Source organism: Staurois parvus, unplaced genomic scaffold (assembly GCF_062004578.1).
Source record: "Staurois parvus isolate SC_StPar_1 unplaced genomic scaffold, SC_StPar_1.0 ptg000745l, whole genome shotgun sequence".
Taxonomy (NCBI): domain Eukaryota; kingdom Metazoa; phylum Chordata; class Amphibia; order Anura; family Ranidae; genus Staurois; species Staurois parvus.
This window is the reverse complement of record NW_028318541.1, coordinates 1,069,765-1,527,648: the sequence shown is the minus strand read 5'-3', so window position 1 is coordinate 1,527,648 and position 457,884 is coordinate 1,069,765. Positions and strand designations below refer to the sequence as shown.

Sequence of the window (457,884 nt, the reverse complement as noted above, 5' to 3'; positions counted from 1 at the left end):
GTGCCAGTTTATTGCCTCTGGGGCAAATCAGGCAGTTCTGCATGATCATTCTTGGCAGACAAAGCACTTGGGCACTCTGGAAAAACCTTCCTGCTCATCATTTTCTTTGCTTACCTTATGGATAGTCTTGTTTACAATTATGTATACAAATTGTAATTGTAAAACAAATGGCTTTATTCCATGTAAACTGACAGTCTGCACACTGGTGAATTTTGGATCATTCTGTCAAAGGACCTCAGCTTTCAAAAAATTATACCTGTTGTGAAAGAAAGAGCTTGTCTGCACCATACCTGACAATGGACCAGATTTGCATTTTCATATGTCTTTGCTTTGTGCTTAGAGGGACATTGTTCCTTCTGAGACAAACTATTAATATTCGTTAAATGTACTTAATTTTCTTCCAGTTCACGCATCAGTTATCTGTGTGGCTCGCACGCAAGGTTTGCACGAGCAATATGCAGTGGTTTGGAAAGCCCTCTGGCTGTGAAGAAATCCAATTTAATGTATTTATGTGTGTACAGGTTTGTGTATTACAGCAGACTGCACAGTTAGATGCTCCATCGCTAAAGAGGATGTTTTAGCCTAAACAGGACATAAATTCCTAAGACTTTGTCCGCTGTTGCTCTATGCAGTCATTGCTGGGAGGATAAACAGACCAAATACGTCTCAAGAAGGCTTCTTCAACAGAGAGAATCAATGTGTGGCCCAAACGGCGTGCTGAACTCAACCACTGCTTGTCTATCCAATTCACTATGATTTTGTGATGTGAGTAAAGTTGTAGTGTCTTTACTAAGGGAATATGCAGGATGCTGCAGTTGAACACTCCTTAAAATGGTAGTTACCTGTTATGCTGATTCAGTGGCTTCGATACTTTCACCAACATGAAATAGGTTGTCTTGTGTGTAGATAAGTTCTGACCTTCCTGGTTTGTGTGTTCCAGGTCAGGGTCTCGAATACTGAAATGGTATGTACAGTATATTTTGGAGATGAGAGTAGCACAGGTTTTTAGCATGTCCAGTAAATCTATATTAGCCAAAAGAAAGCGATTAAAGCAGCCAACGTGTTTTGGCCGCTCATTAGCCCCCCTTCAGCAGGGCTTGTAATGAAGAAGAATGTTTAAAGAAGCGTTGGAGCTGGGTAGATTGCTTAGGGGAATTTCTAGGATTGCATGTCTACCCTGGTCCAGATCATAGTTCACTCTGGTCCAGTTCTTGTTAAAGCATCCAATTTCATTATATATATCAAAAAAGTCTCACCTATGGAGTTTTACCCCCCCCCCCCAAACCGCAAATGTAAACAATCCCTGACTGTCCTGAGCTCCCTATAAAGCTGCATTCACATTGATGTGCTGCGGTTTACCTTTACCCCAGGTACAGTGCAGTGCATCTGCGGCTTTCCTGAGCTTTGCCATAGACTTCTATAATGTCTTGCAGGTGTGGTGCACTTCTGAAAGTGCACCAAAACTCCTACATTCAGTCTGAGGTGGAGGGCAATATCTGTGGGCTTCGAGGGCCATAGGTTGAGCACCCCTGCCTTAAGATATGGGTCCAGCGCTTCATCCATACCTCTACACCTCAAAGTACTGAAGTCAGAGGTTTACATACAAGCGTTTATCTATGTATTTTTTTACTAATATACATTCATGCATACTAAACCACAGGTTATATACTGTAGCATGGAACAATTATTTAGAGGGCACAACTACCTCCCTGTCACATGTTCCATACAATTAAACTGGTAATTGTCATTTTGCTGTCTCCTTTTTCCTACGCTGGTGGCTAACATAGAGAAATGAACTGTGCAACAAAGTTTTGTAGATGTCAACTTTCCAGTTGGGAACGTGGACCTACATAGTTAATAATATCTGTCACATAGTGTAGCTTTTTAAACCTTTAAAAATTATATTTGTGCTGCTCCTTTAAACTAAAATAAATGGAGTTTCTCCTGTCTCCAGCCACAGGGGATGTTCCTGTGAGGTCTGTACAGTAGGAAAAGAAATAGTTATAGAGTCACCCTGGATTGGACATCAGTGTCCTTTGGGATGTCAGATTTATGCCTCCCCCTGCACAGGTCACAGCCTACCAACACAAACCAATTCCCCGATGTGCTCACTTATAACACTGTTGGGTGCTGAACATTGAATGATATCGATTGCGGTCTGTAAGTTGCACATCGGCACGTGGCATAAAGAATACAGTCTCTTACTGTGTTCTGTCTCTGATACATTGTTCAAATACATGGGATGGGTTTTCTTTTGAGACCTCAGAGCAATAAACAAGCAGACTTTAAAAACAAAAATGGGCATGCCTCATGTCACTCACTTGTCAATGCGTTTACAGCCATATTCACTAGTAGTGACAACTCCCTCAATAATAACAGCAAGATATTGCTTTGACTGCTCAGGAATGACACTAATGGCAGCCTGACACAATTTATACCCATGGCTACATTTTAATGATGTGTCTCATAGGTCTCTGTTATTATGCTGCACTCTATGACTACAGGCTGCAATATCTATACTCCATGTACAATAAAATGTGCACAATGAGATATTATTTGCCACCTCTAAGTTGTCTTTTCTCTAATCTGTATCAGAAGTAGTATGCCCCCTCCCCATATATACTCTGCTGTTTGAAGCCCTGGGCTGTGTGACTGTCTCACAAATCCAGGCGTGTCTATAACAAAAAACACAACTTCACCTGTAATAACAATTCTATACTGTTACTAGCTCATAAATAACAACACTTAAATCAATTCCCTGACAACTGATAAATGTGCTGTGCACATGATTTTGCAGCATGCAGATATACTTGCTTTCCTTTGAAGCATATACATTGTGACACAGAGGTTTTACTAACTGGTGGAACAAGTTGACCATTAATATTTCTGCTGTAAGTGTTAATGTTCTTCCTAACTACCAAATAAAGAAATGTAGTCCTCCTGCATTGCAGTGCAAGAACAGTAATTGTCAACAAGTCATTCATCCATTGATATCAAGCAGAGGATAGACATGGGAGTAAGTGTTAGGTGGATGCAGTATTCAGGTAATTCAACACTCAAGTTGCAAATTAGTAAAATGAGCTTCATTTAGAAGCTGCTTCTGAAATTATTAGAAAAACATTTCTCAGTTTCTCCATATTTGCAAACAGTTCTGATATCTCTGGGAGTACATGAGATGGAAGATACATAGCAATAACTACAACAAATCTAATTTGTATGTGTTGAAGTGTGCTACATTAAAGTTGAATACTGGGTTAAGCAAATATTGTCATGTGTATTCTTTCTTGAATCTTCGTGTGCTTTGTATATTTCTTCCAGATCTGTGCAGTAACCAGTATGAGACTTCCTGTAAAAAAGGTCACTCACTGCTGCTCCCTCTCCTGTGGCGGGTGACTGGTCTTGTCTCCGCCCCCTTCTGCAGGCAGGCTGTAGTTGTTGGAGCCTGCTGGGCCCCTCCCACAACTCTGCTCTCTGCACAGGCTATGTGCAGCACAGTGATGATGTCACTGCTAGCTATACAGGATATCTGGTTTTGCAAAGGCATTTGGTGCACTCAAAGTGGATTTATATATATCAAGGCTTGAGAAATCCTGGGCGCTAGGTCGCCATGGAGACTTGAAAATGTGGCCTTGTGCCCGAGCGTTTGTCAGCCCCAGTGATGTAGCATAGGGGAGTGCAGCCAGGCGCAACATTGCCGGGCAGCCTGCGGGTGTCACTGCCATGGTGGTGGTGGGAATGTGAAGGGCGGATTAGGGGAGATGCGGGGCTGTACAGTAGTAGAAAGTACAGGTCAGAGGAGGAGTGAAGCTGGTAGAAAGTGTCCCCTATGGGGCTCTCAGGGGCACCTGCTGCTCCGGAGAGACTCTCAGCCTCACCTTGGAGCAGGAACTGGCGGCTCTGAACTGGCTTAGCAATAGCTTCGAGCTGGACACCCCTTCGTAGGGGATGCCCAAGGCGCTCCAGTTTCCACCCTGGACGAGCTCAGACTGCAGCTCAGAGTTGGGTCTGGGCAGCCCAGGAGCCCACTACCCTTGTGACAGCCAGTGTGGCCATCTATCAGTGCCCCATTAGTGCAGACTCATCATTATCCACATCGGTGCAGCCTCATCAGTGTCCACATCAGTGCAGCCTCATCAGTGGTCCCATCAGTGCCCCATAAGAGCAGTCTCATCAGTGCCCTATCAGTGTAGCCTCATCAATGCCCCATAAGTGCAGTCTCATCAGTGCCCCATTAGTGTACCCTCATCAGTGCCCCATTAGTGTAGCCTCATTAGTGCCCCTTCAGTGTAGCCTCATCTGTGACCCATAAGTGCAGTCTCATCAGTGCCCTATTCGTGTATCCTCATCAGTGCCCCATTAGTGTACCTCATCAGTGCCCCATCAGTGCAGCCTCATCAGTGCCCCATAAGTGTAGTCTCATCAGTGCAGTCTCATCAGTGCCCCATCAGTGCAGCCTCATCAGTGGCACCATCAGTGTAGCCTCATCAGTGGCCCTATCAGTGCAGCCTCACCAGTGCCTCATCAGTTCAGCCTCACCAGTGCACCATCAGTGCCCCACCTATGCAGCCTCATCACTGCACATCAGTGCAGAAAAATTACTTATTTGAAGAAAAAGGCTGTATTTAGTAACATATAAAAAACTCACTGGTGATTAAATACGGCTAAAAGAAAGCTCTGTCTCAAAAAAAGGATAACAATGTAATTTGGGTAGTGTGGCATGACTGCGCAATTGTCCTTTAAAGTGTGGCAGCACCGAAAGTTAAAAATTGACCAGGGCAGGGAGGGAGCAAAAGCAACCAGTAGGCAAGTGGTTAAAAAAAGGCTCCTAACTTTTTTAGCTTGCTCCTAGATTCAAAGCAAATTTGTCAAGCCCTGATATATTTTCTACATGGTACCACAACACAATAGCGTGAATGGGCTCGCAGCCCACTGAAGTTAAAAAAATGGACAATACTGAGAATCGCATGCTGAGATAAGTAAGCTGCTGGGTGGGGGGCTTTTAGGTTAGGCAGGCTATAGAAAGGGGATTGGGGAAATTTTTACTTAAAGTGTTACTAAACCTAGGACCCTGCATTCACTCTATCTGGTCTCCCACAGTGCACAGAACATAGAAATGCAATTATTGTAGTAAATATAAACCGCTAAATACCTTTTCTCATCAACAGTTACAGCAGTCTTGTGACTTCTATCGGTGTCCAGCAGAGCACTGGTTAAAGCTTGTAGGAGGAGTCTTTATTCTCCCCTGATTGTCCTATGAGGCTACATAACCCCTATCCCTCTTTCTGGATGAGTGCTGATTGGCCCTGTGCTGATCACATTCACTCTCCCAAGAAAAAAAAAACCTTTCTAGCAATACACACCAAACTGAGCATGTGCAGCTTGCCCCCAAGACTCTGTTCTATCAGCAGATGGATTGGGGACAGTGGAAGAATGGGAGGATCAGAGAAAACAGGATCAAACATCTTTTTTACACAATGCAGATTAACCCCTTAGGTTCCACAGTAAGTATAACAAGCATGCTTTGCTGCATATACAGACTGATTGTACTGTTGTGGGTTTAGCAACACTTTAAAGTGTATGTTTTATACTTTTCTGATTGGAGCTAGACTGTACAAATAAAAATGCTTGCTGGATTAGGTATTCTTCAAACATTTGATTCTTCTACCAACAGTGATCTCGGTAGACAGTTTATTGGTGCAACTCAATGTGTGGTGTCTGGAGAGGTAGACTGCTTAATGCTGTGCTTTAGCAACTTTGAGGTTTTTTTATTCAGTAACTTGGTTCTGAATGCAATGACTGTGTGTACGTAAATTGCTGCAACCCACAGAAGCCAATCAGGTTTCTGTCATCTGTAGTCAAATTTGAAAATGATCAAATGGTGGTCAATATTGCACCTTGCTTTGCTTTGGTAATGAAATTGTTCAGGGCAGACCAAGGTAGCGCTGCATACAGAAAGTCCCAGCATGTCTTGTCAGAATATCTGTGGAGGCTGTCTGGAAATTCATTTAAGAGCAAAGTTTCAATGTTTGCACAATTTTTATACATTGGACTATGGAAGGATATAAGCGCTACAGGCCAAGACTGATTTGGTTATAAAAAGACACGGAAATGTGCGAGTATTGTACAAAATCTCTGCCTTTTTGTGCTTTCTTTGGTAATTTATTGGACCATAAATTCTCTCCACTCTGTTATTCTGGATGAGTATAGCCTGTATGTTTTTAAAGAGCTGTATATACCAGGGCTTGACAAATTTGAATCTAGGAGCAAGATAAAAGTTTTTTTTTACCCACTTGCCTACTTGTTACTTTCTCCCCTTTTTGCCCAGGCCAATTTTCAGCTTTCAGCACTGTCATACTATAAATGACAATTGTGTGGTCATGCAACACTGTACCCAAATTAAAATTTTCTCATTTTTTTGAGACAGATAGAGCTTTCCTTTAGCGGTATTTAATCGCCACTGGATTTTTATTTTTTTGCTAAATACGCAGGAAAAAAACTAAACTTTGGAAAAACAATTCTTCAAATAAGTAATATTTCTTCATCACTGATAGGCACTGATGAGGCTGCTCTGATGGTGCTGCACTGTTGGGGCACTGATGAGGAACTAATGAGGCAGCACTGATGGGAAACTGATGAGGCAACACTGATGGGCACTGATGAGGCTGCACTGATATGGACACTGATGGGGCTGCACTGTTGGGGCCCTGATGGGGCACTTATGAGACTGCACTAATGGGGCACTGATGAGACTGCACTGATTGGGCACTGATGAGGCTGCACTGATATGGACACTGATGGGGCACTGATAGGTGGCCACACTGGCTGTCACGGGGGTAGCAGGCTCCTGGGCTTCCCAGAACCAATTCTGAGTTATAGTCTGAGCATGTCCTGGGGGGTCCAGCTCAGGACCATAGCTGAGCCTTTTCATAGCTGCCGGTTCCTGCTCCGAGAACCGGGAGATGTCACTGAAAGCCGCACAGGGGACACTTCCTGCCAGCTCCATTTCTCCTCTGACCTGTACCTCTTACTACCCTATGGCCCCGCATCTCCCCTAACCCAACCTTCTGTCCTGCCGTTAACCCGTCCTCACAGCACTACTCCTCCCTACTTCCTGCCTCACATGCCACAGTGACATCTGCCAGCTGACCAGCAATGTTACGCCAGGCTGCGATCCCCCATGAAATGCCTGGGCTTGTCAACAACCCAGGTGCCAGGCCACATCTTCTAGTCGCATAGTGACCTGGCACCTGGGGTTTGTTGAGCATTAGTATATACAGTGCTCAGTATACATGAGTACACCCTTTTTGAAAAGTAAGATTTTATTTAATATCTCCATGAACACAAGAACAATTTTTTAAATTTTAATAAAACTGAGTTTTATAGAACATTTGTTTAGCTCATTACATGAAAATTAGGTTAATAATATAACTTAGATTACAAAATCTTCAGTTTTATTCAAATTAGTTGATGCAAAAATAAATCCACCCCACAACAAACATTACTCCATCTAGTATTTTGTATGACCTCCGTGATTTGTAATGACAGCACCAAGTCTTCTAGGCATGGAATGAAGAAGGTGGCGACATATTGCAACATCGATCTTTTTCTATTCTTCAAGAACGACCTCTTTTAGAGCCTGGATGCTGGATGGAGAGTGATGTTCAACTTTTCTCCTCAGAATTCCCCATAGACGTTTGATTGGGTTCAATCAGGAGATGCACTTGACCACTAAATCGCTTTCACCCTGTTCTTCTTCAGAAATATATTGTAAAGCGCTGAGCAAACTGTTGGCGCTATATAAATCCTGTATAATAATAAAATGCAACAGTGACATTAGATGTGTGTTTTGGATCATTGTCATGTTGGAAAAGTGCACAACGACCAAGGGCACGGAGTGATGGGAGCATCTTCTCTTTCAATATAGAGCAGTACATCTGTGAATTCATGATACAATCAATGAAATGCAACTCCCCGACACCAGCAGCACTCATGCAGCCCCACAGAAGGACACTGATACCACCATGTTTCACTGTAGGCACCATGCATTTTTCTTTTTACTCCTCACCTTTGCGACGCCATACAGTTTTGAAGCCATCAATTCCAAAAATGTGGTCTTATCACTCCAGAGTACAGCATGGGCCTTGGCAAATTCTAGGTCGGCTTTTTTGTGCATGGGCTTTAGGAAAGGCTTCCTTCGTGAATGACACCCATTCATGTCATTCCTCTGCAGTGTACGCCGTATTGTGTCACGGGAAACCAGTTTGGCTTTCTACTTCATTAGCTAACTGCAGTGAACTTGCATGGCAATTTTCTTCAACTCTTCTCATCAGCAGACGCTCCTGTTGAGGTGTTAAATTACGTGACGGCCTGGACGTCTCTGTGGGATGGTTTCAGTTCCATTTTTGTAAAATTTTTGTATCACATTTGCTACAGTATTCTGACTGATAAGTAAAGATTTGCTGATCTTCTTGTAGCCTTCACCTTTCTTGTATAAAGAAATTATTTTCTTTCCCAGGTCTTGTGACATTTCACTTACATGTGGTGCCATTACTGACAGCATGAAATGGGAGGAGTTTTCTTTGTTAAGTAACTCCCATTTATAATCAGCTGTCTGCTGGACACCTATTTAATGAATAATTAGACTCACCTGTAGTTGAATTCTTGTTAATTAGGATTTTGTTGTCTAAAATTTAGCTTTGATCCTAAGACTTTCATTGGGGTGTGTTCATTTTTGCAGCATGGTGTTGAATGAATTTGTTAGGAAAAATACTTTTTTGTGTGTTCAAATTAACAAATCTAGTTTGCAATCAATGGCCAACATTTGTGGGAGTATTTTGTAGTATAGTGTCCCATAGAAAATGTTGATTCTGAAAGGAAAGTAGGAAGGTTTTTATGCTGACCACTGTATATGATATACATATTCTGTGGCAGTGACTCAGGATATATATACTGTATATATTTTCTTTATATATATATATACATACATACATACATACACACATTTTTTTTACTTTACAGGTGTATTTGCTTGTCATTTATTTTTTTTATACCTGATTTGATGGAAGATCTGACTTGGGCTTCAAGGACTTGGCAATAAAAGGTTTCCTGCCTCATGATGGAGCTCAAAAACACATGCACACACATATATATATATATATATATATATGTATATATATATGTGTGTGTCTGTTCATTTTGTTAGAAATTAATTCTAAGATGCATCTCTTTCCCAAAGCTATGGAGATGGTTTATTGCTCCGTCTCAAAGTGAGATATGCAGAATGTGTAGCATCTTCTTTCATCCAGACCTAGACACAGAATCTGAGATTCCTCCAAGTGAAAGAAAAACAGAGCAGCCCAGGGAGCAGAGAGGCCCTAGGTGTGATCATTTAAGACGGCAGGGCGGCAACCATGAATAAACCCTTTCACTCTGGTCCAGCTACGCAGGCCACTGCCACAGAAGCTGAAGAATTTCAAGGATTCCACTGCAGGAGCCAGGTCGAAGAAAACATTGGGGGGAAATATGAAGACACATAGTTTAGGATCATTAAGACAAAAATTCTGATATTGCTGTAGGATGAATGGCTTTTTCACAGACAGCCATGGCCAAAGGTTAAGGGTTGATGCAGCGAGCAATTCACAGACTTGTGCTCACCTGCCAGTTGTCAGTGCGTACGAACAAGAGATGCAATGCATAGAGGGGTTAATGTGTATGACTTTCCATGCCTTCCCGATACTATGAGGGTTAACTGTATTTAAATACAACCCAGTGAAACAGTCTATATTCGTAAAGTCATTGAAAGATTATTTCTTTAGGAAAACCTCACATTCATCTCTGTAAAATGTCTGAAAAACAACCAAGCTATTGAGTCGCATTGTGAGTTTTATAAACTCTGTATATATAACAACAAGCCTGAACGTGGGAGCAGTATGAATAAGAGGAGTGTATGGAATACATTTATATAACACTCCCAGGCGTTTACTCACAGCTTTGCTTTTCCCTATGTGTCTGACTCCAGATTCACAAGGAAGCAGCGGATGTTCTAGACATATTTATGGGGAGCGCAGTGACCCAAATAAAAGAAAACAAAAAAAGGTCAAATACATTTCACCAAGGACTGCAGCCACACAGTCACATCTATCTTGCTAAGTTTCAAAGACTCTAAACTACTGCACATGGAAAAGCAATGTTCTCTCTTTTTTTTTTTTATCACACTGTGAGATACAATTCCTAAGACAGGCCATACATTATGCAATTTTCTTCCCTTCGACCTTGGGTTGAAAGAAAGAGAATTGCTTGATTCCCCCATCAACACAGTTAGTGTTGGGGGCAATCCCTCCTGCAGCACTATTGTGTTCTGTGGGGGGGAGCCTTCCTGACTGGCAGAATACAGTGACCACTCTTGGTGGCTATAACCACTGGCAGTGATTGGTCAAGAAAAACCCGACAGTATGGTTGTACTGAAGTCAATCGATGGTTTGACTTCAGTACAACCTGTTTGCCCATAGATGGGTTGAAGTTCAGCCGCTTCCTGGTGAAGCAGCCAAATTTCGATCTGTCTATGATCAGCTTAAGGCTGCTTTTTCCATATCCAGTTCACGGCTGTCCTATAGCAGATGTACAGATTGGCCACTCTGTGCAAAATCACGTGTATATATACGTGATTTCACACTTCCTGGCTGAGGGTGCGCGCACACGGTCCTGGTGCACCGCTTTCTTGCAGAAGTCAATCAGCATGTGCTGACCAATGGACGTGTTGATCGGCAAAGAGAGCGAGTAAACAAGGTTACTAAAACAAATTACTGTATTAGTTTCATTGGTTCCCACAAAGTGTCAGTTAGTGTCAGATTGTCCGCCGCAATATCGCAGTCCCACTATAAGTCGCTGATTGCCGCCATTACTAGTATAAAAATAAATAAATAAAAATTCCAGTATATATACCGTAGTTTGTAGACACTATAACTTTTGTGCAAACCAATTAATATATACTTATTGAAATTTTTTTTACCACAAATACGCAGCAGAATACATATTGATCTAAATTTATGAAGAAATTTGATTTTTTTTTTTAAATGTTATTAGATATGTTTTATAACATTTAAAGCCATTTATAACTCTGCCCCAAATTACATCACTAATCTTGTCTCCAAATATCACCCAAACTGTAATTTCCTCTCCTCCCACGACCTCCTGCTCTCTAGCTCCCTTGTCTCCTCCTCCCACACTTGTCTCCAGAGCCTCCCCCAACCTCTGGAACTCTCTAACCAATCTATCAGACTATCGCCTACTCTGCTTACTTTTAGGCGATCTCTGAAAACCTCTCTCTTCAGGGAAGCCTATCCTGCCTTCAGCTAATACTGGAATCTTCTACTCCTCCTACCAGTCCATCCCCCACAGTTATTACCTTTTGTACCACCAGCCCCTCCCTCCTAGATTGTAAGCTCCAAGGATCAGGGCCCTCCTAACCCTCTTGTATTGAAATGTATCGTGCTGTATTGTCTCCCTTTTATATTGTAAAGCGCTGAGCAAACTGTTGGCGCTATGTAAATCCTGTATAATAATAGCAGAAAATAAAACATGTTTTTAGGGTTTTTTCCACCCAAAGATGTCGGTCTTATTTTGTTTATAGCAAAAAAAATAAAAACCCAGTGGTGACCAAAACCACCAAAAGAAAGCTCTATTTATGGGGAAAGAAATGACAAATTTAGTTTATGTACAGCATTGCATGACTGTGCAATTGTCAGTTAAAGTAATGCAGTGCCGTATAGCACAAAATGGCCTGGTCATGAAGGGTGGTAAATCTTCCAGAGGTTAAATGGATATTAAGCTGCAGAAACCATATTCTATATTCCTCCCAGTGACCAGTGATGTCTACATAGGCGTGCAAATGTCTCTATGGGCCTATTGATGATGTTTTCAGGAGAGTCCCTGCTTTAGCTCTTTTACTTAGTTGACTGATTTAGACTTCTCTGCCAGTAATCAACTTCCACAAACTTTTAATTGCCCTGCTAATTTATTGGTTTAGCAGTTGATGTGTCCAGACTAAACCAAAACAATTTGCTTTTGGCTATATTCACACCTTTGCGCTTATTAATGCTGATTGTTTTATGGCAGCCCATCTCCATTGAACAAGTCCTTAAAGAGATTCAGTGCACAGACACAGAAACCTGCATAACAGGATCACACCTGTGCTCTTGTTTGCTAAGGGACAGGTGTTTTTGTACTGTATGTTAATTGAGGTGCAATTCAAAATTAAAGCATATAAACAGCACATTGTGGCCCCTATTAGCACCGTTAACACATACAGATAGATATGAATCCAGCATCATAGAGCACCTGTACTGTGGAAGTTGAGCACAAAAAAGGTAAGTAGAAGACAAAAGATTAGCCACCAGTATTGACTGTGGGGTTCCTGTAGATGATTTTTTTTCTACATTGCTGATTTACAAAGTCATGTTTCACACTATGTCTCTGGGTGAAGGTGGCTGTCTCTTTAGAGGCAGGTCTATTTCCTCACATCAGAGTTGGCCCTGTGGTGACTGGTGGGGTAATTATGAAGAAGCTGCAAGAGATGTGAAGGATGCCGAGAATGGAGGAAGCAGAAGCAGTGAGATCTTTGCACTGCAGATCCTCAGGTACAGCTTCTTCACCAGCAAAAAGAACAGTGAGCAGAACAGCAGTGACGTAACCAATTTTAACTGAAAATTTCTTTATAAGAGCAATCAGAGGAAGCAGTGCATTAGATGATTTCATGCTGCAGATATACAGCTTTAAAGCTACAGAATTCAACTCACAAACACTAGGCACAGGAAAATGTACTGCTATTTTTCAGGAGCAATTCAAGACAAGGTTTTAAAGCGTAACTCCACTTTTGTTGAGAAAAAAAAAACATTTAGGTGATCTGTGTACATTGCAGGGATTTAACCACTTGCCCTCCAGAGAATTTAGCCCCCCCCCCCCCCCGCTACCTGACCAGGCCATTTTTTGCGATACGGCGCTGCACCCAAATTAAATTTACGTTCTTTTTTTCCCCACAACTAGAGCTTTCATTCGGTGATATTTAAACAAAAAAGGACCAACGATTTTGAGGAAAAAAAACTATTATTTTTGACTTTTTGCTATTAAACATATGAAAAGTATAGTGTTTACAAATGGCGGTATATATACTGCAATTTTTATTGTTTTTTACTAGTAATGACTGCGATCAGCGACCTATAGCGAGACTGCTGCGGGCATTCTGACACTGGGGGGGGGACTGACTTGGTGTCACTGACATCCCCAGTGACACCAATACAGTGATCAGTGCTAATAAAAACCACTGACACTGTACTAATGGCACTGGGCAGGAAGGGGTTACGCACAGGTCTCTCCCCCATCGCAAATCCTTGGAGATCACCAGGTGCCAGAGGGGAATCACCAGCCGGGACCTGGTGATTGACAGCCGAGGCCGCGATTGGCTGTGCCCCCTACCAGAAACTGCAAAGTCATGTATATATACGTGATTTTGCGCACCAATGCCGCCTTGTAGCAGTATTTCTGCGGTAAACAAACAAACAAACTTTGTTGCATATTCCTACCTTTTGTTATTATGAAGAAATTGCACATGAGCACAGCCAAACAGCTGAGTGAATCTGTATAGGAGTGATTTTATAGTTATTGGGGCTTGCAGACACCTATCACAACAAGTAGCTTGGGTCAGGAGTAAGATATGTATATCAAAATAAATGCAGATACAGATAGACCAGCTGGGAAAAGGGCCAATGAGGCACTGACCGTTTAGCTCCCTTCGCCCAAAGGCTTCTGACTTATTTAAGTCCTGTACAACATTCACTTTTAATACAGACAGAAAAAAAACAACTAATAAACAGACAAAACAAAAAAACTTCTTTGTTTAGCCAAGGAAAAGGCTCCACATGGTCTTTCAAAAGCATACCGCATCTTAACCCATCCACAAAACTTGTCACCTCCAGAGTACCTTCTTAAATGGGAAGGGACCTGGGGATCGGGAGAGAAATTACTCTTACCCAGTGATAGGTTAAGAAGTGACGCAGTGAGCAATTCGTTGAGTCTATCCCTCGCGATCTGGAGGTCAGCAAGGGTGGATGTGGCTAGGGATTTCTTATATAAATTCTCCAACCGTCTAATGTCATCTAGCAGAGAATGTATGTTACTCATACGTTCTTCGTTAATACAGGTCTCCTGAGAGATAAGTACACCTTGGATAGCACATTTGTGCACCTTCCAGACCTCCAACCGCGGCGAGGAGGTGGTAGCGTGAGTTTGGGTTTCCTTTTCCACTACAGATTTTGTTGTGATGTTCTGTATCGGATTCGTTAAATTTCCACTATTTTAGGCAAGTTTGTTCCAAGCACATAGCCATACAGACTAGAGAGTAATCGGAAGAATTATGTGTCGCAATGGAGGTTACTCGTACCCTAGGCAGGTCCGAGTGGCGAATGAGGTAAATAGTCAATTCTGGAGTATGACCTGTGCATCGCAGAAAAGTATAAGTAATCTTTCTTTGGAGTGGAATATACACCATGCATCGACCAATTGTGCAGTATGTAGGGCCTGTCTGAATCGGCGTAAAACGTGGAAGAGATATGAGGTGTATTATGTGAAATATCCAATAAGGGATCTGGTGTCACATTAAAGTCTCCACCTACCAGGAGAATCCGCTCCCCAAATGTGGATAGCTCAGACAGGCATCCTTCCAGGAATTAAATTTGGTCAGAGTTAAGGGCATATTTGTTCGCCAGCGTCACCTGTTCACCTTCCAGAGTACCCTTCAGAAATAGGAATTTCTGACCCGCCCCATCTGCCATCTGCCCTTGGTATTGCTAGTAAGCCTTCTGGGAGATCAGTATGCTCACTCTCTGAGACTATGAGTCTGGGGAGTTGCTATGGTATGCATGAGGATATCGAAAATTACGTTAAGTTAGGGTGATCGGTACCCCTGAAATATGTTTCCTGTATGAAGGCTACTTTTGCCCGCATCCTCCATAAGTCTCCCAAAACTCTGGATATCCTCTCAGGGATATTATTTAGGCCTCTCACATTCCATGAAACCAACTTAGTCAGTGGTGGGGTGGGGGGCAATCTGCGACCCACAGGTCCCAGAGATGGCATATTGGGAAGAAAGCACTGTCACTCAAATATAGGCAGTACACCCAGCCGAGGGAGAAAAAAAAAAGGGGGGGGGGTGATGAGATGCGAAGAAGAAACGAGAAGAAATGAAAGGCAGGAAACAGTCAGAGAATGAGAGAGGTCACAAAAATAACCTTTAGAATTTCTAGTTAACTATATCAATTGAAAGCAAACTCCGCCCGTGAATAGCCGGATGGAGTGGCCTAAGTGGGGAAGAATAACATGTACAGTAGCAATGGAACCCGTGGAGGCGGGCAGAGAACACTAATCATGTTACTATAATAACAATAATAATAAAAGACCATACAATATAACATTAAATAAACTTGTCCTGTCCCAACACCATACATTTGGCATGAGGTTCTGCGGCTGGTATAGTCAGCAGTGAACTGCATGGCAGTGTAATCGCCCAGAGCTTCTCTGCCATACGTCCTCACTGCTCTATTGCTAGGACATGCCCCTCCTGGCAATACATTTTCAAGATAGCAGACTCTGGTATTTTCCAAGAATCCCATTTTCTGTCAATTTTAAAAACTGGTACCATGTGGTGCAATAAACCCATTTAGGCCACAGCACTCCATAGCTGGGCACACTGTTTCATTGAATGGCCTTATTTCCAGCCTCCATTCTGACATTCCTGCTTTTCTTTGACTTCATCTAGACCAGCCATTCTGAATCAGGGTTCCTACCGAGGCTGCTAGGGATTCTTTGAGCTGTGGCTGATTGACCTCCCATCTGATGATGCCTACATAATTCTGGCGTCAATACCACTTGGCAGAGCCAGCTGCATAAAGACAATGATCTTTTTAGCTGTCTGTAGAGATTGTATTCTGACAACTACTGGGGGGGATCATTTCCCTCAAAAACATAAATGTACCAACTGAATAATAATAAATAGTTTTTTTAGCAGAGCTTCCCTGAGACCTGAAAATTATTTCATATTGTTGGCTTCAATAGGGAGGTTCTCACTGAAAATATATCCCTTTATTCAGATTACACACTGCTGTATTTGGGTGATACTTCTACATACTTATAATCTGTTATGTCTCTTATAGGTCATTTTGGCGGCTTTTCAGGATTTAAAATTAACTGGAATAAATCGGTATTGATGCCCGTGGACCCTGTAGACCTCTCCCTTCCGGTCTGCGCGTAGCAAATACAAGTAGTATCTACATTTAGGTATCTGGGAGTGGTGGTCTCTCCTGATCCAAAGCAGTATCTATCTCTTAGTCTTTTACCTCTGCTCCAACAGCATAAGTTGAAGTGTAACAACTGGTGTAAACTTCCTCTCTCTGTAGTGGTCAGGGTTAATCTAATCAAAATGATTTGGGCTCCGCAACTTCTCTATGTATTCCACAATTCTCCTGTATGGATTCCTAAAAAATAGTTTTATCATATAGAAACACATAGGTGCCTCATTTGGAAAAAAACAGATGGCTCGTATAAAATTGTCCACGTTACAATATGGTAAGGATTCTGGGGGGCTGGCGGTTCCTGAGCCTCGACTATATTTCCTGGTGGCTCAACTGCAGCATCTAGCTGGCTGGAATTTACTTGATACTGCAGATCCTATTATGGGCTTAATTTCCCTTCTTGATCCCACCCTCTCATCTCTCTCTCATCTGGAAATGGCTTTGCTGGTCCTTCCGTCTCTGGCTCCTACCACGGATCTTTTAAGGCGAGTGTGGAGTGCGGTGAAAGCATCTTTTCATGTCACTGGATGTCTTCCTAGTACCCCATTATGGTGTAACAAGAATTATGCAGAATTAGTTAAGTTTTAGGGTTTTCACAGTTGGAGGGAGCGGGGCTTGAGATTTATAGTGCAGTTCTATTCTGGGGAGGTCCTAAAATCCTTTTCACAATTGCAAACTGAATTTGAACTTACCCATAAGCAGTTTTACCAGTACCTTCAGATACGACACGCCGTGCAGGCCCAGTCTCTACTCTCCAATCTCACATTGACAGACTCCACTCTACTGAAAGACATTACTCAGGCGACACATAAGAAGGGCATGAATTCTCAAATCTACTCCCAGTTTTTGGCCACTGTACAGTATCATGCTAGTCTACGTGGTAGGGCGCAGTGGACCCAGGACATTGGGGAGATTGCCGGAGATGCCTGGGATGCTGCCCTGGACTCTGTACCGGTCGTCTCTCTTTCTCCCTTACATAAATTGTCACAGTTGTTTATTCTCCATCAGGCGTACAGGACTCCTGTGCAATTATACAGGTGGGATAGGCGAGACTTCCCTGATTACCCGAGATGTAGGGTTTGGCAGGGAGACTTTATCCAAATGCTTTGGCGATGCCCAAAGCTGTATAGATATTGGAGTGAGGTCCTTCAGATCATTTCCCTAGTATCACAATATACTGTTTCCCAGGATCCCTTACCTTGTCTGCTGGGAGCTTTGGATCAGGAGTTGTTACAACCCCAGAGTGTATATTATGGTCTATAGCAGTGGTTCTCAACCTTCCTAATGCCGCAACCCTTTAATACAGTTCCTCATGTTGTGGTGACCCCCAACCATAAAATTATTTTTGTTGCTACTTCATAACTGTAATTTTACTACTATTATGAATCGTAATGTAAATATCTGATATGCAGGATGTATTTTCAATAGTTCCTTCTGTGATTGTACGAGAACATTTCTGTGCCTGTCCCTTTGGATATTTTTGCATGAACTGTCATGACCAGCCCTCGACAGCGGAGCACTAATGATCAGATTATCAGAAAGCATTTTCATTTTGCGCCCTGGTCAATCGACTGAAGGAATTTGATGGGAACGGAAGTTAATCTGATTGCCAATTGGATCTGATAGTAAAATTGAAGTGTGTATGGCCAGTATTCCCCCCCCTCCCCCCAGGGATATCAGCCCTCTCCCACACCAAGTCACCTGTCCTGAGGCTCCTTGTATGACCCCAGAAAGTTTGGGATTGCCAGTCGCCGTGTACTTCCCTCTAGCAGGCCGTGTGCTCCGGTGCCAGCCCTCGTACAAGTGCTGTGCGAAGAAGCCTCCGTGGGAGGTGAGCGGCTGTAGGGCACACGTTCTGCTGTTAATCAGATCCCCCCTCCCCGGAGACAAAGGAGGGCCCGGCTCACATCTACCAAGCTGTTGTGAGCGGGGCACCTCGACCCGCCCATTACAGGGGAGGAGCCTCCAGCCTGGCTGGCCGCTCATAACGCACAGGGAAGAGGGAGCGGGCCAGTCAGTGTGCTGGTGTTAGTTCAGCGTGAGAGGCTTGCAGCAAGCCGGGAGTGCGGGACACCCTGCCGAGCCCCTCCGGCCTCCCTCACCACTACCTCATAGAGTCTATCTGCATGTGGGCGGACCCACCTGGAGACGGATAGAGGAGTGGTGTCTCGGTTCCTAAGTCCATCGGAAATATGTGTTTTCCGATGGTCTTAAGCGACCCCTGTGAAAGGGTCGTTCGACCTCCAAAGGGGTTGCGACCCACAGGTTGAGAACTGCTGGTCTATAGGCTTCTATATCTGGCTAGAAAATTAATTGCAAGGCAATGGCTGTTTTCAGCCCCACTAAGTAAAAAGCAGTGGATAGACTATGTCAACTTGCTACTCCTACGGAAAAACTCACATACAGTGGGGCAAAAAAGTATTTAGTCAGCCACCAATTGTGCAAGTTCTCCCAGTTAAAAAGATGACAGAGGCCTGTAATTGGCATCATAGGTAGACCTCAACTGGTGGAAAATAAGTATTTGGTCACCTACAAACAAGCAAGATTTCTGGCTCTCACATACCTGTACCTTCTTCTTTAAGAGGCTCCTCTGTCCTGCACTCATTACCTGTATCAATGGCACCTGTTTGAACTTGTTATCAGTATAAAAGACACCTGTCCACAACCTCTTCTCGCTCCTCTTCTCTCAATCGCTTCTCGGCCTTTTGGCTAAGATCAAGTGTAGTTTCGGCTCCTTGTTTCTTGGCCAGAAGGTGCCTGGGGTACCCGAGGGTCGGCCTTGGGGGGAGCGTCTCTCTTCGGAGGGCCCCCCCTTGCTGCTATTGGCCTAAGGCTTAGTCCCCAGGCAACGGGTTGCGATCGCCCCCGCCAGTCTCCCTAGGGTGGCTGGTGGTGGGTTGGAGGCAGGCGGACCGGAGGTATGGCGGCTGGTGCTCCGGATGCACCGAATACCTTGCGGCTGGTAGTGACCGAGCAGAAACGAGCGGAGGTTGGTCTGCATTATGTGCAGAAGAAGGTGATCGAGGACCTGTTTGGTATGGCACGGGAGAGCATATTTTGCATGCAGTGTTTCCCGGCAACCGGTTTGTTTGATGTAACATTCTGGAAAAAGGAAGATCTGCAGACAGTTTTGATGCGGAAAGCGGAGAAGGAAGGGGACCCGCTGCTGGAGGGCATCTCCTTTAGGTGCGGTGAGAGTAAGCAGCGGGTACCACTTACGGTGCATATGTATAATCCTTTCGTGAAGAATGAGGAAATCAGGGCGTTTTTGGGAAGGTACTGTGATTTCGTGTCTCAGGGCACAAATCAAACAAACGTTTTTGGGACCTTCAACGGTCATCGCAGGTTCTGGGTGCAATTTATGGCTGACCAAGGTGGGGTTGGGGGGGTGCGGCACCCCCCGCAGGCTTTTTCAATTGGTAGTAACCGAGGCTACCTTTGGTACCCCGGTCAGCCTGAATTCTGTAGGCAATGCTTCTCCTTTGGGCACACAAAGGAGACATGTGAGACGGGTCAGGTGTGCAGGAACTGCTACCAGGCAGGACACCGAATGGCGGAATGCTCTGAGGGCCGGCAATGTCACTTATGTGGCAGTAGGACGCACTTGGCGAGGCAGTGCCCAGAGGTGGCACAAAAAAGGGCGGAAAGCACCGGTGGCGATGGCAGTGGCGGTGGCAGTGAGACCGTGGCAGTGCCACGGGCACCGGTCTCATATGCTGATGTGGCAAGGGGTGTGGTCCCCGGGGAGAGTACCCCTGTCATGGAGGTTACCTCTCTAGATCCTCCTGAGGAAGCGACCAGGGATGAGGGGGCTGTCCTTCCCGAGGTGGGATGTGTCCCTGAGACCCTGCAAGCAGAGGGAGAGGAGGAGGCGACACGCCATGTGGAGGAGAGTGTGGAGGAGATGGATCAGACGATGTGTCTAAAGAGGAAGACCCCTGAGTCCCCTTCCCCCTCCGGAGTCATCGAGGAATTCCCTAGCGGTGTGGAGTCGGAGAGTGGCGAGCAGGCCGAGGAATCCGACGCGTCCGTGCAGTCCTTTGCCAGCGCTGGCCAGGTGGAGAATCTCCAGGAAGTCACTGGGTTTCGGAAACCGGCCATGACCAGGGCCCAAAAGGCTGAAACTATGAGAGGTGTCAAGCCAGAGGAGCCGACCCGATCGAGTAAGAGGACAAGGTCCCGAGGGAGAGGGCCTGATAAGTGAAAGGAGTCACGTCCTCTAACCATGTTTAAAGGCTGATGGTGCGGCTAAAAATATGCTCACTAAATGTGAGGAGTATAAAATCTGCCTACAGGCGGGCTGCGGTACTGAGGCTATTAGCCGCATCAAAAAATGACCTTTTTGTCTTACAGGACTGTAACCTGCAAGAAGCACCTAGGACTTCTGAGTGGCCGTACGGCGAGGCAGTATGGTCTCTGAGTAAAGAACGGAATAGGGGGGTGGGAGTGCTCTTTAAGGGTAGTAAATTTAAGGTTAAGAAAATAATTCATGTGGAGGTGGGGAGGTGTGTGGTGGTATATGTGGAGTTGGGGGGTGTAATATGGAAAGTGTGCGGGATATATGCTAGCACTAATAGGCACGAGAGGGTAGAGTTGTTTAAAAAATTGGGTTTTTTCTTAGGGGGGAGGGAACCTACTATTTTGATAGGGGATTGTAACTGTATTTTGGAAGGGAAGGATAGACAGGGGGGTGGGGGGAGGGGGGGGGTTGATATGTCGGGGAAGGAGTTGGGGGAGGTGGTTGGAATGTTTAATTTGAGGGATGTTGGGAGGGATAAGGGTTTCACATACTTTGGGGATAGTGGGAGAGTATGCTCCCGTATTGACTTTTGTTTTGTTTCCAAATCGGTGGATGTGGAATCCTTTACTATATCTAGGGAACCTTTCACGGATCATGGAAGGATCGAATGTGTCGTGAGTATAACGGATGAAGGTTTGTATGGGAAAGGGGTGTGGAAGTTGAATGTAAGCTTGTTGGAGGATGAGGTTATAAGGAGTGAATATGTGGGTCAGTTTGAGAAATGGAAGAGGAGAATGAGGGATTTTGAGAATGTGGTTGAATGGTGGGAATGGGTGAAGGTAAGAACGAAGTTTTTCTTTATAAAAAAAGGGTGTGAGAGAGCAAAAAAAGAGAGGGTGGGGTATGATATGTGGCAGAAAAGGCTGGAGTATTTAAATGAGCTGAGAATGTTGGGAGAGGATGTAAAATGTGAGATTGAGGAGGCGAGAGAGAAGTTGAATGGGTTTATGGAGCAGAAGGGAAAAAATATTATATCGCAAGCTAAGGCTGTGATAAGAGAATGTGATGAGAAGTGTACGAAGTTCTTTTTTAAGAAAGTGTATAGTGAGAAAGGCGAGATGAGGAGTGTGGTGAAGGAAGATGGTAATGAGGTGTATGGAAATGAGGTGAGAGAAGCAGTGTGGGAGTTCTATGCAAATTTGTATGCTAGGAAGGAGAGAGATGGAGGTATGGAAGAAGAAGTGTTAGAGTATATTGAGTCAGGTTTGGATGAGGAGGATAAGAGTTGGTTGTGTGAGGATGTGGTAAAAAGTGAGGTGGAGGTATGTTTGAAGAGAATGAAGAAAGGGAAGATGCCTGGGAGTGATGGTTTGCCTGTAGAGTTTTATTGTGCGTTTTGGGATGTGTTGGGCGATTGGGTGCATGAGGTGTGTTTGGAGGTGTTGAGGAGAGGGAGATTGTCTAAATCTATGTATGAGAGTGTAATTGTGTTGTTGCATAAGAAGGGATGTAAGGAGGATTTGAGAAATTGGAGGCCTATTTCACTGTTGAATGTTGACTATAAATTGATTGCTAGGTTGATTGCGGATAGATTGAAGGAAGTGGTGGCTAAGATGGTGGGTGATGAGCAAGCATGTGCTGTGCCTGGTAGAACGATTGCTGAGAGTTTGATTGGTCTGAGAGATGGGTTGTGGTATTGTAAAGAGAGAAAGCAGGCGGTGGCTGTGTTGGCTGTGGATTTTGAGAAAGCGTATGACAGGGTATCGCATGAGTTTATGTTTAACGTTTTGAGTAGAATGGGGGTGCCTGAAGGGATGTTAGGTTGGCTGAAGTGTTTGTATAAGGATATGGTAAGTAGAGTACAGGTGAATGGTTGGTTGACGGAGGAGGTAGATATAAAAGCTGGGGTGCGGCAGGGGTGCCCTCTGTCCCCTGTCCTGTTTGTGTGTGTGATTGAACCACTGTTGCGAATGCTGATGAAGGATAAGTTTGTGAGGGGGGTGGAGATACCTGGGAGTGGTGGAAGGAGTTTAAATGTGATAGGTTATATGGATGATGTTACGGTGGTGTGTAGAAGCATAGCTGGGTTGAGAAGGGTGAAGTTGTTGATGGGTATTTTTTGTTCAGTGAGTGGATTTGGAATTAACGTGCAGAAGAGTGAGTGTAAGTTTTTTGGGGAATGGAGTGATAAGGAGGAGTGTGGATGGAAGATATGTAGGGGGAGTGTGAAGGTTTTGGGTGTAAAATTTGATGGGGAGTTGTATGGTAGAGAAAGTTGGGAAGATGTGTATGGGAAAGTAAGGCAAAAAATCGGGTTCTGGTCGTTAAGGAGCCTGACAATGGAGGGGAAGTCCTTGATCATAAAGGCAGTGATATTACCTATGTTACTGTACTTGTATGCGGTGTTTCCTGCTCCCGATAGAATTCTAAAAAAGATAATAAAAGAGTGTTTTTCTTTTGTATGGTCGTCAAGAATGGAGAAGCTGAAGAGAGAGAAGGTGATGAAAGTAAAAGCGAATGGAGGGAAAGGTGTGGTAAATATTGAAAGATTTTTGGTTGTAAAATACGTAAGTATGTGTGTGAGGATAAGTGGGAAAGAGAGTTTGGCAGGTTGCATGTTGAGATATGCAAGTGGGAGTGTGTTGAGAAAGTATAAGTTGTGTGAGATTGATTTGAGGAAGCCTGTAAGTTTTGGAGCACCGTGGTTTTACGTGAGGATTGAAAGGTGTATGAGGAGGTATGAATTGCAAGAGGTGGTGAAAGAAGTATGGTGTGAGAGTAAGAAAGTTATGAAAGTGTTGGAAGAGAGAGAGGAGTTGGAGTGGATTGGGGGATTGACTGAAACGCAAAGTAGGAAGGTATGGAAGAATGTGAGTTGTAGGGAACTTGTTAATAGGCAGAAGGATGTGGCGTGGATGGTGGTTCATAGATGTATGCCGACGAGAGAATTTCAGAGGAGAAGGAGGATGGTTGATAGTGAGATATGTCCGAGGGAAGGGTGTAGATGTGTTGAGAATGTGGAGCATGTGTTTTGGGAGTGTGGGTATGCAAAGGAGGTGTGGAAGTCGTTGTTGAAAATGGTGGAGGGTTTGTCTGGGGTGGGTAGGATGTCGGTTGAGATTGTGAAGTTTGGGTTGTGTAATGTGGGAAAAGTGGAGGAACGAGTGCTATGGATGTTGGTAAATTGCGTGAAAGAGAGTTTATGGGATGTACGGAATATATTAATTTTTAGGAAGGAAGAGTTGAGTGTGAGGGAGTGTGTATCCATGATCCGTGGAAGGCTTTACCTGTACGCATATTGCGATTGTAAAACTTTTGGTTTGGAGGAGGCACAGAAGATTTGGAAATTAAGTAAGTGGAGGGAATGGAGTGGGTGATGGGATGCATATATAATGAAGGGGAGTGAATATGTATATTAAGTGGAAGTGGTGGTGGTTGGGGAATTGTGGTTTTTTGGGGCCTTTTTGGCTAAATGGGGAGGAGGGAAGTTTTGTTTCTTTGATGAAGGGTGGTGGGCGGCTAAAATATTTTGTGGTGATGTCTGTTTTGTTATAATAGTGGGAGGTGGGAGGTTTAACTGGTTTGATGGTGGTAAAATGGTTGCTATGAGTAGGTTTGGGAGGTTTTTGAATTGGGTTTGCTGTGTTTGAAGGGAGGAGGGTGGTAAAAACCTTTTGGTTTTTGTGGGTTGTGGGGGAGGTGGGAGGGACAGTACTATAAGGATAGATGTGATTGTGCATGATTTTGATTTTTTTTTCTTTATTTTTCAGACCGGAATGGTGAAAGGGACAGCGGTGAAGGGAAAGAACAGGATGAAAACTTGTTTAGAAGAAGGGAAAGGAATTGAGGGAGAGTTTTGTTTATGTGACTGAGGGAGGGGGGTTTGTGTGTGATTTCTTTGTAATATGATGTGTTTTGTTGCTATGGAATTTTTGTTGTTTGAAAAATTATATTTCTGATGGAAAGAATTACTTTCATTTATGTTTGTAAATATTTTTATGACATTTTAAATAAAAGAATTAAAAAAAAAAAAAAAAAAAAAAAAAAAAATCTGTTCTTATCAGTGTCCAGTGGGGGTGCTCCCGACCATTCTAGCTTTGCGGGGATGGTTGTTGTATAGTACCCTCACTGGTATGATGGGGGTCCGGAAGGCTGGACCGGAGGGACAGAAACCAGGGGGCGCCACGATACGCTCTGGGACCTTGGGAGTAATTCCTCTGGGAAAGCTGGAAAGACCCAGTACCTCCTGATTTGGACGGATCTACCTTGGTCTGGCCTGGGGCTGGGGACGCAAAAAGTCCGCAAACTCAGTGCCCCCTGGGGAAGACGCTCTCAGGGGTGTCACTAGTAACACTTGGGTGTGGGACCCCACGGTGTGAAGATGACACATGGCCACTGTTTTTCACTTCTTTTTCCACAGCGCCCTAAGGACCAGGTCTTTTGGCTAAGTCCGGGGCAATTTTTGCTACAGGCCTCAGGGCCTGGTCTGTGCACTATTAGGCACGGTACCACTTTTTTATTTTTTATTTATTTAATTTAAACACTCCCACGTTTTGTCACTTTTTCTGTTCTTATGTGTGTGTTTTTCACGGATGGAGGGTGTGGGTCCTTGGGCCTTACCTGAAGTCTAGGGGGAGGATGTGTGGCCCTACGGTTCCTTCCTCCCCTGATCCCTAGGGGGTTTTCTCTTCGGGAGAACCCCCTTGCCTAGTACTGGATGTCCGGCTTCGGCTGGGCATAAGGAACGGTGGTCCACCAGGCCTTTTGGCCAGGAGGACCAAATGGGAACCTTGTCCCTGTCAGGAGCTTCGTGCCCCGGGGGATCGGGTGAACGGTCCAACCCTTTCGGGGGTAGGACAAACACACCCCTAAGTGCACTTTTTCGTGTGGTGTTCGCACTTGCACATTTTTTGTGATCACTTACGGGTTTTTCGTTGTAGTTTGCACGTTTGCGGACACAACCTCAAACAGTCACACTCCAAACTCCACTATGGTGAAGACCAAAGAGCTGTCAAAGGACACCAGAAACAAAATTGTAGACGTGCACCAGGCTGGGAAGACTGAATCTGCAATAGGCAAGCAGCTTGGTGTGAACAAATCAACTGTGGGAGCAATAATTAAAAAATGGAAGACATACAAGACCACTGATAATCTCCCTCGATCTGGGGCTCCACGCAAGATCTCGCCCCGTGGGGTCAAAATGATCACAAGAACGGTGAGCAAAAATCCCAGGACCACACGGGGAGACCTAGTGAATGACCTGCAGAGAGCTGGGACCAATGTAACAAAGACTACCATTAGTAACACACTACGTCGCCAGGAACTCAGATCCTGCAGTGCCAGACGTGTCCCCCTGCTTAAGCCAGTACATGTCCGGGCCCGTCTTAAGTTTGCTAGAGAGCATTTGGATGATCCAGAAGAGGATTGGGAGAATGTCATATGGTCAGATGAAACCAAAATAGAACTGTTTGGTAGAAACACAACTCGTCGTGTTTGGAGGAGAGAGAATGCTGAGTTGCATCCAAAGAACACCATACCTACTGTGAAGCATGAGGGTGGCAACATCATGCTTTGGGGCTGTTTGGATGGATGACTGATCCATGTACAGGACAGAATGAATGGGGCCATGTATCGTGACATTTTGAGTGCAAACCTCCTTCCATCAGCAAGGGCATTGAAGATGAAACGTGGCTGGGTCTTCCAACATGACAATGATCCCAAACATACTGCCCGGGCAATGAAGGAGTGGCTTCGTAAGAAGCATTTCAAGGTCCTGGAGTGGCCTAGCCAGTCTCCAGATCTCAACCCCATAGAAAACCTATGGAGGGAGTTGAAAGTCTGTGTTGCCCAGCGACAGCCCCAAAACACCACTGCTCTAGAGGAGATCTGCATGGAGGATGGGCCAACATACCAGCAACAGTGTGTGCCAACCTTGTGAAGACTTACAGGAAACGTTTGACCTCTGTCATTGCCAACAAAGGATATATAACAAAGTATTGAGATGAACTTTTGATATTGACCAAATACTTATTTTCCACCATAATTTGCAAATAAATTCTTTCCAAATCAGCCAATGTGATTGTCTGGATTTTTTTTCTCATTTTGTCTCTCATAGTTGAGGTCTACCTATGATGCCAATTACAGGCCTCTCATCTTTTTAAGTGGGAGAACTTGCACAATTGGTGACTGACTAAATACTTTTTTGCCCCACTGTATCAACAGCGTAATGCTCGCCGCAAATTTCAGATTGTGTGGCAGGGTTGACTAGATGTACCTGGGCTTGCCCCTTCTCAATTGTTAGTAGATAGGCTCTTGCAGATGTGACATTATATTATATTGCAGATAACCCCATCTCTCCCTCATGGGGTGCTCACGTATACCCATAGTCCTCTTTATAATGTCTCAGGTGAACTAATTACTTGTTTTTGGCCTTATTTTTTTTTTAATATTATGTATTGTCAAGGTGGTCATGGATCCTTATGTTTTCTGTTCTGTTTGGTCAATGCTTCTGGTCTTTTGTCACAGGATCTGCGCATCCAAGTTGTATAACTACGTATAATTCTGATTGTACTTTCTTGTTTTCAAAGATTCTGTAAGCACTGTTCCACTTTTCAATTTCCTTGACAATACAAGTTGTTTGGATTGAAAATTATTTCAAGGGTTCCTTTGGTGTAAAAAGGTTGAGAAAATCTGATCTAGACAATAGTTCATATCTTCATGTTAGTTAGAGAAGCGATTAGGTGGAGAACACTTTACTGTATTTTCTTGAACCCTGAGAGGTTCTTTTAAGATGGCCATTAAATCTATAAGCTTCTAAGAACAGTAGCAGATGTAATAATAACAAATATTCTCAGCGTTATGTCTTAACAGAGCTTTGCAAATTCCTAAAATCCCCCCATTAGTGCTGAAGCTGGCTGTCTTCGAAGCCTAACCCCCAGCCATGAATATTTTGAGTGGTAGTAAAGCCAAAGACAGTAAGAATCCACTGGACTGTACAGACAAAACAGGAAATAGGTTCAGAGGTCATGACAGGCCAGGGTGTAAACCAGGTTAGGTGAAATACAGATTCCTTCACCATTTCGGCAGGCAGATGTTGATAGTGTTGGGAATGTTGTTAACACAATTGTTAGATAATATGAGTTAATAGCAGTAGATTAGCTTGTCTGCTCACAAGCCTCCAGGCCATGTAAATGCTCTTCTGAATATGTCAGAGATGTGAAGTTGCTGACCCCAGAAGGGGATGCAGAAAACCAATCTTTACGCTGCAAACACAAGGAGTACCCTATATCTGAGATCATGTGACTAAAATGAATTCATTGGAGGTTCACAGATTGCACCAGTCTGCTACACTGACCCAGTATAGCCTATTGCAAACTAGTGTGTACAATGTGCTACTTTAATCCCACTGCTGCTCTTTCATCCTCAGTCTTCAGCCCAAAGGTGATAACTAGCTGCAGTTTAGTGGCTCGTGGGCTTCCTTTTGATCACTGTCTGCTTCAGAATTGAAATGAATCCACAGTTTCCGTTTTAGGGGGTCGCATGACCCTCTTCTCTAACCTGTTCAGTTCAGACCCCCATTGCAATAGAGCAGTTAAGAGGAATGGTTAAAAGTAAGCACAGTACCTCTCTGTGCTCACACACATAGATGCCATTATATTTATCTGGCCCCACATCTCTGCCCTAATATTTTTTTTAGCAGCGGACTAAATATTTTTAACATATGCAAACATGAATGAGTTAAGCTGCTACAGGTTCTGGGAGCAAGCTTGCTTCTGTGTACCAAGTCAAAGACAATGGTGGCTTTCTCCTCCTAAAGCATCTGCCGTCACCCAACTCTGTTGCTCCTTTCACTTGTAAGTGGGAATAAACTTGAGCTTCATTTGTGCTTTGACTAATTCTGGAGATCCTTGTCCCTCAGCTGTGCTGGATGTGGCCGCAGTCCACACCTGCTTAAGTCAAGGTAGTGATGGGCGGCCCGCGAAAGTTGCTGGAAAAATAATCTGAGTGATCTCCGGAGGATTCATTTTAGAGATTTGTGCAGAAATTTGAAGAGTTCATCTGCAGAAGTGTGACGGCAATCTACGATACATGTAAGCGCTCCTTTATAAGGGTGAAGCAATCAGCTCATTGTGATTTAATCTGGCAAAACGCTGAATGTATTTACTTCGGTTTTTGTTTTGCATAATGTCAGATTAAAATGTCATTCATTGGCTGTCTCTGGGGCTCTTGCAAATGAGATCTGCGCACCTGATTTCCCAGCCACACCCACTTGCCAAGTAATTAATAGGGGGTTCCGTTCTCTCTTACCCTAGGTTCACACCTAAGCGTTTTCTGCAGCATTTTGAGAAAACACACTACAGTTCATTTAACATGATTTCCTATGAGACTCGTTCACATCTCCGTGTTTTCACCCGGTTTTTTGGAAAGGGTCAGGGACTTTATTAAACGCAAAAAGTTGAGTTTTTGTTTCTATAGACTTCAATGGAAACCCTGCAGAAAAGCTTGTAGTGCATTTTTAGTGCGTTTTAAATCTGCCTAGAAATAAGCACCCCCCCGCAAAATGCGGCAAAAACGCATGTGCAAAAAATACAAAACACAAACGCAAAATGCACTGCAGAAACGGATCAAACGCAAACTGCATAGGTGTGAACCTAGCCTTATGGATTATCTTACGTTGTACATTACAGAGAATGCAGCAAACAAGCAAAGAAATAATTAGCAAGTGAAATGAAACTGTAGCCCCCTCGCTCATTTTTCTATGGAAACCCCAATAAAATAAAGAACTGTCAAAAAAGGTGCAGGTGCATGAAAAGGTCAGCTGTTATGATGGTTTTGTTAACATGTGACAGTTAGCAATTCCCTGCAAATTCTTGAATCCCCCACCGTACTAGTAATTTTCATTTAACCTTTTTGTACACTTAGTAATAAACCAGTTTTCAGCTGGTGACCTTTTGACAAAACTAAAGCTGGCCATACACCAATCTAACCCTTAACCCTTAGGTTATCTAACAGGAAAGCTTAGGAAATATAACATAGTCATGTGCGCTAACGTAATAGGTGGATGAATCTCTCCTGCCTGTCTCATTAGATGCAGGCACTTTTCCAACAGGCTTCTTTGACAAAAGATGATTGAATTTTGTTGAACAGAGCCAGGCCATGCCATATACTGCTCAGATTTAGTGTCTGGGTGAATTCACACTAAAACAAACATCTGCTGGAGTGCTTTACCTCTCTACCAGCTGCCCATTCTGACTGTGGTAGGGAGCAGTGCGGTGTGCGATTCAGCGCATCAGACAGCTTCAATTTTTTTTTTTAAATGTTACTTGAAGTGTACAAAAGTACACCATGTATATCCTTTTACAGGAGTGCAATGCACTGCGCTGCCGTATAGTGCCATGCGGTTCTGTAAATGTCTGCATTTTTTCGCAGCTCTGGACTGAGTTGCATTGTGAATGCAATTGTTTTCTGTGTATCCTTGCGTTGACAGGCATTTTACAGCACAGTAAAACACCTGTCACTACACCAAGAGTGAATTACGCCTAATTATTGAATTTGTTCTGTGTGCAGCCAACTTGATTAGTCATCAGCAGTCCAGCGAGTCCAGACTTTATGCATCTTTTCCCGATAGAAGATCCAAAAGCAGCTGATATTGCACTTCTTGTTAGGCCTCATGCACACGGAGTTTAGCCCAAATGCATAAAGATGTCTACGTTTTTATACAGGCGGAAAGTGCAAGGGTACCAACCAGCCCCACTGCAGCCTGTAAAACTCTTTGAGAAGCTGACAGCTTTTGCTGGACAATGCACCAAGTGGTGCTAACATTTAGGGTAGGATGTGCCAAGGGATGAATGCCTGGAACACATAGTTGCATTCAGGGCAATCCTCCCTGGACACATAATGCTCTAAATGGTGTTCACGCAGTGAAGTTAGTGCCATTGTCTGCTTCATTAATTTGTGAGTCCAGACCAGGGCTCCATGATAACTTGATCTTACAGGAATAGTGTTGGTGGTAATTCAGTCCAGGACACTGGCAGCAGCAGAATGAAGCAAATCTTCTGTTTGATGTGGGAGAAGTCAGTACTAGGGGGAAGGTGAGTATTGCAGCATAAGTCTGATGTATATTTCTGAAGTATGAAGGGTAAATCAGGATAGTGGCACAATGCATTTGAAAAATCTAAGCTGGAGCCCACTTTTAATGCATCCAGCCCCAAAACAAAGATGTAATATATTGCAGCTTACCCAATCCTTCAATGTGGGTGGCTGCATTTTCTTTGTTTAGGCCTTTATTTCCACTTGGTGATCCAACCAGCATCATACATTCTATCTTAGAGTCTCTCTACTATGGATGAAAAAGCAATGAAGACACCTTTGGACTGCAGAATTGTCAGTCAGGTGGAGGCTACTGTTAGTAGATCCAGATGGACTTACTCTGAACTCCAGCTACCATTTTTACAGCGGTTAGAGCAACAGTTTTTTTTCCTGTTGGGATAAAGCTTTTTAAAAAATGAATAAAAGTTGCTCATTGCAAGCACCCCTGTCAGTGGTACATGGTTTGTCTGAGTCCTCTAACTGACACTTGTGCTGCACAAACTGACTGATCAACAGGTGAAAATAAAGAAAAAAACCTAAAAAAAAAAATAATAATGCAGCCGCCACATCTAAAAATTGATAAGATGTAATATCAAACATTTTTTTTTGGGCTCAATGCGGCTTTAAATTGTCCATTCACATTTACGTAGGTTGATGTACATGGAGGGAGTTTTCTCTTCCATTCCCTCCTAGTTGGAATCTTTCTTACAAACAATGTAATTGTTTAACATCACAGCTTGTTCTTCAGTTGTCACACACACAACTACTCTTTCCACTATTCAGGTTCCCTTTTCTGGCCCAAATGGTAAACAGTTGAAAAAAAGAGACCTACATTTACAGCCTAGGGTTAGATATGTGACATTCTAATGTCTGTTTACTCTGCCGAGAATTGAAAATGCCCCTAAATGGTTTTGGTTTGATCAGCACTTTGCAACCAGGTCCATGTTTGTCAGTCCTTCACTGCAAATAATACTTTTACTGAGAATATTCAGTGGTGGTGGCATTCCTGTAAGTGGTATGGTCACCATCTGGCCTCTGTTTAGGAAGTATGGACTCTGTGCATAAGTAGCAGAGAGTGAGCTGGGCTGAATACTTTATGACTGCGCTGTAAATATTTGCATTAATATTAGATGTAAACCTAATCAATAATAATTTTATTATTATTTATTTTACCATATGTGGACGATGCCCCTTCAAGCTGGAAATCATTGATGTAGACACTGCTACCACAGTGATCTCCACTTGGTTCCGAGTCCAGTGTTGATTGGCTAGTCTGATGCATTCTGAACACAGGAGGTCAGCCGGTCAGCATGGGCACTGTTGAAAGAATGCTTTGCATTTTCTGAATGAATGCTTAACATAGTATAAAACCAGCCAAATTTTGATCCATCTGTAGAAGTTCCCACTCAGCATAAATTGATCTAACAATCAACTTCTGTTAAACAGGGAACTGTTGGAAAACTTGATCAGCAGCTTGCAGCCAATTGGCTGCAGCTGCTGATCAGTGTATTCTGACAGCTGAGGAATCCCACTGGCCTTAGGCCCTTTTCACACTGACAGCCCAATCTGATCCTCCTTTCAGTTTTTCAGGTGGACCTGATCGGACCATCCATAGACCTCTATGGACTGGTTGGTGTCAGCGGACAAGTCTCTGCTGGCACCCACTGGCATCCAATCCGATCCTGTATGCCAAAAACAGAGGGATGGGAATCCATTCCCCATCTGTCTGGTAGATCGGATCAGATGGAAGTCGGATGGAAATGGACAGGCTGTCCGTTTCCATCTGACCGCCCCATAGAAGACAGCAGGCAGTGTCTGTGTATGCTCTGATGTATGTCCTGATTTAGCCAAAAAAGAAAAAAGGAAATATAAATGGACTGTAAGGGCACATAAACTACATACACATATTTATAAGATCACTTATAGTTTATTTTGACATTGTGTCACAAAAAACATCATTCAGTTAAAAGATCATTGTACAATGTCCCCGCAGACAATGTCCCAAAGCCCACCATAATGTAAGGAGCAAAACCAGTGATAAAGCATACTGTAATTACCAGGAAGATCCTATGGGGGGTGAGAGACCTTCAGCCGCTGGAGAATTGGCCCAATTCTTTGGGACATTGTCTGCGGGGACATTGTACAATGATCTTTTAACTGAATGATGTTTTTTGTGACACAATGTCAAAATAAAGTATAAGTGATCTTATCAATATGTGTATGTAGTTTCTGTGCCCTTAAAGTCCATTTGTACTTCCTTTTTTCTTTTTTTAGCATAGATCAGTTAACTTAAGGCTCCTTCAGACAGTAACGTTTTGAGCCCTTTGTAAAGTGATCCATGGTAGCTCACTATTAAGAGTACGGTATTAGCAGCGGCTGGCAGGTGTTCAGGAGGTGCTACTGCACTTTTTTTTTTTAAATTGACAAATGGCAATTTCACGTTGTGGGGCTGTGCTGCAACTGCAAGCCAAGTGTTTGGCTCGTGGTTATGGTTCAGCCCCCTTAATCTCAATGAGAAAGTTTGACAGGCATTGCACCCACAGCATGTCTACAGCCCTGTCAGGTTGTAATGTTAGAATTTCTGGGGGTTGGCCGGGCTCTTGTTTTTACAACCCCCCCAGATGTCCGTATGAAAGAGCCCTTAAAAGATTGTAGTGTAAGTTTTCCAGGCACGCTGGCCTTTTTCAGGGAATTTGAACTAATAATAAGAAACATGCTTTTTATACATGAAACAACAAAGAGTAGTAACACCTGAAGAAACTTGTACAAGACAGATATATCGTTTTTCTCTTTGTTGTTTCATGTGTGAAATGCCAGTTTCTTACTATCAGTTTTTAATGCCTGAAGAAGAGGCCTGCATGCCACGAACGCTTGCTCCGGGATCTATTTAGTTAGCTTATCTTTATTTTAGAGATATTGTTATAATGAAGCAAATCAATACTTTACTTGCAGTAAATTGTCTTGCGCTAACTATTTAGGGAATCCACATTTTGGCTTTTACAGAAATGTGATTGGATTGGCTCTAAGTGTACCAAAGTGCTGTAATCTAATCGTTAATCTCACATTTACTGCAAGGTTTTTTAAGAGCTGGGCTGATATTTTTGGAAAGTAGTACAGTTAATTGGTGAAATTTGTGGAATAAAGTAAAATATTTTTTGCTATGGAGCAGTGTACCACTGTAATAGACAAGTATCACAGGAAATAATTCTGGCCGGAATATTTCCTCACCAACAATCAGTGACTGCGTGTATACTTGTGACTTGTTTATCCTCACCAGCACTGGTCCACCCTAGGAAGTTTTTGAGCAGAAGGTTTCCTGTTACAGGAGTTCTGTCATTTATCACACATGACCAAGCAATATGCAGCTCATAACACAAGCTGTCCTGCTCACTTTGATGGATTAATTGCTTTTTCAACTCCATCTCTGAATGCTCAGTGGAATACTTGTGCACTTTACATGTACATAATATTGTAATGTGTGTAATTTTATAGCTTGACAGATCTCAAGCGCAGCAATGACCCTGCTCATAGATGCAATAAACCAGGCACTGTGTTTGCGCTCAGATTCTAAAGGTGCCTTGTGATTTCTGTTAGTTTATAAACACAGACCGATACATGTCTCTGCATATATACTCCACCAGCTTTCACACACTGCACAAAAAGACACCAAGTGCAGTTTGGATTTCCTAGTCCTCTCACATGTTCCTGATTTCTGTGAAGGTCATCAGAGTATAGCTGTCTGAGGAAAGCCAAAATTACAAGCTTTCACTCTGTCATAGAGCATAAGATTGGTTGAGATTGCTCATACACATAATGCATACGCTTTAATGAAATGCATAGATACAGGTTGGCCATTGTTTTAGTGCTAATTCACATCTCTGTGATACATTGACTTGCATTATAGGGCCTTATGATGACTGTGCAGCTCATCCAGGATTACTGTACTTTCATTTGATTATCATTTAACTTCCCTCCCTAAAGTCTTTTACTCACCTGCCCTTTTCCATACTGCAGATGAGCATTTTCTTGGCTGGACCATCATAGAGGCAATCTCTTATACATCCCAGTGGTGGGAGGCCTCTCTACAGGAATTCTCTAATGTGTACAGAGGACAGGTGGTCCGTACAGTGGGGATCTGACAAGGAGCATGGCAGGGTGACTGTATGGGTTGGGGGGAGTAAGAGGATAAGTGCACGAAAATACATTTATCTTTCTATTAGTATCGTTTATTAGAGACACAAACTCCTTCAAAGAACTGCCCAGGGTTTGTTCACACCGAAGTGGTAAAGGGCTGTGTTAGTTTTTGTTTGGTTCAGATCTTTATAGTTATATGTGGTACACTGTGACTCTGCATTCATTTCCAAGGGCACTTTAAAGCGGTATTAAAACCCCAAACCACAAAATGTAAAATATTGCAGCTTACAATCATTAGATGTGGTGGCTACATTGATTTTTTTGTCTTTTTCCCTCTGTTTTCACCTGGTGATCTAGCCAGTAACACACCCCCTGTACTAGTAAGAAATGAGCATAGGAGGCACGCAGACAGCAGCATTGTCAGTCTGGAGTGGAGGGGGGGGATGTTAAATGTATTAGCAGATTTAAATGCAGTAACAAATTGAAGCCGAAACTCCAGCTCACACATATAATAATCAGTTACAGCAAACAGTTTTTTTCTTTTGGGATAAAGATTTTACATGAATAAATAAAAGCCGTTCATTATAATCACTCCTGTCAGTGTCAAATGGTCTGTCTCATCCTTGTAAACTGATACATTCTGCAGGAGAGTTTATGCAACAACAGATTTGCTGGCTGAAACAGCAGATAAAAATAGTACTAATACTACTACTACACTAAAAGTTGCAGTACATTCTGATCCTGGTCATTCAGGATTCAAAAGTAATCAAGGTTATACACGCTGAGTTTTTTTTTTTATTTAACCATCTGATTGCAGGGAAGGAAAAAAAAACTCACAGATCCCCAACACAAGTAATATTTATGCAGGGATCTCTCCCATTGTGTTTGTATTCTGACAGCGGGGACTTCTCACCACTCAGAATACACAGATTAGTGCTTGCGGCCATTGTTTGCAAGCGCTGATTGAATGCTGTTTTCCAGCGAAACCGTTCAACAGAAGTCAGTTAGACCAGCTTCTGTTGAACCAGACAGCAGTACACATGTACAGAAAGTCTGTTGATTCCTGTTTTCAGAACGTATATACTCAGCCAGGGGCGTCCCTAGGCAGGTGTTTTAAAACTTACCTTTTCTTGGAGCTCGTGGAGAAATCAGTTAACCCCCTATAGGTTGCAAGCCGACGATCCCCGCAGGATGGATTGGATCTGCGAATTGGGGAGGATAATGGATCGGGCTCCAATCCATTATGCTCAATCCGCAGATCCGATCCATCCTGCGGGGATCGTCGGAGGGGGTGTCACCAAGTGTTCCGGTGCACCATGTGACACCAACCCTGTACCCAGCTGAAGTGTCTTTATGCAGGGACTAACAAGTCCGTAGTAAAATGTATAATTCCTTTTCAGAGATCTCAGTTTCCAACACTGCTTTCTGCTTACATTGTACGGTTTCAAGATTGTTTGCTTTTGTTATTTACTGTGTGAATGTTTTTTAAAATGCATTTACACCCAACAGTAAATGGACAGTAAATTATTTACATATTCTGCTTGTAATCAGAAGTAATTACGTTTCAAACAGTCTTAAATACCACAAAGATTCAGAAGTCAGACTTTATTCCTTTTCTAGGGCTTGTTGACATTAGAGTCCGAGGGGTGGGAAAACCCCACTGTTGAGCTGAGTTTTTACTCCCCGCAGCTGCCGCATGAGTTATACGCCCAGTCATTGTTGGTGGATGTAGCACCTGTTAAGCATGACCCATTCAAGTGAAGGAGGCCTCTCTGCAAGTGCCTTCAACCTTGTACAGTACACCAGACAAGGGGTTAAAGCAGGCAGCATTGTGTTGCTTCCTTACCACCTGCTTTAACCCCTTGGACCCCAGAGAAGCATGCAGTTGCTGGGCACTTGCAAAGTGGCTGTCTACCACTGCTGTACTCTCTCTCTCTCTCTGTCTCTCCTCACTAAACACAAAGGCAGCATTTGAAGCCATTGGCCCCTTCTGCAGTTAATCAAATTATGTGAGGTGGTAACAAGGGGGCAGGGCCATGCAGTGCTGTGTGTGTCTGTGGATGCACACCACCAGGCTTTGGAGTGAGCCCATAGGGGGAGAAACCCAGAAGAGGAGATTCGGGGTTGCTCTGTGCAGTATCACTGCACAGAACAGGTAAGTATATCATGTTTATTATTTAACAAACGGTATCACTTACAACCGCTTTAAATCTGAAGGGATGGAGGGTGGAACTTTGGTGTTTATATTCATCTCCCCCCCAAACCAGAAATCAGATAGGTTGTTATGGGAAATGCATTAACTTTCCAATGTGCCAGTCTTATTAATTTAGGCATAGGCCACACAAGTGGGAATTTCAAAACACCACATCCAGAACACAAGAACACTGGAAGCCACAGAAACAGCTTTCATCAGTCTGTCCTCACTGCCTGGCTAGGAGCTGTCACTACAGACAACTCATCAGTGCCGGAACCCCTTAAACTCACCTAAACTTGCCATATAATGTCACTCTGTTGCTAGCAGTTGAGATTTTGTAGCAACATTTTAGCAAGCAAGGGAGCGACTTTTGTTAGGGAGAGTTGCCCTTGCATGTCAGTGATTCTGCCACTGGTGACTTGCTGACAGAGTCTGACAATAGATCAAGTACATTGTTCATTTTAGCTACACAAGAGTTTGCCTTAATGCAGGGAATGCATTCAGGTAAACAAATATCTAGCCTTTACAACCAATATTTACGACCAGCTTCTGCCTGATGTGTTCACTGCAGCAGATTTAGTTCAAAGTCGAGATAACCCCACAGATGCCGGTGTTATTTCAGTTTATTGTTGTCACATGATGACATTACAGATGATGTATTTTAGGGTTGCATTCTGCATTCATTTTTGACACAGCCTGTAAGCAGTTTGCTGGATGTTGAATTGCTTGCAGCAATATTCTACACACACCCGTTCAGTGTTGATCAAGTTAATTCATATCACACTAGAAATTCATCTTTTTCCTAGATTTGTTTGGCACAGGTGTCTTTTTAGCTGTGGTTTCTATTTTTACTGTTCCTCTTCTGTCGAGAAGCAGCTGAGCGGAAATCTGATTCATCCAGCTGCAGTGTTACATGTGCCATGCAGATGGCGGTATTGTCTTCTAACAGCAATCTGTATTGATCATCACAAGCCATTTACTAAGATAGCTGCGCTGACTTTGTCCACCTTCACATTGGTGATGCCCATAGATTGGGTCTCTTGTCTCAGCCTGCCTCGGAAGGGTTAAATAACTTGTCATGATCAAAGGACCCCTGTTGTTGTCTCTCCTGTAGGAGAATAAGCAGGCCCTTCATCCTTCACCTGTCTCTCAGATGTGAGACAAACACATGGGAGGAATCTCTCTCTGCATTCAGTGACCAGAGGCAGGAGGGACATATCTCAACTAGCTCCGTGAGCTCACTCTCCATCAATCTTCTTCCACTTCAGCTGCTGGGACTGCGCACACGAAGAGGCGTGTTCCAGCTTGGCCAGGGCAGCGAGTTTATTATGACAAATATTTGGACATGCTATTGTCTGAGTAACTCTAAATTTCTGCACTAAACTTTACTGTAGAAAGGTTTTTTTTTTACCTTGCTGGGCAAATTAAAGGAGCACTCTAATCAGACTGAAAACTATTAAGATTCGGAATAAGTATCATGTTCTGTACACTTTCTGGTTTTGATTGTGAACTGCAGTGGTGTCTTCACTAAGCGTGTTATTTACAAATCCACTCTCCACCACTGAGTGCAAGTGTCTAAGAGTGGCCATAGTTGATTTGTGTTTTTTTTTTGATCAGCCTGTGGGCTGATCAAAAAAGAATTGAATTAATCCCTCCATCAACACAAGCGAGGTGGATAGAGGAATCATCCCAGCTGGGATATTCTGATAATGGCTACAGCTGATCAGTCGACAGATGTTTTCCAACAATTTGGCTATACATGGATCAAAATTCTGCCTGTCACTGTTGAACTGGCTCAAGTTCCATCCATCTATGGTCAGCTTAATTGTGGAGTAGGGAAGAGGTTATTGCTGGACAGAGAAGTTGGTGTCCAGGGGACATTGGTGAGAAAATAACATCCAGATGGAAGACCCACGTGTCTCCAACTAAATTTTCAAATTAACAGGAAAATAGCTTTTCAGTTTACAGATTACCTCAGGAATTCAATAAAACATTTATGACACTTTTTCTTGCATCTGGTCCCTTAGAGACTACCTGAACCTAATTCAGGCAAACATTTTGGTAACAGCACTGACATGTGCGACAAATGCAGGTAGTTCTTACTATCTCCCCTTTAAGAACTTGTTATTATGGCAACAACAGATTCAAAAATGATTACTGCCAGTGTGCAGATTAGGAAACTGGTGATATTTAAGACCAACTCTGAACTGGTGTACAGAGAGACACCAGTGCGCAGAGTGGGGAATTTTACCTAGGAAGCTGTCATGAATGTGAAAACTTCCCACAAAGGGCTCGTGGTTACTAGGACACCACCAGTGGCCAGCTTCATAGCAACCAATGACAGATTCCCAGACCTGCAGTTGAAGGGCTGTGAAAACAGGAGGTTGAGAGACATTTTTACAGCCCCCACCCTCCTTCCTTAAGATGCAAAGGCAACCGGTCAGGGTTATGCTTGCTGCATGCTTATATATTATACCCCCAGTACTGTCCACTGAATACTGCCCATTTAAGTGAATAGGGCCGTGCTGCAACTGTGGGCAAACACATGGTTGTGGTGTGGTAGTGCAGAGGTAGGGGTTTAAGCAGACATTAAGGAAGTGACATATTGCCTCCACACACCCTATCAATGCATGTGTAAATGAGCCCTTACTCAGCTGCCGGCTGAGAGATTGCACAGGTGAAAGCTGAATGTAAACAAAGGGACTACATTTACAAAACTCGATGTATTCCTCCCATTGTGTTTCCTCTGAAGTTTTCTCTTTGTCCCTTAAGCCTTCTGTGTTTGTTGTATTTAAACACAGAAGAAATTGATTTTGAAAGTATAAACCAACTTCACAAACTTTATAAAGTTCAGAGTATCTAATCCGCTCCTGGAAGGACAGATTGCTATTTTTTCCAAATGCAGCAAAACTGATTGCATCTAAATTCAAGTAAGCACGCAGAATCTATTACATAATTTAGAGCCCACTTACATTGTTGCATTTTAACACACTCACTACAATGCGTTAAAAGGCACGTGCTCAACTTCCATCCTATTAAAAATCGTACAGGGGCATATTTACTAAAACTGGGGCAGACAGAATCGGAGTAACTGTGCACTGCAACCAATCAGCTTTCATCTTCCGCTTGTTCAGTTTGGCACCATTTGCAAGGTGGGGATGCCATACTGTGAATCTCAGAGGCAGGTATCTACTGATTTCTGCTGCTGAATTGACAGCCGCATGCAGATAGCAGTGGCCACAGAGCCTGCACAGAGCAATAACAGGCTGTGTGCAGCCACAGCTATTCATACCCGTTCCCAAAGCCAGTGACCACAACAGCCTCCCATTGCCGTGTACGGGCTTGGCAGCCCCTGCTAACTGCATACAGCTGTCAGTTCCAGTAGCAGGAATCAGTAGATACCTGCCTCTGAGATTCACACCATGGCAAACCCCGCCGTGCAAATGGTGTGGCAAAACGCCCCATGCGAATGGTGCCTAAAATGTTGAAAATGAACATTAAAACCTGGTTGGGTATTACGCAGAACTGCTCCAGATTGTGCCCCAGTTTTAGTAAATTCCCCCCATTGCCAGCTTTCATCTCTGCGCTGCAATGCAGTGCATTTTTTAAAACATGACGTCTTTTTTTCTGTATTTTAGTACATTGGGGTACCATAGAATTTAACATGCAAGTGGTGTTAAAGTGACACTAAAGCTTTGGTTTTTTTGTTCGGTTTTTTTTAATAACAAAAATGTTTATACTTACCTACTCTGTGCAGTGGTTTTGCACAGATCAACCCTTCTTTTTGGGTCCCTGCCATTGCGCCTGGCTTCTCCCCTTCAAGCAGTGGCCCCAGGGAACCCTCACCCTGGGGGCACTGCTGCATGCTGATCCTCGAGCTGCTGCTCTTTGCATCCATAAAACACATAGAGCTGCAGCTTTGCCCCACCCCCACACTCTCTCCTCATTGTCTCACTGGCTATAATTGACAGCAGCAGGAGCCAATGGGACTGGATGAACCACTGCACACAGAAGGTTTTTTACCTTCATGCACAAAATACATGAAGGTAAAAAAACCTTGAGCCTTTAGAGCCATTTTAAGCCTTAGTCAATGGTTGTTAATTCTTTCCCAAGTCCTAAACTCATAGAGGAAATGCACATCAAAAATGCATGTCAGCAGAAAGGAAACTTGCATTGATGCTTGAAAAGGCACTGCCTAACGCACTTTTTATGCACACACATAGATTTGACTTGGCTCTTAATTATTATTATTACTATTATTGTTACACAGGATTTATATAGCGCCAACAGTTTGCTCAGCGCTTTACAATATAACGGGAGACAATACAGCAACAATACAGTTCAATACAAGAGGGATTTGAGGGCCCTGTACCTTGGAGCTTACAATCTAGGAAAATCATTAACTGAATTTAGGTGTATATATAGAAATGTTTTGTAAAAGCATATAAGCATTTCCCCTCTGAATGAATCCTGGTTATTGATTATATGCTTAAAGTAGACACAGTCATTGTATAGGCAGAAGAAGCCGTGGAAGTGCAGAGTTCCCAGACTATTCACATTACTGAGGTGTGAGTCATCTGATGCCTGCATGACAACTTTAATTCATAATATAAATAGGTAGCTTTTTTTGTACCCATTTGTTTTGTCTAATGCTTTGGACACAATGGTGAATTGAGCTTAAGGATATGTACAACTTCATGAGAAGAATCTCCCGTTTTTGCAGGAAAGTTTCTTTATGGTACTGACAGTGCAAAGGGAACATCAGAGGCCCCAATGACAGTTGTGTGAGTGCTCAGCATCCCCCTTTTGGTAATGGGACGATTAGGCCAGGAGGTACATTGTTTCTGTAAGAGCTCAGGGGCATGTGTGATCTCAAGGCTGACAATAAAAGGAGAGATAATATTGCATTCGTTATCAATGAAAAACAAAGGCTGACCAAAAGGATCCACTTAATCAATATTATAAAATATTTATTTGCCAAAATCATGCATATGAACTTTCCGGAGACATACCAATACACTATAATCATAAGTCCGCAGCCTTTTCACACACAGATGTATAGAAAGCAAATGTACTTAGGTCCAAATGTGTTTATAAATGACTATTATTTACTAACCATTTGTCTACTGGAATAGTTTTTAAATTTTTTGCACACGTTAAAATCTTCATTTTTTTCCTAGAATTTACCTGTAATATATATTTTCTGAAAGCAGAGACCCTGAAGAATAAATTGGCGATAGTTGCAATTTTTTATGTTGCACAACATTTTCAAAAATGCATTAAAAAACAGTGGAATCACAAAAAACTATGGTACACAAAATTCTCCATAGATGAGGTTTTAAAAACCTTTACAGGTCATCGGTTTAGAGTTAACCATGAATGATGGCCCTAGAATTATTGCTCTCATTGTGCTGTGTGCAATGATACCTGATGCTTTAATACAGGGTGTTTTGAAATTTTTCTTTTATTTAAAATATATCATTTGCATAGAGACCTTGGAGATCTATTAGACACCCACTGTCTCCCCTGCCCTACAGTGTAACTATTCAAGCACAAATTGTGCTTAAATAGCTGCATCCTCGGCTATACTAGCCAAAGAATGACAGCTGTGACTCTGGAAGTGACATAATACATGTCACTTCCAGGGTCTTAAATTGAAAGAGAGACCGGGGAATGAATGTCCCCGAAGTTCCTCCTGCTCTCACAGTATGAGCAGTTTCCAACGGTCCTGGGCTCCCTAAAAGAACAGGAGAGCCTGAGAACCAACTGAATTCTGAAATCCTGGCAGGTGTAAATACACAGTTTAACCAGTTCAAAAGTTAAAAGTACTGCCCAGCTATCATTGTGCTATATAGCCAGGTGGGATTGTTGTCGATCTGAGTGGACATCATATGACGTCCTCCTGAATCGTTCATCATGTGAGCCTGAGGGTCCGCACTGTGCCACGAATTGCCACCGGTTGTGTCCACCGGACACTGCCAACGACTGATCAGTGTACCAGCCCGTTGCTGGTACCATGTGACTGCTGTGGCCAATCACAGCAGGTCACATGACAATTGTAAACAATGTATGGCTCCCTTTAGGGCCATCCATTGTGTACAATTGTGTTGCTAGCTGTCATTAGTTACAGTGATCATATGGTACAAACTGGGCCAATCACAGCCCATCTGTGCTATGTGATTAGCTGTGGCCAATCACAGCTAATCACAACAAAAAAAACCTGAATGAATTAATTTCATTCAGTAAAATGCTTGCTTATAGCACTGAAATTCATTGCTATAAGAAATCATAATGTGTAAAAAAACAAAAACAAATTATCACTTTCTCACTCTCATTCTCTCTCTATCTCCCCAGTTATCTGATTATTACCACCTGACAATTGGTTCGACTATACGTTTGTTATAAACTCGTGGTAGGGGCAGAGACACAAACTACTGTTGGAAAGATAGACTGCTGCAAGGAAATTCACTAGTGACCTCTCAAAGAGCTGAAAGAAGACATCGGGGTTGATTTATTATAACTAGAGAGTGTAAAATTTGGTGCAGCTCTGCTTCCAGGATTCTTTGTCAAAGCTTAATTGAGGAAGCCTAGAAGAAAACTGATTGGCTACCATTCACAGCTGCACCAGATTTTGCACTCTATACAGTTTTAGTAAATCAACCCCACTGGATGATTTAGAAGCAAAATATAAAGTTTGGGTGGAGTTGGCAACTATTTATAGCCTTTATTTACACATGTTGTCAGGATCTTTCTCTCTTCATATTCCTTGCAATAGCTTTTTTGTTCTTTGTGTGTATTTAATTGGTATTGTGTTGTATTATTAGTTTATTCTGCAGACTGAGAAAGGATTCAGACTTTTTTTTCTGCATTCTCAGTTCCAGGCAGTGCAGGGAGAGTTTTCTTTATGTAATCTCACACACCACCCCCATGTTGCTTTAGACATTTTGGTAATTGAGCCCTGTTGATTAACATGAGACTTAGGGAATTGTTCACACCAGAGAAGTTTATTTAACTGTCTAATAAATCTCGGCACTTTCTCTTATGCCTCAGATGTGGGTAAGTGCTGAGGAAAGCATGTGCAGCACAGCTCAGATTTATAATCATTTTACTGGAAAGCAGGTAAACATAACATAGTAGAGCTTCCTGCCTGCCTGTACCATTAGTAAAGTGGAATCCTCACCTGTACCAATAACACTACAGCCTGTATTTTATACCATGCAATGCAGAGCAGTAACCTAAAGAGTATTTCCACTATTGTAGTCACATTTTTGAAAATCCCATTATATGTTCCTTATGTGTTCAAATAACATGCTTAAAACATTTTTTTATTTATTACCTTTTAGCAGTCCCCTAGGAGGAGCTGTCATGGCTGACTGCAAGGTTTTTTGAACAATTTTTGAGACTGAGCCTGTTCCAAGTCTGTCCTCATTAACATACAATGCAAGAAGCACAGCCCCTACGCCTTTAGCCCTTTGTTAGAACATACAGTGCATCCAGAAAGTATTCACAGCGCTTAACTTTTGCCACATTTTGTTATGTTACAGCTTTATTCCAAAATGGATTAAATTGATTTTTTTCCTCAACATTCTACAAACAATACCCCATAATGGCAACGTGAAAGAAGTTTGTTTTGAAATCTTTGCAATTTATTCAAAATAAAAAAAACATTGTATATTAGTATTCACAGCCTTTGCCATGACACTCAAAATTGAGCTCTGGTGCATCCTGTTCCCACTGATAATCCTTGAGATGTTTCCACAACTTGATTGGAGTCCACCTGTGGGAAATTCAGTTGATTAGACATGATTAGAAAAGGCATAAACCTGTCTATATAAGGTCCCACAGTTAACAGTGATGTCAGAGCACAAACCAAGCCATGAAGTCCAAGGAATTGTCTGTAGACCTCCGAGACAGGATTGTATCAAGGCACAGATCTGGGGAAGGGTGCAGCATTGAAGGTCCAAATGAGCACAGAGGCCTCCATCATCTTCTTAAATAGAAGAAGTTTGGAACCACCAGGAATCTTCCTAGAGCGGGCCACCCGGCCAAAAGGAGTGATCGAGGGAGAAGGGTCTTAGCCAGGGAGGTAACCAAGCACCCGATGGTCACTCTGAAAGAGCTCCAGCATTTCTCTGTGGAGAGAGGAGAACCTTCAAGAAGAACAACCATCTCTGCAGCACTCCACCAATCAGGCCTGTATGGTAGAGTGGCCAGACGGAATCCACTCCTTAGTAAAAGGCAAATGGCAGCCCACCTGGAGTTTGCCAAAAGGCACCTGAGGGACTCTCAGACCATGAGAAACAAAACTCTCTGGTCTGATGAAACAAAGATTTAACTCTTTGGCCTGAATGCCAAGCATCATGTCTGGAGGAAACCAGGCACCGCTCATCAACTAGCCAATACCATCCCTACAGTGAAGCATGGTGGTGGCAGCATCATTCTGTGGGATTGTTTTTCAGCAGCAGGAACTGCAAAACTAGTCAGGATCAAAGGAAAGATGAATGCAGAAATGTACAACAACATCCTAGATGTAAACCTGTTCCAGAGCACTCTGGATCTTAGACCAGGTCGATGGTTCATCTTTCAACAGGACAATGACCCTAAGCACACAGCCCACATAACAAAGGAGTGGCTAAGGGCCAACTCTGTGAAAGTCCTGGAGTGGCCCAGCCAGAGCCCAGAATTGAACCCGATCTGAAAATGGCTGTGCACCGACGCTCCCCATCCAACCTCATGGAGCTTGAGAGGTACTGCAAAGAAGAATGGGAGAAATTGCCCAAAAATAGGTGTGCCAGGCTTGTAGCATCATACTCAAAATTACTTGAGGCTGTAATTGGTGCTAAAGGTGCTTCCACAAAGTATTGAACAAAGGCTGTGAATACTTATGTACATGTGGTTTTTTTTTCGTTTTTTATTTTTAATAAATTGCAAAGATTTCAAAACGAACTTCTTTCACGTTGTCATTGTGGGGTAATGTTTGCAGAATGTTGAGGGAAAAAGCAAATTTTATCTATTTTGGAATAAGGCTGTAACATAACAAAATGTGGCAAAAGTTAAGCGTTGTGAATACTTTCTGGATGCACTGTACATTGTTCAAATCTAGTTACAATTGATAATGAAGATCTGTCTGCACAGTTCAGACAGGGACAATTATGGTAAACACGGCTTCCCAGCCTCCTCATTAACATAGAGAACTACCTAGGATTTTTCCTTGCTGATGGGTCCAGATTAGCAGTAAACTGCAATTTTTAAGCATTTTTTTTAAGTTATCCTGTGTGAATGGGGACATGTAACAAATATAAAATAGGTGCTATCGCAATTTGGCCTCTAAAGTGGAAATACACTTTAAACTGACTAGTCAGTATTCGCCTTTCCTGACTTTAGTGTAGAGCTACTGATTTAAGTTTCTTAATTCTTTAAACAAAAAACTGCTCTTAGTGCTTATAAATCAGTATAATACTGTCATCACTCTTGCTGTTAAGCTCAGTGTCAGGTTAAGACAGTTCAGTAGGTAACTCCACTATTTCAATAGTGCAATAAACATAACTTCAAAAAATACATATTCAATCAGTGGGTTCCACAACCACTACTGCTATAAATCAAATAAAGTCCAAAATAAAATAAAAGAAATAGACTGTTGAATTCAGGAGAATTCCAACACCACTCCACAATTGCAAACTGTGTTTCCTCCACTTGTGATGAGTAGCAATACCTTAAGTACATTTAACCACCACCACCACATACAGCCTCTTACCAACCAAGTAGACCCCAAATTAAAGGTGGTTTAAAACAGAATTTGTGGATCAGGGATCTTCCACCCATGGATCAGAGACCATTAACAAGGATCACAGCAGCAGGATGTTCCAGGTACTTGGGAACCACACTGCACATCAGCAGGGAGTCACTACCAGCACTTCACCTCTGCCATGCATGTTATCTCATAAAAGACATGAATAAGCATCCCATAGTGCAGTGGTTCTCAACCTGTGGGTCGCGACCCCTTTGGGGGTCGAATGACCCTTTCACAGGGGTCCCCTAAGACCATCAGAAAACACATATTTCCGATGTGGAAAGAGCAGCTACTGTGTAGAAAGCAGCTGCTGTGTTGAAAGCAGCTACTCTGTTAAAAGCAGCTACTGTGCTGAAAGCAGCAGTATTGGAGGTAAAACGACACTCATGAATTATAATTACTGGGTAAATAATTTTATGGTTGGGGGTCACCACAACATGAGGAACTGTATTAAAGGGTCACAGCATTATGAAGGTTGAGAACCACTGCCATAGTGCAACCTGAACCTTTTATTAAATATATATACTTTGTATCTACTCACATATAGATGTAAAACATTACATGTAATAACTCCAGCACCACCGCCACGTCTGGCAGGCGTAATGATGTCAACACAGGCTCCGCCCCGACGTGTTTTTTCCAATGATCCAATTTTCAAGGGGATAACAACCTTTCAGAGGTTGAGACCTAAAAGTAAACAATAAAAGCAAAATTTGCTATCCACACTCAGGCTTTTAAAATTATCAATGCAGCTAGCAAAATTTGTTGATCACAAATATATAACTGTATATAAATGTATGTAGCGCTAAAAATAAATAGTGATAATGTCCATATAAAAACATATAAATGCCCATACAATAGTCTGACTTCAGAGAAAAGTCCCAACACTGTCTTCAGTGTATAGAAGGTTCCACACAGCACCACAGTGAAAGAGCCAGTCTGCTTCCGGACAGTTAGTCTGATTGAAAAAAGACACAAGTCCATCTAGTTCAACCAATAATGTATACACAATCCTATAGCCACAGTTGATCCAGAGGAATGCAAAAAAAAAAAAAACCCAGCAAAGCATGATCAACAGCTCCAACAGGGGAAAAAAAATCCTTCTTGATCCCTCAAGAGGCAATCAGATATTCCCTGGATTAACTTTACCTATAAATGTTAGTATCCAGTTATGTTGTGTGAATTCGGGAAGAATCCAGGCCTTTTTTAAAGCAATCTACTGAACTGGCCAGAACAAGCTCTTCCACATTTTCACAGCTCGTACTGTGAAAAAGCCTTTCCGTATCACTTTGAAAAATCGCTTTTCCTCCAGATATAAAGAGTCCCCCTTTGTCCTCTGTGATGACCTTAAAGTGAATAACTCTACACAAAGTTCACTATATGGACCACTTATGTATTATACATGTTGATCATATCCATGTTACTCTCCTCTTCTCAAGAGAGAATACATTCAGTTCCTCTAATCTTTCCTCATAGCTGAGCTCCTCCATCCCTCTAATCAGTTTCGTTGTCCTTCTCTGCACTTTTTCCAGTTCCCCAATGTTCTTTTTGTAAATTGGTGCCCAAAACTGAGCTGCGTATTCCAGATGAGGTTTTACTAATGATTTGTACCGGGGGAAATGATATCTCTCTCTCTGAAGTCTATACCTCTCTTCATACAAGAAAGGATTTTGCTTGCTTTGGAAACTACAGCTTGGCATTACATGTCATTAGTAAGCTATGGTCTACCAGAACACCCAGATCCTTCTCCACCATTGATACCCCCAGTTGTACCCCCCTATTACGTATGATGCATGCACATAGTTGCCCAGTTAAACAGTGCATTGAGATCAGTTTGTAAGTTGGAGACATCCTGTAAAGACGTTGTTCTGCATAGCTTGGTCATCTGCAAAGACTGAAATGGTACTTTTAATCCCAGACCCTATATTGTTTATAAATGTATTAAAAAGTAAGGATCCCAACACTGAACCTTGGGGTACACCACTAACAACCCTAGACCATTCAGAGTATGAATCATTAACTGCTACTCTCTGAATACGGTCTTTTACCTAGTTTTTTTATCCATTTACAAACTGATTTTTCCAAGCCTGTAGACATTACCTTACACATTAGCAGTGTGTGGGGAATTGTGTCAAACTCTTTTGCAAAATCCAAGTGTACTGTGTCCACAGCCACTCATTTGTCCAATGTTTTGCTCACCTTCTCATAAAGGAGATATCAGATTTGTTTGACAACTTCTGTCTTTCATGATTCCATGCTGTCTGTTGCTTAAAATATTTTTTCCAGCAAGAACTCATCTGTGTGGCCTTAGATGAATTAAACTAATCTAAGACTTTCCATAGTTGGGCAGCACAGTGGCTAAATGGTTAGCACTTCCGCCTGGCAGTACTAGGGTCGTTGGTTCGAATCCCAGCCACGGCACCACCTGCCTGGAGTTTGCATGTCCTCCCTGTGACTGCGTGGGTTTCCTCCAGTTTCCTCCCACACTCCCAAAGACATGCCGGTAGGTTAATTGGCTCCTGTCTAAATTGGCCCAAGTATGTGTATGTATGAATGTGAGTTAGGGACCTTAGATTGTATGCCCCTTGAGGGTTAGGGACTGATGTGAATGTACAATATATACTGTATGTAAAGTGCTGTGTAAATTGATGGCGCTATATAAGTACCTGAAATAAATAAATAGTTGGGAAGATGAGTTAAACTAATAAACTCTTCTATACTTGGAAAATACTGGAGAGATAAACTCTACAGTATCTTCCCAAATATAGAAGTTAAACTAACAGGTCTATAGTTACTTGGTAAGACTTTGATCTCTTTTTAAATATAGGCACTGCATTGGCCAATCCACTGGTATTATGCCTGTCATTACAGTCCCTATAAATTAGAAACAGTGGATTTGAAATGACAGAGCTCAAGTATTTTAGAACCCGTGGGTGTATGCCATCTGGTCCAGGTGCTTTATTAACTTTTATTCTATTTAAATATTTATGGACCATATCAATTTTGCTCCATTGTGGATCATTTGGAGCTGTGACAATATTATCCCCATTATGGACATGAGCCCCCCACACACTCCTTTTTATACACAGAGCTGAAGAAGGTATTTAATAAATTAGCTTTCTCTTTGTCCCCAGTCACCCACTTTAGATTATTTTGCAAAGGCCCTACATGTTAAGATTTTTTACTATTAATATATTTGAAGATTTTTTTTCTAGTTTGTCCTACTATCTGTTGAAATCTGTTGCTTGTTTTGAATTTTTGTGGCCCTAATTTCCTTTATATTCTTTGTAACAATTAAATGATTATAGTGTTTGTTAGATTTCCAGAGTTATGAAAAAACTTCATTTTTATATTTTTTAAGCGCTCTTTTCTTATTAGTTATAGCTTTTTTAACTTTGGTCATGAGCCACATAGGTTTTATTTTTATCCTTTTAACCTTATTGCCCATGGGAATAAATTTTGCAGTGTGTTCGCATATAGGGTTTTTGAAGAATTCCCATTTCTGTTCTGTGTTCATCAATGCCAATATTCCTTTGCAGTCTAAGTCTTGGAGAGCAGCCCTCATCCTTGGAAAATTTGCTCTCCTAAAGTTGAGTGTTTTTATCTTTCCAGTATGTGTTTGTTGTTTACAGGTAACATTAAATGAGATCATGTTATGGTCACTGCTACCCGGATGTTCTTTCAGCAATAATAAGCTGTGCATGAGTAGAGATTACCAGGTCCAGCAGAGCATCATTCCTAGTCAGGACCTCTTTGAACTGTACCATAAAATTGTCTTGTAATAGGTTTATACTTTTTTGCTTTTTAACATTTCCTGTAGTGCCATTACTCCAGTCAATTTCTGGGTATTTAAAATCCCCATTATTATCACTGTGGCAACCCTTGCAGCGCTTTCTGTCTGTGCAAGGAGCCGAGTCTCCACATCCTCATGAACACTGGGTGACCTATAACAAATTCCAATAATTAGCTTTGTAGTACACACACCCATGTGCAGTTCCACCCATGATGCTTCAGCCTCATCACACTCTCCATCAACTAGGTCCTCTTTCACACTCGCTTTGAGATCACTTCTCACATAGAGACAGACACCACCACCTTTCCTTTTTACCCTGTCTACCCGAAAGAGAACATAGCCAGGAATATTAATGGCCCAGTCATGTGAAGAATGAAGCCAAGATTCAGCAATACCAATTAAATCATAGTTCTCTTTGTGCACCAAAGCTTCCAACTCAACTATTTTACTTGGCAGACTTCTGGCATTTGTGAATAAACACCTAAAATTCATTGTCACGTTAGCTTGACTACTATAACACATTATGATTGGTTTAACAGCTACTACCTAATACTTGACCCACCCTTCCCCCCCCCCCCCTTTTTTTTTCTTTTTTTTTTTTTTCTTCCCTCTCTCCCCTCAATGCCTCTCTATCCTTCTCCATCTGATGCACTCTTCTCTCTTTTTCTCTTTTTTCTCTTCCTTTGTCTCACATCTTTCTCTTACACAACTAACTATATCTACAAGAAGACACTTACCTTCCCCGGATACGGAATCACATGATGTGCGCGCTTTAGACGATATTGCCGTCTTTTGCTCCACTGCCCTATTATCTGAGCGATTTCTACCCCTTAGATTTACATCCTTCATACCTATCTCGACTACCATCTATATTCAATACTTTATTGGTGTATATCGTTCACCTGGTATCGTGTTATTTTGTTCCTGTTTGATGTACATTTCAAATGCATATCTGATTGCCCGTCTGCGTCACGGGAGACTATGTCAGTTGTATTTACGCGGACTGTGTTCCGTATCTGCTTATGATCTGATCTGCCTTTTACTTCAATAAAGACTTTTTGGAAAAAAAAAAAAAATAAATTCATTGTCACATTTTTCACACACATTATTATTATTATTATACAGTATTTATAAAGCGCCAATGGTTCGCTCAGCGCTGTACATTACAAAGGGAGACAGAACATATGACAGAACAACACCAATACAATGCAAAACATGAGGGGATCGAGGGCCCTGCTCTTTCGAGCTTACAATCTAGGAACACATTTTGAATATTTTTTTTTTAGTTCAAAGAGGACTTACTCCTGTCTGACTTGTCTGACCCATTATAATCTAATTCTCTTGTCAATTCCCCCCTTAGGACATTTCCACTCAAGCAGAGTATGTAGAACTATGTAGAAGTGATGGATTTAGGTTTTCTGGACATAAATCAGCCTGGCATGAGGAACAACATAACAATGTAAATAAGAGGTAGTCTGTTCATTATTCATAAAAATCCTTTCTTGTGCACCTTCTGTAGTGACATCTATATATACAAATGCCAGTGGTATTTTCAGATGTAGAGAGCATATAGAGCCCTTCACTGTGCATAACCCCATGAAGATAAAGGTTTACCACTTTATACTTGTAATCTTATCCAGAGGCATCAGTCCTTATTGGCTTACACCGATTAGCACTCATTTAGAGAACTTTCAGCTTAAACACTCTCAAGCAGCTCTGAAGACCCTGATAGGGATCAGCATTCTTCCATCAAAATGCCAATTTTCAGCCTAGAAAGCAGAAACTATACACAATAAGCCATTTACAGACTTACTGTCTTCTAAGTCCGAATTCCATCCATATTCACACCCAGTGCTGCTCTCTCTAGAAACACATTCAGAAAATGTGTGTTATATAAAGAGATGTTGCATTTTTTATTGACAATGATATAACTCTGCATATTTTTGCATCTATGGTTAAAGCAACGGTATACATTTGTATTGTGTTGTTAAACGCAGGCAGTGGTCAGAGGCATTGTGCTTTTTCTTTAGTTTACCTCTCTTCATTTAGTTTTGGAAATGAATTGTATCATTCTGATGTTGAATCCAGATTGAATGACACTATGTGTGGTCTATTCTATTAATAATTTCTTGCTGATTTATACAAACTTTAGATATTGTGTTTCTGTGGACATAGAAGCCCCAGCATGCCTTAGTTTACAGCCATCTCTCTAACAGTGCATTGGTGATGAACAAGTTAACTGTAAAGTATGTATAAAAACTCACCTCTTCACACTGATGGATGTTTGGAGAACCTCCCTGCTTTCACACTTTGGCCAGAGACGGTGACATTATTTGCAAAATGAATGAAATAATATCCCATTAGAAATGAAGGCATGGAAAAAAATGTAGCTGAGAGTGACAGTCTCCCCAGAGATCCAGGCTGTGTGCACACCTGTGTTGCTGGAGCTTCAGGAGACTCCGCAGTGTCTGCTAGTGACATCACTTCATTAGCATGCTTCTTTTAGATCCCTTGCAGGGTCTGTCACTGACTTTGAAGGTTTTTCCAATTAATTCAGACATTAGCTCTTGGATGGTTCAGCACAAGCTGCTGTAACAGATGGAACATCATGGAATTCAACTTTGTCATAAGTCTCAGTGCTGGCTCCAAATTTGCAAAATAAATGCCAAAAACAGCTTAATGGCCTTTTTTTAAGTGACTGAAGCATTTGTCTTAGGATTTCTGTATATTTCTGGGCAGTGCAGCCCAATGTATAGACAAGGAAATTGCAATGTTTCATGTGTGCAGTCCCTTGAGTACTGAAAAAGTACAACAGGCTGTGTTTTTTCAGTGTAGCATGTTTGCAGTGCTGTATTGTAATGGTGCATAAAAACGAAAAATGTCAGTGTTTGTGAAATTTCAATAAAGTAACAAAAAAAAAAGAAAAAGAAAATAAATAGTGTGATGCGTTGTAATCATAGAAACGCCCTGTTCCCTTCACAGTGTGCATCAGCATCTGTGGTATAACTCCGTCTGCTCGTGTGACTGAGCCTAAACCTTTATAAATAAACCTTTATATTGGACAGGAGGGAACAAGGACTTTGCAGGGGAAGAGGAGACGTAGAGCGTTTACAGGTTGTGGTCTCTTCTCTGCCATCTTCTAAACAGAGCAACAGAAGAGTGAAGAAAAACAAATTATGTGCAGCACACTTCTTTTTTCCTTTTTTAGTTTTGGATGAAGTATCAGATATTAGAACCTGTGCTAATATTGTTTTTAGGGGTTTCTTTTGTTTCTCTTTTTTGCTGTGTGCCACTCAGGAGATTTCCCATCCTGTCCCTGACATGCAACAGAGAAGTGAGAAAACACCTTTCCAAAGCTAGGGAAAATGCCTAGACTGTTGTCATCAGAACAGGTGTTCCCATAGGAAGATTTTCCAACACATCCTTTTCTGGACATTGGATTTCCCATCAATTTCTGTCCTGGTAACAGTGGACATCAGGCAAACAATGGGTGATGGGGGAATTGTCACTTCATTGTTCTCCAGCAAAAAAAAGATTACAGAATTCTAACCCATCTCTGCACCATCCAAAACAAAAAATGGTTTTAGATATACTTTACATGAATCGATTTCAGTCTATTCACTTTTACATTGTCAGTGTTTACCCCCCTTCTGCCTTCAGCTCTTTCCTTATTTAAACACTTCAAATCTGGACACTTTCACCCCCTTCCTGTCCAGGCCAATGTTCAGCTTTCAGCGCTATCACACTTTGAATGACAATTGTGCCATCATGCAACACTGTACCCATATAAATTTTTTAGCATTTTTTTGAGACAGATAAAACTTTATTTTGGTGGTATTTATTTATTTATTTTTTTGCTATGTAAATGAAAAAGTCCAAACATTTTGAAAAAAAGTGTTTTTCTTATAAAATTTTGCAAATAAATCTTTCTTCATAAATCCTGGTCAAAATGTATTCAGCTATCTTTTTAGTAAAAAATAAAAAAATAACCCAGATTATTTTATAACCAAAAATTATAATTTTCCAAAAATATTTTTTACATTTTGTTATATTATTTATGTATTTTTTTTTTAACATACTGTCACCCTAGCAGTACAGTGTCACCATAGTGACACTGTACTACTTGTGGGGGTGATGAAGATTTTTTTTTTTACACTGATTGCTTTTACACCCATAAAGGCTGTAAATGCAATCATTTCTCCTTCACTCTGGCTGCATTCTTGCAGCCATTGAGAAATACTGTGAGAGCTGTGATTGGTCACAGCTTGTCACATGGTACAAGGCTGTTGTGAATAAACTTGTACCATGTGACCTCTGTGATCATTCATAGATTTCACAAGTAGTAAGCAATGATGTCAGAAGGGACATCTTGCTTACCACTATTCATGTGATCACTGATTGGCCAATCAGTGATCACATGATTGGGACCTCACACAGAGGTCCTGTACAGCAATCGGTGCCGCACACTCCCAGGGAGCGCGCACAGGCAGGGAATGTGGGAGGACGTTTATAAACGGTCACCCGCTTCCTGTACTTGGGCCGGACGGGAAGTGGTTAAACAAGCGACTTTTAATTAATGAGGAAGGCGCATGTGAAATGACATTTATTCTCCTAAGTGGGACTGACATGTCTTGCTTTTGGAACGGTCTTCACTGGCTTGAATCTGGTTGCAGCGTGAACACTGTGTGGTTCCAATAGTTTTATTCCGTATTCTATAGAATTAAATATACTGTAGTGTGTTGGACAGAAGATGATGATCTGTTAGATGAGCTCATCTAGTTCTGAGGGTATACATATACATGAAGTATGTTGTTAAGAAGAGTAACATCATTGGGAAATGCAATAAAGTTGTCATGAACATGTAGCTCTGGACTCTCCTGGGAGTTATGCCTGTGTTGTGCTCACCAGGCAATTGGCTAGACTCAGTAACTTTAAAATACAATGTATAAACTCCAACCTTCTTTACTTTTTTACTGGCTGAGTCTTAAATAAGTCAGACATTTGTGGTGGACTTGGCTTTTATCAGTGAAGGAAAAATCTTACAGTACAGAGAACTCACACACAATGCATGATCTGGTGTCCATCTGTGCGGAATAGAAATAATGTGCCAGGGCTCTTCCATAATGTGCATGCCTGCACACTCTTCAGCCCAGTGTGCATTGATTGGAAGAAGTTCTATGGTCACATCATAAACTTTCATTTTATAACATCAGCATTGTAATAGCAATATGGACATCGGTTATTTTCCAGAATCCAATATAAGCTTACTTATATAAACGTACTCATATTTTGATTGCTGCCTATCAGCTGGCCATATCTTTCCACAATTTTGTGGATTCCCTGCATGCTTTGCAGCTTCTCCATTTCTAAGGACTACATATCTCATGGTACCTTACTATCTACAAGCAGTAATTCCTGTTCTGACGCCACCTCCTGAAACTCCTCTTTTAAGCACCTCTGTAGTTCAGAAGGCAGATTCTGTGAAATGTGGGACATATTAGTGCCTACTTACAGGGCATAGTAAATACATGTGACAGAATTCAAAAAAGTAAATGTATGAGAGTCTTCACAAAGTAAGTTAAGTAACTTCAAGATCATTCAGATTAAAGCATTTGTAGAGATGCGCTGCCTTCTACTGTCTGAATGTGTAAATGTAAATATATTATGTATGCACTTCCTGCCTCTGAGTTGTTGGCTTTGAAAGTCTGGAAGGGGGAATTGGGGAGTGAGAGAATGTCTCAGCCATATTCCAAGCCAGAACTGACTTTTATATAAGTACTCCTATGATCTTATACAGGCATCACTAAATCCAGATCCAGACTAAGTTGCTGCCCTATTCAGTCCCACCATTTAGGAGCGGACATAGTTAGAGTAAAAAGCTGGCTCCTGCTTGCAGCTCAGAACTGTACAGCCTCCCACTCTACTCTAAGTAAGTAGAATAGTAAAGGGGCGCAGGAGATCGCTGTGATGGCTGTTATGTGAGGGGGGGTGCTGTGGACCAGAGGACACTGCTGTGGGGGCTGAGATGTGAAGAATAAAACCCACTGTGGGGGCAGTCATGTAAAGGGGAGGGCAGAGGGCACTGCTGTGGGAGCACTAATGTGAAGGGGGACAGAGGACACCACTGGGGGGGTGGGGTAATGTGATGGGGGGACAGAGGACACTGCTGCAGGGGGATAATGTGAAGGAGGAACAGAGAACACTGCTGTGGGGGCAGTAATGTGAAGGGGAGAGAGAGGACACCACTGTGGGGAGGGGGGGATGTGAAGGGGGGGACAGAGGACATTGCTGTTGGGGGGGGGGTAATGTGAAAGAGGGGGCAGAGGACACTGCGGTGGGGGAGGGGGGTAATGTGAAGGGGGGAACAGAGAACACCAATTGGGGTAATGTGAAGGGTAGGACAGAAGACACCACTGTGGTGGGAGGGGGAAGGTGATATGAAGGAGGTGAGAGGACACCACTGGGTGAAAAGGGGGGGGGGTGACATGAAGGGGGGCTGAGGACACTCCTGTGAATGGAGGGGGGTGACATGAAGGGGGCTGAAAATGGTGCTGTGAATGGAGGGGGGTGGTGTGCTGTGAAGGTGGGTTGAGTACACTGCTGTGAAGGGAAAACCTATGTGAAGGGGCAGTTGTGATATGCCAGGTGAAACAGAGGAACTAATGAAAGAATGGGATTTTAATTCAAGAGGAATGGTGGTGTGATATGAAGGATTTGAGTCATCACACTCTCCTAGATTGTAAGCTCCGAGGAGCAGGGCCCTCCTCTCCCTCTTGTATTGAACTGTATTGTTGCTGTACTGTCTCCCATTATATTGTAAAGCACTGAGCAAACTGTTGGCGCTATATAAATCCTGTATAATAATAATAATCACACAAACATGCGATTTGGACCTTGGCTGGAAGAAAACTTCATTTTAATTCAGTACCCCTGATCTAATAGTTTAACTGCATCTGCTAAGTCTATATATAAATCCTTGTTACAAAGTATTTCTACCCTGTCCTTGTTATTATTTCACATGCACAGTAACAGATAGGTAGGTACTGTATGCGTAGTTATCACCTTCCAGTATATTGGTAGGTGAACCTGTTTATTGCAATAGAGTATATGCAGCTCCTGGTTCTCTAGTTATGCCTATCCCTTCTGGTCCTGGATTCCATAGCTAGTTTCAGCTTAGAGCTCATTAACTAGCATAGGTTAGAGCCTGGTTAGACTTTTGGTGGCCACGCCAGGGTCATAGGCTTAGAGGTCTGGTTGCATGTCAGATTAGAAACTATTAGGAAGGGAGTAAAGCGCACAATAGATAAGCTAACTATGAGTTCCAGGGCCACAGTTCTAGTGCCACACCACAGTTTTGCCAGTGAGAAGCTCCATTCCAGGCTGGTTGGAAAACACTTGGAGGATCTCTCCATGACTGTAGATCTTGTCTTCAGATCTCTGACACAGACAGATGCTGCATCATCCTCAGGGCCGCTACAACTGGGTTTTGCTGCAACATTCACCTAGAGGTATCTCTATTAATAACTATATTTATACCTGGTAATACGGTATGTGCACAGTTCCACCATGCGTTGAATGTATGCACTGTTCTTAATCTCTTCTTATGTAAAGCTTTTATTATTTCTTTACTGGTGTGCATCTAGATGGTTATGGTTAATGCTATAGTGTGCTATGTACAGAGTGCAGAATCGAGGAGTGTGCTATGTACAGAGTGGAGCAGTGCACTATGCACAGAGTGCAGAGTTCAGTAGTGCACTATGTACAGTGTGTGCAGTGTACAGAGTGCAGGGTTCAGGAATGCACTACGTACACAGTGCAGAGTTCAAGAGTGCATTACATTCAGAGTGCAGAGTTCAGAAGTGCACTACATACAGAGTGCAACGTTCAGGTGTGCACTACATACAGAGTGCAGGGTTCAGGAATGCGCTACATACAGAGTGCAGGGTTCAGGAATGCGCTACATACAGAGTGCAGGGTTCAGGAATGTGCTACATACAGAGTGCAGGGTTCAGGAATGCACGACATACAGAGTGCAGGGTTCAGGAATGCACGACATACAGAGTGCAGGGTTCAGGAATGCGCTACATACAGATTGCAGGGTTCAGGAATTCGCTACATACAGAGTGCAGGGTTCAGGAATGCGCTACATACAGATTGCAGGGTTCAGGAATGCGCTACATACAGAGTGCAGGGTTCAGGAATGCACTAAATACAGAGTGCAGGGTTGAAGATTGCGCATGTACAGAGTGCAGGTGTGCATGGTTCTCATATCTCACAGCCGTTTTACAATTTACATTCTCTCCTCCTTGCCCAGTACAGAGCGCCCCTCTCCTCCTCTTCTAGACCTTTACTCTCCTCTGTCTCCGTACGCTCCTCTCCTCCACAAAAAATAGTATACTGCAACTTACAGTAGGTCACGGACAAGCTTCTGATGATGCTGTGGGTATGAGCTTTGTGCTGTGTGCCCCGCTCAGTACAGTCCTGTCCCTCCCTCTCCTCATTCAACCCACCCCTCCTCTGAAGTATGTGCAGGGAGAGCTTGATTGTGCCCCCGGGATCGCTATCACTTTTAAAAAAAACAGAAGCCACACTTCTGTGTTTATAAGTGATTGTAGTGGGGCCAGAGCAGAAGTTTCTGGCTGAACAAAAAGCCCTGTTACTAGTGCACTATAAGCAGTGTGCTGGCCAGGCCCCCCTAGCAAAGAGAAGGAGGCCCGGAGCTACCCCCTTATCGGCGACCCTGGGTGCTACACCTACCAACCATGACAGGGCGTAGGAGCCAGCACTACAGAGGAGACATCGGCTTATGCAGCTCTTGCTCCCAACTACAGCTCCAACTTTTCCAGTTGTCCCTCAGCATTGTACTCTGTTTGATGCTCTAGGATGGCAAGTCCAGACAGCGAACTACCAGTCACTTTGCTGAGATCTACTGGTTGCTGACCCCCGTGCTAAGCCATTCACAGTAAGCCTTGTATTTCATCAATGAATACAAGCAGGGACGGACTGACCATTTGGAAACTCGGGCACTGCCCGAGGGCCCAGGGTCAGTAGGGGGCCCCATGAGATGCCCCTGGTACCTTTTTCATAGGCTTTTTTGAGTTTGGGCAAGGACACAGGGGCCCCATGATCCCCTATTGCCCGGGGGCCCATGAGTTGTCAGTCCACCCCTGAATACAAGGCTTCTCCTAAGTTGCTTAAGTGAATATTAAACAGTGCTCCTATTTATACAGTGCTCACAGGAGACACATGTTAGTGAAGGAAATCGTTTGCTTGAACCAACTTGGCCCAAACAATCTGAAGTCACTGGAAACCCAGAGTTAGGCTTTAAAGGCTTTAGAATAAAGGCATTTCATGCAAGAGAGAATTTACCCCAAATGTAGCCTCTCAAATCACCACTGTAGTGTGGTCAGTATAATAAGAGCTGGCTGCTGATTGGTTGCAGTGGACTATGAAACATTGCACATTAAGTATTACATAGGAGCACAGATTGGCTCACTGTAATTACCAGCCAATGAGACTTGCTTATTATCAGTAACCAGGGGCGGACTGACAACTCATGGGGCCCCCGGGCAATAGGGGATCATGGGGCCCCTATGTCCTTGCCTAAACTCAAAAAAGCCTATGAAAAAAGGTACCAGGGGCATCTCATGGGGCCCCCTACTGACCCCGGGCCCTCGGGCACTGCCCGAGTTTCCAAATGGTCAGTCCGCCCCTGCCAGTAACATAATGAAGTAAAGCTGTAACATCCAAAATGTATTTTACCTGTTTTATTTTTGTTTAATTGGTGTGTCAGCATGCCAGTGTTTCACCTTCTCCGTCTGTCCTCTGCAGTGAGTGGAAGAACTACCTGTTTATAGAGTAACTTAGACCTGCTTCTTTGCAGGGTGCACAGCTACAAAAACTATACCGCCGTCTGCCTTATGGAAAACATATGGGCCCCAAAACATTTTATTTTTAATTATTATTTTAAAAAATAGTAATGTCAAATTCCTGAATAGATATGATCCAGACCAGAACACACACCTCTCTGCCTGTCAGATTGGAGACATATGGAGGCCAGAACATTCTCTATTAACAAAAAAGCACAGACCCCTAAAACTGTGGCTGAAAAATATGGAAGGGAAAGAGAATATACCTCTAGGATTATTGTGTTTTTTTTCTGCTAGGTCTACATAGTTCATTTTGACCGGAGTAGGTTTGGGACCTAATAATACTTTGTTGAGGTCAGTTGAAGACAGTGTAAAGGAACACTTTGGTCTGGGCTAATTGTCCCCAACTTTTAGAACTGTTTAGAGAAAAAACTTTCTAGCTTGATGAGCTAGTGTCTGAATAGATATGCTGGTACTTGTAGTCCATTGACAGCTGGAATAATTTTTCATTTTTAACCACTTGCTGTCTGGGACAATTTTTTAAACTTTTTCACACAGGTTAAAAGCTAGCATTTGTGCTATAAAATTATCTGTAAACCCCAAACATGATATATTTTATGAAAACAGAGACATTGGAGAATAAAATAGAGAGAGTTGCAATTTTTGTAACACAACATTTGCACAGCCAGTTATCAAATGCTAATTATCAGGAAAAATACACTAAAATTATTTTAGTGCACACAAACACAATATAATATCCATTTTCTTTTTATACAATATAACAGATTGATGTACCAATTAAATAGATGGCAAACATGTCAAGACTCAAAATTGAGCACTCCCAAGAAATGGTGACAAACTACTGTATCTAAAATTTTTCATAGGTAATGCATTAACCTCTTGCCGTCCGCCTGCTGTTTATAAACGGCAGGGTGGTGGCAGTCCAGGGTCGGGTTGCCGTTCCTAAATGGCACCCGCCTTTTCTAGCTGTGCGCACTGCCTGGGAGCGCGCACCATCGCGATCCGGTGCCCGCTGTGTCCTCCGGACACAGTGAAACACCGATCGTCGGACGGGACCTCTGTACGAGGTCCCGATCATGTGATCACTGATTGGCGAATCAGTGATCACATGCAAAGTAGTAAGCACGATGTCACTTGTGACATCATTGCTTACTACGTGTGAAATCTGTGAATGATCACAGAGGTCACATGGTACAAGGCTATTCACAACAGCCTTGTACCATGTGACAAGCTGTGACCAATCACAGCTCACTCAGTATTTCTCAATGACTGCAAGAATGCAGACAGAGAGAAAGAGAAATGATTGCTTTTACATCCTATATGCGTGTAAAAGCAATCAGTGTAAAAAAAAAAAAAAAAAAAAAATCTTCATCACCCCCCACAGGTAGTACAGTGTCACCATGGTGACACTGTACTGCTAGGGTGACAGTATGTAAAAAAATAAATAAATAAATAAAAAATAATAATATAAAAAAAATAAAATAAAAATGTAAAAAAAATGTTTAAAAATTATAATTTTTGGTTAACTAATTTGGATTTTTTTTTTTACTAAAAAAATAACGGAATTAATTTTGGCAAAGATTTATGATGAAATATTATTTATTTGCAAAATTTTATTAAAAAAAACACTTTTTTCAACATTTTTGGACTTTTTCATTTACATAGTAAAAAAAATAAAAATCCCAGCAGTGAATAAATACCACGAAAATAAAGTTTTATCTGTCTCAAAAAAATGGTAAAAAATTCATATGGGTACAGTATTGCATGACCGTGCAATTGTCATTCAAAGTGTGATAGCGCTGAAAGCTGAAAATTGCCCTGGGCAGGAAGGGGGTAAAAGTGTCCGGACTGGAAGTGGTTAAAAGCCTGTACAGGTTATCAGTGTGCAGTTAAATCTGAATTATGGCTCTAGAATTATTGCTCTCAGTATAATTTCTGAAGTTATTTGTTTTTTTTTGTTTTTTTGTGTGTGATGGATTGCATGGGTTGTTACCGACATGTGGTGAAAATTTCATGTCAATAGTACCTTTAAAGTTATATTTACCGAGAAAAATGGTGAAGTGTTCAATACTTATTTTACCCGCTGTATGTGTGCGGGACCTATCTGCACATTTGCATTTGTATGTATGTTTGGAGGTGTCGGGATACTTTTAAGATTTTTTTTTTCTTTTAAGAAAGCATTATACTTTCTTTTATGCTTTCATTATACATATTAAAGCAGAAGTAAACCCATCAAGTTAAAGTGTTACTAAACCCAGCACCCTGCATTCACTCTATCTGGTCTCCCACAGTACACAGAATATGGAAATGCATTATTTTAGTAAATATAAACGTCTAAATACCTTATCTCATCAGCAGTTAGAGCAGTCTTGTGACTTCTATCAGTGTCCAGCAGAGCCCTGGTTAAAGCTTGTAGGAGGAGTTTTCTTTCTGCTCTAGGAGGATGCAGATTCCCTGACCTCTGTCTGGACAGCATTGATTGGCGCTGTGCTGATCACAAGCACTCTCCCAAGAAAAAATAAAACCTCTCTAGCAATACACACCAAACTGAGCATGTGTAGAGTTTCTCTACATGATATATCTTATCAGGACATAAGAGGGGGGCACTGGAAGAAGGAGAGAATCAGAGGAGTCAGGATCAAACAGCATTTTTCCACAATGCAAAGGATTGACTCCTTAGGTTCCACAGTGAGTATATCAAGCATGCTTTACTGCATATACAGACTGATTTTACTGTTGTGGGTTTAGTGACACTTTAACTGTTTCCCAGAACAGTCACATTTAAGGTATAATAACTGGCACAGTTGCTTGTGCTCTCAACTAAACTGTCAAGCCATCAATTGGCTGGTATTATAACTGATCACGAGCACAGTGGCAACTGCAGCTCAAACAGAGGATAAGATGGCAGCTAACTTGTCTGTAAAGGCTAGGAGGGTTTAGTTCCATTTTAACCTACAACATTTTATTTTATAGCTGTCCTTTAAAAAAGAGCACCTCTAGTGTATGTGGGGGTTTTACTCAACAGATTTGGTGACTTTGGATTTACTTATGTGATATATGTCAAAAAATTATTAAATTGCTAACACTGGAAATGTCATTTTCAGTTGGAAATTCCTCTCTTTCACGAGTGGTTTAATGGTGAAGTGGCCTGTGGACCTCTTCTATTCTGCTGAGACATTCTGTGTTTTTGTTAATAACAAATCATGGAATTTTTATGCTTCTTGTCTCAAGGATACGGATCTCCTTGGACTTCCATCCGTTTATATATAAGAATCCATGACAGGCTGGTTGTGAAGAGTACATTCACTGTATCTGCCAAGCGTTTTGAGATTGAAGGGTGAATTGTTCCAAATGAGTCCAAAGTTTCTCTATTTCCAGCAGTAAAACCAAGATCCTGATGGTTTATTCTTAGAGACATCTTTGTGTTTACTTTTCCTTCACTGTGTATGCTCTCTGTGTTTTTCTAACGGAATTGGACTTATGGGATTTTGACACAAGCTACAGTTTGCTATTATTGCATTATCGGCTCAATCAAACAGGTGCTGCTACAGAGCCCTTGGCTTGATAGTAGGTATATATTGAAGGAGCGCTGGACTCTGGAGCAGATGAGAATCAGTGGTCAAAAGTTAAGGCAGCTCTCTGTCAGCAGGGGTATCACAAAGATTCCCTGGAGTGGTCTGTCTGGGGAGTATGACAAAGATAAGAGCGCCTCAAGGGTTACATAAGTCAAGTGAGAAATTGTATTCGTCATGACACAAAGAACAATCCAATGCATTTCAGGGGCTCAAAAATCCCCGTTCATCAGTGTTTATATGCTGAAAATGGATTAAAAAATTGCACTGAACTGTAATACTAAAATAATAGGCAACCTAATGGTCTGGTTCCATTGTGACAGATGCAGAGACCTTGACAATGCCAGCAAAAATTTAAAGTGGAACTAAAGGCAAACCTTTTTCTTTTCTTTTTGTAAAGAGTGGAGACGGATTAGAACACTTGTCAGTTTTTATTGCTGTCTGTGTCCTGTTCTCCCAACACCCTCTCTGTTTGTCCTGTTTACCATTATCATCAAAAGTAAAAGAAAATCCCAGATTTTGAGTTCACATCAGACACTAATAGAGGGAAAATCTTCCAATGGGGGATACTAATTCTGGTGACCTTGGCAACACTCTGAGATTCCCTCTCAATTCCTGTTTTGGCTATGGGACAGGAAGTGAAGGGAAATCGCCCTATTGGGACAAATTAGATGGGGAAAAAAGACCGACAGGGTTTTTACCCTTCCTTACCCAAAATGGAGAAAAATGTTTTGCCTTTAGTTACATTTTAATAAACAGTCTTACACCAGACATCCTTTCTCTAATGTAGATTAGAAAATAAAAAACATCCTCCAAGTTTTTAGCTGAGGAAAACTACTGTTCAATATCGTGTATTTCATTACAACCTACATCATGTTTTTCAGCCTCTTTTGCATCTTATTGGTCTACAAGCTAAGATTCCTTTGTCTATAGATGAGCCAGATTCTGCTTTGGCTGTAAGGGACTGTGGAGAGTGAGCTTGTGTTATACTCAGACTTCTGGAGCGGTTGTTATGTGAGGGTTTAAGGCTGGATGCATACCTTGTGCATTGCATTTTGCCATTCGTTAAACACATTTGCATTGGCATTGTTTGCCATATTTTCTTGAACCTTTGAACATGCTGCTGCCTCTCCGCGACTTTTGATACAGTTGACCATCCCCTCCTCCTCAAAAAAACTACACTCTCTTGGCCTCAGAGACTCCACTCTCTCCTGGTTCTCCTCCTACCTATCGCAGCGCTCCTTCAGTGTTACCTATAATGCTGCCTCCTCCTCTACACTGCCTCTTTCTGTTGGGGTCCCTCAAGGTTCTGTCCTTGGACCCTTTCTCTTCTCCATCTACACCTCCTCCCTTGGTCAATTGATAAACTCCCACGGCTTCAATTGCCATCTCTATGCTGATGACACACAAATCTATCTGTCTACCCCTCATCTCACCCCTTCAGTCTCCTCTCGCATCACTAGCCTACTAAGTGACATATCGGCTTGGATGTCACTCCACTTCCTCAAACTCAATCTTCCCAAAACTGAGCTCCTAGTATTCCCCCCAGCCCGTGCCACCCCCACTGACTTCACTATCAAGATCGATAACACAATCATCAGTCCCTCCCCTCATGCCAGGGTCCTAGGTGTTATCCTAGACTCCCATCTGTCCTTCAAGCCCCAGGTCCAATCACTGACAAAATCATGTAATCTTCACCTCCTCAACATCTCCAAGATACGACCGTTCCTAACCTCAGAAACCACTAAGCAACTTATTCACTCCATTGTCATATCACGCCTCGACTACTGTAACTCCCTCCTCATTGACCTACCTCATCGCAGGCTATCCCCTCTTCAGTCTATCATGAATGCTGCTGCCAAACTCATCCACCTTACTAACCGTTCTGTTTCTGCCACCCCTCTCTGCCAATCCCTCCACTGGCTTCCCATTGCCCAACGAATAAAATTCAAAACACTAACACTGACATATAAAACCATTTATAACACTGCCCCAAATTACATAACCGATCTTGTCTCTAATCATCATCCAAACCGTACTCTCCGCTCCTCGCAAGCCCTCCTACTCTCTAGCTCCCTTGTCTCCTCCTCCCATGCTTGTCTCCAAGACTTCTCCAGGGCTTCCCCCATCCTCTGGAACTCCCTACCCCAATCTATCAGACTATCACCTACTCTGCTGACTTTTAGGCGATCACTGAAACCCTATCTCTTCAGGGAAGCATAATACTCTGTAATACTCTACCCTCTGCTCCCTCTGCTAATACTGGAATCCTCTACTCTTCCAACCACTCCATCCCCCACACATATTACCTATTATACCATTAACCCCTCCCTCCTAGATTTTAAGCTCCAAGGAGCAGGGCCCTCAAATCCCTCTTGTATTGAACTCTATTGTCTCCCACTATAATGTAAAGTGCTGAGCAAACTGTTGGCGCTATATAAATCCTGTATTATAATAATAATAAAAATAATAGCTGTACATTTTTCTATTTTTTTTCAGTAGGAGTCTAAGTACTTTATTTGTGTTGTGATGCATCATGTGTAACACCAACATAACGCATCGGCATGACCCACTGAAAGCAATGTCATTTTAGTTGTTATTGCCTGGAGCTTGTATGGAGCAATGCAGCGTAATGCACAAGGTTGTGAATGAGCCCCAGGAGTTGGAGTGTATTGTTCAGGGATGCGCAGATACTGTTTTTTTTTACCGGCGAGTACAAGTACCGATACTTGTAGTCAAGTACCCGCCGATACCAAGTGTCGATACCTTTGCAGTGCGATTTGCGCCCATAAAAATGAATGAGCTCAAACCGCACTGCAAAGAATTGCATGTCATTTGAACAGAAATGTGGCTTGATTCCTGTCCGAATTACATGAACTGTGTGAACCCAGGCTTGTCATAGTGACTATGAGCTTGCATTCACACATGAGGGAAACCTCCCTGCATGATAGGTTTCACCAGCTCCCAATCCGACTGTAGACATCAGCGGCTGTGGCTTGGGCTCCTCCTGCCTCTCCCATGACTCTCTCCCCTCCAGCAGCTCTTTTTTCCCTCAGACTCCAGTGGTTCCAGCCATCCACTGGCTGCACAGGCAGAATATTTATAGACCCTGGGTTATAGGCTGGTACCTTCAGGTGATTGGACACTGGAAGAGGTTTTAGGGACACACCCCCTGGAAGCTCCTACATAACTCTACCCAAGGATTAGAACCCCTCTTAGGTTTTTATTGATCACAGAAATAGATGGATGGCACTGAATCCCTTATTTTTGCCTTGGTTTCACCTAATGGTGTGAGGGTGGCATCACTTATGGGGTCTAAAATACTAGATAGGCAGCTTCTTCAATCCCAAAGGTCTTCAAATGCCACTCTGGGCTGCAACTGAAGAGAAAGGGGTATATTCATGAAGCGCCACAAGGTTGGGTAGAAGTGTTCAGAATTGAACGATCTCACAAAGATCATATAAAAGGCCATCACTTTTTGGGGGCTGAACCTGGCCCATTCATCAGGGCTTTTGGTTATGAATAAACTAGTATACAAGGAATGTTTTATTAGTTGACAGAATCCCTGAGTAAGAACCTGTTTAAATGTACACTGTATTTTATACGTAGTTTTAAAGTGTTACTAAACCCTGGACCCTGCATTCACTATATCTGGTCTCCCTCAGTACACACAACGTGGAAATGCAAATATAAACTTCTAAATACCTTTTCTCATCAGCAATATATAGCAGTCTTATGACTTCTATCAGTGTCCAGCAGAGCACTGGTATAGCTTGTAGGAGGAGTTTTCGTTCTGCTTTAGAAGGATGCAGAACCCCTGACAGTGCTGATGGGCCCTGTGCTGATCACATGCACTCTCCCAAGAAAAAATAAAACCTCTCTAGCAATACACACCAAACTGAGCATGTGCAAAGTGTCTCCACATGATATGTCTTATCAGGAGATCAGAGGGGACACTGGAAAAAAGGGAGGATCAGAGAAGTCAGGATCAAACCGCTTTTTTACACAATGCAGAGGATTAGCCCCTTAGGTTCCACAGTGAGTATAACCAGCATGCTTTACTGCATATACAGACTGATTGTACTGTTGTGGATTTAGTAACACTTTACCGCCCTTTTCACTTTGACAGTCCGATCGCGTCCACCTGTCAGTTTTTCAGGTGGACTTGATCAGACCAGCTATAGATCTCTATAGAGCGATGGGAGTCCACTGACACCAGCCAGCATCTGCTCTGATCTTGTACGCTAAATACAAATGGATGGGTATCTGTTCCCCATCCGTCTGATGAATCGGATTGGATGACAGTCGAATGGAAACAAACAGGCGGTCCATTTCCATCCAACCACCCCATAGAAAACAGTGGGCTGTGTCTGTGTTCGCTCTGTATCAGTGGAGCAGACACAGACCTGTCATCCACTTGCTCAGCGGGGATCAGCGCTGAATCTGATGGGTTTGCCCCATCTGAAAGGGGCTTAACACTCTGCATCCTTCAACTGCTGACATGTTTTCCTTATTTCCCTTCAACTTTTCCAAGCATTATTGTTTTTTTCACCAAGCTGGTTCATAATATGTTCAAAACAAGGCAGCTTCATTTCAATTAAATGGGCTTTCCAGTAAAGGTTCATCTTGATTTGTTGAAGCATCTATTTCTCTGCTGTTCACAATATTCTTAGACTTTTCGCCAACACCAAAGTACAACAGCGTTCGTGCTTTCCTGCCTTCCTCTTTATTGTCAAGCTTTCACATCCACAGTGAGTAACCTTTACCCTCTCTAACAAAAAAAAATTAAAATACATTTTGGGTGACCTAGGCACTTTAACCTGATTGTGAGGAATTGGCACCTTCTGCTTACCTCCCATGGCAGTGTGCCGCGGCTCTTTTCATGTAACCATGTTCATGCCATCTATTGGCTGTAATAGAGAACTGCAACACAGACATATTTTTTGACTGCAGGAATATCAACAGGTAGCAATGCATATTTTAGTTTTGTGAATTCTGAAGCTGCCTGGACAAACGGTTTGTTTGTGGTGCGTTTGCACACTTTTCTATTTATGATTCAGACTGTCCTTAAAATGTTTGTTAAGTATTACAGAAAAAATGTAAGAAAAAAGGTGAACTAGCGTTGCCTGTTCCCTGCTGTGTCAAGCTGTCACCTTGCCTGCAGCCACTCCAGCAACCCCTTCTCATCTCTCTCTTCAGTGCTTCCAGGATGGACATGATGTATTCTGATTGGTCAGCACAAAATGTGATTTGAAATCCCCAGGCTTCTCACTCTTTTCCATCATTGCTTTCACAACTGTGGATTCAGATTGGTCAGTGTCATCAATATGACGGTGCTGACCAATTAAAATTAATTTGAGTCATTCTGGAGGTGCTGACAGAGAAGAGCAGGGATTTATAAATCCCCAAACCGCTTCAGCATCTTCAGGGGTATTCTTACTATATGGTTGAGTTACTTTGTTCCCTTGAAAATGGTGCCTGCATCTCTACCCAGTTGGTATACAAACCCTAATTGACTATCCTAAGTGTTACATAAAAGGTGCAACTGCAGATATGCTCTTCAAAATGTTCTAAATTCTTTGTTATTTTCATTATGGAAAGTCTGGTTATGTAGTTACATTCTCTGTGTTTGATCCTCATGAGGTGCTTCTTGCTATTATTCATAACTATAGTATAATCAACCTAGAAGACATTGAAAAGTAAGTAAAGATCAGTGCTGCAAGACCTGTTATTTGGCTAATTACAGCCAGCATGAGCTAGCTTGCCTAGAAGACAGCCCACACCCAGCTCAGAGGTTCAACAATAGAGAGAGCCTGCTTTTATGGTGAACCCTACAGCTAGGAGCATATTAAAAACAAAGAAGAATTGTAACACATACTTTCCATTCTGCATAAGTAAAGTGCTATTAATCAACAGATCTGGCAAATGATGATTGGACAAATGGATATCATTCTTCACCCCATTTAGTGTTTTATTTCGCTTTCACTCACATGTCAGATATTTGCCAAAAGAACAGGAAACCCAAAACCAGCATAATCTTTATTCCTAATCTGTCTATTTTTAGTCTGGAGAAATGTGGCAGCTTGGGGTTTTTCTGTATCCAGAGGGAAATCCTGGTGACGAGTGCCCAGGAGTGCTCTGGCAGCACATATTTCAGACTCTCAAGTTTAATTGGGCAGGAAATTTAAAGGAAGACAAGTCTGCACAAAACATGATACAGATAAGGCCAAAATGAGGATGCTAAACCAGAATATTTTCAGTTAGTTATTTCAGGAGATATTTTCAGATTAAAACACACAGAATAAAAGACTGTGACATGCCTGTGAAGTGAAAATTGTACACTTCATAAATGAAGAAGTTATAGGTAAAGCCATGGAATTTTCATGGTGCATTCCAGACAGAAATGTGGACCACTTCTCCCAGACAATTGGGAAACATTATGTTTTGGCTGAGGTATGGTTGGGCATATCCTGCGCTGTCAATTCTCAGGAGCAGATCAATGGGTTTCAGTGCTGAGACTTTCAATATGGTCGATCACGACAGACTGGGTCAAGCGAGAGTTTAGTAAAATGAAGGAAAAGAGTTAAGGGTTAGGTTAAAGGCCATCAGGACATGACTTGTAGACATCTATGGGCACTGATTGTCACAAAATTGCTTGACTTGTAGACATCTAGGGGCACCAATTGCCACTAAATTGCTGATAAGATGCAAGTAAATATATCTGGGATGGGGCAGGGTTGTTTATCTTTTAGGGTCAGGGTACTAGGCAGGAAGGATAAATGCAATTGGTGTGCAGTCCTTTACAGGAAAGCTTTACTGAAAGAGCTATGGAGGCTGTCATTGCCGACCTTCCGAAAATGCTAGGTTCATGGCTAACTACTGGCCTAACTAAAACTAATTTTTTCACTCTCAGATCTGAAATAAGTATCTAGTGAATTCAGAGCATGTTATGAAATATGCTTAGTATCCCTAGTATAAATACAAATATAATAAGTGTTCAAAACAAAAACAAAAAGCACACAAGTCCCAAAATAATAAATTAGTCCTTCAAAATATCAAAGTCATTCAAAATCTCTAAATCAACCTCCAGGTGAAGACAGCCTCCAAAGTAATTTCTGAAACCAAAAAAACCTCAAAAAAAGAAAGGAAAACGCACATAGTGTATTATCCTTAACAACTTGAATTATTCATTCCATCCTTTGGAGGAGTAGGGATAGATGCACACAAGTTCATCATAAACAATATTTTCAAAGCTAGCCATACACAGTACAGATTGAATCAAATTAAAGCATTTTAACAACTGTGTGGTACGTGGTTCTCTTTGACTGAGTAGAATGTGACTGGTTTGATTAGGTAGATCTCTTGTGTATTCTAGTTTGTGTTGCTTTTTCTGGTAATTTGTGAGTTACAGATACTTTTTTAAATGTGACATTGCAAAAATGTTACAGTGATATACAGTAATTGTCTTCTAGCAATGTGAATAAACTGAGTAATATCTGGAATGTCCATTACCAAAGTTTGCCATGTAAATGCCAAATGATTTATTGGTTCATTTACTATTGGGAATTTTCACTCTCACTTATCTTTCTGTAGTTCACTTAGCTTATTATGAGGGTTAGTGGATTGTTGTGATGACAGACTGAGAGGTACTGCAAGCTAATGTTAAGCTGTACAGATAATTTCACCGAGAAATCAGTTCTAGATTTTTTTAATGCTGTGTTTTTATTGGATTATTTATCTTTAATGTATTAGTAACACTTTAACTTTGCTAAGCAAAATGTTGTGTATATATTTAAGCTCCATGCACACTGACTTTAACAAAAGCAGTGCTCTTGGCAAAAATAAATTGCTAATTTTGAGCAGTTTTGTACTAGCATTTAGGAGCATTTAGTGTTTTTTTTTGCCAGAAAAACACTCTCAAAAACCATAAAACAGAAGAGGTTTTTTTTCTGCCTCTAAATGCTGAGCTTAAAGCGTAACTCATTCAACTTTGACTATTTTTAATCTTTATGCTGCTAGCAAAAGTAAATAGATAGTGAAGTATTTTATATTTATTAGTGGTGCACCGAAATTAAAATTTGGGTGCCAAAACCGAAACCAAAAATTCAGGATGCATTTGGCCGAAAACTTAAACCAAAATGAACAGTTTTAAAAATTGTATATATTTTGCAAACGCAATGTTTTTGGAAAAAAAATACACTTTATTTATCCCTTGTGATAGAAATAAGCAGTGACATGTCCTATTTATGGAGAGATAAGGGGTCAATAAGACCCTACATCTCTCCTCTACAATGTAAAGCATTAGATCAAAAAAGCATTGATTTAGTGCTTTAAAAAAAAAAAGGCCTTGTTTACAAGGCACCGGAACTGGAAGTGAGGTAATGACGTTGATCCGGTCCTCCAAGGGCATAGAGATGAGTGGGGGTCATCTTTCCTTCACTGATCTCTATGTCCAGCACAGGGATCGTTGGATGGGTTCTCAGGTAAGGCTGAGAACCACCGTGCGGCGTCGGATGGCGAGGGCAGGGTTATTTTCAGCACCTGTATTGCTGCTTATTTTCATATTGGCCAAAGTCTGATTTTGTCAAAATTTTTGTGCATCCCTAATATTTATTTGTTTTAAACTTTTTTTTTTACATTTCTTCTGTTACAGTTGTGGCCAAAATTATTCAACCCCCACTGAAATTGAGTGTTTTGGCCAGTTTGACATTGCTTTTGATCATTCAGTCATCTTGCTTACATTTACATTAAAGAGGCACTTGTAGGTCAGACAAATATAACATAACAGTTATAATGAAATAACCACAAATGTCTTTTCTGTGCTCACAGCATTATCAGTTTTATTCAACCCCCAAGTGACATTCAATCTTAGTACTTAGTACAGCATCCTTTTACAGTTATAACAGCTTTTAAACGTGAAGCATAGCTTGACACAAGTGTCTTGCAGCGATCTACGGGTATCTTCGCCCATTCTTCATGGGCAAAGGCCTCCAGTTCAGTCACATTCTTAGGCTTGCGCACTGCAACTGCTTTCTTTAAGTCCCACCAGAGGTTCTCAATCGGATTTAAGTCTGGTGACTGCGATGGCCACTCCAAAATGTTCCAGCCTTTCCTCTGCAACCATGCTCTAGTGGACTTGGAGGTATGCTTGGGATCATTGTCCTGTTGAAAGGTCCAACGTCTCCCAAGCCTCAGGTGTGTGACGGACTGCATCACGTTTCCATCCAATATCTCCTGGTACTGAAGAGAATTCATGGTACCTTGCACACGCTGAAGCTTCCCTGTACCTGCAGAAGCAAAACAGCCCCAAAGCATGATTGACCCTCCACCATGCTTCACAGTAGGCAAGGTGTTCTTTTCATCATAGGCCTTGTTCTTCCTCCTCCAAACATAGCGTTGATCCATGGGCCCAAACAGTTCTAATTTTGTTTCATCAGTCCACAGAACACTATCCCACAACTTTTGTGGTTTGTCCACATGGCTTTTGGCATACTGCAGTCGACTCTTCTTATTCTTTGGAGACAGCAAGGGGGTACGCCTGGGAGTTCTGGCACGGAGGCCTTCATTACGCAGTGTGCGTCTTATTGTCTGGGCTGAAACTTCTGTACCCACATCTGACAAATCTTTTCTCAGTTCCTCAGCAGTCACACGGGGACTTCTCTCCACTCTACGCTTCAGGTAGCGCACAGCAGTCGAAGTCAGCATCTTCTTTCTGCCACGACCAGGTAGCGTTTCAACAGTGCCCTTTGCCTTGAATTTGCGAATGATGCTTCCTAAGGTGTCTCTTGGTATGTTTAACATCTTTGCAATCTTCTTATAGCCATTGCCCTTCCTGTGAAGAGAAATCACCTCTTCTCTTGTCTTCCTGGACCATTCTCTTGCCTTCACCATGTTTGTAACCACACCAGTAAATGTCTAGAAGGAGCTGAGTATCACAGTCATTTTAAAGCTGCCTAATTGGTGCTTATTATGCTTGATTGCTGCTCGGTGACATCCACAGGTGTTTTCAATACCTGATGGAAAGCACCTGTATGAACCTCTGTTCTTCAGAGTGGTAGTCTTTAAGGGGTTGAATAATTGTGGCAATGAAGAAACCACATAAGAACCATTTACTACTGTATTACATAAACAATTGATGTCATTTTAGTTGCATTTGGGTAGTTACAACGTCCTTGTAGGATTTGATTCTGAATACAATTCCAAATGTACACTATAGTCCCTAAACCCCTTTACAGCATTGGGGGTTGAATAATTTTGGCCACAACTGTACATCCTAGTTTCCATGCCTAGGCAAATGATGTCATACGTCCCAGGAGTCTTCTGGAGGGGAGGAGGGGCTTCTCAGCTAAGGCAGATGGATTGCAGATTCCAGGAAGTAAATTCATCCGCCCTTACTTAAGATGGCTATGGCCAGAAATGCCAGAGAGGTGTTTTTAAAGTGATTTCTCAGCAATAAAAAGCATAGACACATGGATGGATGGGAGAGTTTGCTTTGAATTTTAAAAATTAATTACGTAGTGTTTTTGGTTTGTGCTGCTCAGATTCAGTGTAGTTCCTCTTTAAAAAATGCCTCTATACTACCTAATGTACATTAGTTGCTTCTACAGGCATAACGCTAAACTTGTCTAGGAGAAGTGTTTTTTTAAGCCAGTGTGCATAGAGCCTAAAAAAAAACAAACGTTTTTCTTTTTTCATAAGTGATCATATGACCTTTGTTCTCAACTGCATAAAGGAGGTAGAGAGCTGGGGGTGGAGACTGCAATGGGATGTGTCAAAAAGTAGAAAAAAAGCAATACACTGAGTGATTAATAGTGCAGGGGGGGCATGTCAGCAGCTTTCTGACCAATAGAGTAGAGGTAGAAGCTGCACTCCTAAGTAGAATGCAAGGAAGCAAACTGAGATGGATGTGTTTCTATGCTTGGCATGGTCAGTTTGAAATAAGTAATTGGGGGATAGAAGGATCACCAGGTATTTCATTCAATGCAAAGAGTACAGGAGACTTTTTAATACAAGTGCATGGTACAACAGACACATACCAGAAATTGAAATGTTGGGGTAATAGATAGTTTAATGTGTTTTTCTTCATGAGATTGTATGTACCTTTTTTGTATACAAGCACTCCTAAAAAGAAATCGGGGTGAAAATTAGGAACAGTCCCCGTCATGTGCCATACAAAATGAAATAGCAAAACATACAAATGTACAGAATGCTGTATTTAATCAAAGCTGCTTATATCCTGTTTATTAAATAAACTCTTCTGCTGAAGGATAAAAGGACGTGGCTGTAAATCACGCAAGGAAGCTAGAAAAAAAAAAACAAACCTGTGGATTTAGTAAGAGGTTGGTACATCTGTAGATCAGTCTTCTGAAAGCGAACCCCTTTAACTTAATGTATTTTTGTTCTCAGTTCAGTATGTGAACTTGTAGCGACGAGAGGTCACAGGAAAGTTTACTGTAATATTGTAATCAGTGGCGAGGAGCCAGTGCGCTTCTATCCTCAATGAGGCTGCTACGCACACTAAGTTTCCTAATGGCCCAGGGCTACAATTTTCCCATTTCATGAATATCTACTTCTCAGGTCACTGTTTATAAGCACACCTGCTCATGTTTCTCCAAGCCCCAGGCTTCCAAACAACTTGCCCCAGCATGTATGCAAGGCATGTCCTAACTCAGTACACGGTGTAAGTCAAGGTGAGACTGTTATTTCATGCACTGCGCTGAATGGCCAAAGGGGACTTGCAGGCCTCTATGATATCATGCATCATTCATAATTCACTTAGGTCAGGGGGAATATTTTAGCCACGGCTTGAGGTTAGTGTTTTCCTGACACATGCGTGTACTTTGCTGAGCGGCAGTTCAGTTTAAGAAGAGGGTTATGTGGATTATTACTTGTAACAGAGATAAGCGCTCATCATGATGCTCATCATAATTACAGATCCATCCCCAGCATTGTAACAAAGCTCAGTACATGTTTCTTTACATCTTTATGGACTATAGGGCAATACACACCATAAAAAAACAAGGTTGTTGCAGATGTTTATGTGTTGCTGGGTAGATCTGTATGCACTAATGTATTCTAACGGACCCTCCAGACCTGCGTCTGGGGGCGGTTAATAAAGGTGACTGAGCTGTGGTTTTACGCGCCCTCAGCTGCCCACCTGAATTGTAACAATACAGCCAAACAGGGATGTATACATGCCATGACCACAGCACTTTTAAATTGGGATGAAGATTTTGACAGGTAGCAGTTGCAGTGCGATCCCATAATAGAAAATTGGCATTCTGCAATTTAAAAATAAAAGTGAGAAAAATATTTAGGTGGCAGCAGTAGTTCCTCCTGAATACCTGTCAATCATTGTTATACCACCCTCTGAAAAGTGTTCCACCGCTGACGACTTTTCAGAGGGCGGTAAGCATTATTGCAAGTCAAAAGAAACCATTGTTACAGTGTTCTCTTCAGTAGCTGCGTAACGGTGATGAATGATTCAGCAGCTGTATAATGGTTATTGAATAAAAAAGGACACTGTGCCGTGGCCCGTGACTACTGTGCACATGTACGGGAGTGACTTTATTGTGGCTCGGCCAGTGAGACAGGCGGAGCTTGCGAACCCGGAAAGGAAGACCAGGGGAAAATGGAAGCCCTGTCAGCGGTGACAGCACACCGCTGGAGGGCTTCGTTCTAAGGTAAGCATTTCATAATGTGCTGGTATGTGATGCATACTAGCACATTATAACTTTGCCTTGGAGGGGAGTTTTTATTAAGTGTTCTTGCATGGCAAGACCGCTTACTGTTATCTCACATATATATTCTTATAGCCAAATTTACCACCCTAACTCCTCCCACAGGTTTTACACTACATAGACAGTAATATACCGAAACGTGTGGATTGTTCCCGATTGGTGTGCTATTACTTTGTGGAACGTTTCGCCGAATGGTTCACGAAATATCGGCGTTTTTGTGGCGAAATTGGTCCCATAGGAATGAATGGCGAAATGTTCAAAACTAGAGTGGGAGCTGACAAAAGCTAGAGTGTGAGCTGAAAAATCAGGACATGATTTCTAAACTGCCATCAGTCCCTCATTTTCAAGCCCACCTACACAAATCTTATATCAAAACGTTCAGCTATCCCTGCTGCCACCAAAAAAATGTCCACGGCTAAGCCATAGTCCTGATAGTTTTCACAATATGACCATTTGTTTGCAACTCACGCCGCCCATTGACATTCACTGAAACTCCACTCTAGCCACCTCAAATTTGAAGAGCAATTTCTAAACTGCAACTGTACCTTCATTTGTAATATTTCAGAGACATACTATACATCAAAATGTAGGTCTGGGTCTTGTTTCCACAATATAAAGCTCCTCACTGTAGGATTTATAATTTTTAAACTACAACCGTTTGAAAATGGCAACCGCCAGTGAAGTGAGCAAGTTGGAGCAGTTTGTTTTTAACCGCTCTTCTCTGCCCTTGCTGTAGGGTGAGTTGCCATAGGAACCCAGGTGTGTGAGCAGGCAGCAGAGTGACAAGCCACTCCACCCAGTTACTCCGCCCACTCCAGTTGTAGACTACTGGTGGAAGCAAAAACACTTCACACAATTTCCCCAGAAATTGTAGATTTTCTAGTTATTATTATTTTTTTAAATCTGAGCTTACTATCGCTTTAACATGTATGAAGCCCCAGACAATGAACTTCTTATATTTGCTTCTTTTTGGTCTGTTAAACAGTTCTATAGGTGCAAAAAATATCTGTTGATCCTGCCAGCTGATAACTTCCTGTGCTTTATACATCTGCTGACTCTGTTGTATATTTACCAACTTTCTCTGTGGACTACAAAATACCTCCACCTAGGGTGACAATGTGGCTCCTCCCAATGTTGAGTACAGTGAGTAAGTGTTCTCCTCCTAGGATAGGAAGCTTGTTGCTGCTGTTTACCAGGTGACCATAAAGGTAAACACGGATAAAGAAAAATGTCTAAAAAAGAAAACGAATGCAGCCACAACATCAGAAGACTGATAAGCTGCATTATATTACTCTTTGTCGGTAAGCAGCTAATTCTTTCCAGGAAATATTTGCAGCTGGGCTGCAGTCAGATGGTCTCTCAGTGTACCTTTAAGTATAATTTTGTATAATATATTGCAGAAGGCTTTTCACAGTACTTGGTAGCAAGTCAGCAAACAGTCTTGTAACATAGTGCAGTGCATCTCCCCTTCTTGTGTGCTATTGTCAATGAGGCTGCAGTAAGCTATGAGAGGGTGGTGCAGATCAAATACAGGAGATAGATGCAATCAAATCCATATGTTAGTCAGTTTTTTTCATTCAACCACTAGGTTGAACAAAAAAAAAAAAAAACCTGATTCTCACATCCACACATTGTATTGCATACATTTTATTGAATACATTGCATTGTATTCTGACAGCAAGGAGACTTCCTCGCCATCATAATACACTGATCAGCACTGCAGTCTATAGCCTGTGGCACTAATTAAGTGGGGAAAATCCGACAGGGCAGTTGTACAGAAGTCGATCGGTTCAACAACAGTACCCATACATAGATTGAAATTTGGACGGTCCCTGCTGAACTGGTTGGATTTCAATCTACAGTATAAACGGCCAGCTTTAGAATCTGCCATTTTTTCTTTTCAACTGCTTTTTAAGCCCCGATGAAGGAGGCTGTGCAATCCCACAAAGTGCATTGGCTGTTTTAGATTTTAATGTTGAAATAAATTGTTCTGGACTGTAAAATTTGTTTGTGTGGTACTCATGTTTCTTCTAAACCCTGGATTTTTCACAAGAGATTCACAAAGTGAAGAAAACAGCAAGGGGTGCTAGAAACCCAGCCAGCCTTTTATTGTCTATTTCCTTGTTCCAGATTTTTCCTCACTTCCTTTCTGGTAAAAGTTTGCACCCAAAACAAAAATTGAAAGCAAATCTCCCTAGCGGAATCCTGCATAGCAGAACAAGGGGTTTAACCCTTCCCTGGTCTATCCACTAAAATGGACAGCTTCCGAAGCACGTTATCCCTCCGGTAGCTGTCTATTCCTGAGTGTGGGAGGGGGCAGTGTGATGCGCAATTCAGCACATCACACACAGCTGCTTTTTTTTTCTATTTTGTACAAACTTTATTTGAAATTTACAAAAGTACACTTCATTCATGTTGCTATGCGATTCTGTGAAGCGCGGATTTTTTCTTAGCATGCAGAAGTGCAGCTCCAGGCTGCATTGCAGTGTGAATGGGACACACTGAAAATAATCAGTTTTCTGTGTGTCCTTGTGGTGACAGGCACTTTACAATGTAGTAAAACACCTGTCACCGGACAATGTGTGAATTCACAAAAAAAAAAAAATGTTTCGCCTATAGATGAAGTTTAATCTCAGAGTCAAAAGGCACATTTTCTTCCATTGAAAGGGCTTCAGAAAATCATGCAGTTGAAGTAATGTTTAAGCTGTTTGGCTACCTATTTTTTAGGACTGCTAAATGCTTTCTTACATAACACAGAACAAGGGAATCTCCTGCTGCATCATAGGAGATTCTTTTTCCTGAGTTCAGATTTTCTTGGCTATAGCACATTGAGAAAAAAAGAATAGCCATAGAATATTAGAAGGTATGTATTAAAAAAAAGATGTAGTTGAGACAGCTCTAACCAGGCTGATAGCCTATCAATAGGCAGCCATCCCTTTAGAGCAGTCATCAGTGCCAAGCTATCATACTGGTTATTTGTTTTTGTTGGAGAACAATAATGAAGAGCTTACAGTCCATGTGAACACTCATCCCATGGTGGAACCTCTGCTGGGATTTTACTCAGGTCTATTGGAGAGATTTCCCGTTGCTTCCTTTCCTGGTAACAGGAGGTCAGAAAGACAGGAAGTGAAAGATAATCTACTTCATAGAGTTACAGCAAGCAAAACAACTGATATAAATTGTGTGTTGTGGTTGCTATTAAAGGGTAACTTCACTTTCGTGGGAAAAAAATAAGCAAAAAAACCCCAATATAGTGTATACAATTGCTACTCAAGTCATTGTGTAATTGAATGTTAGTAAAAATGATCTTTCCTTTTCAATCTGCAGCACTGTAATTTTCTATAAAATGCAATGCAATATGGCTACCTAAAGGAGTTCTGTACAAAGATGGCGTAAAGAACACCCCCTGAAAATGTAATTTCCTGCTTTAGTGATTGACTTCTAATTTTCCCAGAAGTCTACACTAAGATACAACTCAGATACAAGGGAAATCGCGTCTAAGGGGATGCAGACCTTGCCAATGTCCTCATTAGAGCCCTGCAGGTGCAGCAGCTGATTGATAATTGTAAAACCACTCTCATACAGATTCACTCTGAACATGGATGCAGACAAATAAACATCTATATCTTCAGAATAACAAAAGGTAGGAATGCATAACAAAATTTAAGATCTTTGCATTGGACATAGATCTCCCAGAGGGGAATGCTTTTTCTCAACAAAAGTGGAGTTACGCTTTAAGACCTTCTCTTTCAGCTGGCTCGGAACTTATTTCCAATTTGTGTCTAGTTAGGGGCCATCATATTGGTTTAGCCTACTAAATGGTTGCTATCAATCTGCTTCGGCAATAACTGTACCTCATATATCCAACAAACATATCATTTGAAAGACTGACCAGACTGGTCTGTTTCCTGCCTGTTGATTCCAGGAACGTTCAGACTACTTAGAAGATGTGACTATGATCCCATGTGAAGCACAGATGCTCCGAATTGCCAGCATATAGATCTCTCCATAAAATTTCTTGAACCAAAATAAGACTCAGACCATAAACAATTGTTTTCCACTGCTTCAGACAGATCAAGGGCTCACAGGAAATCTCATAATCATTCTTTGATACAGACTTGACGGCAAATTGCCTGTTATTTTTCCACCTCGCGTTTCAGAACACTAACTAACTTAGACAAATATAGCAAAATGCAAGAAGCAGCTGCTCGGATGTCACATCTCTCGCCTTCTGTCTTTTGCAAAGGATGCCACCCATCCGTGAGTTTCCATAAGTGGTCATGCGCATGCCGCAGACCTTTATTTACATAATAGCTGAGTCCTGGGGGATATGCTGTATAAGTGTTCATGGTATGGATTAGACACATGTCAAGGAGCATCCGCTGTGAGGGAGGGGAAACTTCAAATCTTACTGACATATGAAAAGATCTGTCAAGGAAATCTGTCTGCTTAACATTGAAGGATCTTAGAAGAGACATTGTCATTAATTTAGAAGACCTTATTTATCACCACTTCTTAGTGTCCTTTAAATATGACAGAGCAATGTTTTTAGTGTGGGTAACTTTAAAACACAGCCTGTTTCATCAGAGCCCATGTGTTGTTCATGACTTCCAGATTCATCAAACAGGTTCACCTTCCTGTCACTTGTACTCATGTATCTACTCACTTTCCAACTTCCTGTCATCGGGAACCGTGGTTTTTACTTTTTCCTAGATGCGTACAATGATACATCATGTGGCAACATGGCAGGACAAGGGGCATAGGCTGGACTTCAATACATGACAACTTTGGTACTTTTATGTAATGCCAGTAAACATTTGATATGTCCGCAGGAGCATTATTACACGAAGCTTAGAAGAGTATAAATGAGATGCAACCTGTGAGCCATAGCGTGACCTATGTACTAAAATGCTAACTCCAGCCAAAAATGTTTAAATTTTGAAAGGACACTGGCTGGTGGGATCTCTGTCAGCTTTTAACCACTTCCAGACCGGACACTTTTACCCCCTTACTGACCAGGCCAATTTTCAGCTTTCAGCGCTATCACACTTTGAATGACAATTGCGCAGTCATGCAACACTGTACCCAAATTAATTTTTTACCATTTTTTTGCGACAGATAAAGCTTTATTTTGGTGGTATTTATTCACTGCTGGGATTTTTATTTTTTTTGCTATGTAAATGAAAAAGTCCAAAAATTTTGAACAAAAGTGTTTTTTTAATAAAATTTTGCAAATAAATAATATTTCATCATAAATCTTTGCCAAAATGTATTTCGTTATCTTTTTAGTAAACAAAAAACAAAAAAAATTAGGTTATAACCAAAAATTATAATTTTTAAACATTTTTTTTTACATTTTTATTTTATTTTTTTATATTATTATTTTTTATTTATTTATTTTTTTTTTACATACTGTCACCCTAGCAGTACAGTGTCACCACGGTGACACTGTACTACTTGTGGAGGGTGATGAAGATTTTTTTTTTTTTTTTTACAATGATTGCTTTTACACCCATATAGGATGTAAAAGCAATCATTTTCTTGCTCTCTGTGTGCATTCCTGCACTCATTGAGAAATACAGAGTGAGCTGTGATTGGTCACAGCTTGTCACATGGTACAAGGCTGTTGTGAATAGCCTTGTGCCATGTGACCTCTGTGGTCATTCACAGATTTCACACGTAGTAAGCAATGATGTCACAAGTGACATCTTGCTTACTACTTTGCATGTGATCACTGATTGGCCAATCAGTGATCACATTATCGGGACCTCGTACAGAGGTCCCGTCCGACGATCGGTGTTTCACTGTGTCCGGAGGACACAGCGGGCACTGGATCGCGGTGCTGCGCGCTCCCAGGGAGCGCGCACAAGCAGGGTGCGGGGAGGCCGTTCATAAACGGCCACCCGACCCTGTACTGCCACCGTCCGGCCGTTTATATGCAACGGCCGGTCGGGAAGTGGTTAAAGTGGTTGTAAACTCTTCCATATACCCAATGAAGTGACTGGTCTCAGGTGATACACAGAGATGGAACAAATCCTTCTAAATTAATTGTGTCTATTTATCTGCAGCCCTCTGTCCTATGCAGCCTTCTACCACACACAGAATTTATACAGAATCTATCATCTCTCAGCATCACAAAGTAGGCTGCAATGATCTGAATTCACACACTACAGCTAATGGAGAAGAGTTCTTAATGGAGGAAAGGGTCACAACCCCCCACGCTCATACTATACAGAGAACAACCACAGTTGTGACTATCAGTCCTGTGTGTTGGAGCTCTCCTCCCTACCACCTTTTTTCTCTTGGTGTGCGGAAATGCTAGCAGCAGTGTCTCATACAAATAACAGAAGAAGAAGGCAGCGGAGAGAAATCACACTCAGTGCTCAACACAAGTTGAGAATTCCCATATTTTGATGACACGGCCTTAGGATTCATTCACTAGCTGTCAATACATACATTTATAACTAACTTCTACTGTAATAGAGCTTGGTTTAATCTACTGTAGCTAGACAGGTCTAGTCACACACATGTAACAACATGAAATCATCTTTGTATTATAGTGGATATGGTATATTGGGCTATATATAGTTATGGTGGTAGTTTGCAAGGAGTAAACCCTTATTCAGTGGAGGGCCACAAAAGAAAGCAGGATATGAAGTCTCAAGCTAAATGCTGCTCAAATGTTTTGGAATGCCACACTGAAGTGCCCAGCTCCCCTGCTGATATTTAGCCTTGTGCACTCTTGTATATCAGACATTGGGGATGTAAGTGCACTTTGCTGGGGTCAGAACCACCTTCTCAAGTAAGAAGTTAGGAAAGATTGCAGCACAGGACACACTGTACGCAGGTAACGTACACACACACACAACACAACACACACAGAGTAAATGAAATATATTTTTCTTACATTGTAACTTGTAAACATTCTAAACCTCATAGAAAATTCTCAGATGTATTCCTGGTAGCTTTGCATTGTCTACACTGAGTCTTTATTCCTGTCTTGCTGTAAGTTGGTAAGCATTCTCAGAGTAACTGTAATAGTAGATGATTGGCCTGCGGGAGCCAGGGTATGTCTCATTTCATCCATTCTTATTACTAGCAGCTATTTTCTACACACACTCTACTTATTGTCTCACCCTGTGACCCAGGCCATTGCCGCCCTCCTCTCACATCACTGATCAGCATTCCAGATTCCAAGCCCCAAGCTCTGATATGACCACTTGATTAGGCTGGAATCCCTAGGACAGACTGTACTATGTTCCAACTGCTTCTGTATGTCAGTGAAGATAAACATGACATTGACACGGTGACAGCATGACGGGCCAGTCAACAAGACACTACGGATATGCATGAAATATGTTTTTCTTTTACCACTAAGTTTGTTGTGGCGCCCCTCTGTAATAAGTATAAATGTATTCATGCAAGGCCTAACGATATCACAGCATAGTGGCTACAGGCAAAGAAAAATTAGCTGCAATTGTAACATAACTCAGTAAAATATTAAGTGCAATATAGATCCATCTGGAGAAGCTGAGGGTGGCAAGAGAGAGTCCCATTATCTAGCTGCTTGATTAATGTTGATATATTAGAAGAGCTCTGGTAAAGCTATGGAGGCGATCCGTGTGGTGGTACTGCAGTCTGGTTATTCATTTTAACATTTAATCTTCATTAGTAGCATGAGGCCATCCTCATTGGAGTAACATGGCAATACATTCCTCTGTCAGTTACACCTTACTCTTCATTTATTTCAGTTTGTGAATTCACCGTGCTTTTAGGTATTCACAAACAAATGGACCCAATGAAAGGATTGTAGATAAAGTGTTATAGATTCCACGAGAGCTGCCTTTAGCCCACATCATTAAATCATTCACTGCTGAAATCATGTCAACGAGGCTTTACAGAATATCCAGAAGGTATGTGGTGCACAGAATAATATTGTAAACACATTAACATGTACAGTACCTGGAATGAAATTGAGCCATTTTAAAATACCTTCCTTGCCAGTGGCAACCTATTTTGAAAGCTTCTAGTTTCCTGATGATTAAATTGGAACACTTGTGATACTTTTTTGGGGGTTAGTGACAGCAGGAGGCAAAGCCGAAATCTTAGGAACCAGAAAACCTGTAAATTCTGATGGTTAGCAGTGGTAGCACAAGTGTGTCTACCCATGAGAAGTTCCCTTTTTAGGTTTTTTAACTAAGTAAATCAAACATGTATAGGCTGCAGGGCCTGGCTCTCACTTTTCACCCCTGATTCTGCCACTAGGAGGACATACACCTGTGACATTGGGGAAATTCTTTAACTACCCTTTTCACTTTTTCTCCCAGAGACCCATTCACCTCCTCTAAGTACAGAAGAATATTCCTGTACAGATAATATTATACCACTAACAGTATGTATACAATTCTGTCACATCGTGGGTAAGCAAATATGGAAACTAAAGTGGCCCAGTTGAAGCCTCAGTAAATGTATCCTCTCTTTTCCTGTGGGATGGCTGTACTCATTGCGGTCTCCAGTGGTCCTGTGCAGTACAGCTGTCCCATAGCAAAGAATGTGACTAAAGTGCACATTTGCTGTATGAAGAGGAGAAGGTGGCCTGTGTATTTTTTTTTTTCTCTTCTTTTCAAAGGCTTTGCAGTGCCGTGCTGGGCTGCACAGTGAACATTGCTGGAAAAGGGAGAAAGGTAAGTATGTTGCTGGGTGGGAGGAATTAATTAAAATAGAACCACACTGCATCTCAGCACTACAAGCCAAAAACTGAATTTATTTTTTTCAACGCTGAGAAAACACTTTGAAAACACCCCCCTAGCATTTCTTGCCTTGGCCATCTTGAGTAAGGGCAGATGTTTCATGTGGCATTTACTTCCTAAAATTCATCTGTCCTTAGCTCAGGTATGTAGGTAGGAGGATGTGCTTAGCTGAGAAAATCCCTTCTCTCTTCCTGAAGACTACTGGGATGTATAACATCATTTGCCTAGGCCAGGGAACCAGGTCATAGTTGAAGAAATTAAAAAAAAGGATTAAAGTGATTCTAAAAGGTCATTAAAAAAAAAAAACAGACATGTGATACTTACCTGCTCTATGCAATTGTTTTGCACAGAGCAATCCTGATCCTCCTCTGTTGGGTCCCCCACAAGCGATCCTGCCTCCTCCTCCCTGCCAAGTGCCCCAGTAACAAGCTGCTTGCTGCTCGCTCATGATCTGGCTCTGTGTGTCCACAACAATACAGGCTCTGTGAGTGCAACAATACAGTTCTCCCTGTCAGCTTGTGCACACTGCTTTGGATGGCTGTGCACAGCAAAGCTATCCAAAGCGGTATGATTACAGAGAAGCACAGACACAAGTAAAACAGCACACAGTTAACCCTTTGATCACCCCTCATGTTAACCCCTTCCTGCCCAGTACCATTAGTACAGTGTCAGTGCTTTTTTTTTTTAGCACTGATCACTGTATTGGTGTCATGGGGATGTCAGTGACACCAAGTCAGTTCCCCCCAGTTTCAGAATGCCTGCTGCAGTCCCACTATAAGTCGCTGAGCGCTGCCATTACTAGTAAAAATAAAAAAAAATTAAAAACATTCCAGTATCTATACCGCCATTAGTAAACGCTATAACTTTCACGTAAACCAATTATTTTACACATATTAGGATTTTTTTTAGCAAAGACATGTAGCAGAATACATTTTGGCCTAAATTTTATGACAAAATTAGTTTTTTTACTGTAGAAGTTTAACCTCCCTAGCGGTCTGATTATGTCAGTATTTCTGTGCTCAAAGCAGTACATTTTTTTGCATAGAAATATGTTGTTTTTTTATTGTAGTAATTTTTAGGAATAACTCACTGAAATCTGTCCGAACAAGAGTCTAGTAAACATTCCGGGTATGATAAAATTTGAAACACGAAATCATAAATTATAATATAATAAATAATCATAAAAAATATTAATATAATAATAAATTTAATTCAATAATATAATCAATCCAAAAACACTGAAATTTGAAATAGAGCGCCAAGTTCGCACATCACTGAGCTCAGTCGCAGAATCGTTTTCAGTGTCTGATAACGAATTTCCCCCACGAATCATTATCACTCAATTCTGCAAGTGGTTCTAACTTACTATCGCTGTTCTCTAGCCGGTCTAAAACCGCTTTTGACCTAAAGGGACGCTTTTTGGACGCCATGGACGTTTCTCAGTTTCCAGGCAGAAAGAACAGTAAAAATGCAGGCGGGGCGCAGGACAAAGCACTCGGGACACAATGTATGTGAAATGGCTGATACAGTAATGTTATACTATGTGATTTTAGTGTATTTAGTGAATGTCACATTTTTAAATTTTTAAATTTCCTGCCGGTTCCATCCCCCGTACGACCCGTACGTCCCGACACTCGCAGGGAATGGAACCCAGAAGACAGATGCCGGCATCAGCCGGAGGAGATGGCCGGGGATGCTGCAGGGGGAACATCGCGGGAGCGCATGACAAGGTAAGTGCTGGAGGGAATCCCTGAGCAACGCTATGGGGTAATCCCGAGTGTAGCTCGGGGTTACCGCTTCTGGTACTGAAAGTTAACCCGGAGCTACACTCGGGAATACCGCCAGGGGGGTTCATAGCAAAAAGTCAGAAATATATATATAATACTACCGAAAGAAAGCTCAATTCGTGGGAAAAAAGAAGACATAAATTTAAATTGGGTGCAGTCTTGCATGACCACGCAATTGTCAGTTAAAGTAACACAGCGCCATAACGCAAAAAATGGCCAGGTCAGGAAGGGGGGAATCCACAGGAGGGCAAGGGGTTAAATGAAAGCTTCACCAAAGGTGAATGATGACCACTGCCATCTATAAAGATCAGGCTTCTTCAGAGCAGGCTTTCTTCCCAGATTACATGGAAATTGAGAAAGTGATGCTTAGTGACAGCTGATCTAAGGATCAGGTTTAACTAAACCTGGTCCAAACGAACTATTAGGCTCACTAACAGATGCAGCAACTGGGAGCACTTTATAAACCTCAGCTACATACAATATACAAAACTGTGTTCTGACAGTTGGATGAGAAGTTCTTTTCCTGCTCCTTGAACAAAATTGAGTTGGGCTGGCGCTTAACCTTTTACAGGGAGCTGTGCATTTTATAAATTAATACAAGGCTTCCTCTGATCGGCGGGGTGGGAGAGGCGGGCCAATGACATCACAATATCAGACTCAGCCAATCAGAGGTAGCTTTGTATTCATTCATGGAATAGAAAAGAAAAGTTCATAAGACGCATCTGCCATGGAGACAATCAACTTGAAGCTGACAGCTGGTGTATAAGATAACTGGAAACATGCACTGGGCAGCACTTCTAAGAGTATGAAGCAGAGAAGAGAACAAGAAGGCGCTTCCAAGTGCAGTAAATCCAGAACTTTTAATAAAGGAAGGTTAAAAACACAAGAGTGATAAAATAACAGGCTCATCAAATAGACGTCTCTGCGGGGCTCTTGTCGCTGTATGTCAGCCTGCTGTGCCAGCCAGCAGCTACAGGGAGAGTTCAGGATGTGATGCCAAGATGGCCACCGCTCTTCCAGGAATGCTGGAATGCACACTGTCCTCGTGGAGTGCAAACCAGAAGTGATGTTAACAATGATGACGTGATTGGTGAATCACGTCATCATTGAATGGTGACGTGATTTGGAGCATGTGTGGAACGCTCCTTCTTCATGACCTAGCCCAAGGAGTGATAGAGCCATATAAATAGGGAAAAGGGGCAGGAATAGGGCGGAACTAAAAATATGTGTACGCCCCTAAAAATTCAAAGCCAAAGAATGACCATGCAGTGTGGACGAGCAGTGTAAAAAATAAGTATAAAAAACTGGGAAAGACATAAAATGAGGGATGCTCAAAGCAAGGGGAATGTTTTGTGTATAACAATGAGATGTTGTTTAGCCTCTTCCATACCGGGCACTTTTACACCCTTCCTGCCCTGGCCATTTTTCACGTTTCAGCGCTCTCACACTTTGAATGACAATTGCGCGGTCATACAACATTGTACCCAAACTAAAATTTTATAATTTTCTTTACACAACTAGAGCTTTCTTTTGGTGGTATTTAACCACTGGGGTTTTTATTTTTTGCTAAATTAACAAAAAAAAGCGTTTTTCTTTGTTTCTGTTATAAAGGTTAGCAAAAAAATAATTGTTCTTCATAAATTTAGGCCAAGTTGTATTCTGCTACATGTCTTTGGTGATAATTACCCAAATTAGGATGTATTTTTTAGTTTGTAGGTAAGTTATAGAGTTCACAAACTATGGTATAGATCTGAATATTGATCAATCCTGAAGTACTGACGGCCAATCTAATTTCTTGAGGTCCAAGAATGTCAGATCAGTACAGATATCCCACAAATGACCCCTTTTTGCAGAGTAGACAGTCCAACGTACTTCATAAGAGGCATGGCGAGTTTTTTGAAGTTGTATTTTTTTTCTCATTTTTTGGAAAATGAAAAAATAAAAAAAAAATTATTTTCACTATTTTTTTTTTTACATACTGTCACCAGTGTAGTACAGCATCATCATATAACTGGCATGGCGGTGATCAGGGACACTGACTGGTGACAGTATGAAAAAAATATATATTTTTTTTAATTTTTTATTACATTTGTTTTATTTTTTTTTAAGATTTTTTTTCATATTTCACTATGACCAAAGTAGTACAATGTTACCATAGTAACATTGTACTACTTTGGGGAAGTGATCAGTATTTTGTTTTTTTTTTACACAATTTGCTTTCAGCAAAGAATTACTTTGCTATAAGCAAGCATTTACCTGAATGACATCAATCCATTCAGGGTTTTTTTTTTTTTTTTTGTGCTTAGCTGTGATTTGGCCACGGCTAATCACATGACACAGCTGGACTGTGATTGGCCCAGCTTGTGCATGTGATTGCTGTGACCATTCACACTAGACACACTAGTATAAAATGGATGGCATGAATGAAGCCATCCATTGTATACAACTGTCATGTGACCTGCTGTGATTAGTCACAGCAGGTCACATGGTACCGGCAACGGGGCCGGTATTTAGATCTGTCATCGGCCGTGTCCGAGGTACACGGCCGGTGACAGATCGCACTGCTGCGCGGCTCTGCAGGCGTGCAAACTGTGCATGCTGAAAAGGACGCCATATGGCGTCCACCCGGAAAGGTGAGTGTTTTTGCAGGCCGCCATTTGGCCATAGGCCGGGCGGGTGGAAGTTAGTATTAGCTCAGTCTGCCGTCACACAGAAATCAATTATATAGGTATGTGTGAGTATAAATCATTTTATATTATTTATAATCACGCGTAGCTATATAATTGATTACTACTGCTTTATGTACGTTCCAATCCATACATGCGTATATGTACACTGCTCAAAAAAATTAAAGGAACACTTTTTAATCAGAGTATAGCATCAAGTCAGTTAAACTCCTGGGGTATTGATCTGGTCAGTTAAGTAGCAGAGGGAGTTGGTATTCAGTTTCAGCTGCTGTGGTGTTAATGAAATTAACAACAGTTGCACTAGATGGGCAACAATGAGACAACCCCCAAAACAGGAATGGTGTTACAGGTGGAAGCCACTGACATTTTTTTCCCTATTCATCTTTTCTGACTGTTTCCCAGAAGAGCGGTGGCCATCTTGGCATCACATCCTGCAGCTGCTGATCGGCACAGCAGGCTGACATACAGTGACAAGAGCCCCGCAGAGATGTCTGTTTGATGAGTCTGTTATTTTATCACTCTTGTAAGTGTTTTTAACTGTCCTTTCTGGATTTACTGCACTTGGAAGCGCCTTCTTATTCTTTTCATAGAATACAAAGCTGCCTAACTTCCCAAGTTCTGAAGTTACATACAGTTTATACAGCTCTTGCAGCTGCTGCACCAGTGAAGGTAATAGTTCATTTGGACCACCTTAGTCCAAATGAAATATTTAAGCTTCACTCAAAGCTGGAGATAAACTTTAAGATTATAGCCAGCCTAATATATAATTAGCATTAAGTGTCTTGCTTCTGTGAATAATTTCAAATATGTGTAAATGGGAACAGCAGATCCTTCTTATAATGTACCAGGGGTGTGGAAATTTTTTAAAAAACGACTTGTCCAGGGACTAAATCGGTGTCCCGATCTACTTGTCCTGCATGACAATTTACTTGTCAAGATAAAAAAATAAATACATTTTAACCAAAACTGTATTTAAACCGGAGTGGATATTAGGAATATCTGGGGCTTATAAAAACAAAAGGGGCTTTATGGCAACTTAAATGTTTAATATTTTTAACATTGCATGTTTATCTCCTCCTCATCTCCCTGCCTCTCTCCAGCACCACACCCGGGGACTAGCAGGGAGGGAGAGACCTTGCAGTGTAATGAGCACTTATTGGCTGATCCTTAGGAAAGAGTGGGCTTATCCTTTATCTCAGAGCCGTTTTTGCAAAAATTTAAAAAATCATTTTAGGCCTAAAGATTACACAAAATCCTTAAACATGATATATTTTCTGAAAGCAGACTATAGAGAATAAAATAGCAGTAGTTCCAAATTTTTATGTTGCATGATATTACCGCAACATTTCAGTAAATAATACAAGTAAGTTCATTTTAGGGCACAAAAAAGCAATAAATTATCCTATTTTTTTGTAAATTATAAAAGATGAAGCTACACAGAGTAAATAGATATCCAACTTGTCAAACCTTAAATTTGTGTGCATTCGTGAAATGGCGACGAACTTCAGTACCCTATATTTTCTATAGATCGACACTTTTAAAGCTCCTTAATGAGTCATCAGTTTAGCGTTATGGAGGATGTCTGGTGCTAGAATTATTGCTCTCATTCTGGCATGCGCAGCAATATGTGACATGAGTACTGCAATCGACTTTTTCATGCGTAGGCGCCCCAGCGTGTGCTTTTACGTTTGTATATTCGTATATGTGGGGGTGGCCTCTATTTTTTGGGGCAGGATGGTATGTACTTGGGTGTAACTTTCATTTTTTACAATACAAAAAAACTTTTTTTTTTTTTTTTACTTTCTTTTTTCATCACATAGTCCCTTAAGTGATGATATTTTGGTGACAGGTTCTCTTTATTAAGGCATCCAAGGTCTAAAAGACCCTGTATGTCTCCCCTGTGTTCCACTGAATGTAATGCGGTACACATCGTACCGCATTACTTTCTTTCCTGGCTTCCATGGCCGGGAATCTCTCATTGAGGACCCGGAAGTGACATAATGCCACTTCCGTGTGAAGACAAGAAGGGGAGGGGATGTGTTCGCTTTCCTCCTTCCCCTTTAGCCGAAGGCGGTGAGCCGGCCCCGGGCCCGCATATTGGCAAGCGGAAACTGGGAGACCTCCTGGGGGGGTTGTGGGTTGTGGGGGGAAGGCTGGCACTGTGTGGAAGCAGTCAGCAGCAGCGCTGCCGCCCGAATGCTTCCACCTGACGGGTGAGCCCGCTGCTTGCCCACAGCAGGGCTGAAGGTAGAAAACAACTACCTACCCGGCACCTTGAACTACATGTCCTGGGCCGTCGGGCGATAGGAATCATATGGTGCTTCAATGATTGCTCTTTACCCGTTCTCATTGCAAGTCTCATTTGTCTGTTTAGACTTACTCTAAACTTCCCACATGACTTTTCCTGTCTTTAGTTTTACTACAGATGGTGTTCATTAGGGATGTGTACTGCACTGCCTTACATAGAGCTGACCACTAGAGGGTGAGTCTATATAAAACATAGATTATGGATATATGGAATGCAATGCCTATAATAATTGTAATTTTGTTTTAAAACATTACTTTTACGTTAACATTACAACAATCATTTAAATCAGTGTTATAAAAAAACTCATTTGGCTCTCTTTAAATGATGTTGTGCTTGTCCTGAGCTATAGAAGACCATCTAGAACTATATACTTTACAATAAACAGGAACTTTATCCTGCCATGTGACTGTGAAATCTTGAAAAATAAACTGTCAGACATCTTCTCTGACCCGGAGACCCTTTTTTTTTATCCTAAGTAACAAAATAAATCAATCCATGTTGATGGGTGTAAGATATTGGCTGTAAAGTGAGTACAGGACCCAAGATATATATTAATGATCTGAGTAGAAGGCATCAGTTGGATCTAAGATCATTATGCTGGAATGCCTCTTCCTCCTACATTCTGTTATATCCCAGGGGAATAGCAGTTTGGCAAATAACTTATCACAATAAAAGTACACAAGATTCACATAATTCCTGCTCTGGAGAGATACAGTTACTCCTGCTCCGCTATAAGCCAGCGGGGGTCCAGGAGGAAATGAAGAGGTGGTTAGACACACAACACAAAGTGTCATTGTTGAAGAGCTCTTGTGTCAAACTGGGGAAGCTATTAAGTGTTGCCCCAGGGGAGGAACCCTTTATTTTTGGTTCTTAACCATGAATGGTGTTTATTTTAAAATGTACAAGGTGTTAATGTTTATTACCATAAATGTTTACTCTCATAAATAACATTTATGACAAAACGTAATCAAATGATTTTCATAAGCTTTAAGATTTAGTGATGTTTTAAACACGTGGGAGGCCGATGGCACATGCATTCCTGCTTGAAATAAATTGCACTATAACCATCAAATTGCCTCTGGACTTAGAGCGTCTGATAGACTTTGTCATGCCCACATTTGGTAAAATCATTAAGACAGTAGAGACAGAACAGCACATGAACCTAATTGGCTCTTTTTATAAGGCGATATGCAATATATACATAGCATTCCAAAGCAGCCAAATTGTATTTTCATTTTTTTTTTTTGGCTGTGTGAACGTATCAGCTGTAAACAATATCTGGTTAGTTGCCATGCTTGTTTGCAGTCTATATATCCTTTTTCTTTGCACTGCTACAAGAATCCCATTAAGATAATAGCAGAGGACAAGTGTCCCATATGAGGTAGGATATGTAATTTGTCTATAAAAAGCTGCATTGCTTGCCGAAACAACCTTACATATGAGTCTGTTCAGCTCAAGAGACGTCTGGCGGGTTTAGGGGTGTCAGTGTATAATAGCTGACATTGTGAAGCAGAGTAATGAGGTGGTAAAATAAGTTGCCCTGGAAACAGACAGCAAGAGAATGAGAGTTTCTTTAATAATTTATCAGACAATCCATGATGTGCTCATTCCTAGATCTGTAACTTTAAAGCGTATTTCCATCTTTCTGCACCTTTCTAGCAAATTTGAAAGTGTAAAGACACAGCAATGAGTCTTCTTTTTAATATGGTGTCAATGACCTGTCTAGTTGATATTGTGCCTATATTGCAATGGTGCGTCCACTGTCATAAGTGTGAAATGTTCATTTTTGTTATTTTCATGAAGTAACTTTAGGATAACAGCATGCTTTGTATATGTAGACAATAGACATTTTTCTATGAGGCAAACAGTGTATAAAACATAAATACCTAAAGATTCAAAATATAAAAAGCACTACAACAAAGTCTGTAAGTCTAGAAAACACAAATATGTTGGTGGTCTTTGACCTCTTCACCTCCTTCATGCATATTTTGCCATTCAGCACTGTACTACTTTAACTGGCAATTGCTTGGTAATGCAACATTGTACCAAAATTAAATTTAAATATTTTTGTTCAAACAAATAGACCTACTGTTCATGGCGGTGCTCGGTGACTTATAGTGAGTGGGCAATCTGGTGTTAACAGACCCTTGCTGGAAGGTACACTAACTGACACTGACATCAATAGTGACACTAATACACTGATCAGATATAATACTGTGCACTGTATTAATGACACTGGCTGGGAAGAGGTTAACATCAAGGGGAAATCAAAGGGCTAACTGTACCTAACAGGTGTAGTGTGTGTAGTATGTGCAGATTTTTTTAACAGATCTGGCTGTTTTTTTGCCAGATCGCTGATCTATGTACAGAGCCCTGTGTGTTTGTAAACATAGTGGTCTGTGCTGTGATCGGCTACAGCCGATCAGCAGGCCTCAGCCATAAATCATTACTGGGACCTGCTGACAAAATCACTGTCACTGGCTACAGCGTGGGTTAGCACACGCACCCCTAACCTGGAACAGGCTAGATGATGTACAAGTACATGATCCTGCCTTCCCGTACCACCCGCCCGCAATAAGTGTACTATGAGCGGGAACTGGATAAAGTGTTATTAAACCCAGCACCCTGCATTCACTATATCTGGTTTTCCACAGTACACAGAACATGGAAATGCAATTATTGTAGTAAATACCAGCAGTGTATAGCGGTTTTGTGACTTCTATAAGGCCAGGTTCACACCTGTGCATTTTTGTATGCATTTTGTGTTTTACAGGAACGCAGTACATGCAATTGTCATGATTTCCTATGGATCATGTTGACATCTATGTGCTTTTTCAGGGTTAATGAGTGTAAGCGGGGTGAGGCGCTGCAGATTTTCCACCACTAAGGACTGCATAGTACACATCTAGGATGCTTTGGCAGATTTTTTTGATCTAAGTGGCTGTGATGAATTCTGATAATTTATCCATGGTCTGGTATCTTTACCATGTTTGATGTAATCTACATGTGGACACGCATAACTTCAACGTTTGACTATTGGACAGAACAGAGAACCTCCTCAATCATCTGAAGAAGCCCTTTCTGAACACAATGTGTTGGAAAACATTTAATCCAATATCTGTGTTTTCATCAACACTCTATGGACCAAGTTGAGACAACTATAGAATTGGCGCCATATTTGTAGTGTTCGAATTGGGTGGTGATGCTATAAATATTACTATATAATTTGAGGGGTTGATGTTCTCTATCGAATTATGTCCTAATGTGGGTTCTGTTTTTAAGAATATGGGGGATGGTTACATCCCTTATTTGTTTTTAGAATTTCTATGGAATGGAATTTCTATGGAATAAAAATTATTTATTATCTTTTAAGTTGTTTGTGATGCTTTTCTGAGAGACCATCCACCTTTAAAATCCAAATTTTCTAATTACCTTGGGTTTGCTGAGATTCAGACATAGTTAGAATTAGGAGTGACTTCACATTCCATACAGGATGTACAGAACACCATCCATGAGGTTAACCCAGGCCCTGCAGTTCCTTTACTGATATTCTGATGTCAGGTGGTGAACCCATTTTATCACAACAAATTAGTTTGCATTCTGAAAATCCAATTTCCCTCTTTACCTGTTTGACCTCTGGAGTCTTAAACTTCATCCTTAGTTAATATCAGAGAGGGCTAAATTTAGAGCTGCTTAGCACGAGATGATCCCAGTGATATAAAACATGGCTAGATGCACATCTGGTTTATGCCAGTAAGCATTTTCATCAGAGATGACTCACTCAGAAAATAGCAAGTTGTAGACAGATGAGTAGGCCTTAGTCAGAGCTCCCTCTACCTGTGTCTGGACAGGACTTTGCTTCCAGCTACTTCAGTCTTCCCTTACTCTGCCTAATGTCATTTGCATTAAGCTGTCCAAATGCTATACAATCTGATTGTATATTCTCTCTACAATCCAACTTAGATTTACCCAAACTATGTAATATAAGGTGTGGGGGTTCAGTCAAATGCAGTGCTTTCCATCAACTTCAGTCCAGTCAGTGAAATACGTGTTCAGGGATTTTGCCCACTTTTGTTTAAAAGTGAAGGTCCAAAACTCATACATGGTTACCCTCGCAGGGTTTTTCAGCATTACATTGACAAAACAGAAATTTTCCATCCAGCTGGCTTTCTGGACACTGTAGTTACCTAAGCCTGTCTGCACAGACTCAGCATGTTATCACATCCAGTTTTGTGACAAACTGCCCAACTTGGGCTGCAAAGGCTCCTGCCTAATTACACCTCTTCTTGAATGCTTTTGATTTTTTAAATTAATGCAAAGCATTTCCTGATTGGACAAGATGGAGAAGCAGGTAGGTGATGTCATGCTTTCTGCCTTATCCAATCAGAGAATGCTTTGCATTAACTGAGAAAATTAATTCTCTGAATGGCGCCAGTGCCAGGTGGCTGGCCTTCTGCGGCCAGAATGCAGCAGGGTGGCCGCTCAGCAGGGAACCTGGAAGCTAGTGAAGATGGCTGTATTAGTGGTATTTTACCGATGTCTGCTACAGTGATTCCCAGGTTTTAGAGGGATCCCTCAGGTGTGGAATATATATAGTTACATTGGTCCAAGCTGGAACAATGTAAATATATAAAAATATCCATGCCAGGAATTTAAATAATTAAAATGTGTGTAAAACCTAACAATAAATTTATTTTATTTGCTTTCTTTTGATCAGTCTAAAATACCATTGAAAGCATTTAATTACAGTGCCTTGAAAAAGTATTCATACCCCTTGAAATTTTCCAAATTTTTTCATGTAAATGTATTTTATTGGGATTTTATGTGATATACCAACACAAAGTGGCACATAATTGTGAAGTGGAAGGAAAATGATAAATGGTTTTCAAAAATACTTACAACTAAATATCTGAAAAGTGTGGTGTGCATTTGTATTCAGTCCCCCGGAGTCAATACTTAGTAGGACCCCCTTTCGCTGCAATTCCAACTGCAAGTCTTTTTTGGGGATGTCTCTACCAGCTTTGCAAATCTAGAGAGTGACATTTTTGCCCATTCTTCTTTGCAAAATAGCTCAAGCTCTGTCAGATTGGATGGAGAGCATCTGTGAACAGCAGTCTTCAAGTCTTTCCACAGATTTTGAATTGAATTCAGTTCTGGACTTTGACTGGGCCATTCTAATACATTAATATGCTTTGATCTAAACCATTCCATTGTAGCTCTGGCTGTATGTTTTGTCCTCCTGGAAGGCGAACCTCCGCCCCAGTCTCAAGTGTTTTGCAGACTCTCACAGGATTTCTTCTAAGATTGCCCTGTATTTGGCTCAATCCATCTTCCCATGAACTCTGGCCAGCTTCCCTGTTCCTGCTGAAGAAAAGCGTCCCCACAACTTGATGCTGCCACCACCATGTTTCACAGTGGGGATGGCGTGTTCAGAGTGATGTGCAGTGTTAGTTTTCCGCCACAGATAGCATTTTGCTTTTAGGTCAAAGTGTTCAATTTTGGTCTCATCTGAGCAGAGCACTTTCTTCCACATGTTTGCTGTGTCCCCCACATGGCTTTTCGCAAATTACAAATGGGACTTCTTACTGCTTTCTTTCAACAACGGTTTTCTTCTTGCCACTCTTCCATAAAGGCCAGATTTGTGGAGTGCACGACTAATAGTTGTCCTGTGGACAGATTCCCCCATCTGAGCTGTGGATCCGCTCCTCCAGAGTTACCATGGGCCTCTTGGCTGCTTCTCTGATTAATGCTCTCCTTGCCCGGCCTGTCAGTTTAGGTATGTCTTGGTATGTTTTCAGTTGTGCCATACTCTTTCCATTGTCAGATGATGGATTGATTAGTGCTCTGTGAGATGTTCAAAGCTTGAAATTTTTTTTATAACCTAACCCTGCTTTAAACTTCTCCACAACTTTATCCCTGATCTGTCTGGTGTGTTCCTTTGCCTTCATGATGCAATTTGTTCACTAATGCTCTCTAACAAACCTCTGAGGGCTTCACAGAACAGCTGTATTTTTACTGAGAATAAATTACAGGTGGTTTCTATTTAGCAATTAGGTGACTTCGGAAGGCAGTTGGTTCCACTAGATTTTAGTTAGAGGAAAGAGGAAGGTGTCCTGTAGCCCCAAAACACCTCTTGTATTTGGGTAACAACATTGCTTTTCCATAGATACAGTGCAGTGTCACCCTAGGTCAGGAGGTTTGTTGTTGGCAGGATCATCTGGTAAAAAAAAAGGTAAAATCCTGAAAAAAGAAAACTATTGCAGCCACCACATCTAAGGACTCGTGAGCGGCAATATATTAATTTTTTTCTTCTTGGGTTAAGATATTGTGTAATAAAACAGAGAATAGTGTGGAAGGTAACCCATAGCAGCCTCTTCTAATTGTGGAAAGGTAAAGTTTGATATGGTGTCTGTTGGTTGCTGTACCTCAATGCTTTTTTAAATAGGGCAGATTCAAAGCATGAACACTGTGCTGTAATTGCTCTACATTGCTCCAGAGGCATGAAAATCTGCATTTTGCTTTCTGTAAACTTTGTAATGACTAATTAAAAGGTAAGGGATACCTCTCCAGAGCTATTATAGAAGGTTTCTAACACCATTAATCATAGTTCTTCTGTCTTCACACCTACAACGTTTCATTTATTTATGTTCACTTTCATAAATTGTAAATTATACCCTATCCTTCACACGATCTGCTTCAATATAGGAGGGAGCATGTAGAGGAGGGGCCTTTCCTTCCTCCAGTGCACCATAAAAGAATAATGACAGTAGCAGGAGCACTCTGAGTGGTGACAGTGATATCCAGGAGCTCTTATGTGTCAAGTCTCTCCAGCTTGGAAAGTATTCAGAGCCCCTTCTCACGAACACAATTTACAAGGTATCATTCCTAATAAAGACCCACACTTCCAGCTCACACATCTGTCAGTGATGGGATCACCACTCATACAGACACATCTCCTTTATATCACATAGAAAGGAAATATAATAGGTTAAAGACATTGCAAACGTATATGACAGATGTTAGGATGCGCCTGTTGTAAGAGACATAAAAATGTTCTGTGTTGTTCTTTAAAGCGTGTATGTACAGTATACTGTATATACAGTGGGTATAGAAAAGAATCACTCCCTTTACAATAATCACATTTTTTGCTTTGCAGCCTGAAATGAAGACAGGCACAGTTTTTGTTTTATCCAGCTGTATTTACTCTGTACAACGTACAATATCCAAGTGAAAGATACAACATCAACATGTCAGAAAAAAATAAAAAAGTTCAAAAACAGAATCACTGAGTTGAAAAAAGGATCACCTGCTTGTGTTGGTATTTTGCTGAACCACCTTTTGCTTTAATTCTAAGCCTTTAGTCAGTTGGGATGTGTCTCTACTAACTGTGCACATCTAGACTTTGCAATATTAGCCCACTCGTCTTTGTAGAACTGCTCAAGTTCAGTTAAATTTGATGGTGACTGTTTGTGGACTGCAGTCTTCAAGTCATTATACAGATTTACCATTCGGGTTTAAGCCTGGGCTTTGACTAGGCCATGCAAGGACACCCTTTTCTCCTTCAACCACTGTGTGGTCATTTTTGCTGTGTGCTGGCAGAGGGCAACAGATCTTCCACAAGAATTTGACGGTATTTTGCCTCATCCATCTTCCTTCTATCCTGCAAGTGCTGCAGAGAACCCCCTCCCCCCCCATAAAAGGATATTCCCCCCTCCATGCTTTACTGTAGGAATGGTGTTATTTGGATGGTGAGCTGGATTGGATTTCTGCCAGACATATCGTTTAGTGTTCAAGCCAACTAATTGAATTTTATGCTCATCTGACCATAACACCTTTTTCATGTGGCCTCACAATCTTCAAGGTGTGTTTTGGTGAAGCTCATTCATGACTGAATATGCCTTTCTTGAGGAGTTTTTGTTATTGCAACCCTCCCATACAAGCCACAATTGTGGAAATTTGTGATCTTGTTGTCACATACACACAATGACCACTCTTAGTCATCAATTACTACAACTGCTTCAGAGTTGCTGTAGTCCTCTTGGTAGCCTCTCTGACCAGTTTCCTCCTGGCTCTTTCATCCAGTTTGGAGGGACGTCCTGGTACAGGGAGGGCCTGTGTTGTACCAAATACCTTCCACTTCTTAATAAGAGACTTCACTGTGCTTCTAGGCATTGATAAAGCCTTTGATTTTTTCTTTGTATCCAACTCCTGACTTGTGCCTGTCTACAACTTTATCCCAGAGATCATTTGACAGTTCCTTGCCACCCATAGTTGATTGTTGGCTTCAGTTGTACTACCAGGGACTGAAATGCTCCAGGAATCAAAATGAGCACAGTTGAAAGTCAAATGGCTTTTAGTGCCATTGAGAAGGTGATTAGCTACACCTGAATGAGTTTACAAGTCATTTTTAGGAGGGGGTGATCCTTTTTCCAACTCAGGGATTCTGTTTTTGATTTTTTTTCTAACATGTTGGTGTTATATCTTTCACTTGGATGTTATAAGTTGCATTGAGTAAATACATCAAAATATGATTATGTTAAAGGAGGTGATTCTTTTCTATACCCACTGTATATGGGGTTGTTTAGCTCACTGGTAGATGCTTTTCCGTGAGTCCACACCATCCGACTGTGGTTAAAGTGGTAGTAAACTCTTTTTTATACTTTTACCTACAGGTAAGCTTGTGATAAAACTTACCTGTAGGTAAAGAGAATGTCTCCTAAACGTACACCATATAGGAGATATTCCCTCTTTGTGAGAACATGAGCATGCACTCTGAAGGAACGGTATACCTGTGCCATTCCTTTAGAGCACTGTACCGTGGCCCAGGACTCCCGCGTACATGCGCAGGAGTGACGTCAAGAGGAGAAAAGATGCATTTCATAGACCCCAGATCTCTCCATAAAGAACTTGTCATGACCCATGCTATCACAAGGAATGTTGTTCTTCCCTTGTCATAGCAATAAAAGTGATAAAACATGTAAAGGTACAGTGCAAAAAAAAAAAAAACATTAATGCGCCCCGTTCCCCCTCGTACTTGTGTGCAAAGGTGAACGTACTCATTGGTTCCATATGCATATGTAAACAGGGATCACACCACACATGTGGGGTATCACCTTGAACATCAGAGCAAGAACAATACTTATAGCACCAGACCTCTTGTGTAAATCTAAAGTGGTTAACTATAAAGGCTTTCAAAGTGTTGCCTATGGATAATTTGGTGTACTGTGGTTCAGGGCTCAAAATTTCTAGTCCTGAGCTACTAGCCAGGCATTAAGAGTTACTCGCCACCAGTTGCCCCACCCACCTTGCCTCACACCTAATTCTGCCCCTAAACACCCCCTCCAAAATTATCTCATATAATTACACTGTTAAATGTTTCCGCATTACATCAGGGTCCCCAGAGCCCCCCACATTACATCAGGGTCCCCAGAGTCCCCCCAAATTACATCATGGTCTTTAGAGCTCCCCCCGCATTACATCATGGTCCCCAGAGTCCCCCACATTACATCAGGGCTCCCAGAGTCCCCCCACATTACATCAGGGTCCCCAGAACCCCCCTGCATTACATCAGGGTCCTTAGAGCCCACCCCCACATTACATCAGGGTCCTTAGAGCCCCCCTGCATTAAATCAGGGTCCCCAGAGTCTCCCACATTACATCAGGGTCCTTAGAGTCCCCACGCATTATATCAGGGTCCCCAGAGTCTGCCCACATTACATCAGGGTCCTTAGAGTCCCCCCCACATTACATCCGGGTCCCCAGAGTGCCCCCACATTACATCAGGGTCCTTAGAGTCCCCCGCATTACATCAGGGTCCACAATGCCCCCCTAAACACTCCATCATAGTTAGACCATGCACCACATACAACCATAACCCCCCATAATCTCTCATTCATCAAACCATAACTCTACTAAGCATAACCTAACTTCTATCCAACCCAGCAGTACCTCAAATGCCCCATAGTCTACTACCCATAATAACCACATAATGCTGGACCTGTCCAAACTACCCATACATGCATGCTTACACATACAGATACATGTACACACATACATACAGATACGTACACACACCCACACATACAAACACATGTACACATATAGACACATGTACACACATGTATACAGATGTACACACTAGGGTTGCCACCTCATCCCTTTAAAACCAAACACATATTAATTACACAGGTTCTGAGGCAAATTTAATGCAGATAAGGCACTAAGTGAGTTTACTTACCAACTTAATCAGCCACAGAACCTGTGTAATTAATATGAGTTTGGTTTTAAAGGGATGAGGTGGCAACCCTAGTACACGCACAAACACACATACAAACACATGTATAAAACCCTGTAAAAACTTTCAGTACATTACCTTCCATCACACAGCTGGGTACTGCACTCTAGAGGGAGACAGAGAGTACAGCAGACACTCCCCTTCCCTTTGCTTTCACTTTGCTCAGCGTATTCAGCAGTCTGACGGCTCCCAGTGCTGATGTACAGACGGCCCTGTGAGACACACTTGCCCCCACGTTATTTCCACGTGCCATATGTGAGCACGCAAGTGGAAATTTTGAGGCCTGCTATAGTTTGTCACTGTTCCACGGGTGTGCACAATTTTAAAGTGTGACATGTTTGGTATCAATTTACTTTGCGTAACATCGTCTTTTATATTTTACCAAAATTAGGTATTATATTGTGTTTGTGTGCAGTAAGACTCATGGAAGTGTAGTTTTTCCAAACAATTTGCTTGTGAAAAACTGCTGAGCAAATACCATGTGACAGGAAATTGCAGCACCCACTATTTAATTCTCTAGGGCCTCTGCTTAAAAATATATAATATTTGGGGAGTTCTAAGCAATTTTCTAGCAAAAAAATGCTGATTTTTACATGTAGGAAAGAAATGTCAGAATTGGCCTGGGGTTCAAATGGTTAAATAGGCCCCTAAAGTATCTTTGATTTGTTTATCTCTGCACAACTGTGCCTTTCAATCTCCCTCATTTACTTATTTATTTTGCAAATATCACGATGATGTACTGTGCACGCTGATATGTAAATAGAATAAGCCTAGGTTCACACCTCCGAATTTTGTGTGCATGTGTTTGCATAGTAATCTAAATGGGCTGCTTTACCTGTGGCACCTTTTTTGAAAACACACCTGAAGGGCAGCCACACAGACCTTGGTGTTTTGGTACAGTGTTGTTTCCTTGCACCCGAAAAATGCTCTGGTGTTGATTTACCAAAGCTGGAGAGTGCAAAATCTGGTGTAGCTCTGCATAGAAGCCAATCACATTCCAGGTTTTATTGTCAAAGCTTAATTGAACAAGCTGAAATTAGAAGCTGATTAGCTACCATACAGCTGCACTAGATTTTTCACTTTCCAGTATTATTAAATCAACCCCTGTTTATTTTACGATGCATGGCGGAGCCATTAGAAATTAAGGCCAACCCTGCATGTCTGCTAAAAAAGCAGTGGGTTTTGTCTGCTGGTCAGGAACAGATGTGATTGTGCATTGGTTCCCAGCCTTCGTATGTGTGAATCTAGCCTTATTGGGCAAGTGGAGTGAAAAGGTGTAAAACAATATTAGGAGAGAATGCATGTATAGTCAAAGGTGACCTGTCAGTGTGAGAAAAATGAAAGACACACCCTCTTTTCTAGCATCAGAAGCATCGCCAGTTGTCAAAAGCATTGACAATTCTGGGAAGCTCATCACATTCTCTTGTCATATGTGTTACATTACCTCATATTAGTGATAATATATTTCACAGCACTTTACAAGAGTACACCTAACCATTTACAGGATTCTGCTCCCCTGAAGGATCTCGGAGTGCCATGTCCTTAGCCCATTCTTGGAAAACCAGTTAACCCAATAATGTGTTTTTCAGTTCATGAGGGATATCATCCATGCAAACATGTGTAACGCATACTCACTCCACGCTGATAGCGTTTATGGTTAGAATTATTCCTAGGACCCTATTGCTGGCAATGATGTCACTATTTTAAAAGAAAGATATTCCTGCGCCAAATACAAATTAAGTGAATCATCCTTCTAAATTGCTGCTGTGCAAAAAATGTGAATACACAAACAATGAAATATATAAATAAACAGCGCAAAATAGACCTAAAATCAAGTATTAATAAATCACAAAATATAAATGTCCCATATCAATTAGTGCATACAGTATCTGTATCAGAAAATTTTTTTCAAGAAAAGGACACCAGAAAGTCCCTTGTGGTGAGAAATACGAACTCCAAATAATTTTTCTAGCCTTCCACCTTTCACCCTGCACACCAAAATCAAATGCACTCACCAGATTTTGGTGAATGAAAAGCCTTTAAGGATTTTATGGGGAATCCTATACCCTCTTTTCATCAGCTCAATGATAGCCTCTCCAATATAAGATCCTCTTTCAGGTCCTCACCGTGGCTCCCCAGTTAGCTCCACCGTATCATCAAAGAGAAAAACTTACATAGTGTAATATTGCCAGATCAATCTTATACCATAACGAACAGAATCCAGGCCACTCACATTTCAATAGCTTGTAAAAGGCACATTTATTAAGCCCATGACAGCCTGATGATCAAAACCAGCCAACATACTCCAGGGTTCCCACACCAATGTAGCCAGATGGAGCAGAGGAACCTATTTTGCCTGGCCACACCTCTATTCCTTCTATTTATTATTTATTTATTTTACAGTTAAACACAAATTACACAGCTCTTCAAAGTGAATAATCACATCAGTCCTTTCCTTCAAGGAGCTTACAATTGAAGGTATTCCTCGTATTAATTGATGATACCTTTCGATACTCTCCATGTGCTTCGTTATTACCTGTATTGTGTATCCAAGAAAAAAATATTTTTCAAGATTCTTTAGTGATATTTTCTGGTTTAAGCCTTTTCCTACCAGATGCCATTAATGCCTAAATGTCATTACCAAATCTATCAGCATCAGTATGTGTTGGCTAACATGACAATAACTGTTTAACCCCTTGTTTACCAATGTACATTTATAAGTGGTGTGGTATGCAAGGGTTTAAAGCAAGCTCATGGCTACTTCTGCATTAGTAAGCTTACTATTTTGCTACAGCCAGAAGGGCTTTCAGTGAGAGTTTTATAATACACTGATGTCTCCAAAAAGAGAACGTGTCACCTGCTCAATGCTATAACATAGAGGCTTATTAGCACCCTTGTGATCGTAATATAGTCAAATAAAGAAAAGAAAAATTACAAAGGTGTATAAAATATGTTTAGTAAGAAAAAAATGTACTGCGTTAATTCAAATTACAATACAAAGCATAAATATAATAACCAAATATAGGAGAATGGTTGTGTTCTAATAATATAAAAACAGCACAGATTCTTAATAAAAGTCCCAATGTGAAAAAAGAACCATGAATGTCCTAAAACAAGTGAAAAAACGTGACCACATCCGAAAATAGACAGACTGAAGAGAAGGTATCCTGAAGGCAATTGGAAAGGGCCTCTGCTGAATAACACCATGCAGGCTTACCAGATAGCCATGACCCTCTGATTAAAGAAAGGACTTGGAACGCATCAGCAAAGTAATCCCATGGAGGTCTCCTCTAGTATGGTCCCCAGAAGAAGTGCTTAAATCAGCGTGTACCTCCGCACTAGAAATCTCTTAGTAACTCATCCATCCACCAGATTCATACAAAGAATAGAAGTAGGAAATCTAGCATAGTGTAAACCCTTCCAATAAAGCTTTATTAAAATGGTAAACACTCATATGTAAAAATCGTAATTCCGTGGATAGTCTATGTATACAAAGACTTTCCAGCCAGTAAGGAAGATGGCCTCCAGTGAAAGTCCATGATCTTTCTTTAACCAGAGGGCCATGGCTGTCTGGCAAGCCTGCATGGTGTTATTTGATGGAGGCCCTTTCCAATTACCCTCAGGATAACTTCTCTTCAGTATGTCTATTTTTGGATGTGGTCACCATTTTTTCACTTTCTGATTTTGGACATTTTGCCCAAATTTTTAATAAAAGTTCCAATGTGAAAAAAGAACCATATTTTTATTTATATACACTCACCAGCCACTTTATTAGGTACACCTGTTATAATCAGCTAATCACATGGCAGCAACTCAATGCATTTAGGCATGTAGACATAGTGAGGACGACTTGCTGAAGTTCAAACAGAGCATCAGAATGGGGAAGAAAGGGTATTCAAGTGACTTTGAATGTGGCATGGTTGGTGCCAGATGGGCTGGTCTGAGTATGTCAAGAACTGCTGATCTACTGGGATTTTCATGCACAGCCTTCTCTAGGGTTTACAGAGAATGGTCAGAAAAAGAGGGAAAATATCCAGCGAGCTGCAGTTCTGTGGACAAAAATGCCTTGTTGATGTCAGAGGTGAAAGGAGAATGGACAGACTGGTTGCTGCAACATTCAGATGGTAGGGTCAGAATTTGGCATAAACAACAAGAAAGCATGGATCCATCCTGCCTTGTATCAATGGTTCAGGCTGGTGGTGGTGGTGTGGGGGAGATTTTCTTGGCACTAGCAAGGTGTACCTAATAAAGTGGCTGGTGAGTGTATGTTATTAGAACACATCCGTTCTCCTATATTTGGTCATTATATTTATGTTTTGTATTTTACTTTGAATAAGCGCAGGCTCAGCACATTTTTTTTACTATATGTATCACTATACTAATATCTCATAGTATGTCTGCAGCTTTTCTTTGCTAACATTTTTGCACACTTAAGCGCAGTTCACATTTTCTGATACTGGTATAAAATATGTTAAAGTGGTAGTAAACGCTGATACAAACTTTGTACCTAAAGGTAAGCTTATAGTACGTCTTATATGTAGGTATGGTGAATATCTCCTAAACTTATATCACATCGTTGATAGTTGATGACGTCACTGTACATGCTCAGTGATGTTCTGCATTCAGGGCACATGTTACTGTGAACATTGCAGTGAAAAAAATAATTCTATGATGAATGAAAAAAAAATGTTGCGTGTATACCCAGCTATACTGTGAAGGGCTTATCTTCCTCATTACAAGATGCTTTAAAATATCCACTGAGCTATGCATAAGCAGTTCAGTGTACATTCTCCGCACTCTGTGCCAGGACAAATGAACTACTGTGTGCAAGAAAATTATTTCTACATAGGAGCACATCAAGCTGACACCTGGGTGAACATATGGCAGGAAGCCACTTTGATTGGTTTGTGGTCCTTACTGGAGACTCAGAGGTTGATCATTTGATGGGGGGGGGGGTGGAGGTCACTTTGAGTAGTTTGTGATCTTTAGTGGAGACCTAGAGGCTGATCATTTAATGGGGAACCACTTTTATTGGTTCCTGGTCCTTAGTGGAGACCAAAAAGGGGAACTTGATTTACAATATCTCTGCATGAAGGATCACATCAGAGAACATTTAATCTATTGATTGTAGATAGGGAGGGGCTAAACCAATTGGGCAGCACAGTGGCTAAATGGTTAGCACTTCCGCCTGGCAGTACTAGGGTCACTGGTTCGTATCCCAACCCTGGCACCACCTGCCTGGAGTTTGCATGTTCTCCCTGTGACTGCGTGGATTTACTCCAGGTACTCCGGTTTCCTCCCACACTCCGAAGACATGGTGGTAGGTTAATTGGCTCCTGTCTAAATTGGCCCTAGTATATATATGTATGAATGTGAGTTAGGGACTTTAGATTGTACGCTCCTTGAGGGTTAGGGACTGATGTGAATGTACAATATATGTATGTAAAGCGCTGTGTAAATTGATGGCGCTATATAAATACCTGTAATAAATAAATAAATCAGACGTGGGGGAGAAGTGTCTATTTAAGCTGACTGCTGGAGAGTAGGCACTGTAAAGTGCCATAGGTTCTTTTGTTGTTGCATGAATCTTCCTGGCAGCACAAGAGCCCCCTGAATTATATGAAATTTAACTGTGAGGAGAGTAGGCAAACAATGTATTGCTCTGCACAACTGAGCTAGTGAGGAGGTGGTGACATATCTAAGAATGTACAGATCCCAGCCCTCAGAAAGTCAGTGTTTGCATAGCAGCTCCTTGAGGTGTTAGTATGCTTATTGTAAAAAGGATAGTGTGAACTGGCAGGTTATGACTTCTGATATCCAGCAGCCAGCTACAAGAACTATACTTCCCTCCTACAACTGTATTGCAGATTCTTCCTTTGCTATTCAGTGCATGTAGATTAATTGTGACATACTGTACATTTACCTTCCTCGCAGTCTGATTATGTCAATATTTTTGAATGTCAAAGCGGTAAATTGTTTTGCATGGAAATTTGTTGTTTTATATTGTAGGCCTGTAATTCTTAGGAATAACTCACTTAAATCTGTCTAAACAAGAGTCTAGTAAACATCCCAGGTATGATAAAGTTTGACAACAAAATCTTAAATTATAATATAAATAATTATAAAAAATAATATAATAATAATACATTTAATTCAATAATGTAATCAAACCAAAAACACTGAAATTTGTCCAAACAATGGTGCAATATTACTAAACACCACATATTGGTTTAGTAAACATCTCTGGTATGAAACATTTTAAATCATGCAGGGGTTTCGTCACCACTCCCTAAAGTATTGTTATTCCCAAAAATTTCCAAATGTCATCTTTGGTCACTAGTTCCCACTTTCTGCTTATTGGAAACTTCCGATGCAGAGTAGCCAATTGTTGCTCTTGGTACCAGTTTGTCTCAGTAACTATTTTTTCAATAACCTCATCGGTCAGAGATAATTGTAGGTATGCCAAAGGGTTGTCGTGTTCAATGTCTACTTTCATAGCAGATGCTCCAGTAAATGGAAATCTTGGGGGCGCTGCCTGACCCGTACCACAGTCAATAGGGCGCCAAGTTCGCACATCACTGAGCTCAGTCGCAGAATCATCGCGGTCGTCACTTTCAGTGTTTGATGACAAATTTCCCCACGAATCACCATCGCTCAATTCTGCAAGTGTTTCTAATTCACTATTGCTGTTTTCTAGCTGGTCTAAAACCACTTTTGACCTAAAGGGACGCTTTTTGGATGCCATGGATGTTCTCAGGTTTCCAGGCAGAAAGAACCTGTAAAGTGCAGGCAGGACACTGAACAAAGCACTAGGAACAAAACTGAGGTGAAATGGTTTGATACAGTAATGTAATCCTAACAGATTACAATGTATTGTGTGTATGTCATGTTTACTTTTTTAATCTCCCACCGTTTCCGCCCCCTGCGTCGCAGCACTTGCAGGGAAGGGAACCCGAAAGACAGATGCCGGCATCGGCCGGAGGACACAGTGGGAGGACATTGGAGGATCGCAGGACAAAGTAAATTACATTACAGTGTAATCCTCAGTGTGGCTCGGGGTTACCACTTTTGCTACTGAAAATTAACCCCGAGCCACACTCGGGATTTCCGCCAGGGAGGTTAAGGTAGCTTGTCCAATCACCCAGGATTTATTGTATCATTCCTTTTTTTTAACTGTGTATAACAAATTTCAATATATTGGGATTTATCTGGCCAAATTCAGCTTTAATATAGTAGATTTTATCTGTAAAAGCCACTTAGATGTGTATGTGACAGGGTAAAGATGGGTAGGTAAGTCCTTCATCATGGAAATGGACACAAGAACTGAGTCCTTCAGATGTCGGCTAATTATGAAGATCAGACTCACTCTACCTGTCATCACTTTACTTAGGATGACCGCTGATTACTATCGGTTTCAGAGGTGAATCACCTCAACATTCTTTCCACACGGCTGTTATTCTGGCTCCACTGTGCCCCGGGGTTCAGTTTCCAGTCAGAGCAAAGAACAACTTCTACTGAACCAATAGAACTTGCACATAACAGGAACCTGTACAAAGATTATTATCAAAGGTGACTAGTTGCCAGGTTCAATACCTCAGTGCTCCAATTTAATGTCCATAAAGAAGCATTCAGCCAATGAGGGCAGAACGTCTGACTGGTGCAATTGTCCCAAGTGGGTGATTCAGAGTATTGAATCAAAAGGCAACCATCTTAGATATATGCCTAAATGATCCCCCCAGCAAATCCAACACCCAGAATTTATAGTTAATGGCATACGAGTGAGTTGTATGCAGCATGAAAGTGGTGTGTTTTTTCCATAATGGTTCTGCAGATCACATGCTTGGTAGAGCATCATGTAATGTCTGAAATGGAGATCTATATCTTCAGGGCACTTAGGGCTGAAAACACACCTTTGCAACAGGCAATTGAGTGATGTACTGCCATTCAGTTAGGACAGTATCCAGTGCACCAAGGCAACTCAGCTCAGACACGTACATGGCTGTGCTGTGTCAGTAAAAAATGCTGCATGTCTGTTATTAGTCTGTTCCTGTGCGTTTAAAATGAATAGATGGCTTTAATGAAACATAAGCTAATGTGTGACACAGCACACAGGCAGTATGAATCTAGCCTTAAGCTGGCCATAGATGGATCAGAATGTAGCCGGTTTTGCAGGGACTAGCTGAATTTCGATCCATGTTTGGCCTCTCCTGCTCGTCAAAAGTTGATCTAACAACTTCAGTTGAAGGGGAATGTTGGAAAATTTTTCTGGATCAGCAGCTGCAGTGGCGGATCAGTGTATTCTGACAGCAAAGAGTTCCATTGTCAGAATACAAAGTCTCAGTAAGGAGCATTTCTCTATCCACCCAACCTTTGTGGATGGAAAAATCACCTTGATTTCTTCTTTCTGCCTATCGGCTAAACAAGAATAAAATTATGCATCTATGGCCAGCTTTGTATCTGTTTTAGTATAACTCAGAACCTGTTTGCAGAGGTAGAGGGGAAAACAAGCTGGCAATTTGATTTCTTTTAATCTACTAAACTGCAATATATAAGTGGAAAACAATAAAGGATTGTTCAAACCCAGTGAACTGTAGTGCTATTTGTATATGTGTTGCCATTCATTATGAATATCACCGCAAGGTACCCATGGTACAGCCTAATACAGTGCATGATGTGTCTTGTGAAGGGGGGCTGTAATAGTTTTTTCCCTTTTAAGGCTCCATTCACACCATTGTGTTTTTGTAGTGCTTTTTGGAGAAACGCACTACAGTCCATTTAACATGGACTATGTTAAATGGAACATGTTCACATCTATGCTTTTTTGAACTGCTGCATTTTTGGAAATGGTCTTTTTTTGAAAAGAGACTTTTTTAAAAGCAAAAACAAAAACGATATTTGTAATAACATTTACAAAAAGTATATATTGTCAAATATTCTCACATTAACAATTATACCATCCGAAGAGTGATTAGTACTGACCCGTTGTCAGGAAGATGCTCACCATAGTTCGGCTGAAGTCTCTAGGCTTACTCAATGGCGCAGGCGCAGATGTGTGAGAGCCCGTTTTGCTGTGCACAGTCGTGCTTATTTGCGTTTGCGCATGCGTGCACCCACAACTTTCCATTGCTAATGTTGGCACCAATTAGACTATTTAAACCCAGCAGCACTATTAGCCTGTGCTGTCTGATCTGCAGCTCCCCTTCCTGATATGCAGCTCCCACTCCTGTATTCCTGTGCCGGTTCCTGTGAGTGAACCTGTAATTGACCCCGGCTTGCTTCTTGGACTCCGCCTCTGCCTTCTGTCTCTGCATGATCTGCTCCCACCATTACTGACCTTGGCCTGTGACCCGACTATTCTGTTGCCTGCCGTTTATGCCTGATCCGTTTATCCATTACCGACCTGGCCTGTCTGACTCTGCATACAGCGTGCTACCCTGCTCTGCAACCTACCTGTCCTGATGTGACGTCTACCTGCTACCACCCTGCTCTGCTACCAGCCTGCCCCGCTGTAACGTCTGCATGCTACCAGCCTGCTCTGCTGCCAGCCGTTCTAGCTGTCCCATCTGCCAGTGAAGTGCCAACAATTCCTTCACAGACTACAGGATTGACCAGGCACTCATACCCCGCCTTGCTCTTGTGGTTGCTGTTCCACCTTCAGTGGCCCCTGAGCCAGAGTTGTACAAGAGGCCTTCCTCTGCCATCAGGCTCACAAGCATGGTACGTGACACCCGTATAGATAGAAAAATAGATAGAAAAATTTGAAAAACTTTAAGTAGACCAAGAGTTGCATATAAACCGCATGCTGGGAGATGATACCATCTGCGCCCCCGTCCCCCATCCACACCACTGGGGTCACCTCCTCAAGAAGGCACTTTGAGCTCTTTTGCATTAACTTGACTCGCCGTGTTTGGAGGAAGAAAAATGCTGACCCTAAGAACACCATCCCTACAGTCAAGCACAGAGGTGGAAACATTGTGCTTTGTGACTGTTTCTCTGCTAAACGTACAGGCCGACTTTGCCGCATTGAGGAGCGAAAAGACGAGGCCATTTATTGTAAGACCTTGGATGAGAACCTTCTTCCCTCAGCCAGAACACTGAAGATACCGCCAGGGTAACAAAGTAGTGGCTCAAGAAGAATCACATTAAGGTCATGGAGTGGTTTAGCCAGTCTCCAAACCTTAATCCTATAGAAAATTTATGGAGGGAGCTGAAACTTCAAGTTGCCAAGCGACAGACAAGAAATCTTGAGGATTCAGAGAAGCTCTGTAAAGAAGTGTGGACTAAAATACCTCCTAAGATGGGTGCAAACCTGGTAACCAACTGAAAGAAACATCTTACCTCTGTGCTTGCCAACAAGGGTTTATCCACCAAGTCGTGTTTGCTTAGGGATCAAATACTTATTTTACTCACTGAACGGCAACTCAATTTATAGCATTTGTATCATGTGTTGATATTCTGTCTCTATCATTTAAAATATACGATAAAAAGTATAGACCCTTCATTTCTTTGTAAGTGGGCAAAATTCAAAATCTGCAGGGGATCAAATAATTATTTCCCCCACTGTATACCAACTGAAGTGATTAGCCTCTGACACACAGATTAAACAAATACTCCTGTATAGGCTGTGCCTGTATAGCCCTCTCTCTACATCCTTTCAAAGTTTTGAATTTATACAGCATTTCTCAGCTTCAGATGGCAGGGGGCAGGGATCTGATGTCACACATTGCACAGTAGAGAGCTGAGTGTAATCTGAGATGTGAGTGGATGGAATGGAAACACCCCCTCTTTACACTGTCTCATAGGGAAACATGCGCAGCTGAGTCTGCCAATCATCTGCTGTGTGCTGGGGCAGGGGCAAGCAGGGCCATCTCTTGAGATCGATTGGTGCATAGACTGTCAGAAGTGGCTCGTGCAGATATCAGAAGATTGATAGAGCAGACAGAAATCACACTCTGTGCTTTGGATTGAGGCAAGTACACACTATAGAATGATTTGCTTTGTTTATTTTTACATCATAGGGGTTTACCACCACTTTAAATATAAATATTGAATTTAACGGCATTCTTGTCGCCCTATAGTAGATCTACTGCTACAGGGTGGCAGACCTGCGCAGAATCACAGTATATACGTGATTTCGTACGTATTTCTGGGTAGGGGCGTTTTTTATTAGCACTGATATTAGTGTCATTGGGATGTCAGTGGCAGTTAGACAGTTCCCACTCAATGTCAGAATACCCGGCACAGTCCCGCTATAAGTTGCTGATCTCCGCCATTAACAGTATAAAAAAAAGAAAAATTCCATTTGTAAATGCTATAACTTTCATGTGAACAAATTATTTTACATGTATTGGGATTTTTTTTTAGCAAAGACATAGCAGAATACATTTTGGCCTATATTTATGAATAAATTAGATTTTTAAATTTTTTTATTACTGGATATGTTTTATAGCAAAAAGTCAAAAATATTGTTTTTTTTTTTTTTCGAAATTGTCTGTCTTTTTGTTTATAGCGCAAAAAATAAACACATTGGTGATCAAATGGCACCAAAAGAAAGCTCTATTTGTGGGAAAGAAAGGACATAAATTTCACTGCATAACTGCGCAATTGTCAGTTAAAATAATGCAGCGCCGTATCGCAAAAAATTGGCTTGTCAGGAAGGGGGGTAAATCCTCTGGAGGGCAAGTGGTTAAGAGATAAGTAATATAAATGTGTGTGTATGTGTATGTATATATATATATATATATATATATATACACACACACACACACACATACTGTATATGTAAGTCTACTACCAATTTAACCCTGTGTTCAAAATTAGGTCAGTGGTAGGTGAAAAATTAAATTGATGCTGAAATGATTTGTTTTAGTATTTAACATTCATTTCATCACCTACTCTGGCAAGACATGGGATGTTACTGGGTGTTATGGAAAAGCTTCCCACATTTATTGTATAATTATTCCCTGAATATCATACCTAACAACCACTGCAAAAGCTGTTTTTTTCCCAGGTGGTTGTCCAGATCGTAATGCCACATTGATAAGCTGACTGCTCTGCATTAGTGTTTCCTGTAAAGAGACACTGTCACATTGTCCATTAACATAGTTCCACCTGTCCTACTGATACCTACCTTTCAAGTGATTCCCCACCACTTATTTCTCTGTCGCAGCCATCACCAGTATACTTAGTGTAAACTGGTGTTGGAGCACTGCGAATTTGGAGGAAATCACATACCTACATAGATTCACTGGGTATTTTGAGGAGAATCTCTGGAGTGGTGAGTGTCAGTGGATAATGCAAGTGATTTTACTGTTTTTCAAAATATAAAAAAATCTTTACACATGGTATTCAAAGAATTATTAACAGTGGATTACATTGGGAGAAGCAAAAACTGATTGAGCAAAGTACAGTCCGTATTAGGATCTCCAAATATTCTGAGAGTACACTAGAAGAAAACCACCCCAAATTGTCCCATTGTAGATGAGGCCAAGAAACAGTGTAAACATTGATGAATGATGAAGATATCCCAGTACTAGTCTAGGTGAGATGCCAGCTAGAATTTAGTAATCAGGCTCAACATAGGACTGCTATTATTTATTTATTTCAGGTACTTATATAGCACCGTCAATTTACGCAGCGCTTCACATATATATTGTACATTCACATCAGTCCCTAACCCTCAAGGGGCGTACAATCTAAGGTCCCTAACTCACATTTATACACATACTAGGGCCTATTTAGACAGGAGCCAGTTCACCTACCAGCATGTCTTTGGAGTGTGGGAGGAAACCGGAATACCCAGAGGAAACCCGCGCAGGCACAGGGAGAACATGCAAACTCCAGGCAGGTGGTGCCGTGGCTGGGTTTAAAACCAAGGACCCTAGTATTGCCAGGCGGAAGTGCTAACCATTTAGCCACTGTGTGTATTGAAGACTTAGATGATTAAAAGTGTAAGGTCACAGTCCGCCGTTATATAATGTGAGATCGAGGTGATAGTCTGCTTTTTCTAGAATTCGTGATAGTCTGTTTTGCTTTAGTAAAGGGAGCAAATGGAATTTTGTCCTGGAACAATCATCTGCTTTCTTGTCTAGCACCCACAAAATATGTCTAAATGTACCAACCAGAAAACAGCCCATAAAGCAAGCAGAGAGGTATGCCGTGGAGAGACGGTAGGGTACCAAGTACCTATGCATTAACAGTTTATGATTTTGTCTCCGTAGCTAAAGCTGCTTATACATGGATCAAAATTTGGCCGGTTCACCAGGGACCACCTGAGATTCAATCCATGTATGGGCAGGCTGATTGATTTTTTTACATGCAGCTATAGCTGCTAGCAGTAATCATTGTGTTCAGCCTGCAGGAAAGGCTTCCTGCTCCTCATCGCACACAGAAAACAACAACGCTGTGGAAGGGAAAATCCCTCTGAAATGAAAGAAGATCACTTGATTCCCCTTCAGCAGTCAGTGATTTTCTTTCCTTTCACTTGTGGTAGAAGGAAAGCAAATGGAATCAACTACGGGCTGCTTGATAGTATAGTGTTTTAATTCAGTATAACTGCAGACAAAACAATTTTGTTTTAGATACAATTAGGCCTCATTTACACATGAACTCACTTAGACATTCAGCTCACCTGGCAGCAGAAAAACGCTAAGAGCGGCAAAAGCTTGTGAAAATGTTTAGCGCTTGGATGTTTATTCACTAGATTGGACAGAGTATTTTCCACTGACATAAATAAACGCTCAAGCACTAAACACGGCTAGTGTTTAGATGCATTTACACACGTTTTTGCCGCATTAAGTGTTTTTTCGCCAAAACATTCTTCTCCTGAACAGGATTCTTCTATGTTCAGGAGAGGCACATTTAACTGCCCCTAAACTTAGCTGCTCCTAAACTCTCGTAAAAGCCTATATCTACTGTACATGGACACATAGGCTTTTATTGCGTTGAGTTCATGGACTTTGGGGAAAAAAGCCAAAAAGCTCCTGAACTCACATTTAGGATCAGCAATGTACATAAGGCCTAACGAAGGTGATGTACCTCTCCTTTGTTATTTTTGTGCCTAGCCCTTTTAAAAATCCCCCTTTTTTCAAGAATGCCATGTGGTCATCATTTTAGGGTTAATCTTCCAACTGGGAGCAAAAACAATAGCAAGACAAAAACATGGTACATTATGCCTCTGTGGAGTTTTTATTGGTGTCTGAAGATGTCTCAACTTTCTTTACTGGAGACAGGAGGTGAGGTAAAATCTTCCCAGTGAAGATACCATAAATATCTGGTAGGGATTCTAACGTTTTCCTTCTCTATACAGAACTAAGAATAAAACATTTTGAAGTTCTGCTTTCCAGAAAAAAAATAAAATTCAGGTTCCAAGTAACATGGAATCTAAACTCATTTTCTAAATTATGGCATGTGCCTTCTAGTTAATGCTTAGTATACAGTATACTCCTTCCTTTATTATGTCTGAACTTCTTTTTGAAGTTGCCAAGCTAAACCTCTATAGAACAATAAACATAATAAAAGAATTACATTTTATGCGTGTCAGCTGCAGCACAATGATTTGTGCCATATGATCTTATGAACCGGTTTTATTTGAACAATGTTTGTGAGTAAATGCCAATAAGACAGGATAGCGGGTTGTTTATTCCTGTGAGATCTGTGATCCATTCTCATCAGTTAAACTGTTCTCATCAGCTCTTGCTGTCTAGTGTAAACTTGGTCAACCTATGTCCCAAAAGATGTGACACTACAAGGCCCAGCATGTCCTAGCAACCCTGTGGAGAGCCATAGTGCAGATCAAATCTGGAGAATAAGAGGCATCGGCATAACATGTTCTTAAAGCAAGTTTGGCCAATTAAAACTCATCATTATGTTGAAACAAAATCAATTTTATCTTTGGTAGAGACCACTTTTCAATACTGTAGGTCCATAGATGTAGATTTCTGATGTTTTAAATAAATATCAACTTTTTTGTAAAAGTCTCAGCTTTGGCTCCAAAGTTTTATTAATACAGATCCATTATAGTTATAAATAGAGATGAGCGAATCGAAGTATCCGAAGTGGAATTCGAGTCGAATATCGGAAAAATTTCGATTCGTGCCGAATCCGAAAAACAGCCTAATTCGGACGCGCGAATCGAAATTTTTCCGAAAATGGCGGCTGACATGTGCGGCGACGGAGCGGGGATGTCGGGGAAGGCGCGCAGACAAGGCGCGCTGCCCCATAATGCATTCCTCAACGACATGTGATCGCATCAGCCAATCAGCAGCCAGCCAGCCAGCACTGTGTAATGGTCGAGGTATATATAGCGGCCATTTTGGAAATCTTCATTTGCCTGCAGTCATTGAACAGAGGCAGACCGCTCTGTACTAGGGACAGGGACAGAGTTAGGGCCACAGAAACGAGAATTGGGGACAGAGAGAAGTTACTTAGGGACAGAGAACCATTACTCAGGGACACAGACTTGTTAATGAGGGCCACAGAATCGTTATTTAGGGACAAAGAAACGCTAGTTAGGGCCACAGAATTCATACTCAGGGACAGACAGAATTTTCACTCAGTGCCAGAGAATTGTTACTTAGGGCCACAGAAACGTTATTAGGGCCACAGAATTTTTACTCAGGGACAGACAGAATTGTTACTGAGTGCCAGAGAATTGTTACTCAGGGACAGACAGAATTGTTACTGAGTGCCAGAGAATTCTTACTCAGGGCCACAGAATTCATACTCAGGGACAGACAGAATTGTTACTCAGGGACAGACAGAATTGTTACTGAGTGCCAGAGAATTGTTACTCAGGGACAGACAGAATTGTTACTGAGTGCCAGAGAATTGTTACTCAGGGACAGACAGAATTGTTACTGAGTGCCAGAGAATTGTTACTCAGGGACAGACAGAATTGTTACTGAGTGCCAGAGAATTGTTACTCGCACAGACACAAAATTGTTACTTGCACAGACACAGAATTGTTACTCGCACAGACAGAATTGTTACTCAGGGCCACAGAATTCATACTCAGGGACAGACAGAATTGTTACTGAGTGCCAGAGAATTGTTACTCAGGGACAGACAGAATTGTTACTGAGTGCCAGAGAATTGTTACTCAGGGACAGACAGAATTGTTACTGAGTGCCAGAGAATTGTTACTGAGGGACAGACAGAATTGTTACTGAGTGCCAGAGAATTGTTACTCGCACAGACACAAAATTGTTACTTGCACAGACACAGAATTGTTACTCGCACAGACACAGAATTGTTACTCAGCGCCACAGAATTCATACTCAGGGACAGACAGAATTGTTACTGAGTGCCAGAGAATTGTTACTCAGGGACAGACAGAATTGTTACTGAGTGCCAGAGAATTGTTACTCAGGGACAGACAGAATTGTTACTGAGTGCCAGAGAATTGTTACTTGCACAGACACAAAATTGTTACTTGCACAGACACAGAATTGTTACTCGCACAGACACAGAATTGTTACTCAGGGCCACAGAATTCATACTCAGGGACAGACAGAATTGTTACTGAGTGCCAGAGAATTGTTACTCAGGGACAGACAGAATTGTTACTGAGTGCCAGAGAATTGTTACTCAGGGACAGACAGAATTGTTACTGAGTGCCAGAGAATTGTTACTCAGGGACAGACAGAATTGTTACTGAGTGCCAGAGAATTGTTACTCGCACAGACACAAAATTGTTACTTGCACAGACACAGAATTGTTACTCGCACAGACAGAATTGTTACTCAGGGCCACAGAATTCATACTCAGGGACAGACAGAATTGTTACTGAGTGCCAGAGAATTGTTACTCAGGGACAGACAGAATTGTTACTGAGTGCCAGAGAATTGTTACTCAGGGACAGACAGAATTGTTACTGAGTGCCAGAGAATTGTTACTCAGGGACAGACAGAATTGTTACTGAGTGCCAGAGAATTGTTACTCGCACAGACACAAAATTGTTACTTGCACAGACACAGAATTGTTACTCGCACAGACACAGAATTGTTACTCAGGGCCACAGAATTCATACTCAGGGACAGACAGAATTGTTACTGAGTGCCAGAGAATTGTTACTCAGGGACAGACAGAATTGTTACTGAGTGCCAGAGAATTGTTACTCAGGGACAGACAGAATTGTTACTGAGTGCCAGAGAATTGTTACTCGCACAGACACAAAATTGTTACTTGCACAGACACAGAATTGTTACTCGCACAGACACAGAATTGTTACTCAGGGCCACAGAATTCATACTCAGGGACAGACAGAATTGTTACTGAGTGCCAGAGAATTGTTACTCAGGGACAGACAGAATTGTTACTGAGTGCCAGAGAATTGTTACTCAGGGACAGACAGAATTGTTACTGAGTGCCAGAGAATTGTTACTCGCACAGACACAAAATTGTTACTTGCACAGACACAGAATTGTTACTCGCACAGACACAGAATTGTTACTGAGTGCCAGAGAATTGTTACTCAGGGACAGACAGAATTGTTACTGAGTGCCAGAGAATTGTTACTCAGGGACAGACAGAATTGTTACTGAGTGCCAGAGAATTGTTACTCGCACAGACACAAAATTGTTACTTGCACAGACACAGAATTGTTACTCGCACAGACACAGAATTGTTACTCGCACAGACACAGAATTGTTACTCAGGGCCACAGAATTCATACTCAGGGACAGACAGAATTGTTACTGAGTGCCAGAGAATTGTTACTCAGGGACACCTAATCGTTGAATTAAATAGTATGTCAGACAACATGCAGAGGAGTGGCAGAGGAGGCAATTTTTTAGGTGCGAGCAGACGTGGCAGCAGAGGAAGGGGTCGAGGCAGCAGTATTCGCAGCCAGAGGCCAGTGCTCCCGGTGTCATCCAGCGGTCGTGTCTCCACCGACAACCCTGCCGTCATTGATTGGTTGGCTCGGTCGTCTTCCTCTTCCCAGGTCACCTCTGACACCTACAGCCAACGGTCGGTGGGTACGTCAGACACAACCGTTAGTTGGCATGGCCCGGGAGCAAGCCCACTGAAATCACGTGTCCTCTACCTGCCCCTGTCCTTTGCTGTTCCCTCACCAAGCGAAGTATCGCATGCTGTGGGCTCAGCCCCACTGTACAGTGAGGAAGAGCTAACAGAGGGCGGTCAGGAATGGGGGGAGACATCGGCCTTTTCAGCAGCCAAGCGAACAAGTACTGGCGAGGAGAGTGGCTCGGTAGCCGGTCTAGAGACAGGTCTGTCTCCTGACCCAGACGCAGCCGAGGGGGCTAGTAGTGAGGCGGAGACCCTACTTGATGATGAGGAGGTTGATCGCACTTGGCAGCCTCGTCGTCATCAGGCAATTTCTTCCGCATCATCAGGAGAAGAGGGTGGCAGCTTGGCAGCGAGCAAAACAGTCGGTGGGTTGCACAGGAGACAGCAGCAGGGTCGCATCAGTGTCAGTGGAGCCAAACGTCCACGGAGTAGAGCACCAGCTCCACTGCAGCCTACCACCACGGCCAGTAGTGGTGCCGGTGCGCACGGAGGAAGTAGCAGTCAGCCAGTGAAGAGTAGCGGGGGCAAAGTTTCCTACTCGGTGGTGTGGCAATTTTTCCTCAAGCCGCCCGAGGAAGTAAACGTAGCCGTATGTCGACTATGTGGCCAGAAATGCAAGCGTGGCCAGGGGGCCCATGTTGGGACTACAGCGTTGCGTCAGCATATGCAGCGTCACCATTCGGTGGCCTGGGAAAACCGTGATAAACATACGGCGGTTCTGCCTGCCCCAGCCCCCGCTCCATCACCCGCTCCGTTACTTGCTCCGTCACCCGACGTCGTCAATCGCCCTCTATCAGCCAGTCAAGGCTCCAACACCTCTGCTGAGGGGAGTTGTCGCTCATTGGCATCTTCCGCTCGTTCAGATGCTCCTTCTCCTGCTACTCCTCTTCTCGGATTCCGTCAACAGTCTTTCTTGGAATCCGTATCCAAGAGACAACAGTTTGCGAGCACGCACCCGACGGTGCAAAAGCTGAATGTCCTCCTGTCCAAGTTGCTGGTGCTGCAGTCCCTCCCTTTCCAACTGGTGGACTCAGCACCTTTCCGAGAAATGATGGCTTGTGCCGCGCCGCGGTGGAGAGTGCCAAGCCGTCATTTCTTTGCCCAAAAGGCAGTGCCAGCCCTGCATTCACATGTAGAAGAGATGGTGGGCCAGTCTTTGAGCATGTCGGTCTCTGCCAAAGTGCACGGCAGCGCCGACGTGTGGAGCTGTAACTACGGTCAGGGACAGTACATGTCATTTACGGCCCACTGGGTGAACGTGGTGCCGGCACAGCCGCACCAGCAACTTGGACAGGTCACGACGCTTTTGCCTCCACGTTTGCACGTCCTTGGTCCAGCAAGCATGTCCGCCTCTACCACCTCTTTTTCCGCCGTGTCCTCAGCCGCCACCCCCGTGCCAAGTCCCATTACCCGACCGGCATATCACATGTGCAGGGCGCAACGGTGTCACGCTGTGCTGCACCTGGTATGCCTTGGCGAACGTAGTCACACAGGGGAGGAACTGCTGAGTGTAATGAACAGAGAAATCGACAGATGGCGGTCTCCGCGCAAACTAAAAATCGGAACCATGTTGACTGACAACGGAAAGAACATGGTGTCTGCTCTGCGTCAAGGAAGGTTGTGCCATGCGCCATGCATGGCTCACGTGTTCAATCTGGTTGTCAAGCGGTTCCTAAAATCCACCATCCCACTGCAAGACATCCTTAAAATGTCACGTAAACTGTGCATGCATTTCAGCCATTCCTACACCGCAAAGAACACCCTCATTGAGCTGCAGCGGCAGAACGGAATTCCACAGCATCGCCTGATCTGCGACGTTGCAACAAGGTGGAATTCAACCCTACACATGTTAGACCGCCTTTACGAGCAGCGAAAGGCCATCACCGATTTCCTGATGTTACAAGCGGATAAAGGTACTCCCCTGTGTAACTTAGATGTCAGCCATTGGCAGCTCATGCGTGACACCTGCCGCTTGCTCAGGCCCTTTGAGGAGGCCACGCTATTCGTGAGTCGGCAGGACTATGGGATGAACGACGTCATTCCTCTGTTGCACGTCCTGGAACAAATGCTGTTAACAATGGCTGGTCAGGGTGCGGTAGACGTGGCGCACAGATCTCAACGCCACATGACCCCTGTGGGGGCAGGACAGGAAGAAGAGGAGGAGGTAGAGGAGGACATTTGTGCTCAGGAATTATTGAGTGAAATGGGTGGTTTTTCCACTCAGCGGACAGGAGTGGAGGAGCAGGAGCATCTGGTAGAGGAGGAGGAGGAGGAGACAGAGGACCCAGACGCACCGTGGCAGTATGCTGTGGAGATGGAGGCAGGGAGTCCCTCGCATTCCTTGGCACAAATGGCCCATAGCATGCTCGGTTGCTTGCGTAGCGACAGCCGAATAATAACCATCAGACAGAGGGATGACTTTTGGCTGTCCACCTTGTTGGACCCTCGCTACCGGTCCAAAATGGTGGCCTTTTTCACACCTGCTGAGAGGGAGGCCAAAATTACGTACTATAAAAACCACCTATGTAGTCAGTTGGTCTCTGCCTTTGTGCGCCAACGTCCATCCTCAGACACTGTGGGCCCTGTGCGCTCGCGTTCCGCTGGCATGGCAGCAGGGGAGGGGTGGGGTGGTAGGAGCAGTGGCAGCTCCACCAGCAGCGGCTGCCTCAGTCTGCAGTCGATGATGAGTAGCTTTCTTCACCAGCGCAGTGAGGAAACTACTAACCAGCCGCAGCAGCAGCAGCAGCATCAGGTGGACCTGGAGCAGGAGCTCAAACAACAGGCTTGGGCCTTCTTGGACAGCACCCTGCCAACCGAGGTAGACAATCCCCTTGACTACTGGGCAACGAAACTTGACCTTTGGCCCCAACTAGCTGAATTTGCCCTTGAAAGGCTGTCATGCCCGGCCAGTAGCGTGGCATCGGAGCGCGTGTTTAGTGCGGCAGGAGGTATTGTAACTCCGCGGAGGACACGACTGTCCACCCAAAGTGTGGAGAGACTCACGTTTGTGAAAATGAATCAGGCGTGGATTAGTCTGGATTTCAAACCACCAGTTCCTGACACAACTGACTAAATCCGCCATGAATCATGCCTCAAACATGTGCCACTTTCAGGTCTCCTCACACTGCTGGTGTGTTTAATTTTTTGACATAGGGTGCTGGCAGATTACGGGCCTCCTATAGCTGCTGCCAGGCCCCTAATCTGCCATAGGCCCCTATATACCGCCTCCTCATGCTGCTGCCAAGTCCAGAGTCTCTCATGGGTCCCTGTACGGCCTCCCATTGCTGCTGTCTCCATCGCCACACTCTGCTGCCATGTGCCACTTTCAGGTCTCTTCACACTGCTGGTGTGTTAAATTTTTTGACATAGGGTGCAGGCAGATTACGGGCCTCACATAGCTGCTGCCAGGCCCCTAATCTGCCATGGGCCCCTATATACCGCCTCCTCATGCTGCTGCCAAGTCCAGAGTCTCTCATGGGTCCCTGTACGGCCTCCCATTGCTGCTGTCTCCATCGCCACACTCTGCTGCCATGTGCCACTTTCAGGTCTCTTCACACTGCTGGTGTGTTAAATTTTTTGACATAGGGTGCAGGCAGATTACGGGCCTCACATAGCTGCTGCCAGGCCCCTAATCTGCCATGGGCCCCTATATACCGCCTCCTCATGCTGCTGCCAAGTCCAGAGTCTCTCATGGGTCCCTGTACGGCCTCCCATTGCTGCTGTCTCCATCGCCACACTCTGCTGCCATGTGCCACTTTCAGGTCTCTTCACACTGCTGGTGTGTTTAATTTTTTGACATAGGGTGCAGGCAGATTACAGGCCTCACATAGCTGCTGCCAGGCCCCTAATCTGCCATGGGCCCCTATATACCGCCTCCTCATGCTGCTGCCAAGTCCAGAGTCTCTCATGGGTCCCTGTACGGCCTCCCATTGCTGCTGTCTCCATCGCCACACTCTGCTGCCATGTGCCACTTTCAGGTCTCTTCACACTGCTGGTGTGTTAAATTTTTTGACATAGGGTGCTGGCAGATTACGGGCCTCCCATTGCTGCTGCCAGACATGTAATCTGCCATGGGCCCCCGTACCGACTCCTCATGCTGTGACGTTGCAACAAGGTGTAATTCAACCCTACATATGTTAGACCGCCTTTACGAACAGCTAAAGGCCATCACAGATTTCCTGATGTTAAAAGCGGATAAAGGTACTCCCTGTGTAACTTAGATGTCAGCCATTGTCAGCTCATGTGTGACACCTGCGCTTGCTCAGGCCCTTTGAGGAGGCCACGCTATTCGTGAGTCGGCAGGACTATGGGATGAATGAGGTCAAATCGGCCATGGGCCCCCGTACCGCCTGTTCACGCTGATGCTGGTCCCACAGTGTGACCTGGGTCCCTGTACGGCCTCCCATTGCTTCCACTCTGCCATGTACCTCTTTGAAATCTCCTCACACTCCTGCGGTTGTCCATTTTGTCATAGGTTGCTGGCAGATTAGCGGCCTTCCATAGGTGCCGCCAGGCCCCATATCGACCATGGGCCCCCGTACCTCCTGGTCATGCTGCTGCTGAGCCCACAGTGTGACCTGGGTCCCTGTACGGCCTCCCATTGCTTCCACTCTGCCATGTGCCACTTTGAAATCTCCTCACACTCCTGCGGTTGTCCATTTTGTCATAGGTTGCTGGCAGATTACAGGCCTTCCATAGGTGCCACCAAGCCCCATATCGGCCATGGGCCCCCGTACCGCCTGGTCACGCTGCTGCTGGGCCCACAGTGTGACCTGGGTCCCTGTACCGCCTCCCATTGCTCCCACTCTGCCATGTGCCACTTTCAGGTCTCCTCACGCTCCTGCTGGTTTCCATTTTGTCATAGGTTGCTGTATGGCCTCCCATTGCTGCTGCCTCCACCGCCACACTGTGGCTCCAAACACTGGTTTTGGCCCCGTGACTGGCCAAAGGAGTGAAGTGTGCAGTGATTCTAAGATCGACGGCACTCATCTGCATGTCATACTGACAGACAGTATTATTTCTCTTCCCCAGCAGACTCCAAGGGCATTTAAATTAAAGGTACAGTGTTCTGCACTAATATTAAGTCTCTCTGAAGCCTAGAAACACCCTTTTTTAAGTTAAATTCACAGCGAATTTATTCGACTCGAATCGAATATTGTCCACGAATTCGCCGAATCAGTCGAATCGAATTTTTCATTTCTTCGCTCATCTCTAGTTATAAACCTCTGTAAACTCTGGCTCGATTCCACTTCACATCTCGCAGCTAGTGTGATCAAAGGATTTTTTGGCTGTGCATCTGACAGTTATGTTGCAGACTAACAACTGACATTTAACAAGTGCCTACCATGGCCCAGTCACAATGTAATCTTGGAGGTACTGTGTGTGACAAAGCAAGTGGTCCCTATTGAATTACCTTGCACAGTGCTACCTGCTGGCATGCAGCACTTGTCTATATTAGCAGGTCACATACATTGCAATACTATCCCCTTGACTAAAAAGCATCCTTTAATTGCCACTATTTGGCTTCCCAGTGTTGGGTACCAAAATATGCCTACTGTTACCTGTACCATCCAGAAAAACCTCTCTTGCATGTTCTTCTGCTTTTTCTTTACCAATCCATCTCTGGGACTAAGCTCAGCTCATTTGCCATCCCATCAAGCCATGTGAACATGTGGGGGGGGGGGGGCCTTGAGGCCCTCTACATATACTAAGTTAAGCACCTTTGATTCAGTGCTCCTCATCTGAACTACCATATAAAACTTCTTTAATGTAGAATTTAAATATTAAAAATAAATTCCTATGCTCTTTAAAATTCAGTAAGGTACTGTCTCGCCCTGCTCTGCGCAGCCTCCATTGCTCCGTATTCTCAACACAGTGCTGAGAATAGAGGGCAGTGAGTTAGTCACTAGGAACCAATCAGCTAACAGCTTCAAGAGTTATTGCTGCTGAGGTGGGGAGAAAGCAACAGGAGTGAAACAGACAGTGCTGAAGGAACACAGATTAACCACTTGCTCTCCTGAGGATTTACCCCCCCCCCTTCCTGACCAGGCCTTCTTTTGCTATACAGAGCTGCACTATTTCAACTGGTAATTGCACAGTCATGCAATTCTGTACACAAACAAAATTGATGTCCTTTTTTTCACACAAATAGAGCTTTCTTTCGGTGGTATTTGATCACCTGTGCACTTTTTATTTTTTATGCTATAAACAAAAAAAGGCAGAAAATTTTTAAATAAAACAATATTTTTTACTTTAGGCTATAAAAAATATATAGTAAACTCAAAGTTAGTCATAAATTTAGGCCAAAATGTATTCTGCTACTTGTCTTTGGTAAAAAAAAATCCCAATAAGTGTATATTGATTACTATAGGCAACGCTTTAAAAGCCTTTATCATTTTATCAAGATATCATTTTAGATTTACAGAGGAGGTCTAGTGCTAGAATTACTGCCCTTGATCTGATGTAAGTGGCGATACCTCACATGCATGGTGCAACCGCTGTTTACATACTGGCACAGTAGGGGGCGAGGGTGCTGTGGTTTTTTTTTAAGTTAATTTGATTTTTTAAAATTATTTTTACACTGTCCCTTTCATTTTTTTTATTTATTTTTTTTATCACTTTTAATGCTGTCACAGGGAATGCAAATATCCCCTATAACTGGGGATATATGGGCATTGTCATATATTCTTTTTTGAGAAATCTGGGGTCTATCAGACTCTAGATATCTCCTCTGCCCTTACATTATCTAATCTCACCAAGATCAGTGTGATCAGATGCTTTCCCAATTTACAAATGGCGCCGTTTATATCCTGCAAAACTGAAGTGATGAAACGCTCGTAGCTTCCAATTTCTTAGACTATAGAGATGATTGGCACCATTCTGGTCTCCAATCAGCTCTATGGTCAGCTGGCAAAAACACTGGCTGCATTCTCAGGTTCTCCTGATGGCGTGGAACTACCCGAGAAGGCAGTGGAAGGCAGCGAGGGAGGAGGGGCATCTTCTCCCGCTGCTTGTAAAAGCAATCCTGCAGCTAATTAGCCACTAGGATTGCTTTTACATGAAAGCTGATCGAAGGCTGAAAAAAAATGATACCAGACTGATGCCTGCAGCTGCGGGTATCATCCCAATATAACCACTCAAAGTCCAGTTATATACCAGTACGTTGCAGGTCCTTGTTGGGTGTATATGCTGTGTTCTTTTTTTTTTTTTTGTATGCAGCCTGTGGGCTAAATGAAAAAAGAGAAGAAATCTCTGCCAGAAAAAGTCTGTGGATTTGAGGATTGGGCCACAGCACCTTCTGGATACAAAAGGGCTGTGATGATCTCTTCCTGGAATTTTAAGAAGGATTCACTTCGTCCAGTTGCTTTGTAAATTACAAAAGCATTATATATAGCCAATCAAAATAAATAGACACCTTTTTGTACCAGTGTCAAGCTTTCCGGGAAACTAGGTACGGATTCACCCCTCCCATGTTAAGGTTATAATTGTGGACACAGAGGGGTTTCTCAACAATGCCAGATACCGTGTTAATTTGGACTGTCGCGTCTGCGCGAAGGGAGGACAGGATGAAAACATCCCGTTTTCCTTCCACTTCACTGCCAGCAATTCATCATTCCTCAAGCAGTCTTTCTCCCCCTTTCTAAGTTGGGTATTTACAAACCATTGGAGGAAACCCCAGCGATTAGTTCGCACGGTGCCAAGTGAGCAAATTCCAAGATTGTACAAATATCTAAATAGTGGCACGCTTGCATACAAATTGTCCACATATAAGTGGTACCTCTTACGGAACAAACACGACACCAAGTCCCAAACTCTCTTACAACTTCTCCCCATGTAGTCTAGGCAGTTGGGGGGCTCTACTTTACTGTTTCTTCTCTCATAAACCCTAAATTTGTACTTATAGCCTGTGGCCCTCTCACAGAGCTTATACAATTTGACCCCATATCTGACATGCTTGCTGGGAAGGTACTGTTTGGATGCAAGGCGGCCAGTAAAGTAAATGAGGGACTCATTCATGCAGATGTTTTGCTGGAGAGTATACACATCTGCAAATTTCTCAGTGAGGTGATTTATGAAGGGCCGAATTTTGTAGAGCCTGTCATGTTCAGGGTCACCCCGAGGATGACAGAGTGTGTTATCACTGAAATGCATGAAGCCCATTATCGTCTCATATCTATGCCTGGTCATGGCAGCAGAGAACATGAGCATATGATGAATGGGTCTGTGGACCAATATGACCGTAACTCATTCTTTTTTGTAATGCCCATGTTGAGTGTTAGAACCAAAAAAGTTTTAAATTCGGAAACCTTCATGGGTTTCCATGTGATTGGTCTGGCAAGGTTTGAACTTGGGTTTGCGGCGATATATTGTTGAGCATATAAATTGCTTTGGCCCACAATGAAATTGTACAAATCTGTGAAAAACAGCTCCATAAAATCAAGGGGAGTTAAATTTGCTGTTTCCACTTGAATTCTGGGTTGTGCAGTGAATGGGGGAAGTACGGGTGCTGCAGAGTCTGTGGGCTGCCAATCAAGATTTGCAAACACGTCCAGAAGAACACTAGGGGCTCTACGGGCCTGTGTGAGAATTCTTGGTGGCTGCATGACACTACTTGTGCTCGTCACCGTACCAGCTTGTACTGCACTTATGGGACTTGCCACATCACCAAGTGATACTGCAGTGCTGGTATACAAAAGACCAGGATATACTAGGCTGCTGGTGCTCGCCAATTCACCAAAAGATCCTAGCACTTTAGCTTCATGGGGTCAGGTACGCCTGATCTTAACAGGGACCTCTTCTCCATTGTCCGAGCTACCTGTCAGGGTGCTGCTGCTGCTGTCTGCAGGTTCGTATTCTGAGGCTGATTGTGTGAGGGAGTCTTCCCCTTTGCTCTCACCTGACATGCTGAGAATCCTGTAGGCCTCTTCACTAGTGTGCCTTTTGTTGGACATTTTGGACTCTAAATTTACAGGTACCTAGTGCAACTCACGGGAAAAAGAGCACCTGGCTGTCAGGGACCGCTTGAACCGCTACAAAACAAAATTACAAAAAGAAAACCAGAAGAGGTGACATGACACATTCTGCTGCCAAGGATACGCAAGAGGTGTATAGTTTTTGAGACTAAGCATCTGCGGGGAGGTGTGGGGATTGGGGAGAGTTTAAAACTCTGGGCTTTAGTGAAATGGCAGCCTTGGGCAAGAAAAAACAGGAGCAATGCTGGAGGCAATTTACAGCACACTCTGATTTTAGTAGCATAATAATTAATGTGGAATGTGTGTTCTTTTGTTAAAGAACAATACTTGTTTTCAAATTGTCAAGGTAAATTTCCACATACACATCTGAGTCACAGAGTGCATTCCTGTGCGACTCAGTGTGGTGTGACTTTCAGCCCATTCATTTGAATAGCCTGAAGTCACACTGGAAAAGTAGCGCATGTGCTACATTTAAAAAATGCACCGCACTGGATCAGTAATGCAGTACCATGAGGTCCAGTGCAGGCAAATTGAGAGTGTTTTGAATGCGGTGCTGGAAATGAACACAGAATGCGGATTTCCTGCACTGAATTCTGGTGTGAACAAGCCCTAGTAGACCATCATAGAGGCCAGGAGTCTCCTACACACCTGCAGCAGCTCTGCTTGGCCATACACCATAAGCCATGCACCTGGTATAAGCGTATTCCTTCCGGAGGAGGGCAAACACAAGATACATGTGGTGTCAGTGTCATCATAGGTAACATCCTTTTGCACAAATTGCTGTTGTAAGATATTCCAGAACACTGAAAGGATAAGGAGGAATTCATAATCTTTTCATCTTCTATCCAGTCCAGACATTGTATTCTAATTACATATGGTCCAGTAAATTCTCTCATAACTGAAATGAGACCATGACATACCTAAACAAAATCATATTGCCGGGGAACTCAGAGTGCAGGGAGTGGATTTCCTAGAAGAGTTTCATTTCTATAACAATGGCTTCTGCTACTAGGAAAAAAACATTATGCTGTTATCTGCAATTTCCCAACAACAAATCCCTTTGGAAGTATCTGTAGCTTGAGCAGTGACTGCAGTTCAGAGGTGCTTAGCTGGCTTGGCACTGGGACATCACAATTTCTCTAGTTCTGCTGATTGGTAGCCACATTAGATTAGTACAAGATAGCTCCCTGGCCGAGCCAAGCCATAAGGTTTAAAACTTTGCAACACGGTTCTATTAGTCTCTCTGGGACTCTATATCTGGATTTCATTGATCGATGATTTGAAAAGCAGTTCCTTATTTTGTGTACTTTTCCAGAATTCCTCATCTTTACAGGCCTATCACCACCAGTGCTGTGGGACTATGCAGTCATCTTCCTCTTTCTAGGAAAATGTCTAGCATTATATGCTGGAGCCTCTCAGTAACAACGAGAAAATGGGAAATTACCTGATATAAATTATAATATATGTGTATGCTAAGCCTATACTTTTCAGTTTGAATCTGTTAATCCATTTCTGCTACACATCATCATGGGACTTCTGATCAGGATTTTAAAGCAAAGGAATAGGATGCATCTCTGCCTGTAGGAGCCACTTAACTGTCTCCTTCTTGTGCCGCTTGTTCTTATGGAAGAAATTTTGTTTTCTGAATCAAGTGTATCATAGCGCATGTCATTCATGTTTAGATCTTTTCTGTGGTCATTGTTTATCCATGCTGAAGTGCCAGAACATGATATGCTGACTTCTCTCAGCCCATTTGAAGGATATTATACAGAATTCAAAGCAAGATGTTTATAAGTTAGTGGATTGCTTTGATAGTGCATTGATGTATACAGAAAACATGATGGTGTTCTTAAGAAAGATAACGAAACTGGTTAATTTATATTTTCCCATAGGAACTCTACAAAATACTATTAAATAGAAAGCTCATTATCTAGACTCTAACATAGTATTTGTGTAAGGCACGGTGTGAAATGAAGGCCTTTCTCAACTAGGGTTCCAACAGAACTTGCTAGGGGTTCCTTGAACCAATGACCAATTTCAGGAACAGATGAGACAATGCTACAACCTTCACTACAATGAATTGCTCCAAATACCCGATGCACAGGCTGAGAGGTCTCCGAAAACCTCCAAAGCTACAAAGTCTACAAAACAAGCTGGCACCACAGTACAGTCAGCATATACAGTCATACTTTATTAAATATGGTGGAATACAGTTGAATAAAAAGGCAACTAATTTCGTCTGTAAGGTCTTAATCATGGCTATGGCAGCCATGATTAAGGCCTAAAGGCGTAAATGGTTTTACATTTTCTTCGGCTGTATTTCACCATATTTAATAAAGGATGACTGTTTATGCTGACTGTACTGTGGTGCTGGCTTTTCTTCATGGAAAATAAGCAATTTCAGACTCGCGGATAAGTGACCACTTACAACAATAATTATCTTTTTAGCTATCTGTAAGGTTGGCTGTACATGGCCCAGCTCTTTTGGCTGTACGAAAAAAAAAAAAACGGAGACAATTTCCACATGCACACATTCTGAGTGGATGGGAAAATCCTCCTTGATGTGTCATTGCATTCTGACAGAGGTACTTTTCTGCCATCAGAATACACTGATTAGCACTGCAGCCCACTGGCGGCATACGCTGATTGAGAGGAAATTTTTCAGCAAGCCTGTTCATGAGAAGTAAATCGATAGATCAACTTCTCATGAACAGGAACAGCCACACATGGATCGAAATTCAGCCAGTCCCTGCTGAGCTGGCCACAATTTGATTCATGTACAGTGGGGATCGAAAGTTTGGGCACCCCAGCTAAAAATTTGTATTAATGTGCATAAAGAAGCCAAGGAAAGATGGAAAAATCTCCAAAAGGCATCAAATTACAGATTAGACATTCTTATAATATGTCAACAAAAGTTAGATTTTATTTCCATCATTTACACTTTCAAAATAACAGAAAACAAAAAAATGGCGTCTGCAAAAGTTTGGGCACCCTGCAGAGTTAATATCTTGTACTGCCCCCTTTGGCAAGTATCACGGCTTGTAAACACTTTTTGTAGCCAGCCAAAGGTCTTTCAATTCTTGTTTGAGGTATCTTTGCCCATTCTTCCTTACAAAAGTCTTCCAGTTCTTTGAGATTTTTGGGCTGTCTGTCACGCACTGCTCTTTTAAGGTCTATCCATAGATTTTCAATTATAATGAGGTCAGGAGATTGTGAAGGCCATGGCAAAACCTTCAGTTTACGCCTCTTGATGTAGTCCCCGTGGATTTCGAGGTGTGTTTAGGATCATTATCCATTTTTTAGAAGCCATCCTCTCTTTAACTTCAGCTTTTTCACAGATGAGCGTCAACTATTTTCAGTTTCAGTTTTCTAGACAACTGCTTAGAAGAACCCATGGTGCTGATTGTTGGGGCAAGGTCAGATGAGTCTGGGCATTTAAAACCTTTGAGATTGACATCACCTGGTCTTCCCAGATGATGATTGAGAACAATCCATGACACTGGCAGGTCTCAGCTTTGCAAAGGGGGCAGTGCATGCTATAAATTCTGCAGGGTGCCCAAACTTTTGCAGACACCATTTTTTTGTTTTCTGTTACTTTGAAAGTGTAAATGATGGAAATAAATCTAACTTTTGTTGACATATTATAAGAATGTCTAATCTGTAATTTGATGCCTTTTGGAGATTTTTCCATCTTTCCTTGGCTTCTTTATGCACATTAATACAAATTTTTAGCTGGGGTGCCCAAACTTTCGATCCCCACTGTATGTCCAACTTAAGAGGGGAAATCTTCCCAACCATCATCAGTTTAAAGGACATTCTTCCCACTGACCATCACACTAATTTACCATGAGCTGCAGACATAGTCATTATTGGTAAGGATTCCCTGAGACCAGAAGGTTTTTTCACAGGTTCTGCCATGTTAAAAAAGGTTGAGAAAGGCTGACCGAGAAGGTATTATTGTTAGGTTTTCTGACTACCAATGTCTGTAATTACAGATTCCTGTTTCATTGACCAGAATTACTAGTAGTGGGCTGAGAAGTATGGCCAGGATAGACTCTTGCTCCTAGTGATTAGTGTCCAGTGTAGTAGAAGGCAAATCAGGGCAGTGAAAGCTGCTTTTCTACCTCTGTTGGATTAGCCAAACATGGTTTATTAGTATTGTGAACTGGCAAAAATCTAATTTCTGAGATGTTTGTATTCATAAAGCCAATTGAACATTTGTTTAAATGAGCTTAATGCATTCAAGATACACTAAGGAAATGGTGTGCGAGGTTTCATTTTTCTTTTTTCTTTAGAAAACAGCTGTCCTTCCGGTATGATGCAGGGAAAGACCCTTCATCTTATTGTGTTAGGCAGCCCATAGATCAGGGCTCGACAAACCCCAAGGGCTCAGGTTGTCATGGCGACTAGAAATTGTGTCCTGGCGCCTGGGTTCATACACTGCCTCCCATTGACTTCAATGCAAAATTGCATCCAATTGACTTCAGTGCAAAATTGCATCCTATTGACTTCAGTGCAAAAGTGCCTCCTATTGACTTCAATGCAAAATTGCATCCCATTGACTTCCATGCAAAAACGCCTCCCATTGACTCCCATGCAAAAATGCCTCCCATTGACTTCCGTGCAAAAACACCACCTATTGACTTCAGTGCAAAAACTCCTGTCAATAGCAATTCTATGTGAACACTTATCAACGCAAGCGACTCTGCTCACTTGCGAGTCTGTAACACAACACTACAAACTCACACAGGACCCTTTTTGTAGTGGCACTCAAAATACAATTCTTGTGGATCGCAGGTGTGTGAACCACCTCAATAGGAACACATTATATCTAGCTTGTCATGCGAATCTGTGAGTTTATAGCATCTAGAATTGCATATGTGTGAACCAGGGCAGCTCCATTCACACCTGGGCCTTTTGGGATTGTGTCAGAATCGCTGTGGTCACAAAACACAGGTTCGGGTGCCATTATTTTTAATGGCGCCTAAAACGTGATGTGGTTTTGCTGTGGTTGTCATGTGCCAAATCGCATCGTGTTAAGCTTGTCGCTCAAAAGTTGCCTCGCCCCAGGAGCAGACAACCCATGCTATGCTAAAAATGCTATCAAACAATGATCGCAGTTGAGCAACATTGTAAGAATCTTCCCCTTTTCTTTAGGGAGTGCTCAAATTCTGAAACCTTGTTTTTTAGTTACAGATTTTATACTGGTAGCATCCACTCCTGAAGACGTGAAGAAACATTCATGAATTGCATCAAGTTCTAGGATGCACTCCTTTTTTAGCAGTTTGGTTATGTGTGAATGTCTGTGTGAACTAATTATATTAATACCTTAGGCTGATGTATGCTGGAGATAATGAATCGGCTTGTTATTTGAAAGGTGTTAGAAAACCCCGGACCCTGCATTCACTATATCTGGTCTCCCTGGACCCTGCATTCACTATACCCGCTCTCCTCGGACCCTGCATTCACTATATCCGCTCTCCCCGGATCCTGCATTCACTATATCTGGTCTCCCCGGACCCTGCATTCACTATATGTGGTCTCCGTGGACCCTGCATTCACTATATCTTTTCTCCCCGGATCCTGCATTCACTATATCCGCTCTCCCCGGACCCTGCATTCACTATATCTTCTCTCCCCGGATCCTGCATTCACTATATCCGCTCTCCCTGGACCCTGCATTCACTATATCCTCTCTCCCCAGTCCCTGCATTCACTATATCCGCTCTTCCCGGACCCTGCATTCACTGTATCTGCTCTCCCCGGACCCTGCATTCACTGTATCTGCTCTCCCCGGACCCTGCATTCACTGTATTTGGTCTCCCCAGACCCTGCATTCACTATATCCGGTCTCCCCGGACCCTGCATTCACTATATCCGCTCTCCCCGGACCCTGCATTCACTATATCCGCTCTCCCCGGACCCTGCATTCACTATATCTGGTCTCCCCGGACCCTGCATTCACTATATCTGGTCTCCCCGGACCCCGCATTTACTATATCTGGTCTCCCAGGATCCTGCATTCACTATATCTGCTCTCCCACAGTACACAGAACATGAAAGTGAAACTATTCTAGTAAATATAAACTGCTAAATACCTTTTCTCGTCAGCAGTATATGGTTGTCTTGTGACTTCTGTCAGTGTCCAGCCAAGCACTGGTTAAAGCTTGTAGGAGGAGTTTTCATTCTCCCCTGATTGTCCTAGGAGGCTGTAGGATTAACCCCTTAGGTTCCACAGTGAGTATAACTAGCGTACTTTACTACATATACAGACCGATTGTACTGTTGTGGGTTTGTAACACTTTAATTTATGAGATTTACATGTATTGTTCAAAAAACTGACATTGTACATATAGTTTCATATGCTTTGCCTCAGTTAAAGTCCCATGGGCAATGATTTGGTTTGTGTACTCATAGCATGCTGTCAGGAGACAGGTTGTGGCTCCTTTCTTAAAAAAAACTCTCTTTACTTTGAGTTATGCAAAGCGATGCAGTGCAACGGAAATGAGGTAAATGGGCCCTAAGACTTTGCACACCTTTTGTTTGACGCACCTGGAATTATTTAGCGGTTTCAAACTGAAAATTGAGCTAGGCTTTTAATTCTATTTAAACTTGAATTAGGAATGTCATAATAGCTCTAAAATTGTGTGCTCGTAACGTGGGAACTTTAACATTTGCTTTTACTTAAAGATAAAAAAAACGTACTTGAAAATGATTCATAAGATGTGTGAGTGATGATACATGGGAAAGGACGTATGCTAGCTAGAATGATCTGATTTTTTTTGCTATTGATTATGTACATTGGATGGGAAATAATATACATTGAAAAGCCAGTTTAGGAGAGATGGAGTTGTATTCATGTTTCCCAAGAAAGACCTGTATCATTGCCTCCCAAGAAAGACCTGTATCATTGCCTCCCAAGTAAGACCTGTATCATTGCCTCCCAAGTAAGACCTGTATCATTGCCTCCCAAGTCAGACCTGTATCATTGCCTCCCAAGTCAGACCTGTATCATTGCCTCCCAAGTAAGACCTGTATCATTGCCTCCCAAGTCAGACCTGTATCATTGCCTCCCAAGTAAGACCTGTATCATTGCCTCCCAAGTCAGACCTGTATCATTGCCTCCCAAATAAGACCTGTATCATTGCCTCCCAAGTAAGACCTGTATCATTGCCTCCCAAGTCAGACCTGTATCATTGCCTCCCAAATAAGACCTGTATCATTGCCTCCAAAGTCAGACCTGTATCATTGCCTCCCAAGTAAGACCTGTATCATTGCCTCCCAAGTAAGACCTATATCACTGCCTCCCAAGTAAGACCTATATCATTGCCTCCCAAGTAAGACCTATATCATTGCCTCCCAAGTAAGACCTGTATCACTGCCTCCCAAGTAAGACCTATATCATTGCCTCCCAAGTAAGACCTATATCATTGCCTCCCAAGTAAGACCTGTATCACTGCCTCCCAAGTAAGACCTATATCATTGCCTCCCAAGTAAGACCTGTATCATTGCCTCCCAAGTAAGACCTGTATCATTGCCTCCCAAGTAAGGGCTTGTTCACACTTGACTGTTTTCCAACTCTTGTCAAACGCCCCTATAACGTTTGACAAGCATTGGTCCAGCGTTTGCTGCTCCGCAAACGCCGCATGCACGGTTTAGCGGAAGTTGCTAGGCATTTGCCAAGCGTTAAAAACACCCCACAAACGCCTATAATGAAGTTTGAATGGTGTTAATGCTCCGCAAACGCCCCGCAACCGCGTCGCAACCGCACCGCAAACGCCGGCCAGGTGCGGCACTATAGAATTGAATAGGAGGCTTCAACTCCTCCTGACTCGACCAGAGGCGTCTGTTTTGACTCGACGCTTACGCTCCCGTGTGAACAGCACAATGTGCTGCAATGTGCAGAATTTTCACAGGTGTTTGGGAAACAGTAAAAACGCTTCCCAAACACCTGTCTGCCGCTTGCAAACAAGGCTAGTGTGAACGTAGCCTAAGACCTGTATCATTGCCTCCAAGTAAGACCTGTGTCATTGCCTCATAGCCATCAGGCAATCTTACTCCTTGTCTGTCATTTTCCTGTAGAGCTTTGAATCTGATTTGTGTCTGTCAAACACAAAGGGCAATTACTGCCCTGTGCACAATGATGAAGACTCACTAATTTCAACGAACATAATTTCTAACCCAAAATTCTTTCTTCTGTAGATTTTCCTGGTTGACAGGTTGTTGAAGAATTATATTTTAGCTTTGATTATACATACATAATGTAGATAGATAATAGATAGATGTTTAGATAGATAGACCTGTTGTCTGTTATTATTCAGTTTTTACAAGTCGCAGTTTCAGACCAGTTATGTGTTGCTATTTCTTTTTGTTATTATGGGTACTTATTGTGCAGGGAATGAAAGCTGTAGGCGTACCCAACAGATGTGGAGATGCAAGGTAGAAAGATCATAGCTTCTTTTCTGAATCGTTAGATAGTATAAGAATAGACTCCACATAAAGGAGACATTTCTTGTGATTAATCAGAAACATCTGAGGGTTGGGTTTACACCTTCCATTAGATCAGGATGGCAGAGAGCCAGACAGCCAATGTGATGTCAGAGCACGCTATTATCTAGCAGCTTATTATTTTTAGGCTGTGCTGAAAAGGTAGCATCCATCCTGCTATTAATGCATCAATCTGCAGCGTTTCCATCAGCGCCAAGCTTGGCGTCTGTCTTCAAAGCATATTTGTGTCCCTAGCACTGCTGCTCCCGGCCTCATTGCAGGCAACCACATTTGCATGATCATCTGTTTCAGAGAAAGCGGGGCACTGCTAGAGCAGATTGTAAGTTCATCGCCCGGTCGCAGTTCTGCTGTCAAATAAGCATTTGCAGACAGTATAATGTAGAATATAGGCAAGAGCAAACATTTATATAGAAAGATCTGACCCTTTTATTAACCTAGGCAAACTGTGTCAGATTGTTTTTCAAAGTTGTAAATATTTGGCTGCATTTGTCAATGCTTTTTTGGCAAATTAAAGCAGAAGCCCAAAACAATGAGAAAAAAAGAAAAAAAACTGTTGTTTGTTGCTGTACTAGGTTCTAGAAATAATATATAAAACTTTTCTTAAAATAAAAAGTCCTAAATCTCAAAACACACCCCACTTGTATAAGCAAATATTCAATAAACAAATGTTCAATAGAGTCTCTTTTTTTCTTCTTTTCCACGAAAAAATTCTTTTTCTCAACACCCGTATATTCTGATGCCCATATACCTCAAAAAGAAAAAACTTTACATAGTGTCATACCTTTTTAAAATCAAAACACACGTGCCCTTAACAGTGCACCATGCACTACTTGTGAAACACTCCAAAAACACACAAAAAAAAAAAAAAAAAAATATATATATATTAACTCTCTATATGAATATCAGCATATATATATATTATAGGTCTCTGTGTCACCAAATCTATGACCAGTGAGACATATACATATCACATCCACTATGTGAATCTGTGACACTTATAACACTGCAACTTAGTGACACTGCACTTAAATAAGTGATCAAACACACATCCCCAACCAAAACCGTGATCTCCAACTCCTTGTGTAAGATGGATAATTACCCTCTATAACCACAGACAGGGCTAGGTATAAATCTCCTTAGTTGTAGAAATCCATCCAATATTAGGTCCAATAAAGTATTATATCTTCCATTCTCCTCATAAGAAAAACCAAGTTACATATGGTAGATTCAAATAAATGACAGACTTTATTCAACAACTTACATTGCAGTAAGAGTAAAACAGCTCCTCCTCATCAAGATGTACAAGCAGACAGACTAGGGAACACTGGCCACATGTTCCCACTTCCAAGATGGCCGCGATCGCACTTCCTGTCAATATTACTGCGTCTGACGTCACGTGTTCCTTAGAAAATATTTCTAGAAATATAGGTCCTTTTATAAATATAAATAGGTTCTAGAAATATGTCCTTTTATTAAAGTGATTGTAAACCCTTACATATACCCAGTAACTGGCCTCAGGAGATACACAGAGATGAAACAAATCCTCCTACATAAGTTGTACCTGTTTATCTGAAGCCCTCTGTTCTCTTCTCTAACACCTTTTAAAAGACACAGAACAAAGGCTATTTCTCAGCTCTAGCAGGAGGGGTCGGGGATCTGATGTTACACACTGCACAGCATACAGCAGGAAGCTGAATGTAATCTGGGACTTGAGTGAAGGGAAAGAACAAACCCCCTTTACACAGCCTCATAGGGAAAGATGCACAGCTGAGGCTTTAAATCAGTGTGTGTGTGTGTATGTGTGTGTGTGTTTGGGGGGGTAGAATCATATCCTGAGATTCTGTGGTGTATACGGATAACATAATCGGAAGTGCCCAATGGAGATAGCAGAGGGAAGAGCGAATCACACTCGATTTGGAATGCGGCAAGTACACAGTATAGAATGTTTTTTTTTTTTCAGAGGTTTACAACCACTTTAAAGGATAAGTTCACCTTTTAACAAAAATAATAAATGCACATTTTTGTGCAGGTAAAAAAAATTGCATTTACTATATTTGTTTTGGGAGCCTGGAAAGTATTATATCAGCAATCAGGAAATCGCAGGTGCCATGCAGGTCTCCTGCAGACTGTAATGTGTTTTACACTGACACAATCAGTTTTACACTGAGAGAAAGAATCAATGAACTACCACACCGCTCAACAGTGCTATTGTAGTTCATTGAGAACTACAAGCCAACAGCTGCAAAGGTTGTTGGGACTTGTAGTCTTCCCATTTACAGAACACCGTGAATGGATGCCATGGTCAGGCGGGCCATGTTTTTTAAAAAATTGTGACAGCTAGCGGGGGAGGAGAAGATCCCCTGCTAACTGTCACAATGGGGAATTGGAGGGGCGGCGAGGGGCTGGGGGTGATGATTGCAAGGGCCATTACAATTGTAACATGTTACACCCTGAATAGGAGTGTAACATGTTACAAAAGGTGAACATATCCTTTAACTGCTTGTGACACCCTGCATACTAGCCCAATTGAGAGCCAGAGTGCCAGGAATTGGTTCCATTGGCACTGACAGTGGTGTCATTGTATGGGTTCACTGGCATGGTTATTTCACACTCAAATAGAGCTTTCTTTTGGTGATATTAGATCACCACTGTTTTTTTGTTATTTATTATATAAACAGAAAAAGACTGAAAATTTTGAAAAAAAACCCCAGTATTTTCTACTTTTGTTCTATAACATATCCAATAAAAAAATCAAATGTTTTCATAAATGTAGGTCAAAATGTTTTCTGCTATGTGTCTTTGGTAAAACAAAAATCCCTATAAGTGTATATTAATCACTTTGTGCAAAAGATATAGTGTCTACAAACTATGGTATATATACTGAAATGTGTGCATCTATGTCGGTATACTGGTAATGGTGGTGATCAGTGACTATATTGGGACTTTGATAGTGTGGTGGGCAATCTGGCACAAACAGATCCTTTCTGGGAGGTACACTTACTGATACTGACATCTGTAGTGACACTAATACAGTGATCAGTGCTAATACTGTACACTCTCACTGTACTAATTACACTGGTTGGAAAGGGATAACATCGAGGGGCAATCAAGGGGTTCATTGTGTGTCTAACAATATGTAATGTGTGTAATATGTGTCGCTTTTACTTCGTTATATGGCTGTTTTTTCCCCTTGCTTTGAACAGAGAAAAGACAGCCAGATCGCTGTTCCCTGTACAGAGTTCTGTGTTTTGTAAGCACAGAACTCCGTGTGTGATTGGACACAGCACATCAGCTGACTTTCACCAAAATCGTTGGCTGAAATTAGCTGCCAAACTCGTGTTGTGTTAACATCAAGGGACAATCAAAGGGTTAACTGTGCATCTAACAAGTGTAATGTGTGCTGCTTTTACTAAGAAATCTGGCTGTTTTTGCTCCCTGCTTACAGGGAGAAGAAACAGCCAGATCAGTGCTCTGTGTACAAAGTCTTGTGTGTATGTAAATACAGGACTCTGTGCTGTGATTGAACGCAGCCAATCAGCAGGTCTCAGCCATAAATCATTGGCCAGGACCTGATGACAAAATGGCACTGTGTCCAACGGCAGTGCAGGTCAGCTTCCGCCCAGTAACAGTAAACTACAAGTGGTTAATAGGCTGTAAGACCTACCAGATCCTGTAGTGAAAGCCAGAACTGGCATAGATTTGGTATGTGGCTAGTTCGGGTTCTTTTTTGTAAGTGGGGATTTTAATGTACATGTTCAGGTTTTTCATAGAAACAATGTCTCTTCTGTATAAAGTGGGTTGGAAGAATTATCATTTAGGCTATTCCAAAGGATACCATTTGCAGGAAAGCAGCATCTACCTGAGTCAGTGCAGCCATTGCCTGGAATCTCAGCAGAAAGCGTTAACACTTAACACAGGGTGTTCAACCACATAAAATACTTAAGAGGACTGTAAACGTGAAGTGGCATGCAGCGCACAGCCCTTCCTGGAAAGAGCCTTGCACATTAATAGAAACAGCTTGATTTCTTCCACAATTAATGCCTTCCCTTCTTCTGAGCAAAGCAACATCAAACATCTTGATAAATACTCCCCTTTCCCCCATCAACCAGCTGCAAGATATTAGATCACTCCAAAAGACTCTCCTGCTACCAGTAAATACATTAACTCCTGCAGCTTCAGAACAAGCCAGCAAACCATTGATTGGGTGGGGTGTTCTGGTTACCACCTTGAAGGAGACCTTGGTGTAATGATGGCAGATGGAGTGTCACATAAAATCAACACAAATTGACTTATGATTAATTGATATGAAGTCCATTTTTGTAGTCAAATTTTAGAAACACCCATTATATGTTTACTATGTATTCCCATTCACACAGCATGCCTAAAATATTGTTTAAAATTGATTTAACCCCTTTACGCCTAAGGGTAAAACAAATCTTAACCACTTCATGTCCGGACACTTTCATCCCCTTTCAGTCCAGGCCAATTTTCAGCTATCAGTGCTGTCACACTTTTAATGACAATTGCGCGGTCATGCAACACTGTACCCATATGAATTTTTTAGCTTGTCTTTGAGACAGATAAAACTTTATTTTGGTGGTATTTATTCACCACTGGGATTTTTTTTTTTTTGCTATATAAATGAAAAAGTCCACAAATTTTGAAAACATTGTTTTTCTTATACAATTTTGCAAAATAAATAATCTTTCTTCATAAATCTTGGCCAAAATGTATTCAGTTATTTTTTTGGTAAAAAAAAATAACCCACATTAGTTTATAACCAAAAAGTATAATTTTTCAAACATTTGTTTTACATTTTTATTTTTTTTTTATATTATTATTTGTGTTTTTTTTTTTTAACATACTGTCACCCTAGCAGTACAGTGTCACCATAGTGACACTGTACTACTTGTGGAGGGTGATGAAGTTTTTTTTTCTTACACTGATTGCTTTTACACCCATATAAAGGCTGTAAAAGCAATCATTTCTCCTTCTCTCTGGCTGCATTCTTGCAGCCATTGAGAAATACTGTGAGAGCTGTGATTGGTCACAGCTTGTCACATGGCACAAGGCTGTTGTGAATAGCCTTGTACCATGTGATCTCTGTGATCATTCACAGATTTCACAAGTAGTAAGCAATGATGTCAGAAGTGACATCTTGCTGCACCTATTCATCTGATCACTGATAGGCCAATCAGTGATCACATGATCGGGACCTTGCACAGAGGTCCCGTACAGTGATCGGTGTTCGACACAGCGGGCACCGGATCGCGGTGCTGCGCGCTTCTCAGGGAGTGTGCACAATCCAAAATGGTGGGCGCCATTTATGAACGGCAACCCACCCCTGCACTGCCACCGTCCGGCCGTTTATATATACAGTGGCCGGACGGGAAGTGGTTAAAATTTTACAACTTTGACATGTGTTAGTAAAACCGCACATATCATCACAACTACTTTGTATATCCAGGTGATTTATACCTTGTTTTTTTTCAGGAGAATTTGGGCTTTCATTTTGTGGTAAATGGTAATGATATCCCCTGATTTTTTTTTTATCAAAGGAAAACTGGCCCAAAATAGTAAAAAAAAATATTTTTTTTAAATTTAGCTGTGTGTTTTTTGTTACTACCATAACCTATCACCAAAGAACAACCCAAAATAAATTTTCCAGCTCCTGACGATACCATATAGTATGTGTATGTTATTTGTTGTTTGTACCTGTAGTACAGCCCAGAAACAATAGTGCGCATTTTGTTTTTGTTTTTCTTCACCTAAAAACATACTGACACTGTTACCAATTTTTTTTTATGTAAATCATGACCTTTGACCCTGACCTTGGCCCAAACACTAACCCTGGCATTGAACTATATCAAACCTTGGCCTAGGTATTTTTTTGTTTTATTTTTTAATATTTATTTATGTATTTTTTTTAGGTTTTTTTTTTCCCCTATGCAAGGAGAGAGAGATACAATGTATCTCTTTCCTTCATTCGGAGAGACAAAAAACAAGGGGGGCTGGCTTCACAGTGACTGATCACTGTGATAGCCAACCAGAGGCTATCACAGCGATCATGTAACTCAGAATTGGGAGTTGCAGGTCCCGATCGTTAGAAATGGGACCTGGGGCTCTCAGTAGCACCCCGGTCTTTGTGCTGGGAGTGCGCTCTGCGGTGAGAGCTCTCCCAGCGCAAAGACAGGTACGCAAATATGCGGCCCTACAGAATAAAGCCCAGTTCTGTGAGGCCGCATATTTGTGTTACATCGGCACCAAGGGGTTAACTTTCTAGTTGTTTCTTTGGAGCAGGTTTTCACATGACTGCAAGCTGTGCTGAAAAATTTGGGGACAGACTGAGAGAAAATGCATTAGCATACAATGCATAACCAAAATCTTGTGATCTTTATTGTTAGGGCAAACTATGTTCAAATGTATTTTACAACAGATAATGAAGACCTGTAAGCATAGTAAAACAGGGTTATTTATGGCAACCACTAACTACCCATCCCCCTACATAAAGTAGAACTCACTAAAACAACATTTTTTTATTTTGTCCCCCTACCTCTTACACAAATGCAAAAAAAAAAAAAGTATACATTTTTATCTTTGTGTTACGTTTTGTGCTACTAGGCAGTACTTCCTTGTTTCTAGCCTAGGCTGAGGTCCCGCTTTATCCTGGGACTGTTATGTCACTGCTATCCCTGAAGGCAGTGTTCTACTAAGCTGCAACTTTGCAGTGCAAGTGCACATGCACAGCGGTTTTCCCATGCATAGACCACACATACCACGAAGCGCTATACAGCCTATCTGCCAGAAACTGCAAGTATTTGTGTGGTTGCACTGCCGGTCTCTGCCAGCTCCCAAATACCTGGAAAAATGGGGGTGCAAAAGCAAGGAAGGGAGTGAGACAGAGGGAATTCATGCAGTTAATTTTTATTTTAACATTACAGAGAAGAGAAAGCTAGGTAGGATTTTAAGCACATAAAAATCAAGTAAAAAGGTAAGCAGCAATTTTTTGTATATCTTATTTACATCTGCCCTACAGCCCTTTACTTCAGTCTTGCACAATTGTACAGGGTTCTCTCCTGTATTAAAACTACTTACTCTGATTTCATTGCACATTGTGAGCTTCTCAAAATGTTAGAAACCGCAGCAAGTCAAATAAAACCTACCTCATTTCCTGTGTAGAGGACAACAAGCATTATATAGCACTTTCCTCCCCAGCCTGACTGTCTCTGGTCCTACCTTTAATTCATTGTACAAGGGGCGTTCAAGTCAAACTGGGACTTTTGAGTTTATATAATAAAAGAACAACATACTCTCCTGCTACATTTATACGCTTATCCCAGCATGTAACTAATGCCTGGAGAGCTTCGGCATAGAAAGATTTGTCAGTACGCCGGAATCATCCTAGGACATCCTGCTTCAGTTCGTCATCATTGTGTTCACCATTCCCACAGAGAGATTTGTCTCTTCAAATTCCCGACAAGTTATGCGTAGATTATCCAGGATCGGGTGTTCCACGTGCTGAATGTTCACAGGAATGACTGCTGTGGAATGGGAACCACCACGGCTGGGATTGTCACTGATAGACGTACGGCCATCTTTGAAACGTTTACACCATTCAGATTTCTTACTGTGGCTGAGCGTCTCATCACCGTACTGTGCTCAAAGTCTAATGTAGATATCTGCGGGATTTACAGCTTTTGTTCACCAGAAATTTCATCACCACATGCTGTTGTCTGCCATTTTGTTTAAGGGTCTCTGAACTGGCCAGCGACATATGCGCCACCTATCAGTAATAGGACCCGCTTCCAACTTACTACTACGTGTAGTACCGCCATGCTAGCATCCCTTTTTTGTACATGTAAAATTAAAAGTCCTGGTCTAACTTGAACGCCCCTCATACTTCAGTTTTTTTAATCATGAAGGCTCAGCATCACATGTGGACATTACCTTGGACAGTTGCATGCAGCATGTTTTACTGTGTTGGTAGAAGGTATTAATTAGTCTTAGTAAATGCCTGTTAAGTCTATTTATTCCAGATCCTAAATTCAAAAACTTATTGGAAATGCACATCATCACAAGTCAATAACACATGTTAACTCACAAAGGAAATATACTTTGACGCATGAAATCGTATTTGACTAACGATAAAAAAATGCACCTCTGCACACACACACAGATCTAGATGGGCCCTAATTATCCTAAAATAAAGTAAATATTAGGCAATGTATGCTATATTTTAACTTCAATCGAATTTTAAATTGAGGGTCTTCAATATGTTGCACATAGGCAGTATAATTGAAATTCTAAGACATGACCAGGTTAAGTTGTTTTCCCAACACTTATGTTTTACCAAAGATTGCTGTATATGAAACCCAGATCTTTTGAATGTAAAGGAACTCTAAACCTAAAGTAAAATAAACTTTATACCAAAATACCTGTATAGCAATAGCTGCCATTTTTTGCTATAGAATTATTATAGAAGTAGTTTGTGTTTCTGCCCCTCCCACAGTGGTGAGACTTCCCCCCAGTAGTTTGTGTCTCTGCCTCTCCCACAATGGTAAGATTTTCTTTCAGTAAAATTGTTGGCTATGATTATGAGAGCCATCCTTCCAGATTCTAGTCACCATCAGTGCAGGGATCTCAAAAGAAATAAATAAAAATCATCAAAGGATGAAACAGAAAGGTCCCCACTCTCTACAATAAATTCTCTTTATACACTAATTCCATACACTTCATCAGAGGAAGCATTATTTGGAGAACGTGCAGACTTTGCTCAAAGTGGTTGTTGGCTTGCACTTGTTTGGAGTGTTTTATGAAATATTAATTTGAAGAGTGTAGGGCTGATTGCTTTCCTTCTTTTGCTTCATAACTTCATAAATGTACCCATGATCAGGACACTATATATTATGCAGTGCTTTATGGACATAGTATGAGCCACTTAAACAGAGTAATGTTATTACTGTACAAGAACATATTTGTGGGTTCCATGTAAAAGTATCGCTTAAAGCCCAATTTTGTGGTAGCTTTAAATTGTGGGTATTGGACATTTATTAGATCTTATTGCTGTCTGTGAATCCACTGAGGGGAATTCCCCCTCACTTTTCCCTGTGTCCAGGAAAGAGAAATGAGAAGAGTGGGCTTTACTGGGGTGAGAAGACACAAATGACAATTAAAAACCTCACAGGGGTCCTGACCCTTTGCCACTCAAAAAAGTGGAACCCTCTAACAGAATGAAATGGGACTTTTAAGGCACACATATAAACATAGATTTAATAGGTTAAAATGTCTTATTTTTATTAAAGGTTCAAATTAAAATATCCATACAGTAAGAGAGTCTCCCCATCACATCGCCCTCACAGTGTACATGATGACCTGCACATCTGTTGTCACAACCGATCAATCTAAGATATCACTTCAATATTCATAGATAAGAAGATGGTAATTTCTCAATGCATTTTGTCCATTTTTTCATTAGGATATGGGAGGTACAGTGGGTATAGAAAAGAATCACCCCCTTTAAAATAATAACATTTTGTTACTTTGCAAAGTGGAGGGTCTGATCAAGTCTGCCTGAAAAACTGAGAGGCAGACCTCACATAACCCTTAGTGTGAAAAGAGCCTTAAGCCCCATATACACGGGCCAAATATCGTCCGAAATCAGTTGGCATAATAGAAACTGGCCAACATTTGGCCCGTGCATACAGGTCCTTGTCCGACAGAAGCCAATATCATGATTGGCCTCTGTCGATTGAGCATGCTGGAAAACCAGTTCTGGTGTGTGTGTGTGTGTATGGGGGGTGGGGGAATCGCTGTACTAATATCAAATAAGAGTTAATTTACAAAAAATGGAGAGTGCAAAATCTGGTGCAGCTGTTTATGGTAGCCAATCAGCTTCTAACTTCAACTTGTTCAATTAAACTTTGACAAAAAAACTGAAAGCAGATTGGTTACTATGCAGAGCTGCGCTAGATTTTGCACTCTTTAGTTTTATTAAATCAATCCCATAGTAATGCAAGCCATACATGGGTTGAATCCCAAACAAATTTTCTTTTGAAAATAGTAACCGAAAGCTTTCATTCGAATTTCGCACTACTAGTGGGCCTCAGCATCGGCCGATTTCCGTGCGGCTATCGAATTTGAGTGATCGGGCATTTTGGAAATGATTTGAAAAACAAACAAATTTATAATCAATGATGGGAGAATCGTGTGAAATATAATAAAAAAAAAAACAAGCATGAGCTGACCTGAAAAGAAAGATGATTCCCAGCCACAAAAAATATTTTCTGTAGCAACATGAAGTGAAATTGAATTCTTGGTTGGTTGAATTTCTAAATCAATGGTGACTTTCTCATTCAGCCCGCTGGGTTGAACAAAAAAAAAAACCCTACCATGTTTACCAGGCATTAGACAGAAAAAGAGGGACACAGCAGTAGGGATCTGATTGAAGACAATGGTTTAAACTCCTTCCACCCTGGACTAAAGCTGGGCTATCATGGTTCAACACAATTTGTTGTCCAATTTGGTTATGAATATTTGGTAAAAAGACATATCTCTTACCCTGGTCAGGACTCATTTACAGCCATAGCTTGCCTTCAGGTGTCAGAAATGAAGACAATTCTGAGTATACTTCACAGCCTCAGTTTGTAGGTTCATCTGGAGGAAGGGAAAAGAACAGCAATGTTACCTTTGGGGTTTTCAGTCGGCATTCACACATATCAGTTCTGTTCTACAAATGCTGTATTACTCAAATGATAATTTACCTAGCTGAATATCAGTACAAATGAATAGGTGTGACAGACAACATCTAACAAAGTAAACCACACTTTATTGGTCCAGAGTGCTCGGTTGTGAACATTATAGTGCCCGCACCCCTTTATTTTAGGGGATACAATATATCTCACATACTTCTGAACATTGAATATACGTATCTTGAAACTGTGTATGTAATCCCTCTACTACAAGCAAATAGTGCTCTATAATATTTGCCATTTAGTCTAATATTGTGTTTTAACACAGCGCTGAGTGCAGTGTGTCTCCATTCAGATGAAAAGCGGTCCCATATGCCATATAATTATATGAGTATAGAGAAAGGCCTGCTTAAATCATGTATACTCAAGTACTATATATGGTGTAAAAAAATTATCCGGTTATAGCCAGATAAGTTACAGTGAAAACTGCAGGCCATAAAATGGCTTGATTGGTGGGTAGAATATTGTGGGTGAGATCAAATATACACTGCTCAAAAAAATGAAAGGAACACTTTTTAATCAGAGTATAGCATCAAGTCAATTAAACTACAGGGATATTGATTTAGTCAGTTAAGTATCAGAGGAGGTTGTTAATCAGTTTCAGCTGCTTTGGTGTTAATGAAATTAACAGGTGCACTAGATTGGCAACAATGAGACGACCCCCAAAACAGGAATAGTTTTACAGGTGGAGGCCACTGACATTTTTTTTCCCTACTTTCCTGACTGTTTTTCACTAGTTTTGCATTTGGCTAGTCAGTCATTTTATGCTGCCTGTAACATCGTTCAGCATAACTATTTTGGTGGTGGGTCAGTGATGGTCTGGGGAGGCATATCCATGGAGGGATGTATAGACCTACAGGCTAGACAATGGCACCCTGTCTGCCATTAGGCATCGAGATTAAATCCTTGGACCCATTATCAGACCCTACGCTGCTGCAGTGAGTCCTGGGTTCTTCCTGGTACATGAAAATGCCAGGCCTCATGTGGTGAGAGTATGCAGGTAGCTCCTGAAGGATGAAGGAACTGATACCATTGAATGGCCCCCACGTTCGCCTGACCTAAATCCAATAGAACACCTCTGGGGTATCATGTTTCGATCCAGGTTGCACCTCGGACTGTCCAGGAGCTCAGTGATGCCCCAGTCCAAGCCTGGGAGGAAATCCTTACATTCCTAACACATTACCCAGTCCAAATCAGTATAGATATCCTGCATGAGATTTTTTCCCATTGAGATCTGATGTGTTTTCAAAGTGTTCCTTTAATTTTTTTGAGCAGTGTATATTGCTTTGTAGTTTATTTCATAAGAAAAGAAAGGGCTCACCAAAGATCTGGAGAGCCTCAGTCCAGCTTTAGACTCCATGAGGGGAATTTATCAGAACTGGAGCAGCCAGAATCTGGTGCGGCTGTGCATGGCAACCAGTTAATCTTCTATCGCTCATTTTCAGAGCTTATCTAAACAAGTTGAATATAGAAGCTGATTGGTTGCCAATGCACAGCTGCCTCAGATTCTGTCTGCTCCAGTTTTGATAACCTACCCCCCATGTCAAGTCTGATAAGACAAACAGCATATATTAGGTCACTTCAATGTCCAAGTGTGCACAAACGTGGATATAATAACAACCAACCGCCCTGTATCACAGCGTTGTTGGTCATGAATTTGATGGTTTTTGCACATAGAGAGGAAATGGTGTCATAATATTAAAAGATTAATCTTTTTTAATGAACCTTTTTGGGTTCAGGACAACTCCTTTTTCATATATACATTTGCTATTAAAGCAGAATTTTACTCTCAGTCAACATGAACTATTTGTTAATCCGAATGCTGCTGACATTAGTAAATAGGTAGGAAGGTATAATATATTTACTTGTTTAAACGTTTTTTTAATTATTCATTTTACATTTTTTCAGTTGTTTCCTGGTTCCTGGCCTAGGCCAAAAATATGTCATACATTCCAGGAGTCTTCATGGGCTTTTTTTTTTTTCTTTCATCTGGAGTAAGGGCAGAGAGGCTTTCTCAGCTAAGCACATCCTCCTGTCTGCATGCCTAAACTAAAGGCAGATGGATTCCAAGAAGTAAATGCTACGTGAATCATCTGCTAGAGATGCTAGGAGTGTTTCTCAAAGTGATTTCTCATCAAAATATAAGGCTAGGTTCACACTGTGCTGGTTTCCCCGCAGCTGCGTTTGAACGGTCACAGTACCTACATAAAATGCAGGGAAAAGGTCCCTGCACATTTTCCAAAATTTCAGCCTCAGAGAAACTGCGATTTCCCAGCCCAGGAAACCATGCTGCGGTTTCCAGTGCGTGGGAGTGAATGGTGGCCTTCCTGTGTATGTGAATGCATCCTAGGTTATGAGCAGTGCACACAGTTTTAACTTGCTTCCCTTCTGCTTGTCTGCAACCATTGGTAGGTTGGTCGTTTGTACATTGCATTAGTTGTGGAAAAACAACTGCATTATATCAACAATTGCTTGCTATTTTTATTGGATATTATGGTTACTTTCTGCAGAACTAGACAAATGCAGGGAGTGGCTTGGTGGTTGGATCCTCTACTGCCTCAACCACCATCTTACGCCTTTGACCAGCTACAGAGCCATTACAGATATTATTATTATTATAATACAGGATTTATATCGCGCCAACAGTTTGCGCAGCGCTTTACAATATAAGGGAGACAGTACAATGACAATACATTTCAGTACAGAAGGAATGTGAGGGCCCAGCTCATGGAGCTTACAATCTAAAGGGTATGGTTATGTTTGGGCTAGTTATACTTTGGAATGAACAGACCTTACTGCAGATTCAATGAACACAATCTGGCCAACTAAAGTAAACTGATAACACTGCAGGGAATGTCAAAATTACCATTTTATATTAGGTGATACAAAATCGTGCCTGTGTGTAAGTCAGACCTCTAGCCCCTGGTGAAAAGGAATCCTAAATATAAAGGCAGAATGCACCGAGGATTTCTGTTTTCTTGGCTGGAGAGTGGTGGAGGTGGCACCCATTTCTCTGCACTCCAACTAAAACTGCTTGTCCCGGATTTTCCACAGTAGAAGGAGAGCCGTGCCGGAACCGCACATGATCTGCTCCTCTGGCCAGGCTCCCCTCAAAGACATGATGTTAGCAGGGTCTAATCCTTGCCATGAAACCACAGCATTCTTGGATTAGAACTGGTAACCCGACACACTGAATATCTCATAGCAGATACTGCCTCACTGTTGCTCTGAGTCATTTTCCATCCTCTGTCCCTCCACAATCTTGTTTTTGTGGCAGACTTTTAAAAACTCCATCTATCAATATGCTGGTTAGAGCAGCATGCCTCTCCAGATTCCCTCATGGGTTACATAATCTGCTGTGGGAGGTCGTTAAGTCCGTGTCACCACTTTCCTAGGACAGCTGGCCAAAACAGATATTTTCAGCACAAGTGTGAACCATCTAGTCATGCTTATGATTAATTATAATTTTTTTCTGTCTTAATTGATGCAATGCTGTAGCAGAAAAGTTTCCCATTAGACGAACTGAAGTGTCTACCTGTGAGAGTAATATTCATAAATGCTGCTACTTTTTTGGCTGATTTCACACTACTTTTTTGAGTTGTCCTTTTTTATTTACTTATAAACTCTCCCTCTCTGTCTCTCATGCATCCACTTTCTTTTGTTTTCTAACATCATGCAGTGGCGTGAAAAATAATAAATTTGGACATGTATGTGCATTTTAAGTCAGTATTTTTAAAACACGAACATATAAGAAAACAATGTAGCTTGTGCTTGTTCTGGCTGTATTTCTCTGATTTTACCCACATTCCAACAGCATATTGGAAGATTATTTCTATCCTGCCCATAATTGGGCCTTAACAGTGTGCTAATGTGTATACTGTATACCCTTGTGGGTTGTATGGTAGCATACCCTCCACTAGGGGCAGAGACTGGTATGGGTGGATATGCACTTACTGCAGGACATGGCAGCATTGTGGAAACATGGGAAATAATATTTTGGCATCTTAACCACTTGCACTTCAGAGGATTTACCCCCCTCCTGATCAGGCTATTTTTTACGTTACAGCACTGTTACTTTAACTGCCAATTGCGCGGTCATGCAGTGCTGCACCTAAATGAAATTTTCATCCTTTTTTCAAAGGAACAAATAGAGCTTTCTTTCGGTGGTATTTGATCGCCTGTGCTGTTTTTATTTTTTGCACTACAAAAAAAAAGTGACAATTTTGAGAATAACAAACAATATTTTTGTATTTGTGCTATTAAACATGTCCAGTAAAAAAATTTAAAAAATCAAATTTCGTCATAAAATCCAAAATGTATTCTGCTACATGTCTTTGCTAAAAAAAAAAATCCCAATATGTGTAAATGAAATGGTTTGCAAATGGCAGTATATACTGGGATTTTTTCTTTATTACTAGTAATGGCAGCGATCAGCGACTTATAGCAGGACTGTGGCGGGCATTCTGGCACTGGGGGGAACTGACTTCGTGTCACTGACATCCCCAGTGACTCCAATACAGTGATCAGTGCTAATAAAAAGCACTGACACTGTACTAATGGAACCGGGCAGGAAGGAGTTAACATGTGGGGCAATCAAAGGGTTAACTGTTTGCTGTGTGCTGTTTTACACTGTGTGGCTGTGTTTGTGCTTCACTGTCAGCACACTGCTTTGCATGGCTGTGCTATGCACAGCCATGCAAAGCAGTGTGCAGGACCTGACAGGAGAGAACTGTTTCGTTTACAAACAGTTCTCACCCCTATCAAAGATGTTCGGCCATCACCGACCAGGACCCGGTGCTTGACAGCCGAGGCCGCGAATGGCTACCCGGAAATACTTCTGCTATGGGGCAGACGAGAAGCAGTTAAAAAACGTATGTTAACATTTGAGAGACCTGGAAAATGAATGGTGGAACTTGGCTACAAGATCAGCCACTGAGCTACAACAGCTTTCCAGGAAACAGGCTGGCTTTGCTGAAAGCTGAACTACAGACACATATTAAAGACATGAATTTATGCAGCTCAGTGTTCAATAATATATCATTGCGTTTATTTTTTTACAAGTGTAAGTACCTGAATTTGACTTGGCCTAAACCCTTTACCATCACCAGTGCAACAAAGCTCTGACAGGGACAGGTAGAAATCAGCATATGCTGACATGGAACATGCTGATAGGAGAAAATAGAGCGACTCATCAGCCTTCTGCTTCTCCTTCACTGTCGAAATCAAGACTGATTTTGGCAGTGGGAAGGACCTCTAACTGATAAAGTGGAACTACACTGTATCTGAGCACCACAAAGCAAAAATATTCATTTTTAATATTCGAAGCAAACTCCCCCATCAATTCATGTCTCCATGCTTTATTTTGCTGAGAAATCACTTTGAACCCTCCCCCCCCCCCGCATTTCTGGCTCCCATGGCCATCTTGAGCAAGGGCAGATAATTCATGTAGCATTGACCTCCTGGAATCCATTTGCCCTTAGTTGAAGCATACAAGCAGGAGGGTGTGCTTAGCTGAGAAAGCCTTTCCACCCCTCCAGAAGACTCCTGGGATGTATGACATAATTTTCCTAGGCAAGAAACCAGGAAGCAACTGAAAAAGAATGTTAAACAATAGTTTAAAACAAGTAAATATTATATACGTTCCTATCTATTTACTAATATTAGCAGAATAAAGATTAAAAATAGTTAATGTTCATTGAGAGAGTGAAGTTCCACTGTAACCTCTCCATCTTGTCCAATCAGAGGCTTTGAATTAATTAAGCAAAGTATGGCTAAGCAAGCAACCACCTGTATTTGGTAAGTAGCAGGACAGAATCTCAGCATGGGACCTAGAAGCTAAGGCTACACTGCAACTTGAAAAAACTCAGTACAGCATTTTTTTTACAGAGGTAAAATGCCCAATATTTACAATGTGCCTGTGCACACAGACGCATAAACAAGTGCCTCGTAGTTCTCAGTAAAGAAAAGAAAAAGAAGGAAAATATGCATTTTTGGTCAGCAATTGATGCCGTGTTCATGCATTTGCTTACAAATACATGCATTCAGTGCCTTGTAAAAGTATTCATACCTCTTGAAATTTTCCACATTTTGGCATGTTTTAACAAAAAACGTAAATTTTATTGGGATTTTTTGTGATAGACCAACACAAAGTGGCACATAATTGTGAAGCGGAAGGAAAATGATAAATGATTTTCAAAATGTTTTACAAATAAATATCTGAAAAGTGTGGCGTGCATTTGTATTCAGCCCCCTTTACTCTGATACCCCTAAATAAAATCTAGTGGAACCAATTGCTTTCAGAAGTCACTTAATTAGTAAATTGAGTCCACTTATGTGTAATTTAATCTCAGTATAAATACAGCTGTTCTGTAAAGCCCTCAGAGGTTTGTTAGAGAACATTAGTGAACAGACAACATTATGAAGGCCAAGGAACACACCAGACAGGTCAGGGATAAAGTTGTGGAGAAGTTTAAAGCAGGGATAAGTTATTAAAAAAATATCCCAAGCTTTGAACATCTCATGGATCACTGTTCAATCCATCATCTGAAAATGGAAAGAGTATGGCACAACTGCAAACCTACCAAGACATGGCTGTCCACCTAAACTGACAGGCCGGGCAAGGAGAGCATTAATCAGAGAAGCATCCAAGAGACCCATGGGAACTCTGGAGGAGCTGCAGAAATCCACAGCTCAGGTGGGAGAATTTGTCCACAGGACAAATGTAGTTGAGCACGCCACAAATCTGGCTTTTATGGAAGAGTGGCAAGAAGAAAACCGTTGTTGAAAGAAAGCCGCAAGAAGTCCCATTTGCAGTTTACAATAAGCCATGTGGGGGACACAGCAAACGTGGAAGAAGGTGCTCTGGTCAGATGAGACCAAATTGTAACTTTTTGGCCTAAAAGCAAAGTGCTATGTGTGGAGAAAAACGAACACAGCACATCACCCTGAACACACCATCCCCGCTGTGAAACATGGTGGTGGCAGCATCATGTTCTGGGGTCGCCTTTTCTTCAGCAGGGACAGGGAAGCTGATCATAGTTGATGAAAAGATGGATGGAGCCAAATACAGGGCAATCTTAGAAGAAAACATTTTGGAGTCTGTAAAAGACTTAAGACTGGGGCGGAGGTTCACCTTCCAGCAGGACAACAACCCGAAACATCCAGCCAGAGCTACAATGGAATGGTTTAGATTGAAGCATATTCATGTGTTAGAATAGCCCAGTCAAAGTCCAGACCTAAATCCAATGGAGAATCTGTGGCAAGACTTGAAAACTGCTGTTCACAGACGCTCTCCATCCAATCTGACAGAGCTTGAGCTATTTTGCAAAGAAGAATGGGCAAACATTTCACTCTCTAGATGTGCAAAGCTGGTAGAGATGTCCCCAAAAAGAATTGCAGCTGGAATTGCAGCGAAAGGGGATCCTACAAAGTATTGACTCCAGGGGGCTGAATACAAATGCACCCCACACTTTTTAGATATTTTATTTGTAAAAAATTTTGAAAATCATTTATCATTTTCCTTCCACTTCACAATAATGTGCCACTTTGTGTTGTTCTATCCCATAAAATCCCAATAAAGTACATTTTGCATTTTTGGTTGTAGCATGACAAAATGTGAAAAATTTCAAGGGGTATGAATACTTTTTCAAGGCTCTGTATGAGCATAAATATTAATGACTTTTCCCTAAGAATATATTATATACCCGCAAAACAAACGCCTAAAATTGGGATCCTCAAAAATCAGTACTGTGTACAAGAGGCCCTAAAGAGACCACTGTAGCAATACAGAGAAATAGTTAAGGTGGTTTGAGCTGGAACAATGTAACTATGTAAAAATACCTGAATTTCTTCTTGATAATTGGACCTGCCCCTTTTGTGCCAATGCATCACACCACAACACATGGTGGTGTCCTATCACTGATGTCTGGTTGCTATGCAAAATTAAATCCCTATTAAAACACGTCTGAAGGGGACGAAAAGCCAGCTCTCTTTTCACAGTACTTCCGTGTCAGTGTACCACATAACTCTGCGTTGTGGAACAAAAAAAAATGTAGGCTCAGATCCAGGGTTTTTTAAATTAAAAAACAATTGCTGGCCACTATGGTGGATGCAGGATGAGGATTAAAGTCACTATGTAACAGTTTCATGTTTGGCTGGAGTGTTCCTTTAACACTGCAGTCTCAGTCTGTTTTTGTTTTGCCAAGAAAATGTCATAATTGCTTGTTCATGACAATGAGCATCTCTGCAAAGCTGAGCAATGACTTGCATTGGATTCTGAGAGTTATTTGTGGAATGTTTGCTCCATCGAAGTGTGTGCCTGTGTTTCACCTCAATAGGCAGCCTCCTCAGGGTACATACAGTACAGGTGTATGTGGAACAGCAATTTCATAGCCTGCCAGGTGAAAACAAATTTGCTCACTCCAGGTGAATATCTTAACAGCTTTCAAATACATATACCTATCCATTAATACAAATTGCTGCATGATCCAGACAATTCCAACATTCTCTGTGATAATCTGTCTTAGTTGCACTGAGCAATGGAAAGTTGATATAATTGGTTGAAAAACTGTTGTGTAGCAGTTGTTACCAAAATAAAATAATTTCCATAGACACTGCCGTTTAGTGAATTTTCTGCTAATTACACACTATACAGCTTCAAGGGACTACAGACCATTACACTGACAGCTAATTTAAAAGGAAACTATAATGGTTTGTGGTTGCTTTTATTTTAACACTTGCCAACTGCTCACAGTAAATACACTGCAAGCAGGTGGCAGGTGCAGGCACGATCACGTATATATACAGCGGATAAAATAAGTATTGAACATGTCAGCATTTTTCTCAGTAAATATATTTCTAAAGGTGCTATTGATATGAAATTTTCACCACATGTCGGTAACAACTCATGTAGTCCATACATACAAAGAAACCAAACCAAACACATTCAGAAATTAAGTTATGTGTAATAACATGGAATGACACAGGGAAAAAGTATTGAACACGCTAACTAAAATTTATTTAATACGTCGTACAAAATTCCTTTGTTGGGAATGACCGCTTTAAGATGCCCTTAAGATGCCTCCTGTATGGAGAAACTAGTGGTATGCATTGCTCAGGTGTCATTTTGGACTATTCTTCCAGTCTTCAAACCTTGAAGGTTCTGTGGGCCTCTTCTATGAACTCTCATCTTTAGTTCTTTTCATAGATTTTCTATTGGATTGCAGTTAGGTGATTGGCTGGGACATTCTAGCAGCTTTATTTTCTTTCTTTGAAACCAATTGAGAATTTCCTTGGCTTTGTGTTTGGGATCATTGTCTTGCTGAAATGTCCACCCTCGTTTCATCTTCATCATTCTGGCAGATGGCAGCAGATTTTTATCAAGAATGTCTTGGTACATTTTCCATTCATTCTTCCTTCAATGATATGAAGTTTACCAGCAAAAAATGATCTGGTCATAAAAGGAGTAAAACCTTCCAGAGGTCAAATGGTTAGTTTTTTCAGGAAATACACTATAGCCATAGACAGAGCTGGTGCCAAACTATTTTGCGCCCTAGCTATGACCAGCTACTTGCCCTTCCCCCCAAAAAAATTAAAACATAAAATATTAAATCAACAAAACATGGAACTGCTGAATTTCTTTTAATTTGCAAAAAATAAGTGCCATAAGATGCCACCAGCACCAATATTAAAGACAAAATATATATTAACCAAATATAAATTAACCGTATTAACCAGACAGAGAAACAAAAAAAAGACAGAGTTACAAAACTCCACAGTAATCAGCAGCTGCTAGCTGTAATAAGGGACTGAGTCTGAGAGGAACACTGGAAGCTGCTCAGCTGCTACACTGGCCCCAGACACAAAATGATCATGTGTGTGGACAGGCTGTGAGACAATTGTGCAGAGTAAAGATACAATCATTCCCTCATCTTTCCTTGTGTATGAGGAGAGGGGGACTCTGCAGAGAAATGAAGAATTAATACAAAAGGTCCATAAGCCACACAGAGAGAGTGCCAGCCTGCGCTGCGCCCAGGCGCCCCTAGGTGGTAGTGAGCCCTAGGCGGCGGCCTAGTTTGTCTAGTGGAAGCACTGGTCCTGCATACAGTCTTTGTTTTACAGGCAAACATCTAAAGTGGTTCTAAAGTCAAAATATTGCTTAAGGTAAAAACCTGCTTCTTGCTGTTTGTCCCCCTTTGGCTTCTACTGCTGTCAGTCAATTTCAGTGAGGAGAAAGTGGGGGCGTGGCTGAGCCAACTGTGTGTGTCTATGGGTGCACACAGCCCAGCTCAGGAGTGCACCCACATGTGAGCCCCCATAGTACACTGCTTTCTATGTGGGCACAAGCAGGAGAGGAGGAACGGACACTGCGGGGGGGGCCTCAGAAGAGGAGGTGAGGGGTCACTCTGTGCAATATCCTTTCAAACAGCAGGTCAGTACTGCATTATCCTCCTTTTTTATTTTATGATACAACATTTCAGCCTTTAATATCACTCTAAAACATGACTCAGGATTCCCAGAGCACCATTGCAAAAAAATCTAGTTGATCCTGCTGTTCACTCTTCCTCCTTGTCTGTGTCTCCCCAGCAGCCTGAGAATGTGTAGACTAGCTGTTGGCACATTTACTGAGCATGGTTCAGTTTCAATTTCCTTCTAAGCTGTTCATTTCTTCCTTTTTCTTTCTATGCAGTCCATGGGGCTATAGAGTCACACATGCAGGTGTATACAGAGTGGTAAAAGACAGCCTTTTCCTTCAGTGCTTTTCCATGCTCTCGTATTGCTAAACACTAAGGGGGCGGGACTTAAGATGCTGATTGAGATAGGAGAGTGAGGCTCCATTCACACTTGTGCAACTTGTCATGCGACTTTGGACACATAAAGTAGCATGACATGTTTCAGCCCATGTCATGCAACTTGGGATTTCAATGCCACCTGTCGAATGTATGTGATTTAAGTTACGGTGACTTTGAAAAGGTTCCTGCACTACTTTGATTCGACTTAGTGTCAAAGAGTGTAAAGTCAGGTCAAAGTTGCACTCAAAGTGGCTCTGGATATTGTGTGACTTTGAAGTTGCACAAGTGTGATTGGAGCCAGTTTCTTAGAGAATTGATAGACCCCATGTTGTCTTGCCTTTACAGGTACACTGCAATAACTTCTGATCTACAAGCAATCACTGCCCCAATGCGCTAACCTTGATTCATGCATTTAAATGCCTTTCTTGCATACATAAGCAAAGCAAATATGGATCCAAATTAGCATTTCATTCACATTTGCTGTCCAGATGGCAGAAGTACACAAAACCTAATTCTACAACTGAATACAAAATAAATAGTAGAATATTTTTCAAATTAACTTTACTGTGAACTTTAGACCTCTGTATACCTTATTAAGCTGCTAGACATTCCACCTAATCCCTGGTTGGACGGCCTTAAACTCTACGGATAACTTGACCCGAGGCTTAATGAGTGACAAGTGCTCTAATCATATTCACTGCTAGTTCTTGGCTCGGGTGGCTTGAGAGCTGACATTAGCGATGCAATAAAAGCAGTTCACACAAGGCTATGGGAATAACAGCAGGAATGTATGAGATCTATATGACTAGAGGCAAGCTCCGAGATCTTTAATTGTCACTACTCAAAGATATCAAACGTAAACCGCCCAGCACTTCTCTCTGTGCAGTCAGAGTCAGAATCTCCAGGACTTGGCCATGTTCCATTGAGACAAAGCCTGCTTTTTAAATCCTTCATGCTTCCCCTCCTTGTGTTTCTCTTCACTGTTTATCTACAAGCCTTGCTGCCAATTAAATTCCAACTGGATTGTTTGTTGGATGAATTTTTTGATCAGAGCTGCCAATCATCAGACAGATGTAACTGGCAGTGTAATGAAAGTACAGGCAACCTACCGCTGCATAGGAACTACAAACACCAGTATGTAGCACCATCTGTTGAAGTAGGCTGGGTATTGTGACTTTTCATTAAACTATTCATAAGTAAAGTGATTAATTATATTAGAGATTAATGAGCTTTTTTTAAGCCCATCTCCAGCCAAAATGTTTTTCAATTTCATAAAGACAGGTTTCTGCTGTATCTCCAAGCTTTGGCTGGATTAAGAGTTTAATAAATGGAAGAGTACTATGCATGATGTAATAACCCATGGCAGGTATTTCGATTTTATGTTTTACTAGAGTCCAGAGAACTTTAAAATATTTTTTTGTAAGTAGCCAACATGTTATACTCACCTGCTTTGTGCAATGATTTTGCACAGAGCAGCCTTGATCCTCCTCTTCTGGCACTCCTGGCTCCTTCCCTCTTCAGATTGCCCCCATAGCAAGCCGCTTGCAGTGGGGCACTCATGCGGGCACGATCCCAAGACAGGCTCTGTGTTGTGTCCATTGATGCACACAGCATGGCTCAGCCCCCCACCGCTCTTTGTTCACGTGCTGATTGATTGCAGCAGGAGCCAATGGCTCCTCTGCTGCTGCCTCCATGTTTAGTGTGGAGAGAGCCTCTGCTCTTGAGCACAGTGTTGGATCAAGATTTGGCTCAAGTAATCACTTAATAGTGGTTGTAAACCTCAGACATGAAATATGAACAAAGCATACCAGTGTATAGTGTGTGCTTCTCTTAATCCAGAGCACTAGATGTCATTTCTGTCTGTTGCCTTGTCCTCTACTATAAGCAATTCTGACAAGTTTCCTAATACCAAGAAAAAATGGTGACGGGAGGGCACAGTTTGTGATTGACAGCCTCAGCTTTGTTCATGTGTGCTGTGTTAAGGGGGGGGGGTCCCTACCTTCTATTTAGCTCTCAGAGCTTTCCTCATTGGTGTAACTTCAGCTGCCCGCCCCTGCTTTTCAGAGCTATGAGATCCTGTGTAAATTCTGTACTTTGAAAGTAGGGGAAAGATGGCTGTAGATAAACAGGTACAAGGAGGATTTGTTTCATTTCTGTGTATCACCTGAGGCCAGTCACTTCACTGGATATACACTATACTGCCCAATATATTGGGCCGCCTGCCTTTACACGAACATGAACTTTAATGGCCTCCCAGTCTTTGTCCGTAGGTTTCAATATTGAGTTGGCCCACCCTTAGCAGCTATAACAGCTTCAACTCTTTGGGAAAGGCTGTCCACAAGGTTTAGGAGGGTGTCTATGAGAATGTTTGACCAATCTTCCAGAAGCACATTTGTGAGTTCAGGCACTGATGTCAAACGAGAAGGCCTGGCTCACAGTATCCACTCTAATTCATCCCAAAGGTATTCTGTTGAGTTGAGGTCAGGACTCTGTGCAGGCCAGTCAAGTTCCCCCATCCCAAACTTGCTCCTCCATGTCTTTATCGACCTTGCCTTGTGCACTGGTGCACAGTCATGTTGGAACAGGCAGGGGCTATCCCCAAACTCTTCCCACAAAGTTGGGAGCATGAAATTGTCCAACATGTCTTAGTATGCTGACGCCTTAAGAGTTCCCTTCACTTGAACTAAGGAGCCAAGCCCAATCCTGAAAAACAACCCCACACCATAATCCTCCCTCCCCCAAACTTTACACTTGGCACAGTGCAGTTAGGCAAGTATCGTCCCCCTGGCAACCGCCAAACCCAGACATGTCCATCGGAATGCCAGACAGAGAAGTGTGATTGATCACTCCAGAGAACACATCTCCACTGCTCTAAAGTCCAGTGGCGGCATGCTTTACACCACTGCATCCAACGCTTTGCATTGCACTTGGTGATGTAAGGCTTGGATGCAGCTGCTCAGCCATGGAAACCCATTCCATGAAGCTCTGCACGCACTGTTGTGCTAATCTGAAGGCCATACAAAGTTTACGTGGCCTACCACTTTGTGGCTGAGTTGCTGTTGTTCCCAGTTGCTTCCACTTTGTTATAATCCCACTAACAGTTGACTGTGGAATATTTAGTAGCCAGGAGATGTCACGGATGGACTTATTGCACAGGTGGCAACCTATCATGGTACCACGCTTGAATTCACTGAGCTCCTGAGAACTACCCATTCTTTCACAAATGTTTGTAGAGGCAGTCTGTATGCCTGCGGGCTTGATTTTATACACCTGTGGCCATGGAGATGATTGGAACACCTGAATCACATGATTTGATGGGGTGTCCCAATACTTTTGCAATATAGTGTATCAGAGGGTTTAAAACCACATTAAACTGTTACTAAACACAGGACCCTGCATTCACTATATCTGGTCTCCCACAGTACACAGAACATGGAAGTACAATTATTTTAGTGAATATAAACTGCTTAATACCTTTTCTCATCAGAAGTTAGAGCAGTCTTGTGACAGCAGAGCACTGGTTAAATCTTATAGGAGGAGTTTTCTTTCTGCTCTAGGAGGATGCAAACCCCTTGACCCTCTGTCTGAACAGCGCTGATTGGCCCTGTGCTGATCACATGCACTCTCCCAAGAAAAGAAAGACCTCTCTAGCAATACACACCAAACTGAGCATGCGCATGTGGCTACGGGTTTAGTCTGTCTTATCAGGAGATAAGACATGGATATTTGAACAAGAGGAAGGGCATAGAAAACAGGATCAAACGCCCTTTTTACACAATGCAGAGGATTAACCCCTTAGGTTTCATAGTCAGTATAACAAGCATGCTTTACTGCATATACAGACTGATTTTACTGTTGTGGGTTTAGTAACACTGTAAACTCAAAATATAATTCGATGCTAGTTTGGCCACACACTAGCAGATCTTACATAGAGAATGATGGGAAATAAGATATCTGTCCATCTTTGTATAGATCTCATGCTGCCTCAGCTGATATTCTGTTGCTGTGTCTGTGCAGATCACAATCAGTGGCAGAAGATTTGCAGCATGTGTTACTTTCCTCATTGCTTAGCTCTTAACTGCTGTTTGATTTGATCATTAGAAGCATTACTTTAACCTCCCTGGCGGTATTCCCGAGTGTAGCTCGGGGTAAAATGTCTGTACAAAAGCGGTAACCCCGAGCTACACTCGGGCTTACCATGCGGCGCTGCATAGGGAGTCCCTGCAGAGCTTACCTTGTCCTTCGCTCCCGCGATGTGTCCCCTGCAGCGTTCCCGGCCATCTCCTCTGGCTGATGCCGGCATCCGGCTCCTGTGCTCCGGTCCCTGTGATGTCGGGACGTACGGGCGGCGGCAGCGGGAAATTTGAAAATTTAAAAAAAATGTCATTTTTTTCAAAACGATTTTACATAGTAAAACATTGCTGTTTCAACCCATTTCACATACATTTTGTCCCTAATGCTCTGTCCTGTCCCCTGCCTGCATTTTGAATGTTCTTTCTGCCTGGAAACTTAGAAAAGTCCATGGCGTCCAAAAAGTGTCCCTTTAGGTCAAAAGCGGTTTTAGATCAGCTAGAGAACAGCGATAGTAAATCAGAACCACTTGTAGAATTGAGTGATAATGATTCGTGGGGAAATTCGTCATCAGACACTGAAAACAATTCTGCGACTTTGCTCAGCGATGTGCGAACTTGGCGCTATATTTCAAATTTCAGTGTTTTTGGTTTGATTATATTATTGAATTAAATGTAATATTATTATATTATTATTTTTTATGATTATTTATTAAATTATAATTTATGATTTTGTGTTTCAAATTTTATCATACCCGGGATGTTTAACAGACTCTTGTTCGGACAGATTTCAGTGAGTTATTCCTAAATATTACAGCCTACAATAAAAAAACTACATATTTCCATGCAAAATAATGTACCGCTTTCAGCACCAAAAATCTGAAATAATCATACCGCCAGGGAGGTTAATCTGCTGCAAATATCAGACTGAGGGTCCATGCACACTGGCTTATAAAATGCTGCTTCTACAGGAGTTTTGTGTTTTGTCTGTAGAAGCAGCTCATTGTTATCCTGCGTCATGCATATTAGGACATTAAGAGGCATATTTTAAGCTCAGCGTTTAGAGGCAGAAAAAAACCCATTTGGTTTGATTTTATTGAGAGCGATTTTCTGGCAGAAAAAAAAGTTGATTTCTCCAGCACTCTCTTAAAAGCTCCTAAACACTCTGGCAGTTTTTTTTTTTTAGCCCAGTGTGCATGGGCCCCAAGTACATCTACCCCTAAAGTAAACCAGTCAGTCAATATGTACAGCCTTAAAGTGGTTGTAAAGGCTCAAGGTTTTTTACCTTCATGTGTTCTATGCATGAAGGTAAAAGGCCTTCTTTGTGCAGCAACCCCCCAACAACAGGTTTGCTGTGATCTCCCATCCCTCCCCAGCCTGTACAGTACTTTGCCTTTCATTTGCTCCACACTGCTCCAATCAGTGCCCAAAGAGGAGCATAAGACTTGCTGCATGTGACAGTGCTTAGCCAATCACCACTGTAATCAATTGCCATCATTAATAACCATCCTGATATTCATGTTAATGTAGACTTTTTGTTGCTTTGTTGCCCAATAAAAAGGGGGAGGCTTAGAAGCCCCTGAAACGCATTATGTTGTCTTTTTGTGTTATCTGAAGACTTGCTTATTGCACTCTTTCTATACCACATTTCCTACACAAGGATCCATAGCGTGTTGTATGCTTCCAGTGACTTGTAGCTTATACATTTGATCCCGGTGGCTGAACAGAGCAGCCATGGAGCAGAATAAAGTGTCTCCTGCTGGGGAGGGCAAAATTAAAGTGAACCTGTAACTTTGTTACTTTGGGTATCATCATCAGTCTCCCTCCTGCCTTACTAAATAGGCCCATAAGTGGAGTAATAAAACAAATTAGGGGAAAGGAAAATATGTGAGCAGTAACCAAATGTGTGGAAGCTATTTCTTTTCTAGAACGGATTTGAAAGTAAGAATCTTTTTTCCCTTTTATCTAGTGTCACAGAAAATTATGTGACAGATACAGTATATTACATCCATTGGCAGACTGGACTGTCCCTGCTTTACCCACTGCTGTGCCAGCTAAAGAGTTTCCCTTTCCTGGTGATTTCTGTTATTGGCCTATCCCATCATCATCATTACAAACTATTGTGGACAGGAATTAGCCAAGTTTGGCTAAAAGAGCTTTAATCCAAAAGGGCAATATAGAACAAACACTGAGATGTAAATCTCTGGCTCTGATCTCTAGTAATAATCTTGGGAACACTTTATTTTATGACATAAATATAAAGTGAATTTATTGCAGAAAACCCTCTAATGCATTTCCTATCCCATATATGTGACTTTCTTTGTCCCTGGAGAGGGACAGTAGCTTTGATTTATGGTGTTTTGTATGAGTTTAATTTTTTCCTAGCTAGGAATACTTACTGCATTATTTCCATCCATGTATATATAGTGTGAGTCATTTTAACCTCTTCGTTATTTTGCTTTTCATTTCTTTTCCACTGTTTTTCTAAAGTGTGCTCAGTGCTGCAACTGTAGAGAGAGGAATCACTAGCACATTTTTACATCCTTGTAAGAAATGATGTATTGCATTGAGACAAGTAAAGTTCTTCATGTGGGTATGATCTAAGCCCTTTTTTTACCAATTAGTTAAAAGAGGAAAATATCTTAACATGTATCTTAAATCAAAAAATGTAGGAAATGATTAATATTCATCAAATTTTTTTTGTCTGTGAGTCTCCCCTTTTGGGAGAATATTCTTTGCTTTCTCTCCTAGAGACATTACAGGAAGTGAGAGGAAATTTCTGCACAATGCAGGGAAGTCCCTTTCTTTTACTACATTAACAGTAGATATCGCCATTGGAAGACATCACCTCACCCTCTTTTTGGGTCACAATTCTAATTTTAATTTTTTTATTCTGGTGACAGAGGATGAATCTTCCCTGTGGGTAAACAGAAAGCAATAAGAAGCTAAACAATGTTCTAACCCCTCACCACTCTGTTAATGTTGTGTATAGCATTCTGATTGTTGTCTATACATCTGAATGCCAGTTAATGTGTGAGCTTAATTTATGTTACCTTGAGTGTCCATTTACAGTGTTGCATTCCCCATAATAAAGATAGTGGAGTACTGTCCCATATGGCTCAGGGGTTCCTTTTTCCGAGAGGTTGAGGCACATTCCTGTGGGCGGGTTCTACTCCTGTTTAGCTAAATCCTCTCTGCAATTGTCAGTTCGCTGTGGTGGACTAGTTCTTCCAAATTATATTGTTTATTATTGGGCCACCACCTTATTCACCGTTTGCTGGTGGTTTACAGGTTCCAGGATAATTGCAGCAGTCTGTTTGGAGGCAGCCCTTTTGGAATTCCTTATGAAACTCAGTAATCAGATCTCTCAGGGTTCCAGGGCCTATACTTCCCTGACACTCCCCACCAGAGTTACACTTCAGGTGCGGACTGTTGTTAGGGTGCGATTTAGGCAACCTAATTGTTGGTCTCTGTATCATCCGTTATGGGTAATTCATCTATTCCCCTCTTTAGGGTGCTCCCCGATCCTCAGTATAATATCAAGCGGCTTTGGGACATAATGCCCTCTGGTACTCTTTTAGAAAGCTGTCCTCTCAGTTTGGCCTACTCAGGTGGATGTATTTTCACTACTATCAGTTACGTCATGCAGCTCGCTCCCAGTTCCCCACTCTGCCCATTTTGGAAACAGATTCAATTGAGGATCTTTTGGCACAGGAAACTCTGGACAAGCCATTGTCTAAGCTCTACCTGGCACTACTATGTGTGGAATCCCCTAAGACTGATAGACTGTGGAAGCAATGGCAAACAGATATTGCAACTCTAGATAGTCTTGGGAGGACAGTTTTGAGGAGAGCTCCAAATTGGTCATATCCTCCTGTGATAAATTGATCCAAACTAACTTTTTACAAAGGGTATATTACACGCCACAGAGGCTGCAGAGCATTTACCCGGAGAGGGCCTCTACTTGTCCTACAAGCCATATTGCTGTGGGTACATACTTTCATATGTTTTGGTCCTGCCCTAGGGTGGCACAGTTCTGGACAGAGGTCTTTTTCCTTATAAATACCCATCTACAACTGTCCCTCTCGTGCAAACCTGAAATGGCGCTCCTTGGCATACAGGATAAAGAACAAAGTCCTAGGTACACCAAATTGCTATTATTCTCTTTATTATATTAGGCCAAGAAAGAAATACTCTTTAAATGGACCTCCTCCTCCCCTCCCACATTATCCTTCTGGGAATCTAAGATAAATGCAGTGTTACCAATGTATAAGTGGACATACATTAATAGGGATTGTCCTGGAAAATATGAAAAAATTTGGCAACCGTGGATGCAAAGCTGAGTGCTTAACTCATATTTGGGATGGATTTCTCTTTATTTGGGTATTTGTATGATGACCTTAATTGGGCTTTCCTTTTCTTTTCCCTGTCCAGCCCATCTGCTACATTGTAATGTTTTAAGGGGTTACTGTACATAGAATACCGGTGTTAGTTTGTCCTTTCAGCCTTATGCTGTACAGTATCTTTGTTGTTGTACCATACCTTTGTGCTATCTGATATTTTATTGTACCACTTATTGTTCAATAAAAGAGCACTTGTGGTTGATAAATAAAAAAAAAAAAGTTAGTGGCGTGAACCATGGTGCAGGAAATTGTCACATTAGCAAAGCAGATAGACCTGTTTCAGGTTTATCTGTGCCACCGGTAGCAGTATCTATATTAGAGTGAAATACATTGGTGTGGGTAATTAACAGAGGGATCACGGCAGTTTTCACTATAGAAAACTGCCACAGATCCACTCCAGATTGAACCTGGCATACAGGACTTGAACTGCCTGTCAGTAACCTGGTAGACAGTGCACGTGTCTCCATCTGCCCATGCAGTGAACAGGGTACATAGGTAGAACCTATATATAGGCAGGGAAAGTTAATTTCCCCATCCATATGACAGTTGTTTACCCCCAGAAAATTCAGGGTTAACAGCCTTTCTTCTCCCATTCAGTTGTTGATGGGCAGTGGTAGCCAGATCAAGCAGCTCCACCCTCCTGCTTGCGCCAACTTTTTTAATTAAAAAGAGGATTTCTCTTAAGAAAAGTTGAGCATGCTTTATGCCTGCACCTCTCCTTGTTAGTTCCCCCATTGTCTGTTCCCATCTCAGTTTAGTGCATTTTGAAAAATAACTGTCCTTTTTTTTCTATAATTAGTGCATTGGGAGGTCCATAGAAGTCAAATGTAGTGCATCAAAACATGCATTTTGATACGTTGGCAACATGTATTAACAAGCCTGGGTAAATGGCTGTTAACACTTTCCCCTCCAAATCGTACATTTAAAAAAGTATTTAAAATGTACATCAATGCATGTCAAAGCACAAAGGAAACACATGTTGACACATGGTAATGCACCTGCCTAATGCTACAAAAAAAAAAGTACCTCTACGTACATAGGTCTAAATGGGCCCTTAAGTGTTCAACTTTCACCAAGAGTGACAACAATTTGCTTTTCTATATAAATAAAACCAATTCCTGCATCTCCAACCCATTGCATTTTAATTTTATTGTTTATCTGTTTCCATGAATTAGACTCAATTCACCCTTTTCTTATTTAATGGGCCATTTAGCGTCAATCGCTTGCAGAAGATAACGGCACTTTGCCTTTCCCGTTTGCCCATTTTTACATCTGCTTGAAAACATTAAAGAGCTTTGATCTTTGGCCTTATTAGACGGCTCATTTACACACAGAGCTGGCAGCCCTCCAATCACTTGCTCCTGCCAACTTATTACATATGTCCGATGTGTCATTTTTTTAAATACATTTTTTACACTGCCAAAATAATATGGAAATTCTCTTTTCATTTTACAGGATTTGTTTAAAACACTATACCATACTATGATGCATTTCTCCTCAGTGGAACAAGTTAACTCTTTTAGGGCGTCATCTTTTTATTAGTTTGTGCTGTGTATGCAGTAAAGTCTGCTCTTTTCTCTGGGCATTTCTAATCTATGTAAGCAAAATTACTGCATGGTCTCTGGTAAACAGTCCAGTTACAATAGTTGTTCTTCCAGTGCCAATAGCTGATATTAGACACAAAGTTCAAATAGTGGACCTTCAGTAATTCTTAAAGAATTCCAGGTATGGATTTTTTTTTTTACACAGCTGCATAGTTCCAGCTTGGACCATATATACCATACCTGTGGGATCCAGGACTGGACTGGACAAAAAATAGGCCCAGGCATTTTAGAGTAAGCAAGTAAGTAGCCAATTTTTCAGGGGGGGAGGGTGAAGCAGTCGGGGGGGTTGTTAGGGCGTTCAGGAGGTGCGGTTGGTGATGGAATATTCACGTCATCTGCACTGTAATGTGAAGGGGCACTGTCATATAAAGGTTACTGCACTAATACAGCAAAGAGACAGCCCCATAGAGCAGAGAGACAATCGCTTACAGTGGGGATGGAAAGTTTGGGCACCCCAGCTAAAAATTTGTATTAATGTGCATAAAGAAGCCAAGGAAAGATGGGAAAATCTCCAAAAGGCATCAAATTACAGATTAGACATTCTTATAATATGTCAACAAAAGTTAGATTTTATTTCCATCATTTACACTTTCAAAATAACAGAAAACAAAAAAATGGCGTCTGCAAAAGTTTGGGCACCCTGCAGAATTTATAGCATGCACTGCCCCCTTTGCAAAGCTGAGACCTGCCAGTGTCATGGACTGTTCTCAATCATCGTCTGGGCAGACCAGGTGATGTCAATCTCAAAGGTTTTAAATGCCCAGACTCATCTGACCTTGCCCCAACAATCAGCACCATGGGTTCTTCTAAGCAGTTGTCTAGAAAACTGAAACTGAAAATAGTTGACGCTCACAAAGCTGGAGAAGGCTATAAGAAGATAGAAAAGCGTTTTCAGATGTCAATATCCTCTGTTCGGAATGTAATTAAGAAATGGCAGTCATCAGGAACAGTGGAAGTTAAAGCAACATCTGGAAGACCAAGAAAAATATCAGACAGAACAGCTCGCAGGATTGTGAGAAAAACAATTCAAAACCCACGTTTGACTGCACGATCCCTCCAGAAAGATCTGGCAGACACTGGAGTTGTGGTACACTATTCCACTATAAAGAGATACTTGTACAAATATGGTCTTCATGGAAGAGTCATCAGAAGAAAACCTCTTCTACGTCCTCACCACAAAAATCATTGTGTGAACTTTGCAAATGAACATATAGACAAGCCTGATGCATTTTGGAAACAAGTTCTGTGGACCGATGAGGTTAAGATTTAACTTTTTGGCCGGAATGAGCAAAGGTTTCAAAATAACAGAAAACAAAAAAATGGCGTCTGCAAAAGTTTGGGCACCCTGCAGAGTTAATATCTTGTACTGCCCCCTTTGGCAAGTAACACAGCTTGTAAACGCTTTTTGTAGCCAGCCAAGAGTCTTTCAGTTCTTGTTTGAGGTATCTTTGCCCATTCTTCCTTACAAAAATCTTCCAGTTCTTTGAGATTTCTGGGCTGTCTGTCACGCACTGCTCTTTTAAGGTCTATCCATAGATTTTCAATTATGTTGAGGTCAGGAGATTGTGAAGGCCATGGCAAAACCTTCAGTTTACGCCTCTTGATGTAATCCCCCGTGGATTTCGAGGTGTGTTTAGGATCATTATCCATTTGTAGAAGCCATCCTCTCTTTAACTTCAGCTTTTTCACAGATGGCATCAAGTTACCATCCAAAATTGCTGAAATTTTATTGAATCCATTTTTTCTTCTACTCTTGAGATGTACCCTGTGCCACTGGCTGCAACACAACCCCAAAGCATGATTGATCCAACCCCATGCTTAACAGTTGGACAGAGGTTCTTTTCATTAAATTCTGTGCCCCTTCTTCTCCAAACATACCTTTGCTCATTCCGGCCAAAAAGTTAAATCTTAACCTCATCGGTCCACAGAACTTGTTTCCAAAATGCATCAGGCTTGTCTATATGTTCATTTGCAAAGTTCACACAATGATTTTTGTGGTGAGGACGTAGAAGAGGTTTTCTTCTGATGACTCTTCCATGAAGACCATATTTGTACAAGTATCTCTTTATAGTGGAATAGTGTACCACAACTCCAGTGTCTGCCAGATCTTTCTGGAGGGATCGTGCAGTCAAACGTGGGTTTTGAATTGTTTTTCTCACAATCCTGCGAGCTGTTCTGTCTGATATTTTTCTTGGTCTTCCAGATGTTGCTTTAACTTCCACTGTTCCTGATGACTGCCATTTCTTAATTACATTCCGAACAGAGGATATTGACATCTGAAAACGCTTTTCTATCTTCTTATAGCCTTCTCCAGCTTTGTGAGCGTCAACTATTTTCAGTTTCAGTTTTCTAGACAACTGCTTAGAAGAACCCATGGTGCTGATTGTTGGGGCAAGGTCAGATGAGTCTGGGCATTTAAAACCTTTGAGATTGACATCACCTGGTCTGCCCAGACGATGATTGAGAACAGTCCATGACACTGGCAGGTCTCAGCTTTGCAAAGGGGGCAGTGCATGCTATAAATTCTGCAGGGTGCCCAAACTTTTGCAGACGCCATTTTTTTGTTTTCTGTTATTTTGAAAGTGTAAATGATGGAAATAAAATCTAACTTTTGTTGACATAATATAAGAATGTCTAATCTGTAATTTGATGCCTTTTGGAGATTTTTCCATCTTTCCTTGGCTTCTTTATGCACATTAATACAAATTTTTAGCTGGGGTGCCCAAACTTTCGATCCTCACTGTATGTCAGTTAGCCCTCATGGTGTGAAAACTGAGTTGAGAGTATAGTAAAGACTTTATAGATCATTCTGAAGTCATTTCTTGAAGCAGTGTGCAGGGTTAACACCACACCATCTTGCACACAAACATATAAACAAACTCTGTATCTGATTTAACATCTCAGAATTGTTTTGATTTATTTTGAACAAAAGTGCCAAATACTGGACTGAAACCCCAGGCCCTGGAAATGCCGAAATGACAATTTTCTCACTGATCTCGGCCAATATATCATGCATCGATACTCTGCCAAACATGACCCAATCTGTACATGGAACAGAGAGACTTAACCGCTTCTTGACTAAACAACTTTCCTATCCAGCCAGTGCATGTGATACAATGGTCGGCATAGATTTATTGACACAAAGAAACAGTGTAACCACAAGGAGTTCAGGTCTCTGCTCATGCATGGTCTACCGGTCTCTTTCCACAGCAGCACTAAATGGTACATCATGACAAGCTCAACTTTTCATTGTTTATGTTTTAGATTTGATTTTGTGCCACGTGTGTTTCCTGTTTTCTTCAATGTAGTCCAAATCATGCCCCAAAAATCTTCATTTAATTGATTTTCTCTGAATGATATAGAAAGATCACGTTAAGTTAAAGTCAAAATATATATTCCAAATATGGTACGAAAACATTGAAAATTAACAGAAAACTGAGACTGTCTGTCTTTTTTTTTCATATCCTCAATTTAAACTAAAAACTGATGGGGTGCAAAGACTGTACACACATGCGCTTATATTCCATAAATACAATATGCCTTTTGAAAAAATAGGGTTATTGGATATTGATATTTCAGATGGACACTTGTATACTGGTCCTATGCATTGCAACCTACAGCCAATAGTTATTATTATTATACAGGATTTATATAGCGTCAACATTTTGCGCAGCGTTTTACAATATAAAGGGAGACAATACAATTACGATATATTTCAGTACAGAAGGAATAGGAGGGCCCGGCTTATGGAGCTTACAATCTAAAGGAAGGGGGAGGTGGTACAAAAGGTCATAGCTGTGGGGGATGAACTGAAGAATTCCAGTCATGGTTACAACATAGCTACATTCATCCAGCTTGGACCAATGTAACTATGTACTTATCATACATGGTCAATGCCCCTGGAAACCGGAAATCATTGAAGTAGACTTCTGTGATCTCCACTTGCTTCCACGTCCTGTGCTGAGTGGCTTGCCTAAAGCATTAGGAACACAGGAGTTTGGACACTCAGCACAGGTGCCATTCAGAAAATGCTTAGCACCGTATGAATGCAAAACAATCTATGAACAGACAAGGTGGAGAGGCAGGGAGGTGAATGGCAGCCGACCTACTGTATTTAGAGTTCATCAGCCACTCAGCAGGGGGCCTGGAGGTAAGTGGAGATCACCAGAGTAGCGCTCTATACTTCAGTGATTTCCAGCTTCCAGGGGCATGGTAAAGGTATGGTATATACATTGTTACATTGGTCCAAGCTATACCAGTGTAACTGTATATAAAATATAACATACCTGGAATTCTTCTTTAATATAGTTATATGGAAGAAGGTTTCCTTTATATCAATATTACAACTGGCTGAAGCTGCCAGGAAATAGTTTTGTGTGCTTGGCCAGCATTAGCTTTTGTTGTTTCATAGCAAACAATGAGAGGTCAAAAATGTCAGATGACATATGTAAACTTGAATCTGATTTGTTGTTATAGCACAATACAGACCTGCCTGAGTCAGAGCTTCCCACAGATATAAAAAAATCAATTTTTGGACATTGTAGTAGGTATTCCTTCATATCCTTCAGTTACAGAGTCACATGATAACATGATACAGCAGGACATCTGATCCCATTTACCTTGTTTGCATTTGGTCTGTCTTCACTTCTAAGGCATTTCCTCCTTAGAGATACTTTAAAGCACCCTAATAGGTTACATGGAAGGTGGCCCCAGTCACTGGCAACTTTTCATTTCCTGTCATTCTGCAGGAACTGGCTAATCTTTAACACTCTGCACTGAGTTCTAAAGCATCATCTCCTCTTTCTGTTTAAACTTATTTCCCAATACCTGGTGTGAATGGTGGAGTAAATAACAGGCAAAAGATTCAAAGCTGGCAGAATCCCCGATCATGTCTTATGTCCACAAGAAAGAACAGTGCATCATTAGCTGCCATGCTGGTTCTTGTAGACTCCAAAAAATATATCAAAGAGGTTCTGGGACTTATTTGTTCCAGAACATAAAAATACCATTATCGGTCAATGAGTTGACTAGCTCTGGTAATGCTGCCCATGTGGAATAAGGCTCTCCTTTAGTGGGTACCAAGAAAAGTGACTCAAAGCATGTATATACGCCACAAGCACCAAACCAACATTCCAAAGTGCTTTACTTGTTCATAAAATGAGCATACAAAACATCCAATGCATTTCAGAGGCCAAACACACTTCCCCTTCACCAGGGCAGAATTCAGGCAGGTACACAATAGCTGCAATTTTCTGCATAGAAAGGTTCAAATGCCCAGATATACCAGTTTTAACATATTAAGTAAAAACTGATGGCTTTTTAAATACAACATTTTTACGTTGTACATGTATTAGCAAGGTGCCCATACTTCTGTCAGGTTTTAGTGCTGTCTGTGTTGCTGCTGGAGATATATACCCTACCTTGTCATCTTGTCACAGGGACAGAACGTGATGGGAAATCCAACATTTTGAGGTGTTTCTAGAACAGGAATAGAGAGGAAATCTAACTTAGGTATACCTCACTTTAAGTGTTTCCTTTCATTTCTTTTTGTATCTACAGGAAAGGAAGTGAAGTTAAATCTGCCCAATGGATGAAATATCCCAGCATGGGTTTCAAACATTCCATAATCTATTCAAAGTTGATTTAACTATAGTTTAATGGTTGCAGGTAATGCTGTGCTAAAGTTGTTCTTTAGCACAGCATTAATTATACTTTACAATATTTTGCACCATGATTGGGTTCCCTAAAGAGCCCATTCTTTGTCTTTGTGGATGCGTGAGTTATTTTGGACTAGGTTTATAAGATATAGAGTATCCTGAAGAGCTACAAAAATGAAATCACTTCCACTTTCCCCATGTATTTCAAGTAGCTTGAAAGCGTAATTATATCCAAATGGCCTCATGAATATTCATTCTGCGTTATTGAGTTTCCAAAATATCCACAATCAGCTGCATGATCTGGTGGCCCTGTAATCCTGCACATTGTCAATTAGCATTGTAAAAATCTTCCTCCACCCCCACCTGTACTGAGCGGAAGCGGGAAGCGGTATTTCACCACCAGCACCTCCATTTCCTTGAAATTTGACTAACGGGAATTGTATTGGGAATAACGTGACCACTGGCTTCCCCATGACACAATAATGGCATTCATATCCCTGACAAAACTGATTAGAGAAACAGAGCTCACAGGGTCACACAATACAGCAGAGGAAATATTCAAGCTGGTATGTAATATTAGATCATAGCAAGTAGAAATGTACATACCATATTTTGGATTGTTGGATTGTATATGTTTTTAGATGGAGTACATTAGATTCTGTAAACACTGAAGAAAAGGGTCCACATATGCCATTGTGTATTCAAATAGTTTCTTTAATATTTCAACTGTTACTAGAAAATTAAATTATCGATTAGTACATTCTTTTTGTCTCAATCACTTTTATATCTATCACCAAATGTTGTTAACCTAATCCCAATCATGATTAAAGTTAAAGAGGACCTTCAACCCCTTGATTATGCCTCCACCCCTGTCCACCGGCTACACCATTTTCGATAGTCTGGAGTAGGGTTTCTCAACTAGGGTTCCTTGAGAAATGAACAATTTCTGCCTGTCAGATAAGTTCCCACTGATACCAATGATCTTTTCAGTTATCTATCAGGGGGTAATTCTTCCCAATGTTCACAAGTGTAAGGAGAATTCTTCCCACTGACCATCACACTAATGTATCATGGGTTGTAGCTATAGTGATTTATAGCAGGGTTCCCTGATATTGGAAAGTTTTTTCAGGGTACATTTGTTTGTAAGTTGAGGGCAGGAACCGATGTGAATGTACCATATATATATGTAATGCGCTTAGTAAATTGATGGTGCTATATAAGTACCTGTAATAGATAAATAAATAAGGGTTCCTCCGTATTTAAAAGGTTGAGAAAGGATGGTCTGGAGCATGCATAGATGTGCTGAAGGGCTCTGCCGTGTTCCAAAGGTCGGTACATCTGTGTACGCTCCTTCACTGCACTGTCTTTGTGCGCTTGCACAAGGAAAACAGTGCATATGCAGATGTGCCGAAGGTCCTTGACAGATCCTGAACATCTTTCTTGCCAAGGTGAGAAAGGGAGAAGTTCTGGCCTGCAGCACCAAAAAGTAAGAAAGCACTTATAATATCCAGTTGTAGAAGAGGGAGGGACAGGAGCACGGAACACCCACATTGTGTTTTGGGGTGAAGGTCCACTTTATAAAGTCTGGCCAGGAAAGTCCCTCCCCGTAAACAATACTTCCCAGCCCCCTCTAGCTAATAGCTTCAGCAATTAGAAATAAAACCAAATCCTAATGCCCCAAATACAAAGACACGTAGAGTCTTCTCTCCAGAGTGGGAGTGTCCTTTGACATGGACGCTTCCCATCGGCTGTCCAGCGGCAGGACGTCATGTCTCCTGAAGACTCCAGTGGCAGAATGGGGACATCAAAAGGTGGGCAGTGACAAGACTGGCCAGCACACGTCCTCTTTATTTGGTGCTGGATCACCGCTAGTAAACGAGACACCAACGAGGGATATGTGATAGTGGAGTAACATCATTTAAAAAGAGCTTTGCAGGGGTTTTGTAGTGCCATTACTATATTACATGTGCTAACTCTGTTGTACTGTATATGAGATAGTCTGTCATTAGTAGTCATAGCTGAGATTATGCTGGTTTTCTGTATCAATGTGGTCACTTTGAACCTAGCTAGGGTGATGGGCAGTTCTCCAGTAATAAATCTAGGTCTCAGCTTTATGCTGTTTTTTATAACAAGGCCAACACAGATAGATTTGAAGTATTTCATGTTCTGCATTCAGTTGTAGTGAATAGATAAAAACCACTTTACCTGTTCTGTGGGCCAGTGTACAGAAACATCTATCTCAGCCAAGTACTGAAAAATACAAAGACTGATATTATCATAGAAATGGGTCCCATGTGGTCAGGCCTGGCACACCAGGTATATGGGCTGCTATCTTATGGTTGGTGGGGGTTATGTACTCATTTTATCTTATTTAATTTATCTTAGATAAAAACGCTTAACAAAAAAGGTTAGATCTTTAGAACGCGCAAACCAGATTTCGGGAACCGCAAGCAGAGTGAATGTTTAATCATCTTGGCCATCATTAGCTGTGCACATAATCTTGTAGTCATTAGAGCACAAAATGCGTCTTTATGACAGAACTGAGTTCAGAATGCAGCAGACTTCTGACTTTCTTTCATTAATAACTGTATTCTTTGTAAGAAGCACCAGGAGATTGTGAGACCCAGAAAGGTCGTTAGTCACAACACTTTCCAAGGACAGTTGGTGCTTTGTTTAATTAGTATATTTCTTGTCTGTAAATACAAACAAGTTCTTCATTTTGCGACCATTTTAGATCAGCCATTGAGCAAGCACTCTTCTCATTGTATATTTTGCATGTGTACTAATAGCTGTTGCTTTATTTTTTTAATTACTGCATTAAATTACCTTTTCCCTGATTACATGTGCCAAAAATGTTGCCCTTTTAGAACTGAAATAACGGTTTGTGCGCAGTATGGCAAAAAAGAGGTTTATGTAGCTCTCCTTTGGTGGTGGTTATGAGAAATGGATCTCTCCAAACAAGATATTGCTCTAAGCCTATATGTAAATAAGAGAACCAGTCTTTGATAACTGGATGAGTGGGTTTCATAATAATGTGGGCAGTGCCTCTACCCAGGACAGGGCCTCTGTGAACAGAGGGGATTTCTTTCCTTGGAAATTAACCTGTAATCTAATCAAAGTAATTGGGGGCAGAGGAACTACTGTGACCAGCATATAACATTAACCATATGTGGCACCATCCTAGGCAGGCAGCAAGGTAAATTTAATGTGTAGCTGAAGAAAAACATAGACTGCTACTGTCTACTTACACATCCTACTCATCCTGCATTATTCTCCTGGTCAACAGCTGGGATTGAAACAATGGGGTTGATTTACTAAAACTGAAGAGTGTAAAATCTGTTGCAGCTGTGCATAGTAGCCAATCAGCTTCCAACTTCAGCTTCTTCAATTAAGCTTTGACAAACAAATGTCAAAGAAGACTGGTTTCTATGCAGAGCTGCACCAGATTTTACACTCTCTAGTTTTAGTAAATACATATAAATTTATTGTTGCACACCAGTATGATAACAATGCAATCTTTATTTAAGAAAAGATTAATAATAGTACATACATCCAATACGCAAACAGGTGTTATCAGAAAAGTGGCTAAGGCCCCTTTCACACGAGCCAACTGATCGTGTCCCCTGTCTGATTTTCAGATGGACCTGATTGGACCACCCATTGTTCTTTGTGAGGAGGCAGATGTAAATGGACAAGTGTCTATTTACAACCACCTGCATCTGATCTGATCTGGTCCTCCAAAAACAGAGGGATGGGGAAACATTCCCCAAAAAAAACAAACTCTACATGATTATGCCTTGTAGTGTGAGTGTAAACACACAGCAAACACCACGTGATTCCACCTTGTAGTGTGAGTGTAAACACACGGCAATCAGAAAACACCAAGTGATTCCACCTTGTAGTGTGAGTGTAAACACACGGCAATCAGAAAACACCATGTGATTCCACCTTGTAGTGTGAGTGTAAACACACAGCAAACACCACGTGATTCCACCTTGTAGTGTGAGTGTAAACACACGGCAATCAGAAAACACCACGTGATTCCACCTTGTAGTGTGAGTGTAAACACACGGCAAACAGAAAACACCATGTGATTCCACCTTGTAGTGTGAGTGTAAACACACGGCAAACAGAAAACACCACGTGATTCCACCTTGTAGTGTGAGTGTAAACACACGGCAAACAGAAAACACCACGTGATTCCACCTTGTAGTGTGAGTGTAAACACACGGCAATCAGAAAACACCACGTGATTCCACCTTGTAGTGTGAGTGTAAACACACGGCAAACAGAAAACACCACGTGATTCCACCTTGTAGTGTGAGTGTAAACACACGGCAATCAGAAAACACCACGTGATTCCACCTTGTAGTGTGAGTGTAAACACACAGCAAACAGAAAACACCATGTGATTCCACCTTGTAGCTTGAGTGTAAACACACGGCAAACAGAAAACACCACGTGATTCCACCTTGTAGCTTGAGTGTAAACACACAGCAAACAGAAAACACCACGTGATTCCACCTTGTAGTGTGAGTGTAAACACACGGCAATCAGAAAACACCACGTGATTCCACCTTGTAGTGTGAGTGTAAACACACAGCAAACAGAAAACACCATGTGATTCCACCTTGTAGTGTGAGTGTAAACACACGGCAATCAGAAAACACCACGTGATTCCACCTTGTAGTGTGAGTGTAAACACACGGCAATCAGAAAACACCACGTGATTCCACCTTGTAGTGTGAGTGTAAACACACGGCAAACAGAAAACACCACGTGATTCCACCTTGTAGTGTGAGTGTAAACACACAGCAAACAGAAAACACCACGTGATTCCACCTTGTAGTGTGAGTGTAAACACACGGCAAACAGAAAACACCACGTGATTCCACCTTGTAGTGTGAGTGTAAACACACGGCAATCAGAAAACACCACGTGATTCCACCTTGTAGTGTGTGTAAACACACGGCAAACAGAAAACACCACGTGATTCCACCTTGTAGTGTGAGTGTAAACACACGGCAATCAGAAAACACCATGTGATTCCACCTTGTAGCTTGAGTGTAAACACACAGCAAACAGAAAACACCATGTGATTCCACCTTGTAGTGTGAGTGTAAGCACACAGCAAACAGAAAACACCACGTGATTCCACCTTGTAGTGTGAGTGTAAACACACAGCAAACACCAAGTGATTCCTGCTTGTAGTGTGAGTGTGTAAACACACAGCAAGTCGAGTTCCGCCTTCTAGTGTGAGTGTAAACGCACAGCAAGCAGAAAACTGCATGATTCTGTCTTGTAGTGAGAGTGTAAATGCATGGCAAGCAGAAAACTGTGTGGGATTCCACCTTTTTAGTGTCAGTGTAAACGCACGACAAGCAGAAAACTGGGGGATTCTGACTTGTAGTGTGAGTGTAATGCACAGCAAGCAGAAAACGCTACGTGATGCTACGTTGTAGTTGATTGTAACACAAAGTGTGCAGTATAATCCCATGGATTCCACCTTGTAGTGTGTGTGGTGCTGTAGACAGGTGCAGTGTGCTTTACAGCCTTACAATGGCTACTCTCTGTCAATGTTCCAAGCCAAAATGAGGCTTGGAAGAAAGGAGGAGCTGCTGCACATTCTGCTGATGGCTAGGAGGGATGGGGTGGGATTTGGAAGGACAGGGTTGGGTTTACTCAAACCTTTGCTGGATTTCTCACACAGAGACCGGCAACAGTTTCAGGAAGTGTTTTCAGAGCTGTCAGATTCTGCTGAGCAGGCAAACCATTCTAAGTAAAAAAGAAAAGGCAGCCGATTGTCTAGCTCAGATTAGTCTTTCTAAGCTAGACAATCAGCAAGTCTGAAAATGTATAATATCAAAGTAAAAAAATATTCAACTTTAAGATACAAAGTGCACAGATCAAATGAAATGTTATACAGTTAGGGTTTACATTCACATCAGAAGAGGACCTACAGTTTTGTATTATATTCTGGCTATTCTATGGAAAGAATAAAGGTCTGACAGAGTTAAAAAAAAAACCCAGTATCCACCATCACAAGCCAAGCTGAAATACAAAACAGCTCCTTGTGAAAACACATTGCACGACCTGTGCTGGGAACAGAGAACTTACAGCCATCCTCCCATGTCTCTGGGCTCTTTGGAAGTGAAATGACAGATCATTTCCATGCTGTTGTTACCATTTCAGAGTTATTTACATAATCTGATCACTGAAAGTCAACATAGAAAAAAAGAAAACGTGTTCTTAGAAATAAGGCCTCTGCATCAGAACTCAAGACCTCATCTAGGCAAGGCCCATTGGCCAAGGGCTGAGACCATGGTATCTCTGTGACAGCTGCATCATGTTCAAGAAAGTAGGTCTGCCTGAAACAACAGAGATGCAGAAGACCATGAGCAGGCTGGAAAATGCCCAAATTTTGTGTGATTTGGGGATATGGAGACAGTCATTTATTTTATTTGATATCTTTATGGAGCGCAGATACTTTGTAGTCCTATACAAAGAACATAGAATCATCCATACCATCCTGCCTGAAAGAAGCTTAAAATCTAATATCTCCACCACAGTTCACACACAAACACTCTATGGAGTGGATTTATAAAGAATTTGTATATCCATTCACCCAGTGAAAGTTCATGTCCATTTTGTTGAATGTAAATCATTGATTTTACACAGAAAGTGCCACTAGATGAAGCAAAGTATTATAGGAAATTCATATGATACTTTATTATTATTATTATTATACAGTATTTATAAAGCGCCAATAGTTCACTCAGCGCTGTACATTACAAAGGGGGACAGAACATGTGACAGAACAATACCAATACAATGCAAAACATGAGGGGATCGAGGGCCCTGCTCTTTCGAGCTTACAATCTAGGAGGGAGGGGATGGTGGCACAGGAGGAGATAGCTGTGGGGGATGGAGTGGTAGGAAGAGTGGAGGAGGTCAGCAAGTTAGCAGGGGGTGAGGTAGGCTTCCCTGAAGAGATGGGTTTTCAGGGTGCGCCTAAAGGAGAGGAGAGTAGGTGATAATCTGATGGGTTGGGGCAGGGAGTTCCAGAGGATGGGTGACACCCTGGAGAAGTCCTGGAGGCGGGCATGGGAGGAGGAGACCAGGGAACTAGTGAGAAGGAGGTCTTGTGAGGAGCGGAGTGTGCGTGCTGGGCGGTACTTGGATATTAGGTCAGTGATGTAGTTCGGGGCAGTATGGTGGACAGCTTTGTACGTCAGTGTTAGGATTTTAAATTTGATCCGTTGTGCAATCGGAAGCCAGTGGAGGGATTGGCAGGGGGGGGGGTGGCGGAAATGGAGCGGTTGGAAAGGTGAATGAGTCTGGCAGCCGTATTCAGGATCGACTGAAGCGGGGATAGCCAGCGGCGAGGCAGGCCAGTGAGGAGGGAGTTGCAGTAGTCGAGTCGTGATATGATGAGGGAGTGGATGAGCTGTTTAGCGGTTTCTGGGGTTAGGAACGTGCGGATTTTGCGGATACTTACCACTATCTATTGACCAAATGTGGTGTTTTCCACTTTAAAACAATGACACTGGTGTGCTGCAGTTCCATTGCAGTGCTTTTGTAAGCACGGTTTACATACGGTTTTAGGTGCGCTCCCATTGATTTCTATTAGACCCTGAATTTTCTGAAAGTGCATCAAAGGTGCAGCATGGAAGACTTTGATGCTCTTTCATTAAAACACACTGTCTAATAGAAGTCAATGGGACCGCACCTATAGCAGGGAAAATTATTTGATCCCCTGCAGATTTTGTAAGTTTGCCCACCCTACAAAGAAAAGAAGGGTGTATAATTTTTATCATAGGTGTATTTTAAATGATAGAGACAGAATATCCACCAAAAATCCATAAAAACACATGATACAACTGTTATAAATTGAGTTGCAGTTAAGTGATTAAGTATTTGATCCCCAAGCAAAACATGTCTTAGTACTTGATGAAGAAACCCTTGTTGGCAACAACAGAGGTAAGACATTTCCTGTATTTGGTTACAAGGTTTGCACACATCTCAGGAGGTATTTTGTCCACTCTTCTTTACAGAAGGTCGTTAAGGTTTCTTGGCTGTCACTTGGCAACTAAAAGTTTCAGCGCCCTCCATAAATCTTCTATAGGATTAGGGTCTGGAGACTGGCCGGGCCACTCCATGACCTTATTGTGGTTCTTCTTGAGCCACTCCTTTGTTGCTTTGGTGGTATGCTTTGGGTCATTGTCATGCTGGAAGATCCATCTACGACCCATCATCAGTGTTTTGGCTGAGGGAAGAAAGTTCTCATCCAAGATTTTACAATACATGGCCCCGTCCATTGGCCCCTCAGTGCAGCAAAGTAGGCCTGTACCTTTAGCAGAAAAACAGCCTCAAAGCATAATGTTTTCACCTCCGTGCTTCACTGTAGGTATGGTGTTCTTAAGTGTCATAGTCAGCATTTTTCTTCCTCCAGATACGGTGAGTCGAGCTAATGCCAAATAGTTCAGCACTTTCTCCCAGAAATCCTCTGAATCATTTAGATGTTCATTGGCAAACTTCAGACGGGCCTGGACATGTGCGTTCATGAGGAGGGGGACCTTGCTAGTGCTACAGAATTTCAATCCATGGCAGCGTATTGTGTTGTCAATAGTTTGTTTGGTGACTGTGGTCCCCACTGCCTTGAGATCATTCACAAGCTCTTCCCGTGTAGTTTTGGGATGATCCCTCACTTTTCTCATGATCATCCTTACCCCATGATCATCTTTACCCCATCAGGCGAAATCATGCATGGAGCTCCAGACTGAGGGCGACTGATAGTTATTTTGTATCTCTTCCAACTGCAGCAGTTGTCTTCTTCTCACCAAGCTTCTTGCTGATGGTCCTGTAGCCCATTCCAGCCTTGTGCAGGTCTACAATCTTGTCACTGACATCCTTTGACAACTCTTTGGTCTTACCCATGGTGGTGAGTTTGCCATGCCAGGAACCTGAGCAGATACAGACACTGCCCCTTCTGCATCATCCACGAGGAAACGTCTTACCACGTTTTCTGGGAGTGCTCATTTGCTCAGGCCCTGTTGGGGGCCCTGGAACCTGAACTCAAGGACTTTGTACCACAGACAGCCATCACTCACTTTGGGGTGTTGAATGGACTGTTCTGTGGAACCTTTTCTCTGGAGGACATTGACGGCGCCTGGCGGGTGCTGTGTTGCTTTAAGGACGCTTTATGGTGCGCCAGAAAGCGCCTCATCCACCAGCGGGAGAGGATGTCCATTGAGGACTGCCGCAGACTGATCCTCAGTCTGCTCAGAGACTATTCCTTGATGGACTTTAAGGAGGAAGAGGACGTCTGAAGATTTCCCCCTTCCCCCTACTCCCCCTTGCGTGTCTTTGTCTTTTCAATAAAGCTTCGGGCCTGTGTTTCCCCCTTTCTTCCCTTCCCCCCCCACACACCCGATGCCTATTGTAAATTGTGATTCTCGGTTTTTCGCTTTTTCGCTTTCGTTTATTGCATGACTTAGTACTGTGTATCAGGATGCTATGGTTTTTGGGGTAAGCGGCGTCATGCATGACGTGGTGGTCTGGGGGATTCATCCTCTGCACATCACGTCAGGCATCATACCGCTGAGCGAATGTATTTATTTCTGAATGTATTTATTGTATGCTTGGAACTGTATTGCTATGTGGTGCGCTGCGTCGCAGTACAGGGTGAGATGTACCCCGATTACACGTATCATGTTGTTTTTGATGCTTCTGCAATAAAAGAATCTTTTCAATCAAAAATGGTGGTGAGGTTTGAATGGAAGATAGAGATTCTGTAGACAGGTGTCTTTTATACACATAACGAGTTGTCATTAGGAGCACCTTCTTAAATTGACAGGACTACAGTAATCTGTGTACCACATGAGCATATAGCCAGTCTGTGGGAGCTAAAATTATTGTTGGTTGGTAGGGGATCAAATACTTATTTTACTCACTGAACTGCAACTCAATCTATAACATTTGTATCATGTGTTTTTTCTGGATTTTCGGTTGATATTCTGTCTATCATTTAAAATACTTCAGAAAAAATGAGGAAGGGTTGTAACAGCGCAAACACTGCAAAGTCCTGGGAAATGGTAGTATGGGTGATGGTGGTATTAGTGGCTACTGTATGAAGAGCGTAGGATTCCGTGTGGCACTGAGGGCAAGGCTTCCAAATAAGCTGTAGCAACTTCTGTAGATGAGAAAAAGGAGAGAAGCGCCTCTAAGTGCAATAAGTCTTTTAATTCAAGTCTAAATGTAGAAACACTCACATGTGTGAAGTAATCATAAGCATAAAAACCGTGGTTAACAATAGTTAACGGTGGGGTGGTAACCCGGGTGAAGAGCCGTCATCTCTCTGCGATGTGGGGAGGTCAGCTCTCGGCTGGAACAGCGTGGTGGCTGGAGGGGGAACAGTGGTGAGGCCAGCCTTCATGCACGTCCTCCCTCAAAGCCGGATGGAACGCACGCTGGAACGTAGCGGCGGCGTGGCCGTGATGACGTCAGATCCCAGGGTGCACTGCGACGCGTTTCGGAGCATGCACTGGCCGTGGAAGGCGGAAGTGCACTCATGTGTGAAGTAATCATAAGCATAAAAACCGTGGTTAACAATAGTTAACGGTGGGGTGGTAACCCGGGTGAAGAGCCGTCATCTCTCTGCGATGTGGGGAGGTCAGCTCTCGGCTGGAACAGCGTGGTGGCTGGAGGGGGAACAGTGGTGAGGCCAGCCTTCATGCACGTCCTCCCTCAAAGCCGGATGGAACGCACGCTGGAACGTAGCGGCGGCGTGGCCGTGATGACGTCAGATCCCAGGGTGCACTGCGACGCGTTTCGGAGCATGCACTGGCCGTGGAAGGCGGAAGTGCACTCCTTTTTCAAGCAGATCCTTTTTCAAGCAGATCTGCTTGAAAAAGGAGTGCACTTCCGCCTTCCACGGCCAGTGCATGCTCCGAAACGCGTCGCAGTGCACCCTGGGATCTGACGTCATCACGGCCACGCCGCCGCTACGTTCCAGCGTGCGTTCCATCCGGCTTTGAGGGAGGACGTGCATGAAGGCTGGCCTCACCACTGTTCCCCCTCCAGCCACCACGCTGTTCCAGCCGAGAGCTGACCTCCCCACATCGCAGAGAGATGACGGCTCTTCACCCGGGTTACCACCCCACCGTTAACTATTGTTAACCACGGTTTTTATGCTTATGATTACTTCACACATGAGTGCACTTCCGCCTTCCACGGCCAGTGCATGCTCCGAAACGCGTCGCAGTGCACCTTGGGATCTGACGTCATCACGGCCACGCCGCCGCTACGTTCCAGCGTGCGTTCCATCCGGCTTTGAGGGAGGACGTGCATGAAGGCTGGCCTCACCACTGTTCCCCCTCCAGCCACCACGCTGTTCCAGCCGAGAGCTGACCTCCCCACATCGCAGAGAGATGACGGCTCTTCACCCGGGTTACCACCCCACCGTTAACTATTGTTAACCACGGTTTTTATGCTTATGATTACTTCACACATGTGAGTGTTTCTACATTTAGACTTGAATTAAAAGACTTATTGCACTTAGAGGCGCTTCTCTCCTTTTTCTTATCATTTAAAATACACCTATGATAAAAATTATAGACCCTTCATTTCTTTGTAAGTGAGCAAACTTACAAAATCTGAAGGAGATCAAATAATTATTTTCACCACTGTAAAACATGTTCCTCCTCGGCTTGACTGTCCTTGGCCCACCCCTTTCATTCATTGGATTTCAGTTCTTGCAATCATGGAAACTTAGTATCACGTATGGGTGGTCCGCATGCAAAAGATCCTGCCTAGGAATGCTCATTCTTCCAGACTGACACCCACCCAACATGGTATTTTTATATTTGCATAGTTCCTTCCAAGATCCACCCCACTGCTTGCATCAGGGCTCTTGTTAGGAGTACTGAAGCAGGGTGCTGTGATGTTTTCAGGAAGCTATTTACAGCACCATGCTGGTCCCATCCACCAGCCATAATCTGTCGGCATTACATAGAGAAGCACAAAGGGACAGTAGTTACATCACTTATAAAATAAGGTATGCATTGAAAGCAGAAAGGTTTTCTTTTATAACGTATAACTTTAATAACTTCATTAACATGTTGATGAAAGGGGGAATGAAGAACCAGGGAAGGTAAAATTTAGACAGCTTAAACTTCAAGTTTAAAGTGTATCTAAAGCCAGATCTATTTTTCATGTCCTTATCATTATGCCCTTGTGACCATTGTCATCAGGACTGAAAGTGAGACCCGGTTCGCACTGATGCAGTGTGGGAAACCAAGAGATTCCTGTGTGTTTCCCGCCGCATATTAATCAAGCCGTGTTCTAAGATCTGCTGCATAGATCGTTAGTGGAAAGTTAACAAAATCCCAAAAGCAAGTCACAAATGCAATGCATTTTCCTGAACTGGATCGCTTGGGTAAGAACACCCATGCAATCCAGTTCAAGTATGAAAAAGAAAGAGCTGCCGCTCCTTTATTGATACAGGGTGAATTGAACCATCCAAAATGAATGGGTTCAAATCACATTGTGCAGAATTGCATCTAATTTGTAAAGGAATGTGATGTGATTCCTATGCGGTTCACAGTTTGAACCTAGGGAAACCTAAGGGAAAATAAAACAGAAGAGGACATTTTCCAATGGGGACATGTCTTCTAGTAACAACTGCCAAAGAGAGGGTTTTCCCCACTTTACAGAGTGTTCTTTCCACCTCCTGATGTGTCTGCCGGCCAGGAAGTGAAATTGGGACATAGACCAGACAGAGGTCAGGGGTTTTGCATTCTCCTAGAGCAGAAAGAAAACCCCTCCTACAAGCTTTAACCAGTGCTCTGCTGAACACTGATAGAAGTCACAAGACTGCTCTAACTGCTGATAAAAAAAGGTATTTAGCATTTTATATTTAATAAAATAATTGCAGTTCCATGTTCTGTGTACTGTGGGAGACCAGATATAGTGAATGCAGGGTCAGGGGTTTAGTAACACTTTACTAGGTAAAAAAAGTTTTGGTTTCATCTTATGTTTAAAGTTGAATTCCAGGCTAAACCCAGTCTTAAAAATTATCCATTTCCCCTCCTACTTTCTATGCTGACTAACCTGTGCAAAGGTGGCCAGAGATGGTCTCAACTTATGGACTTATCTCAACTTACAGACAGCAGACACCAGCACACAGGCCTTGGTCAGAGCTGTAAACAGCTAACTAATTGAGTCCTGGCAGGATTTCTGTTAGTTTCTACTGAACATAAAAAACTCTACAGATTGGCACTTCCCTCTGACCTATCATAAAAGTGTAACAAAATCCTTACGTTCTGTCACACATGGCTTGTAGAATAATTAAAGCACCAGGAACACATAGTTTGCCATAAAATGTGTAGGCAGAAATCAGCCAGATGTGGGGCGACCTTTCTGAGACCTCTGCCCAATTCTCAACTTGACAAATTACACATACAATTAATAAAATCCAACAAGGCCAAGACACATTAATATTAAGTATACATATATGGGGAATATCATACCGAACAAGGTTCAAATCAAGGTCATACATGACTGAGCTAGCACATACGAAATGGGAGATAGCAATTTCTTATATATATTAATATTAGTAGAAAACTGTGTATAAGGGAGGGCCATGATACAGTCATAAATGTGCTGACCTCCAAGCCACAACCCCTTAAACCGGGCAATTGGTCAGATGGCCTCTGTCAACACCCCCCTTGATGTCAGATAAAAAAGAGAGATTGCAAGCAGAATTGATAGCTCTCATTTTAATATCAACCATGGAACATGGAGTCAGACTTGAGAGAGCCACTGTATCGTTTTTACTTGATCAATTGGACTAAAGCCAAGGACTGCATGTATTCTTCATTTTCAACTACATATTAATGTTTCTGTTGCTTTATTGTCTCTTTATTTCCTTGTAGCACCCTTTTTCTGCAAATATTTTATTTGCACCATTTGACCTTTCCATTATTAAACCCTATTTTAAATATTGTTAAAACTGAGGCTTCTAATGCAAACTAAAAGAATCCCTGTCTCTTGCAGAGTGCTACTGTATATGACAAATCTTTGAATATACCTGTCTGTGGTGTCAGTGTGTGTACAGCTGTTTCTTTTTTCATATTTGTTAATTCTAAGATTGCGAGTTTCTGCCTTTTCAGTCAAAAGGCGGTGGTGGTAGCTTAAAGAGTTAATTGCTTAATTAACTTAACCCAGTGACAATTGCTCTCAAGCTGCTGGCACCTAGATTGTGGCCCCGTGTGCTGGAAAATCAGGGTGCAGTTTAGAGTGGCATTGTTATGTAAGTGACAGCGTGGGGTGAGATTGGCAAGTCCTTTGTCACAAATTGGTGAGTAGGGCAGGGGTCGGGCACCACGTTTGTCACAGATGGATTCAGCAGGGACCGAATTTTGATCCATGTGTGGTCTCTGCAGTTTAACAGAAGTTAGTTTACCAACTGAAGGCTCCCCACCATCAGAACACAAGAGCACAGCAGGAGTGATTCCTCCATTCACATCAAATTTGTGGATTGGGGAGTTGGGTCATTTTTTTTTCATTCAACCCACTGGTTGAAAAAAAAAAGACTAATGTGTGGCTAACTTTGCATATTTTTTTGGCTTAGGCATTAGAAAGAGTGAGGAGACATTTTTAAGACTGAGTAGGTTTAGCATGGAATTCTACTTTAAAGAAGAACTAGGCAAGAAAAATCACCCATTAGTACACCTCTACACAAAACAATAAACAGTTAAAACAATTTAGAAAATCCTTACCATTTAGGAGAAATGTCTAATTGAATTTTCATGACCTAATCTCTGTAATTCAAACGATAACAGCATCTGCTCTTTCAAGGAGGAGGTACAACATCAGGGATTACATCACATCCTCTCCTCTTTTTCTGCAGTGAAAAAAACTACAGTTCCCATCATCCACAGGGAATTGTAGTAAATGTGGGTGGGTACACTAGGCCTGTACATGTTGACGGTGTCTGAGAATCCAGATCTTCCAACCACTGCAAGTGGGGCTGAATGACATCACTGCTTCCTGGAGAAAGAACTACAGAAAGGATGTGCCAAGACCAGTGGCTGTGGGATAGGAGGCATAGCAGCCACTGGTCTTACAAACAGGAAACTAAAGAGAATTAATGGTTTGATTTGAAAATGAATAGGCTATTTCAAAGCAACTACTGAGTGACCCAGAAGATAGATGACATATTTAGTGAAGGTAGGAAATCAGCAAAAAGGACACGTAAATAAGTTTTTGCCCAGAGTTCTGATTTAAAGTATATTTAAACCTTCACCTTGTAAAACAACCCATTAAGTTTCAAATAGAAATTAAAGGCAAAACATTTGTGTATATGTATAAAAGCATTCTAAATTGTTTTTTTTTTTCTTTTTTATAAGTGATCACATACCCTCTGTTCTCAGCTGCATTAGGAGCTCGGAGAGCTAGAGGAGGATAAACAGTACTACACTGGTCTTCCCATTGAATGGCTGTGCAGGCAGACTAATCATTGGAGGAGAGTGTTCCCAGCACAGCCAGAAAACTGACCACTGTGCTCGCCTGCCTACTGTAGTCAGTTTTTAATAGGAAAGCAGAGGAACTGGCAGGAACACTAGAGATTTCACACGAAGGAAGCAATACTAAGAGAAAAATATATTTTTTCATACAATTACATGGTACAGCAGGCACATATCAGGAATATGAAATGTTAGGTTTACATATTCTTTAGGAACTAAACAGCTTTGGCATTATAAACTACATTTTTTTTTGCTAGATTTGAGTTTTTCTTTATCTGCCTAATCTTATATAGGTTAACCAGTGAGCTTCTATTAATCATATGTAGGAAAATACAACTGACACACCAAGGTTAAAGCAATATTAATCCGGGAACGTCACATACCTGTATAACAAGTCCACATTTAAGTGTTAATATTATTATATAACATTCTGACGATGGATTGATTTTAACACAGGAGATGTAAAAACAGAGCAATTGAAGCAGATTCTGGACATCCCACAGCACAACGTCTATCACTAACAAATCTCCCATACATGAACTCACGTCACCAGCCCCTCTCTCTCGTGCCTGTGAATCTGATCTGAAAATATCTCCTTAAAATAAATATGCAGAGAAGAATGAATAGGAGCCCACATTGAGCGCAGGCCTGATCCGGAATCTATATACACATCCAGGAACAGAGACATACTCACCCATATATGCTAATAGACACACATCCTCTGCAGGGTACATAAACACACACACACACTGATTATGTTGTAAATTTGTGCGTAAACAGATACAACAAGCGACACTGCACTGTGCACAAAATATTAACACATCCACTAGTACATATCAGCTGTCAAAAATGATTGATGTTATTTATCTTTCCAGTGTCAGTTAACATCCTTAGGGGAGAATTTTCACTGCGTTTACACCGCTGACCCAGCGCCAAACAAAAAGGCTTTGTTTGTAACTAAGCTCACAGATATGGCCAGCACAGTGGCAGAGTGAGGTACGCAGGGAGGAAGAAAATACAGTAAGATCAGAGTTATTTCCTGGTTAAGCCTACAGGTTACTCTTTAATTTAGAATGAGTTGTGTGTTTGGGAACAAAGCCAAATTTCCTGAATACATTCAGGCATTAGAAACCCTATGGAATGATTCTGTAGAATGAGACTTAACAGTTTGAGGGAGCTTCCTGCAAGACCATGGTTGGCAGCTTTAATGGTATAGATTTGATAATGTAAACTTCAAAAGACTGGTTCATCTGTTAACGAAGAGGTCTAATGATGGAAAAACTCATTCCGCCAAAGAGCAGACAATTGTGCTTCTTCAGTAAGACAATACAAAGTGCTGTGATGATGTGAACAGTGCGGTACTCACACGTGAGCTCAGTTTACCTTTATCAGATCAGAGAACAAAGAATTCCAATAAGCAGGTGTGGGTTAATTCCCTGCAAATATTGCTCATGGCTGTGTTGAAGAGCAACATATATGAAGTAGTTTAAACTGATACTGTTCAAAGACAGAAGGTGACACAGCTGAGATATTCACTAACTGGACACCGGTGACATCAGAGACTGCAGCCTATGCATTCACTAGAGAACGGTGATATCACTGATCATGCAGTCTATCCATTCACTTGAGACCAGTGACATCACTGAGAATGAATCATATCCAATCACTGCGGATTTGTGAGTCATTCACTGAGAATGCAGCCTATTCATTCACTAGACACTGGTGATGTCACTGAGAATGCAGCCTATTCATTCACTAGACACTGATGATGTCACTGAGAATGCAGCCTATCTATTTATTAGAGACCAGTGACATTGCTGAGAATGCAGCCTATCCATTCATTAGACACTGGTGATGTCCCTGAGAATGCAGCCTATTCATTTACTAGAGACCAGTGACATCACTGAGAATGCAGCCTATTCATTTACTAGAGACCAGTGACATCACTGAGAATGCAGCCTATTCATTTACTAGAGACCAGTGACATCACTGAGAATGCAGCCTATTCATTTACTAGAGACCAGTGACATCACTGAGAATGCAGCCTATTCATTTACTAGAGACCAGTGACATCACTGAGAATGCAGCCTATTCATTCACTAGACACTGGTGATGTCACTGAGAATGCAGCCTATTCATTCACTAGACACTGGTGATGTCACTGAGAATGCAGCCCATCTATTTATTAGAGACCAGTGACATTGCTGAGAATGCAGCCTATCCATTCATTAGACACTGGTGATGTCCCTGAGAATGCAGCCTATCCATTCATTAGACACTGGTGATGTCCCTGAGAATGCAGCCTATTTATTTACTAGAGACCAGTGACATCACTGAGAATGAAGCTTATCCGATTACTAGGCATGTGTGGGAATTCAGCCTGTCCTTTTACAAGAGACCAGGGACATTACTGAGAATGCAGCTATTCATTCGTCAGAGATGGGTGACATCACTGAGAACACAGTTTCACTCAAGACCAGTGACATCACTAAGAATGCAGCCTATCCAGTAAAGAGTGGTGTCATCATTGAGAATGCAACCTATCCTTTTCACTAGAGAAGGGTGACAACGCTGAGAATGTGGCCTATCCATTCACTAAAGAATGCTGACATCACGTGCAGCCTATCTACTCATTAGAGATACCACTTTACCAATAATTGATTTATTCTTTTTCTCAGTGTTCATTTCTGACTGTTGTTCAAGTACAAAACACCTATCGTTTGAGTACCAGATTTTATTGCTCAGCTCAGTAATTTTTGTCGACATGTTTTAGCTTTGTTTTTGGCATCTTTCATCTAAATAATAACAATCATGCAATGGCTTTTAATACATTTTTAACCTCACTGGCTTTTGTCATTTTCTGTTAGTGGCCCTGAAGACCAGTGTTCAGTGCCACTTGCTATATATTAGAATTGACCTGCATTGTGTTATTTATGTTCTGATGTATGCTGACATCTAGTGGTGGTTTAGAGCCACTACAAACATGTTATTTCTGCATTTGGTATATCCCTTTGTTTTTCCCCTCCTATTTCACACAAGTTAGTATAGTCCTAGCTAGACCCTCCCTGTTTTCTCTTATATCCCTCTGTCAGCATTGTTCATTGCAGACATAGGATATAGAATTATTGTCTTCTTACACTTCAAAAGACTGGAAAACATACTCTGTACTCCTTTCATATGAAGTAAAATTATGTTGGGTTCAGCTTTTTTGTCCTATGGAAGAGTTAAGTTACCTGTGGGTAGTGCCAAGTCAGCAGGTGGCAATATAATATCTGCACAGACAGGACCTAAGGATGTATGTCATCCTGCTCTAAATGTTTTTGTTGCAGCTCCCCCTGGTATGGGGTGACAATGCTTTGTTGTGTCTCCAGGACAGGGTGTGAAGAGAAATTTTCCATCGGGGACACAGAAAAAAAACTGTAAACTGTAAACTATAACTTTAAAACAAAGTCTTGGCTATATACATTTGTAGGAATCTGTTGCCCTCTACTGTTAACTGTAATGCCACTGTGTTATGTATAATTATTATTATTATTATACAGGGTTTATACAGCGCCAATTGTTTGCTCAGCGCTTTACATAATAGTGGGAGACAATACAGTAACAATACAGTTCAATACAAGAGGGATTTGAGGGCCCTGATCCTGGGAGCTTACAATCTAGGAGGGCGGGGTGAGTTGTACAGTAGGTAGTCACTGTGGGGGATGGAGTGGTTGGAAGAGTAGAGGATACCAGAATTAGCAGAGGGCGGGATAGGCTTCCCTGAAGAGAAAGGTTTTCAGTGACTGCCGAAAGGCAAGTAGAGTAGGTGATAATCTGATAGATTGGGTTAGGGAGTTTCAGAGGATGGGTGACGCCCTGGAGAAGTCTTGGAGATGAGCATGGGAGGAGGAGATAAGGGAGATAGAGAGTAAGAGGTCTTGTGAGGAGCGGAGTGTACAGTTTGGGTGATATTTAGAGATAAGATCGGTTATGTAAGTTGGATCTGTGTTGTAGATGGCTTTATATGTCATTGTTAGAGTTTTGAATTTTATGCGTTGGGCAACTGGGAGCCAGTGGAGGGTTTGGCAGATAGGGATGGCGGATACGGAACGGTTAGTGAGGTGGATGAGTCTGGCAGCAGCGTTCATGATAGACTGGAGGGGGGATAGTCTACGATGAGGTAGGCCAATGAGGAGGGAGTTACAGTAGTCGAGGCGTGATATGACAAGGGAATGAATAAGTTGCTTAGTGGCTTATTAAAAAGTTCATTTATTTCAGCAATTGAATTCAAAAAGTGAAACTCACATTACATAGATACATTACACACAGAGGCTGCTATAGTATTTTCTCTCAGATCAGAAGCAGAGACTATTATTGCCACTCTACAGTTCCTCCTGTTGAGAAGCTCCGTCTGTGCTGGTTGGACAACAGTTGGAGGATGACCACTGATCTACTCTTTAGGTCTCCGATACAAGTACAGACACTGCATTATCCTCAGGGGCCCCTACAACTAGACTTTTCCGCAACATTCATCTAGAAGTATCTCTATTAATAACTGTATATACCCGGTTATATCTGCACAGTTCCACCAGGACTCCTATGGGGCCCATTTCTGATAATACCTGTTTCCACATTGGATGTATGTACTATTATTAATCTTTTCTTATATAAAGCTTGTTTTATTTCCAAACTGGTGTACAGCTATATCCTTATGGTTAATGTCATATGGTGGTTGCAGTAGTTCCTCTACTCCCAATTATTTTGATTGGATTACTAGTTATTTTCCCAGGAAGGGAATCCCCTCTGGATTATCAAATCCACTTTTCCACTTAGCAAAGGTTCTGGTTCTCTTGTTTACCTACAGGTTTAGAGCAATATCTTGTTTGGGGAGGGCAATTTCTCGCAATCACACCAAAAGAGGGCTACACACACTTTCAAGCTGTGGTAGTGGGTGGAGCTTGTAGTCAATGTATAACTGTTCTGAATGGGATTAGCCTTTACTTAATTCTGAACTCCAGGCTTTCCCTCTCCCCTTCATGTACCTAATTGCTGGCATAAGAAAACAAACTATTTTAAAAAAATGTTTAAATATCCTTTTTACTCACCTACATCTGTGCTCATGCTAGGGTCCTGAGTCTTCAGGACATGAGGATATTGTTTGTATCTGTGGTCGTGTTTATGGACAATCGGTGTGATCCTGTAACAGGAAAGGGTTTACATGACAGACATTAGTAGGATGACATTCTGTATTTAGTAAGGATGCTTGGCTGTATGTATAGTGTACACCCTTTAACATTTTTGTATTGTATGAATGACATGGACTTCAGATTGTGGAACTGAGGCCTGAAAGTCTCCATTGATGGGATAGACATACCCTTATTACTGTGCAGGTGGGTCTCTTGCCAGCAACAGCTGTGATTGGCAGCTCTGGATTTCCTCCGCTCACCTGGGGAAGAGTTATTAGTGGTTTTGGACTGGTATATATTCTGGATATCAGAGACGTGTGGTATTATGAACGGGGCACAGTGTTTGACTAGCAGGTATAGATGTGCTTTCTGGTGCAATTAATGTTTGTCGAAAGGCCAACTTCATAGCTACCTTTAATAAGACCACCTGCTAACAAAAGGCACTTGTCTCTTCTAAAGGCTTCAATAGTCTAATTCAGTCCCATCTATTCCTAACTGAAGGGGGTTGACACCAGCTGTGTATCAGGAATCTTCTTCAGTAACTGGTGTCAGATTGGGCTGATCGACCTCCAATGTAAATTAAAATTTGTGCAATTTGTCATCACATATAGTAAAGATCATTGTGATATATTTGCTGATAAAAGAAGTACATCACTTACTCTTTAGAAGCCTAATTTATTTCTGTTTATTTTATTTCAGGTACTTACGGTATATAGCGCCGTCAATTTATGCAGCACTTTATATATATATTGTACATTCACATCAGTCTCTAACCCTCAAGGGGTGTACAATCTAAGGTCCCTAACTCACATTCATACATACACATACTAGGGCCAATTTAGACAGGAGCCAATTAACCTATCAGCATGTCTTTGGAGTGTGGGAGGAAACCGGAGTACCCGGAGGAAACCCACACAGGCACAGGGAGAACATGCAAACTCCAGGCAGGTGGTGCCGTGGTTGGGATTTGAACCGACGACCATAGTACTGCCAGGGGGAAGTGCTAACCATTCAAAATAAACAACTGTAAGATCATAGCCCTTTGTTACTATTTACATTATTCATATAATTTCCTGCAGCAGAAGAGCTTACATTCTAATGTCCCCCCAAATCACACACTATGAATAGTTTACATTTATATAGCTCTGACATATACCACAGTTCTGTACAGAGAATACTGAGACAATCACATCAATCTCTGCACCAGAGGAACTTATACGCTAATGTCCACCAACAATCACATACTATTATTGTTATATATTTATATAGCTTGGGCATAAAGTATATCGCATTGGTGATGTACAGAAACCACTAAGACAGTCACATCAGTCTCTGCTCCATTGAAGCTTACACTCTAAATTCCCACTACAATCACACACTATTAATATCATACATTCATATAGCTCTGTTGTATACCGTAGTGCTGTACAGAGAACATAAAGCCAGTCACATCAATCTCTGCATCAAAGGAGCTTACACTCTAATGCCCCCCCACAGTCATACACTATTATTATTATATATTTGTATTGCTCTGACATATTCTTCAGTGCTGTACAGAGAACACTATGCCAGTCAGGTCAGTCTCTGCACCAAAGGAGCTTACACTCTAATGTCACTGTGCAGACACACAGTCTGGGAACTAATTGCAAGTTCATTCATTTTAGGTTTTATGGTCCAGAATTTATGAGACTGTTCCAACTTCAGTTTTTTTAATGCTGTCCAATTTGTATTCAATTAAAAAATACAAAAGTGCACACATTCAGTAGAGGGTGACCAGAGTAGTTCATCATAAACACATGTAACACGCGTGTCTCTTTATTACACAGGTGCTGTAGACAAACTACCAGTTATTCTTCATGTACAGTAATTCCGCCTAGTGGAGAAGCTTTCAATTGTAATTAGTTGAGGAATCTTCAGACAATCTCTGCACAAGAAGACCATGCTGCTGGTTGAAATGCTTGGCATGGAGCATCAAAGGATTTGATTCATTAAAATGATAAAACACAGGTATAGTAATTGTTTTTGTTGGTTTTATTTGATAATGGTTCTTTAGCCAAATCTATTGACTTGGGTCCCTTTAAAATAGTAGCTTTGTACATGGATAAATATAAGTAAAGTAGGAGAGACATGACATAGAAACAGGTGTATCCAAGTTTTAGCTTTCTTCAAAGGTGTTTATACATTAGTCTGGGCAGTCTCTTAACTATTAATTCTATTTCCCACATTATAATCCATCAGACTGAGTCTGCTACCTGTGGCTTTATCTGAGGTTTACTGTGTACTTTGCTAATTATCAGTACCATTCCATGAAATAGACATTCGAACCGCATACTCTATAGGACAGCACTTTGTGAGATCTGCACCTTTGAAGTTAGTGGAAAATATCTTCAGACTATATAGCTATTTGATGAGTTGGAATCCTGTTTTTAATTATGAAAGTTTATATAAGCAGACCGCGGCAGTGTCACCATCCTCTCCACACTGAAAGCTTTAGAGAAATGGTTCACTTGTCAGAAATGGATATGAGTTCAGACTCCGCTTGTGTAAATACTGTCTTGTTTGGAGGTAAATTGCATTAAATTCTTTGGTGAAATAACGGATTTGATTTAAGGAACTACTGAGCAAATATACAAGAGGAAGGTTTTCCGAATAGCAGTTTAAGTTTGTCAATCAGTCAGCAGGCCTGGTGTTCTGTCCTACGTGTCCATCCTGCCAGCCTATCACTCCTTCTCTCTTGATTAATGTAATTCTGGAAAAATAAATCAACCTCTTCTTGCATATACATACAGTAAAGAGGGCCTTTCTACAAACATCAAATTAAACACATTTCCTCTGAGAATTTAAGCTGCCATTTTACCTTAAAAAAAAAAATAATCTGTCGTTTCTGATGGACAGAAAATGAGGAAAATGCATTGTACATAGTTCTGTGTATAGAGACCTAAGGAAAGGAGTTTACTGACCAGTAAAAGTTTACATCAAGGCCACCACCTGATAAATAGTACTGAAATAACCAATCACAGTGAGACCCACACCTAGGTTTCTCTAACAAGTTTGTCTTGTTACTTGGTAAAGAGATGATGCATTCTGAAATGCCCAAAAAAGCCAAGAAGAAGATGAAATGTGTGGAGGCAGTCATCTTGGTAGAGACAAGGCTTTGCCTCCTCATGTCAGAATCCCCCCATCCCTGATGACTAGTGATCTGATATGCAGAAAAAGCAGCAGGGAGGGTTAAAGGAAATACATATCCAAACTATGGACGAAGCAGGTAGATTCTTGCGCTGCAGGTCCTCAGGTACAGCTTCCTCACATATAGTTGTCAACATTTAAAAAAACATTTTAGGGACACTTTTTTTGTCTGTATGTCCAGAAAGCCAGTGTAGGCAGAGCAGTATGTTAATTAGGGGTGGGGTATTCATTTTATGGGCGTGATTTATACTGAAAGGGAAAGGTGGTGCCGCACTGCGCCGAAAAATGGCCGCGGAATAAATAACGATAAAAATTGGGCATGGTGTAAAGGGGGTGTGGTTAAATAGAGTGAGATTTTATTGGGCTCCCCTCATGCAAATTTGCTTTCCACACCAACATCCCAAAAAACAAACACATCCACACATACATAGACTTATCTAAAAAAAACTTTAATAATGTAAACATAGAGAACTGGTCCACACTCACTGGTTGCTAGAGGTTACAGCACATCATTACCGCTCACTGATTGGTTGCTAGAAGTTATTGCAGTTAGTACAGGAGAGGGTCAGAGACTGCAGGCATAGTAAAGGAGTTGGTTAGAGACTGAAGGTGTTGTACAGGAGAAGGTCAAAGCCTTCTGGAGTACCACAGGAGAGGGTTAGAGACTGCAAGCGTACCACAGGAGAGGGTCAGAGACTGCAAGCGTATCACAGGAGAGGGTCAGAGACTGCAGGCATACCACAGGAGAGGGTCAGAGACTGCAGGCATACCACAGGAGAGGGTCAGAGACTGCAGGCATACCACAGGAGAGGGTCAGAGACTGCAGGCATACCACAGGAGAGGGTCAGAGACTGCAGGCATACCACAGAAGATGGTCAGAGACTGCAGGCGTAGTACAGGAGATGGTCAGAGACTGCAGGCATAATACAGGAGATGGTCAGAGACTGCAGACATAGTACAAGAAAGGGTCAGACACTGCAGGCGTAGTACAGGAGAGGATCAGAGACTACAGGCGTAGTACAGAAGAGGGTTATAGACTGCAGGCGTAGTACAAGAGTTGGTCAGAGACTGCAGGCATAGACCAGGAGATGGTGAGACACAGTAGAGATACTACAGGAGAGGGTCAGAGACTGCAGGAGTAGTACAGGAAATAAAAAAAAGAGAAACAATACTGGACTGCACTGCAGATTACCACAGAGGGTCTAGCTATATTAGGAAAGCAGCTATCTTTTTTGGTAGTGTACCAAATAATGTGCATAAGATATAAAAAAACAGCGCTAACCTAGCCCCAACACAATCAATGCTATGAAACACAAAAAATTGCACACTATATATGTATATTGGATGTGTAGACATCCAATAGGCTGATGCGTTTCGAGGACTTGCCTCTTCCTCAGGGCTCTGAGGAAGAGGCAAGTCCTCGAAACGCATCAGTCTATTGGATGTCTACAGTCCCTATTGCGGACTGTTACTCAGCACGGTGTTGACCCAGCTGTTCTTTATGATGTGCCTTGACTACATTGTCGTTTGTGAGTATAACACCTACTTTATATTTTATTAAACATTTTTTATGAGATAACTTGAACCCCTCTTATATAACCACTACTACAAGTAAATGTGAAACGTTCAACAATCAAGTATGTAGAATATGCAAAATGTTAAAACAAATTGCAACTGTGCAATAAATATTCAAGTCATACAATTCATATCACAAATTAAAATAAATTCCACTGTGATAATGATATTGCGTGTTCCAACATATTTAAAAAAATGTCCACCATAGATAAGAAAATTCATGTGTCTTCTTATCATGCACCACCAAAAAAGACTGTGTGTGTGTTTTTCCACCAGCGGATAAATTAGATGAACTCACCAGAGCTCCAGGCTGGTAATATTATAAACCAGCTGTGAGCACGTGAACTCTGGAAGTAGGAACCTGCGGCTAGAAATCAGTTCGCCTCTCAGGCACCCTTCACAGAAACCCACAGCCAGAAAGCACTCCTTCTCTCAACCCTTCTGCTGAGCATTCCCTTTGTATCTCATAAGGTCACATGAATTAAGAAAGAAAGAGGAAAAGCTCTCATCGTGTAAAACCATTAAAAAAATGGGATCGACTCCGATCGATGCCTTCAGCCAAAAACTACTATCCACCATGCGTGATGATGTGTTGACTGCTCAGTGTTGGGACCCTTACTTTTTAATATATTTATAAACGATATAGGGTCTGGGATTAAAAATACCATTTCAGTCTTTGCAGATGACACCAAGCTGTGGTGTGGAATAACGTCCTTACAGGATGTCTTACAAGCCAATTTACAAGCCGACCTCAACGCTCTGTGTAATTGGGCAACTATGTGGCAAATGAGGTTTAATGTTGATAAATGTAAGGTTCTGCACTTGGGGGCTAAGAATATGCATGCATCATACATACTAGGGGGGGTACAACTGGAGGAATCAATGGTGGAGAAGGATCTGGGAGTTCTGGTAGATCACAAGCTTAATATTGGCATGCAATGCCAAGCTGCAGTTTCTAAAGCGAGCAAAATCCTCTCTTGTATTAAAAGAGGTATAGACTCCAGAGAGAGGGATATCATATTACCCCGGTACGGATCAATAGTGAGACCTCATCTGGAATATGCCGATCAGTTTTGGATACCAATTTACAATAAGAATATTGGGGAACTGGAGAAAGTACAGAGAAGAGCAACCAAACTGATAAGTTCAGCTATGAGGAAAGATTAAAGAATCTGAATTTATTCTCTCTTGAGAAGAGGAATTTAAGGGAGGATGTGATCAACATGTATAAATACATCAGTGATTCATATAGTGAACTCGGTGTAGAGCTGTTCACACTGTGGTCATAGGGGCACTCTTTATGTTTGGAGGAAAAGAGCTTTAATCTCCAAATACGGAAAGGTTTCTTTACAGTAAGAGATGTGGAATAGACTCCCTCAAGAGTTGGTTCTGGCCAGCTCAGTGGATTGCTTTAAAAAAGTCCTGGATTGTTTCCTAGGTACACAGAATATAACTGGATACTAACATTTATAGGTAAAGTTGATCCAGGGAATATCCGATTGCCTCTCGGGGGATCAGGAAGGAATTTTTTCCCCATGCAGGAGCAAATTGGATTATGCTTTGCTGGGGGGGGGGGGGTTGCCTTCCTCTGGATCAACTGTAGGTATAGGATTATAACTTTTTTTTTTTTTTAATGGTTGAACTAGATGGACTTTTGCCTTTTTTTAGCCAGGCTATGTAACAGCAGGCCTAGTACAAGAGATGGTCAGAGACTGCAGGCATAGTACAGGAGACAGTCAGAGACTGCAGGCATAGACGTGTCCCCATCAGAGTGGCCCGAATCAGAGAGTTTGGTAGTAAGAACACAGATCTTTCAGCTGCAGCTGAAAGATCAGTTCTGTGTAGTGAGAGCTCAGAGAAGTATCAGCCAGACTCCCCTCTACTACTCCTGGTCCTAGAAGAAGACAAGCAGTACCCGCCGAGGGAAGAGCTTACCTTGCTTGCTCCTTCATGCAGGAAAAACATTCCCAAGAAGGCTACACAGCACACACTGAGGCAGGATCCTCTGCCATACATACTCGTTCAGTAGCTATCTCATGGCTGCCAGAAGTGCGGATCCCGGGGGCTTTCAATACAGGCAAACTGGGGACTACTTTTCCTTTTTCGGCTATGGCGGGCTAATCTGCAGTGCAGAGGCTCCCATGAATTAAACTAATGTCCCTGTGAAGCCGGCGGATTGATACAAAAGTGGCTGATACATTAGTTTAGAAACAGCGGCACTGCAGATTACTCCGCCGCTCCTGAAATTGGAACAATGCTAACTAACCTGTGTAAGAAAAATGTATATGCTTACCTATTTTCAGGCTACTCTGGTCGCATGATACCCTGTGTTGGCCAGCAATGGCGACAGAGGAGAGGGAAGAGTGCTGGGCAAGTTAGCAGGGGGTGGGGTAGGCTTCCCTGAAGAGATGGGTTTTCAGGGTGCGCCTAAAGGAGAGGAAAGTAGGTGATAATCTGATGGGTTGGGGCAGGGAGTTCCAGAGGATGGGTGACATCCTGGAGAAGTCCTGGAGGCGGGCATGGGAGGAGGAGACCAGGGAACTAGAGAGAAGGAGGTCTTGTGAGGAGCGGAGTGTGCGTGCTGGGCGGTACTTGGATATTAGGTCAGTGATGTAGTTTGGGGCAGTGTGGTGGACGGCTTTGTACGTCAGTGTTAGGATTTTGAATTTTTCATCAATGTGCAGAAGTACTGTCCTTGAGCCACATATTTTATCTTTCTGGAGGGCAGTCAGAAAAGAGGGGAATAAAGGATTGGTTCTTGTATGTCCCTGAGCTTTGCACATAGCCTTGATCTTTTTAGTCCATATTTGGAAAAAATTACAGATGTCTCACTGATATTTTTCTTTACATTCTCTGGGATGTTTAGAATCAGGAAGTATAATGGTCTTTCTAATCCTACCAACTTTGTCATTTTCCATAGCTGAGCATCATACATGGTTTCCAATGATGTGCAGTCAGACTTAAAGCTTAGTTCTGATTGGTTGCTCTACATTTCAGCAGGCTTGTACTGTATGAGGTCCCTCTGCAGACTGCTGCTGGCAGTCAATGGTTTGTACTGTAGGAGACCCTTAGTCACTTGCAGCTATGCCTGCACCATTGTTTATTATACTTCCACATACACAGTGGCATAGTAACACGAGACATCATTTGCTATATTAACTCTTCCTAAGAGCAACAAAGCAGCAGCGTGGGGATAAATTGCTCCTTTTCATTCCGTCATGAATAATTTCTGCATTTGGTATGATGGAAACATACCAGCCCACCCCCCCACACTTCCTCCTGGAATGCCTCTATGAACACGATCCCCTATTTTCTTGGAAAGTCTCTGACATAGAACTCGGTTCAGACTTTAATAACACTTTGAACACTTTTGCCCCTGTCTGCTGCAGCTGAGTACAAACATTTCCCTTCTCCTAAAATTAGCACGCAAGAATTTATTTTGTAAATTGCAGCTAGTATTTTTTCTCTGCGAAGCATTGAAAATGTAAATGTGTACGCTTGTTATTTTATTTTCTGATGTACATGCATCTGCGTAACTCTTTCTTTAATGGGAGTGTATAGTAATAGCATATAGTCATTTGAATCACTGTCCACAACTGTTAAAACTGATAATCCCAGAATATTTGTGAATTGGCACCTTTGAATGGAAGGTCCTGGACTGGCAGTGTAGGGTGTTTGTAGCCCAGCAAAGAGGGAGTTAATAAAAGCCATATGTACAGTGATTTAATTTCCTCAATGATAGAGGTCTTCCTCTATTGTATTTTGGCTGGCATCCCACTGGCACTGTGTTTGTGGTTGACGGACTAGAAGCAGAGTAGGTCCCTTGCGGTTTATAAATTAGTCAGCAGGATGCCGAGAATGTCATCAATCTGGTCCCCGGCTCAGCATTGTGGAATTACAGACAGGGGTTCCCGGCATATACTGAGATCAGAGAAATGGGGAAAGGGAGAAGAGACAGAAGGACATGGGGAGAGAAATGGTGAAAGCTCTAAGGTTGTTGCCGATCATTTTTCCTGTGAAATAGCAAACAATTTTGCAGCTCAAGCATCCTCGTCAGTCATAGACAATGACTAGCATGCTAGGCAATTTCTATACACCTGAACACTGATCTTTATGATTAGATAAAAAGGAAGAAACTTTTTCCAGTCCTGAACCATCTTTGGAATGAGAGAGGATATTACAGCATGTCCTGCCAGTCTGGTCATAGAATCTGTGATGGGCAAATCTCTCATTGCCAGTTGTGCTCACTGAGAGATGTGCTTGAATGTGTTTGCCCATACAAGCAAATCTGGATTGATGTGCTTTGATCGTTCATTGGGTAAATGAAAAAGCAATGTAAACGGCTGTAACGGTTCATTTTTATACAACAACCTCAATGGGTTATTATCTTATAACTTTCACTTCTACTGTACATCACATCATTTTCACTTATTTGAATCTCTCAGTCATGCTGTTCAGGGACAAGGTAGAATTCTGTCTTATCTAACACCTTGATACATTGATAGTACGTGGATATTATATTACATCTCTATCTCGAAGAATAAATAGAACTCCAGGCAAATATAGAAAAACACTCTTTATTATTATTACTATTATTATACAGTATTTATAAAGCGCCAATAGTTCGCTCAGCGCTGTACATTACAAAGGGGGACAGAACATGTGACAGAACAACAACAATACAATGCAAAACATGAGGGGATCGAGGGCCCTGCTCTTTCGAGCTTACAATCTAGGAGGGAGGGGATGGTGGCACAGGAGGAGATAGCAGTGGGGGATGGGGTGGTAGGAGGAGTGGAGGAGGTTGGCAAGTTAGCAGGGGGTGGGGTAGGCTTCCCTAAAGAGGTGGGTTTTCAGGGTGCGCCTAAAGGAGAGGAGAGTAGGTGATAATCTGATGGGTTGGGGCAGGGAGTTCCAGAGGATGGGTGACACCCTGGAGAAGTCCTGGAGGTGGGCATGGGAGGAGGAGACCAGGGAACTAGAGAGAAGGAGGTCTTGTGAGGAGCGGAGTGTGCATGCTGGGTGCTACTTGGATATTAGGTCAGTGATGTAGTTCAGGGCAGTATGGTGGACAGCTTTGTACGACAGTGTTAGGATTTTGAATTTGATCCGTTGTGCAATTGGAAGCCAGTGGAGGGATTGGCAGAGGGGGGTGGCGGAGATGGAGCGGTTGGAAAGGTGAATGAGTCTGGCAGCCGTATTCAGGATCGACTGAAGCGGCAATACCCAGCGGCGAGGCAGGCCAGTGAGGAGGGAGTTGCAGTAATCAAGTCGTGATATGATGAGGGAGTGGATAAGCTGTTTAGTGGTTTTTGGGGTTAGGAACGTGTGTATTTTGGCGATGTTGCGGAGGTGGAGTCTGCACGAGCTTGTTAAAGATTGGACTTGGGGCTGGAAGGATAGGTTGGAGTCCAGAATGACACCAAGTACTCTGGCCTGCGGGGCGGGTTTGATGGTGGCGTTGTTGGATGTGATGGAGAAGTCAATGGGGGGGTGGTGTCCGGGCTGGGGGGAAGACAAGAAACTCGGTTTTGGAGAGGTTCAGTTTAAGGAAGTGGAGCAACATCCAGTCTGATATGATGCTCAGCAGGTGTGTGATTCGGGCGGAGACCGAGGTGGTGAGGTGGGGGGTTGAGAGATAGATTTGTATGTCGTCGGCATATAGGTGGTAGTTGAAGCCGTGAGAGTGTATGAGTTGGCCAAGGGAGGAGGTGTAGATGGAGAAGAGAAGGGGCCCGAGGACGAGGCCTTGAGGGACCCCAACAGAGAGGGGGAGTGAGGGGGAGGTGATAGCATTATAGGTAACGCTGAAAGAGCGTTGTGACAGGTAGGATGAGAGCCAGGAGAGAGCAGAATCTCTGAGGCCGAGGGAGAGTAGTTTTTCGAGGAGGAGAGGGTGGTCGACTGTGTCGAAGGCCGCAGAGAGGTCAAGGAGTAGGAGCACTGAATAGTGGCCATTAGCTTTGGCGGTTAGCAGGTCGTTGGAGAGTTTAAGTAGGGCAGTTTCGGTGGAGTGTAGGGGACGGAAGCTGGACTGTAGGGGATCGAGGAGGTTGTTGTCATTGAGGTGAGAGCTTAGGCGAGTGTAGACGAGGCGCTCGAGGAGTTTGGATGTAAATGGGAGCAGGGAGATGGGTCTGAGGTTGTTCGGGTCATTGGGGTCCAGGGATGGCTTTTTAAGTATGGGGGTGATGTGTGCATGTTTCAGAGGGGAGGGGAAAGTGCCAGAGGAGAGGGAGAGATTAAAGATGTGGGTGAGGGAGCGTAGGATGGAGGGGGAGGGAGGTCGTAGGAGTTGTGAGGGGATAGGGTCGAGGAGGCAGGTGGTGAGGCGGGCATCAGAGAGGATTTTGGAGACTTCCTTGTTTTTGAAGTGATTGGCAATCTCAAGGGCGGTGAGTGAGGTGCTGGGTGGAGGTGGGGGTGGAGAGAGAAGAGAGTTGAAGATGGAGGAGAGTCGGCGAGGATTAGAGGAGAGGGCCTTGATGAGGGTCAGGAAGTAGGCTTGTTTGGCTGCGTGGAGGGAGGAGGTGTAGGTGTGGAAGGCAGATTTGTAGCGAATGAAGGCTTGTTGGGATTTGGTTTTGCGCCATAGTCACTCCAGGGCACGATTGTGTCGTTTGAGGGTTTTGGTGTGATCAGTCTGCCAGGGCTGGAGCGGTCGGGGTCTGGTGTTGCGTGGCGCTAGTGAGGTTACGGCAAGTAGTAGTGTGACATTTGGAGGGGTAGGCGTTGGAGGATGAGGAGATAGAGAAGGTAATCAGGTTGTGGTCAGAGAGAGGGAAGGGGGTGTTAGTGAGGTTGTGGGGAGCACAGCGGTTGGAGAAGACAAGATCAAGGATATTACCGTCGGAGTGGGTGGTGGATTGTATGCACTGTGCAAGTGCAAAGGAGGAGGTTAAGTGGAGGAGATGGGATGTGGTCGGGTTGTCGAGGTTGACAGGGATGTTGATATCCCCAAGGATGATGGTGGGTAGCTCAGAGGAGAGGAAGAAGGGTAGCCAGGAGGAAAAGTCATCCAGGAAGCGGGATATGGATCCAGGAGGCCGGTATATCACAGCAATCTTCAGGGGGGTTGGGGAGAATAGTCGGACGCAGTGGGCCTTGAAGGAGGAGAAGGATAGAGAAGGGGGGTTTGGGAGGACTTGGAAGGTGCACTACGGTGACAGGAGCAGACCAACCCCACCAGCTTTACGACCGTTGGGCCTGGGGGAGTGGGTCCAGGTGAGACCTCCGTAGGAGAGTGCAGCAGGGGAGGTAGAGTCAGTGGGCTGGATCCAGGTTTCCGTGATCGCTAGGAGGTTGAGGGAGCGGAAAACAAAGAGGTCATGGATGGCGGTAAGCTTGTTGCACACCGATCGGGCATTCAGGTGTGCACATGAAAACGGGGGGAGATTTTAGGGAGCAGGGGGACAGATACTAAGTTGTGGGGCTTGCGGCAGGACGTGGAGGCGGGAGGGTGTTGTGTGGGTGAGGGAGGTGCTGGAGGGCCAGGATTCGGGGAGATGTCCCCCGTGGTTAGGAGGAGGAGAAGGGTGAGAAAGGTGGCATGGGAGCGGGATGTGCAGGAGCGTGAGAAACTTCTAGTGGAGGTGTTCGGGTCAGTGGGAGAGTGGAGTAATAGGAGGAGGTGGTGGGTGCCGTAGAGGGGTGAAGGAAGCAGTGAGGACACAATATACAATTGTTTGGGAGGAGCAGAGGGATATAGTGAATGGATTTTGGGAACGGAGGAGAGGAAAATGAGAAGGAGGAGTGGAAGAGGCATTTTGGGGAGGTGCCCGGGAGGGCGGATAGGAGTGGTGGGAGGCTTGGTTGTCGATAGTCCAGCGGGCAGAGGCGTATCTCGTTGATATGTCTTCTGGTGCCTGGAGTTTAGGGGAGAAGGGGGAGGGGATCAGGTGTGGATGGACGGTTTCCAGGGGTGCTTGAGTGGTGAAAGTCTGGGGTTCAGAGGGGTCTCTTAGTGTGGTGGCTTTCAACAAGGGTTCAAGTCTTTAGGTCAAGTTGAGCCTGGGGTTGGTATAAGTGGAGGTGCTGAAGGCCCAGCGTCTGGAGGTGGAGTGGACTAGGTGTTGGTAGGCGCAGTAGGGCCCGGCGTCAGTGGGTGTTGTGGGCCAGCGCATGTGGATGCTGCGGGCCAGCGACTGAGGGTGCTAAGGGGCCTGGTGTCAGTGGGTGCAGGAGGCTGCGCGATAGGCTCGCCTCTGACGGATTGGACGGGGCTCGGGGCTGTGCGGTGGCAGGGGCACAGCTGTGTGATACACATTGAGGAGCAGGGAAGCAAATCTGGTAGTGGTCAGCAGTCCTGGTGTTTGGGTCAGCAGGAGGTGATGAGAGCAGTAGTAGGGAGATGATAGCAATGAGGGGGAGATGTACAAGTTTTGGGGTGGAGCAGAGGGGTAAAGAAATGAGATTTGGGAACAGAGGATAGTAATATGGAAAGGAGAAGAGGGGACATATTATAAAGGTACACGGAGTGGGACTCAGGCATGTAAGTGATGCTTCCCAGGGTGTATGCTTGCAGTCTGTCCAGCGTGCAGTAGAGTTTCTTGCTTAGTCCAGTTATGTAGTCACCAATTACTCATGTTGTACATTTTAAATTATTTTTCCATGTATAACTTCCTAAAATCAGTCTTTATGTTATCTTTCAGCAATTTCCTGCGCACCAGAAATCAAACTGCATGCGGGAGACTTTGTACTCTGAACCAATCATGCTTTATTGGATAGTGTTATTCTAGAATTTTATAGGTGTTGGGATCTGGAGAAGGGGGTGATTGGGTAGCATACAGGAAGAGAGAAGGGGGCTATTAGATAGCATACAGGAGGAGAGAAAGGGGTGATTAGGTAACATATAGGAGGAGAGAAATGGGTGGTTAGGTAGCATAAAGGAGGAGAGGAAGGGGTAATTAGGTAGCATATAGGAGGAGAGGGCGATTAGGTAGCATACAGCAGGAGAGAAGGGGGAATTAGCATACAGGAGGAGAGAAGGGGGTGATTAAGTAGGATATAGGAGGAGAGAAAGGGGTGATTAGTTAGCATATAGGAGGAGAGAAATGGGTGGTTAGGTAGCATAAAGGAGGAGAGGAAGGGGTAATTAGGTAGCATATAGGAGGAGAGGGCGATTAGGTAGCATACAGGAGGAGAGAAAGGGGTGATTAGGTAGCATATAGGAGGAGAGGAGGGGGTGATTAAGTAGCATACATGAGGAGAGGAGGAGGTGAATAATTAGCAAACAGAAGAAGAGGAAGTAGCAGTGTGACAATCCTCATTTGTAGTCCAGGCTGGTAATAGAAAAGCTACATAGTGAATAGTGTTGTCTTCCTGGATGTACATTGTGGAAGGGGTGTGTAAATCACAAGAGAAATTGTATATTTACAAACTCCTTTTAAATACTGTTGTAAAACTTTCATGAAAGTGATTTTGATTTTTTATGTCTCATCTGTCAATTTTCATCTGTCATCTGATCACATTCTAAGTAAAGAACAGAACAAATACTATGCATTACAATGTTTTTGCAGTGTATCCTATGTTCATCTTAGTTGCTGACTATGACCGTCTTTAGAGGAATTGCATCAGGATAGGAATATGTGTGCTGCCATTGTGGACTTTTCATTGTTTAACCAGTTTTGCGTGAAGGACCTCAAGTGTCCTACACAGAGCCCTGACTTCAGCCTTACTGAACACCTTTAGGATGAATTAGAAAGCCAATTAAGAACCAGATCTTCTCATCCAGCATCAGTACCTGGCCTCACAAATGCCCACAGACACCAAAATCTGATGAAAAGCCTTCCCAGAAGACTGGAGGTTGCTATAGCCCTAAAGTGGGAAAACTACAATTTATTGGTGTTGGAATATTTATTTATTATTTATTTATTTATCGAGTTTATATAGCGCCAAAGGGTTTGCTCAGTGCTGTACAATAGAGGGGGGACAATACATGAAACAGAACAGTAACATCAAACAGTACACAAGGGGTAAGAGGGCCCTACTCTTTCGAGCTTACAATCTAGGAGGGAGGGGGTAGAGGCACAGGAGGAAACGGCTGTGGGGAATGGAGTGGTAGGAGGAGGGAAGGGCAGCGGCTGTTAGGTGAGGGTGGGGTAGGCTTCCCTGATGAGGTGGGTTTTCAGGGAGCGCCTGAAGGTGAGGAGGGAAGGTGACAGTCTGATGGATTGGGGTAGTGAGTTCCAGAGGATGGGGGAGGACCTGGAGAAGTCTTGCAGTCGTGCGTGGGAGGAGGAGACCAGGGAGCAAGATAGAAGGAGGTCCTGTGAAGAGCGAAGGGTACGGGTAGGGTGGTACCTGGGAATCAGGTCGGTGAGGTAGTTAGGGGCAGTGTTGTGAATGGCCTTATAGGTCAGGGTGAGCAATTTGAATTTAATGCGTTGGGCAATGGGGAGCCAGTGGAGGGAGAGGCAGAGGGGGGTGGCAGAGGTGGAGCGGCTGGTGAGGTGGATGAGTCTGGCCGCTGAGTTCAGGATGGTCTGAAGCGGGGAGAGCCTGCATTGGGGTAGGCCGGTGAGGAGGGAGTTGCAGTAGTCAAGGCGTGAGATAATCAGGGAGTGTACTAGTAGTTTAGTGGTGTCTGGGGTAAGGAAGGAGCGTATCTTGGCGATGTTCCGGAGGTGGAGCCTGCATGTGTTTGTAAGTGATTTGATATGAGGTTGAAAGGAAAGGTTTGAGTCCAGAATGACGCCAAGGACCTTGGCTTGCTGGGTGGGATTGATGATGGTATTGTTGGTAGTGATGGAAAGGATGGGGGGGGGGGGCGCGGGCTGGGGGGAAGACGAGAAGCTCGGTTTTGGAGAGGTTGAGCTTGAGGAAATGGAGCGACATCCAGTCAGAGATGTCGTTTAGGAGGTGAGTGATGCGGGCGGAGAATGTGGGGGTGAGGTGAGGGGTGGATAGGTAGATTTGAGTATCATCTGCGTAGAGGTGGTAATTGAAGCCGTGGGAGTGTATGAGTTTGCCAAGGGAGGAGGTGTAGATGGAGAAGAGAAGGGGTCCAAGGACAGAGCCCTGGGGGACCCCAACAGAGAGGGGGAGGGAAGAGGAGGTGGTATCGTTGTAGGAAACGCTGAAGGAGCGTTGGGATAGATAGGACGAGAACCAAGAGAGAGCGGTGTCTCTGATGCCAAGGGAGAGTAGTTTATTAAGGAGGAGGGGGTGGTCGACTGTGTCAAAGGCCGCGGAGAGGTCTAGGAGGAGGAGGACAGAGTAGTCGCCTTTGGCTTTGGCGGTTAGTAGATCGTTGGTGATTTTGAGGAGGGCAGTTTCGGTGGAGTGTAGGGGACGGAAGCCGGACTGTAGTGGGTCAAGGAGGTTGCTGTCAGTTAGGTGGGCGCTTAGGCGATCGAAGACCAAGCGCTCAAGGAGCTTGGAAGTGAGTGGCAGCAGGGAAATTGGTCTGAGGTTGTTGAGGTCAGTAGGGTCCAGGGAGGGCTTTTTGAGTATGGGGGTGATGTGCGCATGTTTTAGGGGGGAGGGGAAGACGCCAGTAGAGAGGGAGAGATTGAAGATGTGGGTAAGGGAGCGGATGAGGGAAGAGGGGGGTGACCGGAGGAGTTGAGAGGGGATAGGGTCCAGGGGGCAGGTAGTGAGGCGAGCTTCTGAGAAGACTCTGGTGACTTCCTCAGTGGTAGTAGGGCTGAAGGAGTGCAGTGATGGGGGGGTTACGGTAGGCAGGGCCTTGGGTGTGGTGGGGGGCAGTGCCGTTGCGAGGTCAGAGGAGGGGAGAGATGAGGGGGTGATGAAAGGGGGGAGGCTAGATGGGGAGGTAGATTGCAAGTTGACTTGCGGATTGCGTCAATCTTGTTGTGGAGATGAGTGGCAATCTCGTGGGCGGTAAGTGAGGTACTGAGTGGAGGAGGGGGGGGAGAGAGCAGGGAGTTGAAGGTGGAGAAGAGTCGGCGAGGGCAGGTGGAGAGGGTGTTAATCAGGTTAACGAAGTAGGCCTGCTTGGCGGCGTGGAGGGAGGAGGTGTAGGTGAGGAAGGCAGATTTGTAGAGGGAGAATGCATGAGGGGACCTGGTTTTGCGCCATAGTCTCTCCAGCGCACGACTGCGACGTTTGAGGCATTTAGTATGGTCATTCTGCCATGGTTGGAGCGGTCTGGGTTTGATGTTGCGTGTGGTTAGGGGTGCCAGAGAGTCTAGGGTAGCTGATAGTGAGTCGTTGTACGCGGTGGTGGCTAGGTCAGGACATGACAGTGGAAGGATGCTGTCGTGTAAGCGGTCGGCAGCCGAGTGGAGGGGGGCCGGGTGCAGGTTGCGGAGGTTGCGGCTGGTGATGGTGTGGCGCACTGGGGGGAGGGAGTTAGGGGAAGGGGAGATGGAGAACATGAGGAGGTGGTGGTCGGAGAGAGGGAAGGGGGTGTTAGTGAAGTGGTTAAGGGTACAGAGGTGGGAGAAGACGAGGTCCAGGGTGTTCCCATTGATGTGGGTGGAGGATTGAGTGTATTGTGTGAGCGCGAAGGAGGAGGTTAGGTGGAGGGGTTGGGAGGTAGCTGGGGTGTTGTCATTGATAGGGATGTTGAAGTCCCCGAGGATGATGGTCGGTAGCTCAGAGGAGAGGAAGAAGGGAAGCCAGGCGGCGAATTCCCCAGGAAGCGGGCTATGGATCCGGGGGGCCTGTAGATCACTGCGATCCTTAGGGGGGTGGGTGAGAAGAGCCGGATGCAGTGAGCCTCGAAGGAGGAGAAGGTTAGGGAGGGGGGGGGTTAGGGAGGACCTGGAAGGTGCTCAGCGGTGATAGGAGCAGGCCGACACCACCACCTTTGTGACCGCTCAGTCTTGGTGAATGGGACCAGACGAGACCTCCATGGGAGAGTGCCGCAGGGGAGGTAGTGTCAGTGGCCTGTACCCAGGTTTCGGTGATGGCTAGGAGGTTGAGGGAGCGGGAGATAAAGAGGTCATGGATGGCAGTTAGTTTGTTGCAAACCGAACGGGCGTTCAGAAGTGCAACCGAGAGAGGGGGGATGGATGCGGGGAGGAGGTGCACAGGTATGAGGTTGAGGGGGTTGCGGCGGCTGGTGGGGGCAGGGGGGTCCCTGGAGGGGGGGTGCCTGGAGGGGGGGGAGAGGTGGTGAGGGGCCAGGGTTTGGGGAGATGTCCCCAGTGGATAGGAGAAGGGTGAGGAGGGTGGCATGGGAATGGGAGGTGTAGGAGCGTGTGGGTCTGGTAGTGGTGGCACGTGGGTCGACCGGGGAGTGGAGTACCAGGAGGAGGTGGTGAGTGCCGTAGTGGGGAGAGGGCAGAAGTGAAGGGGCAATGTAGAGCTGTTTTGGGGGGTGAGCGGGTAGAGGGAGGCGATTTTTGGGATGGAGGAGAGGAAAACGAGGAGGAGAAGTGCAGGTGGCATGCTGGGGTGAGTGCAGTGCTGTTCGGGTCAGGGGAGGTGAAGGGATACGGGTCAGGGCGAGGTGATGTGGAGAGTCTGTATCACCGTGGAGGAGTCCACTAGAGTCCTTCTGTAGCTGCAATCTGTGGGTGCAGTATGCTGGCGTCCGAGGGGTCATCAGTGGGTCCGGTGGATCGGCGAGTGGAGGGGTCGTAGGGTGCGATGTCTGGGGGTGTTGGTAGGCACGACGACTGGTGATGCTGGCGGCTCGGTGACTGGAGATTCGCTGGGTGGTCCGGGAGATTCGCTGGGCGACGTCTTGATTCGCTGGGTGGTCCGGGTGTTGGGTGTCCAGAGGTGGTAGCTGGGTGCCCGGTAGCTGGGTGCTGGGTGTCCAGGGGTGGTAGCTGGGTGCCCGGTAGCTGGGTGTCCAGGGGTGGTAGCTGGGTGTCCAGGGGCAGTAGCTGGGTGTCCGGTAGCTGGGTGCTGGGTGTCCAGGGGTGGTAGCTGGGTGTCCGGTAGCTGGGTGCTGGGTGTCCAGGGGTGGTAGCTGGGTGCCCGGTAGCTGGGTGCAGGGTGTCCAGGGGTGGGCCCAGAACCGATGTATGGGTTGGGCAGCGGAGCAGCGATCAGTGGGCCTGAGCTGGTTCCTGGTGTGTCAGGGATGGACACAGGGCTAGTGGGGAGGGCCCTGCGGAGGCTGGCAGGTCTGTGGGTATCGGTGGTGGCAGCTTACCCGTTCTGGTGGTGCTGCCGTGCAGGTATCCTGGGGTGGTCCTGGGCTGCTGTCAGCTTGGTGGTCCTTGCTTGCTGTTCCTGGTGGTCCAGGGTAGTCAACGAGGACCCAGGAATAGGATGTCCAACAATCTTGTATAGTAGTTGTGATTGCCAGGAGTCCACAAACTTTGGTCATATAGTGTACAGCAAGCCTTAAAAAAGAAGTTAACTCAAAATTATTTTACTACCTGAAAAGATCCCTTTAAAACGAACAGATAATGCGACTAGGAATGCGTGTAGCTCAGTGCTTTTGGTATTCCCCGGTACAGTTATATATATTTTTGCTGTGGTATGGATGTAGCATATACAATAATAAAGTAGATTTGAGGTTTCCCCCTTATCCTCTCATCAGCAAACAGTTAAATGCATATTCCATACGGAGTGTGGTTGGAAAGCAGAGACCACAATATTATTTAAGGGATATTTCTGGCAGCGTCTGCATTTTTGGTTATGACATCAGATTCTGGCTGATGTTGGCAATGTGTCCAAAACATCAGCGCTATCTCCCCTCTCTCTGGTCTGTGGGATCCCCTGAAGTCAGCTGTCTAGTACAGGCTGTACTAAAGAGAATTTTGGGAGGAATCCCGCTAAAGATGATCCATTCTGGAATAAATGAGATATTCCTTCTCCAGGAATATTTTCTGCTGTTCATCCTGTAAACAGAACATCCTTGAACTCTTCTCACTCTCAGCAAACAACAGCATTGTCTCAACAACACTTAAAGTGACACTAGGCGATATCCTTGTTCTCCAAAATGAGTCTATACACATCAACTACTTAAATTTTTACTAAACCCAGGACTCTGCATTCAATCTATCCGATCTCGCACAGTACACAGAACATGGAAATGCAATTATTTTAGTAAATATGAAAGGCTAAATAGTAAATACCTTTTCTCATCAGCAGTATTTAGCAGTCTTATGACTTCTATCAGTGTCCAGCAGAGCACATGTTAAAGCTTGTAGGAGTTTTCCTTCTGCTCTAGGAGGATGCAAAACCCCTGACCTCTGGACACTGCTGACTGGCCCTGTGCTGATCACATGCACTCTCCCAAGAAAAAAAAACTCTAACAATACACACTAAATTGAGCATGTGCAGAGTGTCTGCACACAAAATGTTTTATCAGGAGATAAGAGGAAGACATTGTAAGAAGGGGAAGATCAGAGAAGTCAGGATCAAACAGCATTTTTAAACAATGCAGAGGTTTAACCCCTTAGGTTCCTCAGTGAGTATAACAAGCATGCGTTACTGCATATACAGACTGATTTTACTGTTGTGGGTTTAGTAACACTTTATTGCCCATGTAATGTTTTTTTAAAGAAATAGTTTTTTACTGTTTTTTTTACTTCCTCTTTGTAAAGTCCTCTATGAGATCCCAAACTCTCCTTTTCCCCTCTCACTTCTATTTGTTTAGAATGAGAAGCGCTTGTTAGTTGTGGTCATGTACAATGCTCTATGGACACTATAAATCCCATAGTTCATCTCTTGAGTGAGCAAGAGAGAGTGGCTATGTTCCTATATACATTGGGATCATCGAGAAGGAACGTAGCCGCCCTCTAAGAAGAAGTTGGATTACAGCAACAAATAAAAAGGATTTGGGGATTTGTAGGAGACTGAAAGCAATAGAAGGGACTGTTTTGAGTTATGAATACATACGCGAATAGGATATTATTTTTAACCACTTCCCGTCCAGCCCATGTATATAAACGGCCAGACGGGAGCAGTGCAGGCCTCCCCCACCCCCTGCTTGTGCACTCTCCCTAGGAGCGCGCAGCACCATGATCCGGTGCCCGCTGTGTCTTCCGGACACAGTGTAACACCGATCGTACGGGACCTCTGTGTGAGGTCCTGTTCATGTGATCACTGATTGGCCAATCAGTGATCACATGAACAGTAGTAAGCAAGATTTCACTTCTGACATCATTGCTTACTACGTGTGAAATCTGTGAATGATCACAGAGATCACATGGTACAAGGCTATTCGCAACAGCCTTGTACCATGTGATAAGCTCTTACCAATCACAGCTCACACAGTATTTCTCATTGGCTGCAAGAATGCAGCCAGAGAGAAGGAGAAATTATTGCTTTTACAGCCTTTATGGATGTAAAAGCAATCAGTGTAAATAAATAAAAAGAAAAAATCTTCTTACCCCACTGGTGAATAATTACCACCAAAATAAAGTTTTATCTGTCTCAAAAAAATGCTAAAAAATTCACATGGGTGCAGTGTTACATGACCACGCAATTGTCGTTCAAAGTGTGATAGCGCTGAAAGCTGAAAATTGGCCTGGGCAGGAAGGGTGTAAAAGTGTCCGGACTTGAAGTGGTTAAACTAGAGTTTACTTTCGCTCTGAATCTTAGAATGGTCCTTGTGCATAGTGTTTAGTACATTCCAAATAATGCACCATCCTTCAGTATGCTCTAAGCACCTATTTAGTGAGAATGAAAAACCAGTTACAATGCTTCTGGCAACCAATGTTCAAGCTTTGACAATCTGTCCTTCATGTTTAAAATAAAATACTAAAGTTTAACTGCACCTTTGGTGCAATAACACTCATATTGTAGCGTTTCCTGCCCTGAGACCTGCCTGTCCATTGTATACCCACCTGTCCCTAAACCACAGGGTATCACCAGAGAGGTTACATAGCCACTTGTCAAAAATACCGTAGCACTCTAAATACTAACTCTTTCCATAGAACTAGTAGAGAGTAGAGATTGCATATTGCAGGGTGGGCCCAACTAAGGAGAATTATGAATTCTCCCCTGATGAAGCCTCTGTATTGAGGCAAAATAATTTTTTATTTTATTTTTAGCACATTTTCTATTATCGGGGGGAACACTAAGATCCTAATATGAGAGTAAAAAACTAGAGTGGTGCTAATAGACCCTATTGCAGGTAGTGATTTGAGAGTCCAAATTTAGGGTTGCTCAATAGTCCAGAGACTGAGTATATTGAAAGTGCATTGTTAACCTTTTGCCGCCCGGCCAATGGCCATTTGGCGGCAGGCAAAATCCCTCAGCGTTCCGGGTGGACACCATATGGCGTCCACCCGGGCATGCGCAGTTTGCGCGCCTGCAGAGCCGCGTATGGCGCCTTCTGTCACCGGCCATGTACCTCGGCCGATGACAGATCTGAGTACCGGCCTCGTTGCCACTACCATGTGACCTGCTGTGACCAATCACAGCAGGTCACATGACAGTTATATACAATGGATGGCTTCATTCATGCCATCCATTGTATACTAGTGTGTCTAGCTGTGATTGGTCACAGCGATCACATGCACAAGCTGGGCCAATCACAGCCCAGCTGTGTCATGTGATTAGCCGCGGCCAAATCACAGCTAAGCACAAAAAAAAAAACCCCTGAATGAATCGATGTCATTCAGGTAAATGCTGGCTTATAGCAAAGTAATTCTTTGCTATAAGCAAATTGTGTAAAAAAAAAAAAAATACTGATCACTTCCCAAAAGTAGTACAATGTTACTATGGTATGTTTTATGTCCCTGTTGGTTGGATGCATGGGTAGGAGAGCACATTACCCTAAATATTTTTGTTGCAGGCATTTGGGAGGTGATACTGCTGCTTCTTGACACCTATTTTTTTTTTCTTGTTTAGTTGCCGAATGGCACTTTTACATTGTGGGACCGTGCTGCAGCTGCAATCCAAACATTTGGCTCGCAGGTGCTGTGCAGCCCCATTGATCTCAATGGGCGAGTTTGACAGGAGGTGCTACCTGTCAAACTTTGCAGCCCAAATCAAAAATGCTACAGCTGTGAAACAAATTACTGTGGCAGTATATGCAGTGTAATGTTGGCATTTGGGTGGGCAGCCGGAAGGGGGTTGGGGTGGTACTGTCGTGTAAACCATTTACTACTGATAGGGGTACTTACAATGATCAGCTTTTATTTATATATGTAAACAAAACTGTTGCTGTAACTGGTTTAAATTGCTGGCTGGAATTCAGCTTCAGTCCGTTAGTGTATCTAACTCTGCTAGAGCATTTAACACTCCCCCCAGATTAACAATGCTGCTGTCCATAGGTGCCCCTGTACTCCTTCATCCAGAAGGAGTACAGGGGCACCTAATACAGGAGGTGTGTTACTGCTTGGATCACCAGGTGAAAACAGAGGGAAAAAGCCTAAAAAGGAAAACTAATGCAGCCAACTCATCTAATAATTGGCAATATATTATGTTTTTGGTGTTGGTTTTAATACTGCTTGAACATTATGCATGGTACATTAATATAAAAAAAAGATCTCTGTGTACGCTTTGATGTGATTTTTCCTAAAGTTTGAGGAAATTAGATACAAATAGAATTCTACTTCTTGATCTTGGAAAATTGGGCCGCTTCCCCCAGTCAGGTTTCCAGAAAAACCACACGGCTGTTCCAGCCTCAGAATAGATCCCCACAGCCTAAGAAATATTGTTTTGCCTTCCATTACTTGTTATTGGGCCTAAAGTACTGAACCTCCTAATTAAAGTGTTGTTTTACCTAAAACTAATATTTCAGTTTTGAGATGACAGCAAGTCATCTCTGCAGCCACCTTTGTAAATGTTTGAGGGATTCTTGCTTTGAGCTTGTAACATTGAAACAGACCTTATTTCCCCATGGAATTTTTACAAAAGGAGGATGCAGTAGAAAGAGTGAGATTCCATAACTGATATTGGGGTCTGAGCAAGCATCATTTAGAGTATATTGATCCTTTAACAACTGCTCATCATAGAACCCTTATGAATATTTTTGTTGTATATATTTATTGTATGTTCCCATATTAATGTCTACAGTATTTTTTGTTTTTTTGTATTTGCTAAGGTAGAACTTGAGGTTGCTTTCTGTGTCATTTCACTGTTAAATGATTTAGCCTCAGTCTAAATATGAAGTTCTTCAATTAAATCTCTTTTCTCCATCCTCTGATCAGTTACTGGTGTTCAGGAATACAGGAGTTTTTCCCCTGGCACAGAATCAGTTCACCGTCTTCCCTCTCACATGTGTCAGGTGTGCAAGCGAGTAGAAGCGATTTTTCATCTCTGCGCTGTCAGTAAAGAACTTTTGCTGGAACAGTTTCCTAATGGTGGTATTTTTAATGTGTATTTCTTATGATAACATTCTTATTGTGATGGACAGGATGTTTTGGGAACCCGCCAGTTACAGTGTTACTAGACAAGTTGCAGCAACTGTGACTGCCCAAAGCTACAGTATCCCCCTCCAGCTTATGAATTGTCACTCTTCCTTGCAGTGACTTTGTATAATCTGAACCGTCTGAATCAACAAACATTCTATAGAGAGAAGCTGAGCAATTACTGTCAGTGTTATAAACAACAACTAAGTTACTTAATGTAATTGAAAACCTGCAATGCTGCTCGTGGTGATCACATATTTGAGTGTAGTTTTTGATAAATGTAATAAATTAATGTCAGTCGTCTGCCAAATTTGCTGCAAGCACACTGTAATCTTTTTGATGTGAACTTTTATATTATGGCAGTTTCCCTTTCAGATGTTTCTTCAGTGTATACTTATTATTTTTGTCTCAACCAATTGGAAATAAAAGAACAAAATTGTTTAATTTTGTCAGAAACTAGTAGTTCCTGTGTAGCTGTAGGATTGCAAACTGCATTTAGTTGATTTATATGAAACTAAAGCTGGCTATATATTAAACAATTTTCTTGTTCAATGTCCTTTAGATTTACCGTCAACTATGTAGTGCAAGGTCTTGCCTGATTGAATACAAATTATATTATATGGTTTTGGTAAATCTAAAAGAAATTGTATAATGTATGGCCAGCCTTCGTCAAGTCACTCTGTAGACATGCAAGTCCTTGCCTTTCCTTTGAGGCCAAGGTTGGCAGTTGCAGAGGTCGAAAGACTTGGGTTGCCTCTAATTTAGATGTAGACTTTAGGGAACTACTGGTACAGTATATGGACAAAATTGTTTGAACACCTCACCGTCACACCTCTGAGCTAGTTGAACTTCAAATTCCAAAACCATGGCCATTAATAAAGAGTTGCCACTCCACCCCCTTGTCATATTTGCAACATCCATACCACAGCAAATTAAATTACAAAAGCACTTAGCCACAAGCATCCCAAGGCATATTATCCATCTTATTTAAAGGGGTATTTCCAGGTAGTACAGAGTTAACTTATATTTTTATAGGCTTGCTGTACACTATATGGCCTAAGTTTGTTGGCACCTGGCAATCACACCTACTATACAAGATTGTTGGATATCTAAATCCAACACCATGACCATTATAATGTAGTTGCCCCCTTTTGAGACTATAACAACCTCCACTGTTAAGAGAAGGCTTTCTACAAGATTTTAGAGTGTGTCTGTGTGAATTTGTGCCCATTTGTTAGGTCATGTTGATGTTGGATGAGAAGACCTGGGTCACAATCGGCTTTCCAATTCATCCCAAAGGTGTTCAGTGGGGTTGAGGTTAGGGCTCTGTACAGGACACTTAAGCTCCTCCACACCAAACTGGTGAAACCATGTCTTTATGGAACTGGCTTTGTACACAGAGCACATTCATGTTGAAACAGAAAAGGGTCTTCACCAAACTGTAACCATAAGCTTGGAAGAACACAATTGTCTACAATGAATTTGTATGATGTATTAACAGTACCCTTCCCTGGAAACACCTTACCTTGTCATTGGGATGGTAGTTGGCCACATAGTGTTATCAGCCTATCTTGGGCTATAGGAATTTTCTATATTTGAAATAAAAACTACCAGTGTAACAAATATAAAGTATATGTTTTTACATGTTGGTGGTTGTGGTACAGTAAGTGGAGGGCTGCAAATGAAAAAAAATCTAAAGTATTTTTAGTAATATTGTTTTGGTCAATGCAGTTTTGAGGAGGGAGGTATTAGTGTGCAACATGATAGGAAGTGATGCTTGCTATTCTTGACTTTCTACTCCATCCTTTTCCAGTGTATATCATATGTTCTGTTGTATTCTCATTTTTTTAATTCTAAAATATGTCCAGTCTTCACTTCAGGGGGGAAGGGGGGCTATTCAAACATAATCCAGAGGATGAAAATTGGATCAAGCAGAGCTCTGGCCATAAAGATGTGTCAGAGTCCTTGTTTAATTGTCTTTAGAGGATAAAAGATGAAAATGCATAGTGCAGCAACCCAACATTTGTTCCTTTTTATTTTCTCCAGCTTATAGGTTCCCAGAAAGATTTTGTTTTCTTACAGGGGAGAGAAGGAATGAGAGCTTAAAATTTTTCTTGGCTTGGGGTTAGAAAATTGTCTGTGGGGCAGTTATAGATCTATGCAGAAAATGAAACCCTAAGATGATTATTGTGTACATTAAACTGCTCTTACAGACAAGATTCTTAGTAGTTTTCCAACAACAGAGCCATCCGTTCATCAAGAGAAACAAGCATACATCAGTTTATTCAGAAATCTCTGTCATCATTACTATACATCCGCCATGGATACAAACATATTTTACAATGTATTCAAAATCATCCCTGCTTGACAAATACAAAGCTTTCTATTAGAAAAACATGTACCGGTCCACCAACGTGATTAGTGTCTGCAAATGTTCATATAACATATTGTATATAAAAAGACATTTTAAGGGTTGTATCTCTACCCTCTCAACCCATGTTTCCTACAACAACTTTTTTTAAGTCCCACCCAGGAAGTTGCTAATGGTGATTGGATGAAAGTTTATATGTCTGACATAAGCAGCATAATATTTATTGTGTCTTCAGTATCAATTTCTGTTACCAAAATAGAGAAGGTGTATGCTGCTTCATTCTACAACAGGGATTCTTACTGGGGGCATCCATACTCGTTGGGGGTATTGGATACAAATGATGGGGCATGTGACCAAACCTTGGAATGGATTATTAAAGCTGAACTTTGGGCTCAAAAACATGAATGTGTTATATTTCTCAGTAGCCACAAATGATATAAATCCACTTTGTATAAACCAAATACCTTTTACACATACTTTTTATGCAACACAAAGATGATATCACTGCTGCTTTTAGAATTTAATAACTAGGTTTGCAGAGAGCAGAGCTGAAAGAGGGGCCTAGCAGGCCCAAGAACTATAGGATGCCTGCAGAAAACTACAGGAGGGGGTGGATACAAGGCAGTCACCCTGCACAAGGAGAGAGAGCAGCAGTGGCAGGTTTTTTTATTACAGGAAGCTCTTGTGCAAAGGCAGTTTCATTCTAAATTACTGCATGGACAGAGCCTGAATATAAACAGGGAAAGTGCCTTCCCTGCCTATATGCTTGACTTTTAACCCTGAAAAATGCAGGGTCAACAGAATTTGTTCTCCCTCTCCGCTAAGTGAGGGGGCAATTGGAGCTGGAGCAAGTTGCTGGTGCGGACAAAGCACTTAGGGGTGTACTCACTTGTGTTGCCAGCGGTTTAGACAATAATGGCTGTGTGATGAGTTATTTTGATGGGACAGCAAATATACACTGTTATACAAGCTGTACACTCACTACTTTACATTGTAGCAAAGTGTAATTTCTTCAGTGTTGTCACATGAAAATATATAATAAAATATTTATAATGTGAGGGGTGTACTCACTTCTTTGAGATACTGTAAATCACAGGGCCCAATGACCTATAAATGTTATCGTTCTCTCATTCCTTGGTAGACATTGATAGCACAGCTTATACAGAATTAAATATGGAATGTTCCTTTTGCATTATGGGAGCATTGTTTTTTTCTGGTTCAGCAATGGCACACTAGGGGGGAATAAATGTACTCATAGACAGGTCCTCATTTAAAAAAAATGTTCATGTGTGCCTGACTGTCAGCGGCCTTTGGAACCGAAAAGGAACGATTTTTCATAGAAAGCGTTTTCAGATCTGACGTTGTAGTCATGTTGCTTGGTCAGTTTGGATACAAATACTGGAGTTTACTATTAAGCAAGAAACTTTCAGCCACTCAGGGTTGTGAGCCATGAATGTTCAGCAGGATTCAACTCTCATAAAGATTTGCTGCGTCTGGAATCAATATTCTGTACTACAACTAAAGTCATCAGGGAGCACATTATCTCCACATTATCTCCACTACAGTGTTCACTCCAACTGTCACTGCCCAGCAATAAGTCCATGGACATCAAATAAAGATCCAGCGCTACTTCAGCAGATTAAATAAGATAAATTGAAGGGTACAATGCTGCACTGAACACTGAAAGAGCAGTTCGCTTCATGTGGTCTGCATGCAGCCATTTGAAGGAAGATGCCCATAGCTACTATGCTGAAGAGAATTGTGTTATCTCTACAGTGTGTTTTCAATTTAAATGAAATGCTTTATTTAACCTCTGCACCAGTCCAGGCCCAGAGCATGCTTCAGAGTGCCATCAAGAGAGCATCATTGTAATGATTCATCACCTCGGAGCATTGTAAATCCAGATGAAAGTAAGGCCTTACTGAACAGTGTGCATTTCAAATAAAGATCTATAAATGTGAGACGAGAACATATTTTCTTACAGGAGGTATACTTTTTATCTTACCAGAACATGATATCCTTTACAGAAACATCTCTTGCCTTCAATAAATTATGTACCCCTTTACAATACCACTGTGCACCCTAAGTAGTAACCCCTGCATACTGTATGTATATTTATGTATATTCTTCCTTATTGTGTATAATTGTCTTCTAAAAGTCCATTCTGCTGTTAAAGACACTTTGCCCATTTGGCACAGATCTGCATTTTGTCTAAATAGTAAAGATGAAGAAGTAAGCATTATTTTCCATATAATCAGTCGCCTATCACCATCCAAACCCAAATGGTTTCAGTGAAGAATATTTTTTTGCCTCCAAATATTTATATTTACAAAGGTTGGTACTTCTGACATGCTTGCACTTCATTTGACACAGTGGTCTCCAAACTTTGGCCCGAGGGCCAGATGTGGCCCTTTGCTTTCCTTTATCTGGCCCTTGAGGCCACCAACAATGGGGCATTTTTCCTGCCATTGACAACAACGGTGAGGCATAATTTCTCCCACTGACACCAATAATGGGGCACTATTTCTACTCCTAATACCAAAGATGGGGCATTGTTTACTCCCACTGGGCACAGTGCAGTCCCCTTAAAGTTTGAAGAAAAGTAAACTGGCCCTTTGTTTAGAAAGTTTGAAGACCCCTGTTATAGATAATAGGGCAGATCAGTCATTGGGTTGATGTAACGGTATAATTTGACCACACGTGAAAATTGCTAATGAATAGCAACAAAATATGTAAATAGTAACCGATTTGAGTGTTTTATAGTGCTTATTGTAGCAAGCTTGATATCTGGTAATGGTTGTATGTACCAAATGCTGTGCTGATGTGTTAAAATTTTTGCATGACAGGCCCACTTCAGCCTTAATGAGCAAGGTCGGATTAGGCCACGTGAACCCTTCTATGACACTCTCATCATGTCCTGTTGGTTTCGTGGAGGACAGTTAGCACATAATTAGATGTAGATCAGGCTGCCTTAAAGTATACAGAAGTCTATGTGACAGTTTGTCTAAGTATTTGTGACCCCTGCACCTGGAATTCTGGGGGGCTAGCAAAGACAGATTTGTACAGGACCCTGAAGATGAAGAAAACATTTCTCTCCAAACTGATACACTATGAAGAAGTGGTCATGGCAGTTTTTTTCAGTTGCAGTGCTACTTCAGGGAAGCGGAGGGTGGTATTTTTAAGGGAAGTTGAAGTCTTGGGGCCCATTGGACCACTGATGTGATGGGGTGGACCTCTGATGTAAAGCGGGGACCTGTAATGTACAAGGGGTCTCTGATGTGACAGGGGGACCTCTGATGTTATGGAAGGACCTCTGGCATGAAGAAGGGACCAGCAACTGAAAAAAACTTTCAGTAATGCTGCTTTAGACTCAGGCCTGATCTGCAAACCCCGAGAAATGTATTGCTAAACTTTAAAATCTTTAAATTTACATTACAGAAAGCAAGTTAAACCCTACATATCTGTGGCATTTGTTTATGTTCTGCCCTCTATAGACCCTCTAATGTGGTCCCCTTACGCCTAATTTTAGTGATTGGTTTTATCATTCCTGCAGTAGTGCATTACTCAGCAGCTTTCATACAACCTAGTATTCATAGAGGATGATGTGCGGCACAGTGACAGGAGACTCCCAGCCCCGTATATCTTAGACTACACTCTGATTGATGAAGCTTCGAGCTGAAATCTGCAGTCTCCTGCAGACGCTTGTTACACATGGTGCTTCATCTCCCAGATTCTGAAGCCAACAGCAAGATGGAAGCAGATCAAAAAGAAGCCGGTTTCTGGCTGCATTTCCACCTCATAGTTGTTCTCTCAGAAATCTGAACAGAGGCCAAAACGCAGGTGCAGCTGCTGTCTGCCAGGATGGTGTGTCCATTATCTAATTCAAGCAGATTAATCCCAACACTTTGGAAGACATAATCCTGTACAGAGATGCCCTTTAGCCTCTATGACAGAGCAATGTTTTACCATCAGCTCTGTTCAAGAAGGATTTACAGTTCCCTATGGCAGAAACAGACTGGAAAATGTCAGACTCCATTAGATTGCCATCAAATAAACGATTCATTGTGATACCACAATTGATTTTTTACCTGTAATCAAGCACAAATAAACAATCACAGCTAAAAATAACAAACCCGAATAATAACATAAAAAGCTGGATCATGTCCATGGTCTATATCTGAAGAACTAGAGGCAGATAATAATATGCATATAGGAAAAAAAGTAATATTTGCTACTAACAGTGATGCTAAATTAATAGTAAACCAGACTGACCAGAATATTCTGCATGGGAATGGAAGGACATGGCCTTCATATGCCCAAGACTCTCACACCGAGTCATCCATCTCACTATGTCAAATTCTATGGACGGCATTAAAGGTAATGTATCAGAGTGATAATAGAGACACAATGTTTGCATAGGTACACTTACAGTATAGTAATCAAACAGTAGGCATATGAGCACAGGTACAGTGGAGAAGAAAAGTAATAACAGTGTCTGGAAGGACTTAGGAATGCACTGTGTATACAGCAAGGCCGGCCATTGATGAATTGAATTTCCGCCGGTTCATTGGGGGATTCGATCCATCTATAGGAAGACTGGTTGTACACAAGTCGATCCATCAATCGGCTTTTGTACAACCAATCTGTCGAATGTTTTACATGAGATTACTATTGGCAGCTATAGCCACTAGCAGTAATCATTGTGTCTTGCCAGCCTGGGTAAATTAGACACCAGTATGATATCAGAACAAGTATACTGAGATCCATATATGCAAATCCATAAGTAAAGTTGTAATCTGAGGTTATAAAGAGAAAAAAAGAAGATAAAAGTAAAAAGGGGTGGAGCAAAGGGTCCCTGGGGGATCGTCATCTAACCTGTGCTATATTGATAAGAGAGAGTAGTGTTCGATGGCTGAGAGAAGGATATCCAGGATTGCCAAATTTGGGTAAATCTGACATGAGTATCTGCTAATATGGCAGTAAGTGTTTCTTTGATCATAATATCTCTCACTTTATTTTTGCTTGCTTCAAAACTGAGGGTGGGTGTTTTCCATACATTAGCGATTGTTAGTCTAGTGGCAGCAAATATATGAGTGATTAACGCTTTTCCTGAGCAAAATATATCTGGGACTGGTTTATTCAATAATGCTTCTTAGGGGTTTCTGTGAATTATATGAATTGAGGAGCAAATCAAGTTGTAAACCCTTACCCACACCAAAATCACCACGTGACATGTCCAGAGACTGACGCAGTCCTCCATTTTGTTAAGAAATCTCTATGTTCTCCCCTCATTCTCCCCCTCCCTCTCTGTTAATCCACAGGGACATATGTGTGTTGGAAGTGTGGCAGGCAGACCAGAGCCCAGCAGGGAGCCTCGAGGTGCCTGGTTGTCTGAGAGAGCTGTGCAATATCACACCTCGTAAAAGATAAGGCAAGCCTTCCCAGGAGTTCAAGGCATTCCAATAAAGCAAGAACCAGATAAACACTTTTAAAATCCATTTTTCCCCTCTATCTCATATCTTGGAATATGAGAGACTTACATAAAAACCAGGCATATCGTCAGATTGGCCAAGAGGAGCCGAACAGTTTGATAGGTCACTCTCCTTGGCTGGAATACATAGGAAAGAAGAAAAGTAGATCTCGTAAACCAGTGTAGAATTTCATATTTCATATCTAATCAATCCTCAGACACTTGTGCATAGGAAAAGTTGTGAGCCAAAATATGAACTACAAGAGATTTTGGCTCTAGTTTAGGTCTACGCCCAGACCTTCCCGCCCTAAACGGGGTAATGGTTCTTGACTTCAGAGACACCCCCTACTGGGGAACAACAAAATGAGCTGTCAGGCCTAAGAAAGTGGAGTTGAAGAATTCTCCCATTTAACATCAGTACCACAGGGGGAGACCAGTGCCCTTTCGCTCTGAAACTTGATCTGCTAACCCAGGACTTTGGCAAGTACTTTAACCCTCTAACTTCTCTCTACTATCCCTTTGCTGTGCTGTTGTTCTCTATATATTTATATATATATTGATTACATCTTTTTTCTGTACATATTTTTATTGCACCCTTTTGACCTTTTAGTAATAAATCTTTCCTTCTGAAAGTGTTGAACTGTTTCTATAGCTCTTTATTGCAATTTACAAATTCCTGCCTCTAAAAGAGCGCTACTGTGTTTGTTTAACCCTCTGTATAACTGACCTGCGGTGACCGTGTTATACAGATGATTATCGCAACCATTTTAGTGTTATAGCTGATATCGCCGAGTTTCCTCTTTCTCTGTACAAAAAGGAGGTGGTGGCAGTGTGAAGGGTTAATTGCGTAATTAACCTGACCCAGTAACAATCGCTCCCAGGCTGCTGGTACATAGATTGTGGTCCAATTAGCTGGAAAACCATTGTGCAGGGTGCAGCTGGGCGTGGCATTGTTACGCACGTGACATCGCGGTTTTAGATTGGCTAGTCCTTCGGTCTCGAGTTTGGTAAGAAGGTCAGGGGTCTGACGCCACGTTTGTCACATATTGGTGGCAGCGATCGTGGGGTCATTCCATATTGGTGGCAGCGATCCTGGGATTGTCACAGGGAGTGTCAGGGCTCCGGGTATGACCAGAGGTGTGTGGTCCGACACAGGGAAACACAGACTTCAGGTATAGTGTGTAAAACAATATAATTTATTAAGGACAACACAAACATAAATGCAGTGCAACAAACCAAACACAAAACTAACACAAATACGTACAACAAGGTGCAACAAACCCAAACCTTAACTGATATATATATATATATATATATATATATAAATATGGAGAACAAAGTAGTCAGGCGGGCTGGGTCGGTAGCTAACGGGCAGACAAGGTACAAGGAGTAGGCAGAAGATTGGTCAGGAGTAGCCAAGGTCGGTGCAGGCATAGTTCAAGCAGAGTCAGGATCAGGCAAGAAGCAGACAGGATGCAGGTACAGGGGCTCATGGGAACAATACACCAAGGCCCTGACTGCAGGCCTGGCCATTCCTTAAATACACCTCCTGCAATCAGCCTCAGGTGATGGCTTGATTGCAGGAGTGAACTTCTGGCTGCCGAGAGCACCCGCTGGCCAGCCCTGGTACTGCAGCCCACAAGGCAGGTGAGTCCCACAACCATTGGCGAGTCCATTCCTGACAGGGAGATCTCTTCATCTTACTTCTCCAGGCCTGACAGCCTACTGAAGCCAAAGGCCAATCGCCTCATTTGGGGAGGGGGTTTAGGCGGAGACCCTGGCTGTGACCCAAATTCCTCACAAGTTTATATCATGGTCAATATCCTCCCATAGGTACATGTAGCATCCTATCCACTGGTAGAATAATATGCAGAATCATCTGCTGAACGTCCAGACACCAGATATGACATATCTGCCTGTGATGGTTAAAGAGATATCGTTTTCTGCTCTCAGGTAGACATAATCTAGGGAAGTAAGTTATCAGGTGAATCGCATTAAACTGACCTATCTGAATATATGCTTTGTTCATTGTACCTTTTTCCTGCGGGGAGTTATGACATTGTATGACAAAGTGGTTTTCAAATGGTATGTATGTTTTACTGCTATTCCGGAATGCTTTCAAGTCCAGTGACTGATGGGTTTATAGCTTTACGATCCGGCCAGAGCAAGAGGCTGACAGACACCATGGAATCAGCTAATTGGGTTTACAACCATGAAGTGTATCCAGCTGTGCCCTGTGCACTCCTCAACTCAGCACACACACGGACCACATGCCATTCAACAAAAAGGGAGAGGGACTGATTTGGTGTGAGAATGACACAAGATGGTGGATCTTGAGCAAAATGGATATCCACGTCCATATCTGTACGTACAATTGCTACAGAAGGGTAGTCAGGGAGAAGTCAGACCAACTGTGCTGAGGTATAGTACCACCTATATAGGAGTTTATATGAATTTTCCATTATTAGCGCAGACCTGAAGCTTTTAGGCACAGCTTGCCATATTACTGGCCAGTCCTTCGGATCCAGCGGTAGATTCATTTCGGCCTCCCATTCGGATTGATACGATTTAATGGGTGCCCACTTAGCAGAGACTGTACAAGAGTAGATCAAATATATTAGACCTTTGGAAAAAGAATCAGAACGGCATTTACATTTGAAATTTGTCAGTAGATACGGGGAGAAAGGATGACACAAGATTGAGTGAATAAAGTGCCTCAACTGCATATATTCAGAAAGGTTCACACATTTCCCTATAACGTACGTTTTCAAACCCACAGTTCCATAAAGTTCATTGCTGTACACTCTACCCAATGCCACACTGCTTTTCTTCAACAATTGCTAGTACATATTGCCCAAATTTGATTCGTTTACCTGGACCATCAACCTACAAGAAGCCAATCAAAACTCCAGGATATGGGTTTTCTAAGGAAAGTCTATACACCAATAATCTACAGTACACCCTTATACAAGGAAGCAATATTTACTTTTTTTTACAGTTTTAAAAATCTTGCAAAGTGATGTGTATAGTAATTTTGTGTATCAGCTGTGCTTATCTGACAACCATATATCCAGTACTTTGTAGATTTACCTAAAATCCTTCTCAATGTGGAGTAGACATTTTCAAATGTAAAAAAATGTCTTGTATCTGTGTTAAAATAAAGCAGTCTATCTCCTGGTTTCCTTCAAGTCTGGTGCTGTCTCCTCTTGTATGGTCAGCGGTGGTGTCCGTGGATCTGTGTTCGGACAGGGAAGTGGGAGTCTAACAGAAATACCCTAGTGCAGTCAGGGTCCGGTTCCCTTACACTATCTCTTCCCTTTCTCCTCTCATAATAATTTAAGTGACAACGGTATGCATTTAGACGTGTGATACAATGTAAAACATGAAGATTCTAGCATAATGGACAATATGGATGTGCAGCTATTTTCTCATGGGTTGCTGTAACTGTCTGAAGGGTCTATATCAGGGGTTCTCAACCTGGGGGTCGCGACCCCTTTGGGGGTCGAACGACCATTTCCCAGGGGTCGCCTAAGACCATCGGAAAACACATATTTCCGATGGTCTTAGGAACCGAGACGCCGCTCCTGTCTCCGGCGATGTGTGGGCGGGATGATATGCTGCCCCTGTCACCGCCTCCTCGCCGCTGATTGGCCACCGGAACTGTAGCTCAGGAGAGGCACACAGGCGGCCAATCACCGGCGAGAAGGTGGAGCTTGGAGAGGAGGAGCCGAGCGGCAGCACGCGGAGATCGAAGAAGATCGAGGGAGCTGCAGGAACGAGTGAAGAGAGAGGCCAGAGAAGGAAGACAGCTGACAGGTAAGTGCAAATTTTGCTGCTGCAGCCAGGTATGCAGGCTGTAGATGGGAGAGGAAGAGAGCGAGCCCAGGCTGGAGCAGGAGTCAGCAAGGTAAGTATCATTGGTGTCAGTGGGAGGGATAGTGTCCCATCATTTGTGTCACTAATACCAACGATGGGGCACTATTCCTCCCCCCACTGACACCAACGATGGGGCACTATTCCTCCCCCCACTGACACCAACGATGGGGCACTATTCCTCCCCCCACTGACACCAACGATGGGGCACTATTCCTCCCCCCACTGACACCAACGATGGGGCACTATTCCTCCCCCCACTGACACCAACGATGGGGCACTATTCCTCCCACTGACACCCACGATGGGGCACTATTCCTCCCACTGACACCCACGATGGGGCACTATTCCTCCCACTGACACCCACGATGGGGCACTATTCCTCCCACTGACGCCAATGATGGGGCACTATTCCTCCCACTGACACCAACGATGGGACACTATTCCTCCCACTGACACCAACGATGGGACACTATTCCTCCCACTGATACCAACGATGGGACACTATTCCTCCCACTGACGCCAACGATGGGACACTATTCCTCCCACTGACGCCAACGATGGGGCACTATTCCTCCCACTGACGCCAACGATGGGACACTATTCCTCCCACTGACGCCAATGATTGGGCACTAATCCTCCCACTGACACCAACGATGGGACACTATTCCTCCCACTGATACCAACGATGGGACACTATTCCTCCCACTGATGCCAACGATGGGACACTATTCCTCCCACTGACGCCAACGATGGGGCACTATTCCTCCCACTGACGCCAACGATGGGGCACTATTCCTCCCACTGACGCCAACGATGGGACACTATTCCTCCCACTGACGCCAATGATTGGGCACTATTCCTCCCACTGACGCCAATGATTGGGCACTATTCCTCCCACTGACGCCAATGATTGGGCACTATTCCTCCCACTGACACCAATGATTGGGCACTATTCCTCCCACTGACACCAATGATGGGGCACTATTCCTCCCACTGACACCAATGATGGGACACTATTCCTCCCACTGACACCAACGATGGGACACTATTCCTCCCACTGATACCAACGATGGGGCACTATTCCTCCCACTGACACCAACGATGGGGCACTATTCCTCCCACTGACACCAACGATGGGGCACTATTCCTCCTACTGACACCAATGATGGGACACTATTCCTCCCACTGACGCCAATGATGGGGCACTATTCCTCCCACTGACGCCAATGATGGGGCACTATTCCTCCCACTGACGCCAATGATGGGACACTATTCCTCCCACTGACGCCAATGATTGGGCACTATTCCTCCCACTGACGCCAATGATTGGGCACTATTCCTCCCACTGACACCAATGATGGAACACTATTCCTCCCACTGACACCAATGATGGGGCACTATTCCTCCCACTGACACCAATGATGGGACACTATTCCTCCCACTGACACCAATGATGGGGCACTATTCCTCCCACTGACACCAATGATGGGACACTATTCCTCCCACTGATACCAACGATGGGACACTATTCATCCCACTGACATCAGTGATGGGGCGCTAGTCCTCCCACTGCAAAATTACAGTTATGAAGTAGCAACGAAAATAATTTTATGGTTGGGGGTCACCACAACATGAGGAACTGTATTAAGGGGTCGCGGCATTAGAAAGGTTGAGAACCACTGGTCTATATGTTCATTGGTCAATGGATAATTTGTTGTTATTGTCAGCTTTCTGAATGGACTTTGTTTTTCTGTGGCTATGTAAACTGGAAACAAATTACATGGTGGCTTCACCATGACTATTGTAGTTATTGCTCCTACCTATCGCAGCGCTCCTTCAGCGTTACCTATAACGCTGCCTCCTCCTGTTCGCTCCCTCTCTCTGTAGGGGTCCCTCAAGGCTCTGTCCTTGGACCCCTTCTCTTCTCCATCTACACCTCCTCCCTTGGTCACTTGATAAACTCCCATGGCTTTAAGTACCATCTCTATGCTGATGACACACAAATCTATCTTTCTACCCCTCACCTCTTCAGTCTCCTCTCGCATCACTAACCTACTAAGCGACATATCGGCATGGATGTCACTCCACTTCCTCAAACTCAATCTTTCCAAACCTGCACTCGTAGTATTCCCTCCAGCCCCTGCCTCCTCTCCTGACTTCTCCATCAAGATCAATAACACAATCATCAGTCCCTCCCCTCATGCTAGGGCACTAGGTGTAATCCTAGACTCCCATCTGTCCTTTCACGCCCAAATCCAATCACTATCCAAATCTTGGAGACTTCACCTCCGCAACATCTCCAAGATCCGGCCGTTCTTAACCCGGAAACCATTAAGCAACTTATTCACTCCCTTGTTATATCTCGCCTTGACTATTGCAACTCCCTCCTTATTGACCTACCTCATCGCAGGCTATCCCCTCTTCAGTCTATCATGAATGCTGCTGCCAGACTTATCCACCTTACTAACCGTTCTGTATCTGCTACCCCTTTCTGCCAATCCCTCCACTGCCTCCATCCCTCTCTGCCAATCCCTCCACAGGCTTCCCATTGCCCAATGGATAAAATTCAAAACATTAACGATAATGTATAAAGCCATTTATAACTCTGCCCCAAATTACATCAACGATCTTGTCTCTAAATATCACCCAAACCATACTCTCCGCTCCTCGCAAGACCTCCTGCTCTCTAGCTCCCTTGTCTCCTCCTCCTATGCTCATCTCCAGGACTTTTCCAGAGCTTCCCCCATCCTCTGGAACTCTCTGCCCCTATTTATCAGACTATCGCCTACTCTGCTCACTTTTAGGCGATCTCTGAAAACCTATTTCTTCAGGGAAGCCTATCCTGCCCTCAGCTAATAATGGAATCTTCTAGTCTTCCAACCAGTCCATCCCCCACAGTTACTACCTCTTGTACCACTAGCCCCCTCCCTCCTAGATTCTAAGCTCCAAGGAGCAGGGCCCTCCTTTCCCTCTTGTATTGAACTGTATTGTTGCTGTATTGTCTCCCGTTATATTGTAAAGCGCTGAGCAAACTGTTGGCGCTATATATATATCCTGTATAATAATAATAATAATTGAGTTGGACATTAGGCACCTTGTATGCATAGTTACTAATATCTCTGATGGTTCTTGGTTGTCTGAAGGACAAGGGGGCAGATCTTTAGGTGATCCCAGAAAATCTGTCTTTTTTAGAGCAACCTATCCTGCCTCCACCTAACAGCTGTACTTTTATTTTCTCCACCAGGTGGTTCCCCACAGTTACTACCTTTTGTATCACTTGATCCCCCCCTCCCTTTTTAGATTGTGAGCTCTAATGAGCAGGGCCCTCTTATTCATCCTGTATTGAATTGAATTGTATTGTAACTGCACTGTCTGCTCTTATGTTTTAAAGTGCTGTGGAAACCTTTGCCGCTATATAAATCCTGTATTATAATAATAATATTAACAATGAAGCTTGGTAGGTCCTATAAATTTCCACAGTGAACCCCTTCCCTCTCCCCTGTCCAGCACTAAATGATTCACATCTGAGGTGGATGTTTTTCTTATAAAAGAAATTAACACAGCTGGTGGTACTGACAATAATTATACACACTTCAGCCTGTTCGAGGTAAAATGACTCACTAGAGGGGATTTACATGGTAATCTAATATGTTTAGACACACTGAAGTAAAGCATATCCAGAGCAATTTGTGATAAAGAGCTGTTATAGTTAACTGTACATATTAGGAAAATAAATACTTATAGTATATGATGATTATATGATTAATCTACCTTTGCCCGAGCTATTCCTTCTAAAAATTGGTTAATTGATGAGGTACCATATACACTCACTAGCCACTTTATTAGGCACACCTTGATAGTGCCAAGAAAATATCCCCCACACCATTACACCACCACCAGCAGCCTTAACTGTTGATACAAGGCAAGATGGGTCCATGCTTTCATGGTGTTTACACCAAATTCTGAAATCAGGACTCATCCTACCAGGCAACATTTTTCCAATCTTCTATTGTCGAAGTTTTGTGACCTGTGCGAATTGTAGCCTCCATTTTCTGCTCTTAGCTGACATGATTGGCACCTGGTATTGTCTTCTGCTGCTGTAGCCCATCTGCTTCAAGGTTCAACATGCTGTGCATTCAGAGATGGTATTCTGCATACCTTGGTTGTAACAAGGGGTTATTTGACTTACTGTTGCCGTTCTATCATCTCAAACCAGTCTGCCCATTCTCTGACATCAAGACATTTTCGTCCACACAACTGCCGCTCATTGGATAATTTCTTTTTTTTATTTTGAACCATTCTCTATAAACCCTAGAGGTGATTGTGCGTGAAAATTTCAGTAGATCAGCAGTTTTTGAAATACTCAGACCAGCCCATCTGGCACCAACAACCATGCCACGTTCAAAGTCCAAATGTAGCAAATAAAGTGCCCGGTAAGTGTATATTTTTACTAATTTACTTTTCTAAAAGCCATGTCCTATTGGTAATTGAGGAAATTCCCTTTACAAGCCATAGAGTATGTGCATTTAAAGAGACAATTCATCTTGATAGCTCAAGCTATGGGGCTGAGAGATGCCAGGGAGATATTTAACTTTCTGTGGAAAAATGTGTCACTGACCTTCTGTTATTCTGCTCTGCTCTTGGAGCCAGATGATTTATATACATAGTGGGCTACAGACCCGACATCCTGCTGTGCTTTATGTTTATTTACAGTTATCCCCCTTTATCTAAAACCTTTGGCCCGGGTGCCACTCCTATTAAAACAGCAGCCGTGGGTGTCCAGCTCGAGGGGTGTTTAGTTGGGGTAAATACACCAAATTTAATACAGATCTTGGATATCACTTAAGGTAACTGAGACTAAAAGAGACAGCCAATCCACATATGACTTAAATATGTCATTGGTGAGCATATCTGAGCTGCAATAAACCTGCAGCAACTAAAGTCTTTATTTTTATTCTGTGCAACCCAGGGACTTTCTTCATGGTGCCACATGCATTTGCTTTTAAATGTCCCAAAATTCCACAAAGTCCTTTCTAGATACTTTCAGTGCTCTGAGCATTCTCGTGCCGGATAATGGGGGGGGGGGGGGGGGGGGCTGTACATAATATGTATGAAAGGTTTTAGTCATCTAGGTTATGGGACATCTAGTGGAGGCTAACCAAAATCAGCTGAAAACCTTCCACTTCTCGCCTGGACTGCTAGTGGAGGCTAACCAAAATCAGCTGAAAACCTTCCACTTCTCGCCTGGACTGCCTCTGCACCTCAGGAGGGGAAGTCAGTGACTCTCTGACTCACAAGGGTGTATAATAAAAGTCATAGCTTTCCCTTTCTTAGCTAGCTAATTACAGAAGGAATAGGCAATGTCATTAAAAGAGCTCAGCAGCCATCATCATGTTTAAATTTCAACCTGTGGCATTTATGTGGACTGTAGACATTATGCAGTTGGTTAGAAAGCCACTTGATTAGTTCTACTGGCTAAAAAAATGGGCCCCGAATCAATGCAATGGTATGGCCTCACCTTCTGCCAGCCTTGCACCCATCTCCATCTGTGTATTCAGGATGGCAAATTGCGGAACTGGTGAACATTTATTACAGGATACACCCTTAACACAGGATCTTACACAGCGAGAACACATCAGAATTTGGACAAAATTGACTGTAGGGAGAAGGCGGAGTCATTGTTCTGAAGGCGGAGGAATCCCGCTCTGAGCAGGGTATGGTCTTTGCTTAGGGGCTAAAGGTCACTGTTCTGAAAGGGGAGGAATCCCTATGCTGAAGGGGAGGGTCTTTGTTCTGAAGGGAGAGGAATTGCTGCTTTGAGGGGGCAAAAGTCATTGTTACTAAAAAGAGATATCTCTGCTCTGAGGGGGCAAATGTCACTGTTATGAAGGGGAAGGAATTGCTGCTCTGAGGGGGATAGGGTCACCGCTGTCTCATTCAAAAGTGAGAAATAAACAAAGGCCGCTGACAAATGGTTACAGGGAAAGCACAGAAATAGGATTTAATCATATGGACACTATAGTTGCAACTTTGACAACAGTAGAGTTTACAGGACTTTACATATATAATCTGCTAACTGCATCACTCCAGCAAAGGGTCTGATAATTCCTTCTAGAATGTTCTATAGTCAGTCATGACACACCATCCCTGTGTTGTCGTCCCCCCCCCCCCCAATTGTATGCTGTTTATTACCCATGAAGGGTTAGACCACAGTCAGTCAGTCATGTAGAACAGCTCAGAAAATACCGGCTCTGCAGGCATGCGGAGCAGCACATACTTGAGAGAGAGAGCGTGAGCCTCATCCTCTGTGGACAAAGCATGATCTACAGATATTACACAGCACATTACCACCACACCGCTTACCAGTCTGTACCTGGACATTGGGGGATAGAAGAGCTTGGATTAAATTTTAGGCTTGCGTATACTTTAAAAGAAGAATTACACTAAGCTATTTATATCAAAATTTCACCCATCATACACAAATGTCTTCAGCAGCATGTAATGTTGTTAAAGGAGACCTCACAGCAAGCACATTCTGCAGGCAGATTAAAGCTTATCTACAGTCAAAAATGAAGTTTGAATAGTGCATTGTGCATCATTTGCCTTTCTCCTCACTCTTGATTGCAAACACTTCTTGCACTGTAATGGAACAAAGTCACAGTGTCCTCTATGAGCCAAACTAATTTCCTGCACTGGTAACCAGGCCTTTTCGCTGCTCATTATTTGAGCACTGGTCCTCTTAGGGCCCCCCATTAGTTTTCTTGCTTCTGGAGCCAATGAAAGAGAATCTGGCCACTGGAAGTATCACCTCCATCAATAGGAGGTGTCCACGTTGTGCAGTGATAGGGATACCAAAAGGATTGTTATATGACTGTGGCTTGAGTAAATTATGCATTTGGATAGTTTTTTTCTTGGATGGAATGGTGGGGGTGAGTTGCTAATATCCTGGATTTGGGCTTTAACTATATATAAACAGTGGGGCAAAAAAAAGTATTTAGTCAGCCACCAATTGTGCAAGTTCTCCCACTTAAAAAGATGGGAGAGGCCTGTAATTGGCATCATAGGTAGACCTCAACTATGAGAGACAAAATGAGAAAAAAAAATCCAGACAATCACATTGGCTGATTTGGAAAGAATTTATTTGCAAATTATGGTGGAAAATAAGTATTTGGTCACCTACAAACAAGCAAGATTTCTGGCTCTCACAGACCTGTACCTTCTTCTTTAAGAGGCTCCTCTGTCCTGCACTCATTACCTGTATCAATGGCACCTCTTTGAACTTATTATCAGTATAAAAGACACCTGTCCACAACCTCAAACAGTCACACTCCAAACTCCACTATGGTGAAGACCAAAGAGCTGTCGAAGGACACCAGAAATAAAATTGTAGACCTGCACCAGGCTGGGAAGACTGAATCTGCAATAGGCAAGCAGCTTGGTGTGAACAAATCAACTGTGGGAGCAATAATTAGAAAATGGAAGACATACTGATAATCTCCCTCGATCTGGGGCTCCATGCAAGATTCCACCCCGTGGAGTCAAAATGATCACAAGAACAGTGAGCAAAAATCCCAGGACCACACGGGGGGAACCTAGTGAATGACCTGCAGAGAGCTGGGACCAATGTAACAAAGACTACCATCAGTAACACACTACGCCGCCAGGGACTCAGATCCTGCAGTGCCAGACATGTCCCCCTGCTTAAGCCAGTACATGTCTGGGCCCGTCTGAAGTTTGCTAGAGAGCATTTGGATGATCCAGAAGAGGATTGGGAGAATGTCATATGGTCAGATGAAACCAAAATAGAACTGTTTGGTAGAAACACAACTCATCGTGTTTGGAGGAGAGAGAATGCTGAGTTGCATCCAAAGAACACCATACCTACTGTGAAGCATGGGGGTGGCAACATCATGCTTTGGGGCTGTTTCTCCGCAAAGGGACCAGGACGACATCCATGTACAGGAAAGAATGAATGGGGCCATGTATCGTGAGATTTTGAGTGCAAACCTCCTTCCATCAGCAAGGGCATTGAAGATGAAACGTGGCTGGGTCTTCCAACATGACAATGATCCCAAACATACTGCCCGGGCAACGAAGGAGTGGCTTCGTAAGAAGCATTTTAAGGTCCTGGAGTGGCCTAGCCAGTCTCCAGATCTCAACCCCATAGAAAACCTTTGGAGGGAGTTGAAAGTCCGTGGTTGCCCAGCAACAGCCCCAAAACATCACTGCTCTAGAGGAGATCTGCATGGAGGAATGGGCCAACATACCAGCAACAGTGTGTGCCAACCTTGTGAAGACTTACAGGAAATGTTTGACCTCTGTCATTGCCAACAAAGGATATATAACAAAGTATTGAGATGAACTTTTCATATTGACCAAATACTTATTTTCCACCATAATTTGCAAATAAATTCTTTCCAAATCAGCCAATGTGATTGTCTGGATTTGTTTTCTCATTTTGTCTCTCATAGTTGAGGTCTACCTATGATGCCAATTACAGGCCTCTCTCATCTTTTTAAGTGGGAGAACTTGCACAATTGGTGGCTGACTAAATACTTTTTTGCCCCACTGTGTATATGTATATATATATATATATATATTATATATATATATATATACCTTTACAGCAATGGCTATTGGTGGCACTTAGATGAGGGTGACATTATGCTCCTTTTTAGCAGGTTTCCAGGGAATGTTGATTAGCCCAAATCTCATCATTTGACATTGCAGTGCTATGCTATAGCATCTTTACACAAGATTTGGTCTACTCAGCATTCCTTTGGATCTCATTGGGGAGCTTTATATTTTAAAAGATTAAAAACTACTTTTGTAATTGTAATGACATGTCAAAGCGTTTTAGTGATTTTAAAGATTAGGTTTACATATACTTAAATCTATACTCCGTACAATCCATCAGAGCCTTGCACTGTCTGCATATGCCCAGGCTCAGATTCAGGGCTATAGAGAAAATAAGACCAGCGGGGCAGCCAAAAGAAGAATGGCAAGATGAAAATGAAGCTACTCTGGAGGCAGGCTTTGTCTCCTGAATCAGCAAATGCTATATTCCTCAAGAACAGATTGAAAGAATAAAATAACTATCCTGAGGACATTAGTTTCCTTTTTTATTGGCATTCTTTTCATTGGCTCTTGACAAGACATAGTAAACACACAGTCGGGTCTCACTATTATCCAGTAACATTCAGTGCAGATGAGTGATGCAGGATTCCATCTTTGGGAGCAGGAATCCTTTAGGTATAGCAGGGTATACGCAGACCAAGAATGTCTATCCTCTGAAGGTGGACAGTCAGTGCTGGCTGCTTACATGAATCATGAAATGTACATGGTCTCTATGTGGGTTTTACCTACTGATACACCCACAGATATTGTTAACAGATGGTAAGTTAATACAATGTCTAGTAGAGATTTAATGTGTGCTATTAGACAAACCAGGAAAGCCTGATCAATAGCGATAGCGCTCTTTAAACAATCTGTCTCCTAAAATTTGAGATTGGGTTACACAATCAGAAACACGTGTGATTGCTTATTATTCATTGAGGTTGACTACAAAGAACTCTGGGATTCCATTTGGGGTACTGGCAGCCTGTATAATGTAAATAGTGGCTCCGTTATGAATAATAGAATCACCTTCTGTATTTGATTCTGGCCATTTTCAGGTTTTTTTTGGATTTACCACCTTTAGATCTAGTAAGTGCAAGAGCCAAAATTGAAATCTCAGTACGAAATTGTGCCGAAGACTGGGCATTCTCCAGAATGCTTTGTGCACATTGGGGGTTATTTGTTAAAACTAGAGAGTGCAAAACCTGGTGCAGCTCTGCATAGAAACCAGTTAGCTTCTATGTTTTATTTCCAAAGCTTGATTGAACAAGGTGAGGTTAGAAGCTGATTGGCTACCATGCACAGCTGCACCAGATTCTAAGTGCTCCAGTTTTATTAACTCCCGCCCCCCCCCCAATGTATAGGACTGCACTTCCCATTCTAGGGCACTTAGTGCAGCTTTATTTTACTCTGTATTTAAGGTGAACCTAATAAATAAAATCCCATATCAACATTAACATTTTAATATAATTTACAGCCATTTTTAATATCTGTAAATGTTCGGATTTCGTTAAATAATTCCTGGGGATCCTGCCATGCAGATCCTTGCATAGCCACTTCCTCTTTTGGGGTGACAACACTATGTCCTTTTCCCCCGTGTCACATCGGGGAGATTTGCTCAAATTGGCTCACTCAGAATCTGGTGCAGCTGCGCATAGTAGCCAATTTGCTTCTAACTTTATCTTGCTCAATTAAACTGATGATAAAACCTGGAAGCTGGTTGATTTCTATGCAGAGCTGCACCAGATTTCGGATGCTGCCGTTTTAGTAAATACCCCTCATGGTGTTCTGATGGAGACTACAAGTGACTGTTTCAGCACACATTACAAAGGCATGGTCCAGGTGGTATATTTCCTTCAGGGCCTCCAGTTACCTCTAAAACATCCTGTATATAGCTTCAGGACTTGCAGTAACCTAAAGAACCCATGTATATGCCCATGACACACAATGAAACCTATAGAACATCCTGTATTTTGCCTCATGGAATACCATAGCAAAAGGAGCATCCTGTATATTGTGTTCACTAAGATGCCCATCTAAGAACTTTTTTTTTGGAAACTATCAATATTTCCCACTGACAACACTGATTGTGGAAGTGAGTTCCACAGCCTTACCGCCCTGAGACAGAATAGTTTATTCTTTATGGTAGAATCACCATTGAGGTATTTGTATATCACTATCATATCTCCTCTCGAACGTGTCTTCTCCAGGGAGAATAAGTTTAATGTGTGTGGCCTTTCCTCGTAACTGAGGTCCCCCAGGCCCCTTATTAACTTTGCTGCCCTTCTCTATACTGTATCCAGTTCTAGCACATCCTTTCTGAGAACTGGTAACCAAAACTGGATTGCATACCCCAGATGCAGTCGAACCAGAGTTTTGTAAAGCGGCAGGATTATTTTTTTATCTCTGGAGTAAATACCCTTTTTTATGCATGCTAATATACTGTTAGCTTTGCTTGCTGCAACTTGGCACTGCATGCTATTGCTGAATCTGTCATCTACTATAGCGATAGTAGTTACCTATAAAACATCCTGTAAATTGCCTTAGGACCTCCAGTTACCTATAGAACATCTTGTGTATAGCCTTAGGACCTTCAGTTACCCATAGAACATGCTGTATTTTGGCTCAAGACTTGGAGTAACCTATGGAGCATCCTATATATTGTCTCATTCCCGAAAGAGAGGGGTAGGACATCTGTGTCCCGTGATGTACTCCAAGAAATGGATTTTACAGGTGAGTATCAAAATCCAATTTTCTTTATCGCACATTACGGGATACAAAGCAGGCTATTCATGACTATGTGGGATGTCCCAAAGCAGTAAGAAATTTGAGGGGAGGGTTACACCATGATAACCACCGTCAATCCCTCAGAACCTACTCAGCCGTACATAAAACACTGCGGCCAAAGGCAGAATCCCCTGCGACTCTGACATCCATATTTTAAAATCTTGTGAATGTGTGAACCGAAGACCACGCTGCCTTGCAAACCTGAGCCACTGACGCCTGATGGCGGATTACCCAATATGCTCCCACACTCCTGGTGGAGTGTGCCTTCACCCGAAAGGGTGGGACTTTACCGTTCACACCATAGGCTTGAATGATCAATTGGCGAATCCAGTGAGAAACAGTCACCTTGGATGCCACCTGCTCCTTCCTAGGCCCCTCTGGCAGCACGAACAGAGAATCTGACCTCCTGACCTGTGTTGTCACCTTCAAGAAGACCCTTACAGCACGAACAACATCTAAGCTATGCAGAGATCTCTCTCTTGCTGACTGAGGCCCAGGAAAGAATGATGGCAGAACTATGTCCTGATTGAGATGAAAACTAGAAACCACCTTTGGTAAAAAGCACGGATGAGGTCGCAGCACCGCCCTATCATAATGCAAAACCAGAAATGGTTTCTGCAAGATAGAGCTGCCAGCTCTGGCACCCTTCTCATAAAAGCGATTGCCACTCGAAACAACATCTTATGAGTCAACAGGACCAGTGGAATCTCTCTGATAGGTTCAAATGGTGGCTTTTGCAAAACCCCAAAGGCATGTTCAGGTTCCAAGAACACAAAGGCAACCTGACAGGAGGAGCCATGCGCATTACTCCATGTAAAAAAGTGTGGATCAAAGAGATGCAATGGGCCTCTGGAAAAAAATTAGCTAATGCTAAAACCTGGCCTTAATGGTACCAACAGTCAAATTCTTCTGCAACCCTGTTTGAAGAAACGACAGAATCCTGCCAATCAAATACTCTTGTGAGAGCCATTTGTGAACCTCACACCAGGCAATGTAAGCCTTCTAAGTTCTGTAATAAATGTTCCTAGAAACTTCCTCTCTATCACCCAACATGATGGAGATGACAGAATCTGACATTCCTCTATCCTTCAGGATCTGGGTTTTAATAGCCACACCGTCAAATTTAGCGACCGAAAAGCTGGGTGCAATATGGAACCTTGAAACAACAGGTCTGGTCAATACGGCAGGGCCCACGGCCCATCTACTGCCATCTTCACTATGTCCGCTTACCAGGCCCTCCTGCGCCAGACTGGAGTAATCAGTATCACTGGAATAGACTCCTCCCGAATCCTGCATAAGAGACACGGCAGCTGCTGGATCAGTGAGAACTGGTTCCAAGGGTCCCTTACACTGGACACAAAAAGACTGACCTTGTTGTTGAACCTGGATGCAAATAGATCTACATCCGGGCAACCCCATCACTAGCAGACTTCTTTGAAAAGATCTGGATGCAAAGCCCATTCCCCTGGAATCAACTGCTGGCGACTGAGATAATCTGCCTGACAATTTTCCATACCTGGAATGAACACTGCTGACAGACTTGGAATATATCTCTATGTCCAGGTCAGAATGTAGTTCACCTACTAGGCACCTCAGCTCCTGGTACTGCTCTGGCGTTTGATGTATGCGACTGCTGTGGCATTGTCGGACTGAATCCTTACAGGCCAACCCTGAATCCTGGATGTCCAATATCTCAGAGCCAGCCTCACTGCTCGAAGTTCCAGGACATTGATGTGAAGAACCCTTTCCCATGGAAGCAATGTTCCCTGAACTGTGGCCTCCGAACTGTGGCCTCCGAACTGTGGCCTCCTCCAGAATGGCCCCGTACCTAAAAGCCTAGCATCTGTGGTTACCAACTTTCACACCACTGGCCGAAAGGATCTTCCCTTCCCCAAATTGTGAGTTATCAACCACCAATTCAGGCTTGGCTGCACCTCTGGAGACAGAGATATGCAGTAATCTAGGGTCGGAATCTTTTTGTTCCAAACATACCTAATGTACCTTTGCAGCGGTCTGGAGTGGAATTGAGATTAGGAAATAGCCTCGAAAAAGGACACCATTTTCCCCAGCAACCTCATACAGAGGCGAATTGAAGGATGCCTCTTGCCCTTCAAACTGCAACGTTTCCCTGGAGGCAGAAATACCTTTGCCTGAACCGTGTCTAGGACCATCCACAAATACTCCAGTCTCTGCACTGGTTCTAGGGCTGACTTTTTGAGGTTGAGCACCCAGACCAGCTGTTCCAGGATTTGCATCGTAAGGACCACATCCTGCTTCAGATCTGGCACCGACCGATTTCTGAGCAAGAGATCGTCTAGATAACCTGTGACCGATACTCCCCGAGTTCTGAGTAGCCCCAACACTGTAGCAAGAATTTTTGTGAAAACTCAGGGAGCCTTGTGCATGTGCACTAATAAGAAGGCCAAGCGAGAAATTTGCGGAATTGAATCCTTAAGAGCATCAACCGCGAAACACAAAGCACGTGGAACATCCTCCAAATCCTCGGCCGAGCGTTTCCCCTGCCTTGATGGTTTTCCAATCCATTGCTTGACACGGTCAGAAAGACTCTGGCAATTGCCAATAGCTGCCACAGCTGGCTGTGCGGCAGAACCTTCCAGGGAGAAGGAGGCCTTAAGGAGAGACTTCAGCTTCAGATCCGTTGGGTCCTTGAAAACTTGTACATTATCCACAGGACATGGTAAAGATTTATTCAGGGATGAAACAGCTGCATCCACTACAGACAACCCCCATTTCTTAAAAAACTTTTGTTCCATGGGGTACAAAACAGAAAACCTCTTTGGTGGAACAAAAACCCTGTCTGGGTGGTCCCAGTCAGTACTCTGTGATTGCTTCAAAGAGCCCAGGGAAGAATAAGTAAACTCAGAGGTTTCTATCGGAGGTAGCCTGAATCCAGACCGAACCATATCAGTGAGGTCTTGGACTAAAAATTTCTGAGTAAGATTTGGGAGGCCACCTCCAGATCTTCTAAATGTGTGGTATATAAGGAAAATACCTATAAAGTTTTGATGTTTTGGTACAGGACCCCTGAGGTCCTCCACGCTCATAATCCAAATGAAATTGGTACTCTTTTTCACATTTTCTGGCTTTGCCGACACATTAAACCTTTCTGGAGAGAGGTCCTAAGCCTTTTACGGCTTCTTTTGCAGGTTCACATCCCATTTGATCCTATTCATTTTTTATTAGGTCTACCTTTTACAGGCCTCTCCAAACTTGCCAAGAAACTAACTTCCCATGTCTTAACAGTGGCCAGGAGAACCATACCCATGCATTGGTTATCCACTACACCTCCCTCACAGTCAGAATTGATAAAACTTATTGGTGAGGTTAGAAGAATGGAATATTTAACTGCCATACATACCAACTCCGTCCCCCTTTTTGAAGCGGTTTGGGAACCATGTGACCTTTCTAGTTACAATATGTCCATTTAGATGTCCTTATTTCACCAGCTAGCCCAATGTTATCCTATGACATTGTATGTGTGTGCATTTTTTATTGATGAGTCTACTCCTCTCTTCCTTTGTTTGTTCTGCGATTTATATTACTGATGTCTCACAATGCTATGCAACTACTTGCCTGTTGTATGTTTTTTTTTAAAAAAACTCAATAAAAACAAAATTATAAAAAAATCTCTGAGACTGGGAGGCAGAGACCTGCCTCAGGCTGTGACTCCTCAGACAAAAATTCTTCTGCCTGACCTTCCTCCAGCTCTTCCTCAGGCTTCATTCATTCCTGCTCCAGGATTGGTGGTTCTAGTGACGGGGATCTATCCCACTTCTTAGTCCCCTGAGAAACTGATGCAATCATCCCAGCGATCTTATCTTCTGGACTGTGTGGACACTGAAACTGTATTATCCACAGTGGTAAATGCATGGTGTGTGTGGGGGGGGGGGGGGGGGGGGAGTCATCTCACCTTTTCCTTTTGTCTGAAAGGTAAATTTACCCTCTAAGGAACATTTAACCCTGCGGTTGGATGGAGGGGTCCCACATTGCAAGTTTTTTTTTTTACAGTAATACTTGAATTCTGGTTTCAAAAATTAAATGCATGCACAGTGGACAGCAATAGATTTTATTCTGCCTTGCATTAACTTTTGTGGCACCCACTGTTTCCTGTCTGTGGGTATCCAACCCCGTGCTGGCTTCTGCACCCCAATAGTGTGGACTGAGCAAAAATGACTTGGTAGGTATAGGTTAACAATCTGAGATTGCTTTTCTGCAACACTGAAATCTTGATATATTTTTTAAATGACTGAGAACTGTAGAGAGAGTTCTACATTACCAAAAACCGCAACCTACTTTGTGCTGTGCAGATTCACCTGTTTGATCACATTGCAATGCCTGACTGTACATAACATCAGATAAGGGAAACCTCCCATTGCATCATGGACCTATACACAGCAGCTAAATCTCAGTCAGTATGTGACAGTTAAAGACATAATATTTTTTCTCTGCTAACAGCATTATAGTCTTCCTAAAGTTTTACCTGGTTCACATCCCAGTTTATATACAATACGGCTTAAACCATCTTTTTTTTAGCATTGAATTTGAGATAAGACGTGCACTCAAGAAAGCATTCCCTATACTGTCTGACCAGGTGGGAACCTTATCTTCCTCTAGTGCTGGACATCTGATATCATTTATGATCTTTTGAATGTAAGGCACACAGAAGCATCCTGGTCATTCCACTGAAAGAGGAAATCTCTGAGCTGCAATATCCTATTTTGCTTTTACTGCAGGTCGTGCCCTTGCACACCATCTGTCTGTCAGACGCTGGACCGACCGCACGGATCATCTTCTATTCTTGTTTTGGCGTTTTCTGAGAGCAGAATATTGAATATAAACACAGCTGATCCTGCAGTATGCTAATCAGATCTGGAAGACATAAACCACACTGACAGCATCAACTCTGATGCTCTATGAATGTGGTTTCCCGAATGGACCACAGAGATACGAACAAACCCATTTTCTGTACTGCGTATTCTCTGAATCTGTTCATGCGACTGACCTGCATGGGTAACTTTGGGTCGACAGCTATCTATATACAGGGGGCAGAGACAGACATCTACAGTGTGTTAATAGATATTAGGATGTAATATGGGTGCTTAAGGCCCCTAACATTCTGGAGACAATAGAATTGGTTGTACAATAGATGCATACATACTGTATACCACCCTGACCATTGCACTACTGCATCTTCTATGTCAGGGGTCTTCAAACTTTCTAAACAAAAGGCTGGTTTACTGTACTTCAGAATTTAGGAGGACTCTGGTCCAGCGAGGGTACAAAATGTCCCGGTATCAGTGGTCTTAAACAGTTCCCCTGGCTTGTAGTCAGTAAGAGGAAGAGCCCCTTTGTTGGTATCATTGGGAGGAATAGTGCCTACTGTTCGTGTCAGTGAAAGGAATAGTGCTTCAAATCAGTGAAAGGAATAGGAGTCCAAGGGCTGAATAAAGTCTAGAAAAGGGCCACAGTTTGGAGACCACTGTTCTATGCCTAACATTTTTACTTTAGATACTGTAGATCAGGGGTATTGAATTAAAATTCAAGGAGGTCCAGTCAAAAAAATTTTCTTCTGGCCGAGGTCCGAAACGGGTGTGCCCATCAGTGTGCCCCCTTACATTAGGTGTCACCATCAAAGTGCAACTTTACATCATGTATTCACATCACATCAGATGTGCCCATCAGAGTGCTCCTTTACATCAGTTGTCCCCATCAGAGTGCCCCTTTACATCAGGTATCCCATCACATTGCCACCTTACATCAGGTATTCCCATCAGAGTGCCCCCTTACACTCAAAGTACCCCTTTCTATCATATTTCCCCATTAGAGTGCCCCTTTACATCATATCCCCCATCAAAGTGTCCCTTTCCATCACATGTGCCCATCAGAGTGCCCCTTTCCACAGTATGTGCCCATTTGTGCCCCCTTAACATAAAATGTGCCCATCAGAGTGCCCCTTAACATAAAATGTGCTCATCAGAGTGCTCCTTAACATAAAATAAGGGGCATGCTGATGGGCACATTTTATGTTAAGGGGCACTCTGATGAGCACATTTATATTAAGGGGCACTCTGATGGACACATTTTATGTTAAGGGACACTCTAATGGGCACATTCTATGTTGTGCTCATAAGAGTGCCCCTTAACATTCAATGTGCCTATCAGAGTGCCCCTGTAAGACTACACCCTACCTTGAGGTCAGACAGGAGCTGTACTGGGATCCTTGCTGAAGGATGCTTGTGTACAGGCAGGAAGCAAGAGCCTGACAGGGCCATCTTTAATATTGATTGGACCCTGGGTGGCTGTTTTCTTGGACCCCACCCCCCCACACACACACACACATTACAATTTTGCTCTCTACCTGCTCTGAGACATAAAATAAATAGCGGCCAGAATCAGTTTGCTGCATCAGATCAGGCAGAGATTGCGATTGGTTGCCAGAGGTTACAGCATATCAATACCACTCACTGATTGGTTGCTAGAGGTTACAGCACACATTATGACTCACTAGTTGCTAGGGGTTCCAGCACATTTCTGCTTGCTGATGGTTGCTAGAGGTTAGTGCACATCTTTACCACTCACTGATTGGTTACTATTGGTTACTGTTCATAATTACCACTTACTTATTGGTTGCTGGAGTTTAACTTGGCACTTTCTCTATGGAGGGGCCCCTGGACTGGAGATTGCAGTCTCTCTATGAAGGAACCCCTAGGCTGAATGTTGCAATCTTTCTATGGAGGGGCCCCTGGACTGGAGGTGGCAGTCTCTCTTATGGAGGGACCCCTGGACTAGAGGTTTCAATCTCTCAATGGAGGGGCCCCTGGACTGGAGGTAGCAATCTCCCTATTCAGGGACCCCTGGACTGGAGGTAGCAGTCTCCCTTTTGAGAAGCCCCTGAACTGGCGGTTGCAATCTCCCTATGAAGGGACCCCTGGATTGGAGGTGACAATCTCTCTATGGAGGGGCCTCTAGAATTGAGGAGGCAATTTCTCTATGGAGGCTCTCCACTCTGAGAGACTGCTATCTCCAGTCCAGGGGTCCCTCTATTGAGAGACTGATACCTCCAGTTCAGGGGCCCCTCAGTAGGGAGACTGCTACCTCCAGGCCAGGGGCCCGTTTTTATAGGGTGACATTAGAATGGAAGCCACTGGATTAGTAAATCAGCAGTGACATTAGTGCAGGAACACGCCCCCCCACGCAATGTGGGGGTTAAGGTCCCACCCGTGTGTGCTCTGCATGTGATCTCACCTGAGCTACGTTGAGCGTGGTCCATCTCGCCCCTCCTTGTCCACAGCAGGCAGGTGCCAGTCAGACCTGTAAGTGCGGCACAGGGCGGCATGGACGCTTTCTGTGTGGTGAAAGGGACGGACCTGTCACAGTGTGGCTGGAGGGGGGGTGGCAGCCCCAGATTCCCAGCAGGTGCCAGTCGGACCTGTCAGTGCGGCACCGGGCAGCCCTGGAGCTGGAGGAACAGTGAAAGGGGCAGGGCGCACATGTGATGTCACGTTGCCGTGAAGACCGCCCTGCTCAGCGGTGGATCTGTCATGGCGGGCTGGGCGGCAGCGCTGCTGGGGCCGTTCACGGACCACGGTCCGCCATTTAGTGACCGCTGCTATAGATGAATGTGTATCTCAGTGTAATAACAGAAAACAACTATTGAGTGTTTATTTACAGTTACAATTATTTTATTAGCATTGCATTACTCCAGAGCGAAAGGTTGGCATCGCAAAGCTGCCCTGGACCTCTCACAATATTGCAACTCAATTTTATATGATGTGACTGGTTATCTGTAGAGGGACACCTCTGCCCCTCATACATGGGAGACAAAGTTTTATCACTGATTCCAGTAGGGAAGGCATAAAGCGGCTTAATGTTAGATCTGTATCCATGACCATTGCACCCTCATTGTAAAAATATTACCAGGGCAGCATAACAAATATTAGTAGAGTGCTGCACAACCTGCTAAGCTTGGCTCTGCAGAATGTACAAGTTCTTGTAAATGGAGAAGGTTGAGCAAACAAGCAGAATGGACACTGTAGTACACTGCTTTAACCAACCTACTGGGGAACAGTTAAGAGGAGAAGCAGCAGACTTAAGAGCTTTCCGTAACTCTGCTCTCTCCTCCTGTCAGCATGTCCCTCGTTAGCACATAAGCACTGTAGCACAGCTGTTTGGCTCACTGTGCTGCTTCTCACTCTGCCAATCTGTGAGCTTTGCTGTACATGGACTTCAAGAGGCTGATACCAGGTGAAATTTAGGCACTCAACTGCTTGCTTATAAAAAGTACATTCAGGGATGTATTAAATTGATATTAAACCCAAAAGCAAACATTTGTTAAATTGCAGCTTACCAGTTCTTAGATGTGGTGGCTGCATTTCTTTTTTTTTTTGGTGTTCTTTCTTTGATATTCACCAGGTGATCCTGCCAGTAATGCTAACCATACACTAGTTGAAAAATCGTTCAATCTCGTTTTCGAATAACGAACACTTGATTGTGAGAGCAAACTATATTGCCATCATGTAATACCCAAGCTTTTAATGATAAATCATTCAATGGACATAAATGAATCAGTTTTACATTTGTTTTTTCACATATGCGCAGTATGAACAGTTTTATTTTTAACGGGTGAAAAACACATTGACCTTTCAATCTATCGTTTAGTTTGGCAGACGTTTTCTAATCTGTTCTTTCGATTTTTTTTGTCTCTGAAAAGTCAAAAACAAATTTTCTATTTGTGCCCATTAACTGGATGAAAAACAAAAAAACTGTCCAAATGACAGATTTTCAAACTATATTTTGTCTAGTATTTGGACACCATTAGTCTGTTGTTTTTACCAGAACAAGTTGTCCTGCAGGTGTAACAGTCAGAGGGTTGAGACAAACCATTTAACACTGACAGAGGTACTTACAATGATGATATTTATTTATGTAAAGCTTGTATCCTAAAAGGAAAAACTGTTGCTGTAAAAACCTAATAAGTGTGAGCTGAAGTTTGGCTTCTATTTGTTAGTGTGTCTAAATCTGTTAATACTGTACATCTAACTGTCCCCTCCCTCCAGACTGACAATGCTGCTGTCCAAAGGTGTCTCTGTTGCTCTTTCATCCATGGTGGAGGCACTCTAATACAGGAGGTGTCTTACTGACCATATTACCAGGTGAAAACAGAGGGAAGAAAGCCTAAAAAGAAAACAAATGCAGCCACCATACCTAGTGATTGGTAAGTTGTAATATATTACATTTTTGGTTTCGGGTTTAATAGCGCTTCAATCGTTCAGCTGTAAGGTTACAAAGTCAACATAAATTGCTTTCCCTTCAAGGCCAACTTTTTATCACACCTTAGTACATACAAGGATGCTGTGACTAGATTCATAGGCTGTCATAAGTAATCAGAATAAATCTTTCTCATATGGTGTTACCTGTGGAGCTCATAAAATTAGCCTGGGGCCTAACCTATGTAGTTTGATCTGGATACCATTTACTGAACAGCCTAGGTTGTCAGGAACAAACTGGGAGAGGGAAGTTTTTGCTGCATGTTCACCTATGTAGTAGCGAATATTTACCCAGTACCATCTGTTGTATGTCATTTAATTAAATTGGAATACCCCCTATAGTTTGTACACATTGCCAATACCCTTCAATGTATAGAAACATTTTCCAAGAAACTCCATAGTCTTTTAAACAAGCCACATCCACACCTACTGGTAACTCTTTTCTGTAAAATGTTTCATTTGAAAACTTAAATTGTACTCAAACTGGCATAAATCCCCCTGGTCTTGTCACAAGTGCCCCTGGAGTGCACCTATGATTGGTAAATCTGTTTCAGATAACCCTGGTGTATGACATGGGAATAACCCTCTAAATAGGATAATAATATTATTATGTTGCTATATATTACCGGTGTTTTAACATGTCAGAAGTTTGGACATGTTAATTGTTATGTCTTGTTTCTTTCAGAAATATGGCTTCTCATTCAGAAAAAATAAATTCTGACATCTGCCATGGAAAAAGTACCAAACCTGTAAGCAATCACTGTTGTATATAGGATGACCATGCAATAATCATTATCATTAAGTGTATCCTCCATAGGATGTGTTTCTTCCAAGTAGTTCAGTTTTTCATCCAGGTATTACTGTACTGCTGCAGTTTATCCTACTCCTTTTTGTCTGTACACCTGCTTGGAGTACTGGAACACCTCCATAATTGCTTTTATATATAGAAATCATAATGTAAAAACAGTTTTACATAGCCACCAATCTGGCTCGGACCTGCCTTGGATTTTTTTATGTGATTAGCTATGCAAGAAGCAAAGAAAGGAAGTTGCACAGCACAAACTACAGGATGTACACTCCCAATAACCCGCTATTTGTTGTCTAATTGTTTCAGTGGCGTCATCAGCTTAATTTCAGATTTGAATCTTGAGGCTAGGTTAACATTGTGCTTATGTGTGCAAAATTTCGTTCTTTCTTGACATGTGCACAAATGCACTGCCCTTTAGCAGACGTGTGGTAGTGCTATATGTTCTTAATGGCACCCTCACACATTTGCTAATGCGCGTACCAAATGTACAGTGAAATGATTTTACAAAAGGGTCAGTAAGCTCTTAATTATTTTTTACGTGTAAGGTCGCCCATTGCTATTAATAGGCTGCCCAACATGCTACACATGGGAACAGGCAGAAACATATGTGTGCTTTGTTGCACACATAAATTGTAAACCAAGCCTTACTCCCATATGTGATAATATCACTCCAGCATGGAATCAAGTCCAGTTAATACATTTATAAAGCAATGTTGTGGTGTTACTGTGGTCATACTGCTGCTTAAAAAATGTTGAAAAAATTGGGGAGGAGAGCCTAGTCACTTGATCCTCTCCTCCAGTCACGTCAGGCAGTGAGAACTCCATGACATGTTGCAGGCTCCACACCACAGCCTGCATTTTATGAATGGGCTGTAAAATTCAGGCCACAATGTGAATTAACTTTGAGGCGTAAAGCAGATAGTGGTATTGCTGCTCTAAATACTTTCTTAAATTTACCAGTGTTGCTGCTTTGCTCCATGTCATCCATGCGGGCAGTCAGCATCATATAGTGGAGGGAAAGGGCACAATCACATTGTGAAGGTGTCAGTTATTGAGTGCCAACATATCAGCATGGATGTTGCACCACTTCCTTAACCTCTTGGCGCCAGCCGAACGCAAATGTGCAGCCTCCCGGCGTCTGGGCCTAGACTCCGAGTGGCCGCACATTTGCGTTCTGTTAAAGAAAAAACATATGTGCTGAGAGCACACGTCCTGCGCGCTCCCAGCACACACGTTCGGTAGTCACAAAAGGTCCTGATCTCCTCTTTCGATCGGGACCTTTCCCGATCATGTGACCGTCGTAACAGCAAATCACGACGATCACATGACCCTAAAACCCTGCCTGCCTCCCGGATTCTGGAACCCTTACAGGGCATGGAGGCACCGACGCCAAGGGGTTAAACTAAATTTCTCTAAAACTGAGCTACTATTCTGTCTAATATCTGTCCCTCTCCTCAAGCCAGGGTACTAGGTGTAATCCTGGACTCTGACTTATCCTTTCGGCCCCAAATCCAATTGCTTTCAAAAGCTTGTAGACTTTACCTCCATAACATCTCTAAAATTCTCCCCTATTTAATGAATGAAACCACCACGCTACTCATTCACTCCCTTGTTACCTCTCGCCTTTACTATTGCAGCTCCCTTCTCATAGGCCTACCTCTCCATAGGCTATCCCCTCTTCAGTCCATCATGAATGCTGCTGCCAGAATTATCTACCTTACCAACCGCTCAGTATCTGCTGTCCCTCTCTGCTAATTCCTCCACTGGCTTCCGATTGCCCAGCAAATTAAATTGAAAATACTAACATACAAAGGCATCCACAACTCTGCCCTGAGCTACATCACCAGTCTTGTCTCCAAATATCACCCAAACCATCCTCTCCACTCCTCTCATAATCTCCTCCTCTCAAGCTCCCTTATCTCCTCCCATGCTCGTTTCCAGGGCTTCGGCAGAGCCTCTCCCATCCTCTGGAACTCTCTACCCCAATCTGTCCAGCTATCCCCTACTCTGGCTGCCTTTAGGCAATCCCTGAAAACTCATCTCTTCAGGGAAGCCTATCACGCCTCCAGTTAATCGCTTCCTGACCGCCCTATAACTGAACTACTGCTACAGGGTGGCAGCGCTGTGCAAAATCACGTATATATACGTGATTTTATATTTCCGGGTAGGGGGCGTGTGCCGCCCTACTTGCGTCACCATTGACAGCTACAGCTGTCGTTCAGTGGGTCCCGGACGGAGATTCCCTGCCAGCAATCACCGAGGAATACTGACAGGGGAGAGTTCTGTATGTAAACAACACAGTTCTCTCTCCTGTCAGCACCAGCATGCTGTCTTGTATTGCTCTGCATAGCAGAGCAATACAAAGTAGCATGCTTACATAGTAAATCACACACAGCACACAGTTAACCCTTTGATTGCCCCAGATGTTGACCCCTTCCTGCCCAGTGTTATTAGTACAGTGTCAGTTTTTTATTAGCATTGATCACTGTATTGGTGTCATTGGGGATGTCAGTGGCAGTGAGTCAGTTTCCCCCCCAGTGTCAGGATGCCCGCTGAAATCCCTCTATAAGTCGCTGATCGCTGCCATTACTACCGTAGTATAATTTAAAATAAAAAATTCCAGTATATATACCGCCATTTGTAGACACTATAACTTCCACGTAAACCAATTAATTTACACATGTTGGGATTTTTTTAACAAAGACATGTAACAGAATACATTTTGGCCTAAATTTGATGTTTTTTAATTTTTTTGATGGATATGTTTTATAGCAAAAAGTTAAAAATATTGTTTTTTTTTCCCCAAATTGTCAGTCTTTTTTGTTTACAGCCCAAAAAATTAAAAATGCAGAGGCGATCAAATACCACTGAAAGAAAGCTCCATTTGTAGGAAAAAAAAATTAATTTCAATTGGGTGCAGCGTTGTATGACCGCGTTGAAGTAACGCAGTGCTGTATTGCAAAAAATGGCCTGGTCAGGAAGAGGGGTAAATCCCCTGGAGGGCAAGGGGTTAAACATGTATCACTTCCATCAACTCATTCCCCACAGTTATAACCTTTTGTCTGACTTGCCCCACCCTATCAGATTGTAAGCTTTTATGAGCAGGGCCCTCTTAATCCTCTTGTTTTTTTATTGTATTGTAACTGTACTGTCTCCCTTTATGTTGTAAAGCGCTATGCAAACTGTTGGCACTAAATAAATCCTGTATAATAATACTATAAATCCTGTATAATAGCTTTTGCTGTAGCATCAAGTTATGCTTTTTAAGTGAGCACACCTAGGGTCTACTCACAGCTGGGAGCATTGGAAGGAAAAGAAAAGTGCTGGCTGCCTGGGGAGATAAGGATAATGTAAAATGTATGTAAAACTGCTTTTTTTAAGACATAAATTAGCTTTTAACCCTTGTAGTGTGGGAGGAACACCACTGCAAGAGTAGGTTTGTAATTTCTCTGTAATTCAGTTTTAAATCTCGTTTCCATTTTTTGCAGAAAATTAGGTAGCAGAATTCTGCAGATTATTTTTTCCTATGGTCACAGCCAGTTACTGTGCAGAGCCAGCAGACAATATTTATGTTAATGTGACAGTGTTCATACAAAAACCGCCTCCATTACAGCAGGATTTACAGCTTTGGTTGGCCTAGAAAATATTTTTTTTCATTTTAATATTTTTTTTTTACCGGTGACATGTTGGAATAAAAAAATATGACTTGGAAGGCTGCAGATCTGCAGAGTGGCTGTATTATCCATGTATAGGTGTAAATAACCAAAGCTTTACTTAAATCAGACAGAGTAGACACTTGTCTATGGACACTCCTCTGTGGGGGCTGCTCCCCCACCAGGTGCTTCCGGGAAACTGTATACTGTACAGTGTTCTAACACCAAAATAAACAAGTCAGGTTAGAGATCACCAAGTCAAACATATTAGTGCATAGAACATTTAAAGTTGGGCTGTGTGTCAAGAAAATACATAATTATGTTTTTCTGTGTACATATGCTCACTTTAAAAAAAAGATTTACACAAATGTTATAAAGTGTAGTTTAGAGTGTAAGAAGCTCTTTGCTGGAAAAAAAAAAAGATAGCAAAGCTGGAAGACTTAAAGCAGAAGCAAAGTCTAACTTAAATTGTGAGTGGGCAGGCTGTTTATTGCAGATGAAACATGTGATATCTTCTCTTTCACAAAATAAACTTACCTGCTCAGTCTTTTTTTAAAATGTTCACTGAGCTGCACACTCAGCAGGATCTCTGTCTGCTGGGATGACTGAACTCCTGCACATGCACAGGAATTACGTCATCCTGTTCTAGCCAATCCAGATGGCCAAATATCTGCACCCAAAAGTCAGAGAGAAGGACCGTGGGGGCTAAGGTAAGTATTGCAGAGTTTATCTCTGCTTCAAATGGTTCCCTGCGAAAAACAGTTCAGCTTTACATACAGCCTCTTGATTTTCTTATGTTGTGCCTCAGGTCCCTTCTAAATAAGACAATTTAAAACAAATCTGTAGTCAGCCCATGGACATATAAAGAATTATTAAACCCAAAACCAAAAATGTTGTCTGTTTTTAACCTGGTGATCTGGCCAGTAACACACTTTCTGTATTTAAGTGCCCCCACTCTGGATGAAGGAGCAACAGAGACACCTTTGGCAGCAGCATTGCTAATCTGGGGGGAGGGGTGTGTTATATGTACCAGCAGATTTGGATACACTAACAGAATGAAGCCAAACTCCAGCTCACACATTTTAAGCAGTTAAAAAAACAGTTTTGTTTCTTTTGGGATAAAGGTTTTACATAAATAATTAAAAGCTGAACTATGTAAACTCCCCCTTCCATGGTAAGTGGTTTGTCTAAGTCCTTTGACTGCTAAATCTGCAGGGAAGCTTGTTTTGTTTAAAAATAACAGACTTCCCTGCCAGATCCCTAGTGAAAATAAAGGGAGTTGGGGGGAAGAAAACTACTGCAGCCATCACATCTAATTATTGGTAAGCGGAAATATAATAAATGTTTGCTTAAGGGCTTAATACTGCCTTAAGTATTTAAATTTTTTACAAACAGTAAACAAGCTTTCAAGCAAAACCTTCACCACCCTCTGTAGCTGCATGCACCGTAGAATAATTTAAACTCACAGCTGAGACTCTGAAGTAGGGTTGTAGTCAGATCCCAACCTGCTTGCTGCCCCTTCTCTTTGTTTATATTGGAGAGCTGACAGGCTGCCAAAAACCCTACTGCCAGAGGAAGCAAAGAGAAAGGAGCTGTGAGTTCAGGGCCTCTACTGTGATATTCAAGGATGAATTGATCCACAGTGCTTGCAGCTGCAAATGTCCCTGAGGCCTTGATTTAAAGTGTATTTCCAATTTGTAGCCAAATTGGGATAACACCTACTTTAAATTTACTTATCTGCATTCATATAGCATAACTTTTAAATTGTAAATTAGATTCGAAAGTTGTCTTTACTAACAAAGGTGTCCATTTATGGACCAGCGGTAATAGATCGCTGCTCAGTTCTCCGGCATTCTCGGAGAACACAGTTCTCCTGTGAATGCAGTTTATGAAGCAGTTCTCTGAACGAAGGGAGAACGGTCTCCAAACGCTGGAGAACGGTCTACAAACTCTGGAAAACGGCTAATTTTACTATAATCTCGAGAGATTACAGTAAAAAATCAGTTTACTAAGCAGAGGTAAATTATCTCAGCTTAGTTTTCGGTCCCTCTGATTCTCCAGCTCTGGGCTGGAGAATCTGGAGGGAGAACACAGATCTCCAGAGAAGGGCTGACATGATCTCCTGAGTGTCATAAACTGTGAATGACCAGAGAATAGCTGAGATCTGTTGAATCGCAGCTATTCTCTGTGTCATAAACGGACACCATAGTGTTAAAGATCTCAAGGCTTGGATTCTGAATTGTATGTTAATAAGGGAAGCTCAATCTGGCTTTGCTTTGTCCCTCAACTTTCACTTTGAAATTGTTCAGAGTAGCTTGCAATCTGCCCAATGTTCTGCTCCAAAGAAACAACTATAAAGCTAAGAAATATTTTTTTCTGTTTTTAGTTATGATGTATACACTCACCAGCCACTTTATTAGGTCCACCTTGCTAGTACTGGGTTGGACCCCTTTTGCCTTCAGAACTGCCTTAATTATTTGTGGCATAGATTCAACAAGGTACTGGAAACATTCCTCAGAGATTTTGATTCATATTGCCATGAGTCACTGTTGCCTTTTTATCATCTCAAACCAATCTGCCCCTTATCCTCTGACATCAACAAGGAATTTTTGTCCACACGACTCACTCTATCACTTTTCTCTTTTTCAGACCATTCTCTGTAAACCCTAGAGATGGTTGTGTGTGAAAATCCCAGTAGATAAGAAGTTTTTGAAATACTCAGGTCTATCAGACATCAAAAACCATGCCACGTTCAAAGTCACTTAAATCCCCTTTCTCCCCATTTTGATACTCGGCTTGAACTTCAGCAAGTCATCTTCACCACGTCTAGATGCCTAAATGCATTGAGTTGCTGCCATGTGATTGACTGATCAGCAATTTGTGTTACCAAGCAATTGAACAGGTGTACCTAATAAAGTGGTTGGTGAGTGTGTTTGTATATGTTACAAACACATAGTGAGAGTTTCTCAAATTAGCTGAAAAAGTCGTACTACCCTTTAAAGCTTAATTATATTGCATGGTAAAATAAGCAAAGGCTCGAATGCCCATAAGCTAGCCATGGGTTAATTTATTTTAAAGCTATGTATAATAGTTTTGTATATATCTTTTTTTCTGTGATTTTTGTAAGGTAAATATGAAATATTTTATATAAATAGCATTCCCAATTTCTGTCAGCTGCTGGAACATTCGACAGATTTTTACACACAGGGCTGAATGGCTCAGTGTACATTCGCAGCACAACTCGGTGCTAGGAAGAGTAAACTACCATTTGAATGCACACTGGTTACATCATTCCAGCCCAGCCAATTAAGAGGCCAAAGAATCCAATCCAAAAATAAAGTGAAGGTTTTTGTGTCGGCAAGGGAGCGAGTGGAGAAGACTGAATATTACAATGTTTTCAACTGCTTGATGCCCATCCACAGTACATGTACTGTGGGCGGGCCACAGCTACAGGCTAGGTGACGTACCCGTATGTTGCTGCTGGTTTTCGCGATACACGTGCACATTCTCCTTGCTAACCTGTGCTGTGATTGGACACAGCAAGAGTTTGTCAGCAGGTTTCAGACGATGATTGTGGCACTATACCTGCTGATAGGCTGTGGCCAATCACAGCAGAGAGTTCTGTGTTTGCAAACATAGGAATGTGAATAAGCGAGGAGGGAGTGGTCAGCTTCAACACTACAAGAAATTGATAAATCTTTGCCTTTTGGAATAGCCTGCCATTTAGGTTTTGCAGCGGGGAGTTGCAGGCCGCTGCAGTTATGTGTAGCACCCCCTAGGTACCTGAACATTATAACTAACCTATCCTAATTGTAAAGATCAGGGCCATACTTTAATGATATCAGCCATATCATGTTTATTCCAAATCCACCAGCTTCTGCACAGTCCCCGCCCTTCTCCACACCCCTTTGATGCATTTCACCTGGATTGGGTTTGCTCGATTATAAAGCAAAATCTGGGTGAAACGCATCAGTGGGGCATGGTGAAGGGTGGGGACTGAGCAGAAGCTGGTGGGTTTGGAATAAACATTAATAGTTACATAGTCTGGCTGAAAAAAGACAAAAGTCCATCCAGTTCAACCATTAAAGAAAAATCCAGAGGAAGGCAAACAAATCCAGCAAAGCATGATCCAATTTGCTCCTGCAGGGGAAAAAAATTCCTTTCTGATTCCCTGTGAGACAATCGGATATTCCCTGGATCAACTTTACCTATAAATCTTAGTAACCAGTTATATTCTGTGTATCTAAGAAAAAATCCAGACCTTTTTTAAAGCAATCCACTGAGCTGGCCAGAACCAAATCTTGAGGGAGTCTATTCCACATTTTCACAGCTCTCACTGTGAAGAAACCTTTCCGTGTTTGGAGATTACATTTCTTTTCCTCCAGATGTAAAGTGTTCCCTCTTGTCCTCTGTGATAACCTCAGGGTGAATAGCTCTACACCGAGTTCACTATATGAACCACTGATGAGAGAGAATAAATTCAGTTCCTCTAATCTTTCCTCATAGCTGAACTCCTCCATGCCTCTTATCAATTTCGTTGTCCTTCTCTGTACTTTCTCCAGTTCCCCAATGTTCTTTTTGTGAATTGGTGCCCAAAACTGAACTGCATATTCCAGATGAGGTCTTACTAATGATTTGTACCGGGGAATAAGATATCTCTCTCTCTCTCTGGAGTCTATACCTCTTTTAATACAAGAGAGGATTTTGCTCGCTTTAGAAAACGCAGCTTGGCATTGCATGCCATTATTAAGCTTGTGATCTACCAGAATTCTCAGATCCTTCTCCACCATTGATTCCCCCAGTTGTACCCCCCCTAGTATGTATGATGCATACATACTCTTAGCCCCAAGTGCATAACTTTACATTTATCAACATTAAACCTCATTTGTCACATAGTTGCCCAATTAAACAGGCATTGAGGTCAGCTTGTAAGTTGAAGACATCCTGTAAGGACGTTGTTCCACTGCACAGTTTGGTGTCATCTGCAAAGACTGAAATGGGATTTTCAATCCCAGAGCCTATATCGTTTATAAATATATTAAAAAGTAAGGGTCCAACACTGAACCTTGGTGTACACCACTGACACCCGAGACCATTCAGAGTATGAATCATTAACCACTACTCTTTGAATACGGTCTTTTAGCCAGTTTTCTATTTATTTATATATTTCAGGTACTTATATAGTGCCGTCAATTTAGGCAGCGCTTTACATATATATTGTACATTCACATCAGTCCCTAACCCTCAAGGGGCGTACAATATAAGGTCCATTTACATACGGATTTGTCCAAGCCTGTAGACTTTACCTTACACATTAGCCTTGTGTGGGGAACTGTGCCAAACGCTTTTGCAAAATCCAAGTAATAGTTGATGTCATTAAATTGCTGCCCTGATCTTTACATTTCATGTAGATCAAAATGTGCTCTTTTCTGGGACCAGCACCTAGTGCAGGTAAGGAGCTAAGGTAAGGGAATACACAGGAAGCTTGGAACAGCGTTGCTTGCTTCTGGTAACCTACCCTAATGTTAAACTAACCTCTTCTACTTGGGTGGTTTACCAGCAGCAGGACTGGTTCATTATATCCTCTCACACACCATCAATGTCCCTTTCATGACCTGACTTTTAATTCTTGTAAGGGCATACAATTACTCTTTTTCTAGTAAAATAATTATGTGCCTCCCTTTTCTGCCTGGAAAAAAAACACATTTCACTCTTTACTGCTTTTCATCTTACATCTGTAGATTTAGATCTGCATTAGAAATATGTGAAAAGTAGAATTATGTGAAAAGTATTTGAAAAGAAGAAAGCAAAAGTGGGAAATTTATAATTCATAAGTTGATGTCTAGAGTGAAGAAAGTGGTGTCAGACCTGTCATATTGTGAGACGTCTGTGGAAACCTTAGCGCTGCATTGTCCTCTGTCTTCTATTAAAATGTTGATGTTCCTCTGGGTTTAAATAAGTTACATCTGCCCCCGGAAGCTTATCTCCTGCAGAGATGTGAACCTGGAGGATTGCTAGAGAGTTTCTGTCAATCCAGAATGGGTAATAAATGTGTTTCTGCATTGATGGTCCAGCTATGACCTCTGGATGGTTCACAAGCTTTGAATGAAGATGAATTGATCAAAAAGGTTGTTACTACAGAGTGTGCAGTGTAATCAGTATTGCAGAAAGCTATGTGGAAGCAAACAGTTAACCCCCCCCCCCATGCTCTTCATAATTGCTCAGCATGTATTTGCTTATGTGTTGTGTAAAAAAAAGAGATAAAAAAGAAGTCCCTAGGTCTGCAGATAGAATTGTTCATTATCTGTAGATTTCTTGTTACATCTGTTATCTCTTCAGCTGATTTGCAATAATGTATGTGTTGTTATTGTCAACAGTTGAAGAGGGCCTTCCCTGACCACTTCTCTGCCACCTACTGTGGCTTCTCTGAGTAAAGCCATGTATACACAGGTCAAATATCGGATGGTTCAACAGAAACTGGCCTGACATTTGGCCGTGTTTACACCAGCCTGTCTGACAGAAGCTGGTCGAACAGCATGTCAGAACATAATAGCTCAATAGGGAGATTGCTGTATTAGCATTGGACAATTAGCACAGCAAGCTCTTCTAGAGCTCTTCAGTTTTTTTTCATTTGTTGGGTTGAACGAAAAGGAAAAAAAACTGATAGTTTATACCAGGCTTTACTGTGTTAGCCTGCTCTGGCCTCCCCCTGAACATACCTATAAGTGATTATGTTTTGTAAGTTTGCTTTTGCTCCAGTAAGGAAATATTTGTGTTGGTAATAATTGTCCCTAAAGAAAGGTCCAGCCTGTATAAAAGATGCAATACTTAAAGTGGAACTGAACTAAGAAAATAAAAAATTGGGAACAGGTAGGCTCTTTTTTGAAGAACAGACATGCAATGTCTCTCCTACAATAAAACACACTTACCTGTCTGTCCAAAATCCTCCCTAGAATGTAAATGGAACTGTGCACAAGCAGCTGCTGAGATGCCAAAAAGGGACCTTATGGGTGTCACATTGTTGGAGCAGAGGTAAATATTTGTGCCTTTAGTTCCACTTTGAACTGGCTATACACTAGTAGATTTTGATATGAACTTTTGTACAAAAGTACATTCGGGAAAGGTGCACAGTAACATGATACATGTTACACTCTAAATACATGTGTAACATGTTACTAGCGTTGACCTTGGGCTTTAAAGTGAATCTGAAGACAAAAGGTTTTTTTTATTGTATTGTGTCTGAGCTGGGAGCTGGGTGATGACTGACAAAATCCAAATAATTTGAGTTGTCAGTGGGAGAAAATATTCAGGGACATTGGTTTCATTGACAGCTGTCTAAGAGGGAATTTTCCTCACATTGGAGAGATTCCTCTTCAGTTTCTGTTGGGTAAACAAAGAACCTGAGGTTTCATCCATTCCATACTCCAGCCACAAGATATATTGTATAGTGGTTGTAAACCCTTATATATACCCAGTGAAGTGACTGGCCTCAGGTGATATACAGAGATAAAACAAATCCTTCTGCAGAAGTTGTACCTGTTTATCTGAGCCATCTCTTCTCTGTAGCCATTCAAAGTGTACAGTTTTCTCAGTATTTCTGATAGTCAGAAGACAGGGGGCAGGGATCTGATTTCACACACTGCACAAAACAGAGCAGGGAGCTGAGTGTAAACAGAGCAGATTGGAAGGAAAGGACAACACCCCCCCCCTCTCACACACACACACACACAGCTGCATGTAGAAACATGCACAGCTGAGGCTGGCAATCACAAACTGGGCACTGTAGCTCCCCTCCCCATACCCCTAGATCTCTTGTAGTTGGCATAACTTGTCAAAAATGACTCTGCAGATAGCAAACGAGACTGCAGACAGAAATCACACAAAGTGCTTTGGATTGATGCAATTACACACTATAGAAGGCTATGATTTGTTACTTTTTCATTTGAGAGGTTTACAACCACTTTAAATGTTGACTGGAATTGGGACTCAGGCTGCAGTTACACCTCTAGCACATCAGCATACACAATATTGTGAGAATTTTTGCATCTTCATGAAACTCACACAAAAGATCATCATGCTTGCAGTGCCATTCATTGGCACCCCAAACGAAGCAAGCAAGATCCATGGTTTTTCACACTAAAATGCCATTAAAAAAGTGCAGTGATCCTAAAGATACTTGAGCTTCTTTGTGGCATTTGTCATGTGGCATAGGGCAGCATATTGAAATGAATGAGCAAAGCACAACAATATGCTACATAGTGTGAACGAGGGCTCATAAAAACCGTTTGTGCAGAGCTTCCTGGGATTCTAGGCTGTGACCTCTCAGAGAAGTAAGGCGGTTTGTGGAGCTGTTTTTGGCAATGAAACAAATTGAAGCTACTTCTCCTATAAGTTGTCATTTGCTACTGAACTGCTCTTTGTGCAGTATTATTAGATAGGCCCCAGAAGGTTTAAATTATTTCCCCAAATGTTCTAAATATATCATTCAGGTACCTATAAGGCCATTCTTGGTCATGGTATTTTTCTTGCAGTGTGTGTGTGTATTGTGACTCCTTTGCAGGCGTGTGTCCTTTGCATTGCTGTCTCTGTCCCCACAGCCTGTTAGGTAGATACAAGCCAGGTTTCTTCCTGCAGGAGGTTAAATAAATCAGTTTACAATACCTCAAGAGCACAGCAAGCTCTTTAACGTGTCACTTTGAGCAATAAAAAAGTGTTAAACGTTCCGCGTCAAATGTTTGCAAGCCTCAGTGTACTGAGCAGAACGTTTCATCTACACAAAGTTGTGACAGCTTCATTGCACACTGTTTAAATGTAGATGCAAAAAATGTAACTGGATCCAGGTTTGGCAATGAGGGCATCCTGGCACAGAGTCTGTTTACATACCCAGCACAAGTCTATGACTGCTGTATGTGCAGCAGCCTCTCAAGTAGCTCATAAGCTACGTTTGTCACCTAAGATTTATTTTGGACATGTGTCGGTTTCCTTCTAAATAAGTCTCTCTCTCTCTTTCCTTCTTTTTTTCTGTAGGATATTTTATTAATTCCTGGTGATAAATGAGGCATCAAGCTGCAGATTGTAGACTCTCTGGATGAAGGGAGATTGCCAGTTGGCTTTTTTAGAGTGTTTTTTATTAGTGTTTATAAAGACTTGCAGTTGTGTTGGGCCACTTTGGCATGCCAAAAGCTACAGGGAAATATTTTAGGATGAACGGGACATTCTTTAAGATCTTTCTGTTCATGTCCACCTCTCGCTGAATGCTTTGCCCTGCTGCAAAGGTCACTGTGGAATACTTTATGCGCTGAGAAGTGAGACGCCAAACTCAGTGACCTGGAGAACAGAAGAAATCTTAACTGGGAAATATTTCATAGAAGTCACAGATCATGCTTTTTGTATGGAAAATGAACATGCTGTAATTTATGCCTTTGTAAAATACTGAGGTTAAGGTGCTGTGCAAAGCTGACTATATGAACCAAACCATATATCAGTTGTATGGACTTGGCCAAAGACCAGGAAATAACCCTAAGAAAGCACTGTGGGAATTTGTGACTCAATATAGGGGTTGTGTCCAATTTTCTGACATTTTCCTTCTAAAAAAATTCTGCCACCAACAGATGGCAGCTGCAAGCAGGCACTAATGTCCAGAATTGTATGGCTGTTTTAGTGCTGAGTCCTCAATGGCTTCACTTAGAGGGCCCATTCTAACTCCAGCAGCCTGGATGGTTGGATAGATTTATTTGACTTTCCTTCCTAACCTGATGTGGGCCATGTCGTTAATAAGGGGAGATTTTGTGTTCCTGGTGATGGACCTTTCCTCTGGGGCTCCCAAGGTTCGTAGACAGGTATCAGATTCCAATCTCATGTTCATCCTCTGTATCTGTAATTACCATGATCCTTGTCTCATGGGTGATTCTGGATCTGATGCAGCACATATGCTGCAGAGGGTTCCTATGTTTTTGGCACCACCTCCTCTCTGAATAAATTGGAGCATAAAACACAAAGCAAGACAGAAGCCGCAAAACACAGGGTCATGTGACAAGATACTGTATAGGAGAATATTAAAGTACTTTTTTTTTTGAGTTAGCGCTTCCTGCTTAGTGTTAACAGTTCACCAGTTGACTTCACTTTTAACCTGGAGCTGCTGGTTAAAGATAAACAGATATTGCTGACCTCTTTATGAAAGTGCCAGTTGCTTACTGACATGCTGATGACTCAGAATTAATTCCAGAATCCTGATCTGCATACCAGGGCGGACTGACAACTCATGGGGCCCCCGGGCAATAGGGGATCATGGGGCCCCTGTGTCCTTGCCCAAACTCAAAAAAGCCTATGAAAAAGGTACCAGGGGCAGCTCATGGGGCCAGCTACTGACCCTGGGCCCTCGGGCAGTGCCCGAGTTTCCAAATGGTCAGTCCGCCCCTGCTGCATACTATTTCTGAGTCAGTGACTCAAGGTATTGGAGTAAATAGATAGCATTTTCAGAAGGAGCTCAGCAATGATAGGCCACATAAGCCTATCATGACAGGTTTTTTTAAGTGATTTGTTTCCTGATCAGGACAAGCAACCAGATTGCATAATGTGTTGCCAGCTTTGTCAGACCAATCTCTTTATGCGAGATCAGTACCATGGACAGAGCCAAAAGCTACTTCCTGCTGGGAAGAGTTCACTGTGAGTTCAACAGAGGGTGCATTCCTGTACATAGCTTAGCCTCCATCATTCCTTGCACATAGCAGCTGGCAGGTTATACTGGGATTAGTTCCCCAAAACCTGGATTGCCTTTGATTTTTCAACTCTGGACATAAGGAAGCTGTCATTGTTGATGGCTAGTTGCCTGGCAGCAATGCTGATCCAACAACTTCATTGTTTTCGAAGTCACCTGACCTGACACAAGTATTCAGATCAGAAGTTCGGATGTTGCTCTGACTTGCTGCAAGCATGTTCTATGACAGTAACAAGGTATTGAGGTCAGTTGCAGCCAAGAAACTAAGGCAGACTCCACATTTCTTTCACTAAAGATTTTCTTAAAGCTTACACCTTTCTAAGGGCCATGTTCACTTGCACAGGATTGCACTGGTTTTCCGTGCATCTTCATGCAGGTTGTCTTATTGCTGTCATTTGAATGGCTGCACAGACACAGTTGCTTCTCCCAGTCTGACATAAGTGTGGGTGCATGGCCCTGAATGTCCCCACCCAATAAACCTGGCTACCTAAATACATTCTACAAACTAAAACTAATAAAGTTAGTGGTACCTACCTGCCCTTTCCTTGCATGGTTTCTCCAGCCTCAATGCTTGGTGTCCCCCGCTGTTCCAAAACCCATACTGCCCTTTGTAAAAGTGGCCACTTAGCAACCTGGGTGTCCTCTCCTGAGTGAATCCCCCAACCTCCCTGCCCCTCGCCAAAATGCTGCGCTGCGCCGCCACTGTTGCTGCCTTTATCCCTGTACAGCAGGCAGAAGGTGTGGCATGTCTGGACAGAGGGTGGAAACTGCCCAAGTTAACAAGCCTGTGATTTTTTGCTAGAGGCGGTCCTAGCAACCAATCATCTGCCTGTTAACATGAAAAGTTGGTCAGCTTCCGCCCTCTGTCCGGACATGCTGCTCCTTCTGTCTTCTACCAGCCATGTAGGATTGAAAAGGTTGCAGGAGGATTGTGATTGACAGGGGAAAATGTGATTTAAAGGAGGGGGCATTCCATAAAGGGGACTGGGTTGCAAAGGAGGAAGGGGGGCTGTGAAGAGGACCGGGATACAAGAAAGGGGGGCTGTGAAAGAGAGTGAGGTGCAAGTAAGGGAAGGCAGCTGTAAGGAGGACTGGGATACAAGTAAGGGAGGACATGAAGGGGACTGCGGTGCAAAGAAGGGGGGCTGTGAAAGGGACAGGGATGCATGGAAGGGGGGCTGTAAAGGGGACTGGGGTGGGAACTGGGGCGCAAGTAGGGGGGCTGTAAAGGGCATTGGGATACAAGGAGGGGGCTGTAAAGGGGACTGGGGTGCATGTAAGGGAGGGCTGTGAATGGAACTGGGGTGCATGGAGGGGCGCTGTGAAAGGAACTGGGTTGCAAGTTTGGGGGGTTGCACCCTACAATTCTATTTGCTCTCCCCATTGCCTGTCCACATTGCTTGCTTGTTTTGTAGTCACCTGATATGTGCACCCCCAAATCTTTTTCTTCTGCAGCTCTGGTGAGCACTGTATTGTACTCCATGAAAGTATTTTTTTTTCCATAAGTGTATCTATAGCTGAAACGTGGAATAGACTAGGGCAGGTTTAAAATCTACCATTTACTTTTTTTGTGTCATTGGGAAAATTTCCCTTCACTTCTTGTCTGAGAGACACAACAGGAAGTTAGAGTAAATCTTTCAAAGTTATGTGCCCCTTCTTAGACAGTTGTCCCCCGCAACAGATGTCCCCACTGAAAGATTTTCTCTCAGCTCTAAAATGTGGGATTTTACTCACTATTTTACATTTAGAAACATTGAACTGCAGTTCCTTAAAAGCAATGGCAATTCACTGATTTTACGTGTTCCTTGAAGTAGCCCTTTAATTCAACAACATCTGTTGTGCCCCTGGATTGGTTATGCTTGGAATAATTGATGCAGACGTGGCCACTTTTCCTAAACTCCAATGTACATCCCTAAATACAATTATCAATGGGATGCTATGCTTTAAGCTCAATAATTCTTGGCATATTAACTTGGAGCATCGGCTATTTGTTTACTTGGCTAGTGAAGATCAAAGTGAGGTCTGATGAGACTATTAGTTTCCCATAACTGATATCATTACCACATGACAACTTAATTTGTGCTCTGTAAATTTAGTTCAGATGATGGCATTAACCCGGTGACTCCCAGACAGGCCAGATATTTGTCTGCAAAATGAAGAAGATTCAATGTAAATGTGAGACTGGTTACTACAAATGACTGTTTAGACTTTTTCTCTGCATCGTGTATTATTTATAGAAAGTAAACACACTTTTTACAAATTAAGGTCAATTAACTCTGGAAGATGAATTAATTGTCCGTATCTTCAGTTGTCTTCTTCTTTAAGGCACTCTTTATTTTATTTACCAACAAGAATCCAAAGCCCTTCTTTTGTGTGTGGCTGAGGAACAACGGGTCCTGTGTCATCCTCCTAATTCTTGGTCGGAAATCAGCTTGGAGTTTTTACTGTAATCCAACCCATGGAGTGAATTTTTGAACATTTAACGCAGAATGTGCGTGCTGTTTGGAAGATGAGGGCTTCTGAGTTGGAAACGTGACCCTTGTGCTTCTTAGAATGGATCAAAATATATTCACTGGGTTCATAATGTGGTTATTTCTCAGCAGGCCTTTCTATGTCTTCAGCCTTGTGAACATAACTCAACAGGTCTCCTCTGTTCACTGTGGACAATGAGTGTGATTCATATATGGTTTACCATTAGATGCCAATTAAGAGGCAAGTCTGGGGTTAACCCCTTGATGGCAGACAGAGGTGTTGTGAATTCTGCCTCCCACTGAGAAGGTAGCATCTGCAGTCTTAATGATGTATAAGTTTATATACTCTGACTGAAAGCATTGTATAAAGTAGAGTTGTATCTAGCAACCAGTCAGAATTAGATCTACTGTGGCACTTACATCTCTATATTAAAAAAAAAATAAGTCTAGATGGCATCTCATAAGATACTGCAGTTCTTTTGTGTTTTTATTCCTTCGTTCCTCCCCTCTATTTAGAAATAAACATGTAACTTGACAAAGACTACTTGTTATACTTTGGTTCTGAAGTCCCTAGGACAAATTTTAAGGTGATCAAATTATACATGTATGTTGGACTGCCTCAGATGCCATTGAGCACTCCAAGATCCCCCATTTATTGGTGTGGGAGGTAGAAGGAGCTGCTAGCACAGGTGCAGAGATTTTACCACCAATGACCAAATAAACCAGAGAGTACTGACCCTTTAACTCACTGGCCAATTGTTTTTTTTATGCTGTTTTTGCACAAAACTGGGTCCTATAGTAAGTTATCATAGGAAATGTTATATTGCCTATCAAGGATCATGCCTACTGTGACTTACTAACCAGGGCGAGAGCCTTGTTTGGTGGAGAAGGAATGAGGAAGGTAAAACAAGGCTAGTAGACTGTTACCGCAGCCTGCAATACTGCCAGCCACTATGTGAGGGAAACTCACCTAAATCTATCTGGACACAATAGGCAGATAGAAATTTTGCGTATAACCTGGTGCGCGCTTAGGATTGTGAAGCAGCTAGGTAATTCCAAAACGCTTCTGAAACTCCCAAATCTACCTTGTGGTCTAGAATCCTGAATCTTGGCACATTTTCACCTTTCCTACTGTCCACACACACTTTACGGTAACTTGCCACGACCTGCAATTTGCCAGTGGATTGGTCTGCTAGCCAACCATATATACACAGATTCCTAACAATGCATACTGTCACAATAATATAGTGCAACAGCCCCTATAATTTTTATTTTAACCCTAGGCGGCCAGTGCATAGGAATACCAATAAAAAGACATACAGAAATGTGTCCATTTGGTATGATATAAAACAGGAACAAAAAAATGAAATAAACATTACAGTTTTGGGCAGTATTGTATTATTCTGTTGGTTAGAGCACACAGGAAAATTCAGCAATCTGCCTTATCTAGAGCAAACTCCAGCTATCTAAACTATAGAGGTATGGATGCGGGATGGACTCTAATCTTCGGCCAATGGAGGTGGTACCTCATTTTTTCATCAGAATTAACACAAGCATATCATCTTGACCATTGTGAATCCACATGGCTTTTGCTTGCAGGACCCATAGAACCATTTAGCCAGTCTCTAGGATGGTCTATAAGGCCAGACATACCATTTTGCATCTGTATGTAGCTCATCAGAAGGATTAATTTTTATCTTCCATGACTAATATTTTGCATTTTTGAGAGATAGAACATTTACATTTTTAATCTACTAAACTGAGTGGTGGAAGCAGAGAGTTTTGAGCCTCCAATATGGGATGAAATCACCAGATTCAAAGGATTCCTTGATGGAGTATGAGGTGATAGTTGATTAGCGTTATCTACATCACAAGTATACAAGACCTTGTCAGAGATTCATTAGCAGTCAAGTGTTAATTTTTTCCATCAATAGGCCCAGGCTGTCTGTTCAAAGTCTAAATTGTGAACATTTGTCTAAATTTCTGATAATTGAATTAAGAAAATATCTGTAATATCATCTCACTTCTATATTTTTATGACACATTGCAAAACAACCTCACAGTAATAGCTTTTATCTACAACTTATTGTTGACATCCAAGGATTAACAATTGGTCCAGATTCCTCCTTATAACCTAAGCCTTAATCAACTTGCATACAACCCTGAAATGCATTGGCTATCAACTCTAGACTTTTTTATTGTGAAACATACAATGTATGAAAAATTTTATCTGGAACCAGCCCTACAGCTTGACACTCTTATCCTTTCACTGATTATCTGACACAAATTAGAGATCACCTAATTCTTTCTGAACTTCCACTCAGCTTGGAGTCCAGCACTCCACAACCCTAACTCAGGAAATGTCTCCTCATTATTCTCATAATAATTATAATTTTGCATTTGTTTTACTGAATTTTACACCTGTTGTTGGATTTTATTTACATGTATTTTGATTGAACAGACCTTTATCGATTTGTGCTTTTCATGCAGTCATCAGATATATCTTACGCCATTCAATTTTAAGCTATTTTCCCTTCAGAAGCTGCTTCAGTGTTTTCTTTTCTCTGAAAGGTTAGATCAAATATTTGCAGGACTAAGCGAAACAATGAAGATCATCTACTCTGCAGGGGTACCTAGAAGCCAGTAGTCTCACTAACTGAGCCCAAAACCTGAAGAAAAAAATTAAACTTAACATTGTGGAACTTAAAATTGGAATATTTTTGGTTTCCCTCTGTTTTTAAAATATACAGATTTGGGCAGTTTTTGAGAACAGAAAACAAAATTGCAGGCAAAAAGCCACCAAATTCTAACATTACTAAAGACATGGAGAAAAAAGAGATTTCAGAAATGTATAGTGTCCACAATTAGCCAATTTTCAGTCTGTTTATTATTTCACATTCCTTATCACGCCATAGAAAACACAACCTACTGCCTCTTTCTGCCTGCCTGGAGCTAGCACTGCTTAGTAAGACAACATGTGCTGCAGATTTGGATTTTGTTCTAAATGTGCGGAGGGTGTCAGAGGTCTTCATAGGTTGGTGTAGTTAGTGATTTCTTTGGTTGAGAATCTTGTAGACTTAGTAAAATTATTTCTGTTTGTTGCAAACATACGGTGTTCTGTATTTATGTTTAATCATTTAACTATATTTCTGCTCTCTCCCAACTCATTCAACTATATCTTTTGGGATTTTTTGTTAATGTTACCTCAGCAACATTAACAGAACTAATAATGTTAGTTCTGTTAATGTTACCTCAGCAATTTCTCTATGGAGCTGATGAGCCAAGAGTATACATCTCACAGCACATGCACTGTGCACAGCGTACACAGAAAATTAAAAAATGCTAGGGGAAAGAAGAAGAATTGTAAAAGTGTTAGCAAGTCCTATTTGCCAACATTTTTCTAGCAATTTTTTATTTTAGGAATTTAATTTCATTTTAGAATAAAGCTTCTGATTTTTGCCATTTCTTTTGTGATTGCTTACTCTAATTGAGTCCCTTGCCTTTGGTTTGTGTGTCTTCTGTCAGTGCTTGATAGACAACTTGAGCCTTCCTTGCATCCTGAGAATGCCTACTACTCCTACTCTATAGATGCATGCTGATTACTTGTCAATTAGAGCTCACGGAAAGATAATTTATCAGTAACCTTTGCAGCTTTGGAAAAAAAAAAATCTAACCATGCAAGAGAGAACAGCTTATGTGGTAATAATGAGAACCTGTAACCACAGAGGAAACTAGGGCTGTGGATAACAACATATTGTTTACTTAAAAGAGGTATTAAACTTTTTTTTTGTTAAGGTGGGCCCCCTGTAGGCTTGTGCTGTAATGTGCTATTTGAATGGCTGAGCCGCGATGACGTCACTCCAATGCATCTCGATGCAATGCTCTGCAGTCACGTCATATCAGTATGCCCTGAATGCAGAGCATTTTGAGCATGCCCTGGTGATGTCATCAGCTGGAGCTGATGTGAAGATCTAAACAGCACAAGTTTCAATGTTTCCAAGGTACCTACAGGTAAGACTTTACCTATAGGGCAAAATGTAAAATTGAAGTCTAATACCACTATAAAGAGAACCTGAAGTCTTGAGCCTGTGCCAAAAAATGTCAAGCAGAGGGAAAATGACTAGTCACAATATTGCCTGTGTGCTCTATTCTACCGTATTGCTGACTCACCATGCCTTGTTCTGCGTCTCTGTAGGGAGGCAGCCATCTTAGTAAAGGAGTCAGATCTTTGCATACTCATGTCTGATTTCCCACTCCACCCTGAAAGGTGAGGTGGAGGAAGTGCAATTCCACACAATAAATGAAACAGAAGCAGCTATATCTTTGCACTGCAACTCATCAGGTGCAGTTTCCTCATCAACAAGAAGAGTGAGCAGCACAGAAATGACATCCTCAAATCCTACTCCAAGTCTGATGAGACTAGCAATCAGAGGCAGCCGTGATTTTGATGATCTCATACTGCACATATATTTCTTTGAGACTACAGAACAAGAGTGCCTAGTCACAGGAAGACCTCTGTTATTTTTCAGGGGGAATTCAAGACAAAATGTAGGTTTTTAATAGTAATGGTTCAGAAAAAATAAATATTTTTATATGTTTTTGGTATGATAACTTTTTTTGCATTTTTAAAATAATTAACATGCCACACTTGCCTGCTCTGTGCAGTGGTTTTGCACAAAGCAGCCCCAATCCTCCTCTTCTTGGGTCTCTGTCGGTGCTCTTGGCCTCTCCCTCCTACCAAGTGCTCCATAGGAAGCAGCTTGCTATGGGTGTGCTCCCAACCCTCTGCTCTGCATATCCATTCACACACAGAGTGTGGCTCGGCCTCGCCCCCGCTCTCTCCTCATTGGCTCACTGGCTGTCATAGACAGTACCGGGAACCAATGGCTCCACTGCTGTCTCAGCCAATGTGGGAGATTCCTGGGAGAGCTGCTGCTCTTGTGTACATCGTTGGATCGAGAGGGGGCTCAGGTAAATATTGGGGGGATGCTGCACTTAGAAGGTTGAGGCAAAAATCACAAAGGTAAAAAACCTTGAGCCTTTCCAACCACTTTAATTTCTCTTACATCTCCTGAGAGCTTAACAACAATAAATGCATTACAAAGTTTTTCTTTCAGAAAATCTGCTATAACCAGGGTTCCCTATAAGCACTGAGTGGGATTAACAGCTGCTTGTTCTTTATCTCCATGCAGAGTGACAGGGACGCACATTACCAGCAAGCATTATGTCAGCACACTGATATATTATGCCTAATGGAGGAATTTATTCCAAGTGTCTTCATTTTGTATATTTAGCTTCCCCTTTCTACAGGACACTGACATCCGAGAGTATAAAAATTTTCCATAGTTTCCATTTAGGAATTCAAGGTATGGAGCATAAAGGAAGGTGACGTGACTGATATTCACCATCAAGCCTATCATAATAAATAGTTGGCAGTCTCTAATTAGCCTGACTGATGTGCTCTACTACAGCTGTCATTCCAAGCTTTGAAAGCGATTGAACAGAGAGGCTGAAAATTGCCCAATGTCTTCGGCGCTGCTTCCAGACGATCGTTAAGGTGCCATTGGCTGCCTGGAATTTCTGAATGCACTCACTTTTTGTGTGGAGGGGGTCTATAATGACTTCATGAGACATCTAATGAGCTGAGATGACGGACGATGCAGAAGATAATCAATCAAACAAATGGTAGAAAGACGGCGGGAACCCGCACAATTTGTGTATACGTTCAGCATCTGAACGCATACAGTATGTCTGCAAAGATTGACTTTATTCTCACTGTGAAACACAGAAGCACTGTTTCCTGCTGAAAGAAATGACTATTTACTAGAAGAAAAACACAACTTTATAGGTCATTTATGCCAGAACTACTAAATAAATATTTACTTTTTCATACTGTACATATTAATACATTATTCCTCTTTCAGTATGGATGGCCATCACTGAATTTTACCTTTCTGTGGCTCAAAATGGTTTTTCCTTTTAGTCATTTATTGAATAAGTCACGCATTGTTCTGACAGATATGTTTTGCATAATCCCTGTATACATGCTTTGGTGGAGCTGCCTTCAGCCAGTCCACTTGACATCAAAGGTCCTTTTCCTTCATTGGTGGGTTGTCCTGAATGCTTCAGAGAACAGCACCTATGTAACGGCAATGGTGTCATTTTCTGCAGCATTTTCCCTTGATAATGCACCTTGAGGGTTAGTGTACTTTAAGATGTGAATTCACTTTGTAGATGGATTTGACATTACAAATCAGATCAGGAAAGTCATCAAGGTTTCTAAAAGCTATGCACCAAGTGATTTATAGTGCTTTGTTTCTGTCAATTATTTCCAGTCAGAAATACTAGGTATATGTTAGTTGTCATGGAAGAACCACAGACACAACTACAGACACAGCTACATCCACAGACACAGCCACTTTCACAGACACAGCTACTTCCACAGACACAACTACAGACACAGCTACATCCACAGACACAGCCACTTTCACAGACACAGCTACTTCCACAGACACAACTACAGACACAGCTACATCCACAGACACAGCCACTTTCACAGACACAGCTACTTCCACAGACACAGCTACATCCACAGACACAGCCACTTTCACAGACACAGACACTTCCACAGACACAGCTACTTCCACAGACACAGCTACATCCACAGACACAGCCACTTTCACAGACACAGCCACTTCCACAGACACAGCTACTTCCACAGACACAGCTACATCCACAGACACAGCCACTTTCACAGACACAGCCACTTCCACAGACACAGCTACTTCCACAGACACAGCTACATCCACAGACACAGCCACTTTCACAGACACAGCTACTTCCACAGACACAACTACATTCACAGTCCTAGCTACTTCCACAGACACAGATACTTCCACAGAAACAGATCCTTCAATGGATACAGCTACTTCCACGGACAACGCTACTTTTACAGACACAGCTACTTCCACAGACACAACTACATTCACAGTCCTAGCTACTCCTACGGACACAGCTACATCCACAGACACAGCTACATCCATGGACACAGCTACTTCCACGGACACAGCTACTTCCATGGACACAGCTACTTCCACGGACACAGCTACTTCCACAGACACAGCTACTTTTACAGACACAGCTACTTTTACAGACACAGCTACAACTACATTCACAGTCCTAGCTACTCCTACGGACACAGCTACATCCACAGCCACAGGTACATCTATGGACACAGCTACTTCCACGGACACAGTTACATCTATGAACACAGCCCATTCAAAAGCTACATCCACATACTTAGCTCATCCACAGACACAGCTGCTTCCACATGCACAACTGAATATGCAGACACAGCTACATCCACAGACACAGCTACATTCACAGACACAGCTGCATTCACAGACACAGCTGCATTCACAGACACAGCTGCATTCACAGACACAGCTACATTCACAGACACAGCTGCATTCACAGACACAGCTGCATTCACAGACACAGCTGCATTCACAGACACAGCTACATTCACAGACACAGCATTCATGTGTCTATAGCTTTTTAGGACTACAAGCAAATTTTAACTTGACCTAATAGGTGCATCAAGAGCCTCCACAGCCAAACATCTGTAAACCGAAAACCAAGACAGCCACCATATCTAAAGATGGGTGAGCTGTAGTATATTACAGTTTTGTTTTGGGGTTTATGAAAAACCCCAGAATTTCAATATGCAATTAAAAGAAAAACTCTATATGGAAAGCAGTAAGAAACATGAAAGATGCTGTCTTTTTAAAAACAATTCAGTAATAAAAGTTTCCATATTTCGGTGCTCACAAATTCCTGTCATAGCGTTCTCTTCTGTTATATTGCAGTGAATTAGATCAGTATGGAACATCTGCACTACAGTGAATGTGTATTATTCAGATGAGACATTTGGGTTTTACAAAGGCACGGGGCTGGTAATTTTCTAGACCCACTTTTTTGGCCCAGCCTAACACGTTAAGCCTAGCACAGACAATTGGCGGCATTGATGAATTAAGTGCAATTATAACCTTGCTGTGTCTTTGTTTCCGGGAGCGGCTGTATGTGGTTTGTGTCATTCTTGATGGCAGACTCATTAGATAACCATATGTTCCTATTCTGAAGAGCTCCTGGGGAGTCGGTGGGTGAGTAGGATAATGTGTTGATGGGTGCTGAAATTCAGATGACAGACAGTAATTCAGTTAGATTGTAATCTGGGAGTGCAGTGGGCTCCTTACAGCACCTTAATAACTTGCAGAGTTTTGCATACTGACAGTGACTTCCTGCTGTACTCAAAGCAACCATAGGAGAGGCCTCAGGCAAACCATCGGCCTCTTACCTTGTGATATGACACCAGCTGATATGCCGGTCACCCTGCCAGCTGTAGCATAACTGATTTATTGGAACTTTTGCAAAAGAACAACAGTGCAGTTTCTCATAGCACCAAATTAGGTGTTTGCTTTCATTTCCCAAGTTACACTGGAAAGTTGCATTCTGATTGGCTGTTTGTGCAGCACCTGTTTTTTTGGTTAAAAAAATCATAGTTTTGATAAATAAATTTGAACATCTTCAATGATTCAGTTGTATAGAGTTGTTGATGTAAACAATCGACAGTCTCACTAAAGCTGATTTCCAGGTGAATTTTCACAGCTCTGCCACACAGCAAAGACCTGTCTGGCAGGGGAGGAGACCTGATTTTTCTTTGCTCAACTTTCAGTAACACTTAGAGGTCTTTTACTTCCCTCAGCCTGTGACTGAACAGTGAAATAAGAAGCAGCAGACTGATATGATTATCTCCGTGCCACTCTGCTCTCTCCTTTCAGCATGATTCCACTCGTGCAGACTCCACCTCCGCAACATCGCCAAAATCCGCACGTTCCTAACCCCAGAAACCACTAAACAGCTCATCCACTCCCTCATCATATCACGACTCGACTACTGCAACTCCCTCCTCACTGGCCTGCCTCGCCGCTGGCTATCCCCGCTTCAGTCCATCCTGAATACGGCTGCCAGACTCATTCACCTTTCCAACCGCTCCGTTTACGCCACCCCCCTCTGCCAATCCCTCCACTGGCTTTCGATTGCGCAACGGATCAAATTCAAAATCCTAACACTGACGTACAAAGCTGTCCACAATACTGCCCCGAACTAAATCACTGACCTAATATCCAAGTACCACCCAGCACGCACACTCCGCTCTTCACAAGACCTCCTTCTCTCTAGTTCCCTGGTCTCCTCCTCCCATGCCCATCTCCAGGACTTCTCCAGGGTGTCACCCATCCTCTGGAACTCTCTGCCCCAATCCATCAGACTATCACCTACTCTCCTCTCCTTTAGGCGCACCCTGAAAACCCATCTCTTCAGGGAAGTCTACCCCACCCCCTGCTAACTTGCCGACCTCCTCCACTCTTCCTACCACTCCATCCCCCGCAGCTATCTCCTCCTGTGCCACCATCCCCTCCCTCCTAGATTGTAAGCTTGAAAGAGCAGGGCCCTCAATCCCCTCATGTTTTGCATTGTATTGGTATTGTTCTGTCACATGTTCTGTCCCCATTTGTAATGTAAAGCGCTGAGCGAACTATTGGCGCTTTATAAATACTGTATAATAATAATAATGATTCCGGTGAGCACTGCAGCACAACTGACTGAGTGCTCCTTGTGTTGCTTCTTCCTTTCCTAGCCTGAGCTCTGCTGTACAGGGGATTGTCAGAGATGAAATCAAAGACAAAGTCAGCTATTTACGTTCAAATATCTGACAAAGGGACTTGTCATTGCCCTTGGGCAGCACAGTGGCTAAATGGTTAGCACTTCTGCCTGGCAGTACTAGGGTCATTGGTTTGAATCCCAGCCATGGCACCACCAGCGGGGAGTTTGCATGTTCTCCCTGTGCCTGCGTGGGTTTCCTCCAGGTACTCCGGTTTCCTCCTACACTCCAAAGACATGCTGGTAGGTTAATTGGCTCCTGTCTAAATTGGCCCTAATATGTGTATGTATGAGTGTGAGTTAGGGACCTTAGATTGTACGCCCCTTGAGGGTTAGGGACTGATGTGAATGTACAATATATATGTGTAAAGCGCTGCGTAAATTGACGGTGCTATATAAGTACCTTAAATAAAAATTGCCCTAAACAGCCGGTTAGATTTTATCTCTCATTTTCTATTTTCTCATAGAATAAAGAGAGATTCTATTATAAAGAAATAACTGATGACATGGTTGGAATATTCGATAACACGCATACTTATAAGAATATATGGACACTTGGGACTTTTATGCCTATTATTTTATTTTGTTACATTGAATGGCATATATCATGAAAACATAAGTTGAACTTGCTGTATGGTTCGTAACGCATACTAAATATGCATGTTTTGGAAAGAATTTATGAACATATGGGATGCACATATCTTTGATTAATCACAAGGTATAAATCATAGTATTTGTATTGCACGACACCTATTTACATATAAATTACTCTTCTATTTGGCTGCTGTCTGCTCTGTGCTTTGTAGAACTGTCACTAAAATAAAGCTTTCATTTGATGATCTATACAAAATTCTAGTCACTTTCCTGCTGAATTAGAGCTAGGTAAAAATTAAAGTTGTATACTCTTATTATTAAATGTAAGGTATTTCGTATTTGCAAGTATAGATAGATAAAAATAAAGCACAGACAAAATTCAGGATTGTGATCCATTGAAATTAGAACTTTTGGTTTAGCTGGGATTTTACCATCCAGCATACAACTGACCTCATGTAGAGATGAGGTGGGATTATTATTATTACTATTTTTTAGGATTTATATCATGCCAACAGTTTGCACAGCACTTTACTAAATTTATGCAGTACAGTTACAATACAATTCGATATAAGAGGAATCGGGCACTCTGCTCATTAGAGCTTACAATCTAAAAAGAAGGCTGGAATGATACATAAAAGTAATAACTGTGGGGGATGAGCTGATGGAAAAAGCATATGTTTATTTAGTTAGGAGGCAGGATAGGCCTTTATATAGAGATGGGTTTTCAGACGTCACCTGAATGTGACTAGAGTAGGAGATAGTAAGGCAAGTTGGGGTAAGGAGTCACAGAGGATGTGTGAGACTCTAGAGAAGTCTTAGAGGAGGGCATGGAAGGAGATAGAGAAGGAGCTAGAGAGCTGGAGGTCCTAGAAGGAGCAAGTGGTTGGGTTGGTATTTGAGACATGGTAAGTGATTCAGCTTAGGACAGAGTTGTGTATGGCTTTGTAGGTTGTTGTTAGCATTTTGAATTTTATTAATTGGGTGATCGGAAGCCAATGGATGAAATTGGCAGAGAGGGGAAGCAGATGTTGAATGGTTGGTAAGATGGATGAGTCTTGCAGCAGCATTCATGATGGACTGAAGAGGGATAGCCTATGTAAAGGTAAGCCAATGAGGATGGTGTTGCAATAGTTGAGGTGAGAGATAACCAGGGGGTGAATTAGAAGCTTTGTGATGTTATTGGTTAAGAATTTATTTTGTATGTATTTGTTATTTTGGAGATGTTTTGGAGGTTGAGGTGGCAAAATTTGGAGAGCAGTTGGATGTCGGGCAAAAAGGAAAGTTCAGAGACCAGGATTACACCTAGCACCCTGGGGGAAAACTAATAGTTTTTCAGTTGATCTTGACAGTGAAGTCAGGGGAGGGGGCGCAGGGGGAAGGAAATATTATGAGCTCACTTTTGGATACATTGAATTTGAGGAAGTGGTCTGACATCCATACTCATATGACCATTAGTAAATTAGCGATATCCTCTAATACCATTACGAATCCCCCTCATCGCCCATCCCTTTAAAAGTCCAATTTAGTGGAAGACGCGCATTCTGAGGTTCTTGCACAGTAGCAGTTGAATAATGAGAGCAGCCAGTTGGCACTCATTGGGTACAGAGATCCCAGTGATTAAAACATCCTCAACCGCAGCCTATTCATGGTGCATATTACTGCAGTGTATACACTGGGGAAGGAGCAATTACAGTCTGGAAGAATGTAGTTTCCTGCCCATCACATTCCTGTGTAGAAAATTATCAATTATACCGTGATGTATTTAATCAAAGGCTCCAGGCCTTCGCGATTGTTCATTCAGCGACAACACTTTATTTAAACTTTGCTTAAGCTAAACAACTTGAAATGACAAGCTCTTTGAAGTTCCACAAATTTAAGGGAGTTAATTAAACTAATTGAGACAGGAGAAAAAGCCATGTCATTCCATAAGCAGGACAATGCCAAACAAAAGCTTGAGTTTCATCTTGCAGTTATTGAAAAGCAGTATAGCAAGCAGTCTGTTGTGCTGAGGTCCCTGGGTGACCTCAAGTATGAGGTAGCAAAGTCCTTGCTTTCTCATGCAATATCTCACTGGGGTACTGAGTTTATTTAGGAAGGTTTCAGGCAATGGTGCTTCAGTGATTTATGTTATATCTTTTTTTTGCTAGTGAAATTAGAGATTCCCCATGAATTAATGCCAATTCTTTTTGCATCTTACTACTTGGCCCCGATCAGCCTGGGTCCTTGGATGGTATGTGAAGAGCCACAGAGCAACTTTACTGAAGAGCACAGAGTTGAGACTTTCACTGCTCTGTGGGATATATAGGCAAATGCTAACAGTCTCTAAAAGGACAAGGGACTATTACTTTTAGAGGGGTTATCTGCATTTAACAGAGTCGGTGCTGAGGCATCTAAAGCAGAACTAAACCCATTGATTTAACGGTTTCCCAAAAGTCATGCCATGAATGATAACTAATCACATGTGCCAAACCATGGCAACTGCAGATCAAACAGAGACCAAGATGACAGCCTTTTTGGCTGTAAAGTTCAGGAGGATTAATCCTGCTTTATGATAAGAACAACAGTCTTATATGCAGGAGCTCTAATAGACAAAAACTGGGCTATGCTTGGGCTGTCGGGTGTTGTTATTTAGGAGAAATTGCGCAATTGCTTTAAAAGGCCCAGTGGGTGGGGGTTTTCCTTGAAGACCCTCCTTTTCGAAAATTGCATTTTTATGCAAGTGATACAATGTTCACCCTCTTGCCTGTTAAAGCAGAACAAAACATGCAGATTTAATTGGTTCCTAAAAGAGAGTTCAAATTAAAAATGTTCTGTGTTATTAAATCCTTAGCCAGTTTACGCCCACCCACAATATATTGGAGCGGGCGACCGCTGTAGGCAAAGCGGTGTACGGGTAGGTCACCACCTATTTCTGGGCTCCCTGCAGGCAACTGCTGTGATTGTACATAGCTGGAGCGTGTCAGCAAGTCCCAACCAATGATTAATGGCCGTACCTACTGATTGTACAATCACAGCCCAGAGCTCTGTGTTGGTAAACAACACAGGGCTCTGTACAGAGGGAGTGATCTGTCAGTTTCTCATCCCTGCAAAGTAGGGATGAAAAACTTAGAGATTGTTTAGTAAAGGCAGCGCATTTTACACACATTTCACATAGTTAGGCACACATTTAACCCCTTGATTGCCATACGTGTTAACCCTTTCCCAGGCAGTGTCATTAGTACAGTGACAGTGTATAGTATTATCATTGGTCACTGTATTAATGTCACTGGTGATATCAGGGCCAGTTAGTGATTGGCAGTTAGTGTCAGATTGCCTGCTGCACTCCCTCAGACGTACGTCACTGATCGCTGCCATTAGTAGTATATATTTTTTTAAAAATCCAGTATATACTGTGTAGCATAGTTTTTAGGTGCTATAACTTTCACGCAAACCTATAAAAACCAAAGTTTTTAAATTTTTGTATTGGATCGGTTTTATAGCAGAAAGTAAAAAAATACAGTGTTTTTTTTTTTAATTTTTCGATCTTTTTTTATTTATATCGCAAAAAATAAAAAACCCAGTGGTGCTCAAATCCTACCGAAAGAAAGCTCTATTTGTGTGAAAAAATTATATAAATTTTGTTTGGGTAAACCATTGTATGACCTCGCAATTACCAGTTAAAGTAGCGCAGTGCAGTATAGCAAAAAAAGGCCTGGTCATGAAGGGGGTACAGTCTTCCAGAGCTGAAGTTGGTTAAACAGTTCAATATTGTTTCCTGCTGTGTTTTCATTTACATACTACATTTAATGCATATCTCTGGTGATAATTGTCACAGTTGCCAGTGTGGTTATATCAGCACTTTCAATCCCTCAAATGGCTGGTGTCATAGAATTTGCTATGGCAAATGCAGACCTAAATAGAGGCTGAGATTGTACAGTGCTTGGAGGCTAGGAGAGTTTAGCTCCACTTTATCTGCAACAATGTGTGTAAGACCTAGTAGAAATGGACTTGTGTAGCTAGGACTAGTTTGTGTGATAACGTAGACAACATATTGACACCGCATTAGTATGCTCTGTAGTTGATAGTTGGAGACACCACAGACAATCCCATCAGAGCCCAGAACATGCCCTGCTCACCTCAGCCAATAAATCTGTTCCTCAGAATCAGATAGAGCCATAGGAGGTCTGCAAAACATAAATTGTGCAACCATGAAGGTGGACACTAGAAAAAAGGAGCCATGATCCTATAAATAACTGCACAACAATTAATCTCCAGGTCATAAAATACTCAGACATTCTTTCACTCAGATTTGTTTGGGATTATTGACAGATGACCCCAAGTGTAGGTTCATAGGAGGACACAAAATAAAGTACAGTCTGGTCCGGAGAAACAATTCTCAATCTGCTACTGAATGTATATTTACACAGAATAATAATTTCTCTTGTGATAGAGGTACCTGTAGGATATTGTAATATTGTGCCGGTCAAATATTACATTTTGCATTCATACTGACTGCTTCATAGAACTAATGACACCCATCTTCTGAATCACTAAATCGGTATCATTCAGAGCTGAATCTCATGGTGTGAAGAGGTCATTGTGTTTCCTGGTTCCAGCTCTTTGCCTTCCAGTGTTGCATAGAGCAGTGTTTCTCACCCTTAGTCAGAACACCTTTAAAATGCAAATCTTGAGGCACCCCAAGTGAATTATACCTTGTCTTGGGACTTTGGTGGCAAATATTAATACTTTATCTCCTGATGTTTTTTTACTTATCATAGGAAAACTGACCCAAAATACCCCTCCCCCAAAAAAAAGTTTAGCTGTAAATTGTATGCTATTACCATAATCCATTACCTACTGTGCATGAGGATACCATATATGTGTGTAGTATTTGTTGTTTTTGTAGTAGGACCAAGAAACAATAGAACACATTTTGGGTTTTTTTCCTACCTAAACACACTGCCATAGATGATGCAATTTTCTTTCCAGCAACAATTTGGAGCTATTGTGTTCTACTGGCGGAGGGCAAGGGGAGCTGTCCCTGCCAGGAGAACACAGTGATTATTGCTGGCAGCTATAGTCGCTAGCAATAATCTCTTGTAAAAATCCAACATGCTGGTTGTACCCAAGTCGTGCTCGAGTTGTACAACAATCAACTTGGGTACAGTCAGCCTGCCCTTAGATGGTTCGAATCTCAGTCGGTCCCTGCTGAACTGGTGGAGGTTCAAACTATTTATGACTGGCTTAAGGTGTTGATTTACTAAAACTGTAGTGTGCAAAATCAGACAGCTTCCAGATTTTTTATTGTTAAAGCTTAACTGAACATGCACCAGATTTTGCACTCTCCAGTTTTAGTAAATCAACCCTTAAGTGCATACAAACATGTATTTTGTATCTAAAACACACTGACACTAACCTACTTCAAGCCCTGATCCAACTTTTATCCAACAGGCACTTTTTTTTTTAAACACAGACTTCTCCTTTATAGACTGCCTATCACAGTGATCATGTGACTAGGGGCATTTTTTTCTGCTCCTAGAAGCTAAATAGTGTTTTCCTATGTGTTCATGCACACTACTCTTAGTGTTTTGTGAGCCTCAGCATCTAAGAGCAAGGAAAAAATTTTTTTTTTTGTAGAGTTTTTGAAGCATTTTTACAGCACAAAAAAAAGGTAAATGCTACTAAAACGCTCCTTTCAGATTTTGTCTAGCTTTTTTCTGCATGTATTGTAAAAAGGCTAATAAAATGCTAACGCTCCTAAACACAAGTAAAATGCTACTCTAAAACTATATTACCAGTATTTTTGAGCTTAAAAAAACTGCTTGCGTGCATAGAGCCTTACTCTGAAACCAGGAGCTGTCAGTGACAGCCCAGTTTCCATGCTGGCGGAGGCATGATTGAGCATTTTTCCAAGTACAAACACATGCTGCAAATATCTAGAAGAAAGTCTACATTTTTTATGTCGTATTTATGTGTTATGCCATCTTTAGATGTGCCGTAGTTGGAGGGCACCACTGGCGAATCCAGGCGGCACTCTGCTTGAAAAAAACTGGCATGTTGGGGCAAATCTTGACGGGTTATTTTTTTATACAAATTGGATGCTGTAACCCAACATACCGTAAAAGAATTACGACTGATTGGATGCTATGAGCAATACCAACATATTTCGCTATTGGCCAGGTTGAAGTTTTTTTTCAACTGTGAGAGCAGTAACAGACAGGCAGACAATTTATTTACATCAATGTAACCTGCTGTCATGATGTTAGAAGAACATTATATTGGGTTATATGTAAAAAAAAAAAAAAGTACCCTGTCTGTAGATGAGAATTTATCGTACTGTTTCTTTGGTTTCACTTGCAAGCTCCGTGGTGCTGCCATACAGGCATAAAAATGCTCTTCTGCATTTGCCAGGACCACAGAACTCTGGTTCTTAACCGACCTGATGGGGTGATCAACCATTGTTTTTTCCCTCAGTGAAGTGCATGATGAGATTCATTGGACTTCAGTCATTGTTATTACAGTGTATGTATCATGTCAGGCTCTGTTCACACTTGTGTGACTCCAAAGTCACATGATTTCTAGTGTGACTTTAATGCGACTTTACACATTGGCACTCAAGTCGGATCAAAGCATTGCAGGAACCTTTTAAAAGTCGCATAGATCCAAACAGATGCCATTGGAAACGGCTGCGACTTGTCTCACAACTTTATGTGTCCATAGTCCCATGACAAGTTGCACAAGTGTGAATGGAGCCTCAGGGAAAAAAAAGCTACATGTTGCATTTCCACAACTAAAATGAATCCTCGCTGTCTTGTAGATATATATTTGCTGAAACCTCATGTGCTACATTATAACGATAATGTTACACTTGGCTACTTTTAAATATATTATTTTATAATAAGTAAACAGAAGGGATTCCATAAGCTCTCAGATGACACTTGTGACATCATGGTTGCCTCCGCTATTAGGGTTCCTGCGGTATTTCCGTTTGTGGTGTGCTGGGGTTTCTTGTTGATTGTTTATCGTGGCTGTCAAAGGCCCAAAATACAGACACCAATAACAAGACGAAAGAGTCACTGCAGGAAATTGTGATTTGTGAACCCCTAACCTCATTGGAGCAAAAGATGAAAAGTAGAAAACCAAACCGCAAAAGGCTTCAATTCTGCAGGAAAAAAAATACAGACATGGTTTACAGCAGGCCAAAACAAATACTAAATCACCAACTGTGGAGACTGCATGCTACCAGAGAGGAAAGTCTCCTGATTAACCCCTTCAGAGCTGATATTACTGGAGTCTAGTCACCCACCACATCTCAGAAGGGGGTTAACCAGTGCCTGTGGAATACATTCAAGGTTGAACCTTCACTCATCTCTGTAGAAGAGAGAAGTCAGGAGAATCACTTGTAAATTTCTATCAGCAAAAGGTGAAGAAAGCAGCGAGTTATGAATCTGACATTTGTCTGGGACATATTTATCCACCTGTGAACATTCTTCGACCCAACCATTGTATACTGTACATGCACTATAACTCCCTGACCTTGGTTCAATAGCTTAGCCAATGGCACTCAAAACTTGAAACCTTTCCAAACTTGGCCTCTACGATTAAGCCCCAAAAAGGGCGAAACACGTCTGAGGAGTTCTCTATAGGTGGAGAACAGGAGCTGAAGTCATCTTTTACCCATCTCATTATATTTATGCAACAGGGAGGCAGTGTCTGTGTACAGATGGCCACCATTTTGTTGAAGTCTATTTAAACTTGAGAAAGAGAATTGCCAATAGTGTGTACGATAGGGATGACATTATGTAACCTGTTCATTTTGTCAACTTCTGTTGAATAGCAGATTGCACTGACTGCCAGTAAAATGAATTATTGCCGTAGCCAGGTCTTCCACATTCATTGTGTCCCTGACATTATATTCAAACTTGGTGTAAGATAACATAACACACCTTTGTATTCCAACTACCACAACCTCCATGTGTAGTAAAAACTATTGACCACATCATGCTATGGTGGAGAGAGAGATCTGGAGCCATGAAAAGAGAACTGTTAATCTGCAAGGTTTCATTAGATCAGGAAAAGGCTTTAAGGTTCAGTATTTTCAGGGCAGTTCATCTTTCACTGTGTGGTGACACTGGTGATAGGGTGGATTGTCAGCAAGCCTCATATCACTAGGTAATAATTCATTTGCAGTGAACCCCTGTGGATTAAATAGGCCCAATCGGATGACTCTGCCAGTAAAATATTCCATTTTCCAGGGCCTTTCTGTTATGGTTCCAGTCCATTAAGCTGACACTGGGAGCTGGCACTGACAACTGAAATGTTTGACTCATCGGATAATGCATCGCTGACTGTAGCCAAAGCAGAGATACACATAGCACGCGTGTGCTGCACGCTGTGCGAGGAAACATCATTTGTAGAACGTGCTGCAGCTCCTGTACGTTCCAGTACATGGCAACATTATCTGGGAATGAAGACATGTAATGACAGCACAGCAGGGGTCATGCTGGAAAGGACAAAGCAGGAAACACATGCAGTCACCCTGCCAGCTGCATGCATCCCAGATTAAAGGAGAACTCCTTCTCTGCTTTGGCATATCCATGGCCCCATCTAGTAAAAAGATAAAAATGTATCTCATTCACAATTAGGCCATTCCCTTCAAACTTCACCACACTTGCTTTAGCCCTGGTTCACTCCGGTGCAACTTGTCATGCAATTTGACAGTTTCAAATCACATGAAAGTTGCACTCTATTGTCGGTGATGGAACCGTTCAAATCGGTGCAACTTCAGGGTTATGGTCGCGCACATATTTGAAAAAATGGTTCCTGCACTATTTTTTGCGATTTCAGGTGTGACTTGCATAGAAATCTGTGCATAAAATAACACAGATGTCTGGACAAGTCACACTGATATGCAGCTTTCAAGTGAAGTGGCACGATTTCAATGTCCGATCCAGTGTGAACCAGGGCTTATTTGGGAAGTTCACAGCTGGGAAAAAATCTCTGGCTCAGATTTGGCTACAGTTTATAATTATTATTATTATTATACAGTATTTATAAAGCGCCAATAGTTCGCTCAGCGCTGTACATTACAAAGGAGGACAGAACATGTGACAGAACAATACCAATACAATGCAAAACATGAGGAGATTGAGGGCCCTGCTCTTTCGAGCTTACAATCTAGGACGTTTATGACAAATTTGCCAAAAAGCTAGGTACAGTCTGCTGCTAAGACTGTTAATTGATATATTATAATATCCAAAATAACCACAAATAACTACAAAAAAATATTAAATAGGGATATAGTTTTTTTTATTTGAATGACGTTTTTCTTTTTAGTAAATGTTAATGAGTCATGGTTACATTGTTAGATAAGAGAATATCATAACATTTAGGAAAAGGAACTAAGTGGTACACATGACCTGGATAAAAGACATAGGTCGTGGGACAGACTATCAATAGCTGAACTCTTCCTGGAAATCATGGCGTTCCACTTGCACAGTGTAGAGAGGGAAGTGATATCAGTATGCAGTGCCGAGCTCCATTTCTTACACGTTACTCATGTCAACATCCATGTCAGCTCATTTTTTAAATCTTGGCAAAATGTAATCAATATTATTTTTATATTATATTTTTATCCTAGAAGAGCTTTGTGAAAGTTTTTGACTCTGTGGAAGTTTTTGTTGCACAAAACAAATTTCACAGTATAAGCAAAGCCTGGAATCTCATCACCATGAATGAGTACTTAGTTAAAAGTCATACAAAAGCTGTCCGCTTACATAAGAATTTAAACGTTTCATTATTACAAGTATCTGCCACATCTATCACCTTTATGCTTATTGACATTAAGGCATAACTCCTGAGAAAAATGCATTATATATGTGAGCTGTTTGACCTGCCAAATATTTGTAATTCTGTTCAGTTGGCTGTATGATTCACACACCGTCATCACACTGCATAGCCAATTGATTACATTCTCCAGCCCCTTTTTCCTGAAATGTGAAGGAGGCAGCACTTCCTACCAAAAATGTCCTGCATATTGTGCTGTACACTGCAGTACACTGTTGTTTGTTGCACCTGATAATATGCAATAAGTCACAAACTGGGTAGTGGGCCCTCTGTGCTAGCTGTATTTTTAGAGAGGGTGTGAACCTATAAAAAGCCTAAAGCTGGCCATTGATCGATTGAAATGCGTCCAGTGTAGCAGGAACCAGACAAACTTGATCAATGCGTGCCATTCCCAACTCAACAAAAGTTGGTAGATAGATTGACAGTGTATTCTGATAGTGGTGGTTCTCACTGTCAGAATACAATATCCTGGTAGAGGGGGTTCCTCCATCCAACTCACTTTTCACCAGAACACCCCAAAAGGAGCTATGAACTTTCCTGGGGGCTGTACCAGGTTGCAGCCCGCAGGCACACCCGCGCACATAGTAAGTTAACAAGGATAGAACCAGAGCATGGTACAAAGTTGACAGGCAGTTTCAGAAATGGGGGGGGGGGGAGGCCAAAGGTCAGGGTGGGCAGTGAATAAACACAGTCAAAATACAGGCTGAAGTCAGATACCAGAGAAATTGAAAGAAATACAGCCTTGGGGTAGGAAATACCCTTTTGCTCAGGCAAGGAGTGTTATCCCATGCACAGCTACACTATTGTAAGGTTGATTGACAGGCTGGGGAGGGACTGGCCATATACCTGGTAATGCCAATACCACCCAGTTGTGTGCTACCATAAGATATTAAAGACCACATGGTGGTAGAACCACAAGAAGTAGATCAGCTTCGCAGCTGCTATCCTATGACATATTAGGATAGATTTTCTAAAGGCAAATAGACTGTGAACTTTGCAAGTACAGTTGCACTCATTTTCCCCAGAGCTTAGTGAATGTGATGAAGCTCTGCTGATTTCCTTCATCCGATCACATGCACATGCAAGCATAAATGCTGTTTTTTTTTTTTTGTTGGTTTTTTTTTATAATTTTTCTTACCTAGGGCAGCACAAAACCTAAATACACCACTGCTAGTATGTACTAGGTTATCTTTATCATGGTATGAACAGATACAGAAAGACATTTTGTGACACTTTCCTCAAGGACTATAGATTTCAATCATTTACATATACACTGTCATATTTTACACTGATGTTTTTCACAAAATACTTCGTTCTGTTTGCGGCTGTGCTAAGGTTGGCCATACTAGTGCAGAGCTCTAATCCAGAACAATTGTTGGTGAGAAAATGGCATATGTAGAACTGCCAGGAGTAGCCTCAGATTTCTCCCTGAGTCAACAGTTTAGATATCTCTGAGATCCTCAAAATTGCTGAATTATCAAATCCTTCAGCTGAAATTGCAGTGCCCCATGTCTGTTCAGTGTTAGGGAAACACAGTTTATGCCGTCTGTGTCTGCTCACTTAACTTTTTTCCAGTAGTAAGCAACAGTTAACTTGGAAATCATCATTAGGCCAATCAGTCCCTCAGCTTCAAAGAGCTCTTTCGCCATCCCACATACGAGAAAAGCTGTATTATTATTATGTAGCTGTAGTTCTAGTTCCCAGAAAGCAGAATTCCGTCATGACCCACGGAAAAGAAGAAAAACATCCACTGGCTGCTTTGCCATGCCACGGAATCCAGGTCCAGAGACAATACCGGAGGGGTGGAGGGGAAATACCGTGATATCATTTTCCAAGAAATAGCTGGCCAGAGTCTAACCCACTCTGAGACCACCCATGTCAATAAGCCGAGCTTCCAGTTTGAGTGGAACTTGCCTAGATCAGCAGTTTGTATGTGGGGTTCATCAAACCCCCTGCAGATCTATCTACTGACATGGTTTCCCAGAAAGCAATTGAGCAGGTCAAGGAATTATCTCAAATATGAACATTTCTGAAAGAATAACTGTCTGTATTGCTTATAGCAATATATCAATTTCTGCAGCATGAACAGAGGGTTAGAGCTTTGAGACAAACCATTCACCACTGACAGGGTGTGAACAACTGTCAACTTTAATTTGTTAGTCGACTCTATCTAAATATAAATCTAACACTATTCTCCCCTTAGACTGACAATGCTGATATCCAAAGGTGTCTCTGTTGCTCCTCCACCGAGTGGAGACACACTAAGAGGAAGTGCGTTACTGGCCAGATCACCAGGTGAAAAAAGGCTAAAAAAAGAAAACTAGTGCAGTCATTGTATCTAAGGATTGGTAAGCTGCAATATATTACCTTTTTGTTTTTGGATTTAAAGTGGTTCTAAAGGCTCAAGGCTTTTTACCTTCATGTGTGCAGCAGCCCCCCCCCCCCCAATCCTTACCCTTGGGCCCCCTTTGATCCAGCAGCATTTTTGCAGCCTCTGCTGTCTGGGGACCTTTCCTCTTCATTGGCTGAGACAGCAGTAGAAGCCCATTGGCTCCCGCTGCTGTCAATCACAGCCAGTGAGCCAATGAGGAGAGAGCTGGGGGGAGATGCTGCTTTATGTGTCTTATGGCAGAGGCTTGGGGACGAGCATGCAGTGGTGCCCTTAGAATGAGCGGTTTTCCCTGGGGCACTACTCAAGGTGGAGGAGCCAGGAATGCTGCACACAGCAGGTAAGTATGGCATGTTTGTTACTTAAAAAAACAAAACAAAGCTTTTGTGTCACTTTAATACCACTTTAATATAATTTTGAAGTGAAAGAGACAAACTGGATTTCCATTGTCCAGAAGGAAAAAGTGTATTGCCCATAGCAACCAAAAATAATTTTTATTACATTTTGTCATCTGCATTGTAAGGCTGGGAATACATGGGTCGAAAATGGTCGGTTTGGCAGGAACCGACAGAAGCCGGTCTCACAACCAACTTCTGTCCAACGGGCATGCTGTAAGACCAGCATCCGATCAGCGCTTGCAGCCATTGGCAGTCCCCCTGTCAGAATACAGTAGCTCAGCGGGGGGCATTGCCACAATAACATCTCTTGTGTTAGTACAGCAATCTGTACATTTTTCTTCATTCAGCCAGCTGGATTGAATGAAAAAAAAAAACTGATAGTGTGTACTCACATTAGGGTCTGTGTTATCAGACTTTGGGTTTGTGTTGATGGGCAAATGCAGCTGACTTCTGCTTGCATTTTAAATCAATTGGAGGTGCTTATATCATTATTCACAGTTCATTGACATGCATTGGCCTTGCATCAACTTACTCCAAGTTGCTTTTCCTTTGCCTTTGCTTTGTATATGAAGAGAAACCGTTCCGACACAGTCCACACAAGCTATGAAAACGATAACTGACAACTTCCCTGTCATGCATTTATATACATAAAGTCCACTGATGACTATAATACTGTTTGTGTTTAATACCATTCAACCAGATTTTTTTTAACCACCAATGAGTACACAGAAAAGTTTTTCTGTCCTAGTAACAAGTGAAGCATGCTCTGTCCTACCTGATGATGAAGACTCCAGGTCTGCAGAAGGTGTCTGCTGTCCAAAGTTGAGGTCTACAAGAAACAGAAAAACAAGTTAAAGTGGGGTGAGAAGTGATGATACTCAAGCAGAGATTTTCATCTCTAGTGAGGCTTATCGCAGCTAAAAATAGAAGTGGAGATTAGAGACAAGGAGCTGTTCCTCCAGATCACTCCACTCTGCTGGCACTTGAACATGAAATAAACTGCTCATAAAATGATGCACAGAGATCAGTCTTCAAAGGCAGCTTCCCCAAACGATGGGGAAGTAAATATATGTGAACCTTTAGCCTCACTGTCTAATCCAGCACATGTGAGGGGAGGCTGACCCCAATTATGAGACTTCAAACGTCATATTGTGCAGTAATACAGGGATCAGTGCCAGTCTGGCCAAGGATGGTAATCCACACACCTTGCCAGTTGTGACTAGAGGAGCATGCTGGGACTTGCAGTTCACAAGGACCAGAGGGCCATGGACACAGGAAGTGAGTGCCAAATCTAATGGATTAAGGAATTTGCAATTTATGTGAGGTGGACTTCACATAAAGGAGAATGGTTGTACACTAATTTTATGCAACATGAATAGGAGCTGCATAAAACCTATTTTCTATTGTGACAGTTTTTTCTGATCTGCTGGAAACTAAACCAGGGCACACACGTGGTAAAATAGTTGTCTGTAGTAAATCTACCCATCAGGGGCGGACTGACCATTTGGAAACTGGGGCACTGCCCGAGGGCCCAGGGTCAGTAGGGGACCCTATGAGATGCCCCTGGTACCTTTTTCATAGGCTTTTTTGAGTTTGGGCAAGCACACAGGGGCCCCATGATACCCTATTGCCCGGGGGCCCCATGAGTTGTCAGTCCGCCCCTGCTACCCATGCAAGTATGCTTTGAGTGTTTGCTTTTGCTACAAACCATAGTAAAATAATCGCTCATGGGCCCTGTACAGGTCATTTACTCCTTCCCAGCCACTAATGTCAGCCATAAGCGGCTCAAATCTTGTATGGGCAGGCCTAATGTACTCAAGTTGATTGATCGGTCAACATGGGTACAACCAGCCTGCTGGATTTTACATGCCATTATTACTAGCGGCTGTTATAGCCACTAACAATAATCACTGTGTTCTCCCGGTAGGGATGGCTTCAACCCCCCCCCTTTCCGGGAGAACACAAAGGTTCCAAGGGAAGGATTCCACTGTCAACACTTGTTTGCAGGAAAGAAATGTGCTCTATCCGTGGCCAGCCTTAGATACTTAATGCACTCAGAATACTTTTTATTCTTAAACAATACAGTTAAAAAGGTCCAATATATATCTAAAAGTTTGTAGACACTTGGCCAACATGCCTATGACCAAATGTATATGGACCCCCAGGTGTTCCCAGTGAAAGGTTCTGTTAAATCATACAGAGACATTGTGGATAATTGTGGTGACAGTTTCGTGAGGGCCCTTTTCTGTTCCAGCATGACTGTGCCCCTGTGTACAAAGCCAGCTACATAAAGACACGGTTTGACTAGTTTGGGATGTAGGAACTCCAGATTCCAGATCTCAACCTTACTGAACACTTTTGGGGTGAACTGAAACAAGAGCCAAATCCTTGTACCTAACATTAGTACCTGACCTCACAAATGCTGTTCTGGCTGAATGAGCACAAGTTGCTACAGACACTTATTTTATGAAAATCCCTCCCAAAAGAGTGGGATGTTGGGATGTACAATAAGCTCATATACAGTAGGTGTATATTATTATTATTATTATTATACAGTATTTATAAAGCGCCAATAGTTCGCTCAGCACTGTACATTACAAAGGGGGACAGAACATGTGACAGAACAATACCAATACAATGCACAACATGAGGGGATCGAGGGCCCTGCTCTTTCGAGCTTACAATCTAGGAGGTATATACAGTATGTCAGTTGGCCACCGTCATCCAGTTGTAGAGTGTATTGCCATCTACAGAACAGAAATAATTTCAGTGGTCCTCAATTTAACTATATTTGCATTTCAGGGCTGATTGAACACTCATTTTAAGTTGACAGATCTAAAACCTTCTAGAATGTCTCCCCAGTTGTATTGTTTTATAAATGATGTAGATAATAATGTGCACTCTGCACTTGGTAGGGAGCTCAGCACTTCTGTTGCTAAAGAAATCAATGTAATTCATGTTATATTTGTACATATCTACAAAACAGAGCTCACACTGCTGGCCAATAACCAGCGGTGATCAGCAGGAAGCAACTTCCAGACAAGCAGTCCAGCTAATAATAATGACTACTTAGCAATGAACATACGTTTTATGGGCACAGCCTGTTCTTGAACTATTTCATGTTGGAGCCAAGTGGTGATAAAGTTACCGTTCCCCTTTGTTATTAGAAGTCTTCTGTGAATGTGAGCCTTTCATGGTGTTGGATAGATGTAGGGGTTACTGTTAGTGCATGCCGTGCTCTGTAAAAGTTTTGTGTAAGCTTTCAGCATATAAACACTAGTTTTTACGTATATAGTGTTTTCCCATTTTTTTAAAGAAAAATAATATATGTGTGTATATACATATATATATATATATCTATATAAAGTTGTGCTCAAAAGTTTGCATACCCTGGCAGAAATTGTGAAATGTTGGCATTGCTATTAAAAATATGACTGATTATGCCATAAAATGCTCTTTAATTGAAGGATAATGATCATATGAAGCCATTTATTATCAAATAGTTGTTTGGCTCCTTTTTAAATCATAATGATAACAGAAATCACCCAAATGGCCATGATAAAAAGTTTACATACCCTGAAATGTTAGGCCTTGGTACAGACACACAAGGTGACACACACGGGTTAAAATGCCAATTAGAGGTTAATGTCCCTCATTTGTGGCTTTTTAAATTGCAATTAGTGTCAGTGTATAAATAGTTAATGAGTTTGTTAGCTCTTACATGGAAGCACTGACTAGGCTAGATACTGAGCCATGGGGATCAGAAAAGAACTGTCAAAAGTCCTGCGTAACAAGGTGATGGAACTTTATAAAGATGGAAAAGGACATAAAAAGATGTCCAAAGCCTTGAATATGCCAATCAGTACTGTTAAATCACCTATTAAGAAGTGGAAAGTTCAGGGATCTCTTGATACCAAGCCAAGGTCAGGTAGACCAAGAAAGATTGCAGCCATAACTGCCATAAGAATTGTTCGGGATATCATTATCTCTGGAGCTTTTACAGTATCTTCCTCCACACAGAACCCCTTCATTTCTGTCTGTTTGTGCCCCCGATGATGAGATTTCCCTTCATGTCCTGTGCTGCCTGACACAAATCACATAGACAGGAAGGAGGAGAATGCTATTGAGTAGGGTCATAGACTTAGAAAAGTTGACAGGGGTTTTACTGTCACGTACCTGATGGGAGACTGAAATGACGAGTACGGCCTCACTTGTGTCACTAGCCCTGACCCCACTGGAGTTGGAACAGAGGGAGTCTAGGGACCAGGGGGACAAGAGCGCCAGTGTTAGGGATCCGGGTATGACCAGAAATGTGTGGACTGACACAGGGAAGTAGCAGGCTTCAGGAACACAGGTGTAGTCAGGCTGGCACCGCCCGGCGGGATCTCTAGTGACCCACAGAACAGGATTACCCAGGGCGCGGAGTCTAAGCCCCAGTCTGCCTTTTCACCAGAGCCCCTGATGGTGGGGATGGACTTGGCTCAGGACTGAGACCAGGTCGTGGCCCCTGAGTGCACCCAACTGTGGTAGAGGGGTCCATTGAGGATATGTACCGGGGAAAGCCTGATGTGAAGGGGCTGGCAGGTTTGGACAGTAGTGACTGGATCCGTGCGGGATGGATGGATCGTCTGGGTAGCGTCAGGCGTAGTCAGGTAGGCCAGGTCAGCAACATAGTCAGGGTCACAAGCTGGGTTCAGTAACTCACGGGCAGCACGGTACAGAGGATCAGGCAGAAGGATAGTCAGGCAACAGGAGACGGTCAGAAGAGGTCAGGATCAAAGCAGGGTCAGCAACTAGGCAGGAACACAGGATACCAGGTACAGGGGCTCATGGGAAACATACACCAAGGCACTAATCACAGGCCTGGTCATTCCTTAAATACACCTCCTGCAATCAGCCCCAGGTTTTGGCTGACTGCAGGATTGAGCTTCTGGCTGCTGAGAGCACCCGCTGGTCAGCCCTGGTACTGCAGCCCATACGGCAGGTGAGTCCCACCACCAGTGCTGAGTCCATTCCTGACAGCCAGTAGTTGTTGTTTGCAGCTCTTGCAGATGATGACCTTGGAAGACTGATGATCCTCTGATTCAGGCACAGTAGTAACAAGCAGAGCAGGTCTTGTAGATTGCCAGGCAGTGCACCAGAGCAAGTCAGGTAGTGAGGGTAAGAGACAGGAGCAGTGTAATAGGGATAGCCAGGGTCATCAACAGTCGGGCAGCACGGTACAGAAGCAGAAGGAAAGCCAAGGTCTGGAGCAGAGCCGAAGTCAGGAACCAGTATCAATCAGGAGAGCAATCAGAGTCAGGTCAGGAACACGCCGGGTCAGCAACAAAGGAATCACACAGGAACAAGCAGGACACGGGGGAGCTGAGGACCTTTCAGCAACTAACATGGGCAGAGACACTCTTTAAATAGCCCGTCTGGTACCAATCTTTGCCGTGCGTGTGCGCGATCGCGCATTTTTGCGCGCATGCGCACAATGAACCACTCTTCTCCGGACGTTCCTATGCGCATGCGCACTTCTATTTGCTATTCATCTTGCCGGAAATCCCTTACATTTAATCTGTCTAAGTCACAAAAAAAGTACATTTTTGGCTGGTGTTGGGCTTTAATAAAACTGTTTTTATTTCCTCTGACCCCTTTCTCCCTTGAAGAGTATGGCATTTGCCCCATAACCTCCTATAAGCAGCTATTGAAGCAAAACATTGTAGGACTTTAGGTCTTTTGAGTAACAAGGCAGTGGTAGCGGGTTATAAGACATGCATCTCTCCCCTGTCAGCACTGACATGCTGCTTTGTATTGTTCTTCTACACAGGTGTCAAACTGGCAGCCCTCCAGCTGTTGCCAAACTACAAGTCCCATGAGGCATTGCAAGATTGACAGTTACAAGCATGACTCCCAAAGGCAGAGGCATGATGGGACTTGTAGTTTTGCAACAGTTGGAGGGCCACCAGTTTGACACCCCTGCTCTACTACATAGTAAAACACACACAGCACACAGTTAACCTTTTGATCGCCCCATATGTTAACCCCTTCCTGCCCAGTGTCATTAGTACAGTGTCAGTGCTTTTTATTAGCACTGATCACTGTATTTGTGTCACTGGAGATGTCAATGGCAGTTATTTCCCCCCAGTGTCAGAATTCCCGCCGCAGTCCCGCTATAAGTCGATGATCGCCGCCATTACTAGTTTAAAAAAATAAATAAGACACATAACATGATGAAAGATAGAAACGCCTCTGTAAATAACCAAAATCTTACAGTAGAAAAATGGAAAGTTTAGCAAAGGGATTATGAAGAATAGCATTACAGTTGTTGAGCTCCTTTAGTAGCTGCCACTGCAACTCCCAAATCCTTTCCTCTTATTATTTCTCATTCATCTTTAGACAATGATATAACGAACTGGCTTGTGGCCTGGAGGATTTTGGCTCACTGGAATCTTTGCCTCTGAAGGTCAATTTCCCTCAAATTAATAGGTCGCTTTTCATTGCTGCTTCTACAGTTTCAGTCCCCATCTCTAATGAATGCAATTTTCTTCTCTGGCCTGGATCATATCCATGATTAAACATTGCTATTAGTAAGATATAATCCAGCCAGTATTTAATAAATACAACTACGGTTCTACCGACTAATGTCATTAAAGACTTCATGCATACTGGCCATAAGACAGGCTGCTTAATGACCACAAATGAGACAGTCAGCAGCCGAGAGGTTATGAGTAAGCACTTTTAAGGTGGATCTGTCACCAGACAAAACCTCTGTGATGAGCTTCTGGAGTAAGCAGCCATGCAACGACTGAAGGGCTAGATAAGTGTCAGTGTATAAATAGTTAATGAGTTTGTTAGCTCTTACATGGAAGCACTGACTAGGCTAGATACTGAGCCATGGGGATCAGAAAAGAACTGTCAAAAGTCCTGCGTAACAAGGTAATGAAACTTTATAAAGTTGGAAAAGGACATAAAAAGATGTCCAAAGCCTTGAATATGCTCTCAAACCCAAGCTCCACAAGGCCAGAGTGCAGACGACTAAACCACCATGTTGAGTTCAGTCAAATAATATACCCCATTCTTCCATTTTTTTTTTAAAGAATTGTTTTGGTTTTCCACAAAGGGTAAGTGGGTCTGTCAGTTACTTGTCAAGCCTGTGCTAAGAAACTCCTGACACGTCATAAAATATGACAACAGTAGCATTTTTCAGAAAGGCCCCTCCTTTTATAAATAAAAAGCCTTCCTTGATCTCCAGTCAGCGACTTTGCTTAACCTAAGATGATGTGGTCAGTTGGCTGCATGCAGGAGGAAGCATTTCTTCAGTCTCCCCTCCCCCCAGTGATCAGACTGCAACATTGTAACTCTGTAGCAAGTCACAATGGGGTTTATTTACTAAAGCTGGAGAGTGAAAAATCAGGCTCACTTCTGCATAGAAACCAATCAGCTTCTAACCTCAGTTTGTTCATTTAAACTTTGGCAATAAAACCTGGAAGCTGATTGGTTTCTATTCAGAAGTGAGTCTTATTTTGCACTCTCAAGCTTTAGTAAATAAACTCCAATGTGACTGTGTCAGACATACAGTATGTGAACACAAGCAAAGACTGCACAGATTCCAGGATATATATGATTGTGTCATCTGAGTGACCATCCCAGTCCAGAAAGTAGATGTTGACCCTGGTGGCTTTTGTTTGGGGAGAAAAACATATGAAGGCGGGGGGAGTGCAATATGAAGGCAGGGGGGAGTGCAGTATGTAAACCCGTACGCTGCTATACTCCCCCAATTAAACAAAAATAAGACATCTTATTTTTATATATCTATCCTCTGTGTATATACAGTGCAATATTGTATTAAATGTGCAAGACTGCTGCTACCACTGTCCGTAAAATGATATATAATGAAGAAAGTGTTGCACTGTCTCTTTAAATGTGCAAAATAACCATCAAAACCAGAAAAAGTGCACATGAATAGTAAATAAACAATATGGTGTATACCAAACTGTGCAAATAAAAAAGGGTTCTGTGATTGCACTACATAACAATAAATGTCCATATAACTCAAGTCAGGGGCAGACTGACCATTCGTGCACTCAGGCACTGCCTGAGGGCCCGGGGTCAGTAGGGGCCCCAGGAGATGCCCCTACTACCTTTCATAGGCTTTTTTGGGTGTGGTTTGAGTGTGGGTGAGGACACAGGGGCCCCGTGATCTCCTATTGCCCAGGGGCCCCATGAGTTATCAGTCAGCCCCTGACTCAATCGTTCTCATTTAATGAAAAACAATTTGTAAAGTGCTTCCAATTAAGTGCTTCAGTGCCCACAATCCCACTTCCTTGTGCAGTGCTCGCTCACCTTAATCTCCTAGATTGTAAGCTCCAAGGATCAGGGCCCTCCTAACCCTCTTGTATTGAACTGTATTGTTGCTGTATTGTCTCCCGTTATATTGTAAAGCGCTGAGCAAACTGTTGGCGCTATATAAATCCTGTATAATAATAATAATAACCTGACGTCAGTCTGACATCCTGACTTTTGTACCGGAGTGCTGTTTGGTCCTTCCTGAAGAAATTGCAGGATTGAACCCTACTCAATTTGGAAGCGAATAAACCAAGTCTTTTAAAACGGCCATATGGGGGAAGTATCTGTCAACCGCTGGAAATGGAGCTGCAGTACTCATCCAACAAAGCGTCAATGACCTACTACATATAGGTCAAATATTAGGGTGAGCGAGCACTGCACAAGGAAGTGCTATTCAGATTGTGGGCACCGAAACACTCAATTGAGAACACTTGAGTTATATGGATATTCATTGTATATTGTTATGTAGTGCAAGCAAAGGACTCTTTTTTTATTTCCACAGTTTTCTATGCACTATATTAGTTGTGTATTTACTATTTGTGTGCACTTGTTTATGGTTTTGATGATTATTTTCACACCACTTTCTTCTTTATTGTCAGGGGGAGAAAATAGTTTATTTTCAATGTGACAATAAGATCCCACATACAATTCACATTCATCAACAACCACCTGTCTTAGTTTATCTGGTCCCTTGTCTGGTTGTCAAATTATTTTTAGCAAATATCAGGCTGTTTATGCCTCTGGAGCACTCCAGATTTTTTGGGGAACTGTTGAGTGGGGTCTGCCCAAAACCATTTGGCTAGAGATTTTTAAGAGCAAACTTTTAATTTTTTTCCAGTATATAAATGGATATTTTGAAAAGCTTTTCTGAGGAGAATGAAGCCAAATGCAAGGATGTTTCAAACATCATAAAAAAACTGGCATCAAAGTAGATCTTTCAGTGAATTCTATCAGCGTATGCTGCCAGGGAGATACATAATATCATCAGACTTCAACGTCAGAATACAAGTTATATGATAATATTTTAAAATTCTTTACTGATCTGGGTGTGAGAGACCCTGTATCTGTCCAAAACTGACTTTCTGAGAAATGTTTGTTATGTTATCTGCGTCATTTTAGAAAATATTGTGACAACAGTAGAAATGTACCATTTGTGGTTAAATAGTTATATGGTTAGTCAGGTTTAAAAATAAGTAGTATAACCAATAGAAAAAATAAAAATAGAATATAGAAAATCTCCATATACAGAAATTTACATCCACAGTTGATCCAGAGGGTTGAAAAAACTGTAAAGCATGGGAAAAAAATCCTTTCTGGTCCCCTGAAACCAACTGGATATTGCCTGTATCAATAGTCTCTAGTGTTATTACCTTTAAAATGTTAATAACTACTTATATTCTTCTTTTCTCAGACAATCTTCTGAGCTGGTCAGAACCAGCTCTAGAGGGAGTCTGTTTCATATTTGCACAGCTCTTAAGCTGGCGATACAAGTATAGATTTTTGTTGGAGAATTTTCATCTCAAGAATATTCGTTTGATTTTCAAATCGTTAGTGGGGTCAAATCGATGTTTGTTTTCAACAGCAGTGATGGGAAAATTCGAAGGGGCAGGAAGGAAAACTTTTTGCAATCAAACGAATTTTCGGCCAGTGTATGTGGTTATAGTTCAGAAATGACATTCATTTTAATAACATGCTAAAAGCAAAAGACAATTTTCGAATGACATTCAACCATTAATCAAATGTTCGAATAATTTTTGTACGACTTTTCTTACGAATATTCTCGTCCAAAAATCTACACGTGTATGGCCAACTTTACTGTGAAAAAGCCCTTCCATATGTGGAGGTTAATACAGAAGTATAAGCAAGACCTTTTTTTCATTTTGGATAGAGTAAGGGAGGGTTATAACCCCGGTCAGTTTATTTTTTGCTGTCTGTGTCTCATTGGGGAGACTTACCTTCACTTCCTGTCCCATACCCAAAACAGGAAGTGAGAAAATCTCTGTATATTAAGGGAATTTCTTGAGGACCCCCAGATCACCACAATTAGAGTCCCCATTGGAAATCTTCCTTTATTACTTTTCTGGGGACAACCCAAATTTTGGGGTTTCTTTTACATTCACTTTCGTTGATAATGGTAAACAAGACAAATAGAGAGGGTGAATCTCCCTAGTGGGGGCACAGACAGTAATAAAAACCTGACAGGTGTTCTAATCCATCTCCACTTTGTCCAAAACTATAAAAAAAGTTTTGCCTTTAGTTGTACTTTAAATCTCTTTTCTTCCAAATGTAAAGAATGCTTCCTTTCCCTCTGTAATGACCCAGAACTGAAAAACTCTACACCAAGTGAACTATATGGACCACATATATTTATACATGGTAATCATATCCCCCCTTAATCGATTCTTCAAGAGAAAATAAATTCAGTTCAGCTAACTTTTCCTCATAGCTGAGCCCCTCCAAACCCAAACCATGCATTGAGACCAGCTTGTAAGTTGGAGGCATCCTTTAGGCACATTATTTCACTGCATATCTTGGTGTCATCTGAAAACACTGAAATTAGACTTTTAATCCCAAACTCATTTATAAATATGTTAAAAAGTTAGTGTCCCAACTCTGAACCTTGGGGTACATCACTAACAACAGTGAATCTTGGGGAACCCTACTAATAGCACTGAAACTTGGGGTAAAAAACTATTAACAGTGAACCTTGGGGTACCCCAATAATAACATTGAACCTTGAGGTATATCACTATTACCACTGAACGTTTGGCTACCCCATTAATAACACTGAACTTTGAGGTACACCACTAATAACACTGAACTCTGGGGTATATCACTAATAAAACTGAACTTTGGGGTACATTACCATTAACACTGAACCTTGGGGTACACTATTAACAACACTGAACCATGGGGTATACTACTAGTAACACTGAAACGTGGGGAACCCCACTAATAATGCTGAACCTTGGGGCACACCACTAATAACACTGAACCTTGGGGCACACCACTAATAACACTGAACCTTGGGGTACACCACTAACAATACTGAAATTGGGATGCACCACTTATAACACTGAATCTTCGAGTACATCATTAATAGCTCTGAACCTTAATTACTTGACTAATAACACTGAACCTTTGGGTACACCAATAATAACACTAAAGCTTGAGGTACACTAACAACACTGAACCTTGGGATACTCCACTGATAATGCTGAACTTTGGGGTACACCACTAATAACACTAAACTTTAGGGTACATTATTAATAATGGCAGCATTTATTGTAGACATAATAAATGTAAAACTATACATATCATTCCATATATAGACAATACATGTACCTAAACCCGATCCCCCCCTCCACCTCTCCGCTACCCACCAGTCCCCCCCCCCGTGTGTGTGGGGGGGACTGGTGGGGTTGGAGAGGGGAGGGGTAGATCGGGTTGGGGTACATGCATTGAGCATATATGGAATGATTTGTATATTTTTACATGTATTACATCTACAATAAATACTGACGTGGTAGCCTTTGAGGTGCTATATTCTTCCTCGTGGGTTTTTCTGTAGTGTATTGTTTCTTGGATGCATCTCCCCGATTTAGGGTTAGGCACTGGCAGATATACCACTCCCAGGACCAGGCCTATGGCTATGGGGTTTTTCATATTTGTACATCATTAACTCTGAATCTTGAGGCAAACCATGAACAACACTGAACCTTGGGGTACCCTGCTAATAGTATTGAGCCTTAGGATACACCGCTAATATCGCTGAACTATCACGTACACCAGTAGTATGCGGTACACCACCAAATACACTGAACCTTAAGATATACCACTAACAGCACTGAACCTTGGGGTACACTAACAGCACTAAACCTTGGGGTACAATAACACTGAACCTTGGGGTACCCCAATAATAACATGGAACCTTGAGGTACGCTAACAACACTGAACCTTGTTTTACCCCACATACAACACTGAACCTTGGAGTACACCACTAGTAACACTGAACCTTGGGATAGACGACTAATAAACTTAGACTATTCAGAGTATGAATCAATAATCACTACTCCCTGAAAACAGTCTTTTAGCCAATTTTCTATCCATTTACAAACTGATTTTTCTAGGTCTGTAGAATTTCATTTACATATTAGCCGTGTGTGTGGGAACTGTGTGTAAAGTCCAAGTATACCATATCCAAAACTACTCCTTTGTTATTATGGTATCTAACAAAAACTCTGCCATGTGTTTTCTTTTTTATCAAACTCTCAAATATCTTCCCGATTATAGAAATGAATGTGATGGTATTCAGAAAAGCTATAGCAACCAAAACAGATTTTAGTTTACTGTAGTCAGATAAGTGCAAAAAAGATTGTTCCTTCAAAGAAAGCAACCAATACCTACCTGTCACAGGTAACAGATTGTTCTTCACTGGTATCTATGGGCTTCTCACATGGTTGATTTCACGACCAACCATATCCTGACTGTTTAACGACTACTTTGAGAAGCCAGTGTTCACTTTGTTCCAAACATAAAACGAACCTCTAATGGCGTTTTTATTGAAGGGCAGGAAATTGATAAAGTAGAAGCCAGCTGGAAATATAAATCCAAAAGATGCTTTTGGTCTTAGTTAAAACAACAATTTAAAAAGAAAAATCAAGCTATCACTGTAAAGAAAGCAATAAATTACTTGTCTTGCTGCCTGGGCCGCCAAACCTTGCTGCATTGAAGCTTGTTAAGGCTAGGTTCACATCTGTGCATGTTGGGAACGTACACACAATTGTGTGCTTTCCTAACACGTACAGAAATGCTTTGCCATTAATTGTTAATGGCACCCCCATGCAAGTGCAAACACACACAATGTGTGGCATGTTTTTTTTTTTCTTTTCCTGTTTTTCGAGTACATAGAGCAGCCCATTGAAATGAAGCGGCTGCCCTAAACACAACGCACAGAACTGCGCTGCACTCGCTGTCACCTGTAGGTGTGAATCAAGGCTAAGAGATATTCAGTATCCTGCACAATTCTGGGAATATCAGATGCCTTGTCCCCCACCAACCTCCGTGGTTCCTTTCACCATTCTGTAGGTCACTTTTCTTTCTGGCAGTAATGTAGGGGCCATGAAAGGAAACCAAAAAGCACTGCAGGGGATGCCAGCATCTGACACACCCAAAAATATTGAATGCTGATCATTTTTCAGCCATCTTGGATCTACGACGCAGTTTGCTGGCACTTGTAGGTGATAATTATTTCTTTGCAATGATGGCCTGATTTAGATTTATTTTTGTTTTAATTGCCAGATAATCATTTTAACTAAGACCAAAAGTATCCTTTGGCTTTAAATTTCCAGTTGGCTTCCACTTCTTTAAATCAATTTCCTGCCCATTACTAAAACAATAAAAACACCATTCAAGGTTCATTTCCAGTTTGGAACAAACAAATGGAACACCATCTTCTCAAAGTACTCATCAGACAGTCCGAATGTAGGTAGTTGTTTGTGAGTTCAGCCATATGAGAAGCCCACAGACACCAGTGAGAACAATCTGCTACTATTACAAAACTCTTGCGGAATTTCGAGTATCATTTCACTTGGTGAAGTCACGGATGTCCACTGGAGAAACCTGCGTTCTCAAGAATCGTAAATCACAGTGACTGAGGAGAACAGGAGGTTCTGTTAATGTCAGTGTGGGATGGCTGAGCCTCTTTATCCTGGATTATAAACTAGGAATAAGAAAATCGTATACATTTCAGACCACACATGTGGTCGAGGCTGCCATGGAGGGCCACATGTTACAGTAACGAAAATGTGTGTAATTGTTGGTCCCTGGTGTCCCAGTGTTTCATCTTCATAGCCCATGCAGAGGATAATTCTGACAGGCTGTCTGTCGGAAATTCTTTTCCTATGTGGGGAGTACAGAATATATTTAGTATCAGGCCTCATACAGCTGTTTTTAAACTGTGATTCTCTGTTGTTAAATAATATTGTGCTTTCCTGTCATAGCTTGTTTAATTCTAATTATTGTCATTGTAGTACACAAAATTACCTTGTTGTCAGGGATGGCATTCTTGTTCAGCTTGAATACCCACATCGATGCATGTGCACAAAAGTTAGAAACTTTCAACATTAACATTAAACATGTGTTCCCCTATTCATGGGAGCATATGTGCATGGCCATACACAATTCCCATGCACTATTCTTTTTAGGGACTAAAGAACATGTGGTTGTTATAGTAAAATGTTTCTCCTCCTGCAGTCATTCCATGTTTCCTTTTGTCAACAATTTTGACCCTGGCTTAACGCATGACCTACACTGTCTGCATTGATGACCTCAATTTCGCTTCAGACCATTATCTGTCCAGTCCCTTGGTGCACTACTTGATTTGTTGTCTCACTGTGGCTTATGTTGGCCTGGCTCCTGACCACAACCAGTTCTTTGGATCTTGGTGTGTACCCACTGCAAACATTGGTCTGGCTCTGCCTTCTGGTAATTCAGAACTGAACTTTGCATAATCTGTATGGTCCATACCAAGCAATCTTTTGTTCCATGTTCAGGTATATTAATTAAAAATTACTGTTATTCTGTTGCATTAAATCAGGGGTCTCCAAACTGCGGCCCATGGGCCAAATGTGGCCCTTTGCTTGCCTTTATCTGGCCCTTGGGGAATTGCTCCTTATACTGATATGAGGTACTATTTCTTCCACTGACCCCAAAGACAGGGCACTCTTCCTCCCACTGACACCATCAATGGGGTACTATTCCTCCCACTAACATCATCAATGGGGTACAATTACTCCCATTGACACCATAAAGGGGGTAATATTCCTCCCAACAACACCATCAGTGGGGTACTATTCCTCCCACTGATACCAGAGACAGTGAACTATTTCTCCCACTAACATCAATAATTTCTTTTGGCCCTTTGTTTCAAAAGTTTGGAGACCCCTGCATTAAATGTTTGAACTAGGGTTGCACTTAGAGTGGTATTGGTATCAGTGCCGATACAGAGTACTTGCGCATGTACTTGTACAAGCAAATGCTACCGATACCTTTGCAGTGCAGTTTGAGCCCATACAAATGAATGGGCTCAATTCACACTGCAAAGAATTGCATGTAATTTGAACAGGAATGCTGTATGATCTCTGTCTGAATTGCATACAGTTTCTTGCATAGCTCCTGTGTGAACCCAGACTTGTCATAGTGACTTTGAGCCTGAGCCAGGAGCGGTGCTTGAAACCTCCCTGCATGAAGGGTTCTACTAGTTCCTGCTTCTGATCCCACTGTGGACATCAGCAGACGTAGCTTGGGCTCCTCCTGCCTCTCCCTTGGCTCTCTCCCCCCAGCCGTTCCAGCCATCCACTGGACTCCCTCCCCATCCCTCCCAGTCTTGCTGTACCAGATTGTTGATCCTTGCTTCAAAAACAACAAAAAACTGCTTTACAGGTCTAAGGATTTGAAAGCCCCACAGCTTTCTCTCCTCTCTTTGCAGTGCTGACAGTACGGGCTAGATGGCTTCTGAACTGCACCGTCACATGCAGGGGCGGACTGACAACTCATGGGGCCCCCGGGCAATAGGGGATCATGGGGCCCCTGTGTCCTCGCCCACACCCAAAAAAGCCTATGAAAAAGCCAATGAAAGGTACCAGGGGCATCTCATGGGGTCTCCTACTGACCCCGGGCCCTCGGGCGCTGCCCGAGTGCTCGAATGGTCAGTCTGCCCCTGGTCACATGTGTGTCAGTATTGGTTCATCCCTGATTTGAACCTTTGGAGGCAATAGTTCTGTTTTAAGCTGGCCATAGATGAACTGAAATTCAGCCGGTTCAGCAGGAACCCGCTGATTATTAGATTGAGTTTTGTCGAACTGGCTTGCTGGTAAATTTTTCTTCAGCCGACTTCAGCCGCTGATCAGTGTGTTTAGATAGCAGTGAACCCCACAGTCTGTCAAAGTGGGGAGATTTCTCTATTTACCTTGCTTTTGTGATGGAGGAATTTATTATCAGTTTTAATTTATGACTAGATTTTCCTATCTCAGATCCATACATAAAAACAATAGCAATTAATACAGATTTGTATCCGTTAAAAATGATTAAATGCATTTTGAAATGCAAGTGGTGTAAATACCATAGTTTGTCTTCTGTGCAGCAGAACAAAAATCCATGCAGCCGCACCACCCGCACAGAAGAATGCGGACCCACGGACGGATTCCATTCATTCTAATGGCACGCCGCCCGCACTGGAAATCGCAACCGCACTGGGAACCGAGGTTCCCGTACGGGCTGCAGTTTCCAAAGAAGTGCAGGGACGTCTTCCCTGCATGTCACGGGGCATGGGAGTCCATTCAAATGAAAGGGCTCTCGTGCCTGCGCAAAACGTGGCCCACACGGCCAAATATATGTGAACCGGGGGTCAAACTGGAAGAGGAAGGGAAGCTAAAGGAACCAATCAGGTGCTACAATGCTCCTAATTAAGAACATGCTAACAGCAGCAATTGGAAAGATTATCCGATAATCTATTCCTTAGTACACAGCTTTCGACAACCGATCAGGACAGTTCATGCAAAAATATCCAAAAAGAATGAACAATTTTTGAGTAATTAGTATAGTATTTGTACAAAGACCATGCATGCTCAGAAACAAAAGAATACATTACAATACAATGCAATACATTACATCACTTCTGAAGCTGTATCCTGTTTTAAGGGAATTTTCGTAACTTTAGTAACCTATTCATTTTCAAAATGAGACTGGCATGCAAGAAAAAAAACAGACGATCACTCGTCCAATATTCTCATCGTGTGCACTAGACATTAGGGAGTGAGGTGATTAGTCTGTTGCTGTTCTTCACTGTCAAGTCATAAGTTGGGGGCAGGGAGAAGACCTAGCTATATTTCTTAACTGCAGGAGAGAAAAGACAGGTCACCAGTCTGACTGGTTGGACAAAAATACAAATCTCTACAGGTATGACAGCATCCAAATCTGTATTTCTGGTATGTATTTGGATGTTTGGCTTTAAAGTCATATTGTCTGGTTTGGGGGGGGTTTGTAAGCATGGTACATGCCCCATGCTGCCATGAGACTCTTTTGACATCATGAGCTCAAACGGATCTTTTCCAACACATGCAACAGCTCGTTTGTGAAACACTGTTATTGTTATTTTCCCTTTCTATCCTCAAACCACAACATTCTCAGGCTCTGTCTAATTAATCAGCATATTAAATCCGAACTGCTCCTCAGCTGATCTCATATGCAGCACACAAGTCAGAGTATCTGCACCATCTCTGGTTTTCCAGAGACGCCTGTGCCAGCGAATGAGCCTCACGCATCGTGATATGTTCACGACCGCAGAGCCACCCTCCTCCTGGAGACAGTTCAAGTCAGGATGCAATTAAAAGAGGCAAACATGTTATGAGCTGTGGTGAGAAAGAAATAAAATCGGAAGTGGGGATGGTAAGTTAATGAGATTTCACTACCCAACATCTCATCTGGAGCCCTCAGATGAACCCCCGAGGGGTGTGGATTCTCGCAGTCATCTACCATAATTCTTTTAAACCGTTTTTTGTTGTGTAATTTCTGACACTAGTGCTATGATTGTGGGACCTGAAATCCAAGCTATACAAATATTGTTTAAATTCATAAGCCATGTATTCTTATTTGATCACACCCTTTGTGTATTTCTTCCAGCTATGTGCAGAAGCTTCTGATAATAAAGACCTCTCACTGCTACTTTTTCTCCTTGTTCAAGGTGGCTGGTCTTGTCTCCGCCCCTTCTGCAGTTTTCTGCAGTCAACCTGTGGTGGATGGGGCCTGTTAGGCCCCTCCCACAGCTCTGCTGTCTACATAGACTAGGTGAAGCACAATGGTAATATCACTGCTACTTTTACAAGGTCATATTTGAGATTGCAAAGGCATTTATATGTTGGAAAGTTTTGTGTCTGATGTTCAGCTTTAAATATTTTGTATTTTTCTTCAAATTACTTGATTTCCAAGGGGAACTTCAGCTAAAAAAACAGTTGTAATAAAGGTATGTCAGCTGTTTGACTTCCTAGAATGTATTTATTTATTGCAGGCATTTATATATCACCATTAATTTACACAGAGCTTTACATGCTGTACATTTGTATCAGTCTCTTCCCTCAAGGAGCTTACAGTCTAAGGTCCTATTTCACATGCATACATGCACGCACACACACTTACTAGGGCCAATTTAGACTAAAGTTGGCCATACTTAGCTCCCTTCCCTCCAATCAGCTCTCAGAGCTCTCCTCACTGACTATAACTTCAGCTCCCTGCCCATTGCTTTTCAGAGCTGAAGGATCCTGTGCTAATTCTGCACTTTGAATGGATGTAGGGGACAGATGGCTGTAGACAGGCAGGTACAACTTATGTAGGGGGATTATTTTTCATCTCTGTGTATCACCTGAGGCCAGTTACTGCACTGGGTATATGAGGTTACAACCACTTGCCCTCCAGAAGATTTACCCCCCTTCATGACCAGGCCATTTTTTGCGATATGGTTCTGCATTACTTTAAGTGACAATTGCACAGTCATGCAATGCTGTACATAAATTCTCATTTTTTCCCCCACAAATAGAGATTTCTTTTGGTGGTATTTGATCACGTCTGCATTTTTTTTTTGCGTTATAACAAAACAAAATGACAATTTAAAAAAAAAACTTTTACTTTTTGCTTTATAAAACATATCCAATAAATAAATTAAATGTATTTATACATTTAAGCCAAAATGTAATGTATTCTGCTACATGTCTTTTTTTTTTTTAATATTAGTAATGGCAGCGATCAGTGACTTATAGCGCAGTGGTTCTCAACCTTTCTAATGCCGTGACCCCTTAATACAGTTCCTCATGTTGTGGTGACCCCCAACCATAAAATTATTTTCGTTGCTACTTCAGAACTGTAATTTTGCAGTGGGAGGAATAGTGCCCCATCATTGGTATCAGTGGGAGGACTAGCGCCCCATCATTGGTATCAGTGGGAGGACTAGCGCCCCATCATTGGTATCAGTGGGAGGAATAGTGTCCCATCGTTGGTATCAGTGGGAGGAATAGTGCCCCATCATTGGTGTCAGTGGGAGGAATAGTGTCCCATCGTTGGTATCAGTGGGAGGAATAGTGTCCCGCCATTGGTGTCAGCGGGAGGAATAGTGCCCCATCATTGGTATCAGTGGGAGGAATAGTGCCCCATCATTGGTATCAGTGGGAGGACTAGCGCCCCATCACTGATGTCAGTGGGAGGAATAGTGTCCCATCATTGGTATCAGTGGGAGGAATAGTGCCCCATCGTTGGTGTCAGTGGGAGGAATAGTGCCCCATCATTGGTGTCAGTGGGAGGAATAGTGCCCCATCATTGGTGTCAGTGGGGGGAATAGTGCTCCATCATTGGTGTCAGTGGGAGGAATAGTGTCCCATCATTGGTGTCAGTGGGAGGAATAGTGCCCCATCATTGGTATCAGTGGGAGGAATAGTGTCCCATCATTGGTGTCAGTGGGAGGAATAGTGTCCCATCATTGGTGCCAGTGGGAGGAATAGTGCCCCATCATTGGTGTCAGTGGGAGGAATAGTGCCCCATCATTGGTGTCAGTGGGAGGAATAGTGCCCCATCATTGGTGTCAGTGGGAGGAATAGTGCCCCATCATTGGTATCAGTGGGAGGAATAGTGCCCCATCATTGGTGTCAGTGGGAGGAATAGTGCCCCATCATTGGTATCAGTGGGAGGAATAGTGCCTCATCATTGGTATCAGTGGGAGGAATAGTGCCCCATCATTGGTGTCAGTGGGAGGAATAGTGCCTATCATTGGTGTCAGTGGGGGGAGGAATAGTGCCCCATCGTTGGTGTCAGTGGGGGGAGGAATAGTGCCTATCATTGGTGTCAGTGGGGGGAGGAATAGTGCCCCATCGTTGGTGTCAGTGGGGGGAGGAATAGTGCCCCATCGTTGGTGTCAGTGGGGGGAGGAATAGTGCCCCATCGTTGGTGTCAGTGGGAGGAATAGTGCCCCATCGTTGGTGTCAGTGGGAGGAATAGTGCCTATCATTGGTGTCAGTGGGGGGAGGAATAGTGCCCCATCGTTGGTATTAGTGACACAAATGATGGGGCACTATTCCTCCCACTGACACCAATGATACTTACCTTGCTGACCCCTGCTCCAGCCTGGGCTCGCTCTCTCCCTCTCCCATCTACAGCCTGCAGAAGCAAAATTTGCACTTACCTGTCAGCTGTCTTCCTTCTCTGGCCTCTCTCCTCTTCACTCGGTCCTGCAGCTCCCTCGATCTTCTTCGATCTGCGCGCTCTGCCGCTCGGCTCCTCCTCTCCAAGCTCCACCTCCTCGCCGGTGATTGGCCGCCTGTGTGCCTCTCCTGAGCTACAGTTCCGGTGGCCAATCAGCGGCGAGGAGGCGGAGCTGTTGAGTGATCCCGGAGGTGTGGCCAGGTTACAGGGGCAGCATATCATCCCGCCCACAGATCGCGAGACAGAGCAGCGGTGTCTCGGTTCCTAAGACCATCGGAAATATGTTTTCCGATGGTCTTAGGCGACCCCTGGGAAATGGTCGTTCGACCCCCAAAGGGGTCGTGACCCCCAGGTTGAGAACCGCTGTTATAGCGGGACTGTGTCAGGCATTCTGACACTAGCGGACACTGGGTGGGAACTGACTAACTGCCACTGACATCTCCAGTGATACTAATACAGTGATTAGTGCTAATGAAAAGCACTGATTACTGTACTAATGACACTGGGTAGGAAAGGCTTAACATCTGAGACTCCTAGATTGTAAGCTCCAAGGAGCAGGGCCCTTGAACCCCTTGTGTATTGTATTGTTACTGTACTGTCTCGTGTACTGTCTCCCATTATAATGTACAGCGCTGAGCAAACTGTTGGCTATAAATACTGTATAAAAATAATATAATAATCAAAGGGTTAACAGTGTGCTGTTTTGTGCTTACTGTGTGCTGTTTTACTAGGGGATGTGCTGCTTTCTCTCTCTCTGCTTTGCAGAGAAAGCAGCAAGTCCCTGCTGACAGGGGAGAGACCTGTATTGTTTATACACAGATCTCTCCCTGTCAGCTTCTCTGCTGATCACTGAGTGATTGACATCTCCAGGAGCCAATAACAGCGTGCCCCCTACCCGGAAATGCAAAATCACGTAATTATACATGATTTTGCACAGCATGGCTGCCCTGTAGCAGTGTATCTCCTTTGGGGCTGTCCTGAAATGGTTTAAAGTGGTACTAAGGGTTCATATTTTTTTTCAAATAACAAGCATGTTATACGTTACTGCTCTGTGCAATGGTTTTGCACAGAGCAGCCCCGACCCTTCATTTCTCTGGGTCCCCTGCTGGTGCTTCTGGCTCCTCCCACCTGCTGAGTGCCCCGAGCTGCCTCTGTTTTTCAGTAAGGTACACAGAGTGCAGCTCAGCCCCACCCTGCTCCCTGCTCACTGGCTGTGATTGGCAATGGCTCCTGCTGCTGTATCCCAGCCAGTGAGGAGGGAGAGACCCAGGAGAGCTGCTGGATTGAGATTGGGCTCAGGTAAGTATTGAGGGGACTGAGAAGGGAGCTGCACACTGAAGGTTTTCTTTTTTACATCTCTGTATAGAATGCAGGAAAGTAAAAAAAAAACCTTCACCCTTTTGAGTCACTTTAATTAAAATAGATTGTAAAAATATGCTCCAAGTATCAAATGTATTTATGAAGATGTGTCTATGGTATTACATATTTTCTGTGCTGTATTGTTTCATAGTGTCATCCGGTAGTTGTTGAAGTCAATGGATGTTACTGACAGCTGTTAATGCTGTACTGTCTGTGATTTCAGCACCTCCACTGTGTATAGCCCAGTCACTCTGTCATGCTGTGACTAAACTAACATGGTTTATAGCAGTCCAGCACCTTACAAATGTCTCTTCTCACCCTTTGTCACATTTACTCGTATAAACGCAAACAACTTGAGATCAGTTGACGCACATCTTCAACCACATTGTGCAGTGTGTCAGTTGTACCTTGTTACCTAAGCTAAGCATATCAAACGATACACAGTAACACAAACAGGAAGGATTTTCTGCAAGTGTTTTCTAAAGAAAGAAAACTATTTGGATATTTGATAGTCATTTTTTTCCCCAGATCTGAAGGCATCCCATATTGTTATGTTTAAAGCTGCATAAACTGTCTGCCCTAACAAAACAAGCATCGGCAGTCGTAGCAGCCGTTCGAGGATTGGCTGCGCAGGAGGGCCCCTTGAAGTATTTGGCAAATCACTGACAGGTCACACAGAGTTAAAGAGCTATTTTAAATTTAAATGTCTAAAGTAATAGTCTGTCACAATATGAAATAATCTTAGAGGTCCAGATGTTTCCACTCATTGGCTGACGTGAAGAACTTTCCGTTTAGCAGAGACCATCTCCATAGTGGAATTTGTAATGAACTGTGATCATTCTGGAGAGGGCTCTCATTACACAAAGAGTGTATAGATGGGTCAAGTCTTACTGGTAAAGCAGAACTGGGAATTACCTTCAGAAGTCTGCTACCTGCCTGACACCTTTTAAGTTAATAGAGAGGCAGACAGAAAGGGCTTTTTCCTCAGGAGTAACCAGAGAGAAGCCCAGAGAGACTTGGAATAGATGGAGTTTGGATTGTGAGGATTAAGAGTTGTGTATTTGTAACCCACAGTGATTACTCTAGATACAAGGAGTTGATTTACTAAAACTGGAGAGTGCAAAATCTGGTGCAGCTGTGCATGGTAGCCAATCAGCTTCTAACTTCAGCTTGCTCATTTTTTTTTTTTGTAATTCCTTTATTTGTCCAAAACATCATGAGCAGAAATGGCAAAGAACAATTGTCTTAGCAAGTTTACTGGATAACATTATAAAAAGAAAATGTCAGATCATGTAAAATGCATTGGAAACAGCCAGTAGGATCCAACTTATATGATGAAAGCTAATTACAATCAGATACAGCAGACCAGAAAAGACCAGTACAGTCAGATCGTATAACAGGTGTCCTAAAATGTACCTGTTGGTGAGGGAGGTTGGGGCAATGCTAAAAACAGGCTGGAAAAGCATGGAAAACATTGCCAACTCCCAACACTTAATCAAAATGGTAGTGGGGAAGGGTACTGGGGGTGGAGCCCGCAGCATAACCCATTGAGGCAAAGGGAAATTGGACAAAAGAAAAAGGGGACTAAAATGGATAAGAGACGAAGTAAGAAGGCTGAGGGGAAGTAGGGCGAGAAAAAGGGAAACAGAATAAGTAACACAGACTGGGTACAGTAGCCATACATCTCTTCCTGGGCAGGGAAAGCAGAATGATCAAAGGCTTTTCTCGCTACAGAGAATTCAGTTCATTTTGGTAGGCATCTGTGTAGACAAATTGTTACCATGGACTTCAGGTCTCACAGAAAGTCTCTTCTTTATTGCGCAAAGACAGCTGTAATATGTAGAAACAGCATGGAAAACATTCCCAACTTCCAACACTTTTAATCAGTAGTGGTAGTGGGGAAGGGTACGGGGGGTGGAGCCCGCAGCATAACCCATTGGGGCCAAGGGAAATTGTACAAAAGAAAAAATGGAATAACATGCACAAGAGAGGTGGTAAGAAGACAGAGGGGAAGTAGGGCCAGAAAAAGGGAAAGAGAAAAGAGAATAAGGTACACAGACTGGGTACAGTAGTCATGCATCCTTTCCTGAACAGGGAAAGCAGAATGATCAAAGGCTTTTCTCGCTATGGAGAATAAAGTTCATTTTGGTAGACAAAATGTTGCCATGGACGCCAGGTCTCTTTTTTACTGCGCAAAGTGGCTGTAAGATCCTCCATGTCTCTAAGTTCATTCACCTTGGAGAACCACAGGGCAAGTGTGGGAGGATGAACATCCTTCTATTGGAGTGGGTTACAGGCCTCCACCGCATTAAGCAGCTGAATGGTGAGAGAGGCCTATTTTTTAACAGGCCTCCCCGTTAAATGCAGGAAGCAAGCCACTGTGTCATCATGCAAATCCACCGTGGTAAGCTGTTTAACTATCCCAGTGACCTCCTGCCAGAACGACTAAAGCTTTGGGCATTGCAAGAAAATATGAAGAAAGGAGCCTCGATTAGTTCCACAGCACCAGCACGCACTTGGGAATTGGGGTGAAATGCAATCAAGCCTGATAGGAACCCGATACTGTCATGTGAGGAGTTTATAATTGGTCTCTTGTGCTCTGGTGGCTATGGAGCAGTGGTTCTCAACCTTTCTAATGCCGCGACCCCTTAATACAGTTCTTCATGTTGTGGTGACCCCCAACCATAAAATTTATTTCGTTGCTACTTCATAACTGTAATTTTGCAGTGGGAGGACTAGCGCCCCATCACTAATGTCAGTGGGATGAATAGTGTCCCATCGTTGGTATCAGTGGGAGGAATAGTGTCCCATCATTGGTGTCAGTGGGAGGAATAGTGCCCCATCGTTGGTGTCAGTGGGAGGAATAGTGCCCCATCGTTGGTATCAGTGGGAGGAATAGTGTCCCATCGTTGGTGTCAGTGGGAGGAATAGTGTCCCATCATTGGTGTCAGTGGGAGGAATAGTGCCCCATCATTGGTGTCAGTGGGAGGAATAGTGTTCCATCATTGGCGTCAGTGGGAGGAATAGTGCCCAATCATTGGCGTCAGTGGGAGGAATAGTGCCCAATCATTGGCGTCAGTGGGAGGAATAGTGTCCCATCATTGGCGTCAGTGGGAGGAATAGTGCCCCATCATTGGCGTCAGTGGGAGGAATAGTGCCCCATCATTGGCGTCAGTGGGAGAAATAGTGCCCAATCATTGGCGTCAGTGGGAGGAATAGTGTCCCATCGTTGGGGTCAGTGGGAGGAATAGTGCCCCATCGTTGGCGTCAGTGGGAGGAATAGTGCCCCATCGTTGGCGTCAGTGGGAGGAATAGTGTCCCATCGTTGGCGTCAGTGGGAGGAATAGTGTCCCATCGTTGGTATCAGTGGGAGGAATAGTGTCCCATCGTTGGTGTCAGTGGGAGGAATAGTGCCCAATCATTGGCGTCAGTGGGAGGAATAGTGTCCCATCGTTGGCGTCAGTGGGATGAATAGTGCCCCATCGTTGGCGTCAGTGGGAGGAATAGTGTCCCATCGTTGGCGTCAGTGGGAGGAATAGTGTCCCATCGTTGGTATCAGTGGGAGGAATAGTGTCCCATCGTTGGTGTCAGTGGGAGGAATAGTGTCCCATCGTTGGTGTCAGTGGGAGGAATAGTGCCCCATCATTGGCGTCAGTGGGAGGAATAGTGCCCCATCGTGGGTGTCAGTGGGAGGAATAGTGCCCCATCGTGGGTGTCAGTGGGAGGAATAGTGCCCCATCATTGGCGTCAGTGGAGGAATAGTGCCCCATCGTGGGTGTCAGTGGGAGGAATAGTGCCCCATCGTGGGTGTCAGTGGGAGGAATAGTGCCCCATCGTTGGTGTCAGTGGGGGGAGGAATAGTGCCCCATCGTTGGTGTCAGTGGGGGGAGGAATAGTGCCCCATCGTTGGTGTCAGTGGGGGGAGGAATAGTGCCCCATCGTTGGTGTCAGTGGGGGGAGGAATAGTGCCCCATCGTTGGTGTCAGTGGGGGGAGGAATAGTGCCCCATCGTTGGTATTAGTGACACAAATGATGGGGCACTATCCCTCCCACTGACACCAATGATACTTACCTTGCTGACTCCTGCTCCAGCCTGGGCTCACTCTCTCCCTCTCCCATCTACAGCCTGCATACCTGGCTGCAGCAGCAAAATTTGCACTTACCTGTCAGCTGTCTTCCTTCTCTGGCCTCTCTCTTCACTCGTTCCTGCAGCTCCCTCGATCTTCTTCGATCTACGCGCGCTGCCGCTCGGCTCCTCCTCTCCAAGCTCCACCTTCTCGCCGGTGATTGGCCGCCTGTGTGCCTCTCCTGAGCTACAGTTCCGGTGGCCAATCAGCGGCGAGGAGGCGGTGACAGGGGCAGCATATCATCCCGCCCACACATCGCCGGAGACAGGAGCGGTGTCTCGGTTCCTAAGACCATCGGAAATATGTGTTTTCCGATGGTCTTAGGCGACCCCTGGGAAATGGTCGTTCGACCCCCAAAGGGGTCGCGACCCCCAGGTTGAGAACCCCTGCTATGGAGGATTTTTGGGCAAGATGTAGAATTTTTTCCTTCTATGATGTCGTAAAGGTCATACCTAAATCTGACTCCCACTTAGAGGAAAGGGGGAGAATAATCATCTCAGGGTGGAGGAGAGATGACTAGATAGTAGAAAGGCTATGCCGGACTAGTTCGCCTCTGTGGCACAAAGTCTCAAAGGCAGTTAGGGTGCGTGCAATGACAGGTGAACGCAGGAGGGAGCGCAAGAGGATTGGAGCTGAAGGTCTCCCCAGAAGCTCAATGGAGGATCCACCAACCGAGTGAGATCAGCGGAAATCATATCAGCAGCTGGAGCCAAAAATCAGACAGGTGAGTATGTCCACTAAAGATGAGACAGAGATATTGCTGGTCTGATCCAGGGGTAAAATCAGCATTACTCTGTATGGGGACCATTGGTGAAGGGCCAGAAGAAATAGATGTAGTACGGAATGCTTTCCAGGCCACCCTCAAGACCCCCGGGTCAGGTGAGAACAGAGATCCCACGGTAAGGGACGCATCAGCCATGGCCAGCTCAAAGCCATGCCCTGGGAATCTTCTAATTCCATGTTGACCCAATGTTTGAATGCAGAGTGACAGTGCCAGTCAACCAGGCATGTAAGGTGTGCAGCTCTATAGTAGGAAGGGATATCAGGTAAGCCTACTCCTCCACAAATCTTTGGCAGGGTCAATAGATGCAAAGCGAGCCTGGGTTTCTTGTGTGACCAGATGAAGGCTCGGAAAATTGCACTGACTCTCCGTTAAAATTGCAAAGGTAAATTAATAGGTAATGCTTGCAAGAGATAAAGGATGTGGGGCAGCAGGGTAATTTTTAAGGCTTTGCAGCGACCAAACCATGTCAAAGTGAGTGTATGCCAATGAAGTAGATCCTTAATTTTGAGCAGAAGAGTTGCAAAGTTCGTAGCATAAAGATGTGATAGGAGTGATATTTGTGTCTAAATACCAGATCGACTCGGTTGCCTACCCGAACGAAAAGGAGGAGAAAAGATGTCCGATTGCACCAGGGTCAGAGGATACATTCATGGCAGAAGATTTTGCATAGTTGATTTTAAAAAACGACAAAGAGCCATAATCCTGAAGGGCCTACATAAGGTTAGTAAGAGAAGTGAGAGGATCCGAGACAAAGAAAATTAGGTCATCGGCAAACACTGCAACCTTATGTTCACCTAAGGCAGCGGTTCTCAACCTGGGGGTCGAACGACCATTTCCCAGGGGTCGCCTAAGACCATCGGAAAACACATATTTCCGATGGTCTTAGGAACCGAGACGCCGCTCCTGTCTCCGGCGATGTGTGGGCGGGATGATATGCTGCCCCTGTCACCGCCTCCTCGCCGCTGATTGGCCACCGGAACTGTAGCTCAGGAGAGGCACACAGGCGGCCAATCACCGGCGAGAAGGTGGAGCTTGGAGAGGAGGAGCCGAGCGGCAGCGCGCGGAGATCGAAGAAGATCGAGGGAGCTGCAGGAACGAGTGAAGAGAGAGGCCAGAGAAGGAAGACAGCTGACAGGTAAGTGCAAATTTTGCTGCTGCAGCCAGGTATGCAGGCTGTAGATGGGAGAGGGAGAGAGCGAGCCCAGGCTGGAGCAGGAGTCAGCAAGGTAAGTATCATTGGTGTCAGTGGGAGGGATAGTGCCCCATCATTTGTGTCACTAATACCAACGATGGGGCACTATTCCTCCCCCCACTGACACCAACGATGGGGCACTATTCCTCCCCCCACTGACACCAACGATGGGGCACTATTCCTCCCCCCACTGACACCAACGATGGGGCACTATTCCTCCCCCCACTGACACCAACGATGGGGCACTATTCCTCCCCCCACTGACACCAACGATGGGGCACTATTCCTCCCACTGACACCCACGATGGGGCACTATTCCTCCCACTGACACCCACGATGGGGCACTATTCCTCCCACTGACACCCACGATGGGGCACTATTCCTCCCACTGACGCCAATGATGGGGCACTATTCCTCCCACTGACACCAACGATGGGACACTATTCCTCCCACTGACACCAACGATGGGACACTATTCCTCCCACTGATACCAACGATGGGACACTATTCCTCCCACTGACGCCAACGATGGGACACTATTCCTCCCACTGACGCCAACGATGGGGCACTATTCCTCCCACTGACGCCAACGATGGGACACTATTCCTCCCACTGACGCCAATGATTGGGCACTATTCCTCCCACTGACACCAACGATGGGACACTATTCCTCCCACTGATACCAACGATGGGACACTATTCCTCCCACTGACGCCAACGATGGGACACTATTCCTCCCACTGACGCCAACGATGGGGCACTATTCCTCCCACTGACGCCAACGATGGGGCACTATTCCTCCCACTGACGCCAACGATGGGACACTATTCCTCCCACTGACACCAATGATGGGACACTATTCCTCCCACTGACACCAATGATGGGACACTATTCCTCCCACTGATACCAATGATGGGACACTATTCCTCTCACTGATACCAATGATTGGGCACTATTCCTCCCACTGACGCCAATGATTGGGCACTATTCCTCCCACTGACGCCAATGATTGGGCACTATTCCTCCCACTGACGCCAATGATTGGGCACTATTCCTCCCACTGACACCAATGATTGGGCACTATTCCTCCCACTGACACCAATGATGGAACACTATTCCTCCCACTGACACCAATGATGGGGCACTATTCCTCCCACTGACACCAATGATGGGACACTATTCCTCCCAGTGACACCAACGATGGGACACTATTCCTCCCACTGATACCAACGATGGGGCACTATTCCTCCCACTGACACCAACGATGGGGCACTATTCCTCCCACTGACACCAACTATGGGGCACTATTCCTCCCACTGACACCAATGATGGGACACTATTCCTCCCACTGACGCCAATGATGGGGCACTATTCCTCCCACTGACGCCAATGATGGGGCACTATTCCTCCCACTGACGCCAATGATGGGACACTATTCCTCCCACTGACGCCAATGATTGGGCACTATTCCTCCCACTGACGCCAATGATTGGGCACTATTCCTCCCACTGACACCAATGATGGAACACTATTCCTCCCACTGACACCAATGATGGGGCACTATTCCTCCCACTGACACCAATGATGGGACACTATTCCTCCCACTGACACCAATGATGGGACACTATTCCTCCCACTGATACCAATGATGGGACACTATTCCTCCCACTGACACCAATGATGGGGCACTATTCCTCCCACTGACACCAATGATGGGACACTATTCATCCCACTGATACCAACGATGGGACACTATTCATCCCACTGACATCAGTGATGAGGCGCTAGTCCTCCCACTGCAAAATTACAGTTATGAAGTAGCAACGAAAATAATTTTATGGTTGGGGGTCACCACAACATGAGGAACTGTATTAAGGGGTCGCGGCATTAGAAAGGTTGAGAACCACTGACCTAAGGGCTTGCGATAGCCAGAGATTTTGGGGTCCACACGGATTGTGTACAGGAAAGGTTCCAGGGTTAGAATGAAGACTAATGGAGAAAGAGGGCATGTTTGGCGCTCTCCATTAGAGGAAGGGAAGCTTGCTCAATTAAGCTTTGACAAAAAAACTGGAAGCTGATTGGTTTCTATGCAGAGCCGCACCAGACTTTGCATTATTCTATTCTTCCCCCCGCCCCCACTGACACCAACGATGGGGCACTATTCCTCCCCCACTGAAACCAATTATGGGGCACTATTCCACCCCCCACTGACACCAATGATGGGGTACTATTCCTCCCACTGACACCAATGATGGGGCACTATTCCTCCCACTGACACCAAAGATGGGGCACTATTCCCCCCACTGATACCAATGATGGGGCACTATTCCTCCACTAATACCAATAATGGGGCACTTTTCCTGCCACTGATACCAATGATGGGGCGCAATTCCTGCCACTGATACCAATGATGGGGCACTATTCCTCCCACTGACACCAATGATGGGGTGCTATTCCTCCCACTGACACCAATGATGGGGTGCTATTCCTCCCACTGACACCAATGATGGGACACTATTCCTCCCACTGACACCAATGATGGGGCACTATTCCTCCCACTAACACCAGTGATGGGGCACGATTCTTCCCACTGACACCAATGATGGGGCACTATTCCTCCCACTGACACTAATGATGGGACACTATTCCTCACACACTGACACTAATGATGGGGCACCATCATTGGTGTCAGTGGGAGTATTCTAAAGAAGACTGCAGGTAGGCAGGTTTATTTTATTGCAGAAGATACATTGCATGTCTCTTTTGCAATAAAGAGCTGCCTGCTCACATTTTTTTTATTATTTTAGGCTTTAGTTTCACTTTAATATAAATTCTGCAGTCCTGTTTTCAGATAACTCAGGGGGGCCTGCTAGAGTTTTTTTTACTGTTTCAGAAAGGGTACACTCTTCTGAGTCCCAAAGTAAGATTCAAATCCGGAACTGACAGAATCCCATCACTAGTAGCACTATGTACACTGTTGAATCCCACAATATCACAATATAACACAGCAGTGGGCATGAACATCTCTTCTAGATGATATATACACAGTGACTATGATTGCATTGCTGCAGTGAGGAATATACAGGGAGCCTTGAATATGAATCCTCTACCACCTTGAAATAGGCTCAGGAGCATTTGCATACTTTGTCTCTGCTAACTCTCTTCTATACCAGTGATCTATTAGTGTATGAGCTCCTATGTAACACTGTCATTATTTTGTTATGCTCATGCATGCTCGTGTCCCTTTTGCCCTGAATTATTACTATTATTATACAGGATTTATATTGCTGCAACAGTTTGCGAAGTGCTTTACAAAATGAAGGTACACATTACAGATACAATACAATTCGGTACAAGAGGAAATAGAGGGCCCTGCTCGTTACGGCTCACAATCTAAGAGAAAGGGTTGAGTGATACAACAGGTATTAGCTGTGCGGGATGAGCTGATGGAGGAAATAAAAGGCAGTGTACTAGTTAGAAGCAGGATAGGCTTTTTTAAAGAGAAAGGTTTTCATGGTTCATCTAAAGGTGGATAGATTAGGAGATAGTCGGACAGATTGGGGTAGGGAGTTCCATAGGATGGGAGAAGCTCGGGAGAAGTCCTGGAGGCAAGCATGGGAGGAGGTGACACGGGAACTAGAGAGCATTAAATGATTAAACGCGACAGTGAAAGAGTCACATAGATAAAATAGACACTGGAAAGCATCTAGTATTGCCTCATAGTCATTAATCAGATTGAAACATTCAGATTCCAACTAATATTTTCCAATACAGATTTGAATCAGGCTGAATCAGGATCAGTGCTGACAGTCATAAAGTCGAACATATGCTTCAGTATGATTGCTACTAGGACTATCTGTAAGTCAAAGCAGACACTTCTACTGCAGTGCCACCTTCTACAGCTCATTATACTGTATATATGACACATTTATATCCAGTAATTGTATCACTCCAGCATATAACACCATATAAAGTACAGCCATAAACAGCCAAAGTCACTCCTAATTAGTCTCTCATGGAGGATCAGTCTGCTTATTAATATTTTAGTTTTGTGTTAATGACGTGTCTTGTATCTTATTTTCTATGTCTTGGATAATTGGCAGCAAAATCTCTTTACTTCTGAGTTGCCAGCTCCTCCCACCTGTCATCTCTTATCAGGGCGTCCAACTCTTTGTAATTTATAGATCGATTCACCAAATCAGGAATACAAACTTATTTTTGCTATGAGCAAAGGAATCTATACAACTAAAGTCTACCCAAAACTAAACACACGGGGGAAGATTTACGAAAACCTATGCACTCAGAATCTGGTGCAGCTGTGCATGGCAGCCAATCAGTTTCTAACTTCAGCTTGTTCAATTAAGTTTTGACAATAAAACCTGGAAGCTGATTGGTTTCTGTGCAGAGTTGCACCAGATTTTGCATTCTCCAGTCTTAGTAAATAATGCCCAGAAAGCCTATGACAGAGGGAGCATATTCAAGTTTCATCTGATATCAGGAAGGTGGTTAGTTGCTGTGGATAACAGTGTTGCTTTTCCACGATCACCCCGACTGTGTGGGGAGATTGTCTTCGCACCATTTCCAGGAATAAGTGACCGATTGGTAAATGTCAGGGACGCTTGGCATATATCACAGCCAGTGGCATGGGGCTTTGGTCTTATTTATGAAACTGCTTATTTACACTTCTTTAACCCTGTCAGTGCCACACCAGTTTCTTCTCATTACGAAGGAAAATAAAAGGTTGTTTTTGTCCCCCTAAAGCAGGCTTGTGCAGCAGCCAAAATGAACAGCAGCCCAAGCTAATTTATGTGGAGGGGCAACAGAAAATTCCATGAGGCCTAAATGTCAGCAACCGTCCAGCCTGTCGGTTGTCTTGTATAAATATTAACTGATAGGGGCAACAGTCTGCCCTTTATAGTCACCTCTGTCCTTTATAGTGGCCTCTGTGTCCACCTCTGATTGAACAAGAGTCCCGACACCCTATACATACACAGAGGAAGTCAGGTCTCTCTTCACCCAGTCAAAGAAGTGGCCTTAAAGTAAATTTCCACGTTTGCAGTCAGATTTGAGAAACCTTCACTTTGTTTTCCCATTTACACAGCATAGCTAAAAAAAATTATTAAAACATATTCTTACCCTTCTAGTTGTTTCTTTTGAGCAGATTTATACATAGGACTATATGGTCAGAGTTATACATACATTTATAATACATTTATAATAATGTACATTTATACATAGGACTACATGGGCAGCTTCTATTGCTCTGAGAAGATGGCAATGTGAAGATAAGGGACAGAAGTAGTGACAATTTTGTGCAATACAGAACCCACGCCTGAGTGGTTGTAAACCTCAGATATGAAATATGAACAGATCACATCCCTCTATAGTATGTATTTGTTTCAGTTAACCACTTCTGAGGATTTACCACCCTTCCTGACCAGGCCATTTTTTGTGTTACTGCGCTGCGTTACTTTAACTGACAATTGCGTGGTCATGCAACGCTGCACGCAAATGAAATTTACGTCTTTTTTTTCCCACGAATTGAGCTTTCTTTTGGTGGTATTAGATCACCTGTGCGTTTTATTTTTTGCGCTATAAGCAAAAAAAGGCCGACAATTTTGAGGAAAAACCACATTTTTTGGCCTTTTTGTTATTAAACATGTCCAGTAAAAAAATAAAAAATAAAAAAAAAATTTCGTCATAAATTTATGCCAAAATGTATTCTGCTACATGCCTTTGCTATAAAAAAAAATCCCAATACGTGTAAATTAATTTGTTTACGTGAACGTTATAGCATTTACAAATGGCGGTATAGATACTGTAATTTTTTTTTCTACTAGTAATGGCGGCGATCAGCAAGTTTTAGCAGGACTGTGGGACTGTGGTAGACATTCTGACACTGGGGGAACTAACTTGGTGTCAATGACACCCCCAGTGACACCAATACAGTGATCAGTGCTAAAAAAAAAGCACTGACACTGTATTAATGACACTGGGCAAGAAGGGGTTAATGTAAGGGGCGATCAAAGGGTTAACTATGTGCTGGGATTGTTTTACTAGGGGGCGGGGGGGGGTGCTTTACTGTAAGCACACTGCTCAGGATGTGTGCTCCAGCTGACAGGGAGGAAGACTCTTTGTAAACAAAACAGTCTTCCTCCACATTGGTGATTGTTGCTAATCACTGGGCGCCGGCAGGTAATTACTGTCCGGGACTTGGTGATTGACATCCGCAGCCACGAATGGTGGTGCGGGTAGGGCTCGTGCTGCTCATGCTCGTCCCCTACCCGGATAAGCAAAATAACGTATATACACATGATTTTGTGCACAGGTGCCGCCCTGTAGCAGTATATCTTCTATAGGGTGGTCCTTAAGCGGTTAAGAGCATTAAGTGTAATTTCTGTCTGCTGCCTCCTTCCTCTGCTACTGCCAGGAGTCATTTCTGACACCAAGAGGAAAAAAAGTGACAGAGGAGGGAACTCCAGTACACAGTCTGTGATTGACAGCCTCAGCTTTGTTCCTTTGAGCTGTGTGAAGGGAGGGGGGTGTCAGAGCACTCCTCAATGAGCTCTGCAGTGTGTAGCATCAACTCTCTGCCCCTGCTTTCTGAAAGCTCAGACAAGCTTAAATTCTGTACTTTGAATGGATGTACAGAAGAGAAGACAGATAAACAAGTAAATCTTATGTAAGAGGATTCAGTTAATCTCTGTGTATCAAGCTAAATGTAATGATTTAAAACCACTTTAAGGACTCATGTATATGGCCAAACAGCATGCAAAGCTTGCGCAATTACTCTCCCAGGACATGCATCTTCTGTGTACGGCTACCCATTGAGATGCATTAGAAGATGTACGAGGTTGCACTATCTGTGCTTGTTGCATATGTCCATGCACATGCAGCTGCTTTACATACCCCCCCCCCCCCCCCCCGTTGCACAACTGAGTACAGATGTGTCTGCTAATGCTTCTCAGTGGGTGGCTGCAGGTTCCAGGAGAGTAATTCCACAGACTCTGTACACTGAAACCTAACACTTTTTGAGGATAGACAATGTTGACTTACTGTTTAAAACTCATAATGAGATCTACCAGCACAGTACATACAGGTTTCATTATGGTGAACATTACTCCACAACTCCCTTCTTAAAAGAGAAGTTTGTGGTTTTTTTTCCCACAAATTATACTTACCTAGGGGGATGCAGCATCAGTCCAATGTTGCCCACTCCGCTCCTCCCATGATATCCTCCTCTCTAGCTCCCTCATCACCTCCTCCCACGCTCGCCTCCAGGACTTCTCCAGAGCCTCTCCTATCCTCTGGAACTCCCTACCACAGCATGTCTGGTCAGCCCCCACCCTGTCTGCCTTTAGGCGATCTTTGAAAACTCACTTCTTCAGGGAAGCCTACCGCACCTCCATCTAAGAACTGTACTTGAATCACCTCCGCCAGATCATCCCCCGCAACTATCACCTTTTGTACCACCTCCCCCTTCCTTTAGATTGTAAGCATTGCCTTGAACAGGTAAGTTGCGTGTGTTACAGGTTTGAACCAAATAATTTGGACATTAGAGGGAACACATATGCTTTCGCCTCTCTTCCCTTCAGCATTTCCCTTCTTTTGCTGTAGATCTGTAGTCCTATTTACCTCCCATATATCTTTCTATTTCTCACTATCCACCCTTTATATCCTCGGGGGAGATTTACCAAAACTGGTGCACACAGAATGTGCAGCTGTGCATGTTAACCAATCCGCTTCTAATTTCAGCGTGCTCAATTAAGCTTTGACAATAAAACCTGGAAGCTGATTGGTTACTATGCACAGCTGCACCAGATTCTGTGTGCACCAATTTTAGTAAATCTCCCCCACTGTGTTACTTATTTTCAGACTCTGATATAAAGCAAAAGTTGTGATTTCTCTACAGCAAGCCTATTTTTTACATCGAAGTCAGGATTATTCCCTCAGGCTTTATATTATGCATTTTTCCATAGTTCCCCTGTGTTACTTATTTTCAGACTGTGATATAAAGCAAAAGTTGTGATTTCTCTACAGCAAGCCCATTTTTTACATCGAAGTCAAGATTATTCCCTCAGGCTTTATAATATGCATATTTCCATAGTACCCTCAGTATATTTTTAAAGACATATTTGGGGTTTTGTAGCCATTTAATATACTTCAGTAATCATCACCCCTGCTGTTCCTTGCAGCTTGACATAAATATGTCAATGATGTTTGAACAGCAGAGGGCACTGTAGTCATCATGCATGTGTTTTCAGCTATGACAGCATCCAGCGCATTTCTAACCACGTGCAACAGACCAGATCCTAAAACATTGGAACGTCCTGAACGCTGGGAGAGGGAGAAGAAAAAAACAATTTGCCACCTTGAACTTCCATTTCTCTCTCTCTCTCGAGGAAAATCCCAACACTTGTGTCCCAGCTGTGGAAATATTGCTTTCAGGGAACTTGACACAAAGCTATTTTAAAGAAATTCTGAATCACAAATTTGTAATTGTTGTAACGTGAACAAATTATCCTTATGTTAGCGTTTTCATACACTAATAGTGATCTCACCGCTTGGCACAGTCATCTTTGTGTCTGATGGCAACCATTCGATTATCAGATACAGCAGCTCATTACCCAAAATACCAACCTACTGTTGTCTCACAAAAGTCAGAAGCACAGAGGATTGTGGGAAGAGAGGAAACTGGCAAGCGAGACAGGCAGAGATATACATATAGTGCACAACAAATGGTTCACACTGGATGAGACTTAGCATGCGATTTGCATGCCCTGCAACTTGCAAATTGCATGCAAAGTTGCACCCTATTATCCGCAATTAGAGCGGTCATATCGGTGCGGTTCCGATTTGGTGGGAGCCACACCAATTTCAAAAGTAGTACATGCACTACTTTTGGTGCAATTTGCATAGACATCTGTATCAGATGTCTTGAAAATTGTACCTAAAATCAGCAAGTCCCCCGACTTTGAAATCGTGTGACTTCACTGTAAGTCGCACGATTTCAAAGTCGGGCTGGATGTGAACAGAGGGTAAGAGATTGGACCAGATTAGATAGAATTAGAGAATGAACACCACTTCAATCAGGGGATACCTAAACACGTTCAGGTAGCTTCATGACGTTTCATGGCACATTCACTTTAACCACTTAAGCTCAAGAAGGTTTTACCCCCTTCATGACTAGAGCATTTTTTTTTTGCTATTCAGCGCTGTCCTACTTTAACTGTCAATTGCACAGTACGCAAATGGAATTTACATACTTTTTTTCACACAAATAGACCTTTCTTTTGGTGATATTTGATCACCACTGGGTTTTCTATTCTTTTTATTATATAAATGAAAAAAGACCACAATTTTGGGGAAAAAAACAATATTTTCTACTTTCTGTTATAAAACATATCCTATAAAAAAAATCAGATTTTTTCATAAAATTTGTCCAAAATGTATTCTGCTACATGTCTACCAATAGGTGTAGACATAGAAAAATACCCAACACAGAGTGACAAACTGTACAGGCATTTAACAGGCTCCTATGTGCCATGTCCCATAATGAATAATAAAATGAACCAAAGAAAAATGAAAAAGGACAATTGCGGACTTTAGAGGCACTGCAACAAACATATCTTTAAAATCACTTTATTATAAAGTGATTTTAAAGATATTTTTGTTGCAGTGCCTCTATAGTCCGCAATTGGCCTTTTTCATTTTTCTTTACCAATAGGTGTACATTAACTGGTTTGTTGAAAAGTGATAGCATCTGCAAACTATGGTATATATACTGGAATTTACGCAGCTATGACACCATACTGGTAATGGCGGTGATCAGCAACTTATAGCAGGATTGTGATCGGGTGGCGGGCAATCTGGCACTAGCTGACGCTGGCTGGGAAGTACACTGACACATCAATAGTGACACTAAACAATACTGACCACAGTGATCAGTGCTAATACTGTACACTGTCACTGTACTAATGACACTGGCTTGGAAGGGATTAACATCAAGGGGTTAACTGTGCGCTTTACAATGTGTAATGCGTGTCATATTTGTTGCTTTTACTTTGCTATATGGTTGTTTTTTCTCCCTGTGTTGCAGGGAGAAAAAGCAGCCAGATCACTGTTCTCTGTACACAGAACTCTGTGTGATTGGACACAGCCAATCAGCTGTCAGACAATATAATTTTCTGAAATCAGCTACCAAACATGTGGTGTGTAGACCTGGAAGCAGATAGTCACTTATATATGTGACCGTGCCTGCCTGTGCCGGCTCGCCACAGTAAATGTGGGAAGTGGTTAAAGGCAAAACTCACAATTGATATGATAGTTTAAAGACTGTATACCTTATTTGTCTGTTTTAGGCCTCATGCACACTGGGTGTTAAGATTCAGGCCCAATGCACAAGTGGATTGTCCATCCCCACTGCCGGAAAGCTGTAAAGCTCTATAAGAGGCCAACTGCAGCTACAGCTGCAGCATGCACCAAGTTCAGCTATTGTTTAGGGCAATATGTGCCCAGGGACAAATGCCTGGAACACAAGCAGTCTATGTTCCAGGGAATCAACCCTGTACACTGTCCTAAACATAGTAAACCTTGGTGCACTGTCCAACACTATCCAGCCACAACAGCACCCTCTCATAGACTTTTACAGGCTGCCAGGAGTGGGGCCTGTGCCCTCCACCTGCACCTAAATGGTGGAGTCTCATCCATCCGGGCTAGACACCCAGTGTGCATGAGGCTTTATTGTGTTCACTCTGTTATATCCACATATCGGCATTTGGCAGTAAATGAACATGCAACTGGCTGCAGTTTGTGTCCATTGAGATGTTGGATAAAGTACTATCAGTGCTGTCAGATCACTCTCTTATCTGCAGAACTATCCTTCTTAGCATATGGCATCATGAATGCCCCCATAATTGGCTGAAATTTTTGCTGTTTTTGCTGAATTGGTTGAACGTTGAGCCATGAGTGGTCCTGCAAGCACCACTCAGCTCAAGAAAATCAATTTTAAAAATTTAATTGGAATGTATGACTGCCTTTAAGGTTTAGTATGTGTGCACAAGAAGCATAACTTTATTGGCCAAGTACGTACAGGCATACAAGAAATGTGTCTTTGGTTTAAAAAGACCAACTACTGCTCCCTAGTTGGGTTACTAATTGTGTTTCCCTTTATTTATTCTTAATGCACAAAAACTAAAAATCAGCAATAGCCACAAAAGAACTGTGGAACTAGACTCCTTCCATCCACATTAAAGCGGAACTAAACTGTATCTGAGCACCACAAACTGAAAACGCTATTTAATTCATTTTTAATATTCATGCTAAACTCACCCATCCATCCGTGCTTTATTTGTTGAGAAATCACTTTGAAAAACAGCATTTCTAGCCACAGCTATCTTAAGTAAGGGCAGATGATTCATATAGCATTTACTTCCTGGAGTCCATCTACCCTTAGCTGAAGCAAACAGGCAGGAGGGCTTGCCTAGCTGAGAAAGCCCCTCCTCCGTATGAAAGAAAAAAAAGCCCATGAAGACAACTGGGAATGTGTGACATTGTTTTGGACTGCAACTGAAGAAATTTACAAAACAAAAGTAATAAACATCTAAATAAAATACAAGTTCCTATATGTTTACTATTGCTAGTAACATACAAAATAAAAATAGTAAGCTACGACTGAGGAAGTTTAGTTCCACTTAAAAAAACTTCCTGACCAATAGTGGAAGAGGGAAGGGGGGCGAGCAAGGAGGTAGGTATGTGGTTACTATGAGAAGGGAGGATCCTCTAAGTTATTATTATTATTATACAGGATTTATATATTATTATTATTATTATTATACAGGATTTATATATTATTATTATTATACAGGATTTATATATTATTATTATACAGGATTTATATATTATTATTATTATACAGGATTTATATATTATTATTATACAGGATTTATATATTATTATTATTATACAGGATTTATATAGCTCCAACAGTTTGCTCAGCACTTTACAATATAACGGGAGACAATACAGCAACAGTACAGTTCAATACAGGAGGGATAGGTGGGCCCTGATCCTGGGAGCTTACAATCTAAGAGTTATATGCAAACTTCAAGTATTCCCATGAAGGTCAACCTTAGCTCTACCTCCTCTACTTTCCAGGCCTTTTTATTGAGCCTTTATTTTGATTAACAAGCTAATGGACCTATAGGAAACCTTAGGAGATGAAATCTTCCAGGTGTTTTTTCCAGGTGGTCAGGGTGTGTTAGGTTCACTAGGGCCTCTTGAACACAGTACTGATGTTTGAGCATCTGCTTTTTTTTAAAAGTAATTTCAGGCGCTTGTTTTGTGTGTATTTACTCATATTTATGCGCGTATGTGCACATATTTGCATGCACAATATATTCTTAGGAAAAATTTATTAATATTTATTCTCATTTGCACGTATTTGTGTGCATTTGCTCACAGGCAGTGTCAAATACTGACCAAGAATGCAGATTTTTCTATTTTTTCTTACTGGAGTATACGCAGCTCTTATTTACGCGCCTGTGTGCAAAGGCACATTGTAAATAATGGCCTACATTTTACCTCAGTAAAAAAAAAATGCTGTACTGAGATTTTTCTTGCTGCAGTGTGCAAGAGACCTTAAAGGGCTTGTAAAGGCTGAAGGTTTTTTACCTTCATGCATGAAGGTAAAAAACCTGTGTGCAGCAGCTCCACCAGCCCTCTCAATACTTAGCTGAGCCTCATCGCGATCCAGCGATGTGAATGACAGCCTCGGCTGTCCTGGGTCTCTGCCTCCTCATTGGCTGAGACAGCAATCAGGAGCGATTGGCTCCTGATGCTGTCAATCACAGCCAGTCTGCCAATGAGGAGAGAGGGGGGGGGCACGCTGCGGCTCCATGTGGGAATAGACACACAGAGAAGTGGGTGCCCCCATAGCAAGCTGCTTGCTGTGGGGGCACCCAACAGACAGGAGGAGCCAGGAGAGCCTGTGGGGGACACAGTAGTAGGCAAGTATAGACACGTTTGTTATTTAAAAAAAAAAGAGGAACCTTTAGAATCGCTTTAAGATATGGCTTCTGTCTACAGATAAATAAACACTCACATTAGCTGGTTGTGGTCTCTTTGTCTTACATGATGCCTTTTAGGTTTTCTTTTAGCAAATAACAAGTTAAACAATAAAAACTACATTCTGTGAAAGCCTTCTTTTGGCAATGTTCCCTATCTCCTCCCACTAATTCATTCTCTGCCAAAGATTACAAATCCCGGACACAAAGCCATGCTTTCTATCAGGCCAGCTTCATGATCAATTAAAGCCAGAATTCTAAAACCAGTTCTTTGCCATTGTGCATCTGAAGTCACTTTATCCTAATTAAAGCATTTTGATAGCAATGTAATGCTGTTAACCCCAAGGTGACCAGAACAGCCAAATCTAGATTTGCATCTCTGAAGTGTCTCACATCCTGTGTTGCGGAGGAGCCTCAGATAGAAGAAGTTTGCCGAGTTCATGAGTCTAACCAGCACTGTGAATCTGTGGTTTCTAGTCCACAGCCAGATCAACAATTATTTGTGTGTTCACTCTATGGTCTGCAGTAATCAGTTTAATTTCCTCTTATCACTTAATGAGCATTATGTCATAGAGCGATCTCAGAATATCCGTATTTACTGTTTAATGGGGTCCAGTAGATGGATAAGAAATGTCTGCCTTGGTCTCACACTAAAGTATCGGATCCAAACATACTGTATCAGGTAACATGACAATTGTTAGAGAATATTTAACTTAGTCAAAAGACCCCACAAACAAACCTCCTGTCTGCTGCAGTGGTCTCCAAACGTTTCAGTGAGAAGTCCTCATAAAAAACTTTACAAATATTTACGGACCCAACAAAATTATAAATAAATACATTATTCCACCTTTACATCAGGGTCTCCATCAGAATCAAACCCTTATATCAGGGTCAACATCGGAGTCCATATTTCATCAGGATCCTTATTGGAGTCCCCCTTACATCAGGTTGCAGCAGAAACCATAAGCAGTCTCTGCTGACCTAAATCCTCAATCTGTGTACATTGAAGTAATGCCACTGACCCTAGCCATGCGCCAGATAAAATCTTGTAGAGTGAGTGTGACGCTAAAACTCAAAATACAAAACAAAATATCGTGTGCTAACATGAGAACTTTAATATACATTAAACATGCCAAATGTGTAATAGTACTCAAAACAAGTGCCAGTGGTGCTGCGGGTGAACAGTTAATTCATAGATTCACATTCTGTGTGTGCCCAAGTATCATCAAAAATAATTTCAATCTTTCTCCTGTACCCTGTGTTCCACCAGGTGACCTGTGATAACAGTGTTTACTCACCAAAAGCTTGGTGACCGTTCATATACTGTATTAAAGGCCAGTGGATGCTTGATGCTGTAAACTTCTCAAACCACTCTGCCAGGATAAAAAATAATAGTACCACTCTTATCACTTCCATATTGCACAAGTGTATTTAAGGGGGTAGTTTAGAGTGGCAGCTGGGTATACATTTTTTTAATATTTCACTTAGCGCAGATTTTTTGAATTTTTAAAATCTTGTAGCATGCCAGATGTGGCCCATTGGTCACAGTTTGGAGGCTCTTGGCCTATTAGAACCAAATTGTCCCTTTTTTGGTTTGATGTATAAACTTTATTATTATTACAGGTATTTATATGCATTGCACAATAAATATAGTGCTTTACATTCTGCACATTCACATCAGTCTCTGCTCTTAAGGAGCTTACTTTGTAACGTCGTTGTCATGGATATAAACTAGGACCAGTTTACCTTCTAGTATGTCTTTAAAGGGTTGGAGGAAACCCGTGCAAGTGAAGGTAGAAGATTCTAACATTATGTAGACAGTGTTCTGACCAGGATTCACACTGGGGCCCCCAGTGCTTGCAAAGCAGAAGTGCTAACCACTAAGCCACTGTAGACTTCCAAAAAAATGCAGTATTCAACTACCCAAAGTGTGTTACTAAACCTTTAATCCACTGCATTTGCTATTGTGAAAAGGGTATATGAAGGAAATGTAGTGGTAATAATGCATGTGTAGGCTTAACTTATTTTTTCTGTTAGGTTTTCATGGTTTGCGTAACTGGAACTGTGGCAGGGGATTCTTTTTATTAAAAGGTTTTCTTTTTTTCTCAGCTTTGAAAGATGGGAGTATGGACAAGACAAAAATAGCCAAAGTGTGGGACTTTTAAGACACAGACTGACATTCAATACCAATATCAATAAAAATAACCATTTATAAAGATGCCATTAAAATATTTTTGTATCATTAAAAGCATAATGAAAGGCTGGTATAAACACCGTCATAAATATGAAATAACATCCAGTGTTGGTATGATATAATGATTACAGGCGTGGAGTTGAGATTAGCCCGTTTTGTGAAAAACGGGGAAAATATGTTATAAAAGTAGGGTGAACCAACGGTATATCAAACTATAACAAAATCATGTCAATCATTGTCTCGATATCTGGAAGAACAACCAATGTCCCCGGAGGCAGCAAGGTGCTTAGACTAAACATATTGGGATATCCATTAACTGTACCAAATTGGATACCTAAGTAAATCCTGCTAGTATGAGGATCTAGTTTTAATATGAACCCAAAGGTCCTCCACACCATCCAAGTACCTCATGAAAGTGAGAGAGGGGTGTAGACAAGATTCACAACTAAGTTTACACAAGACAAATTCCATAGCTGGTCACCAATGGCTTGTGTCTGAAACAAGAGCAGCTACTGAAACAGCCAATTACTGTTAGCTGCCTCAACAGTCATCAGTACGGTACATATTGTTTTTAATATTGCGACCAAGAGATATATAAGAAATAAGCCAAAAAACAGGAAATTCAAATTCTGCTTTGCAAGGCACTGGTATTGTAAGGTACATTGGTATTGTAAGGCATTAATAGAGCAAAGTATTGATTCCTTAAAACAGAACTTCACCCAAAAGGTACAATTCTGCTATATGTCCTTATGCCCCCCTCCCTTCTTCTTTTGGAACTTTTTTGGGGGAGCAGGCACCTAGTTTTTACAGGTACCTCTCCTCACTTCCCCTTGAATCGTCTAGATGATTCTACTGGAAGATCTCCACAACCCCTCCCTGCCTGCAACCTTTTGGGACATGTCACTGAAACCAGCTGTGAAGCCACAAGGAACCAGGGGGATCTGAAGACCGGCTCAGAACCATCCCAGCTGAAGACAGCACTGGATTCCTGGACAGGTAAATGTTCTTTTTGAAAGTCAGCAGCTATAATATTTTTTGAAAACCTGGCTGAAAACCGCTTTAATTATTTTAAAGGCAAACTTGTGGGCTCAGAAGATTTTCTACCTGCATGAATTCGAGCAGGAGGACTGTGGGCTCAAAATCTTAAACAAAAGGGAAAACAAGATGAATCAATAAACGGAGAGAAAGAAAATAGATTTAGAAGGAACAGGTAAAGAATAAGAGGAGAAGGTTCACTGAAAAAGGAAATTGGAAAAGAGAAAGGTTGTGAGACAAGAAAGGGTTGATAGATCCTCAGAGGCTGCTAATAGATGTGATAGGTAGAAGCTCAATCTAAGTGTCAAGCTAACCTGAACATTACCTGAAGGAGACATGGAGTTTGATGTGAAGGGAGAGAATAGTTAAAATGAAATGAAAAATGAACAAAGCATATCCTTCTATAGTGTGTACTCTATCCAAAGCAAAGAGTGATTTCTTTTTCCTCTCCCATTCCTCTTCTGTATGCATGAGTCACTTCTGACACTCTATAGCAGTCTTCTCCAAACTGCGGCCCGGGTGCCAGATGCGGCCTGTTGATTGCTTCTGTCAGGCCCTTGGGGCACTATTTCATACACTGAAACCAACACTGATAATTCCCCCCACTTACACCAATGAAGGGGAGCTGCTTCCAATGACACCAACAATAGGGCACAATTCCTCCCAATAACACTAATGATGGAGTCCAATGACATCAATGTTGGGGCACAATTGCTCCCACTGACACCAAACAATAGGGAAGTATTTTTTCCCACTGACATCAGGACCTTTTTTATTCCCACTGGTCACAGTCTGGTCCTCCTAAAGTCTGAAGGACATTAAAATGGCCCTTTGTTTAGAAGACCCCTGGTCTATACCAACAATAGTCAATCGCGGGAGATGTCCCCATCTTTCCTCCAGCACACAGCAGGTGACTGACAGCCTCAGCTGTGCATGTTTCCCTATGAGACTGCATAGAGGGGGGAGTGTCCATTCACTCCACACAGGACTCAGATTACACTCTGCTCTATAGTGGTGACATCAGATACCCATCCTCTGCCTTCTGGAGCTGAAAAATGCTGGATGCCACGGGTGCCAGATGGAGAAAAACTTGTCATGAATGTCTTTCAGTACATTCATTTAAATCTGATGTTGCATATTGTGTAGTGCTGCACTAATCTAATCCCTCTTTTCTGTCTCTGCAAGCATTTCCACAGGGACCTCTGCCCATTCTACTTCTGTAATGGTTTGCTCCTAGTCTGTGCAGCTGACATAGCTTGTGAAAATGTGTTTTCTTTAACTTAGTTCTGTAGTTTAGGTTTAGTTGTCCTTTTTGTAGTGCCGTTTAGAGTTCTCGGTGTAATGTTGTGTATCTCCTTCAAGCTTCCCGCAATGTACCAAGCACAAAAACCATTTCCACTCAGTTCTTGGAGCCAGACATAACAGAGAAGGCTCTGGACTGAAAACTGTGATATCTTTTATTGAAGCAATTTAAAAATTACAGCCAGATGCCGCATCCACTGGCCATCACTGCCATCATTCTCTGTCTCCCTGTGATGTGGGCTCCCCTCAACGTTTAACATTTCTCACCAATACAGCTTCACACTAAATGAGAATTTCTGTAATCACATGTGTTTATGTTGAAGTAAATACGCACATATATGAATATACACACTGTACTGTAAATTGTCAGTAGGAAGTTTTGTCCTAACCTCAAACATGATGGAAAGTAGGTCCGACTTCCTGATTTATGAGCTCTGACATCCAGTTCTCTTAGCCTTCCTTTGGTTTTAAATCACAAATCATACAAACAGGACTCTGCAAATCCTCTCTGAAGGATTCCAGTGTTTTCTCATTCCTCAAGCTCATCAATTTTAACTTATTAGGGGTTATTTATCAAAGTCAGCTGCCTAATTAGATATGGCTGTAAAACGATTGTTTACAGAAAGGGAACCCTATGGATTTGGTAGTTGCTTTATCTTTTAGTTTCAAATTGTCACTTTATCAGCCATAAAATGTTACAAAGGGGCCAGAGGTTTGGTGGCATTTTGCATATGGTAGACAGTGCAGTACCCAGGAATTAATTCAATCTGATGCTCTTACTTCTGTCTGTGTACATTTATGGGGGTCTAGATAACATCTCTATACCAGAAAATAGATTACAATGCAGATAACTGAAGGTAAATATGTGGTACAGCAAAAAAGTGAACATTCTACTTCCAGTCTGGATGGTTTCAAAGTTTTATATAGGAAAAGATGAATGAATACTTCTTTTTTTTAAGTGGTTGTAAACCCTTAGGCTCCATGCACTCTAGGATATGAAAAAAAAACCACTGAATAAAAAACACTCAATACTAGCGTTTTTCCCCAGCTTTTTTCTGTTTTTGAGCCAGCGTTTTGGTGGCATTAGATTGTTGTTAAGGAGCTGGCCACCGGAGTCCTTAACAACCAATGATTCACTAGCTCCCAACGGGGTTCCCCGCTGACAGCTGAATAGTAAAAAAAAATTGCCGGCAATTTAAATTGAGAAAAATAATTTATTTAAATTTATGGATTTTAAGGGAAACCCCGTGCCAGAATTTTTAAAAAAAATTGCGTAGCCCCAATCCTTACCAGACCCTTAGGTACCCCACCCCCAAAGCACCTTGCCCCCATGTCCTCTTCCCCACAACCCCCCCAGATCCCAGCCTCCCCATGTGATTGAGTGTGGGGTACATTGTACCCCTACTCATTTGCTAAAAAAGGTGGCAAAAAAACCTAAAAAAAACATAGTTTTTGACAAGTCCTTTATTTAAAAAAAAAAAAATGTTCTCCAAAGTAAATCCACCGTCAATGACAATGAACGCTGCTGCTGACCCGAAAAAAAAAGAGCTCTGTACCTGATGCTGGCACCTGGCATTTGACAGCTCTGCCACCTCCCACCACTAAGTAAATTAAGGGGTGGGGCCAAACTAATTTTACTGGGTGACTCCGCCCCCTTGTGACATAATCAATCGGAGCATGCTGGGTCAATGACTTTGCAAGGGGGAAGGGTCACCCGGTGACATCGAGTGGCCCTGCCCCTTAGCTTATTTAGTGGTGGGAAGCTGTGGAGCTGTTAAACGGTGGGAGCCAGTGTTGGGTGTAGAGGTTTTTTTTTTGTCTGTGCTGACATTCATCATGATGTCCTACTTTGGAGGACATGGTTTTTGTTTGTTTTTTTATTAATAAATGACCTGTCAAAAGCTGGTCCATGTCATCCATTAATAAGGACCAGCTATTCACTGGTTGTTAACGACACAGGCAGCCACCTGCTAAGAAAGAAAAAAAAAAGATTGCTGGAAACCAACTCTTAGCAGTGGTTAGCAGCATTTAGCAGAGTTTAGGAGCGTTCAGCATTTTTTTCTACTGTCAAATCACAAAAACACAAAAAAAGGTTTTTTACTGCTCCTAGAAGCTAAAGATTAAAAAACTCAAAAGCTGCTGCTGGTACACAACAGTGAAACAAATTGTCCTATATACACTAATATGCCACTTTAATAGGTACACCTTGCTAGTGCCAAGAAAATATCCCCCACACCATTATACGACCAGCCTGTACTGCTGATACATGGCAGGATGGATCCATGCTTTCATGTTGCTTAAGCCTAATTCTGACCCTGCCATCTGAATGTCACAGCAACCCTTTGCCCATTCTCCTCTGACCTTTGACATCAAAAGGCATTTTTTTCCACAAAGCTGCCGCCCACTGGATATTTTCTCTTTTTCGGACAATCCTGTGTAAAACCTAGAGATAGTTTGTAATGGTAACACATACTGAGCCCTCACAAAGCTGGCTGAAGGGGCAAGGATGTCATGCTGTTCAGATTGCATCTATGACAGTTCACACATGGTGGTAAAAAGCAGCATTAGTTCCCTTCTTACATTACCCAGGAAGCCATCTGGCACAATAAACAACTGTTACTTGATGCCAGGACTTTCTTATCAATCCATTGATCAGACACACAGACTTCTCCATTATCTCAATCCGCCATTCCAGTCTGTAGACCCCAATAAAACTGTCACCCTCACAAGCTTGAGCAATTAAGAGAATGCCAGGAGGTTCCAGAGTGGATTAGGCCTCCACACCCCTCCCATGAGAAATAGATATCTGAGATCTGTCATATCTACATCAATTTCAAAGCTAAATTCATGCTGGACAATAATCTGCATGGTAACAGAGTGTAAATGGTCGATATTCAGAAATATGAATATCTATAAGAAATTGTATTTGGGAATTGGTCATAAACGTGGTGGCCCCCCAGCACCTATTCCTTAAATCGGTCGATTGATTAGATGGTCTCTGTCAACACCCCTTTGATATCACAGAAAAGGGATTGATGGGACCTGTTAAGGAAGCTCTCATTTTAACATAAACCAAGGAACATTCAAGAGAGCCACGGCAATGTTTTTGCTTGGACAGTTGGTCTCTGCTAAAATCAAGGACTTTGCAAGTATTCTTCCTTCTTAACTCCATTTCTTTATTTCACCGTTCTGGTATTGTTCTCTTTATTTCTTTGAAACATCTTTCTGTAAATATTTAAATTGCACCATTTGACCTTTTCATTAACCGCATGCCGCCCAGCCACTGTACATATACGGCGGCAGGGCGGCACTCACAGGCAAAACCACGTTTTAAGACGTGTGTTTTGTAAACAAATAGGGGGCGCGCGCGAGGCGGGCAGCTGCACTATTTGTCCCGCGGATCACTGCCGCAGATGTCAGTCGCCGGGTCACAGCCGCTCCTTAGTGGTTATGTCCCGGCGATCTGCGGCAAACAGTGACAGAGAGCACAGCTGCAGTAGCTGTGCTGTCTGTCACTTCCCTGTCAGCTCGAGGATCAGCTGATCGAGAAAGAACAGTTTCTCTTTCTCGATCAGCCTTCTCCCTCCCACTACACACCTCTGCCCCCTAGTAAAACACTCCCCTCACTCCTATAACCCTTCCCTGAAAAATAAAGTTAACCCCTTCCTCCCCATTGCCATTAGTACAGTGTCAGTTTTTTTTTTTTTTGCACTGATCACTGTATTAGTGTTTTTGGGGATGTCAGTGACCCCAAGTCAGTACCCCCCAATGTCAAAATGTCCGCCGCAGTCCCACCATAAGTCGCTGGTCGCTGCCATAAGTCCCTGATCGCCGCCATAATTCGCTGATCGCCGCCATTATTAGTATAAAAAAAAACTAAAAATCCCAGTATCTTTCCCGCCATTTTTAAACGCTATAACTTTCACGTAAACCAATTAATTTACACGTATTGGGGTTTTTTTTTTTAGCAAAGACATGTCGCAGAATGCATTTTGGCAGAAATTTATGACTAAATTAGATTTTTGCATTTTTTTTTACTGGACATGTTTTATAGCAAAAATCCAAAATATTGGTTTTTTTTCCTCAAAATTGTCAGCCTTTTTTTTTTATAGCGCAAAAAATAAAAACCGCACAGGCGATCAAATACCACCGAAAGAAAGCTCAATTTGTGGGGAAAAAAGGATGTAAATTTCATTTATGTACCGTATTGCATGACCGCGCAATTGTCCATTAAACTAGTGCAGCGCTGTATAGCAAAAAAATGGCGTAAATTGCAGTATTTATACCATAGTTTGTAGACGCTATAACTTCCACACAAAGCAATCAATATACACTTATTGGGATTTTTTTTACCAAAAACATGTAGCAGAATACATTTTGGCCTAAATTTATAACCAATTTTGAGTTTACTATATATTTTTTATAGCTGAATATAAAAAATATTGTTTTTCTTCAAAATTTTTGGCCTTTTTTTGTTTATAGCATGAAAAATAAAAAGCGTACAGGTGATCAAATTACACCAAAAGAAAGCTCTATTTGTGTGAAAAAAAGGACGTAAATTTCGTTTGGGTGCAGAATTGCATGACCGCGCAATTATCAGTTGAATTAGTGCAGCGCCGAGTAGCAAAAAGAGGCCTGGTCATTAAGGGGGGTAAATCCTCAGGAGGGCAAGTGGTTAATAAACCCCATTTTGAAAAGTGTTCAAACTAACGCTAAGGCTTTTAATGCAAACTAAAGAATCCCTGTCTCTTGAAGAGTGCTATAATGAGTGTAAAATAATAATCCTCTGAATATACAGTTGTGTTCAAAATAATAGCAGTCAGACATCACTAATCTGATCAATCATTGTTTTTGGAATAAATGATATTTCTACATGGCAAATAATTTACTAGCAGGTGTAGTAAAGTAAAAGAAATCCAACAGACCCAGCAGTCTTGACATGCATGCTGCTGATTCTGTGTAATTGAATCACTAATTGAAATTGGCATGTTCAAAATAATAGCAGTGTGGAGTTCTATTAGTGAGGTCATTCATTCTTTGATAAACAGGTGGCAATTATTGCCCTTATTTAAGGAAGGAAGGCAGCAAATGTTGTACATGCTGGTTACAGTGGATTTCTCTCTGAAATTCTGAGGAAAATGGGTCGTTCCAGACATTGTTCAGAAGAACAGCGTACCTTGATTAAAAAGTTGATTGGAGAGGGGAAAACATATAAAGAAGTGCAGAAAATGATAGGCTGCTCAGCTAAAATGATCGCAAATGCTTTAAAATGGCAACCAAAACCTGAAAGATGTGGAAGAAAGCGAAAAACTACCATTGGAATGGATAGAAGAATAGCCAAAATGGCGCGGACTCAGCCAACAATCAGCTCCAGGAAGATCAAAGAAGGTCTAAAGTTCCCTGTGAGGACTGTTACAATTAGAAGACGCCTATGTGAAGCCAAGCTATCTGCAAGAAGCCCCCGCAAAGTCCCACTGTTGGAAAGACATGTGCTGAAGAGGTTACAATTTGCCTAAGAGCACATTGACTGGCCTAAATAGAAATGATGCAACATTTTGTGGACTGATGAAAGTAAGATTGTTCTTTTTGGGTCTAGTGGCCGGAGACAGTTTGTCAGACGACCCCCAAACACTGAATTCAAGCCACAGTACACTGTGAAGACAGTGAAGCATGGTGGTGCAAGCATCATGATATGGGGATGTTTTTCATACTACGGTGTTGGGCCTATTTATCACATACCAGGGATCATGGTTCCGTTTGAATACATCAGAATAATTGAAGAGGTCATGCTGCCTTATGCTGAAGAGGAAATGCCCTTGAAATGGGTGTTCCAACAAGACAACGACCCCAAACGCACCAGTAAATGTGCAACATCTTGGTTCCAGACCAACAAGATTGACGTTATGGAGTGGCCAGCCCAATCCCCGAATCTTAATCCAATAGAAAATGTGGGGGTGACATAAAAAATTCAGTTTCTGAGGCAAAACCAAGAAATAGAGAAGAACTGTGGAATGTCGTCCAATTATCCTGGGCTGGAATACCTGATCACAGGTGCCAGACGTTGTTTGACTCCATGCAACACAGATGTACAGCAGTTCTCAGAAACAGTGCGACTACAACCAAATATTACTTAAGTGATTCAAAGGAAAGCAAAATCTTCAAACATTTTTCAGTTTATATAGTGAATGTTTGAATACAAACACTGCTATTTTTTTGAACCGTCTAATATTCACTTTTCTTTAATTTTTTTAGAGGAACAACACAAATTTGATCTATTTTTCTTCATGTTTTGATTTGGAATAGAATGTGTCGTGTTCTCAATGCATTTGTGTGGATGGAAATAAAAGCTATTAGAAGGATTTTGAGCTTTATTCACTTTTTTCAACACACTGCTATTATTTTGAACACAACTGTACCTGTCTGTGGTGACAGTGTGTGTTGCAGTTGTTTATGCTAAAATCATAGTGTTTTTGCTAAGATTGTGAGTTTCCTCCTTCTTGGTAAAAAAAGAGGGTGGTGGCAGTTTAAAGAGTTAATTGCTTAATGAATTAACCCAGTGACAATTGCTCTCATGCTGCTGGCACATAGATTGTGGTCCCGTGAGCTGGAAAACACTTTGTGCAGGGTCCAACTGAGAGTGGCGATGTTACACAAGTGACAGCGCAGTGTGAGATTGGCTGGTCCTTTGTCACGAGTTGGTGAGAAGGGCAAGGGTCGGGTACCGCATTCATCGCATGGTTGTGTGTGAAAATACCAGTAGATTAGCAGTTTTTGAAATACCCAGACCAGGCCATCTGACACCAACAACCATGCCACCTTCAAAGTCACTTAAATCCGCTTTCTTCCCCATTCTGATGCTTAGTTTGAGCTTCAACAAGTCATCTTCACCACATCTAGATGCCTAAATGCATGGAGTTCCTGCCATGTGATTGGCTGATTAGCAATTTGTGTTACCAAGCAATTGAACAGGTGTACCTAATAAAGTGGCCAGTGAGTGTACATTGTACCTTTGAAGCCCTCTCTACTCTGCAGTCTTTCAAAGTTCACACATCAAATGCTATTTCTGAGTTTCCAGAGAGCAGGGGGTGGGGATCTGATGTCAGACACTGCACAGCACACAGCAGAGTGTAATCTGAGACCTGAGTAGAGAGAAATTTGGCCACCCCCCCCCCCCAAACGCAGTAATAGGGAAACATGCATAACTGAGGCTGTCACTTTCTGTTCTCTGGAGGGGTGCAGGACCATCTTCTGGGATTGCTTGGTGGTATTAAAATGTGGTTTAAAATGGTATTAAATCCAAAAAAATAAAAATTTATGAAATTGCAATTTATCAATCCGTTGTGGTGGCTGTATTAGTTTTCTTTATTTAAGCTATTTCTTTCACCTGGTGATCATGCCAGTAAGTCTGTTATTTTTCAGCTTCCTGTAACAAACTAAGCTGTCCAGATAAAGTAGCAGTTAGTGGATTGAGACAAATCATTTACCACTGACAGGTATGCTTACAATATAAATGTGTGAGTTAGCGAGCGCACCTTATAAAGCTGCTGGTGCACAAAAAGGAACCACAGAGCCTTTCTAAGAATATAACATAAAAATGGGGTGTGCAGCGCTATACAAATAAAACACACTGTCATAAATATGACAAAAAGTGAAAAAAGTCCTATAAACTGAATGACAAACAGTCCGAGGTGATATGGTATCAGTCCAAATAGGTATATTCCAGTGATGGAGTATATATGACTTCAATCCAAATGGGTATATTCCAACATCCCAACATGAAGGTGTAGAAAAATTGCCCACTCACCGGAAGTGCAATTTAATGTGCACATAGAAATTCCATGAAGCCGAAGGTCCCGTGAAGGTGCGGCCTGATGGTAAAGGTGTCCTCTGGTGGTTAATGGGGTGACTGCTGCCAGAGATGATGGTCCGGACCTATATCCCATATCCTTGTATCCATATACCAGATGTTCTACACGACTAAATGGCAGATTTAGTCGTGTAGAACATCTGGTATATGGATACAAAGCCCCCCAGCGGAGAGTGATTGAAGTAGATGCAAAGTGGAAGCAGAGGAGCCCAGCATTTTAGGAGTCCACCCAGGTTGGAGGATTTGGGATATAGGTCCGGACCATCATCTCTGGCAGCAGTCACCCCATTAACCACCAGAGGACACCTTTACCATCAGGCTGTACCTTCACGGGACCTTCGGCTTCATGGAATTTCTATGTGCACATTAAATTGCACTTCCGGTGAGTGGGCAATTTTTCTACACCTTCATGTTGGGATGTTGGAATATACCCATTTGGATTGAAGTCATATATACTCCATCACTGGAATATACCTATTTGGACTGATACCATATCACCTCGGACTGTTTGTCATTCAGTTTATAGGACTTTTTTCACTTTTTGTCACAGGTATGCTTACAATGTTTAGTTTTTATTCATTTATGTAAAACCTTTATCCCAAAAGTAAAAATGCTTTTACTGTATCTGCTTATAATGTGTTAGATGGAGTTCAGCTTTAATTTGGCAGTCAAGTCCTTCTAAATCTGCTAGTCTTAACACTGCCCTTCCCAAGACTGACAATGCTGCTGTCCAAAGGTGTCTGCTTTACTGCTTCAATCAGAATGCAGACACCCTAGGCTTGTAAGTGCGTTACTGGCAGGATTTGCAGGTGAAGTAATGGTAATAAAGCCTAAAAAAGAAAACTAATGCAGCCACATCTAAGAATTGCTAAACTTCAATATATAACATTTTTGTTTTAGGATTTAATACTGCTTTAAACTGTCAAAAGTGATTCGTGCAGATAGCAGAGAAAGGAAAGAGCAGACAGAAATTTAACTACCGGTAGTTGCTTTGAATGCTTTGTTCATTTTTCATTTCAGGGGTTTACAACCACTTTAAAGATGCTGTATTTGTTTATTGTGATATATGCCAACACATTTAATTGTTTTTGGATACTCCCTTCATCAGGCTTACATGATAGAGTACATTTATTATTGTGAATTGCAATGTGCCATCATTAGCAGTGCAGTGAATGTGACCAACTCAGATGAAAGGCTTTAAAGAAACAGTGGGGTTGATTTAATAAATCTGGAGAGTGCAAAATCTGGTGCAGCTCTGCATAGAAGCCTATCAATGTATATATACATTTTATTTTTGTCAAAGATTAATTGTACAAACTGAAGTTAGAAGCGAATTTGCTACCATGCACAGTTGCACAGATTTTGCACTCCCTAGTTTTAGTAAATCAACCCCACTGTCACCTTGCGTATTCAAGGTAAAGCAATGGTGTCTGTGTTGATGCCTCATGGGTGAGATTTAAATGAAAATACAGGAGAAATCAGTTTCCTTGCAAATATATAACTGCATAAACATAAATCCAAACATTTCCTAATCAAGAGACACAACACAAACTCAAGAAAGGAGTTTACAATATTTTCATCATATTTTGAAAAGTTGGAGGAGCCTAAAAGCAGTTGCTTTGCCAGTCTTTAGAATTTGCAAACACAGATATTCTCAAATAGTACAATGCAGGGGTGGACAGATATTATTGATTATTGACAGCTAGCCTGTCCAGTCCTGTCCAGGAGCCAGTAGAATTATTTTTTAGGAGTGAGCTTCATTGGCAACACCTAGAGAAAACCTCAAAAGTAAGGCACCAGCTGTAATTCTGAAGGAGCATTGTCTACCTGTCTCCTGGGATGTGCCCAGCCCTGGTACAATGCCTACTGTGCATAAAAGTGGCAATCTGAAATTAACCTCTTGTAGCCCATGTAACATATATGTGCAACAGCAAAGAGGGTAGGCTTCAAAGCCCATATGCAGTACCTATGTGTCCATGGGTGGCTCCAAATACAGTGGCCAAGCTGTCAAAGACAGTTCCTGGTCTCAAGTAATGATTGAAAGTCGACAGGACCAGCTCCTGATGATGTGACTACTGTGGCTGCCAGTCACAGTGGTCACATGATCAGGCAGACCTTCCTGTCCCCTGGGCATAATAGCCAGTTAAACGTACATTGGGCTTGGGCAGGAGGCGGTTAAAGAAGCATGAACGTCATTCTTACATCTGACACAAAATGGGATAAATTGAAAGATATATGCCACACCCCAAGGCCAGTTAAGTTTCCTATTGCAGCATAGCACTCACTACAGCCTCCAGAGCTGTATGTTTTCTAGCAGTATTACACCTGAGGCACAACTGATCCCTACCTGAAGAAAACAATGGTTAGGTATTAGCACTGCCACAACACCTGACTGCCAAAGTGTAAACTAAGCTATCCAGCTACTTGCACACCTTTACCTGATTGTTTACAAGGGCTGATAGGGGGTCAGAAACACCTGCTAATTGCCCTCATTTTGCAAAGTGTAAACGAGTCTTATTTTTTTTTTCCTATTTTCACCCTTTCCCACATGCATACTAACCATAATCAACAAAACTAATATATAGAATCTCATAGACTTAACAATTTTACCTGCAGCACAACCTACTGGCTAAGTCTGGTATCATGGCCCATCTGGTCATTTGAAATGTATGTAAAGGATAATTTTTATTTTATTTGGATGGGGTAAAAGCCTTCTTCAAGTTGTTTCTTGATGTCTGTGTCTCCAATGGGAATATTTACCCTTATGTTGTCCTGAAATCCATTTTCACCAACCCGGAAAATGAAAGGAAAAAAATTGAGCTGTCACTTTAGCAAGAAATGAAGACTAATGCAGGCCATAGATGGGGAGAAAAACGGCCGATTTTTCGTCCGAAAATAAAACCGGCCGATTATCTTATCGTTAGTGGACGATTTTGTCGGCCGTTTTTCGTGTATTTTGGACTTTCAGATTATCGGTGATGTTGGAAAATTTTCGAAAAACGCCCGACTTTATCCTCATTGATGGTCAAAAACGAACGATCGTTTTCCGAAAAAGGATCACAAAGGCCACAAAATGACATCATTTCCCGTTATAGGTTACTCATTAATCGGCCGATTTTCGTAATAATTGGTGGTCAGGTAAGTTTTTTAGACCGACCGATAGTTCGTTAATCGGCCGAAAATCTGCCGTTTTTCTCCCCATCTATGGCCTGCATTAATCTCCAATGGGTACACCTGTCCCTGGGACAACTTGTTAAGATTGACACCTAATATTTAAATTAAAGCCCAATTGAACTTTCAGTACTGTATTTCACGCTCCATAAGACGCACCTGATCATAAGACGCACCTAGGTTTTAGAGATGAAAAACAAGAAAAAAAACATTCTAAACCAATGGACTGCAGACACAGTACAGGAGATGACCAGAGACTGCAGACACAGTACAGAAGATGACCAGCGACTGCGGACATAATACAGGAGATGACCAGAGACTGCGGACACAGTACAGGGGATGACCAGAGAATGTGGACACAGTACAGCAGATGACCAGAGACTGCGGACACAGTACAGGAGATGACCAGAGACTGCGGACAGTACAGGAGATGACCAGAGACTGCGGACACAGTACAGGAGATGACCAGAGACTTGCGGACACAGTACAGGGGATGACCAGAGACTTGCGGACACAGTACAGGGGATGACCAGAGACTTGCGGACACAGTACAGGGGATGACCAGAGACTTGCGGACACAGTACAGGGGATGACCAGAGACTGTGGACACAGTACAGGAAATGACCGGAGACTGCAGACACAGTACAGGAGATGACCAGAGGTTGCGGACACAGTACAGGAGATGACCAGAGACTGCGGACACAGTACAGGAGATGACCAGAGACTGCGGACACGGTACAGGGGATGACCAGAGACTGCGGATATAGTACAGATGACCAGAGACTGTGAACATAGTACAGGGAAAATGCCAGGGACTGCGGACATAGTACAGATGACCAGAGACTGCAGACAGTACAGGGGATGGCCAGAGACTGCAGACAGTACAGGGGATGACCAGAGACTGCAGACAGTACAGGGGATGACCAAGAGACTGCTGACCTTTGGGGAGGGAGGGGGAGCGGGTACCTGAAGCTGTCCTTTTTTTAGTGTGGGCACGCTGGCTTCTTCCCGCTCTGGCTTCTGTGAAAGCCGGGTGCCCACTGCGCATGCACGAGAAGCGCTGCGCTTTGTGAATGGCCCGGTGCCTTCTGGGACCTGTCATGTGTCCCAGAAGTCGCCGGACCATTCACAAAGCGCAGCGCTTCTCGCGCATGCACAGTGGGCACCCGGCTGTCACAGAAGCCGGCGCGGGAAGACTGTACAGCGCTGGGCAGAGGAACAGGTAAGGTCCTGCAGGAGAGAAGAGCTGAGCGGACGGCCCGGTATTCTGACATGGTGGCAGCGGCGGAAATACCAGACCGGCCACTCCATAAGACGCACTGACATCTTCTCCCCTTTTTTGGGGGGAAAAAAGTGCATCTTATGGAGTGAAAAATATGGTAAATTATCTTAATAATTGCAAAAAAGGCCTGCAAAGTCTTACAGTTAATTTTTTTTGGAAAGCAGCCACAGTGCAAGTAGAAAAATCTGTCCCCTGCCAGCGTGCTGCAAACTGAAACATTTGCTTTTTGTATTGAAGTTTAGTGGTCTCTGCAGCGCTCCAACACACCCCTTGCTAAGTCAGAGTCACAGTGCTCCAATCAGTAGTAAACATTAGATAATAAACACTGTTTTGGGTTATTTTTACCAAAGAAATGTAGCAGTATAAATTTTGGCCTTGATTTCTGAAGAAAGTTTACTTATTTGCAAAAGTGTTTAACAGAAACAGAGTAAATGTGTCTTTTTAAATTTTCAATGCTTTTTGTTTTGCAAAAAATAAAAAACCCAGTGGTGATTAAATACCACCAAAATAAAGTTAAATTTATGTGAAAACAATTATATACATTTCATTTAGGTACAATCTTGCATGACTGAGTAATTGTCATTCAAAGTGTAACAGTGCTGAAAGCTGAAAATTGGCCTGGGCAGGAAGAGGGTGATGTGGTTAAGGAATTCAATTTACTTTGTAGAGATTTCCCCTCATTTCCTGTTGTGTCTTCAGGACAGGAAGTGAAAGAAAATTTCCCCAGTAGGAGACAAGCAGAAAAAAATAACCTGGTATGATTGTAACCCTTCCCTACTCTAAAAAAAAAAGTTTTGGCTAAGCATATTATATTTAAAGATGCTGTGTAACGTTTCCTTAAAGGGTTAGTTCGCCTTTACACACAAAAAAAAAATGCAGGAAAGAGGGGTGTCTGTGGATAAAAACAAATTGCAGCTCTGCCCAAGGTTAGTTAATGCCCTTGCTATAAGTGTAGGCCATTTGCATTCCTCCTGAAGCCTGACTGAAAAACTCCGAGAGGTCGTTTTCCCCCTCCTGCCTTGTTACTAGGACATTGCTGAGGCACTCCAAGTGGATTCAAGCCCTCTCACATGCTCTCTCTTCCCTTTCACACTAGCTCTGAGCTTAGTGATATCTTAACCACTTCCCATCCGGCCCATGTACATAAACAGCCAGACGGGAGCAGTGCAGGAGCGGGTTGCCGTTTATAAATGGCGCCTGCATTCACAGCCTGGGAGCGTGCGGCACTACGATCCGGTGCCCTCTGTGTCCTTTGGACACAGCGGAACACCGATTGCTGTACGGGACCTCTATGTGAGGTCTCGATTCATGTGATCACTGATTTGCCAGTCAGTGATCACATGAATAATAGTAAGCAAGATGTCACTTCCTGACATCATTGCTTATTACTAGTGAAATCTGTGAATGATCACAGAGGTCACATGGTACAAGGCTAGTCACAACAGCCTTGTACCATGTGACAAGCTGTGACCAATCACAGCTCTCACAGTATTTCTTAATGGCTGCAAGAATGCAGTCAGAGAGAAGGAGAAATGATTGCTTTTACAGCCTTTGTGGGTGTAAAAGCAATCAGTGTAAAAAAAAAAATATTCATCACCCCCCACAAGTAGTACAGTGTCACTATGGTGACACTATACTGCTAGAGTGACAGTATGTAAAAAAAAAAAATAATATAAAAAGATAAAATAAAAATGTAAACTTTTTTTTTTAAATTATAATTTTTGGTTATAAACTAATTTGGGTTATTTTTTTTACTAAAAAGATAAATGAATACATTTTGGTCAAGATTTATGAAAAACGATTATTTATTTGCAAAGGTCTATAAGAAAAACACTTTTTTTCAAAATTTTTGGACTTTTTCATTTATATAGCAAAAAAAAAAAAAAAAAAATCCCAGTGGTGAATAAATACCACCAAAATAAAGTTTTATCTGTCTCAAAAAAATGCTAAAAAAGTCATATGGGTACAGTGTTGCATGACCGCGCAATTGTCATTCAAAGTGTGATAGCACTGAAAGCTGAAAATTGGCCTGGACAGGAAGGGGGTGACAGTGTCTTGAAGTGGACTTGAAGTGGTTGAAGAGATGGGACCCCACATGTGCGGGTTTGAGAGATCACTCCAGTGAAGGTGGGGGTGAGCAGTAACAGCTTGGTGTCCTAGTAACATCCCAGTAAGAAGACAGGATGGAACAATGCCATGTCTGAGAGTTTTTCAGCCAGGCTTCAGGAGATACATAAATGGCCTACACCAGGCATGTCCAAAGTCCGGCCCGCGGGCCATTTACGGCCCGGGGGTCGGTTTAATACGGCCCTCCAACAGCCCTCCCTGCTCTGTGTAATGTGGCCCTCCCTTCTATGGCAGACAGTCTTCTGCTTGAGAGCAGAGGGCAGTGCGCATGCCTGACTGCGGCGCGTTCTCCCTGGTCTGTGTAAATGCGGCTGTCGCATGGCCCTCCCTTCTGTGGCAGACAGTCTTCTGCTTAAGAGCAGTGCGCATGCGTGACTGCGCCGCGCTGGGAGCGACAGAGGGCGGTGGTGTCAGGGCCGGGCTTCCAGCGTGAAGTGTGTTTCTCTTCCCCTCCCGGCTGCCGAGCAGAGACTTCAGCTCCAGCTACCTTTTTCACCCTTCACATTAGTGCAGGTAAGTTTTTTTAAAATTTATGTTCAATACATTGTGAAAACTCAGCTGTCAGTTGATCTTAATGTTATGAAATGAAAAGTATGTTGTTTGCAATTAACTTGGCATAAAATAATGTATTTGCATTTAATTGTAATGGTTCAAAGAATGTTTGGAAAAATGTTCGGCCCTCCACCATGTTCACTTCATCCAATCTGGCCCTCTTTGAAAAAAGTTTGGACACCCCTGGCCTACACCTATAGCAAGAGCATTATTCAACTTTAGTCAAAGCTGCACCATTTGTTTTTATCTACCGGGGCCTCTTACCTGCATAGGCAGTTTTTGGTAAAAGTGAACTAACCCTTTAAGATGCATCATAGATACAATGTTCACACATTGTATATTGATAATGTGTGTTTCCTGGATATGTGTCAATTATACAGGATTCTGTCCTACTGTATAATGTGCCACATCTTTAAAAAAAAAATATATAGAATGTATGTTTAAGAAAGTTCCCTTACTCTATGATTCAGTAACATAAATGAGCATTGGAGCAGAAGGTATGACGGGCCCCTGACAGCTTACAGTACAATTATAGGGTTAGTTAAACAAGAATCGGGCGGTGATTTTGTGCAGAAAGTAGTAAAGTTTTAATTCTATCTGGAAAATAAGGGAGGGAGGTCTTCAGGGGCATGGATGATTGTAATGTTGTGGGAATCTAAGAATTGCCCAGCTATTGAAATGGTATGTTAAACCTGCTGGTCGCACGTGTCTGCGGCTTGCACATGCACACAGTCTTTTGTGACATTAAAAAGGAGTTCATATGGAGCCATATCATGCTGATCATGGTCAACCACATGCATCTGCAGCGACCACACCGTGCCATATCCTGGCCTCTTGTGTGTAATTATTTTGTATTTATAACATCAAAGCATTACAAACAGAAGCTAAAACTCAGTGACATAGAAAATGAAGCACTGTGACTGATATTAGTGCAGGAAGATGTATGTTAGAATTGGGTAGTACAACACTTAAAGCTGAACTCCAGACACAAAAACTTTTATTTGAGTATACTTCTAACTGACCACAAAGAATATATATCCATATTGTGGCAAAAAATGCCATTTCAAACTCATTTATTAACCTGTAATTCTAGTAGTGATTGTGCTGCATGCAGCCTGTGCAGAGAGCAACAAGTCCACCCACTACAGGCTTCCTGCAGAAAACTATAAGAGGGGGTGGAGAGAAGACCAGTCACCCTGCACAAGAGAGAAAGCAGAGGTGTAGGAGGAGCCCAGTAGGCCCCACCCACTACAGGTTGCCAATAGATAACTACAGGAGTGGGTAGAGAGAAGACCAGTCACCCTGCACAAGAGAGAAGGAAGAGCTGTGGGAGGAGCCCAGCAGGCCCCACCCACTACAGGCTTCCTGCAGAAAACTACAAGAGGGGGTGGAGCGAAGCCCAGTCACCCTGCACAAGAGAGAAAGCAGAGCTGTGGGAAGAGCCCAGCAGGCCCCACCCACTACAGGTTGCCAATAGATAACTACAGGAGGGGGTGGAGTCGAGACCAGTACACAGTGCACAGAGGACAGATATCAGCAGCAACTGGCTTCTGGAAATAAACATTTCACACTGGATTACTGCACAGATCTAGAAGAAATACACAAAGCACACCAGGATTCCATAAATAATACACATGATAAATGTATTTAGACAAAACTGGCTTATCTCTGAGTCCAGGTTAAGGGCTGGTTCACACCATAGAAACACAGTCCAGATGCGTTTCTGTATGCGTGTTTGTGACACATTCTAGTGCAGTTTTTGATTCGTTCCAGTTCATTTTTCCACTCTCTTTTTCTTCAACTTAAATAAGATCATGTGCATTCTGGTGCGGTTTTGGTGTGTTTAGGTACGTTTTAAAGCATTTTACTGCATTCCAGTACAGTTCAGTGCAGAAATAATGCAGCATGTTCTACTTCTTTTTTCTGGAACTGGAACACATTGGAACTGACCACACTGGTGTGAACTATGCCATTGCAAACCATGTAATCTACTATCAGTGCGTTTTTGATGCAGAAAAAAAAATGCACTGGACTGCATGTGGTGTGAACTGGCCCTTATAGCCCAACTGCAAAAGAAAAATTTTTGGGGGGTTTTTTTTGGACAGTGGGGAAGCTTAATTGAACAAGCTGAAGTTAAAAGCTGACTGGCTACCATGCACAGCTGCGCCATATTATATTTATATATTTATTTCAAGTACTTTTTTAAAATTTTACGCAGCGCTTTACATATATATATATATATATATATTGTACATTCACATCAGTCCCTAACCCTCAAGGGGTGTACAATCTAAGGTCCCTAACTAACATTCATACATACACATACTAGGGCCAATTTAGACAGGAGCCAATTAAACTACCAGCATGTCTTTGGAGTGTGGGAGGAAACCAGAGTCCCCGGAGGAAACCCACACATGCACAAGAAAATATCCCCCACACCATTACACCACCACCAACCTGAACCATTGATACAAGGCAGGATGGATCCATGCTTTCATGTTGCTTACGCCATATTCTGACCCTACCATTTCAATGTTGCAGCAATCAGTCTGCCCATTTTCCTCTGACCTCTGACATCAATAAGGTATTTTCGTCCACACAACTGCAGCTCACTGGATATTTTCTCTTTTTCTGACAATTCTCTGTAAACCCTAGAGATGGTTGTGCATGAAACTTTTGAACCAGTTGTCTTCATTGTTCAAAATGTGCATCTCATTGTCCCAAAAAGAATGTCCCTTTCCCTTAAGCTAGTCATAGATGGACTGAATCTATGGGTAGGCTGATTGTACCCAAGTTGATCCATCAATCGACTTGGGTACAGCCAGCATGTGGGAATTTTAGCATACGATTATTGCTAGAAACTATAGCCACTAGCAGTAATCATTGTGTTCTGGCAGGGATGGTTCCCCGCAAACCCCTCCACCACCAAGAGAACACAATAGCTTTTCAATCGCATAATCTATGGCCTGTCATAGCCTGTAGAATTTGCCTTCTTATGTGGGGCCATTACTTTGTTGAACAGTTGTTTTATTCTTCCAACATGCAGGTCTTTGCTTTTGTAACTATTCCTCATTACACTGTTTTGTAGAGTTACTTTGCTTGTGTTTGGGTTTAGGGCCTTTTGGACAATGCACTGCTGTCTCAGTGCATTGTTGAACTTGAAATAAACAGGGATGAGATGTTTATTAAAGATCCTTCTGAGTTTTTCTGACAATCTACAGAATGACTACATACAAAATGACTATATTACAACATGTGTTCTGCTTCTTCCCTATGTTCGATGGTTCCATGTTTTTGCTTGACCTTGTGGATGATTTAATGGAAGTCCAGTTTGGATTGAGGTGACTCTGCTACCTGTGGATTCTATACATGCTCGGGTATGTTCCTGACACTCATTAGAACAGAAGAAATTGCTTGGATACGCTATGAAACATCTTCAACATCACAGACTAAGTTCTCTTGAATTTGGCTATTTTTTACTAGATACAACATGACCTTAATGTATAGGAATCTTCACAGACATTTTGACTGCAATTGGGCTTTAAAGTCCAAGTCCAAACAGATTATTTGCATTTGGATGAAGTGCAAGAGGCTTAGGGCTCATGTACACTGCAGCTGATAAACTCACGTTTAGGAGCTGTTCAGCATTTTTTTCAGCAGCCCCTGAACTCTCCCTAATGTTTTCCTATGTGTCCATGTACACATCATCATTTACAGGCAGTTGAGTTTACAGTCGTTTTTTTGAACGCAGAAAACTTGCATCCAGGAGTAGATTTTATCAGCATTTACGTTTGAAAAATTTTTTAAACACTTCCATTTCCAGATGCTGTCCAGAGCCTTTTTTTCATCATAAAAAATGCATAGAAAGCTTTTCCCGGTACTCAAATGGACCTGGTACACCATACTTTGAGTCTTTGCATGAAAGAAAATATGTTAGACACTGCTGCAATAATTTCTGCACAGAATGAGCTGGAACACATCAAAACACCACAAAAAATAAAAAGACAGCTAATCTCAACAAATACTGCTCTCTCTGCTTCTGCTCTCTCTATTTCTCTCAAACTGTCTGAAATAGTTCGATTTTTACTGTTTTTCAGTGCATTCTGGGCATTTTGGAAGGTCTCCTGAGGTTATCTTTAAAAAACGCTCCTAAACTCAAAAGCTCATAAACATGCATAAATGCGGTATGCAAACACGGCTAAGCAGACATTTTTTAACCTACGTTTTCCAGAAATCAGTTTCCATCGTTCAGAAGTGTCCCGTGTACATGGGGCCTTAGAACACCTAACAGGCTTCTATTCTTTCCTGTGTCATGGGCAGCACAGTGGCTAAATGGTTAGCACTTCCGCCTGGCAGTATTAGGGTCATTGGTTCAAATCCCAGCCATGGCACCACCTGCCTGGAGTTTGCATGTTCTCCCTGTGCCTGCATGGGTTTCCTCCGGGTACTCTGGTTTCCTTCTACACTCCAAAGACATGCTGGTAGGTTAATTGTATCCTGTCTAAATTGGCCTGAATATGTGTATGTATGAATGTGAGTTAGGGACCTTAGATTGTACGCCCCTTGAGGGTTAAGGACTGATGTGAATGTACAATATATATGTAAAGCGCTGCGTAAATTGACGGCGCTATATAAGTACCTGAAAAAATAAATAAATAATGACACAATTCAATAGATTCGCCCTTAGTTTTGATCTCTCTGACAATAGGACAAGAAATGGGGTTGGGGAGGGTTGTCACCAGGACAGGGAAACAGATAGCACAAACACCACAGAGCTTCTAACCTTTTCCAAAATGTTTTTGTTGCTGTCTGTGCTCCCATCAGTCTCATCCATCACTTCAAGAATGGGTTATCAGACCTTTCATAATAACCAATGAAAGTGTGTTATTTGGTTGGAGAGAAGTCAACTCTCAAGGCCTGCAATCTCCCAAATGAATTAATTCAATAAAGTTTTGTTTTTATAGGAGAAAAATGTGCATTACATTTGATATAGCATACAGTATATGATTACTACACAAGCCATTTTTTAATTCAATGCAATTATAATTTTCCTTTCTACTTCAGTTGGAAGTCAGACATCAGTCTTCTACAACTGCCAAATATTCTCTTCCTTATAAACATAGCAATACAAAATTTGTAGACAGGAATTCCCTGAATTCATTTTTTTCTGTGTCTTAATAGGGCTTACTACCTCTCCCCGAAGTCTGCACAGGGCTTAAGGTCAAATTACAGGCAGCCTACTGCACGGAATATTCAATCCACAATAATTTCTTTAGTTTTAATTTGATGTTTTACATTTTTTATTACAAAAACCTGATGAGAGAGCTGCATGTCTAATATGAGGCAAGGGGTGCCGTGTTTTAAGGATTTATCATGTAATTGCAGTATCGATACAGAACCATCTGCTTAGCATTTATTTACAAAGACCAGAGCAAGTGCATGCAATTCCAGTGTTTTCCACCAGTAATGCATTAAGTGGAATATTCAGCGTACAACTGCCTGTGTTGACATGCACAGAATGTGAACTGCTGAGGGGACCCAAATGTTTGGGTGTCTACTAGAGAAATTAATTTTTCACTTATCTAAGTAAACCTGAGCAGATGTATGCCTGCAGAACATGAGGTATTATATTGTGCAGTTGCACCCATACTAAAAAGGAAAACAGTATTACTGTATCATGCCAAGAAAGACGTAATTTATTTATAGACATCTTTAATGATCATCAGTAGGAAAATAATGCTACAAAGTTACAGATTGCACATTACTGTTCATCTGCTCAACATCACGACTAGTTATAGAGAAGAGAGGGGTCAAAGGATGTAGGTCCAGAAGACTAAATTGTTGAGGAAACAGGGATGGGTTTGGGCTTATAAAAGAGACAGCTTTGAAGGAGAGAGATGGAGAGTGTTGGGTCTATAAGAGGAACACTTGTTGTGAAGAAGGAAGGGAAAGTGGGATTCAGGTTTATAAAAGGGGACAATTGTGGAAGAGAGAGAAGCAGATAGATTTGGATCCAAAAGAGGAACCGTTCTGAAGCAGAGAGAGCTGTGTTTCAATCCAGAAGAGGGACAGCTGTGGAGGAAGGACAGAGGGGTTTGGGTCTATAGGAAGGACAGTTGTGGAGGAGAGAGGGACAGAGGGGTTTGGGTCCAGTGGATGGATAAAAGTTCAGAAGAGAGGATCAGAGGGGTGTAAGTCCAGAAGAGGGACAGTTATGTTTTTCGGTTAATAAGGGCGGGTTTGGTTCCAGAAGACTGACATTTATGAGGAAGGGCAGGGCAGGTGGGGGTATGTTTTGTTTTTTAAAATCATACTTACCTAGGTGTATGCTGCATTGATCCCCCTCCGGCTCTAAGGGTGAAAACTGAGCAATCAGACAATGCTGATCATCATCTGAGCAGAGAGCAGTGACAGTCAGTCAATCCTGACTTATTGGCCAGTTCACACCACAAAGACACACTTCGGATGCATTCTGGATATTTTTGCTTACAGTTCACACCACACTGAATTTCAGTGCAGTTTTGAAGCAGTTTGCTATGTTCCAGTACATTTCTATGCAGACAAAATACATGTTATATGTTCTACTTTTTTTTTCTGCACCAGAGACTGACTGGAACTGACTGCACTGGTGTGAACTAGGGCCAGTGGAATACATGGAAAACACTGCATGCATTTTTGATGCAGAAAAATAAATGCACTGGACTGCATCTAGTGTGAACTGGCCCTAAAGTCAGGAAATTTTCCCAGCCTGAACCAGCTGAGTGACGTCAGGCGACAGCAGACCTTAGCCCACTGTTGGCTGAAAACAGGTCAAAGGAGTGCAGAACAAACTGCACTCCTGTGATCCATTGGAGAAGTACAGCCAAATGAGCTTGGCTGTACTTCTTATTTACGTCTCTAAGAGGGCCAATTGCAAAACACAAAAGGAAGGAAGGTTTTGGGTCTATAAGAGGGATAATTATGGAGAAGTGAGGGAAGGAGGGATTTGGATCTAAAAGCACAGTGCAAGAAAAGATGGAGGGGTTTGGGGCCAGTGGAGGGACAGTTATGGAGAAGAGATGGAAAGAGGGATGTAGGTCCAGAAGAGGGACAGTTTTGGAGGAGAGAGAGGTGGAGTGGTGTAGTTCTAGAAGAAATAAGAGGTAGAGAAGAGAGGGTTCAGAAGAGGCTGGTTGGGGATAAACAGACAGACAAAAACAAATGGATCTGTCAAGTTGCTTTGCTGTTCCTCTTGGATAGAATTCAGTTGTGTGAGGGTCACTGAATAGGTGCCAGACCCACAGTGATTTGTATATAGATGAAGTTGTGATCATTTCAAATGACTTTTTGCCATAACCCCCCCTCCTGTCTCCCTCTTCTTCTGCTTATTTATAAACTAATGATCTGATTTATATCAGTCCAAGACATGAGAATAAAAGCCCAGTGACTGCTGAACATATATCAGAAGATGAAGTGATCTGCTGCGGATCAAAGCGAGCACTTGATCTGGATGTGATTATGGGGAGTGTTTGTGTAGCTGAGGTCACCCTGTGTTTGTTGCACACAGTTCTGTGCTGCATATGTGATTACAGCACTTCTGCAAGGCCAGCAGAATTGGGGTGCAGCACAGCCTTATCTCTTCTCAGTATTATTGTTAACTGTCATTTCTTTTTTTTTTGGTGGGATGGTTTTTGTCTGGTGAAGTAATGATGACAACAGCGGCAAGAGCGACACCTATGGGGGTTATCAAGACATTCTACCTAAAATGCAGATTAGTTGTACAGTGGGTGTGCTATCAAGTTGCCGGTCCACTTTATGGCATATGTGGGCTCAGGCCAATCCGAGCAAATCCTAGAAGCCAGATAACTAAAACTATCATGTTAATTTTTCATCCATTTTTACTGTTTTAGTGAAGGCTTGATTTCAGTGTAATTGTATTATTATTATTATTATACAGGATTTATATAGCGCCAACAGTTTGCTCAGCACTTTACAATATAACGGGAGACAATACAGCAACAATACAGATCAATACAAGAGGGTTAGGAGGGCCCTGATCCTTGGAGCTTACAATCTAAGACATACACAAGTGCCTTCCAATCAAAGAACAGGTTAATCGGTCACTGACCTTCCTACCCGAACCCACCAATCCTCAAGCCCTCTATTTGGACCTCTCCAAGTCATAATGGTACAACATAAATCTATTACAGTGATAGTGAGATGCACATTGTTTTTGCCCTAAAGACCAGTCAGAAACTCTGTCAGATATGTACTGTATATCATTTTTTAATTTTTCTAAAGTGACTGGCAGCTAGGATGGCTCTAACAATGTAAACAATAGATCTGCTAGCTGTGAGCTAGTTTTCATTTGATTTTAATTACACATATTGCTGTGAGCACAATCCATGATTTCAGAATTATGACTTTGATTATTCCTATAATGAAGGAGCTGAGAGTTTGCATTACAATCAGCAATTACACAGAGCAGGAATGATACATTTTTATCTCAAAGTATCAAACCTCATGCTGATTAATTTCATGTTTCTATGAGTAATTATGTGCTTTGAAATATAGAAAAAATAATGAATTATTAGCATGAGTTATTCTTTTTTGGTATTTTTTTGGTTGAGACTAGCCAACTACGATAGATAGATAGATAGATAGATAGATAGATAGATAGATCGATAGAATGATAACTGAATCCCTGCAAAGAAGATATTTTATATTGCTTTCTTGGCTGTGGTGAGGAGAAACCACCGGCTGTAGATCTACAGAATCAGACACAGCGGATCCAACCATGTCTTTGGACGGAACAAATTACTTTTTAATATTTCATTTTAGTGACAGAGTCACTTTAGGCAGGATTGTTACATCAGATATATGCATTAATATGTTTGGAGTTGGTGAATTTCTAAATTTAGGCAGGAGTGTGCAATTCAAAAGGCAGTCAAGGAGCACAAAGTTAAAGTTTTCACTCACATGACGGGTGTTGTAGATGTTAGGCTCAGAACTAATATGTGAATGAAAAGGAAATGCTGATTTAGCCTTATTAGGTGCCCCTAGCAGAAAGTCACGGTGGTTGTAGGATTATAAAGGCCATACATGTCATGGGATAAAGTTAATATCTTCATCTGGAATTGGAGGTTAAGTACTTTCATGATGTCTTGTTTGTTCAGGTCAAGGAAGTTTTCAGTCATGTTTGAATATCCTAATTTAAAAGTTGTTCAGGTCATTAAAGAAGATGTTGTCCATGCCTAATGGGGATTAGAGGAGAAGGCTCTACATTGGGGAGACTTACTTCAGATGGAATTGTGATGTGTTATAAAAGGCAATCATACACAAGAGCTCCTGTGATCTGTAAAGGACAGGTAGACCTTTCACAACATTTAGGACTCGTTCACACCTGACTGTTTTACCAACTCTTGCCAAACGCCCCTATAGCGTTTGGCAAGCGTTGATCTGGTGTTTGCGGTGCGTTTTTTAACGCTCCGCAAACGCCGCATGCGCGGTTCAGCGGCGGTTGCTAGGCATTTGCCGAGCGTTAAAAACGCCCTACAAACGTCTTTGAATGGTGTTACCGCTCTGCAAATGCCCCGTAACCGCGTCGCAACCGCACCGCAAATGCCGGCTGGGCGTTTGCGGAGCAGCACCATAGACTATAATAGGAGGCTTCAACGCCTCCTGACTTGACCAGAGGTGTCTGTTTTGCTACGACGCTAACGCTCCCGTTAGAACAGCACCATGTGCTGCAATGTGCAGAATTGTCTGAGGCGTTTGGGAAGCGGTAAAAACGCTTCCCAAACGCCTTTTTGCCGCCTGCACACAACGCTAGTGTGAACGTAGCCTAACAGCCATAGTTAGTGCATTCAAAATACTTGCCTTTTCCATTACCTGTGCTGCTGAAAGCCACTCTATTGAAGACAAATTGTCATCTGAAGTCTTTTCAGAAACCTAGGGTAGATCTCCTGGTCCCCCTGTGTTCTCAGTGGTTTCTCCAGGTGCTGGCTGTCAGAATACAGTAACTGACCCTGCAGATTTGTCCATCCACACCGTTTAGTGTCAAGTAATGTATCTTATTAAGCCCCATATTTATCCACAGCTTACGTTTGTGCTCAGCTAAATTATATGTAAACCCTCATCTTGTACTATAGACCATTCTGTTTCAAATAGAAATGAAAGGCAAAACATTTCTGCATACATATTAAAAAACCTAATAAACACATATTTTTTTATAACACGCCCTCTGTTCTCAGCTGCAAAAGGAGCTCAGGGACTGCCCAGTAAATGGCTGTACAGGGGGATGGCGTGTAAGCAGAAGTCTGATCATTGGAGGAGAGCAGACTAAACACAGCTACAGAACTGACTACCTTGTGCTCTCTTGTCTAGTGTGGTCAGTTTTTAATAGGATAACAGAGGGACTGGCAGGAACACCAAAGGTTTCACACAAAGGAAACAATACAAAGAGGACAGCATATTTTTTCGTACAAGTACATGGTATAGCAGGCACATATCAGGAGTTTGAAATGTTGGGTTTACATATTCTTTAATCTTTGAGGAATGACCCAAGAAGACACTATCCTCTGCCTGAGCTGCTCAATCACCTACATGCAGTGTTACAAGTGCAAATATGTGGATTCGGAATTATTGCAAGTAATAGTTTGAAATCTTAAAGCACCGTGGTGGCACTTTTATCTTTTAATGAGAGGAAGCCTATGATATGTGAGTACAGATGGTCCTTATTGAATGGAGTGACATAGAGAATCTAGAGCTTTATTACAATATCTTCCATGATTAATAAACCAGCCACACATGTTTTCCTGATGATATGAGTAATTTTCAGTATAACTGATAAATTATCCTGATTTATTCCAGCATATAGTTTATAAATGACCCACTTTCACTGGTGTGACCAGCACAGAACAAACATAGTTAGCTATTTGCACACAGGAATAAAAGTAAATAGAAACAACAGTTGGCTGATTTTAGTAAACCAATTACCTGTATTGATCATTCATACTAGAATAAGTTCCAGGGAATGAGATCGTCTCTGTATAGCCAATAGTTATTATTCAGTTTAGCTTTATCATTCCCTTAAACTAAAACATGAAAGTTGGGACCAATTATTTTTTTCTTAGGGTGAGGTCTATCTGCAATTTCCTTTAGTGAAATACATGACGTCTTATTCCCCATAAGCTCTGAATAGGTATTCGTTAAAAACGTTTTTACTTTTATATAGTTTTTTTCATTGAAACGTAAAGGTCAGTAAAACTCCCCCAACCCAGGTGATCACCCAGAAATTTTCATGTTTTTAAATGATCAGAATCCATTGTACTCCAGAGCAATCTGAAGCAATGGTAAACTAAAATAGGTTTGTAAGTATAATCTTTACATTTGTACTGCATATGTCAGTGGGAATTGCTCTTAGAGTGTGTGGGAGAGAGAGATGCACTCCAGCAGAACCCCCCACCCCTCCCCTTTCCCAAATATCCCTGTGAGAGAATAGAAGCAATTCTTTTTACATACTTTGCTGAGCTGATCTTGTATTTTGTTTTCTAGTTCATTGTAGGAGTAAGATGCTACATTGTAAAGTTATGGCAAAGACATAAAAGAGAATATATTTATTAGCATTAAATCACAGCATGAAATTTCCTGGCTGATCTACTGATTGTTACATCTCATTCTGCTTCTTAGGGGGATTGATGCCCTCAAACCACTTGTGTGCTTGAAGCCCAAAGTCTGAATTTGATGGATGTCTGTCTTTAATTAAGCCTGACCTTATTTGTGAGAAGATATACAAATGCAGATAGCTGTTTTTCTACAAAGTGTCAAATATTGTTCAAGAAAGGCCAAAGCAAGGCCTTCTAACATGACCCTCCTTTATATAGATAATACTCTTCTCCTGGCCTTCTTTCGACCTTTTTGATTACACCCATCAATATCACACCCCCAAACATGACCCTCCATAAGATAGAAAATACTCTGCTCCTGGCTCTCTATCTTTCTGATTACACCCATCACTGGGATATCACACCTTCAACACTGGTGTCCATAAGGTAAAGAATACTCTGCATCTGGCCTTCTCTCTATCTTTCTGATTACATCCACCTCTGGGATCTCACACTTCCAACATGATCCTCCATAATGTATAAAATACTCTGCCCCTGACCTTCTCTCTGCCTTTCTGATTGCACCCACCTCCGGGATATCACACCCAACATTTGACATAGGCTTTAATTATCATGGACAGTAAGATCCACTTCAAAGTGCAGAAATTTTCCCCTGGCCCCAGGGGCATATTTGCCGCAAGACAAACAAGGCGTTTGCCTAGGGTGGCACTTTTTAGGGGGGCGGCAACGGAAGGGACATTTAGTACAGGGAAGGGCAGGGGGCTGCTGTATCTTACCTGGCTCCGGTCCCAGTCCCACGACGATCCAGTCCAGGAAGCGCTGCTGGAGGAGGGGTAGAGAGGTCCATCGGGTCCGGTGCCTGGACACGATGTGTGGGCGGGATGACACTATCTGCAAGCTCGTCCCCCATCATTGGTGCCAGTGGGAGGAATAGCGTCCATTGTTGTCAGTGGGCAGAGCTCTAATAGGAAGAGGTTGGGCCTAAAGAGGAAGCGGTGGAATTTGCAGATGAAAGGGTGGGGCAACTTTAGATGCGGGGTGGGGGGAAGCCCGATTTAAGTCTTACCTAGGGCAGCATAAAACCAAAGTACACCACTGCCTGGCCCTATTAATACCCTACGTAACACTGCCTTGTCCTGCCCAGTGTTTGTCAGCCATGGGTTGGGCCTTCTCTATATTGTACCCTGATCACTGTACTCTGAACTGTGAGCATAAAATGTATTCTATGGATGTGTACCGTTCATGTTATGGGCATCATTACTTCCTGTGGGAGTGCAATGTGCATTCATGCATTTGGGAAAATGGCACTGGAGTGAGCTGAAGAGATAAAGCCTCAGCCATGACCAATAAGCACATTGAATCTGGTCTGATTTGTAGTACTGAAAAGGATCTAGAGCTGGTTGGCAGGTTGTTATAATTAGCGCACTTTCACTTTAGTTGTGATATTGTAATACATGTGACAAGCTCAACTAGAGGTTTACATGTATTAGGAGAGCCCAGTACAAGTGAGATTCATCTCGTTTTCTAGCCTCAACTTCGGTATCATAAAAGTGATATAAGAGTTGCTTGCTCTGGTGGTTCACCCTTATGTCCAGCAATTCTGAGTGACTGTGGGAGAACAGATTGGACCAAGGAAGCATACCTTAGATCTGCTGCTGATAAGTTGACTGTGCTTCATTCCCAATGACATCACACACTGCATTTCCTCTGATCTGGCTATAAAGTTTCTATTTGCACATTTGCCAATTTTTGTTTAAGCTCTCTGTACATTTTAACATGATTCTTCCTTTTAATGACATAACCCAGAGAGCAGAAACATGCCCGCCAGCCTCAAAGAGATTTTCTGTGTTAATGAATGATTTCCTCCCCGATCTTAGATTAAGTTCCTAGCAGAAATCCGTCTATTCTAAACGCACAAGTTACACTGTTTAGATTTTATTGGCAAATGTTTTTCACAAGGCTCTGTTAACATATCAAACAAAAAGCAATACAATCAAAGGAACTGTGTATATTTCTTATATATTGTATACATAGAGCCAGCAGACATAGTTGGACATTTTCAAACCAAACAAAAGAAAAAAAATTGTATATTTGCAGGGCTATATAGGTCTAATGAGCATTAGATTATAAAACTAAACTGACTAACGTTTTCCATGGCCATGCAAGGATGGTCAGACATGCATTCTTGATGTGACCACCCACTGACACTCCAATCTAATGCTGCCATTAACAGCGTTTAGGTTGGCTGAACAGTCTTGTTTAAACATATTGTAAAATGCTTTTAAATATCTGTTTTTTATGTTCAGACCACAGAATACAATGTTTCAGCATTTTGTACTTAAGAACATATGATGTAATGTCAGTGAAGAAAGCAAAGAAATCCTGGCAAATGTGCCAATGCCCAATATGGCCGCGCTAATTTGCGCAAAAATGTGCACATGCGCATAGGAGCATGGCACGCAGTGGCGCATCTGTGTGCACATCGGTGCACGCAAGGAGTGATAGTTGCTGGCACCCAGTGGCTTTTAAAAGGGCTGCAGCTCCTCACAATAATTGCTGGATTATTGTTAGCCTCGTGCTAACAAACTCGTGCAGACTCCACCTCCACAACATCGCCAAAATCCGCACGTTCCTAACCCCAGAAACCACTAAACAGCTGATCCACTCCCTCATCATATCACGACTCGACTACTGCAACTCCCTCCTCACTGGCCTGCCTCGCCGCTGGCTATCCCCGCTTCAGTCGATCCTGAATACGGCTGCCAGACTCATTCACCTTTCCAACCGCTCCATTTCCGCCACCCCCCTCTGCCAATCCCTCCACTGGCTTCCGATTGCGCAACGGATCAAATTTAAAATCCTAACACTGACGTACAAAGCTGTCCACCATACTGCCCCGAACTACATCACTGACCTAATATCCAAGTACCGCCCAGCACGCACACTCCGCTCCTCACAAGACCTCCTTCTCTCTAGTTCCCTGGTCTCCTCCTCCCATGCCCGCCTCCAGGACTTCTCCAGGGTGTCACCCATCCTCTGGAACTCCCTTCCCCAACCCATCAGATTATCACCTACTCTCTTCTCCTTTAGGCGCACCCTGAAAACCCATCTCTTCAGGGAAGCCTACCTCACCCCCTGCTAACTTGCTGACCTCCTCCACTCTTCCTACCACTCCATCCCCCACAGCTATCTCCTCCTGTACCACTATCCCATCCCTTCTAGATTGTAAGCTCGAAAGATCAGGGCCCTTGATCCCCTCATGTTTTGCATTGCATTGGTATTGTTCTGTCACATGTTCTGTCACATGTTCTGTCCCCCTTTGTAATGTACAGCGCTGAGTGAACTATTGGTGCTTTATAAATACTGTATAATAATAATAATAATAATAGCCTCCTGTTCCTGTATTCCTGTGCGAGTTACCCTGTTGATTACCCATTACCGACCCGGCTTGACCCTGACCTGCTCTTGCTCTCTCCTAGATCTGACCCCAGCTTGTTTCTTGGATCTGCTCCTGCCTATTCTTGATTGATTACTTTTGCATGACCCTGGCTTGCTCCTGACTACACTCCTGTCTTCGCTCCTGATTGATGCTCTGTGTTTGACCCCTGGCTCTGGCCTCTGACTTCACTTCCTGCTGTGCTCATCTATCAAGATCTGCCAGTCTTCTAGAGAGTCCACTGCTGTATCCTCTCTACCCACGGGTGTCATCTCATCGGGTATCACCAAGCAACTACATCATTATAAACCCATACTTCTTTGGGCACTGCACCTTCTGTTACCACCTTCAGAGGTGCACTTAGCCGTAAGGGGAGCCCTCTGTTCACCTCAACCTCCAGTCAGGTACCTGACAGCATAATCCAGCCATGTCAGAGGCTGAAAGAGGTGTTTCCCCGATTTAGGCTCTGTGCCAACAGGTTGCTGTCCTCACGCAAGCAGTGAAAAGTCTACAAGAGGGTTATTTCCAGCTGGAAGGTCGTCTGCAGAATCTTGCTTCTTCCTCTGCTGTGGTTGACCAGAATCTGCCTACTGCCTCCTTTGCGTCTACCGCTTCTGTTCAAGAACGCTCAGTAGCTGCTCCCACGGTGATGATACCACCTCCAGAGCCGAGAGTACCAGTTCCCGAATGCTTTGCAGAGGACCTACAGAAGTTGAGAGCCTTTAAATAAGCATGCCAGTTATATTTGGTATTCCAAACCAGAACTTTCTCCTTAGAGACTGTGAAAGTAGGATTCATTATTTCACTATGCACTGATGAACCTGAGTCCTGGGCACATCATCCCCTGAAGCAGAAGAGTCCTGTTCTAAACTCCGTTGCAACCTTCTTTTGATGCTATTTATCAGCTCTATGATGATCCGCAACGCATGGCAACAGCAGAAGCTGCCCTTCACTCCCTCCAGCAAGGGCATTGCCCAGTGGAAGACTACACAGTTAACGTTCATAAATGGTCCACGGACACAGAGTTGAGGCCCTGCTACTCTTGAAGGCCTCATCCAGTTGGGCATCCAGCTTGACTGTTGCCTACGGGAATGACGATCAGAAAAATCTAACACCTACAGATCATCCTGGATGCTACCCAAGGTGCCATCCTTCCCTGCACCACTGCCTGCTGCTCCACCTGCTCCTGTCGCTGAAGCTGGACCTATGCAGATTGGCCTAGTACGCTCCTCCTTATCCCCAGATGAAAGGATGCGTCTGAGGCAGTCCAACCTTCATCTCTACTGCTGGGGCTCCAGACACTTCTTATGCAACTACTGTGTGAGACCCAGTAAATCTGTTTCTCCATGTCTTGTCTACTCTTAAGTCTCTGGATCAACCCCATCTCATCTTGTTTTACCCATCTCATTGCAGCTGGCAGGAGGAGAGGTCAAGCTCCAAGCAGTCGATGATTCCAGAGCATGCAGTTGCTTCTTGGACACCACCCTGGCAAAAAATATGTAAATTCCAATGACAAACAAGAAACAGAGACTTGCAGACCATCTAGCTGTTGGGACCATTCCCAGAACAGGACCTGTGACACAGGAAACTATTCCTATATTGATGTTCACAGACACGGGCCATCAAGAATTCCTTTTCTTTGACATCTTATGTTCTCGCATGTTTCCAGAAACTCCCAAAACGGCTGATACCTGTAGTATCCTGTCTCCATTCAATTTCTTGCTGATCCAACCTGATCTAAAGATGGCAATCAAGCACGCTTCCCTTTCGTATGCCGGGTCTGAAGTCTCTTTATTGAGGAAGCACGAGGAATTCTTATGACATGATGACAAGATTTTCATTCCCCAAGAGATAAGACCTCAACTTAAATTGTGTCATGATCATCTACTAGCAAGTCATTTTGGGGTATGGAAAACGATTGAACTTGTTCAAAGGTCTTTTTGGTGGCCCAAGAAAAAGACTGTAAAAGTAAGTAAATTCCTGTGCAACTTGTCTTCGCAATAAAGGTAGTAACACCAAAGCTTTGGGGTTACTAAGGCCTGTCCCTGTTCCAGAGAAACCTTGGAAGATTCTATCCATGGATTTTATAGTGGACTTACCCCCCTCTGATGGATTCACCACTATCTTGTTGGTAGTGGACAGGCTGTCCAAAATGGCCAATTTTCTACCCATGGTGGGTACCTCTTCAGCTACAGACACTGCACAACCATTTATCAAGGAAATTGTAAGACTGCATGGGATGCCTAACAGTATCATTTCTGACAGGGGGGTACAAGTCAAGTCTAAATTTTGGAGATCTCTTTATAAAGCCCTGAAGATCAAAGTTTGTCTAACCTCTGAATATCATCCACAGAGTAATGGGCAAACAGAAACAATGAACCAAACCCTGGAGCAATATCTAAGATGTTTCTCTACTCTCACTCAAGATAACTGGGCATCTCATCTTTGTTTACAAGAATTCTGTCCATGCCTTTACTAACCAGTCTCTTTTCTGGGCAAACTATGGGTTACACCCTTCCTTTTTTCCAGATGTTGACCCAGAAGCATCAGTACCAGCAGTCCAGGATAGATTGACTTTCATCCAATCTAACTATCAGATACTCCGGAAGACCATGCAAAAAGCTCAGGAGAATTACAACAGACATTTTGATAAAAGGAGAGAGATAATCCTGTGTTGAAGGTGGGAGACAAGGTTTGGCTTTCTACAACAAACCTTAAACTTGATTGTCCCTCATGGAAATTAGGTCCCAGGTTCATTGGACCCCTTGGAATTAAGAAAGAGATTAATCCTGTGGCTTTCGAACTGGACCTGCCGAAGTCTTATAAGATTTATCTGGTCTTCCACGTCTCTTTACTCAAACCAGCAGTATCGAGCTCTATTCCTGAAAAAAAAGAGCCACCTCCGTCACCTGTCAAGGTAGGTGAAGATACAGAGTTTGAGGTAGAAGCCATCTTGGATGGATGAAAAAGGGGGAGACAAGCTCAGTACCTTATTAAATGGAAAGGTTATAGACCGAAAAAAGGTTCTTGGGAACCAGCAAGTAATGTGCACACTCCTAAACTGCTTCAACAGTTTTTCAACAGGTTCCCCAAAAAGCGAGCACATCTAGGCATCCAGAGGTAGCCCCTCGGGGGAAAGGGGGGGACTGTCAAGGAAGAAAGCAAAGAAATCCTAGTAAATGCGCCAATGCCAAATATGGCCACCCTAATTTGCGCAAAAATGTGTGCATTCACAGGGTGCATGGCACACAGTGGTGCATCCGTGTGCACGACAGGCCCATCGTCACCCTATTACATCATGTGTAAAAGGTACCAGCGAGGCTATAGATAGTGGGGATGGGGGTTGCATTGTGGAGAAGGAGGGTGGCAGGAGGTCGGTGGTGGGGAGCACCAAAATGCACCTTCACTTGTGTAGTCAAAAATCCTTGCATCGGTCCTGTGTTAGACAGGCGTTAATGAGCTTTAAGTATGGGTGCTAGACTGGCTTTTTACAAGCTTTAAAATGCTCCCCAAATGCCCTATGTGCAGTTTTGAAGCATTTTACAAGTGTTAAAACCACACCACAAACTGAATAAACTGTAATGGTTTTAACACACCACAACTGCACCGCAAATGCCTGCCAGCGCGTTTGAGGAGCGTCACCATAGACTTGAATGGAAAGCGTTGAAAGGATTCAAACTCCTCCTGACTCAACATGAGGCTTCAATTTGGAAGTGACGCCATGCTGATGTTTTGATCATGTGAACAGCACTGTCCTGTCTATAGTATTATTTGCAGGTGTTTGAGGAACATTAAAAATGCCCCTCAAACTCCTGCGTTCGATGCCAGTGTGAACTAGGCCTTAAAGTAAGAATATAAAAGATCAAATCCATTGGCCATATCTTCAAACAGCACTAGCTAGTTGCTGCTTGTATATAATGCTGAAGTAGTGTTAAATGTAACCAGAATGGAGATTTAACCTTGAAAATCTCAGTTGCTGGCCAGATCAGTGTTCTGAAATTGGCAAGTGACTCCACCCTTGAGCGTCATTCTCGTGTAATAAATGGTGACATCAAGTCCTATAAGCCTTGTTGACATTGTTTCTGTAATTAAAGCCTGATTAGACTTTGCTGTAACAAAGTCATTAACAGCTGGGCCTCATGAATGGCAGTGAGGTCATAGACTTGCTCTGGTGTCCAGGCATTGGACTTACATCTGTTCCCGAAACATAGTTATGTGTTGTGATACAGCTGATCATTTTCTAGATCAACAAGTACTGCAAAACCAAAACATTTGTAGACTGACCCCTGACTGTAGCTTGTGAACCCTGAGAACTGAAAATACAATTCACACACAGCCTGTCAGGAATAGTACAAGAAGGCATATGTAACAGACTCAAGAAACTCTTAAAGAGACACTTCATGCAGCTGCTCTACTTCATTACTGCAACACTAATGCTATCCATGGGCTATGAAAAAATGGAATAAAACACACAATTAGTTGGCTATTATTTGCACCAGATTATACTATTGTATCCAATAGGTAAGCATATAGCGTAAAAAAAAAAAACATGCATATTTCTGCATATTTTACTCCTTTAGGGCCAGTTCACACTACTTGCGTTTCAGTGTGCTTTTTTTCTACATCCAAAACACACAGAAAGTAATTTATATGGTTGGTAATATCATAGTTCACATCAGTGCTTGCAGTTCCAGTGTGTTGCGGATGCAGAAAAAAAAAATAGAACAGGCTGCAATTTTCCTGCACAGAACTTCACTGAAATATGGCAAACGCACACCGGAACGCACTGGAACTCACTAGAAACTAACTGGAACGCACATGTCCCTATTTAAATTGAAGAAAAAGAGAGGGGAAAAAATTAACTGGAATGCATCAAAAACGCATCGGAACATGTCAAAGCTGCAGCGGAACATGTCAAAAACAGCCATGCAGAAACGCATCCGGAATTAATTTGCATTTTTATAGTGTGAACCGACCCTTAACCGCCTCCCGCCTGCCATATAAGGTAATGACAGGCGCAAGGCGGTTCTCTCATTCTGGGAGGACGTCATATGACATCCTCCCACTCTAACCGTGCATGCGCAGGTCGGGGGGCGTGCAGTGCGGCCATTGTCTGAGTCAAACAACAGAGTCATGTTTTTTGGCCAGCTTCTACAACACTGTTTTTTTATTCAAAGTACTTCAGAATGATTTGCATTTAATGGAAAATTCATTTTTCCTCTTCTCTGTAGAATTCATAGGCCTCTTTCACTTTATGGCCTTCATTCTGTGTGGGTGACAAGAATCTCCCTGCTCTGGTACAGAACATTTTCTGGTCATGTGGCCTAACAAGCTGGTGGTTTTATGGTACAAAGATCTATTTTTTTTAGAGATGTATTAATCTAAAAACCAACCGTATCCTTATCTCTGAATTATAGTAATATAGTATAATAATTATGTCACTTTGCCTTTGGAAACAAATTGCTTTTCTTTTTCAGCTGGGAAAAAGACAGTATACCCATTGAGGAGGATCTCCATTGACAATCAAAGTAAGCCATCTTTAAGGATTCTAATTAATTAGAAGTTGTAATTAGTGAAAACTTAATGAGGGACACCCAGGGATAGCTTCCATTCAACACACAAACCTCAGGCTGGTGTTCTATTGTTGAAAATTCCTTAACACCTGGGATTTAATCATCTATTCACCATGTTTAACTTGGCAGCCTCAGAGGTGAATATTAACATAACTGAGTAATATCTTCCAACTGTGACACTGCAAGCTTTTGGTGTTAGATTATCCGGACCTTAATGATGGAGGGAGGGTTTACATTGCAATACTCCCCCCATCGCTTAAACCAAGGACTGTTACATGAATGTGCATTTGACTAATAGCCCCATAGACACAGAAAAAAGAAGCATTATTTAAGTTTTACTTTGTGCAAAAATATTTTTCACACAGTAAAGGGAAAGTATGGCACAATTTTGGTGAATGCATTATTTGACGTAAAATATATGCCAAGGCAAAAAAAAAAGTAGCACATTTCTGCAGCACGTGTATATTTCCCCATGTTTTATCCCCACAACAGGATGCTAGTACAGAAAAATAGTTGTTGGTGTGCTAGAAATATAGTGTACTTTGACATGACAACACATCTCTGGACTCCTTAGCACGTGGTGCCAGCCCTGCCTCTACTCTCTCCTCTACTCTTCATTTCCAAAACCCATCCTTGTACGCAGGCAGAGAGCACAGGATTTCTGGCAAAATCAATGGGTCTTAATTAGCACTTATCAAACAGATGTAACAAAAAGGGAGCAAATAAGCAACGTTAATTGTTAAGATTTACATACACTTTAAAGTGTAAGTTCACATTTTCTCAAAAAAGGAAAAAAGTGAACTAACAGCCTACATTTGACGTCCATGCTCTTCCTCCTGTGCTTTAGTCAGGGCTTTTGGGACAGATCAGAGCAATTCTGATTTGTCAGTATCGGCACATGACTGTAATGACCAATCAGAATCTCTCTAATCCATCCCGGAAACTCTGAGTAAAGAAAGAAGAAGAGCATGGATTTCAAATCCCTGGACCGCTACACCAGCTACATGGGCGCTGACAGTTAATTATCTACAAAGGTAATTGTAGCAGGGACCGGGGTGGGTGGGGTGGGAGTAGTTAGTTCAGGTGAACTTAAGTAAACCTGTGCATACCATAAAAAAATTCTACTTTATTACATAGGAATGTGAAGTAGACACACAACTCGTAGCCCTTCACTGTGATACAGTAAGTGGTCTTTCTGACCAATAGAGAGATGCAGGATAAAAAATTCTGGAGTCCTAAAACTGTATTTACTCATTACAGTTTTTTGGGTTTCTGGGGCACTTGGGGTATTTTAAACTCTGTACAGGTTTACTTTTTAAGGTTGTACAGTCATTGACAAAAATATTGTCTCCCCTGCATTTCTGTCAGACAATGCACCACTTCGCCCAGAATATTTTTGCAATTACAAATGTTTAGGCATTATCATGTTTATTTCTTTTGTTTGTATTGGTATGACACAAAAAAGTGGAGAAACAAAAAGCCAAATCTGACCCATTCCACACAAAACCCCAAAAATGGACTGGACAAAATTATTAGCACCCTCAGTGGCTAAATGGTTAACACTTCCGCCTGGCAGTAATGGGGTCGTTGGTTCAAATCCCAGCCACAGCACCACCTGCCTGGAGTTTGCATGTTCTCCCTGTGTCTGCGTGGGTTTCCTCCTGGTACTCCGGTTTCCTCCCACACTCCAAAGACATGCTGGTAGGTTAATTGGATCCTGTCTAAATTGGCCCTAGTATGTGTACGTATAAATGTGAGTTAGGGACCTTAGATTGTACGCCCCTTCAGGGTTAGGGACTGATGTGAATGTACAATATATATATGTAAAAGCACTGCGTAAATTGACGGTGCTATATAAGCAACTGAAATAAATAATATTAGGTAGCACGCCCCTTCAAAAAATAACTGAAGTCAGTCGCTTCTTGTAACCATCAATGAGTTTCTTACATCTTTCTACTGGAATTTTGAACCACGCTTCTTTCGCCAGCTGCTCCAGGTCTCATAAATTGTAAGGGTTCCTTTTCCCAATTGCTGATTTGAGATCTCTCCACAGGTGCTCTATGGGATTGAGATCTGGACTCATTGCTGGCCAGTTCAGTCCTCTCCAGCTCTTTGCTTTATCCTCCCTAGCGGTATGATTATGTCCATATTTCTGTGCTTAAAGCGGTACATTTTTTTGCATGGAAATATGTATTTTTTTTATTGTAGGCCTGTAATTTTTAGGAATAACTCACTGAAATCTGTCCGAACAAGAGTCTAGTAAACATCCTGGGTAGGATAAAACTTGAAACATGAAATCATAAACTATAATTTAATAAATAATCATAAAAAATAATATAATAGTAAATTTAATTCAATAATATAATCAAACCAAAAACACTGAAATTTGAAATATAGCGCCAAGTTCGCACATCACTGAGCAAAGTTGCAAAATCGTTCTCAGTGTCTGATGACGAATTTCCCCACAAATCATTATCATTCAATTCTGCAAGTGGTTCTAATTTACTATCGTTGTTCTCTAGCTGGTCTAAAACCGCTTTTGACCTAAAGGGACGCTTTTTGGACGCCATGGACGTTTCTCAGTTTCCAGGCAGAAATAATGCAGGCAGGGCACAGGACAAAGCACAAGGGACAAAATATATGTAAAATGCTTTGATACAGTAATGTTTTACTATGTGATTTTAGTGTATTTATTGAATGTCACTTTTTGTCATTTTCACATTTTCTGCTGTTCCGTCCCCCGTACGTCCCGACGCTAGCAGGGGACGGAACCCAGATGACAGATGCCGGGGACACTGCAGGAGGGACATCGCGGGAGCGCAGGACAAGGTAAGTGATCCAGGGATCCCGGAGCAGCGCTGCATGGTAAGCCCGAGGGGTTAACGCTTGTGGTACTGAAACTTTACCCTGAGCCACACTCAGGAATACCGCCAGGGAGGTTAAACAATTTCTGGGTGCTTTTTGAATGCCATGCACACGGTCAAGACATCCAGTGCCTGAAGCAGCAAAGCAACCCCAACACATCAGCGAACCTCTACCATGTTTGACTGTAGGGACTGTATTGTTTTCTTTAAAGGCCTCATTGCTTTTTGAATGATGGACTTTGCCAAAAAGCTGTAATTTTTTTTCATCTGTCCACAGCACATTTTCCCAAAAGGATTTTGGCTTCCTCGGGTAGGTTTTGGCAAACTCCAATATGGCTTTTTTATGCTTCTGTGTCAACAGTGAGGTCCTCCTGGGTCTCCTACCATAGCGTCCCTTTTTATTCAGATGGCGACGTATAATGGGAGCTGCCACAGGTTTACCCTGTGCTAGAAGTTCAGCTTTGAATTTGTCTGGAAGCTGATCAAGGTTCTTTATCCACCATTTGAACAATCTTTTGTTGCAATCTATGATTAATTTTTCTCTTTGGTCCATGTTCAGGGAGGTAGCTACAGTGCCATGGGCTGTAAACATCTTGACAATGTTGCCCGCAGTGGACACAGGAACATTAAGATCTGTTAATTGATACAGGTGAGTTTAATTACAAATTACAGGAGCATCACAAACTTAGAATGCAATTATTTCTTACAATTTTGAGAAGGTGCCAATAATTTTGTCCAGTCCATTTTTGGGGTTTTGCATGGAATGTGTCAGATTTGGCTTTTTGTTTCTCTGCTTTTTTTGTGTCATACCAATACAAACAAAAGAAATAAACATGAGAATACCTAAACATTTGTAATTGCAACAAATTTCTAGGCAAAGTACTGCATTATCTGACAGATATGCAGGGGTGCCAGTATTTTTGCCATGACTGTAAATTTTGCTGGAAAGTGTCTGTGAAGGTTCCTATTTTTCCAGGTCATGGTATATCTTGAAGTAGTTCAACTGGACTTGTTCTATAATGTTGAAGGCAGTTCATAATATTTATAATCATTACTGAATGAGCCACATGTAGCCTATGTTATAGTAAATTAATACTTTGGGCCTAACCAGGGTGATTTGTTTTGATAGAGTAAGACAGGCCATAAACAGGTCGGTATTATAGGGAATCCCTGCTCCCCATTTCGGGGATCACTGGTGATTTATTGGTTTTCAGTCTAAATGTATTAAAATGGAATTAAAAATCAATATGTGTCCTTGCTTAGTATGTGTAATAAATAAAACTGCTTTATCTTAATTGCTGATTGTCTAGAATAAAATCAACAGTCTAATCTAGACAATCAGCATTCTCCTGAGGCTCACCAACAAAGGTGTGCCTGTTAAGACGAATGTGGCTGCTCACAGGCACTTCCTTAAACCGTGGCCGATGTCTGTGTATGATTATTACAGCACAGCTCGATTAGCCCTGCCCCCACCCCATTCTGCCTCTGCCCTTCCTGACCCTGCCTCCGTCCTGTCTGGCCCCACCCCCTGTTCTGGCCTGCCCTCATCACGCAGCCCAGCACCATCGATGATGTTATTAGGATGCATTCATTTTAAGTTAAAAGCTTTCAAGTCACATGACAGGAGCAGTTTAACCGCTTCCCGACCGCCCTATAGCAGAACTACTGCTACAGGGCGGCAGGGCTGTGCAAAATCATGTATATATACGTGATTTTGCATTTCTATGTGGGGGGTGCGTGCGCCGCCCTACCAACGACGCCATTGGTGGCTACAGATATCGATCACCGGGTCCCAAATTGCTTTACTGGATATGTTTTATATCTCAAAAATAGTTGTTTTTTTTAAATTGTCAGTCTTTTTTATTTATAGCGCAAAAAATTAAAATTGCACGTGATCAAATACCACCAAAAGAAAGCTCTATTTATGGGAAAAAAACAACATACATTTCATTTGGGTGTAGCGTTGCATGACCACGCAATTGTCTGTAAAAGTAACGCAGCACCTATAGAAAAAAATGGGCTGGTCAGGAAGGGGGTAAATCCTCTGGAGGGCAAGTGGTTAAATGCAAATAAAGTAGAAAAATTTTTTTTTAAAAACTTTTAAACAGAACACTATAATTTTATTGGGGTTTATAATTGAAGGAAGATTGCTGAAGGCAAGCTTTTTCTTCCACTTTAAAGAACTTTTATAATTCAAATATAGAATAGAAATAGATACAAAAATAGCATGAATCACTTCAGAAATATTAAGTCTTGCTCATCCTGAATAGAAATCCCCCCCCTATCCCCTAGCAAAAAAAATCAATCCTATGGGGTCTGCTAACTAAATGGTGCTCAAATCTTTCAGTTCTCGAGAATCTCTAAATGCTTTCCAGGAGAACCATGTTTGACTATAAATCCCGTCTCCTGAACCAGAAGTAACTTCATATGAGAAATATAATCCATTTCAACAACCTATTCCGAAAGAGTAGAAGCTTTTGGTGACTTCCAATGGTGAGAAATTACAGCTTGGCCTGCAGTTAGAAAATGTCTAAGAATATCTCTTTGCTTTTTTGATAGATCCAGGAATCATAGATAAAAGGGAATTCCTTTGGGGAATTAAGTACAGTGACATCTATGACTCTGGAATATGGCATGCAGAATCTGGGTACAAAGTGCTGGTGTACTAATGTCCCCAGATAAAGCTGGCAACGCCAGTAATGATCAGGAGCAGCATAGATATGATGTAGAACCGGGCTCCAATACCATTTCAAGATAAAGATAGACAGTAAATCAATATAAACAATTTGCTAGGGGTTATTGAGATATTTATGAACTGTTAGGAGGTGATAAAAAGCTCCTTAGGAAGTCAGCAGAACTCACAATAACACAAGGATATTCTTCATGTTCAAGAAAAGTGAAAGATGTGGACTTCTATATATTTAATCAGATTATCACAATAGTTATTTCATAGAAGTTTTGGTGGACACAAATGTAGTCAGGTTTAGTTACCAAAAACTACTTCATTTAGGAGGTAGGGATATGAATTTAACAGATTGGTTAGGTAGTTCCTCTCTCTACACCCTTATTGGGAACATTAAAGGAGATTATCCAGAGTTTGTACGATCAGATTGTGATGTGTGTGGCCAGATTTCATATTTCATTGTCCAGTGAAGTTGTAAGAGGACTGAGTATCAGCTTTGAATACATGCAGCAATACTGTACAGAATATCATCGGTCCTGGCATATTGAATTCATTCAAAAAATTGTAATCTGCTCTATTGGACTGCTTGCAATATTTTTGCCTGTGCTCCCAAAAGCACAAGGAAATGGCTGCAAGTTGGACAGTTTTATTTATTATGAGCCAACTCGTTCTAATGTTGTACAAAGCATCACAAAATAAACAAGTTCTGAGAGGATTCAGGACGCTGAAAGATGTCTGAAAAACATTTAATAAGGCAACAAAGGGAACATTTTCAACTGTTATGGAACAGATGCTTATCTGAACCCCAACGAGCTCTGGAATAACAATCTTTCTAAGGCAGCTTTCACTGTACTAAGTTCTGGCCAATACAATGCTTCTGTTGTGTAAACTGGAGCCCATTCATTGTGTGTTCTGTGTCCTGGAATGACTCTGCTCCTGCATTTCCCACCAGGGTTTTCTTGTACATATCTTTATTATGGAGACCACTATGGGAGCACAGGTGGCGGGGTGTTCCACCACATCCTGGAAGTAAACAAAAAGTCCACCAAGAATGGATTTTTCAGCTCTGGGTGGAGGGCTGCAGGGTTCAGACATCTGACAGCTATTTAATGGTCTCCAGGACCCAAATTGAGGGATTTCTACACTGATATGGATAGAATCAGGGCTTAGTAATTATCATATGACATTCCAATTCCACCAGAGCTATAACTGTATAATTTATGTATGTTATCTCTGAGCTTTTTTAGATTATTGGTGCCCCAGAATCCTGCCACACTTCAAAAACATACCCAGCATTGGCTGTAATTTATATGGCTGTTGTGAAACATTAGAAAATAAGCTCCTCTGGTGCAGAGACTGATGTGACTGGCTCAGTTTCCTTGTACAGCACTGCGGTATATGTCAGAGCTATATAAAAGTATAATAATAATGTGCGACTGTAGTGGACATTAGAGTGCAGAGACTGAGGTGACTAGTTCAGTGTTCACTGTACAGCACTGTGGTTTATGTCAGAGCTATATAAATATATAATAATAAAAGTGTGTGACTGTGGGGGCATTAGAGTGTAAGCTCCTCTGGTGCAGAGACCAACATGACTCACTCAGTTGTCTCTGTACAGCACTGTGCAACCTTTGTAACCGCCCCAGGCACTCATCAAGCCTTTCTTCTACTCTGATAATGGTTTTAAGTAATCTGATTATAAAAAGTACACACAAAATATTTATTAATGATAATAAACTTTATTTTATGTAGTAGGTAGCTTTAAAGGTAGCTTCTGAAAGTGCTTTACAAAGAAAAGAGAAACAAAACCACAAGAAATGCACAGGATTAAAACAAAGGAAAACAGGGACAATTACATGAAAGATTGTTTAAAGAAATTTTTTTCACATTTGATTTGAATGAGTTTAGAGAAGATGACTCTCTGATGTTCTTTGGAAGTTACTTTCAGAGTTTTGGGACATAGCAGGAGAAGGCTCCCATCGAGTGTAGGTGAGTAGGGGGGCACACAGGAGACCAGAAGAGCAGAGCTTACAGAGGGGGAGTAAGTTGATAAAAGTTCAATGGGTGGCTGATCTCAATATCTCCTGAGGAAGTAGATCATTGGTATAAGAAACGCGTAGAGAACTGGATATCCCATCATGAAGACTTATGTGACTGTATAACATATATAATAAACTAATCTAATATTATACTGTACTTTTCAATACATATCTATATTACATTAATGGGATCTAAGTAAGAGGTTATCATTTGTAAGGGTCATTTTATCACTTAACACCTGTAATAGTTTTTAGAAATTTTTAACATTTGCTGGTTTTTGAAAGCCGTGAATTGACAGTACTTTGGTACCATTAAAGTCCTGCTTTCCTTCTTTCTTGTTTAAAATAAATTAACTTACATCGAAGATATGTGTACACATAGGATAATTGTCACATTTTGGTTGCTCCAGGAGATCATAGTAAATCTTTGGATTTTTGGGAAACTGAATAGACACCCTTTGGCCAACCAATCACAACAAAATAAAATTCTACATCATACATAAAACCAATTGCTGGCCAATCCTAGCAGGCATTCATACTACTGATATTGTCTTCTGACCTCAAAGTCATAGCTATGATCACCTTGCTATTAATAGTGCTGGAATAAGTCAGGTATACTTAAATTTGTAAATTATTATTATTATACAGTATTTCTATAGCGCTAGAAAGGTTTGCTCAGCGCTGTACATTATAGAGGGGGGACAGTACATGAGACAATACAGTAACAAAACAAAACACGAGGGGGTCAAGGGCCCTGCTCTTTCGAGCTTACAATCTAGGAGGGAGGGGATAGTGGTACAGGAGGAAGTGGCTGTGGGGGATGGAGTGGTAGGAGGAGTGGAGGAGATCGGCTGTTAGGTGAGGGCGGGTAGGCTTCCCTAAAGAGATGGGTTTTCACGATGCGCCTAAAGGTGAGGAGGGTAGGTGACAGTCTGATGGATTGGGGTAATGAGTTCCAGAGGATGGGGGAAGTCCTGGAGAAGTCCTGCAGTCGGGCGTGGGAGGTGTAAATGTAAATCATTAAGACACAGTCAATAACACCTGCTAAAAGGCATACGCCTGAAAAAGTTTGCAACATCCTGGGAACAAGTGTTATCCAATCTCTAGCAAGATGTGGCCACATCCTAATCTGGTGAATTATATTTACAGTGAAGTAATGAACTGTTATGTAAATAATTCTTTTGTTTGTATCCTCCATACTGGAAAACTTGACGTTCCCTGCAAACATTAGAGAATGATGGCCACTGGATCGCCTACTTTTTACCCATCCAATCACTTTCTGGAGAATATCTGCAGATCACCGACCTCTCCCTGGGCACCAATACAAACATACTTGTGTGGACATCAATCTTTTATACATAATTCTCAGTTCTTTATCCAGTTCCTTCCCGGAATGTACTGTGAACGAGTGTCCGCTGTAGGCAAAGCAAGATTCCTGTACGTTGCTGCTTACTTCTGGGTTTAGGGTGAGCTCATGCGTGCCCCCACCTGGCACTCGCTGTGTTTGTACTCAGCAGGTGCCTGTCAGCAAGTCCTGGTTAATGATTCATGGCAAGGACGTATTGATCAGCTGTGTGTAATCACAGTCCAGAGCTCTGTGTTGGTAAACAACATAGAGCTCTGTACAGAGGGAGTGATCTGTCAGTTTCTCATCCCTACTTTGAGAGATAAAGTAGTAAAAGCAGCACACATTACACATAGGCAAACATTTAACCCCTTGAACGCCATAGATGTTAACCCCTTCCCAGGCAGTGTCATTAATATAGTGACAGTGTATAGCATTATCACTGTATTAATGTTATTGGTGATCTCAGTGCCAGTTAGTCAGTTCCCCCCCAGCATCAGTGTCAAAAAGCCCACCGCACTATCGCAGTCCTGTTATAACTCACTGATCACCGCCATTGGTAGTATATAAAAAAACTAATTCCAGTGTATGTACCATAGTTTGTAGACGCTATAACTTTCACACATACCAATAAATGTACACTTATTGGGATTTTTTTTTTTTATCAAAAACGTGTAGCAGAATATATTTTGTCCATTTATGAAGAAATGTGATTTTTTTTTTAATTATGTTTTATAGCAGAAAGTAAAGAAAAAAAAGGTTTTTTTAAATTTTCGGTCTTTTATTGTTTTTATTGAAAAAACTAAAAAAACCTGGTGGTGATCAAATATTATCAAAAAAAGCCTCGGTGTGAAAAAAAATTAAGTAAATTTAATTTGGGTACAGTGTTGCATGGCCGCACAATTACCAGTTAAAGTAGCACAGTGCCAAATAGCAGAAAAATGGCCGGTCATGAAGGGGGTAAAACCTTCTGGAGCTGAAGTGGTTAAGGTCTATAAGCTGGGCATAATGCTGCCATCCCTGTAATTCCCTATAATGCCCAACTGATATTAAATTTGACAGTCCTCATGTACAGACACTCAAAAAAAAAAATACTGGATCCAGACAAACCATTTATACAATCGAGGACCAAACAGAGAAGGACAAAGGATCAAGAGTCAGAAGAAAAAAAGTCCTTTATGAAGAAAAAAAAAATGCAGCAAGAGCAACATCACAAAAAAGACTTTTATGAATCTTTATGAGCCAAGAATAATAAGAAGGCTTGTGCATCAAACTGATCCACCAAATCTCACGGCTTTACTGTGATACTGGAAGTGAGGGCAGCACAGAGGAGAGATGAGAAGAGGAATGATGAGACACAAGACATTATCCACTGGTAATGCCTGTCAACCACTAAACAAACCAGCAAATAAGAATAGCTTCACAATTGTACATTGTAGATTTTATTTTTACATTTCATTTCACTAACCTGTTTTCTCTCAATATATAGACAGATGTTTATAATTTGGTAGGGCCCCATCCCCGTAGTGTGGCTCTGATCATTTGCAGTTCTTGCCATTGCCATTAGCCCTTGCCCATGTATGCCAAAGTGGTAGGTAACCTAAGCCCTGCCAGCAGTATATACTTACTGTCCTGTCACTCCACCATCACTCCATTCAGCAAAATAAAGAAAATTCCTGTGTAAGATAAAAGTCACCGTGGTCATTGCTTATACAAGGTTATGGATAGTGCTGGGACAAAGCCTTTTAGCACCCAGGACAAAAATGCCAAAGTGCCCCCCCTCCATTCCCCATAAGCTGTGAACTTCTTCAGCAGCATAGGTTGCAGGTCCTGCTATCTTTGCCCCTCTTCTTGTTGAAGGCCCAAGGCGGCCAGCTCTGCTGCCTAACCCTCAGGCAGATCCTGACTATGAACTTCCTGTGTGACAGCTCTGATTGACAACGTGCTGCCAAATTAAGTAAGTAATGAGTGCCAGAAGTGCAGTCATATACACTATATTGTCAAAAGTATCAGGGCACACCTCTAAATCCAATTGTGTTCCAATCACCTCCATGGCCGCAGGTGTATAAAATCAAGCCCCTAGGCATGCAGACTGTTTCTACAAACATTTGTGAAAGAATGGGTAGTTCTCAGGAGCTCAGTGAATTCAAGCGTGGTCCCGTGATAGGTTGCCACCTGTGCAATAAGTCCATCCGTGACATTTCCTTGCTACTAAAGATTCCACGGTCAACTGTTAGTGGCATTATAACAAAGTAGAAGCAACTGGGAACAACAGCAACTAGGCCACGTGAAATGACAGAGTGGTGTCAACGCATGCTGAAGCGCACAGTGCGCAGAAGTCTTCAACTGTCTGCACAGTCAATAGTTAAAGACCTCCAAACTTGGTGTGGTCTTCAGATTAGCACAACAACAGTGCGTAGAGAGCTTCGTGGAATGGGTTTCCATGGCTGAGCAGCTGCATCCAAGCCTTACATCACCAAGTGAAATGCAAAGTGTCAGATGCAGTGGTGTAAAGCACGCCACCACTGGACTCTAGAGCAGTGGAGACGTGTTCTCCGGAGTGACGAATCATGCTTCTCTGTCTGGCAATGGACGGGTCTGGGTTTGGCAGGAGAATGGTACTTGCTGGCTGCATTGTGCCAAGTGTAACGTTTGGTGGAGGGGGGATTATGGTGTGGGGTTATTAGGGGTTGGGCTTGATCTCTTAATTCCAGTAAAGGGAACACCTAAGGCGTCAGCATACCAAGTCATTTTGGACAATTTCATGCTCCCAACTTTATGGGAAGAGTTTGGGGATGGCCCCTTCCTATTCCAACATGACTGCACACCAGTGCACAAATCAAGGTCCAAAAAGACATGCATGAGTTTGGGGTGGAGGAAATTGACTGGCCTGCACCCTAATAAAACACCTTTGGGATGAATTAGAGCGGAGACTGCGAGCCAGGCCTTCTCATCCAACATCAATGCCTGACCTAACAAATGTGCTTCTAGAAGAATGGCCAAACCTTCCCATAGACACCCTCCTAAAACTTGTGGATGGCCTTCCCAGAAGAGTTGAAGCTGTTATAGCTGCAAAGGGCGGCCCAACTCAGTATTGAACTAAGACCGGGATGCCATTAAAGCTTATGTGCGTGTAAAGGCCGGCCGGCCCAATAGTTTTGGCAATATAATGTAGCTGTGTATAGTTACCCATAGCACAAAACCCTAAATCATCTTTTAATTGGAAAGCACGCCACAAGTATTGAAAGTGAGCTTGTAAATGAGCGCTGTGGGTTAATATTGCTGATTTATTCTGTTACTACATAAAGCTGGATATGGACATTAGATAGCAGCCATGCACATGGTCCATGGCCTCAACTGACCCTGAAACACCTTATTTATAATGATCATAACATAAATATGCACACATGGATTATCCAGACATACAGTACATGTTCATCATAATAATATCTTGTTCATATGGGTGTACTTAAGTGTACACCCATGAGAATGCCGTGTTTGCCAGTACAGGGAAGCAAAGGTGTTCATTTCATTCACGTCCAGGCACTACCATTCATGTCAATTGAAATGCAGCAATGCTCCCAATTTGACATCCATGTGGGCATGGGTGTAGGTCCCAGAATGCAGATAGTGTGCATCCGCATCCACACAGATGTCAAATTTGGAGCAGAGGCTTTGTCTGTGCACCTGCTGCATCCCAAATAACATGAATGGGACTGCCTGCATGGGAATGCATGGAACATCTGTGCGGGCAAAACACGGCCCTCACACAGGTATACTCTTACGTACATCTGTGTTGATGAGGCCTTATGAAGAACAAAAGTGCACATGCAGGCTTCTACTAGCTGCCTGGCACTTGATAATTTATTATTTCCTAAAAATATACATTGAGACAGATTCCGTTTCCCCAAAACCACTGAGGTGGGGTGTTTTTTAGTACCCACATACATGATGATCATCCCTTATGCCTCCTAACACTTAGAATCTCATTCCTCTGACATCACTAGCTGAATAATAAATTACTAGATATATTTGAGTGACAGAATCTCTTCCTTTACAGACAGGACTTATGATAATTTTGCATCTCATATTCATTTGTCCTGTACATTTTATACTGCAGACTATACATGTAAGCATTCCCAGTATTATATATAGAAGAATATTTCTATTGTGATCCATTCTCTTCCTCTGCTGTGATTCCTTCAGTCTGTAGAGGTATATCCTAGGTTTCCTGGCACACAAGACCAAAATGGAATTACATTGGATTTTTCACGATTTTCTTACTTTCCCTTTTGTTGGATTAGTTGGAAAATCTGTGTTAACAAATGGTCCACATCTGGCCTGGTGTGAACACAGTGCAAACACATCTGGAATGAAAGTTATGAAAAGATAAATATTTCGGAGTCCAATCCATCGTGGTTTTCACTGTCTCAGCCTCTTCCAGACCTGCTGTTCCACTGACGGCAGAGCACCTGGAGCACGCGTGTTGAGGGAGCAGTGTAATGTTGAGCAGCATGTATATCTGGAATGCATTAAACATTCAATGTATGAGTAGGTGGTCTCAGAGAGAAGAGGGGAAGTATGGAAGTCTATATAGCATAACATACTCCTTTTTTCGGCTCATGCACTAAATTTGTACTGATGCATAGAGGCAGTGAATGGCTGTAGACGTGGATAGGAAAGGGAAGTTGCTAAGAAAAATCACCATTATTTAGTCTCTTCATGACGGTGAGTAAAACAAATCTTAATGAATGAACACGATTCTGCAATTTTGACATGTGTACTATGCATAGCATCACAGCTTCTTAGTGTTTACAGGTGAACTATACTGTGTTTTTTTTTTTCCAGGACAGATTGGGCTTTCATTTGGTGGTACATATTAATAGATGTCTTTTTTCAATTATCAAAGGAAAACTGGTACAAAGTTGTAAAATAAATTTTTTGTTGTAATCTATCTGTATATGTCTTGCTATTACCATAACCTACCCCAAAGAACAACCCAAAGCAGATTCTCCTACTCTTGAAGATCTCAGCGATTCGCATATGTACTGTTTGTACCCATACGGCCCAGAAACAATAGTGCACATTTTGCTTTTTTTCCTACCTAAAATGCACTGATACTTGTGTATTTTTTTTTAATCCTACCTAAAATACACTGACCCCTACCTTTGACCTCCACCACTGACCCTGATTTGACTCTGAGCATGACCTTTGACCCTAACACTGACATATATCAAACACTGATCTTGCTATTTTATCTTTATTTTATTTTTTCACACAGTTTTCTTTGTTTACAATTTTTTACACTGTACCTTCTTCCTTCATTCAAGAGGAGTAAAACACACAGGAGCGGGCTATACAGTGATCGATCACCTAGGCGATCGGAGCGGACGTGGGAGCGGGTACCTGTCAAATTTGGATTATTCTTTAAAGCGGAACTTCCCCTTTTGGGTGGAGCTCTGTTTTAACTGTAAAAGGGAAAGTGGTGTCATCTGCCTGCATGTGTTGGGTGGTAGCAGGGCTGTGTAAATCATAACACTGGATTAACAAATAAATCTTTTGGCAGCTAAAACAGCTGTCTTAGGTTCTGATTGGGTCCACTTGTCTGATTTTCAGGTGGAACTGATTGGACCATGCATTGCCCTCTATGAAGCAGTGGACGTAAATGGACGTGTCCATTTACACCCGCCTACATCCGATCCTATCTAAAACAGGCAGATGAGGATCTTTTTCCCATCCATCTGGCGGATCAGATGACATTCGAATGGAACTGGATAAGGGGTCCATTTACATTGGTCTGCCCCATAGACAACAGCAGGCTGTGTCCATATCTGCTCTGCATAAGCACAGTGGACACGGACCTGTCATTTGCCTGCTTAGCAGTGATCAACGGACAGATCCCCAGCTGAAGCTGAACAGGTGGATCCGCTTGGCAGAATCCACCTGCATGAAGGGCGTTTATATGTATGACATTTCTGTATCTAGCTGTTTGCTGTTTTCATGGAGTTTGGCTTTAAGCAGGAGTGCCTATTTAGGAAGCATATACAGTTTATAAAATGCAATCATCCAAATATGAGTCAGAAAGTAAAAGTAAAATGTTGACACTTTACAGATGACTTCAGGTGAATGTTAAAATAGTAACATAAAATATGAACCCACTGAAAAAGGTTTGCTTGCCCTTATCTGATGACAGATCAGCATAAACAAAACTCTTTACCCTGTAGTGGTTCATTTAAACACAAATGATTGTGTACATCCCTTTAAGCACGGAAAGATTAATGGTCTATGTCTATGAGTCAGGTTTGCATTTTGCTGGAATTAAAACATTTTCAAGTTTGGAGTGGGTCACACGACTTGTCCGATGCATTATAACAAGAAGAAGTCAATACAGTCAGTAAAGCCAGAGATATTGTTATATCATAATGAAAACCTCCAATCGGATTATACCTCATTATAAAGGCCATTAAGGGCGTTTATCTGCCTAATGTCATGTTTTGGTTTGATGTTGAGAGTTGTGAGAATTCTCTGTGGAGAAGACTCCGTTACATACTAAACCCTGTCTTGAATATTAACCTCCTGCCCCAATAATGCAATCCAGTCCTTGGCTCCCAGCTTGAGCACATGAGGCTGTGCTGTAAGGCTTACTACCCGAAAAATCACCGCTGCAGGTCAGATCTGTTGAACCATGAACAGACGTTAGGGCTATGATTTATCAGAGATGAACTACAAGCTGCTGAGTCTCTAAAGAACGTCTAATTGATAGGATTCTTGTCACAGGGTTCACTTCAAACCCATCATGGTTTGTGATATCTTTTTCTATTTAAAGATATATCCACGCAAAGACACATCCCAGAAGTTTGGTTGGAGGGGTCCCAAACTAGATTGATGTAGACTCTGGAAGAACCCCCTGCTCTTGCTGGTAATAAACCAGTGATTTGTTTTATAAAAGAAAACAGGTACCACACCCACGTGAAGACATGTTTGTGGAATCCGCTATTGCTAAATAAATATTAATTTATATAGGACATATAGACAGTTTTTCCTGGGAAACTGCAGGTTCTTACTGGGTCATAGAACTGTGCTTATTAATAACAGAAACCCCATTTACAAACCTTGCTCATTATGTGAATAAAAAGACCGGACATGGCTGCTGACTGTCTTGCCAAAATTGTTTTGGCGTTTTAAAGGAACACAAAGCTTTTATCCCTCTTGTGAGTTTTACCATCTTTAAATAGGTCATCTGTGAGGTTACATTATCGCCAAGTTATGGGTCCACAGTCAACTTTTTGCTTTTATCTTTAAGACGTAGAACAAAATTGTGAGAACCTTTTTTTGCTCTTATTGCTTACTATAATATTTAATGCCCAACTCAATACAAAAATGAAAATTTTCCCATCCCTCCTTCCCACTTTCCTCTAACCCATCATCATAAGGCTGTTCTTCCATCATACCCAGTGAAAGAAAGATTTACTCACCCAAGTCAGATGTCTGGGTCCCTCACTGAGTCACTCACAAGTCATTTCATACAGAGGAGACCACCAATCCAGATATGAAGGTTATCCTTCACTGTCCAGGTCCTATACTTTGCTTTTGTGATGATGTCACACCTCTTCTGGATCCTGAGAGAACCCACCACTGGTCAGGAAGTATTCATATAAACCAGGCAGTGATATAGGCACCTGAAAATGGACTCCATCAGAAGTGGATTGGGACCCAAAAGTCAAATGACCATGGGTTTAGGTACGTGAAAAGAGTAGTTCGATTTTTTTTTTCATTCCAGCAATCAACTATAGAGTAGTGGAAAGGAAGGATGGGAGGGGGTTGTTTTTTGTCTGTGATTGGGATTTAAAGTGTATATGGTTGCTAAGGCAAAAATAAACAAGTCCAACCTTTCACAAATCTTCTGTATATCCACTAATGTGCCATCTACTGTACTAATAGAATATCCTGTGAGAACATTTTGTATTGGTGAGCACAGGGTGGAAATGGAAAATATGGATTCAAAGGGCTACAGTACATTGGTGTTAGGGTTAGATAGAATCCCTGCAAAGAACAGAGTTACAACTTACCTGGCCACATGACCCACTGCCAATCTCTATTCACTTGAAGAGCTACAGTATCCAAAGACTCTTCAGCATCTAAAAATCACTTCTGTGTCAAATTCCTGGTTCCCTGCTGCTAACTGGTTCTACCTACTGACCCCTGAGTTACTACTCTGTCCTGTAAGAGCCAGCAGATGAAACCACAGTGTGGATTGGTGGACTAAGCATCTGACATACGGAAGTATAGTGGGTGCTAAAGATTGAGCACAGATTGACAGTGGGACAGATCAGTATTAAAGTGGTACTAAATCCAGGACGCTGCATTCACTATATCCGGTCTTGCACAGTACACAGAACATGGAATGCAATTAATTTAGTAAATGTAAACTGTTAAATACCTTTTCTCATCAGCAGTATATAGCAGTCTTATCTGTCGGTGTCTGACTGAGCACTCGTTAAAGCTTGTAGAAGAGGTTTTCGTTCTCCTTAAATTATTTTTAATACTGCACTTAGAGGTGCCCCGTGTGTTCTTTTTAATTTCGTTCTCCTCTGACTGTCCTATGAGGCTCCATGACCCTTGACCCTCTGTCTGAACAGTGGTGATTGGTCCTGTGTTAATTGCATGCATCCCCCTCCAAAAAAAAAACAACCTCTCTAGCAATACACACCAAACTGAGCATGTGTGGAGTGCCTCCTAGGGCTCTGTACTATCAGCAGATGGATTGAGGACTGTGAAAGAAGGGGGGATCAGAGAAGACAGGATCAAACAGTCTTTTTTACACAATTAACCCCTTAGGTTCCACAGTGACTATAACAAGCATGCTTTACTGCATATACAGACTTATTAAATCGAGTGACAGAGCTGCTTTAGGTACTAAGTTTCATGGTTTGGTTAAAGTGGTAGCAAAATCACTCTGTATATTTTTACCTACAGGTAAACTTAAAATAAAGCTTACCTTTGGGTGAAATTAATATCTCCTAAAGATTCACAGTTTAGGAGATATTCTATGGAGCAGCAGCCGGTGACAATACCAGCACATGCACTCTGAAGGAATGGCATGGCTGTGCTGTTCCTTCAGAGCTGTGTACCATGGCCGAGACGTCATCGGCAGCTCAGCCATTCAAGCAGCCCGCGAGCATGGAAGGAAGAGCGGGTGAAGATGGAAACCTTCTGCAGTGGCCACTGGATGGCTTTGTTTTAAGGTAAATCTCATAATGTGCTTGTATTCACGGCATACTAGCACATTATATTACCTTGCAACAGGAAACTTTTTTTATTATTTAACTCATTTACTACCACTTTAAGTGTTATGTGGTAAAGATTAAAGGTTAAGCTGAACTTCTGCCTTACCTTCAGTCTTCCACAGTTGTACAGGCTCCTCTCTCAGTGTGCATTGAAAGCTGCAGCAAATCAGATTACAGTCCACCTCATTTCTTGGCAAAAGGATGTCAGGGCCTATCATTTAACCATTTCCTTTTCAGCCTGCCTATCCCTGACTCACGCCTTTTCGTGCTGTAATGGTTTCAGGAAGCTATGTACCACCAGCCATGATATGCTGGTATTGCATAGAAAAGAACAGGGACTAATTGATGGCATATGATATGTCATGAAAATGGAAAGTTTTTAGCATATTCTTATCCAATACTCAACTTGTCATTACCAGTTACATGGGAATAAGCAGTTTTTGATCACTAGCTTAATCTGGTTTAGTTAAAGAGGAATTTCACTTTGGTTTTGAAAAATTCAAAGTCAGCAGCTACAAATACTGTAGCTGCTGACTTTTAAGAAGCAGACACATACCAGCCCAGAAATCCACAGCTGTCTTCTCTATAGCCGATTCTTCACAGGGCTTTGGCTGTCCGGTGCAGCCATCTTGGATTTGAGAGTGGGCTGTGACTTCCCGATATATCACAGCCGCCTCCCCAATGTATCACAGCCGCCTCCCCACTGCACAGGTGTGAGGCACAGCAGATTTGTGGGATTGGTTTTGCAGTCTCCTGGAATGTGTGACATGTCTCAGGAGGTGAAAGGTGGGCCCAACCAGATGCCATTCTCACCTAGGAGAGAACTGAAAAAGTGGGAGCAGGTAACTTTAAAAAAAAAAAAAAGGTACACGCTCCCCAGAAAACAAAAGACAGCGAATGTGTTAGAGGAGGGGAAGGCTAGTTAGGAGGATGAGAGGTACTTTCACTTTTGAGTACAGGTTTTTATTTATCGGCATTATGAAGAATACAAATATGATGGCCCCACCCTGAGTACTGCCTGATACCTGGAATTATTTCCTATTCCTTTTTCCCTGGTTTGAAAATTATATTTTTTCCTATCGGTTTATAGCTTGTATATGAGATTTTAACAAACGCATTGTGAGAGCTGATTCACACATGTGCGGTGTGGATTGAAGCTCAGGTTTCACAGCCAATTGATACAGTAGTTGTTCACCGGTTCATGTCAGGTTATCATCAGGTTCAGAACAGGATTAGCTCTCAGGATTATTCTGTTCACACATGTGCGGTTGAGAAACGGTTCCCATAGAAGTCAATAGCCTGCAATCCACACATGAACCTGAATGACTCTTTTTCAAACCACACTGAATCCGCACCGCCAGTGCACAGGACATATGTGAACAGGCACCATAGGAAGCAATGTTCTGTCACATGTCATGAGGACTGTATGCGGTTCAAACTGCATCCAATCTGCATATATGTGAACCAGCACTAAATGTCCTCCTGGGAGGTATGGAAGATTGCTCACATTTTCTGAACAATTACTAAAGAGGAGAGTGTACTTTATCACAATCAATTCCAAATAATTTGGCACCATTGAACTATTCATTAAAAAATAAATAGTTTATTTTCCATTATGTAACAAAAGCTAAAGCAAATATTATGATAACCCTTTAATTAGAAACTGATTTGTAAGTAGTCTGCTAGTTTTCAAAGTTAGCAGGAGCTATTTGGGTCTTGTTTGCCCCCGTTAGCATCATTCTCCATGTGCTTTGTGTACCATGCAGCTGTTAGCATTTACCATTATGTACTTTGGACTGAAGGATGAACTCCAGGCAGACATGAAATACACAGAATTATGCAGCTCTGTATTAACTAATAACTTATTAAAGTAGATGTAAACCCTTACATATACCTAGTCGAATGACTGGCCTTAGATGATACACAGAAATGAAACAAATCCTCCTACATAAGTTGAACCTGTTTATTTACAGACATATGTCCCCTACATTCATTCAAAGTGCAGAATTTACACAGAATCTCTCAGCACTAAAAAGCAGGAGTAGGGAGCTGCAGTTACATACTGTTCAAGAGCTCTGAGAGCTGATTGCAAGGGACATCCCCCTTCACACAGCACACAGGAACAGAGCTAAGACTGTCAATCACAGGCTGTGCCTCCCCTGTCACCATTTTTCTCTTGGTGTCAGGAATACATGTCAGAAGTGACTCAAGCTGATAGCAGAGAAAAGAGGCAGTAGACAGAAATTGCATTTAGTGCTCTGGATTGAGACAAGTACACATTGTAGAGGGGTATGCTTTGTTCATATTTGAGCTGGGTAATGTGCTAGGAACTTAAGGATTCCCTATTGTTTGATGGAAATGAAAATGATCAACCTACAGAGGACTGACTTCAAAAAACCCCCCGAAAATCAAAGTGAAAAAAATGATGCAGCAGGCTAGTCCATTTTGCTATAATTTCATTTTAGCAACTCAAAATGGTCCTCAGTAGTTTGTATGGCACCCATGTGCTTGTATGCATGCCTGTCAACATCGGGGCATGCTCCTAATGAGACGACGGATGGTGTCCTTGGATATTTCCTTCCAGATCTGGACCATGGCATCACTGAGCTCCTGGACAGTCTGAGCTGCAACCTGGCGGCGTTGGATGGATCGAAACATGACATCCCAGAGGTGTTCTATTGTATTTAAATCAGGTGAGCGTGGGGGCCATTCAATGGTATCAGTTCCTTCATCCTCCAGGACCTGCCTGCATATTCTCACCACATGAGGCCAGGCATTGTCATGCACCAAGAGGAGCCCAGGACCCACTGCACCAGCGTAGGGTCTGACAATGGGTCCAAGGATTTCATCTTGATACTCAATGGCAGTCAGGGTGCCATTGTATAGCCTGTAGAGGTCTGTGCAATGGAATCTCCTCCATGCTCTTGAGATAAGCTTCTCCAGACCATCACTGACCCAGTCATGCTGAACAATGTTACAGGCAGGATAATGTTCTCCACGGTTTCTCCAGACCCTTTTATGTCTGTCAGATGTGCTCAGGGTGAACCTGCTCTCATCTGTGAAAAACAGCCTGCCAATTCTGGTGTTCAATGGCAAACGCCAATCGAGCTTTATGGTGCTGGGCAGTGAGCACAGGGCCCACCAGAGGATGTCGGGCCCTCAGGCCACCCTCATGAAGACTGTTTCTGATTGGCCAGAGACATTCACACCAGTGGCCTGCTGGAGGTCATTTTGTAGGGCTCTGGCAGTGCTCATCCAGTTCCTCCTTGCACAAAGGAGCAGATACCGGTCCTGCTGATGGGTTAAGGACCTTCTACTGCCCAGTCCAGCTCTCCTAGAGTAACTGCCTGTCTCCTGGAATCTCCTTCATGCTCTTGAGACTGTGCTGGGAGACACAGAAATCCTTCTCGCTATGGCATGTAGTGATGTTCCAGCCTGGAGGAGTTGGACTGCCTGTGCAATCATGCTACCAGTAGTGACACTGACCCTAGCCAAATGCAAAACTAGTGAAAAACAGTCAGAAAAGTTGAGTAGGGAAAAAAAATGTCAGTGGCCTCCACCTGTAAAAACTGCCTGCTTTGGGAGTCGTGTCATTGTTGCCCATCTAGTGCACCTGTTGTTAATTTCAACACCAAAGCAGCTGAAACTGATTAACAACCCCCTCTGCGACTTACCTGACCAGATCAATATCCCAGGAGCTTCGTTGACTTGATGCTATACTCTGATTAAGTGTTCCTTTAATTTTTTTTAGCATTTTATATATATATATATATATATATATATATATATATATATCTTGCAAGGAGAATGTGAACCATCCCACATAGTACACAGGTATGGGCCAGTGTTGTTAGAAAACGTGCCCTGAGAAATGCCATACAGCCATCATTGGAGTACATGTAGACAGATTGCTAAGTGGCTGCAGCAGTTCAACATCACTGAGAGAGTTTTTGAAAACAGGAGTTTAAAAAAAAAAAAGCCACAACCCCAAAAATCAGCAATTGCTTATGATACCCAGTGCACAGGGCAAACTAAATGTCGCTCAGAGCTTACATCTACAGTACTTTAAAGAGAAACTACAGTCGCCTGTAATGTTGGTCTCATCTCCAGTGCTACCATCTATAGAATGTAGGCACGTGCGTTGATATGCTAAAGGGCTCTGCTGGGCTTTTTGGACTTGATACAGATCTGTGGCACATCTGCGCACATGCGGCGGGCAACTTTCCTACACTTGAACAAGCAATCTGAGATCCAGGACCTCGTAAAGACATTGGGGTTTGTTTACTAAAGCTGGAGAGTGTAAAATCAGGCTCACGTCTGCATAGAAACCAGTCAGCTTCCAGGTTTTATTGCCAAAGCTGAATTGAACAAGCTGAGGTTAGAAGCTGATTGGTTTCTATGCAGAGATGAGCCTGATTTTGCACTCTCCAGATTTAGTAAATAAACCCCATTGTCTCTGCACATGCTTTGGAACTCTCCCCCACAAGTGTGCAGATGTGCCACAAGTCTCCCACGGGTCCTGAAGCCCTGCAACACTCTGTGCTTGGAATCCAGCAGCGTGCAAGCACCATCACAATGACTGAGGAGCACAATGTTTTTCATGCCTAGGTGAGAAAAAGTGTCAGAAATGCAAAAAAAAAACCCAAATGTAACCAAATTGTGGAAGAGGGGAGAGGGGCAGGTGCAAGTAAGTTGCTTTACTGGGTGATGACCCACTTTAAGAAAAATATTTTATAAAAGAAATGTTAGTATTGCTGTCGTTGACCTTCTTCTGAAAATGTTTGTCGCCATGCTCCTTGAGTTGCTGACACGGAAGTATGCAGTATGTGAAGTCTGAACTCTGGATCTATGTACTTGCTTCAGATCAGTAACTCAAAACATTGAAGCTAGAGCATTTGTAGGAGATTGACAATGACAATATATATTACTCTCATGACAGGTTCCATTTAAAGCCCATTTCCAGAACAACACTTTTTTCTCAGCATTGTGTTTATTGGTAAAGTACAGGTACAGTGTATCCCTCAAGCAAAAGAAAACTTTTACCTTGTTTTATAGTTTTTCCAGAATATCCAGAATGCAACTTTATAAATCAATCACACGGGTATGCAATAAAAAGGAGAAGTTATTTGCAAGGCCAATCATATTCAGCTTCTGCTTGATTATTTGGAAAAGCAAAAACGTGATTGCTATAGGCAACACTATTTTGCTAAAACTGCACACACTCTATCAGGTCATATATCACACTGTACAGGACAGTATGTCTCTTTTCTGAGGTGTGGCCTCCAGGGTATCTCAAGAGGCTGAGCTGCAGGCTTACAGGATGCTCTTGACAGTTTGAAGACTCACTAGAGAGCAGCAGCAGTGTCATACGTATGAGCCATAGGCTGCAATTCCTTGGCTGGCTGCCACAATTCCCCCACCTCCTTCTCCCATATGCAGAGACCAGACAAAGTATTGGATATTCTGCAGCTAATTATTACAAGAATGATGAGGATTTAGTCTGGACTGAGTGCAGCTTTTTATGGATTATTATCAAACAGTTTCACATTCACAAGTAGAACAAATTAAGATTTAAAAAAAATGTTTTTCTTTCCATGCTAAATGAGTCTTTCAACTTTCATCTTTATAGAATCTGATCACAGGACAACTTTAAAGTGTAGGCATTCTTTGGAGTTAAAGTGATCCAGATTCACACCAGATTATTGTCTCCTTAACGTGTTTGTGGTAAAAAGCCCATTGGTTTACAGTTGGATGCCATGGCAGAGGTGTACATTGTGCTAGCACAAAGCCACAGAAAATTGATATTAGGCACTCCCTCACTGCGCTACACCCATACATCTTTGAGCTTTTAAAGGGTTACTTTACTTTTCTACTAAAATTTACAGTGCAGTCAAGGGGCTCAAGTAGTTTACAAATCATTGCGCGGCGTTGAGAAATGGAGCTTCAGATAAAGTGGAACTTAAAGTGGTTGTAAGCCCCTACATATAACCAGTAAAGTGACTGGCCTCAGGTGATAAACAGAAATAAAACAAATCGTCCTACATAAGTTGTAATTGTTTATCTACAGTTATCTTTCCCATACATCCATTCAAAGTGCAGAATTTACATAGGATCTCAGCTCTGAACAGCTGTACTCTGAACTCTCAGAGCTGCAGTTACACACTGAACGAGAACTCTGAGAGCGGAGGGGAGGGACACCCCCCCCCTTTACCCCTTCATACAGCACACAGGAACAGAGTAGTGGAGGATGTTAATCTGCTGAACATCCCTCCACTGTCCCCATTTTTATCTTGATGTCAGGAAAACTTACCGGAAGTGACTCATGTTGATAACAGATAAACAAGTCAGCCTACAAAAATGACACTTAGTGCTCTGGATTCAGACAAGTACACACTATAGTGAAGAATGCTTTGTTCATATTTCATGTCTGAGGGTTACAACCACTTTAACTGTATCACCCATCCATCCATGTTTTCATATTTTATTTTGTTGAGAAGTCACTTTGAACCCCCCCTTCCCAGCATTTCTAGCTGCGGCGAGGGCAGGTGATTCATGTAGCATTTACTTACTAAAATACTTCTGCCCTTACCTCAGGCATGCAGGCAAGAGGGCATGGTTAGCTTAGAAGCCAATTCCACCCTTCCTCCAAATGAAAGAAAAAAATGCCCATGAAAACCCCTGGGATGCATGAAATCGTTTTGGCGTAAGCCAGAAACCAAGAAGCAACTAAAGAAAAAAAAAAAAGTTTAAAACTAGCAAATATAATATATCAAACTATCTATTCACTAATGCTAGCAGCATGAATATTTAACAGCTTCCCACCCGGCCACTGCACATAAATGGCCAGATGGGAGCTTCACCTTTCTGAGTGGACGTTCAGGAACGTCCTTCAGAACATGCTCACAAGCACAGTCTCGTGCCTGTGTCCCTTGAACATAGCGCAACGCCACTCAGCAGAAGGGCCCTCTGATAGGCCCTTCTGATCATATGATGGCTGTGCCCAATCACAGCCGTCATGTGATGTCAACAAAGCCGCCATTCAGGTGAACAGCTCTGCCTCTCCTCACACAGATCCCATGAGTGAGGAGAAGCAGAGCTGACCTGTGAGTAAAATTACCCTGTCACAGTAGCAGTGATCCACATCTCTCACAGAACCAGTGATCCACATCTGTCACAGTGCCAGTGATCCACATCTGTCACAGTGCCAGTGATCCACATCTGTGATCCACATCTGTCACAGTGCCAGTGATCCACATCTGTCACAGTGCCAATGATCCACATCTGTCACAGTACCTGTGATCCACATCTATCACAGTGCCAGTGATCTACATCTGTCACAGTGCCCGCAATCCACATCTGTCAAGATACCCGTGATCCACAGCTGTCACCGTACCCATGATCCACACATTACAGTGCCATTGATCCACATCTGTCACAGTATCCGTGAGCCACATCTGTCACAGTGCCAGTGATCTACATCTGTCACAGTGCCAGTGATCCACATTTGTCACCGTACCCGTGATCCACATCTGTCACAGTGCCAGTGATCCACATCTGTCACAGTGCCAATGATCCACATCTGTCACAGTACCTGTGATCCACATCTGTCACAGTGCCAGTGATCTACATCTGTCATAGTGCCCGCAATCCATATCTGTCACTGTACCCGTGATCCACATCTGTCACCATGACAGTGATCCACATCTGTCACCGTGCCAGTGATCCACATCTGTCACAGTACCCGTGATCCACATCTGTCACTGTACCCGTGATCCACATCTGTGAACCACACGTCACAGTACCTGTGATCCTCATCTGTCACCATACCTGTGATCCACATCTGTCACAGTGCCAGTGATCCACATCTGTCTCAGTACCCGTGATCCACATCTGTGATCGACATATGTAACAGTGCCAGTGATCCACATTTGTCACCGTACCCGTGATCCACATCTGTCACCGTACCCTTGATCCATATCTGTGATACACATCTGTCACAGGGCCAGTGATCCACATCTGTCACAGTACCAGTGATCAACCTCTGTCACACAGTATCAGTAGTCATCCACATCTGTGCCAGTGATCCACATCTGTCACAGTACCCGTGATCCACATCTGTCACCATACCTGTGATCCACATCTGTCACCGTACCCGTGATCCACATCTGTGAACCACACGTCACAGTACCTGTGATCCTCATCTGTCACCATACCTGTGATCCACATCTGTCACAGTGCCAGTGATCCACATCTGTCACAGTGCCAGTGATCCAAATCTGTCACAGTGCCAGTGATCCACATCTGTGATCAACATATGTCACAGTGCCAGTGATCCACATTTGTCACCGTACCCGTGATCCACATCTGTCACCGTACCCTTGATCCATATCTGTGATACACATCTGTCACAGGGCCAGTGATCCACATCTGTCACAGTACCCGTGATCCACATCTGTCACAGTACCAGTTATCAACCTCTGTCACACAGTATCAGTAGTCATCCACATCTGTACCAGTGATCCATATCTGTCACAGTTTACCAGTGCTCAATATCTGTCACAGTGTACCCATGTCGAATCAACATCTATACCCGTGATAAACATCTGTACCAGTGAACATCAAAATGTCTAAAAATATATACACCAGCAAGGAGGCTTTCCAGATACTGAGTATGACGGAGGAGAGTAGCAGGGAACTCTCTTTGTCAGACTCAGATTCTGAGTATGAGCCAGCTGAAAGCAGTGGGTCAGCAACAGATTCTGAGTCCAAACAAAGAGGTTCAGGAGATCTGAGGAGGAGCAGGCATCCACCAGTAGCACAGTGGTGAGTACAAGCAGCGCAGCACTCCCAGAAGATAGGCAGGCATCCAGCAGTAGCACTACAAATCCTGGTGCCGTGGCAAGTACAAGCAGGGCCACATTCCCAGATGATAGGCCAGGCACTAGTAGCAGGGCTTCCTATCCACAATGAGGTAGTGCTCATACTAGCCTCCCAGATGTACTTTTATATCCCACGTGGCCACCTGCTAATTCTGCAGAACCTACAATTCCCACTGTTACAGCACAGCCAGGCTCTCAGATACAAGCAGAAAATGATACATCAATTTGTTTTTTTTAATTTATTAACCTGCATGCCAATCAGTATATAGCCAGCAATCCCAATTCATCATATGCCCGTCCATTTGTATGGAAACCCCTCACTGTGGAGGAATTTAAAATTTTTCTTGGGCTTACTATGAACATGGGACTGATAAAAAAAAATGAATTCCATGCCTACTGGTCTACTCAACCTATACATCATAGGCCAGTCTATTAATCTTTAATGTCCAGAACACGCTATGAAATGATAATTACGTTTTTGCATTTCAATAATAATACCCAGTGCCCTCCTCAAAATCATCCTGATTATGATAAACTATTCAAAATTCAGCCACTAATCAACTTTTTTTGCTGTACCTTCAAGGAAATGTTTACCCCCGACAAAAGTTTTTGTGTGGATGAATCCCTAGTCCAATTTACTGGAAGGCTTGGCATCAAACAGTACATCCCCAGTAAACAGTCCAAATATGGAGTAAAATTCTACAAGGCATGTGACAGGGCCACGTTATATACAACTTCAAGATTTATGAGGGAAAGGACAGCCAGCTAGACCCCTCTGAATGCCCTAACTATATGGGGACAAGTGGCAAAATTGTTCGGCAGCTTATAGAACCGCTGTTCGAGAAGGGTTACCATTTGTATGTAGATAATTTCTACACAAGTCTCCCATTATTCCGCCATCACTATTTGAAGAAAACTGACCTGTGGAACAGCACGGTCCAACCACAAAGGCTTCCCACAACAATTGGTCACTACAAAATTAAAATAGGGTGAAACAGCCAATTCGCGTAATGAAGAGATCCTAGCTCTAAAGTGTAAAGATAAAAGAGATGTCTATATCCTTTCCTCAATTCATGATGACACCTCAGTGGAACGTCAAACAAGACACGGTCCAATCCAGAAACCAAGATGCATACATGACTATAACCAGTTCATGGGGCAGGATGGATATGAATGACCAGATGTTACAGCCGTACTTATCCACCAAGAGATCACTCTATGGTATAAAAAGGTTGCCATCTACTTGTTTCAGTTAGCCCTATACAATTCGTATGCCATCTTTTCTAAGTGCACACAAAGATCCCTAACCTACCTGAAGTATCAAGAGGATATTGTTACAGCCCTTCTCTATCCGCATGGCCATGCCCCTGAACAAATTCGCTCTGATTCATTGACCAGACTCCATGAGAGGTATTTCCCCGATATCCTCCCTTTTACCTAAACAGGCCGCAAACCCCCAAAAAATGTTGTGTATGTTCCAGTAACCAAATTCGCTGTGACACCCTATACTACTGTCCCCAATGTCCTTCACAGCCAGGACTCTGTATTGGAGAGTGCTTCCGGATCTATCACACATCTCTGTGCTGTTAGTCAAGATATTTTTACAGTGTACACTATCGCCTACTTCCCTGTATGACCTGGACTGTTTATACAATGCCTTTGCTTGCTGCCTGAACTGACCTTCGACTGTTTATTGATGATGCCTCTGCCTACCGCTTTAACTATCAACCACATTTCTGCCTTCCACACAAATTGACCTCGGCCTGTTAATCGACCATGCTTTTTGCCTGCCTCCTGAACTGATCTTATACTCTGCGACTCTATTAGTTGGATTCAAAACAGCACGGGAGTCTCATGTATGTGCGGGGCTCCAGAATAGATTTTCCAAGTGGAGAAAACAAAGTTTTTTGGTTTCCTCCGAGTTTTGTAATTTCTGGAAAAGGGGCTGTTAGTCCGGAGACTTCAAAGAGATTGGGTGGGACGAAGCCTCTACCCCTGTGCCCAGGTCTCACCTGACCAAGGTCCTGAGCCTGATATTTCTGCCTGCTGCTAACTTACTGCCATCATGCCTCTGCCGCATGAACTGACCACACCTCTGCCTGCTACCTGTACTATGGCCCGTGCTCCTGTCTACTACCAGGACTGATATTTTGGCTGTGCTTGCCATGTGTCTACCTGGACTACTCTTTTGGCTGTTGCTGACCACAGGTCTTCCTGCTTTGCTTTGGCTATGCTGGCTATATCTCTGCCTGCTGCAAGAACCCCCGCAACTTTGATTAGATTCAAACCCTAACCTCCACTGCCAAAAGTTAGAGTTCTAAGAGTGCTGGCCACTTAGTCTTTCTACGATAGGTTGACTGTACAAATACTGTGAAGATTATTATTATTATTATACAGTATTTATAAAGCGCCAATAGTTCGCTCAGCGCTGTACATTACAAAGGGGGACAGAACATGTGACAGAACAATACCAATACAATGCAAAACATGAGGGGATTGAGGGCCCTGCTCTTTCGAGCTTACAATCTAGGAATAGATAAAACTGAATCTGAAACTGAATGACAGGACCATCTTGGCTTCAAATTTCCACACAAATATGATATCCAAGCAGACTGGATAAGAGAGATGTGGACTTCAAGCACAAGCCCATTATCAACAAATTAGGTCTATGGAACATTTTTGAACCAGTAACTAACCCACATATGAGCAGCTAAATTGGTTAGTCAATGACAAATATTACAGTCAGTTAAACAATACAAATATAATGTTTGCTCCATTACTTCTAATACAGATCCTGTTATAAGACCAACTACAATTGTAAGGAACAGATTGTCTTATAATGGAAAATGAAAAAAAAAAATGCACAAACTACTTTCTTATACCTCTGTCCAAAAAAGTAAAAGCATACATGGGTTACTGCCCTTTTCTGGTTGGTCTTTGGCATGAATGAGTAAAAATGATGTTGCTCAGGGCTGTGAATGCTTATATATTTGTATGTCAAAGTATTTGAATAGTCAAGAATCTTTTCAGCAATTTGGATTATTGCCATCTATGCACATAATTTCATCAGCCTTCGGCTTTCTAGGAACAGGCATTTTATAGCCTGTTGGAAGGTATTTTTTACGGTTTCAGCAGATTTGCCTTGTACAGAAAAGTACACCTTGATCAGCTCCAAGACAGCCTGATCTATATCAGAACATATCAATACATTTAAATAATTACTCATTGTCCACCATATGAGCTTGCAAGGCAGACAGAAGACCTAAAGCTAGCCATACACTGCTAAATTTCTTCTCCATTCATGCTAAACATTGGGAATAGAGAAATATGCACTGCTGGCTATTGTATTCAAGCAGCCACAGCACCTGTGTCTGCTTGAAAACTCAGTGGCAACATCCGATTGAATGCAGTCACTGTTTGGCCCACAATTTTCCACGTGGCTCCTTTGATTTTTCAGTTCAGTTTTGTTGAGCCAGGTAGTACCAACAGGGCCAACCACAGCTTGAATTTAAGCAGCAGTTATCGGCTGAAATTCAAACTCAATGGCCAGCTTAGGGCATGGAGGTAATAAGGTTCCATCTTCAGGAATAGTTTGATGACTATTGCTCCAATACATTATGAATCATGCTCTATAGACCACATTATGTTCATATTATTGCAGGTCAGTACTAGGAAGTCAACAAAGGTTGATTTAAAAAAAACGACTGAGGCAGGGTAAAAATTTTCATCTGAACAGTGACTGCATCTTATCAGATGTAGTCATTTTCAGGTATTCAGACAACCACGTGTGCTGTCTGTCTAAACACAGTAGCCAGGGAGATTCCTCCATCCACACTACTTAGTGTGATGAAGGAAGCTATAGGTTATCCCTCACTCAGCCCTTGGGCTAGAAATAATTAACTTGTAGGAAGTATGGAATACACAATTCAAAGTGGGTCTGTTATCATACTGGAGAGTGTCCAGCTTTTAGTTATTCCACAAGAAAAGTGATTCCTTCATGTGCAAAGTGTGACATTTCACCAGGCTGGGAACAAAAGTTGTGTTCATCACACTGAAAATGGCGATTGTGATTGTGAAATCTACTTCTCTCAACCTTAGTCCTTTGTATAAGGATGAGCAATTGAGTACTGTCCGTGATATTTTTTTACTTGCACTAACATACAATTTTGAGGACAAGCTTTCGGGGAATGTCCCCTTCTTCAGGTCTAAGCAGTACTGATCACAAAGTTTGCTAAAACTTTGTGATCAGTACTGCATGGACCTGAAGAAGGGGACATTCCCCGAAAGCTTGTCCTCAAAATTGTATGTTAGTGCAAATAAAAAAAGTATCACGGACAGTACTCAATTGTTTCTGTCGCAAATGCACTAATACGGCTACAATCATCTCAAGTATAAGGATGAGCAAAATTGAGAGCTTTCATTTCCCTCAAAGTTCATCTAGGTTCAAGGGGTTTTGGGGGACAATTTTGTCTTTTTGGTGAAATGCATTGGAATCAGTGGGTAATATGAGGTGTTTTTTTCAGGTGCAATGGGCTTTAAATAGCTCTTTAGGTTTAAAGAACCTCTTTCCATTTAACCCTTACTCCTGGCCTGTCTTTCTAATATCTGCAGATTGTGTCTTGACTACCAGGGTATAATGAATGTACTGAACAAATGGTAAAATGCACACTAAGATTGTAAGCTCTAACGAGCAGAGCCCTCTATCTCCTCTTGTACCAAATTGTATTGTTACTGTAATGTCTACCTTCATTTTGTAAAGCGCTGCGCAAACTGTTGGCGCTATGTAAATCCTGTATAATAATAATACTTGAAAAGATGTGGACTGCATTTTTTTTTGGTTGTGCAACTCTTGTTTTTTCTAAATACCCACCTTGGTAAAGGACTGAATCCACTTGGCAGTACTTGGACCTACAACACAATATATTGTAACACAGATGCTCCTATGATTACAAGCCCTACAGGTGCCAAGCAATATAGTATTCCTGGCAGCTGGCAGGTACATTGGTCCCCAAACCAGCATGATGTGTCTTATCTGATCCTTATCAGCTCTGTCTGCTAATATAAATGCAAGATCATTACCGATATCATCTTGTGTGGCCTCCAAAGTGTATAGAGCAATTCTGTCAACTGCCGCTGTAGCCAAGAAACATTATCTTCCTGTGCGTGATCAGCTGAACAATATAAAAGAAAACCAACTAACTTTAAAGGATCAGATTTGCAAAATTAGGCAACTTACCTCCAAGCTGTATCTTTACACGCCTGGCCTGTTATCAAACTCTTCTGTGGAAGCTTGTCTACAAGGACTGACACAGACACTTCAGCAGACTTTACATCGAATGCCATTATCTGTCCAGCTCTAGGACAACAAAACCCGTCTCTCTTCAGAGCCTGAGCAAGCACAGTGTTGGGTTCTGTGTCGTGAAAGGCGATACTTTGTATAAACCATATTTAGAGAAGGGAAAACTGATCACTTTTGTCTGTGTCACCATGTCACCGAGCCCCTGCATTAAGCCATTTCATTGTCACCAATAAAAGAACCATTTATCCGGTCTGGTCAGGAGGACAGATGAAGTCAGTTAATGGATCTGAGCTGTGGGGAAATGGACAGTGATACAGAATCCATCATCATTGTGTTCGGCAGGCATTTCTGTGATATGCCTGCTGGGGCTTCCAAGAACTTGTGCTGGAAAATATGAAACGAGTTTTCACCTACCCTGCAGGAAGATCACGCTTGTGAGAACATTTAATTACTTAACTCACTCAACTTCATGAAGTGAGATGCAGCGAGAGATCTAACATGTTGCCCAGTATCACCCAAAATTATTTCAGTTCTGCTTTGTTGTTGCCCATCTTTTGAGGAGAATTTCATCGAAATTCTCAGTTTCCCCCAATTATTGTGGCCATTACAAAGTCACATGCTGATGTCACAGCTACATATTTCTTCATAGTATACAATGAACAAACGCTCATAGGGTACAGGTACAAGGAATCTATGCTAGGACTGTGCCAAGGGAAGGAGGGTGGGATTTCAATGACCAACAGGCAATACTACAGTGGATAGATGATCACCCAGCACCCAACTGCTCACCCACCAGTGAACACCCAAATCAGATATTTCATTTTTGAATAAAATAACCATTTAAAAACATTTTTTTTTCTCATGTTCACAGATAGTTACATAAAGTAGGTTAAAAAAAGACCCATATCCACCTAGTTCAACCAGCAAACAAAAATCAAAAAGCTACCTTTCTTAAAACTCTAAACACACAGTTGATCCAGAAGAGGCAAAAACTCCCATAAAGCTCCAACTAGAACAAATTCCTTCCTGATGCCTAGATCATCAGATACTCCCAGGATCAACAATCTGCAGTATTATATGCTATCACAATAGCCAGTTTTATTTTGTACATTTAGTAAAACACAGACAAACTTCAGCTCGAGAGCCAAATGCAGCCCTTTGCTAGCCTTTATCTGGCACTGACACCCTTGATGAGGCACTATTCTTCCCACTAATATCAATGATGGGGCACCATTTTTCCCACTGATAGCAATGATGGGGCAGTATTCCTTATACTGACATCAACGATGAGGCACTATTCCTCCCACTGACAACAATGATGGGGAACTATTCTTCCCACTGACAACAACGATGGGGAACTATTCTTCCCACTTACAACAATGATGGGGAACTATTCTTCTCACTGACACCCACGATGAGGCACTATTTTTCTCACGGACACCAACAACGGAGTATTATTCTTTCCACTGACACCAACAATAGGGCACTATTCCTTTCATTGACACCAAAGATGGGGCACTATTCCTCCCACTGATAATAATGATGGGCCACTATTCCTTACACTGACACCAACAATGGAGCACTATTCCTCCCAGTAATACCAAAGAAGGGGCACTATTCCTCCACTTCTTGACCACAGGCACTATGCAACTGAATACCACATGAGGCATTGTTTACTCTGACTGCTGCCAGGCTAGGGACATTTTTACCCCCCAGACCCCCAGAAGTCTAAAAAACAGTAAACTGGCCCTTTGTTTGGAAAGTTTGGAGACCCCTGTTCTACGGAGTTGGCAAGGAATCTTTTCCATATTTCCACAGCCCTTACTGTGAAGAAGCATTTCCATATGCAGTGGTAAAGCCTCTTTTCCTCCAATTGCGATGATTGCCTGTTTGTCCTTTGCCATGTCCTTAATGTGAATAACTTTGCACCAAGTTCACTATACTGTATGTATTTATACATGGCTATCATATTCCACCCTAATCATCGCTTCCCAATGGGGAATAAATTCAAAGCCACTGCCATTATTTCAATCAATACTTTTATTCTGTTTTTTTTTTCTTTCATAAAGATTTTATTGAGATAACAGAAGAGAGCAAATCAACAGATTTACAGTGTCAGAAAATACGTGATCGCTCAAAAGGTTACACGTTGTAAAGGGGATGATCTTTATAATCAAAAAGTTCAAGGGTAAATTACGCCTATCAGCAAAACAGTATAAAATATAAAAGGGCACATCATAGTATCTAAGCAGTCTAGAAAAGTAGGCGTATTCTGTCAGGAATGTGCAAAGGCAGGGTATATGATGTTACCATGGAAGAATTCCAGTGGTGGGATGGCGTACGGAGGAAAAAGGAAAGAGAAAAAAAAGGGGTGGATAAATGGGGGGGTAGTAAGGCAGGGAGGTGGCGAATGGTAGAAGGAGAAAGGAGAAAAGAATAGGGAAGGAGCACAGAGAAGGGTTCAGGGTGGGGAGAACAGATTCGTTTGTTTTCCTGCCCCCTGCATGAGGACACCTGGTGGGCCCACATAGATTATAGGGGTCAACGGGGGTGTTCCCGGTGGCAACAATAATGAGGAGACTGTACAGATCCAAAATGTATACCAGCAGCTGGCACCTAGGGACATAAATCTCGATATGCAGAGGTTGTTTTGAAGTGGGTCCAACAGTACCAAGTAGAGGTGAATTCGGACATTCGTTCATGTGAGATTGCAAGGAGCTCTTCAATCTCTTCCACCATGTCTATTCTTCGGAACCACTTCTCTATTGTCGGGATTTTGTTAGTGGCAGGGGATGCAGTGCCTCGCTGCAGTGATCATGAGCATTGCCAGAGATTTACCATAGATGTTCCTAGGAATGGAGGTGTGATGTAGGAAATATTGTGGTGACAAGAATTCCAATGTCTCTGCCATGACTGTGGAAGTGAAATTGTGTACTTTTTCCCAAAAGGGCATTAACTTGGAGCATGACCACTGGACATGGATTAATGTCCCCTGCTCTTGTTCGCATTTCCAGCAGAGATTAGAGACAGTGGGGTAAAATTTATGGAGGAGAGATAGGGTCCTGTACCAGCACGTATAGATCCTATAACTGCATTCTTGTAAAGCCACATTCAGAGATCCTTTGTGTATGTGGGTACATACTGATTCCCATTCCTCTGTTGAAAGGGAAAATCCAAGTTCTCATTCTCAGGCTGAGCTAGAGCTGCTCAAGTGAGTTGAAAGGTTGCCAAATTATGAGGAATAAAGAGTGGAGATTAGATGTCTCTGTGGTTGTTTCCTGGTGCAAAGAGTCTCAAGTGGGGTTAAAGGCCTAGTCCAGGTTGTTAGCAGGCCATGAGAGTCAAGAAGTGTGATATTTGAACATAGGTCCAGAATGATAGTATGTGCAGAGTGAGAGAAACGTTGAGGGCCGTAAGGGAGAAAAGTGTTCCCTGCCAGAAGAACTGAGATGCCTGAATTTCTTTGTGCAGCCACATGGATTCCAGAAAGGTAGAAGATATGCCAGGTAAGAAAGCCGAGTTGAGGCAGAGGGGAGTCATTGGGCCAAAGTTCAGAGTAGTAGAGCAGGCTGGGCAGGTATTGTGATTAAGCGTAGGCCCTATGCTGAGATTCATATTAGTCTCTACTGAGAGGTGTTGTTGCAGGAGCCACGGAAGGTGGATGCTGGATCTGGCCCTGTTCTAAATTAACCCAACTTTTTATCTTGTCATGAATGTGCCAGTCAGGTGAGAAAACATGCCCAGTGGTAGCATTAGAGGTCAGGGAGACCAATACCTCCTTTGTGTTTGAATAAGCTGAGACGTGAGAGTTTGACTCTTGGGGGTTTGCCGTGCCAAATGAAAGTGATGCATATACATTTGAAAGTTCCAAAAGAGAAAGGGAGAGGTGTAATGGGATCATTTGCATAAGATAAAGAAAGCGAGAGAGAATGGTCATTTTGAGAAGAGCGGCTCTGCCAAAGCAGGACACTGGCAGGTTTGCCCAGCTCTGCAGGTCACAGCGCATATGCTCCAAAGCTACCAGGAAATTCCAGGAGTAAAGTTCTGAAAGGGTCACAGGTATTTGAGTATCTAAGTAGTTGATTGCTTCTGTCGCCCATGTGAAGGGGAAATTGGATTTTCAGAGGTAAACTAAGTTCGTGGGCAGTGAACCGTTGAGAGCAAAAAGATTTTGCATAGTTATTCTTCAAATTAGAAATTCGGCAGTAGTGTTCCAAATCCTGGAGCAGATTGGGTAGGGAAATGTAGGGTTTGGTCAGGAAAAGTAGGATGTAATCTGCGAATGCTGATAACTTGTATGTGCGTTCCTGAACTTCTACACCCTTTATATCAGGATTCCGGTGAAGTCTGTTCAAAAATGATTCTAACGTTAACACAAAGAGCAAGGGAGAAAATGGGCAACCATGTCTAGTGTCATTGCTGAGTTGGAAGGCGTCCAACAGGTAACCATTGACTCGAACATGTGCCATGGGACAGTGGTACAATGCTTGTATGTATGCGCACTGTGAGGGATTAGCCCAGTAGTGGGTTGTGCTTGACCCCCTGGATGAGTCAGAGCATGGTGAAAGAGGCTCAGCACGACAGCGGGATCTTGGTGAATAAAGTTGTGCTTTATTTACAAGGCTGGAGAACACACGGTGCATATATTCAAAAACAGCAAAACAAATAAAAACAGAAAATAAAGCCTTGCCACACTGGGCATCTAACTGTAAACACAGGTTCCTATACAGCCTATCGCTGCTCAGACACAGAGTGTTCACACAGTCCAAAAGCACACAGATTTACTCTCACCGCAGTATAGTTTGGTCACTCCCCAGTCTGTCCTGCACAGCAAACTGGTTCCAGGTTGGAGCATTCTCCCTAAGCAGCCTGAGAGTCCAGAACCCCTCACTCACTACAGCTGAGTTAATGAAATAATCAGTGAGCCAAACAGGCTGACTACACAGCACAACAGGAGAAACAGTCTGTGTAGAGCATGAACCTGGGACAAATATACCTCCCATCCTGGACACATCCCTTAGATCTTCCTGCCTTCCTGTCACAGTACATACGAGGTAATAGCCCAATGGCGCATAAGACTGCCTCCACTCTGTCGAATGCCTTCATGGCGTAGAACGAGAGAAAGAATCCCTGCCGAGCATAAGAAGTCAACCAATGGTAGATTTAGGGTCTTTGTCGTATTAACTCGACTCTCCCTACCTGGGGCAAAGCCAACTTGATCTATTGAGATTATTGATGGGAAGAGGGGGAGCAATCTGTTTGCCAGGACCTTCACAAAAATATTTAAAGGATAAGTTCACCTTTGGAATATGTTACATGTTCCACCTGTTTTTAGTGTTGATCATGTAACATGTTCCCATAGCCACAGCTCCGCCCGCTGCCCCCCTCCCTCTGACAAATAGTACAGTGAGATGTTTCCCTACTGTCTGTCAGATTTGAAAACAGCACGGCCGTGTGGGCATGTGTTCTGTGAATGAGTGTCTGCAAGTCCCCACAGCCTTAGCATCTGTAGTTTTCAATGAACTACCACAATGCTGTGGAGCTCCATGGTAGTTCATAGAAGCTTCCTGTCAGTATATCTGCTTGCTCATACATCCCATACGGCAAGCAGATATTCTGACAGGTTTGCAAGAGACTTGCATGGCATCAGTGATCTACTTATCTTTGGTGCAATGCTTTACAGGCTCTTTTGGACAAAAATAATAAGTGCACATTTTTTTACCTGAAAAAAAAATGTGCATTTATTATTTTTGTCCAAAAGGTGAAGTTATCCTTTAAGTCTACATTTAGTAAGGAGATCAGGCGATAGATGGAAACCAACATTTCATTCTTACCTTATTTCGGTATAACAACAATGTGTGCCTCTAGGAGTTGACACGGGGGGGGGGGCGGTCATGGTGGGCAGAAGTCTAAAGGATGTTAAGAAGCGGAATTTTAGGGATGCAGCTAAAGTTTTAAAGTATTGTAGATTTACCTCTTCTTGGTCAGCGCTTTTGCCTGATTTCTCATCTTTCAGTGCCTTATTAAACTCTTCTGGTGTAAGATGGGCCTCAAGTTTGTGTGCTGTCTCCAGGGAAAGCGGTTATGAGCTGTATTGTTGGAGGAAGTCAGTAATGAGGTTCCCTCACTCAGCCTTAGCTTGAGAGGTAGTGGAGGCAGAGGGGAGATTGTACAATTCCTTATAGAATTGTTCTAACTGTGTGGTGATCACTTCATTCGACGTGTGGAGCCCACCTTTAGAGTCCCTCATGTGGTGGATTGATTGGGATGATTTATTTGCCTGCAGTGTTCTAGCTAAGAGTCTTATGCATTTATTGCCATATTCATAAAACGCTCTACTGCTCAAGAGGAATTGCCATTTCGTTTTTTTCCCAGTTCCTCAAGTAGCTGTATCCTAACCTGAACTAGATCCTGGTAAATGGTGTTAGCCCTGGTTTGTTAATGGAAAACTTCTAGGGAGCGAATTCGGGAAGTCAAAGAGGTGATCAGGGTTTGGTGTACCCTTTTCCTCTTAGCCGCTAATGCCATGAATTCCCTCTGAATTACATATTTGTGTGCCTCCCATTGAGTAAGAGAGTGTATCCGGGATGTCATTTCACATGAAGAAGTCGTGCATGCAGGAGTTGAGATGTTTTGGATCTGGTAAACACTTCGGGGAATGCTAGCATTAGTGTTATTGGGTTATGATCAGAGAGCACCATGGGTTCTATTGTGGCTTGCTGGAGAGAAAGGAGATCAGCCTGGGATAGGAAAAAGTAGTTGATCCTAGAGTGCTTTCGATGCAAAGAGGAAAAATAAGTGTAGTCTCTTTCTTGTGGATGCAGTGTGCGCCACATATCAAGTAGTTGGAGCCTATGTAGCTGTAATTTAATTTGTCAGAGTGCTCTGAAAGGTAAAGCTGATGTCCCCGATGAGGTATTGAGAAGAGAATTGAGTGGGACATTGAAGTCGCCTCCCAGAAGGAGAATTTCTGAGGCGAAGGCAGACAAGAGGCCCCCGATGTGTCATAAGAATGCGACTTGTTTGAAATTCAGAGAATAGATGTTTTCTATCGTTATTGGTTGTGTTCCAAGAATACCCTTAAAAAACAAGTATCATCTGCAAGGATCTTCCATTTTATCCAGTAACTGTAATGGTGTCTGTTTAGAAAGCAGGATGGAGACACCGTTCGTTTGAGTCTGCAGTGGAAGCATGGAAGCATGTTGCGAAAAATTTGTCTGAGAGTTTAGGAATGGCACCAGTCTTGAAATGTGTTTCCTTAAGTAAAATAACGTGAGCTTTCAGCTGACGGAACTCTTCAGGTATATTAAAACCCTTGACATTAAGGGATAGGAATTTAAGTGACAAAGAGGAGGAGTATATTCAATAAGGAGGCATAGTTGGAGGAGATAGATGAGGCGTGTGAGTAGGATATACTCTGTGTGCCTCAGGTCAGTGGAGTCATGCTGGGGGTAGGAGAAGGAAGGTCAAGAAAAAAAAAATGTGCGAGGGGGGAGAAAGAAAGGAGAGAATAGACTTCGGTTGGGCTGAATTACCAGACCACCTAAAATGATAGGGAAAGGAACAGGGGCGGACTGACAACTCATGGGGCCCCCGGGCAATAGGGGATCATGGGGCCCCTGTGTCCTTGCCCAAACTCAAAAAAGCCTATGAAAAAGGTACCAGGGGCATCTCATAGGGCCCCCTACTAACACAGGGCCCACGGGCAGTGCCCAAGTTTCCAAATGGTCAGTCCGCCCCTGGAAAGGAATATCCAGGAGGGTCAGCAGGTACTCAGACAGTCCGCTGTGTTTGTGTGAGGTAGGGGGAGACCAAGAGATCGATGTCATGCCAAGTGGAGGTGGTTGCGTTTGACATATTGGAGAGGAGATGGAGGAGGATTTATCATAAAAAAGTGGGTATAGGAAGGGGAGAATAGTAAAGTGAGAACCCGCTGAGAGGCTACGGACAGAATACTTATGGATAGCGAGAATATTCTCAAGTGCAAACATAACTGTGAATAGACAATCAAGTAAATATAGGCCCAACAATCTATGATCATGGGCTCAACAGTATATAAACAATGGCACGGGCCTAGCTTGAGTGGTGTCATAAACATATATTGAACACCATTATAATACAAATAGTCATGAGCACGAGGGACAGGGCACCAAAGGGTGTATCCTAGTGGTCAGTCCATGCACTCGGTACCTTGTACATCCAACAGTGAAAACATAACAAGTGGTGAGGATTGAGGCAGCTGGGTAAAAGGGAATGGACACCCAATAGGAATACCATGACCTCGCCAAAGCAGTGCTAAACATAAGAGAGAGGTGTAGCAATCGTGCCCACAGAGATGGACGCGGACCTCCATTTTGTTAAGAATTTTCCATGTTGTACCATTTCTCACTCCCAAAGCAGGCTGCCTCCTCCAATTATCCCACCCTCCCTCGCTGTGGAGTGACATGTGATCTGGGTGATGACAGAGGTCGCAGGCAGCCAAAGCACAGCGGGAGAGCTCCAGAGCTTTAGAACCCCCAACGGAGCTGGGGCCTAGCTGCCTGGTAGCTGTGCAATCTGGGATATCGTAAAAGCATAAACCAAGTCCTTCATGGGAGTTCAAAGACATTCCAGAGAAGGCATAAAACAAGACACCACATTCAACATCCATTTTCCCCTATGATTTCATATCTTGGAATGTGAGAGACTTACATAAAAACCAGGCATATCTTCAGATTGGTCAAGTTAATACAAATCGTTTGGTATATTACATTCCCTAGCGGGTATAAATAGGAGGGCAGGAAAGTATATCTCCTGAACCATTCAAGTGTATACGACATGTTTCATCTCTAACCATTCCGCAGATGCTACTGAGTATTAATATACTAGTGCCCAGGCTGCCAAATGCCCCGAGAATAAGTTATGAAAGCAACTATGAGAGTTTCTGGTCATAACTTAGGGCTCCACCTACACCTCCCTTCCCAAAAGGAGACGATTGGTTTACTGCTCCAGGGAGGCACCCGGTGGAGATACTAGAAAAGCTCTGCTGAGTTAAGGGGTAGAGAGAACAGTCCTCTGTTTTAACATCGAAACTGACAGTGAGAGACAAGAAAAATCTTTTTGGCTTATGAAACTTGAAGCTGCTTAAACCAAGGCTGACTGGCAAGTACTTTAACCCTCTAAATTCCTTTCTGTTATCTCTTTGCTGTGCTGTTGTTCTCTGTATATTTATATATATATTGGCTACATCTTTTTCTGTAAATATTTTTATTGCACCCTTTTGACCTTTTAGTAATAAATCTTACTTTCTGAAAGTGTTGAACTGTTTCTAAAGCTCTTTAATGCAAATTATGAATTCCTGTCGCTGAAGAGCCCTACTGTGTGTGTTTAACCCTCTGTATAACCTGCCTGCGGTGACAGTGGTATACAGACGATTATTTCAACCATAATAGTGTTATTGCTGATATTTCCGAGTTTCCTCTTTCTCTGTACAAAAAGGAGGTGGTGGCAGTGTGAAGGGTTAATTGCGTAATTAACCTGACCCAGTGTCGGGAATGGATTGACCACTGGTGGTGGGACTCACCTGCTGTGTGGACTGCAGTACCAGGGCAGGCCAGCGGGTGCTCTCAGCAGCCAGAAGCTCACTCCTGAAATCAAGCCATCACCTAAGGCTGATTGCAGGAGGTGTATTTAAGGAATGGCCAGGCCTGCAGTCAGTGCCTTGGTGTATTGTTCCCCTGAGCCCCTGTACCTGCATCCTGTCTGCTTCCTGCCTGATCCTGACTTTGCTTTGATCTTGACTCTGCACGAACTCTGCCTGTACGGACCTCGGCTATTCCTGACCAGTCTACCGCCTGCTCCTTGTACCTTGTCTGCCCGTTTGCTACCGACCCGGCCCGCCTGACTACGTTTGGTGTTATACATATTATTATCTGTTGGAGGTTTGGTTTGTTTGCACTGTGTTTATGTTAGCCTTTAATAAGTTGTACTGTTTTATACTATACCTGAAGTCTGTGTTTCCCTGTGTCGGTCCACACATCTCTGGTCATACCCGGATCCCTGACACCCAGTAACAATTGCTCTCAGGCTGCTGGTACATCGATTGTGGTCCAGTGAGCTGGAAAATCTTTGTGCAGGGTGCAGCTGGGCGTGGCATTGTTACTCACGTGACATTGCGGTTTTAGATTGGCTGGTCCTTCGGTCACGAGTTTGGTGAGAAGGGCTGGGGTCTGACGCCGCGATCATCACAAGAGGAGTTAGCCAAAATTGTAGGTGGGCTCAGGAAGAGGGGAAACTGATATCGCATTTTGCTGCGGCCAAATCAGGGAGGGAGGTAGCTGTTTTTGGAAATGAGTGTTATGAAGCTCATAAACACCTTGGAGGCCCAGCTAGGTCCAATGACTCAATTTCCAGCAAAGCTACATTTGACCTGGGGATACCTATACAGTTAGGGTCAGGGGGCGATAGGGAGTGAGAAGGGCAGGGAAAACAGGGCACCGAGTGGGAGCAGGGGGGCTTTGTAATGGGCAGAGGCAGAGGAAGGGTAACCAGGGATGGGAGGCAGGAGACAGAAAGGGGATTGGTGAGAGAGCCATGGGTACACTAGCATGGGATTAAACACAGCAGTTTACAGGAGGTAGTCATCGGACCCAGGTCCAGAGCTAGTAGGTGTAGGAGTCTAAAGCAAGGCATCTAGAAGAAGTGCATACTCTGTAGGGAATCTCCCTCAAGCTTACATTAAGGTGTTGTTTATACTGTGTAAAGAGACTAGCTCAGGTCTACATCCAGAAATTGACAAAACAAAAGAGAGGCAAATACATGTGAGTAGTGTCTTCAGGACACAAGCAGGTTAGGTTTAGAACATGAATTGGTAAACCCTAGAAAAGCAAGGCACATGGGTGGATTGCCTGGAGATGCTTTGATTAGGTACACCTTTTCATATTTCCCCCCAAAACTGTGTGTGGTTGGCATAGAAGATCCTAAAATAGAGGGGGGGGAGACAGTGATTTAAAGGTACACCTAAGTGGCTGTGTGCTGAAGCAAATATATAACATATAAGGTACCTATTCGGGTCACGTATTAGGTGAGTGGACAGCAAGAGCCCATCTATCAAAGCATGTCCCCCTGCCTGGTGCATACAAGGTGTGATGGAGTGAGGAGGGGGGCCCCTCTAGTAAAGTGTAGGCAAACAAGCTTCAAGGGGCTCAGATGGAGGTAGAATGTGGTGCTCCCCGGGCTCGTTGACCCCAAAAAGGAGTTGTGCCGCTTCACCTCCCTATAAAAACTCCCAGACTGGCCCAGGTTTGTTAAATGGTCAGTGGTGGTGTAAAAAGGGAGGAAGTAGTCAGGTGAGGGGGAGAGGCCTTATCCCAGGAAAATTAAAGACCCAGAGCTATGCATAACTACAATGTCTAGCCAAAAAAGAAAAGAAAAAACAACAGGTATCTAAAGGCAGAGTCAAACATTAGAAAATCGTAACAATACCAGAGTTCTTAGACCCAGCACTGGTTTAGATGCACTGTGGTCAGAATTCCCCATGGTGGGCTGAAGGAGCCTCTGTAATAGCAGAAGAAAAGCCTCCAGCGGCAGGTGCTCGCTGTTCAAGCAACCATCATGCTCCGAGGTCAAACTACGCCAATACTTATTTCTATTAACAACAAAAACATTGACATATGCTGTATGTAGTGTTCAAACCCATCTGTGAATAGGTGATATTTTCCTCTGCATGCAATACGCATAATGTACTAAGCTGTGCTATGACTGATGATATCTTGGATCTTGCCCCACTCCGGCACGGACCAACTGACTGCACTGGAGCCTGAAAATGCTGATTACACAGATGTTGGCATACAGTAATCATGGTTTCCTGAGATTAGGAAGATGTCATAATAACTGAGCAGCTGTATCTCCCCACCAGACCATCACAAATATGTTTTAATGGGAGATGGTAAAAAGTAAATGCATTCTGAAACAAAACTAGTCATTGTTCCCCCAGACATCATGATACTACAAGTTACAGCAAGCCACATTAATCTTTGGGTGACTTGTTACTTTTATGATAGCTACACCCTGGAATGGCTTTTAAAGGGAAAGTGAAGCTTTTTTTAAAATACACTGCTCAAAAAAATGAAAGGAACACTTTGAAAACACATCAGATTTCAATGGGGAAAAATATCATGCTGGATATCTATACTGATATGGACTGGGTTATGTGTTAGGAACGCAAGGATGCCCCATCATTTTATGCAAATGAAAATCATCAACCTACAGAGGACTGAATTCAAAGACACCCGGAAATTCAAAGTGAAAAAATTATGCAGCAGGCTAGTCCATTTTGCTGAAATTTAATTGCAACAATTCAAAATGGTGCTCAGTAGTTTGTATGGCCCCCATGTGCTGTATGTATGCCTGACAACTTGGGGGCATGCTCCTAATGAGATGACGGATGGTGTCCTGGGATATTTTCTCCCAGATCTGGACCAGGGCATCACTGAGTGCCTCGACAGCCTGAGGTGCAACCTGGCGGTGCCGGATGGACCAAAACATGATATCCCAGAGGAGTTCTATTGGATTTAGGTAAGGCGAGTGTAGGAGCCATTCAATGGTATCAATTCCTTCATCCTCCAGGAACTGCCTGCATATTCTCGCCACATGAGGCCAGGCATTGTCATGCACGAAGAGGAACCCAGGACCCACTGCACCAGCGTAGGTTCTGACAATGGGTTCAAGGATTTCATCCCGATACCTAATGGCAGTCATGGTGCCATTGTCTAGCCTGTAGAGGTCTGTGCATCCTTCCATGGATATGCCTTCCCAGATCATCACTGACCCACCACCAAAACGGTCATGCTGAATGATGTTACAGGCAGCATAACGTTCTTTGCGGCTTCTCCAGACCCTTTGATGTCTGTCACTCAGTGTTCAGGGTGAACCTGGTCTCATCTGTGAAAAGCACAGGGCGCCATTGGCAGAACTGCCAATGCTTGTGTTCAATGGCAAATCCCAATCAAGCTCTATGGTGCCAGGCAGTGAGCACAGGGCCCACCAGAGGATGTCGGACCCTCAGGCCACCCTCATGAAGTCTGTTTCTAATTGTTTGGTAAGAGACATTCGCACCAGTGACGTGCTGGAGGTCATTTTGTAGGGCTCTGGCAGTGCTCATGCTGTTCCTCCTTGCACAAAGGAGCAGATACTGGTCCTGCTGATGGAATAAGGACCTTCTACTGCCCCTGTCCAGCTCTCCTAGAGTAACTGCCTATCTCCTGGAATCTCCTCCATGCTCTTGAGACTGTGCTGGGAGACACAGAAATCCCTCCGGCAATGGCACATATCGCGGATATTTAGGATTGTGGTCCTGCTGGAAAGTGAACTTCTGCCCCAGTCTCAAGTCTTTTTCAGGCTCTAACAGGTTTTCTTCTAAGATTGCCCTGTATTTGGCTCCATCCATCTTCTCATCAACTCTGACCAGATTCCCTGTCCCTGCTGAAGAAAAGCATGCCCACAACATGATGCTGCCACCACCATGTTTCACGGTGGGGATGATGTGCTCAGGGTGATGTGCAGTGTTAGTTTTCTGCCACACATAGCGATTTACTTTTAGGCCAAAAAGTTAAGTTTTGGTCTCATCTGACCAAAGCACTTTCATCCACTTGTTTGCTGTGTTTCCCACATGGCTTCTTGCAAACTGCAAATGGGACTTCTTATTGCTTTCTTTCAACAATGGCTTTCTGCTTGCCACTCTTCTACAAAGGCCAGATTTGTTACTCTCTTGGCTGCTTCTCTGATGAATGCTCTACTTGCCCAGCCTGTCAGTTTAGGTGGACGACCATGTCTTGGTAGGTTTGCAGTTGTGCTATACTCTATTCATTTTTGGATGAAGGATTAAAGAGTGCTCCGTGAGATGTTCAAAGCTTGGGATATATTTTTATAACCTAACCCTGCTTTAAACTCCTACACAACTTTATCCCTGACCTGTCTGGTGTATTCCTTGGCCTTCATGATGCTGTTTGTTCACTAATGTTCTCTAACAAAACTCTGAGGACTTCACAGAACAGCTGTATTTCTACCGAGATTTAAGTACACATAGGTGGACTCTATTTACTAATTAGGTGACTTCTGAAGGCAATTGGTTCCACTAGATTTTAGTTAGGGGTATCAGAGTAAAAGGGGCTGATTACAAATATACCCCACACTGCCACACTTTTCAGATATTTATTTTTAATACATTTTGAAAACCACTTATCATTTTCCTTCCACTTTACAATTATGTGCCACTTTATGTTAGTTTATAACAGAAAATCCCAATAAAATACATTTACATTTTTGGGTGTAACATGACAAAATGTGGAAAATTTCAGGGGGTATGAATACTTTTTCAAGGCAATGTACCTGCTCAAGTAATTGTTGCAAACATGTGGCTGAGCCATGCACCTGACCTGCCATGCACCTGAGGTTCCCTGGCTTTTGGGCTTGAAAGTTTGTTTAGGCATATAACAAGAGTATACTGTATACTGCCTGAAAAGTTTCACCTAAAAAAAGTTTTCTTTTCTACCATAATTAAAAACAAGCAAATATGCTAGTTTTGTTGTATTTCTATTCTACATATATGGTCTAAATATGCTGACATTGTATTTCCACAACAGCTAGACTGTTACCAGTTGACTAAGCCTGCTCAATATTATTTTCAAACTGGTCTGCATCTAACCTTCTTTATAGAGAAATTACCTTCAAGCAAATCTTAAATACACAGTGCAGAAAGGAAAATATGTAATGTTTCAGAAGTCCGTACACACAGATTGTATGGGAAGATTCTTGAAGTAGTTTTTCTTGTATGGTCTTGCTTGCCTCCTCATGCAGTAGTGTAGAGTCTTCTCTCTTCTTTCTCGGGAAGATCAATATAAATTAAAAATGACAGTTGTGGTATGAGAGCCCGTGTACTGCAGTACAGATAAAATGAGCTCATAGATCATTCCTGAGAGGAACCGTGCTGCTTACCTTCCAGAAACTGATGAGGTTATTTCAGATTCAGAGTTGTAGTACAAGTAATCCATTTCCTTTAATGATCACAGAGAATCCATGATGTCCATAACTTTCACTGATGAAGAGTAACAAGTCTGAAACAGCTGTATATGGACCAGGGGCGCACTGACTTGGAAACTCGGTCACTGCCCGAGGGCCCGGTGTCAGTAGGGGCCCCATGTGATGCCCCTGGTACCTTTTTATAGGCTTTTTTGAGTTTGGGCAAGGACACGGGGCCCCATGATTCCCTATTGCCCGGGGGCCCCATGAGTTGTCAGTTCGCCCCTGATATGGACTGAATGGCTAATTCTGTATTCAGATTGAATATATCTGCTGTAGATCAGGCCAGTATCGACCTGTACTGTAAAATGGCAATTCTGGATCTATACATGGAAAATTACTCTAAAATTCCTTCACAAACCATTTTATAATTTAATGCTTTTAAAACTGAGTTTTCCATTACAATATACCACAAGCTATGCTCTTTTGATATTGACAAATGTATTTCAAATTTGCCTTCCTTGCAATCGTTTTAACTGTCTGCTATTACTTGTGGATAGGGTTTCTCGCAATTTGCATTTCCCTGCTCCTGTAATTGGCTCACAGCCTCTCCCAGAAGTCTGCACAGAGCCCAAGGTCAAAAGAAAGGCATCATATGCAATGTTCTTTGGTCCTCTTCATTGAGTGATTGGGACATTGCTTTCACTTGCATGTCTCAGGGTGTTGGTGGTACAGAGTTTTTTTTATTACCATATTGAGAATAAGGTTGTTAAATCCTTGCACTTTATATAGTTTTATGGGAATACATATTGTTATAACAAACTAGTGTAACTTTAGTCATTTTAAAATCACATCTTTGAAGAAGTTAAGTGAACATTATTTGCATACTAACCACTTGAGTACCAGCCTGTAATACCCCTTTATTACCAGGGCATTTTCCAGTTTTCAGCACTGTGATAGTTTGACTGACAATTAGTCTGTCTTGCAAAGCTGTACCCTAATGTGTTTTATATCATTTTTGAGAGAAATAAATCTTTCATTTGGTGGTATTTAATAAATGCTAGGATTTTTATTTTTTACAATGAAAAGGAAAAAGATTACAAAATTTTGAATTTTTCCATTATGTTCTTTTAAAATTAAAATGCCATAATAGTATGATAACTCCAGAAATAACCCTTTTTTGCCACAATTTTTTGGAAAGAAGAAACATGCCAGTATTGGGGGGGTTAAACATGGAGCTTGATAAAGGTGCACTATTAATATACAGGTCATGCACTGAGGGAGGAGGAAGTGAAGTGTTTAATGTACTTGTCACATGCAGTGGCATCATGGAGATGAAGGGGTAATGTTCAGATAGACAGGATGAGGATACAGTTCACATGAGACAGCATGAATATAGTATGTGTAGGAGAGGAGGGGGGGGGCATGAAAGGGTTTACATACAAGTCAGATGATCACACCAATCACATGTTACACAATCCCTCGGATTGACTGGGTAAAATGTGATCGCTGTGTACCCAGCCGTCATTAGACCAGTATATTGGCCACCCAGCAACTGTTATTCCAGTACCATACTCAAACACTGCCTTACTCAGACACTGAGTAAATATAGAGCTGCTGATCTGCCGTTTGAGGCGTATGGTGGTACAAAAGGGGTTAATAGTCCAAACTGCCTTTGTCTGGCCCTCGGACACTGGTCCTTCCACTGGTATGGGACACTATTTCTCCCACTGACACCAACAATGAGGTACCATTCCTTCTACTGACACCAACTGTAGGGCAATATTCCATCCACTGACACCAACAAAGGGGCAGTATTCCCATCACAAACACAAAAGATGGGCCATTATTCTTCCCACTGATCCCAACAATGGGGAATAAATCCTTCCACTGATGTAAATGATTGGGCACTATTCTTTCCACTGATTCCAACGATGGGGCACTATATCTTCCACAAACTCCAGAGATGGGCCATTATTCCTCCCGCTAACACCAACGATGGGTGCATAACTCCTTCCACTGATATAAATGATTGGATGCTATTCCCCCCACTGAGACCAATGATGTGGCCCTATTTCTCCTACTAATGCAAATGATGAGTAAGTATTCCTTCCACTGACTACACGCACTATGTAATTTTTTTTACTCCCATTGACCACCAAGCCTGAAATATTGTCTACTCTCACTGATTCTAAAGCAGTTTCTACTCCCACAGTCTGGCCCTTCTAAATTCTAAAGGTACCTTAGCAAAGTTCTAGCAACAAGATAGTATGGGATGGTGCCATCTCTGGGAGTTTTTCAGACAGGCTTTTGGAGGTACATACATGGCCTTTATCTATAGCAAGGGCATTATTAAACTTTGGTCAAAGCTGGACAGAATTCTCTGCATAGGGAGTTTTTTGGTAAAAGTGACCTAACCTTTTAAGAGCCAAAAACACAGTGGTTGGCCAAGGAAATGTATTGCAGGAGAAGAAAGATACATTATGCTGACTTCCCTCTGCAATCACAATAGGGGAATAGAGAAACAATGGGGTTGATTTACTAAAGGCAAATATGCTGTTCACTTTACAAGAGAATTTTCACTTTCCAAGGGAAAATTCCCTTACCCCCTTAACTCAAGGGGAAAATCCCCTTGCAGAGTGAACAGTCTATTTGCCATTAGTAAATCAACCCCAGTAAGTCCAACATATGAAGACTTTGTTTTATGACATAACTTCAACAACAAAATGCTTTTAGGCGGAGTCCTTTAATAATCACAGTTTTCATGGTACATTGTTCTTCCAACATTTCAAAAATGTTGGCAAAAGTATGTCATAAAATAAAATATGCTTTTGGCAGTTTCATGGAAATGCTGCACACAATATTTTCCTTGACCAGGGACAACAAAGACTGAGATATGACAGATCTATCATTGATTTAACTTTATTTTGTTCCAAAATATCCATAGGAGAGTCCCCATGTTCCCTTCATTTTCTGCAAGGTCTGGTGCTGTGCTGTTTCCTGCCCTATATAGACTGACCTGTCACCAGGAATGATGGATGTCAGAGGCCTTTTGATTGTCACCTGGACCAAAAAACACTGGGATCTGCTTCAGTTTGGACTGATATTCAGCATAATGAATATTTTTGAATGGAGAAAACAAAATTAATAAATATTCTAGTACAAGGGAAAAGCTGTACCTGAACAACAACTGTGTCTGAACTGATGCTCAAATCCATCCCATTGCTTGTTTTTGTTAGTATTTGAATAACCACCCTTATGATTCAGTCAGTCCTCCGAGTAGCACTCCCAAAGCATCAAACAGCTTTACAGATGTGTGATACTCTGCTATCATTTGTACATTCAGATTTTGTAATGGATTAAAAAAAGAAGAAAAAAACTTACACTCCTGCCATTGGCAATTGGTTTGTAAAAGTTATTACCATTTTTTATGATGCATGTTGAAGGATACAGAGGAGTAGTCCAGAAGAATAAAAAATATTCCAACAAACGTCCTAACATGAGAGACAGTTGGCACCTGCACGGGTCCTATGTTCTGCCAGGAACCTTTCAGCAGTTTGTCCCAGCAGCAGCCAAAATAAAAGATCCGTTTTGTCAACAGATTATGTAATGTAGACCCAACGGGGTGTCACATCTTGACCATCTTCCTCCCTAGCCCTCCTAGACATGAACATTTTAACTGTTTTGTTTGGATCTTTCTTTAAATATATGTAACCTACGCCCTCTTAGCCAGCTTTGTTTTAGGAATTTTTATTCACTGAATGATTGGTTTCACAATTATTATTATTATACAGTATTTATAAAGCGCCAATAGCTCTATTAAGTGGCAAGTCGGTGTTGAGCTTACATATTATCTCTACCCAAACTGAGATGCGTTGGATAAGGTTTCTCAATTATTCCTCAGTAAGCACTGTATCAATGACAGTGAAAAATTTGTATTTATGGTGCTAAAGAAGAAAGTTATGTAGAGTCTTTTTTTTTTGTGTGTCCAATCGGGTTCTTTTCCCTTTACTTCTCAACAGGAAACTTCTCTAAATTGAGGGGAAATTCAGAACAGGTGGAAGATTTTCTCTTGTTCATGTAATAATTTTGGATTTCCTTTCACTTCCTGGATCGAAGACAGTCAAATAGGAATAGTGACTCTCCCTAGCAAATTGTTTAATTTACATACACTTTAAATTGGACCTATAATAAGGTGTAATAGACACACTAGTAATAGTCACAACATAACCTACAATCTCAAGAAAAAAATTAAAGAAACACACCAATTTATTCTTGGTATATTCTTCCTCTACCTCTTGATGTGTTACAATTTATTTATATGGTAGAGGCAAAATCCACTGTGAGTACAACCATTGGTCACCTTAATTAATATCAAACAAAGTCAGTCCAATTAGGTGGTCTTTACAAGTGGCACTTCATGACAGCGGTTTTTAACCCAAACAGTATTATATATGTATGCAACGTATCATTGTCAAAGTCTTCTGAATAATGGTAAAGCAATATAACATAGATGTACGCCACTCCAGTTCTGACAGGTCACGGCTAAGCGCTGTCAGAGCGCGAAATGTGTCAATCTTGCCTTGTCCTGTTGTACCCCACTATATAATGTTTTTATTGAGACGTGTACAATAAAGCCTGAGAAGAGTGCAGCTAATCCATGGATCCCTGATCTTTAACGGTAAAACAAAATTTTTTAAAAACACAATAAAACATATCTTAAAAACATTTAAGATTAAAAAAAATATATACTCTTGCCTGATAAGGACCGGTCAATCCCCTTTCAATCTGTGCACCTATTTGATCCCTGGACCCTCTCAAAAGTTGTATTGCAACAGCAGCTAGCTACCTTAATGATCCACTTTAAAACCTTGTAATCTTTTGTCCAGCTTGTCTCCTTATCTGCAACTCATGGTTATACAAAAATTGCAGATACTGTAAAGCCTGTAGTTTGAGTGTTGTATAGCTTGCAAATAATCTCTTGTTTGGGGACAGTCACGCTTTCCTGGGGCCCATTTAACAGCCAGCTACACCCATTTCCAGGTCCAGCCAGCTCAAGAACATGTCTCTCCTCTACTGCATTCCTTCTCCTGTAGATCAGGATGAAATGAGTTCCATACTCCATGCTGACTAAATAATCTGCCCACTCGAGGCAGCAAAAATTTTGCACTGACAGCCTATTACATGTACCCACAAATCAAACCAACAACCTCTTTAAATAAATTATCACAATTCAGATTATTCTAATCGGTAATCATTACAAACCACCTGAAAACTCAGCTGGTGCCAATTCATGAATGTCAAACTTACTTCTTTATAATTACACACCACATTTCACTAGTTTTCCAATGGTTATTTAATGGGTTTTCAAAGGAGTTACTGGGAAGAAAACACTTTTTTGTTATTGTAAAAGGAAAAATGCACATCTTGCCAGAGAGACATGCATTTTATGTCATAATAAACCAGACTAAAAAAAAAAAAAACACTCAAAACACAAATTTAGCAAGATATAAGGACAATATTTGTCTAACATATAGAGGAAGACAAACAAAACCACAAACCACAAAGAAAATGTGAATAATGTGTTTATGTAATTTTCCATTTCAATTAAGAGGGCTAAAATTATTTTTTTTCATTCCTTACAGGTGGGAATTTCAACTCAGTGTATATATACACACTATATTGCCAAACGTATTGGGACACCCCTCCAAATCATTGGATTCAGGTGTTCCAATCACCTCAATGGCCACAGGTATATAAAATCAAACATCTAGTCATGCAGACTGCTTCTACAAACATTTGAGAAAGAATGGGTCACTCTCAGGAGCTCAGTGAATTCAAGCTTGGTACTGTGATTGCCACCTGTGCAATAAGTCCATCCGTGCAATTTCCTTGATACTAAATATTCCACGGTCAACTGTTAGTGGTATTATAACAAAGTGGAAGCAACTGGGAACAACAGCAACTCAACCACGAAGTGGTAGGCCACATAAAATGACAGAGCAGGGTCGACGCCTACTGAAGGGCATAGTGCACAGAAGTCGCCAACCATCTTCAGAGTCAATAACTAAAGACCTCCAAACTTCGTATGGCCTTCAGATTAGCACAACAACAGTGCATAGAGAGCTTCATGGAATGGGTTTTCATGGCCGAGCAGCTGCATCCAAGCCTTACATCACTAAGTGCAATGCAAAGTGTCAGATGCAGTGGTGTAAAGCACGCCACCACTGGACTCTAGAGCAGTGAAGACATGTTCTCTGGAGTGACGAAACACACTTCTCTGACATTCCGATAGATGTGTCTGGGTTTGCCAGTTGCCAGGAGAATGGTACTTGCCTGACTGCATTGTGCCAAGTGTAAACTTTGGTGGAGGGGGGATTATGGTGTGGGGTTGTTTTTCAGGGGTTGGGTTTGGCTCCTTAGTTCCAGTGAAGGGAACTCTTAAGGCGTCAGCATACCAAGACATTTTGGACAATTTCATGCTCCCAACTTTGTGGGAACAGTTAGGGGATGGGCCTTTCTTGTTCCAAAATGACTGCGCACCAGTGCACAAAGCAAGGTCCATAAAGACATGGATGAGCGAGTTTGGGGTGGAGGAACTTGACTGGCCTGCACAGAGTCCTTAACTCAGCCTAATAGAACATGTTTGGGATGAATTAGAGGAGACTGTGTGCCTGACCTTTTCATCCGACATCAGTGCCTGACCCCGCAAATGTGCTTCTGGAAGAATGGTCAAACATTTCCATAGAAAGACTCCTAAACCTTGTGGGCGGCCTTCCCAGAAGAGTTGAAGCTATTATAGCTGCAAAGGGCGGGCCAACTCAATATTGAACCCTGTGGACTAAGACTGGGATGCCATTAACGTTAATGTGCGTGTAAAGGCAGGCATCCTAATACCTTTGGCAATATAGTGAATTTTACATATTTCTGTAGCTTGGCGGGATGGTTGCTTTCAAAAACTAAATGAAAAGTCAAAATATATAATATTGTTTGTATTTCTAAATAGCATCTGGCATTTTCAGCACCTTGCTATTGGAAATGCTTGTATAGAAAGTTTCAACATTAAGACCCACTAGAAAGGCATCCTGTGGGATCCATATCCTACCCACCTTCCTAATCCAATTTCCTGTGTGTCTCAAGAAACTGGGGAGACCCATGGCGAAGGGCTTTATATAATTACCAATATAGCAACTTGCCATTTCAGTTAAACTACCAGAATCCAGGATGCTTGGTCTTCTTGGTGGGTTTTTAAGATCTTTGTGTAGGTTGGGCAGTTAATAGTATGTGGGAAATACTTTTTCTTTTCTCCTTCCTCTTCCCCAAAAAATAGCAATCAAACCTCAGTGTCCACTCTTGAAACCCCACACCGACCATTGTATGACTTCTACCACCCTCTTTTAAGTTTGATTGGAAAAAGGAATATTCTTTCAAACATTTAGGTTAGTAATATTATCATTTAGTGTTTACCTATGTTTCCCTTTGTGCTCTTTTTCTACTAAGTTACCATAACAAAGTATGCCTGTCAGAAAAAAAGAGAAGTCAATAGATACATATGGGGGTTATTTACTAAAACTGGAGAATGCAAAATCTGGTGCAGCTCTGCATAGAAACCAATCAGATTCCAGGTTTTACTGTCAAAGCTTAATTGAATAAGCTGAAGTTAGATGCCGATTGGCTACCATGCACAGCTGCACCAAATTCTGAGTGCTCCAGTTTTAGTAAAATAGCATTTTAGAGGTACCTGTTTTGACCCCTTAAATGCTCAATGTTCTTAACCATGGATTGATTTAACAATTCCTGATAGTATTGAAGGCTGGCCTATCAGTATTTGGCATTTTCCATTGGGCCCATCACTATAATTGGGCATCCAAGTCTAGTAAAAAGAGAGTTCAGGAGAGGCCAGACCAGCCATGGGCTTTACCAGGAAGTGTCACATTTTTCAGATAAGTTTGTTGTGGGTTCTGATGGTCCTCAGGCACATTGGAAGAGGGATGAAGATGCAAAGGTACCTCTAGGTTTCTGATTTGTGTACATGTGTTCACTTTACTTCTCCCTCTAATAGATGTACTGTACAACCTTTCCCCTCGAGTGCAGCACACCTGGTATACTACTTACTTTCCTTATGGATCCAGCCATCTTTTTCTGCACATGTGCGCTGCAACCTTAATTGCTATTAGGGTATTGCTAAGTGTTACTAAACCCACAACAGTAAAAATCAGTCTGTATATGCAGTAAAGCATGCTTGTTATATTCACTGTGGAACCTAAGGGGTTAATCCTCTGCATTGTGTAAAAAGTCTGTTTGATCCTTTCTTCTCTGTCCTAGAGCAGAAAGAAAACTCCTACAAGCTTTAACCAGTGATCTGCTGAAGTCACAAGACTGCTATATACTGCTGATGAGAAAAGGTATTTAGCAGTTTATATTTACTAAAATAATTGCATTTCCATGTTGTGTGTACTGTGGGAGACCAGATAGAGTGAATACGGGGTCCTGGGTTTAGTAACACTTTAATTACTATGAGTAGCAGCACTCATTGCAGCCTCCAGCAGACCCTCACATTATGGCTTGCCCATTGGAATTAGGGAACAGGTTGGAGGATAGATCCCTAGATCAGGAAGTAAGGTAAGTATTATCCTTGCTAGGCTGCATTAAAGCCCTTTTCTAGGCAAAATATTAACCCTTTCCCATCTCTCGCTTCCTATCCCTGCCAACCCATCCTGCAAGATTTTTAGTTGTTCTTACCTGGCGAAACAAGAATCCAAATCCCTCACTAGGGCCATTTCTGGGTGCAGGTTGCTGCCAGTCCAGCACTGCAGATGGTCCCCTGTTGTTTGGTCCCCTAATGTTCTCTTGTGCTAATGTAGTTCCTTTTATGGATCCTAGAAGGACTGTGCTGTTGGACAGCTAATAGGAAGTGTTCGTATCACTGGGGCAATGACATAGTTACCTGAAGAAAGACCCACCGGATGCAAACAAAAAAGGAGAGTAGGCTTAGGACTGGAGTATCTCGTGACCATGGCCTTAGGTAAGTAAAACAAGCATTTAGTTGTTTTTTCTTTTGTCCCAGAGATGGGCTTTAAGGGGGTCTGGGGGTATTTACAAAGAAAAGAAACCGTTCAATTCACATTTTTCTCATTTCTTAATCCTTTAATACAAAATTCACTTTAAAAAAATAGTGCACACAGTAGTGATATTTTAGTTTTGGAGGATGCTGGACAGCATATAGTAATGTGAACTGATATGTGCATTAATAGTGTCATAGTGAATCACATAAACACTGTGATCACAATAGATTCCCATGTGCAGATCCCTGCTCAGCTACAGCCACAGGCATTATGAAGCTAACTATGGCTTCTAACATATACAAACTTCAGCAAACCCATACCTAGTCTGCAAATACACATCCATCACTTCTCTCGTGAACTTTGTACCCTAGTCATTACTTATCATTCACACATCCAGGATGTCACTCATACAGCTTCCTTTTTCTGGAATTTCCTACCACATGTTATCAGGTTTTCACCATCCATCCTAGCCTTTGACTGCATCCATAAAATTCACCATTTTAGACAGATGAACTTCATTCGTGACATCTCTTCCCCACTGGTAAAATATTCAGTTTTCTACTTCTTTTTTACAACATAATGATTGCTGCTAAATCTCCATTGTTATTATCCTTATGACTGTTATTGTTTACGTTACTGGTGCCCAAACTACCTCTGTACTTTTTTGATTGTCAATATGTCTTTTGTATACTATGATGTGCCCCCTTCTGACCATCCATATGTGCAATATGTATATACTACCAATATTCTTTTTTATATATTGATGTAAAACAATTAAAGAATATCAGTTAATAAAAGAAGATTTCCAGGAATTACCTGCAAAGTTGACGGTGAGAGGTAGGTTTGGCGGCAGATGGTGACCCAAATGACTTCTACTGCGGTGACATAATTCCATTCCGTAAATTGCAGAGATGGAAAGTAGAGAGCGCACAGACTAGGAGCATTGTACCACTGCATTCTGCAGTTTTCCAATACTGAATACTGTAAAGTAATACAGTGGCTGACCAAGTTAAACAATGTCAAAGAACACTTCACACCTCTTCACATCCAACACATTACCAGGTGTGTCAGATGCCTGATCCCCAGTTGCACTTAATGGTTCCTACAGGACACAGTAGTGAAGTAGGGTTCAGCAGGAGGAATCACAGCACACAGTGGGGTACACAGGCATCTGTCATTCCCAGGAGTGTTGAATATTTCTCAGGTGGCTGTAGCTTTTAAACTAAGCAAAGATCAAAGGAATATGAGATGGGACGGGAATAAATCTTCTTTTGGAGGTACTGCTTTAGAACATTTTCATCTCAGCAAAAGATTCATAATAATGCATTAAAAATACTTCTCACTGCCTTTCTACATATAATTTTTGGAGAACTCCTTAACTTCTTGCCAACCGCAGATAGCCGAATGACGGCTACACTGCGGCCGGCTAGTTCTGGGAGGGCGTCATATGACGTCCTCTCAGAACGCGCTCTCCTGCACGCCCACACGTGATGTGGTAAAAGGCCAATCACAGCGGCCTTTTACCACGTGATCAGCCGTGTCCAATGACACGCTGATCACCAGGAAATGCAATTGCCGGTTCTCGGCTGCACTTTCCTCACGCTGTCAGAGCGCGAGGAAAGTACTGCCGAGAACCGGCAGTTGTCAGAGCAGGGATCGGCACCGATCATCAGGGCACTGATGATCAGTGCCCTGATGATTGGTGCCCAGCAGTGCCACCCACCAGTTCCGCCCACCTGTGCCCGGCAGTGCCGCCCACCAGTGCCCAGCGGTGCCACCCACCAGTGCCCAGCAGTGCACCCACCTGTGCCCAGCAGTGCCACCTACCTGTGCCCAGTAGTGCCACCTACCTGTGCCCAGCAGTGCCACCCCACAGTGCCACCCACTAGTGCCCATCAATGCAGTGCTGCCAGTCAGTGCCCAGCGGTTGTGCCATCAGAGCCTATCAGTTGCGCCAGTCAATGCCTAGCAGTGCCGCCAGTCAGTGCCCAGCAGTGATGCCAGTCAGTGCCACCTATCAGTGCTGTCTATCAGTACCCATCATCAGTGCTGCCTATCAGTGCCGCCTATCCGTGACACCTCATTAGTGCTGCCTATCAGTGCCGCCTATCCGTGCCACCTCATTAGTGCTGCCTATCAGTGCCCATCAGTGCTGCCTCATCAACGCACATCAGTTAAGGAGAAAAATTACCTGTTTGAAAGATTTTATAATAGAAACAAAGAAAAACATTTTTTTAATTTTTTGCACTTTTTTTGTTTATAGCGCAAAAAGTAAAGCGCCCAGCGGTGATTAAATACCACCAAAAGAAATCTCTATTTGTGAGAAATTATAAAAATTTCATATGGGTACAATCTTGCATTACCGCGCAATTGTCAATCAAAGTGCGACAGCGCTGAAAGCTGAAAATTGGCCTGGTAAAGAAGGGGGTATAAGTGCCCGGTAGGCAAGTGGTTAATTGATGCAAACAGACAAACATGGACAGACATGCATAGGGACGCATAAATGAGGACTGTTCGAAGTATGCAAGTGTATTTTTAATTTAGTGGTACTTACTGTGATTGTAGGTGGGGCAAAATTTGACAGCTGTCAGACTATTTAAATTGCTAATAGTGCATTCTTGTTGTAGACATTGTTTCCAGGAAATTACACATGCAATTAAGTGAGTGAGTGCATTGCATAATAACAGCATCTCCCTTCTCTGCATTCCTGATATTGTAGAATGACAGAGAACTCCGAGAAGGAGAGGAGATACTTTTGTAATAGCTGCTGCAGGTGTGGATGAAGAAGATATACAGGTGCAGGGTTTTCCTTCACCTTTGTCCTTGAGCCAAAAAAAGGCATTGTGTCATGGCACCTGATCAAAAATGATATACGCTATGTGGCCATAAGTTTGGTGACACCTGAAGATCACACTTACTATGTGGGCAGACATATATGTGGACCTCCCTTTAAATGATTGAGTTCATGTGTCTCCATGTGGTCACACTAGTACTACATCATACAAAGAAATTTTAGACAATTGTGCTCTTCCATCCTTGTGGTAACAGTTTGGGGAAGATCCTTTTCTGTTCCAGCATGAGTATGCCCCTGTGCACAATGCAAGCTCCCAAAAGACTTGGTTTGACCAGCTTGGTACGGAGGATCTGGAATGACCTTCACAGAGCCCTGACTTCAACCCTACTAAACACCTTTGGAGTGAATTGGAATGCTGATTGTGAGCTGGATTTTTCCATCCAACATCAGTACCTGACCTCAAAAATTGGCACTTATTGACACTTTCCAAGTCTTGTGGAAAGCCTTCCCAAATGTGTGGAGGATGGTATAGCCACAAAAGAACTGGTGCAACTACATTATATTGCCCATGGTCTTGAAATGGGTTCTCCAACAAGTTCATATAGGTGAGGTCATTTGTTGTCCCTAAACCTTAGGCTATATGGTATATTGACTTAGGACTGTCTGTGAGGCTGAGATACAAAAACATCTAAGGGTGCACTCACACTAGCCCAGGAACACTTTTTTAATAGTAGTGTGAGTCCAGCTGGGGAGGGAAACTAGAACCAGTATAATTGCACTCTTTAAAGTGCGCTCACACTGGGACTATTTTAAGTGAATTCTGCCAGGATCCATTTGTTCCTTTTCCCTACTTCCCCACTGGTTTGCACTCACACTGGATTGTAAGGAAGTGGTCCTGGGAACACTTACAAGAGTTCCTGGGCACACTCCCCTGCTAACCAAACCAGCAATCTCTCGTTCATTAGACAGTTCTCTATAGAGAGAACTGTACTCTATCACGATTTGCACTCACACTGCAGCAAACCATACAAGATCAGAAGTGAACCGCGTCTGTTCCCAGTGATCCAGGGCATTGTTGAATTAATTGGTGCTGGGCATGGTCTGGACCACTTACGCTACACAAATGAACTGGCCCAAGGGGCTGAACTGTGCCCAGGACTGGTTCAGTGTGGTAGTGTGAGTGTACCATAAAAGGAAACGGTTATACACTAAATATAGAAGTTAAGATATTCAAAATATTTTGTGATTTGAAAAATGCAAAATAGAAAATCAATATATTGCATGTAATTGGAACCCTTTTAACTAAGCTTGATAAACAAATATTAGCCCTGGTTCTGTGTCTATTTGAAAAAGTATAATTGAGCTAACAATCTAACTACCCCAAATACTCACTTAAATCTGTGGTCACGTGGCATGCCAGATTTTGAGTTTCCTATCTTCCTGCCCTGCAAAGTAGGAGGGCTTGCTTCAGGTTTCCATGTTACTGCCTGCTGATGGAGAAATTGCCCATCAGAATGGTCTTCACAGGTCCGGGAAGACTCCTGCAGTGGCATAGGGACATTATGACAAGAGCAAAGAACAATCAACAGCAGGCCCTGACTGCAAGGTGGGATCTCTGGTCTCCATAGAGAAGGAGGAGCCACATTATGGTGGATTCATGTGAAGAAGAAAAAAAAAACGTGGGAGCTTTTTAAAAATGGTGAGTGGATTTAGGTTGGGGGGGGGGATTTATTTCCTTGGAATGGTCTTTAGACTGAGCCACAGAGAGGACCAGGGAGTTCACCTAGTGTATATGTGCCTGGGAAACCAGTGTCAGTTTAATGTACAAGTTCACTTTAAAATGAATGTCATTAGAACATTAATAAATTGTTCGGCTGAAATACAAATGTTGCATACTTATATCTAGTTCTTATAATGGCTAGTAGTTTATTGTGCAGATAATGCAATAAACTTTTACTTAATTAACTGCTGGTACGTTTACATCGTGTTTTCCAAAACCACAATATGTTACCCAGCATTGCAACTGGGAATCCCACAGGTTTGTAATGCTAAATGCATACATTGTTTATTTTGGCAGGGGTTACCAGTTCATTCGTCCAACATGATAAAAACGGAGTCTGATCTACTAAAACCTGTGTGAGAATGAAAATGTTGTTTAGTAGTAAAATGTTGTTAAGCAATTAAAACTTTAATGCCTGGCTTACACAGGTGCTTACAGGGGGTGCTAAGTGCACGTTCTTGATGCTCCCACCCTGTTTGCCTGGAGGGGAGATATTGAACCAAGTGGCTTAAAAAAAATCTCAGGTCACAGCATGCACTTTCAATTTACATCAGCATTGTGATACCAGTACAAATGATGGTTATTTTTGATAAACCAACCTTACCTTGCTTTAAAAATGTCCTTTCATGTTGTAAGTGATGTCTATCTGCTGGATATCTCTGTCCACAAATTCCTGGATTCACTGCATGCTATGCAGAATCTCAGTTTCTAATGACTGCATGTACCTTGGTACCTTTCTGCCTGGAAGCAGTGATTCCTGTACTGATTTCACCCCATGAAACTCCTCTTTGAAGGCAGGCTCTGTGAAATGTGTGACAAAGCAGTACCTACTCAGAGTGGCTGTGTGTCACAGAATTCAGGGAAATAAGTACTTTGTGGAGATCTTCACAAAGTAAGTTTACAAATATCAAGATTGTTCAGTGTAAATGGAGTAGACTAGAGATGTTATAAAATCATATATTCATCTCTGCATTTTATTAAAAGTTTTGACCATGGATATGCTTTAAAGACAAATCATTACTAGACAAAGCTGCATCACGTGATCTAAACATTGCCTATAATGTATGACCTGCATATACAGTGTTACTCCTCTCTGCCAGAACCCCTGAAAGAGTGTTTTAAAGTTGGGCAGAGGGCTTTCCAAGGTTACAATGTGTAACCAAGACCCGAAAACAAAACTAAATAGCTTTCAAACTACTAAGTAAATTGTATGTTACTATGTCACATAGTAGGGACAGAATATTATAGACTATATTATTCACTGATTGCAGTTATATGAGATTCCTTCAAACTTTAAGTATATTATAAAGTATTGTTCTTAGAAACACCAAGCTTGTTCATACCATTTATGACTGTTAAACTGCTCAAGTTTCTCCCCAAATTCTATAAATACACTGAATTAATGTATGTCAAAACCAAGTGCCTGCAAGCTACATATTTCCAGATTCCTCACTTTCCGTAAGTGCATTACACTATACACATGCTATGGATAACTATAGATCCAGAAACCCCCTGCTGGTATTATTAGACTTTTTGGATTGATGGGGTAAATGGTATGTATGAAATCAGTGAGATGCTAAAGCTCTAGAGCTCCTGATCTAATCACATTCTTTTATTGATTTACATGAGCAGTGCAGAGAAGGGAAAAAGTTTTCCAATTTTAGACAGAAAATAAAAATATCCAAATCTCACCCATTCTAGCTGGCTAATTGGAAGATGTCTCTTTTTTGACGATCAGCTGATGACAGCACTGCTGGTGAGTACTCCCAAGGCTAGTGAGACACATCGTTCCTTAGATATATATAAAAACATATGCAAGTTGTATACAAAGACTTATACAAAGCTTAGTATAGAGCAGCCATTCTCAACTAGGGTTCTGTGGAACTGTAGGGTTTTTCCAGGGGTTTCTTGATCTGTGGCTAACTAACCTACCATCGTGCATGCATATTTCCAGATCCAGCGCCACTCGCCAGAGCAGTGGCATGACTGCAAGGGTGTCATTGTGGCCACTCCTGTAAAGGGGGCATCCTTACCACCACCAATGTAAGGGACATTTAACCACTGACCCTCAATAGAAAAATTTTAGCAGGGGTTTCTGGAGACCTGAAAATTAGTTTAAGGGTTCCTCTGGGGTAAAAAGCTTAAGAAAGCCATAAATATTACCCTCTTTTGAAACATCAAGCAATAAAATTCAGTATGTCTGTGTTGGAATTTATCCAAACACCACAGTTTGGTCCTCACTATCTGACACAAATCTGATATGATCACTTACAGCCATTGTTGTGAATATTAGAATATAAGGAGCTCCACAAAGGCCAGTGCTTCCACTAGGCAGCCACATTTTCTCTGTATGGCCTATGGACCTCTTGCATGCATTCCTCATTTCTCTTCAGAGACCCCCTCTCCTCATACACAGGGAATGATGGTATCTTTACTGTACACAATTGTCTCATATTACATGCACACACATGACCATTTAGTACATGTGTGTGTGTATATATATATATATATATATATATATATGACAGTATTCCATATAGCAGTGAAGTGTTCGCTCCCCCTAGGATGGGAAGTGATGACATTAGCCCAGGACCCCTGGCGGGTAGCATTCTCTGATCGGATGATCGGTTCGTACATCTCTGGTGCGCACACTGACACACACAATCCTCCAGCTGTAACAGGGAGCCGGCTAGTGACCGAATGGGGCATGTCCAGTGCTAGCTCTGCCTTCTTCTACACAGCTGGAGCCAATCAATAGGCAGGGGTGTGCTCTGGTTGCAGGGTTAACCCTATATGAGTAGGATGATCAAGGCCCAATGTGTATGAGAGGGAAGCGGAGTAGTGCTGGGAGGCTGCCTGTCCTCAGTGAGAGCCACAGCCTGGACTTCACAGGAGCCATCATGGGTGAGCTGAGTCCAGGAGGATGGAGGGTCATGTAGGTGACAGGAGGAGGAGAGGGCAGACAATGGTCAGGGTGAGGAGAGCGGATGCTGATTGATCATGTGGGACACCGCCACATTATGAATGATCCTTCAGCTGAGGGGAGGGGCAGCAGATGGGATGGAAGAAAGGACAGAGGAAGATGCCGGGTGTCTGGGGCCAGTGTAGCAGCTGAGCTGCCGCTGCTTCCAGTGTTCCTCTCAGACTCAGTCCCTTACTGTAAGTTGTCTGGTGGCTGCTGATCACTGTGGAGTTTTGTAACTCTAGTCTCTTTTTTTTTTGTCTGGTTAATCCAGTAACTTATATTTGGTCAGCATAGATTTTGTCCTTAATGTTGGTGCTAATGGCGTCTTATGGCACTTATTTTTGCAAATTTAAAGAAATTTAGCAGTTGCATATTTTTGTTTATTTAATATTTTCCACTGAGGGCGCAAGTAGCTGGTCTTGCACTGGCTCTGAGCTCCACACACAAGAGTCCAAAATACAATTATTTCCTTATATGAAACAGAGATTCAAGCCAATGTGATTCAAAGGTTCCAGCATACATACTGTATATGGACATATCTGGTGTAATGAATGGTATCAAATAATGACCCATAGTTACAGTGAAGGAAATATGTATTTGATCCCCTGCTGATGTTGAATGTTTGCCCACTCACAAAGAAATGATCAGTCTAAAAATTGAATGGTAGGTATATTTTAACACCGAGAGACAGAAGAGCAACACAAAATTCAAAAGAAATGCATGTCTAACAAATTATGCACTGACTTGCATGTTCATGAGGGAAATAAGTATTTGATCCCCTATCATTCAGCAGGATTTCTGGCTACCAGGTGTCTTTCATATAGGTAACAAGCTGAGATTAGAAGCAGTCTCTTAAAGGGAGTGCTGCTAATCTCATTTTGTTACCTGTATAAAAAAAACACCTGTCCATAAGAGCAATCAAACAATCAGATTCCAAACTCTGCACCATGGCAAAGACCAAAGAGCTGTCCAAGGATGTCAGGGACAAGATTGTAGACCTACACAAGGCTGGACTGGGCTACAAAACTATCGCCAAACAGCTTGGTGCAATCATTCCCAAATGGAAGAAACATAAAACAACTGTCAGTCTCCCTATTTTTGGTGTACCATGCAAGATCTCGCCTAGTAGAGTGTCAATGATCATGAGAACAATGAAGAATCATCCCTGAACTACACGTGAGGATCTTGTCAATGATCTCCAGGCAGCTGGGACCACAGTCACCAAGAAAACAACTGGTAACACACTACGCCGACAAGGATTGAAATCCTGAAGTGCCCACAAGGTTCCTCTGCTCAAGAAAGCACATGTCCAGGCCCCTGTGAAGTTTGTCACTGAACATCTGAATGATGCAGAAGAGGACTGGTTAAAAGTGTTGTGGTCAGATGAGACCAAAATCAAGCTCTTTGGCATCAACTCAACTCGCTGTGTTTGGAGGAGGAATGCTGCCTAAGACCGCAAGAACACCATCCCAGCTGCCAAACATGGTGGTGGAAACATTCTGCTTTGGGGGTATTTTTCTGCTAAGGGGACAGGACAACTGCACCACATCAAAGGGACGATGGCAATATACCGTCAAATCTTGGGTGAGAACCTTCTTCCCTCAGCCAGGGCATTGAAAATGGGTCATGGATGGGGTTCCAGCATAACAATGACGCAAAACACATGGCCAAGGCAACAAAGGAGTGGCTCAAGAAGAAGCACATAAAGGTCCTGGAGTGGCCTAGCCAGTCTCCAGACCTTAATCCGATTGAAAATTTGTGAAGGGAGCTGAAATTTTGAGTTGCCAAATGTCAGCCACCAAACCTTAATGACTTGGAGAGGATCTGCCAAGAGGAGTGGGCCAAAATCCCTCCTGAGATGTGTGCAAACCTGGTGGCCGACTACAAGAAATGTCTGACCTCTGTGATTGACAGCAAGGGATTTGCCACCAAATACTGTTTTGTGAAGGGGATCAAATACTTATTTCCCTCATGAACATGTAAATCAGTGTATAATTTATTAGACATGCATTTCTTTTGAATTTTTTGTTGTTATTCTGTCTCTCAGTGTTACAATACACCTACCATTCGATTTGTAGACTGATCATTTCTTTCAAAACCATTCAAAATCAGCAGGGGATCAAATACTTATTTCCTTCACTGTATGTGTTAATATCATGTTGTGTGTATGTGTAAATAACAATGGGTCACACTACTCAACCTTTATATCAACAATCAATTATGGGTCATTCTTCTATACCATCCATTACACTAATCATGTACATTCATGTATTGGTAGCATTTCTGTAGCCATGATGATGGAGGAACTTTGATCCCCTGAAATACGCTGTCCTGTCTCCTCAGTTTCATATGAAGAAAAAAAAAGATTTTCTGGACTTTATTCGTTTGATATGGCACGCCTTCTCTTCCAGATAATCCTAGGTCTATACCCAAGGCTCCTCCCAGGGGATTCCCTTACTGGGGTCACTGCACTTATCCCTTCTATAACACACCACAATTCAAAGAGCAATCCAGCTTCCTCAACCATACCCCCTAATGGTGTGAAAATTGGTAGCATTCCAGGAGCCCAGTAAGCCATCCCCAGCCAGCATATTGGAAATGTCTATTCTGATTGATGGCCATTAATATGTCTGTGTACCTGAGTCATTTCAAGCAGTTGAAAGTTGCCCTTTTCAGCAGTATAAAGTGACTATTTGCTAAGTTCCTTTAATTAGAGCGAGCAGCTGCAAGTTTACTGGAGTTTGACAACAGATGAAAAACCTAGAGAAGTATCACTGAGCCTGAATTAGGAAAACCTAGAGAATCAAGTATTACTGAGCCTGAATACAGAGGACCACGAGAAGTATTACTGATCCTGAATGAAGAGAGCCTAGAGAAGTCAGTATTACTGAACCTGATTGAGAAGAACCTAGAGCAGTGAGCATTACTGTTCCTAAATGGAGAGAACCTAGAGAAGAGAGTATTAAAGGACCTGAATGAGGAGAACCTAGACAAGAGAGTATTGCAGAGTTAGAATGCAGAGAACCTAGAGAAGAGAGTATTACTGAATCTGAACAAGGAGAACATAGAAAAGCAAGTATTACTGACCCTGAATGAAACAAACCTAAGGAAGCAAGCATTACTGGGCCAGAATGAGGAGAACCTAGAAAATCGATTATTACTGAGCCTGAATGAACAGATCCTATAGAAGAAAGTATTACTGAGTCTGAATGAGGTAAATCTAAAGAAGCGAGTATTGCTGGGCCATAATGAGACCGTAGAGAAGATAGTATTACTGAGCCTGAATGTGGAGAAACTTGACAAGAGAGTATTAGTGAGCCTGAACGTGGTTAACTTACAGACATGAGTATTACTTATCTTGAATGAGGAGAACCTAGAGAAGAGGGTATTACTGAGTCTGAATAAGATGAACCTAGAGAAGCAAGTATTACTGATCCTGAATGAGGTGGATTCAGAGAAGCAAGCATTACTGAGCCTGAATGAGGTGAACCTAAAGAGGTGAGTACTGCTGAGCCTGAATGAGAACCTAAAGCAGAGATTACTACAGTCTGTGTAGCTCTAGTAGATCTGTGGGTCTAGTTATATTATCTGTGCAACTATGTCTAGATGACCACAGTGGGAACTGAGTACACATAGGTTTACTGTATACAGGATTTAATGGCATCCGTTCATAAATCATACACAGATGTATGTGAAATTGTCTAATAACATCTGCATTCAAAGTTTTGGTTCCAAGAGCTTCCAATAAACCATTCAAGAAGCTTCTCAGAACAGAAGATTTAATATAAAGGAAATATAGAGAAGTATCTTGTCCAGTAATCCTATGAAAGGAGATCAGTAACAATGAACAACTATTCAGCGCTTGCACAGAGGATGGAAAGAATGAGTGGATAATAGGAAAAAAGACAGTCCACAGGGTGAATGGAGTGAGGACAGGATACTGGGTGAACTTCAATGTGGTCAGGATATCGTGGTCAATAAGTCCATCCAAATGATGTGCAGAGTGGGAAGGGGAATGGACTGTGGAAGCTGAAGAAACACACGAACAGACCGGCAGATCCTTTCCAGGGATGAGGGGATCCCACAGAAGCATGCAAAGGAACAACAAGCAGGGTGCCAGGACAGTGTGGATAAAAACAATTGAGTTTTATTTTAAAACACTTACATCTAAAGCTCCCTAGATGTGTGTAACAGACAGGGACAGTGGAGCCAGGGGCATCAGAAGAGCAAAGCCGATGATCTGTGCATGGCTTGAGGAGAGACCCTTTGCAGTGGACTCCACAGCATCTCTCCGTGCCTTCCCGCCGGTGGTAGGGAGAAGTGACAGGTGCAGTGAATAGAAGGAGGGTGGGCCACAATGTGTTTCAGAAGCTCCTCCGTCCACCTTCTATCCCACTCATTCCAAAGGTCCATTTATAGACTCATTCTACCAGGTCAGTTATGCTGACATACTTAAATTATGTTCCATCTCCCATTGCAGTTTTGAAAAAAAACTAGACCAGAAAGACTAGCTCTAGATCAACTAGCCACCCTGGATGACATTGTCATCAAACAGGCAGACAAGGACGGAGGCATTGTCATTCAGGACAGGTCCGATTATGTTACAGAGGTGATCAGACTCATCTCCAATGAAAGGAGATCGCCAGCTGTCATTTTTGGTGCCACATCCACCAACAATGGGAGACTGACCAACCGCAAAACACAATGCAGGCAAAATCCAAATACCCTCAAGAGCCTAGGATCATCAGTGAGCATATAAATATGAATGCTCTGCTTGGTTTAATATCTTTGCTGAATAGAATCTACATTTTACCAAAACTTTGCAAATATTGCTCATTCAGCTTTTGAAAATGATTTTATAACTGTTCAGTATGATGCAAAATGACCTTTGTTATATATGAAGTTCTGAGCAGAGACCAGCTGGCCAATCACACATTAGCTACCATGCAGTAGATGAATATCCCATTGTAATGTATGTAAAAGTTCATGCACCTGCATCTCTGCATTGAAAGTCATCAGTTTTCTAGTGTAAAGCCAAAGTTCTCTTCAGGGAGACAATAAGAGGAGTTTAGGTGGGGATCACTGAGTTACAGGAAGTCCAGTTTTTAGGCTACAGGTTGCCTGTTTAAATCCCAGAGAGGCGTGCAGTTCCAGTTCTTCTATGTCCTGCAGAAAGTTATATATTGCAGAATATAAAATTCTCACAGTTATCATTTTGGCAGTAAGCTGGTCCACACCCAATAGAGAGTGAAGGCAGATATGATGGTAGAATTCTAATGAAACTCACTGAAATTGAATAATACATATTATTATTATTATACAAGATTTCTATAGCGCCAACAGTTTGAAGGTAGACATTACAGTTACAATACAACCTGGAACAAGAGGAAACAAAGGGCCCTACTTGTTAGAGCTTACAATCTAGGAGGATAAATATTAAAGCTCAATTGATTTCTACTTTATGCAATGAATGACTCCCACATATACCAAGCATACAGACACATGCAGTATCTGTACATGCACAATAAGAACAGATATTGAGAATTATACCCAGCATACAGGACAAGCAAAGTGGTACTGTGAGTTTATACATACAGAATAAGATGCTGAGAATTACATACAGTTAATTTCTTATTGGCTAATAACATTTGCTTCTGTTTGCCTTTCAAAAACTAGATTATTCTACATTTGTTACTGAAATGATATGCAAAGTGCAGATTTCCATTGCAATTGGACCCCAGTTTCATAGGCCTAAAGCAGGGGTCTCCAAACTTTCCAAGCAAAGGGCCAGTTTACTCTCCTTCAGGCCTTAGGGGGGCCAGACTGTGGCCAGTGGGAGTAGAAAATGCCCCGGCACCAGTGCCCCTTAATTGGTTTTAATGGGAGGAATAGTGCCCTATTGTTGATATTAATTAAACGAACTTCCCATTGATGGAGTCAATGGGAGAATGGTGCCCCATCATTGAATTCATTTGGTAGAATAGTGCCCCAAGGGTCAAATAAGGAAAAGCAAAGGGTCACATCTGGCCCCCAGGCCCCAGTTTCAAAACCACTGGCCTAAAGCAATAATAATGATTTTTTTTTTTGTTTCTGGTGGTAATGGCACTGAATAAGCCACTTTGGTTGATTTTTTCCTTGGTGTGTAATGGATCCACAAAGTCTGGGTATGTATCACAGAAAATAAACTGGGCGGCAGGTGAAATCAATAGTTACAAAGAGTTGGCCGTGTGTTTTAGTTTAGTTAGACTCAAGGGAAAAATAAATACTGCATTATTCAAAGCACATCCTTCATTGCACGCATTCTAAAAGATCTATGCCAATGGCCTGTAGTGTGCAGATGTGTCCTATCCACTGCAGAAGAGTTTACTATATACTGTAATCTGGGACATTTTACACATGACAAGACGAAGATTCAATGGAGAACAACTCTGTTTATAGGCCAATATATATGTGGATGATCTATGGAGAGTGATGATCTAAATAGGCAAATAATCTATGGAGAATAATTCTTTATATAGGTAAATAAAAATTGGTGTAGAGTAATTATATAGGATAATAATTATGGCTCATAATTCTCTTTGAAAAAGAGTCAATCAAGTAAGGCAAAGCTGCCATATTAATTGTACTTATTCAATAAACTGTACATGGAGTCTTGTTATTTCTAATCTAGATCACCTCCTTCAGATCCTAATTGGCTCTCGTCATTGGCTCCTTTTTGACACATGAACTTGGTGGTTCAGCCCTAGGGCATCTCAGCTCTGCCTGAACACATGGCTCCAGTTTGACAGGTTCACATAGCATCTCCAACTCTCTCTGATTGCCCTAGGCCAGGATGGTGACCCCTCCAGCACTGTCTGATGCTGCCTGTTACATGGTATCTAAGTTCCATGCCTTGTGTAAACTCCTCTGTGCAATGTCAGAACTGTAACTGAAAGCATTGAGATAGTGGCAACTGCCCCATTCATTCTTATACACAAGTGGAACACTTTTCGCACCTCCGGCAAAACACTTTTCACACCTCCAGGCACAGCAAAGATATCAGTTATTTCCACCTTTTTATGTCTGTCATAAGATGGACATGTCAGCTTAACAAATCCCACATAGAATGAACATTGCAATTTGTTTGTTAACAAGAGAATCCGTGCACATTTTTACATTCCTTTACAATGAATCACAGTTCTTGCTACAATCAGTGACAGTACAGAGACCAGGCTCACTCCGGCATCAACACAGTTAAAACTTTATAGGCACTCTTGTGAGAAAAATATTTCAGAGACAGATGACAGTGCACAGGTTTCCCAACAGCTCCAGCATGCACAACTTTCACTGCTGACACAGAGCACTGCCCATCTTCAACTGGCAGTGCCAGCAGAAAGTTGTGTTGAGACATCCAGGTGCCTGCCTTACCACCAACAACTGGCAATTTCAGCACATAATGTATTAAACCCTCCAGATCTGTCATTCCTGGCACCCAGACAGCAGATAACTGCAGCTAGCAAAAGTGAGAGAACCCAGAGAAGAGTCTCAGCCTAATCGAATTAACTCTATGATCACTGCTCAGGTTGCACCTCATACAGGTACCTCCAACAGAAGAGTGACCCCACTTTAGAACAACACATTGCATTTATACAAAGTATCACTGAGCACAATCTCAGCTGACAGGAACCTGCTGATGGCCAAACAGGTAACAGGAACAGCAAAAAAAATGCCCTTCTGGGCACTGACCACTTACCCTGCAGGCTAGAGTAATGTGCATGGTATGGGTCTTCCCTATAGGAAACGTAGAGATTCCTCCCAGCCCATGAGTGACTTTCTCATCCAGACACACTGTGTGCTGGGCTGCATCATTATGTCTGAAACCTTCCTTTTCAGCTGAACGGTCTCATGTTCCAGGCTGGGATTCCCTTCTCCACCCCCTTTACAGGCACTTAACCCTCACGCTTCCGAACCATATGGAGAACGTACGTACCGACCCACTACCAAAGGAACTTCAGATTCTGGATTGCAGATATATATTAGATCTGACCATTTAACTGCTTATTGTAACATGTGATTGTTGACAATTGTCATGGATAGTGGAGAGCTTTAACTAATGTTCAGCTACACCCAAACGTACGAGATGATCACATATCTTTGACAAAACTTGTCCCAACCAATTTGGTCTATGTATATAAATAAGATTACATTATTCATTAAGTATGGATGCCTGCCTTAGAGTCAGCCATTAATAATTACTGTGTAAAAAAAGTTTTATGCCTTATGTGTGTTAAAGTTAAATTTTATATTGCTGAACTGCAGCTAAATACAAATTTGAAATTCATATTTGTGAACTCTTTTACCTGCAAAAGGGTATGTATAGGCCAGGGGCGGACTGACAACTCATGGGGCCCCCGGGCAATAGGGGATCATGGGGCCCCTGTGTCCTTACCCACACTCAAAGCACACCCAAAAAAGCCTAAAGAAAAGGTACCAGGGGCATTTCATGGGGCCCCCTACTGAGCCTGGGCCCTCGGGCAGTGCTCGAATGCTCGGATGGTCAGTCCGAGCATCCCCTGGTATAGGCATATTCACTGTGATGCATCCAGCACCACCCTTCTTGCTTGGGAAACAATAGGCTTTGAGCTGAAAAAAGCCAAATAAGCCATTTTCAGTGCCAGGAAGCCTAGATGGATTTTATACTCAGTAGCTAAAACATACCCTGAATACCTCCTGATCTGATGATTTTTCATGCAAGGGCTGAGCAGGGCTGACCTTTTACGGCTGTAATCATGCTAGTTTTAGGTTTTCTCTGGCAGACAGCAATTAATTAGGGTGTCATTTATTAAGAGAAATGGTTGTGTCTGAGTACCCCTGGTGACCAACAGGTCATGGTTATCCATAATTTGCTTATAATATTCAGTTGGTGACCACAATGTTTTTTTTTTTATTTGCAGTCATGAGTAGGTATATGAGTAGATATTTGTGGAACTATGTCATTTAATATTCAGACTTCATATCTCCCATCCACAAGATGAATGAGATTTTGCAAACCTTGTTGTAGAGCCATATTTTTACTTCCATACAGAACATGCTGGCAACTGGCTGGACTCTGGTTGCTGAAATCAGATTTAGGACACTTGGGCCCTCATATTTATCCAAATATATGATCACCTATGCCCTTTATTTGCTTCTTTGCCACTTTTGTGTTGGCAAAAATCAGGAACATATTGCAATCATATTATATTGCATGGCTTCTTAGATAGAATCAAGCCCATGTTTGCAGAAAGGCTGAACAAACTCTGCATAGAGTGACAAGATATTGGTGGCCATTGGGCAGCTCATTGTTCCATTATCCCAAAGGGTCAGTCCATCCAAAATATCCTGATTTTTCAGCTCAAATAAGGTTTAAAGGAGAATGGGGCTCTAGGCAATGTAGCAGATCCCTCCACCTTGACACTACCCTTTCAAGTCCTTTGATAGGCATTGATAAGGATTGACTATGATTATATCCTTCCTTATGAGGTATAGACAAATACATAGCTCTGACCAGGTTACACTGTTCCCTATTTTGCTGCAAGACCATGAAGATTATAGCTGGGTTGCTCGAACATCCAACAGACATTAGGCTCCTACCTATGTTACCCTGTGTTTCAGTTACAGTTGACATCAGATAACATTTTGAGGACTCCATGGTGACTTCCCCCAGCTAAAGTTTTTAGCTCCGGTTGTACCCGCCTTAGAGCTTTGAACAAACTTTGGGGTCCTCCTTTTGTATTTTCTATAATAAAAAATGAATACATACATTAAAAATTTAAGCATGAGTGAAAAACCCTCATGGTGGCTATAGCAGGTTTGTAAATTTGGGAACTGAAGTGAGGGGCTCTAGAGAGAAACTATTTGGTAATTTAACACTCTAGCAATAATAAAATCCTACTGACACTACTGGAACTACCAGGGTCGCAAAGGTCGCTCTTGCGACCGGGCCCTGGCGCTCCACCAAAGGGCTCCAAAGAAAGGGTCTTGGGGTTGCTCAGTCCAAAATGCCTATTTTTTGTCCCAGTCTGGGTCTGTTCTGTATACAATACCCAAAAAGAAATACATATGTATGCAGACATGGTTTTTTCTATAGGCCTTAGGTTTGCTGGGCTGCGGAATAGTCTCTTCAGAGATTCTTCCATTGCTACACCTGCAATATCTGAACTATCCACAGAGCCATCTCATTGTGTATGTGACTTCTTCCCAAAACGTTCTGAACATGTCTGCTATAAGAAGGAAGTTGTTTGCGTGTTGCATGCATAAGAACTTTTAGTTTATGGGTTCATGAATTTACATTCCTTCAGTCTGTATATAGAAAAGACAAAGAAGAAACATTTATATTCTGCCTCTGCAGTATTAAGTACTGACAAACAGGATGTCTTCTAATATCGTGTACAGCTTGTGATTATGACAGAAAGTCTAGAATTCAGAAAGTGCTGGTAGATTTGCACGATGTTCACTTGTTATACATTGACATTTTTAGTGGAGGCCAGCAAAATCATACTGGCATTCCTTTATGTGCAACTGACCAAGATGTTGGAGGGCTTATAGTGAGATATGTGAGATCTTGTTAGCTAATAAACAGGTCTGAGTGATTGTTTAACCACTTGCCCTCCTGAGGATTTACCCTCCTTAACTTACAATTGCGCTGTCATGCAACGCTGCACCCAAATTAAATGTATGTCCTTTTTTTCCCACTAATTGAGCTTTCTTTTGGTGGTATTTGATCTCCTGTGCATTTTTTATTGTTTGTGCTATAAAAAAAGACCAACAATTTTGAGGAAAAAAAACAATCTTTTTGACTTTTTGCTATCAAATATGTCCAGTAAAAAAAATTTAAAAAATCAAATTTCGTCATAAATTTAGGCCAAAATGTATTCTGCGACATGTCTTTGCTGAAAAAAATCCCAATATGCGTAAATTAATTGGTTTACGTGAAAATTATAGTGTTTACAAATGGCGGTATATATATCGGATTTTTTTTTATTTTTTTGAAATTTTTAACTACTAGTAATGGCAGCGATCAGCGACTTAGTGATCAGTGCTAGAAAAAAGCACTGACGCTGTACTAATGGCACTGGGAAGGAAGGGGTTAACATGAGGGGCGATCAAAGGCTTAACGGTGTGTTGTTCAACTTGTGTCTGTGCTTCACTGTAATCACACTGTTTTGGATAGCTGTGCACAGCCATCCAAAGCAGCGTCAAGAGCTGAAAGGGAGGAGAACTGTATTGTTTACATACAGTTCTCCTCCCCTCCGGAGATGCTCGGCAATCACTGGGCGAGTAATCACAGGCCAAGGATGTCGCAAATGTCTTGGTTGTCTTGATTGGCCAGCCAGGATGACATCACTCCCACGCATGTGCAGGAATGCAATCATCCTAGCACACAGGCAGTATGCCGGAATGTGAAGTGAGCTACAAACGTGTACATTCTACAGGACATTGCAAACAGGCATGTAAGTGTATTTTATTGCAAAAGAGACATTGCAAATCTTTTCTACAATAAAGACCCTGCCTGTTCACAGTTTTTAATTTCAACTTTAGTTTCGCTTTACTATCAGCCTTTTACAATCTCTTGTACAGCAGAACTTAGCCTAGGAAAGGATGAGGGAGTAGCACAAGGAGCCAGTCAGTTATGCTGTACACCTCATGTGCTAAAAAGAAACAGTGACAGAAACATGAACTCATGAGTCTGCTGCTACTCTTTTCACTGCCCAATCACAGGCTGGGGGAGGGACAAGACCTATCAGTTGTCACTCAACTCCAGCAGAGGAAAATCAAGTCTCCTGCCCTTCCACACAGGGCTGTGCTGTGTGGCAGAGCTATGTAAATCTCAAGACTGGTTGAACAGAGATTCATATTTCTTTGCAGGTAAAACAGCTCCCATATACTGTATGTATTTAATTTTTGTATTTACTGGTTGCTTGGAGTTCAACTTTAACTACTTGACTGTCAGGCCAATTCTGACATTTCTCTCATACATGTAAAAAGCTGCATTTGTTTTCTAGAACTTATGTAGAATCCCCCAAATTATATATGTTTTAAGCAGCCCTAGAGAATAAAATGGTGGGTGTTGCAATTTTTTATGTTACATGGTATTTGCGCAGCAGTTTTTCAAATATAATTTTTTGGGGAAAATACACTTTAATGAACTTTAGTGAACACAAACACAATATAATACCCATATTTTTGTTAAAATATAAATGTATTATGTTGCATCGAGTAAAAAGATGTCAAACATGTCATGCTTTAAAATTGTGCACGGTTGTGGAATGCCAACAAACTACAGTAATTAAATTGTCCATAGGCGACACTTTAAATGCCTTTACAGGTTGCCAGCTTAGAGTTAGACTGGATGTTTCGAATTTTTGTTCTAGCTCTGACGTTCGCAGTGATACCTCACATGGATGGTGCGATCACTGTTTACATTTGTGTGTGGGACCTACGTTCGCATTTGTGTCTGAGCACGGGGGGGACTGGAGCACTTTACATTTTTTTCTATTATCATTATTTATTTTATTTAAATTTTTTTTTTTTTAACAATGCACCTTTATTTTTTTTTTGCTTCTAATCAACTTTATTGCTAATCACAAGGGATGAACAACATCCCTTGTTGCTGTGATAGCATGGGCCAGACAGGTGCTTTTTTTGGAGAGATCTGTTAGACCCCAAATCTCATCTCTGGCCTGCATAGTATCTGATCAAACCAAGATCGGTATGATCAGATGCATCCAGAAGCTGGTAATGGCTTGTTCGCAACAAACCAGAAGTAAACAAATCCTTGTCGCTTCCAGTTTCTGACATCACAAAGTTGGAAAAACAACATCAGTTCTTCTCTGTGTTCAGGGAAGCGATATCACCAGTTGCATTCTTACTGGGTTCTCCAGTCCTTTTAGCCCAAGTCGGCACCGGGGGGGCCGTGACCAGTTAAAGTGATCCAGTGGCTGTATAGCCACTCAGAATTCTTTTACATTGTGCGAATTGCCTGCTGTAACAAATTATACCGTGATGATGCTTGTAGCTTCATGATCCTGGTATAACTACCTCATTACGAGGCTGTATGTAAATTAACGGTGGTATTGAGGTGAGTAATTTCTCATGATCTAACATGAAGTTTTGAGCTTATATCCAGCTTTTTCAAACACACCACCATTTCTTCTGTACATGTGTATATGTTAACTCGCTGGAAAAAGAAGGCATATTAGGGAACCATCTGCTTTTGTGTCTTGCAGGCTCCTTACCTTATCTCCTTGGTTTGCCGTTTATTAACTCCTTTTTTCCTATAGCATACATTATGCTTTAAATTGAACAGATTTAAAGTAATGTGGATCTAAACATAACCACTAAAATGTCATGTAAGCTTTAACATATTATGGAGTGACAGCACTCCATCTCTACCTCCTGATTTTGCTCCTGCATTGTCACTCTGGTGGAGACTACATGTGGCTGTGCTGACTCACATTATGCATCGTCCAGAGCAATGCTATGCAGCAGACACTTTATCAGTTTTGTATCTATTAAAACCATAAGATATAACACGTAAAGCAGGTATACATACCCAGATCTGTACCTATATTGTCTTCCTCAAATACCCTATCCAAGAGCACTCAGAGGTGTGGGGGGAGGCAGCACTCAATGGTAGCCAGAGGTCTATTGCATGTCACAATCATGTCTGTCTAACCCTGTAAACATACTTACAGGATGTCTGAGCACACAAATATCAATGTGCTGCTCGTTTACTGTCTAAAAAGCATTTGGGGAGTGAAAAGGCAACTAAGAAATCAGAGGTTCTGCAAACTATCCTGTTGTTGCCCATCAGGCAGATAAGTACTGTTACCGTGAGTTGGATTTGTTGGGTTGGGGAGCGGGTGAATTAAACTGTACATGGTGGAGGATGCTGTCTCCTATGAGGGAAGGTGGGGTATTTTTCTGGAATTATACTTTGACACGAAGCAAAAAGTTTTGGTGTACACACTACTCATCTTTTTACTATTAACATGCTGATAATCTTCTTCCTTATGTTTGTGTCTTGTACCCCCTCAAAAGATGATGTGATGTACCGCTTATGCAGCTCTGCCCAGCTTTGGAAATATTCTTGCAGTGATTTATGAGGCTGTTAATAACAGATACTCAGTATGTTATCTTCATAGCAAGACATTTTCTTATCAGAGCTCATTTTTCTCAGACTATCTGTTTCCACAGCCCTGATTGTAGGATAATGGAGGGGACCCTTGCGATCCTAAATTATAATAATGACAATTAGAAGTAATTACTATTAGTCTCTAGCCATTGTAAAATGGAATACAGAAAACGTGTGATGTAAATACATATTTTAAAGCAATTATATTAAATTGCTGAAATGGTAGATATGACAGTTTTACATGTCCTAGATCATATTTCATATACAGATGTGCAGATGTTTCCCTTTATTGGCTATCTGTATAATAGACAGCACAGTCATTCCTAAGTTGAATGACTGCTTAGTTATAAAATATAATAAATCAGCACAAGGGATACTACTTACTCTCAAGGTGATGTGTCCCCTGTGCCACTGTGTCCCAGTATAGGATGGATTTTCTTCCTCCAATGTCACTCCACCCCCACTGCCATAATCTTCCAATGTGGCAGGGTGTAATAGAACTGAGGGAGATGTGACAGGCACTCATCAAGAGTGTCCGACTGAGCCCACCCCTTCCGCCTAGCCTCCATTCATAGAAGCTGGTACTACAGCTTCTAAAAATGAAACACAATGCGTGAATGTAGGGAGTGGACCTTATGGGTTTCATGAGGGATAGATCCTGTGCACCACCAACACGTCCAACATACGATTAATCATTTTCCCACTGTCCATTATTCATAGATCAAGTTTCATTCTTAGCCTGACATAGCTCCCTCAGTTCTTTTAACCCTCCACTGCACAGGAAGATTATGGTGGCGGGGCGGGGAAGGGGGGGGGGAATTGGACGAGGAAGGTTTCTGCTAACCCAGGGCATGGGACACATAAAATTGAATGTGAGTTATATCCCTTGTGCTGATCTTTTTTAAAATAAACTTAGGCTTCAATGATCACAGATGAAAGGATCAGCCCGGGATGGATTATCCTCTACTACTACTTTTTTTCCTCAAGGAAAAGGGTGAAGCCAGGCTTTTCATAGGTAACCTTCATTTACACACCGCACCTATTATTGCTTATATTTATGACACAAGCAGTTGTTTTTGCCATCATATTACATCTTCGGGTGCCTTTAGACTTGGGGAACAGCAAATGTCAATGACTGTGCAGTACTGCTAAATAGAGAGCACTGCCTGCATATGTAATGAGCAGACATGCTTGCCCAGTGTGTATACAGAAGAAGCACATTTTCTAAAACATCTTTAAAGTGTGCATACACTTGGAAGTTTCCAGTCAATTGCAATCACTCATTTGCCATAAAGAATCACAAAGTAATCACCAGAAACCAAGCAATATACCAACCACAAGTTTGATCACCAGAATTCAGTCAATTGTGAAGTCAAAACTAAGCCATAAATTGACAGTTTCAATGCAGTTTATTTAAAGATCAAAGCTGACGTGGAATCAGGAAAAAAAACCTGGTAATTTCAACAAAAGCGATTACATTTTTCTGTTGTGTTCATTGGGGCAATTTCACATTTCTTGCACTCCACAGAAACTAATATGTCTTTATTGTCCATTAAAGGACACAGGACAGTTGTAAGTCCTGGACATGTTGGTTTACTGCTGCCTTTGGGAGGTATGGACACTTCCAAAGTAAAAAACATTAAGCCAGTTCCCATAAAGCCTCGCCTCCAGCCCCCATTGTAGCAATTGTACATACAAATATGGATGCGAACATCCATTTTGCCAAAGATCCTCCATCTTGCGTCATCCTCACTCCAAATCAGCTCCCCCTCCCTTTCTGTTGAATGACATGTGGTCCGTGTGTGCTGAATTCAGGAGTGCACGGAGCACAGCTGGATACCCTTGATGGTTGTAAACCCAATTAGCTGATGCCAGGGTGTCTGTCCCACTCTTGCTCTGAAGCTGATTGTAAAGCTATAAACCTGTCAGTCACTGGACTTCAAAAGCATTCTGGGATAGCAGTAAAACCTATATCTCATTTGGAGACCACTTTTTTTATACACTTTCATAATTTCTCGTAGGAAATACATACAATAAAAAAGACATATATTCAGAGAGGTAATTTTAATACAAGTCACCTGATACCTTACACCCCTAGATTATGTCTACCCGAGAGCAGAAAGCGATATCTCCTTAACCGTCACAGCCAGATATGTCATATGTGATGTCTGCACGTTCAGAATATCATTCTGCATATTATCCTGCCAGTGGATAGGATGCTACATGTACCTATGGAAGGTTATTGACCATGGTATAAACTGGGAGGGATTTGGTCTTAACCTGAGTTCCCCGCCTAAACACTCCTCCCCAAATGAGGCGATTGGTTCTCTGCTTTAAGGAAACACCCTGCTGGGTTCCTAGAAAAGGGCTGTTATGCCTGAGAGAGGGAAGATGAAGAGATCTCCCTTTTAACATCAGGAACCAGCTTTGGGAGAAAAGGCACCCTTTTGTTCGGACACTTGAACGCTGCTTAAACCAGGATTTCTGCAAGTATTCTACCTCATTAAACTTCTTTGTTTATCTCTCTGCTGTGTTATTGCTCTCTGTATTTATATATATATATATTGGCTACATCTTTTTCTGTAAATATTTTTATTGCACCATTTTGACCTTTTTAGTAATAAATCCTATTTTCTGAAAAGTGTTGAACTGTTTCTAAAGCTCTTTAATGCAAACTAAGAATCCCTGTCTCTGAAGAGCGCTACTGTGTGTTTTTAAACTTCTGCATACATCTGCCTGCGGTGACAGTGTGTATACAGATGCTTATTCAAACATCATAGTGTTACTGCTAAGATTGGCGAGTTTCCTCCTACTCTGTACAAAAAGATGGTGGTGGCAGTGTGAAGGGTTAATTGCATAATTAACCTGACCCAGTAACAATCTCTCTCAGGCTGCGGTACATAGGTTGTGGTCCAGTGAGCTGGAAAATCTTTGTGCGGGGTGCAGCTGAGCGTGGCATTGTTACGCACGTGACAGCGCGGTTTTAGATTGGCTAGTCCTTCGGGCATAAGTTGGTGAGAAGGGCTGGGGGTCTGACGTCGTGACTGTCACACCCATGCCTCAGTTTTTTGCTAGTGTCCTAGGAGGTTAAACACCTGTTCCTCAGCTCTGTTGTGGAAACTCCTGGCCTTAGACTGTACACACATTTGCAGATTGAACAGAAAAAAAAACAGATCCCTGCGTCCAAAATATACAGCGTAGATAGTTGAATTTCCCACCGGGTCCATTGTATTTTGATACCGGGCCTTCCTGGCTCTACATTCTTAGTCTAAGGTTCCTTATACCAGTGTCACCTTTTGGAACTATCTGCGACACCAGGTTGATCTTGACGTCTTTCCTTTACAATGTCTTTTTTACATTTTGGTACATTATTTTCTATCAAGCCTTCTTTTAGCCATTGACTCTAATAAGACTGAGCATCTGTTGGGGTTTCCTTATTGTTTTCCCACCATCGGTTGGACATCAGACTTTCTACTGACCTGTGTTCTTCAATGGACACTAAAGAAAATACAAACTTTGTATTTACTGTAAGGTTATTTGGGGCTCTGCCTAATTTTGTTTTCCTGGTGTCCAAACCACCTGAAGGAAGCACTATAACCCACTTGTCCAGCATTTACTGCTGTGTTATGTCTGTCTATTGACTTAAAAAAAAACCTGAATATACGATAGGTACAAAAATAGTATTTTTATGGTTTCAATTTTTGACGAAAAATGGAATGGAAAATTGCATCGTTTTATCAAATTGCCACATGTATAGTCAGCTTAAGAAAAATTTTCGAACATTTCCGGTTGAAAGACGTTAATCATTAGATCGACTTCTCTTGACCGGGATTCACAGAATAAAATTTTCCCAGTCCCTGCTGAATTGGCTGAATTTTGATCCATGTATGGCCAGCTTAAAGCCTTAAAGACAGAAATGCTAATAGGGGCATTAGTGAGCTTATCTCTTTTAGTCTTATTAAGTCAGTCACAGCGCCATAAAAGTGACTTATTGTGAGAAAAGCTGTCATTGACCATTCTTACACTTTCTTTTCTGTAGGTAAAACTACTTCTGTTTATTTAGTGGTTATTTAAAACAAACTAAAACTCTCCTTGAGGTAGCAGTTCTATTATCATATAACAAAGTGATAAAAAAAGTCCTTTAGCAAGGAACATACATTGCACAATAATGCTATCAAAGTTAATGTGTGCTGTAAATTGTCTCCAGCACTCTTCCTGTTCCTTCTTGTTGGAGTCTGCCATTTTGCTGAAGCCCAGAGCCCCTTAGCAGCAGCACCTAAGCATGTGCAGAGCAGGATGAGACAGTGTACTACTGGATTTTGCACAGTTCCACTTTAACCTTTTCGCTGCCAGGCCCTGCGCTCCACTTTTAAACCCAGCTGGCCAGACCATTTCTGCAATTTTTCCATTGCTTTTTTATTTTTCCCTTACAGCTTGCAGAGTTTGTAAAAGACCCCCAAACCATATGTTTCGGAAAGCAGATGACCAATAGAATTAAAAGAAGGTGCTACCGATTTTTAAGGCTCCGTGATATTTGCACAAATATTTATCAAAGCAATATTTTACTGAAAATACATTAAAATCATTATTAGCATATAAAAACACAGCAGATTTTAAAAAAGTCCTGCTAAATATAAAAGATTAACCTGTATTAAATGAATAAATAACAAATACTTGTACATTTTAAATTACACCTTTTTGCGAAATGGTGAAATTGAAGATACACAAAAATGTAAATATCTAAATTTCTCTAAAAATCTGGAGGTTTTCATTTTTTGTTTACAGCTACAGTATTGACTAAATAGATAACAAATATTTGTACATTTTTATTGTACTTTATTGTGAAATGACGAAAATGGAATGTGCGCAAAACCGTAATTAAAAACAAGTTAGTGTCAAAATCTGGAGGTGCCATTTTTCACTTATAGCTTTCAGAATTTGTAAGGACCCCAAAAACCATACATTTTCTGAAAGCACATTATTAGAATAAAAACTGCTACTGATTTTTGAGGTCCCACCTGTTCATCAAATCGCTATTTTCACAAAAAATACACTAAAATCATTATTAGTGCACACAAACACAGCCTAACGTTTTACAATGTCTCCTTAATTGCTACTACGGTAAGACCTTGTTAACATGGGGCATACTAAAATGTATGCCAGTGGAGGGCTGTGTTTACCCGCATGGGGATGCCCAGGTGTTCTGCGCATCTCCTTGCAGGAAGTCCTATTCATGTCAATTGGGACGTGGGGTGTGGCTATAGGTACACAATGCCAAATGCAGACAGTGTGAGCTCAGGAACATGCACCCGGACCCACATGGATGTCAAATTGGGAGCAACGGCTGTGTTTATGCAGTTGCTACATCCCAAATGACATCAATGGAACTGCACATTACATGAATGAATGAGGAGTCTGTATATA

At 42.3% G+C, this 457,884-nt stretch overlaps 3 long non-coding RNA genes across 4 annotated transcripts; all 3 read right to left on the bottom strand.

Moving 5' to 3' along the window:
* Positions 1–44,621: 44,621 nt before the first annotated feature.
* Positions 44,622–47,444, bottom strand: LOC149445182 (uncharacterized). The gene is made up of 2 exons (XR_016306439.1): positions 47,329–47,444; positions 44,622–44,774 (listed from the first exon to the last, which is right to left on the bottom strand). It is a non-coding gene; the product is annotated as an uncharacterized LOC149445182 (long non-coding RNA).
* A 125,175-nt stretch (positions 47,445–172,619) lies between these two features.
* Positions 172,620–175,204, bottom strand: LOC149445181 (uncharacterized). The gene is made up of 2 exons (XR_016306438.1): positions 175,154–175,204; positions 172,620–173,082 (listed from the first exon to the last, which is right to left on the bottom strand). It is a non-coding gene; the product is annotated as an uncharacterized LOC149445181 (long non-coding RNA).
* A 20,813-nt stretch (positions 175,205–196,017) lies between these two features.
* LOC149445180 (uncharacterized) lies at positions 196,018–446,148 on the bottom strand. 2 transcript variants are annotated; one of them, XR_016306437.1, is made up of 3 exons: positions 446,038–446,148; positions 293,839–293,892; positions 196,018–196,096 (listed from the first exon to the last, which is right to left on the bottom strand). It is a non-coding gene; the product is annotated as an uncharacterized LOC149445180 (long non-coding RNA). The 2 variants fall into 2 exon arrangements; XR_016306436.1 differs by lacking the exon at positions 196,018–196,096 and adding an exon at positions 284,564–284,614.
* Between the last annotated feature and the right edge of the window lie 11,736 nt (positions 446,149–457,884).